At 36.6% G+C, this 526,882-nt stretch overlaps 1 protein-coding gene across 1 annotated transcript; it reads right to left on the bottom strand.

Annotated features, from left to right (window-relative positions):
- Positions 1-65,317: 65,317 nt before the first annotated feature.
- Positions 65,318-505,212, bottom strand: ADGRB3 (adhesion G protein-coupled receptor B3). The gene is made up of 30 exons (XM_062489771.1): positions 504,459-505,212; positions 329,570-329,680; positions 324,276-324,437; positions 317,015-317,179; positions 314,029-314,193; positions 313,015-313,179; positions 306,270-306,371; positions 305,608-305,714; positions 290,757-290,951; positions 284,327-284,395; positions 279,877-279,985; positions 251,494-251,640; positions 250,658-250,733; positions 245,784-245,886; positions 239,907-239,950; positions 161,787-161,913; positions 160,039-160,142; positions 157,234-157,336; positions 108,453-108,603; positions 107,822-107,891; positions 103,005-103,071; positions 100,771-100,856; positions 97,197-97,295; positions 96,705-96,876; positions 89,720-89,815; positions 88,437-88,476; positions 85,266-85,909; positions 75,668-75,703; positions 67,422-67,526; positions 65,318-65,506 (listed from the first exon to the last, which is right to left on the bottom strand). The coding sequence occupies exons 1-30, from the start codon at positions 505,210-505,212 to the stop codon at positions 65,318-65,320; spliced, it is 4,563 nt and encodes a 1,520-aa protein (XP_062345755.1).
- Positions 505,213-526,882: the final 21,670 nt, after the last annotated feature.

The raw sequence follows: 526,882 nt of genomic DNA, 5'->3' as shown, positions 1-526,882 counted from the left end.
ATAGCTCTAAAAAGATGGCAAAATAGGCAATTCAATAAAATGTGATGATTTTGGCTTCCTCTTTCAAATACCTTCTGATGAACAAAAGAAATTCTGACCTATCCCTCTCCAACTGCTAAGGACATAAATTGTTGATTATTGAATAATGGAATCATAATTCACTAATAATTAAAATTCTCATGGACATGTAATGATAAAATCACAATAAAAGCAATTCTTCCAGTACTGAGCATTCAGTGCAAAACTGTAATGACCACAGAATGTATACTGGAAGAAAACTTGAGGGGTTGTCTTATCTATCTTCTGCTTGAAGGGTCAGTGAGATTATTTCCTAGAGATGTTTCTTTTTTTCATTCTTGATGGCCTGTAGCCAAAACTCCACAGTTTCTTGTGGATAAAAAGAAATGGATGAAGTACATGAAGATGCTTGAAACTCAAATGTGAGAAGCTCAGAGATATGTTCTTTATCTTTTATTCTTTATCAGGGAAGGCAAACCGATTGTACATTTTTGCAACAAATACTGTGTTTTATATATATATATATATATATATAAAACCCAACTTCTGTGGGAACTGTGCATGAAAAGAGGTTCTCAGAAACACCATCCCTTTGTTGATGGCATTAGGGAGAAGAGACAGGAATAAGGGCATTACTGATGGACACAAGTGTAAGAGTCTTCTCTCAGAGAGAAGTAGTATTCTCTATTACTATTGAGAATACTACTGTATTCTCTACAACACTCCTCCAGAAAAAGACTACATCTCTAGTGAAGCTAGAAAAAACTTGATTACATCTTTCCTCTGTAGCTTGATTATAAGATGTAAAGATGACAAGATTAAGGCAAATTCAAAATAAATTTTGAGTCTTCATGTGTTTTAAACCTGAAGACATATACAGTATTACCAATGATGAATAAATTAATTGGAGCTTTTCAGGAGGATTCAAAAGCCAGATGTGCAGCATGTAGGAGGTGAGTGGTGTGGACAGAAATAGGAAATGACAGGCAATGTTAAATTGCAGAAATAAAATTATTTAATTGAATTTTTGTGATCTAAATAACCTGTCACTATATGCTGAGGCCTGGACTTTGGTGCAGAAAAAAAATAATATTTCAGGAAGAAATGAAAGTTGATCTGTTTTTTAGGGTAAGGACTAGAACTTTAGTCCAATAAAGAGGTACCTTATGCTTAAATCCATGCATATGCACAGCCTTTTTGTTTTGATTTGATATTTGTTTTCCTATTACCTTGAAAGTTTTTCTTAAAAGGCAGCTAGAAAGTTCTTCATAAGGTAGTATTTAAAAATATCTACTGTCATTTTTTTCCCAGAACATAGAAATATTACAGATGACCCAATTTTTTCCAACTTTGGAACTTTCACCTAATTTCTAAAATGTTTTCTTTGTCTTTGTTTTCTTATATAAATAAAAAAATAGAAATTGTGGTTACAATCTAATTGTTTCTTTAAACTTTGCAATGACTGATCTTCTCAGCTCTATCTGCTTCACAACTTTTCCCCAAAGAGTATTAATGCAAGAGATTTAGATATTTAATTTATATATTTCATTGTCTAAAATAACATCCTCGATTTCCAGAACCCTGGGTGCAGCTATTTTTCACACCTGTGCATTGCAATCCTATAGTTCTGAATGCTAATTCTCTCTTTCAGGAACATGTGTTGTACAGATGCAGAAACCCACCTGTAATCTTTGCAAGCATGATTTTTTAATAACCTCTAATAGATTAAAGTAGATTTAATAGATTCCAAAGAGAAACTAGTTTTGGCTATGCCATGGAGATGGCCAAGAAATTCCCATGCATGCCAGCACCTCTTAGCTGATAGGCTCAAAGGCATCAATTATATTAGTGTTTGAGTTCAAACAAGGAATAGATTTTGGACTTGAATCCAAATGTGATAAGTTCCTATTTAACAGGCTTGGAGTTCCACTGTGGAGAAGTTTTGGCCCGTGTTAACTGAAATGAAATCTAAGGTGTGCTCCAGCCATCAGGAAGTGTTCACTCTGTTGACCATATCAGAAGCAAACTGAATCCAAACCTTCAAAATTCCGGGAACACATGTTCTCAGCACCAAATAACTAAAATGCTATGAATTTGAATGATAGGGATTCTACAAATCAATCCTGTTGCACAGAGCTACTTTTTAATGTAGATAAATCCTGCCAAATCTTTGTTTCTGTCTGACCTGTTTACTTATTGTTAAAGGAGGAATGAACACACTAGGCAGGATTCCTTTCTCCAAGTCCTGTTTAATTAGAACTAGCCATTTCTCAGGTGTCCCATTAAGAGTAAATCACAGCCTGTGCACCCCTGACTGCCTGAAAACTGCAGTAGAAGTTTAACAACAAAACCTCATCCCCTCCTTTAGGATTTCACCTTGCCACAACCACTTGGCATTTAAGGTAAGAATGAGAGAAAATTGTTTAAAATTAACCTCATTCAAAATACATGCAGTCGTCTTTATAGCAATGCAAAGGAAATAAAAATGAGTCAGTGTTGCAGATTTTTCCTATTATTCACTGAAATTTTTTTTGTCTCCTGTTGCCACTTGGCCAGGTGGCAAAATGGCACTCATATATTAGACCCTTAATGCATTTATTAGGATGCTAATTAGATGTTTGAAGTTGACCTTATTAGCACGACTTTAATGATTGAACCCCTTAACAATAAGAAAATAATACAAGTATTATTTTTTTACCAAGATTGCTTTTCCCTTGCAAGCACAGGGAAAGCATTCTTCAGAAGAATTTGTGATTTTTCTTTTTCAGTGATTTTTCATGAACTCTGTCACACAAAGGGTGAAGCGCTTTAATTTTTTTCTAGTTCTTAATTCAAATACTGCATATAGCAATATTGTCACTAGCAATCCATAACACCCTGCTGTAAAAAATGGACTCCTGTTCCACTTGAAAGATGTCCTGAGGATGTGACCCAGCATGAGACTGTAATTGTTTGGGACCTCTGTGTACCCCCACTAGCTCCTCCTGGTGTGAGAGGCACCAGCTCTTCCCCTTTCTTTGTGTTTTCTTTTTATTCTTTGTAAAGGAAAAAAAGAAATAAACAAACAAAAAAAACCCAACAGCTCAACCCCTCCTTGATGTACCTGGAGAAGAAAAAGGCATTTTTTCTGCTGCAGCCTGTTTCAAATGGGAGCCCTAAGAATGAAAGGGATAATGTGTCCTTCTCCTAAACAGCTTAGGCCACGTACTCAGGGAACACACTTGGAGAGTAGGGCAGGATGGGCTGGGAGAACCTACATTAGTACCCTGCATTTCTATGCTCTCCATAGAATTATGTTGTTGGCAGGAATATACTTGTTAACAGACTTAATAAAATCTTTTTTTTCCTTCTCTAGATTAATTTTTACTATTAATATTTATATAATATATTTTAGTTGTGTCCTAATAAGGTTTTGTGTCTACAGGAGGCTCACAGTGGAAGAAAGGGCATAATTTCATTTCAAGTCTTTGGCCTTTTTGATAGTACAAGGTTAAAAATGTCCCTAAAATCATGGGAATTATATAGATTCAGGGGATGGTAAGAAAGGTTGGGTCTGGTAGGCCTGAGAATGGGAACTAAGCCCTGGGAATGAATTAGATCAAGTGAAACTGCACCTGTGTAAGCATCATAAATGATACGATTGTTTGGTAGTTTAATTTTAATAAGAGTCATGAAAAAGACATTTGAGGGACCTGATGAAAATTATGAGAATTCATGCTTGGATAAAATCAATGTCTACAATAGAACAATATGGGTTTAATAATTAATATATATAGTTATATAATGAAAAGGGTATAAAAACATGTTCATCTCGAATCCATGTCGCAGTCAGGTTTGGGTTTGTACCCCGGCTCCCAGAGCTCTTCAACAAAAGCACCTGCATATAACCATCCTGTGATTATGTGTTTCCATGCTAACGTTTTGAAGACCCTGCCCCAATGCTGCTAAGTCCCCTCTATGTCCCCAGCCCTGAAGGAAGAAGATAGTATCTCCTTTTGTCCCTCCTGTCTGCACATTTTTTGTTGGTATAGAGAAACTTAGGTTTGGAGCTTTCGTCCTAGATCTTGTACACATCCAGTAATAGCTGATTATTTCTTAGAAAACAGCAGAGAATGTAAAAGACCTTTTATTGTAATAGAAACAGTCTTTCCATTTGAGTTTGTGTTTTCTGAATTCCCAAACCACTGAGACAAGACTTTTGTAGCCAGAGGACAGAATGAACCTCAGAAGTTATTTTTGTCTTAAGTGGTAAGTAGAAGTGAAAACACTTTGCTTATCGTGCTAACATAAGCCTTGAGTTTGTGTCAGCAGAGCAGGACTGAAGTTCATTTTACAGTGCCATGGGAACCCATATGAAAACTATGATAACTTCTTTCAAACTCATCCAGACCTTGTGTGAACCTGATTCTGAGGTCCTTTGCACTGGGAGGGCTGTTTTTTAACCTGTGAGGATTTACATGCTCTGCCTTTGGCTTTGTGCCTGAGCTGCTTGCCCTTTCAGTCTTTGAATGAGAATGTGCATAAGCAACTAAAAGATGATGGCTGTACCCTCAAGGTTACAGGGGTGAGAGGGATGTGCTGCTGCCTGTAATGGGAATTTGTGCTAGAAAGTTTGGTAACAATTTCTCACCCAGTTTGAACCAGAATTGTCAATTCCACTTCTCCTGTTTGAGGTCATGTCATCTCAAAGGGATGTAGAGATGGCCCTACATGGTTGAACCAAAGTACCAGCTCAGCCAGCATACAGTGCTTGGCACTAAAGGTGTCTGGAAACTTGCATAAAGCAGAATAGGACTCACCTGATTAACACCCTGTCAAGACTCAGAAAATTATGACATGAGGTTGACATTGAGTTACTTATGATGATGATTTAGATGTGTCCAGAATACATGCCCTCTAACAATATCCTTTTCACCCTTCTGCCTTTGTGGCCCATTTTCAAGCTTCCCCATGTAAACAGAAGGGTCAGGAATATAAAGTTTTTTTTTTTTTTGTTCTTTTTTGGGGGGGGGATGGTGGTGGTTTGTTTGCTTTGTTTTTTGGCTGGGTGTTTTTTTTTGTTTGGTTGGTATTTTTTTTTGTTCTGTTTTTCCCCTGGCTTTGCTTTTTAAACTTAAATTGGTAGCAATATTCTGTTGTCTTCAGGCAGTAACAAATCTAAAGGTTTAAGATAAAGTCCCATGATTTAAATCTATGAACTGGCAACACTAAAAATTGGATACAAATGTTGTAATTTACTCTTATTTTTGATATAATTTATTTGGACATCCAATGTAATTCTTATGTGTATAATCATGGTTCCTCTTAATTTACTGCTTAGCAAGTGATTATCCTATTAATTCCTGGGCTTTAATATTTGTAATAAAATAATGTTTGCTTTCTCCTTTCTGAGATGTTCATTGGCTTCAGTAAGCATGCCCAAAGTTTTCTCAACGGCATAGAAAAGGAAATATATCAGTGGAGATTTTGTACATAAGTAGCAGACTGTAGTTAAAATTCTAAATTATTGATTTGAAGGGTGAACTATTATTTGAAGATTTATGCTTAGAGCCATACATTCAGTGTTTATATCTGATGCCAAGTTGCAGGAAAATACTCCTGACAATGTTTTCCTTGTGCCCTGTACTGACTGATTGAAATTTACAGCTGACCTCCCTGACAATAACTCTGTCAGAGGATCAGTCCTTCAGGCAAATTGCCAGGTCAGACATGAAAGTCAGAAGTGGAAGAATGCAGAAAGCCTTTTCCTTTAAAACTGTAGAGATGTAAATTTTCCCTGACAAAGCTGGCATTGTGTGCTTCTTCTGCAGCTTTCTCCTTTGTCATTTTTCTTCCAACTGAGGAGAGAAAAATGATACTTTTCTTCTTCCAGAGCATGTCCAATCACACTAAAATACATTGTACTAAATGCCAAGGACTCATTACTGTTCTTGAAAATTTGTCTCTGTAATGGAAATTTGTGGCCTCTGAGAAAGTTTCAGTTAGTTCCCAATTCCAGGTATCAAAATTACTACAAAATGTCAAAATAGAAGAGTTTCATTATGAATTAATCTAAAGGAAAGATTATTTTCATTGTGGGGTTTTACTGGTAGGTCATGGCCCTTAAGAGCTTTATGGCTATCAAGTACAATGTACTGTAAAAAGTCCCAGTGATTCATTAGGACACAGTTTTTTATTAGCAAATTGATATATGGAATAATTTCACAGGCATTATGTTGCTGAAGGTGCTGTTTTTTAAGCTGGAAAATACATTCAGCCATGTAACTATGTTCTGCCTTATGATTTGCTTATAGTGTAATTAACAATTCACTTCTCTACCCCAGTTCTATACCCAGACTGTTGCTGTGTCCTGTAGAATAACTACTGTGTGTCAAAGATCAAGAAAATGAATCCAGAATTTAATGAATAATTAACACACAGATTTCATAAGTGAGGTGCCTTGGAAACCCCAGGGATGAAAAGTACTATGGAGAAGAACTACTCTGAGAGTTAATTTATGTTGAATGCAGACATGATCTCAGTTCAATTCCTGCTTCTTTTGGACCCTTCCCAAGTATTTGCAGGTAATTTATTTAGACTCAGGTCTTTGTGTTTGGTCCCTGTAACAGACCAGTGCCCTTATGAAGGTGTTCTTCACAGAAGCAGTCAGGAAGATGAAATAGGATCCCTTAGAAAGGCCAAAAAGCTACCGGAAAACTCCCCCAAGCAAGAAGCAGCAGATGATGCACTCAAAATTATTTTTCTTGTTTGCCAAAAGGGAAGAAAGTATACATGCATATATATGTATATGGAACTAAGAATTTATTGTTATTCCAGTGAATACTGTAAAAGTCAAACCAAAATACACCAAACATTTATTATTAGTGCGGTTTCATTGTATACATTGATTGAAAAAGTTAAAAGAATGCTTCTTTAATACACTTACATAAGAAAAGCTTACAAATACAGATCTTTTTCCTTGGGTATCATGCTTATCCTTCTAATGCAGCTTGGCCAATGTGGGCTGACAGCTTCCTGCCTCCTGGAGCAGAGGGGCAGAACGTGTTGTGACAAAGTGCCAGCATCCTGCTGTCCTCAGCAGGAGGAGAGTGATGGTCATGGTGGGGCTTTCTTCTCCTCAGTGGCTTCCTTCTCCTGAGCTGCCAACTGCAGCCTGGCAGTGGCCCCCAGCCACACACAAATGGCTCTGGTTTGTCAGGCAGTGATGGAGGACAGGGGCTGTGTGTGTGTCACCTCCTCCCCAGCAGGGCCATTGCCAAGGCTAGAGCTGGAGCTGGGGAGGCAGCAAAGCCTGAACCCAGCCCAGGGTTTAAACCAGCAACAGTGATCAGGCTCTCCTTCTTTCTCTCTATTTTAGGTTATTCTTTAGTTAGCTTTTCACTAGTAGATTTGGACTGAGCCACAGATTCATGATTAATTCAGGTTTTGCTGATCTAAGCTTATACTTCTGGCCAGTCTCTTGTTTGGCAGCAGCAATGTTTATTTCGTTGTCTGATTTAAATACTGTCAAGACTTGCTTGAAAAGCACAAGCTCTGCTTAAGTAGCTCAAAATATATGAGAAGTGATATCCATAACATAAAAATTAAAGATCGTATTTCTAATTTGAACAGTTCAGTTCCTGTCACCTCAAAAGCTGCTTACAGGTAGTGATTATGCCCTTCCTCTAGAGAAAACTTCAGTGGAATCCAAAACTTTTCATTTGATAGCTGGGTGCATTACAGGGAGTCAGGCTGGACAGGAGGCCACTGAAATAGCTGTAGAAGCCTCACCTGTGCTTGCAGCAGGTAACATAAAAAATGGCCCTGGTTATCTTTGAGCTTTGCTGTCACAGGGCAGGAGGGTGAGACACCACGAGCTGCTAAGAACATTGGGTCTGATGAGAAGCACTGGCCAGTGCTGCCCCTGAGGGTCTGTCCTAGGGTGACTCCAGGGACACTATCAGATGCTCCTGCCAGCAAGTGTTATCACCTGAGCTTACCCTTCTATTTTCTACAATAGGATTGACACAGCCCTTTATACCATGTTAACATTCAAAATTATCTCCTTTGCCCCTTCTAGCTTAAGAAAAAGAAACCAAAAAACCTTATGTACATATATAGGGTGTGTTTTCTTCTGTCAAGATTTTCAGTTTAACTATATGTATCTTAAATTGCCTCTCTTGGAAACTTCACTGACATGGAAACTGTGTTCTGAAGAGTGCTTGATTAGCTGCTTCCAGATAATGAAAATCAAATAATTTAAAGATTTGTCTGCTTCATGGCAGAGAAAGACCTAGCTAGGTTTCCTCTTTTGTATATTCCATGCTGCATGTAAGGCACTCATCCAGGATGCAGAGCACTTGGTTCTACTTTCTCAAGGAAAAGGATTTCAATTCCATCTCTTCTTACTCCTAGCTCCTTGGAGAATGCCTCACCACTGGACTGTTAGGAGCTGAGAAGAGGAATTAAATTCTCTGCCCTAGAAGTTCTGTCACTGACATAAGTCCTGGAATGCTTGTGCCTCCAAGTGTGGAATAGCTGTGTATCCTACCTGGTTTTGTCAGCTCCCTCTATGTGGGAGAAGGCCTAGCTTAGACTTCTGCACCTGGGTGGATAATATGTTTATAGAACACTCATCATTAAATTGAGAAACCTATAGACACATAGAGAGGTCTTTATTTTTGTATGCTTATTGGAAATATGTAACAAACATCAGAAATCACAAACCTGAATTAATAGAAATCGGTCATAGGGATATATATGTGTGTGTGTATATATATATATATATATATATATATATATATATATATAAGTGTGTAAAAGAACCTCCATCCTTTTTTCTTGATTTACATGATATTAAATTAATAAAGTACATGCATTTTGGTATAGTCTTCGATCAACAGTTTTATGTGACCAAATATAAAGGGATTAGGCTCAAAAGGGATGATTTAATTTCTTGATTTCTCTTCATTTTTAATATTGCTAGAGCAGATTAATCACTGTGTTAAGTGTTAGAATGTTCTGAGCCCTGGAATTCTGCATTTTGGGTGGAAAAAATATGCTGATGGAAAAAAATGAGTGAAACCTGAACAATCAAATGAGGTTTAATAACAAAATTTGTTCATTTTCCTGTGCAAATAGTTCTGTTGACTTTTGCAAGACTACTATGAAGTGAAACTAGTAATTATAGCTGTCAATTTCCAAAGCATTAATCTCTTCCTGCAGCAGAGAACTGTCCTTTCTCTTTCTGTGTTATAAAGTTAAATAACATCCATAATGGGTTGTTTTTTTCTGCAGGAAAAGGATTATTTCTGACTAACTTTTACACTCAGAAGAGTATTGTAATAATAAGGGTAGGTTTAGGTGAGATATTAGGAAGAAATTCTTTACTGGGAGGAGGGTGGGGCACCAGAACAGGTTGCCCAAAGGAGTTGCGGATGCCTCATCTCTGGAAGTGTTCAAGTCCAGGTTGGACAGGGCTTTGAGCAACCTGGTCTAGTGGAAGGTGTTCCCTGCCTGCCCATGATAGATGGGTTGGGACTAGGCAGTCTGTATGGTCCCTTCCCAGCCAAAGCCTTCTGTTGTGTTCTGTTCACAGTGCTGATGCTCTGGGCTCAAACACTGACAGTCTGTCCCAGCTTCTTAAGACAGTACCATGACAGATGTCTGAGCTCTATAAGACTGTTCCCTTGTAAATACTATTTCTGTCCCTTGTTGCTTACAGCTATTCCATAATCTTATCTTTTGTGCTTTTGAACCTCTATTGTTAAAGAAAGGAGAAACAAATGAACCAGACAACTACAAACCTTGATGTCTGGATTCAAGAGTGTGCCTTGAACTTACACTTTAGGAGTAATTCTGATGAAAACAATAATTGAAAAGTTGGAGGTGAAAAGGGATAAAATCTAAAATTATGTAGATTAGGCAGCAGTAGGGTCTGTGTTGGGGCCCCTGTGAGGAGAGACTGGAGCTGCTGGGCATGACTTAGCCTGCAGCTGAGGTGCTGATGCCTTGAGGAAAAGGTATTTAAGAAAGGTCAAAAGGTGCCCCAGGGAAAGGAGAAGGGAACACGAGGTCAGAGGAAGAGGAGGTGCTCCATGGCACAGCAGTTATCCAGGCTGCAGCTCCTTGCCAAAGTGGGTGGATATGGCCTAAAGTAGCTGCAACCCATGCAAAGCCCATTCTGGAGCAGAGGAAAGAGTGACGAGGAAGGAGTAGCTAAGAGTAGCTAAGGTTAGGGTCTGACCCCAAACATCATTCCCTATCCCCCTGTGTAGCTCAGGGTAAAGGAAAGGTGGAAAATTTGAGAGGAAGGAAGTAACTGTAGATGTGGAGTGAAGCTGAAAATGGGGGGTAGGGGAAGGATGTTGTTTCAATAACCTTATTTTCTCCCCTGTCCTGCTGACTGGAGGGGAAGCAGGAGGGTGAGAAGCTGGGTGCAGGTTTGGCTTAGCTAAGGCTAATTCACCACACAGATTAATCTCATACCTTCTTTAACAATACTTTCTTACCTTTAGTACTGGAGCTCTAATAATCTTATCTGTCCATCAGTTTGTCATGACCACATGTGAAAATCCAGTTTGAATTCTGAGCAGCGAGGGAAGAATTTTTTCATAAGATGGCTGAGGTTGGAAGGGACCTCTGGAGGTCATCTGGTCCAACATCTCTGCTCAAGCAGCTTCCCTTAGAGTTGCTTGCCCAGAACTGTATGCAGACAACTTTTGAATATCTCCAAGTATTGGGAAATGCCACCACCTCATTGGGCAACCTGCTTGGTCACCCTCACAGGAGAATTTCTTCCTTATGTCCAGACAGTACCTCCTGTGTTTCAGTTTGTGCCTATTGCCTCTGTCCCTGTCTCTGGGCACCACAGAAAAGAGCCTGGCTCATCTGCTGTACACCCCTCCTTCAGGCATTCATACTCATTTATGAGATTCCCTGCTGAGGTTCCTCTTCTCCACACTGAATATGCACTCACAGAAGAGATGCTCCAGTCCCTTCATCATCTTTACAACTCTTTGCTAGACTTCCCATTATAGCTCTCATATGAAGGGCAGCCCAGAACTGGACACAGCATCTCCGGTGTTGTGTCACCTGTGCTGGGTGGAATGGAAGGAATGTCTCCAAGGTCCAGCTGGTAGCACTCCTCCTAATGCCTCTCAGATGCCACCAGCCTTCTTTGCCACAAGGGTGAATTGCTGGCTTGTCTTCAGTAAGGTGTCCACCATGCCTTTCACAGCCTTTTCTGCAAGATAGTTTTTTCTCCTGGGGGCTCCCCAGCATACACTGGTATCTGGGATTGCTTCTTTCCAGCTGAGGATTTTGTATCTCCATTTGCTCTTCATGTGGTGAGCTCTGCCAGCCCATTTCTCCTGTCTGTTTAGGTCCTTCTGGATGGCAGCACAAGCCTTTGGCACTTCTTTTAGGGAAAGAAAGAGAATCAAAGCTGTTGGAGCATTCAAAGTAGGCAGTTTTCACCAGAGAGGGAGCTAGACACTAGCCACAGATGGCAAAAATCCCATTTGAAGCTCAGCTAAGTAAGGTTTAGAAAATTTTGTTAGGAATTTATTTTGCCTTTGGAGTAATGAAGTAGTTTTTGTTCATGCTGGTTATCAAAAGAATGACATGTTCATCTGGAAAAGGGTCTATATCACAATTTGCCCAATTGAGTCAGGGAGCTAAATGAGAAACTCAAGTCTTAACTTTACAGAAATGCAGCCAGGAAAAGTGTAGACCTGAACCACACCTGGTGTGAGTTGCATACTAAGTATGTTGAAACATAAGTCACCTTGTCTTCTAGAATAAGCTGACAACTTTAGCTAAAGACAAATAAAACCAATATATTTGTGTTTGATTTTGTAAGAATTGTTTGCATGTGGGAAATTGCAAAGGGAATATTGATATGGCAACAAATGAATGTGTTGACACCAGCTTGGTGAAGACAATTTCCATAATTAATCATATAATTCTTAAATTAACATATTTGGTAGACAAAATGAAAAACTATGCAAAATAAAGTGTTTTTTAAGAGTTTTTCTATTGTTAGTGCTCCTGGACATTGTGAATTCTTTATGCCAGAACATGTTAGGGTAAAATAGGGAGCCAGATCTAGACACTGAGCAGTAAATTAGGTTCTTGATTCCTGCAGTGTTTGCAATAACTTTATTCTGCACTGTCAGTGACAAATCCATCTGGTGTAATTGATGTTGTGTGAGCCCTGTCTAACCCCATTCTAGTTGGAGCACAACAGAGGAAGAGTCTCCTCCTAATCTGAAGGAGCATCCTAGGTCTTGTGAGTAAGTCTGCACAGCCAAAGCTGCTACAAGGTGTTGACAGATTGGATGTGGAGGCAGCTCTGAGGGGCTGAACAGTGTAGAGGTGACTTGATCCAATCAAGCTCCTTGTTTAGGAAATTGAATGCTGCCATAAAGAGGCGGAATGCTTGCAGGATGGACCAGGACTGTGTAGTAGATAACTCCACTGACAAAGGTAAATTGGAGTCCTACATAGTCATGGTTTGGGCTGATTCTGTTTTCAGAGGCAATCTCGAGGTAGTTTATCTGAGCCCTTAGTTGAAGTCAACAGAATGCTTGCAAAGAATAGTTATTTCGGCTTTAATACATGTAGACTGGAGTTTCATGTAGTGAGTTAGAAATATGTGGAAGAAATGCGATAATCTACAGTGGTGAAAGCAGTGTCATAGATCTATACATTAGGAGTAATATTTCTGGACTTACGAGCCAAATTCAGAAATGATCTGCTGAAGTTTAAGTGGGGGAATTTATAACTTCATAATATTCTCTAGTATATGATCTGTATCTCTTAGGCTAGGTATACTGCAACTTTGTTTTATACCATTTTTAAAATTGGATAACTGCTTGCACTAGAGTTTTAGAATTTACTTGTTCAGAGTCTAGCAGAATGGTGTGAGACAATCAAAGGATAATAGCATTAATTTAAAGAATGGTCCTTGAGTCTCTCATATTCTCCTTTATCATGGGAGCATATACACCAGCAGAGATAACTTTGTGTTTACATGTAGTGGGCAAAATTAAAAAGGTCAAGTTTAAAGGTTGCAGTGTAAATGAATCAGATTTTGTATGAATAGAGAAGAAGTCAAAGTAATAGCAGCTCAGTCTCCCTTGCACCCATTTGCATTCACCTCTCTTTTAAGCTCGGTGAAGCTGGGTTTTAATGAGCCATGCACTCTGGTTTTAAAACACTAAAGTAAACTCTTCCAGGTTTGATTAGCAGAGCCAGCAAGGTATTAATTTTTAATTGGGATGCTCTGTGTGAGGAAGATTTCTGCCAAAGTATATCTTAAAGTCCTACTTAAGATGGAAATCTAAACGCCATGCCAAAGGAAAAAATGGAATAGAATTGTCAGCTGAATTTTACTAGTCAAGATTACATAATGAAGACTGTAATATTACATTACAGTGGAATTCTACTCTAAGAATTACTAATAAAACACTAAAACATTTATTAAGCTCAGTTATGCATATCTGAAGCCATTTTGTGGAGCTCTTCATTTAGCCATAGCTTTTAAATGAATAAGATTGAACAGAGCCATTAACTCCCTTGTCCACTTCCCAAACCTTTATTCCACCACTAGGTTTGCTAAACTGAAGTCTTCTATAGTTATTCTACAAGCCTCCTCTCAGAGGATGAATTCAGAATTGGATATGGGCACCTCTTAGTCTGCACAAGGGCTTAGACAGCAACAGCAATGCCAGCATGACACACATGGGCTGTCCCCATGCTTTGTCTCATGCACTGTTGGTTCCTCACAGGCTGTTTGCTCTGACTCATTGTAGAGTTTAAGAAATGGGTGGCTGTTTAAAACTCATTCGAAATTTAATAGCCACCATGACAGGGATTAACCTAAAGCAACCGGTATGTTCTTGGGGATACAGAGGATTATATTTAGGAAGGAATTCAATGTTTTGACAGAAAACAAATTTTCCCCCACACCTAGACAATCACATCTTGCGGATTAAGTCACAAGTCTGCCCTTGTTTTAATTATGATAAAGAATTTTCTTGTTGCTTCTTTTATGAAGATCACTATGTCCGATTCAGTTTAAAAGTGCCTTAACAGTTTATAATTTGTAGCCATCTGTCAGTGGCCTGGTAATGCATAATGCATATTTTCTGTTCTTAGGCATTAATACATTACTCTGAAGCATCTTTCTCCTAAGCCATATAAGTCATTATAATTTACCCTACATCCATTATGCTTTAATTACCTTATCATCTGTGCAGATTATAGTTCAGTATTAAAAATAAAAGGGAGATTCACGATGTTTGTCAGAAGCAAGCACCCTTTTTGCATCTTCACCTGCTGTTTATGTTTGCTCCAAATTAGGCTGAGGTTCATAATTGGAGAAATGAAAGAGGTTGTGTGGACTGAAAATCAATTTGGTACACAGAAACACATGGCACAAGGAATGCTTTCTTATGACACATTTTTGGGTTTTGCCTTTTTGTGTACTTGCAATTATTTATACTAATTATAACTAAAATACCTCCCTTACATGCACATGAAGCTGGCAATTAGACATGACCTTCAAACCCAGAAATTTGTAAGAAACAAGTTAGAATTAGAATGCCGCATCCAGGTCTGTATTTGTCCTGGAACAGACAGTGTTCCCTCTCTACTCTGCAGAAGCACAGTTTCAATTTAGAGCAAAGCAATTGGCTCTTCTAGTTATATGCTGTCCATTTATATCATCAGAGAACATGTTTAAAACCCCCTTTTGGCTGAATTTAAGCCAGATAATGACAGATTTGTGTTCACATACCAGCTGAAGGTCTTGATGGATTATGAGCAATTGAAAGTATCTGATTACCTAAAATGCAGGAAGGTGGCTCCTCTTTGGTATGGAACAGAGACTCCTGTTGGTTGGGAGCCCTTCTCTCTCACTTCTGGATGGCAGATTTCTCTGTTTCCTCATTCCTCTGTTCCCACTCTTTGCTTGGGAAGGCATCTCACCCCGAAGATGTAGGCTGTGTTCCTATTCGGTCAAAGAGTCAAGACCAACAGCATTTAGTGCAAGGTCCTAACAAAATTCCTGCCATGTAATTTTGAATCATGTATAGAAATATGCCCTAAAGACCTTAAAGACCTAGAAATAAAACAACGCTCTTCCAAGACAATATTGGTATAAGAGGTAATATAAAATCTGTAATCTGTTCATTAATTGGAGGCTTCCAGGGCCAGATATGGAAAAGTTCCTGCCCCACATGGGGCGAATATAGTTTTTATAAGTTTAACAAAATAGCAAAATTGACAAGAACTATGCCCAACTAAAAGAACAAGTAAAGAAGTAATTCCCCTCCTTGGTTCCATCTCTTCTGGAATCCCCTCTTTCTTGCTACTAGCTGTTCTTTATGTAAAGATATCTCGAGAAACTGATTTTAACCCTGATTCTCAGAGGAGGTGAAATAGGAGAGGAGCCTTTGGAATGTGTTTAGTCTTTCTGTCTGTCAGGGTAGGAAAACTACTGAAGTTAGCTAAGAACTATATAACTATAGAACAGAAATCTACAGAGCTATGAATATGTACGAAGGAAATATAAAAGCAAAAATAATTTTGGCATCTCTGCTGAGAAACAAAGAAGAATCTGCAGAAGTGCAGAAGTATACTCTTTACTACTTGATTTAGAAAACTAAGTCAGTGAAAGTAACTATGGTAACATAGATAATTTTTTGGTTTTTTGGGCAGTGGCAGACAGTACCAAAATTATGGTGAGTTATTCAGGGTAATGCTCTATTTGTGCAGTCTCATCAGTAGTTTTCACTCAGCTTTAGTTGATGGGGTAGAGATAACGTCAAAAAATGAAATTATTCTTCTCCCTGCAACATATGGAAGCGGCCTTTGACCTCCTAAGCCCTACACTTGAGGGGATGGATAGGTGTTAATTTTAAGATCTTGCCAGTTCCATGTGCTCCTCACTTCATGCTGTGATAGAAACTGCTTTACAGTACATGCCCACTGTGTCGTTGCTCACCACATTGTTGCATCTTTGCCATTCTAGTCCTGTATGTTTTGACTGCTGGTTTGTTTTATTTTATTTTTTTCATTTTTTCTGTCACATGAGTTCTTGTGGATCGTATGGGCTAAATGCATCTTGATGCAAATGGGAGACAGGAAGGCCACACTCATGTCCTTTTAGATGGATACCTAGAAACAAGGGCTGAGGCAGGCCTGAAATGACACGAAGCTATTGGCACCGATTTTGATTGCCAATAGAATATTTTGGAGAAGAGTAGGATTGCTTGTAGAGTTTGTGACAAATCATACAGATGTGCATAATGGCATATTTCTGATAACATTCTTGGCTACAATGCTGTTACTCTCATAAAATAACAGATCTGTAAGTTCTACAAGGTCTGAGGGCCATGCTACATGTATGAAACAGTTCCTTTGACAGCAATGACTGGGAAAGCTTCATAGTCAAAAGAAATCATATTTGATAGCCTTTACCAGATTACCTAGAGTGCTTCATATTGTCATGTAAAATTGAATTTTTCTCGTAAAGTTATATGGTGAGGAGAAGTATCATGTACCAGTAGCCAGAGTTATGCACTAACTTCAGACCTGCTGTACTAGTAAGTGTCTCAGTTCTTCAGTTCAAAAAAGCACCAATGTATTTGCTTAATTAAAGATTGAAGTTTGTACGTACTATGATAATGACACATAAATATTCTTAGAATCAGGTATTCCCACTCCACTATTCAAGACTGTATGTATAGAGTAACCTTCTGAAGTGCAGTAAAGGTAAATCCAAATTGGCACTGCAAGAGCCATCTGGGATCAATAAACCCTGTATCTCTTTTTTTGGGCAATGCACATCCAAACTGAGACTGACTGTTGGTTTGGATAAAGTGTCATGTGGCTTATTTTATCTTCAGGTCTTGGTTGGATATCCATATTATATTTAAATTGTACCATATAGGATGACAGTCTTTTTCTTCCTTAGTCCAGGGATCTTTGCATCACCCTTCACAGATGAAAGCAAGTGAAATGATTTTTATACATTGGGTAGTGTTACCCTGACCTGGATTACAAGGGAATAGATTCCAATCTCTTTTAAAATTAAGAAAGATTTCCTGAAAGATGCTTCTAGTTTTATCCCATCATAAATATCTGACTTTGATTCATATTATTTTTGAGGTATTAATGAGGTATGATGAGATGGGTGATATTAAATATTTTTAAAAGTTTATATTTTTCCTTGGATTATGTCTCTGTATTGAATAATGGATCTTGCAGGTACACTTTAGGTGAGGGACCTGTTACAAAGTGCCAGTTTGAAAGAAAGTAGACTTTAAGGAGTACTATAACAAACAGACCAAAAAAATGCTGTAAGAGACTGAGCAATGTAGTGAAGAACAAACAGTTGTTGGAATAGTAAACATATAATTAATATAAATCACAATTAATAATATTCCATTATAGTCCTAAAAGACCATATCCAAATGGTAGGACAAATGAGTAAAATGAGAAGTAAATTCATGACTAGTTGCTTGGCAAGATTAAAAAAATTAACTATGAAGAATGGGAACATAACTTCTATCAACCTGACTTAAACAAAGCCCTATCTCTTCTTACAAAGATAAATAACCACACAAAAAACCCCCCACAAACTTCCCTTTTAAAATCTTCACCAGTATCAAAAATTTGCCTCACCAATGACTTTGTGAGACTGGGTGTCCTAAACACTTTTGAAAACACTGTGCTGGAGAGAATAAAATAGTGACTCAGTGCTTTGGCACACTCCTGGAAATATGAACAGTTGGGACCCCAGCTATCAGCAACAGATGGGGAGTGCTCAAGCTTTGAATGTTCAGTAGGAGACCACAGTAATTCTGTAAGCATGCTGAGGAAAACATCAAGCTGTAAGAAATAATTCTTAGATTTGTGGTCTTCTAGGCTTCTTAATCCTTAAACTTGATATTCAAGGCTTTCCTTCATGATCTTTTCTTATGAAAAGCCGTGGCAAAACTCACACCAGAATGAGAAGTACCTCTCAATCAACTTATGTGGTCTTGTCTGGAGATTGGCTGAGAACGTTTCATGTGGAAGTTGCAAAGTATATATGGACAGTTTATTATTGACAACATTAAAATCATTTTACATGGCTAGTGATACTTTTCTCACAGTACTTTTCTCAGTTTATGAATGTGCCCAGCAGTTTCATTTATAATTTGCCCATTTCTACCAAGCTGTGTGCTGAATATCACGTCTCTCTATTGGGCCACAAGATCAGGTAACAATGTGGAAAAAAATGCAGTGATTTTGATGTTCTACTGGCATTCATCTTTCTGTCACCGTGCCAACCTAAGAGACTAAATAGTGAGGCCATCATCCAGGGATGGCTGAGGCACATTTGACAGCCAGCCAGGTAGGGACCATACTGTGCTCATGCTAGCAACTTGGATAAAGCATCAGTCAGGGAGGAGAGGCTGAGATGACACTTTTGACATCTTTTGGACAAGATCTGTGATTTCATGTTGCATGTGGCTGCAACACTGAATCCTTATTTTCTCTTAGATAATAATTTTGCAGCATCCAGGGTAGGATTTTATGGACACTATTCTGTTCTCTGTGTGTAGACCTTGTCCCTGAGCCATCAACCATCAAGGCTTCATTAACCCTGGAGGTGTAACTACAAGTTTAACTTTTTCAAAACAAACAGCTATGATAGGTGCAGCTCACCCATGAAATAGAGCCTAGCAGTTGCTGCTTATCACAAGGCTACCCAAACTGTTCGGTGTTTTTCAGATGACTGAAAGATACCAGTTTTCACTAATAGAACACAACACTAGAGATAGAAAAGGCAGGATTCATCCTAGACTATTGGAAAACTAATCAGTACAGCTAAAAATTTTTAAAACATAATTTATCTAACCAAATTCTGTTGTCTAAGTGATTTGAACTGAGTCACCACTGACTCTTCTGGATAGATCTTCTTTGACCATAGTAAGAACTTGGACACCTTGTGTACTTGTAGACACTTGTGTACACATGTAAAGGTAGGTGTTTTACTCTGATGTCTAATCACACTTTGCCTTTCTGGGTCATGTACTGTTAGAGTACAGAGAGTAGAACAGAGATTAACCTTTAACAAAAAAATAAAGGCTTTTAGGCAAGAACTATTTTTCCTAAGCTTATTTTTCAGTTTCAGATTTTAGAATATCCTGTGTCCTGAGAAATTCCATATGTTTTGTAAAGACATCCCCTTTAGTGGGCAACATAAGAAGATCAAGCAAAAGTAGTATTTCTGAGTAATTGTTTAACTGTGTGTGTTTGTATTCTTTATCTTAAATTGGAAAATTCTGAATTTAAGCTTAACTATTAGAGCAAGCAATCATTCATTTCAACCTGTGAAATTCATAGCAAAAATAAGATTGCATTTGAGGAGCATATATATTTGCATAGCTAAATCTATATCATTATATAATTAAAGATATTTAATAAGAATAGCTTCTTAATAACTAATGGTTGGTTTTTTTTCCAAGTGGTATTTTGGAAAACTATATTAGACTGACTTGTCACAATACAGAGAACAGTAACTTCTCTATGAGTCTCATCGGTTTGTTGGTTGAGTGTTCCAACTGTCAGGAACCTGTATGGACTCAGCTCCAAAATCTACCACAACACACCATGGTGAGCATTCTGGATATTTTGTTCCCCTTGTGATGGGCAGAGGGAGCACTACGAGCTATGTCTGCCTCCTTGGCAGCTTAGTCCCTCCCTGCAGAGACCTGCACAGAGAAGAAATAGTTTTTCCCTTGAAGAGCATGTGATAAATAGTCATGACAGCAGTCAAAGGAAGGAAGATATTTTTAATTTTTGCTCAGGCACACAGCTTAAGCAATCTTGTTCAAGACAACGGAGAAAATCTGTGGTGGAACAGGAAAATTACTTTAGATACCCTGAGTCACAGCTCAAGGCCTTGCCAAGAACATGCTTTCCCTTTAGGGAAAGTTTCCTCTTTTTCCATAAGAATACTCATCTTGTAAAAGTAGGATGATGTAAGTTCCCTGTTGCTTTTTTAATATTCTTGCTATTATGCTACTGCTGGTCAGACAAAGACTGTCAAATAAATAAAACCACCTCCACATGTCAGTAATGTACTCATTTATTAATCATACTGAAGGTAATTATTTTAAATGAAATCTGAGGTGGTGCATTTTTCTATCTTTTCAGGATTGTGAAAAAAATATATTAATTCCAGCATAGAAAATAAATTAAGGATAAAAATTATCTGAAATCTATGTATTCCACGAGGAATGAGAAAAATAAGCAAAGACATTTCCAGTCTGTTAATGAGGCCGTGGGAGGTAAAAAATATCAATAAAGAGTGCAAAAGAGCTGATCTAAGCAATGATCTAATGAGCTCCTAGTTCATAGCATGAGGTTTTTTCTTTTAAAGGGACACAGTCAAATAAAAAATCTTAGGCACAATCTTGTTTTAAGGTCATTCTGATTTTGTGGAAACATCCCTGGTTATGCAAGCAGTTGTTTTGTTCCTAAAATATTTTACTTTAGGAGAAATTTGATAAGATAGTAACTGCTTATAGATTGTTATGTCCTTATTTCCCCGCAGTGTTTGTGCAGGAGCCAAGAAGTCTTTCCATATGCTTTTTTCTCCCCCCACCCCAAATTAATCTTAGTAATTTCCTTATGATGAAACCAAATCAATTGCTTGTAATCAACTGGGAATTAAATGTAAACCAAATTTTAGTAATTTAAGTGGATCGCTTTCTGAAGTTTGGCTAATAAAGAGAGGGGTGTTTCATCCAGATCAAGTTAGGTCCCCAAACTTCCTTGTTTCAGAAATATAATGATAAAATCGGTGATTATACTTTGATTTTCCTTTGTTTAGGGATTGCTACTGCGACATCTACCTAATGCCTTGAGCTGAAGTTCCACTTCTTTTCCCTAATCCTTTCCTTCCATCTCTCCTTTTCCCTCTTCCTCTCTCCTTCCCTCTCTTTTCTTCCTCACCCTCTTTTGTATAGCCAGTGTTTCCAAAGACAAGAATTCTATTTTTCAACAAAGGGAGGGGACAAAATAAAGTGGCCTAGAGAAAATATGATTTCCATTTCAGGTCTGGACCCTACTGCATAAACGGGTATGATTATTCCTGAAATCAGCTGCCAGTAGTTCCATATGCAGCTCTGTCTGCTTCCAACATCACTGCCTGATGAAAATCAGTCAGGTGCTACTTGCACACTGCCCAGTCCACAGAGTGAGTATAAGTGAGCAGCAAAAATGGCTCAGCTTCTCTTGGGGAAGGTCAGCCCCATGTTGAAAAAGAAGGAAGCAAGGAAAACTTCTTGTGTGACCAGAAGTGAGAGGTTTTTGGGAAGGAAGAAGCAAGAGCCTGGTTGGAGCTCTGTCATAGCTGAAGGAGGAACAGTGCAAATGCAGTTACCAGATTTGTGGCAAGGCAGAATGGAAGTGGTCCCACCTGAACCTTATTTGGTGTCAGTAATACCTATATCCTGCAGGCCCAAAGGTGGTCCCAGAGGTGCTCAGAGTCCAGAGGGATGGCTGAAACATGTTGTGAGTGAGAACATGAGTCCCATTTACATGAAAGGATGTAATGCACATGGTTGGTGCCCTATTCTTTCTTACACTGACAAGTTGTACCCACAGAGGCAAATAGGAGATGAAGATGGTTGCCTTGAGCTACCCTAACAGATCAGCAGAAACCTTCAGAGCTTTCTTGGCAGGAGTATACAGAATACACCAACTTGCAAGTGGTGGCAAATCAATAGGAATCCTATTGCTGTCATTTGTGTGTGAAATCTTAAATTTCATGGGACCTTAAGCCACAGTTATGTGTCACATTAACCTACCTTTGAGAAAGCAATGTTTCAAAGAGTAAGAGATGTCTTTAAATGGAAAAATCTATCTTATAGTTGGTCAGCTATTAATCTGAACAGAGTTTAAGACTTTCAGACTTGTTGATTCATATATCAAAAGCAGGGCTACGATGTAAAGGTTTATGGCTAAAGGCAAGGTAGGTTAATTACTAACCAATGGGCTGAATCCTAAGTACTCTGCAATGTGATTTAAGATTTAAGTTTTATGTAATGGTGATTAATTAATACAAAGTGTGGATTAAGACCAGGTAAATGAGGGGAAAATGCTGGTGGAACAATAAAGACGGTAATTTACTGTGGTTATGTAGAAACGTTCTGTTCTATTTTTCTGAAGTGCCCAATAAGTCCCTGAGAACCAGGGACTTTTTGTAAGTAAACATACCATTACTTCCACTGTCATTTGATGCATATGGCATATTTTCCAAGGTGTTTCAAGATAAGTCTCAGCCTATAAACATGAACTGTCCTCCTCAACCAGCTCTTAATTATAAAGGATTTCTAAGTGCAGCCTGTTAACTTACAAGTGTGTCTTTAGATTTCAAGGTCTTTCTCACAGAAGTATGTTACATTTGCCCCAGATTACGCACAATGATCTCTATATAAAATTAAGGGTATTCTTAGTGGAAATAAATCCTAATTTTCAGACCAAGAAGGAATTTTACTGCTGGTAATGTCTTTCAAATAACTTTGTTTTTCTCCATGAACTTTCAACCAAAATGTCCTTCCTCTGCTCAGATGAGGCTATGGGAAATATAAAATGGCTATAAACTCTGATGTTTACTATTCAGTTTTACCAGACTAATTGATTCACTATATAGATTCCCTTCCCTTCCCTTCCCTTCCCTTCCCTTCCCTTCCCTTCCCTTCCCTTCCCTTCCCTTCCCTTCCCTTCCCTTCCCTTCCCTTCCCTTCCCTTCCCTTCCCTTCCCTTCCCTTCCCTTCCCTTCCCTTCCCTTCCCTTCCCTTCCCTTCCCTTCCCTTCCCTTCCCTTCCCTTCCCTTCCCTTCCCTTCCCTTCCCTTCCCTTCCCACAAAGCTATAGGTCTGAACAGAAGCAAAGCAGGAGCAAGGAGAGGGAAGCCACTGCCAGCCTGCAGAGACAATAGACCATGTTCTGTGATACTGTGCTCCAGCCTGCTTGTGTTAGCAGAGAAGGAATTAACCCTTGAAGACTATGTCAATTAAAAGAATTTTAAAATGACCCTGTGTTCTTCAACAACACTTTATAAGCGGTATGTTTGTTCCTATTATTCCACTTTTAAATATCCTTGGTTTTTTTCAAAACAAATGCTGACTCTAACCTGGATTCCTTATCTTGACACCATCTGCATCAGACCACTGCCTATGGTGAGGCCAGGCTAGTGAAACTGTAGGAACAGCACAATTAGAGGTCATTAACCCAGCAGGAAAATCATTTGCCTCATTGGCTATGGGTGAGAATAAATCGGTGAGATATCGAGCACAGATTTACCCTTGTGAGTGGCTGAAGCCACCCATTTCTAAAGAATTGCCAGCAGGTTGGAGGCAGTCATTAAAAAAAAAAGATTGACTTTAATTTATAGAAGCAACAAATGATCATTTCAGTGTATGCCATAAGGAAGGTATTCTCTAGCACAGCTTTGGATTCAATGCCTAGGTTGTGATTTTTTTTTATTCTTATGAATGCAATATCCATAACCATTGATGGAACATATCTGGTGATTTGAAAGCTATAATGGCAATCTTGGGTGAAAATTTGCATCTTTAATGCAGCTAAAATCTTAGCAGCCATCAATAAATCAATGCAAAAAAGGCCCTAAATTGCTGTAGATATCTATAACTATTTCTGATTGCAGTCTAATCTATATTGAGAATATAAATAATGGCTCTTATGCTTTATGTGACAACCTCTCTTTTCTGAATTCAAGAAATATGATATACAAACACAAGTTAGATGAAGTAAGATGAAGTAAGGCTGTAACTCATACTCTGTGTAGGGTTGCTTTATATTGAAGTTCTGATCATTTAAATTCAAAGTGAATAAAGATGGAGTGCACACCATTTTCCTTGGGATGCCATTTCCCAGCCAAATAGATGTCAGTGTCAGAGATATATGCTGATTCCTTGATTTTTTTTTCCCACCTAATTGGATTCCATTTCTCCTAATGATATAGACTTTTACTATTCTAAAGGATTAATTTTCTTTTAAAGAATGTATATGGACATTATTAGCAGACTTTTTTTCAAAAAACAAGCTATGCTATGCCAGTCTCAAGTCATTGCTCTGCTCAGTTTATAAAGACTGACTAATTAAAAATGTCATGGCAAATATCCACAATATTTGAAGAAAGAATCCACAGTGTTGACTGTAGCAGTAGAATGTCTCACAAAACTTAGAAAAAGAGAAAAAATATAAACTCAGTTTATTAAAGAAACTTTGTTCTGTCACTCTTAACCACCCTTAGCCTCATTTTCAGTCCTCAGGGCTTCAGAGCTGAAGTCCTATGCAATTTTGTCTGGGAACCATTTGATTTTTATATTTAGAGCAGGCTCAGGGGGCCCACATGGGGGACCTTTTACCCATCTTCATGTCAATTCACAACCCATGATGTCTCCTGAAGCCTATTTCATTTTCTTATGACATGTTGGTTTGAGTATTAATTTTCCTATTAGAGGTTGCATTTAGCATACCTGGTGGAGTGAGTGCCTGGGGAGGTCAGGGCTAGTTCCATATGGCATGGCCACAGCTCGAAGCACCACACAGTACCCCAAAACAACGTGATCCTCGGATGTGTCCAAGAAAGGGTGGGAGCTGAAGACAGGAGATACCTGTGAATTCACCTGAGGAGTTACATGAGGACACATCTGAGGAGACACAGAAGGAAAGGTGCAGAAGGGGACACTTGCTGGGGATGCAGCTGGAGTTTCACTCTTGGGAAGGAATGCTCCGTGCCTGAGGGGACTCTGGTGCCTCTGAGGGGACTGTGGCCCCATGGGTGGCCCATGCCAGAGCAGGGACACTCCTGAGGAGGTCCAGTCATGGGTAAGCTCTGGATGAGTAGAGGGGCAGTCAGAAGGAAATGAATAAGAAAGGAGGGGCAGAGAGGAGCCCTTACATTCCAGACTCCAACCTCCTGCTCCATCCATCCCCTCAGCCAAGGGCTTGGGAGGGCAGGAGTGCAGAAAAATAAGAAAATAAGGGAGCTAGGATGAGTAAGGGTGGAGGAGAGCTGCTGAAGGAAGGAGAAGTTTTGGGCTGAAGCTGAGCCTGGAGAAGGGAGAGAAAAATTGTTTCTACTGGTAGACTGTCTTTTATTTATTCATCTGTGTCTCTGAGTCACTAGATACAAGTTTATGTATGTTGCCACTAAAGTAAACCAGGTACAACTTTATGGGTTGAGATTGCTCTGCCTGCTTTGATCAGCCCAGCAGTGCAGGAGCTCAGCCTCACCATGGCCTGGGCTGGGTTTTGCTGGTTTAAACTCTGAGCTGGTGCTGGTGGCTGCTGTCTCCCTGCTCCAGCTTCAGCTCTTCAGCCCCTCCCCAGTCCCTGCCTGGCAAACCATTGCCCTTTGTGTGTGTGGGACTGGGGGGCCTGGGGGCCGCTGCCAAACCGCAGCTGGCAGCCTGGGAGCAGGAAAACAAGCAAGGCCAGGAATAAGGGGAAAAGCCCCACCATAAGGATCATGTTCCTCCCACTGAGGGTGGCAGGGTGCTGGTGGTTTGCCTTAGTGTCACCTGCCTCTGCTGCTCAAGGGGCTGGAAGCTGTCAGTCTGCATTCAACAAACCATGTCAGAAGGACAAGCATGATATCTATCCAGGAAAAGGTTTCTGTATTTGTAGGCTTTCCTGTGTAGCAATTTTAGAGGTATTAAATGGGGTTTTAAAAGTCGATTTGGACAATAAGTGTTGGTATTCCTGAAACTGGACAACTAATGGTAACTGCTATATTTTTATTTGACAGATAAAGTACTCACCAGCTTAGCAATACATTTGTAACTCCTCAAATATAGGTTTTTTTTTTTCCTTTCACTCTTTAAATTTTTGAGAATAGCAAAGGAGAGCAGATAATAGGCAGACTTCCTGCTAGCATATTTTTCAGGTGGGGCTCTGAGGAACAGAGGTCTACTTTTTTCAGCTTGTGTGTCTCCTGCAAGTCTGGGCTTTAGTGCCAGTATTGTCCTTTGTTTCATTGGATCTTATCCAGGGAGTGCAGTGCCGCTTCTTTAAACTGCCAATAAAAGGATGTCCCCATGGAAATGCAGGACTGGAGAAGACCTCACAGGATTATCCAGCATAATCCTCTCTTCTGAAGCAGCATATTCATTCAGAGATGAATATCAGAGGCTTTGAAAGAAAGCATTTCTGCAACTTTCCTAGGTGGCATTTCATTCTCTGTGTCCATTAAAGAGTTTGTCACAACAATCAGGATATTTTTTTGCCTTTGAAAATTTTTTTATACATTTGACCAAGTTTTCTGGACTGTGGGCAGCTCTGACAGAGCAATAGCTCCAGTACAGATCAGTTGCCAAATTCCAAACATCTTGAAAATGTAGGCACAGGATAATGTTACAATGGATTTGTACTTCACTAATGCTGCCCAAACAAAAATGCATTTATGTACCCTCTAATTACCAGTGCAGATTCCTAATTTACCTGTGCAGATTTCTAACCTAGAATCCACTGACTGCTTCTGTCTCTCCATCTTGGTGTTCCCTACTTGGCCTGCTCTTCTAGGTGAGTATTTAAATCGAGATCCTACCCGTATTTTTCACTTCTCCCATTTCCTTTAATCACACTTCACTTCCCATTCCTTCTCTTTCACTCACTTAAACCCCTCTGACCTCTGTAGCCACATCTTTCTCACCCTGCTCTTGCAGCTTGCACACCTCTGAAGTGCCACATCTCACACCTGCTGCTTTTGGTGCCCAAGCAGCTGCTGCTGAGCATCATTTTGAAGTGGCCCATGTAGCACTGTTGTTTGTATTTGCAGTGTAAGAACCATCAATCTAGTTGATATTTCTTCAGCCTTTTCAGAAGAATGTGTCTCAAGACAGTTTCTATGTCCTTGCTAAATCAAGATACATTATATCTACTGCTTCCCTTTAATCCATTATGCCAATTATATTCGCAGAAAAGGACATTAGATAGGTTTGACATCATCAGCTCTTAACACACTCAAGTTAGCTGTCTTTTATTATCTTGCTCTCTTCTGCTGGTTTTGAATTGATTGTTTAAGAGTTTGTTAGACAATCTTTCTGGGAATTGAAGTCAAATACTCTGTAATTCTCTGGATCCTTCTTTCCTCCCTCTGCCCACACACACCACCCCTTCTCATTTTCGAAGATTCCCATTTCTAGTCCTTTGGAGCTTCTGTGGTTAAAACTAGGTAGACTTCCAATAATCTTCTTAAACCCAAAGGGATGAAAATGGTTTGTCCTACTTCTTTTTCCTTAGTACTTGTGGTGAATGTCGTAAGACCCTACTGAACTGAATACATTTATTTACTAAATATTGAACCTCTTTTTTGGCATACTTTCCTGCTGATTGTTAAAATTAATTTTGTTAAGCCTCAACAAACTAATTTTGGGAGGAATGAAGCCCAGAATATAAATATTTTCTGTGTCACTTATTATCGTACTTTTTCCCTGGTCCTTTAACTTTTTTAGGGTGAGGGAATTCCTTTAATATTTTTTGAAATGTATTTTTCTCATAGAAGAAATAAATCCTGTTTGACAGACTGTAATCTTCTTCATTCTTCCTCCTTCTTGCACGCCTAAATCTAAGCAGAGAAACAGTCCCTTAGAGATGCCTAAAACCTTGCATTTTAGCAAGGCAAGTGTCTAAGTGTCTGGATTAAGAGAGATAATTATACAAACATGGGGGGAAAACTACTGTGTTAAGATTAGGAGCAGCATTGTCAGTTAGGTGTAATCACTGGCTGCATGCCTTTGTAACACTAACTTTGGATCTCCTCTGTGGTTACATAGCTTTCATCTTTGTACCTTTCAAATTAGCATCTCTCATAAACATAAAATCCATGTTCATACTTTGATTATTTCAGTCGTACACCTGGGGGAGGGCTGGAACACTACCAAAAATAATCTTTCATGTGGAAAGCAAAAGTGCCATGTATGAGTCAGAAAATATTTTTGTAGGAACTACTATTCCTTTAAAATACCAATTTATATTTATGTCTCACTTTCCACTAAAAGAACTCCATATTTTGGAAGTGCTGGTTGACTCTGCTGCGGTGAATCCTAAGAACTAGGAAGGAAATACCTAAAGTTTAGATCAGGAGAATCAAGAAAAGAACATGAAACACTTACCTAATGTTACACAGAAAGCCTGTGATGCACCAAGATTAAAAAACAGGTTCACAAGTCTTGGTCTTGTTAGCCTTTCCCAATATAAATAACTTCTTATAGTAAAATTACCTCTTTTGAAATGGAGTTAACTTCTTTGATCTAATCATATTAAGGAACTAAATAATAATAAAATGAAATCTCTTTAGTACCCATCTGTTGCAACTTCCTTTCAAGGACCTGATCTACAGAGAAGCTTCACTGGCATGCAAGATTCCTATCTTTTAGTTAGAACATTAATATTCCCGCTGTTTCCTTAGCTTCTAAGGCTAATGTTAATTCTCCCCCCTCCAGTCACTCGGCAAAGAATGTGATAATAGTATCAGGATGAGGTTCTTTATATAGGGCTTTCCAAGTGACAAAACATAAGACTGTGTTGTTATACCTGATAGTTTTAATTTTTTTGTACAGCAGTACCCATGCAGACCAACTTCACATTATCTCTGTACCACAGCGGGATTAATTTGCTTTGCTCCTTCACTCCCCTGAGCAACATTTTCCTGTATTTTGAACTGAAGTGAATTATGTAGTGAAAGTCTGTTTAAAATGGTTGCAATACTGCAAATGGACTGCTGGAGCACACTGGAATTGACAAGGGATCGATCCGCAGATGAGTAACAGAGCCACCCTAGCCGGCAGCTCTGGGAAGCAGCTGGAAAAAAAAAAGATGACAAAACCCCGAAACTACTGATAGGAGAGGGTGGAATGAATTTCACAATGAGAGGGACAGTGAAATACGACAAAAGAAAATAAATAGCAGAATATAAGGAAAAAATATTAGGACTCCATTCAAGCAGTTACTCTGTCCAGAAAATATGATTAATGTTAATCTGTAAACAATTCCATGAAATAATACCATGTGGTTAGTGTGAAGTAACATGAACAGGAAGATTAGGGTATGTACATTTGCAGAACCCAAAATGCAGTGATCCCTGCACTTGCTCACTCACACACTTGTGTAGACTTGAGAGGGAGCTGGCAGCCATTGGGTGGATGTGCCTTAGTGACCTGTATCCCAGCTCCAATGCTTAGGATGGGAAGAGAGTAGCAGGAGTAAGACAGTGTAGGGGTGGTTCCTCTATGCTCTGTAAATTTGATGTGCTTGAGTATTCATACTATTTGAATAAACATGAAACAGAGGCCATATCAGCCACAAAGGTGTGTGCACCTTTGTGATCAGAAGCCAGTCATCACATGCTTTAAATTGATACATGACTACCAGATTTTCAGCTTCAGTTTAGATGTATACAGCACCAAGGGTGTCTGAGCTGAGCCAGGTGTGTGTTAGTGCAGGTGTGGGAGTACAAAGTATATTTTCATTCCCCAGCATTTGAACTGGCTTGTGCTATGTCTCACAGGATCCAGCAGGATCCAATATTCCTTTTCCATAGTCTTTTGCAGTTTATACTCAGACTTTCTCTTTATGGAAGTGTGCACATTGATAAATATTAATATACTTTACATTTATTTTAGTACTTCTTACCTGGGGGCGTTCAAAATGCTTTAGAGTTTTAATGAAAAAGAATATGCATGTGCCCAAATTTTGCTTACTCTAATGTCAGTTCATAACTGTATGTACTTTAATGGTGATGCCAGATTTACAATACTGCATCTGAATACAGGATGTAAGCTGCAGCCCCTGCACCAATAGCTTTGGATGTGCAAGAACACAGCACATAGTAATGGCTTCTCTCTTTTCCCCTACAAGATTATCACCTCAGAAGTACAATGTGGCAACTCTAACAAAAGCAGGGTAGCCATTCAAAATGCATTAATAATCTTTTGTGAAATGATAAAAAAAGCTGTATGATGGGTTGTATGACTTCAAGTGTACAAATTATGTATTTGATTTCAGACGATTAATTATATCAATCCATTTTGTACTACAAGGGAGAGACATTTAAAATCACATTTTTTATAATTTCTAAAACTGAAATTGATTTAGTATTTTGACATGATTCATTATTTAGAGATACTGATATAAATTTACATGCCTTTTTTTCTATTTGAGAGAGAATAGCAAGTGTCTTTACATTCATGTGTTGCTAGCTACTCCATAAATATGTGAAAGTGGAAAAAAAAGGGACTTCCCATTCAAAGCCACTAAATATCTCTAGGTCAATGCCATGTTCCATTAGTTATCTCAGTAAATGTGGGGCTTAGCAATGCTTTCTGAAGAATTTTTTAAAAAATGAACAGATATTATTGAATACTTTCCACTTTGAATGTAGTGAAAATGCTTTCAGTACCTGTCTTGAGAAACAGGAGGAGAAGATACTCTTACCACTTGCTACGCTGGTTAATCAAACTTAGATCTGTTACACAGTGGATCCCTAACTGAGTTTCCTTTCTCTTTTGTGGTGTGTTGGGTATAATATTTGATTGTCATAGTCCGTTTGTTACCTCCTCTGAATATTCTCTCCCATCATGGCTTTGGTCATGATGTTTCTGTCTGTGATTAAAGCTTTCAGCTGTGCCTAGGTGGCTGAAACCATATGGACTGAGGTAAGCAGGCCTTCTAAAATCATGCTATGTTTTTTTACTGATTGTCACCTGTGGTAATACAATGTATTTTACATCAGTATTCAGGAATTTCTCATTGATCCAGAGCACTGTGTGTTCAATAACATGTGTTATCAGTGCTGGGCCAGGTTCAGTATCCTGATCCCTGCTTGCCCTTCTTGTTCTGAGCTCAGTTTCTAAGGTTAGTCAGCACTGCATAGCAGAACTCTGCTGTGGTTTGACAACAGCAGAGGTGCTTGTACTGACATGGATGCATATGAGCTCCTGCAGAGAGAGACTTCTCTGCTCTGCTCAAATGGGCATAGTCTAGAACGTCGCCTGTCAGTCTGTAAACACCAACTTAGTACTAATAACTTGCTCAGGTACAAGCCAATCCAGTAACCCATCTGTTCACTGGATGAAGGTTTCTTAGAGGTTGCTTTGAACCAGATCTTTTAGGAACAAGGAATCACCTTTGTATTGACTGCTTTAATGCTGTTAGTTTTCCAGAGAAAGTACATGACAGGTATATTTTTCTCAACAAAACAACTTCCAAATTCTGGCAGTCTGGGAATTTATGTTTCCTGTCTCCATCTTCAGAGAAATCAAGGGAGTAGAAACTTCAACCTTGACCTACATTACTTTTGTTACCCTGTGTTCTGGTGGCTGGTACTAAATTCTGGGATAGCAAGCATGGGATAGGCACTTCTGTGGAACCAAGCTTGCAGGCAGCTCAGCTGTGTCAAGCCTGGCTGGCTCCTGCTTGTCTATGCTGCTTCTGGGGTTGGTTTCACTACTGGCATTATTGAGATTGATGATGAACTGTGGGATTACTTCTGTTCTCTTACTTAAAAGCTTGTGTGACATAATGTATATGGTCATTTTATCTAGCAGTTACCAGTTTTCAAAGGGTGGCAGCTGTCATCTCATTCTAGCTAAAATGGTTTTCTTCAGAGTTTACTGCATTTCTGGTCAGATTTGAAGAGATGAGAGACTAGAATACCCTTCCTGTTTCTGGTCCTCTGTTTTCTTTTCCCCTTGCTATGCCAATTTAAATGGCAAATACCATGCCCTTCTCTTAGAATGCCAGTCTAAATCTACTGCAGCCTGGGGTTGCTATGTGTGTTGGTCTGACACTGTCTACCTCTTTGGGCTGTATCAGTGCCAAGAACTGTCATCTCTGCCTGTTGCATACACTGTGTTTGTTTCTTTAAAGTCTGTAAGATAAATAAATGAAATAATTTGTGTAGGTGTTTTGTTGGTTTCTTTTTTTTTTTTAATTAGGTTGTTGGGTTTTTTTTTAAACTCAGCTGTCACCTTCTTGTTAGAAATGTTCTGTTCTTGGTCTTGAGGGAGTTCTTAAATCCAGAAATGGTGGGTGGCCCAGATGGTGCTTCAGCTGAAGAAGGAGGTATTGAATAGAATGGGATATACTACTCAGCAGCATACAGACCACTGCTGTGTCTCTCAGGCATTAAGGGTACAATGCATTAGCCACCTCAGAACAAATTAATAGATGAACAGAATTGCTGAGGAGAGGGCAGAGAGTGCATAATTGGCATCAACTGTGTTATCAGGACATGCTTCAGATAACAGTTTTCAAAAGACATATGAGAAAATGACCTTTCTTAAAAAAGACATGAGAAAAAAGCCAAAACCAGGCTTGTGCCCATTTCTGGTGGTTATTCAAGTGGAAATTTAAAGATCCCTCAGAGCTTTCTGAAGAGAAAGAAAATACAGCTTTTCTGCCTGCACTCCATTAACCAATAAAAGTGACTTTTAAGTTAAAAACTTCATGTGAGTTACTGCCAGAGTTACAGTAGCTACTGCAGTTGCTGGAAGAGGCATTCATAATGCTGGTATCTTACTTATTCCTATGAATCCCCTTGAGATGCAGACAGCACTCCACATAACCCTGGTCTTTATTGGAAATTACATTTATAGATACACGGTTTTATGTAGCAATTCAGTTTTGTCCCCACTTTGACACTCAACCTCTCCTTGTCATATCAGTCTCCTGTAGGAGTAGATAGAGATGTTTCTCTGCTGCCTTCTCTACTCAGAGAAATGTTGCATCTATTACCAGAGCTTCTGATAACCCAAAAACTGAACTGAAAGGAATTCTTCTATCCAAGAAATGACAGTGGTATCCCAGTAGCTTAAAATGGTTAAACTGAACTTCTCATTAAATATTACTCTTATTTTACTGTCCATCCATTTCCTAAGCTTTCATAAATTAAGTAACATTTATCAAAAAATCTGATAAGAATTCTTTAAAACATGGTGAAACAGGTAGATAAGGACACTTCTCTCTTTTCTACTCTGGGTTAAAAATAGAGAGACACAATTAAATGCTCTTATATTTTCACATTATTTTCAGATTATACTGGATAACCATCAGCCTGTGTGCAGCTATGAAAACACACGTGTGCACATGTGAGCAGAACAAGTACAGCTCTGTGCACCTTTCACCCCTCTAACTGCTAATTTGCTAATGAAAACATTTTCAGTGAAAACGATGATATTCTCCATATGACAGCTGAATGAAAATTTTGCTATGTGGTGTGGAATTTTCCCCATTTTCATTTGAAAACCAGTGATGTCAAGAACTGAAAATGCTCACGTTTGTAAAAGTTTCTTTATTACTGGTTTTATGTGGCCCATAACCCTTGATGCAGTTTCCAAAGGAGCTCCTTACAGTGCTGGTATCTGGTATATGAAAATCCTGCGGGCTGGTTTATGACTAAGACTGCATTGTCAGCTGTGGGCAGCATTCCTGACTGGGCTGCAAGAGTTTTTACCCTGCACTTGCAGCACTCAACACAATCAGCAACCCCTCTAGCCTTGCATCATGTCAGCTGTCATCAGCTGGGTCACTGACACTAGGGAAAGCTGGGGGGTGAGCTTGGAGGTAACAGTGGAAATTGAGACTGAGCTGGGAGACTGGATTGGGAAATCCAATGGACCTGGATTAAAAAGGAGAAATGTTACTTCAGGTGGAACCTGCTTGTGAAGGAAGAGCTAATTGACTTCTCCTATATTGTTGAACAAGTTGGTGGCAAGGCTACTTGGCCCAAAAGAAACTATGTCAATTTATGGGTATGAAGTATGGATCAAGAACTCCTAGGATGAATGTCTATTCTATTTACTTGTACAGATAAAATCTGAAATTATACTAACTGGCTACTGCAGTCAATTGTCCACTTCAGGCTGTTTGTGTTTTTTGCATTACATGATAGTTTTCCTTTTGACTTACATGACAGAAAAGACTTCATAAGGAAAGATAAAAAAATATGTTAGAAGAGTATTTTCAAGGCTGCAAAATCAACATTTCAAATATTTGGAAAGACCAAATTACCTTTGGTGGATATACCTTAAGATAGCCTCCAACCACATAAATGTACACTGTTTTACTCAGGACATTTTCCTCACTCAGAGCATACAGTAGATAGCCTTGGTTTTTTAATCATGGTATCTTCTAGTAAAGAGCTTCTATTACAGGTACATCAGGTTTTTTGCTGACTGTCATGAAAACTATCTGAGGATGTCATTTTGCTAGTTTATTTAGGGAAAATTATAAAAACTCAAACAGAAGAAGATATATTAAGGGAAGAAAGAGCTGGAAACAGCAAGGCCAGCTTGTTGCAGGAGTATTCAGTGGACAGTAAACCCAAAGTAGCCGTGGTTTGGTATCAGCACAGACTTACAAGGGCAATGTGAATGTGAGGGTGGTTGTGGCTGTCCCTGTAGAAACATTCACAGCGCTCTGGGGGAAGCTGTCAGTGTGGGCTTGTCAATTCAGCAGCATAGCCATGCTCTGCTTGTGCTCCCCTCTGTTTTCCCCCCTTGCTGCTGGGCTGCTAAGAGGACAGAGTTGTGTGGCCTGCAGAGTCAGGCTGTCTTGCCTTAGACAGTTTGCTATGAAGAAGAGTTGTAGCAAACACAGAGGTTTTTATTTGCTCATTCTTTTTTTCTTTGTTAATGTTACTATTGTTATGTATTTCTTATGCTATGAACATATTTTTATTATTATTTACAGAATCACAGAATTAAATAAGTTGGAAAAAACCTTTGAGATCATCGAGTCCAACCTATGGCTGAACATCAGCTTGTCAATTAGACCATGGCACTGAGTGCTACATCCAATCTATTCTTAAACACCTCCAGGGATGGTGACTTCACATTTTCCAGTGCCCAGTCACCTGTTCTGTGAATAACTTCTTCCTTATGTCCAACCTAAACTTCCTCTGGCGTGTCCTCTTGTCCTGTCACTGGTAGCCTGGGAGAAGAGTGACTCCCACCTGGCTACAGCCTCCTTTCAGGGAGCTGTAGGGAGGGATAAGGTCTCCCCTGAGCCTCCTTCTCTCCAGGCTAAACAACCCCAGATCTCTCAGATGCTCCTCACAGAACTTACTCTCTAGACCCTTCAAGAACCTTATCTGGACACACCCTAGCATCTCAGCAGCCTTCCTAAATTGGGGGCCCAGAACTGGGGACACAGCATTCAAGGTACAGCCTCACCAGTGCTGAGTACAGAGGGACAATCACTGCCTGCTCCTGCTGGCCACACTATTGCTGACACAGGCCAGGATGCCACTGGTGGTCTTGGCCACCTGGGCACACACTGCCTCATGTTCAGCTGGCTGTCCATCAGTACCCCCAAATCCCTTTCTGCCTGGCCACTGTCCAGTCACTCTGTCCCCAGCCTGTAGCACTGCAGGGGTTTGTTGTGGCCAAAGTGCAGGACCTGACACTTAGTGTTGTTAAACCTCATATCCTTGGATTGGGGTCATTGATCCAGCCTGTCCAGGTCTTCTGCAGAGCCCTCCTACCCTCCAGCAGATGAACACTCTCTCCCAACTTGGTGTCATCTTCAAATTTGCTAATGGCAGACTCAATCCCCTGTCCCAGATCATCAATAAAGATACTAAACAGTATTGGGAACACTACTAATCCCCAGGCGACACAACTAGTGACTGGCTGCCAGTTTAAAGAAGAGCATCTATTTCTAGTATTTTTTTCTCAGGGAGTTCCAAATGACAGTTACTTAGAGATGGAAGTAGTCACCTCCTGTTTCTCAGGCTGATTCAAAGATCATCTAGTAAATGGGGCTTATCCATGACATTATGGACCTTTGTTCAAACTGCCAGTGGCTAATTCATTGGTACATGCTCTTAAATGCATTTTGCTCACTCTTTTACCTGAACACTGGTCTCCAATTTACTTAATTACTGACCAGTCTTAGCAGTATCTTTTACTCTATTAAATTAATCACCTATTCTTTCTTCAAAGCTCAGCTGGTTTTCTATAGAAATAAAGCGTTACTTAATTTAATCTGAGCCCTTTTACAGTGCTTATCACATTCAATCTCTCTACCAGAGTATCTGTGAAGTTGACCCGGCTTCTCAGAAAAGATTTCCTCTTTCCTTGTAAGTGATTTCTTGAGTGATGCCCTATTTTCAAGGAGACAGCATAATTCTCTAATGGCTCTTCAAGAAATTAGCCCTCTTCCTATGGAAGGGTTGAAGAAGTCTGGGCAGCAGCTTCTTTATCTGGCACACTTCCATTCCCTGCAAATGGTAGTTCTCTCTTCAAGCACTGATTCCACTACTTTGATGACTGCAGTCTTGACCTTTTTATGAACTTTTCTTCCATCTCCTGGAAAGTGTATTTGAAAATTGTTTCAATTTATGATGCCTTGCTTGACTATGTAAGGCTTATTCTGACGAACACAGAGGTCAAGTAAGTACAGTGAGGGTCCTTTATTTATCCTTCAGATTTGCATAAGAGATTACAGTTTTGAAATAAAAATGGTTTTGAAGGAATATGACAGCTTAGAATTTTCAGATACTAATTTTTACTATACTTCCAACGGAATGTTAGAAATGGTCTCTCCTCCTGGAAAGTGTTTAGTCTTTAGCAGCCTGTTGCCATAACTAGCCTTCAGTAAGAATAGTCCTTTAAACATAGTTCTTCTGGAGTCCTTCACAATTCTCTAAGTTTTCCCCAACGGTGATCCTAAACTGAGGCAAGCATTGTTTTTCAGACAGCCAATACTTTGTGCCCAAAACTTCCTGACTTTAATAATTCAGGCTAAACAACATTCAACTTAACAGTTGCTCATTTGGCTGAATAAACAACATGGGGTGGTAGCTCAGTGGAGCAAATTAGTTTTATATTCTTTCAGTCACTAGAGTTACAGCGGTTTAGACCAGCATAGGCTTTTGTCACACATTTTTATTTAGAATTTTTTTTCATTTACTCTGGCCTTCTTAACTGTAGTAGATGGCAGCTTCACAGATATAATTCATTCATCCAGATAGTTCCCTTGGGAACTATCCCCTAACTAGTCCTTTTGGAAAGTAGGGAGGTAAGGTATTCATCTTACAGATGATCAAATAAGGAACAAAGTGATGCTTTTCAAAAGACATTAACATTTCTAAAATGTCCACCCTCTTGATGCTGTAAAAAAATTGCATCACAGTACTGAAGAACCATGGAAATATTTATTGGAAATTACCTGAAAAACCTTGCGTTTTTATACCTATCTAAAACACAACAGGTTTGCCATATCTTTGTCCAATCAAGTCCTGAAAACCGGCAAGAACAGAGTCCATAACCCCTCCAGACAATAAGAGTCAACACTGAATTGACCTTCTCATGATTTCCCCCCCCCCATTATTTAATTTGAACTTCCTAAATCAAAACTTGTGGTGGTTGCCAAGCTTTATATCACTTTAGCTCCAGAACTTCTGTGATTGTTTAATCTAGTCATAGGCAGGTAGTTAAATCCCCTCTTTCCCACTTTTCTGTTGGATTAAATCAACCCAGTCCTTCCACTTGTCCATGCAAGCCATGTGCTCTCAACTTTTGGCTATCTCAGTAGGTCTATACCACTGGACCCTCTCCAGTTTCTTAATATTGGATTTATCCATTATATTCTGCCCTTTCTGTATCCTAATGTCTTTTAAAAAATCATTCCAAATACAAATACTGACTAATTTTCTCAAAGCCAACCAAAATAATTTTAGTAATATTTTCTGAGAAATTTAGCAGCCAAAAGAGATAGATATGATATTAGAGATATTTTCAAAATTACCCAGACATCCATCATCTTCTGTAAGTATCTAGAATAATCTTGGCCTTCTTCCTACTGACTCTCAGGCAGACTTTCCCTTACTGGCCCCAGTATAGCTGCATATGAAAGAAAAAGTGTGTGGATATAGATTAAATTCCAGATCAGGGCATTGTTTGTGGAGCAAGGATACATATAAAGGTTTCTTTGGCATGGTTTACAATGATTGATGACCTCCCAGGTACTGGATTCACCAGAGATTTACTTAATTATGCTTGGAAGTATCGTTTCAGTCTGGATTTTTGTTGGTTTGCACACTGGCTTTTAACATTCTGCATCTTTATCCATGTAAATATCCCCAGAAATAAAACAGAAGTAGTGTATAATCTTTGGATATAGTTCAATCTCTAGAATGAATTGACTAAGGTTATTAACACTGTTTAATTTATTTACATTGCCATTGCCTCTAGGAGCTGTAACCATTAACCAGAGGATCTACTTCAACTCTATGCAGTGTTTAAATGCAGAACAAATAAATAATCCCTTGTCCAGCCTATATTCAGTGTAAGCATGAGGAAATAAGAAGCAGACGGGTATAAATACAAAAGCAGGAAAGTATCATTGGTCAGAAGGAAAAGCAGGACTGTCAGGGTACCAAAGAATACTATGAATTTTTGTAGGCACTGCAGTATTGGTAAAGGAGTGGGGCTCTCATTCGTGAAGGAAAAATGCGATTGAAGTAAGGTCTGAGAAGAAAGAAGAATTGCTTTGCATCACATATGTTGAGCATAAACTGATGACAGAACACCCATCACAGGACTCCTATGTGACAGTGTAAGGTTTTAGTAAGGACACAATAAAGATAAAATTATCTTTTATGTTTCCCTTTTGGCTGGTGTAAACCATTGCTGGAGGTGAAGCGCTTCTGCTTGGACAGGTGGAAGCTGAGGCTACCTGTGGATAACTGTTATCTCTGAAAAAAAGTGAATGTACTAAAACTGTGGTAGATAGCAAAGAGCTAGGTGTGTGAGCACTTAATCTAGGGCAGGTTTTTTTACCCTGGGAAAAGGTGGGAAGCAGTGGGGTTAGCTATTTTGCAGAATACTGGTTTTGTCCCTCTTCTTTAAGGTATAGCACTACTATAATTTCTCCCCTTTGGTGTGTTTGGCTATATCAGTTTGACAATGTTTCCTCTTCAACATAACAAAACCACAGAATCACAGAAATCATCAAGACTGAAAGAGACCTTCAATACCATCTAGTCCAACCATCAACCCAGCATAACCATAATCACTCCTAAACCATATCTCCAAGTGCCACATCCAGACACTTAAACGCTTCCTGAGGTGATGATTCTACCACCTCCTTTAGCAACTTATTCCAATGCCAAATCACTACTTCAGTGAAAATTATTTTTCCTAATATCAAATCTGAAGCTCTCCTGGCACAACTTCAAGCCATCTTTTCCTCATCCTTCCACTTGAGACATGGCAGAAGAGAGCTCTCCACCTCACCACAACCCCCTCAGGTAATTGTAGAAAGGAGTGAGGTTCCCCCTGAGCTTTCTCTTTTCCAGGTTAAACACCCCCAGCTCTTTCAGCTGCTCCTCATAGACTTGTGCTGCAGACCCTTCACCAGCTTTGTTGGCTTTCTCTGGATTTGCTCCAGCACCTCAGTGTCCTCTTTGAAGTGAGAGGCTGGGTATGATCCCCTGGTTGTCCTGCACATTCTGTGATGGCACGCAGGATGATCTGCTCCATGGCGTTCCATGGTATTGAGGTCAGGCTGACAGTACTCTGGATATTTCCAACCTTTCTTGTAGATGGTGTTACCTTCACTAATTTCCAGATTTCTGGGGTTTCTCTGGTTAACCAGGACTGCTGCTAAATGCTTGAAAGTGGCTTGACTCTTTTGCCAGCTTACTCATTACTCTCAGGTGAGTCCCATCTGGACCAGTAGACCTGTGGGTGTCCAGGTGGCATACCAGGCATTTTCCACTGGAATATGGGGTCTTCACTCATCTCCCCATCACTAGCTTCCAGCTTTGGGAGCTGAATATCCTGGGGATACCTGGTTTTGGTATTAAGGACTGAGGCAAATAAGGCATTAAGTACCTCTTCCTTTTCCTCATCTGCTGACACTGTGCTACCTCAGCCTGCCTCAGTTGTGCACATTTTGCCAGGACATGTGAGTCCTGCAGCAGGCTGCAGTGCTCTGTAGTGCTGGTGGCATGCAATGATGGCAGCCATTTTCATCCCTTTTTCTGTTGACTGCTGAGATGGATCCTAGTATTCAGGACCTGCAGTGAAGTTTTGAGCACCTGAATAAATTTCTGTCTCATTAACCCCTTCCATTATTTCTCAGCTCTTAGCATCAGGAGGCGAGCAACAGGAAAATCACAGGCAAAACAGCCATTTAATTAACACATTAGTGCACCGTCTGCCATGTCTTCCTGACTCATGAGAGAAGAGCTCTGCTCTTACTGCTCTCATTCTCTTTATTATTAACTTTATTAAGAGTCGAGAGACAGGGCATGTTACGTATGAATTGTAGAAAAAAAACAAACAGGCTCTTACTATATAATGACTGGCATGAGCAGTTATGCTAAAAGTAAGTGGAAGGAAGGGGAAAACCAGAAATAAGGTCTAGTGGAAGAGTGGTGGCTGTATGAGAGGGTAAGGTTTATCCACACTGATTAATGCCTCTCTCTGACTTATTAAAAAATAATTGTTTCTTGTGATATCAAATAGCAGGGAGTTGGGTTCCAGCTGGTCCTGGGTTTGCCTGTATGAAGTATCTTTGTTGACAGAACTACTGTGAGACAATGGAAGCATGTAGATTAATCTAACACGATAAACCTTGAAATGTACAGATGAGGGAAAGAGGGTTCTGTTTCAAATTCTAAGCATTCTTCTGAAACACTGTCAGATGTGCCTAGGAAATTAAATATGTCTTCCTTTTTTTGGGCAGCCTATATTTGAAAATTATTTCTGTGGAAATTCAAGTATAACTGATGAATTTAAACTACACCTGTGAGTGTGGACTCTGTGCTAGCCACCGTATTGAGGGAGATTTACTTTTTAATATGTTTTCTCTGGGAACACCAATAGCATTTGGATCTCTGAAACTAAGTTTTAACAGAAAGTGTACACTAGAGAAAATGTGGTATGAGAAAGAACAGAAATAAAGGGGCTCAGTAAGAAGACCTCTACCCACAGGAAAACAGGGTCAGATTTTTGGGCAGTCTCTGAGGACAAGCATTTTACAATGACATACTAAATGATAGTCCCCTCTGATTTTTGTTTGTATATTTGCTCTCTGCCTTTCTGTTGGTTTTCAGTACTTTTCCAAACCTTTTTTTCCTGAGATTTCACACTTTTCCTGAGTTATAGATGTTCTTGAGGTTCTTACTCAGATGCTCACATGTAAGACTGAACCTTCTTGTCTTCTCAGAGCATTTTGTCTGAGTCACACTCCAGAAGCTATTGCTGTTAAGCTCAAGCACACCTAATACTGACATGGAAACATGTTACAAAAATGAAGAAAAATATTTGACTTGCCATAACTGTGAAATGACATTTACCTGCAAAATCCTTCTAACATATCAGAATCCTCTTTGCATAACTTCTACATTTTGTAAATAAATGTGTATGGCAAAATTAAAGAACAAAAACTTACAGTTAGCTTATATTATTTTAAAATAATTTTCATTTAAAATGACATTGAACATTTATGGTGATAAAGTCTAAAGCTCTTTGATCTTGAATGAGATATAAAAGATCTGAAAAGAATATGTATATTAATATGTTATTCTTACAGGTCTTGTTGAACTCATATAACTCCAGAATAAGACAAGCATTAATGGACAGGTCAAGTCACCTAGAATGTTTTTCTAGCTGAACAGTTAGTGTTTTGAGAGGTTATAGTGGATGAAATTTTTTCCTATTGCAAGCCAGCTAGTTCTCCAAGGTGTGTGGCATTTCAAATAAGTTTTTGGAACAAAAAAAGAGGAATTCTTATTGAATTTTTCCCAGTTGTGTTGCTGAGTTTGAGGCAGAACTATGTGCCAAAGCTCTGAAACACACTTGTATTTGTTTTTTAACCTTATCTGAAGTTCTTAAGATTTTTTTTTCCTGCAGTTTTTTGTCTTTCAGAAATTTCTTTCTAGACAGCCTTTTGTTCTTCCCTTCCATGTTATGCCTCTCACCCAGGCATCTAGCACAAAGCCTTAAGAAGTATCAGGTTAACACATGTTATCCCTGCTCCAGCTCACCCTTTGGTTTCTAGCCAGGCTCAGGTTCTCCTACTGCTCGTACATAACTTGATAGGGAAAATCTTTGCTTGTCTGACCCTGACTATTTTATTCTCATCCTCCAGGCATTTTGTCTGATGTCTCATACTGTCAAACATGATATTTTTTCAAGTCCCTAGAACCAATGTGCAGTTTTAGATACATTGCTCTGTCATTTCATTTCACCTTACATTGTCTAAGTGCAGAAATGCTTTCTGTGCCTGAAAACCTCTATTTTTACACTTGGACTTACCTACTAGAGGCTTATATTAACATATCCTAATTTTCTACCATTTTTTTTAAAAGCACTGTGCACTAAAGCTACATATTTCTTATCTCACATGAGTTTCTTATATCAACAAACAAATTATATAAGGAGTACTCCAGTATTTAAATTTAGGAGCATATATTTCTTAAGCGTATCCTAGTTCCTCCTTCATTTAAAATGTTGGCACTTTGTCATTTGCATTCATATTTTCAAGCAGAAAGGTCAAGATAAAAGTCTTTATCTTCCCACCTTGTCTAAGAATGACTAGTCTGGAAGTCCTCAAGGAGCTGAAGCTGTTCTTTATTAAAGCTATTGTTTGCTTCTGGGCAAAGTGTGAAAAATTAGACTGACTAGAAGGTGTTGTTTTTTTATTTGCATGAAATCAGACAAAAATATAATTAATGGTCCAGTTAGGCCATCTTCCCTGCAAAGTATTAGATGCTATTACTACTGATGCAGAGACAATTCCTTTTATGTTTTTTATCAAATACTGTTCCCTTCTATGTCTTTTAAAACCTTGTTTTTTTGCTCGAGCTGTAGAGAAATCACTGCAAACTGTTCTTGAATTACTAAACGTTCAAAAGTACACTAATAAAACACTTTGTTATGTTCCTTTAAAAGTCAGCATGGCCATAAAAAGTCAAACCCTTAAGGCATGTTGCACTTTTGAAAGTCTACAATAATACCTCAGGAAAGCAGCTCACACTGTTACCAACAGCCCTGGAGATGTTTATAATCATTTATAATACAACATGTCAAGAACAGACAGACCTTGCATTACAATTTTTGCATTAGCCTACATGCAGCAAGCAGTGTATCAGACTACTATAAAAGCACAGATATATTGAAAGAATATTTATCCTTTTATTAATGATCTTTTGAAGAGATTTTTACATTCTTTCATGTATTTTTTTGCAGAAACTCTCCACTTGATCTATTATATCCAATAAAGAGACCTTGTTTGCATTGACAACTGCAGTCTTGGTAACAGACAAATGGAAACTCTCAAAATGAATGTATTGATAATGGTTATCTTTATACTCTTTAGTTCTGGTGTGTCAGAATCTAAAAACACCTTAGACCTTATTTTTGTTTCACGTGGTATTACTGCCATGCTCAGCATCATAGAAAAGAAATGAGCTGTTGCAAAGGGCTGAGACACGTACCCTCCACACCCTCCTGTGTCCTGGGGAGCAGCTGCTCACTGCAGAGTCTCTCTGACTTCAGCCAGTGGCACTAGTAAGCAAACAATTGGTGCCCACAAGTGACTAAGGACATGAGGACTTGAACCAAGGATGTGAGCTTTAACCAAGCACATGAACTCTCACCTGAGGAGTAATACTGTAAATAACTCAAAATACAATGCAAATCAGAAAGTCTCCTGGCCATGACTGTGGTGTTTCAAAAAAAGATTTTGAGTGGTGTTATTCTGCTCTGGGTCCAAGAGCAGTGTGAGATATTAAGACCCTGGAGGTTACATGGGTTTCAGGTCTCTCTTACCTTAGACCTTACATTGAGCATATCTCTTTAGGTCAAATTTTTAAATGCTTCCTGTTTTATTGCCATCCTTTGGTTGTATATCTATGAGAACTCAAATCTTTTCAGAACAGATACCTCATATGAGCTGCAGGTATTGTAGACACATGAACTGGAGATTTATTCACAGCTTCTACTGTCAAATAAGCAATAATGATTCAAATTATTCCTGATATGTTTTATTTTCACCCTAACGTAGCTCCTAACAGATCTATATCTGGTTAAAAAGCTGTTTAGGCTGGGCAAATACAAAGGCTTATGCACACACAGTAATTCTTGAACAATCTTAAGTATGGGAGATCTATAGCTAATAATAAATTATTATGTGGAAAGGGAGGTTTAGGGTCATTACAAAATTACAGGCTGAGTCTGCCAGCTAGTTGCTGGTTCTGATCAGTTCAAACACTTGGTGTTTTATCTTCATTCCCATAAATGTGTTTATACATGCTGTTCCTGGATGCCAGATGTCACCAGAGATCTGAAACCTGCCGGACGTTTTGATACAGAAATGACTTTAGGGAGATGTGGTAGAGTGGCATGGAGTATTCATCATTGCAGTAATTAATGTAAGCAGTAATGACCTCCAGGTCAGGGAGATTCTTATACTTAATGACTGCCTGAGAGTGAACATTGCCTCAGACCATTAGCTCCTCCAGATAATCATTTAAGTGAGCCTTAACTGGCAGTCATTCTTGCCCAGTATTAATGATACTCACAACTAGTTCCCCAAAAACTCCCCCTATTATTCAGTGGCAGGGAGTGCTACACCTTCTTCTTCCAGAGACAGTTTAAAAGTGTGCCAGTTTACATAAAATTTCCTGAAAAAGTGATTATCTGGCTAATAGTTCACAACTGACTTGTGCTGTAGTACAGTCAATTTTCCTATACTTAATTTAATTTGATGAGAAAAATGCATGCTGAGACTAACATATTTTGTGTGGAAATAATCTTCTTGTGACACTGCAGTATGGAAAACAGCTGCAAACAAACCTGCTTCATGATGATTCATATCTATTCATATTTACCTGAGTCCATAGCAACAGAGGTTTTTGTCTTACTGGTTGAAAACTAGGGCTGCCTGAGCTAATTTAATTGCTGTTTTTAAAAATGGACTTGGGTACCAGTTCCTTCTACTGTGAGGGTTTAAAGAACAGTTTAGCGTAGCATTTGTTCCACTACAATATCTCTGCACATCTTCCCAGAAATCCTGACAAGGATACATAAAAGAACTGTGCTCCATTCTGCAGCAAACAACTTGAACTTATTTCAAGAAACTCAAGATAGATGGCAAGATAACATTTTCAAAGGTAATTCATGTTGCTTGAAATGGAAAGGTTTGAAACTTATGGTGATATTCCTCTTTTTACTTTGCCACTTCAGGGTCTTCTTAAGGAGATACTATTTGTCTGTGCTCCCAACTATACTTTCCCTTCTGTGACAGTGTTCTTGTTTCTGAAGAGAACAATTTGGTCTTCTCATTTTGACAGAAAAACTAGATAAGCCTTTGGAGATATGACGAGCATAAAATTCAGTTAGGTAGTTAGAAGGTAAATTTTCAATAGCTGCTTCTAAATTTATTTTGGTGAGGTCATTACCTAATGGTTTCACATCTTGATGGGGGAATGGAAGTGAGAATCAAAACCAGTCATACTAACTTCATGTTCTAATTCTATTCCATATAGGAGAACCAGCCATTATTTTGCTTTAAAAACAAACAAACAAACAAAAATGGACTGTAGAAATTTTGGGAGTCTTCTGAGAAGATTCTGGGTGTTACAATATGAAAAAGGTATTGAGGAAAAACCAAGTACTTGCATTACCAAAAATGCAAATTTCTCTTATGTAGTGATGATTTTATGACAGGTGAAACTGACAGTTTCTATAACTGTATAATTTCTATAACTGTATAATGTTTCTATAACTATATAATTTATGGCTTGTAAAATATTATTGTTAATATTATTGAAGATATCCTCTTTGCTCAAAGCAAAACAACAAACTTTTTATTAACGGATAAATTAGTGGGAAACTTTCTTCATGTTCCTTAAACTTTGCATACTTTGAATTATTTTTCCATCAGTCTTAAATAAATGACAACACTTCTGTTGAAGATTTGGTGCTAAAAATTTTTAATCACAATTCAGTAGAAAATAAAAAAAGTAAAATATTGAAAAAAAATTATGTTAGATCTAAGAAAATTATCTGATTTGGGAAAAATAGAAGTGTTTTCTGAATGTTACTGACTTCAGGTATAAATTTGAAATATGAATCTATGGATTCTCTTATGTCCTTAAATTTTGTAAAATATGTACATACATATATATACCACCATATGTGGTGCTATATACACCACAATAGTTAGGGTATCAGGTATTGTCAAAGGCTTACATCTCTTACAAATGTATTTAGAAGTTTTTTAGCATGTTTACTGAAGGAAATAATTCTGTAGTATGACCTATCTCCCTTTATGAATTACAATTATTTCCTATAATTTCTAAAAGGATTTAAAAACTCAGGGGAATGTAGTGGAAATCATTGTGTTTTGTTCAGGTGTGGTATCTCATCAGCTCTTGGTCCTTTGTTTAACCCAGAAGTAGATAGGCACCTAAAACCACAATATAAGTGCATGTTTGGCTTTAAAATTAATCTTCAGAAACACATTGCATAAATGGCCAGAGGGACTTCTACTTTCACCCAAAAGGATTTGATTTAGCATTTTGACTAAAACGTCAGAATCTTCAAACCTTTGTGAAACAAAGAGCACTTTCATTACCTATTTGAATTTTGCTCAAGGATTACATTACAAAGAAACGCAAAGATGAACCATGTGAAGAAGTCACTCTTTCTACTGCTGCTTCTTTCCATTTCCAACTTCAGCTCTTCATTAACTTTCATATTTACAGAACACAGCTGTGTTATTTTTTTGTACCTCTTCGTAATAAACTTCTTTCTCTTTAAGTTTCTTGGAGTAGGTTTTAATTTTTCCTGAGTAATTTTCAGCTTTTTGATTACAGCTTTGCATTTTTTTTGCTCATAGAATGTTTAACTTTTGACTTTATAGAATTCCTTACCATTTTTTAAACATCTGGGGCTTGAAGCTTTAATCCCAAATGCTTTTCAAAGCATCCATTGATTCTATTGAACATTTATTACACTCTCATCTTTATAAACCCTAGTTTATCTGCCAAAAAACAAACAAAAAACCCCAACAAACTATCTCCCCTGTTCCTACACTGCCACAACTTTCTCAACAATCTCTTGCAATTCAGAAGCTTTGTGTATTATACTTTTATGAGATTGATGGGAATGTTGGTAGGATAGGATTTCTGGACGTCATCTTCCACAGAGGTAGATCATGTGCCCTAGAACTCTGAATGTCTTGGAGATTTTCTCCATTTTCTCCTAGACTTGTGAATGTCTTAGAAGCCCTCTCTACTTTCTCTACATCCCTCTAGAACTGTGGGGGAGCACAACTAGGCACTAGAAACTATTTTAGATGCATTTCCCCACTGCTGAGGAGATTGAATATAGTTTCCTTTACAAGCCATGCTACTGCAAATGCCAACTGCAACATGAACTGCTCTGTCGTGGGAGAGCATGCTTTTCACCTTTGTGCCCCCTCTCACCTCACCTTTGCAAATGTTTTCAAAATACAGTCTTCTAAGTGTTTGCACTCAGAAGAGTAAAAGCAAGTATACGGGAAAGAGATTTGGAATATTATTAAATGATGGATCTGTACTCAAGGAGTCAGCCTTCTTTCTCTTGTGGGATGTAGAAAATTTGTTGAAAATATAGTTAATTTGAAATGATGCCTTTTTCTCTACTCTGTGTACATAAACAGTTGTTACACCAAAGGTTGGGATTTCTTTTCCTTAATTCATGTAGATTACTTCCTTCATGTGCATTTCTCAGAAGCAAGGCACATTTTTAAAACACTGTCTTCACTAATATTAATCTGTTACCTTCACTTGTGTTCCCAAAGCATTCAAGGACGCTAATAGTCATAGCTGTCAGAAATCACATCACTCAACAAATTGTGTGTAATTTCAGCACATCCATCTAAAGTCAGTGCTGTTAAACAAACCAGCCCCAGCAGATTTGTTAAGCAGTTTTGTCTTGCCTTAAGCTTACCAAAATGCCTTTTTCTGCAGGCTTGAACCTGGAAAAAATGGGACTGAAAAATATTCAGATAGGTGAACATCAGGCTAAGCCTTCTAAACCCTTTGGTATTGGAAGATAGTTGGGTCATCCAGAATAAGTCAATTTAACAAGATTTCATGTGTCATGAGTATTAGCTCTAAGGGAGCTCGGGTATCTGTTTTGCTGAAAGGCACTAATTAGTATATTGGTATTGAATTGTGCTGTATTGTGCTGAGTTTCAAGGGTCTAGTTTTGGTGCCCTCTGGTTCAAGAGGCATGCTGCATAACAATTAGCAGGCAAGTAGTTCCCCCTAAATCTGCAATTAATGTGCACACTCCACACAGATTATTCACAGCTCTGAGGTCCAGAGGGTGATAGAAACGTTCTTCAATGTTGTTTTCCTTATTGACTTTTCTTATCTTCATAACCATTCTTATCTTTCATTATCTTCATCCCCATGACTACTACAGAGTCACTTCTGAAAAGTTTTGAACTAGACCAGTATTTCTGTGGCCTCATGGCAATAGATTCCTATTGCTGTGAGCTTGGGAGGCAGGTCAAGAGCCGCCCTCAGCAAACAGGACTGCTTTTGGGATGAGGCTGAAGGAAGTGACTTTACTTGCGTTTGCAAAGTCTCACTTAGAGCTTTATTTTGCTGCCTGTTTTGCTTCCAGTTGCCTTATTTTCATGGCAGCAAGTTATTTCTGGATCAACCCAGCAGAATGTGAGTTACTTTATTCAGCTCTGGGGTACAGGGCGCTGTTATTGCAGGTGACCGGTGCTGGAGCATTGCCTGAGACAAGGGCTGAATATTGAAAAGGACATGACTGCTTGTCACTAAAGAGTGCATTCACAGCTTCCAGGAGTGAGCAGATAAGCCTGCAGAGATTTTAGGAACCGAGGTCTTCTATTGCCCATCTGAAAGTTTTTAAGTCTTTATGCAGGGAACAACTGAACACAGTATGAACTCAAAACATAACAGCAGGCCCATAGGATGCAGTAAGTGTGCTCAGTGTGGGTACCCTTGTAATATTAGCTTAACCAAGGTAAGTGCCCAGTGTAGCAATACAAGTAGGAAAAAATTTCTGTATATGCTCAGGCTATGGGCAGTGTATGCATTTATAGTAATTGAATGCTGAATGACCAGAGAGTTCCTCTGTACTCAGGGTACACCCTGAGATTTTGAGCTACAGCCTGTTCATCCCTCAGTAAAAACATCAGGTTGTCTCTTTCCCAATTAGTAGTTGTGTAATTTCATAGCAAGTTTTGTGATTTATGTAATATATTTATAGAAAATTATTATGTTATGTTATATTACCATATTATATTATATTATATTAATTTTTGTTTTATTTTTTGTTTTGTTTTATTTTTATTTTAGCTAAGTATTTTCTAAAAGTTCATGGTTGTTTTCTTGAAGTATCATCTACTTTTAAAAATTTTATTTTTAATTTTTTTATAATTTTAATAAATGTAATAATTTTAATGTGGAGAAATATATGTTATGGGCATTTCAGGTATGAGTTGCAACAGCAACCAGTGGAACCAAGCAATGTTGTTTATGCTGTATCCTAGTCCTTTTCAGCTCTACCTGTGACTGGCAATATCTGTACATCTACCTCACCTCTCTATTATTTTTGCATCCACATCATGATCTGTTGTGTACCTCCTCTACTATAACTTCTATCATGTAATCTTGCAGAGTGCCTGGCCCGGGACCATTCTCTTTTTACTTTCTGTTGAGTCTCTGTGGCAGAACAATTAATTTGTTTTCCTGTCTGTATGTGCTATTCTCAGCCTACACCTTATTATATTCATCTTCACTTAGTTGTCTTTATTTATTTTTTTCTTTTTTCTCTTTTCTAAGAACCTCTGTGCTTGTAATCCATAAGTCATTGCAGGAAGGACGCAGTGATTGAAAACCTCTCTCTCCAGGCAGAATGGAAAATTCTTTTCATTATATGATTCAGATTTCTTGAAGTCTTCAATTTTATCTAGGTCCATTTTTATTGAACAAAGCACAACATCCAAAGCCAAACAGACAAATTAAAAATACCTTTTCAGAATGATATTGAAAGTATATATTTTATTTTGCATATATTTAAGTGAAATTTATTGCAGGAGTGCAAAACTGTGATTTTTAAAGGCAGAGTAGATGTATTTATTGCTAAAAACACCCAGATGATTTACTAGCATGACAAAGAAAAATGCAGAATTTCAGAAGTAGTATCTTGCATGGCAGCAGTGAGGACTGTGTCTTGCCTGGTGTTCACAGTTTTGCTTGCAGCAGTCTAGGAGTAGCTGGTTGTGGGATGCCTCATGCTCTTTTATATAACTTGATTTGGTGAAGAGCCAAATGAAGAGCCCTGATGTCAGTGTACAGGAATCTGAATTTCTGGAGTTATTTGTGGAGCAAAATTGCTACTGCACAGATGCATTTCTTTTTTTAATTCCATTGGTCATGCACTAATGAATTTCTTTCAGAAGACCAAGTCACTTAGTAAGGACAAAGTTGGAGTTTTATTTTATAGACAAAAAGTGATGCATTTCTTAGCCATTGAAAACCAGCATCTGTTCTTTATTCATGAAGGTATGGAATAATTAAGAAAATAATGAAATTGTTGTCAGATATGGAAGAGGTAGGAAAGTACATTTTAGTATCTTCCTGAATGTCTTTCTGCAAAGACATATTCTCACAAATACATATTAAGGTAAGGGAAAACCTCCAGCAGCTGTGGAAGTTAATTTTATTTCATTCTATTTTTAATTTTTTATTTTATTTTTTTTAAAGTTTACTGCAAATTTTGAGCACTTACCCTATCTGTAAGAAGTATGGAAGCTTTAGGCAGAAATAATGTCATAGCTTGGCACATTTCACACACCTATTGTACATTGTCTCCTGTCCTCATGCTTGCACCATCTGTTAGGATGGCATTGTTTCAAGTTGGTCAGACTTAGCCTAGGAAATTAAAGAATCTGCCAAAATTAGTATGAAGCAAGGAAGAGGATACTAGTGACATTTTCCCCTCCTCAGAACGTCTCAAATCTGCAGTATCAGTGTACAGAAGGCTTATTGTGTTAATTTCTGCTCTGTGATTCTTCTGTAGAACAAAAGGATCTCATTTTATATTCCCTTCCAGCTTTACATATTACACATGCACTGGTCTGCAAAACTGGCATATAGGAAGTTTGATTCAAAGAAATATGTCTCAGATGTAGAGTTCAGGTGAAAAGCTGGGTTTTGTCTCCCTTTTCTCTGCTTTTGAAAATCTAACCAGTTTAGGTCTGAGTGACTGTATTCAGGATCAGACTCTCCACATAAAATTGTTCATACTCACTACAGGTTCACAGGTCTTGAAAAGCCTAATGTTTGACACTTAAAGTAATAGCTTTTCTAGGCAGGCAGTGCTATTTTTCCACTTCTGGATTTTAAATGCAGACTGCATGCATACAGTAAAAGATTGTACACATATGTGTATCTGTGACATAACGTATCTAGGAAACATTGCAATTATGAAAATCTAATGCCTAGTTGCTAAAATTGTCAGAAACCTATCTGCAGGTAATATATGTTTTTTTTTTATGTTGTGTGAAAGAGAAGCTACTAGAAAAGTTCCAAACAAAACTGAAATTATCAATGTTTCTGGAAAGTTTCATATGGTATTTGGGACATAAATAGTGATAGCTGGAGTTTAACTTCTGCCTCTTGCCAATGGGCTGTTCTTGCCAGAGCCTTCTCATAAAACAGGAAAAAGAAAACAAATGTATAGATGTATTTTCCTGATGTATGTGAGAGTGCTATACACTCAAAGAGAGATTGGTAGAATAAATTTAATCACTTTACATAGACATCAAATGTGCATATCTCTGTTTACACTACATGGGAAAAGAGATAACTAGAGTTTTCTTGCTTTTCTTACACTGGTACAAATAAGAGACAGTTCTGATGAGACCTATGGATTTATTCCAGATTAATCTGGTATTATGAAGAAAAAAATCTGTCCTAATGTGCATATCTCTTCAGGTAAGGTGATTTACCTGCAGTTCAAGTAATATTATTATATTATTTGCAATTTTTTTTTTGAGCAAAATTTTTATGGTTCTGTTGTAAAAGAAAAGGATTTCCCAATACTCAGGAACTTGAAACAGTCATCTTATGCATCTACAAGAATATTCTGCTGAAGTGAAAATCTCGAACCTGTGTATTTCAGAGAGTGCCACAGCAAAAGACACATCTCCTGCTGACCAGAGCAGACAGTGCTGCTCCCCTGATTGAGTGGGCTCCAGATTTTGATGCTTATACCTGCATCTTGCATGTGGGAATTAATCCTCAATCTGACTGTATTAGAGCTGACAGCCCTCTAGGCCCCTCCAGCTGTCACCAAAACAAATTCTTCACCAGCCTTCCTGCCTGTCCAGAATGCCTTAGGCAATAGGGCATACATTTTTCTTGTTTTCTTGCTTGTGCCCATCCATGGTGACACAGATGACAACGTGGCTGCAATAAAGCTGAAGCATTCCCTGACAAGAAGAACTCGCTGGCTTCTTTTTCTCATGCAGGTTAATTCAGTTTTCATGATATTTGACTCTGATGCTGTGGATGCAGCATGAAGTTAAAAAGCCTGCTGGCTTCAAAAATAGGTGCTGCTGGTTGTAGTCAGGGTTGCTGACTGTTGTTTCATAAACATTCACATCCTGGAGAGAACTGGAGGACGATTTTATGAGCTTTGATGTAGAAGTGGAAGTAACTAGCACACCACTGTGTGTCAGTTCACAGAGAGGGCAGATAGACATCTGGGACACAAAAAACAGCTGCTGAGATGAGGCATCTCTAGTAAACTTTGCAACAGTTACTTCTTGAACCAGGGAATCAGTGAATTGTAATAATTTGATTTCTGATCATTGTGAAACTCCTTTGATGACCTGAGCTGCTAAAGGTTTTTTGGAGAGGCTCTTGAGACAATAAAGCCATTTAAACAGCCTTACTTAAGTCCTCCTGTCTTCAATATATTTTAGCCTATCCTTTTTCTCTTGTAGACCCCTTAATCTTTTTGATACTTTTCTTCAGGCATCAAGCCAGCAAATAAGAGTCCACAACAAAGCTCTTAGTGATTCCATCATTCTTAATTCTTTAAAGAGAAGGATGGGATATTTGACTCCCTTTTTCCACTAAATGGCTAAGACAGTTCACTTTGTTTTCCCATCCTTCTTACATCTAGGCAATCAGGACTGCTGTCAAGAAGGTATGGCAGGAAGGTCAGTGGCAGAGGTAGAACCATCACTTTGCTTCTGCACATCCCAGATGTGTGCTGCACATCCCACATTGTGCCAGGCACGGGTAATGTGAACCCTTCAGCAGTTTTAGGCCCGAGAGAAGGACGGAGGATTAGAGCCTTCACTTCTCCCATGCTTTATAATAAGGACTAGCACTAACAGGATCTTCATGCTGGAGTGCAGCAAGGGTATCCAGTCATCTCCCCTCAGGTTCAGATGAATGAGAGTGCACAATGGTAGGATATGCTGCTACTGGGATTTTTCTCTTTCTCATCCAAGTGTTGCTATTTAATTGCCTCACTTCTACACGGGCCAGCAGAAGAAAGAGATGGATTTCGACCTGTCCCCACACTAAGGGCAGGAATTTAGAGTTGGTGGTGAAATAACTTCAGCACAGGTGGAGAAGGGCATGACGAGTACCTCCCAGGCACACATCTGGCTATATTCCTAGTGGAGTTTTGGTATGGGAGAGTGTCAGTGTACAGCTTCTCAGGAGCTGGGAGAAAGAATCAGTTTCTGGAAAAATGAACAAACAACCTCCTGGTGACTGACAGGTTTGTTGTTGTTGTCATCCCTTCCATGTGACACCATTTCTGCCTTGGCTTTCCTTCACTGCTTGGGCCTGGCGACCTGCTGGACACAAAAACACACTGTGTGCTGTCCTCTGCTGTCAGACAAGAGAAAGGATGGCTGAGCAGCCAGCATGTTCCTGTGCCTGAAACCTACAGAGGTTTGATGGGAGTGGTGGACAGAGCATCACCTGAAGTGCACACCTGCTCTGTCCTGGAACAAGCTCTGGGGACCTTGAGCAAAAACTTTCCCTGCCCAACCTTGGCATTTCCCACTGCAGTCTAACTGCTAATACAATATGGTATAACACAGTTTTTGTGTAAAAACAAGATCCAAAAATATTCAGCACTCATATTTGAAAATGAATATATTAACATCCTGAAATACTATTCATACAGGTTTTTTTAATCATTATCTTTTAATAAGTGGTTAGCATATTTTGAAAGAGATATTTTGGAAGAATGGAGAATATATTAGTCTTCACTTTCAAAAATATAGAAAACATATCTTTCTTAGTCAACAGTGCACTGAAAGTTAAACCCAGTCATATATCTCGGGCTGAAAGGTAATCTGGAAATTTGTTAACAAAATTATAACTGTATCAATATTTACCCTATAAAAGACTAGAATCAATATCCATGTCACAGTACAGGTCACAAGTAGTCAAAACATAGTGATTTAAGAGAGATAAATATATCATGTTATCTTTGGTCTGTGTGATAAAGTTGAATGTGGACTCAAAGCTGACAAGCTTTTCTTGATAGAGCAGCTGGTATGGCAGCCTATATTTAATTACCTGAAATACATATTTGAAATCAGACATATTTCCTCAAATAATCTTGCTTGCTCAATGTTTTTACCTGTTCAGTGGGTCTTCAAGCAATCTGTGAGCTGCAGCCTGTTAAATTCCAAATATTATCTCAGGAGATCCATCCTTACAGAAGTGAAATGGTTTGAAGATGTGACAGCTGTAGGAGCTGATAATTTTGGTCTTTTTTTCGGTAGTGATTAGATTTGAGCCATCTGGTCCAGTGGAAGGTGACCCTGCCCAAGGCAGAGGTGTTGGAACTAAATAATATTATGGTCCCTTCCAGACCAGGACATTCTAGGATTCTAAATTGTACTGAAGATGCCATGAGGGATAGCAGTAGATGGATGGAAAGCCAAGTGGGTAAAAAATTGCTGAACTCAGAGAGTTTGTGGCTTTAGAGGCAGATGATAAATGCAGCGCTGCAGGGGTCTTTTATGAGACCTGTCCAGTTCAACCTCCTTGTCAAAGGTGCAAGGTAATGCATTCTTATCAGGTTGATAGATGACATCAAGCTGGGGCAAGTAGGTGGTATATCCAAGCAGGACTGCCATGCAGACAGATAGGAGGGATGGCCCACAAGCACTGTGCAGAAGAGATGTACACCAGGATCCTGGGCATTTTTTGTTTATTTTTCTTTTTTTTCTATTTTTTTTTTTAATAATAAACCTTTGGTTGATGCCTTGTATTACAAATTATTCAAAATCAGACAACGTATCTTGAGAAAAAACAAAATCTCTAAGCATTAGCTTTAGAAAGCTACCCCTCTCCAAAAAGTTATCTGCTTATATCTTTGCTTGATAATACAATGCCACAGTGCTGGCCAAGACTGGAAGAAAATGTCCTGAACACAAAATTTCAAAATAGTAAAAACATAAAAAATTACCTGAGAACCCAGGGTTTTGTAGTAAAGTACTTACCAGCTAATAACCCATACAAAATGTGCTATTGATTTCCACACCTGTAGTAAACTCTGTGGTGTCTTCAGATCTTTGAAGTTTCCAAAGTTCTCAAGTGCTTTGTGATTTTAGGTGTACTGAAAACGGAAGAAATGGTTGTCTAACAGAGGTCTCAACTTCCTATTTAGATGCAAAAACTGGATCCTGTTTTGGGAACTCATTCCAAACAAGATAAATAATGGATGTTTTCTTTCTAACTTTTGGAGACTTTTTGCATTGAGTTCTTAAGAAGTACTGATGCATACTTTGAAGGCTGTCACCCTTAAAGAGGTTTCTTTATTAAAATAGGAGACTTCTTGGTATACAAATATTAATTGCTGGGAGAAGAATAATCTTTCTTTCCCTTAAAAAATAAATCAATTTCTTTACTGTCATCATAGTTTTAGAGGAGCATAAGGTGTTCAGTGACCATTATAAATTAAACAAAAAAATTACTTAAAATTTTCTTTTAATTTAATACATGTTTTTGTAATGAGCTTTTTTAAAAAATAAAATCTTCCGGTCAAAGTTAGTCTCTTTTCACTTTGAATATATGTACATGTTATAATACCTTTTAATTGCCTGGATAATTGTCCTTGTTGTGGTTTAACACCAGCCAGCTGCCAAGCACTGCACAGCTGTTCACTCACTCCTCCACCAGCTCGATCCAGGAGAGAGTTGGAAGGGTAAAGATACAAAAATCATGGGTTGAGATAAAGACAATTTAACAGTGAAAGTAAAAGCCATGCACACAAGACAAACAAAACCAGGACTTAATTCAGTGCTTCCCAAGGGCAGGCATCAGGTGTTCAGCCATCTCCAGGAGAGCAGGACCCCATCACAGGTAACAGTGACTTGGGAAAATGAACTCCCTCATTCCAACCTTCCCCCTTTTCTCCTTCTTCCCCACACTTTACATACTGAGCATGATGTCACATGTTCTGGAGTATCCCTCTGGTCAGTTTGGATCACCTGTCTGGGCTGTGTCTCCTCCCAGTCTCCCCTGCACCCACAACTTCCTCACCAGGCTGACAGTGTGAAAAGCAGAAAAGACCTTGGCTCTGTGCAAGCCCTGCTGAGCAATAACAAACATATCTCTATAATTAATCAACCCCTTGAGCGTTCAGCACAAATCCAAAACACAACCTCATGCCAGCCACCGTGAAGAAAAGGAACTCGACCCCATCCAAAACCAGCACAGCTCCCAAAACATAGCCATCATATTATAACATGGTGCTGAGACAGATGGTTTTGAACCTATTTTTTTTTAAATTATGTATGCTGAAATTATGTTTAGCTATTTCAGACCAAGAATTAAGCACGTATGTTCTGAAAGTTTATAGTATTCTCTTATTTTCTTAGTTGAGAGGTAATGATTCTTTTGCATATTTTCCATATAGAACCTGAAAGTCACCATTTGTTGCACAGATTAGGGTTGGATTGTAATACAAAACACTATTTCCTCCTTTATGCAATGATAATTGGAGGTTTTTTATGGTGTAAGAAATCACCCTTTCTACTTCTGTGTAATCTCCCTTGAGAATTGGTTGGTTTCAAATTAATTTGTTAAGGGAGCCACTGAGAAATCTTCCTCACGTTTTTGCATCAATTATAGTGTGTAATTTTTTCTCAGATGGCATGGCATGCTACTGGCTTTATCTTCTCAGAGTGGGGGATTGTCTTTCCTTCTTTGCATAATTATTTACTGGTCAGAAGAAAGCATGAGGAAGATGGAAAGCTTCCCCATGCTACTCATCTGAGAAAGGTTTGAACCACCATCTTCTGAGTTTCAGGATGGCATCACACAGTATCCCTGTTAAACATACTTGACATCTCAAGTCTGGCCTCTATGTAAACAGAAATAAGAGCATTGGAGGGCTAGAGCACAAAAAAAGTAGCTTGACTGTTGCCTAATTGTTAGGAGATTCTCATGGAGTGAAAAATGAACACTGCAGTGCCAGACAAGCATTCATATACTAGCAGACCATTTGTGACTGAAATCTAACATCAGCTCAAAGCATAACACTGTAATTTTTCTGGCTCCATAACTCCGTCATGCCTGCCTGACCCATATTTAATCTTCCAGAATGTGCTTTTTTACAGTCTACTGATACTTGGCAGCTTAAATTGTCCTGGGCTGTGGTCCTTTGCCTCTCAGGAGGATGAGAATCTCGATAATCCACGTACAGGATTGAGAGGTGTAACAATAAAGTTAAAGGGAAAGTGAATACTCTACTTGAACTGACATAATGTTCAAAAGAGGGGCAGGCAAGGTAGATTCTGATTAAATAGTGGCACTGTGTGATAGTGAGGATAGCTCTGACAATCATAAGAAGTTGAGAAATCTGACATGGCACCCATAATCCCATGCCTCTCTGGAGTAATAACTGGAGGCAAGATATCCTGGAGCGTCTGAGAAAATCTTCCCCTGAAGCAGGATTCCCATGTTAAAACTAGTATCATTTTAGATGTGGTGTGAAGTTTTTGTGTCAGTGTGCAGTGCCCAGTTAAATGTTTCACAAAATGTAGGCAATCTCATATTAACTGCATCCTTCTAGCAACTGGAAAGCTGCATTATATTTTAGACTCCATTGACTGTATTGACCTGTTCTTCAGTGATTATAATGGGAGTTTAGACTTTAGCTCACAAGTTGATGTCTAAATCCTATGAAATCTGGTGCTTAATTTAGAAGAATTTTATTGCCCTCATGAGACTTTTAAATTCTTTGTGCCATCAATTAGAGAACTGGCTGGGTCTAGCAGGGCTGCAGAGGTGATTCCCTTTTTCTTTAGGTTGGAAAGATAATCTGGACAGCTATGATAGGCAGCGTTCTGTGTTTGAAATACTGAGAGGACAATGTTTTGGTTAGAGTTCTAAATTAGATAGAAAGGATTCTACCTATCTGTCTATACAACCATAGATAATTCTTGCCTATTTTCAGAACCTAATTACTAAAAAGAGCTCTGAAAATCTTTTCCAAATCACAGTTCTTGAGAAGAGCAGGAAATAATGTGGTTGGGTACAATCCAAGGAGACACCAAATAAGAAATTCAACATACATACTAAACAATTCCAGGGGGTTTTTTGTGTTTTTTTTTCTTTTTTTTCTATTTCTTTTTTTTTTTTTTTTTTTGTGTGTGTTTTTATAATGTGAAGTCCTTCAGACATCACCTTTTGCAATTTCCTAAATCAACAATTTAGGGGCATAATCCAAAAACTCATTCAACTGATAATAGGGATAAACACTAGTTTTTTTTGTTGTTATTAAAATGGATTCCGATAACCAGATTTTTAAAGTATTTCAATTCTTAAGTATTTGATCCACAAAAAGACTTGGATTTTTTGATGGTCAGCACTGCATTATGTAAGGTTTAGGTGCCTGTTTCTTATGCTTGCCTCCATATGTTGAACAAGGCACACTGTCTGCTTACACACTTTTACACTTACACACTTACACTTTTACACATTATCTGCTTATACACTGCACACAGTGCACACAAAACATCTCCAGCTGGGCTTCTCAATAGCTGCCCACGATAATCAATAAAAAAACAAACGCTGAGACTAGAGCCATTCCTTAAATCCCACCTCTATTGAGGACCTTAACTCTAAATCACAGGGATGAGCAAACATGAGCAGCAGATCCCAAGCCCTTCCCCATCTTAAATGCCCATTCTATGTTTTCAAGAAGAGTCAGGAAGTAGTGGGCATCACTCTGAACACACAGCTAGGGGAAAGAGATTTACCAAAATTGAAATAAAAGCTCAGAATTCAGCACAATTCCAGGGTGTGGGGAACAGCTACTACTCCATCTGAAAGGATTCACACAGTCCTTGTTCATTTTTGGACTGTAAAACCTACTCAGTAGGCTGTAGACATCTCTCTGTCAGTCTTGGTGCAACAGTGCAACTTAAGAAAGAAAGTCAGCCTTCACATCACCAGGGAGAAAGAGAAGCAGAAGAAAAAAATCAATGCACTCATCAAGAGAATTATTTAAGAGAAGCTGCTGGTGCCCATTTCTTGCTCAAAGCAATGGTGGTGCCTTTTCCATTAAATGGTTAGACAAAAAAAGTGAAAGTTTAAGTGTTTCTGAGTTTTTGTTTTCTCCTACTGAGTAAGAAAGAATTTTAGAAGCTTCCTCATCAAGTCTTTCCTTTTCTACATGAAACAAAAAGAATACTCTTATGTGTTATGGTTTTACTGAACTCATTTAAGAACTTTAGCAGACTTGAAAAAGCTGTAAGGACACAGGGATAGTTGAAATTAGGGAAGGACTTCTAACAGGGAACTAACTGAGCATGGGTTTGTAATCCTGAAAAAAGGGGCCAATAGCAGTAACTTGCATAGTCGATGGAGGAAGTTGAATTGGTTAAAGTTATTAACTGTTCCTCATAAGAAGTAATGAGGTATAAAATGACACCAGTGAAAAACAAACAAGAGGATCAGTACTGTAGCACAGTTAATTGGAGCAACTCAGTGCTACAGGATGGTCCACTGCAGCTTAAGAGGCAATTTTGTCAAAACCAGATAAATGGCTCTTACTTTATCTTACAATTGTAATTAATGGACAGAACACTTCAGTGGGAGTGCTAGGGTTGGTAGTCATGCCTATCTTATCAGTAACTGAATTTCTCTTAGTGAGGCCACTTCTGCTTTCCTTGCAAAGAAAGATGTTTCTAAAAGAGTAAGTAGAGAAGATTACAGCGTTGCACTGTTTGAGACCTAGCTGGAAATGTATCACAGCTCCCCCAGCACATATTCAGCTGGGTACCTCTCTGCATTCCTCCCTCAGCACATGAGAAGAGATTTGATTGCACAAGTGAGCCCTATGACACTTTTTTGAGAGAGAGAAATAAAGTTTGCTCGTACAAACTGCTTCTGGTGCCTTATCCAGAGGTGCAGCACAGCCTCAACCTGAGGAACTGATTCTGCTAACAGCACCTCTCCATCTGATTGCCAACAGACATTCCCATATCCCCTTGTATAACCCAGTGGAAAGCATACTCCTGATGCTGTGATCGATGCCCACTTCTAAGAGGGAAGCAGGCCTTTTGTTAAACCTGGTCTGGCAACTGTGAGAAGCAGAGACAAGCCAAAGCATTAGAGAGCATTTCTCCTGATGCACCTTGGGGCTTATCCCAGTTTAATCCAGTGTAAAACAATATTAGATGATTTATGTCTTATCATCATAGAAACAAATGATGATCTCAAAGGAGGAGTGTCAGGACAACACTTCCAAGACCACTGATACATTGATTGAGAAGAAATTCAGACTCAGAAGTCAATTAAATGGAAAAGACCTCTAGCTGTTTGTGCCTTTTTTCCTAAATCTTCACCATAAAGAGTCATTAGTGTTACATATATGCCAACATTAAATCACTAGTATACTCCAAAGGTGCATCAGAATGGCAGTACTGCTATCCTACCTCTCATCCCTTGTAGCATCACTTACACTCTCCTCCCTCCTCATTTCCAAAAGATATTCTAGAGTATGAGCTGAAGTTTGATATTGACTAATTCATTGTTTACCTCCAAGTTTCTGGGTTAAAATCACATCACTTTGGCAAAGGCCCATGTAGCAAAGTATTTTGGTAGAAACAGAAAACCCCTTTACACAGCCTTGGTTCTGAAATCCTAGACATTTTGAACTATTGTCTGAGTGATCTCTGGCTGCCCAGCTAGCTTTCCTGTGCCCACTGCTTCCCTACACTGAAAAATACAGGCCATATTTTGTTTAGCATTAACTTCCCAGAAAAAAAAAAATCTTTCCCTGAATATGCATGTATGAAGGAGGCAGAGAGACTGTATTGTGTTTTACACAACTGATAATGTGCATTTAAACTGTTGAGAAAATGAAGCCTTTAATAGAAAATATTTTTCCTCTTGTATATACATCTAGGGAATATGTATTTTGAGTTGCTTCTGGGTGAACTCTGCGCTGAGCTCAGCTGCCTCAGTCTCCTCCAGTGCTAGTGACAGCAACATTGGCTGATCCCTCAAACACCCGAACTACCCTCAAACACCTGAACCTTTGTGTAGCTGCAGCTGGACCTCAGCTGAGGCAGCCAGGCCATGCAGAGTGGCACTAGCTGGCAGGCAGATGCAGGGCCCCCTGTCATGTCTTCTGTGTTTAGGGACTCCTTGACTTAATTTTTATTTGCATATAATATAATGCCAAACATCTGCTCAGTGCTTTATCAACACTTAAGCCAGTGCATTAAAGTTTGTACTCTCCTGCTGGGCTCAGTCTGACATGCATCATTTCAGAGACATTGAGCAGAAACTGCAAGTATGAGTAGCATCTTATGGGAAGCAAACTCTGTTTTAATATGAATCAGTCAAATCAGTAGGCAAATATACTGGGTTTCAGCACACTTTTAGTTTCTGAATATGAAATGCATAAGAAAATAATAGCATTTTCTGCTCAGAGCAGCATAAGCTAATTAAAGAGGCACTGAATGTTGCTGTCATACACTGAAAGCACGTCTGTGACTGCTGTGTGATATATAAACACCCAGGCTAGTGCTAAACCTGAATCCACTGGGTTATTAATAACAGCACAACTGGGTCAGCAGCATAGTGAGTGTAAACTGATTTATCATATTTCCTGAGTAAGTTTGCAGCCTACCCTAAGCTTTATACAGTTGTAACTAGACTACCATTGAACAGAAGTTAGGTGATATAAAGCTTATACAAATAATTTTTGCATTACAGTTATTGAAATACTGAGGTGTTCAAATATGTATTATGTTTAGATCAGACAAGGAGGATGCTAAGGCTTTATATCTGGATTCAGGGGTCTAAGCTTCCTCATTTGGGCTCAAAAATTAGAAATTTTGTAAAACATGCTCTAAGACTTGTTACCATATGGAATGAAATCCTTAAAAAATGTGTAGTTTCTCTTGTATGTAGTGAAAAGTTTTTTGTTGCATTATCTGATCTGAAAAGTTAGGAGGCTGCATAGCCAGCCTTGCCATCTGCCTCCTTCTGCATCAGCCTCTTGAAAAACAGCCAGTTCTGTTTGACTGATGTATCACAGTATAGACTGATAGAATCATAGAAACATTAAGGTTGGGAAAGACCTCCAAGATGATCAAGTCCAACCTTGACTGAACATCATCTTGTCAAATAAACCACAGCACTAAGTGACATGTCCAGTCATTCCTTGAACACGCCAGACGTGGAGACTCCACTACATCCATGGGCAGCTCAGCCCAATGCTTAACCACTCTTTCTGTGAAGAAATTCTTGATGTTCAACCTAAACCTCCCCTGATGCAAGGGAGGCCAACTCCTCATCCTGTGGCTGATTGCCTGGGAGAAGAGATCAACTCCCACCTGGCTACAGCCTCCTTTCAGGGAGTTGTAGAGAGGGATAAGGTCTCCCCTGAGCATCCTTTTCTCCTGACTAAACAACCCCAGCTCCCTCAGATGCTCCTCACAGGATTTACTCTCTAGACCCTTCACCAGACCTGTTGCCCCTCTCTGGACAGATCCAGCTCCTCAACATCCTTCCTAAATTGGGGGCCCAGAACTGGGGACACAGCACTCAAGGTACCAGTGCTGAGTACAGAGAGACAATCACTGCCTGGTCCTGCCACACTACTGCTGACACAGGCTAGGATGCCACTGGCCTTCTTGGCCACCTGGGCACAGTGATGGCTCATGTTCAGCCTCAGTCACCAGCACCCCTCAAGTCCCTTTCTGCTGGGGAATTTTCCATCCACTCTGTCCCCAGCCTGTAGCACTGCAGGGCGTTGTTGTGACCCAGGTTCAGGACTTGGTACTTGCCCTTGTTGAACCTCACACCATGAGCCTCTGCCCATTGATCCAGCTTGTCCAGATCCCTCTGCAGAGCTTTCCTGCCCTCCAGCAGATCAACACTCCTGCCCAGTTTACTGTTGTCTGCAAACTTACTGAGGGTGATAGTACTGCATCATTTAACCTCTAGGCATCTAAGCCTGCTACTGGACCTGATAGCAGGCTGGTGGCTAGTTATTTCTTACTTGTTTAAAGATTTAGACCCTGAGGCATTAGATTAGAGAAGTCTTTGCACAGCATGAGATGCTCACTCAGAGCAGGAAAAGTCAGCCTCCTTTTTGTGACTTAAATACCTTATGGCCTGGAGAAAAGATTGTCAAACTGAAATACTTTCTGAAGATTGGTCCTAAGGTAGATCCTAAGTACTTTTCTCTTAACAGATGGATGCTGATCTTCCTCTTCCAATTCTCTGGGTTAAGTTCTCACTGACAAGCCTCTATTCTTGTCTTTTTTCTTCCTAAGCAGATTGGTGGTCGTGTTTTCTTCCTCTCTGAGATCTTTCCAGATAGTAGGCTGCAGCATATTCACTTTTGTACAGCAGGAACCAAAATAGTTTTGGAAACTTTTCTAGAACTATGACATCTGAAGTTTTGAGATATCCTATGTCCCCACAGCTACGCTGTAGATGAGATTTTTGAAGATCAGGTTTTGATTCTATGCATGGAAAAGGAAATTTTGTCTTCCTACTCCTAATTGTTTAACTGTATTTTTCAATACAAAGAATAATCATACTTTGCTTGTGATTTATGATGAAACCAATTCAGGTTTTTTTGGGTTTGATTCATTGTCTTGTTTTTTTTTTTTTTAAATCTAAAATACATACGAACTTTTTTATCTTGAGATTATTTTTCATTATACATCAAGAAGATTATGCACAAGATATGATTCTAAGTCAGCATTTTCTTTGGATTCTGTGCATTGAAACTTAGCTTATTTTCCATTGTTTGTCTTTCTACAACTAGACGAAAATTCTTACAAAACATGTAAAAATTGTTATAATATTCTGGTAAGTCCAATTTATGAGGTACATTGTTGGAAAAAAAACCCTAAGAAAATTCAGAATGGATACAAGCCTACTAATATAATTTAGAAACTTTTTGCAGAAGCTACATACAACATGCTATTAAAACTGCAAATACATATTCAATGTTTTTGTTTTATAGAAAATTTTATAAGTATTCAAATTTATGAGGAACAATATGGAATAAAATGCACTAGGAAACTGATATGTAGACAAAGGTTTATTTACACCATACAACATTTTAAATATTTTATACACAGCTGCAGCAGAGAAAGCTGTTCTGAGCTTTCCAGAGAAAACTGCAATAATAAAGATGTGAAATATATTATTCATATAAAAGTGAGATTATTACTTTATTGCATTTAAAGCAATGAAGAATGTAGCTCAACAGACATTCATTTAATGACAAAAACTTTGCTTTTATATTATAAAGTAAAAAGTGTAGTAATGGCCAAACAGACTGTTATAAACTTTAAAAACTGCATAAATATATACATTGTGCTTCATGGTGAAGTTTTTTGAAAACTAAACCAAATGAAGCTGTTACAACATGAATCGTTGCTTGAGGTTTATCTATAAAGATTACCTTACAAATCCATTCCACGGGTACTTACAACACACGATGGTAAGAATTGTACACCTGGTTCTCCACTAGCTGCACTAGTGGGAATATACTGTACGAAAAAAACCACTGACATTTGGCACAGGAAGAGCCTGACATAAAGGAGTCGCAATGTTCAGACAGGAGTGTCAGGATTCCCACAGTCTTTTTATTGTCAGTGCAATTAATTATTTTTACTTTGTTTCTGTTTTGTTCAGTTCCTTTTTGTTAAACTTCTGTTTGAAAGTCACCTTCTTGCACATCTAAAGGTAAGTTCAGACACTTCTCCCATTCTGCTGGTCTGAGTTCTAAAGCATCTTTTGCCTCTGTGTCTAATACATTTATCGTTGTATAGTGTTGGTAGTCACCTGTGGTTTTGAAACTGTCCCATGGAGCCTTGCTCGGTCCTGAGTTCTCCTGAAGACCAAAGAAAGAAGAATTAAAATCATGGATGAAACAATGCAGTTTCCATTCATAAGGCTGATTGCTGATGTGCTCTCATGAGACACAGAAGCTGGAGAGGGGAAATGGCTTTGCAGGGAGCCAGGCTGGTGGGTGCTCGGCACTGCTGTGACTCTCTCTGTTAACAATCAACATTTTGGCAGGCTCCTCACCTGAGCTGCCAGCTAAGCCCTTTCAGAAGAACCAATGTGTGAGGAATGGGCTGAGAGATCCAGTACCAATAGACATCTTTCTAAGAGTGGGAGAAAAGTGGGAGAGGAGTGTAGAAAAGAGTGAGAAGAAAAAAGGAAGGTAACTGAGAAGAGTTTGTTGCCTGAAACATGAGTGGTTTGAAACAGAGACTGCTAGCTGGATTTTAAATTGTGGCAGGTGCATGGCAGAACGACAGAAACTTTGAAAATGCTGCCTTACAGGCTGATGGGCTCACATATATTAGGATTAACAGACTGAAAGGTGGTTATTTTCTACTGAATGTTTTTTTTTTTTTTTTTTTAATGCTAGGTTTTATAAGGCAAACAATTTTATTGGCCAGTTTAATTAAAAATTTCTGCTGTAATATGATGGATGGGATTTAGTTGCTAAAATCTAAATTTTTTGCACCATCTAAGATGCCTTTGGACTTTCTGCTCAATCTCCAACTCTCTTCCATGAGAGATGCAGATCTCCTTTGAGTCCTGTATCATCACTGCCTGTACTGTCTGTAAACCAAGACCTCTGTCTAAAATAGCCTGAGATGCCTATATTTAGGTACCTGGATCACTCTCTGGATGTCTCACAAACAGACCATTCCTCTAGGCAGTTTTTATTAGCAGACCTTTCAAAATCACAGCACCAATGTGAAAGAGTAAACACAACTCTTTCACTGAGATTCCCTCTGAGATTTTGAATTAATTCAAGCTTTATGTGAACAGCAAATCTCAAGTAGGGAGACAAATGAAAACATTACATGTCAGCTGATCTCAAAAGGGAGACTGAGTGAGAACTTGATACAAAATAACACATATCACAGATAAACGTTCATCAGAGAACCAGGGCTAAATTTCTGCTGGATTAAGATGATGTAAATGATGTAAATCCACTGGCCTCACATCTGTTTAATACCTCTTCTTCATGTCTGAGAGCAGTTCTTCTGAAAAAGTTATAGAATACAATGATTCTAGCTCAGTTCCATTTAATATACAATTTTTACATTATAAAATTATATAAAAATTATTACCAATCAAAATATTACTGATAAAAATATGTCAGACTAAATTAGCTGTTTTAATTAGGCAAAATCAGCTATTTCCTTGCTCTCATTATCAGATGTAGTCAGGGTGTTATGCATGTGTGTGTGTGTGTATAAATTTGAATTATGATGATAGCAGCCTCAACTCAGGATGATTTGATTTTTGCTTTTCCCATGATAAATATTTATAAATCTATTATGGAAAAGACATGGCATTACAGAGACCTTGTTTGCTTTCTGGACAATTGCATGTATAGGTAAATCAATCTGGACTTTGTAGTATCAAATTTATTATCTCCTTGCCTAGCTAGAGGAAAAGCCTTATTGGTGAAATTGTATCAGTGAACTGCTTTCTCTGCATAAAGGCCCTTAGACACAGTAGGCACATACAGATTTGAAATGTATTCCCTCCAGTTCAATTACTTGTCATCTATAATGATGTTAGTGAGTTAGTTATGGTCTAATTGTAGAATGTAATGAGTCTCGTCATAGGATGGATTGCTGAAAATAGCTTTGGTTCTCATTTCTGAGGTACCTAAAGGTGAGGTCTTCTTGGGAAATGTACTGAAGTAAAAAAACTCTTGTTTAATTCTTTTTGTTTAGGATCCACCAGATTTTTAAATATAATAGAAGGACACTTACCATACTGCCTGATTTTGGTACATCCCGAAATCTGTCCAGAGTCTGAAATTTCTGATTTAACTCTTGGAACAATTCCATATGCCTCTTTCTTGTATGCATGACCTTCTGCAAAATGGAATATACTTGCTTATATTTATAATTTAATCTGTTTTGCTTTTTATTTTTATTTTTTTTAAAGAGAAGCATTACTTTTTCCAACATAATAAAGGAAATTGAATTTGGCAGGGCCATCTTTTCCATATAGATATGATCAGTGGAAGTGAATTGCCCTGGCCATTCTCCCTGCCGTGTTTAATGTTCATCCTATGTACAAGAGATTGTTTAAACCCTACATTTATTGAGTTACTTGAATTAAGGGGCACTGTTTTTACACTAGCTTGGAAGTATTCTGAAAATAATGGCAATTTCTCAGAAGAATATTTCTCTTGCATATCAAGAATATTTTCTATAACTTCTGTTTTCAGCATGGATGCTTGTATTTTAATTTCTATAGGGAAGTAACAGCACTTTTTAATGGTCCCTGTTGGAATAATTTTTATGAGAATGCTGAACTCAGAAATCTTGGCTCAAAATGGAAAATCCCCAAATGTTTTATCTTTTTAATTAGACATCTTCTTGTCCTTCAAATCGTCATAAAATGCAATTGAAATTGCTTTCATATTAAGAAAATTAGGCATATATTTTGTCAATTTTACTTGCTTTCTTATTTCATGCACTAAGAAATTGGAAACCACCCTCCCTCTAGCCCATGCCAAGGGCACTCTTCCACAGCAACTGATTACATGGCACTCCTGTGGAAGAGGGGGAGACCCCAAAGGGCCCCCACAACTCTCACACCTTAGTGCACAGGCCTCAGCCATGTATCTGCCTGGGCAGCTACTTGGTGAGTGAAGCTTGTTTTCAAGCCTAGATTGTAAACTATGACCATCAAAGCTGTTTTCAAAGGAATTCATGCTCGGTTCCGGATTCAGAGCAGCCTCTGGAGCCAAGCTGAAGGCTGCTTACTGTTTGACCAGTCTCATGGTTCTGTGGCCTGGATGGTCTGGGGAGGGGAGGGTGTGAGGATGCTTCACTTCAGTCCAACAGTGGATGGGTTTGGCTTTGCTTTTCTTAAGCGTTGTAACTGCTTGAACTTGAATTACACCCAGGGCAGCATCCAGGAATGCTGACAGATGAGGTGCAGGACACAGGCCTTTGTGCAACTCCTGATTTTGTGTCAGGCCTGATTTTCCCTGGAGCTCTGAGTGAAACCCTACAAACTTATGTATGAGGTGCCTGAGTGTGAGCCCTTCCACCAAGAAACACCCCTGCCAAACCTAGGTTAGCACCTTTTAAAATGGAGTGGCAATAGCTGACTCTCAATATTCCTTTATCAATGTCAACTTTATCTTTCATTTGCATTACGTCTTTAGTGATTTCATGAAACGTGGCTGCTTTTTTGGCCAGGCATTTCTACTGCTATGCTGTAATACCTGTCAATAACTTCAATACAGCCACACAGTAGTTTGAGAGTTTGTTAATTTCTGAAAAAAGGAGTTTGGCAATATGTCTCACAAAGAGACATGAGACATCAGCAATTAAAGATCTATTAACTTGAGTTGTGGGGAGAATAAGGGAAAACCTTTTGCAATATTTGGTAATAAAATCCTTGGAAAAGGTAATTTAACTAGAAATAGCTATCTAAATTTATGAAGGGAGTTTCACTTAAGTGATTTCCTGGGGACTCTTTTGAGATATTGCTGCTATGGTAGACAGGAGTATATAGCAGTATTCGTATACATAAAATTTAAAAAATGTTCTACCTCAAAGATTATTATTGGTTTAAATAAGGAGACATGGTCATGGGAATAAAACCGTTTTGGTAGGTTAAAAAGCTAGCCCTAAAAAGCAGGAAATAACATGAGGCTGTGAAACACATATTTCCATTTGGAAACTTTTTAGTAGAAAGCTGGGAATATAGAGAATGCTACTTTCTCATATATTTTCCTTAATCGTGTACCCAAGATGTCATTAAATAGCAAATATGAATAATGCAAATGTCTTACTCAGTTAATTACATTATTCCTGAGGAGAAGCAGGTGGGAGGAGAAATAAAATACTTGCACCGGGAAGTCTGCCAGAAAAAAAAATCTTTACATTTTATTCTTAATAGCAGCATGACTGGTATGAACATGTACCCATGGATCTTTTGGTTACTTTGTGTTTTCCTGGCTTCCATTCCATAATTCCTACCCACTGACACCCACTCCCTCCCTACTTCTTATAAAGAACAATCTGAACTGAAAGTGTAGCAACTTAAATTTCCAACTTTAACTCTCAGTTTCTAGACCTCTTTAGAATTTCTGGTTAGAAAGCAGCATCTTATCTCCTTTCTAGAAGATATGCTCTGTTGGGTAACTCTTTTATGAGAAAACAACCTACAAAGAATTTTTAGGGTGTTATTCTGTCTTCTCTATTAAATGGGCAATGTGGAAAACAACCCCTTTATTAATATTAAAAATACTAATTTTTAACAATACAAAGCTGGAGATCTTGACCACTAATACCAGGATGAGTACCAGAGTCAGACACAAGGCTTCAGACACACATCTTCTTGTGGTGTCTCCTAAATGTTTCATAACTCCTGTGCCCCACACCCTAAAGGGGGCCAAGCACCCCTTCCACATTCCTACCCCCACTCTTAAGTTAGACAGAGTGTGTGTTTTGAAGAGATTACGCCTTACTCTGATGATCACCTACTCACAGAAAAGAATTCACTGTGAATGGCTGTCAGCAAGATGGGGAAAACTTCAAACATAACTCTGTGCCCAGCTCCCTTTTTTATTTATGACAAGGCTTTAGCTGAACTTTTAACTCAAGACAAAAATACTCATGAATATTTCATAACACCCCACCGCAGTACTGTATTTAGCTTTGGGGTTCCCAACATAAAGTCCATGTCCTGTTGGAGTGAGAGTAGCAGAGGATGACAAAGATGATAAGAGGGCTGGAGGACCTCTCCTATGAATTCAGATTGAGAGAATTGGGGCTGGAGATGAGAAGGCTTTGGGCAGATCTTACAGCAGCCTTGCAGTACCTAAGGGGGGGCCTATGAGAAAGCTGGAGAAGGACTTTTCACAAGAACATATAGTGGTAGGCCAAGTGGTGATGGATTTAAGCTGAAAGAGGGTGGGTTTAGATTAGATACAGAAAAATGACTTTTATGATGAAGTGATGAGACACTAGAACAGGTTGCAGAGAAGTTGTGGATGCCCCATTCCTGCAAGTGCTAAAGGCCAGGTTGGATGAGGCTCAGCCTGGTTTAGTGAAAGGTGTTCCTGCCAGTGGCTGGGCCTTGGCTCTAGATGACATTTAAGGCCCCTTTTAACCTAAGGCTATTTAGTGATTCTATGATTTGTGGTCAGTCTCATAAATAATATCATCATCATCATCATCATCATCATCACCACCACCACCACCACCACCACCAGGTAATTTCATTTACCTTGGAGATTTTCTACATAGTCACAGTTAAACATGTTCTCTGTCAAATCTTGTACAAAGCAGCTAGGTTAAAAGAACAGATGGGGGAATCCCTTCCCAGCCCTTTAATGGAAATGTTATTTTTTCCAAGATGTTATAGGTACGATCAGTTGCCAAACTTGGTAACAGGAAATAATTTTTCCCTGCAGGCATTTTTTTTTACCTTTGCCTTCAAAAGATGTCTTCAGGTTACTAAGAAAATTATTTTAAACTTTTATGAGTTATAATAATATTACAATAAATAGCTATGGCAGATGAAGTTCTGAAAGAATGCAGCTCCAGCAATCAGTGATCAATTTAGCATTATTGTTGGTGAAAGTCTACTGATCTGTGGAAATGAAAGAAGACAGTCTAGTATTCACACTTGCCCTGTGTATTCTTGCTCTCCCTCAGAGCAAGAGATGACTTGAATCCTGTGGATCAGGGTAATAAGGCATTTTTGGAATTAATTGGCATAAATGTTGTTAACAGGGTAGATCCAATCAATGGCTGATAGAAATGAGAGAGTGGTGTGACTGTGGAAATCCTAGTCAGACTCTTTCATAGAATTTAAAGGTAATTGTGATCTTGAATCCTAAAACGCATGCCAATAGTACTGTTTAGCTCTCCTGTACATTTTTATAATTGCCAGCATACACCTATTATAAAACCCTCCAGGGAATTTCTAGAGCATCTGTATTTCTGTTCAACATAATTAGAATGAATTTTATTTGATCTGACAGCTAACTGTTAGTGCTGAAACTTAATGAAAAAGCTACCTGTCCAGCTCTAGAGAAAAAAATGACAGGAGTTGGAGGGCACTTAGCTGGGGTTAGCACAGCCTGTGGCAGCGAGAATCTAAAATGTCCAGACCAATAATTTTGCGCATGTTTTGGACACCAGACTGCATGAATGAGTCCAAACTTACCTTTATTAATAGCAAGAAAAGAGCTGCAAAATTGTTTTATGTTGACCATTCAGCAAACTTCAAAGTTCAACTAGATTAGTCGGTGTTTTACAAAATCTAACCCAGGACAGTATATTATGTAGCAGAAACACTTCCTGCTGGCAGACTAAGCCCTGTTTGTTACACTCTGTCTTTTTGGTTTTTTTCCCCTGCATGAAGGGATAATTTAAGAATGTAATGGTAAGCTATTTAAAAAGGGTAAACAATATACAGGTGCCCAGTTTTGAGAGCCCCCCTCTCTAACCAGCTTGAGATCTATGGTAAGTGCTTGTCCGTTTTGATGGCATCTTTTTCTCTCTCCCTTTCTTTTGATTGAGACACGTTTTCCATAACAGAACCCACACAGACACAGGAGTTTAATTATTTATAATCCATTGCAAAGGCCCTTAAAACTACATCTGTATTTCTGTATGTATTGAGGATAACAGAGACAGAGAGTATTTTGTGGTATGTAGTCTTAGTCTAGCTGCGTTCACATTACACAGCAGCTGGCTTTGGGTTTCTTCTGTGGCTCTTGTAGAAAAATGGCCTTTCTCATTTTTTAAAAATGTATTTTTATTGTTTTTCTTTCAAATTATTTATATTAATGTGAATGTTCCATTGGAAGACACTAGAATAGTCATGTTTTTGTTTTTTTAAGTATGAAATGATGAGTATATAGTAGTAAGTCAAAAATGTCTAAGACTATTCTCTGGCAACATCTAACATTGAAAGTTTCCCATGAATACTAAATTCTATTAAATGCTCTTATTTTCCCAAATAAAAAGTCCAAAACCAAATTATCTATTGTGAATGGTACCCAGACTGAACTGAGACCCTTAATGACACTCAAGAACTTATTGGAGAGACAATGGTGGTCCAGATAATAGTGAAGGTCTTTCTAAAAATTAATACATAAAAAAGCTGGCATTTTTAGCACCCAGGAATAGCCCCTCAAATGTCTGATTTATTAAGATAGGCATAGCCTGAGTATTTGTCTTGAATATATATAGAGACGTGGGAAAGGTTAAGGGTGCAGAGACTGCAGAGAGAGTATTAAAACGAAAAGGACAGAGGTAGCCAAACTTGTCCCATCCTTGTTCACCCTACATATTTAACATCTGTTATCTTCAGAACCACATCCATGTCATTCTGTGGTTTCGTATCCTCAGGAATATGGAAGGGCAATGTCTCAAAAAGTGCCAGCTGGCACTGGTCACAGACAAAGCAAAGAAAGTGGTAAACATTTAAGTTGTATGTTCAATCCCTTTGGCTCGATCTTGCCTCCAGACTGTATTCCGTTTTGCAGTCAGGCTGCTCTGGGGTATCCAAAGAGCAGCATATTGGCCACACCACATCATCTCAACATTTTTTGGCTTTTTTATTTTATTTTACCCTACACAGCCATGCTATGTGTAAGGATTCAAGAAAGCCCACAGACTTAATCAGAAGAATCATAAATCTGAGAGGTGAGATGGGGTTAGTCTGCATCAATATTTGTAAAACATAGCAGCAACTGGCACAGTAATGCTGCTGCTCTCAGTTCCTCAGTTCCAGTCACTCCCAGTGGCCCCATCATTTCCTTTTTAGAAAAAATATATTTTTCCTGCATTCTAGTAGTCATTCTAAAAATACTAGGCCATGGAACAGCAACATTACAAACGAGTTAAGAAAAAGGTGTAAATAACCAACAGCACAAACCTGGGAGAAGTGGCTGTTACCCCAGAGAGCTGTGCACCCCTTGAGAAGGACCAGGACAGGTTGAAGAGAGGGGCAGAGAACTGTCTGAAACTCAGCAGAGGAAAGTGCAGGGTTCTGCACCTGGGGAAGGATAATTCCCTGGACCAGGACAGGCTGGACGCTGACCTGCTGGAAAGCAGCTCTGTTGAGAAGGACCTGGGGCTCCTAGTGGACAACAAGTTCTCCATGAGCCAGCAGTGTCCTTGTGGCAAAGAAGGCCAATGGTGTCCTGGGGTGCATTGAGAAGAACATTACCAGGTCGAGGGAGGTGATCCTGTCCCTCTACTCAGCCCTGGTGAGGCACATCTGGAGTGCTGTGTCCAGCTCTGGGCTCCTCAGGATGAGACAGACATGGAGCTCCTGGAGTGGGTCCAGGGGAGGGCAACAAAGATGATTAAGGGATTGGAGCATTTATCTTTTGAGGAAAGATTGAGGGAATTTGGCTTGTTCAGCCTTGAAAACGGACAATTTAGAGTGGACCTTTTCCCTGACTATCAGTATGTAAAAGGTGGTGGTGATGAGGTTTCCAGGCTCTTCTTGGTGGTGCCAAGCAACAGGAGAAGAGGCAATGGGCATAAACTGATGGACAGAAGTTCCACCTGAATATGAGGAAGAATTTCTTTGCTGTGCAGGTGACCTTGCACTGGCACAGACTGCCCAGAGAGGGTGTGGAGTCTTCCTCACTGGAGCTATTCAAGAACCCTCTGGACATAATCCTGTGCCATGTGCTCTAGGATGACCTTGTTGACCAGTGAGGTTGGACCACATGAACCACCGTGGTCCCTTCCAGCAAGACCCATTTTGGGACTCTGTGAAACCATGTGAGTCAAGAGAAAATATGTAAGGGGAATCCTGGCTCTTGAGAGCAGAATGTGTACTGCATTTGCTGGCGGTTATTTACTGTCGGATTATGTTCCTGAGTGACAGGAAGAATGTTTTAGTATCTGTTGCCACAGAGAATGCTTTCATTGTCATATTTCTACTTTTCAATGACAAAGCCAGTAAAGTTTAGAATTATTTATATCACTACAGTTATAAAGCTTATGATTGAATTTAATTTTAGAGTTGTTTGCTCATGAGAATTTTACTATTGTTTCATGTTTTTCTTCTTCCTTTCTATGCATTTATCCTAAAGCATATTTAGGTAATGGCAAACAGGGGAGTTTTTTATGTTATAGTTGATACGTGCTGATCACAGGCTTTCAAATTTTAGCCCATGATCTGTAGGCTCCATACAAATATAATTGTTCAGCTTCTTTGGAGACACACATAATGAGTTATATCAAACTACTTGTATGCATGAATAGGTAACCTATGCGAAAACCTCAAATTATGAACCCTTGAAAACTAACTCCTGTATTCCTTCTGGTAGAAATCAGAGAAAAAAAATTCAAACAAATCTGTTAGAAACTTAATCATATTGACTGAGATAGAACAAAACGGTCACTAATGAACACAACTAAACCTCACTCAACAGGATCTAAGTCAGAAATTATGGCTATCCAACCTGAAGAACCTTACATGAACTTAATTTTTTTATATAGCATGTGATCCATAAACTTTGACACTTGCAGCACTACATCATTCAAAATTTGACACATTCATAATCACTACTTGGATATGAAAGTAGTATTTCAGTAAAGTAGTACTGAAGAAAGAAAAAAGAAATTATTGAAAATCTCTTGAACAAAGTGAACTTCTGCTGTGATTTAGCCTGTCCTATAAAAGTGTCACACTTTTTCAGGAAGTAGATAGCCAGAAAAAAAAAACAGGAAAAAAAAATTCAAAAAAACCAAACCCAGATGAAAATGAAGAGGCAAAGAATTTAAAAACTGAAATCATGATGGTTAATATTGCAATATGACAGTTTGATCTCAGAATATTTTGCAAACAAGTTGCACCAAAGTAGTTTTAATGAATCGTTCATCCTGTTCAGTACCAATTGAACAACCCTACTGCATCTACTGTGCCAGAAGGCTAAAATCTGCTAAAATAAACACTTCACATTTACTTTTAGGAAAATACTTTTGATATTCAGGAATAATACAGTAAAACTTACTTCAAAGTCAAGGTCCGAATAACGTGATTTTCTTCTCTATTAAGCAGTAAAAAAAAGAAAAAAGAGGTTTTATTAACAAGGGGACTAGTCAAATCATATTAATGAGTCTAAATAACATTCTTGTTTTCCTATCAGGTATATATTAGGTATTTTGTAAGAAGATAGAGATTTTATCTTAATAATTTAAGATTAATGTGAGACTTTGCATAGTTTATTAGACCAGTATAATCATATTTTCTCTGAAATAAACCAGACTGTATTTCACTGGGATGCACAATGTGCATGTTATATGCATGCAATGGAACCTGTTGGTGTAGAAAATATTTCTATACTTTTTGTGGTATTTGAAAATTATCATCATATTTATACATTTTTACACAGGAGCCTATACATATTTATGATTTAGACTTTTTGTAAGTTTACAGAATTTGATTCTTTCCTGTATCAGGCTTACATTGGTACAACTCCATTGATTTTAATGGAATAAATGACAGCAAAATCAAGCCGAAGCCATAGCTTCAGCTTGTTTGTTTGCAATGACAATCTGAATGGAGAAAGCAATGACTTTGTTTTAAACTTATGACAAATCTGATTCAAAGCATCTGATATAAAGCAAGAATGATTTACTAGTGAAGTAATCACTTGTATAAAATGCAACAGAATATGATTGCTTAGACATGTTACAAATAATTTAGCCAGAATTTTTTAGATCCAAAAAGAAACCAATTATAAAGTAAAATTATATCAAAAAAGAAGCAGAAATATTATAAAGAACAGATAAAAACATCTTTTTTTCTTTTAAAGTTGGAAATTAAATGGCTTGCAATAGATTAAAGAGATGTATAAAGAAGAAGCTAGGTTGTGAGAGCTGAAAAGAATGCAAAAAACTTGAGAATGAAGAAAAAAGATACATTCATCTTCAGGAAGGAGGGTTAAAGAAGAAAAAAGAATTCCCAAACCCAAAAAGACTTGCTGCTGAAGTTTAGCCCAGTTTTTTATGACAGGGTATGATGGCTTTAAGTCATGGTTAAGGAACCTTTTCCCACTGCACTTAATTTGTCAGTGAAGAAGAATCAAACTCACTAAGTCAAGACAAAGAATGTTTCTGAATCTGATTTTATTTGGTTCAATAAACCTGCAGGTTTTAGTAAGCTGATTTGTTTTCCTGAAATTGAAAGGAGTGATTTTACAAGTCTTCCAGCTGTAAAAAGCGGAAGATGTTTCGTCTCTGAGCCCTTGATTATACCACTTTGTGACATGTTGTCTGGTTTTGTAGTAAAATTTTAATGCTCCAATCCACAATAATACACGGACTATTACTGCAACACTGTCGACACTTTGATGCCTAAAGGGCTCTGAGGCTCTATAGAAGAACAGTCTAAGTTAAAACAACCAACCGAGCTTTGGAGAAGCTACCTTTAATCATCAAGGCCTCATTTAAAGAGAAGCTATGCATCTGTGATGAGAAATGATCTACTTTTAAGGTACAATTAGATCACATCCACCACTGTAAAGACTCAGTGGTTACAAAATAGGAAACGTGTATAACAGATGATGTGGTGAAGTTTACAGGAATAGCTTTGAAAATTGTTTGAAAAAGTTATTTTTAAGTTAGAGTTCAGTAATAAACCTGATACCATTGAAACCTAAGTAAAAATATAGATAATTTAGGGAAAAAAAGTGCACTTTGCTAGGTACTGTGATTTGTAGAACTGAAACATTAATATATTGCTTTAAGTGTGCTTGACTGCAGTGAAAATATTCCTGGCATAGCTGGTTTATTACGTTTTGCACCCAGACAACTCCATCACTGTTTACATGGTGAAAATATGTATCTAACATACTACAAAATATTCAGTTGTGCTATTGTCTGAGAGAGGCAAGTATTACAGTTCTGCTGTTAGTTCACACCAGTTACAACCAAAGAGGGGATAGACCACAGGCTTCTCTCAGTGAGGATTTTTCTAGGACTCAACAAGAACCTATCACAAAAAACCATTTATTTTAAACTTACATAGTAAGGAACATTTATTCTGTGCTTGTGCTTCACTTTTTCTGTGCGGCTGCATACAATGAAATGCAGCACAAGTGCTGCCCGAGCATATTCTCCTAAAACATAAAATCTGTGTAATTGCCACAGGAGCAGCAAAGTTCTGCAAGTTTTGTAAACCAAAGGATGCTGGTTATGAATGTGATCCTGCACCATGAATAGTTATTCAAAATACTGTCACTGACACCACTAGGTACATGATAAGGTCCTTCTGGCTGCTACATCATTGTCCTGAAATGACAGCAGTGTTATTTTTTGAAAAAGGAAACATATGCAGAAGCAAGTAGTCATTGGGAAACCGAAAAGGATGAAGGAGTTTCCCTTCAGTCTCAATTGGATGTTGAAATTTTACTCAGTTGTTCTAGTTTCTTCATGATATACAACAACCATGAAAGTAATGACATTAATTGCAACTGCATGTATTCTTTTCTTCTTATATGAAGTTTGTTATGCCTCTTTTAGCTGAGGAAAACTGAGTTTTCCACACATACCTAAAGGCTTTCAGAAATCAACCATCTAGCTCATTCTACACATTAAACTGACAAAAGGAAACTGAGTAAAGGGGGAAATTTCCTTGTGTCAAAGGAGCTGCTAAACTGGTCACACCAATATGATTATTTTCAAAAAGCTGTTGCTTTTATGAACCTGCAAAACTGAGAATTATTTTAGCAATGTAAAAATTACATTGGAAGTTGGTGGTTTTTTCCCAAGGATCAGCTGGAGATTCACTTGAGTATAATGTTAAAAGAATACAAGTAACAAAAAGCTGTAAAGGATATCATCTATGGTTTGCCTCATTTAGTATTTTGTATTTGACCAGATTCTGTTATGATATTTCAGGAAAGATATAGAGAAGGGCAATGAATTTTCTACTACAATACCTTCTATAAGTCTTTTGCGGTTTAAGAATTTCCTTGGGAAGAGCATATTCTGAAATCTAAAATGTGCAGGGGTAGTGAATTCCACAATTTAAGTATGTAAAACATGACAAAGGAAATTATATTGGTCATCCCTTTGACATTTCACTTGACATTCCTCTTTTGGATATTATAGGAGATATGAATAATAATTTCCTCTTCACTCCTCACTCATCTGTTCTTCAAGATGAAGAGCCCAAAATGCTGAAGAACTGGAAGGGTAGGTAATAAAGGGACTGTATAAAAAAACCGAAGGTCCATGCAATCAGTCAGCGGCTGGGAGTTAGCTGGTATAATTCTGAAAAAAGTGAGGGGTATTGGTCGGCTTCAACCCATGTGCAATTGCAAATGCTACAGAAAAGAGATCAATTTAAGCAGCAAGGGTGTGATAGACCTCTTTGTCAACTCCAGTGACAGTTCTGCATTGCTGCTCTGCACTGGAAGAAGCCAAATCATGCCTGTAAACTGGGGAAATTTCAGAGGAGAGTAGCAGCAAAGAGTACTTTTAGGAGAAAAGGATAAAAGAGTGATACAGATTTGTGTGACTTTGTCACTGGAAGAAGCAAATACAGAAGCTTGCACAGAAACCTTAGAAGGATATGAACACTGATAAACAAAACTTGTATTGGAAAAACCTGGAAAAAATCAGAACTGGTATTGGGGAAAATAAGTTTATGTAACTATGCAATAATTGCTAAGGGAAACAGTGGAAGTCCTTCACTATAGCCTAGAAAGTGAAGTTTGACTATGTTTTAGAAGAATATATTGTAGAAAGTGTTCTTGCACTGATAGAAAAGATGACCTGACAAGAATTTTTCCATGTCTAATTTCTTAATTGATAAAACCCATTTTATGTAGAAAAAAAACCCCTACCCTTCATGTCAGAGCCAAAATAAAACTCAGTGAAAAGAGATTTGTGGTAGAAATTTATTTTAAATCAATTTTACTTTGTGCTAATCATGTATAATTTCTCTGTGTAATTTCAGAACAACTTAAAACTCTGCTGAGGACAAAAATAGAATTTTGAAGAATCATTTCCATACACCAGCACACACTAATCCACCGGCACCAGCTGCTCCTCCTAGAAGACTAATAAAATCCCTCTCCATGCCTGTAAAACAAAAAATGCCTGTTTTTCTCCTTATTCTATTCTTCATTACACCACTATCTGATTAATTACATCAGATACTCCTAAAGATATATTGCATTGTCCAAAGCATAATTGAAACCAGAGATACGATATTATAGTGAGGGCTATAACCATGCTTCCATTAATATTCAGTCCTATTATCAGCAGTTTATAATTCACTCTGAGATGAGATTTGACATACAAAATCTTAGCCTGAGGAGGATTTTTTTCCCAGAACAACAGTAAAGAAAAATCTTCTTTAGCCCTCAGAAATATAAAGGTGGAATGTGGATAGACATTTGTTATTTAAAATGCCTTTTTTGTGTATATAACTGAAAAACAGTCCAGTTTTTGAATAGAAGATTGTTGGCTACTAGTTCATACCATGAGCTAGACATAAAGCCAACAAATTTTTCATGAAAAAGTGAATTTAATGTAGAAATTTTAAGTCTTTAAAATATTCTAGCAAATTTAGTACAGCAACACAGCACAAACGTAACTTCAAAGATCTCACTTTAAAAGTGCTCTGACAAATAATTGTGGCCTGCTGCTCCCTGTTTTTATAGGCCAGCCTGCATATTTATTTACTCAATCAACTAACACAATTTGCTTTGTGTTTCTGAAGGCTTTGAGGGAAAATGTAGCACTTGTTAAATAGACGATGATATGAAGTCTGCAATATATGCTGCACTTTATAAGACTAACTAAAATTTCAGTTCTTGACATCTTCAGTTACTACAATAAACTCTTTCTGATTCTACCCCCACTTCTGTAAGATAACTTGAAAATAAGCTGCATCAATTTCTGAAGTCAGAGGACTCTGAGACATACTCACTCAAGTGAAAGGGTTGTTACAGGGTTAGACTTGATTTTACTGAGAGTAACAAAATTGGCAGGAGCTGTCTCCACAGCTTATTGGAGAATGAAATGAGGAATGGGAGGGATAGAGACCTGAGAAAAGAATGCCTGAAAATAAATGCAATGTGGAAACACGATAAAGAAGAAATTCTTGTGGTGCTCATTTTTTTTGTGTTCTTTTTTCTTTACTTCTCATGTCATAAATCAAAATGACTCCACATTATTTTGCTTTTGTTCTGTCTGGTACTTTATTGTTGAGATTGACAATTTTGACTTTGTATTTTTTCTCTCCTTTCCTGGTTTGGGGATTTTATTACTATGATTATTATTATTTTTATTAACCTTGTTCATTTCCTGCTATTTTTATCTTATTCTTCCTGATATCTTCTTTTAGGTTTTTTTTTTTCCATTTCTGCCATATTTCCCACCTTTTTTAATGTCTTCTTTTCTCCTCTTTACCCATCTTTACTTTTCCTATGCACTTCACTGTCTTTAAAATACCCACTTATTTTCTCAGGTGTAACACTACTTTCTTCCTTAAGTCCCTGGTCAGTGATTTGGCCAAGGACCTAAAGAGTAGACTGTCTTTGAATGTATTAAGAGCTCTCATAAATGAAAACAGAAGGATTATTTTGGTCACACAATCGACTTCCTACACATAAAATCTCCCAGCAGAATCTGAGACAGAAAAAAGAAGATGATATGAGGCTAGAAAGAGGATTCCAATTCTTTACATGACAAATAATTTGTGAGGTTCTTTCCTTCTTGTTCTTATAAAGCAGATGACATTTTCCCCCTTTAATAAATGTTTCTATTGCCTGTCTTTGTATGTTCTTAATTTTATATAATTTTTATAGTCTGTCTTCTTTCAACTCTCTTCCATTTCTGCTCATGCTACACTAAACATAGTTCCCTTCAAAGAACCATTCATTCTACTTCCACAAAGGCAACAATGCAAGTCTCGTCACAGGTATCTTCTTCTTCATCCATTTATTTCTTGTGCCCAGTAAAAGGAGATGTATTATTTATCCTGGAGATATGTTTCCCAGATCAGCTTCTTCCTCCACATTCAAACCTCCTAACCTTCCTCTGCATGTAAGTGTCTGGGAATGCAATACTTCACTTCAAAGTAACTTGATTTTAATGAGCACAACACTCAGTGTACATTTTCAAAACAAAAACCATTCCAAAACACTGTATTGAGTGTTTTCTTCATTATAATCAAAACACTTTGAACTGAAGGAGAATACTCCAAGCCACTTTGATGCCAAGGTAGCAAAGCCAGTTTTAATCCATGCATATAAGGGATGTTCAGGAGATTAACCAGATGTTTGATTAGTCCTCCTCAGAAACTCCATGATGTGCTAATATGCCTGCCTGTGCCTATAATCACATAAGTACTGTTGGGTGCATACCAGATAAAATAAAAATCACCGATTTGCACATTGAGAATCTGCACATCCTTAAATTTATACTTATCTGGGCAATACCTGTATGTAAATATTATGGCATTCTCAAACTATCTTTTGAAAACAAAAATTCTTCCAGACATAATAAAGCATTTATTGTTCACACTGAAGCATTTCCTTCAGAAAAAAAAATAGATATAAAAGTTTTAGAAGAAATTTGCAACACACAGTAGGACTCATCTGACTAAATTTAGGACATCAACATTTTTGATGCCTGTGCTTGAACTACTCATTCTGGCTTCCTCTATGGAATCTGAAAAGCGACACCTGCACTGAGGCATGTCATTTACTTCATCCTGGAGCAGATGTCTGAAAGTGTCCTAAAAATGGCTGTTTGTCTCAATTGACTCTATATGGGAGCCAAATGTGAAGAGCTCTTTTTCCATTTCAGAAGGGGAAAGGGGAATGTCTACATTTATATATTTAATGGTAGCAGTGGTGGATCCTCTCTTCAGAGTTAGAAGTCAGGATATAAGTTTTTTTTATGGTGATACTGTAGTTGTGTTCCAACTACAAGCTGAAAGGAGGAGGAAGCTTTCTGCTGCTCAGGATCCTCTCCTTTAGAGCAGGTCTACTGGTCTACCCTGCTTTATCAGGATAAAGGTGGGCAGGGTGATCTTGAATGTCCTGCTGAAGGCTTTGCTACTCCGTAATGTCTGACAGTGCCCTGTCTTTTGAAAATCTTCTACAAAACAAATCCCTTGCCCTCCCATTTTTAATTTGTTTAAGAGAGCCACAGAAGTTAATCCAGCTGGCCAGTTCCAGCCAATAACATTTTGGGCTTTCCCTCAACCCTTGCTTCTTGCAAACTGCATATGTAAAAACACAATCATGCTCTTTATCTGGCTGGATCTGCTTGAGACTCTGATTTTCTTCTATATACAATTTTCTTTCATGTTCCTATCTTTAATTCAGTGCAGCACATCCTCATCAAGTAATGTTGGGAATCACAAAGGCAGACACAAAATCCAAAACAGTTTCTTTCATTTCTGACCTGCCCTAGTATATGTGGTTTTTCCTTAATACATAGGATTATGCTGGGTTTGATGAAGTTTACAAATATAACTGGCTTTCTGGACCAAAATACAGCCTGCTAAACCTAGTATATTTCCTAAGCTAGAAGAGACTATATAGTTGCCATCTTACTGCATTTTACTGCATTTTCAACTACATACTCAGTAGTAGCTTCTAAGCATAAAAATCATATACAGAACGATGACTGAGATTCTGTGTCTATATCCCACCTTAGAGGTAAAGTTAAAATATAATACAAATACAGTTAGAAAAACAACTTTAAACGAGCAGTACATTATACTGATAGATTTTCAGGCCTATATTCAAAAGCAGCATCAGGAACTATAATTTTGCGCATGATGAAGTAACTATGGTCATGATTTTCACTGCTTAACTAAGATCTATCTTTTTTTAAGGTGTCCTAGATTAACTCTGTCACCAGTGGACGGAAAGAGGCATCACCAGAAATTAATTTAGACTGGATTGTATCATGGCATATATGTCAATCCTCTCAAAAAATTATGAACCTTCCTTACGTTTCCATATGTCTAATATTAACTGGACTCTATATCTGAAAAACATTATCTGAAAGATGGTATTGTAGATAGGTGGGAGAGGATACAGATGGAAGGTGACCTTAGCTATTATACTTCTGGGGCTGCATTAAATTTGAGAACTCCTGTGCATCACCTAAGATCCATCAACTAATATATCTGAACTGAGGACAGTAATTTCTTTAACAATGCAGACTTTCTTTGAAAGAGCCTGTCTATCTGAGCACTGAAAGGACAAGCACTTAGACTATATTTTAGAAATAATTTTGAAAATTTGTTCAAGATTATAAATATTCACTTTAACAACAACCAAAACATGGATAATTTTTGATTCCATGCAGATTGCTACACTTCATTTTCTATTAATTTTTAAGTTAAGTCTTGTAAAAACTTATGGTAGTACACACACATATAAATGGCACAGAAAATATTTTGCTTTCAAACCTGTAAAGATAGCTCTTGAAAAGAAACTAAATTCTGATCTTCTGCCCAAACTCTTCATAAAACTTCACCTACATAAAACTCAACTCCATTTAAAAAAAATATCCGTAAGTATCCACCATTTATGTAGCATGAGCTACAGTTGCATCTAAAAATTTAAAAATCAGGCCAATTCTCTGTTTCGCTATATAGACGGGTCCAAACATTGTAGAGCAATAGCTGATGGCTGAAAGTTTGCACATACAGTAGACTTTTTTCCATGTGTAACTTCTTTCAGAGAATGAATGAATACCACATTTTTCTCATTTTTCTTTCTCTGTCCCACAGAATGCCACGTTTCACAACATTTGACATGCTGGTGAAATGTATTCCCAGTCCTTATGGAGATCCAAGTATGAAATTAACTCCAGCTTACTCCTGGCTTTCATAGGTAAAAGCTAAATAGAGAATGGCAGTGTTTGATACTTAGGTCTTAACAATTTATTTCAACAGTTTTCACTTTGAAAATGCTTAAATCCCACAGACAGATTGTAATAATAACTGAAAGCCTTTTAAAGGTTTTCAGTTCACTTTTGCAATCTGGCTGAAATCTGTGATAGTCCACACGAAGCCCACCTGCACCTATTGCACACATCAGTTGTACCAATGCCTGCATGCACATGCAAACAAAACTAAATCAGGAAACAGTGAACTATTGGATGGAAGAATCCAAGATTTACACCAATGAGAGCAGAAACAGACCCATCATATCTGAGACAGATATGATTGTCAGCAATAAAAAGGCAAATATTTTCAACTGCATGTGCTTGCAGGTAGGGCAAATGATTAGCAGTTGTATCTTGCAGGAATAGTTTTTCTTCTCATAGCAACACAGAATTTTCCAGTGGACTTTACCTGGTAGGTCACGAAATCCTCGGCAGTCGTGTGGAATGTTAAATCTCCAGAACTATATTGTTTCATACAGACTGGCTCTGAAACTTTAGTCTTGTTTTCTAGGTATAAACACTTCTGATAATAAGAGAAATATGAACAGCAGTGTATGATCCCAAACAATAATTTATACTGAATTAAAACATTAGCTTCACCCCTTAGACACATGACACCATTTATTGTCTTATCATAAAATTAGAACAACAGAGCATGCAATTTGTTTATGCACCACTGACCTCTAAAGAGCTCAATGATATTGTGGATCCAGTTTCACTTCTCGATAATCCTGCATTGTCATCCAGCTCTGAGGCAATGAAATTCTTCACTGCTGTGCGGGGCTCAAATGGCAAACTCTGCATATGTTCTTGGGTGGGAAGATGCTGGTCTAAGTTGATATTAAATTGGTCCATTACAGAGGGATTCATATTGAACTCAGGATTAACTTTGTAGTGCAACAGCCTTTCATGAGGCAAGGTATCCATGCCGATATTCATTTTGCTTTCATCCTTCAGTGATGGCTGGGTATTTACGGAGCCCCGGGGCATGACTATGTAGTCGCTTTCTATCATCCGTTCTTGAGGATGGACAATGTCCATGTCTGCACCTCTCAAATTATCGTCAGTGCATAAATACACGGTCCTCCGCAGCTCACTGTTGTCTTTTTTCAAGCACTGATTGGCCAGTTCACTCATACTCATAGGCATGTGGAGACCTGTTGGTTGCTGGATGATGACTTTGGAGATGATGTTTCCAGGCAAGGTTGAATAGCTCATTCCTTCAGGGTTTGGTCCCTTTTCCTCTTCTTCATCATTTAGTGAAATTCTAGAAAGTGTTCCTGTTATAGTGGCTGCTCTGCAAGGTCCAATGTCTTTATGCAGAACTGTGGGCCAGAGGACAGGATTCTTACAGCATGAAACCATATCAACCTAACACTGCTTTTTCTTGTGGCTTTATCTAGTGGTGCTTCCTTTACCGCTGCATCTTCCAGAATCTTTTCTTTCTACTTATTAACTTTCATGTTATAAATATTGTTTTTGGAACAGCTTTTCTGTGGTTTTGGATTTTTTGTTCTCTTAATCTACTGTGTATAACTGACACTGATCTCTGACTAGCTTCAGTCATTTATACGATTAAAAACATTTCATTTATCCCTACTGACTTACATAGATTCTAGGTGACTTACAGCTTAAGTAAAAGTCTACCATGTGGAACTCATTAAGGGTTTTCCAAAAAAATACACTATGACATCCATACTGCTGTTATTAACCCCACATAACCTCCTGGAAAATGTCAAACAGATTGTAAGGAAGAATCATTTTGTCAATCCATTGTAATGACCTACCATAAGATTATAACTATGAGCATGTGTTCCTAAACTCCTAAATGTTCCTTTTCACTGAGTTTTAAAAACTCTTCTCTGTTAAATTATGTTTTAAATAGAAGTGACAAAAGAATTACTACATTGGTAAGAAATTCCATTGATATCAGAAATAGTATTCTACTGCATCTGGAAAGTTTATAAAGAATATAAGTATGTTTTATAGCAGAGTCATAAGCCCCTTTTTTTCTAGGCCTAGACCTTCCTGGTCAAACTTGTAGCAGCATCCATCAGTTTTCACTGGGGTGAGGTTTACATGTAAAAATTACGTATCCTGTCATAAAATTCAAAATTTCCAGAAGCATTGAAGAATGGCTTCAAAAGCAAAGCATCTATTCAATCACAATTATTCATCATAAAAAAATAGTAATAAAAAAGAAGCTAGTCTATAGTCCAAGATCTGTAATGAAAGAAAAGGGTAGAAAGAAAATAATTGAAGTAACCAATTACTGGGCTTATTCCAGGTGGCTACAGGGATTTTCTGGTCCTGGTAGAAAATATTTTAATTCACACCAGTGCTATTTTTTACAACAATACCCAGTTCATGGGCTGAGACAGAAAGACAACTTGAAGTATCTAGGCATTACATTTACATCTCTTCTGTTTGCCCAAGGGCTCAGCTCCCCCAGCACCCACCTGTCAGTTCACTGCCTTTTTCCACAGCAAGTAGCTCATAAGACATCTGACTCTCTTTCCTCACACTAAACTAACTCTTCTTTTTCCATTATGAAAAGAATAATTTGTTTCTAATCAACTGTGTACAAATACCTGAATTCAGTGTCTGCTTGTTTCCAGTGACACTTGTTCAGACATTTCAAAGAGTGATCTATTCTTAAATTGGTCATTATCAGAAAGTGAGTTCAAATGCTTATCTAATTAAGCCTGTTCACAAGTGCATTCAGTGTCAGTCTCCTTTAGGATGCCTCTGACAAGGCCCTCTGTACTGCAGAGCTGTGTTATCTCAGTTAAGAAGTAGGAACTACACGGATCAATGCTGAATTTTTGTCTGCATTGGATGGTGACACAGGCATTTGTGCTACAATGCACTATCCTGATTCCTCCAAAATACACGTGCATATTAAAACTACCTGTAGGGAAGAACTGCGACTACATAGCAAGACACTCAACTGGCAGTCTGTTAAAGGTGGGTGACTGGAAACTCAAACTTCACCTTAATGAGATCAGCTTTCTTGGCTCCACATACAGCCAGTGAAGAGATAGTGTCCTTCAGGTGGCTGATGCAGAACAGCTAAATCAGGCTTCTGCTCTGACTCACTCTGTGAAGAGGACACACTTTCTCCTTCTCTTTGTTGAAAACTGAGGGTGTTTAGGCAAGAGTGTTTCCCTAGGAAAAAATGTCCTTTTGAAACATTTCCTAGATTAAAAAATTTTTGTCGAGTTGAAATAGTAATTTATTTTGCACTGCACTATTTAAACAAGGTTGGCAAATTAAAAGCTCAAAATGTCTTGTCTTTAATATAGGGAAACAAATACAGCCAGATGATTAAAGATCACACTACTGAAATACCTCAAAAAACCAGCAACTTTTCTCATTAAAGTTGAATAAAACTTAATTTCCTAAAAATATTGTTGACTTCACTTAGAGTCCTAAAAATCATACCCTTTTTAAAATCAATGCAAAATGATGCATCCTTCATGTACACAGCTGTCAAGATACACTATTTTTTATTTTTTTGTTAAAGTAAAATTATGTTTTCACTTTTGCTTGTATACTGGGGAAGGAAAGCTTAATGTGTTAAGAATTATCTTCTTTCCACAACTATTTACTTTCTAATAAACAGTCACACCTTTGACTACTTTCCAAATGCTGAATTCTAGTTAATGGCCTTAGTAAAAAAATTAAATAAACATATTCATACAGTGAAACAATTTTTCACATTTTCTTTTATTTAAATTAATAAATATTTCCTGTAAACAGCTAAACCCCAATGTTTTTCTGGCTTTCACTTTGCAAGGAACTCGTACATGGCTACTTTTTGTTGGCTAAATGCTCTCTCAATATTCTTACCTGACCGACAAGCAATGTCCACATCCTTCTCAAAATCAGTCTGTAACAAGAAACAGCGAAACAGAACAGCCATTATTAACTCAGCCATTATTAACATACCACAATTCCTTTTTGCCAGCTAGTGCTTCCAAAATGTCCTACTTACAGGGTCATAGTCTCTTAAAAGTGGTTTCTTGCTGCTGAGAAGGTGAAGTGTATTGTTTTACAACAGCAGAGCTTTACAAAGTTTCCTAAAGTATAACTGGGTGGTTTTCAAACCAAAGTATGCTGCCTCACCAGAAAAAATAAAATAAAATAGGTGGCAGTAGAGTATGTAATTTTAATAAAATGATTCAGTGTATAGTTTTTAATGTATATGGAAGAATAACTTCTACATCTCATCAAAGGATCTTCTTTAAGGAAGCTTTTCATGGTAATGCTATGAAAAGAAATATGAAAAACAGCCTGCAATACAAATTACTGTGAATAAGTGTAATTCAAATAGTCCATTCTGTTTGAAACTTCATTAATTTGTTGTGAAGTGCTTATTTGTTATGAAACATTCTGTTGAAAATGAAAGCACACCTTTCCTAGTTAAACAAAGCTATTTATTCTGTTAGAGAATTTATTTACTTTTCTATTTTTATTTTCACAACAAGTTTATTCCATGCTAAACGCTCAATAAAACTGATCTCTTTCTTGCTTGTGAAGTCCAAACATTAAATTCTTGTTTTGAGTCATCATTTTGAAGGGCATCTTCTTGCTGTACCTTGCATTTTTGCTAAGCCTTTAGGGTCTGATTCTGACCTCATTATAGTCAATGACAAACTGTTGTTCAAAGTGAAGAGACCAATATGTTGTCTTAGTAAATTACCTAATAATATTAGCAAAATTCACTATCTCTTAATGTAACACACTAAATAGATTCCCCCTGTAAAATGCCTAGCATTTTCTCCTTGTCTTGTTTGAGACCATTTTTCAAGGTCTCATGAAGGGAAATACCTCAGCACTTTTTATACCAACACTAGAAAAAGCCACAATATATTATTAAATTATTTTTTATTCTCTTATATGAATCTTTTGTCCTAAAGAACACTGGTGGAAGATACTGATTCACTGTACTCCACTAAATAATCACATCAATAATTTAAAACTAGCTAAGATATTTAAATGAGCAGATGATTACGTAAACAGACTTTTACTTAGGTGTTAATATTTCAGCTATGTGAACTTGCCACATACAATACAGTAAGTTTTTGTTAGAAATACTAAATTCGTAGTCAAATAAGAAAATAAAAGCGAACCATGATTTGAGCATGTCCATTAGGAAAAGAACTTGAAGAATCTGCATTGATTGGATCCTGGCAATTTCTTAGCCGACATCTGAATGCATCTTGAACCTGTGAAAAAAATATACTGATTCTTGTGTAACATCATAGACTCCTATTAGAGATGAAATTAAATCGTATGGAATACAGTGCATGACGTTTCTTTAAACCACTTCATAAATCAGAGGCAATAAACATAAATGCCTATTTCTGTCATTTCATACATTGGTTATACTTTTTGGCTGCAATAAATTTGTCAGTCTATCACATCAAGACCACAGAATTAGTTTTATGTGTGGCCAGAATTAGCTACTAGACAGAGATGACATGGTATTTAAGCCAATTATGTCTTTGTGATAGTATTTGGCTTTGTTTTATTCACTTAGGTAGAGGTCTGATAACAAGATTAATAGATATACTGCTAACCATTGCAAGATGAAGTGTACCTTCTTGATTAATGTACGATTCTTGAAATACAGTTCTTTACATTTATTGAAATAGGTTCTTAAAAATTACTGTAATCTCCTAATTGTACTTTAAACAGTAAGTCTGTTTGAAAGATATACTGATTCAAATAATAATCCTTAACTCCATGTACAGGAAATCGAATGCGTCTCTTCTAGGAGTAAAATTCTTCAGACGAGAGAAATATCTTCAGTGTGAGCACACAAAGAAAAGTGGACTTCTTGCACATAGATTTCTTGAAAGTACAAAAGGAAGTTATCAGAAATAGTACTGTTTATTTATATGATTCATAAAGTGAATTTGAAGATTTCTCCCTAAAACACAGTGTATTTGAGGAATAATTTAATAGGAAATGCTATTTTTACATTCATTTGGGACGAGTGTATGTCTAAAGAAATAGTGTTATTCAGCACTTCTGTTAGAAACGTGCTTCATCGGAGGGGCACATTCAAAAGGAAAATGCAGTTTCTGTTTGCTGACAGTAGAATGCAAACATATTTTACTGCTTTCTCTCAAAAACAAGGATGTCAAGGCAAATTTTGGAATATAATGTTTTACAATGTGAATTTTAGTGCCAGAAATGCAAGCGTCTATACAAAATATATAGTCATATTCCTGACTGCAAGATGTGACTTGGAAAACAGGAACTTGGTTGGGTGATACAATTTCTTGCTTGGATATAAAAGTACTATGAATGAAATGCCTATAAAAAACTACATTCCATTTATTATCTGTAAAAATTACCTGATGTCTTCTTCACAATAATTAAAAGGGAGAAAATTGTATTCTAGTCATGGACATTTTGTGAACAGCAGAAGAGGATAATTCATCAATTATTGCTGATGAGAAGCTATCCCCTTTAAATGTATCATATTCTAATGTGAGTTGTTTAGAAGCTATCACAAAAGCAAAAATAAAATTTAAAAATATTCTAATTAGAAAGCATTTTTTTTAAAGGGCTCAACCCTTAAATGAATAGGAGTGCTCTGCAGTCCTGACAAGTGACTGTTGAAGGTGGAGGGAGCCAAAAATAGGACAGAAAGAAGAATGAAGCAAGGTGGGAAGGTTTGGATTAATTTCAGAACACCAAGACTTACCACATGTTGTAATTTAAAGTGTGCTGAATTGAAACTCAGATTCTGATTTTAGGTCACTACACTTGCTTTGGTTTTCCATGTGTTTGATGTTAATTTAATTTGGCATCTCCCAGTTGCTGCAAATTTAATCCAAGTCTTCTCTCACTTTATCAGTGCTGAAGTTAGGTCACACTTCAGAGTTTTATACTCTTGGATAAGCACTGGCAGAGTGATTTGACAAAAAATATAATAAAAAATGCCTCCTTCAAAGCATGCCCAGCTGTGCTGAATTTCATTTCAAGGCATATGTTGCTTGACTCCAAAGCATTGTTACTTCAGAACATACTGCTTATCTCACTTCACTCTGTGTAGTGGCTTCCTAATTTTTGAGACTCTGTGTTCATGGAGGTTCTCCAGTTCTAATAGCTCCACCAGACCTTGAGAACCTCATGTCATACTTTCAGTCCCTTCTGCATTAAAGCAGCAAACCTTGATTTTAGGATCCTCTTAAATGTGCGTGTTTCTTACAATGCTTCTGAAGTACAAGCAGCATATGATCTGAACATGTTAACAGAATGTCAAATGCAGCATTATCCATGATACTGACATATGTTGTAATTTCTAGATGTCCTCACCCAAGTGAGAATCAAAATAGTTGAACTTTCTAAATACCAGCTTATCTTCTAAACTGCTTGTTCAAAACTGTTGTTTGAGTATGTAAAGACTTTGCTGTCTTTACATTTTTCTTTGAAACATAATCTTGTTTTCCCCCCGCCTTTTAACATCAAGTTACAAGATTTTCTTAGAGCCAAGCATAGAAGGAGAGACAGATGTGATGAACGTGCCGATACCAGGGAAGTAGTTTCCTTAGCAACTGTAACCAGCTCCAAGCTTTTATAACTTACCCTTGCCCTACTCATGTACTTTTTATTTTTCTCTTGCAATTCTGAAATGTGGGCTCTAGACGCCAACGATGAATTTAATCCAAATGCTCTCTACTTCGCAGAACACAGCTAAAGAAAAAATTTCATGTGGATTCCTCCCATCCAGCATTAACATAAGTCACTAAGTGTGATTCAAATCAGCTTTAAAGCATCTTGTGTTCAAGCAGATCAGGCAAACTGTTTTGCTGAGACAGATAAGCTTCAATGCTTACCCCTTGTATCGTTCTGTGACACATTCATCACCATTTTCCAATCCCAATTAGGTGTTTAAAAAGCAAGGTGAGGGAAAAAAAAAAGAAAACTCTAGGCTCTCTGGCCTAGGAAGGCAAAATAAAGCAATAATATCTTACTATTTTGCATTTTTCTCCCAAAATTTCCAAATAGTCTACAAAAGGTCTTATGCTTAAAAAGTGTCATATTAATTTTAGAGTTTAGGAAATAGAAGACATATCACTTAGTTCTCCTTAAGTACATCTTAGTTGGTGAAAATCCCTGGCTTCCTAAGGCAGCCCCTGTCACAAAAGGTCTTCAATACAGTGTGTGAGAGAAAGTAACAAATACTTCCATCATTTATGTTTATATCAATACAACTAAGAGAAAAAAAAGGGGCTTTTATATATAATTGTAGAAGTCAGTCTCTTTTTGTGATGTAATGACAATAAAGGCATAGTAAAGCAGGGCTGTCCTCTTTGTTTGAATTTTATGGAGATATATTCCTCCCCAAATTTCTTTCCCCTGACAGTCAGAATTATGGTTTTGCCTGTGCTGGTATGCTATAAATATTAGATCAATCTTATAGGCTATAACTGAGATAGCTTTCTAGCCATCATCAAGAGTGACAAATATGCTGGCAGCATTTCCTTGACAGGCATTGTCAGAGCAAAATGCTTTTGCAGACAACCAAAAGTACCAGACTATTCTTTCAGCTGGGAGGCACCATGTGCAGTGCACAGATGGCACTGCCCACTCTGCATGGTGGCCACTCTCTTGGCCTGTACTCATCCAAGGGTCTCTGGAGCTGGAAAGCCAGACTCCAGAGACAGACTGAAACATAACTTATTGCACTTACATCTCTTTCTGTGTAGCAGACAACTATGACTTTGCTGCTGCTATCTGATCCAAATAATTGCAGGCCATAGACATTTTTGAAATTAAAATTAATTCAAGTGCATCAACTTTTACTTCTTTCTGTTTCTTGAAGAAATTTCTATGAATGATCTTTTCCCATATGAAAAATACTGCCTTAATTAATTCATCAAGTGTTTTGACCAATTTGCAACTGAAATCTGGAAGGACTAAAGAAAATTAAATGTGTTCTGTCCAATAGAGTTCAATCAGCAATATACCTAGGCTTCTTTGTCTTCCACCAACACCACTATCATCATTTTGCCTGGAGATAATCTACTGATTAGTGAATAAGTTGTCTCTGTACATTTACTTCTGCCTAAGTTGCCATGGCTGAAGAAGAAACATCCCCTCCATTTTGGTAAGGCAGAACCTTATCAAACACTGGTCCTTTTTGGGCCTCACTGGGAGGTATTCTCATGAAGTAATTTTTAAAAATTACCATGTAGATAGATTATTTAGCTGCTTTATAAAATGCCTTTCTTCTAGAATTTCCATCTTAGAACTGTGACATGTAATTGCTAATACTGACTTGCTGGAGCAACTTCATTAGTTGTTAAACAGAGTAATGATTCTTTGCAGTTAGATTATCTATCTATCTATCTAGCTATCTGTCTGTCTGTCTGTCTGTCCATCTGTCTACTTCTCTCTCTCTTTATACACATACATATATGTGTTTTGCTAAGCAAGCAGTGAACAAAATAAACCATAACTAGCTAACTAGCTGATTTCCTACACATAAACCTAAAGAAAAAATTCCTGTATAAACATACTTATAATGCAATATTTTTGCATATTGCCTACATTAGAAACAGTGAGATAAAAGTGTTTCCAGTCAAGGTATCCTATGAATTTGAAAATTGAGTTTACTTAGGAAAGACTAATTCCACCTCAATAACCACAGTCCTATCTGCAAGTATGGTCAGACAAGAATGTTCCTATGAAATTTTCAGCATTATTGAAGCATTCCCTAGGAATGGAGCATTTGCAGCAAAGGGCTGCCATTAGAATAGGAAATCCATGTTTAATACAAGGCTTAGGGCATTGTTGGAAGATGTCTGTTGATTTTCATCTTCCGTCAACAGTCAAAATACATTGTTGTTCCAAATAAGCTTCTGCATTACTGCACTGATGCAAACTTAACTGTTGCTTTATTATTTTAATTTTATTTTATACTGCTCTATGCTAAGTTATATTAAGAATTCCTCATAGATTTTGATCTTTTTTTGACAAAATCAATGACTGATAACCAGGTATATGTTTTAGCCTCTCTGCATCCTTACAAAAGACACAAGAAAATGGAACTAGGACAGAAGGAACTGGAATTATAAGGTGAGGAAATGAAATGTATAGCGAATTCAGATTGGACATTAGAAAAAAGGTTCTTTGCCCTGAGGTTGGTCAGTCACTGGAACATACTTGGTCATGGTTCCAAGCCAAGGTCAGAGTTTGGGGAGTGTCTGGACACCTCATAGTCATACGGTTTAGTTTTAGGTAGTTTTGTGAGGAGGAGGGAGTTGGACTCAACAATCCTTATGGGTCTCTTCCTACTGACAATATTCTATAACTCTGTGAAAGATAATGTTGTTCGTAATGCTTTAGTTTTGAATGCTTCACATGCAACCTCAAGCAGAAACTATATATTTTAAAATAAAAATGATTGCCTAGGATATTCCTTAAGTCGGAGGTGGTATGCCCTTTCTAGGCTAATTAATAAATCCCAATGGATACAAAAATTTCACAGTATGAAACCACTATTCTTCCTACTGAAAATAGATGCAATGTCTTACCACTAGAATAAAAGAATATATGAAATGATTGCTTTCAGATTTCCAGATCAGACTACCCTCCTTCCCAGATGTAAATCATATTGGAAGAGAAATTGATGAAGAAAATAAGAGGATTTCAAGACAGTTCTACATAAAATAGATTTTTCTTGAGTATTATCTCTTGTTCTGCACACATTATCCTGAACATTTCCTGAACATTTCCTGAAAAGGAAAAGTCAAAGGAAGAAAAAAGAATAAGTATTAAATGAGGTAAGCCCCCTCCAATACGAGAGCTGATAAACCAAGAAATACAGAAGTTCATCGCCCCTAACAGCATGATTACAGTGAGAAGGAATCAGCCCAATGTAAGGTGCTAATTTCTGCAAGATATTGATTTCTTTTTCTTTAAAAATTAAAAACTACACTATTTGATAAGATAAACACATATGTATACTGTGAAGGATAGTGATATCTCATGCAAAGTGATACAATGCTGAAATAATTGAATAAATTATGTCACTCTTAATTATTTTTCATTAATTTACTGAATTTCAGTGTTTAAAGGGTATTAGTGGTGAAAAGGGAAACCCCCGTGTGAGATTCCTCACTCAGCATTGACAATAAACCTTTTCTGAAACATCTTCCAATTTCTCTTAGTCCTGAGGTTTTCAAATACCTCTTGTCCATCCCAGGGAAATATGCTGGGCAAAATAATCTGGTGTGGTAACTATCCTGAAGTTGATAAATGACTAGCACACAGGTATGCTCAAGGACCAGGAACTTCTCTCCAGTCCTGCTCCACCTGCTCATTTTTGATGGAGGGCCCCATTACCACAGATCTGCCAACAAAGCTTTATGCTACTGCTCTCAAACCCATCTCGATAGAATGTGGGGTTAGTTAGCAGATCAGGCAGGTTAGAGAAGCTGTCACCAGAGCCAGATTAAAGAGCACTTGTGTAGGAGCCTTGCCATCAGATTTCAGTGGTGATGAATCCTGTGGCAGGTGGCACTGAGCTGTGAAGGGCAGGCCAGGGTATTGCTAGTCCTTGCTGTTCTCACAGCACTCATCTGTCTTCATCCTCGCTGTCCCCATAACTTTAGCATGTACCTGAGTTTGTAGATCTGAAATGGTAGATCTTCACCAACATAACACATCATGTCCTTGTGTCCTCTTTCAGGGACAGTATAAGATGAAAAGATGTTGAGTTTGAATCTGTTTTAGAGAGTGTAAAAATCTATACCTTTTGGTCTTCAGAAGGGCATTCATGCTCGCCTTTTCCTAGACTCTTTGGGAAAGGCTAACTCTTAGAAATCAACTGTACTTGGGATTGATTAAAAGGCACCTTGAATTAAGTTGGTTAAGGTTTAAACTGGTATTTTGCACTTGGAATTAACTGATATTCCCCCTCTCTTTCACTTTTTGTCTTTTCCTCTTTCACTTGTTCCTACACATCTCACCATAAATTATTTTTGTCTTTCCATGAAATATACTTCTGCAGAGCAAGCTGTATGTAACATTAAAGATCAATTGAGAGATTAACAAGAGCACAGCCCTTTGGAAAACTGGGAAGCCATTCCTCACCTCCCTTCGGAGAATACAATGGACCATGACAATAACAAAGCCTTGTAATGAATCGAATACTGCAAAAAGTATCTGAAATAATATAGATCTTTTGTCTGTCATGGCCAGAACTGCAGACATCCAAGTCAGTGCTAGAAGTGGCAACACCACACAGGAGCTCCAAAGGGATGCCCTATTGAAAAAAAAAGAGAAAGGCAGCATTGTAATATTGAAAAAAATATTAAAACCTCATTATTAAAATAAAACATATTTAAAGATGTCACTTTATCAATTTAACTTGAAAATCATAGACAGTAATGTAACAGTAGTACTTTATGTTCTAAAGAATATCCTGTATTCAGTTAATAAACACATTTGCAATTTTTAAAAAAGTATTTAAATGTGCTTAGCACTTTATACAGTGTTAGCAAACACAGTTGTCATCATCAAACTATTGTCTCACATGCACTGTACAAGATTTGTAACAAGAAGATGTAAATGATCAGGACTAACATGGCATTACTGGCGGTGGTGGCTGACAAAGCTGTTGTTGAAACTACTCCACACTTGGCACATTTGAGCGTCAAACCGCTATGAGGCTCACTCATCTGACTGCAAACAAACAGAACACCCACAAAAAGAACAAAATATTGAATTGTCACCAAAAAACGTTGCTACTGAAATTTAGCTTTTAAATATGATGTCATGCAGAAAAAGTAAGTAGACTTATTCAAGATGAATGCTCTATATTGTTGCAAAACTGTATTTTTTATTTTACATTATTGTTAGCTATACATGTTAATGATATGGGGCTTAATTTCATGCAAACTCTATTTCTTCCATTTAACCTAAAAAAGGCCCCAAATGTGATTAAAAACTGCTCAGTACACTGAAGTAAACATAAGCACGTGCTAGGGTAGACACACAAAGTGAAATCCCTCTATTCAGACTGATGAACCATTGTTGCATCCAAACATGCTTGAGAAAGAGCACAGGTCACTTAAAAGAGGAGTGTGAAGTATGGACCATTACAGAGCATTAATAGGGAGTGAAACCTGCAAAATTTATTCAAGCATCAAATCAGTATGTGCATACTGTATAGTCAGAATTGTATTAGTGACCTGCATGGTTCACTAATAGCTGGAATAGTTTTATTCATGTCATATAAAGGTCTGAATACAGGGCTTGAAATGTATGGAATCAGGTGAAATAAATATCAGTTGGTGCTAAAAAAAGGGTGACCTGTTTTGCCTTTTAATAAAACACAGTACACAAGCATTAAGCTCAAAGCATTTTGTATAGACAATTGTACCTCTGCACCTGTCAGAAGAGCTAAAGGACAAAACCTGGAATTTAAGTTTTCCATACAGCATGCGTTCAGCTTTTTGAATCAACTAAATAAATATTTTCCTTATTCCTTCTCTTTCTGCTATCAGAACTGGGATTATCAGAGCTGAGTAAGATAATATATAGCTAACAAAATGATGTTTTACCTAAATCAGCTGGAAAGTGGTCAACATGGTGAAGATAGGTAACATTTTGGGTTTTTTTGCAGTTATTTCAACCAACTGAACTCTTTGCTATTGCCAAACCCAGCACTTGCAAGGCTTTTAACATACCATCCAAGTCAACACTGAACTCCAGTGTTTTTCACTTTGATAAACCAAATGATGATTTTCCACTAAAAAGTGGAAACTATATTTCTCATAAAATGACAGTTTTTTTCTGTAGGAAAAAAGTAAGAACCAAGATCTTTTAGAAGATGATTTTGGGGTGAGAAAATAACTCAGTGAATCCACATCAGTTAGCCCCAGTTAAAAATACAGATTAAGGAATGAACTAGAAATACACCTTGGGTAAGTATAAACTAGGCTTGTGAAAGTACTTTCTGTCTTTGCCTGGCAGTGTTTCACCATTATTAGACTGGATTATGCTCTTTAGCTCTACAAAACTCTTCTGGATCTTGCAAATAATAATAGAACAATGTGTGTATAAACTAAATGTAAATTTTCAGCCTGGGCATTTGCATATGCTTCCTCTTTTACCTGGAAAAGGATTGAGGTAATGATTGAGATCCACCAACATATTTTTCCCACTTGTTGATTCTCCATATGCTTATTAAGGTGATAAATCATATGGAGTTAGTATATTTTGCCCCATTTACTTCTTTTAAATACTAGGGCTGAACTTCTGACTGAAGTTTTGACAAATATAAGTTCAATGTTTGCCCGGAAGAATGAAATTGCCTTCCTGAGCATGGCTGGCAAAAGTATTTGAGGAATGAGTGACAGTCACCTTTCCAGAGGAGATCAAATGATGAACCAATTTCTATGCCCCAAAGAACAACTCAAGACATGTCATCTGCCAAGTAGTATCGAAGAATGCTGTTGCCAAGCCACCATCTCATCACACAGGTTAAGATTGTTTCTCATTAGGGTAGCTACATCTTTTCCCCAGAAAGCTGGGATATTTCTAACAGAACAATCTCTGATTCTATATCCATTTATTTTGAAGGTAGATTAATTTAAAATAAAATATTTCTTACTACGTGACACAATTATAAAGCAATTTATTTGTTTCATCAATAAAATAAAATATAAGCAAATAGATTTATATAGCATAAAACTGAGTAACTGGGGAAAAAAAAAAAAGCAGTTAAATCTAAGTTTGAGTATCTCTACAAAAAGTACAAAGCCAAACCTGTGACTGCTCCAGCTCTTTATATCACTGGAATTAGAGTATATGTGAATTTGAATTGTTGATTACTAAGTCATTGCTACTTCTAGAATAATTTGGGTAGTTTTATAATATTCTAGATTTCACTGGTGTTATTAAAGAGTTCAGAATGTTGATGGAGTAATGTAGACAAAAGTAAGGTTATGAAATTAATACTTTCTAATGAAAAAAAGATGAAAAAAGAAGAAATTGAATTAGGGGGTTTGGTGCATGTTTGTCAAAATAATGGTAAAAGAACTGAAAATCAGAAAGACTTGATTGAATTAATCTGAAATGCAAATCACACCAGCTAAAGTATTTATTGTAAGTGTACTCATCAAACTTATTAGGAATGCTACTGTTAGTTACATGGCAAAATAATTAAAAGTGAATCTGCAATAAATTTGCCTATAGCAGTAACACACAGAAAAATGAAGATAACATCATTTCTCATTGTTAGAAATGTAGCTATGGGTGGAGTTAAACTACAACCTGGCCCAAAGTATACTACTAGAAAATGTAACTGTAATAAATCATTATTCAAAGTTTAAATACACTTTCATAAGCATTAGGAAAGTGATGATGAAGTTGTGAAATATTTTTCTCCGATATGCAATGAATCTAGGTTTGTTGCTGCAGGTCTTACCCACTGTAGAACAGTTTCTGATACCACCACTGTGATATTTTCTTTTTATGATAATAAACAGAATTTTAATGTAAATACAAGTAAATAATCAATAAGACGCATTTACCTTCTTTTTTTTTCTTTTTTAACCCTTAAACCACAGAGATTTTTTTACTTTGATATTCTTTTACGCTAATTTTAAAAATACACCTACGTAGAAGGTATGTGGATGTAAGAACAAAGGCAAATTGCTAATGTAGTCAGAATGTCAGAATAACATTGACCTAAGTAAGGGATAATGGCAGAATAACATTGACCGAAGTAAGGGAAATATTGCTGTAAAATACATTTTATAACAATTAACACAAATAACATTTCTTGCCACAGTAATTAAATTTGAGATCTAGACAAAAATATTCCTTCAGAATACACAGTTCATAAAACTGTTATCCTAACTGCAACTGCAACATGTAACCATCTTGTGAAACCTCTGCTCAGATTTGTTAAATCTTCATTCTTATTAACTTAATACTGTTGTACTTGTGTTTTATTATATTTAGTTTGTTTAGTTGCATTCCCTCAGGATAATGCAACAGCAGCTTTTGAGATTAATGGGATCTGTTAGAAACACTGTTACACTGATACAAAAGTTCACAGCACAATCAAAAGCATTTCTGGTGAATATCTGTAATTGAAAACTGGTGAAAAAAAATTTATATGCTTTAAAATAACCCAGTTGTTGCTTACCCTGCTCTGTGTTTGAGTTTTTTATCTAGGATTCCATCTCTGGAAACAAGTTTATTAAATACCAAAATGCCAATCACCATGTTGACCTGTCAAACAGAAAACAAATAGTTGATCTTTCAGTGCCTAAAAGAAAATACTGTATACTGGCTGTATTGTATTAAAGGCCTGCAAAATGCCTCCTCTTATATTTCTGAGAATTCCTTCAAAAACTGTGTAGCAAGGTCCCTGAACACATCAAAAGGCTGTATTTTCAAAAAGGTGACATAGATGCACGCCCTGCAATAGGCTCTTTTCGAGACCTTGAATTCTGCCTGGTATCAAGCTATATATGTGTAATGTCTGATGGCCAGAAGCTTGAGTAATATAATTTTAATATTTTGTCAGTTTTAATTACAACTATATATATATATATATATATATATATATATATATATATATATATAAATTTTCCAGGAAAACCACTGCAATTTGAGTTCTCCACACAGGGAAGAGCTAGTCAGAGCACAGTTCCTTTTTAAACTTTAATGGCCCATGTGGGTGTTCCCACTTAGGCAGAACTAGCCTGTAGTTTACCAGATCTTTTGGTAAAGAATCTAAATTGTTGTCTATGCTGTTCACCAAAATGTCAGTTTTGAGCCTTGGTCAGCTGCAATTTACTATTTTTGTGGACCAGATGAATTCCTAGGATGTCTGTTGAGCCCAGTTAAAGCAAATGGTGTTATGATCACATACATGGATGGAAGATCTAGCCTAAAAGAATTGAAGTCTTTCAGCTGTCGGACTTCAGCACTCAATGAACATATTAGTGGCATTTAATGGACAACTTAATGACTGTTATTATCCGTTGGTATTATTGAACTGAACTCTATTAACCTGTCTCTATGTGGTCCTACAAATAGGTAAGACCAGTTTTTGAATCTATTAAATGAATGTTCCTTTTTTCATTTACTAGAGAAGGACAATCCTTTTTACCTTTCAAACAGTTTTTTCAAAACCTGTACCAAAATCCCTAATCATCGCTAGTCTGCTCTGCCAATTCTATTTCAACTTTATTTTCAGCATTAACATTTTTCAGCTGATGTTACATAATTCTTTGGCTTCATGCACTTAGGCTTAAGTGGCTGCATGGAACAGTTCCTTTCCACAGCTACTAGCTAATGGTAGGGCAAACTATGACTGTGAACTTCCAACACCTCCGAACAAAGACTTGCCAATTAAACAGAGAACATACAGTTACTTCCATGTGAAAATTATAAATGGCTTTTTGCAAACATCCTTGGCTCCTCTACCATGACAGGGACTGTGAGTTGTACAAAAGGATCCTGGCTTGATTCCAAGCAATGATGAGACAAACTCTATGGGAGTAGTAAACATCCATTTCAGGAAAATTCACATAGATGAACAGCTATATCTTTGGTGACTAATAAGACTGATTCTCTTTTACAAGAGAAAACCAGAAATAACCAGTGCTGATAGAGTTATCACAGTATGAAATTTGTGCAGTGGAAAGAGGAATTAGATTCAAAATCTGTAAGGGACAAATGCTAAATAAATTGTTGTGAAAAATCCATACAGACTGCAAAACAGATGTCTGATAGCCGATGGCACAGGTAGGATGATCTCTAAAAGTATGTATTTTTCTTCACTGACAATGAAATATGCCTGGGATAACTAACTTAGATGCAGAAATCTACATTGCAGATAGCTACAGTTAGGCAGAAATGAATCCTACACCTAAATGCGTGTCCAGAGATGTGGAAGATTAATACACAAACGAGTAACATTTCCCAGCTATGACAATTTTTTCATTGCCTTCAAAAGCAGTAGCCATGGAGAACTTGCTGGCAGGTTCCACTCCTTCTGTTGCTTTTGCTGGCACAGCAATCCACTGCCAAGCAGCACTCTATCAAGACTGTCACTGAGTTTCACAAGGCAGTGACAATTGCGTAGATGCTGCTGATAATAACTCAGAGATGCCTGTAACAAGTTTTCTGTGCCACTAATCAGTACATTATTCTTTCACAGTTTACTGTGTAAACATGGAGAGATAATTGGTATAAAGAAGTGATATAATCAAATGAATCATGCATTCAAAATACTGAAGGTTTGTTAAACAACAGGGATCTCAGTGTTTACAGCAAAATGCAATGTTGCTTTATATCTAAGCCTTTATAATGGAAGCAGCACTTTCTATCATTTCATACAAAAATAGAGGGAATTATATTAATGTTTACCAAGACAACAGCAGCTGCAGGTCCAACGAAAGCATAAAGTAACCCTCCTTCCAGAGACAGCCAGCAGCTGGAAAGAACATCAGAGAACAACTAACACAAATTAAAAATAAGTATAACACATTGTCAAGAAAGCATTAATAATTACTACCTATATTTTTCTGGTGTATGAGATTCAGATGTACATACAAAAAAGAATTTCTTTGTTGATATGATGAAGTAGAGAGCTGAAAGATATTTTCATTACCAGAAGTTAACATTCCAAAATCTTTAATGTGAGTTATACATAAAATAAAATAGCCAAAATGTAAAAAAAGCACAATAGAAAATAAGTTTGCAAATACTTGTTGAATCTCCTCTAACCATGTATGATGAGTCAACTGAACAGGTCTTGCCAAAGAGGTATCTAGAAACATTTCTAGTTTACCATATCTGATAGTTCTATACTTAAAAGTGATGAAATGGTCAAGTACCTGTAACATAGAACTTCAGAAAAAAACCCTGGTTTCCACATATCCTGTCCTTTAATAATTGCTATTAGAACTACGCCCTAAAGACAATATTTCCATTAGAGAAAAATCATATATGATCTGTTCTGTATTCTCTCTAATATTTTGGAAACAATTTAAATGTATATTTTAAATCATCTGAAAACTGTATTTTCTGGAGACCTCCCAGTCTCGGAGAGCTTGTCATTCTGCATCAGGGCTTTCACTGAAAACCAACAGATTTCCAAACACAGCGCACTTACAGAATCAAATTCCAAATATTTGATATACTATGATGTAAAGCTTTTCGTATTTACAAAAGAACAGGAGCTTCACACACTGAAGTAAATGCAGCTGTGCTATTTTCCCAGTGATTACACATTCAAGGAACAGCATGTTTATTTGAATGCATGATGACACCTACATATAAGGACACTCCAGTATATACATTCAAATAATATACTTGGATTTCATATCCAGAAACATTCGCATCAGAATCACACATATCTTCTTTATTTTCCAGTAGTGCTTTTGTACTTTTTAAAAACCAAGTTAAATAAATGTAAGCACACATATTAATGGTCTGTTAGGGCTGGTATTCTCACTGCAAAAATAAAAGTGTTTTCCATTGCAATGAACCCATGTGAAAACTGCCACATGAACACAATGGCACCAGTGTGCTAAATTCTGGAATGATAAATGGATGCAAATAGTTCCTATCTGTTTCACAGTTAAAAAGGTAGTACATGCTAAGCTATTGTACATCCTACCTCAAAAAACACCTACAACAATAATGTTCAATTTATTTTTGCAGTGTCAAAGAAAAATGCTTTCCAAATTTTCTGCAGTTTTCCCTACTATTTTTTCAAAAGCTAGGCTATTATTGTCAGTCTGGGAACACAGATTTCTGAGAGGGGGAAATGCATTCATAGTGCACTTCCTTACCAATATGAACTTTGAAACTTAGTGAAGACGACCACTTTGAGTAATTAGGACTAGTAATTAACATTTTCATGGTTTTGGGAGACAGTAGCAGCAGTTCCTAAAAATAGTTGATATATTGTAGCTTGAACATAACTTCAGTTACCTGTGCAGAAAAATGGGTCTAGTAAATAAAAAATACAAAACAGTTTCTACCACAAAACCTTTTGAAGCCAAGGAAAAATTGTTCCCTCCCTTTTCCTTGTTATCAAGTAAAATGCCTGGCAAAAGTGATTTCCACTTAGAGGCAGAGCTGTAAAAAATTGCAGAGGTTGTCCTTACATCACTTTAACCTCATTTTTTACACAACCTGAATTTTCAACAGTCTGGATATTCACCAGTGTGTGATATCATTATTGCAACATACTCAACATTTCTTAGTTGATGACTAAAATTAAATTTTCCTCCATCTTCTTCTGTTGAAGACTGTCTGCAGATATATTTTCAGGTGCCCTCCTACACCACAAGGCAATTCTTGTCAATCTTTTACTATTTTTTCCTTCTCCTCTTTCTTTGCTCTGATAGTTTAGGGGGGGTTTTTTTCTGTGTTTTATGGTTGTTTTTATTTTGTTCTCCTGTTCTGTCTTCTTTCTCCACAGCGTGCATATAGCAGAAAGCCACATAAATCGATTAGTGTTAAGAGCAGCCACCAGTGGCTTTATGGGACCATGTTACATGGTCATAAAATTCTGCTGAGGGGTGAAGCATCTGTACACATGCTCCTGTGTCCTGTACGCTTTGAGAGACGTTTGATACTCTCCTGGAGATTGGTTCTTTCTCTTAAGAAAGCATGAAAAGAGTATGACTACAACAGAATTTTAATTTTTGCTGATGCAATAAATTCCTGGAATTTATCTGCACTGTATATTAACATGAGCAGTTCACACAGGTTTATTAAGTTTAAGTAGTGGTACCTTGTTTGTCTGGAAAGAGATAGAAAGAATATTTATCAGAGAAATGTCTGCAAAAAGTTAAGCTTTCAGACACACTAATCTTAACCTGAAATATCTAAAAATTTGTATCTGTGTTTTTTTAAATTATTTTTATAAAATTCCTTCAGCCTCTCTATCACTACAAATGTCTGGGTGAAATATTTTTCTTATGTACTTTTAAAAATACAGAAATATAACTTTCTAATAATTAGGACTCAGAGAAAAAAGAAATCAGAGACTGATGATCACAGAAATGGCTCCAGTGGGAACAATTCAAGCACCCTTATACATATTCCATACCAAACGGAGAGATGCTGCAAAGATTCTTGGACCTTTTCCTTTTCCATCAATCTCTTGATGTGTGGGACTATAGAACTGGAATAAATTCCCTTATTTTCACTTTTAATGTTCTTCATTTAAGATCTGCATTTTCAAAACGATCATCTTAAAGAGCATGAATAGTCTGCAGTAGGGTGTGTTTCTGATAGCAGCATTTGTGTAATTGGCTGCAGCCAATTAGGCAAACAGGGAAAATATAGTGTAAGCAATTAAAAAACTTACACAAGTACTTTAGTTATGGTAGGAGGAGCAGGATAGGAGCTCTGTTTTTTCACACTGCCCAGCAGTTGTCATAAGACACAATTCCTTGCTGCCTTCTGGAGTGGGACAGCACATCAGCTGGTGATGGAGGAGGAATCTCCATTCCTTGTCTTCACTGTTTTACTTATGTAATTTTGATGTCAAATGCCAAGAAAATATATTTGCAAATAAGATGATAAAGCTGAATTATGGTTCCATTTGTCCCTTGTATGCCTTCATTTGTTCTTTTCTCACACAGTACCATGTCAGCTGGATTTGGATCCTGGGAGAAGAGCTGTTACATGTACAGACACCTGCTCTTTTTAACTTTCCAGGTTACTCTTAATGAATGATTTGTTGCTTTGTCTGAATATTTCAGGATATCCTCTTTTAAAAATGCATTCAGCCCAGAAAGGAAGCAGGAGAACCTGCAATGTTAACTGAAGCAAATACTCACATATGAATGATTTCAGTAGAACAAATGTAATAGGATTAATCCTGCAAGGGACAGAACTACAACCCGAATGGGGGTCTGGACATCCTTATTTTGTGATTTGTAATTCTCACAGCCTAAATGGTTTTCCAGTTGTGGTTCAAGGACTAAATAATAAAAAACCCCAGCAAGATGAGTACATAGTTAAAAAAGAATTCAGAGGAGAAGGTTCTCAATATAACACTCAAAAGGGGGCTAAGAGCACTGTTGCACTTGCCAGCTCTAAGTGCAATTAAGCATTTCAGTTACATAAGACATTCCTCATTAAAAAACTCAAGATGCATGTTGTTACAGTTTATAACTACAGAGCTTAGTGGCTGGAGCCAGAACTCAGGAGGAGATTTGGTTTTGCATTCTTACCCAGCCAGAGTTGGAATGCCAAGATAGTGAGACATACAGGGAAGGGAGGGGGAATCCTGATCTCACTCAGTGATGAAGCTAAGGAGAATAATTAAATGTTCACTGAAGTGAGGACTTGACCTAACTCATCCACATCTCTGATGAATGCCCTCATTACCAGTCTACAGAGTCATATTTCCTCTTTCTGTACAGATGCATACTCAATTTCTTAGGCAATATGAGGAGAGCTTCAAACAGGCTGACCAAAGGAAGCATACTTTTGCATACATAATGGTGGTTGGAGTGCTCCACTGGCAGGAGGAAGGCTCAGCTCCTTCTTCATCAGAAGATCGAAGGGCAGACTCTCTGAGGAGTTCATTTTCCAAGGTGCTAAATACACACTGGAACCAGCCAGCTGGCTAAACAGGAACTGTATTAGTTGAATGTAAATTAGCACAAAAATTTCTTCCTTTCTGTCTCTCAAATACAGCACGGTCCAGGAAATGGGCTGGATCAGGGTGTCCAGGAGAGAGGGGATGGATGGGAGAACTGTTTTGAGATATTTGAAGGGCTTTGACTCCAAGCTGCTCAGGGGCATTAAAGCTGAGGTACCTACTTGGTGTGCAGAAACCTGGATGCCAAAGAGACTCTTGCCAGTACAGTTTTGGACATGTTTAAAGGTTGGCAGAGGCTACCCATAACATTTAACATTCTCTTTTGTAAATCTATATAAATGTTAGCTAAGTGGACCTAATGCTCAGCATTTCTCAAAAGCTTGCTATTTCAAAATCTCAAATACAATCTAGGATTCCTGGTGCTTTGTTGAACTCAGTCCAAGACTGGCATGCTGTTTTCTCTTTGCTCTTTTGTGGATCACTCAGTGAATCTCAGGGCAATTCCAGATGTGAATGCATACCTGTAGAACCTTTAGAGTTTGCTATGCAGTTCCTGATGGGTATGACAATCTTGGTAATTAAAAACATAGTTTATCATTTCAGATTGACTTACTAGTGAGCTGTTCCATATCCTTTTGTCTTGGTAAAGCCTATTGATATTGCAACCACTAATGCTGGCAGTCCTGCAAAAAACCAAAACAGTAATAATCAGCGGATGCTGAGTAAAATATTGCTGTTCTGCCTGGACAAAAAATGAGAGGGTAAGCTAATGCAAAATGGACAATTTTACATGGAATCAATTATTTAATGAAGCATGTTGCTATTGTAGGATTTGTTTTTCTGAAGCACTGGCAGGGAGGAGGATACTGTTTTCTGCCCACAGTGTACTGCTTTGATGTAGCTAAATTCCTGGTACATTTGATGGGTCTTAACTAGAAAGAGGTTTCATGAATATTCAGAGAATGTTTCCTTCTTGTTTTATTTTGATTTCTTGACATTACACTACTTTGCTGAAAATCTTCTAAAATTTTGTTAAAACGTATTTAGAAAAGAATGCTCCAATATACACCAGCATACCTTGAGCTTGAGATACAGTGGAAAGGCTTCTAACCTAGTTCTCCTTTTAGTAACATGCTGTCTACTATCTTCAGTTTTACTGAAGAAGATGATGATATTCTTGACATTGCCACTGCATTAAAAGTTTAATTCCAATGATTCTTAGGAAATAAATTTTACTGACTTACCCCATCCAAGGCACAGGAAACGCTTCCTTATGAGCCGTGTCCTAATTTTTCCAGTAACAGCCATATATGACTGCCACGCTTCTGTCAAAACCCAACAGAATGAAGCTAAGAAGAAGAAGTGTAAAAATGCGGTGGTTGTGGTGCAGATGCCCTGCAGGGAGCAAAGAGAAGCTCATGCTGAATACTTAGGGACACTCATTTCTGTTTTCAATTCAAAGACTTGTCATGTTCTATCATCTTGACCTTTATCCTTTGCATCAACTTTCTCTTTTCTCCCTTTGATGATTGTGGTGGCCACAAAGAGCAAGAGAAAGAGAAATGTTGATGGGGATTAGGCAGAAGAGGTTTTGACTTGTTTTCCCAAACACTCAATGTTCAGAGCAGACACGAAAACACAAAATAAATCATGTCAGCAGATTTTTCTCTGCACATTTAGTTTGCCCAGGGACCATCATAAAGCCATTTTGGTAAGCCAGTTACAAAATTACTGATTATAAAATCACACTGAGCTGAACAGAGGAAATGTGTGGATATAAACGTTCCAAATTGCCATCTATATTTTATTTCTGTCCATGAAGAAAGAACTTGATTATAAAATTTAATTTTTTAATTTTTTTAATTTAAATTTTATAGAATGTTAACCTCTTGGAATATGCTGCCTTATATATATTTTTACGCAGGTTTAAGTATCATAAGCTTAACAACTGCCCTGGATATTGTTTTTATGAGTATCATATTTTATTTGTCATCTGAAAAGTATTTTGAGCATATGCAATTGGCTTTCTTTTGTCACTGAAACCTTTAATTAAACTTGACACTGTAGCTTACGTAAATGAGCTTCTTGGCATAAATGATGATCTGCGCTCCACTGTGTTGCTTAAAATGCCAGTAGCAGGCTATAAAATGCACTCTGCATGGTACCTCAGAACCAAGACCACATCAGTAATGTTGAGAATATCATTAGCACAATTCATCCTTAGCAAAATTTAAAATGCTGAAATTATGTTAAGATTAAAAGAAAAAACAGTTCACACCCCCAATATCAATGAGGTAAATTCATGAAAAAATGAAAAATGTAGACATTACTTTATTTCTTTATGCATCATACACATCTAATAGCTACCTTACACTTAGCCTTGTATTAAGGCCAGTTAAGAGTTTTTATTAAAATCCCAGCTGAGCAAATTATTTAGTGAGAGAATATATACATTCCTACTTATATACAGGTGCTTGCATACATTGCTGATTCAAGCCGGATAGGAAGAATACAACATATATGACACCCATATATTACACCATCCATGCTTTTTAGTTAATTTTCCTTTCTTAATTATTTCCCAATATGTTCTGGGTTGAATTTTCCATGGTGTTAATTTTACAGACTCTTACCTGAAATCAGTTGTGCTGCTTAACTCCAATAGTTATTTTAAATAAATACCTGATACCAGCTGACATTAGCATTAGCCTGACATCAATCTCTGAACTTTTAAATATTTATGCACTTGAGGAGTCAAAATGTAATGTTTTCCTGCTTTGAATTTACAGATGTGACAAACACCTTATCTTCAAACCCTGAGTCAAACAGTCTATTTAAATCTAGAGGAAAGGAGTTCTGTATAATTATATGCAAGAGAATTGTTGTTAATTAAAAACAAAACAAAAAACAAACAACAAAAAAACCCACAAACAGAAACAAATAATGTGAACTGGCAAAAACCAACTGATCCTGAAAAGGCACTAGGTATTCCATCCCAGGCTTTGACATTAATTCTTATGTTTAGATGTCCTTAAGGTATATGGATTCATAAAATCTATCCAGTTAAAACCTGACTAATAGCCAAGTTTCCTGTACATGAAAAAAACCCCAAACAAACAACAGAAACCCACCCAAATCCCCACTTATTTGAAATGAAAGTTCTGCAGTGAAACACGCAATAAATATAATAGAAAATTCATAAATGTCTTTAACTAGCTGGTTCATATGTCATGAATTCCTACTGTGCAATTTTAATTCGCTTTCCTATCAATGTTCTTGAAAAAGCTAGAGAGTTCTGTCAGAGCAAGAATTTGACAACAAAATTACTTTTGAGGACCAGTACAGAATCTTTTATGGAGGAGCTGCATAGATAAAAACACTGCCTGAAAAGATGTGAATATACTATTTCCCTTTTAAATAATGCAAATACAAACAAATCCTGATCTTTTTGGTGAAAACACTGTGAACTCTTATGGTTGACTTGAGTGCACACAGTAGGATTTAATTCATAATTTATCCTTTATATAGAAAAAAAAAGAGAAGATGATGATAATCTGAGGCAAATGTGGACATGGCTACAGTGGAAGAAAGAACTGTGATGAAAATGTTAATGATCATGTTGAGCAGAAAATGAGAAGGCAGAAGCAAGTTTTATGAGAAATGATCTGTGCTCTAGCTGGAGTGTATGACTGCTGATTATATCTAACTCTTCAGAGCAGCAGACAGGAGTCTTTAATGAACAACAGTGGTAAGGCTGTATCACTGATATAACTATATTTGCATCACATGCCATCAGAAAGATGCAAATCAGCCTCAAAACATCACCAAACAACTGCTGTGGGATTGTGATGACAGGTTCTTGTTCAGGCAGTGCTTGCAGTGAACTCAGCCTCCCTCCCGGCAAGAGGAGCAGTCCTGGCAAACAAAACTGCCCCCTCCTAGGCACAGCCACGGGCTCAGCACAGTTGTCCAATACCCCACTGGAAATCTGGCTTTTATGTACTTCCTTATTCTTCCCCTTGGAGAAATAAACAAGGAAACAATGCTGTTCTGTCTGGGAAAGCACTGTATCTGGGAAGCCAATTTCCAAGCAGAAACAAAAATTCTTTTTCACAAAAGGTTGTTATTAAACGAGCCAATTGAATATGTCTAATTTTAGAAAGCATATATTAGCATTTTTTCTGTCTCACCAGGTTATGGACTGCTCCCAACCGCTCCTTCCTCTCTTTTTCCTTGGCCAGGGACCACCACCTCCCCTCACCTTCCTGCATGTGCAGCAGCATCACTCAAACCTTGTGACCCCTCACTCACAGAAAGCTTCAGTGTGTCACCCTGCCTGCACCAAGACAGTGGTACACGTCTTCCCTATTGCTTTAGGAGGAGATGTTTCTTATTTGATTCTAATTCTAGTTTATTAAAACTCACTGAATTAATTGCCTGTTCTGAGGATCTGTCAACCTGCAACAAAATTAATTTTAAGAGCCTAATTTATTCACTATTTCTTCACTCTTCTGAAATGAAGTAAACTTTTACTCTAACCCCATCTTCCTCCCATTGCTCTTATTCTTGGCTCCCCATATTTAATTATAAGTGAGGGAAAGGAGTTTTTCTGTCCTCAGAATGCATAGTTTCATGGACTTTAATTGAGTCTCTGGTGTTAAGCTACCTGGAATATCTAAGTAACATCATTCATCCCTTTTTAATAAACAATATACTACTGAAAGCAAGAACACATATCAGGCATTAAATTATTTCATTGCCTCATGACATCTCAGTAAGACATCTCCTTCCAATGAATGTACTGAAGCACAGCTGAGAAATCTAAAAAACAATGGAAATTCAAAGTTACATGTTCTAGTGATTAATAATTTTTATAAAATAATGATGATTGAAGTAGAGAATGTGTCAATTTTTATGACCTGCAAAAGTAGGTCATAAATGTAGCCTCAAAATAAAAATTTATCAACATCCTTTGAGCTGTTGTGTTTTGGTTTTTTTTAGAGGTACAACGGTATTTTTTAACAGAAAAATATGTTTTTAATAGCAGTGCCCTCTGCTATAGATCTTCCACATAAATGCAAAGAGGCTTATGTAAGAACATCTGATTTGTGTTCTTGCCCTGAAACTGTCTTTTTTTTTTTTTCCAACAAACTTGTTGACTGCATCTGGATTCTGATAAAAAGTATAAAAATCAAATCTATTTGAAGATGAATATGAAAAATGAAATCTGTATTGGTGGTAGCAAAATGAACAGGGCTAAAATCCACTCAGACAATTTAATGAAGCAGAAATAAGAGGTAGTAGAAAACCATTTAAATAATAAATTTTCTTAGAGATTGAAATCTTGCCTTTGACTTATCTCTGTGGAGATAAGCCTAAAGAGATAAATTAAATGGGTGCTATTCTTACGATGTTCTGATCATGCACTGAGTTCACAAAGAGCACCTAAAGACCAAAGAATAATGAATAAATGAAACAAAGAACAAACAAAACAAAGATAATACAAAGGACACAGTAAAAAGCAGAAAAGTAATTCTATTACAAAATTTGTATATTTTATTTTCTTTTAGTGACTCTTAAGCCAACAGCTCTCAAAAAGTGTATATTTCCCTTTTGTAAATAAAAAAATATGAATTCATAAAAGAAGATACTGCTTATTATTCTGCATTTTATTTCTATATTATCATCTAATTTTAAACTGATTTGGGCAATACAGTATCTTTCCCTCAGGAGCAGCGAACTGTCACAATACAGGGATATAGTATATTGGTTAGCTAATATTGAATGCTAGATTAAATACTAATTTATAGTGTAAAGTGACATAAAATAGAGGCATATTCAGAGACTGTGGGACAAAGAAGTAAGAGTTTTCTTTTCAGGAGTGGTTTTCTGGAAGAGAGACATATTTGCAATGAGGAAAAATCTGGCAAGGGAGGCTGTCTCTTCAGTTGCAAGCATATTTGAAACTCTTAGGATCTTAAATGTCTGAGAAATCATAGCTGAAGTCTTTCAGGTTTCTCTTCCAGGAACTCAGGAAATCGGATACTGATATTGAGAATAGCAATATAGTAGAAATAATTGTGTTAAAATAATGTTATTTGTGTTTTCAACCAACAGCTATGAAACTGTTTATTTTAATTAACACAAAGAAAAACTTTGGGCTCTTCTAAAAGTCTTTTATTGTGTCCTCAGTAGTTGAAGACTCAAGACTACATTTTGTTGTGGTATCTGATATGATAGCCCAGAATAATTATCACTTGACTTGCGTTTGTGTGATGAGAAATGCAGAGTTAATTACTACACTGAAGGATTCTATATGCAGTACAAGACAATATGAATGGGAGCCTTTACTTGCTCCCATTTTAAAAGCATTTTTAAAGCAAGCTGTCTTTGCAGTGCAACAGCAATAATCTTTGAGCAGTTAGGTGATCTGCCTTACAAAGATAATGAGTGATAACTAAGGACACTCAATTTTTGTCCTTCTACTCAGTCATTTTGTTTACCCACAAGTAAGATGCCTTTCAAGGTTCTGATAAATAGCATACAAGCTAGCTGTAAATGACCCAGCTCTTTCTGCAGTTCCTTTGATTTAGTTTACAGTTACACTCCCATCTTTATCAACAGTATGGCAATTTGACAGCAAATGTTTTTCAGTATCAAATTTTATTTTTCTTTTCTTTTTGGTATCATATGCAAATTATGGCAATAGTTGCTAAACTTTGGGACCATTTCATGCGCCCAGTCTCAGGGTGCAGTGCAATTTGTTCTCGCTACTTTAATATGTTTCTTCTCTTCTGGAATCTGTCCTTTTATCTGACAATAAAGTCACAGTGATCCTACTACAACAGTATAGTTGTATCTAGAAGTAAACTTACACTTTAAATTGTAATTTTTCTCTGCATTTGTACTTTCCACATACGCTTTTAATATCCTTTTTGCTATTTTCTCCTAAAGTTTCTTCAGATTCTACTGACAAATTCAGTTCCTGCTCCTCTTTTACCAAGATTTACTTTGAAGGTATTTCTAAATGAGTAAAGCATTTCTACGTGCATTTCTAGCATTTTCTAAGAGTAAAGCATTTACAATCTCTTTCCACACTTATGAAAGATGAAGTCGGAATGTCTCCCATTTTTCCCAGGTGCAGAGTTCAGCAACAGAAGTGCTGTTTATGTGATTCACTGGAAGTATGTGGAGCTACTTTTTAACTTCTGCCATTTGCAGTCACTTTTCTTCAAAGCTCTCCCTTTGTAGCTGTCACCTTTATCACTCAAATCAACAACCTCTGTATTTAAATCCTGTACAGTACAGTTGTACTGCAGCATCAGTTGTATCTATGGAGGACTGCAGGGTTTTATTCAAAATAAGTCCTCTTCTAGCCACTATTCTCCTCCAGATCTTATAGTACACATAGTACAAAATAATTCTATCAACTAGATGTGAAGGGATAATCTCCTGCCTTTTGGGGTGGAAAAGAATTCACTGAAGTTTCTAGCTGCATATGAAAACCTTTCTCACTCTGTCATATGGCAGAATGTCTATACTAGTAACTGCAAAGGTATCCTTTATGCACAGGCATGTCCATAAATTGTTAGTGAATTCCTTGGCACAGTTTTGACCAGGGCCAAAAATCGTTCTCCCAGCTCAGGCCCACACAGAGACTGAAAGAGAGCCTGGGCCAGGAACCCTTCCTGATGGTTGGCTTGCACTCAACATACTCCTGCCCTGGAGGGCTCGGCTGTAAGGGATGGAAGCTCTGTTGTGCTAATTTGCCTTGGAGCTATAGAAATATCTGTATCTCATTTTGGTGACTAGGCAGGATAGGGGCAAGAAGTCCATGGATAATTCATATTATGCTGAGCTATGACTAATACATGAGACAGTAAAATTCATTCCATGTTGTTTGCAGCATTCTCTGGAGACTGTCAGTACAAAGCTCAGGCTTGTATTCTTTAACTCAGAATTGCTTTCTTGGTGACATGCCTACAGTAAATTGAAAGCCAGGGGGAAGACAATTCTCATACAATTTCCTTACACTCACACTCATTTTAGTTTGGATTGTTATTGCCAGGTTATATTTAAGCAAATGAGTTCTGCACAAGTAGTATCACAGAACAGGTTACTCAGAGGCAATTTCATTTCTTCGATTACAAAACCTGGCAACAGAATTTCTTCCCCTCCTGCCTTTGTGCTGTGAAGATGGGTATTTTCCTGGGCAGACAGGAAATGAAGGAATAGGACCCTCTACTTGTTTACAGGATTAATTCAGAAGTCAGTGGAAAGACTCCCATTAAGTGGGCTAGATACTGGGTGTTACACCTAAATAACAAGGGATGAAACATGCATGAGCAGATGCTTGTGATCTTGCTTCTTATCTTAAGTGCTTTAAATGTTTACAAAGTATTGGATGAACACTTTTTCTGGTAAGTGAATATAGCCTACTTCACATCACGAATATATTGTGTTGACTTTGATGTTAAAACACTTTAAACAAGGTAAATGTCAGCTCTGTCAGGACAAAATAACTTAATATTTAACTGTGACCTCAAATCAGTTGTGTTTTGAAGATTATGAAGCTCAGAAAAAGAGGTTTACAGGCAGATAGAAAAGAAATAAGAAGTCCTTTAAAACTCTAAAGCATAAAATAAATTTATATAATTTTTTTTCAATTCCTTCCTAGCTAATTAGTCTCAAATTGCTATCACAGTGCTGTAATAGTGATGCTTCCCTGTATCAGAGAAGACCCTTTTCTGTCTTCTTTTTCTTGGTGGTGGCTTTTCTGGTTTTGTGTGTTTATTTTGTTTAATTTGCTTTTGTTTGTTTTTGTTGTTTGTTGTGGTTTTGTTCGTTTTTGTTTTTATTTAAAAAAACCCCTCTTTTGAATGCAAAATGACCATGCTCAGTTCAGGTAAAAAGAAGTGGAGATCACTGGTATGCTTTTTTAAAACAACTTCATTACTGAGCTACTGAGAAATGAGAATTAAAAAATTAAATTGAAATTGATCCTAACTTGAAAAATTGCTCTATAAAAATAGCTTTGTGAGGTTTTGCATTATCAAGTCTGAAAGATTTATTATTTAAAGAAGGATAAAATGTAGATTTGTGGATAAAATATAGATTTGTTTTTTGAATTGATGAGCAAGGAAAATCAACCTGCTCTCTGAAAACCATTGAAAACTTAGTTATGTTCTTGTACATCATTGTGGGTAACAGCAATATAGAAGCAGAACTGAAGGTGCAGTGTGAACAGAAGGAATTAGATTCATACCAATGCATGCACAGTTTGGCCTGAAAGTCTCTGCAATTGGGTGTGACTCAGAGGAGAAAGGAGAATGCATGCTGGCTGTCAGAATGCTTCTACTGGGCTGTCAGAAAGACTTCTACTTAATTGGGAACTATGCAAATTGATATAAAGATTATGGATCAGTAATAAAAATGCTTCACTGATGTTATTACACTTTGGTTTTCAGGACAGTTGTTTCTCAGGAACGGTTTTTAGGCTCAGAAAATTCCATATTGCTTTAATTTTAAAATATGGAATGTGTAGTGCGCTGTCTTAAATGAAGACAGATGCTTTTGGCAGATTTAAAGAGATATAATAATGATACAACTACATTTACAGTGAAGAAAAAGCTGTTTGGCTGTGACATACAATGTGCTATATAATCATTTCAGCTTACTAGACGGAGATATTTAGCTTTTAAAATCTCTCTTTGGGTTGCTGCAAGTAATATTAAGTAATAATAAGTATTTGCATTAGCTATATGGCTACACCTGTTTGGAGAAGAATGAGGAATACAAGAGCCAGTAGCCAATTAGCATGATGAACAACCCATGTTCCAAAGGTCGTGAGTCTTCCTAACTTTAATTCATTTAAAAGTTCATGATGGGGGCTGTGTGAGTAGCTAGGGGCACTGAGCCAGGATTGGCAATGAAGAGGTGGCTGAGCTAAGCACAAGGGTTACACATGAGTCAGCAATGTCAGCAAAGAAAAGAGGGGTTCAGAGCACAGTTGAGAGGGATCTCCCTATGGAGTTCTGAGAAAAAGAGGAGAAAGTGTCCAGGCACAGACAAAGGCAAGGAATTGAAGGAGCTTCCTTGAAAAAACAGTATACCATAAGAGGGTGGTAGAATGGATACTGACTGATATGTGAGACTTTAGATTCCTACAGGAGGATCCAAATGCAGCCAATGCAAACTGATGTCCTGGTGAAACAAATTACCAGGAAATGTCACCATTAGATAGACAGAAAATACTGCCTTGTATTGCCCCCCAGTGCAACACATTCTTGTATTTTTTTTTTCTTCTAAGAAACTTGAGTATCTCTACTCTTAAATCAGATAATCAGTTTTCTCTATTTTAGATTTTGATGTTATTTGGTAACAATAAAATTACTGTAATTTTAGGGAGTTTCCTCAGCAACCAAAACGATCCCTAGATTGAGGAGTTCAACAACAAAGCCTGCAGTTGTCTTTCAGTTAGTCTGACTGTGATGACTATAATCCTGCCATACAAAAACAATCCATCTTCTTGTCTGGGGTACTGCTTTCAGCAAGGATTCCTTCTCTGCATATCTGTAAGAGTTTTATTCCTTAACATGATTGACTACTTTCATTCTTTTTTTGTGTGTGTTTTTGTTTGTTTTTTTGTTTGTTTGTTTTGGTTTTTTTTGTTTGTTTGTTTGTTTTTTAATCATAGTGTATACATATGTCTTAAAAGTATTTATGTAAGAATAATAACGTGAAAAGAATTATTTTGCCTCCAAGAGCATCTTCAGTTACAAGCATGCTCAGTTTTCCTCTAACGACAATATATTTTAGGATTAGCAGTATGGAGAGAGCAAGAAAAGGTCTTTTTGAAAGAAGTAGTTTAAGTCCAAAATAGAAAGAATCCAGAAAAGAAGACAGTATCTACATTATTGTGGCAATCCAAAGTCTTCTCATACCACATAAGTTCTGTTTACTTTTCAAAAATAACAGATAAAGCAGATTTTTTAAAGGTGTGCTATAGCTACATCTATTTGTACTTGCTAACGAAATGGGTAAGAGCAGCATTCGCTCATCCTGCAGCCAGCTGGAATGGTACACAAAATGTCTACGTTAGTACATTTCTTTCGACTCCAAAATCAGGTGGCCACATCCAAACTGGTCCCTTGCTAGTTCCAACTATCCTGATCTTGGGGAATTGACTGGGATAATGCTAGCTAGTGTGGGACAAAATCATGCCAGGAAGCATGCTAATTATTCCAGAGTACAGATGACTTCGTGCCAAGGCCTGGGGTCATGCCCACCTACAGAGGCATGTAGAACATTTTGACTTTGTTCTCTTACCCAGTAAAACATGGTGGGCTTTAGCAAATGTGGTGGGCTGACCTGGGCCAGCAGCTAAGCACCCACCCAGTCACTTGATCACTCCCCCAGCAACATGGGGAAGAGAATCAGAACAGCAAATGTGAGAAAAACCTGTGGGTCGAGATAAAGATGGTTTAATAAGTGAAGGGGAAAAAAACCTGCACCAAGTGATGCAAAAGCAGTCACTCACCACCTCCCACCAGCAGACTGTTGCCCAGCCAGTCTCCAAGCAACAGGCACCTTTAAAAGACCAAGGCTGGTTGTATTGCTGAGCATGTTGTCATACAGTCTGGGATAACCCGTGGTCATTTGGGGTCAGCTGTCCTGGCTCTGTCCCTCCCAACTTCTTGCCCATCTCAGCCGACTCACTGCCAGGGCAGCTGAGAAACAGTGAAGGTCTTGATGCTGTGTAATCACTGCTCAGCAATAGCTAAAGCATCAGTGTGTTAGCAACACTCTCTTTAGTCAGAAATCCAAACCACAATACCATACAGGATTCTGTGAGAAACATTAGCTCCATCTCAGACAAACCCAGTACCGAAACCTAAAAATGAACCCAAATGCAGTGTGTGTGTCCACGTGTCCCCACACATGCTTATGAACAAAGGGTAACAGATACTTTTGAATGTGTTCATAGAATGTGTAGATATACATACAAAAACAGGCACTTATAAACAATTAATGCAAATACTTCTGAAGGTTGTTTATGTGATATATATATATATATATATATGTATATATATAGTTCAACAATTTTTACTGTTTCTTTTAGTTGAAAACCCAATTTTAATTTTTTTTTTTCAGGAATACATATTCTTTCCCTGTAGCCTTAAAATTGGAGCACACTATCACACTAGAAAAGTGTGGGTAGAGTGGAGGCAGTGACCTTTGGATGGATAATGCATTGGAAACAATATTTTCAGCGGACAGAAGACAGAGGAGACTGCTTTACAGTTCTGTATCAGATCTTGTCAGCCTGTGTTCGTGAGAGTGAATGCAGAGTGAGAAGAAAGAAAGAAACTCTACTTTGGGCAGCAGGCAGTGTCAATGCAAACTTATTATACAATAGCATCGCAAATCACATTAATTCCTCTTATGGTAATCATATTAATTTATAATGCCTTTAATGCATTAGCCATGGGTGGTTTCAGAGGTCATCCATTTTTTGTTCATGCAGTGATACACATAATGGCAATGAAGTTGCCTCATCCTCAGACTCAAATTGCATCTGGAAGACAGAAATTCCTAACAGATGGCTTTATTTAATACAAAACATAGCTAAAAATTAGAGTCTAAATAAATAGAATTTATTTAATATAAATTTAGAGTCCCTCTAAATACAGAAGAGAGAAAAAAATTGAATAATTATGTGTTTCTGATGATATTAATGAAATCTCAGTGATTTTCACATAGATGGAAGATTGTAGAGCTATGCACACTGAGGAAATCAAAGGAGGCAGTTTCTTGTTATTTTATACCATGGCTATCAGGATCACGAAAAATTAGATATTTCATGGAAGTTGAAAGAGAAGAGCAATAGTATCCACAACTAGAGAGAAGAGACTGTGATCACACATGTATATGGAAGTTTGATTGAGAATGGAAAGGAGAACAACAGGTTAAAAAGTCAGCTAATATTTTGACATTAGTTTCTATTCATTGCTTGTACAAGAAAGAAAAATGTCAAGAATTTTTTTCTTATAAAAGGTGAAACCGTTTATGCTGTTAATACCTTTGCATTGTCCTCCAGAAAGGAGGAAAATCTGTGGCATCACATTCATTCAATTATCTTTATCTGCTATGTTAAACCAGTAGGATAAAAGGTTTAATATTTATGACAAAGCAGTATGAAAACTTACACAGTGATTCCTTTAGCATGATTTAAAAATTTGTAAAATTGTGATTAAGAACACTATGACAATCTGGTTGTTTTAAAGAAATAAGGAATGAAATGGTTTTGCAGAACACTCATATGCATCAGAAGAAGTTGTAACTAATAAAAGCTCCTCTATCATATTACTTCAAGCCAGGTTTCTTGAATACAGGAAAAAGCAGTCTTTTTATTGGTTCTGGCTTTCATGCCTGTATTCCACTTCCCTCTGCTTCTTCTCATAGAGCCACAGACAGGGTTTAGCTGAGTTAGTCCATACTTGTGATGTAAGGTAATATGTCAGCACAATCTGGAGGAGGAATCTGGGACATCATTACTTTTAGGATAGCACTGGTACCTCACAGATACCTGTAGGAAGAAGGTTCTTCCTCCTCTATGTTCTAAATACATTCTCCCTATGGAAGTCACTGTAAGGAGCCTTGAGAAGACCCAAAGCTCTCTGCAAGGCCTCATATCTACTGGTTTCACTTTTTTCTAATGCCCAGGGAGTCTAAGAACATGAGCTTCCTGCTGGGAACAAAAGAGGTTTCCAAATGAGGAAGGAAAAATTTTGTGGAGAGAGTGCATAGAGATTTCAGCAAGATGATCTACAGAGGACTAGTGCCTAGCAACATGACAGCTTTCTTCAGGAGGGCATTATCTATGCTCTTAGATAATGCCTTCCAAGGAATCTGAAGAGCTTGCCATTAAAGACGCCTACCACAATAAAAGACTTACAGTGTCTCCATATTTCAGGAAGCAGGAGGAAACCAGAGAGTCTACATGATCAATTTCATATAAATTAAATCCAACATAAACTTCTGAGGAGTGGACATTTAAGCAGTGACAAGAGGAAGCAGGCAGTGTACAAATTCCCCATTATGAACATTTGTTTAAAAGGTATTTTATTCTTGTATTGCAATAAAGAAGATGGCTGAGATTCCCATAGTTATTTGAGCTATTTAATCTGCTGCTCCACTCACAGCAGAATAGTGGCCACTTAAATACACACACAGGGAAGAAAGATATTAATGTTTTATAAGAAGGTGATTTGTAGTCTCTAATAACGTGTATGAGATCGGTGTGTGAATGAACATATATTTTACCAGAGAGGATGGATTTACACAAGCCTACACCTTTATTTCTTTCACGTCCGTGTTGTGTACCATACATGCTCTGTGCCTGAGTCAGGCTCCAGTCTCCTTGAGAGAGGAGGAGGCCCTGGTGCTCTCCCTCTGTCTTGGTGCTGAGCCCAGCACTCCAGGACACCTGATAAACATGATTGCCAATAACATAATCCCTCAGGGCAATGCCTTGACAGAAGTTTAATTCTAGTAGTGTCTTTACCTCAGGGGATTTAATATAGCTTTCAGCATAAATACATCAGTGAAAGTCAGGTAGGAAAGAGCAAATGCATTCTTTGAAGTCCTGTTTTACATATTAGTCAAAGGGCAAACAGAATTGCTCAGTTTACAAAACTGCCAATTTCTCTTCACCCCACATATCTGAAAAAGGACTGATTTTGCAGTGTTACTTACCCAAATCTATCACTGCTTAATAAATTACTCGTGTGTCTGGCTGCCTCTTGTCATTGATTTTAGTTCTAGTCAGCTTTAAGTGTGCTGCTAATTCCTTGTTCTTTCCTTCATTAATATTACCTTCTCAATCCATGCTAGGAATGTAGTTTCTAAAGATAAATTGTTTTCAGTGCTTGAAGGTGGCAATGCTGTGATGGCTTTATGGTAATTGCTTGCTACTAATTACTTTAAACTACTGTTGAATAAACTTCATCCAGATGAAATGACTATTTAGTGGAACTCTTTTTTCCTCTCTCCTGTAAATAATTTTGCTAATTCTAGCCATTAAAAATTTTTAACTATTTTTTTGCTAATTTGTTCTACATTTAGTTGGCCAATTGTAAGACAGCTTGTTGCCCATATGTGGTACAAAGGGACTGGTTGATAGTATTGACATAATTTTTTTAAAAAAAAACTTTTCTGGTGAGAACACCCATTTTAGTTACCCAGTTGATCTTAGTAAACTACCACCAATACATTTCAAAACTTTCCCTTAGTGTTTCATATTCTAAATAAAAAATTATCCAATATTAAATTTTCAATTAAATAAATTGCATACAGAGTTTATAGTATTTGTAAGAAAATTGCTGGTGCTTAAAAATATAAGCACATTCTGATGAAGCTGAAATGATGACACTTTGGCTGGTATCACAGCACTCTGGGTTTTGCACAAAACATAACAGCCAACAGGATGCAGCCAATCATCTGCAATTTTGTCTGAGTGTTGGATACACATGAATCAGTCTCATCTGTGGTGCTTTTTAAAATTTACTTCCAGTTATTGTGAGTGACTGTAAAGACAAACAAGTCTGCTCAGGATACAAATAATGTAATTTGCATTCAAATAAAATTTTAAGTGTTAGAGCTAGAATGCTCAACCTATTATTTTATTTTTATGTCATTGACACACAACAGAAATCGAGATGTGGAATCGCAGCTTTAGGATTTGAAGGTAGCCAAAGCGATAAATGAGTTTAAAGTGGGTTAGAGAATAGCCTGACTGATGGATGCTTTGGATGGAGTCCTGGCTCAGAAAATCTTTAAATTGCTGACTGCAAAAATCATAAAGTGGTATCAGAGATAGGATCATTCATTCCCTGTTTCTGTAGTCTTTCCTGTATGTCTGGTTAATGTAGACAGCACAGAGAATAAGGCAGATTGCTGAGCTGAGCTGATGCGGCTGTTCTTACATTCTAAAGCTGGCAGGTAGCAAAATTATACCAGATAATTTAAAAAATCAGGTCACTTCATAAGGGATAAGAATTCCTCCAGTGTGGAGAAAATCTCTTTCATCTACACAGTGATAAAACCACTCCTCTGCTGTCTGTTACACCAAGGTCCAAATCCTCAGTAAAACTCTTCTGCAGGTAGCCCAGACCAGCACCAGCTGCTTTCACTCCAATACTGCACAGGACTATCATCCCCACTTCATTACAGCCATCACTCTTCAGTTTTAGCTTTTCTTCCTCCAATAAAGAACATATGCTTCAGACCTACTATTCTTATATTAAATTTTGATTTATTATAGCTAAATAGGAATTTCAAAAGCAAATTTCCTCCACTTTCATAAAGATTTCTTTTTCTCTGTGAATTTAGTGGCCTTTTGAGGCAGTAATTTTGGCAGCTCTCAGGGTATAGTCCTATTTCCTCCTTATTTGTGGGCATTTTTCATACAACAGCAGAAGGGAGAGTCAAGAATATACTGAGCTAGATATGTAAAACTGCCAAATAAGGAGAGCTTAGGTATAAAGTGTAATATCAGAAACCATTTGTTAATGTACAAGAATGTATAAATCTGCTACTACAGTAAGTGAAACTGCTAGCTGGCTGGATGACCGTGGAAAACTTATTTTATTTTCCTGCCTGCATTTGTCTCCCTCAACTTAAAAACAGGGATGATGACACACTCACCACCCTCCTTAAACTCAAACCCAAAAAACTGTATGTCTATGCATATTTGGAGTAATTGGATAGCATGTTGAATGTGTCTGTCTTTTTACCTAGTAACTTTTTCTCAAAGAACAGGAAAGAAGTTTAGTGGGATGTCTTTGAAATTTCTATTTAAGCAAAAGGTCAAATTTAAAGCAAACAAGCTCCTATTCCTCCAAACTCGACAGGTATTTGTATGTGGACATTGTGTTTATCTTTCTATCAATATTTGTCACTCAAAAGAATAATGAAAGAAGGGGAAGAGAGAGACAGAATTCTTTTACAAAACCTAAATAGGTTAAAAAATGTTGCCATAGAGACCGATTCAGACACTATAAAAATAGCTTCATGTATTGTTGATATTGTCCTTTTGCCTTCTGCAATTCTATCTGACTGAAGTGGACAGCCTCAGGAAGATGCCCACAGTCATCAAAGGCAAAGTAAGAAGTCCCTGAAGGATCTCCCAGGTTATTTTGAATTTGCATGGCTATGTGAAAATTTGGGTTTAATTACTTGACTCAAAGCCTAGTAACATACCTTCTGGAAGCCAGACCAAGAAATTTGGCTTTTTATAACTGTTTTGTTTTATAGGAGCTTCCTGAAATTTCTATAAATTCTCTTCTTTTAAAATGAAAAACTGCATGTGCTTATATTTTGAGGTTTGGTTCACTTTTTGTGAGTTGAAAATGCTAGTAGCATTCTTGAAATTGAGGGCTGGTGATATTTATCTCATAGTCTTATTGCAGATTTTTAGCCAGTCAGAGCTATTTGGAGGTTTGAGTTTGTTTGGGCTTTGTTTGTTTGTTTGTCTGTTGGTTTACTTTTTAGCAGAAGAACAAACTGATGATAAGAACATTAATTTAGGATACTGTTATCAGAAATATTTGGTTTCACACTCAATTTTGATACAGGCATTGCCTGGTCTTTCTTGTATGTGATAGATGCGCTTCCACACATATTTTTCTACTTCAAAAACATACGTTTCTTTTTATTTAATTTGTAAAGTAAGTTTTTAGGAAAGAAATGCTTCAGGCACTGAAACAAACATCTTCAGAAAGAAATTATTAGACAAAAAAGAAGGATTGTATATGTTTCTAATAAAAATGCACAACTGAGAATAGTAGCTGCACTGCTTAACTGTGGCTTAACCCCCTTGAACAGGGCCAAGTAAGCCTTGCACTTGTTTAGTTTATCCCAGACATTGGACTACTTCACCTTGTTGTAACCCTACTTTCTAGTCCCTCTTTTGAAACTGATATGACAGGCATACTTATAGATCACTTTTTCCAGATGTGAGGGATCTGAGAAATCTGCTATGATGTGTGTTAACAAAGCCACTAGAATTGATGAAAGTATATCTGCCAAAATATGGTGATAAATTTCAAAGAAGTAAACTTTCCAGGGCAACTGAAATTGAATGGGCCAGATCTTTGCTCTCTGCATACCTTTTTGTACTGGCAAGGGGATTGTTCACCATAGGAAATTCCAAAGCCTTTACGCTGGCAGATATTTCAACTCCTTTGCCTGTGGGGTTGAAGTCTGGTGAAGGAAGGTTTGCAAGGCTCATCTGGCCCTCACAGCTGGGCCTGGGCTAGAACTCCTGCCAGGTACAGATGGGCTTGAATGCAAAGCTCACCCTGATCCACAGCTGTTGCCCATACTGTCTGCTCAAAAGATTTGTTTTGACTGTTATTCTGGTGTTGGAGAATTTCAGTTTGACCACTAGAAAGGAGTTGTGTCTTTATATCAGCAGATGAAACAATGGGCTGGGCAGTGGTCTGTTCAGTTTTTTAGAGGAGAGGATTCCAGCCTGGGGAAGGATGAAGACAGTAAGCAGAAAGAATGTCCACATTTGAGAATTTTTTCAGCTGAAGCTCAAATATTAGGCATCTTCGTTATACATGGCCACCCACAGTGACAGTGGAAAGAAGTATGCTGTCCAAAGGAAGAAGAAAAGAAAAGAAACCTTGCAGCACTGGTGGCAAGGGTGAATGAACAGGAAAAGAAGAAACTTCTGAAAGAAACTCCACTCCATCTCCCTATAGTAATGAGGCCAAGATTACAAATGTCTGTGTCATAAAGGCTACTGTGAGGGCCTTGCTTTGCCTAGAGACTTCAGCAGCATTAGGGGCTTGTAACATAATTGGCAGTATCAGGCAAATATTCTGATCCATGACACAGGTGACACTGCTGAAGACCCTGTATGTCCCTTCCCAGAGAGTCAATGGAAGAAAAGGATACAACACAATGCAAGAGACTTTTCATATTAATAGGCTAGACAAAACCAGATTTGATAATACCAAATCTATTGGAGGGTTTCAGGAGTAAGAGAGGGGGGAAAAAAGAAACAGGATTTAGCTGCTGCAGTTCAGTCTTGCTGAACCCTGCAAAAACAGAATGTTGAAAGTAGACACTAATAAAAGACAAGATAGCTGATAGCATCAGAGATGCTAGTTTGCCAGCACAGCTTTATTTAGACCCAGATCTCATACCAGGAAAAGTGAGGTCTCACAAAGCCTTAAAAAATAGCAACACAGTTTACATGTTAGCAGCAAAAGGGGGATTTTATCAGGCAATATCGAGGAAAAGAGAAAGTCACAACTGTGAAGAATTAACTGAAGCTCATCAGGGAAGTTGTACATTTATAAGGACATGCAGACAAAACCATTTGCTGCCTGTAGCTCACTGGGCATTAAATTGAATGTCAGTGACCAAAGTGTTTCCACAGTCAGATGTTAGTGTAGGTTCCTGGCAAATCCACCCAGCTAAAGAATTGCTGTACACCTGCAGGAAAGCCCTTACCAGGAAGCTGTGTATCTAATGGGTGTTGGTCACAGACTTTCACCACCAGAGCACCACTAGAACCATCATTCAGACTGTCTAATTGCTAGTGCTTGTCCACTCTCCATAAGCAGAACCAGTTCTGGCTCAGACACAGCTTCATCTATAGTTCTAAATATCCAAGTTTATGACCAGAATACGTGCATTTACAGCAGAGATGTTAAAAAATACAGTACATTAGTAAATACAGATTTGAGGTCCAAAAAATGGGTATCTCTCTGACTGGAAATATGAATCAAGAAATTCATAAATAAACAGGAAATTCAGACAGAGTTTTAGAAAAACCTTTACTATCAAGGGTGTTTCTAATATAAGATGATACCTGGCTATGATGAATAAAGGGAGAAACCTTTAAAAACTGTTTTTAATTCTTACATTTATAAAGTCATACACATGACTTTAAAAAGTCACAGAAAAATATGAAATAAAAGAACCATTCTAAGATTGTATTTTTTGCAGAGTTTTTCTATAACAACAGCAGTGTTTGGTAGAGCATCTGGTAATCAGCATGACATAGACAAGCACATAGAAAAAATAGTTGGAAGACCAGTCAAGAGTTATGACCATGCGGAAAGTCTTTACAGAAAATGAAAGATAATCCAAAGTGGAAAAGAACATACTGGAAGTCTTCTTTTTTTTCTTTTTTTCTTCCCCCCCCCCCCCCCCAACACACTATAATGGAAAAAAATATGAACATTCAGTGGAATTCTCTTGTTCAAAACTTTTGCATGACATTCTACATCAGATTTCAAAATTTTGACAGATTTTTTTTAGCACTGAATGCAAAGGCAAAAATATTTACAACAGCGGCCACTGCTTAAATTACCAACACAAGAAGAAAAGGCTTTAAAGAAAGATTTTCAGGTCTACATTGACCTTGCCTTGGAAAAAATCCCAGTATCTGACAGTTAATTTCAACAAATTAAGAGACTAATAACTAATGGACTAGACTTGCCAGATATCTGCCAAATTCTGCCAAAGAGGAAAGTATTAGTGAAGTCAGCATTTAACAAACATACTATTGTTTTGGAAAGACTGAATTGATTGCACACAACTGATGGCCAAATATTGAAGAGACAGCACTATCTAACCTATATTGTACTTCAGAAAGAGATCTCTTCCAAAATTTGAGTGACACCAGGATACAAGCAGAGTCAGCACACTAAGAACAATAATCTATACGGTAGCTTGTTCTGAATGAGTTCAGACACTAGGAGAATAAGGTGATGGAAATAAGCAAACAAAAAATATACCTTGTCAGATTCTAGAAAACTCTTTGACAAGGGGTATGGAGAGGTTTTAATGTTATTATTTTAGAATTTAGCTTTGGATTTATTTGTTTTTTTGTTTGGGGTTTTGTTTGTCTTGGTTTATTTTTCTGAAGAAAAACATAGGAAAATTCCTGCAGCAGTGACTTTGCTAGATACGCTAACTTGATTACAGTTTCAATACTTTATCACATGCCCACAAATCAAGTCATTATTTCCAAAATGTAGACCATGATTAGACTAGCAAGCTAAGAGGGATATGCTATAGGTTCCAGTACATGGCAGGTGACTATCCATACTGCTGGAATGGTGGTGTGATCTTTGCCATGGTCTCTGCCAAACAACACCACTCTGTGCAATACTCATCACACTCTGCTGGACAGTGCAGGCCAAAAGGCTGCATGGATACACCCTGCTTCTTCTGGACAGCAAGAGCTTTCATGCATTACCCTCAGAGCCAGAGAAGAGCTCCTGGCTTGTTCAATTAATTGCAGACATATAGACAAAGCCAAAGTCTCTGAAACCCTTGTAACAAAACATGGATCTTATTTTCTCTTCCTGAAAACATTTCATTAATGCTTCTCCTACTGCCTCAAGGCGTAATTTAGAAGCCAAAATTTTCAGAAATTTTCCTATAATTTCTTTTTGCTCAAACATGCCTGGGTACTTATTATATGAAATATTACTGATAGCCTCTCTCTCCCCCTGCATCTGTGAAGTGAGAAAATATTTCCCTCCAAAAGTAATGTAAGGACAAATACAGTGACGAATGTGAAACTCCCAGGCAATGAATTATGAGAACTACATACTTTTCTTTAAGTTAGAGGACTTCAGGGAATTTTAACACAAAGACCAAAATAATGCTTTTATTAATTATCACTAATATCTTCATGCAAAATTTAATAAAAACAGACAGCTTGCTTTGTCCTCTTCCAGATACATGCTGTCAGGAAATAATTCATATTTCACTTACACACTGAATAGTTTTTATAGTAAAAGGCTTATATTCTTTTCAGCGTTTCCAGATTCAGCAATAGTAAATTTATACTTCTTCCCTTATCCTGACTTTGTATTACCTGTGTGTGTTTCAACTACAGCTGTAATATTTTTAAAGTTTCTACTACTTGAACTTCTCTGGCCATTGCATATCTTTATGAATAAGCACTAAATGCCTCTGTAGTTATATACCTATATATATATGTATATATATATATATATATATATATATGTATATCTTAACTCTTGCTTAATATGAGTTAGAAGTGGGAATACTGTTGTTCTCATTTTGTGGCACTTACATCCACTTTGAACAGCAATATAAATATTCTATATATTCTAAATAACTCAAATTTTTCATAGTGTAGCACTTTCAACTAAAATGTTTTGGATGTCCACAATGTAGGTGGCAGATCCCCATTTTTTAAACACGACCTTTCTTTCATCCCTTCACTGTTGTGTGATATTGCTACAGAACTAATTAGGGATCTGGAATATAGCAAACCTCACAGTCCAGATTCTTTCAGTTTATTGCCCTTCTCAACTGCTGATGCTATGGAAGATGTATTAAGGTACTAATGCAGAGCAATTAAACTGGAATATTATGCAAAAGCACTTCCACCTTTAGTCATTGTAGATAAAACAAAAAAAAAATCATATGGAAGCAGGAAAAATTTAATTAATCTAATAGCAAAAAACCATTTAGTCATGTATTTGTGTTTACATTCCAAAAGACAGTAACAGAAGCATTAATATTCAAAAATAAATATTGCTTGCACATTCAACAATAGTAAAGTCATTCTAGGTGCAAAATAATGGATAATACGGTGTCAAACAAAAAAACTGAAGAACTACTATTAAAGCCTTATGTAAATTGTTGTGTGTAAAATGGTCTTGAATTCTGCAGTATTCTCCTTGTTTAAAAACTGTTCTCTATATTTGAAATGGATGGCCAGTACCAGTATCAGCTCATAAAAAGCAAGAGAATAAGAAAGTCAAAGTTGAGATGAGAAGACCAAGTCTGGCTCTACAGGCTGAACTTCTCACTGATGCAACTCTAGATGCCTAAGCACCTGTAATAGTTTGCTCTTCCCTTTGGAAACCACCCCTGCGTTACACATGTAAATCCCTTTCTCTCTAGAGGGTGTGTGTGAGTGTGTGTAAGGGTGTGGGTATTTGTGTTTGCTACAAACTCATTTCTCATACTCTGGTGGATGGATGATGGTTGTGTCAGATGGCTGTTACAGAAGAAAAACAGGAACGCTGTTTCTTCCTTTTCTACAGTAGCTGGTTTTGCTGGTCTAGAGCCTTCACATTTCAAACTGTATGGTCCTCTATTGATACAAAAGTTTACTGTACAGTAATGGAAAGCATCCTATTATTGCAAACAAGAGGCAAGATGGCTTACTTGACACTAAAAGGTATACTGGTCAAAGTCACTTGGCAATTATTGTTATTGTTACTGCTATTTTATGCAAACAAGATTTCACTGCTGCTTCACTTGGTATTTGTATCTCTTATGTCTAGAATTTTATATTCTCTATTCTCCAGTGCATAAAGAAAACTACGGCTTGCCTTGAAGACAATAAAAACTGATGTCTGGCTTTGGACAATTTTGATACTTGTATATTCCCAAGGGTTTAACAAAAATTTAAAGCAGTAATATAATTCTATGTGTCTTTTACAACAACATTGACTTTTCAATTGAACTTATGTTTTTTCTGTATTTTTAATTATTTTTCCTCTAATCTTTCTAGGTTTTATTTAACCATTATTGTTCTATTCTTTCCTTTATTTCTGTTACAGCTATCAATCTCCTCTGAACAGACTCTTCAGTACTAACATTCTCCTTCTCTCTTCCATAGTCCTTTTAGTCTCATTTGCCCCTGGCATACTTCTCTGTCATAAAAAAAACCCTTTAGTACTCCTTTTGGAAATTTCAGTTTCTTAATTAGTGAGGGACACAGCAAAAAAATAAAAAAAATAATTCTGGAAGGATGAATTTGCAATTTATGTCCTACACAAAATCCCCTTATATTTTACCATATAGATGTGACTATAAGCAATTAAGTCTTGTAATCATTAAAGAAGGACAATACCCAGTCATCCCAGAATTCTGACCAGCAAAGCCTGAGGTTTGCAAATTCTGCTGCTAGCTCCTACTCGTTCTATGTGTGTTACTGTATTTTCTCCAGAAACCAGATTTCATGAATGTTGGATAACACATCATTGCACTGGGTGCCATGACAGCTACTTGGTGTGTTGGCATTCTTTTTGTATTAATGGTCCACCCACTTTATTTTACATCATCTTCTCCACTTTCACTTTAAATGCTTCAGTGTCTCTCCTGCAGTCTCACTGTATAGAAGCTGTCAAGTCCCTTGACAATCAGAGCTGGGCAGTCACCAGCCATGTGAAGTTCAACAAAGGAAACTGCTGGATTTTGTGCCTGGGATGGACAACCCTGGATGTACAGACAGTCTGGGGAACGGGATGCTGGAAAGAAGTGCCAGGGAAAGGGACCTGGAGATCCTGATTGATGGCAAGCTGAACATGAATCAGCAGTGCCCTGGCACCCAGGAGGGACAACCCAGTCCTGGGGACATCAGGCACAGCATCACAGCCAGGCAAGGGAGGGGATTGTCCTGCTCTGCTCTGAGCTGGGGCAGCCTCACCTCCAGTGCTGGGGTCAGTTTTGGGCACCGCAACGTAAGAAAGACATTAAACTATTAGAGAGTGTCCAATGGAAGTCAATGAAGATGGGGAAGGGCCTTGAGGAGGCCATATGAGGAGTGACTGAGGGCACTTGGTCTGCTCAGCCTGGACGACACTGAGGGGAGACCTCACTGCAGTGACAACTTCATTGTGAGGGGAAGAAGAGGGGCAGGCACTGATCTCTGCTCTGGACCCGAGAATGGCCTGAAGCTGTGCCAGGGGAGGGTTAGGTTGGATATTAGAGAAAGGTTCTTCATCCAGAGGGTGGGTGGGCACTGGAACAGGCTCCCCGGGGAAGTGATCACAGCATCAGCCTGACAGAGTTCAAGATGCATTTAGACAATGCTCTCTGGCACATGGTGGGACTCCTGCGGGCTGTCCTGTGCAGATCCAGAAGCTGGAGTCAACGATCCCTGTGTGTCTCTTCCAACTTAGTGTATTCTGTGATTCTGTCATTCTGGGATTGTGCCAATTATTATGATAACCTTGCTGCTTAGGTATGAATTTAGGCCACTTCTATTCATCTGGTTTTGGTTGTCTGGCTTACCTTGTGGCTTCAATGTTAATATATGTGATGTACTGACATTGATCAAAAAACAGAAAGAAAGCATAATGGAGCCCTGACTTTGTTTCACAGTTAGAGAACTTGCATAAGGTATTAGCAAACTTCACAGATATAAAGGGACTTTCGTCTAATCAATTAATTATACAGTTCCAAGGTTCAGTTGCTCCTTATTCTATTTGCGCAGGTTAATTGATAAATCTATACAAATCTATACAAGAATCAGATTTTAATGGTTTTTCCGAAAGCTGTCTTTGTGGAACTCTTTAATTATATGGAATTATAATGAAATACTTAAAGACCTTCTTGGTCTTAAAAATGTAATAAAAGTATAGCTTATTTCTTTAAAACGTTCAAAAACAGTTTCCTTATTGATCAGTTAGGTTTCTTCATACAACAATCTATATAACATTTTGTAATGAGGTCTTCAGGAAATTATGTAAGTCATATTCTATAAGATAAACAGATAAATGAGAAGTGAAAAAATTTAATGCACCATACCATGCTCTCTGCACAGCAACTCATCCAAGAAAATGTGAACAGGTAGAAACCTCTTGGTTTACTTTCTATAAACAAGGTGGGGGAATAGTGTTCAGACTTGTACAAGGAGAATAAATAATACTTTACATGTTAAATTTTGTGTTTTGTGCTGTAAGGTCCTTCAGTTAGTCCTACCATTCAACTGATGATTCTAAGAAGTACTTAACATTACAAAACTTCAGGGGCAGCTATGATCAAGTCATCAAAATATTAACTGATTATATATTTTGCAAATGTAAAGAACAAAAATTTTGCTGCCTCCCTCCCTCTGAGAAAACTCACATTCACTTTTTAGTCTTTAAAAGTGGTGAGCTATGAGGCTCACTTTTCCCTCACCAGATGAAACCTGAGCTAGTAAGACCAGCCTGAAAGATCTGTTAATGTCTTAATTTTCAAAAGAGTTTATGAGTTTTGATTTATACGTTACTTATGTGAGTGATGTGAATTTTTGTAATGACAGAGATACAAGGAATATTACTTGCATGGCATGTGTGGGCAAGCAGATAAAAAACTGCAAGTCTGAATCTTGAAATGGAAAAGCTTGTACAATATTGCCTAGATAAGGACAAAGACTGTTATAAGCAGGGATTTGTAGGTATGAGAGAGAACACAATATTCCTGATATTGGCAGATGTTTCTCACTGAGTGGCTGTCATTAGTCTGTAAGTATGTGAAAATAAACTCTCATCCTCTACTTTGGAAAGGATGAGTTTGGTATATGAAAAAACACAGCCCAGCTGATAGTGGGATCTCATCATTAATCTATATAATGTACAATAAGTAAATTTTGAAGAAAAAATAACCTTAAGGTGTCAAGAAATTGTCAGTGCCTGGTGTTCATTCAGACACATTTGCTATGCAGTTCACTCTGCAAGACTCAATATGCTTTTGTTGCAATAAGTCTTCTTTGCCAGTCGATCAAAGAGAAAATTGAGAGAGTGGCTGTAAAAAAAAAAATCGCCAGCAGTTGCTGCAGTGTAATTGAGTGTAGCTGACAGACTACCTAGAATTGCCATGCATTCTTCCCTTAGAACAAGATACCTCTAATGGTTCAGGCATAACAGAGAGGAGCTTCAAAACTTAATTCACCAGCAGACTTAGCCAGTAGCTTTAAAAAGCCAGTGTTCTTAATGTTCTAATGCTAGAACGGGGAATCTTGTTGTATTTGGGTTTGAGGAGGCTCCCTCTTCCCTGGAGGCTCTATGGTGCAGGTTATTTCAGACAAACTTCTCTGCCTTATCCACAGCCTGCAGCTATGTGTCTTCAGGGAATATTTCACACCTGGGCCTTTTCTCAGTGGGGAAGACTGAAAACGGGTATTTTTGGAATGAAACTTGAAAAGGTACTTTATTGTAGCAGAGTAGCAGGATATATACTAGCCATAAATCTGCAAATCACTGAACAGCATTTCCACAATGCTTTGGATGGTGTCTGTCTACTCATCAGGGCAGGTCACTACATGAGTTTCCCTTGTTTGACTTGACAAAGGATGAAGGCAGGGAAAAAGATAAGTGAGAGAAGCTAATGAGGCACTAAAGTCACACTTGTTGCATCATATTCTAATTGTGTTTGATAGGATGGAAAAGGAAGGTGTCTCCTGCCATTTTAATGCTGAATTAGGCAAACTGAGAAACCTTGCTGCCTATACAGAGGTGCATAATGACAACTGTCATTGCATAATTCCATTCTGAAATATGGTATCTGGCTGTGACTTTGTTATGCTCAGGTCTTCCATTTTTCTCAATTAGTCAGGTAAAAATTAATAACTTCTCTCCAGTATTGTGTTAGCCTACATGCTAGAAGGGATGAATGCAAATAAATGCAGAAGGGTAAGCTTAATGAATTGCTGGAGGCTCGGTAAATCTTTAAAGATGTGTAGAAGATACTAGAGACTGTCCTGAAAGGAACATGTTGCCATTGATCTGATTTAGTCATAAATGGCTGTGAAGATTTGCAGTAAAAGCAATATTCTTCATACAATTTCAGTAGCTTATGCTCAGACTTGTCTTCAAGATATTTTAGAATAAACTTGACATTTATGGAAAATATTCTGGCAGTAACTGAATGATTTTGATTTTGAGAAACAGATCCTTTCAGAGTTTCCCCCTTTTAAATGTCAGAATGTTTTAATCTTCATTATTTTTATACCTGGAAAGAATATTTGGAACCTCAAAGAACACCATGATTGATATTTTTACTGATCAACTCAGAGTGCAGGAGAACTTGAAATCAATGTAGAAATAAAAAAACAGAAGATACAATACTGTGCTACCTACGAGATGGTTTTCTAATTTTACTTTTCTCCCACAAACTTTAATGACTTAAAACAAATTTTTTAGTGCAACTTTTCTTGTTAATTGCTCTTGCAAGAGGGTGGCTGTTTCATTCTGCTGTAGTTCCTAGGAGACTATCTGAGATACTGAGCCTTACTGGCTCACCACCTTGGCAGGGAACTTGTTTGCTCTCTCCAAAGGAGGTGGGAAAAACTGTTTTTCTCAGATATCTGAGAATACAGCCAAAGAAAGGGAGATGGAATGAGCTGGAGTTCATTGTTCATTTCTGATTAATTTTGTGGTAATACAAATTTCCAGTAATGAATGACTTCAGATCCAGAAAAGTCCACGTTGAGACCTTAACAACTTTCTGTTCAGAAATTATCACTGCCTTTAATATATTTTTTTACTTTTCTAAGACTTTACATTTTCCAAATAGGTTTATTGTCTTCTCTAGGGCTTTAACTCTATAGTTTCCATCAGTACTAAGAGACACCAAAAATTCAATCATTACCATAAAATGCACTATAATTCATTCAGAACTGGAACTCAAAATAAGATGACAAGAATAGTCCTACACGCTAATGAGTCGCGTGCTGTTTGCACCTGCACACTTCCACTGCTCTGCTTGTCACTACATTTTCAAAATATGACCAGTGATTTAATCCTATGGCCGACACAATACCCTGAAAAGGCACGCCCTCTGCATCCTTATGTAATTACACTTTGTAAATGTTTCCCCGCATTCCTTCACAAAAGGTGGAAAACTAGTGTGTGTTTTCTCTCTTTTTCAGGACTCTGTCTTACTCTAAGAACCACAGACCAGTCTGGCCTCAGCCTATGTAGAGCCTGTGAACTATTTCAAAGTCAGTGAAATGAGCTTATTCCACATCAGCACTGTGTTTTAATTCCACTGGTCACTAGACTTCTGTGAATATTTTGTAGCCTTTACTTTATTATGCATGTAGGTAGTATATCTTAGATGTTCCAGGATGGGTCTTCGTGTGTGGTGACAGTGTACAGAGCACAACTCAGGGACAGATGCAACAGTTGCACACACACCACACACACACACTTATCTTTCCCCTGTAATAAGTTTGGTGATGCTCTACACGTGACTGTTGTTGGAGCGTCCTGTGAATTGGTGTATCAGAAACAGGACTGCTATGGGTCTCACCTGGAGCCCTTGGTCACTATGGGACAGTGGCAAGGGAGGGATGCAGAACAATGTCCCCTTTTTCTTATTCCTATAGTCTCAGCTGGTCCAGCTGTTGACTTTCAGATTGGTCTTATGTTACGGAAATAATAGCACACTGGGCTGAGAAGATCATATTGAAAATGATCCTACAAGGGCTGCTAAACATAGCCTTCTAGCCATTTTAACTCTACAGCTTGATGATAGAGGAGTGCCCATTCCAGGAAAAAAAAAAAAAAAACAAACAACAAAACAACCCAAAAACCCCAGCATGAGCAGCCACAATTAGTTACTAACCTAAAATTGTCAAATCAAAAGCAAAGTATGTAGACTGATGGGATGTTCTTTGTCAGATGAAATGATACAAACCAAATCTGACACTACCATAAATTGGCTCGATGCTAGCAAAGTCAATGGAATTTAGCCTGCTTATTCCAATAATCTACTTGGCTCAGTGCCTTGTGGTCTTGCCTCATAAAGCACTCACAGCACTAAAAATACTCCTTTTTAAAGAACAGTGATCATACACACAAAAGTGGAAGATGTGTATTACTGAAAATATGTTGTCAGCAAAAGGTGCAAAACCAGAAAAACAAATATTTACATTGGTTAGTAGTTGGTGAGATCAAACACAAAGAGTCAAGGCAATTAAAATATTTCAGTGGGTTAAAATGTTATCACAGGATAACAATCCCCTAGTGACAGATTCTGGGGATATTTACCTTCAAAATAAGAAATATTAAACAGTAGCAAAATACTTAAACCATCAATTATTTTCTACTGTACTGAGAAATTAATCAATTAAAAAAGAAACAGAATAAATAATTGGTGGTGGGTTGGTGGAGTTACTAATTAAATTAAAGATGAATTATTAGGTTGAAAAATAATGTTTTGTCTAATTAGAACTCAAAACTTGCACACAGTCATGACAAGGCAAGATGAGAGTCAGGGACAAAAATAAACATATGTGTCCTGCTCCCCCCACAATGTGGGAGGACTGACCAGAACTTGGAAAGGGCTCTCTATGATTTTAGAGCAAGTAGAAGTGCTAAGCTTGCAGTGGTGACCTGCAAACCTCTCCACAATGCTTTCTCATTTTCCAGTTTAGACACTGCTGACTCAGCACACTGATATCTGTTCACACTTCTTTTTAAGGGCTCCCAAAAATTCATACACTTTGAGCAGTGGAGTCTGGCCATCTTATGTAAGGGCACAGATGGCATTAACATCTATGGCTTTTCTGACTAAAAAATTCCATATTACTGAATTAACACCTACACTCTTGGTGCAGATCTGGACCTGAGATAACCAAACTGGCTCAAACACTACTTTATAGATACAAAAAATATGGGATTTTAGGCAGTCATTTAATTAACTCAGAACATATTAATGACATGAGAAAGCATTATGCACATGACATTTTATTTGTATATGTCTGTTGCTCTAAAACATATAGTTATTTTTTAGGTTGGTCATAATTTTAAATTCTTATGCATGACAGATATTAACAAGTTATATTTTTAAAGAGTATAACAGTTAGATTTCACTTATGTACAAATATATTTCTCCTATATAAAGGGGATATTTATACATGGCAAACAATCTGGAAAAATTTAAATAAAAATCATATTTTTTGGTTTTGATATCTAAAATAACTTGTTCTAATGTCATGTACACCAAAAAGAGTTTAAAATACATTTTTAAAAACTACAGAGAACTTTCTCCTCTATGTCTTCAAACATTCAAGAACAGAACTATGAGTAAGGTTCATAATAAAGTTAAGAGTCAGCAAAATTTAAACTCTCGAGAGTCTATTCTCTGTGCTGTTACTGCATTAACAATGGTATGCTTGTTTAGCATTTAACAGATGATTGCAGTTGACATTATGTACAAAAAGCTCTAATCCTGAAAGCTCAAGTAATCTAAAACCCATCCCTTACATGAATTCACTGCTGGAAGCCTAATTTCAAAATGTCAGCCAAGGCAGAGGAACCATATACTGCATGCTCATTAAATGTAATAAATCCATTACAAACTTTCCAGAAAATGATGTGATCTTCCCTGCAACCCTGGAATGGGTGTGAGACCATACAAAAATGAAAAAATGTTGCCTTTCGTGCTATGTGATATATGAAAATAAGGCTAAACGAGGCTAACAGCTTTCATTTGCTTAATTGTATAGTCTGTAGCCAAGATTTATTTCTGTGAATTAAATTATATTTCTCAGCTATTTATGTGATTGGAAATCTATAAAAACTCTGGCTTAAAACAAAACGGTGAAAGTTCACATTTTAAAAGTATATTTCTTTATCTCAGAGTATATCAGAAGTACATCACAAGAGAAAGATAGTAATGACAAAAATTTAGAAGTAATCTGAATGTCAACAGCTTTATCAGCTTGATTTCTTTTTCATTTAAATGAAACTTGACATTGTGGTTAAGAATCTAAACAAATCAAACATGTATGTTAAATGTACCATTTCAACGGTCATATTTTGTTACAAAATGTGCACAGAAACCAGTGTTAGAAAATAACACTGATGAGTATGCAGACCAGCCAGTGTGAAAAATGGGGTATATACAGTGAGTTGCTCCATGTGCCAGGGAGCAGGGCTGTGCACCAATCCCAAGGCATCCCTGGATGCAGCACTCCATGACTAGGAACGGTGGGGTTGTGTACAAACGTTTGACCAAGGACCAGCCTAACTGCTGCTGGAGTGTAGCTGATGTGTATTTAGGTAAGATTGAGAATTCTCTAAATACATGATTACATCCTATTAAAATCAACCAACAGTACATTCCTGCTATGGAATGATAATTAATATAAACACTTTCATGCATAAATGCTTGGTATGTTATAATCCTTGTTTAAGAAGGTGTTACTGACAGGCAGTTCAGTTTCACACAGGATCAGGAGAGAAAAACAGTTTTAGAAATTTAAATTATCTCAAGTTGGCATTTGAGTTCCACAGATGCTACTTTGTATAAATTAGCCCTGAGTTTTACCTTCCACTGGTTTCAGAAAAGCAGGAGAATCCTAACCGTACTTTAACATGAATACCTGTAGTACACAACTTGACAGTGAGAACACATGAATTTATCTTTTTACCAAGAGCATAGATTTAAAAAAAAAAAAAATGCAGTGTTCGGTATTTTTTTCTGGGCTGTTTTCTCCATCGCTGTAGTTTTGGTGTGCTCTCAGAACACAGAACAGGTTGAGCCCTTCAGAGGTGGTGCTTGGGAGAATATCTGGTTTCTGTATCATACATGGGTTTGGAGGCAAGCTAAATGCTGAGCAGTTCAACTCCACAGAGGGGGTACATGTTGAAGCAAGCCTGAATTGTAACCTGGAAGTCTTGAGATAAAAAAAAATATATTCCTTAAAAAAAAATTAATTAAAGGTGTTTGGATATAATTTCCAAACATAGGACAGTAACTTCAAGTGTTTCAGTCCTTCCAGAAAGGGCATTTAGTCTAGACTACTGATGTTCAAATGATATTTCACACAAATCATTGGGGATATACCCATGGAATGTGCTTAATACTTAAAACACAAACTATTTTAAAGCCCACCGTCTATGCATCTGTGGTGTCTTTCGGTACTATAAGTTAAGCTGCCACAATGTAAGTGCATTTCATACCTAGTGTGTTTGCATATTAGTATTTTCAATAAAAGAATAAGTTAATATGTTATTATTGTATAGTTATATATTATTATACTATATTAGTAAGAAAACCCAAGTTAAATGTAAAATACCATCCTAAACTCCCTAGCTAGATTAATAAGTAAATCAATTCTTTCTACCCTGAAGGCAGAGAAGGTACTGAAAACCATGCCAAAGTCCTCTATGCTACATGCACTAGTGCTTACACACAGAAAGAGCAGTGACAGAAAAGCTGCCAACTTAAATCAGTGCAATATTAGATTACAAATCTATACTAATGTTTCTCCTGCTGAGATGGGAGTAATCTAGAGCCATAAAGACAGAGGCACAGTCACTTAAGAGAGCCAAACTTGTCACTTGTTTTTGTGAAAGGACTGGAACACCCATTGTCCCCTAGGAGCCTTTAGGCAAATCCGCCCCATTAGCTGCTTAAAAATGAGAATATGGCAGCCTTGTCAGTATTGTGATTACTCACAGAAAAACTTAATAGAAAGAGTAATAAATTCATCTGTATATAATGTCATGACTACTTAACATAAGACATGACTTGATTTTCAGATCACTGAAAAGCAACTGCATCAGTCTGCAAAATAAGATCAATTCAAGCTGCTTGCCCATGGATCTGTAACATGTTCACAGTTTCTTACTGCCATAAAAATTGCTGATACTTCTGACAAAAACTAGAATTCCATGAATGTGAGACCAGTGATACAGGAAAACATGTGATCTATAGAAACCAGGTGTCAAACATGTAGAAAGATACCCAGTGTGCTGTTAGAGTAAAAACTTCACCTGCCACTGTCACCCTTATCAAAGATCTAAATAGTTTGAACTCCGAAATATTTTTGAACTAAGGAAGGCATATTATTAACTCAATTTTTTTTTCGGTTGATACTAACCTCATATGAGACTGAAGGAAAATATAAATGATATTATGTATTCATATGCATTAGAATATTGCGTTAAACTTTATTATTTTGCTTTGATTTAAAAAGAAAATAGCCATTTTAATATGTTTTAAACATGTCTTCAAACAAAGAAAAAAGCAAAATAAAGCATATTACCTTTTGATTCAACAGCTTATATTGTAGGTTCCCCATATGCCTGTGTTCAGATATTTTTGTGAATAGGTTACATGTATCTGGCACATTGTTTTCATTATTTGCTCATATTAGAAATGCATCAATGCTGCATTTTGACAGGATCCTGTGCCTGTTTGATCTAGTCACTAATGAATTATATTCTACTCTCATACACACTTGTAGATTCCAACACAAGCAAAGGAAATTGTGTATTAAAAAAAAATATTATATGATGGATTCCTATTTGGAAAATCCTACACATATCAGTGTACGCAGGCACACATGTACACACATATGCATGCACAAAGAAATGTTCCATGGGATTAAACTGAGCTTTTGTTTTTTAGAATTTATTCCAAACTGCTCTGTAATTGTGTATTTTCAAGAGTTGCACTGAATATTCTCTAAAAATCTAAAACAAAGATGAAATTATTTTTTTAAAAAAATAATGGAAATATGGAATATTTACTCTTTTGAAAGAAACATACAGGACTTTTCATAGGGTGTTAAATATGTGGACCACGAATTACTGTTCAGGAACAATGACTTAGAAACTAATCGGTTCACATAGCTGGGTGACAATGGTTACTTTAGCTTTTTTTACCCTTCCACAATCATTGCAACAAAAGACCGATCTTAAAATGGAATTTTTGCACAGGTCCCAGAGCTTGGGTGGGGCAAAAATTTACTTCAGAATTACAGTCTGATTCAGTTGTAGGTGCTATTGACTATCACATTCTGTTGATTCAATATCCTGCCTACTATAGCTTCATACAAGTGGTTAGATTTTTAATTTCAGATTCATTGTAACTCAGAATATAGACACTCTCCCATTAGAAAAGACGGCTTAAAAAGTATTAAGAAACAAAAGGGGTTGCTATATGTATTGCAAATAAGAGCATAACACAGGAAAAGAAGTTAATACAATGAAAATTTAAATTTTGCTTCTGTGCTGGATCTGTCACAGTGAGGTTTTTATGACATTTTGTAAAAGTACAGTAAAGGTAATGTATGTTGTTATTTTGGCAGGCATAGTCAATACAAAATGCTGTTCCTTGGATGAGTCCTATCTGGAACACCTTAATCCTGTCCCAGCAATATTTGTGAAACTCCCAGGCCTTTAACCACTCTTGCTCCAACCTACTGCTGAATAAATAGCCATCATTTCCAAAGCTCTGCAGGATTTCATGCTACACAGTCCCCATTATAATCTGGGGATATTGTACAGCTTAGAAAGCACTATATGGAAAATCTACCCCTAAATGAGAGCTGGGAGGGAATAAATCCCATATTTGGAATTAGAGAAACTAAAAGAACAGCACCTATTCTATTACTCTTTGACAAGAATCTAGAAGAAATGAAGAAGGGTATATTTTCTAGTGTATTCAAGCTACTTTGTGCTGAACTCTTGAAATAAAGCAATTGTAAACTAACTGCTTAACCAGGCAGCAGAGGCTTTATGGCCTGTTTGCATTTTGAAAGGAATGCAAAGGAGTTGAATAAGACTTCAGGACTGATTTTCACTGTTTTTCACTTTACCTAGTGATTCATACTGATGTGTGGTGATTGTGATGGTTTTCAAGTAGTTCTGCTGTTACACTTTTCCTGCCATTTTGCAAGGTTTTACTGGCTGTAGGAATAAGTTAACATCCAGTCCTGTTTAATATTCTTCAACCAGCCCTAGTTTAACATTGATTTCAAAAGGTAGATTTTACTAAACAGAGAAACATGAAAGTGACATCATGTTCTGAGCATCAATCTAATGTCCTCAATCTCTAATAAGACAGAGATAAAAAAGGTTATATGATCAGCCTGGAAAGTGGGTGTTTAACGAACAATCTCTTTATTTACTGAGTTAAGTTTTGTCTCTTTAAAAAGTTTCCTTTTGTTAACAGATTAAACAAAAAATCCCACAATTTTGTAAAAGTATATTTGATTTTTAAAAGGTAGTACTAGACATAAATTAAGTAAAGAATGCCTGGCCTACTTTAGAACATAACAGAGTACTTGAAGACACAAGTACAGCAAGGGACATAGTGACGGTCAGCTTACAAAAGAAAAAAAAAAATACCATATAGTGTGACTTCCCATATAACATAAAGCCACACAGGACAGGACACCCACATGGCAGAATGGATGGTTTCCTGAAGGGACTTCAGAACAGGCTCTTACATCATTAGGTTACTTTGCTCCTGTGCATGAGGCAGTTTCTCAGTCCTACTGTGTGCCATGGGGCTGCAAGAGTGTCAGTGAAGCATCAGATTGCTGTCTGGCTTAGGACATAACCCCCAGCTAGGGCTACTTGATTTTGAGTGGAAGCCTCCTTAACTGATTCCACAATATGAAAAATATACTATATATGACATCATTGCATGCTATAATTCTATATTAAGTACATATAGTAATATAATCTCTTCTCCTCACAGCCTTTTAAACTATAGCCCAATAACAGAAAGAAGAACAAAAGATTTCTTATGAGAAGCACTGCAATGGAGAATTCCTTGTACACAATATATGTCCCACTGGCACCTCATAAGAGTCTTACTGAGCTATCACATCTTATAACCACACTTTATTTCTCATTTTTCTATCTATGAGGCAGAGCTACTGCATTCAGTATTTATAACTGAGCTTGAAATGTTCAACTTATCCTCGCTGAGAAAGGGAATTTGATAATTTGAAGGCAACAGAAGAGGATAGCGATTACTCTAAAGAGATTATCTCTTGAAAAGATTGACACTTGAGTGAAAAAGTAGACAAGAAATGTAGAGGGACAAAGTGAATAGGAAGATCTCTTAATTTAGAAAATGAAAGAGACAATGAAAAAGGGGGTGGAAATAGAACAGAGAGATAGAACTTTCCTTCTTCTAACATGTAAATCCTTAAGGAAGTTCCTTCTGTCAGTGTCCAGGTTGGAGCCTCCAACAGTCCAGGAATGTGATGAGCTCCTCTTTAAGAAATTATCTGGAAACAAAACATACCCAGCTGGCCAGAGCCACTAAAGACTTGAATACTGTAGTTGGATGCTGCTTCTCTTATGAGTTTCAGTTCCTTTCTACTATCAGAATTTTTTTTTCCTGTAAAATACAAATACTGAAGTAAACCTATATGATCAGAAGATAAAGCTGGTACCCTCTAAGCTGTCCTTCTATTTGAAAATGGAGAAGCCCTGTGTAGAAGTCCATGAATTTCCAAATATTGGCTTTGATCATAATGTTGAATGACAAGAACTGGCATGAAACAATGGAATGGATCAGAAAAGCCAGACCGAAAGCTTAAGATCACTAATCATAAAAGCAAGGAAAGCAATTAATGAAGAAAGAATATATAAGAAGTGAAGGGGAAAAAAAGAAAAATAAACAACTGATGAAACCAGAGACTGTGCAATGATATTTTTTCTTTTTTAGTCTTTGATTTGAAAACAGATTATTTTTTCCATATGCAGGCCTGAAAGAGAAATCTCCAGTCACTAGGAACACTCCTTGCAAGGAGACAATAAGAATGGAAAATGCAGCCTTTAAAACTAGGACCATGCTCCAGAGCAGGGTCAGTGTAAAGTGGTACTTGGCTTCTACCGAGACAGCTCGGCTGAAGAATTCTCTCTCCTCCTTTCTGACAGCCAGTGAAAGACAATATACACTTAGTCCTGCCCAATAAACATAAAATAATAGAATTGTTACAGCTGGACCTCTGTGACTGTCAAGTCCAGTTGTCAGTGTAGGACCACCACCATGCTCACCAGTTACCTGCATTTTTCACACTAGGAAAGTAACTAGGAAACTAACTAACTAGAAAATAAAACAATTTTACTGCGACTCCCTTCTCTGCAGAGTCAGAAGCACCACAGCTCTGTTTTCACAAGGAGGATTTTTCCTTGGTGCTCAAGAGGAGAGGAATGGGTGGCTGTCTTGTCTACTGAGCAGGTTGGTCAGCTCTTCTCCACCCAAACTCTCTATGGCCTGGAAGGCACTGCATACAATTAAAGACACAGTAACTGTATTGCTAGTAACTCGATTATCTTAGTTTCTAGTATTTTTCTTCCCAATGACACGTCATTAGCATATATAAACATTATTTTTCTGAAATGCTTTGAGCTCTTTTCCAATTTAGGTTTTGTTATTTTGAAAGATAAATAACCATAAAAATATTAAGCAAAATGCAGCATGTCCCATGAAGCTCAAAGAAACATAGACGTTTACCATACAGCTTCAGACGGAAAGCAAATGTATTGTTTTGAGTGCATGTGACTTCAGATTGTTCCTAAGCAACAAAATTATCATTGACTGAGCCCAGTTGTTTTATTATATACAAATTATGACTTATTAAAGAATGCATTAGTAGCCTTTTAAAGGAAATAAAATCCATTCAGTTATTTTAAGTTATTAACCACATGGCTAAACACATGATTAACCCATGGCTCTAAGTCTCACTGAGTCTTCTATTAAAAATGTAATGTATATGAGATGCAAAAGTTCTCATCTAAAACAATATGTACTAACAGACTGTCTGCAGAAAAAAAATTGTGCCTCAGTGGGAGGAAAAGAATTTTTATCTGGCACAGAGCTATCCATGTGGCATGCACTAAAATAAGAGAATATCTAAGAGCAGGGAGTATCTTAGGGAAAGTAAGAAATGTACTCCACTCACAGTGACCACACATGTGGCCATCTAACTTCTAATTCCTAAATTTTAACTTGTAAATACCCAAAGAGGTATTTTCTGTCAGATTTCAGGAGCAACAGACAAACCCTACAATAGTCTCCATGAACATGGTGGGCTCCTCTGTAAGAAATGCCCAGCTGGCCAGAGGCACTAGAGATTTGAATACTGTAGTTGGATGCTGCTTCTCTTTCTAGTGAGTTTTCTGTGCTTTACCATCATCACGAGATTGCTTAATAGTGAAACTGAAATGCAGAAAAATCCTACAAGATCAGAAGGTAAATCTGTTGTCTTGTAAGATTTCTTCTTTATTTGATAGTGGAAAAGGCCTGTGTAGAAGCTCCTGAATTCTGAAATGTTGGCTTTTATCACGATACTGTTATTTGCATGTGTAAGTTTATACAGTAGAAGTTGTGACCTTTCTTCTCTGCTAGGTGGTTCACTGGTATATCAGCTTCTGAGGCCTAAATATTTAATCAATCTAATCTGCTCTACATGTGGAGTTCTCAGCAGGTGACACTTCCAGACCAGTTGGAAGCCTCTGATAATGCAAAAAAATAAATTAATTCTTTGGTTCCACTCATGTATGACTGTAATCAATAAGAGCAAAGTTTGTCCCCTTCACAGCACTACTGCTTCTATTACAGCTTTTTCCTGTAGGTGACCCTACCCTCACTGCTGGCTAGAAACGGAGCATCATTTTTGCTCCTTTTTACCTGTCAGAGTTTCATATCCAGCATTCTTCATAACATCCACTGTTTCTGTGTACCAATCAACATTTCTGTAGTCAAAAACCTCATTAATGGAGAGAAAACAGTCTTAGTATAGCTGAAGGGGTCGTCACTCTGTACAGGAGAGCTGGCAGATCTCATTGTGCTGACATCGAGAAAAGAGCGCAAGGCTGATACATTTACTCAAGCTTTTTCCTATGGGAGGGGCAAGTATGAAATAAGCTGAGGTTCTGACCAGAGGGGAAAAATAAAAGAAAAATGTTTTTATCCATTAATAAATCAAATGGAAAATTTGTTGCTGTTGGAAATACTCCCAGAGCCTTAATGGTAGGTTTATTTTTATCAAAAACAACAATAATTAATAATTAATGCTATATGTCTCTCAGATCCAGCTTGGCAACTAAAATTAGCAAGTATAAAATGTTATATTTTAAATTATATTTTTAGTAGGGATGGCTCCTACAAAATCTTGCAGGCTATACCCATGTCCATTACTCTCTGGATGACACGACATAGCCAAATTACCTCTGGAAAATTTATTTGCATTCTCTCTGTTCCGCTGCAGGGAATTCCCTTACTGATGTTCTATGACCTGCACAGATCAGATAGCTGTGTCTGCAGAGCCAACAACTAAAATCAGTGCCATCCTCTGAACATGAAGCAGCATCTCTAAACCAACTGGTACTTACAGGTTTAGAGCAGTCTGGGTAATGTTTTATTATATATCTATTCTCATATTTTAGAAGCTACAGTAAACAAAAACCTCTAGCAGACCATGGTGAGAGAACCAGACTGTCACAGTGGAGTATTGTACATATGAGCCTTACAAGAAATTTGGAGAAGGAAGCTAGGGAAGGCTACTTGTTTTGTGCATTCATGATCATCCATTTTTTATTCCCTAGTTTTCAACCCTATTTAGACAAATTCCTTCCAGAAGTTGAAGCTTTTGTAGCACACTAGTAGATTTCTGCCCATTAGTTTCTAAGGGAGACAAATGAATTCAGGTCACCTAAACCAGTTCTAGATGACACAAGATGACAGGTTTAAATACAGACAACAGAACTACCAAGAGCTGAGATTAGAAAAGCCCATCTGAGCTTAACACTAGGAGAGTGTCACTGACAGATACCAAGGTCTAGTTGCACTGAGTGTAGTACACACATATTTTAAATGGCACTTCTATAAATTGCTCCTTTGACAAAAAAAAAAAAAAAAAACCCAAACAACTTGATTTGTTTCTTTGGCTCTGCTTTGCTCCTCATACCTACCCACTGAAATATTGAAACTTCAATGAACTGAGATCTCCAGAGGCTCCAACACATAATGAAGTCATCACGGCATAACGAGTGTCATATGAGCTGTATCAATAACTTGTGTGCATGCTCCTAGCCATGGCAACCGCAAGGCAACACAATTTGGCTTTGTTCTGATTCATTTCAGGCTTTGCATTTGCTACTGGAAAAATGTGCGCACTGGGATTAACGCCACAACTCGAAGTTTTGAACACTTCCTATTTGCAATTGGCAAAGAAATTCCTACTTTTAAAAAGATATGTTTGATTTTTTTCATGCCTAATGTTTAACAAGGACAGATGCATTATTTAGGTATTCATGGGCTATGATTGAGTCTTCTCATTAACTCTTAAAAATCTCTCTACAATATGTTTTTACTAGTGTTAGGTATTATTGCTGAATCTTCTTTCCAAAAAGAAGAATCCTTTAGAAGTGAATGGAAGCAACCACTTGATCAGGTTTAAGTCTTACATATTTGTTTCTGCAGTGATTTCATCAGCAGTAATTTCTGAATAACTACAAGAGGTAAAATGAGTCTAACAACAGTTCTTGTCCATCATTAATGCTGTCTTGATACCTAGATGTAACAATTATTCCTAGCAAAACCATTTTTCTTCCACTGTAGTATAACTGCAATGCTTTGTCAGATCATTCAGTTCAGTAAAATGTTATTACTATTCTGTATTCACTTTGAAAGATAAGCAGCATCAAAATTAAGGTTTTACAGCAATAATTAAATTGCTAACACTCAAGCATGAATTATGATTGACTTGACATAAGAGGATATACAGTAAAAGACAGAGACTTAAAAGCCCTCTTAAATATAAGAAGTGTAAAATCTAAATGCAAATAACAACAGCTTTACAATTAATCCCATCTTTTTAAAACCCAGATTTCGGTAGCTGTACGTTCTGACACATGAAGTTTTGTTTTCCTGTATAGCTCAGCTAAGCTTGTTAAGGGAGCCATTCTCTTTCTAATCTTACACCTAACTTTAAGTGGTATTTAAAGAATAATACATCCATTTAGATTTCCATCTTAAGGAAATTATTTAGCAAATATGTGATAGGCTGAAAATACAATTTTTCATTAACTGGAAAAACTAGAGCACAAATTATATGCCATGCTACTAATTAGAGACAGATATGTAATCACTTACTAATGGAACAACATTTTGTGCCAACCTTATTCATACTTCCTTCCAACTGCTGGACTCCTTGTGCCAGATATATTTCAATTTTCTTCAGGAGAGAGAGATACTAGCACGTTTTCCATCCTGTTTTTAAAACCAAAAGTCTAGTGCATACTGAACTTTCTTGACATTACAGGAATTCTATCAGTTTTAACAGCTTGAGGCCTTTTTATTACAAACATGTACACTTCCCTGCAGGGTTCTGGAAATCTCACAATTACATTCATTAAAAATGTCCACGATTATAGCCAAATGCATGCTTTGTAGATCTACCTTTATAGTTTCCTTTCAACAATTATTCTGAGCATAATTTTCTATTAAATTCTACAAAATACCTACTTATTCATCCACAATGTCAGTTAGATATGAATTTTGACAAAACCATTAGAAGAGAAAAATACCAGAGCACATTTACTGTCAAATTTGTCAGTACCAGGCTTAATGTCTGTGGTATGACTCACTGAGATTCAACAAAATAAGCATGTATGTCCATGAAAACAAGTATAAAAAGGTCATGTTTCAGCAGCAGTCTAAAATTAGAAGCATTACATGCCTTTTACATTAGCACCAAGAGGATCTCTAGATACATAAGTTTGGGTCCCTGGTCATACCTAGGAGTCCCTTTATTTGACATGCTGAGCATCCTTCTCATGACAAAACCCTGCTGAGATCCAGAGAGTTTACCAGAATTGGTATTTCTCATGTCATAAATATGCTCAGATCACACTTGCTGAATGCTGACTTCATTGACTAGGGCACACAATGACCACAATTTCTTTCTCAGAAAGAAAAAGCAGGAAAGGTCAGAATTTGTGTGATCATACTTGTCTTTCCACCTTAGTTTAGATCTGGTCTAGAACAGATTTGCTTACTGCTTGTCCCACTTCCCATGAAATTTCAATTAACACCACCTTGAAGAAAAGATAAAAAGTGAAAATGAGAATGAAACTCTGATCACACCAGTCAGAGAATCAGATCAATCCAATAATAATTTTCTGATAAAATGCTGTCATTGGCATGATTGCAAGATATAGGGACTAAAAACTGTGATCTAGGAGAATAAAAGGAAAAAAAATGCAAAACTGTGTAAGAGAACTTCATAGTGCATGTCAAGGTTAAAGCATACCATATGTTCCTAAAAATATGCAGACTCAACAGGGAGTTGTAGTGATGTTTATATAAAAATCAGTACAATAGGTAGACAATTTTTTGCAAATTTGCGCTATTGTTTGTTAAATGATAGTCCTTTAAAAGTTATTTTGTTTGCTACTGTTTCATTCTGTTATACAGAAAGAGTAATGATGTAATTATTATTGTTGTTGGGAAGAAGATTTACATACCATTTATCTCAGAGCTGTGAATTTTGATGCATTATTTTATCAGATATCTATTAAAAAGAATCTTACTGTCCTTCTTTATCTGTTTAGGTTTATGTGACAAAGGGTTTCAATGCCTAGATTCTTAGAATGGGTAATTCACATATGCAAATTCATTGGAAATTCAACTTTTGTATTAGAATGAAAGTAACCAACTTGGTTTTGATGTTGCTGTTGTTATTGTTCTTACTTAAACCCTTTAGTCTTGTGATGTTAATTGCCATGGTAACCCCATTTTAAAATAATTTTTACTATTGCTTAGAATTGTTTATTTTTTCCTCTTTCTTAAAAGTAAGATCATGTAAGTGGAACACATGAACATTTAACTGTTTATAGATTGTTCTATTTCCCATTGACTGCTTTTCTATTCCTATTGAAATTCAAAAAATAGGCAAAAGAGAGGTGTGAAAAAGGTGTGAAGCCCAAAAATAGCTGCTTGAGTCATCAACGGATTGTCTGAAATAATTCAGAAAGGTGTTTGTTAGAGAATGAGCCATTTTCCTTAGAGCTGCGGGGATGAACTCCAGAAGATAAAAAAATACTCTAAACAGGTTGTGAAGATCAAGGAGGAAAAACAGCACAACTCTGGTGAGAGTAGGACAGCAGAGAGCTACCTCAGGAAGTGTGAGCTCACAGCACCTCGGAGCAACCTGTCAGTGCCTAGAGAAGGGTCATTGGCAAGAAGCCAGGTTCTTCACAGTGATGTGTAGTGGGATGACAATGACCATAAAGAAACAAGAAGAGGTCCATACCAGATAAATGGAAACACATTTTGACCAAGAGGACAGTCAAGATGTGGATCAAGTTTTCTACGGAAGATGCGCTGTTTCCATGCCTGGAGGTTTTCAATTATATAATTATATACTTTACTATTATATAAAGTCCTGAGCAACCAGTTTTGACCTAACAGCTGGCCCTGCCTTGAGAATGAGGTTGGATACATTTTCCAATCCGAACAATTCTAGGATTCCAAAATCGTTCAAAGAGCTTTTTAAAAGGTTCTGGCGATAGGAGACATAGAATACATGCTCCTGAAATCTAACCAATTTCTTCCCTATAACCTGTTTACAATCAAAATGTCTGTTTTGTTTAGATATAGCAAACTGAATGATAAATTTGATGTATTTTGAGAAACAGTCTGATAGGCACTTTCGAGAAGAGTGTTACCTTCTCCTCTGAGGCAGGTAACAGTAACAGGAATGACAATGTTTAGTGATCTTGGATAAGAAAGATCTGCTCCCAGGGGTTCTCTTGAGAATCTAAAAGCAGGTAGTTAATTCAGCTGATGTTAACAGGTTTTGTCAGAATTCGGCATGGTGAAAGTGTTGCTTAAGCAGCCCCACTGCTGTAATAGTTATTCAGCTAAATTGACTTTTCTCCCTTTGGTTGTTTCTGAGTTTCAAAACACATAGCAGACAGATGTGTGTGGTGCAGTGCACTCTGACTCCTGAGCTATTTACTGGTGTGTTTCTGGGATGGATGACCCATACCAGAGACTCTCTGGGTCAGCTGTTCAAAAAGCTGTTACGCAAAAACAAACAAACAAACAAACAAACAAACAAACCCCAAAACAACAAACAAAAAAAGAGATGACAATCAGCAGAGTGGGTGTTAATTTGGAAGTCAGATACTGACAAAAATTAAAGGGTATGTTTTATTGGGCTTCAGGCTTCTTAAATTGAGGGTATTCCCTTGAAGTTCTACAAAAAGGGTTGAAATATGGAGTGCTGCTGCTTGACATACTGAATTTCCTACTTCCTCATTGATTTTCTAACACAACCTTAATGCTGTGTTAGCATCATTTCTCTGCTCATTCCATCTGCTCTGAGGTCTCCCCCGCTGTTTCCTAGGAGATATACTGCCATAAAGCCTGCATCTGTAAGTCAGTGGCAGATATGGGGCAAGAGCCACGTGGTCAGAGGCAGCATTAGTATCACCTGAACATTTGCAGGTTTCTCAGGGGATCCCACCACCCACCGTCTCTCAAAACCTGAGGCAGCTCTCGCTTTGCAGTCAGCTACTTCAGAGTGCTATGGGAATGGGATGCTTGGATTCTCAGCTTCCTTCCACTTCTACTTATTTCTTTCAACCTAACACCTCTACTATAATTAAAAAAAAAATGCTAGAAGTGGGTTATTTCTGTCCAGTCAGTCTATTTAGTGAAAATTATCTACACATTTTTATGGGGTTTTGTTTTTTCACAATGCCAGGCTACTGACAGTTTATGTTATGGTGATCAGGATAGGCCTTTTTCATATCCTTTAAGGTATGGTCTAAGAGATTAATTACACAATACAACAGTAAGCATGATAAACTGGATATTGCAATTAAACATGAATGACACAGAATATCAGGGTTACTAAATCTTGCATTAAGATCTTCCCTGTTCTTTTACCATTAGGCACACAGAAACCTGACTATGGCTAAGAAAATGCATTGAGTCTTACTGCATTTTTTAAAATATATTTTAAAAATATTTTAAAATATGACTCTTTCTCACAAGTGACACAAACAACAGCAACGAACCCTTAATTATAGCCAATATCAGATTATATTGAAAATAATTGGGTTTTTTTTCCCATATATATAAGGAATTCTATTGTTTATTTCAAATTGCTTACTTCACAGGAAAACAGATATACAGGAATTGTTTCTATCAAAAAGCAAATGTGTTTTTTTCAGGCAACGTTGTGAACAAACCAGGATATTTTCTGAATGTATATAAAAGGAAAGAGAATTTATTTTAAAAACCCTCATAATATTAATCAATAACTTATGGGAGGTAGAGAATCTATTCATTAAATGAGAGCAGAACCATAGTAAAAGTTTATAGCTTAAATGTTAAAGGCCCACATATAGAAGAAATACAACCATTTTTCTTGATGGCAAGAAGAACATTAGGAAACATAATATAGCAAGAGTTATGATATAGTGAAAGCTACAAAACACTGGTAGATATTTCATTAAAATACCTGTCAATCTCTTCAAAGTAAATATTTTTACTTTGAAGTAAATGTAATATATAAAGTAATGCTTTTGTAGATGTTAGTGGCATCTCATAGGTTTTGTGAAATAACAGATATTTGAGCAATTAGGTTATAAATGAAAAGTTTTACCCTTCCTTAATTCAGGAGAGTTAATTTCAGAGTTAAAACTAAATTCAGTTATTAAAGTGTAGCAACTGTATATTGTCAAGTTTAACTATGATTATGTGATTAACATTTAATAGTGCAAAGAAAATGAGACATAAAGAAATACTAAAGTAAATTAATATTCTTCTCATGCACAATATAACACATTTAAACAAGATACATAATTAATTTCATAATATTTTTGTAATTTCAGCCTTCAGCGACCTGTATTTCAAACCAGGATCTGACAGAACAGAAATCTTTTACACAGTCTGAAACATGAAGAAAGCTTTCAATAAAGTTTCAAAGGTTTAGGGAAACATAATAAAAAACCAGAACATTTCTCAGCCGTGTCCTTCAACACAATGCCCAACAAGTTTTGCTATGAAGAAACAAAGGAGCAAAGCTTTTCTGTTGGCAAAAGGCTTTTTGCTATCCCAATCCAAACCTTACAAGAGAAACCCTACTCCCCTCCACAACTTCCCTCATGAAGTACTCTAAAACAAACTGAAATGACCCATGACTTAGACCTCCATTCTACTGTTCATTACTTAAGTTACTACTCAGGTTACTTAAACTGGACAAAAAAAAAATCACTTTTAAACAAGCAAGATGAGAAACGGAAAATATTTTGTAGTTCAAAAGAATATAAATTCCTTCTAAATGTCCTCAGTAAATATTTTGTCCATTTCTGCCAATGGGAGGTGATCTTTTTTACTGAAAAAGGACAGAACTTAGTTGAACCAAAGAGAATGCAATTCTCAAACTCACTTAGCTTTCATTAAAAGAAGCTTTTGTGAAAACATCAGTGATATACTCAGCTTTCAAAGAGTAGACCTAAACCTAACATTCTAGAATATCTACAATTTTTTTTAAACCAGAAAGAAAATAACAAAAACCCTGCACTTATCTAGACCAAGACACTCAGTATTTTTTTCTGTGTCATAGATGTCACTAAAACAAGCCGCAGAAATTTCTTGGAGATTGAACAGCACTGAAGTTGATAAAAGTAGTTTGTAAAGTTTTTAATACAGATAAAGGAGACCACAAACTGCAAACAAATCAACAAGATGCTGCTTGCTATCAATACCTCTTTGGTATGCTTAATTTACATACTGTTCAACTTTAAACTGGAATGCAGCTCTGATGACATTTACGAGGACCTACTCAAAAAGGAAATATGCACAAATATGGAGCTACAGACAATTTAAATTCACAGCAAAATTAAAGCACAGAAAAAGGGCATATGCTTCAGCACTATGAATATTAACATCATCGTGTGGATGTGCTCCAATAATATAAGAATAGCATAAATAGAAGAACAAGAATGGAATAGAGTAAACAAACTCAAACTTAGCATATTATGTTTCTCAAATGTTCTCCAATACATTACAAAAAAAAAAGAGCTCATCTTCTTGCCATAAAATACTACTTCAGCCTTTATTCAAATAATTTTTGTTGACTTGAATACTATATTGTCTAAATATAACATTTCCAAGATTTCTCCCAAAATTTTCAAACACCAAAAACTCACATGGTTTCACTTCCAGTAAATAATACAATCTCAGAAACAAATCTAAAGTATTTTTAATCTCAAATCACAGGTCAGATCCTGATTTCTGTCTAGAGTTTTCATTTATGGATTCAATTTTCCAGCTCAGCAAAATGAAAACATTTTTTCCTACAGTTGCCAGTATTGCAATGTAGATGTAAGGACTAAAAGTCAACACTGGATTCTGGGGATCATATACAATCTTGAAAATGAAAAAAAAAAAAAAAAAAAAGAAAATCAGAACTTGAATTCAAATACATCTGATACAAACACAGTGAAGTCATACCCAAATATGATTGCTTTTATTTGAAGAAATTTTCACTAAACAGTGGTGCTAGCTGGCCATTTTTTGTGGATGGTGCATTCCCAGGCCAGCCTCTTGGAGCAGCAATATACTCATATAACAGTTGACATTGTGATAAAAATAGTTTTTGTTTGTAATGAGGGATACCTAGCTAGACAAATGTATTTTGCCTTTGATCCATCAGAGGGGCTCCCTGGCTAGAAGTTCCTGGTTGGCAGATGTATCAAAAGCAAGATGTGGACTCAAAAATAAGACAAGTGTAGCAAAAAGTATTATTTTACAGTAATTTTTCATATTGCATATTAAAAATATAAACTTTGCAATGTGTTTTTTTTTCTGCCAATTCTTTCCTTTGATATCTGCATTTTTGGATCTGTTGGTCTCAGAAATATGTAAGTGTAATACCTCTAGTTTGAGAAGTTTCAGGAAGAAGTGAGTGAGCTCAAAGAAATTAAGATTAATAATAAGAATTAATAGAAAGGAACTGGATTAAGGGCGTGTTTAGTTCAGAGTTCCCTGAGTCAAGTATCAGAGAAAGATTACCAGGATACCTAGGAAATGTGTTATCCAATACAGTTGTTCTGAAGCCCTCAAAATATGATTCTACAGTGGCAGTGTACACAGGAACTTGCAGCTACTGAACCGTATCTATTATTGAAATGCATAATAAAATAGTATATACGACTAGGTATGTTAATGCTGAAATTCTAGTGGGGATTCATTCTGTACTATGGAATTCTGAAGTTGTTAGCACATTGCTTTTTTTTTTCCTCCTGAATAAAATCTGTGAGAGTTACATGGGTTTCTTCTGAAAATCCATATTTTGTTTATTTCAAAACTTTCAAAACTTTAAAAGCATGTTAATAGCTTGACTTCAATAATTTTGTTACCATATGTGCTGGAAATGACTGTGTTTGGTTTGGATATGTTTTACAAAGTACAGCTATGTAACTTATGTTGAATTTATGAGAATTCTGGCAGCTAAACTGCTAAGCACTTATTTGAAAAGAAGTAATGATTAATTACAGGTGTGTCGTAGAAACATCAGTTCCTGCAGCAGATGACGAACATTGTTTCATTTGGTATTAAAAAATAAATAAGATGAGCAGTGCACTAAGTAGTTTAACACAGTTGGAAAAAGACCTACTTTACAAGCACTTGCTTACTCCAAAACTTCACAGCATTCTATTACATATTGCCCAGTTAACTAACTACACACTATTTTCTGTTCCAAGCAATCCTGTAGATATGGTTGATTTTAAGCAACCACTTATTGCCACTTGTGAAAGCTGCCTAGCACCACCATGCACTGGGTGATTCCTCAAAACACTGGCAAGCCTGCTGTTCTACAGGAGAGGCACAAATGACAATGATGTTCAGAGAACATATTATTAATAAATCAGCAATACATCACCAAGTAAGGTATGCAGGGTTATTACTTTCTTATAGCTACATCAGTCAGAGATCTAACAGTTCTATGGCTTGTTATGATGTCTGCTTCTGCACATTTTCAAGAATCGTACTCCAACTTCTAAGCAATTTCTCCTTGCCTTTCGAGTACTAGTGTGTTAATAAAAAGACAAAAACACTGTAGCGCAATCCTATTACAACTATTATAATGAACCAGAATTTGTGCTTTTGATGTTGTGCCTTTGAACTTTTTTGCTTTGAAATTTAGTTATAAAACACACAAGTCTACCACAGAGAACACAGCTTATCTAGAGGGAACAATACCAAAAGGGATTTTTGGAAGGGAAAGAAAGACTATGCAAGATAGTAAATATTTTCCCTGGTCTCTTAATATTTTACCAAAACCACCAAATCCTATGAGTATAGGACTAAATGGATGTAATTATTTTAAGCTAAAAACAAATTAAACAATGATATTAATCTTTAAAGGAAAATTTAATACAATCCATCTCATACCTTGTTATGTGTCTGAGTTTGTCCAACCAGGATAAGGATATTTGATGAGATAATTGACAGGCAGAAATTGATTAGAATTATGGACCTCTCAGATCTGATGTACCTGTAAAAAAAAAAAAAGAAAAGGTACAAATTTTCTAAAAGGAAAACAACTAGTAAGTCACAAAAAGCTTTGATTTAGTTCTTGCATTAAATATTGGCGATACTCTGAAAGAGAGGTGTTCCCTTTCATGTGCTCAGAGTATTAGAGAGCCATAACAATACAAACATGAAAACTACGATATTTTAATAGATATTCCACAATTTCCTCTTAGCATTTTGATGTGTTTTAAAAATAATCTACCAATTATTCGTTTGAAAATTGCTGGCAACATGGTTCTAGCACCACACTGATAATAATGGGCTTACATGAATTCATGTCAGGAACTTCTTAAGCTCTCTGCTTGTCCCTGGGAATATCCACAGCTGGCACAGACCACTCATAAATACTAACTTCAGAAAAAAAAATGGTGATTTACATAAACAAAATATTTGATCCAAGATGCCTAAGTAAGATGCAGGCTGGGGATGATACTATGGCAGTGAATTTTGAAACACATTACTGGGATAGGATAATACTAATTTTGATGCTCCAATTGTACTGTAATACCTTCATAAGACTGAATGCCAAAAAATATCCAAATGTGTACAGAAAGACTAAATTATAGCAGTGAACATCACAGGCACCCTTGCAAACAAACTTATCACATTCATTTTACAAATATATTTAAGATGAAAGAGTAAAAAAATCTTATCACATATTTGCTTTCAAGATGGAAGTGTTCTAATTTTTCTGTATATAGCCCTTTCTACGCTACAGGACAGAAAGAGAATGATTATGGTTGCAAGTGAAGTACCTCTCTGACCTGATTTTTAGAGCTGTTAACAGTAAATGTTGACTACTAAAATAAATGAAATGCAAGGGTGCTCTGTTCCTCTGAAGACCATGCCATATCTTTATATATTCTATGATCTGTACTATATGCTTTTCACTGGAGTTAAGTTAGTACTGCTGTCTCCTCCTGAGATGTACACCCATAGCTGACTCTGAGGAAGTAATAAAAAAGGCTGTTGAACCCACAAGAAATGCTGAGCTTTGGGCATTAAATTAATTATAGCCCTTTTTGCTTGCATATCAAGAGATACAGCATTACATTTTTTTTAGTTAGAGAGAACAACCTTAATACCACAATCCACATTCTTCCTTAAAATAAAGCAACATTCTCGAGGGCAGTTTTATGCATTTGCAAACAAACACAAGAAGTCTAGTGCCTTTGTTCACACCGAGAGCACACTGCTACTTCTTAGCTTGTTCATTATTGATTCACCTGGGCCAGTTCCCATCACTGAGTGCCCATGGATTAGAAAGGATTACAAAGTGGTTGAGTAAGTACACCAACAGAAGCTCACAGCATTGACTTAAGCCATAACACATAACATTTCACCTCCACTTAGAAGTTCACAGCATCATAAAACCACTTGGGTTGGAAGGGAACTTAAAATCATCTATTTACAACCCCCTGCCATGGGCTGGGACACACGGCCAGGCTGCTCAAAATCCCATCCAAACTGGCTTTGAAGACTTCCAGGAATGGGCCATCCACAACTTCTGTGGGCAACCTGTTCCAATGCTTCACTACCCTCACAGTAAAGAATTTCTTCCTTGTATCTAATTTAAATAATGGAGTAGACCAGTTCCACTGAGCATGACAGCACTTCTATCCAAGTGCTAAATATATCAGGACTGCAAAAATAACTCCATAATTCTTCAGGTGGAATTATATCCTGAAATACTCTCATTCTTAGTTTTGACAGACAAGAATTGATAATTTTTATAGTCTTTTATCCTAACTTATGTAACTAGATATTCTTAATAATTATATATATTTCTAATCCTGAGTCTTTGTGGTACATAAGAGTGATAGAGATATGGGTGTAAAATTATCAAGGTGCTCTTAAAAGCAAAACTCTATTGGTTAATTTTGTATTACTTTAGGATTTATTGCTTCATCCCCTTGTTTCTTATTGCTTTCATAAGAACCAATTTTAATTTAATTTTTGAAAAAAGTTAAATGAGAATCCATGTTCACTTTTTAAAAATACTTATTATTTTGCATGGCTTCTCATCTTACTTTTCTGTTTCTTCTGCACTAAGGCATTATGCTATTTCTCACTTCTCAGATTAATTTATTCCATAAGGATTTATTGCACTTTTAAGTCAATATAATATTTTAATATAGTAAACTCAGGACGGAAAGAAAATCTATCACCAGAATGTACCACCACACTATTTAAGACCATTTAATTTTGTGGTCTTTATTCAAACTTATAACCAATGTGAACAAACTCAAAATCAGTTGCCTGAACCTCCCTAAATGCGCCACTTCAATATTATTTTATTTATAAATTTTGTTTAAAAATGTAAATGGGAGAAAAGCAGTTAAAGGTATAGGCCAGAAGGCTCACATGAAATATATCATATATCAGAATCCTGCATTTAGCACTATGAATACCCACCCCACCAAAACAGCAATACCATTTCCACTGAAGTGGAGAAAGAGTGGGCAATACTATCATCAGAAGGCCAAAACAGTAAAACTGATCAATCACATCAACAAATGCATCAAAGCATGCACTACATTTTCCTCTTTTTTTCCCCCCTCACGTTCTAAACAACAAATGTGGGCTCTAATGCACTCTTAAAAACTGCAATTCAAATAAATATAACAATGTATTTACATTTAGCTTTCTCAAGCCATAACATACCTCCATAACGCTGCATAGACAACTGCTAGAGTGATCAAGGCCAAGCAGGAAAGACCACTGCCTACTATTAAGGTCACTGAGGGTGTACCAGATGATTCCATGATCTGTAAGTTACAACAGGCAACCATGAAGAAAAAACATCCTCCAGCAATTACTAAACCAGTAAGTCACATGAAAAAAAATAGCAAAAAGAGCAAAATAAAAGGCAAACTACCACAGATAGTTTCAGTAATACTGGTTATGAAGAAGAAATCAACTTAATTCCAAAACTGATCCCTAAATAACTCTGAGATCTGCTTAATATATTCCTCAGAGGCCACTGAGCTTTAAAATGCCCTGTAATACCTGCATGATACTTTGAAAAATAAACTAGCAATATTACAGTGTAACAGGAGACTATGATGTTAGCACAAGTTTGAGTGACTCTCCAGTTAACATCAATTACAATATATACTTCTCTTCAAAAGTAGCAATATGTAGAATTCTGCATTAAACATAAAGCTTGGTTTCACTCTAATATATCGAAGATCATCCAGTAATTTGTCACATAATTTGATCCGTGCTTGTTTCAGAATGACCAAACTTTCTGACTTTTAATAACTTTGAGTTCAATCCACTATTCTCACATGCTTAATTTCCTTGGGCCTATGACTGCCTAGAAGGAATGGCAGGATATCTATGGCAACAGTATCGTAGGCCTTCATTTAAAAAGCTACAAATTTAGAATTACTTCATTTTTACTCTGTGTATGAACAAAAAATGAAAATAAATGAATGACCTTGAAAACCAACTAGCTTTCCCTGCCATAAGGGAAACTATTATCCTCAGATATCAGGTCAGTCTTTTCCTCCATATATATATATGTATATATATATATATGCTCATGTTCTGAAATAGACATTGATTTTTCTAATAAATATGGAAAAAAATTAGATCTAAAAGTTTTAAAGGATATTTTACCTGATTTACCTAAATGATTTTTAAGCTTCAGGGATGTATTGCAAATTATATTTATCAAGATATCTTCTGTCACCCAAATAGGATATAAGACAGATGTACTTTTAGGCCAGGTCTCAGGCAGAAAGTAGTATTTTATTTCAAGTACTTTTTTCCCAAATGGACTTACTTTGGTATTAAAAAGAATCTGTTCGTACGTTTCCAAAACCAGGAAAATGAAATCATGCTTTAGCAGGATAACTTCACAAATATTTGCTTTTCAGCTATTTTTACATTCAATAATATTGGGAGTGTCTGCTCATACACTTAATGTCCCCTCTTTCTCATGAAAACTTCATTATTTTTCTTACATCATATCAACAGACTACATAGAAAATCTGTGCTGAAAATGTCTAATGCAGATCTGCAATCTGTTTAACTACAGTATCTAGGATTTTCCTACCAAGAGCAATAACAGAGACCTGTACGTTCCCTTAATCGTTCAATACAAAAGTTTTCTACACATTTGCACCACAATTACAAGCCTTTCTCTAAAAAAATTATAGAGTTCGAGAGCACGCAAATTTCACTAGGGTTTAGTTGTTTCACAGAATCTGGAATTCATTTATCTCAGACACTACAGACACCAGGAGACTAACATTTGACTACCTGCGATATTAAACAATTCCTCAATGCAACGTCTGCAATATACCTGAGAGGAAAGCTGGAGCAGCTCCCCCCTCCCCCCGCAGTCCCCCCCGCATTCCCTTTTGCATTAAAACTGGATTTCCCCCCCCCTCTTTGTTACTTACTATTTCTCTAGGTTGCTGAGCCAAAATGGCGAAGGTGGAGAGACGATCACATAAGCATTTCGTATGGGATGCATCAGTAAGCACAGTTTTACATCCCTGGGTGGACCAGGTTCCCAAAGAGTCGTTCCTGCAAAGGAGAGAGAGAGGAGGGGGTGGGGGAAATGGGGGTAATTACGCCTGACGGCCGGTTCCGTGAGGAGACAATGCAGCGGGACGGCCAGGAGCGCGCCCCGAGTGCCGGGACAGCGGCGGAGACTTGTTGTGGAGCCGGGCCGAGCCGGGCCGGGCCGGGTCGGGCAGAGCAGGGCAGGGCAGGGCAGAGCAGAGCAGAGCAGAGCAGGGCAGGGCAGGGCAGGGCAGGGCAGGGCCGGGCAGGGCAGGGCCGGGCAGAGCGGAGCGGAGCGGAGCTGTCCGGGCGGCGGTGCTGAGCGTGCGGGCGCTGCTGCGCGGAGCGCCGCCAGCCGCGGCAGCAGCCGCCCCCTGCGCTGCCAGCCACCTCCGAGCCTCACCAGAGCACTGCGAAAAACTCATCGGGGGAAGAGGGGGAGGCTTTGTTTCCTTCTCTCTCTCTCTCTCTCTCTTTTTTTTTTTTTTTTTTTTTTTTTTTTTCCCCTACCGGCTCTGTTTCTGGCCTTTTGTGAGAAATGTGATGTTCTGTAGTTGCGGTGTCTTTTTTGGTCCCTTTCTTTCTCCACTCCCCATCCCCCCCCCCCCCCCCCCCCCCTTTCGTGTGTGGCTAGGTTAAAAGCATGTGGTTCTCAAACGTCTGTCTGGGTTATGCCAGTTGGACCGGGAGATGCCGGATCTTCTGTTCTGACTGCTATTTTTGCTGAGGACTTGGGATTTTTTTGGTTGTTGTTTTTAGCTAGCAGCCTTAGAAATTTCACCCTGGAAACGGCAGCATCAGATGCCTCCAACTCTTGCCTTAGCTCCAGCAGAGGGGTGGATTTCAGTACAGCAGCACACATCACCAAAGAGACACACGAGTTAGCCCTCCAGACATCACTCAGTCAAACTCGCCTTTCGCTGGCTCCCTCCCCCTTCTCGGTTCTTTCTCGTGGGGTGGCAGCACCAAGCTAACCCCAAGCCAAAGCAATCGTTTGGCGGCACCTCTCACCAACCACCCCTAAACAAAACATGATGATTAACACAGCCCCCGAATTCAATTAGACATTCAAAATGCTAATGCAAGGTCTGAAACCCACCCCAGCAGAACAATAAAAATGGTATCAACCCACGTTTTCTTTGTGCAAGCAAGGAGAAGGAGAGGGAGAGACAAAAAATCATCTCTCCTGTTTCCTGAACTGCAGTGGGGAGGGGAAAGTAATTTTTACAGGAAAAAGGGGTTGTTTTCAACTAAAGCAAACATATCATCTTTGCATGTGTTGTATTTAGAGAACAACTGGGTTTCTTTCATCTTTTTTTCCCCCCTCCTTTCATGTCCAAGGAGCAACTGCAGTGACTCTGCTGCCAGCAGCAGCATGTGTGCTGTCAATTCCCGTCCATTTCACCTCAGGTCACTAAATGACTTAAAAAAAAAAAAAAAAAAAGAAAAAAAAAAAGAAAAACGAAGGTCGAAAAAACAAGGAGGGGGAATAAAAAATTCCAGTCCCTGTGGCCACCCTTCTTTCACCTCTTCTGCCTTGACAACACACCTCTGTAAGTGATTCCATATGACAGGGCCCTAATGCAAAGGCCATTTGTTATCCCAAGCCTGCTCTCAGAGTGCACTTCACCCCAGGCCACCTCAGCATTTTTTGCCACTAGTTTTTGAACACACCAGATGTAACCCTTACACACTATTGTCTTCCAAACAGAATCCCGTAATAAACAAAACAAACAGCGACTGTGGGAAACAATTGAGAGAAAATCACCAATTCTTCAAGCCACTAAAGCAGTTTATTAGCTTTCCCTTGCAAATTGTGCCTTTCAGAGAGCCACAGGCTAAATCAACACCCACTTTGAAAAATAGTTACATATTCTAAACTCAGAAGCATTATCTTCTGGAAAACTTAAAACAATTTATAAGCTTTCTTGTCTCTTCTCTTGTTGTGGCACACAGTTAAGGCCAAATGAAATGCGTTTATCTTTGCTGATTAAATATTAAGGATTGATAGCTTAAGAGAAATTGACATATTTAAAAACAAAAGGATGATATTATTCATCCTGAGAATAAGATTTAATAAATTGAATTCACCCTATGCTGAAAAGCATTGGATGCACAATACATCCAGTTAGCATGAAATCCTTGCAGATGGTGTCCAGTGCACAACAGCTAAGTAAGTTCTAATTATAAAATCAGAGACACCAGTTTAGTTTAAAACAAAGCATCTGTTAAAATTATATTTAAAGTACTATAAATCATGGGCAGTCCAGCAGGTTTACACTGGCTCATTCAGTTCTTCAAGTCACTTGCACAAATACAAATTTCCAGTCATAGAGTAACTGAGCCACAAATACAATACATATTTTGCAAAAAATTTTCAATACTACTGAATTTTTTTTAGAATTCTCAAAAGCAGTCTGAAATGAGCAAAGCAATCTAACTGGATTCCAAAATAAGACATCATGGCAGAAGCAGAGTCAGTCTAATATGGACACTTCTTACATTTTATTGTTCATTTTTTCAGTGATGCATTTCAACTTCTTGCTTCACAGCATTATATTTTTATATGTTGCAGATCAAAATTAATTAAATAAGTTCCTTCCCTCTCTTCCAATCAGTGCAGTTAAAAAGATTTTTAAAAAGGCTCATTAATAAATATATTTGTTGTGTGTTGAAATTACAGCTAACAGAAGCTGCATAGAATGTTGCACTAAGTTGATGAAAGAGACTGAGTAATGAGCAGGACCAGAGAAAAAGTGTAACTGCAATTTGTTGCATGAGGCTTATGCCAGCAGAACAGAAAATGCATGTTTACCAATCCCCTCAGAGATGCTCATAATTTTGACTTGTTGACATAAAGTAACAATTTGGTTTTAGGTATAAGTAAATAAAGAGTGGAAATATGGGATTAAGACGGATGTATTGCATTTAGCACATCTTCATACAACACTTTTTATGAAGTACTTCATCTATGATCCGTCCCTCTTATAATGCAACTCTTCTGGTCTAGCCAGAATCTATGTCACACTTAGAAGCTTCATTCCTTTTTGGTGTGATTTTCTTTGACTGTGTCTAACATTTAGGGTTATCATGTGAATATGCAAAAGGGCACCTATTATTCCTGTGGATCCTTCTTGTTATGCAGAAAGCTATAAAGGAGTGACAGGTATTGTTAACACATGTTCTATTTATATAAAGGGAAATTACTGAATTGAAAATATCTAGCAAATTTAGGTGTAGGTTCATGCCCACTATTGGCAATTTTTGTACTCTTCTACTGAGTTACAGATGATTAAATCAACCTGGCAGAACTCCCATGGCAGAAGCAAAGGAATTCCCAAGAAGCATAGATTCACCATTGCAGATCTTGTGTCATCCTGCAGTTGAGGGAGGGAAAAAAAAGCAGGGGAATCAGTGAAATAGGGGGGAAAAGTCTAAGTAGGATGTAATTTGGGCCGACGGATCTATGGCTAACATGTCACATGGACCAAGAACACCCTCAGCTCCAACATTTATTGGTAAGTGTGCCCTTCTCCAAGGAGTCTTGCAGCTAGTGGAATGTGGGACTGTCTTTTCAGTACCCTTTCAGAGCTTAACGTGAACTTCCTAGTTGTATGCGACAAAAACAATGGCCAAATGATACATAGAACATTATTTTAATGGTGTATTATACAGCAGGGAAAAAAAGTGAGTTTTACTCACATAATGTATTACACAATATTGCATAATTATATTCACTACTGAAAAAAAAATTATATTACTATCTCAGATATCAAAATTGAAATGTAGTTCATAAGACAGGGCAATCTCTATAAAACAAAAAATTCACTCACAACACAATCTGACAATGACAATCAGGCCACATTTTATATTCTAGCTACTGTTTCCCTTCTTTTGCAGTATTTGTCTTGGTCTCATGACATCGTTAACCACTTACTTTGTTTTTTAATAACTAACAGTATTCATCTTTACTAATTGCATTGGTTTGTTTACTTTAACTTCTCGGTATAAAAAAATCAGTTTTGACTTAGCCATCAGACATACTCACTTAATAAAGGACTTCACCTCATACCATACACTGTCTACTAATCAGTGTATTTTGAAGAAATATTTTTCAAATGAAAGATTTTAACCTTTTAATAGAGATTCTATGAGACAAAGGCAGCTAAAAACACCTAAGCAAACACTTTTCACCAGACTAGCAACTAGCGATCCAAGTAGTTGCCTGGGTTTTGATGATCATAAACAAAAAGTCAGCATCTTGCTATGTATCTACGATAGTAGTCTGCTCTAGTAACTTCTTTGCTGATTGATAACTGTGGTTAAATTAGGATAAGAAAGCTTTTTGTTATATTACTTTTATAACAGCAAGAAGCTGTTATTTAAGTTTTTAATTACAGCTTTGTAGAATGCAAACAACACAGAATTTAGGAAGTTATACTATTATTTCTGCTGAGATGATTTTAATTCTTCTTAATTCTTGTGTATGTACATGTCTATAATTTTTTTTTTTTTCTGTTCAACTAGAAGCTGTTTTTCCTTTAGGACAGAGTTTGGTATTCCAACTCCATTCTCAGTAAAGAATTACACATAATGATAAGAAGCCCATGGAAAATGTAAACCTCAGAATTTTTAAGCTAGCAAAAGGCAAGAAAAGGGCCCTTACGAATAGCAGGTTATATAAATATCACTGTGTCTGTTCAGATGTGCTAGCTGGCACATTAGTGAAGACAAAGTCCTTCCCACACCTGCTTGCTTCTTTACACCCAGACCTAAAATCCCAGGGAAGTCATAGGGAAGGCTCAGCTGCAGGAGTCTCCTTTCAGTTGTGCATGTTCATACATCTGAGACATGACCTAACTCTTAGCAGGCAGAATTTCTTCTGTGATCAGTCTTATTCCTATCATCAGTATATGGCAACACCTGGTTTATTGCCACAGTCTTTGCTAAAGCAAAGAAAAGGAAAAAAAAGCAGCAATATAAAGGAAGAAAAGAAAAAAATAAGACAAAGAACATGTGGATATGAACACACTTTCCTTAATAATGCCACACATAAAATTGTAGTTTACAAAAGCATTGTTTACCCTGAAATTGTTAATACAATTAGTGCTAGGTCATTATGACTTAGGGATTTCCTTCCTCTCACAGAATTTAAAAAAAAACAAGCATGAAATTATGGAAATGAAAAAAAAAAATAAAAAAACCTCACCTCCCTTAAGACTACATGTCCATAATACCGTAAATTTCCCAAAAAGGATGTCTGCATTTGTGTGGTATCAGAAGAATGAGCTGGGTGACTAATATCTTGCAATTGGATTTCCAACCAGAATGCTATAGGGAGTTCATTTTCCCAAATACTAAGGCCACTTTTCCAATTCAGACGTTGAATTTCTAAATTGTTCTCAAAAACATATTTGTGACTCTTTTTTTGTCAAAGAAAACAGAAATCTTTGAAAATTTAATTTTCTCATTGTTCTTTATATTAAAAGTAAATCCTATATAAATAATTGTTTTTGTAAAACAAACATGCATCTGGGCTGAAAAACAGTTTGATTTTAATATGATTTAAACTAAAGATATTAAACACTAAAAAGTAGGATTTATAACAGAACCACTGTATTTATAAGCACACATTGTTAGATTAAGTTTCTAATAATGTACAACTGAAAGAAAGTTCCATGGGAAGGATCAAAAATTGGCTTGGCTATGTTTGGCTACCATAAATAAATGATTCATCAAAAGGAGAGTTATGGAAGTGAGTATTAATGCTTGTGGCAATATTTTATTAATTCCTGTATTTCCCTGTCCATACAGTTCAGGGCATGATCTAGCACACAGTATGTTTGAACTGTGCTGTAATCAACAGTTGCCCTTCTAATAGCATACTGCAAGTCTATCAATGTGTAAAATGAAAAGAAATTCTAAATAAATTATATGACAAAACTGGGATGAAACAAATACTAGAAGTCTCCTGCCTCCTACTGCATAATTCTTGATTAGTGGTCTTCTGTACTACTGCTACTACACAGAATTATCATTATTTGAGTTATGAGATTTATTCATGTTTTTGAACAACACTGGATAAGCAACAATCCTTTAGCTCTATTTCTTTGTCCTAACAAGCCTAGTGGATTGCATTTGAACAAGACCATTTGCCCCCCTTTCTCAAAATTATACAGGAAATCTAAGATGAGTATCAGTGCATCAAAAACTTGAAGAGAAACCAATCACTTTCTATGGCTTTAACTCTGTCTGACTCTGCAAATGGTCTCAGAGAAAGTACAATTGAATTGGACACTCCCCGTGTGTACACACTGTCAAAGAATGCTGGTAACTATTTAGAATTTTTGAGAACTATCCATTTCATCATGGATCACCATAATGACTGGTGCAGACAAGAGGCCCTACTTCCCTTCCAGGTTACCTTGTCCCTTCCTATCTTGTCTAGGAAATCTTGTCAAGTTCTTAGAAACTATGCGAAGCAAAGTTCTTACCAAACTCAACCAGAACTATTGTGCCAAATTGACAAACCATACTATTAGTGAATCTGTGTTCATTAAAGCTCTTATTGACCTTGATCAGATTTATAGTGTTGAACTGGTTAACCACGCAATTGATGAATCTGCAATTGAGAATGACACCCACAGTACTGGTGCATCTGAGATCTCATTGAATGCAATCAGACTCACAGTGCTGAATTGTTTATAATCAGGAATTAAGCCTAGCTGCACCAAGCTTTGATCTCTGAGAACTAGCTGGAAAGCAAAAGGGTTTATTTTCCACCCAATTTCTATACTCTTAATGCAACACACTCCTCACAAAATCAGTACAATCTTTCATGTTCTTTTATTTAGACTATAAATATGTATGTAACTTTATGATGAACTAAGGAAAAATTGTCATGTAGTGCTTTCCAATTGATCAACCTATAAAATCTTTCATACTGTACTATAATTCACATGGACTTCTAGCAAAAGAACCTTGTAAATAGCCTATGGCCAGAGGCTGGGAAAGGTTAGGGGCTCAGAAGTTTGTCCTGGAAATTAAGAATGTCAACACCTCGTATTTATTTCTAATGCTTATTCCAAAAGACAAGCAATAAAGCACAGTATCATTAGTTCAAGTTTCAAGGCCAGCATGACCAGCAGGGAGAGGAACAGGTGTGAAACAGAATTGAGAGGAAGAGACTGGGCTTCCATCAGTGTTACTGTTACAACATCCTATGCTATCCTATATTATATGGGCAGACAAAACCAAAACCATTACATGTCCAACCTCCTCAAAGAGTGCTTTGGATCAGGTTCCACAGATACTAATCATAATGCAGGAAAAAAGTTAAGACACGTAATAAGAATGGCAGAAGCAAATATGTTAAGTGGTCAGACAATGAAATGATGCTCACTGCTGCGATGATGCATGTGAGAGCTGAGCTCACCTTTGGAGTTAGATGTTTACACACTACCTTTCAAAATCTCCAGTTAGGTTCACCTCAAAGATGGACAGCGGAGAGTCTCCCTTTCATCTCGCAGCTCAATGTTCAATTGAGTTATGTTCAATTTCATGCTGTTTTTGAGGGGTGTTGAATAGATAAAGATTTGCAGCAGATGACCTAACCCCAACCTACAGCATATTCTCACCCCTTCTTGTTGAAGCAGAAGCATGCATTGGGCCAGAAGGTAAAGCAAAGCATAGACTTTTTAGCCACAGTGGAAAGAGATAGGGTTTGGCACGTGCATTCCAGTTCCTGCTCTATTCAGTGCTATTTTCTCTGCAGATTGAGCATTCAAACTTCAGTATTACATGTTCTCTGAAGATCCTCAGGTTTCATATTTGTTCCTTCATATTTTAGCTGTGTGACTAAGAACCCTCATAGTTGTCAGCATTTCCTCCCCTCTATCTTGTGATTCCACCTGCTGCTCGTACACAATCCTACTGTGTATCCTACAACTGTTACCCATGGGTTCTCTGAAGAACATGCTGTGGGCTATGGCAATTGGACATAAATTATTGCCTTAGGGTACAATTTTAAAGAAATAAGACCTTTTTTCTCTCTCCTCACTTTTTGAAAACAAACTTAAGTCAAGCCAGATTAAGATAAAACAACCAAGCAATCAAAAAACAGCGCACAGTTACAAATTTTTATAAGGAATAAAAAGAAATAAAACTGACATTTTCTCTACAAACACGGAGATCACGTATCCCCTTTTATCCAGCCGTTAGTCTGCGAGATTTCTTAAGAATTCTGTTAAAAAAGACTTCTGTTTTCTCTATATGTTAGGCCTCAGGTTATGTCCTTTTTCTTGTGTAAGACACTTGCTTTTTATAACCAAGCCTTTTTTTTTAAGTCCTTCCCAGAAGCCTAAACAGATCTAATCTGTTTTTCTTCAAATGCATTGATTTCTTTCTTATTTGGGAGATTATCTGACCACCCCTTTTAATTAAAATACGTATTCCTTTTCTTCCTTAGAGATGTTACTTTTTGAGATCAGATGCTATCTTTTGTACCTGACCGACCAATTAACAACAGCTTCAATAAGAGTAATCCTTATCTCCCCATTCTCTCTTTGGTGAGTCAGCATGCATCCTGACTGAATCTGCAACAAATCTTTTAGTGGTTATCAGGCTGCACATTAAAAACACATTTGATACAAATACCTCAGTAGGAAAAAGGCATACAGCTTGCTATTGGCTCCTGACTGAGATCGGACACATAGTAATAAGCCAGTTTGAAGTGACAAGGGGATGCAGGGACTGATGCTTTACATCTTCAGTGAGGTATTTTTTCTTCAGCGAAAACCTTAACTACAAAATGTAAAACAGTAGTCTTTCCCTTTAAGATAATCAGTATTCAGTTATAACAGGAAAGACTAGGATTACTGGTGAATAGAGGGAATTGGAGTAGCCCCCTTACTCCAAAATGCCCTACAGCCTAAAGATTTCATTCTTACAGTACAGAGACTTATTCCTCTTGAAAAGGTTCTGAATATTGCAATGATGAGACCCCCACCTGGGGTGTCTTCCATCCTGGGTGAGCTTTCTAACCATTGAACTATCAGACAAAAACCTACAGTATAGGGCTTCATACATGTTCTGTCCATGTTTCATGCATCAGCCAATTCACTGTTAAGTAAGGCCACAGTCAAGACTGAAAGAGATGACCTGCTTAAGTACCTTGGTAAAAGCTGATGCCAAGGTTCTTCTGAGCATGTTAGCAGAAAGACTTGATGGCCAAAAAAGCTTAACATAAAACTGAAAAGAGCCTCTGGATTTAAGACTCACCAGAGTTGTACAATAGCTGGAGAGGAGGTCTGGAAAAACCCATTAAGAATTGAGTGGTGGGTATCTCTCATGTAATAACTGAAACTTCACTAAAATGGGACAATGCAACAAGTCTGAGCAAGCAGTTGAGATGCACAGACTTTGTATATGCCCAGCTATGAGCAAATGTAATGCAATACAGCTAAACACAATGCTTTTTTAATAGTTTTTATGATCTGGTAAAAACCAAAACTAAATAATCCAGATGTTGCTAAACTGGTAGATGCAAGATAAATATTGAAAACTGTATCATTCACAGGGCTAACTTTGGTGTCACTATAAAGTAATGCATCTTTTTTGTCTTAACAATTTTCATTTTTATTTTAAGATGTGAGAAAATCACTGTGGTTAGCATCAAACAAAGTCAAGTACAGATTTAGGAAATGGAGGTCCTCCTGTTAAAAGAAAAAGAAAACACAGTAGACACCTCAGTGCATTTTTTAGCCTCTTCTAAGTTTGTCTTAGTATTGAGGTTCTTGTTTTTCAGTCAGGTTAATTACCTTGGGACTTATTAATGTGTCTGCTGAGCTTCCAAACTAAAAATGGTTTGAATGTAGCCTCTTTGGACTCCAGCCACGTGAGGTACTGCTCACCTGAATCTTCCTGAGTGTTTGTATTTACCAACCAACTGCCCGGAAAGGTAAATTACAGCTAACTGATTTTTTTTACTAACTCTTCACACCTGTGTAATGGTAGTGTTGCCTGAAGAACAGCCAGCAGATGGTGATTATCTCTGGAGATAACACCTGAAGTGTTTCACTGAGGTTTTGGCTAGGAGTGCATGAAAGAAGGATACATGCATCACACTACACAAAACATGAAAGCAGATGCCAGGGAAAGAGTGATGGTTTGCACTGTGCCATGTCTGAACAGTGAGCTTTACATCCTAGGGATTGTGGTCACTCAACAGTAAAAGGGCATGTGTTGCAGAGGAGGCCACTGTGGTCCTCAAGGCCCACAGGTGGATTCTGTGGACGTGCTTCAAATTTAATCTGCACATGTACAATATGTTTGATGCATTCACATTGAAACAGATAATTTGCATTTGTAGTAACAATTTTTATATCTCGAAGTCTCAGAAAAATGCACTGCTCTGAACAATACAGGATTTAAGTCCTCTTACTCCTCCAGTAAATCCATTTCAGCTAGTCACATGCCTGCTAGAATGTTTAGACAAATGTGACTTCTGGCATTAAAAACTGAATAAATTGTTTAAAAGATTGGACAAGTCCTTTTTCCCCAGTCTAAAAATAGGGGATAGAGGAGGTGTTGAGGAGTAGGTGCCAAAAAAGTGCCTCTCTGAACAAATGAGTAAAGATTACTAGCCTATCCATTTTCATCTCCTCAGAAATTTTTTGTTTGTGTGTGTCTTCCTGATGGGAAACAGCACCAATACTCTACAGGTATAAGAGTTAGAACCATGGGGCAGTCTTCTGTTCACTGACAAAGTGTATATAGTCTTCAGCCTTTAGATAGGGTAGAAAAGGACTGAAAAAAGTGTCCTACAGTAATTAGTGTTCATACACTAATGACTACATAGCCTTCATAGCCTTTCTGAAAGCCTTGAAACAGACAGTGTCATACTGAATCTCAACATAAGGCAGAGATCAGCCCTAGGACTGAAAACCAAAACCAAAATATGAAGGTAAATTACTTCTAGATCAAAAGAAATGCAACCAAATACAGTGCTATACTTATTTCCTTCTCTCTCTACACAGAGGTAGAGATACTTGCAGCACTTTTATAACTTATTTATAACACTGTCTCACTTAGGATATTGAAAATACATGTATCTAAAACATATATGGTAAAATTATTCAGATAATGTTGCAGCTTTTTTGCTCTCATTGGTATGAAAGGCATATCTCATGATGTCTGTCTGTCTGTCTGCAGTGTGTCACATAGATATGGCATGCTTTAGTTGAAAACTCCAAAACTAACATGCCTTTCCCTTCAATCAGACATAGTATTGCAAAGAGAAACTGCTACAAAGCCTTCTTACATTTTGAAGTAATTTACATTCTGTTATGTTCTCATGCTACTTGATGTTTTAAAAGTGCAATAAATAATGAATACAATTAATTTGGATTACACTACTTGATCTGAATTATACACAGACTACATAGTACATGAAACTTACTAGCTAGAACATATATCCTAGAAATTACATAATAAGACCAGTTGCAATTATTGTCTGTTCATGTACAGTATTCAGGGAATGTCATGAATCTACCTCATGCTGTATATTGATTGGACCTGTCAACTTCTATGGAATATCCTCAGTATAACTCACATCAGAACCTGGTACTATATTTTGATCTCTCAGACAGCTAAATGATATCTAAAATTACATATAAGCAAACATCTTTCTACTGACTATGCACTGGAGAAAATTCATGCGTATATTTTAATTCAAAGGTGCTGGAGCATGTCAAGTGCATGATGCGTTCTTCAGTTATATTAGTTTTTTTGGCAGGGGTTTGGAAATAGCAAAACAGAAAATATGACTACATTGCTCTAAAAAAGTCTGCAGTATGCCCACATTTTGATTGCAGTATGCAGTTCTGATCTCTGCCTAGCTCCAACACATCTAGTGGAACAAGAGGGATCTCTGGAGAACATGGGACAGCTTCTATAAGGTACGTTTCTCCAGTGTGGGCAGGAGGTAGTTGAGGGAGCTCTGATAATGTCTCTTAAGAGTGCCATGGTAAAAATGAACCAGAAATGATTGTTATTCCCTGTAATATATGATCTAAAGGCATTAAATGAAGTTATTAGGCTGTATATTTAAAACAAACAATAGGAGGCACTTTTTTTTTTCTCTCACAGGGCATAGTTAAATGATGGAAATTGTCACCACAGTAGGTTACAAATGACAAAAGATTATATGAATTGAAAGAGTGATTAGATAAACTCATAGCCAAAAAAATCTTTTAAGGCTACAGCACACAAAGATAAAAAAATCTGCCTGTACATCCCAAGCCTATTGGAATTTAGAATGCATATCACGTGAATAGCTGCTAAATAAGTACCTTGCTATTAAGTACTCTTCTAGGCATTTGTTAACAGACTCTGTAGCAGGCAGGATGCTGGGACTAGACTAATCTTTTGCTTGTTCAGCCCAGTTTAATGTTAAATTATTATTCCTGGTTTAAAGGATTTGCTTTCAAGTGAATCACATTTCACTTGCTTGTTTCACATTTCCTGTAAGTCTCTGAAGTGAGCATCTCCACTGCTGGCACAAATGGCAGGGGTGCTCTCCGGCACAGTGCTCAATGGGGTTTCCCAAACCAGGGGAATATTAGGGGAGCTAAAAGAGCTGCAAGGAGCCCACAGCTTGTATGGCAGTGGCTGACAATTAATTTCTGGGCAGGGCCAGAAGCAACAACAACCACCAAGGCCCCCTGCTAACCCTAACCCTAAGCTAACCCCCCTACCCCAATAAAAGAATCCCTCAGGGAGCACTACCAGTCAGGACATGGCATGGCAGTTGGTGCAGGGTATGCAGGAAGGCACAGAAGCCCTGAAAGCTCAAGCAGGAAGCAATGGCATCCACCCAGCAGAAAGCTACAGCTTCTCCAAGCTCTGAACCCAGCATGACTGCTGTAGCCAGCCACTGTGCTCCAGGGGGAACATGCTGACACTCAGGAGTCAGCTGCAGGGTGTGCTCTGCAAAAGGGAGGAGTGAGCACACACCCCTTGGGAGGTGCACCCAGGTAGAGGACCTCCTCTGATTACTGACAGAGCATAAAAGAGAGAGAAACACCACTGGAATTTCACTGTACTTTCCCTGTGACAGGCCTGTCAGGCAGACAGGATGCACAATATGGAGGATTCCCTGTCCACTTTCACCCTGGCTGGACAAACAAGTTCCTGCGTAGAACAGCAGCCACATTTTCTCTGTGACTTTTCATTTGCCCTGGCCTTATAGTGTGAGGCTTTGCATGTGGAACTGAACAGCAAGGACGATGGTTCATGTAGCTTGGAAGTGTCACCAAAGTCCCAAAAGGAAAAGGAGTCCAGGAAGACCAGACATTCCTCAAGAAGGAAAAATCTCAAAGGTGCAGGAGCAGGATATGCCAAAGAGAAACTGGAGGAAAAGACTGCTCTGTTTAAACAGAGAGCTTTGGCCAGAACTCAGGGTAAAAAAGGGAGTGTGTCACCTTTGAAAGAAGGAGCAGGCGACTCAGGAAGACTACAAGGATGCCATGAGGTTATATAAGGAGAAAATTAGAAGGGCCAAAGCCCATGTAGAACTTAATCTGGCTACTGTTGTAAATGACAACTACAAAACACATCAGCAACAGGTGGAATCCACTAAAGCATACCGAGAGAGCTGGTGAAAGTGTTCACTAATACACTTACAATTATTTACCAGCATTCCTGGCTAACCAGGGCAGTGTCAAGTGACTGGAAGTTGGCAAATGGGACTTCCAGCGACAAGGTGGACCAGCAGGAGAATACAGAGAACTACAGGCCTGTTAGCATGGCCTTGATGCTGAGGAAGGTCATAGAGTAGATAGAACACCCTGAGGGCCACCACACAGCCAGTACAGGGCAACCAGGGGACCCACCTAGTGGATAAGGGAAAGGCTACAGATGTAAAGCCTTAGTAAAGCCTTTGACACTGTCTCCCACAGGATTGTCTTGAAGAAATTAACTACTTATGTCTTGGATACATAAAAATTGTATGGCTAGGCCCAGAGAGTGGTGGTCAATGGAATCAAATCCTATTTGCTGATGGTCACGAGTGGAGTTTCTCAGTTCTCAGTATTGGGGCTGGTTCTGTTTAAAATCTTTATCAATGTTCTGGATGAGGAAATTGAACTTAATTAGTTCACAGACGACACCAATTTGGGTGGGAGTGTTGATCTGCTGGAGGGTGGGAAGGCTGTGCAGAGAGATCTTGACAGACTGAATCGATCGGCTGAGAATGACAGCATGAGGTTCAACACGGTAAAGTTCCAGATCCTGCAGTTCAGTTACACCAACCCCATGTAGTACTACAAGCTTGGGGTAGAGTAGCTGGAAAGATGCTCAGCAGCTGAACATGAGCCAGCAGAGTGCCCAGATGGCCAATGACATCCTGGCCTGTATCAGCAATAGTGTGGCCAGCAGGACCAGGGCACTGATTGTCCCTCTATACTTGGCACCAGTGAGGCCAGTTCACAAATCCTGTGTCCAGTTCTGGGCCCCTCACTACCAGAAGGACATTGAGGTGATGGAGTGAGTCCAGAGAAAGGCAACAAGGCTCATGAAGAGTCTGGAGCACAAGTCCTCAAGTCCTGTGAGGAGTGGCTGAGGAAGCTGTGATTGTTTAGGAGCTCTCTCTACAGTTCCCTGAAAGGGTGGCTTCGTGAAGTGGGAGTCAGTTTCTTTTCTCAACAAATGACAGGACAAGAGGAAATGGCTTGAAGTTGCACCAGGGGAGGTTCAGATTTGGCATTAGGAAAGATTAGGCTAGTCAAGCAGTGCAATAGGATGCCCAACAAAGTCCTAGGCTCACCCTTCCTGGAGTTATTTAAAAGACTTTTAGATGTGGCATTTGGGGACATGGTATAGTGGTGGACTTGGAAATGATGGCATAGTAATTGAATGTGATGATTTTAGAGGTCTTTTCCAACCTTACTAATTCTATGATTCTACAGACATATTAAACCCAAAACATAGTGCTGAGACAGCAGTATCTTAGTTGTGTCTCAATATAAAGTTGAGGTGCCATGACATCCTAAACTTACAAATTTAATTTCTTGGCAAACATAAGTGGACATTGAACAGAATTTAATCTTTATTGCTTTGAATTAATGTTGCATCTCATACGAGAGAGAATATTATCTTATGTCCTTAAATTTATAGCATAGACTTGGGATTTTACAAGTACACTCGCATCCTGAAATGTAATACACTATTCTATTGAGATATGTATTTGTGTGCATATATATATATATATACATGAAATATATAATAGCTGCTGCAGTACATATATTTGTTATCTCATCTGATTTCAATATACTTCATAAGGTCTACTACTAAGGTTTACACTATTGATGGCTTCGCACTTTCTATTCTGTGCACAAGCTTAGCTGTTAAGCACTTCTAAAAATACTTGCTGCTTTTCATCACAGCGTTGTCTTTTTCTCTACAAAATTATACCTCCTGACCCTTAGAATGGTCAAGTTTTAATCCCAAGCCAGTAACATCTTCTCTGTATTTAAAAATGTCACTGCTTTTAAGTCCAATACCTACTAGTCCTGCAGGGCTAGAGGCAATACCTTGTAAAGAGAAAAATCTTCAGCTTTGCAATTGGACTCATAGACCTTGCCTCTAACCCTGCAGGCCTGTCAGCTATCAAACTTTGAAGTCATGACATTTTAAAGAAAATGTACAGAGAAGTTATTTTATAGGAAGAGAAAACCATTTTTAACTTACCTCAGAAAATTTTTATTGCTCTGTCTCGCCCTATGCTTTCAATGAGCAAGATAACTAGTTTTACAGGTGGGTGCATATGAAAATAGCACTAGTAAATGCTTTAAAGAGTAACTTGTTCTAAAGGAAATATGACAGAAACTCATGCAAACATGTTAGTACTTCTGGAAAAATGGAGGAATGAAACACCCACTCAAGGTCAGAAATACAGAAACAATGACCTCATCTGTAACTTTTCTAGTGTTTTAATGTCTAATATCTTTTTATCTTTCAGGTCATCTAACATTGAAACTAATTAAAATGATTGCAGCATTAGTTGAATTAAACTATCCTTCATTTTCAATATCTTAATTAATACTAATATATAGTACAATGCAAACTATAATTTCCTGCAGATTCCTGTAAAAGAATTATAAGAATACTAGTACTAATACTTCTTGATGAGATTTTTAAAAAATCCTGCTTCAGAAAAATATTAATTCAATCACTTTAATGATTGTCAAGTATTTGACATTTTTGATATTTTTCTGTTTCATAACTTTCCAGTTTTTAACTCAGTTGACTATAAAAATTTTTAAATTAATAGATTTTAAACAGAATTAATTCCACTTCTACTGAAATTACTATTTTCAAAGTCTGGGCTGTTTTTAATTTCATCAATTTTAACTCTGGAATAACTTTCTGTGACCAAAATTCAGATTTTTAGTGTAGGAAATGGAATTCAAAAATGCCATAATCCATTGCTTCTCTGAGACTATGGATGAGCATAATATTTAAATATATCTATAAATTAATATACCAGTGATTTCAGCATATTTGCTCATATAGTCAAAAGTATTAATATGGTCAAATATCAGGTGAAATCACAGCTATTTCCAGACTCACAAAATATCAATGTATTCACATTCAAAAGTAAGGATCGGTGGTCACATATTCTAGATGGCAAAATACTATGTTGCTGTACTTGACAATCAGAGCAGATCATTACTGAATTTTTATCCTGATACCTTTAAAAAAAAAGCAAATTCAAATGAATGATCTTTATAGTCTTACTATAATTTCTATTAATAATATAATTTATTATTCATTGTTAATCCCAGAGTGCAGCAAATACTGTAAACATATTTGTTAATTTAATAATTTTTTGCATCAATTTGCAGAATTAGCTGTCAATTCCCACTTGATTGCAAGTAATACTGAAAATCACAGAAACATGCCTCTCTATCAAAACATGTTTTAAAGTCCCCTCTGTACGTGTAATTCATTGACCTTATAAGCCCCTCCTCTTCAATTTCTAAAAGAAAAATGACTGATAATACATATAATACATTCCAACCTTGTAATTTCCATGATCTAGAACTATTTGTCCTGATGTTTCTCAAATACTTCAGTTCAGATTGTTAGTGAATGACTTGTGCTGAACATCCAGGGAAAGACACCCCAACTTATTTATTTGTTGACAATATCAACACACAATTAAATATTTGCTGGTAGTTGCAAAAAAATGTTTCTTTGTTAAGCAAAGTTCATGCTAACACTGTCCCACTTAGCTGTCAGTCATTAGTGCTCCATGTCACTGGGAAATGTACATTTACTGGGAGAAATGCTGGTGGTATAAGTCCAGGCAGAGGTCAGTGGATGGCAAGAGAGATCATGGTGCTCTGCTTTCTACCTGGATACTGTAGTTCTTCCATGAGTGAAATCATGTGAAACTCTGTAAATTTTCACCGCTGACATGAAACATGACATGATTTGAGTAGAGAGAGTTCCATGGAAGTACCTATTAGAAAAATGAATGCTTACAGCTGAGGAAAAAATATTACTGATACAGCTGCTCCTGTGCTACTCACAATGTTAAGTGAGAACTCTGGCATGAAAGGGAGGACTTGTTGACTTGTTGGGTATAGCTAGGGATACAAGGATGGCAATGCAACTCAAGAAAGACCATGGCCTGGAGCAGCTATGAGGAAAAGAAACACTGCACTATTTGAGATGGGTGTCAGGAGGAAGAAAAGCTTATTGCATAATGCCTCTGTGCATATTCTGTCCAAGAAATTCTTTTATGTCTGTACATAGCAGATGGCACTTTAATTAAAAGTTCTGTAAACTTTCCTAAAACATCTTTGTGATTTCTGTGTTCAGCATGTTTATGTACCTCCCCCATCAAATTAACAGGTTTTCAAATATCCTCATTTAAAAGTGATGTATGTGAACTTTGCTTCACAATGAAGGACAAATCCAGCACTACCTGCCTGATGTTAATATAAGTTTTGCTCAAATTTATATGAAAGGTACGTATGAAAGGTGATAGCAAAAGTCAGGAATGGGATAATTACATGAGGGAAAATGGTCTTGGATATAAGGAAAAAATATTTAAGAGTTTTTGACAAATGAATACCAATTAAATTATTGGTTAATACCAATTTATGCTTGTAATAGCATTAGAAGTTAATTAGAAAAAATAGCAAAATTATGTGAATGGGATTTTCTCTCAAATGATGGAAAGCAGGTGTGTTTGTAAGTACAATATTTTCCTGAAAAAACTTAATTCCTGATTTAAAAGTCAATTGATGTAGTCTTTTAATCAACTTTGTAAAAATTACTTGAGAGATAAGTGTAAGGACTAAAAAACAATCTGTACCATTAGATATCATGAATGCTTCAAAAACAGTCTGCCATTAAATCTTGTTTTTCTCTTGAAATGAAATTGTTTACATGGTATTTTTATTCCTTTGAATTGACAAGGGAAACCTTGCTATACAGGACACATCACCATTCATATAACTGAGAATCTGAGCATGCGCACAGTTGTCTTATGCAATGTTACACATGTAGATAGTCCCATGTTTACATATTTAACTCCTTGAAGAATCTGGTTCTAATGCTACCATGTATCAATGAGACAGTGTTTTTGAAAGCTGAAATGCAAACGACAGCAGCAACCTGATTGTTTGCTAATTCTGTGGATTGTTTCACAGAATTTATGTATGAATTTATCTGAGTATGTTCTAGTGTAGTCAGCACACAGTCTGCTTCTTTACATCTACTCACATTTAGAGATTTCCTGTGAAATTGCTGCCAGAACCTGCAAAAGTCACACTAAGGTTTTGTGAAGGTCTTTCTGGATATGTTGCTTCTGTGTCTGTGAGGCAACATATCCAACATAGCCATAAATAAATGTACTGTAAGCACTGCTTTCTGTGACAAGTGAGACATCATAATAATGAAGGGAAGAGGCCTCCAGCTATCCTGTGGCTCCTACGTTTTTTGTTTTACCAGCTTTGGGTCCTTTCACAAATGCACACCATGCATTATACACAGAGTATATATCTGAACTGTTAATTTTTTTCTTTTGGGTAAATGAAAGGAGGTTGCTTCATAAAAGAAAAGACAATATATAAAAATACCAAAGCTTTAGTTTGGAAAAGTAAATTCTTCACTAACTCCCAAGGGAATTCTGTGGAAAGCTCATGCACATGCAAACAGAATGTGTATATATTTATGACTCTAGCTAAGTTACAGCAACATACAGTATTTCATTTTGTGTTCACTATCAAAAAAACCTGCTTCTCTTTCCAGCTAATCTTTCATCTCTGCAGTTCCTCTTTGGAATCTCATTAGATTAATAGGTCACTAAAACATTGTTTGATCATATTTCTCAACCACTTTTCTTCAACTTATGAGTCAACTCTGCAACATAAGAAAGCCACATCATTTCTGCACTCATTTCCTCTAACATATTTTAAAAATTTAGAGCTAAGAAAAGATCTGTTTCTTCCCACCTTCTCTTCTGTGTCACAAGGTAGTAGGTATTTTAATTCAAGACTAACATGAAAAAAAGCAAACTACACAGATTTCAAACTCATCTGACTGAAATATATGCATAATCCAACATCCAACAGATAGGATGGTTGGACGATATGCAAAAGAAATTAACTCTTGAAAGATAAGCAACAGCAGCATGAACTGGAATCTTATGATGCCCAGGTAGTTGTAGGTCAATACCTGGCATTCGGTTACATATTTTTGACAAATTTTGTGGTCTGATGTTTGGACTTACTATTTTCTATTCTGCTTAGTGTCCCAAGAGATGTGAGACATAAAATAGTTCCTTCCCTTTGCATTTCCGATGAAAATAGAAATATATATATATGTCTAGAGAATATTTTGATAATTTACTGAAACCAAGCATCAGGGCAATGTCCAATTTAACACACAATGCTTGATGAAAAGGCAAAACAATTGGAGAGACCACAGAAGAGAGCAACAAAGAAGATAAAAGCACCAGAAAATGTGACCAATGAGAACAACATTAACAACTGGTGTATTCAATTGAGAAAAAAGGAAAACCTGAGAGGAAACATTGCAACAGTTTTCTCGTGTATAAGAGGTTGCCAGGAAGAGAAAGTACTGTCCTGCTCTTTTCTGCCAGAGACTGGAAAAAAGGTGCTTAGACTGAAGTAGGAGTTCCTAAGGAAAACTTACCAGCTGTAGAAACAATGAAGCCTTGATCATACTGCCTTGGGGAGCTGCAAAATTGTCATCATCTCAAGTTTTTAAGCCTACAGAACAGTCTACTGGGAATGGGTCAGAGGCAAAGGTAAGTGATCTCTTGAGTAACCTCCTTCAATATGTGTTACGAGCCAGTGATTTCTTCTGAAGGGATCTGCGCTCCTGAAAGTGCTGAAGTGCCTCTCACTACCAATGAGTGTAATAGGACTGTGCTGTAGCACAAAAAAATTTTGAGAACAAAACTGGGAAACTGGACAAGATAAAACCTGGCAGTTTTTCCTCATGGCTTAGAAAGCTGCATGACTTTTTTTTTTAATTGTTGTATGCTTGTCTCAGAATTTGCACAGATGTGACCTATTAGATTTCAGAGCTGAGCAGAGTTGTTTTACAAATGCAAATGTAAGATCCAAAACCAGCTGAAGTAAGCAGAAGAGTTTCAGCTGGCTTTGATGGCTTTGGAGCAGGTCCACATTGTGTGTGTTCAAGGTCGAATATGGGCTTCTGTGTGTGCTGGGGAGAGGAGGAAGGAAACATTTGTACAGCCACTTACCCTGCTTTTGAAGTGTTGGCTTTGTGTAATTGACTCAGGGGTGTATTTAAACTGCCTAATTTAGGAATTGAAATTACTGTGGCATTCTGGTTCAGAACAGAAAAAGTGAAACAACCTAATCTCTGGGGTGGACAGGCTCCCCACTTGTCAGTTAAGAGACTTAATCTCTACGCTTATATGAAACACTTATTATAATCTGAATACATACTTTACAATCAAACTGAACATGTTTTTAAGCATTGGGCTTATCTTAAGTGTCTGAACAGTGCTTCAATAGGCATATAATATGAAACATAAACCAGAGTATCATGACTCATGAAAAAAGGAAGTAAAGTTTAAACATTTAAAAGGTCATATTTCATCTGTAGATGATGCAGAAACTATTTCATGCGTTCATAACAATCAATTGGAAACAGCTGAATTTTCTTAGTAATCTGTGAAGCTAATTAGTTGACACACTGAGAAATCCAAGCTATAAAGCATACCATAGTCAAATCAATGATAATAAGAAATATTTTTTCAGTGTTTTATTGTTCTATACAGGAATACAGTAATGTTGCAGAAAATTGATTTTCTGTGAAAAAGTTTCCTTGTTAAGCATTGTAATCATAATATTGAAAAACAATGAGATTTTTAAAAGTAACTAATATCAAACAGTATTAGCAAACTTCTTTCTGCCACAAAGTTAAACTCAGTCTGTGAAACTGAATCATGAAGTACGTCAGTGATCAAATGCCTAATTTTCTTACACAATGACCCCCTATGAGGTACAATATTCTCTGTGAATTACTTAGAGTTGACAAGTCATATCACCTCCAGGAAGGTAGATAAGGGTCTATATTGCACATTTTATAATTCTGAACAATATATGTATTTTTTTAATCACTGACCTCTGCAAACAACTCTGTTGAGTTAAATAGTAACTTTGTGGACCAAAGAAGATACATGCTAATACTGTAGTATATTACATATAAACAATGCAAAAACCAAGGCTAAGTGACTAGCAATTAGAAAGGACATTTTTTTAAAGTTGTATTTTCTTAACAAGTGTCAGAGCTATCATTTCACTAACAGGCTTTGACATTTTGATGAATTTATAACTAACTGTCTTTTTCTACAAACCTCCTTTGTTACCTTTATCCCCCCACCATTTCCCAGAGGCTTGGCTTCCTGTGCTCAAGGTCACTTCTGTTATGCCAGAACTGTGTGTCTTTTTTGGCTGCTGTGAAAACTCCTATGCCATAAGACAAAAGGTGTGAAAAACCAGGACCTCCAGCACACACTTCACCTGTTGTCTGGGGGGTTGTGCTGCTGCCCTTGGTTCATGTCTGTGCTATGCTCTTGCTATGATGTGCTTGGCATTGCACCATGCCACTCCTGACCTCGCCTTGCTGACTTGACTTCCCAGCTTGATCTCAGACATGTCCCATCACTGCAAGCTGTCTGGTGATCAGTGGGCTATGGCTGAACCTTCACCTTTCATCAGTGGTTTTGCTGTCAGCCCCACCTTCCCTCGTGGACCTACCCACTCCTGATGCTCTCTGAGGTCAAGATGCTGTATCATAACCCAAGTACATGTAAACAAGGGACACATATAATAACAATTCTTTCTCATTTTTTGTCTTAATCCATTGAGGGCAATAAAAAAGTTTCAACACCTTTCAGAAGCGGCTGGGATCCTTATTAACCAGCTTTAGGAAAAACTGTATTATCCAGTACAATGAGCAAGTGTTATGCAAATTAATACAATGCATTGAACAGGGAAGGACCTTGAGATATCTTTTCCTATAGTATTGCAAGAATGGATTGCAAATGTCCATTAATTAATTATACTAACCACAGCTTTTCTTCTCCCCCCCACCCCCCGCCAATATCACAGGAAACATTCAAGTTCTGTTTGATTCCTTCATACTTTCTTTGAAATATTGGCCAGGCAGCAGGATAGGGTGCTGTCACTCAAGGCTGATAAAAAATCGTTACAGATTTGCATACTAACAGCACAATGATTATTTCCCAATTCACCCTATTCTGTAATCTGACCCCAGTGAAATCGAAAAAGTTTTATTTGTACTAGTAAGATTTCTTTTTCTTAATTTAAGAAGAACTTTCTCTATCACTCAAATTTTACACATCTATCCTGAACTCTGGTTTAAGGCATGTCCATAAACACAGGGATCTATCATGACCCTATATACAATGAATTCCAAAGATAGATTCAGCATTAATAGAAAAGAACTGCTTTCTTAATGGAGGTGAGATAAGCATCAGGAAAATTCTCTTTTCTCCCTTCTAAAACATGATGGGATGCAGTGTAGATACTAGGCATCTCTGGTTTAGCCTGTTGAGAATGATTGGAAAATGCTTAGCACCCTCGGTTTGCTGTGGCAGATATAAAGCTTTTTGGTTGGAATGGGCCCTGGATGATCCAGGACTACTGGGTAGGCACTGTGTATTTTTGTTGTGCTGATCTCCTTAGCACAGGAGGAAAATCAGGCACAGAAAGTCATAATTTTGGTGTGAGGGATGTGCCCCTTAATATTTGCATTGGCATTAGCATAAGAGGAAAAAAAAGTTTTAAAACATCTATGTGTATTATGAAGGGGAGAAAAATGTCTCAAATTTTTGCTCTATGCTCTATGAGTTACCTCTATCTCACCCTCCAGGATGGTGAGCCTTGCAGCACCAGGCTGCAAGTGGAGCCCTAGGCACATTTCAGGCTGAAATGAACCACAGACAGAACACAAGAATTATTGAACCAGTAATTAAAGTAGATGATGACTGTCTGCAGAAATACAGGTATGCCCCATTCTTTCAATGTGAAACAATCTTGGACTGTGGCCTGCTTTCAGAGCTATGTCAGAATTACCGATGCAGAAGACACCCAGAATGCAAACATGATGCAAATGTGCCCAGAATCCAGAATTTTCCCCCCATTCTGTTTTTCTGGAAATCAATTTGGCTACAGAAACAGATTTTATGTAATTTGATCCCTATACAAGCTATTTTTTTCAGAATTATTCAACTTCAACGACAGTAAAAATGGTTGAGATTGAAACTCTTCTTTGAGAAGGAAGCTCCAGGCATTCAGAAGGAAAATGAGGATAGAATTATAGCTTCAAAAGCAAACACTCTTGAAGGCGACCACAGAGTTCATCATAAAAAAGGCCATCATAAAAATCCATAATATAATAGATGTGTGCCTCATTGATCCTCCTTAATGAAAGCAACTAGACAATTGTCCATAACTACATGTCATCTACAACTGTAAAGTATTGAATTAAGCTTCATTGAGATGTCTGATTTTCCATGTCTATTTCTACATATGTACCCAACACTGAAAAGAAAAATACTCCAGGTACCTTTCTTCAGTATTTCATATTGTCTGATGTACTTGTCTCTCTGTCCACTGCATTTCCTATAATGAATCACATTATGAGACAATAATTTACCCCTTCTCTGTTGATTTGGGCTTGGTCTTGGATTTTTGTTTTGTTTTCTCATGCTGTTTTTGGTTTTGCTGTTGGGTTTCTGTTTGTTTTGTTTTGGTTTTGTTTTTTGTTTTGTTTGACAAATTAATTTCAATTTCTCTAACTTTTGCCTAAATGTTCATGTATTGAGAAATCTCATGTATGAGGCACTTGTTTGGGTTTTGCTCAATTGGAACAAAGCTGGTGAAGAATATTTCAAGTCTGCCTTGAAATTCCTCCTAGCAGATAAAGAATGAATAAAGGTCTGCTCACAAACTGTGGCAAGGGTTTTCCCTTCCCTTCCCTTCCCTTCCCTTCCCTTCCCTTCCCTTCCCTTCCCTTCCCTTCCCTTCCCTTCCCTTCCCTTCCCTTCCCTTCCCTTCCCTTCCCTTCCCTTCCCTTCCCTTCCCTTCCCTTCCCTTCCCTTCCCTTCCCTTCCCTTCCCTTCCCTTCCCTTCCCTTCCCTTCCCTTCCCTTCCCTTCCCTTCCCTTCCCTTCCCTTCCCTTCCCTTCCCTTCCCTTCCCTTCCCTTCTTCTCAGTAAGTTTAGTGCAACATTTGATATTACAAACCGTGAAATTTTGTTTTATACCCCTGAAATATGTCTGGGAATTACTTGTATTACACTTGAATGCTTCTAATAGATTTAACACCCTACAGACAACTTTTAATCATCCATGTGGAGTCAGACTTGAGGCATCCCCAGGGTTCAGTAATCAGCCCTTTGTTATCTATTATCAATGTGTAACCCACTGGATATTTATCAGTCATTATACTAATTACAGCATGGGAAAATCCTTTCACTTTTAGGCATACACTTACATGGATTGACTGATTCCTCTGCTGCTGTTGTAAAAACTTGAAGGCAACCTGGGAATGCTTTCTAGCGCCTGTGACAAATTGCTTTGATTTTCTTAGTAACAAAGTAACATGCTCGAAGATGTTCCTATTTTTTGGCTAGGATTTGGTGCTTTTTCTCCTGAAAGTGTCAGGTGATCATGTCCTCATTACTCTTCATGTTTTTCCTGTATCTTGTACTCAAGCTGATAGTTAAACTAAGCAGTGTTTCAAACCCAAAGAAATATTCACTGTCAGGTTTTATAAGAGGAACAGTTATCAATTTGATAGATCAGAAATCATGAGGCCAGCACAGCAGGACTGTAGTTTAATTGTTGCCCTGTACTTGGCACAGGTGAGGTCAAACCTTGAGTCCTGTGTCCAGTTCTGGGCCCCTCACTGTAAGAAGGACATTGAGGTGCTGGAGTGAGTCCAGAGAAGGGCAAAAGAGCTGGTGAAGGGTCTGGAACACAAGTCCAGTCTGAAGCAACTGAGAGAGCTGGGGATTTTTGCCTGGAGAAAAGGAGGCTCAGGAGGGTCCTTATTTTCTCTACAACTGCCTGAAAGGAGGTTATAGTGTGGCGGGAGCCTGTCTCTCTCCCCACGTAATAAGTGACAGGGCAAGAGGAAATGGGCTCAAATTGCATTAGGAGAGATTGAGATTAGGTATTGCATAAAATTTCCTCACAGAAAGGACTGCCAGGCATTGGCATGGATTGTCAAGGGAAGTGGTTAAGTCAGTATCCCTGAAGTATTTAAAAGATGTGTAGATGTGTCACTTAAGAACATGGTTTAGTGTTGCACTTCCAGCTGTTACATTAATTATTGGACCCAAGGATCTTAGAGGTCTTTTGCAATCTAAATGATTCGATGATTTTATATGATCCTAACTTTGCTTCAGGAAAACTTATTCATACTCTTGTTAAGTCGCTGTAAAAAAATTGTATAGGACCCTGCAATTAATTTTAACTTTCATTTCTCTTCTAATTAGATAATTTATTTGAAAATCTTGTTTTTTTCTACTAACTCCCTTGAACTGAAAGTTGTTTTGTTTACCTTCTGATAGGCACTTGCTCTTTTAGGATTAGTTTGGTTTCAGATCACAATACATTACCAAGCTTTCATTACAGTCATCAGCAGTTCTTTGAGGATCTAAGTAGAATTTTTTCTAGTTAGCCTCCAACCCGTAATAGCTGTCTTTGACATAAGTAGATAGTCAGTTTTTGTTAAGGGGTGCTTTGAAGTGTTATTTCTTGGTTCTGCTTAATTCTATACAAATGAGATTGTCTTACCTCCTGTGGCTTGATCAGTTCCACAAAAATTTCTCTGCAGGTCTCACACAGGTTTCTCAAGGCCCTGATTTTTAATGTGTACCCGGTTATCTTTAATAATCTGATCTGTCAATGTGGGCCTGGATTTCATTTGCATGCTGATGACAGACACATTGATGTTATAAAATTAGCCCTTAATATTCCTTCTGTCACATCTATGTTGCCTGCATGCCAAGCTGATGACAAGGTTTGGACATTTAGAAATTTTGTATCATTTAATGCCTGAGAAATATACAATGCCTAGGGGGAATATACACCATTTTAAATCCTCATTTTTTTCTCTATCTGTCTTTGTGGGCTCACTATAATGAATTCTGCTTCAGTTAGGACTGAGAATCCAGACCTCATAGCACTAAAATCATATGTGTTTTCTTATACATCACAAAGTGGTGGCAAGTGTACAGCACTAGAGCTCCAAACCAATATGGTACACACCCAAAAACAATAGTCAGAATAGCCACTGGCAATTTTGAACTGAAGAAAATGACATTGAATTCAGTAACTATTTTGGCACAATTTTCAGAGTATCTTTTAATTTTATGTAATTATAGATAGAGTCTTTTGGAGCATGTGTTTTAAAACTTACTTGGAGAGTTCCAGCATTCTTAAAATGATTTTTACACAACTGTTAGATTGATATCAATAGATGGCATCAAACTAAGATGCAATGCCAGTGAAATACAATGAAGAGTGTCTCCAAAAGATAGTTTCTGGCAGAGCTCTTTGAAGAGGTTGCAGTAAAACCTGAAGCCAGGTTAATATTTTCTGGTTTTGTGTTTCATCTGAATATGAAACACAAGGCAGAACTGTTGAGTTTGGCTTCCTCAACAAACAATCACATAGTTTTAACAAAAAAGCAGAGCCTACTTTTTCAATTAATTCATAGTTAAAAGAATCAAACCAGCCAACATCTGAGGAATTTTTGCCTAAAATGTGAAAATCACTGCTTCTGTCAATAGGGTCTGGAATTCAAGGCAGACTGAAAGTTTGCATAAAATTTACACAATCTTCATTTCCAGCTTTCTATTTCTTTACATGTGAAATAAACCTCTAAAAAACCCCTAAACAACTCCACAGAAGTAATCTCTAATCTCTAGATGAAAGGAGGTCAGATGATTATAGGTTCTCATCTCACATGTCAGAATAAGAACAGTATATTCAGACAGTCTGCTACAAATAAATGCAACATGTATTTTTCATGTAACAAGTTTTTGTCATTCTCACATAAGGTTTAATGAAGATGTAAAGTACCGCCTACGGATTTCTAGATGAGAAATTTTTGGGTATGTTAAGTGATTTTCTCTTTGTCAGCATGATAGAAGAACTATTTTTCTTTCTTTTTCTAAAGCACGGGTATTTAAAACCTAAAATTCCTAAATATTAAGCAAAATTGACCCAAAATTCTCTAGTTATGATGTTACTGATTTCCCATAAACTCTATAAATTTGTCTAGAAAAATTAATTTAGCCAATATTCCAAAATGAAAACTTCTATCAACATGTCTTAGGAGCAAATATTTTTGTTAGTAGTTGTTCTGTTGCTCATCCAATTAATTTTGTTAGTTTTCTTAGTGCTTCTCTTTGCAAGCGGGAATAGGGAAAAGTGGCTGGAAACATAGGGGAAAAAAATACTAAAATGACTATGCTGCTTGCATGTAATTTCTCACCTTCCATTACCCACTGCATTGATTTTCTCTGTGTTAAAAGCAGGGTTTCCTGTTCAAACAGAGCTGATGGTGGCAGAGAGCCAACTTGCAGCTGGGCTGGGGACTCCCACTGGCATGTCAGCGGAGTAGCAGAGTTTGAAACAATACATCACTGCACTGCCTTTCTTTTCCTGGTGATAAGAATGGCAAAGGGTTCAGGATCTCATAAGGAAGATTCTCTGGGTCAAATCTACAGCTATAACATGATGCTTAACTGTAATATTTTGAGTTAAAGCCAGCAGACAAAGTGAGTAATGCAGTTATTGACTGAAGCTGGACTCCCCAGAAAAGAGAAGAGGAACTAAGAGGGTTGGTAACTAATTAATTTTATCTTCTTACAGATGTCATGCAAAAAGAGAGCCATCTCTACTTCCAGGATAAACTGTGAGCACTTTGGAGGTACCTTTGATGTGAACAAATGCCACTGGGCTCTGAGTACATGCAAAAGTATTGATCCTATGTAGTCAACCTAGACCATAAATTTTCCATTAAAACTGTACAAACATTAGTATGGATGGATATACATGGAATTTATTCATAACAGGAGCCTGTACCATTTATTGGCATTGCAACAAATATCTTTACACCAGTTTTTATCATCCACAGTCTTAGCCCCAGGTAGTTCAGAGCTACATGGAGTTTAGGCTTGAAAGGGAGGGCAGACAGCTGAGAAAAGGGCTTTACCCCATTCTCAAATATGAAAATATTTCACTACATTTTCATCACTTAGATTAAAACTCTGAACTTTTGGTTTTTATGTTAACATATTCTTTTAAAGGTAATGGAAAGTACATATCGATGTAAAAAAAGGCTTAAGAGAAGAATGAGGAATCACTCTTTCAACTACTTCTGGTTAAGAGAAGACATGGAAATCCATTTTCTGGAAGGGTCAAATAAAACTCAATGCCAGGACACCTGAATGTCTCCTCAATTTTGATTCTTGTTGCTTAGCTGTTAAACATAATGCCTTTTTACTGTTATTTGTAACATATTCAGCCAGTTTCACTGGTGTGCTTTGCTTTGTTTGTACCTCTTCAGTTATGCACAGCATGAACTGAGTTTATTCAGCTGATTAAGGTGATTGGCATCAATGGAGCACTGTGAGACAGAATGTACCAGTAAGTGTAGCCCTTCCTTAAAAAAATCAATGTCAAGTGTTGAGATCCCTTCTACCTCTTTAGCAGACTAAGGAGGAATACATTGTTCTTTATTTTAAATATACAGAAGGTGAAAAACTTGTTTACATTTTTCTGTGACAATGGTAATATGCTTATAGTTGAATGAAATTTTGGGCAATTTGACACATTTATGGGGAATATCGTGTGTGTGCACGGCAAACTCAAATGCCAACATATCAATTCAACGAAGGGTGTATTCAGATTTCACTCTTGTTCCCTCACATTTCTGAGCATTCAGATGGTTTTATATGAAACTATAGAAGTGCTATGCATAAATTTTATGCATAAATTTTTGCATTTGCATGGGATGCTGCTCCACACTCTTCTTTGCAAATGTCCAGAAAATTCTGGGTCAATGGTTTCACACAAAAAAATATGCATAATAGGACTCAGCATACAGCAGATTCTATCTGAATAATGGAAAAACTGTTTTCTCTGACTTCATATTTGTTTTATGTGTAAACACTGGTACACTAGTTATTAGTCCTTCATAACTCAGGATAAGTTGTGGATGGAGAGCAAAAACCATGCACATACATGACTAAACCTTATATTGTAAAGCTCTAAAAGAAAACCTTCAATATACATTCTTGCTCTTGAGCAAGATGAGAGGAAGAACTGGGGAAAGAGCTGTCTCTCCAAACGCTGATCAGCTGCTGCCTCTGGCTTTCCCAGCCTGCCACAAGAGATCATCACATGGCTCTGTCAACAGGAACTACAGACGAATTTTTGTCGGCCATATATAGAAAAACTTAATAACCTGCAAATAGTCTGAGGTCTATACATATTGTGTGATAGAAAATGAAGAAAGTGTTCCTTTCAAAAAAGATATTAACGAATTCAGCTTCTCTCAAAATACTTTGACATTCATGATAATTAAATAGAAAGTTTTTAACATGACTGTGAAAAATTCAGAGCATCAGAAATGGAACATATAAGTTTATATTTATGTAGTTGGTTCAGATCAGGATTTTATTTAAGGAAGGATTTAAAATGAAATTAATTGAAAATCTAGTCAGGTATATGTAAGTTAATTCAGAATTATTTCAGCAGTTTTATAAGGTCTTCACTTTGGAAAGTTTAGAGTTTGGATCTAGAGTACACAGCAATTTGAAGTTATTGGAGTGCTTCACAAATTGGGATTCTAATTTGGAAGAATGAAGGTCTCCTAAAAATATGAAGCACACCAATAATTTTAAATTATTTTCTCATTTGCAAGCTCAGAATCCCTACCATTTAAAAGAAAGACATGCATTACAAAAAGAGGACTATAGCAATAATTTCAGATCAGTGAGTATGGTGTAGAGCCATCCTGAGGCACTGAATTGCCCCACTTTTTTTTTTTTTCTTTTATGGACAACTTTAAATCTTAAAAAAAAAGCAAGTCTAAGAGTTTCTTCTTGGCAAAACCAAAGACATGGTGAAGCTGTTTGAGATAAGCAACATCCATAATACAAAGGAGTGAGTAAACATTTCAGATGAACACAAAAACCATGTAGGTATCTGTGAATACATCTGATAACTTAGTTTCCCTTATTTACAGGTGTGTTCATTTATAAATATTTGTGTTATATATAAAAATCAGAAGATCTGCCTACTTTTTTTATCCTCCACTAGATGTTCTTCTCTCTGTGTTAAACTATGGTTTTGGAAACCATACATATTTGACCTCATAATCTCTAACATCTTCTTATGCAAACCCAATGATCATGCTCACTGTTCCCGGTGTAGCTTTTACAGCATAGATCCCTTGATGATATTTAAGTTTAAATTTCAGTCCTCACTCTGCTCAGAACATTTCTTTTACAGATTCTTTATGATCTATCATGTGATTCTGATTATAGCTTTCTGATTTTTTTTTCCATCCACTGTGTGTGATCTCAATATTATTGATCCTTCTCGAGGATCTCAAACAAGGTCAATATCTACAGCTTTTTAATCTCTTTTGAGCCTCAGCTAACTGTTCTTTAGGCAGCTTCTTTGGAGTTCCTGTTTTCTTTGCCCTATCAACTATGAAAATTTCGAAAGCTCTCCTCTTTTCTGCCATATCTGCATATGAGTAGCTCTGAATATCACATTCATTCAGGTCACACTGACTTTGCATCTTTTTCAACTATTTGGAAAAAGTAACAGGGATAAAGCAGGTAAAGCAGGCCAGAAAACAAAATCGCCCTGAAGAAACTGGTCATTGAGTCGAGTAAGTTTGTAACTAATTAAATAAGTCTGTTAAAATGGATAAACTCATCACCAAAGTCACAAAAAGTGAGGGAAAACTAGAGAGTTGTACTGTGTATCTGAAAATAATTTTGCAAGTGACGTCAATATTATTTTTATGCCAGAGGTGATAAAGCTTTGATACAGAAAAGAGACATCATTTTCCCAGCGTCATTCAGTATTACTGGGAATCTAAAGTGTGTTCCCAGCCAACTGACCTCTTCACTTGGCAACTCTGCTACCAGTGCAATCTATCCATATCACCTGCAAAAGTACAAGCTTCTGAGGAAGCAGAGACAGGAATTACACACTGTGAACAAGTATTCACTGCATTTAATAGTGAATTCCTAAGATACTGAAGAATCCAAAGAGAAAGACCAAAACTGGAATGGTAATGCTGGCTTCAGTTTTCATGTTGCTGGAGAAAACAGACTCGAAAAGCACTGGAGTGTGTTAATGAAGAACCTGATGGGCACAATGAACTATGAACTTTTCACTTTTGAGAAACTGTACAGTTCACTAACGAAGTTACATTAAAAAACAAACAAACAAAACCCATTAGATTTCCCTTAGGTGTATGTTATATTTTCAAAATGGCAAAGCCTTAAGATTAGGCCAAAGTTTATAACTTCATTCTGATTTTCTTCTTTTCCCTAATTCCAGTTCATAATCAAAATTTTCTAATTCCAGTTTCTGCCAACAGTGGCTAAATCTGAACTTGTTTTTGTCTCCCTCTGCCATTAATTCTATTAACACTTCTTTTCCAGGCCTGTCCTTTCTACATATCTCATCTCTAAGTAGGTGCTGAAGCCTTCCCTTCTACCCCACCAATCTGGAAATGTCTCTTCATTTACTCTGAGTCACTTTCATTACAAAGTTATGTCTCCTGTCTACGACCCTTTGTACAACCTATACAAAGAATAAAAGTACATACTTGAAGCATCTCTTGAATATATTACCAAAGAAACTCTTGGTACCTGAACAATAAAAAAAGTCCCACTCTCAAAATCTTACAGTATAAGAGAGAAAAATATACTATCAATGTTTCGGTGTCTTAAAGTAATTAAATTGATACAGTTTTATTTTGCTTTGCTTCCTTTGTTTACAACATGTTAATTTAGGTGTCGAGCCACCAGAGAGTCTGTTTTTTCACAAAAGTTCACACTTTCTTTGAATATTTTCTTTTCCTGAGTACTTCCCAGTTAATTACAGTATAAGACACTTCTCCCACAGAGATGGGTTCTTAGCCTTGCCTCTAGCACACATTACGTTGTATCTTGTTGGAATTATGTTTGTTGTTTTCCCTGCTGTGCCTGAGGCCTGTCCAGCTAATTGTCTTTCTCTGAGTCTCCTTTCTCCTTCCTTCTCACCCACCTGCTCTGTTCCTTTCGTCCTGCCTGTCTGCTGCTGTGAGTTGTGCTTTTATTTCTACTGACCTAAATATTGATGACTCACCTTTTCCCCCTGAGTTGTTCCTCCTTAGTTCCCATACAAAAACACCCTTACTTTCTTTATAATGCATGTTATTTCTGTGTGCTTAAGATGGTTAGGATCTTTCTAAGAAGCATACAAACAATATATATTACAAATATTGTACTAATACAATAGAATAATAATAAAATAATAGAATAATAATACAATAGAAATAGTAAAAAATGTAGGTCCACTTTTGTCAAAGTTACAATGTAACTTCAATCAATTTTCAAAGTGCAGGGTGTTTGACTACAGAGACAAAACAGAGGCCAAACTCTGAACTCAGTGATAGTAACATCAGTATACCAGAATAAGATCTTTGATCACCAGGTTAGCCCTACAAGGATTTAGGCACTCAGACCTTCACATTTCTGTTTGGCTTTTGAGTGACCTGAAACTTGTACTTCATTGTGTTGGAGATGCTGATTACTATTTCTTTTGTACTTCTACCCATTTGCCTAGTATTTCCAGGCAACCTAAACACAATTCTGAAGGAATAAACTAAGAATAATTTAATATTTCTCATTTTTAGTGCAGATATACAATATGGATTTTCAAGAATTCCTTTGACTTAAACTTCTGAAGTGCAAGCACAAATTCTGCCTGTCTCAAAATTATTCAGAATTAATCTTACAAATGTATTGTAATACAAGGCAACTGAAGATCTGAACAAGATTCAACAGCAGTCAGCAGTTACTTTTCCATTTGTGTCTGTAAATACCCATTTACACATGCAGGTGAAGTGAAAACGTATGCTGAAGTATGAACAGTTCAGTACTCAGAAAAATTATATTTAATTTTTAAAAATATATTATTTAGTTAATATATTTTTCCTTTTTTCTTTTTCATTACAACTCTAGTTAGCTTTTTTTTAACGGTGACTCAATTTCATTTTAAGTATCCAACTTAGCTAGAGAAGTACATGGGAGATCATATTGAGCCATGGCCTTATCAAGGAAAATTCTATTTACGTAAGTAATTTTCTGCATGTCTTTTGCCACCATTTTGCTATTTAAGTGAATAATTTTCTTTCATTTAAAAATAAAAAGGTAATTTAAAAAACCTCCAAGAATTGCTTGTTGACTGGGGAAAAGTGCTATTCTTCTAGACATTTTGTGTCAGAGAAGTAGGTAATGAATCTCTTTGATCTATCTTTGGAGCAGTCCAGATAACTGCAAGCAGGTTGAATCAGATGTCAGACAGATCAATAGCTTAGAGGTGATGGAGTCACTGGAGAAGCTCAGCACTAGCAGAAGGAAAGAAATGGTCACAGGAAATGTTTCTGGGGAAATAGAAGTGATTTCAAAGTGACATAACAAAAGAAAATTAAAACTGCTGTTCAGGATAGGTTCTGTAGAACTAGAGTGTACAGTCAGTCTCTAATGTAAACTAGGTTCCCACTAAAGATGCAGAGTGATTTATATAAACAGGGTTGTAAGTGAGGAACAGACACAGATGATCAAAATAAAAATCTAGCAAAGTGAAAGCATTTGGAAAAAAATCAAAAGTTCACATGCTGCTCGCCACCTTTTTAGTATCAGTCCTCACATCTTTGTATTAACTATATTGAGGTTCCCTGGATCATCTCCAGATAAAGTATGCTTTCCTAAAAGTGAGATGACCAAAATTATACCTAATAAAGTAAAACTCCAAGAACACCAAATGCTATGCAAATACTCAATTAACTTAAAGTACACGGTTCTCATGTGGCCACTACTGTACTATCTGTACAGTTTTGTGAAACAATCAGAGAAATAGGTTGTGATTAATGATGCTTGGAGATATGAACTTAGATTAATATGAACTTTTTTTTCTTTCTTTTTATGTTGTAGTGTCTGTGGAAATACCCTGAAACTATTTGCAAATGCAGGTTGAATTTTCTGGGCAGATGTGTCTGGAAAAAAATATTGCAGAGAAAGTTCACAAGAATTGTAATCGAAGAGATGTAGTTCTCTTTTTTCCTGTCCCCTGGGTTAAAGCACTGCCATAGGACACAGAAGGCCTTGGGTCCCATTCCTCTGTATTTCTGGAGGCATCCAAATGCCCTACTTCTCAACAGTGTCTTACTCTTCTGAAAGAGAATTTGGGAGCAAAACCTCTTAGTGCCTCAGGCTGAAGCAAAAGACATCAGCAGTCAAACAGGCATGTTTCACCAGCACTTCTGCCTAGAATTTAGGAGGTAGGTAATTTCCCATGTTAACAGAGGGAGGTTTATAATCCATTCTCCTGTGAATCTCTAATTATAGGTATGAAACAGAGCTGTACCAATAATGACACTGAGATAATCTTCTCACTTTCATTAATTCAGTTCAGTAAGAGTTGTTTTATCGTTTCAAACACATCTTTTTGCCCTTTCCATTTACATTACTAGCTCTCTTCCCTTTCTCCAACCTCAAGATACATTCATGGTCCCGATTCAATTTACCATTGTGTAATTGTGGTGTGGAGCTTTTGGGAAGCAGATTGCTGGGTTAGATCAACCACCAAGTGTGTTTATCTTAAATCCAAAGGTGCTTGTTACTTCCCAGCAGCATGCTTTCCTTCATGGCATTCCATTCGCAGACTTTTTTGTTGTTGTTGTTGTTGTTTTAAACCATGGCGTGAGTTGAGAGCCTTTTTCCTCCACTAGAAAGATAGTATGAAACAGAGTAAAACAATATAACTAAATAATCATGGCCTGATCTCTTGACATTGCAGTTCAAGGCTTCTAAATTGAACAGCACTGATACACAATAATTTTGTGATGTATCTATGGAACATTAAGATGCATTTATCACTAAGTTGTAATTGGGTATCATTTCACCATGACTGGCTACAATTTCAACCACTGAAAAACTGTCTCTTTCAGCCCTTTGAGTCTGAAGAATTCAAACTCAGTGCAGCAGAATCCAACTTTCTAACAGTGAATTACACTTTACAGAGGACACAAAGGGTTCCATCATATTAAAGCAAAAAGACCAAGCTATTTCACTTTTTGTCAACAGGGAAATAGCACAGTTTAAAGATATCCATATCTAAAGATGCAAACTTTTACTGATAAATTCATACAAGCTGTATTTTGGACTTCTGTGATCTGTTGTTTTGTAACAGGAAGACAGCTTTTTATGAGCATAACCTGACTTTAATTATAGACACTGCTACTGCACTTTATTCAAACTTTCTGGCATTCAGACTTTCTTCTGTGCTCAGAATATGTTTACTGTAGCTTTCTTACCTTTGAGACCACAATTAATTGACTAGTTATAACCACACCGTGACCCAAATGAAATGTTTGTCTCTTTCATGTCCCCATGCAGGGCTACATAAGAATCACTTAACAGAAATTATGAGTCTGAAACATTTTTTCTGCTCCTATGCATCTGGAAGATCTTTGTCATCTCCTTCTACAGGAGCTACCGATTATTAACTTAGAAACCTACATGGGGTTTGAGGGAGAACACAGCAATACAAGTGCTGTAAGCAATTCTGCCTGCTCCTTGTACTCTGAACACCAAGGAAATGCTTTTTGCTGAAATACACTATGAACAGCTCTGCAGCAACAAATGGTTATATCTACTAACCCCTAATTTTTTGCAATAACCTAGTTATCAAAAAAGATTTACATAAATCCATTGTGTCAATTTCTAAATTGATACTTTGACAATTTTTTACTAGGAGATGGTTTTTTAAGACTGACAGAATTCAGCATGAGTCGTCTTGATTTTAGGTTAGCCTTCAATAACTTTGGAACAGTTTAAACCAGCATCAGCCAAATTTAACATGATTTCAAGGGAATTCACCATATTCTCCATCAAAAACCCCCCAACATTTACAGTTGAGGCAACTCCACTGATGTGTGTATTTAGTGTAACTGTGCTCACAAATTTAACAGTGGAATGTCTTACTTGCCCACGCCATTATTCCTGAGTGTTACTTTCCCCCTATAATAATTACAGTCATGAGCAGAGGAGCTAGTTAGGCATTTCTCAAGCTACTTCATACCATGCTGTCCATTGTGGAAGCAACTCCAAGATGTATCACTTCCTGAAATGCATAGGACTGGATAGCAGGAGTCCACTCACTGTCACATGGTTTGAGGAGATAAAATTTAGAGGGATCTCTTCTCAAGGTAATTTGAAACCTTTAAAAAGCAGAGTGGTTTCCATGCATCTCTGAGCATAAGGCCAACAACTTTGCCTGGATCTGGCAGGTGGAAATACATGTACTTCTGTACTGCAGTGGTCTGGATTCAAACACAATATCTACACTCAAAAAGCTGAAGTTGCTCTTCAGCATTTTAAAAATGCAAATGGTTGCTACTCAGGGAAAACCACATGAGATTCACTACACCTGCTTTGCACAGATCTGACTGTATAATGCAGCTGGGCTTACAGATGTTCTCCATTGCTAAGACAATGCAGCACAGCCAGAGCATAACAGTGAAATAAACTCTGAAGCTACAGTCAGGATAAATAGCTCATTTGGGTATACTTTCTTATATTTTTATGCTTGATAGTTCTTGTTGGAAGAATGGACAATAATGGAACACAACCCTTGCCTAACTCATTTTTTTAAGTCTGGAAAAACTGTGGAGGACCCCAACAACCAAACATGCTTCACTATCACCAAAAATGTAACAGGCATTTGCTGCACTGGTTGTACAGACAGGGCTAAGTGGTTAAAGTATTGCAGACTAGCCTCCCTCTCTCCAAATTAAAACTGACATTGCTCTCAACAATTAAATGATCAAAGAATCAGCTTTTTAAAAATGCCTTTATGTCATTAGGATCAAGTAAGAGTCACTATTACCACAGTGTGAACCCCTCACTAGTGTCTGTTTATTTATTTGTTATTAAGATGAAGTAATTTTGAAGTGAAAGAAAAAAGACAAAATAGCATACACAAGAATCACTCTGAAATTAGTCTTTTACAATACTCAAATGAACATGACCCTACACAATAGAGTAGAAAAAGGTCTAGTTTAGCTCAGTATCCTTTCTGATGTGGAAGACGGCACAAAAACAAGGCAAGCCTACCGTGACATACTTCTGGATATCCTTTGAAGTGTCAGGGACTTGGGGACTTCCTGACCTGGAGGTTCCTTTTGAACTCACTGTACTTGATAGGATTTATAGGCCTGACATCAGTGAATATGCCTATGAAGTTCTAGAATTCATTTCGATTTTTGGCTTCTAGACCATCAAGCACATTCAGCTCCACAATTTAATTACATACTAAGTGAAAAAGTGTTTTGTTTATTTTAAACCTCTTACCTGATAATTTCATTAAGTGCCTACTCATCTTCCATTACTATGTTTTCTGCCTTTGCAGTATTTCTACTTATTCACAGTGCTCCAGAGCCACTCTCTCCATCTCATTTGATTAATTGACAACATAACCTTAATGCCATATTCTTTACATTCAGGCATTAAAGTTCATTTCATAGAGACCCTATGCCACATTTTGTCACAAACTTAACCCACCCTATGTTATACTTTAAGGTAATAGTGAACCCCGCTATTAGATTATCATTATCATTCACTCATAAAAATTCTGACATATTTATTATAAAGAAAGTTGCAATTCAATTATTGCATCTTACTGCTTACGCTCCCAAAATACAAAAAGAATTACTGATACCACTAGTGTTTGGCGCTTTTTAATTCAATATTTTTTACTGGAATTATTTTTTGGGGTAGTTCATCACTGTTATTCTTTATTCCCTAGAGCAGCTTTACCTTCACTTTTCAGGTATGTACCATTATTAAATGTATGCTGTTCTCTAGCTAACTAATTTCCATACATTTAAACTTCTCTATAATGTTTGAATTTGCTGTGCAAGTAGCCTAACCTATTCAGATTTAGGGAAAAGACCGTGTATTTTAGTTGGTTTTAGTCTTCACGTCTTCCCAGTTTCTGTACCTTCATACCGCACAAGTGGATGATTCCCTAAATGTGATATGGTTTCCTATGTCTTGTAAAGGAAACCGGGAACATTTCAAGTCTTTTTAGAGAGGAAATCTCACCTTTTTTCATTTGGGTAGCATTTTACTTTTGGGTCTTATCTTTTACCCATTTATTTCCAACATCCTACACATCACAGTCACTACAGTGAAGATGATGTCTAAATGGATGTCTTTAGATGCTCCAGCACATTTTCATTAAGTACAGAAATCAGTCATAAGTAAAAACTCAGACCTGTCTGTGTGCATTACACCAACTGCTATTTACCTAAAAAATGTTCCACTCTTATCAGTGAAAGCAACAAATCCATTCTGAAGGTGTTTGTGTGTTCTCCATCTCTTTCAAAATATTTTCAGAACAGCGGTCACAAGGAAATGGGATATAAAAACATCTTCAAACAGGTTTTGGAGAAAGGCATTAAATTTATATCCAGCAACACCAAATACTTTCTGACAATTTTTTTTTTTTTTTGGAAGATTATCTTTGAAACAGAGAGACAAACGATTCCAATATTTTCTTACACTGATACGGATTTAAAATAAACTAATTGCTTCTTTTCTTCTCTGCATGTAAAATTTTACTTTTTCATGATCAATAACACTAATTCTTTTAATCATACTGAGATGCTCAAAAAGTCCAGTGCTCTGTTTAGAGGCTTCATTATTACACTGCATTATTTGATAGCTAGAAACATTAAGCATGTAGAACAAGCAAGAAAACTAATTTTCCAAAATTTTACAAAATCTTCCAAGAACACTTCTAAAAATGTTGTAAAGGAAAGGCAATATATGCATTCAGTTTATGCTGAGTCTATTAATAAAAGAACTGATTCAAATTCAGTGGATTCTGACTGAGTAGGACCACAAAGGCTCTAAGTAAGCTGCAGTGATGACTTCCCGTGCAACTCAACCACTTACAGCCAGAAAGAGGGCTCCTAGACATAGTGTGACTGACGTTGAGGAGGAATCTATATATTAGGTAGAAATTAATACTCTTAGGGCTTCTTCACTACAAGAAGATATTCAGGTATTTTTCTCCTTTTCTCCTTGTATTTTTGGTAACTAGTTTCAACGATTTTCACCAATGGGCTTCCTTCAATCATATAAATGTGTCAAAGAAAATGTTTACCTTAGAAAAGATCAATGGGCTTTTTTAGCTGAAAATTAAAACCAGAGTATTCTTCTTTATTTAAAAGTTACATGGAACCATATATGTTTACTATCCAAAAGCCATATTGTCTTGTGAAAAGATGGCAATAATCTCTGGCACTCATACATTAAGTGATTCCTAGCTATTGCCACTTGCAACTATACTACAATAATTAAAATAATAACAAGAAAGGTGAATATGAACTCTAATATTAAATAAAATCCCCACAGAAATAATACATATTCTTGAAGTGCTTTTTGACCAATGTCTATCTAGAAGTTAAAATAAGTCAAATATAAACAAATTTTAGAGATGCTTGATGGACAAGAATGAGATGATATATGTGGCCATTTAGGTTCCTCTCTGATTTTCGTAATTCACAATTTGTATTCTAAGAATCCAAATGTCCCCTAGATAGTGCATGTGATTAAAAAAAAAACGCAGTGAAGAGTCAAGTCCAGTGAAGCACCAGATCATAAATGATACTTAGGAGTGTCAGATGAGAAAACATGGTTGTTTTCAGAGTTCATGAAAGTTGTTTTCCTTTTAGATAGTACCATTAAACTGACTGAATAAGATGGATAGAAACATCTCTACACTCACAGGCCAGTAATGTCTCGATTTTTCTTTTGCCTTTAGTGTCTTTTTCCTTAATGAAGTGACAGCTTACTCTTCTTTATGATGTGGATTTTATAAAGCACTTTTATAAAGCATAAGTTTTTTTATATATATGAAGCAGATACATTTATGGAACTTAGTGACAGAATAACATCAGTTACATCTTAAGCAAAGTTAAAAAAGCTCTCCAAGAATTGTTGTCATGTAGTGTCAGGCAGAACAAACAAGCAGTATCTACCTGGTGACCCTGGCTGCAGTGTGTTAGGCTGAAGTATGGAAGGCAAAGTGTTCTGGTGATGGCATTTTTCAGTAACTATGCCATTATTTTTAAAGGCCACAAGGTTTTGTGTTAACCTTGTGAGGACTCAGGACAGGTCTCCCTGTCCTGATTTGTCTCAGTTGTGAAAGCAGTTTTATAGCAGCCTAAATATGCTTTCACTTAGTTTACAGTAAATGCAAGTAGTTATTTTGTGTGTGAACTGAACTTTCTTATTGAAGAATAAAATACACTTTGGGAGAGTGGAGACACAGGATAGTACCAGAGTTGCCAAGACACACAAACTGCAGTTAATACAACCACAAAATACAGTCAGAACAAATCACAGTTAATTAGTGGCCAGTACATACTTGTGGCTTTGTAATCAAGTAAAGCCAGCAGTGAAGGTAACAGAGAACTGATTGACTGGGTACCAAAGAGAAGAAAGGGCATGTGAGCAGACTGTGTGAAAACACATATAAAAATAAAATCAAGCATACACAACACCAAGGAAGCAGCAGCTTCCACCCTGAATATTGCACTTTTCCTGTTGATGCCCTAGAATGCTGATACCTCACTGTAACCCCCCCTCCCTGTTCTGCTTGAGGAATATAGGCAGCATCAGCCTAGGACACAGGAATATCATACAGGGAGTATAATACCAGAGAAAAGGTGCAGACAGTACGAATTTTTTTGTATAACAATTTTTTTCTGTATTACTAATGAAGCTTTCCTGCATTAATTTGGTTTGTGATTGTTGGTAGCATTGCAGCTGAACTAATGACAGATTTTTGTCTTTTGATAAGCCTGTTAAAATTTCAATTAGATTAACCCCTTAGATTTACATATGGTTGTTCCCTTTTGCCTGTAACAAGATTTTGAGTGTTACAATAGATACCAAAATGGGAACAGAAGTTTCAAAAGTTTCTCCTCATATTATCCACAGAGTAAATTTCAGATTATTAGTAGTACTTGGAGGAGAGAGGGATGATTCTAAGTAGCTGGCTGAAGGTAATGCATACTTCTGAGTCAGTCACACAGCACAATTCTGTAGAAAATGCAGATGAGAGTAGGCTCCTCATTTGGATGTATAGACCGTGATTAATTTTAGTTTATTTGCAGCTATATTTCTTTCAGAGAATGGGGCAAAACAGCTGACAGAAATTTAACTGCTTGCTTTGTCTTAGCCATCAAAGTGGCAAGAGAGTGATGAGAAGGAGGATCACTTATTATCCAGCAGGATTTGGGCATACACAGCTATATCTTCTAAAGGCGCGACAGAAAATCGGAAAGCTCAGACAACAGGCTGTCTGGAACAAGGTTTAAGGAATGTTGAAAAGACAAGAGTGGACACAAAGATTCTGAGGTGACATTTTGGAAAGAACTTTTCTATGGACCCAGCAGGAATTACAGTTTGCTGTAATGGAGCATTTGCCTTTTTAAAATATTATTTATTTTTTATTTTTTGCATTACCTAATATTACACGTGTCATTCCTCTTTTACTTTACTTGCCTTGCTGATGGGAGATATTTAAATTTATTTAAGCACAATATTCATATTTGATTCATAGCTGCATCTGCCTCTTTGAGATCCCATGTTTTCTAAGAACAATAAAACAGTCCCTGCAATAATAAAACAACCCAGGCAATATCCATTCAAGGAATGATTTCATCACTGGAAAATATACTGAATGTGGTAATTTGTCCCAAGTATGTTCAAACTTTTAGGTTGAAGAATCTTCAGTGAACCAGCTGAACTCTCATCTGCTTTGGTCACTGCCTGCACATTGTCTTAGCTTCCTTATTTACCCTTTCCTGGGCATGCATCTCATCTAACAATATGTCTTCCAGCTTAGTTGCATCACCTGAATTGAAGCTTGTTTTCATTCACATTTGGAGAAACTATTGTTACTGTCCTGTAAAATCACTGTTATAGGTACCAAGGGTAATACATCACGGATTTTTCTCAATTCACCTTCTTTTTTAAAAATACCAATGTCTTCCAACATATCACTGCTTCAGAATCTTACCTCAAGGGGAACAGGCTTTCATATTTCTAAGATGAATCACATTTTTCAGTTTTAACTCATCTGTAATTTCTCAAGTTCCTCTTAATCTTTTTTTCTTTAATTATCTGCACTCTCCTTCAAATTTAATATCATCTTCAGATTTCATTAGTGTGCTCTTTTCTTTTTCTTTCAGACTATCAATGCAGACATTAAACAAATATAAAGTCATGCCAACTCTTGCTAACAAATGCCAACTTTTACATTCCTTTCCCTAATATGCTGCTGTTTAATATTTCTGGTTTATGTACTCATTTAGGCAGTTTATAGCCCACATGGTTATGATCTTATTGAAGGCAGCACTGAATCAAATTTTAAAACTGATAATTCTGAAGATGCCATATCAAATGCCTCACTAGAATCCAAATATATATGATCTATTTCATTACCATTGCCCATTAATTTTGTAATTTCATCAAAATAAGAAATTATGTTTGACTGATGAATTCTAATTTCTTATTGCCTACTGTTCATGGCTGTCTCGTCCCAGTTATTAGTGACTGGATATTTATTTCATTGCTTTACAAGGCACTCAGAAAATATTTATGGCATCATAGTTGTCAGTATTGATCTTTTCAGGAAATATGTACATTTATTTTTCTCAATCTATTCCCTAAATTTTCCTTCATCTCTAAGTTTTTAGAAATTAACATTTGTAGGCTTACTAAAGTCAGTTATTCTTTTGGTCTAAAAGAAAGCACGCCCTTGCTTGTGTTCAGAGTATATCATCAACATCTTCATGAACAGAGCTTTTAGAGGGCCTTCTTTCACAGATATATGGAATGCAAGGTCAGCAGTAATACACTGAACATTAATCCATGGATACTGGGTCCTGCTTACAAATATATGAACACTCTCTTGAAAATAAATATGCCAATACTCACTTAATTACCTCAATTGCCACATAATCTCTAAAATTTGATGGCTCTTTCAGGACATGAGGGTAACCAAGCATTGGACCATGTTGCTGAGAAAGGCTGTGGAGTTTCCAGCCTTGTTGCTATTCCAAACTTGACTGGACCTGAGCAACCTGCTTTTAAATGGACCCATTGGAGCAGGGGATTGAACTAAATTACCTACTGAGGTCTTTTTCAGCTAACAGGATTCTGTGATATTATGAATTTAATTTCTTGAAGGCTTAATTTTCAGTCTCAAATGTTAATTTTAATTTCCTGTTCTCATGGTGGTGTTACTTGTGCATACAATGCTATTCCTTTTCTGGTATTTTGTCACCATTATAAATTATATATATAGGTTTTAGCATTAGTATAATTATTAGCATAATAAATCACAGCTTATATTTTCTGTGATAACAAGTTTTTTAAAAAGGTACTTTTTGGTATTTTTAAGGTATTATTAACATTGTCTTTTTTCTAATGCTTTTTTCCTCTCAATATTTTTTCTTTTAAAAACACTGGTAATCACTTTCAGACACTTACTCACTATCTAGGCTAAAAAGAATACAACACAATTGTAAGTATACATCATTCAAATGTAAATTGAAACTGGACAATATTTTATATTACCATCTAATTTTGTGCATATTATCCATTTAGACATCTAGTGTGTGCATAAAAAAGATTTGAATATGCCAGTTGTTTCTAAAACATATACTTAACTATATTACACATTTCAGGTGCATGACTTTGAATCAATAGCTGACTCAGACACTTTAGGGTGTCAGAACACCCAAATTTGTGGCATATTACATCAGTTCTTAAATGAATATCCATCTAACGATTAGGTATGATTTGATTCACAAATCAAAGTGATGAGCTAGAAGAAAATCCTTTCGATACTGAACCTTGCTCTGCCAAAGTGAAAGGAAGCTGGTCTTGTTTCCCAAGATGATTGTAACTGTAGATACATAAGGCAACCAAACTCTCTTGTCAACAGAAACAAAGTAAGACTTCTTCACACTGCAGCTTTTGTAATTAAATTTCATAATCTTAGTAAGTTCTACTGTCTTACGCTATTGTTCCTAGCTACATTGTACTACCAGACAGTGCAGAATTGTTCCAAATCTTTTCACTGGAACTGACATTGAACCAGCTCTCTACTTAATATCCTGACCCCTTCCTTAATAACTATTATTTCTGCCTATTAACAGCTCTCAAAATCTAGACTACACTGTAATTAGCAAACTTCTCAAATGGGAGAAACTGCTTACCTCTGCCCTTTTAAATTTGTAATCAGCTGATATATGTATGCTATGTTGTCACCCCAGTCCTCTCACAGTTGATTCACTATAATCTGCAGGCTGATATCTCCTTATACTTCTTATCTGAAAACATTGTGTAAATATAGCTCTCCATTCTTTTTCCTGTTTGTGGAAGAATAGAACTAAACAGTTGAAAACTGTTTGGCTTGAGATTTGTGTATTGCAAGCATGTGCAGTTGATTTGAGACACTTGCACAAATTTAAACCAGAGAAGAATGTAGCACAGTTAGCTCCATACCATGTACTCTGAAAGAAAGTCAGGCTTGCTAAATCATACATTAATTTATCTTTGAAATTTGATACCCTATTACTCATTCCAACAACAGCTATTTCCATCTTTCTGTATTTACCGTACTTCCAAATATGTCTGTAGTTGTTTCTTTCATTTTGTAAAACATTTATGAGATGTTCAAAGTTCGAAAGTAACTTTGCAATGTATGTTAGAAAATTATTTATTGCTAATCCTTTACTATTGACTTCTAATTTGTGCCTGTAAGCATCTTTGTGACATGATATTGTGCAACTCATAAGCACAAATCATTGAATTCAGATGTAAAATTGCTCAAAATACTGTTCTAGCCAGCCAGGTAGTTGAATAGCTCATGTAGAGATTTGCAGACTGTTTAAAACTCAGACATGTAACTATGGATAAAATATTTTGAAACAACCCTAACTTTCCTTACGTAGAGAATCTCTTTGTTTAACATTCATATATGTACTTGCCATCAAACCAGTTTTGACTGGACATACAAATGAAAAACTAGTCCTAAGAGCTACTGAAAATGTTCACTAGAACATTTAAAGAATAAAATGTGCTTTGGTTACATTCATTATTGGCCAAATATTATCTGAAACAAAATTATGTATCCATTACACTTACATCAGGAGTTGCTTGATTCATGGGAATATCACTGGAATTACAGTTAAATAAGGAGAAAGCATTAAAGGTATTGTAGTGACACAGAATCCCTGTAGCATGCCTTAAGAACTGTGACAGCTGAACTATAGCTGGAAATTTTCCCCAGTGCAATAATTAATTAACTGAATTCTACTGAGTCCTGTCTATTTTTGGAATTTTCATATGCCTTTTACTTAACAAGAACATAAATATGATACTATAATCTGCAGAAATTTTAAGATCATTAGAAATTTATCTAAATATTAAAAGGAAATAAGCACTTTCTCTATAAGAATATTTATCAGACTTTCTATTAGGCACAAGAAGTCACTGAACTTGCAGACTGAGCAAAGTTGACATGCTAGAAACAGACCTGAAACTCTGCATTATTCTACAGATTTATTTTACTTCTTTTCCACTGCTGTGCATTTTATTATAGACGTAACTACCAGAAGTGCTTCTCAATACATACATTTTCAATACCTGTATGTGGAAAAAAATACGCTCTTTCAAAAGCATAAGGAGGCTTAAAAGAATGAAGCAGAATTATGCCCAAAGATGGATCAGGGTATTTATTAAAAAAAACCAACTATTTTTTTTTCCAGATGTATTTTCTATTATTCAACAATTCCCCTTCTTAATTTACAATTAAATGAAGTTTCATTAAATTCGGGCAAAAGTACCAGTGCTAAGAGTTTTGCTGGACTTCTATGATGAACATTTCTGGAAAATATATATTGTGAGGTACATTTCAAAGGCAATATTTCACACTAAAGGGTAATATTTCATAGAAATTTATGCATGTAAGTAAAGAACAAAGTAGGAAAGCAAATTACTAAATAAATGTGCAAAGAACAGCTTAAAAACAACTGATCTTTTTCAAATCTTTTAAAAACTGAGTTCAGAACCATGAACTGACATTGTAGAACATAACAATTAAAAAATGTTTCCAACACTTAGTCTCTGCTCTGCAGCTTCCAAAATACCTGAAGTGTCCAAGATGTGCTTTTTTACAGTGATTTAATCTGTATTTAGTACTCTCTGCAACAAAAATTAGATACCTTAAGGCCCCAGAAGACAAAAAGCAAATTTTGAGACAGATTCTGGACATTAAATTTCTGAGAAAAATCTAGGCTGAGTCTTAGTGGTGAGGGCTGCAGTACACAAAACTGCCACATCTCACCTGGCTAAAGTACACGGATTCTGGAGTCAGCACCAGTGCTTGGTTGTGGAGGTGTCTCTGTATCATGTGGTGCCTGGGCACCTTGATGATCCAGACTACTTGCACCACAGATCACTTCTGGGATTCACATGGTTTTCACAATGAGGAGCAGAGTTAGCTTGTGTACAAATGGCAAGTGCATGGCCATATCTGGCCTCGGGTATGGGTCACAGGCTGGAAACATGCTTGAGAAGCACTCCTGGAAAACAGCTGGGAACATAGAAAGGGTACTGCCTGCTGAAACATACTGTGCACCAAAAATAGATTAGTAAATCCTGAGCAGAAGTCTGCTTAAATAAGCCTTACTACTTGGCAGTTTCCTTGGCTACAGAACAAAAACTGAGCAGGGCAATGCCATTGGAATAACTTGTGATCTTCAGAAATTTTCGTTTCAACAGAGGTCATGCTGTTAAAAAGACTTGTAAATATATACCTGCTCCCTGCCTCTCTCACACTAATTTCTTCCTCAGCTCTGTGAATTTGAACTCAAATTTGAATTTTAGCTGAAAGTAATGGCAGCATATATGAAAGGTGTAACATTCCTGGTATATGCCTTTATTAGGAAATCAAACCAAATTAGATGGCTTGACAACAAAGAAATAAATAGGTTATTTAAAATAGATGTATGTTGATTACTAGGATTGTAATTTGTTTTGTATTCTTTATTTAAAGGTTATTTCAATTCCTCCTAAAGATTTGTATTAATAATATTAAGAAGTGATTAAACACAGAATGAGAAGTTAAATAAAGATCTTCATTTGGCACACAGTTACACACAGTAAAAATGTTTGTAAACAACCAAGAAGAATTCAGAAATAAATCCAGAAGAAGGGTGACAGGGAGGGAAGGGGATCAGGGATAGCACAGGACAGAGGCAAAACCCTCAAGCTTTGACCCTGCCAGGTAATACCACTACATTTTAAGTTTAGGTGATAGGGTGGTGTGGAAAGAAAAAAGCACTGGCTACTCAGACAAAACTCATGCAAATTAGTAAGATGGAGGCTTGAAAAAGGAGAATTTCATTTCTTCCACCACTTTCTTCCTGCAAGGCTCCCACTCCACATTTCTGATTTCTGAAATAACAGTCCTTTTAGTTTTCATACCCTGTTGACTCATTTCTTCATAAATGTTTTGGGAAGGGCTGGTACTCCTGCTTCCCCCACCCCCATGTTTCTATTTACTCTTGTTCAACAGTCTCTTTTCTATTCTCAGTTTCTCTTTCTTGCCTTCTTTTTGATACCCCTTTTCTTCTTTCTTCCTTTTCTAGATTGCACTAAGCATATAATTTTTCAGTGTTAGCTAGAGTATTTAGTGATCTCATCTGTTCCTTGTTTGCAGTAATCTGCTTCACTTATGCCAGCAAACACAGTAGAAAAACACACTACTTGGTGGCTAATGTTTACCCAAATGCTTCAGGAAGGGGGAATGCCTGAGTACTTGCAACAGAAGATGTGTAAAAGAGAAGGGGAGTGGAAAAAGAGGAAAGAAACCTGTGCAGAGCTGCAATTACTGGAACTCTTTTGACTAATGTTGTTTGATGATAAATGTCTGAATCAGAGAGCTTTCACGGTAACAGGTGTGTAAAGCCACCTACGCAAAGTCACTCAGATTTTTTACGTCCTTCACAAATGCTCTCAAGATGCACTGTGGTTTGAACAACACTTACATTTACCTTTTGAAAAATGGTGTGATAAAGAAGTATTGCTGCCACATTTACATTTTTATAGTATGGTTTGCTCTGAAACTGTTAGAGGAGATTGCCTGGCTTAAAGCCTGGCTCAATGATTCCTGGAGGATATTTTTTTCTGCACTATCCAACTACCATATGGAGTGCCAAGAAGCATAAAAGAGATTTCAGAAGCAATTCCATGATTACAGTTACTATACATTAAAGGCACAGGAGAACTGTTGTAAATTATCTGTATGGTTCTTGCATAATAAATTACTTTACTCACATCACAGGTGACAGGCTTCCATTACAGATAATTTTGTTTAAATGCATGGCAATCTTTTTAAACAAATGACTTCTAGCTTCAGAACTCCTGTGATTCTGACAGCATCTCATTCCAGACCTGCCATTAAATGCCTTCTGAGTGACCTTGAACAAATTATTCTTCACCCCACTGTCCTGGCTGTCTCACCTCCTGTGGTCTGCCTATCTTAGGTAATCAGATAGTGACAATCTCTAGAGTAGAGAGATAATTTTATCACTTTTTAAATTCTTAATGCAATGGAGCCTATACTTGTCTGCAGGAACTTCTGCAATAAATACTTAATAATGATAATTAATCATACTAACAGGACGACTTTTGGAACACGAGTGGCTAGAAAGAGTAAGAGTCAATTATTTCAAAGATTTGGCCCGGAGGACGAGTTGCAATGAGCAATGGTTGAGGACCATACAAGCAGCACCACCTGTGAAGGCTTTGATTGAAATGACTCAGCACAGGGAGGACAGAGGGAGGATAAGAATCCTGTTTTCCATAGCAACCTTCAACTCTCTTAGATATGAAGCTATTCTTTTCTCTGCTGAAATTGTGTGATATTTTCTATGATCACTTCTTTGTCCATTGAAAGTATTTCTGGCCACAGCCATTACCCAGTTCCTGGGTAGCATTTACTGCTCCTCTTGGCAATCAGAAGACTATATTCTATATCCTCCCTAACCCTCTTGGGTTTCTTTGTTTTCTATTTATTGTATTTCAGACCCTTTCATTTATTGTACTTTTAGCTCTATAAGTTCAGGAAGCCTATTAAGGACTTCAGATTTTTTTTTTCCTAGGATAGCCCCAGTAAAAATGGACTCTCCAATTCCTGGAAGAAATGAAATCATGTTCTAAACTTGTTGATTAACTTGCAGAGGATGTGTACATAATGAGAGAAGCAGGTGTCTTACAGCAAACAAAAAAGGAAGATTATATAATTTAAAATTGCACCAAAGCACCGAATGACTAAATTAAGATTACACAGCTTCAATACTGTCATTTTCCAACCATCTAGAACTTAAGTGGTCACATGAATACTAGTTCTTTTACCCTAGAACTTTTTTGTTTTATAGAGCTTTTTAGGTTTAAAAGATAAACAAGCAAGACTTCTCAACTTTCTCTGTTTGAAATCCCCTTATATTTTACTGACAATCCTCTGAAGTTTAGGAATTTTGTTTTCTTTTTTTTTTTTCTGCTCAAGTTCTGAGTGGAGTGTATAACAGTAGTCAGAGCCTTTTCACTTTACAGTGTATTTTCAGCGCACTTGTTTTTCATTTCTCCTTTTCCCCACTTCTGTTGCAGTCTCCCTTCCTTAAACGCCTTTTACTCTCCCCCCGTCTACTGTTTCAAATCTGCCCACTTGGTTTCTCTTGCCAGCACCTCTCTCTCTCCTACTCATCATGCCAATATTCCTTCTTTACACACCCCCAAGTCTTCCTCTTCACTCTAAGGCTTTGAAATGAGGCTGTTTTTTCCCCTGTGTACCAAGACACAGGAGTTTTCCTCTGTCAATTTTATATAGCCAAGTTCCACACTGATATTTTGTGCTTTCCAACAATATTTTAAGTACACCTGTAATGCTTAGGATAGAGTTATCTTCAATAAGTTTAGCAATCAAACACTAATAAAACTCTACATAATTATTCTGCTATTTTTCCCAAATTCTTGTCTTGGCTTCATACAGTATAATGTTTTCACTGAGGCGCCTACATGCATGTGTTTGACACTACATATCCTATGCCATAGCACGTGAGATCTACATCTTTTCAATGAGCTAAGTTTTAGATACCGGGGGAAAAAAACCCCTGTGAATTCTGCACAAAGAAATTACTGATAATTTAGCTTAAATTTTACCCCCTTTACATTTTAGGCAGAGAGCAATAATTGACATACACATAATAACCAGTCCAGTCACACTTATTCAAATTTGTAAACAAAATGAAAACTTGGTATTAGATCAGAAACTAAAAGATAATTTTTCAATCAATAAAATTTTAAAATTATGGGGCTACCTCTGCCCCTTAAAGCTTAGATGTACACTGTGTTAATTCCTTCCCACATTGTGCTACTTTCTGTACTTGTCTGTGCAACTTTTTCCTCCTGCCCCTGCACAAGCACCTGAAAACTTCAAGGGAGGTGGATGCTGAATTGGAGGTCAGGAGGCCTTTCTGAGTCCCTTACAGCTGCTGCAGTTTAAGATATGAATTCCCATCTCTGAAGGACTGGCTTCTCTCCTTTCTGGAAAGAAAGCATACCTGAAGAAAAGATGTGGTAAGAACCGGGGCCACAGGGGCACAGCCGGGACATCATGTCCCTTCCCTGCTACAGTGCTGGGGTTCCCCCCACCTGCCCACATCATTTCCTCTGGGCCATCAGACCCTGCTTCAGTGACACCACAGCAGGGCTGGTGCCAGCCCCTCCCAGCCCTGCCCTGCCTGGCCTTGGGCCATGATGACCTGGGCTCTTCCCTGGGCTCACCTCATGGCCTGATCTCAACCCATCCTTGTCCCCATGGAGGCACCGACGCCCATGGCTGGGGCTGCCCCAGTGCACCCCGGCTGCCCTGCTCTTGCCTTGGGCAGTGGGATGGGCCCTGGCTGCCAAACCCTACCTTCTGGGGACCCTTTGCTGCTCCTGGACCACAGCCCCAGGGGGCTGCTGGCTCCTGCTGCACCCTGACACCACGAGCAGAAGCCCTGCCTGTACCTTTCATCTTGCTGTTGGAAGTCTGAAACATTAGCGAGCAGTGAAGCCAAACTTTAATGCTGTTGGAAACAAATCAGTTTCTCAGAAAGGTAAGCCAAGCAACAGAAAAAAAAGAAAGTGTGCCTCATGCATTTCACATGCTGAGGAATGGTTTAGGTGATGCAGAAATAATGAGTTTACTATTTCAGTGATGAAAGGGAAATATTAGAAACTCATAAGTGCAAGAAATCGTTGGAAAGTTTCTTATAGATAATTATTATGATGTCCTTTGACATAATGCTTATTTTTCTGTTCCTGACATAAATAGAACATAATAAATAATGAGAAGGTCAATGCAATGCATCATTTATGTTGGTTTTAATATCTGTGTTCAAGAAAAAAAAAAGGAAATTTGGAATAGAAATAGTTTTAAAGCAGCCTGAATATATGTGCATTTTATGGATCTCAGTCAAAAGGGTAAAATACACATGCATATTCACACATAACACAAACACATTTTTTTTTTCTAATTCCAGACTGACTTTTAAACTACTTTCATTTTATTGGATGTAAAGGGTTTGGACATTTTTTGTGATTTCTCTGGTATTCCTGAATTAATTTAGCTGATTTTCCTTCTAGATACATGACAGCATCTTCTAAATGGTAGCACGGAATATTTATTGCTTTTTGGACAGGGAGGGTAGTCATGGTCATAGAGACCATCCTGAGAGAAGCTGGAAGTCAGCTGATGAATACACAGTGAATTATTTCCTGAAAAATCATGAGAACTGGAAAAAAAAAATGTTAGTTTTTAAGACTTCAGGCTTCATATGAGAAACACAAATAATCTAAGATGACTCTTGTCTGAATCACTGCAAAGACTATGTATCTACTTCTTGTGGCAAGGAAGATATATTTTGTATTTTTCTGTCTACAGAATCTCACACGGTTATTATGGCACAGAGAGAGAAATAGAAACTGAGAGAAAAGAATAGCTTTTTTTTCAGCTTTCTGGTTCTGTTGTCTTAGTGCTAAGTGGTGTAAGTAACTCGGATGAAGCTGTGAATTGCATTTATAGACACAGAGAATCTGGAATCTATAGTGAGCATTTATCAGAGAAGAAGGACCAAATTAGAATTGGTCTTGGAATATAATTTTTAAACAAGATTACAATTGCAGTCTTCAACGTCCCCATGAGAGGAAGCAAAAAGGCAGGTATTGATCTTGTTACTCTTGCAAGAGGTGACAGCACTTGAGTAAATGGCATGAAGCTGAGTCAGGGGAGGTTTAGATTGGATATCATGAAAATTTTCTTCACCCAAAGTGTGGTTGGGCACTGGAAGAGACTCCCCAAGGAAGTGGTCACAGCACCAAGCCTGGCAGAGTTCATAAAGAATTTGGAAAATGCTCTCAGGCACAGGGTATGATTCTTCAGGTGTCTTGTGCAAGGCCAGCAGTTGTAGTCAGTGATCTTGGTGGGTCTTTCCCAACCTGGCATGTGATATGATTCCATTCCATGATTCTGTAAGAATTATCAGACTATATCTCCCTTGCAACTATGAAACAGCAGTCCTTGCCAGTCATTATCTAACCCTAACTTGCCAATATAACATGACTGCCAGTATGGTACAGCTGCTTAAGAATAACCCAGGCAGTTAAAGTGTCTCAAACTGCTACCTGCCATCACAGCCGGGCTATTGCTCGTTTACCCAGGGCCACAGGCAAGTGAGGTATTTGCTCCCGTTTCTCAGTGCAGGCTGTTTTTGCTATGAGCAGCCAATGTCACACTTTCAAGCTCCTGATTGCAGTGGAAAGATGCCCATAATAAAGTAGCAGTGACAAGAGCAATAGAAATGCCACTTCCCCTTTGGAGAAATTAGGAGTGGAGAATAGTTTTAAACCTCACCAGGATTGATTATTACTGACTTTTTACTGATTATTACTGATTGATTATTATTGACTGAGCTAATGAATAAGGAGAAAGAATTAAATCTATTCTAACTCAGATAGCTCTCACCTGACAACTGAGAACCTCTAGGACATGCAGACAAACGGGCCACAAATCTGTGAACTGAAGCAGTATATTGTAAGGGCCTCATCTCAGCACACTGCAGTTAATAACACTCCTTCTGGTTTCAGAAAAAAAACAAACAAAACAACCCCAAAAAAACCCAACAAAAACTAACTTAGGGACTTTTTCCTTCTACTCCCACTCCTATCTTCCACCTCCCACTCCTGACATATTATAAGAAAAATCTCAGACACATGATGGAACAGTTGATTTTTTTTCCTATGACCCACTCAATCAGAAATAAAAGAAGTGCCACTGGTAAAGCACCACAGTGTATAAGCAGCAGAATAAGCCTGAGTGTCTTTAGCACAGTTGACGGAGACACTGTAAATGAGCCTGTATAATTCTTCTTGTCATGTTGTAGATGCTACACAAAATTCTGCACCAGGAATTTCCTTTCTTGGATTTTGTGGGAAGTGGATAATAAAAAAGGATAAAAGTGGCCAGGAAGTGAATTTCACTTCCATGAAAAATGTAGAATATAAATGTATCTTATCAAGTAGAGAAAGTTAAGCCATCTTTCTTTCTGTCACTTTCTCACAACAAATTATGCAATAGAAAAAGAGCATCAAAATCTGTCTTGTAGACAGCTATGCAGAAATATTAAATAATTCACTAGATTCCTCCATAAGATCAGCAGATGATGGCAAAAGAGCAAAACCTTTGCCTTTTCTCAGTGTGACTGGAAAGAAAAATATACTAAATCTGGATATAGCTGTGCTTATTTTTAACTAGGAAATGAGGAACAATAATAAGAAATACTTTAGTAGCTCTCAAATATTTTGAGCGTAGTTTATTACTTTGCTTATGTTAAAAGGCATCTATACCACTAGTGTTTCTCTAAATGAAATTTATATCTTCATTGAATGTGAAAAGAACTGAGAAAGATAAAATGTCTTGGTCAGTCTCAGTCCACATACTTTAGAATTAATTGTCATTCTCCTGCAGTTTATTTAACAGTGTAGCTTTAAATCATGGAAATTACATAGGAAAAAAACAAATTCAATTTAATTATGTACATACATGCTGACAATTTAATAGAACTTTAGTTCAAGAGAAATAAGTGCTAGGTAGTGATACAAAACTGCCATAATTTTCAGGAGGAGTTGCCACTGATGACTCCTGAAGAAATGAGTCAATGATTGCTTAATGAATTCCTGCTTTTCTACTCAGGCCAAGCCGTTTGATTTACTGCTTTGTTTCTCCTCCAACAATATAACCTTGCTGAACCTCGGCAGAAACTCTTCAAGGCAGAGATCATCACACTTGTGAAACATTGGATGTGCGTTTGCACAGGTCCTAAAACAAATCTCAATCCCTTCAGTTCCATCTAGAGGCACGAGAGCACAACAGCAGCAGGAATCACCCAGCTCGGACGGACTAACTTGTGCAGGGGCGAGGGAAAAAGCCAAACGAGTAAACCACGCTATATATATATATATATGTATATGTATATATATATGTATATATATATATATATATATATATATATATGTATGTATACTGTTTCTGAGTAGAGCCTCTTGCGGTGGAAGCATCAGAGCGGAGCTGCAGGTGCTCCACTCCCATTACCCGCTCACTCAGTCATGGGAGGTCCGTAGGAAGTGACCCAACTAGCTCGGGATGGGACACATCCACATCGAGCACAGAGGAAATCAGTATAATCACGAATCCCATTTCCTGAAGTCAGTCTGGTCAATCTGAAAGGTCCATTTGTCACAGGAAGCAAAGAGGATTATGTTAAAACGTCTGCTAAAATGCACCTTACAGATTGATCAGGTTGAGGCTATCTTTTCTTCTGTATCTACAGAGAACTCTGCATTCCCTGATTAAGCTACTGGAAAGGAAAATGTTAACATGATAAAGCATTTCTGTGACTTTTATGCCTGTGAAAACCACTAATTTTATTTTATGGCTCCTGGTTTTCCTATATTAATATCCAGACATACCATGACCACTATAATACTCTTTTGAATGTTGTCTTCATGATACACAATTAAGTTAACTGCCAAATGTACTCAGAAATGAACACTCAAACCACACAGTGCTGAAGTTCACACATATTTGATTACACTTCAGACATACTCAGCACAGAGTTTACAGGTCACACCCCCATCTGATGTGGTCTTGTGTTACCTGGCAGATTTCAAGTTACACTTCATTATAGCTGATTAGAATGTGCCTCCATATCTATTAAAACTCTTTAGGCCAAGCATGATTACTGAAGACTAGCCTATAAATACAAAAAAAAAAACAAACAAACAAACAAAAAAAAAAGCAATTTTTCTATAAACCCACGTTGCTTATATTTGGAGTATTTCCTATTTCTTTTATTAGATATTAGTCTTCTGTGGAGTTACTTCCTGTGGAAAGCAGAAGGACAAGAGGTATTTCAATACTTTTAATATTCGACTCTTTGCATTTCAGGGTTTGTACCCTCAGCAGAAGTTAAACAGCTGTTCCAGAAGCTTTTCATGCAAGGTTTCTCACAGAGAAATTTTTTCACTTAAATCTGCCCATGTGAATAGCCTTTTGGATCAGGTAAAAATTCTCCTTATCTTCAGTTTTAACTGGAGAAACTTTAAGAATTAACTAGTGTCTCTATTTACTTTTTTTTTAAGTAAATTTACGATCACTAAATCCAAGGTTATTTCATGTAGCTAGTTGTTTTGCAATCAGTGTGTTTATTGCTTGCCAAAATCTACTTTTGAAATGGCAACATATAGCATTCTGTTCATGAATATAAAAATTTCTATCAGCTCTGAAGTGTTGAAATAATGAGATCCCACCATTTGTGCAGTACAGTTCTAAGTCATATTTATCTCCCCACTAACTTTAAAATAGCCTCATCGAAGGTCAAATCTGACATTTGTATTTAAGAAGCATATCTAATTCTATTTCATTAGAAGATGCTTTACCAGCTTTTTACAAATCAATTTTGACTCAGATAGATTACCACTTAATTCTTTGTCCTCCTCCACATCATTAAAGAGCAATATTGAATCTATGTGCCCTACTTTTGTCACTCATGCTCAAGAACATGAGTTCAGATTGAAAGTGCTGTGAAGAAAGGGTTACTAGATTTTGTCTGCCCTATCTGTTCTGAAAGAGAAGTTTAAATAACGCTGTTTTGTTAAATCTTGCAAAAGAAAGACTGAGAGATATTTGAGAACAGCAGATATATTCACCAGAAAATTATTGATGGAAAAAGAGTGGTTTAACCTGGATAACATTGGCACAAGGACAAGTCACAGTCTATCAGGTTTTGTTACACAGGTTTTATAACCAAATTTTATGATGTGATTGCCAGCCAAAGCTGGTTGCAGTGACCCAGGAGACCCTGTCCGGTCCTGCTAGACACAGAGTGAGAAAACACCATGATAGTGTTGCAATTAGACTCTGTGATATTTTGAATTTTCACTCTGTCTTGCATTATTCTGTAAAGACAACTGTAGAACATGCTAAATCTTTTCTGGGTTTTATTTCTTCAAATATGAAAAACTATTAATTAATGAGCCATGTACACAAAAAAACTTGTTAGCAACGTACTGCAGTAAAACAAATGTTAGGTGGTTCAAATATGTATCTGGATTTCTGAAGAACAGTTAACTGAAAATAAACTGGATTATGCTGTTGCATATGACCTTAAAATCCAAATCAGTCTGTCTTGAAGTTTCACCCTAACACAGGTAAGGTGAAAAGTTGTTATATTCCCTGCAAACATTTAATGTTATAAATAAATTAAGTTTTTAGTGTGGTGAAATTTCTTACATTTAAAAATAAATTTAGGAAGAAATATTCTACAATTTAAAACTAGTATATCATAGGGAAAGTCCACTATTAAAGAGACTCAGAACATCTGGATTTGAAATTATTCAAAACTCATTTCAGTGGCACCCTTGCAACAGATTTATATATGGTATAATTTAATGTTAGTACTGTTTTAACACCTGAAGGTGCGTGGCATGCATATTTGCATAAAAGCGTACGAAGAAAATAAAAAATGAAAGTTGAATATTTGTCCCAATGAAACAAAATGTCTTTGGCTTCACCTTGGAACAGGTGTATATTTAATTACAAATATTGTCTGTACTTGTAAAATTCAAAGGGTAAGTGAAAAAGAAAGTGGTACATGGAAGTATAACACTGCCTGAGCAATTCTTTAGCAGACAGTGCCAGAGGCAGTATTGGAAGTACCAACACATCCACCAGAGCAGATATTCACTGTACTGGATGTTTTCACAAGAGCTAGAAGAGAAAAATTTTGAATTGTTGCCTTTGGGTCATGAATTTTCAGTTATGTACTGCATGTGGATTTGTACACATGAAGAGGTTTTGGGGGAAGGAGGCAGTATAAATGTCTGCTGTTCAATTCAAAGTGTTACAGCATATGATACAAGCAGACAAATCTTGATTCTGACTTTACTTACCTTCTAGGTAGAGAAAAAATGCCTGTGTGTTTGGAAATTGGTTTAAATGCACTTAGGTAGTAATGGAGAAGGGATGGTCTACATGGAGATATTATTTGACCTTCCCAGTATGCACAGGCTTTCTACAGTGTAGATGAAAGTCATGTAAATCACAGCTTACTGATATTCAAATGAGTATTTCCTAACTCAAGTGTTTTTAGTACTCTTGTAAACAGAACTAAAATTAATTAAAAAAAAAAAGAGGAGAAGGAAATTTTAGAGTAATCTAGCTTCTTTGCATTCTTTTGCTAACAATTTTTCACTTTGGTAGTAACAGTCCACGTAATGGTCTATCAAACATGGAAAGTGGAAAATTTTTCAGAATAGCTCACATTAAAAGCTTCCATCCATTTCTTTCACCTTCCTGCTATGTAATAGATTTACATCTCACCTCTGTATCAGAGTTTGGCATTTGGGGAGTACGGTTGGGTGGGAATAGAATAAAATATTATGAGAAGAATCATGCTATGGCTACATAGATTCCTACATTTACAAACAGCGAATACTCCTGCACTCAAAAATATGCACTGGATTACTTAGATATTCCATCATTTATAGAAATATTTATTTAACTTCTGAGTTGGGAATTACACATTTGCTGCCTTTATGTACAGATGTACTCAAGATCTTGTAAGTTACAGTGACATTTCTGCAGTTGGTTCTCTTCCTGCAGTGCTCTCTCTCAATAAGAAACTCCATGCCCGTCAGCATGTTGAAATATTTTGCCTGGTCATTTTCAATTTCTTTACTAAGTCTCCATATGGCATAGTAGTAGGAAAAGAAAAGACATTCCAGTATGACTGACAACCCCAAAAAGCCCTAGTTAGGAGAATATATTCAGCTATTTGAATCACTGAGAACTGTATGAAACTTTTAGCCAAATGTTTTCATTGTGGTGTCTTTTACCCACCATAACAAAAAGACATGATGTAGCCTTGTAAAAGGGAACACTGCATTTTTTTAGGTATTTTTATATTTCAGAGAAAGTGAAAATCAGATTAAATATATTGTTCATCAGCATGAAAACCTGATAGATGAATAATATACTTTTCTCAGATAATAAATGCACAGAGTTTACTGTAGCTTCAGAAATAATTAAGAATTGAAATAACTCTTTAAATCCTTTTCAATAATAGGAAGCAGAGAACATTTTTTCTGAGCATCAAGGCACTGATGTTTAGCACTGTCTGGTTGACATTAACACATGCTTAAACTAGACCAGAAACATAGTTCACTTATTTGAATTCTCACAGCACTGAAAAAGAGAGACAAAGGATAAAAATAAGTATCCATATTCTGTGAGTGAACATAAGGAAGATGTCAGCTAAAAAAATGCTACAGAAAAGTTAAGAAAATGAGAAATACCAACTTTGCACAGAAAAAGAAAATTATGTGTAGCTACTTGGATTATAGCCTTTGCCTGTTTTTTTCTGATCCTTCCTTGAATGTATAAGCAGAGAGATAAGGATTATTATTTTCATAATCTGTTTTTAAATATGGTGGCACAACCAATGTCTATTTCTAATGAATGAACCAGATTTAGTCAGTTCATATAAAATATATGGGAAAGTGGCCTATGGCAATGCTCATCATGTATATGTCTAGCTATATTTTTTAATAGGTTATGAATTTCAGTCAAACTGTGAAATTAAATTATAAAAATTGCTGTAGAATTGAAGGCTAAAATATACATCTAGACAAATGAGCAGATCTGAGTGTATTTTATAGGAGGGAGATAACATAATTTTCTTGAAATTATATGGGAAGATTTAAGAAATGCAACATGAATTGAAACATCAGGAAAAAATATTGTTTACAAGAAATTTTGCTGATCAGAAAAAGCAAAAGTATATTTAGTACTAGCAATGGACTTTAACAGATTACTTCTTACAGAACTGCTGACTCATGAAGTTTTCTGTTTTTCCTGCCTGAAAATCCCTCTCTATAAAACCTCATCTGTCCAATTCCACCTAAGGGTTACTTTTTAGAGTTTTTTTTTTTAATGTCCAGAGTACTAACATAGAAAGAAACTGCAATATTAAAGTAACTTTTATTTTTAAACCTCCATATTTCCCTCTGAAGTCACTGTTGATACTCTGGAAAATATTTGCTCAACATTTCCACTGATTTTATGTGGAAGACAGATAAAAATCTTTTGGTATAATAAATTTCTAAATGTTGGGTTATAATTCATATAAACTTTCTATAAATTGCTTCCAGTTCTGCTGCTCTGCATCAAAGACTAAAGGAAGGCAGGCAATTTCACTGTCCACATGCAGCATCTGCAGTCAGACTATCCCTCTGGTGAGTCCCACTCCTGCATTTAAACACTGACCTGGACCACTGACTTTCTGACAGGGAGACCTCACTGCAACAAAGAAAAAGCCCAAGTAAACGGATACCAAATGTACAGTGTGAGTGCAAAGTGTGTGCACATAGAAGCAGATAGTAAGTTATTTGACCAGTGCTTAGCATGGTAAAGTTGCTATCCTTTCAGTGTTAAATATTGAATGAAATTAATTTCTTGAAATATGTACTTTATATTAGTCACATATCATAGTCTTAATCTTATGTCATAAGCATGTATAGTTAAGAAATTACTATGGTCCCAAAAAGAATATTTATTTTTAATTTAGTCCAAGAAAGAGTATTCCTTTGCCATGACATAGCAGTGATTTTTCTCAGAAAAAAATGGCTCCTGAAATAACTTTAGTTTACAGAATCAGAGAAAATGATCCTGCCCGTGCTGAGCTTTTTCTATCACAACTTGGCAGCTATCAGTATCCAAACCAGAAGCTGAAAGTGGTGTAGATATACTGACTCCACACTGCAGTACACTGCAGTGACTAGGTGTAGAAAAAGTTTGGAATTATTATTTTCCCCTTTGAATCTAGATGTCTTTGGAGATAGCTGGCATCTCTAGAGATACTTGAAATATTGTGATCAATGTTACAGATCACTGGATGGGAATATCAAGGAAACTAGAAATAGCAAAATGTGGGATGCTTCTTGGTAAGTGTTGTTTTGCAGTTCATCACAAGTCCAACACTGAAATGTTGCCACTAGTCACATACAGTTATTGCTGTTTTTATGCACACAAGTAAGGCTTACAACTGAAAAAAAAAAACCAAAAACAAAACATCTTCCAAACTAAATAACAACACTATAGTCATCTTGGTTTTAGTATTTTCCCTTCTCAAAGGGAGGGTTTTCCTCCTTACTTTCAAAATTACACAGAATAGTAAAACAACAATATATAAATCAAAACATTTCCTCAGGAAGTTTGCATCTCTCTGTACAGATATGGGAGGATCCAGAAGGTTGGACGCTGTATGATGGAAGACATAATTTTTTTTTTTTTTAATACTTCTAGTGTAATTTGTAACAAAGCATATCAAAATTTCTAATCCCGTGTTGAAGACAACTTAAATCGTGCAAGCTTAGAGATGATCTTGAACAATGTCCCCCTGTAGATTTCAGATAAGGACATGTGTTTAATCAGTCTTAATCTAATACTTCGGTGAGATGTGGGTCTCAAGAGAAACTGTGAAATGGGTAAGTCACATATGAGAATTACTTCTTAGTGAACTAAAACATCAGAATCTCTTTGAGTTTCATCTGATTTTTAGAAGGCACCAAATGACTAGCAGGAAAGTTCCTAATTTGTATCAGATTTGGACTGATTCTAGGCTGGGGAAACTTACTGTGGGGCAGGCATTAAAGACCCACATGTTTAAATAACATGATAATCATGGCATTAACAAGAAAATTTACAAACGTGAGAGTCAGGTGTTTAAATTTCTTATAATAGTGAATAGGGAGAGTTAGGTGCTTGGGAACAGTATTTGCAGCAGCTTTGAATAAAACACAGATAAATGAATCAATAGAAAACTGCAAAGTGGAAAGTTAAGAATTCCACTTAGTTAATGTCTACAGGGATCAACACCTGAAACTACTTTCCATTCATAGATAACAGCATCATTCAGATAACTGGCTGATTCCCATTTAAATAAGGCCGACAGAAAGATAGAAGCAGTGTTGTCCCAAACACCTTTTACCTCCAAGAGGGGACACCTGGATATTAGGTCCTCATCAGATAGAAGGAGTTCACAAGCATCTTATCTCTGGGTCTGGAAATTCTAGATTGAAGATCACTCTTTATACAACCTGTTGCACTTATGCTGCAGACTGCACGAATATAATATATAAATATATAATTCATACGGCCAGAAAATGATAAATAGGCAGACTATACTAACCAAATGATGATGTCTCTTCTCTGGAAAGTTTGGGAATCCTGCTTCAGGGATTTCTTATATATTTGACACTAGAGAACCCATGAGTGTTCACATGGACCCGGAAGTTGTGGGTTCACTGTCTACGTCTGAATTCTTACTGTTTCATCACTGTTGAAATTAAACAATCACATCTGGGCTTCAGATTTCTAATTTGTAAAGTGGCAATTATTTTCCTTTTCAAAATGACACTGACAAGGACTAACATACCTAGTTATCATCTTAGCAGCAGCAGTACTTCTTTCACCAACAGAGACCCCTTACAGCTGGGGAGAGCAAATTAAAGAAAATGCACAGATTCAGTAAATGAGGAATCATCTTATGGTGCCCAGTTCTGGTGCCTCTTTACCAGTTCTGGTACTTCACGCCAATGGGAAGAATTATTGATGGGCAGAAACGACACCACTGGACTTTCAGCTCTCTGACTGAGGTTTTACAGTGAAAATGTGCTGTTGGTTTGTTTTTAGTCATAAACCCACCCAAAGTTAAACAAAAGTCCTGAGAGAAACTATGACACTTCATAATGTCATTCTGATACAGACTTTTTTCAGAAAAATGCTGCATTTGTTTTCCCTTATTTGGACAAAGGGTTTCAGTGTATTAAATTGGGTTTCAGTGTATTAAATTGTCTCCTGTGTGTATTTTTTGTTCAAGGGCTTTTAGATGTCTCCCTGGAGTTTTACTGAGGAAGGAAGTGTACTATTCAAACAGAAAATGAAGACTCTGGTGGCAAGATGGTCAGTAAGACTACTACAAATATTATTTCCTGTAAGACCACATCTCAGTATAATAAAATCCAAAATTAATCTATCTCTTTATAACCTGGGTCTACTCATGTCTGCTTAAACTACCAAACCTTTGGATAACACGTTCTTACCTGAGAAATGCTTTTTAAGATAGGAGTACACTTGGTATTAAATGTATCTATTTTCTTTTAAAGTTTAGCTACAGTTGTAGTGTGGCCTTTACCAACCCACTGAAGTTTTCTTTCAGCGGATATATAATAAAGGAACTTTCAGTTCAACAAAGCAGGAGCTTAAATTTAGGTAGACAATCAGTGCAAATAATTTGACAGACAAGCTCATTTAATGTGCAGATATCAAACTAAACTTACATAGATTGAAGATAATGAACCTACTTACATAACTAATTGAAATGAGTGCTATATAGAGTTTTGCTATATTATGGTTTTGGTTTACATTTTTTCACTAAAAATTAGCAGTAGAGGCTAATCTGTTCTTCTCATAGTTGATGGAAAAAAATGGCACATGTCATTGACATAGTAGTTGTAAAAAATTCTAACATTTTCACCCAGCTGGAGAGCAAGTTGAAAACACAAGGTACATTATCTGCAGGATTAAACAATTTCTTTATATGTCACTACCTGAAAAAATAGAAGAAAAAAAGCACATAGGCTAAAATAACTTTAGATAGATATTTCTAAGTCACCTGATTGCATGCACAAGAGCAAAATAAGTAAATATTGAATTATTTGTTAACCAGACCTTTTTTCCCCTCTGGAAAGAAATATGACCCTTATTCATTGCCTTTTAACCACTCAAGTAACTGCTTGGGAGTTTCCACACGTTTCACTGATTACATTATTGTAAAGGGCAAAATATCCCTCAGACTAAAATTTCATTAGTTTTACACATCCTTCTGGAAAGAATGCATAAAAGGTAATAAAAATGTGATTTAATGATGATCAGAATTTATGGCTTGTATAGCATACTGAAGAAGAGGCTAAAATATGAGGTTTAAGTGAGAACTGAGAGCAAGCAAAGCCCAAACTTGATAGCAATTACTCAGTGCATGGTACAGAAAACCAGTTTTGGAATATTTATAAGACACAATTAATGAAAGGCTTTTTGTAATGCTTCTGGTAATGTTTCATTGTTAATTACTTTCCTTGTTATGTAGTCCTGTTTGCTGACACAGGTAATCCCTACAACCAGGATGTTTGCACCTAAATGGGTTCTACTTGTAGGTGTGAGTGCTAACTGTCTTGTTAAATTAATTTCAATTCACATGACAAAATAATGGCGCCATATCAGTGGATAGAGGAAAGGGGAGTGTGATGTCAGCCATTCAGTTATAGCTTTTATGTTTTAGAGTACATCACACGTTTCAATTAAGAAAGGTTAACAAGGTTATTTCTCAGCTTTTGGCCTTTAGGAACTGATCTGAGAGATAATCAAAACCATTGAGATGCAATTGGCATTAAAAAATCATGGAAAGTTTATATTCTTTATTTTTGTCACTATGCAGAATCAGACTAGATCTTCTGCTTCACAAAAGTCCAACCATCTCATTATTTAAAAAATACATCAGAGGAACCATATTGCCAGAAGTGTTAGCCTAAGTGAATATCTGCCTGTGTAAAGTCATAAATGGTACATTGTGACTGGAACTAAAATCTAAAAAATAAACTGAAAAACTACCTTAAAACCACACAAAATGTTGTGTTGTGGTAAAAAAAAAATAAAAAAAGAAAAAGTCACATAGATGAAATCCTAGGCTTGTTGTCACTTCTGTAATACAGGATATAGGATCTACACTGCTTTTAAACATATACTGGAAAGTTTGTTCAATATCAATTATGGCATTCAAAAAATTATGCAATATTACGGTAAATATCAGATCATTTAATTTAGCAGCTGTTATAATGAGAATGCATTGACTGTGTACCACTTCATTGTGATCTCTGCTTGTTAACCGTGGTAGCATGATGGAAGGCTGATAATATATTAAATATATATAAAACTTCATAAATAAGTTTGTAAAGAGAGCAGAAAATGCCTTAAAAATGCTACTGGGAACATAATCAACCTTGTAATATTACAAATATATGTTTTTTAGTATCTTACCCAAGTGTGGTGAGAAGGTAAAGCATTATTTTATTGTATCCTGATTCTCACTACAAACTATGTTTTAGAAATTAGACATGTTTCAGAGCATGTGTTATTCCTGATGAGGACTCATTTCTCCTTTTGTTTTTATTCCAAAATGTCTATCAAATTGATTTCATATTTCCATTATTAACTTTGCATTGCCTGTCCTCTGACAAGATACAGCTATTTTGCATGTTGCCTTTGGAGGACGTTTCCTTAATAAAGTTACTGATTGTCACTAAGTCCTTAACAATGAATTTACAAAGTTGGAAAATGTCTATTGCTGAAAACTAATGACATAACATTTTAATTTTAATTTACTCCTGAACCTCTTTATTCCATACCCAGTTTTGTAAGGTCAATGTCAATAGCATATATTCAGTATTTTCAATTATACTTATTATTTTTACACAGCTTTATGAGATCATTATTTGTAGTCTGCTGGTCAGGGCTATCTCCTGGAAAGAAAAAGCTGAGAACCCCTAGTACTCCACTAGTACTGTGGGTTATTTGACTGTAGACTATTTTACAAAATGTCATCCTTACCTCTTTATTAAGTATGCGTTTATCCCAGGGACATAATTTGTACATCCATATGCTGAGGTAGAAATTGACATATAGTGCAGAATTCAGTCTGGTATTGAAAATTCTAAATAAAAGTACTTATAGGTATGTAAAATTTGTAAGTTTCCATTAGTCAAAGGACATCTTGTCAGTACAGACTGTAGGGACTAGAGGACAGTTTACCTGTACATGGTACAGTGGCACTTGCAGCTATACATATCTGAGTGTTTTAGTTTCCTCAATTAATGTAGTTAATTCTTCTGTAGCAATTGATTACATTTCCTACATACAGCACTACTAAAGAAGTCTCCTGGTGTCTCTGTCTTCCCTTGCTTTGAAAGGCGTATTTTATTTTCTGTACATATATCCTGAAATTGTTCTGCATGCCTGTATTAACGCATCTAAATTGAGACTTTAATATTAAACCCTTAAATCTAAGTCCTATTCAAGCACATTAACATATCCAGAAAATACCTCCTTTTTTTGGACAAAACTAAACAAAAAAGAAATCCAGAAGAGAAATTATTGAAAACATCATCTTTAAAGTTGACCACTGATGACCTCTACTTCAAAATCAAATACAAATAATATAAAAAATTTATTCATTTCCACAGAACATTGACCTGGGTTTTTCTTGGTTTTTGTGATACATATTTTCTCAGAAACAATTTGATTAATCAAAGTAAACTGAAAATGTAAAGGTCTAGTCAAACCAAAAGTAACACTAGTTGTATAGGTTATAAAATGACATTTGGATAATAGTTTGAGCTGGAAGGGGCACGGAAAGGTTGTAATAGAAGAGAATCTCTAAAACAGAATACCCAGTATCTATAGAAACTCCATGTACAGCAGAGTGTGTCAGCAAATGCCTTCTCACCTCCCAGTTCTCCCAGTTCTTCCCCACAATTGTCTGAACAAGCAACTTCCCTGTTTTTCAAAGATTAAGATGGCTTTTGTCTGGGATTTCATCTTGTACCATCATTCTTTTATAGCTGTGTACCTATACAATAGTCTTTCATTGCTCCTTAAAATGATACACAAGAGATGTTTCTATTTTTGCAGAAAGGTAAGAATGAAGCCAGGATCCTGTGGGTCCTTTCATAAGTACTAGACATTTTCTAGACTAAAGAAAGATGGGTAATTTAGTGGCTACATCACAGGGCTGTGGACCTAAGAGCACCTTGTTCTCTAATTTTGGATGAAACACTGACTCACTATATTTAGAAATCCATGTATTTCCTTGACTCTGATGAAAATTCTTTTATCTACTAGAAACACCTCAGAGGAAAAGAATGTTGTGAGTAACCAGATTTTTCTTGTATAAGTCTTACAAAAATATGAGAACAGAATAGTCTGCTTCAGATTAAAAAACAACAAAAAAAGCATATTCTAGTAGTCATCTGTACAGGCAAAGTAAGGAAAAATAGACTGATGATAGACAAAGAGATAGACAAAGAGAGAAAAACAGGTGGTTTTGTAAATTTAGCATTGCTTTTCTCTTACATTTGCAACAAAGAGGCAATATACAGGAGGTGTTTTGTTATCTAATTTAAGATCAGTATATGTTCTCCAATATAAATTACATTGAGAGTGTTTAGAACCTGATAGCAGGTAAATACACATTGCAGCGTACAGAGCATGCTTTGCTGTATAATAAAATAAAGAACTGGGTGTTTAATATTCTTAATTGTACTTCTTAAGGGGGTGGTGGTAAATATTTTTCCATGCTTTATTCTTCAAAGATTTTAATCTCTGTGTGTACATAAAATGAAGATGTATGTGTGTAAGGACACACAGAAATTGATGAAACCAGATGTTTGACTGTCCACTGACAAGAAAAAGGGGGAGGGAGGGGAAGAACGGGCTGAGGATGTGATGTGCATAGAAAGAGATACTATCAACTTTCTCCTGCACATGCTACAACTTTTAGAGTATAAAGTGCTTAAAAAGAGATTAGACTGCTTCTTGAATGCTGCTGACTCTTACCCTCTTTTAAGAATTTCTGTACTAGCTGCAGGGCACTATATTGGCTAAATGCAATTGGAAGTTGTTCAAAATAAATAAATATTTTTTGTTTTAAGTACTTTTTGTTTGTGTTATTATCTCATGTTTTATATAATTACATTTAAAGCTATTTTTATGTATTGAAACCATAGCTTATTTTTGGGAATAACCATTAAAACTGAGCAGGTATCAAAGAAGTACACACCAACATTTTAAAAAGACATTTAATAGCTATATTTCAGTCAAAATCACAATTGTGACATAGTATAAACCTAAAGAATTTAGTTTTAAGTCTGGTCAAAATAATGTACTCTTTACAGGCTAAGCATACAAATATATCAGATTCATTATAAGCAGTGATCTTATTTTTCTAGCTCTCTATTACTCTGTATGTCAGTATATGCAATCCCTTAATTACTGCCATTCATGTTGATGGAATAACTGCTGGATTTGTGTCAATACCTGCACTGTGATTCTGGTTCTATTTTCCAAATCCATTTTAAGCCTGGGCCTTCTAAGGATCTATTGGTAAATCTGATATTAGGATCATATTCATGTTAGGTCATGAACTGACAGTCACATGATGGCATTTTGATGCATGTTTTTGATATATGCAGAGATATTTTGCTTTGCTTCCATAGTTATGGGTAGATAGAAAAGACAACCACTAGGAATTGCATCATTAGGATAACATGTAGCATCAAGAATTATAACTATAGCCTGTGAAATTTAGAATTATATTATATACTCCATTACTTTGAATAATAGCATGGTTGCAGAATGTTATCCCCAGCCCATGCACTGGAATGTATATGTATGTTGCATTTAGTTAAGAAGAAATTTCTCCTACTCAACATTATCAGAGAAGATGATGATAACATTAAAAAACCATCACAACAACACCATGCTTTCAGCCTAAAATCTATTTAGCCATAATCTAGCAGCCATTCAATACAACAGTTTTGGTTTTTCTGTGAAATTGCTTTGCTTGGAGCTCTTCATCTAGCATATTACCTTCCATTTAAACTCACTTAAATCCTGATATACATTTGTATTATTCTCATTAAAGTCTGGCCACCCTGCATAGCTTAAGATTAATCAAAGACCTTCTATTCAAATGAAGAGATAAGTTGTATAAATATTGTCTCTACAATATTTAAATAATTCAGAATTTTCAGTGATAAACCCACTAACCTTATTTTTATCCTTGTTTCTGGTCATTTCAGTTTTATGGCTAATTCAATTCATATTAGATATATTCCTTTAATCAAATGCCATATTTTATCAAATGCAACATTGCCCTCGAGTGTTTTTGTTGTAAAGGAATTAAACCAGCCTAGCTCATGGGAGAGAATGGTAAGTTGAATTGCATCTTCACTAAGGAGAACTGGGTTGAATTAACTATGGTAAAAGTATAGTATATGGTAAACCTCCTCCATGTATAATCTGTGACAAATTGTAAGATAAATATGAGATGATATATACATGTTATGCTTTCTCTGTGCTGAGATAGAGTGCATGATGAAGTAGTCTTATTTAATGACTTGATGTTCTTTTGAGCTGTTTATCTGGTATATACTGAAAAACTGCTTACACAGGATGAGATTAAGTACCACAGGAAAAACATTAAACGAAAGCATCGATAACTAAGGGAGAATCAACATAACGATATCAAGAAAATGGTATATTTTATGTTAGATTTTGCAACATGATCAAAGTGCACAGCTACTTTACTAATATATCAGTATATTTTTCTGAATATTGGGACACATCAAAGCAGGAAAGTCTTAAACCTGTCTTCTTCATCAACTCTGCACTGAATTTCTTGTCTAGATTCCAATTCAGAAAACATGACTCACAAAAATAACTATATCTTAATGACAGTGGCATCTGGAAATAAACTATTTTTTTTCTTTTTCTTTTCGAAAGGGTTATTTTTCACCAAATAAACCTGTTTAAAATTTTTAGATTGAATACTGACCGGATTTTGTCAGTGAGGACATGCACTTTGATTGACGTCATGAACAGGCACGTGAAGGTCTTTGCTTCCCTCTAGTGACTGGTCCAGGAACAGATTTAACTGAATCTGCTCATCCTAGTCAACTTTGGCTCAGAGATTCAGCACAAGATTAATTATGTGTAAAGACACCTGAGAGGTCAGTGAGATGCTGATCCAGCATTAGAACGTGTATATCACACGGCAGATTTACACTGGACATGTGTGTGACTGGTTTTGATGTAGTATTACAGTTTTATCAGGCAGAGATACAATTTCAACGTTGACAGTTCAAGAACAACTGATAAAGTTGAAAGACGACCTTTAAGATGCATTTCAAAACACAGTTTCAAATAATTATTTCAGGTCATTTCACCAAAACCACTTCTTGTATTAAGACAGACCAGATTTGAATGAATTACGTGATGATCTATTTATCAGAGGGAATGCTTATTATTTAGTAGAATTAGAACACATTTTCAAGTAAAAACAAGCAAACCTATACTCTGCAAGTGCAAAAAAACCCAAAAACATTGTATTGTATTTCATTATATTATGCTTACCATATTACTAAAACTATATTTATTCCAGTTGTAGTTCTGCTTTTTGGGGTTTTTTGGTCTTTTTTGCTTTTGCTTTTTTTCTTTTTACTGACTGCATGTCTGTTTAAAAGTAACAAATAATATTATTTACTACAAGAAATTTTATGCATATGAACTATACCCCTATTTTCAAAGGAATAGGTGCACAGCTCTTTTCACATGGACAAGCAAATATTCCCCAGATTATTCAAATCCTTTGGTGGCACAAGCAGATTTTATTTTTATTTAAGGATGGTAGAATACAAGGACCTTTAGTGCTTCTGCACTACTTCTGTTGCATAAACAGAGCTAAATTCTCCAAAACATACAACAGTCATGAGATCATCAGAATGAATCAAGAGAAAAAAAAAAAGAGAAATATCATTATAAAACTATTTAAACTTCAGAGATCAGCTTCATGGCAGAAGAATTAGATCTTGGCTTTGAGAACAACTAGGGAACATTGTCACTTAGAACTCAGGAATCTGAAGCTCTAAGTCTACCAGGGTTTGAGTGAACTTGTATGAACAGCTTAACTTTGATCATGCTCTAGTTTCCTGTAGCTGTAAACCAGGGATGATGGTATGAACCTCTGTGTTAAATTGCCTTTAAATTTGCTGGTGTAAAAACCTTTAAGAGTTACATCACATAAATGAAAAAGGCTGCTAAACTTTTGCAGTTCCAATTGCGCTATTTTGTACTTTTGAAAACTGTATTCTATTTGGTAAACATTATGTTCTCCTATAAATCAGGCCAAGGCCAGAACCATGCTGGATTTCCAGATCCCTTCTGTTACATTTCTTGGTGAAGTTTTATTAAGAAAAAAACAATTGCATTTTATTTGACTTAGTAAGATCCATGAATTTTTCTGGAAACCTAGATACAAAACCAAATTATGACTGATTTTTTTCTATAGTGACGTTTATACAAACTGCTAAATTATCTTTTGTCCTCATTATACACTAAAATCTGTCAAAAGTCCAATTACAATCTCTAAATTCGATTATGAAGATACAATCACTGTTTCTTTTTAGTTACATTCCAGAATTTAAATTGCCTGATATTACAAGAAACCACTATTTTTAGTCTGTGAAAATCTACATTTACATAACAGCAATAAATAGCAATTGAGTTCTCAACAAATGGAGTTGATTAATCACCCAGTAAAAATTAAAAAGTGAACTTATTAGCAGGAATTAATTTTATTTCTTTTTTTTCTTTTTATTTCTTTTCTTTCTTTAAGTCTCAGCATGCCATGTAAGCTCTGTTCATGGCCATGTAGGTGTTAGTGAAGAGCAGTGTTATAAAAAAAGTACTAAATTATAAATTCCTCCCATATATACTGATTCATTTTGTGTATTACTTAAGCAAAGAAATTTTGGTCTGACTCTTTATCAGCATAAAGAAACTCCATTTATATTGTACAATATTAACTTCTGCATTATAGTATAATCTTAGCAGTTTGTAAATTTAAGAATTTTTAAATTTAGGTCTTGCATGGCTTGCATGGTTCTCCACTTGATCTGTTATGATTCAAATCAGTCAAAGCATTTTAGCTGTCTGCAAAGGAGTTTGGATCAGGTTTTTCATTCCATACAGTTCTAATAAAAAAGAATGTGCTTCTGTAAAGTCTTCCAAGTCTTTATGCAGGGCTATGAGGAATACAATATGTAGTGTGCTGTTGCACAGGTTCCAGTATGGAAAGTTCTTTATAAAAATAGGCATTCTAGTAGGCATTTATCTTTTAAATTCATTAATGAATGCAAGCATATAAACTAACATGGAAAGAGAACTTTCTGCCTTGAAAAAGGTGCCAGAAGTAGAGTCTGACTGTAAAGCTGGACCAACTGACTGGAGTCAATGGAAGAAGCAAAGCTTTATGTGACATGCACTGCCAAACTATACTTACTGTCATTCAATTTCCTCAATATTTTTCAGGGGACCAAATTAATATGACTGTGAAGTAATATACAGTAAGGAGAGGTCTCTAATAATATTTTCAGAAGAAAATTCTGACTTAGGATATTCTAATAATTTGATAATTAGACCCATTTTGACAAAAGTTATAAAGAGTTTTCTTAAACATATTTTCAAAGATTTTCAAGGCTAGGACAAAAAAAAAAAAAAAAACCAAACAAAACAACAAACGAACAAAAAACAAAACCAAACCAAACAAACAAAACACCACAAAAACCCCAGCCTTTTAGTGGTCCATTGTCAAAGTGGAGAGAGAGAGATACAGTGTTCCCTGTCAATTTTACCACTGGGCAACAAAATGCTTAAGTTGTATGTTGGCATGCACACAAGTTCATAGTGTAAAGCTGAGATTCAGAAAAATTACAATTAGCTGGTAGACCCTTATTTATTTGCTTTGAAGAATTCTTTTAATGGACTGTTTCTCCAGACTTGTATCCAGGGACAATAGGAGAAAAATAATTAAAAGCTGTAGGGAATAATTTAAAAAAAAAGTAATTGTAAATTTTTTTTAGCCCTCTTTAATGAAGAATGCTACAATATGTCGAGAGAGTAATCGTAAAGTTATATAAAGGTATGCATTTTTTCATTTTGCACATATGGGTATTCATATAGCTTAAGGGTAGAAAATCTAAACCACTGTCCATGGAAACTAGCATAGCAATAGGGAAAAAAATAGAGCAGATGTACCACTTCTCCTAATCTAAAATTCAACCAGGTCAAAATTCTTGCAATATTAAAAATTTCAGCTAATTGCATTGTACTTCTTCCAACTGTATAGTCAGCAGGCTCAAACTATTACGAGCACACATATGGTCTAATAAAACGCTGTCATACTGTTACAACATCCTTCTGCAGCAACTGGCAGAGAGAGCTTCAGAATACTAAAACCCTTTCCTTATCCAGTGCTGTGAGTTGTTGTGTTGCACTGCATACAGATGTGGAGCACACCAGCAACAATTGACTCTGTCCTGTGGAGAACACGTGTGCCCACATTATGTCCAACACACTTCTAAAAGAACAAACACCAGCTGCACTGCTTTGCTAACCAGATGGTGACTCTGGAAACTCCCAAGCGAGAAATCACTTCCTCTCTGTGACCCAGCACATCTACCCCACGTTCCCATGCCCTCACTGCAGTGGTGTTAGCTGAGGGTTTCATGTGAGGATGGTACTTCCCACATCCAGTACTGTGGCACCTACCTTTCCAGCCTCCTGCTGTGTTTTGAATTCTGCATCCTGGTTTAAGATTCCAGGGGCTGGGTCCTCTAAGACAGATAACTGATTTTGTCAGGCCAAACTTACATAGATGTTAGAGATCCATTGTGCTCCTTTTGACTGGGATAGAACTGTCTTCACAGTGGCTAGTATGGGGTTGTATTTTGGATTTGTGCTGAATGCAGGGTTGGTAATACAGAGATGTTTTTGCTGTTGCTGAGCAGAGCTTACACAGAGCCAAGGATTTTTCTACTTTTCGTGCTGCCATGCTGGTGTGGAGGCTGAGAGTGTTTGGGAGGCTGGGAGGAGACACAATCAGGACAGGTGACTCAGGTCAACCAACAGGTTGGTGGAGACTTTTTTTGCTGTCTCCCTGCCCTTTCTTGTTTTCCTTTCCAGAAAGCCAGCAAAGACAAAAGAAAAGCTTTCAAATTTTGTTTCATCTTAAAATCTTTAAAATCACTTCTTTGGGGTAGGGAAGTCAGTGCTAGTACCTGACCAACTCCTTTTTCTTCTCTTTGTGGACTGAGACACTTGAAGTAATGTATCACAAACAGTTCCTGACAGCGAGGATTGTTGGCTCATGCTACATAATGCAAAGAGAAAAGACACAATTCTTTCTGAATTTTTTGGTTGGTTGGTTTAAGGAACTGAATTGTTTCTCCTTAGAATGTTAAGTAAAAATATTCCAAGAATTCTCTGATGAACTAGATGGAGAAGCATTCAGTATGCTAAGACTTTACTGAAGGCAACATCTGAATATATTTTCTGAAATGAGGAGGTGAAGTTATCACTCATTTCCGAGGGGGAAAACTCACCACTTACACACAACTGATGCTACCAGCTTTGTGTAGGGAAGCTGGAAGTATCAAAGGAAGCACCAGAAATCATAAAAAAGCCTGGTTTCAATCACCACAGAGAGATGTGCACTATATTTTGGGATAAAAAATGGAAATAAAATGTTGCATTATTGGATTGAGTTTAATAGATAATGTATTATTTTGTTCTTTAGTTCCACTGTCTTGATATTGTACACACATTTGGCTAGATGCCAACAGAAAGGACAAAAGGCTGCCAGCTTGATAAATGAGAAAATTTATAAAGTACTATCAGAGGGAAGAATCACCAAAACTCATAGAAAGAACGGATTAAAACTGCTTTTACTAAAGTAAGGATGACCAAATTGTCACAGATACCAATGGCAGTAGAATAAGTTTGGTGATCTGGTGTTATTAAACAGTTTAGAGATCCAGAACTTTCTTCAAGGATGGAAGTCAGAGAACTGTTAACCATTGATCAATCTCCTGAAAAGCATGTTCAAAATCCAAGTAGAAAAAGCTTTCTTTGCTGCTGAAGAATTATTTAATTTGCAAGATCAGTGGATGGAGTTATCATTTACCAAATGTGAATTTCCAATGAAGATAAAGGTGTGGGAGAAGTGACTAAAAAGGTGGAAAAACCCATTAGAGGTTGCTGCTGGCTGGACACCAATGATAAAAGCAAACACAATTTTCATCTGAAAACCACTTAATTTAAAACACCTGACTCATGACAGACTATTGATTAGTTAAGCACCCTCAACTAAAGCAGACTACTTTTTTGTTTGGCTTATTCCAGAACGCTTGCCAAGTCCTGGTTATGCAAAAATTATCCAGTTTGGAAGGACATGAGTACCTCACAGCTCTGTAGGATTTGCAATGTGAATTAGGTTATTAATCCATCAAATCCAGTTGCCTGCTGGTGACGATAATTCATTCCTGAGACTTATAAAAAGTAGAAAAATAAAAGAAAACCAAGCTACCAAGAACCCAACACAATAATGAGCACCTAACCAACTGAATAGTCCCCTATATACTTATTTGTTTAGATTTATAAATGATAGAAACTGAATCAGCATTATAGAGTTTTCATTACTTAAAACTCACAATGTCAGAGTACAAATTCTGAAATACTCCCGATGAAATACAAATACAAACAAAATGGTCCAAATGAAAAAGAAACAAAATAACAAAAAATACGAAAATAATTTTTCAATAAGCTAACAGTAGAGATATTCTCCAACGGGATAGAAAAAAAAAAAAAAAGGTAAAAGTTTGCTATTGCACAATCTGATAGATAATGTCGCATTCTCAAAAAATATCACACATACATGTGCAAAATAAGTGACAGTGGTGTCCATGCAGACCTTGCTGCATCACATCTTACTGGGAATATTTCAGGGCTCATATCACTTTTAAAAATGGTCACATCTCAGAGAACACCCCCAGTCTTCAAATTTTCTAATATATTTGATAACTAGTATTAAATAATATACCAAGAAAAGATATCGTTCAGAACACAAAAGCCCATGTTACTCCCTCAAAAACTTCAGACTATTTTATGTAAGCTTTATGTAAATTTTAGATGTTTCTCAAGTTTACTTTTCAATCTAGATTCTGAAGCATATGGAAAGCAGTACTTATATGCAGCACTGAACTTCTCCATAAAGAATACTAAGAGAAATGCAAAACAAGTGGCAAGCACAAAAATGCATTTGTTTACTACTACTTCACACATTCATTCCAAATACCTGAATAAAATCTTTTAATCACATTGTTAAATATGCAGGATGGTGGTTTTCTTTTTGTTTGTTTGGGGTTTTTTTTAGCAGTCTAATTATACTCAAATGTGCCTTTGATATTCTGGACAGGAACAGTGAAATCAGAGCATGTGCTCTAAATGCACAGTACTGAAAGTAACCCATATAAAAAATTATAAACAAACCACTGTACTACTCCTGTATAAGCCAAATACTCTGAAGTGAAAACAAAGAACATGTTCCAAATGTTTTGCTTTTTATGTGCTCCTAATAATGCATATTACAAAGTATTATGTATCTCATGTACTTCATCCCACAGATTTCATGGAAACTGAATACTATGATGTTACTGGCAAATAACGGTATTATGATTCTTTTGCAGAGGTACAGACTGCAGCACTACTTGTATTTGGAAAGATTTCTAGTGTCATGTCCAATGTTCCACATCTCTGTACTATAATGTTGTTTCTCAACCACCAGTGTGTTGATGTAAATCCAAGATCAAGGATAAGAACACACAAAATCACAAAAATCATGCAATTTCTAACACTGTAGGTAAGTATGTATTACAAGACACATAATATACCTGGACAGGAACTACAACATCATCTTTAAAAAAAAAAAATTACACAGCAACCATAGAGGATCCCTGTTGAAACACCTAATCTGCATCAATGCAAAGTTCACCTTAACATTAATGGGAGAGATATGTGAAAGATTAATGTAGCAAATTACAACTGTACAAATTTGGGATTAATTTTAAACCATAACTGGATTTTACCAGTTTTCTTTCTTACAGCAAATTTTTTTTTTTTTTTGCTGTAGAAGGGAAACACTAAAATATGTAGAAGACTAATAGTAAGATTTTGCTTCTTAGTATACTGTTATTATTTTAAGAAATGAAAATTTGAACCAACAAGAATGAAGATTGCTGTGGGGATCACACTTGAAAATTGTATTTCTCCCTGCAGTAACAAATGCGAGTCTTCCTTAGCTATTTGTCTCAACATTTACCCACTTACTTGTTGCCCAGCAACTACCACGAAGGAACTACAGTTCTAAGCCATTCTCATTTTAATCTTGAAAAAGCAGATTAAAATTACTATGTGATAACCTCTTTCTGGTGAGATAGTGTAATATTTCAGTTTCTGTATCTGCAGAAAGGAAGCCAAATGACTGGAGAATCCAGTACTTCCACTCTGTCAAAGATTCACTTTCTCTGCCCTTCTATCAACCCATTTACTGACCAACTATTTAAATACTGTCAGGTTCTTTGTAATATTTGAGCTATAGCAATAGAAGCAAACATTGGTCACTTACATTCTTGAATCATCCCACAGCACACAGTAGGGATTCAATGTGCCCTAAGAAGAAAACAAACAGACCTATTAGTTACACGTATGCAAAAATATTTGTCATTCTTGACCTAATAAATTATTTGGGTCTCCTCCTACAAGATCATCTTCATACTCTGATGAATTGATGCCAGTGAAGTGGCAAATGCTTAAGGCGAATTCTTATAGGATATTTTGAAGGCACTTGTACCTCAGAGCAGAGTATATGTGTATTCTCTGCTTAGATAAGGAAAGCATAAAGTTGTCTATTTGGTATATCATAGTGGAAGTAAAATATGAGATAATACTTAATCTGTTAAGAGACTTGAATGAACATTTCTGGTGTCTTTAGAGGAAGAAATTTAGATCCCTTAGGAACTTGGATGTCAAAATCAGTAATGGCTTTAAAAATATATTTTGGGAAAAATGTTTTGAGGTTGTGATTTCAGATTCACGCACCCTACATTCAGTGTCCAAAGCTTTTGTCAATTAGGTCCTAAATCAGCAGTCTTTTGCTCAAAATACATATATTTTTTTTTTTTTTGTGGTTGAGTTTTAAAATACTAGCTCCCATCTCTTCAAAGTCCCTGGAAGATTTCTGATTTGATTTAGAACAGAATGGGAATCTAGGTTTTTATTACAAATCACTGAACCATAGGAAATCTTTTGGGAAATTGAAAAATCTATAAAATTATTCAAGTTTATTTTGTTGCCTAGGAAGTGTAGAGACAACACTGAAATTCATTCAGATTGACTTAGAAGTTCTTAAAAGTGCTAAACTATATTCCTGTTCACTATAAGCATTAGATGTTCCCAGGAGTCAGAACTACATAAAAAAATTATATAAAATACAGAATAAAAATGTATTTAAAAAAATTAATAAGTGATTCAAACAAACAGGTGGAGTTCACTATTTCTGGATGTCAATACTAGTGAACAATGTAGATGCAGTAGATATAAGGGTAATTTCATATAAATAAAGCACACCTCAAAATTTTGCTCTCCAAAATTATTTATTTATAGAAAAACATGGCAACGTGTGAAGTAAAAATATATTAAATATTTAAATTATTCTATCTACCTCTTTATCAAAGATAAAAAAGGTCCTTCTGGAGATGCTTGTGAGAGAGGCATTTAGGGAATTTTTGAACCTCTACTTCAGTATTTTGCTGACTGCATTGAATTTTATGAGTAGAGTATAAATATTTAAAACCAACGCATACTTATGGCACTTTATATTTACATAGCACTATACAGACATAAATAAAGGATGCTCCATCCCTTGAAGTATTTATAATATAAAGAAGAGGAAGGGGAAGAGGGCAGAAGACAAAGCAGTGGATAATAGGCCAGCTGAGATTTAGAGACCGGGTCCTGCATCACTTGCCAGGAGTTTTCAGATACATTGATGGACTAAGGGATAGAAGGATAAGAATTGAGAACAAAAGAAAATCAGTGCAGAATTAAATTTTCTTTTAAATGTAATTTTATAAAGAGTAATAATTTGTATGGGAAGTCTAAGTGAAGAAGTTTTACTTAAAATCTGATGCAGCTATGTGCATATTAAAAACATTTCTATAATTGCATCATAATAAGGTTTTGTATCTTTCAAGTCTAAGACTTGTCTTTCCCAGCAGTGGATGTCATACAGCTTGTACTTGCTATTCCCACACTGCAAATAGAATGAATACAATAACACTTTCAGAAAAAAAAGAAGTCCATTATAAAGAAATCTACAAAATAGAGAGGAATAAAAACCGTTGCAGAAAACGGAAAAACTATAAAATTGCTGTCAGATCACACATTTTGCTCTCTTTGAAATCTGTTTGAATGAGAAGAGTTTGTTTGGCCATTGCAGTGACTAGTGAGAGATTAGGCAGCAACGCGGGAAGCAGGATAAATAATACTCCTGTTCCACAGGAAAGTCTTGTGGGAGGGCTTTTTCCACCAGAAGCGGCAGCTTGCAAGGGCACGTCACTCTTTCAGAACTTCTTCCTCTTTTGATACTTGATCAAATACTCTTCAAGCACCACAGGGATCACAAAGAACTTGTTTCTCTATTTGCTTCTTTGTCTTTAATCTGTTGCTCCCTTTTTCACAGCCTTTCTGGGGTACCCCTTGGCAATGCTACGCCGCTGCAGTAGAGCTGCCTCCAGCAGCCGTGGCTCCCTGTGAGGGCAGTGCTCTTACCAGCTAATTACTCAGCTGCAGCTAAGGAGGCAGCTACTGTGTTCATTAGAATTTACAACTGCCGTAGCATTGATTTATACACTACAGTGCATTACTTGGGTATCTCAGAAACGGGCATATGCGTGTGAGTGTGTATGTGTATGTATCTCTGTCTGGCATATGAAACTGAACTTTGAAGATGTGATTGGCAGCTTTGACAGCTACCCAGCACAGTGCCAACTGTGTTTTCTGGCCAGGGTTTTCAGTCGCACTGAAAGCTTCATGTCCTACGCTACTGCTGGCTGCTTATTCTAGTGGCCCTGGAGTAAACTTCTGTTTACAACTTCTGACTGTGCTGTCAGAAGGTGAGAGCTCATGTTCTCTCTAGAGCAAACAGGATTCTGTCTGAGTTGTGCATTTTTTTAAAAGACTGCTTTGATTAAAGTGTACCATTAATCAAACTACTGGAAAAATATGCCCATATTCCTCTACATGTTCACAATTTATAAGACCAAATTCATTCTCTAAATAACAGATCACAGAATATTCTGAATTGAAAGGGACCCACAAGGACCGTCAAGCCCAGCTCTTCAGTGAATGGCCATATGGGGACTGAACCCACAACCTTGGTGCTATTTGTTATTAGCTCAGTGCTCTAACCAACTGAACAATGATGCATTACAACCCACATTCCACTCCGGTCAGCTCTCTGCTATATTTTTATTTACCTACAAATCCAAATACCATGCAATATATTTCAAACAGCGCATGTAATTGTGACTTGCACTTCCTCCAAAAGATAATCCTCCAGTTTTATTAAAAAACTGGATAAAAAATGAGGAAATTACTATAAACGTTGTTTAAATTGGTATTTTTAAGCCTGATTTTAATTAGCCATATTAACTCTTTTTAAATTATCCATTTGCCCATCTTTTTTTCATATCTTATTTATTAATTTAGTTAAAAGATAAGGAGGTGAAAGAAAAAATGTGTGGATATACTCCTATGTACTAGAAGGCATGCTCTACAAAATGGTTAAAATATCGTTAAATCAATTTGCAAACAAACTGTTCTGAACAAATGAACAGCATTTCTAAGAACAAAGGTTTGGAAAGAACAAATAACAACACTGAGACATTAAAAAGCAAGATGAAAGAGAACGTATTTTATTTTCTCTTTAATAATTAATCTATTTAACTGGCATAATGTTTCATCTGTGAGCCATATATAATGTTAAAATATTAAAGATATATTAACAATGGTTTTATCTTGCTGTATGTACATAAAGCTCATTCTATGGTAATATATTATAACAGAATAAATCCTTATTTTCAGCTGAGAAAATTATAGCAAAGAATTAGATTCAGTCTAAAGGAATACTCAGATTTACAAAATATTATTTCTGTGCATCTTGCAGCCTTGTTTGTTTAAATCAAAGTCCCATTATGAAGGCTAAGTCTTGAACACAAATGACCGATGTTTAAAGATATTAAAATTATAGAACTGATTTGTATTCACAGATTTTCTGGATCAATATATTGTCATTGTATCTGGCAATCCAACTTGCATATTCAGGTAGATTGAGATCCTACTTAAATACAGTATGTGTGAAAATTTGGTCCAAGCACTCGATGCTTCTCCAGATTATTGTGTAGGACAAAAAACTGAACTGAAAAAGAGAAATTATCTGATATGTTGGAAAGGTTATTATCTTTTTGCTTTGTCAAGACATGAGCTCATACAATATTAATACTCTGTTACTGAAAGGTTGCCAAAGCAAGGTGACAATCAGTGTCTCTAATCTGATCTTTCGTAACAATGAAGTTTAATTTCCAAGTTCTTCAAACTTGGCTAAAATTTGCTCTGTAAATTAATCAAAGTGACCGATTAAAAAAAAAAGATGAAAAAGAAAGCTCTCTCTAAGAATTTTGTAGGATTTCATCTTCTGGGGTTAGCAGTTCAACCTTTTATTAGTCTAGTCTTGCCTGTGTTGTGCTTGTTTTATTAACCTGTGTTTGGTCTAGAAATACTTTCAATGAAAAATTGCTTGCTAGTATTATTTTCTTGTATGATTTTAAAACTTCTTTTCTTTCATGTGACCAAATTAATGAAAATTTTTTCTTACCTTTTCCCCCATGTGCCACCTTACCTTTTACTTTCACAAGTAGTGATTTCAGTTTGAAAATATTAAATGTCATATTCTGCAATTTGTGTAATAGCCCCCAATCATTCTTAAAATAATAATTATAAAATCTAGCATTTAAAATTACCATAAATTCTTCCTAATAATGATCACAGTAAAATCAAAATAAGTACTCTATTTCAAAGGTGATTTTTTTCCCCTGATATATAGGATTAATTTGTGTTTACTTCAGCAAACACTTTGTAATATTTTTAGTGAAATGCCTGACAGAAACAAGTTATGTTAAATACTGAGATTTTCTCCTAATATATATGATGTAATTTAGGTTTGAGAGAAAATGAAACAGAACATGAAATCTACATGTCCTAAAACATAAATAAACTGAAACAGAAAGCTACAAAACCCCAAATTGACAAAATTCTACATCAGTACTCTTTTAATGTTGTTAAAAGGTAAGGAATCAGCTCAGTTCATGTTCCTCCATTTCTTTTTTCTGCCAAACTTTCTGGGAATTGAACAGCAGGTCATAATGACCACTGATTGCAAAATAGTTTTTTTCTAAACTTGAGTTAAATGTTAATGGAAGATATAAAGTTCAAGAAGTTTTCTTCATACTTGTGGCCAGACTCACTTCTTCAATTTTGATACTGACTGAAATATTTGAATCTTCTCTAGCTGAATATATCTATATGAACACTTGAATATCTGTTTTTAACTTAAAAATTACAGCTTTAAACATTCTTGCAATAACAATACTATTTTCAAAACCTTGAGTAACTCTCTCCTAACTGACTCCTTATGACTTTATTCAAAGCAAACTCTAGCTCTTAAGAACATAAGCAGAGAGAGTTTATATATTGGGACTTCACGTAAATTACTCCCATGCTTGTTATTTAACATTATTTTCCCAGTATTGTATATGAAAAAAATTTTACACAAAAACATATATTTTATTCTCCCTGTGAGCACAGGGAGACTGTTAAAAACAGAAAGAAACAATGTTTATATTTTTCATATATTTGGAATTAAAGTACTTTTTCATATTTGAGATTAAAACCTGAAAAGTGTAGAATTTAAATGATGGCACAAAATACTTAGGCATTTATGATGACTGCAAGCTAAATTGGAACCAGAACATTTTTGTAGTCTACTCCAATGGGTTAAGTAAAAACTGACTTCTATAAAATAATGAAAAAAAGGAAGAACTACTGTAGCGCTATGACCTATGCAGGGAGCAAAAGGTTAAGTAGTCAATACAATAATACATTTTCAATTGTAACCATGAAAGCATTTAATGAAAACTATTCACTAGAAATTGCTGTTTAACAAAAACCCTTAACATTCATAAAACAGCAAATAATTTTGTTTTGTTTATGTGCACGCATGAAGCAAGTACACATTCCTTTCAAAGACTGTTACACAGTTCCTGGGTTTAAATTTTAGAAATTAAACACTCTTTTATTACCTTATATTTAAAACAAACCAATTCTTTTCTCCCATGTGATCTGAAAAATACCCTTGTAAAAGCGTATCGACTATCCTTGTACTTACATTAGACAGGTGGGCCAGTTCTATCTCCAGGAAAGAATCTGTAGTTTTAGGCTCAGGTCGTATAGTAACAACAATGATTTTTGAATTAACAACTGTAAAATTCCTGTAAGAAAATGCAAAAATGGAAAATGTAAGTGTTTATAAGGTTAAATGAGACCTCTGATATTACATTTAAAGATTTCATCTGGTATTTTCCGTGATTTTACTTGACAAATATTAAGGGAGAATATAATTTGTTTGAACATGGTGAAAACACTTATTTCCTACTGTACTCAACATGACAAACCAACCAAAATCTAAAGCACCAGTGATGTAGAAGTGCAATTCCTTAAAGTACTATTTATTAATTAGAAGAATGCATTGATGACAAAACATTCTGTGCATGTTTGAGTGTACCTCATCTACTTCTTTCAACATACACCCATTAGATATGTTTTATAAAAGACAGTAATTTTTCTTCCAATGTGCTGTGCTGGAGTTTCTTCTGACTGTTAATGGTAGGATTTTGAAGATGGATGAGTGCAATGGGAGGCTGCACAGTTCTGTTGATTCTGTGCTCATAAAAAAATCATACCTGTTTCCAATTCTAAAAAAATTGTATTTGGTATATGAGTGTGCAACTTCATCAACTGAAATACTTTTTAGAATTTAAACCACAATTGTGCCTTGACTGAAATACTGCCAAAACCAATGAATATTTTTCTCATTCGTGGCATTAGATTTGGTTACGTTATTGTACCAGGTTATGCAGAATAATAACGTTCTGTCAATTTTTCTAATTCCTCATCAATTTATTTTTTCATGTAAAATGTGGATTGCTATGTATCATAGCAACCTTTCTAGGACAGACCTAGTAAAGCTAAGGTTATGCTAATACAGGCATGAAGACATGTTGACATGTTCATGTCAGAGATCCTTGCTTCTTATGACCCCATCAGGTTTACAGTGACCATCACTTATCTGCCTGGCTGTTTCTGGTGATCATCATGGTATTTACTCTGTGTGTAATGCTGCTTTCCACACCTCACAGAAATGTTATCAAAGAATGTTATCAAAGGATATTATCAAAGAAGAAACTGAACAGTTTAGATGCAATTATAATAGACAGTATAAATTTTCTTTTGCTTCTGTTGTCGTTTAATTGTTTATTTTCTCTAGGGAGTTTGTATTTAGGAGAGAATTCCATTTTGCTGGATCACTGAAACAGGAATTGCCATGGCTACAGTAATAGAAACTTAGCTTAGCAGGCATTTCATTCAACACAAGGAATGAAATTGTACTTTTGGGGCAAGATATGAGTTCTAGTCCAATTTTACTCAGCCAAATCACATAATGAAAATATAATGGAACTGCCTTTCTGTTTTATTTAATTCCTATTTCTTCTCTTTGGTTAGACTTTTAAGTCTCACACACTTATTGACAAAAGTGTATCTATCAGGCTAAAATTTAATGTTTAGCTAATTTTCAGTGCATTCTGTAGAATTACAGTAGGTGAATATATGTAACTATTAAAAGAAAACCTAAACCCCCTAAGCCAAATAAAACTCCAAATAAATAAAAACTTGATTTCTCTAACACATCATGACAAGTGAAAATGGCGCTTACTATGTATTCAGATATTATGTCAGTTTTGGAAATTCATACAAATTATTGTAAATACTGTGACTTCAGTACTCTTTTTGCAGTCAGCCTTTTTGATTGAAAACATTTTCCTATGTCTGTCTCATTTTGGTGCAGTACTGACAGTTCTAGGGCAAGATCTGAAAGAACATCTAAGTCCTGGTTTGTGACTCCAGTACATTCATTTTACCTTGGTCTCATTAAAACTCTACTAATCCACTTCAATTCTCAAGAGCCCCTAGCAGACTGTTTCACAAGTAAATAAATATAACTGCCTATATTACTGTGAAATGAAAACTGCATCCCTCATCGCTGTCCTGTCTGGGCTGAATGTCTACTTGTATATTTCATATTTAACTGCTTGGACAGTCCCTGGAAGTATACAGTCTGTATCCTAAAGTATCTTCTAAAGTATATTCTAAACTCACATATTAAGATGCCTCTAAAATAAAGCTCAAAGCTTTGTAGTCAAAACAATTTGAAAATATTTGAAAAAAATCTCAAAAACCGGTGCAGTGCCATTGCTATCTCTGTTGAAGATCTTTTTTAAACAACAGCCTAGCTTTGAGAACAATTATCCATGAATTTAAGTAATTAGTTTTTTAAAAATGTCCTTGCACATTTTAGTTTCAGCCCCTCTTATGTTGTGAATGACATAGAATGGAAATGATCTATCTCACATTTCCTGGTCAAGTGCATTATCTTACAGGTTTTTTATAGTGGAGAGTGACTTCACCATTAGCCCTTTTTCCTACATTAAAAATAATCTAAAATTCAACTTTACTGAGAAATGAAGCTTTGCAGGATGGTGCTCTGCTGACTGTCCAGAAAAATGCTCATCGTGGTTAAGTTTTGAAACAATTTTTTCAAAAACAATCTATTAAATTTCTTGGAAACTATGGCTGAATAAATCCTTGAAGATTCATGACAGCAAAGTGATGGATCAAAAGCTCAAGAAATGCTTTCAGAGCTGCTGTCCCCTGAAGCTTTTTTTCTCATCTGAGTCAAAAATTATATTAATAAAAGAGAGTTATTTTATTAAGCTGTCTTCCTATCAGGTTATAAATTTTAAGGTTACTCTTTTATATAAGGGAAATCATATTGATCCTATATGGTATGAAATTCATGTCTTCTTCTGTTTTTAGAATGAATCCATGTTACTTCAGAAAAATGAACTTATGAATAAGGCATGTTGCTATCTTAAGACAACATGATCGAAGTTATAGATCAATGTGTAAAAGTTGTATGCATTACAGAAAAATTACAGATGCTAAATCTGTAATGTAAAGCAATAAAAGTCTGTATGAGGTACATCCTTAGACTAACAAAGCTGATCCAAAGAAATTTTAGGGCCTTTCTTGTTGTACAGCACCTGAAGTTCACTGTTAGGAGTGACGTTTCAAATGGGGAAAGAGAACATTTCAGGGAAGAAAATTTTAGCAGGAAATTTATGGTGGCTGTTTAAGTGATGGGAAAAAATCTTGATACAGCAAAATCACTGATTCTTTATCCTTATTTCTTAAAGGAAAAATTTAAAACTATCTTACATTATGGCAATATGCAATGTATTTCTTCAGAGTGCTCAAGAGAGAAATTTTAGATAATATCTTTTAGATGAGTATTGCACTGAGAATCAATTTTCTGTGAACTTAACAATACCATAAATGTGCTCAGGGGTGCAAGAGCTATGGAAATAATACTCAGTCTAAAGTTCTGAAAATATTCGATATTTCAACATCTGCTATTAAAAAATCTGTAAGACATTACAAGAACAGTGCAATGCAGCAAAATATATTAGGAAATACAATCAGATGAAGATTATTTACTTGTGCATGGAAGAAAAAATCTTCTATTTTTATGAGGAAGAATTTTTTTGGTTTTGTTTCCCTAAGCTCTCATTTAAACACTCATGGCAAAAATCTCTAAATGAAGATCTGACAAGTACATGGTCATATTGATGCTTTCTGAGGACTGGCATATTTTTCCTAAGATCTACCAAAAAGAACTAACTCTAATAAGCCAGTTGTCACTGGTTCTTTGAGTATGGGGTAAAAAAAACAACAAAACCCCCTCTTTTACAAACATCTCTTCCCTCCTGGCTAATTTCAGAAACTGGTACAACAAATGGGAAGTGCTTAGTGACACTTTGGGAGTAGATGAGATGTCATTTATATCATGCCTTAAGCACAGATGGCCCCTGCCAGCTCTTTCAGGCTTCCAGGTGTCCTCTAAAGACATCACCCTCTACCTCACAGACATTTCTGTCCCTAATTTACAGCTCCTCATTGCATAGCACATTGAAACTTTGTTAGGAAGCAATTTTGAAATTTTCTTAGGAATTAGCCTTTTTGTGTTTTCAGATAGATTGTGGAAAAAACCTCTTGCTTTTCCAGTCTCTGTTTCAAGTCCTGATGTGCTGGCTAAGTAGAGTAAAGAAAAGTGACCTGGTGGCTTCCTTATTACTATCTTTCCTAATTATTGTGAATTCATTAGCACCTATTGTGACACAATCTGCATGTGTTTCTTTTACTGTAAAAGGGCATTAAAAGACCACTGGTGCACAGGATCATATAAAATACGATACTATTAATGGACAACTAAATGATCGTAACTGGTAATTAGAAAAGAGGAGTTGAAATATTTCTTTCCAAATTGACTTTTGGCAAGGAAGGGAAACAGTGAAACAAGATGTAACCTATATCTTTTTGCATGTGCATGACACTCAAAACTTACATACTCCAGCTGTTCAGCACATGCATGTCTTGTTTCTAATACAGATCCTCTCTATAGCACTGCTGTCCATTCTGAATACAATCTGCACTGAAAAAATATTCAGAAAACTACTGCTAGAGACTTCTGTAGAAGTAGAGCAGACAACTTTAGCATATCAGGTTATGATGTCATTACAAGACCATTTGCACTAACTGGACATGGAGTAGATTGAAGCACAAGTGGCCTGAGCATTAATGTACATCACTGTATATACTTCTGATCAAATATTTCTGTAATTAAGTTTAATATAGATTCCATAAAATATAAATTAAGCCAATTTGATGAAAAGGCTATTTCCTATCATACAAGTAACTAGGCATGAAAGAAAGATAAATACATGCATATACATTATAAATACAATGAAAAAATATCCAGCAGTACTAATATGCACATAGTCCTGACTTTTTGCTTTTATTCTGACCTATAATATATTTGTTATCCTGAAATAGTTCAATTCATATTGTATTTATTAAATTCCTTACCTCAAAGTGGGCAAAATGAGTTCTAAATTTTTGTATAGCACTGCTCCAAGTACAAATACAGTTGATTCATCTAGTTCTGAAAAGAGTAAGGAAAAACATTTTAAAACTCTCCGAAGGTTTCATCAGCATTAAAATCTCTGAATGTCATTTATCTCCACAATAATAGTTTTATTTTAAATAAACCATCATATTTTTTAATTATCTCCTAGAAGTCTGTCATAAAAATGTATCACTGTCAGGAGCATAGCAAAAGATTTAAACCATCAAAATTCACGTTTTCAAAACATCCATCATTGTATGATGACATCCATTCTAGTTCATTTACATTTATAATTAAGCACTCTCAAAGAATGCCTGTAAATTCTTTAATGTCAGAGATCTGCACTGCAATTATATTTATAAATTGTACCTGAAATGAGGCTAATTTGACTCCTGAGCTTCCTTTAGTAAGAGTTGTTGGAATGACTCTGTCTGCTGGAACACAGCAGCTTCAGGGGGTGCAGCAGAGCTGCACTTCAGTTCACCTCATATCAAACAGATTAAATCTTGTGCACAATAACTAAGTAAAGCATTGTTTCTTTGGTGTAAAAAATAATGTCTAGGATTTATGCAGCACTTTTTCTTCAAGGTGCTGAAATTAAGCATATTTCTCTCTAGGATTAATTTCTCTCTAGGATAAATTTCTCTCTAGGATAAATTTATGGGTCCTGTATTTTTTTTTTTTTTGAAGAGGAATAAAATAACCACTCACATATTATACAGTGATCCCATGAGACAGATTCAGAGTTGTTTTGCTAAAGCTAATAGAAAATGAACATGCTGATATGCTTTTTTACCTGTTGACATAGGAGTGAAGATATTTTTTGGAATGACAACCCTGTCTTCTGAGTTTCGTGCCCAATCAACCATTCCTTTTCTTCCTTTCATGGGGAAATTGATGTCAGTTAAAACAGATGCAGCAGGAAGCTTCTGAATGCTAGCCACTAGTAAGAAAATCATAAAATCATATAAATTTAAAATTATTTCATATGTTAAAGCATCATAGAGTGACAACAGTACAGCAATAACAAAACTTTTAATGACACATTTCAAGTAAAGCAGGAATTCATAGTACATTAACTGGCTCAGAAAGCATAATCTTCTGTTTATTATGCAGTTCTACTATGGATTAATTGTGTGGTATTGATTGTAACATTTGTCAGCCAGATTCTGATTAAATTTCTTAACAGGGATTATTGAATGTATCATCTTATACCCTGAAATTCACACTTAAGGACATTGTTGTGTCTTCAGAGCAAATTCTAAAATGATCAAATGTGACAATAAAAGTAAGAGGATGCTTAAAATTGCTTTGGGAAACATAACTTCTAGATACATTCTAATGAAGCAATAAAATAACTTTTGTCCTCTATACAGACACAATTTCAAGACAGATCCATCAAGGAGATTAACATATTAAAAGGCCTTGTTGTTTTCACACAAAGTAAAGTAAAACAGTATGGCACCTAATTTATTTTCCTTGAAAGAATAATCTCCATTCTGAATTCTTAATTATATTTTTTCCACCAAAAAACCCCAACACCTGAACAACATCACTGTTATTATCTGTAATAGATATCTCAAGACTAGAAGAAATAGTTGTCAAATTTAAGAATAGTTTGGAATTTAGTTTACTCATTTTGGTTTTTTCCCTGTTTTCTAACTTAACTATCACCTGGAAATCAGTTTCAGCTTTGCTGTGAAATCTAAGTACAACTCCATGGCAAAACAGCCATTGTCTAGTAAGACCCAAACTACTTTAAAGGAATTGAGGAGGCTGCAAGTGTTTACATACACTCAGAGAGATGACAAACATCACATTTGGAGCCTAGCTGCATTCTTAATATAAGCCATGTTGATAGCCATTTCCTTTGCAATGTCCTTCCTAATCAAATTATGCAGGGGCTAATGTAGTTGGAAGAGTTAGGATATCAGGACTGTATTTTGATCTGTGTAAAGATTTCACTGCAAGGACTCTGCAAGAGGGTTAAAAATAAATACAATGGGGGTCAGCTGTAAAAAAAAAAAACAAAAAAACAAAAAAAACAAGCAGAACAGCAAAATGAAAGTAGAAAACTAATAGGTGTCTCCTCAGAAGTTTTTATATGAAAGAAAACTGTAATTCAAATCTAAGAGAAGAGTAAAATTTAGAAGTTAACAATATTAACTCTACAAATATATACCTCTAATAACTGCCTGTTATTTTCAAATTAGACTGGTTATGTATTACAGAATCACATTAATGAGGTGGTACTTGAGGTTGTTTCAGACTTTCCATAAAACTATCATCAGGGCTTTATAATGCTAGATACAATCCCCTCCAGACTGCAATTGGCAAATCCATTCCCAGCACTAAGCAGATGCTTAAGTATTGTGAATTTTCAGGTGGTATAAGGAGGGAATAGAGTTCAGGTGTTTCAGAATTACTGGGGCATAAAATGGATTGCATGCTTTCATATGCAATCAATGGTTATACAGAATATATTAATGTTGTAAAAATGGATTTTCCCATTAGTTCTTAAAATTTAAAAATAATTTTATTTTCCCCATAAATAAAATTAAACTAACACTTATTTAGTTTTCAAAATTAAATACAACCTGTATAACGTAATACTGGGCTGGTTTTTATTTGTACAGTATTTATCTGTACAGTATTTATCTGTACATCTATCTATCTATCTATCTATCTACCTAATTAGACAGTAGAGCCTTAATATTTCATCCCCCTTTTGGATGACAGTTCCCTTTATTGAAACAGGAAATCAATGTTATTCAATGGAATTCACTCTGCAAAACAGAAAACCACTTTAGGACTGGATAAATGGTGAGGGTCTGGGACAGTACTTTCTGTACTCTGTCTCTCTGTATTTTAAATAGGCTCATTTATCATGGAACCTAAACAATACTCAAAACCAAAAATTCCAAAATATTTTTTATTTTTTTAGGTGATGAATAACAAAAGCAAAACATATAACCTAAAACTCTGACTTATGGCTTATATGGAATAAATATAAATGAATGTGTTTATTGGGCAGTGTTGGACTCAATTATCTCAAAGCTCTTTCCCAACTTAAATGATTCTATAATCTTATATATTCCCATTCTTGGTTCAGATAATTTTTTTACTTACAATCCAACCGAAATCTTGCTTATCAAGCCTGATCTCCATTTATGACAAGGTAACACATCTAGCTGATCAAGTAGATGTGATCTTCTTGGATTTCTGTCAAGCTTTTGATACCATCTTTTACAGAATCCTTCTGGACAGAATGTCCAGCATTCAGCTGGATAAAAATATCATGTAATGGGTGAGCAACTGGCTCACAGGTCAGGCACAAAGGATGATGGTGACCTGCCACCAGAGAGTTGCACAGGTCTCCATCCTCAGCCCTGTTCTCGTTCAACAGCTTCATTAATGAACTGGAGGCAGGACTGGAAGATGCACTAAGCCAGTTCACAGAAGGTACAAAACTGGTAGGAGGTGTTGAAGCTCCCTCGAAGGCAGGGAAACCTCCCCTGAAGAGAGATCCTACTCTACTACATCAGAGGGCTGGGCAATCACCAACCATCTGAAGTTCAACATGGGAAAGTGATGGATTTGACACATGGGATGAGGCAAACCCTGGATTTCCATACAGACTGGGGAATGAGATTCCAGAAAACAGGGCTATGGAAAGGTACCTAGGCACCCTGGGTGACAGAAATTTGACTTATGTGGCAGCAGTGCATATTCTACATCCTTCAAAGTCTGCCTCTTAAAAATCCACACAGATTATGAGGGTTTTTTTAGATGCTTTGCTGAATGGTTTCATGAGGATGTGCCTAACATGGCTCTGATGGTCCAAGGTATAATATAATTTAATAGAATTTGACTGGAGGCAACTAGTTCAGGTCTATCAACACAATCAGGTGGATACATGAAATAGTTCCCAGCTCTTCAGTATCACTTTAAACTGTATTTTGTATTTTAGGAAACTAATATTTTTATTAAATATTACTCTGTGACTCATTTCAGTGTAACTTTGGCTCATGATCAGCTGTATTTCCACCAATAAACGAGGCTTTCTAAATCAGTTTTAATCTGCAACATGAAATAATTACTTAGTGTGAACTGAAAGTCAACAAGCCTGGTAGAGGAATATGTATATAATTCATGTGCTGGGTCATTCATATGTCAGAAACTCAAATGCAAGGTTCTTAAATATATTCAGTAAGATGTCATTCACTTTGCACTTTATTGTATTCTTTTTATGTTAGGTTATGTTAGAAAACAATGCTTCAAATTCTGGAACCCAAATGATTCAGTTCTGCAACTGCCACACAAGGACTGTGTCTTCTTATTTGAAAAAAAAAAAGTTCTCACAGGTTTGTTTTTGTTTGTTTGTTTGTTTAATTATTGTTTTAAATCACCATACCAAATCATCATGTCCTGAATTGGTGAGATGGAACACTTGCTAAACAGAGATACTTTAAGGCACTGTGCTATGAGTACTTTTTTTTGTTTATACAAACACACTAATTGTACACTACTGGAAAAATAGACAAAGTGAACACTAATGAGAATGAAAATGTAAAGTGGGAAAAAAAAATCATAAAAAAACAGAACAAAAAGAAAACTAAAATTAAAAATACCCAAGCAGAAGCTGAGGAAAATCTTTATGTGTCATGTTAAATTAAACTCTTCCAATATGGAAAATTCTCTTTTTATTTATTTATATCACAATTCCTACAATACAGGAAAGATATTAAGCTACTAAATAGTGTCCAAAGGAAGGTGAGGATGGTGAAGGGTCAGGAGAGGAAGCTGTATGAGGAGTGGCTGAGGTCACTTGGTCTGTTCAGCCTGGAGGAGACTGAGGGAAGATCTCAATGTGGTGTTCAATATCCTCATGTGGGGAAGTGGAAGGGCAGGCACTGATGTCTTTACTCTGGTGACCAGTGACAGGATCCATGGGAATGGCCTGAAGCTGGGTCAGGGGAGGTTTAGGTTGAGTATGAAAAAAAGGTTCTTCACCCAGAGGTGGTTGGGCACTGAACAGGCTCCCAAGGGAAGTGATGACAGCCCCAAGCCTGACTGAGTTCAAGAAGTTTGGACAAAGCTCTCAGGCCCATGGTGTGATTCTTGGTGTTGTCCTGCACAGGGCCAGGAGCTGGACTCAATGATGGATTGCTGTGGCTGGCCAGGGCTCAGTTAGACCCTGGCTTCCACACGGCTTCCTGGATAGCAAGTCCCACAAGGAACAGCCTGTCCTGGAGTCTAGGCAGTCTCGGCCATAAAGGTACTAATATGCAAGCAAGGCCTGGGTTTCAGGCGATCAGCTTTTACAGTGATTTCAGCTCTAAGTGATTTCAGCACAGCTTACAAGGTACCTCGGCTGATGCTGGGATGAGAGACGGGGAAGTGCTGTGTAGAGATTCCACAGAGTTCTTTATTGTCTCCTTCTGTGAAGAGTTCCAGTGACAGTGGCATTCCACTGAATGGGCAAAAGCAGGGGTTGTTATAGGGAAAGCACGGCTTGGTAGAAGAACCAATGATTTGGGGCTAAGGAAATATGACCAATAGTGTTACAAGGAGATAAAGCGGGGTCCAAAGAGAAGAGAAGGGTCTCTTAGCCTAGTCCCCACGACTAAGCAATTCTTATCTAGGGGATAGCTCTCCAAGGAGGCCTTGTGAGGGGCCCTGCTCCCTCCACAATGGATCTGTTTCAACTCAGCATATCCTATATTTGTATCACATATAACTATATTCTATAGTTGTATCATTCTGTGATTTAGTACAGGTGCTCGCTGTGTACTTGCAGCTCAAGCTGAGCAGCGGGCTGAGCTCTGGTGGGTGGAAGCCTGAGACAGGGGGCTTCGTTCAGTACTTTTTGATGCACTTTGGTATAAACTACAAGACAGTTGTTCAATAAGAATACATACATATTTGATGATTCCACAGTAATTATTGATTCAGAAGAATCCATACAAGTAGTCTTATCTAATCAATTTAGTGATTGTTTTGAACTTTAATGGATTAATTCTCAATATCCTTTACAAATACTTTTTTCCCTTTAATTTTCACGTTGCAACTGCACATAACCTGTTTGATACCGCTTTACTGAAAATTTCAGAATTAGAAACTACTAACTGATAATACTAAAACCAGTTAATGCAAAATACTGTGGTAACTGATTAATGCCAAGCTGGTAGGAATAGATGATTTTCTATCACTATAATAATGACCTGCTTACACACAATAACATGTGAATGATATTTAAGCGGATTATTTGGAACAGCACAAAAGTAGTTAATTAATGTGTCAAAAAAACCTGGAGTGAAAAAAATAGTGTTCTTCCCATATGAGTAGCTCTTGTAGATCATGGCCTAGAAAAGAAAAGCTGAAGTGTATTGCCTTGATCCCTATAACGCTGAGTGAGTTATAAGCTGCCTAATGCAACTTCTAGTAGGTCTCTGGTTGATCTGGGCTGCCAAACAACAACAAAAAAGCAACCAAGTAAGTGTCATGAATAATTTTCCTCTTCTCTTTATTATTCACCCGTTAGCCTCCCGTATTCAACAAAAACTGGCAAAATTTCAGAATTAGACCCCTGAATAATCAATTTGAATAGAAAATCAGATTCACTGAAAGGCACTACAGAAAAACAATTGGATGTTTTCTCATGGACTAAATGCAACTTTAGCTCTCACAACAGAGATTCAGGTTTTAAAATTACAACATGCACAGGACATCTACCCCAAGAGTCACGCCCTGAGCCTGAGAGCATTGTCCAAATGCTTGTTGAACTCTGGCAGCTTGGTGCAAGCACACTTTGCTTGGTACTGTAATGCCTTTTCCAGTGCCCAACAACACTCTGAGTGAAGAACGTTTTCCTAATATCCAACCTAAACCCCACCAACATGGCTTCAGCCATTTCCTTGAGTCCTGTCACTGGTCACCAGAGAGAAGAGCGCAGTGCCTGCCCCACCTCTTCCCCTTATGGGGGAATCTGTAGACCTGATCTATGGGTTGCTACAGACATCTCCCCTTAGCTTCAATATCAGCTCTGATTCTGCTTTCTTCTAAGTGATAATATTCTGGGTGTGTTGGGCTTTACAGCACAGTAACCACGTTGGTCTCTAATATGCAGTAACTCAAGATGCACAATTTGACTGCATTTCAGTTATATACAATGGAGAATAACCGGGTATATTAACAGTCAAATTTGCTATTTTCTTATCCTATTTTGACTTGCTCCTTGATGGCATACTAAGTATATACTATTCAGCATTTAGGAAACCCGAGTTCATCACTTAACACATTTGATTTTTGTAACAGACAATGTTTTACTGCCCTTCTGGAACAGCTCCTGCTAAATCTATTTCTGGATAAAACAGAATTGCAATTGCCACAGATGATTTTCACAAAAAATATGAAAGGTTTTTGTGTTGAAATTCAGAATACCGAGCATTTCTGCAAAGCATCTCCGTTAAGATGACTCAGTTAAAATAATATTTATACACTCTAGAATTATTCTTTTGACCTTAAATACAAAACCTTTGTTTTTTATACACTCAAGAAGCTTATTTCAGTCAGCCCATGTTGGATACACAGGGAACAAAGTCTTGCCTGGATCACCAACAGATGAAGATTGAAGAAGATACTTATAACAGATTTTCTCTATCCACTTAAATCCCATTATTTTAAAGAAAATTTGCACCAAACACAAAGGGTGAAACCCCCATTTAAAGGAGACTGATTCGTGGATCTCCAGATTTGCTACAGAACTCTGCATGTGAGCAGGCTTGATTAAAATCCTTCTCTCAGTCCAAAGATAAACTCACTTCTTACCACCTACAAACTTATGTATAACAGAAGGACTGTGGTGAAGTGGCATCCTCTTACATGAACATGAGAAAAACAACAAGGCAATTTTCCTTCTGGAAGTAATATTCATGAAATTTCCTCACAGTGAACCAACATCAAACCATGTTCAGAAAAAGGCTCCTAAGAAAATGTAACTTAACAGATCTACTTCTCATGGCCATCCACACAGAAGCCATAAATTCTTAAATTAGAACCTACTGCTCCTTGGGCAGACAAGACAGGAATGTCCCTAGAAGCCCTCTGTGCACTTGCTCTCCTGAAGCTCATCAGCCCAAAGCAGCTACCAGCTCACTGTTCAAGCTCTGGTTAATCAAGAAGCTACCTTAACAGTGATCTCTGAATAGTTCCCTTCTGTTTTCTATTGACAATGCAGTGGGGAAAAGAGTTACCCATTACCATAATATGATCAGTATGATATATAGGACAACTTAGAAAGCAGCATGGTTTCAGGCAATGATCAGTATGCATTTAATAATAACTCAGATTTTTTCTGCTACTTACATAATTTCAAAAAAATCATAGGCAGCAGGCAAGTGCTTTCTTTTGGTTGTGTGTACTTCTATTGCTCAGTACCAAATTCTGTATTTGAGGAAAAACTCAAGAATATACAAATTTCACAGACTCATGAAATATCACATATGCATAAGCAGTGGTCACAAGTGATTTCTGATTGCATATTCATTGTGATAACTTTGTTCCAGGTATGGAAACAAAATCTAAAAATTAAGAGTTCAAACAATAATTAGATCATTAAAAACTGTTGTTATAGACAATAAATATTTGTTAAAAATAATTATGGAAAATATTTTTTTTTCTCTGAGAAAGCAATTGCATGGAAATATCTGTGGCATCACAGAATTTCTATATGTTCCAGGTACTTTTTCTGCATCTTCCCTGGGAGCAGGGAGTGGGGGGAGTGGAAGCTCAGTATTTTTGTAATTTTTAATATTTTTTTACCATTTACTAAATAGTAATGCACATTCTAAGTTTAATATGGCTATTTGAAGCTAGGAAATCTGGAATGTAAAGAACAAAACCAGTCTGCTAATCTGAATAACAAGTTTGAAGAAAACCCAGTTGAACTAATGAAAATGTAAACAGTTTTTTAATGAGCAGAGAGAAGAAAATGTATTCTCGCGATAAATTGAATACTTCCTGAAATATGTGGTAATTTAGAAAAATGCTTTAAACATATGGTAGGAAGCTGCACTTCATTAATTTGAAGACAACTCCACCTTCTGGGCATTATTTTGAAGAAGATGAAGATATGAGCAGCCAGACAGACCCAGAGCCACATCAAAGGTACTCTGTTTCTGAAGGAGCATTGTTTCCATTCCTCTTAGTATCACTAAATAATAATAGCTGCTAAAACTATGATCTCAGGCAGCCTCTCCTGACTTATCATAAAATACTTCTTAAGGAAAAGAAAGACTTCACATAAAGCAAGCAGAAGATGAAGACTGATGCAGGAGATAGAATGAACTAGCATTTAAGTGCATGAGTTTTGATTTACAGACATGAAGTTGAAAACCATGGGCAATACTGAGGGGGCAAAGTCACTGACAACACCATTTTAGATTGACTGGGCAGGTAAGGTGCAGAAACCAAGCATTTTTCAGTCACTAAGTTGATTTGATAAAGTGTCTGCTGATGATTCTAGCTGATAACAAGAGCAAAGAGAGAGAAACTGAAGGCAATGTTAAGGCAGTGAGCTCATAAGGAGGAGATGGTGAAGCAGAGAAGGGAGAAAGAAGAAAAGCTGAGACAGAGATCATTTATATGTTTATTTATCAAGCTTATTCATGGTTAGATATCCAATAAAAACATTAAAGAAAGATGGGGAGGACTTGACAGAGGACAAGAGATCAGTAAGGAGGCAAACAGATATTAAAATCATTATCAGGGAATTGATAAAAATATTCTATGAACATTACATTGCTTGGGGTAGAATGATTGCTTCCCAGAAGCAGTAAATTGAAACAAATAAGAGATAGCTATTGTTTTACCTCTAGGGAAATGATAACTAAACCTATCATTCAAAAATCTATAAAGATGTGAACTAAGTTATTCAGGATTCTAAAAGATGATGTAAGACGTAAATTCACAGGCGTGGAGATAGAAAATGTGATGTAGAAAAACCACACACAGAGGAGAAAAAAAATGGGAATCAATATATGTTTTTAATCACAGCCTTTTGTAGCAAACTAAAACCATATCTCTTACTTAACTTATTGTTGAACAGCTTTTTCATAATCATACAGAATGGCATTGTGAAAAACTTTCAGATAATAGTACAAGAAAATTAAAACTGAAAAGACTGTAAATTACTCTGTCATAGAAATGCAGAGATTACTAGTATGAAAGCAGTTAGTGAATCCTGAACAGGAAAGATCGGTTAAAAGCCATATCTTGCAAAACAGTGGATATGGAGGAAATGCTTGCAGCTGCCTCCTGTTTTTTATAGCAATCCACCAGGAATGTATAAGTTTCTCCATTTTCCTTTCCAGAAGCAGAAGACAGTTCTTTCTTTACACCTTAGCTCCATTAAGGTTGAGAAATTAGACCAGTTAGATCCTCAAAAAGCTCAAGACTTTAAGTATGTTTACTAACCAAATTAGTCCCCTCTTTATATGTATTCTATTTTGAAACCTTGCCAAGACAGAGAAAGAACTTACTGATCTAACATCACTTGTTAGAATACTGAGTTCATTTTTTGAGTACTTGCAGTAGAAAGATCTGCATGCAATTAGGTGCCCCTCTGAATATGGGCCCCCATCTGAAGGCATTGTAAACCATACCTTTCTTACCTTGGATGAGACTGTCCATTAGGATTCAAGGCTATTACCATCAAAAGTTATCCAGGAGAAAAGGAAGACCAAACCCCTACTTGAATATTCATTTGACAACTGGCATAAATATAAATCAAGGGTTCAGACGGAAGACAGGTTTGTTTAATTCATCCCAGACAACTGTGAGATGTCTCAAATTAATGCTTTACTAAATTTTTGACTGATTATTTAGGACACAGAATTTACTCACAAACTTAGCACTTCCTGGTCAACATCAGACAAATTCTCTAGTGGGTATCTACCATTCTGAGTTTTGCATTCAACATGATGCCCAAGCTGTCAGTACCAGGGCATCCCCATGACACACACACACACCTCTATGGCTTAAGCTGCAGGTACTCAAAATCAGCTGTGAATTCATGCAACTTCATAGTTTAGATAAAACAACAGTGAAAAGGGCTGTGAGAAGTGGGGGCCCACAGCCCCTTCACTCAGGAGCTGCACATAAGCTGAATTTGCTGGGGCTGCGTACAGCTATGAATTTTGATTTCCTGAACCCTGACCTGAGGATTCCATGTCAAGATTTAATGACCTTCGCCCTACCTAATCTCTATGGGCTTTCCTAGGGACCACTGGACCAGATACTGACCCTGATGCTTTGATTTGACTTCTTGGCTTGATGTTAGATCTGCCTCATCGTTATGGACTTGTCTGCTGATGTGGAATATTAGCTGGGTCTAGCAACAATCACAGACCTTCTCTGCTCTTCTTGTTCGGATGCTGTGGGACCTCGCCTTTTGCCAGTGAGGCCAGTGTGTACACCCTGCTGTGTCCTGTTTTCTCTCACAGAGCAGCCTACTCTTGATTCTCCCTGAACCCAGCAGCTAATAAACATATGCTGGAATACTAAATGCCTTCTAGACAGGCTTGAGCAGAGTCACACAGAAAGTACAAAACAGAACTGTTAGAAACAGAGATCTCCCATGTCTCAGTTTCATGTTGAGGCCATGATTTTAACCTACCTCACAGGAGTTCATAACTAGATCTTTGTATTCTGGAGACATGTCTAATTCATCTTGACTATTCTCCATGGAGGACATAAACTGGATTAAGATTTGCTTAAGGGATTATAAAAGGCTGTCCTGGGGCACTGTGAAATATAATTGCCAGGATAATGCACACATGCTTTATTTAGATTGTTTACATCATGCATGGCAGAACAAAGCCCAGTACCTCAGTGGGACATATAGACACTATCCAATCTAAGTAGTAAGTAATACTAATTAGACGAGTTTGATTTACTTGTTCACATTGTTGAATTCTAAATTAACTTTAATAACTCGGGAGAAATATCTCAGTGTTATTATGGTCATTTCAATAAAACAACCACACAATGAGGAGATGCTTTAAAAAAGATCTAACTAGAAAATCTGGCCTATAAAGAATGACAGAGCTTGTTATTATGAGCTGTTATAACTCAATCACATGAATCACTATGGCATGTGGACCTTGTGTTTAAATCTTGTTATCCAATTCTGGTCATCCCATCTCCAGCATCCCTCGCTTCTTCCCCCCCACTTCCCCCAAATGAGAGGCTTTTCTGGTTTATCAAAGCTGCGGGAGGAGGAATCAAAAAAGATCCAAGCATCTAAGAAAGAAATGGAAACAGTCAACTAGACAGCTAAGTCAGATGTTACATCATTACTGTTTCCCTTGTCAGAATTCAGGTGTCTTACATTTTCATTCATATTGAGTGCAGTTGACAGAGAAAGATAGAGATGCCTAATCAGAGCTGCTTGTGTTGCCTTCTCAGGGTTTTAAAAAATCATCTGAATTTTGATACACAGTGAGCTTAAACTGCATATAGGAATACTGTATTAACCCTTGCTTGTACTGATGAATACAAAAAATGCACATTATCACTGAGCTCAATGCCAAAATTAAGCATAGAATATGGTCAAAATAATCAATTCAAGATATAACACAGAATTATACCTAGAGCAGAGAGGCTTCTAAGTCTTAAAAATGTCTATTTGGATTCAGAACAAATATTCAGAGGCCCTTAGCGTGCCTTCAGTTTTGCTTTTACCTGCAGTAGAGAATGACAACTTTGTACAGTTAATGTGTAGAAAGTACTGTGATTAAGAAAACATCTCAGGTCTTCCTGAGGTGTGACAGATACAGTTATAAGGAGCCACCATAATGCCTGCCTCCACAACACTTGCATTCCTAACACAAGCACCTGATGAGATTCTGCTCTCTCTTTAGCAATACATCCTACCTGCAACCTGTTTTCTGTTACAGTTATTTCAATACAAATTTGGGGTTTATTGCTATTGTTCTTTCTTCAGTTTCATGTGCTGTTCATTGCAGTATGCTTATGAAATACTTATTCAGAATAGGAGTCCTGCAAACTGCAACTATAATGCTTCAGTGAACTATCCCTTACTTTCTGGAAATATTGCCTGTAGGTAGAAGCTCTGTAAAGTTAAAATGTAATTCTACATTGTGCAATATTCCAGAAAACACAATTATACCTATGAGGAAAGGAAGATTTTGTGCATTTTATTAAATAAAAAATCATGGTTTCTTTTTTAAATAATTATCGTGAACGTGAAATATTGAAATAAGCAGGCATAGAATTTTTGTTTTCAATTGATCAACAGTTTTTGCAACCCACCAATACAACAGAATTACTACAATTCATTTCCTGTACCTGGAAGTCTTAACAAAGAGTGACTGAATGTTAATGCCAGAGAAGATATAAATTTATTGAAAATGTTTGCAAATTATTTTTAAAAGTAATCCATACATTCAGTCTTGCAAAATTATTCAGTGCCAAGTATTCTATACCCGAGTCCAGTTCTGCTATTACTGCCATACCTTATTTGTATAGGTATGCATATATATGTGCATATATACGTTTATATGTTTATATGTTTAATGTAATTATCTCCACAGCTAGGTCTAGGAGATAGCCAGAAAAAACTAAAAATTTCTTACCTTCCAATAGTATTTGTATTATAATTTGTAGTCAAGATGGCTTTCCGACTACAAATCATACCCTGGAGAACTGGACAATCAAAATGTGTAACTTATATATGAACCCTCTTCCCCATAATATCTTGATTATAGCATTGTTACGCAACAAAGAGTACTTTACAGAATCCTGGGAATAAAAATTGCTTTCCCCCTGTCTTTGCTGTGGGTATTTTTTTTATTTTTTTTTTTTAGTGCTATTGCTTTTATAGGATATTTTTTATGTACTAAATGGGTTTTCTGTCTCTAATCCCAAAACATCTAAATGGTTCTTTATTGGAAACCAAACTGACTGCACTCTGGTGGAAAACATTCATAATAAAATTTCCAAACTGAACAAAAAATGAACAAAGTTAGTGATCAGTGTAAGGATGCTCAGTTATTTGATATTTCAAAATAGTCCCTTTTTTCAGAAGCACAGATGTGGTCAGCATAATCTGCACCCATCTTGACATGAACTGTGGCTATTAATGAAATATTTATGATTTAAAAATCAGTGTTCTACAGTTAAATTAAGTTTATTGCAAAGGGGCATTTGCATTGCAATGAACCATTTTCAAAAGGTGCTCAAAGTCATCATCCAGCACATACACTGAGACAACATATTGGTTCCATTGCTTGGAGAAAGCGATGAATTTGACATAGAATAATTTTTTTCCCCAAAACTTATACAAACAGTCACATTTGCAAGAGGGTATGGAAGAAGGGTCCAGAGAACTATAGGCCTGTCAGCTTGACGTCCACGTCAGGTAAGGACTTGATCAAGCAGATCCTTTTGAGTGCCAACATGTGGCATGTGCTGGACAACAAAGGGATTCGGTCCAACCAGAATGGGTTGAGGAAAGACAGGTTTTGCTTGACTGATCTGGTTCCCTTCTATGACCTGCTTAGCAGATGAGGAAAAGGCTGTGGATGTTGTCTATCTTTGTCACTGTCCCCATCTTTCTCCTGGAGAGGCTGGCAGCCCATGGCTGGGACAGGGGCACTTTTCACTGGGTTTAGAACTGTCTGGGTGACCAGGCCTTGAGCGTGGTGGTGAATGAAGTCACATCCAGATGGCAGCCAGTAACTAGTGGAATTCCCCAGGGCTCAGCACTGGGCCCAGTCCTTTTTACTGTCTTTATCCATGATCTGGGTGAGGGAATAGAGTGCACATTCTGCCAGTTTGCAGGTGCTACCAAGTTGGGTGTGACTGTTGGAAGCTGGAGAGTAGAAAGGCTCTGAGGATGGATCTGGGCAATCTGGAATGATGGGCAAATTAAAATTGTATGAGGTTCAATAAGACAAAGTGCTGGGTCCTCTACTTGGGTCAAAACAATCCCATGCAGTGCTACAAGCTGGGGGCAGAGTGGGTGAAAAGCAGCCCAGTGGAAAATGACCTTGGGGCGCTGGACAACAGTGGCTGAACATTAGCCAGAGTGTGCCCAGGTAGCCAAGAAGGCCAATGGCATCCTGGCCTGTGTCAGCAATAGTGTGGCCAGCAGGGGCAGGGAAGTGACTGTCCTTCTGTACGTGACACTGCTGGGGCTGCATGTTGAGGCTGTGTCCAGTTCTGGTTCTGGGCTCCTCACTGCAGGAAGGACATCGAAGGGCACCAGAGCTGGTGAAGGGTCTGGAGGACACTGCTTATGAGGAGCGGCTGAGGGAGTTGAGGGTGTTCAGCCTGGAGAAAAGGAGGCTTAGGGGGAACCTTATCACTCTCTGTAATGGCCAGAAAGGATGCTGTAGCCAGGTGGGGGGGTCATTATCATCTCTTAAAAGTAGCAAGTTAAAAGACAAGAGGAGATGGCCTCAAGTTACACCAGGGGAGGCTTAGGGTAGGTATTAGGAAAAGGAAAAAGAATGAAAGGACTCTGAAGCACTGGGACATTCTGCCCAGGAAAGTGGTGGAGTCCACATCCCTGGAGTTATTTCAAGATGTGTAGATGTGGCACTTAGAGATACAGTTTAGTGGTGAACATGATGATGTTACGTTAATGTTTGGACTCAGTTTTACAGGTCTTTTCCAACATCAACATTTCTATGGTTCTAAACACACTAAAAATAGAGCTGATGAGTATTTAGTAGAAGTGACAAGTGAAGTAGGATCAGTTAAGTGAAACAGATCACTTAAGCACATTAATAGGAATAAACAAGTTTTATCCTTCAACAGAGGTATAAAACATTGGGAATTATGCACAAGGTAAGATAAGAGGGGAATGGAAGCCTTTAAATAAAATCTGTAAGTATGTTTGAATAAGCAAATCCTTGGGCTTTTTAATAATGATGCACTAACCTTAGTTTATGTTTATGGAATTTTTATATTACGCCTTACTTCACTTTCAGCTCTTTCTGCAATGGATCAATTCAACACAGGTCCAAATGATTACACTGAGAACAAAGAAACCTCACTTGAATAGTAACTTGACTTCACTTTTCATACATTCCTGGGAAAATCCTAGCCACCAACTACAGAAAAATTTTCTCCTTTAGCCCAAACTTTTGGATCTGAATGAAAAAAATATCTACCTGTTTATATACTTCTACTAGATGAAGCTATTTCAACATGAAAGATTTGGACAACAATATCAATTTTACATACTAAAGTGCCTCCGAGATGTTGAAATGAGAAGAAACAAAACAGTATTTTGGTAATTTAACAATTTCTAGCTTGTCAGACAGCCTGTGATAATTGTCTAACACAGCTGTGAGGTAACATAACTTTGTTTAAGATTTTTTAGTGGAAGGTCTAGCTAGATTTCCATGAAGCATTAAATAAAAACAAAAATTAAAAAAAAAAAAGAAAAAAAGATGCAAGTTAAACAATCTCATTTCATTACCAAGTATAGCTAGGAAAGACTTTAAACATTCCTAAACCCACTGACAGTGCAGATTAATGCTGAATGACAGGTAAAAATCTGGATACAGCACCTGGTGGTATCAATAAAAATTATATCTATAGGGGAAAGAGCCATTGAAAGTGTGCATGTAGCTCTCTGCACAGAGACTCTGTCAAATAATGTATTAAAAAGCTCATGAGTAAATATGCTGTTAGAGAATTTAAAGAATAAAAAAATTATAAACATAAGAAAATATTCTAAGAAATGCTTACAAGAAACAAGAATTACCAAATTTCTTCACATTTTCTTGTCAACCCATTTTCTTATCTGTGAAAGAAAATTCTTAAATGCATTCTCTAAGTAAATTCAAAGAACCAGCATATATAGTCAGCAAACTACATCTACTATCTTGTCAAATAAAATTGAAACCAGTATATACATAAACACTTTAAAATCCTCTGAGCTTTGATGTTGAATACCATTTCCAAGTAGAAGTAGTCCCATATTTGAATATCTTGCTCCATTGATGTTCAGCCTCTATGACTTAGCTTTATGAGAGTTTTGGGTATGTATAATTTTAACTTCTGAAAATTATTTCTGAGTACAACCACAAATGTAAGATAGATGATGCAGTATAAAATCAGCAGGCATGTCTTCCAGTAGTGGAACTATTCATCCAAGAAACAGGTATAAGTTCAATTTGACAAAGTTAAATGATATTAATTTTGCAGAAATTAACTTTTCTTTGTGCATTGTTGACTGTGAATGGAGACCATTATTTTTCATTGCCTAGATAGTGATGCAATTTTCAAAGCTAAATGAGCATTAAAAACATTCATTCCATGCTTCTGCAATGAACAATCTAAGATACCTAATGGCAAAACGAGACATTCCCTTTAATCTTTATGAACATATTCTATTCCCCTGAGGTTAAAATGAGAAAGGAGGGGAAAAGCTCGCTATATTTTTCATAAATGTTTCTCTCACAAACAGGATAGTCTTGTGTGTGCAGATGCAGCAGCCTGCCTGCCTGCCAATCCCTGAAGATCCAATCATCCTGATGACTGTCCCTCAGTTTCTTCCCCTTGGGCAGGCCAGTCTCTTTTCATTCCTCTGCTTTACTGGAGGTGAGATTTTAGTACCAATATAGGGAAGAAGTATGCTTCACCAAGGGGCACAATTCATACACATATGGATGGGTTTCCAAGTGTTTGCCTTTGATATCAGCTCGCATTCTAGTTATGCTCCTCTACAACAGGACCTCAGACAGGATTTTTGGAGAAGTGACTGTACCAATATACTACTTTCCCACAGGTGTTCTTGAAATTGATCTCATTTCAAAATACTTGACTAATGAGTAACAGAAGACAGCACGAGGCCATAAGAATTTACTAGCAATGTGCTACAAAAAACAGCATATAGCTAACCCAGTTATTAATTAAAGTAACTGGTGACCTGGGTAGATCTTATATGTTAGAAAAAAAAATCCACAAAATAATAGTCATTAAATAACATCATAAGCATTGAACCACAGATTACATGAAAAAATCATTCAAGCAATGAAATCAAGTATCTTTTCTAGAAGACCATTTCCCAGCCTATGTTAATAGAAGATTTGCAGAATAATGGTCCGTAGGGCTGATTACATGTCTCCATGATTGTAAAGAGTGTTTTTTTAAACAAAAAAAAAAAAAGGAAAAACAACCACAACAATATCAAGCTCTTTGGCATTACTGCAGGTAGTTTACATATTTGTGCATGCATGTAGTGCTATTCAAATACTGCAGGCCACAGAGCTGTACCACATTTTTGAGTGAGAAAATATTTTTTCTCTGTCTCCTCACTGTAATGGAGACATAGAGAATGGAAAAAAAGCAAAACATAAAAGTCATAGTAATCTATAGTAGAATTAACCTCTGATTTTTATCACAAATCTGATCAAAGATTCTTTATCTCTGCCTTCAGAGAGAGCAACAAATATGGCCCTAAAACTCATACCTGAAGTCAAGGGAAAGAAAACCACAGTGAAATGGATTAACTTACAGGTTCAGAAATCACAAGGCACAAAATATACATTTGAACTTTCAGGCCCTGTTAGTGATTTTAGCCCACCCAGTACATGGACCCTTTGAGATGCTTTGGACTGGTCTCATTGATAATTAGCTCTGTTGGCATTATACAATCTGACCTTAACAGAATGGCAGAGATATAAGCAGTATCTTAGGTTCTATATACTGAAGTCCAACTCTCTATATTAAAAAAAGAAATTAAAAAATACACTTACAGAAACACAATTACTCAGAATTATATCTGTGTATGTTTACATGGCTTTGAAGCTTGACCTCAGTATCCGACAGTCTCACTGCCAAAATAATTATTACCATAAAAATACTTTTCTCTGATATTATTAGTCCACTAACACCCTGATGAAACTGACTTGAAAAATGAAATATTTCTATCCAGATTGTTACCTCAATTGTTATGCTACCTTCAGGCTATACAGTTTGAAAAAGGCAGATCTTTACCACTATTTGGAATTAAAATCTATAGTCATCAGCAAGGAAATAATACGTTTTTAATACAGCAGGTTGATTTGTCTAATATGGATGGAAGATTTCCCCCTTCTTTTTCTGCTAGTTTTATTGCTTGGTTGGTTGATTTGTTGGTTGGTTGTGTAGCTTCTTTAGATTTTTTTTGTTGCTGCTGTTTGGAGGGGGGGTGTTATTTTTTCTATTTTGTTCTTTTTTTGGGAGGGGAAATGCTGTAGTTTTATTGTTTATATGTTTGGGGTTTTTTGGTTTTTCTTGTTTTTTCTTTCCTCGCCCTCGAAAGGCCAGAAAATGAAAAAGAACTTTGGCAGTATATCATTATCTGAGTATAAACCATGTTAAATCCATATTCACAATGGAGCTTTGGGTAATGGACCTGTTTCTGACACAGTGCCAAGTATTAGGCAGAGCTAATAGCTGGCTTTATTCCTGTTTTAACTGACTTAAAATTCTGGGGGGTTTACTTTAATTTTATTTAATTTTCCTTCTTTTATTTTCAGTAGTGATTGAGTAACAAAATGCTGTAGAAATCATTAAACTGAGGCTGAACTTTGCTATTTACAGTACTTAGCCACACCCTCTCTAGGTGATGCACTACCAGATGATGGCTGGACACTCTTGAGGTCTCTTTCAAGGCTAAAAAAATCCCAGAATGAGTGATCATTCTATGTAGAACTGCATTATGTTATTGGACTGTGGTACTCCTGTTTAAGGAAGGACAGTACTGTTTGGCATATCTTGACACTGCAGTTCATTGAACATGATTGCTGCCACTTGGCACTACCTTACTATGAAAGAAATTCTCTTGGGTGTGCATTGACTCCACTACTGCATAAATGCAAAATTACCACCACGGATGCTTAATTTCTATCCATTAAGTCTCATTCTACCTGAAAATTGTTGGAAGTCACCTAAAGGTCCTACCTGTCTGAGGCAAAGGAGTGAATAAGGTCAGGTATTTAATTTCTCAGGTCAATAGTTAAATGCACCAGTTAAAAAAGGGCCTGTCATACAAATTGATTCCTTTAGAAAACAACAGTTTTTAATTGCTCATTTAGAGAAACAGAATGATTCAGAATGGAGTTGACAGAGGTAGAAATTTAGAAATGATACAACAATATGAGATACATAAATACTGGGAAAATTAATTTCCACAAATGGGCTGTAGATACTACTTTCTGTTTCAGTTGGAGGAATTTTTTTTAATGAGACAAGAGCCTGTATTTCTGCATTTTTTTATAGCTTCCGTTTGTTTAGAATATTTTACTCCACTTAACATAAGATAGAGAAAGGAAACACTTTCAATTATTCTAGTTTCCTATAGCACCCACTTAAAAATACTGAATGGTTAATGTATTTATCTTTAAGGTTACTTAATAAACTATATGCAAAACGGAATCAAGTTAGCTTTTTATCCACATTTGTGAAGACTGTTTGACAAAGATTCATATAGACATTCCCATGGTATTTGGAATTTTCAATCTTAAGTTACGGAGAGTTGTATTTTCTTGGGATCATTGAGTATGCAGGTTTAGAAAAGAGAGAAAAAATCTACTCTTTTAGGCACTGGTCACAGCAAGTTTTTCAGGGAATGTGAATCATTTAATAAGCTTCTTTTATACTGAGAAAGAAATACGAGCTCTCAAGCATTTACTTCAGGCATTAAGTCAGATGCTGCAATGAGCTAGACCTTCAAACTGTGGATGAAGTAATTCCCCTTTAATTACTGGAGAAAGCTTGAGTCTTCTGAAAGCAAACATATTGATCTGATCAAGGAATTGCTGAGACTGCTGCAAAGGAAATGGTATGAATATATATAGAGCAGAAATATGTAAGAATATAAAAAAATTGCAATTGACCTTTCTCTGTAGTTTCCCTATTCTTTTATCTATTTTTCCTCTTCTGGAAGCCTTTAGCTATGGATTATTACATACAGTTTGAGAAAGTAAAGAATACAGAAACAGAGAGTGATACTGGCAGCGTGTAAATTCTAGGACTTGGAGGATTTTTTGAGAACCTAAAAAAAAATGTGGTAGGTGCTCCCTTTCATGTAAGCAGAGCATCTGCTCAGCCATCAGCATAGAGGTTTGGGGCAGGAAAGATTGATGGGCTAGATCCAAGTGTGAAACAAAGAGGATGAGAACCAGGAGCCAGTCATGAATGAAAAGAATTTGTGGCAGAAGACAGAACTTAGAACTTCTCAGACCACCATGTTTGCAATCCAAGAACAAGAGTGTGACCAACTGCGCACCACAGGACAAGGAGAAAAGCATTAATTATGCCTACAAAGACTGTTTTCCCACCTGGCCCATTCCTGTTCACAATGTTTGGCTAGGTGCCACAGGTTAAACAGTGTGGACAGGTGTAGGACCATTCTGAAGCCTGCATTTTGTCCTTTCTGATTCATGTTTATAAATACAGTAATAAAAGCCAGACCCTAGCCTTAAATGGGAAGATGATGGGCACTGGCTCTTTTGGGCTGTTTTGAGATGAAATGGAAGCAGGCAATAGTCTATGTAGAAAATTATGTAATAAAACATTTGAAAAAAAATTTACCTAATTGTTGATTACTTTGGTGTGTGGTTTAATAGTAATTCAAAAGAGAATACAAATACTCCATGTTTTAAAGAGGACTTGTGTTTTTATATCTATTAGGAATGTATTTCATTGCAAAACCACGCAGGTTTCACTCTATTTTTTCCTTCTGAGAATTTGTTCCTGACAAAAACCACCCATAAGTACATTATTCATTATAGAGGTATTCACATATGAAGTATGATGCACTAAATGAGTGATTCCTGTTTACCTTCTTAAAGCAGTAAGTGCAATTCACACAGTTAATTAAAGGCAAAATTTTCCTTTGTAAAAACATGGGGTACTCTGAAATAACTTGATGGAAAACAGGTCAGAAATCTGAATGGCTTTTGAGGGCCACTCTGCAGGATCTGAATTTTTTTTGGTCTGGTAGGTCCAATTTTCTTTCTACTGGGAGAGAATGTTGAAATGTTAGCAGCTAAACTTCTATTAACTATAAATAGCCACTTTAAAATCCACACTGTCCTTTACCATTTCACAGACTCAGAACAAGAAGTAATTTAACTACAAATGAATTCTGGCTATTTGTGTATAAATTTATTGTAATACTTGTTTCCTGGCTGAAAGACATTTTCTTTATATCTTTTTACAATTTAATATCAAGGCTGTGCCTTTTTTCCTGTTTTCTTTAACATACTTGAAAAAAAACCCTTTCAAAATTTTAAATAAATTCAATCTTTTGGTGTGTTTTTATAGACCAGTATGACATTTGTGATATATGAGTCAGAGGATCTCAAGTGCTGCATTGAAGACATACATCACTAATTCTAATACAAAAAATATAAGCAGATTAAGGCAGATGCCATTCAGATAAGTAAACAAACCATATAATGTGAAGAGGTATCTAGAAAGCATAAACAGGATTTAAATTTTACAAGATGTAAAAGTCTTACCCTGGGATAAGGTGAATGAACACAACAATAACAGACAGGAATACAGTTTGCTTATTTTCCAGCATCCCCACAGCTCAGCATGTGTACCATTGCTCGTGTCTTATAGCTAGAGTAGGTACATCTTCCAAAAGCTCCCTTGGTCACAAACATTTCTAAGTGTCTTTAGCTAGCATTGGAAAATTTTAAGATACATTCCATATGCCCGCAGGATTAATTAGTGTTTTTCTAGAATTTCATGAACATGAACATGGAATGGGAGATTGAAGTCGTAACAATAAAGTATTTTCCAAGAAAGGACAAAATGGACACTTTCAAAACATTTTCTGCCATATGGCATCCTAGACTGTCTGTAAAGGCAGAAATCAGACTTTGTTTCCTGCCAACGTTTATAAAACTTATGTAAGCAGCTCAATTTCAAGTTTTAAATGAAATGTTAATTACTATACTTAACCAGATTACTCATCGGAGTACCAGTGTCACAGCAGCCATTTTTAAGTTGAGAGATAACAGGTTGTTAGTTAAAAAGTTGATTTATGCATGGAAATATGGCTTACACCTCTTCATTTTTTCATATAATATTATAGCTAGCTGCATTTACCATGTAGACATAAATCTACTTGTTTCTATTTTGTTCCTTGTAGACCTCCGCCTCATGCCTATTCAGAATTAAATGTGCTACAATAGAGTTAGGAATCTTCATGCTTTTCTGTGAGCAAGATTAAAGAGGTGTCAATTTAGTTTCACTTTGTAATCACTTTTCAGTCGTGTACATGCAGTCCTCTTTAACAATCTGTTCTCAAATATCTGTTCTAATCATTCCAACTCTCAAACTGATTTTTAATTATTATTCTTTATTTATTTTTATTATTTTGTTTAGGTTTTTTTGATCATTTGGCTCTGTGTTCACAGGTTTTACTGCCACAAAAACCACTCCTCCTTCCTTTTGATGACATGAAACATTAAAACCATTTAAACATGAGGTAGTCACTAGGGTGCCTTTACATCCAGTGGTAGAACTTCAAGGCAACCCAAGCCCTTATTTTAGATGTCTGAGATGACAGCAGTTTCTCTCCTGAGCAGTACTCTCCCTTGATTTTAAAGGAAGCTGACGGTGACTTTGGCAAATTCTGTGATGCTTAAAGTAAAATTAATCCAACCCATATAATCTCAATTGAAAAGTGTTGCAAGTGATACCTACTGTTTTTTTTTTTTTTTTTAATTCTGTATTTTCTTTAGACTGGTAGTTTGCACATTTTACAAAACCACTGATCGCTGAAACATCAGTATTCATAAAATGACCATTAACAGAAAGTGGCTTTTCACATGCTGAAAATTCTCATTTGTTTTTTCCTTTCACTACTAAATAACATCCATGAGAACATACTGCTCTTCAAGATTATTTAGTTTTTCATTATTATAATCTTAGATCTTGAAATTTGATCTTTGACAACAGAATGTCCTTTAACCATTTTTTTTGACTGCTGCTCTTAAGGAAATTTATTTGACAACACCAGGAAAATTTGCCCTTACAAAAGAATCCAAATCTGCCATAGAAATACGTAGTCCCTAACACTGCTCCCTACTTCCAGTTCAACATTCCTCTGGTATTTTTAAAGACAGCTATGCCTGTGACACTCCAATCTTCCAGTTACAAATTTTCTTCTTAAGTTAAAGGTTGAATACTTCTTAATAGCAGTTCACCCACCTTTTATTACATATCTTCAAAACTCTTAATGGTTCACTGTGATGAGAACTCAAATCAGCCAAAGCACTGAGATGATCTGCTTAGGTCTTTTAGTGGCCAAAGAAAAATTCAAAAGGCTATTAAAAGCCAAGGATAATTCTTTAATCAAAAATCAGGAACTCATCTTTTAAAACTCACAAAAATGAAAGCTATTGGTTAACAAAGAACGGTAACATGGTTTAAAAGCTTTTGCCCCATGTATCCTTGCAGGTGGGTCATCCTGGCAGGTGGGTCTGCGCTTTCAGTGAATTCAGGAACTCTGAGTGATAGCAAAAGCTTCTGTTTGCTCACACTATCATTTTTGTGTGCCTGCTCAGCTGGTCTGGAGGAGGAGGAGGAGGAAGAAGAAGAAAAAGAGCAGAATGAGGAAGGAGGTTTCTACCTTCTATCAGAGGCTTTTATTTCACCTAATCATTTCTTAACGGAATATAATACAGAGCGTAATGATAAAACAAATACCATCTGTCCCCACCATGCATGAACAAAGAAAATTGCTGCTTTTACATTTGTTAAGCTTTTCATAGTATATTCTCTATCCTTGAAAGGAAAGCTAATAGAAGATGGGCCTTGCTTTAATGGAAGTGCATTTGAATTGACTGATCTTCCTCGTAACCTAATAAAGTACAGATATTGGATTATCTGGATCTGAAACAAGTCTTTGATGTTTTGTTCAGAAGAAATGAAAAATTTGTGTTAAAAGCCATCACAATGGAAAGTCTAACAGGGGCATGGCAACTGTCCTTTTGGTCTTCTTAGCTATTTTCAAATGTGTTATAATGTGGCTTATGATAGCCTACCGTATAGCTAATGTACCTTTCATCACTTCCCATTTGTCATGAATTGAGAATGTGCAATGGAAAGTCATTGCAGCATAGCAGTTGTGTAGTAACTTCTTAAGTCACATATACTTGTTTCTGTGCTTTGAAAGAGAGAATAAAATCCCCTCTGTGGAAGATCTCAAAGGATTAACATATCTGTGAGACACGATTAGGTGCTTAAATTTATATCAACTACTATTCAGTTAGAAATGTCATTCAATTGCCACTGAACTTGTAAACTGAAATTAGTAGAAGGGAACCAAGAACTCACTGCATTACTGTGAAATTGTGCAAAAAAAAAAGGATTTCTTTTCTCTGACAAGAAGAAGCAGTCTATATATAGTTCATATATAGCTCATATTTAGTTCATATTTAGAATATTTTTTCTGAAGTTTAAAGTGATTTGAAAATGAAAGCACAGAATAAAGCATTTAAAGTATGTGAAGATGCTGAGAGAACATTTTGTGGTAAATAACTATTGATTAAATAGGACCCTTGTCAGCATCACATCTATGCCTGGAGACCTCTCAAAAACTATTCTAAGGCAAATGGAGGACAGTGAGGTGATTAAAGACAGCAACACAGCTTCACCTTGGGCAAGTCCTGCCTAACCAACTTAGTGGTCTTCTGTGATAGAATGACTGCATCAGTGGACAAAGGAAGAGCTAGGGGTGCCCTCTGGACTTCTGAAAACCTTTGACATGGTCCCAACAACACCCTGCTCTCTAAATTGGAGAGATAAGGATTTGATAGGGAGGACTCTTTGACAGATTAGAATTTGGCTGATCACATGCAGAGGGTAGCAGTTCACGGCTCAGTATCCTGATGGACATGGATGACAAGTGGTGTCCCTCAGGAGTTTGTGCTGGGACAAGTACTGTTTAACATCTTCATCAATGACAAAGGTATCAAATGCATTCCCAGCAAGTCTGTAGAAGGCATCTAGCTGAGTGGTGTGGCTGACACACCTGAACAATGGGATGCCATCCAGAGGGACCTGGAAAAGCTTGAGAACTGGGCCCATGGGAATCTCAAGAGGTTTAACTAGTCCAAGTGCAAGGTGCTGCACCTAGGTTGCTGCTACCCAACCCCTGGCATCAACACAGGCTGAGGTGATGAACTGATTGAGAGCAGCCCTGAGAAGAAGGACCTGGGGATACTGGGGGATCAAAAGCTAGACCTGAGCTGGCAATGTGTGCTTGCAGCCCAGAGAACTAATTGTATCCTGAGCTGCATCAGAAGCAGCAGGACCAGCAGGACGAGGGAGGTGACCCTGCTCCTCGACTCCAGTGAGACTGCAATGCTGTGTCTGGCTCTGGGGTCCCCAGCACAGAAAGGACATGAATCTGTTCGAATGGGTCCAGAGAAGGGTCAGAAAAATCATCAGGGTGCTGGAGCGCTGTTGCTATGAAGACAGGCTGAGGGAGTTGGGGTTCTTCAGCATGGAGAAGAGAGGGTTTCAGGTAAACCTTATTGCAGCCTTTCACTATCTAAAGGGGGCCTATAAGAAAGATGATCAAAATTTTTTTTGCACAGGCTGTTGCAACAGGACAAGGGGTGATGGTTTTATCCTAAACAGCATAAATTTAGACTAGATATAAGGAAAAGGTTTTTTACAATAAGGGTGAGTAACCACTGAAATGGGTTTCCTGGAGAGGCAGCAGGAGACATCCCATCCCTGGAAACATTCAGGGTCAGACACAATGGGGCTCTGAGCACCAGAGTGAGTTGAAAATGAACCTTCTAACCCAAACCGTTCCATGATTTTATTCTATGAACTACTGAATTTTTCTGTTTAAAGATGAATATAGGTAAAATTTGGGTCTAATTTGTGCACAATATGTTTCCTGCATAAAATGAGGTTTGCTGACTTAAAAGAATTTTGTTACAGATAAGCCTTCACACATTTATAAACTCTTGTTGATATAGAATAATTACTGTTGACCAGATAAAAACTGCACAGTTTATTCTTTTCAGTTGAGATCAACACAAATATTCCATAAAATTCAAGTACATAGGCAGTTAGACAGTTATGCCAATGTCCTGAGGACAACTACACTAAAACTGAATTATTCCAGATACATTCCTTTCTTGTTAGTGAAAATAAGAAATTACTCCTTGCTGATAACAGCCTTCTGTCCCCATCTCAGCATGTCACCTGAGCTCAAGTATTCTGATCAATGATTTGCACCACAGTGACCTTGCCTTTTTTGATGGCTGACCGAGCATAGGGAGAATAAACTTATGCCAATATATCAAGGCACAGAGCTAGGTAGTCAGATTAAACCTATAAATTCATTTTCAGTTTTCATCATTAATTTCTCAGGTTTTTTCTCTTCCTTTGATGGTTTTAATACTTAAGAACAGACCTCCTAAGTGGCTAAAAATATCTTATATGTGGGAAGAGAAAGATAATCAAAAGAAAGACTGTAAAGACTCTGCAGTTATCTAAACTAGCTAGTGCACAGCACAGTTTCTGATTCAATTGGAATGTCGTTGCTGTTTCCCATGTGAAGCCATGAATATGCAGAAACACAGATTATTTGAATGTATCTTCTTAATTTGAATGCATTTTCCCATTTGAGGTTGTTTTTTTTTTCACGTTTTTCAGAGGACACACAGATTAGAATGTACTACAATGCGCCAAGCAGCATGGACTGTGCTCTTTAAATAAGATCGTATTTTTATTTTGTCAGAAAAGTGTAATGGAACAAACATTTCAGAAAAGAGACTTTTCTTTATAAATTTGTGCAGGGTCTAGCATAATGAAGGAGGACTGACAACTGGAAGAAGCTTTAAGTGGTATTAGAGTGCAAACAGTAGTACAACAAAGATAATAAATCACTGGCTAAAACCTTACTGCAATGTTTTAAACATTTTAAGACTGCCAGAATTCTTTTTGGGGAGTTCTTTGACATGTTTCCAGTACAAGGTTGTGCCTTACAGGGACTTGTGTTTACAGTCCTGTCACTCTGTAATATGAACTGGAGAACAATAATAAATATTTATTATTGTAGAGCAGCAAGTTAAATATTCAGTAGGGACAATCCAGCATTTTCTTTGCTTTATTCCACCAACTAATTTCAAAATGACCATATTTTCTTACTCATTCTAATGACTTGCTGAAGAACTGACTGACATATATGTACAGTCAGATGTTAATTGAAAAACTGAAAAAATGTACTTACACCAGAAGTTTTCCTATCAGACAAACACACATTTTGTCTTTAATCCTTACATACAACTTCTTATTACTTTCTTGGCACTATGAAAATGTAGCTTAAGCAAGCTGAATAACAAAAGTACTAAACAAAGATGAAATTATTAGACAACAGCTTTTCAAACTAAGTTTTTTTAGTTCAATTTTTAAAAAATATTTTCATATTGCAGTTAATTTATGACTACTAATAAATGTAATTGAACTGTCAGGAATTTTTAGATTTGATGTTTATTATTATATGACTATTACCAGGCAACTCTCCAGTAGCAAAAACAAAGTTTGAAAAATAAACCTGAATAAAATTTTGAAACTGTTACACATAGAAAAACTAACATAAGAAATTTTAGGCTTTAAATATTTTGTTAACTAATGTATTTTTTTTAAAATTACTGTTTATCTATGCTGATTATTATCATACTGTAACATGTGCAAAGAAAGTTCTTTGGGAGAATGGGATATTAAAAGACAATGTCAACAAAATAAACACTTCCCAAGCTATTAAGTATATGAATATTATTGTAATTAGCACAATTTTATAAAGTAACATTTGAAACACTATGTATCCTGGAAACACTCTAACACGTACCTACAGTTCTCTGAATTTTGGTGAATATTTTCTAAATTTTGATTCTAAAATCTTTAGATCTTCAGATATGACTATGAAGAAATTCAACATGTAAGCTGTTCTGCATGTGCTAAACCAAAGAGGGGATAACCAAGCAACAGATAATCTGGAGGAGGGGGAGCAGTCTGGATTGTGATAGAAGCAGCAACTCTACAGTACATACTTGGAACTTCTGATTTTCAATAGGTCATAAATTTGAAAGAAGAAATTTCTATTTCTTACCTACATTTCCAGTCATTAGGTATGAATTCTGAAAGTCCATCATTCCCATTCCAACAATGTGTATAAAATCTTCGATCACCTGCATTAACTCCACTGAGCCTGGATAGATCTAACAAAGGAAGGCCAGACATGACATTTACTATAATATCAAAATGTCTACAGCTGCAAAGTCAAATAAAATCCAAATACCATCAAAAGCAGGTTGAGAACTAACACTCAAACAGCTTTTCCTGTGCTTCAATACTAAACATTTTCTGTTACTTAAAATAAAAACATTTTGCTATTAAATCCTCATATAAACAGACACTACTGCCCACAAAGTTATATGAAATCAACTGTGCACTGGAACTGTGGAACTGGAACTTCAGAACTACTGATGCAAACAGTAATGCAAATCTTACTGTGGCCTTGCCAGTATAATAACTTCTACTGTATTAATCAACACATAAGTAAGTTAAATTTTTACTGGTAGTACTATTTTCGTTGCTAATATGGAGTAGCAGAATCATAGAATATCAGAGGTTAGAAGGGGTCAGTGGAAATCAACCCTCTGTGCCAAGCAAGATCAGCTCTAGCAAGTTGCCCAGGAAGACATCCAGTTGGATTCTGAATGTCTCCCAGGAAGACAATCCCAGAGTTTCTCTGTGCAACGCATTCTAGCACTCAAATCACTCCCACTGCCAAATAGTTTTTCTTATATATGAATGGCATTTTCTGTATTTTAATTTCTGCCCCTTGTTTTTTATTCTGTCAATGGACACCATTGAGACTTGGCTCTTTTTCCCTTTCAGGAACTTTTAATATTCTCATGTTTCCAAGCAATATAGTGTCAGCTATTTCAGCCTATCCTTGTATATCTAATGCTCTAGTCCCCTAAACAACTTTATGGTATTTTTTTTGGCCTCATTCCATAACTTTGTGTCTTATACTGAGGAGCCCAGAACTGGACAGAGTAAGCTAAAATGAATGGCAGTAGCCTTGGCATTGCTAATGTAGCCTCTCAATCTGGCTTTTAAAATGATAAAAACACATTTCCAAGAAATAACATTTATTTGCAAAGCTGTAAGCTAATAAAAAACCCACTTTCTTTATTATTTAACCATAATAATTCATCAACAAAACAGCATTAGAGATCATAACAGTTACTAATAATACTAAGTCCTGTTCATATCACATAGGTAAAAAAAAATCACTTTTGGTTTTTATTGCCTGTTATGAAAATTTTCAGTAACAGAGTATCTTTCATCAGAAAAATAATGGACAACCTGTTCATGGTGGTTTTTTGTTCAAATTTCACTTTTTAAGCAATACTCACCCATTCTTTCCACTACTGGGACTGTAGAGTCTAAAAAGAAACCTACAGAGACTATAAATTCCACCATGCTGCACTCCATCTTCATCTTGCTCTATCTATCTAGATTCAGAATTGCTTGGTTCAGGATAGAGAATTTCACAAGGTGCTTTGTTTTCTACATGCATCTTTTAATAAAAGGTAGGGCAGTATTACTGTTTTGAAGAAGAATTTGTTGTGACAATAATGATCCTAACAGGTTGCAAATGCTGCTTCATGTGACAGAGACTTAATGTCCATTTTCCTAATGATGAATTACTGAGGTAGTTAGTGTGATTTTTGCATCCATCTCTTCCAAAGCACACACACACTCACAGATTATGTACTATGGAAAAATTTCAGTGAGATTTTTTTTAAACCTTCCTTCTTGCATATAAAGTTGTATAGCAATAAACTATTGAGCACTCAGTTGAGCACTCAGTTGAGCACTCAGTTGAGCAGGTACTCCACGTTATTATGCATCTGAAGTACTGGTTAATCAATAGGATGCCAGCAGATCTTGATGAAGAATATGCTGCATAGCTCCTGTGTTTTGAAACTCCAGTATAAACTTACACATTGTGGATTGAAATGGCTTCCTGAGTGAAGTACTTTACATCAGGTCTTAAAAAAAGGCAAGTATTAAAGTGAGTGCTGCTTATCTGAATGCTATATAACCTGTAATTAATGGTTATCAACTTTTGGCATTTCTGCTAGAGAAACAGATGTGCTGAGGCATTGCAGCTGTACACTTGATTGATAGTCAGCAATTTGCTGACAGTGAGTAAGACTTTCTTTCCAGCAGAGTATCTAGAAAACAGGCTAAGAGATCTATGCTAACAGTAGCTGTGGAGTTTAAGAAAGCTATGTAAGCTGGCAAAAAGGTTGGTTAAACTGCACCTAGGTTTGTGATGTTTTATTACAGAAAATTAAGCTGAGTGACTGAACCAGAAACAGGATCACCTTTATTCACCAGTGCCCACTCACTCCTCCAAGCTGTTACGAAGAGCTACTTGCTTCCAAAGTTCCTTGGAGCCTGCTTATGTAACTGCACAAGAGTAATAAGACCAGTGGCATTGGTTTTTGGGAGGCAGGTCATACCTCAGTGGTCTAAGATTCAATGAATCCCCTAACTTTGCAACCAGGAACCTATGTCCCCACTACTCCCGTGTTCAGCTCATCTTGGGTCTTTTGGGTTTCTGCTGTACCTAGATCTGTGAGATGATGATTCACCAGGCATAGAGAAGAAGCTGTGGAAAAACAGAAATAACTCATTCCCTCTCTGTTTTTCAACACTGCTCCTTCTACGAACAGCAATGAATAGAGGGAACTAGAGATTTATTGTTGCCTCTGTCTCCACATTCTACGAATTTACTCTTAGGTGCTGTCATCCCCAAATCTCTGGTGTCAGATGGCTGACATGGCATGGGTAAGCAGACAAGATGGAAGTAGAAGACAAAGTTGATAACACAGGAGTGGTATCATGTCTGATTATTAGTGGGGTTAAAATAATTGCTTAATATTGGTTTCCTTATCTTGGTGCTGTTTATGGAAACTGCCCACAGATATGTGATTTTGTTGCTTCTATCCATCACTACTAAAGGACATTAGATACTTTGTCTCTTTTTGTATCTGGCTCTTAGAGAGAAGAACCAAAAAAGAGCAAAAGAAAAAAATATGACTCCCAGCTGAATTGTACTGGGCCAGCTGCAGTGTCATGTGCCTATTGCAAGGTTTGAATTAGTAGTAAAAAGTTTTGATCTTCCCTTTCTTAGTGACATCATAAACATGAATTTACAGAACTGAGAGTTGACAGCTTCAAGATCTTTAAGAACCTTGTGATTTATTAAGAACAACAAAAAAGTGAACAAATTTCAAGTATATGTAGAACCCAGTCACAATGAATGCCCAAGAGTAGAGCAAAGATCTATATAAGTTGTCTTCTTGCCTTTGACAGTGATGCTGTCTAAGGAAGAGTATAAAGGAACAGGAATATAGTGATACTTGACTGGAAAGTCTTGCCCAGCCTTTAGCAGTTTTTTTGCCAAAAGACTTCCTTAAGCAAAACCACGGTTTTTCTTTCATAAATTTGCCTATTTACCTTTTCAACTTCTGTCCTTTCAGTTGCAAGAAGTCCTGCAAGGTAGCCTTCTACAGAATAAGTATCTCCTGTATTCATTCTGAATCTGCCACTATTTGATGTCCTTTAGTTATTTAACAAAAAATACAAGTGAGTAGATTAAGCATTTGTGCATCACATTCTCCAAACCAGTCTTGATTTTAAAAGCTTCTATTGCAAATAAGTGCACTTGACTCTTTTCCATACTGAAGTATCTTGCTTTGTTTAATCATTCTTCATAAAGAAACGTTTCCCTGCCTTTGAGCATCCCCACAAACTTTCCTCTTTACATAATTATGTTCATCCCCACTGTCAGTGTTACTTGTACCTGAATAAATTTGACAGCATTATAGTCATGTTCAGTAACACAAATCTTAACATTGTCCAGTAACTTCTTGTATAAGCATGTAGGAAATTCTCGTATTCAAGCAAAAAAAAAAAAAAAAAAAAAAAAAAGAGTTTATTTTAATTTTAAACTCTTTTATTATACATTCATGATTTTTTCCTATACCTTCTTATTTTATAAGGTGTTATCATCATATCATAGTCCAGAAATTTGTCAGTCTTGAGGATCACACCTGTTCTTCTAAATGCAAACTTATAAGAAAGGTCTACTGTTTTCATTTATTGTTTAGGGATGTTGTATGAGGTCTTTGGGTGAGGTCAGATGTGTTGTGTTTAGCAAAAGCAGCACTGCAGCTAGTCCTCAGTAGCATTTTTCAGCTTTTGTATGTACTTCATTACAATGTTCAAAGCAAAGACATAGTGAATAATCCTATGGAATGTTAATAAAAATCTGTTTTTGTCAACAGAAGCAACTTATATTCTAAATATAATTTCAATATAAGGAAATAGCAGGTGAGTCCTGAAATTGATCCTTTTTGAAAAGGAACTTTTTTTTTTTCCAAAAACCCTCTCACTTAGGATTTCCTTTCAACTACAGTGGGGTGCAGCTTTAACCTGATAGCTGAAAACATATATTAACTTCTGTCAAATCTTACCTGTTGTGCATCTTCCCATTTCTCTTTGTTTTCTTCATCTAAGAGATTACTTATGATTTGAAAGAAGTTCTGAAAAATCAATTAAATAAAAGAGTAAGTAAAATTATTTCAAAGATATGAGCTACCACATCCTTAATCTGACATTAAGGAAGCTTTTCTTTCTCTACTACAGATGCAGTTCTGCAGCCTATTTTTTGTAGGTGGAAGAGATGATGTAGCAAAATAATAGATTAGACTGATAGAGGACACATAGTTTATGGTAAATTTTAAATTTTTGCATATATAATCACAACCACTTTGTATGAAACAAAAACCCTTTTAAACTTGCTAAACTTATAAGTGTGATGTTCTATTTGCAAATTGCTGTCATTCCAGAAACTAGACAACTATAGATTTTGCAAAACATCCAAAGTACATTTGAGAAAGCACCAGTCTCGGGTCTTTAGTTTCTATTCAAAGTGAGAAAATGATCCTTAATGACCATACATAGGTCATTCCATGACATTTCACTGGCCAATACGGTTTCAAATCAGATGCTTCTTACTTTTATAGTCACACTTGCCTCTACCCTTCTAGGAATTTCAGCATAAAAGAAATAAGCAGTTTCTGTTTCTTTGACCTTAAGCTGTTAATTTCTTCTTCTGATTCTCCTATTCATTTAAGTATGAGGGGAAAAAAAATGGAAGGACAGTTAGATACAAATCATACATTTAAAAACCACTTTTCTCCATATGTTTGTGGAGAAACTTCCTTTCTAATTTTGTCTGCTCTCTCTAGCAATTTGTATTCCCAACTTTTTCATCTTTAAAAGCTAAGAATTTGTGCAGTCTGTTCTCATCTCTGTGTCACATTTTGTGCAAAATGTCAATTTTGTCTACAGTCTGCCAATTATAATTTATCCGTTCCTTCATAAAAGATACATGCAGTTTCCACTAACCTTAGCTAAAGAGTTCAATTAAGTTCCCTTCAATTTCTAAAAGTCTTTAACTGGATCACCACACATGTGACCCTGCTGGAACTCAGGCTACTGGTCATTATCTCACCTGCACTTACTTCTTAGCCATTTTGGGGTAAAAGCAAGACTTAAATAAAGTTTAAGTAAGAAGTAATTTTAACTCACTATTAATGAAAGCACAAAGGATTCAATTGCTTAATGACAACTCAGAAAGGAAAAACTTCTAACAGTCTATGGTGGGTATGCTTGAAAATACATTAATTTCAAAATTGAGATATCAGAAATTTTAGGTGTTTCACTACTATATAAGCAAAACATTTTAGGATGCCAAATTGAAGAAAACTTGTGAAAAATATTTTTCTACATAATAACATTATACCAGTGTAACCTGGTCCCAACACTAAGAACTTGACAAGCAAGAGGATCTATCTTTGCTTAACCATTAGGAAGCTAACTATAAAATTCACATGGATAAACATTTCTTTAACTTGACCAAATTTACTCTAGAGGTGACTGATATTTTGCTGAATTTGGACAAAATAATCCTGTTCATTAATGAGGCTACAACTCTTCTCTCAATGAGGTCACAAGCTTCAGTAACACAACAAACTTCATGAAAAGAAACAAAATGGCTCAGCAAGCTCCTGTAAAAATTGTAAGTAAGCATCTGGACAAGATGGGAATTAATGATAGGACATAAAAGAAAGATGTTTTCATGGTTTGGTCCAATTTGCAGCAATACTGAAGAATTTACAGTCAAGCTGAAAGTAAGAAGAGTAGATATAGTTACATGCTGCTACCCAGAATACATTTAACCCCTTTCAGACATTCCATAGCAAAATAAAGCACAAGGCAAGGAGTTCATTTGCCATTTGCTACGAAGGATCAGCTAGTTTAACCCAGCTGGCAAATCACAATTACATAAATGCAACTTCAGCAATGAAAAATGTACATCTTCACTGGTCCCCCAAGTAAAATAAACTATATTGGTCAAACAATGCCACTATCATGGCACTATAATCACATTTACTGAAGGGCATTGTAATTTTGGTGAAGACTTCTATTAGGTAGAGTTGGCCTTATGAAGATTTTGCCTGAAGGAAAATACTTTTCTAAACATGGTATTTCTCAACTCTTCCAGTACAATATTGTAGAAATGCAGTGGATGGAAATTTTAACTTTAATTTATTAGGACATCAGTAGCAGTCTAGCTGCAACAGCATGGAACTCAGTGTGGGATAAGTTATCATACTAGAGAGTCTTTTTTAAGGTAGTTTTGCAATACATTGCAGACATGGATTCCCCTGCAGTCTAATTGCAAAAGTATCCATATCTGTGTAATAAGATCTATCTTAAAGTTGCCTAGATTGCATGAAGAGCACTCAGGAGTTTAAAATGCTTCTTACAGATGATATATTACATGGGTTTGATAATAGTGTTATGTATTAGTTAAATTTTACATTTATTTCAGTTACAAAAAGCATAAAATTTGCCAGTAATTGACAGAAATATATGTGGTAAAGTTTATAAATAATGCTAGACTCAAGCACAAACAAAAGATGAGTAATAACTTACCTAATATATAATTTTGCACTTGCCAATAAATTCTAAATTAGGTATATGAACTTAGTAGTAATAATTTATTTCTTCTTGAGATTTTTTTCGTCTATTTCTAACCCTGGTTTGTACCATATTTATGGTAGCACTGGAGGGTGAGATGTGTACAGTTTTTCCAGTCAAAGTGATTTTTCAAAGCAATACCAGTGCTTTGTGAATTAAACAAGAGATGAGCAAATGGATTTGCTGCTTCAATAATGGATATGAGATGCACTTCAAAAACGTGACAGGGGAAGAAGGGTTAAAAAGTCTTTGGCCTACTTTGACTACTCTCTTGTTTATTGCATTAATCATGAAAGAAACAGCATTGCCCTTTAGTAAAATGATTGACAGGTGTGAAGACTAAATTTTAGAAGCATTATGGATGTGATCTGAGGGTATTACTGCAGTAAACACTGGACTTCCCTGCAGAATCAAGCTTCTTTACTGAACTGGTCACTATAGAAAATGTTGGGACAGCCAGAACCAAATCTTGAAGTCTTTTATTTTTGCCCAGGCTTTTTTGATGAATATGCCAGTTACAGCTGGGAATGGACAACTACATTCTCCTAATTTAATTTCCTTCCTTTCATTTTTTTCTTCTGTAATACAATGGCTGAAGTTCTCTGTTCCCATCCAAATTCTTTGACCCTGTCTGCAGGCATAAAGCTGTCATAAATCCTTTTATACAGCTAGAGAAGAATTCCTCCCTAGGAGGAATTAATGGATAGCCTTAAGTCACCTCCACTTTTGGACTTCAGCATAGTGAATGTGTGTGTGGGAGGGGGAAGGTGGAGGGGAAAAGTATTGGACAATCCTGTTAAATCCTGATTCACAGCAATGGTCCCTGTGGCTAATATAAAAGGGATTATATTTCTCTAACTTCTTTGGGGAGAAACCTTTCTTCCTGTTGGTTGCTGCATCAGGGGATTGCACAACTTGCTTCGCCATTCTGTCCTGAAATGCAGTTACTTTCCTGCCATTCCATCCTTACAAGGAAGTTCAAGCACTTTTAGACCACTTCTGGATAATATTCCAAAGTGTTGCCTTATTTTTGTTTATTTAAAATTTTTATTTTCCTTCTGGCAAAATCATTCTCACATAAGTACTTCCATCCCATAGCCCCAGTGTACCTACAGAGGATATTTTAAACAATTCCCATATTAAACTATAAACCTTGCTTGCAGGAGAATTGAATGACTCTTGTTTTGCAATAATTTCTGCTCCACTACTGATATTTTCAGTCACTGATGCAGGAAACCTTTTTTAACTTTGTCATAAAAGGTTATTTTTGTTCCTGACATTGCATGTGCAAGTATACATAGATATTGTTGCAAAAATGGTTAAAAGATGCAAAAGAAAAAGGAGTCATGTAATAAATAACGTGGCACTAATTATGCATACCTTAAAATTTTATTTTGCTTTTGGTATTGTCTGCCTAAACAAGTGGCATTTTCAATACAGCACATCAGACAGCAGCACCTTCATATTGGATAATTAGCTGGAAAACTTCAAATTTGACCTCATTTTTCTGTTCATTTTTTTATTTAGTCTCTGAATCACAACTCTTGCACTATTCATGAATATAATCATGGATATCATGGATATAAACCAAATATTGTAGGCATTTGAAGGACTATCTAAACTGATGAAATGTACAAGAAACAAATATATTCAGACATATATACTTTTCCAAGCATCAATTTCTAATTTGAGGGCTGTTTTTGTATGGATCTTAAAAAATACTGTTGCCCGTAATTCATCGTAACTGACTTTTCTGACATCACGCAAAATGATAAATTATGGCTTTTAGGGATTTTAAACCTCGCTCATGCTTTTCTGATAATTTTTTATAAAACTAAAATCCACCAACTAAGAAAATCTACTCTGTATTGAGTTAAAAAAATAAAATGTAATTAGAACACCACACAGACCTTCTACATAAAGGAGAATTTCCATGCAATTTTAACTTTTACCTTTTTGTCACTTTGACGATGAGCTAGGAAGTATGAAAGTATGTTCTAATGAAAAAAAAAAATAAATACTCCAGAGTATGGTAGAATATGACATATCTTTACATATGGAAAAATCCATGTTTCTCAGAAATTGGCAGTAAATTTTAAACTTTTGTTACTAAGCAGGTTTTAACTTTATATCATCAGAAGTCAGTAAAAGGAACCTTGATTAGTATATCCCCTGGGCCAAACGCATGCTTTATTCTGATTTAACTTACTTTGCTGAATACTGTGCTTTTTATTAATTTTACCTTAGCTTGATGTTTGGTTTGGGTTTTTTTGGGTTTTTTTTTGTCCTTATTTTTTCCTGACTTGGAGTTTGAATATCTTTTTTAACTGGGATTAAAGAACTCTGTATTTAGGCATGCAAATACTGAAATACAGTTATTTTTCTTTGGTCTGAGAAATCCTTCAGAATATTGCTTACTGATTTTTGCATTTTTGAATTTCTTCATTTATAAATTAATAATTAAAATTCTTAAACCAGTATTTAATATCATTGTTAAATTCTGCCAGAATACTATTAGAATTTTAGAAACAGCTCTACATTGCAGAATTAAGCAAAACTTTTGGCACTATCATCAGTGGGAAAAGAATCAAATTGTCTCTAATGCATGTAAACTGCAAATGACCTGACCTGCTAGGCCCATCAAAATCATTTTTATCAAGCACTGGTTGTAACAAAGACATTGTAGTGTCTGTGACCACAAAGAAATCACAGGCTATCACACTGTTGATTACATGAAAAATTTTCAGTGAAAAACATCCTGCTTAACAGTAAAACTATTAATGACTAGATACTGAATCTCATTCAAAAAAAATGGATTGTTCAGCAAACATATTAAAAAAAAAAAATCACTTGGCTACTGGCCAACACAAGAAATGTTGGTTTTACTGTGGAAGTGGATTGTTCTTTGTGCATATGAAAACTAGAAAAGTGAAAATATAGTAGCAAGTGTTGAAAACTTAACTGTGAAAACATGCCTTCTCCAAGATACCTCCCTTCATCTGCATGCATCTATACCAATTGTATTTAAAATTGATGCTTACCTTTACACAAATATGTATACATGACCTGCATTAATAACTTCATTAGTAATTTATGAATGACCATTAAGCTCTCTTTTTCATAAATATTATACACATCTGCCTTCTTAGTATTCTATTTTAGTAATCTACAGTCTTTGAAAAGTGTCTACAATTTCCAGATATAAGATGAAATCAATATCCTTATCTAGAAGTCCTGAGTAAAATTTATTTCAACAGACACTATGCAATATGTTGTGCAGCCCATTATGTATAAATAACTACAGTGGTTTTAGCTCTGGCAGCATTTTATTTGTCCTCTTGCACAAGAAGTGTTAATCTAACATGTGAAACAGAAAATGTATATCAAATGCACTATCCATCACTCCTGTGCACTTTTAATGAGCTTTATTTGTCTGAAATGAAGAAGCAATGCCAGAATTACATAATCTTGTGGATAGACTTTGAACTGAAATGAACCAGTTTCAAACTGAAATGAACTGGAACAAAGAACACTAGCAAAATGCTTAGTGCCAAAAAATACCAACACCTCCTATCAACCAGACCAAACCTTGAAAGAAAAAGATACTGAAATGTTACAAAAGAAAGTATTTTACATTTTTACAGCTGCATTGGTTTGGATATTTATCTTGCTAAATGTAGCTGAGTCTTCTTCCTATTTTACACTTGGATCTCAGTTTTATATGAAGAATGCTTATGTCTATTATGTGGAAGACTTTCTTTCCTCAGTGGGCAAGACAGTTGCCATGCAGTATACTGAAATATACAGACATAAACTCCATCCACTGAAACATTACCTTTACAGTGTTTCTCTTACCTGCACCCCATCAGACGCAGGGATGTAACTTGCTCTTTTAAATGTGTCTGTAACATTTCTGAGAATTTCCACAGAAATTAAAAGGTCCCCAGCATAAAAATTTTTCCTCTGCGTTAAATCCAATAGTGTCTTGGTTACTTGGGACATGCCATCACCAGCCAGCATCCTCTGACCCTTGGCAAGATGCTCTTTAATCTGTACAAAAAAAAAAAAAAACAACAAAAAAACCCCTATCATCAGAACCTACTTTCCTGAGAAAAACGTATGGTAAATTCTAAAAACAGCCAAAATATTAAGTGTTAAAACTAGAAAAAAAATGTCCTGTTAAAGATAAGACAAAATAGCAATCTACAGTGATAGAAATATTATTTTTATCAGAGCATCTTCGATTTTATACTGAAAGCTTCTGAATTTCTTGTGTTTCACACATTTGCTTCTTGGAACTCCATGGGTTGGACTGCAGCTTTAATTTGTTGACATGATGCAGCAAGGAAATGCCCTTCCTCAGAGGAACATCTGTACAACCACAGCTACCCCTCATTTAACAACTAAGACCTCTGAAAGGAATAAATGCTAAGGCAGTATTTGCTATAATCTGATTTATTATAGGAGATTAGACCTTTCACCTCTGCCAGCCCAGCTTGGGTAGTCAATCCAAGAGAGGTGTTTTAGTTGGATGCTGGTTTTGGTGCTCTTTTCTGTAGCATGAACACAAAGGTGTTAACTTGGAACAATCCTGTTTGCTTTTTCCATGAAATGCAAATTAAATTATGAATCGCTCCTAGGTGCCAGGACAGCTCTTATCTGCCAAAAGAGCATACTTTAGCAGTAGGTTTCCCAGCAGATGTGTTCAGGGCCAGTGATCCATAACAAATATGCTAGAAGTACCCTCCTGGTAAGAACCTTAACTTGTGTTTAATTCTCAAAGCTGATTCAGCATCCCAGGAAGAGTATATATGTGCATAGAGTATCACAAACACAGGACAAAGCCAGACAAGGCTAAAGGAAAGAGGAAATGGGTTAAACAACCTATTTTTAAATATACATAATAATTTATGCATAAAAGTGCAAGTTCTTCTGAAGTGAAAACTAAAATATCATAGAATCATAAAATATCCTGAGTTTTAAGGGTTTTCTATAGAACAGATACCCAAGACAAACCTTGCTCTAAGCAGGAGGGCTGGAAATACTATGCACTGGCAACAAAAATGTTGTCACAGTCTTTAAAAATGTACCTCCAATTGCTTTTTAATTTGCCTTATTACTGACATATAGTGGAAAAATTACTAATGTAACACAGTTGAACTAGATGACATTGAAAGTCTCTTCCAGCCTTGATGATTCTGTGATAATAGGGTGGTGATGTAGAAGGAAGAGTGTAAAGACACCTTTTGCCACTTCCAGATCTCCCCAGACACTGTGTCAATATGCAGGCCTTCATTATATTAAACAACACATAAGGATAGACTACATAATAAAATTGTTCAAAAAGGTTCAAAATAACTCCCACGAGAGGAGTTTTAAAAATGCAATCAGCCTCTGATATACAAATTCTAAGGAGCACGGGGTGTTTTTCATAGTGTTGGTTCATATTTTGGTTACACTCTCAACCTGCCACCAGAAAAATAGATATAGATATAGATATAATGTAACACAGCACTGGGCAAAGTGGCTGCGTGAGGCTTCCTCCATGGCCTTAAATGATCTTCAAGAGCAGCTGGGGATTGTTATGGACCACAAGTGCCTTGACAAAACCCTAGAAATACTTAAGACTTGGGAGAATATCTGCCTGCTGCATCATGGAGAGGGAGAATCTATTCTATGCCATGAGTACAGAGGTACAAGCATAATGGTATTATTAATATTTTGAAAAACGATCAGTGAAAACAAAGACCATTAATTTGTTTGTTTGGTTGCATTTTGTAAACAAATATTTCAGCAGAAATACTTCCTTTAGTCTTCAGAATACTGCAATACATAATCAGGTTAGAAGCTTGCTTTTAGAAATAGTTTTGTGCAGTTTCTATTCCCTTTAGAAGGAGATTTTGAACATAATTGTGTAGGAAAATAATAGTGAAGAAAAAGTGTGAGAATGGAAGGAAATTAACTTCAGTAAATTCAGGAATCTGAAACTGTACACATAACATTATGAACTACTTTAGTGGGAACAAGTAAAAGCAAACACAAACTTGATTTGTGCATTTTTGCTGAGAAAATTTTCTCGTGAAATGTTGCCATTTGTCTCATCTGCTCACACATTGTGTCTCAGTAGCAAGTGAAAAGAGCACCAGCCAGCACAGTAACACTAAAGAGTAGAAGTTTTACTGTAACTCATCCACCTGTTCCTTACACCAGAACATATTTCCAGATTTTGAAGATTAACAATACTGAGTGTACCTCTAGTCAAGCCCAAAAGACATACAACATAAAAGACTGTCCATATAGCTGAACTCCCAAATTTAGCGTGTGCCTCAGAATGTACTGTGAGAAAGGCATCACACAACTTGAAGGCAGGGATTAAGAGAGAAAAAAGATGTTCTTTTATCAGTAATAACAGCAATTGATCAGTCCTCATAAAAACTCTGCTGTGCTGTTATGAGTGTATAAACACTGGTAGGAAGGCTTTTGAACTATTCAGCGAGTCATTTTATAGTGCATTATTTTGCTTCCTTTTTCCTTCATCTGTATGTTCACCTCCCATTTGTTTTTTCCATGCTCTTGCAAGATTTGAAATTCACATTTTAAAGATGGCAGGGGCCGAGCTGTGGATGGTTTTGGGACATACAAAGCCTGCAGAAGTCTTGGCCTCAGCTGCTTTTGGAATGCAAATAATAAACTGGAATGCTCCTACTTTTGACTAGTTTTTATACTTTCAAACAAGAAAAGCTTTGGGTTTTTTTTCAGAACTCTAACAGCAGAAGAGGGAGCTGTACTATGGCCTTTAGTGCTTTCAGGAAGACATTTTGGTTGCTCTTTGGACACAGTGACAAAGGTCTAGCAAGTGCCTACAATGTCACAGGACTAAGTTGTTACACCTGCTTCAAAAGTAGCCAGGGTCCTACCTGATGCAGATGGTTCAAAGTATCTCAGAATTTGCCAGCTTTTAAAAACTACAGCTCAGATTGGAACTCTTTTCTTGTTAAATTACATACCCAGAAAACTCAATTTCCCAGCCCAAGGATCCTTTCTCCCTCATACACACCACTCATACACAGTCCCAAGAGCACCTTTCTTTTCATCCTCTCAAGCTCCAACATGGAAGTTCCTTTCCCCAGTCCTTAGCTACCTCTCCAAGCCCACACTGCCTTAAGTTAGACTAGCAGCATATCCTTAGAAACAGCACAACAAAACAGAAGGTTGCAATGTACTTAGCTAAAAAAAACAGTGGTGAAAATTAGAGTTAATTAAGAGAATTTTTTTCTAAGACCAGCAAGCAATGTGCAGGGAGAAACTAATGGCCTTTTTACTATCTGTTTATTATATAATGTATTTTCTTGATGTAAGAGAGCTTACAGCTCCCAAATACAACTTTAAAATCACAGGCTGTTCACTTAGTTGACGTAAACTGGCACAATACCATTAAAGCCACTGAAGATGTTCAGATTAGTATAAATTGAAGGTAGTGAATTATTGCACAGCTATCACAATGATCTTTCTGCATGAAAATACAAAATATTCTTATCAGTAGTTAGTATAACATCTTTCTCACCGTACTGCTTCTTTTCTGTGCTATGGTCACTGTGATATTATGCACTGCCCAAGAAAGCTATTTTGGTCACCACTCTAGGTCCTTGTAATTCTCTGTGTGAAGGTCATTTTTTAGTGGTCTTACAGGCAGGCTCATTAAAAATAAAGTTTATGAGCCGAGAGATAGTGAAATGAAGCAGCTGTTAAACTGACACTTCAGTTGTCAGCCCAGCCTTTATCTGCCTACACTATATGGCTGCATACTTGAAAAAATTACTGAAATGTTTAACTGGACTTTGACTCAGGGTCCAACTGCCTTTGTCCCCCGATTTATCAGAAAGTATGATATAATAAAAATGCCTCTTTACAAAGTCAGATCTCCTAGGCTGCCGGCATTGGGGTACAATTTATTACTGCACAGTAATTACTTCAAACGCAACAGATAGATGTGGTTTAAAAGGACAGAAAACAATGAACCCTCAAGAAACCTATGAAAGATTGAAAAGAATTATTAATTTGAAGAGTAGCTACACCATCGACCATTTTTCATTATTATTTAAGATTATGTTGGATTCATGGCCAGGTATTACTAATGATGTAATAAATACATTTTATGGTCAGGGAGACTATAAGAACCCAAATTAGCAAGCCTTACATAGAAGTGTGGAAAGATCATTTGAAATAAAAATACAACCTGAAATTGATCATAATCTGCAAACCACTCTGCCTTTTTTTTTTAACTTCAGAACTCAAGACAAATATTTTGCAAAATATAGTGCTCTTTAGCTGTAGAAATTGTAAGAATATTCACACCTCACCTGTAATGTGATGTCATTGTGAGAAAGTTATTCATATTTGACAAAATCTTCATTACAGGCTGTTTTTTTCTGATAATCAATAGACAGTCCTTTAACTGTTTTGGCACAGAACTTTATTTCCCCTCTATATAATAAATTATTAATAACTGATTTGTCTATTTTCAGGCTGTTTCAGTGTTTGAGTGTATAATTTCATCCATCTTTTAAAAGAAACAGAGTAAGGTCTAAAGATAGGGCTATGCATGTTCAGGTATGCATTCAAATATTTATAACCTAATGTCATGCAAGAGATGTTTTCTATATATTCAGTATTTTATGAAGGAAGTGCCTTAAGCAATACAAAGCAATTTTCTACTTTGTCATCAGTGAAATTAGTAGTCTCGAATTCAATCACGGTAACACACTATTAAATAAACATTTTATGCAAAGAAGAAGGCAATCATATATTCCCTTTGTGTATAGGAGAAAAGGGAAAAAGTAATTTGTATACATTTTGTCAAGGAAGATTAAGGATATAAATTACGGGAAACTTTACAGCTGTAAAGGAAAGTACAGACTATGAAGACTTCCGTACTGGAGTACTTAATAACAACCAAGAAAAATTAAAAGCTGGAATAACACAAAAGCTGGAATAAAACAAAAGCTGGAATAAGTATAGCTGATTCTTACAGCACACAGCCTTGGGCTGGATGATCTCATGAATTTCCTTTCAGTTCTGTAATTCTGTAACACATCCCTGCAAATGTTCTGAAACCCCAACTAAAGCCTCCTATAATTTACCCCAACCAGAAAAGTCAATGTTTAAGGAGTGCCCTGAAATTGAACTCTAACCAACCTGCATTTATACAATCATGGTGTACACAGAATCTTTGCTGCTTTAGACATTTATCTCAGGCAAACTGAAAAATCTGCACAAATGAAATTGCATGTGCTCTTCCATATCAGGTTTATAGAATAATCTTTGAAAAAAAAATTAGTATGTGTGGAAGTCAAAAATATTTTTAGAAAGAATGTAAACAGGTCAGAGGAATGCTTCGCTCTTTCTATACCTTTTTTCTCTGCGCTCTTTTACAAGAAGACTCCCGCTATGTTGTTCATGAGATTTTTTTTTACCACTTTAGCCCATTACATGATTCCTTTTTTAAATCAACATCATCATCATCATCATCATCATCATCATCATCAGTATTTTCAATTCTAATCCTTGAGCTATAGCCACTAAATAGGTAACATAGAGAAAATAATTACACATTTTCAGTATTTTGATTTGTGCATGGATCCAACAAAACATTTTAACGGATATTTTGAATAGATAAGACTGCTCCCTGTAGAGTAACAAATGAGCCTTGGTATTAGGAATGAATAATCATTGAATAGATCACTCTTTTTTTTCTTATTTTTGTGTTTGTTGAGTAGGGCTTCCATTATTAATTTATTAAGTACTGCTCTTAAATGTTCCAATTATCTGTGATTAAATCCTGCTCACGTTGGCATGTTGTGTGAGAGATGTTGTTATTATTGTTGCTTCTGTTTTTAACCAGAGGGCATGTCTTCAAGATTTGTGTTATCTGTGTATAATGCAACATGACAAGAGCAAGAGTTGAGAGGAAAAAGAGAATGACGACTCCGAAAGGGTTGTTTTCCTTTTATGACAGACATAACATTGCTTGGGGTAAAGTCTCCTGGTCCTCCATAGTGACTGAATGGCTGAGATTACAGGTCACAAAGAGATGTACTACAAATGAGTCGTCTTTCATTATTTATTCAACATGGTTATCCTTGTAAATATATGTCCCTAAACCACATAATGCTTCTGATAAATGCTTCAACTGAAATGCTTATTTGATTTTTACCGATTTCTATACTTATTTAATTTTGCTTCTATACAGTCATTTCCATGACAATCACCTTTATTTGCAGGACAAACCAATAAGATTTTTTAAAGGAAATTAGCATTATTTGGGAGCCCTAATTTCTGCATGTGAGTGCTGCATAAAGTAACAGGCAAGAGAAAAATCCTTTGACCTTCATATACTTAATAAACTATGGTGAGCGAATGCAGCAAATGAAGTAGTGGAAGAAAGGAAGGGAATGATTGTACGTGTAAGATGCTGTGAGCATTTCTTTTTATCCTGTTGCCAAGCCAAAATCTTGCAATCATATTTGCAGCTAGTGCCACATTCAGTTGGTGTGAAGGTTCCAGCAGTTCTGGTAGACTTTAAGGGAAAATTAGATTGAATTTTTCTTTATAGAGCTCTTAAATGGTTTTCTATTGTTTTACCTCTGGCCACATCCCAGTGAAATTCATCTGTGCCTGCAGTGTTGGTTGGTTGGGAGTATCAGTGTGATCAGGGAATACTCAGATGCTCACTACTGCAGAAGACACAGCAGCAGCAGCAAACACAGGACCACATTTCATTTAACACACATATTAATCTTTGGTAAATGTGTGTGTTCCAGACATGGAAAAATAATTATGGACCCTGAAATGATAGTGGGGACTTTTCTTTGAATTTAACAAGTAAGATTGATTGGTTGGCTATTAAAAAACAGATATTCAAAAACAGAAAGGAAGAAAAGGAACTCTCCAGGTTGAATTAAGTTGATGTGCTTGTGCAGAAAAGCAGACCAATGTTTTCTCCAACTGTATACCATCTCTAAGATTGAAGTGCATGTATATGTTGGAAGGATCATAGAATTATTTATTATTTAGTATTATTTAGTTTGTAAAGGATCTTTAATATCATCGAGTCCAACTGTTATCTCCTCACTGCCAAATCTACCACTAAACCATGTCCCCAAGTGCCACATCTACATGTCTTTTAAATACCTCCAGGGTTTGGAGCTTGACAATCTTTTGCAGAAAGAACTTTTCCTAAGATCTAATCTAAAGCTTCCCTGGTGCAACTTGAGGTAATTTCTTCTTATGCTGTCACTTGTCACCTGGAAGAAGAGACCTCCTTTCAGGTAGCTGCAGAGTGGCCTCACCATCAAGTCAACAGTGATACCAAAGACATTCACTGTTTTCCCCTAAAGTTTTAATCTTCCCCTGTGTAGAATGGGAAAATGTTAGTGAGGCAGGATAAAACTGTTGCCTGTCACAACCTCTTGATCAGTTGCACTCTGATGAGAGAAAAGTCTGTCATGCTTCAGACAAGACAACGGAAGTGACAAAACAGAGCTGCGGATTCTGGCCTTACAAGGGAATCAAGGAAAGGAAAGCAGATGATTTACTGACACCCTTGCCTATTAAAAGCTGTGAAGGTGAAGAGGAATAGCTGGCATATATCAATATAAGTATAGACTGAGGAAGAACAAAAATGTTGTTTTTGAGGCATCTGCATTCAAGTCTATAAAACTAAGCCTGGCTGCTTTGCTCTGCAGCTATATAAAAAGAAATGAAGCACTAAACTAGCCAAAAAAAAAAAAAAAAGAGCAGTAAATTTTTTAGGAGGAAGCCTTTCATTCCCCAGAGTATAGCAGTCATTTCAGTGTGGAGTACATGGACAGGCTGATATGCTGCCCTTCTAATATAATTTGGAAAAACAAAATAATCTCTAATGAGCTGCAACTGAGTAAATCATTATTCACCTCAAAGCTCTTTTTATCAAATTATATTTTAGCCAAGCACTTGCAAAACTTTGAATAACACTGCTGTGGAAAAAGTTGAAATAAAATTATAGTATGAGCAGAAGCAGCAGAAATGCATTTTCTATGGCTGTAATATTAATTCGGTATGTAAAGATTCACCTGCATAAGTTCCCATTCTCCTTTGTAAGTGCTAATATTTTGACATCTATGTGATAATTCATATGTAGATTTTTCCTTCCTAACTCTCAAGAGTTAAGAGATATTTTAGTTTTCCAACTTTCTGATAAAAACCAGCCCATTTTGCATGAATTCATGTTTTACTAAGCGTTATTTCACTAGAAGTGGCATTATGTTCTGGGAACCCCAACACAAGAAGGGTATAGACCTGTTGGAGTGAGTCCAGAGAAGGGCTATGGAGAAGATCAGAGAGATGGAGCACCACTCCTATAAGGAACGGCTGACAGAACTGGGATTATTCAGAAGGCTCTAGAAAGATCTTATAATAACCTTCCAGTACCTTTTTACAAGAACATGTAGTGACAGGACAAGGAGGAATGGCTTCAAACTGAAAGAGGGTCGACTAAGATTAGATATTAGGGAGAAATTGTTTACTGTGAATGTGGTGAGGCACTGGAACAAGTTGCCTGGAGAAGTTGTGGATTCCCTATCCCTGGAGGTGTTCAAGGCCAGGTTGGATGGGGCTTTGAGAGACCTGATCTTCTGAAATGTGACCTGCCTATTGCAGGGGGAATGGAACTAGATGTTTTTGAAGATTCTTTTCAACCCAAACCACTTTATGATTTTATTAAATTATGGCCTTATTTTTATCACAGTAACTAAATTTGGAATTCCATCATCCAGGCTAGAAAACTGTGCTGCACAGGTTTATAAAATGGTCTGTATTAGTAGAGATTTTCTGATACTGCTGGAGATGTCTTTCAGAAACGAAGTTTCTTGATAACAGGTTTTAGTCTTCATCATTATTTATGAGTGTAGTTCAAATCTATTCCAAACCAGAGCATCCAAAAGACATGTAGAGGAAAACTCAGTTTAGGCAAAGGGCTATTCCAGTGTGTGGTAAGACAATAATACATTACTAATACTTTTTTAAGCCTATCCCATAAAATGTTATCCTTTTTTTTTTTAATTCAATAAATCCTACTGCTTTGTATGAATGCATAACAGAGCAGAAAACAGAAATAATCTATGCATTCAAGCATTCAAGTATTTCCTCAATTTTCACAAAATAAATTTCTAATGCTTCATGGTAAGATTTTATGCATTAATGGTTTTCATTAAAAATTGTCAGAGAAGCTTCAATATTCAATTCCCAAAAAACTCATAAAATGTGAAAACTCATTGCTCTTCCACACCTAACTATTTTAATCTCATTTTTATTTTTATTTTTTCATTAGTCCCCATTCAAGCCTTTTCTTTCCTGGTCTTTAGATTTTGGACAGCTGGGAATGAGGTGAGTGGTTCCTTATTCCAGTTTGTTTAGATTAGTTTTGTTTTGTTTATTTTGCTGCATATTTTTTAATTTAGGTGGCTATTATCCATAGAATGTATTAAGAATAGATGAAGAATTCTTAATGATTCTTGGAAGAATGATAACGTAGGATGTTCCCAATTCTGAGGTCTTGCTTCTTAGTCTAATTGCTTGTACCATACCAAATTCAATAGGCTTCAAGAACATATGAAAGCAAAATGCACTCTTATTTGAGGCATTTCATCCTTTATTTTTTTCTTGGATACCAGCTGAAGTAGGCCTGTGGAGTCCTTCCTGACCACTGATTCTATTCTTGGACCTTCGGTCACTCATAATCACAGTAGAAATAAATTTCTAAGCCTCAGGAAAGATTTTATCCTGTTTATGCAAATAAAGTAAAAAAAACAACCACAAACCACAAAAAAAAACCCTCAAACCACAGCTCAGAAGACACTAGTCCAGACTAGGCAAATACTGGGTAAAACAAACAATTCTATGTAAAATAATTAGGCACATAATTTTCTGCTTCCAGATCAAAAGAAGATAATTAGCAATGAGGAACATACTTCATAATATTATACAGACCAAGTTTTGGTCATTAGATCATCATCTAATCTGCCTTTCTACATATAACAGTCCATTAAGCTTAGCAACAGATACACTTTAAAGAGATTAAAATACTTTACTTAGACCAAAGTAGTTCAGTTTTCATATATATGCCAAGGGTAGAAAGAAAGAACAGGCTTCAGCAAGGCCATAACTTCTCCTTTATCAGTAACTGATCTGGTAAAAGGGTCTGAAAACCCAAGTTATGCCTGTACTACAGAAGGGGAAAATCCTCCAGATTCTGCGAATTTAATATAGAATTAAAGAAAGGAAGGAGATTCTTCACTATTAACAAAACTCTGGTGATCAGTATATGACTAAGAACTTTCCAGAAGGAACTGAGGAAAGGATATCCTCTGCCACTAGAGTTTATTAAACTTTATGACTTTACTTCATCTCCATCCACAATAAAAAGACACTCAGAAGACTTTCTTGTAATCTCATCTTTCTCAAGAATACATGTAACAAATTGCAGGTGATTGGGAAAATATTCTTCTCAGCTGCAATGACTGGTAACAGACTCAAGACACCATGCTTGACTAAGAACATTTTCTTAATGCAAAGCTGCAGACACTGCAAACACATTAGGAAAATTCAAGAAAACTAGAACAAAATCCGGTATATGATTTGCGATGTTTCTTTTTCTGCTCACCAAGTTATTGCTTGATCCTCTAGGTTATGACTCCAGGAGGCAAAGTACACCTACTTATCACTCTGAATTTTCCACTTATAGTGCTTTAGGAGGAATAATCCTAATTAGGTTCTTTAAATATTATTATAAGAGCTAAGCAAATAATTTCCTAAAGGTTTATTTCATGGATTTGGGCATTTTTGTCCCTTAATATGTTCAGCAAATAATGTTACTTATTAGCCAACCAGCTGTATAAGCTGGTCAAACATTATTTGTTGAAATCATTTGATGATTGATTTATACCAAATGTAAGATACATTGTTCATGACTAATTGGTTCTGTTATTCAAAGAGATCTAATTATCATCCCTAGCTTTAAAAGAAACCTGTACTCCACAGTGCACAAGGTAAAATAAATGAACAGAAGTGCAGGCTGTACACTTGTAGCACAACTGACATGCATAATTCCCTTAACTGCTTTTCCTCAAACTCCTATCATGTAGGAGACACGGTGCCTTTTGAAAGACATAAACACGAGTGTTGATCTCCTCAAGTCAAACCATCCCCCTCTACTATTTCATCATGTTCAAGTGCATAGCCTCCTTAGAGGCCCTGTGGTTGTTATATTTTTACTATGCCAGGAATTTCTGAGTTGTCCCATGGAGTTGTAGGAACATTAAGAAGGAAGAGTGGCTAGTCACTAATTCAGATGCCTTGAGATAAATTTCGGCCAAAGCGGTCTCAGTTCTCCATCAACAAAAAGTGGAGATATAGTACAGACTCATCTCAAAAATATATTGGGGAGATAATATTAAGACTGGGAATTATTCTGAAACTGTTGCAATAGAACATTAAGTGTAATATTGAAATATGTATCAAAAAGTGGTCCAGAACTCCAGACAATGCGATTCAACCCAGTTTTCCTCTGAGGTGCCATAGCCTACACCTGAAGTGACAGGGAATGCAGTAGAGGCAGTAAGTCTGCCTTGGCACATTCTGTACGTGATTGGAAAAAGCCATCTTATTCATGGTGCCGGGGATTATGAGCAAAGTATATTATCTTCAGTATTATGGGTGTATTTTTAGCTTTAATGACTCTCCATCTTTACAAAGAGACCTTCAAATGGATTTTTAAGATTAAAATATGGTGCCATTCTAGCATGATTTACAGAGCTACCATGTTGGTCTCAGTACCAGTCTTGAGTCAAGCTGAAGAACACACAGAACTAGCTATGTTTCAGCTTCTTTAATACTGCTTATTAAGGGTTTAAATTTGTACCATGTCAATTCCAGATGAGTAATAGAGAAAACTGCAAAAATAGAAGTAGCTTCGTCATGAGGCTGTGAATCTACAGTAGTTACATACAGTAAGGAACCAGTCTTCAGGGGTCAATCACCTGTGGTTATGTGGTAAAATTCTACACTATATATAGCAAAGAATTGTGGTTTCCTCACATTAAATTCTCTATCCCTCCTCTTTCCCAGAAAATCATGCTTTTATTGCCTACTGACAATGGCCTCTCTGCTATGCTATCCTCTAAAGAATATATGCTATACCTCTAAAGAATGGTAGGCATTTTTTAGGAAAGTGCTCACTGGTGTGGTCTGAAATGGTCAGGAAGCATGCTAACACATACACGGTCAAACAGTGCAGATGACTACAAGGATGGCTTTTAAGCTTTTTTACTAATATAACTATAAGCTTCTAGTTCAGCACCTGTGGAGCCAGGTTAGCAGGGTCTATGGCCAAGGAAATCTTCCCTGGCTCCCATCATACTGAACACTTTTCTTTAGATAATATTTTCTTAGTTACAGCATCATGTGAATTCTACTACATGATTTCTGGTTCTAGATCATATGCAGCTTGTTTGGAGGACAAAAAGACAGGAACTTGTCTGTATTATATGCTTTAGTACATTAAATATTGTATTTAAGTATATCAACTGCTTTATATCAACTTCAGAAACATAATTTTTTTAAGAGTGTGTATTTAATTTTTTATATATATTTCAGATAATACATAAAAGGGATTCAGCTCAGATTTTATGGGAATATTCAGACAACTGAGTGCTACCCCCCTCTATTCCTGGCCTGAGTTAGTAAAATAACTTTATTGGTAAGTTAAGTACTCTGAGACAACTCATAAATGCTTTCATAAGCACACATATTTATTATAGCAACACCGTCTGTCAGCAGCTTCTTTATAAAGCCCTATTTTCAGGGATTTATGGAACTGACATATGCATCGTGGGGGGACAAGCCTACATTTGCAGGGCGATGACCTTATAGGTCTTTATCTCTATTTTCTCTGATTCTTTAAATATGCTGCGTTGTTCACTTTGAGAAGCAAAAAGATGTAAGATAGACCAATTTTCTTTGTGAACAGCCCCCAAGCATAAAAGAAGTCCACTTTTCTTCTTTTTTGTATGCACATGAGATAGACTTAAATTTTGTGCAGCAAAAAGATATGTTTAGATGCTTGTGTAATTTTAAAGAAGCACTACCTATTTTAAAATGTTATTTGGCAGAAAGAATATTTAACAGTATAATTTATTCATAAATAATATTTTCAAAAAGGAGGAAAAAAAAAAAGGTAAATCTGTTCTAGGTTAGAAATGTCTTTTATTGTTCAAGAAGTCAGACTTGTGGCTCTTGAAAAATTACCAGCCCCTACCAAAGCCAGGTAAGCCAAACCACTGAATAGCATGAAACAGCATTTTGCATAGTTGAGTTGCAAACTAGCACAGACATAACAAATGAAATTGTTGCAACAGAATAAAATACCAAAATTATTAAATGCAAAAATATTACAGCCAATTTAATGTGTTTTTTGAGCACGAACACTAAAGGGAGAGATGAACATGCAGGCAGCTGTGTAAAATAGAAGCTACTGTGCAGTGGGGAAAATTCCTTTGACAATCTATTCTGTTGCATTTTAAAAATAATTCTTACTTTGGCCTACCCTGAAACTGAATCCTGGGCCTCAAATAAATTTGGTCTAACTGAAAAGAAATGCATCTCAAAAGAATTAATCAAAATCTCCTCTAAGCAGCAATGCAGATTTGAGGAATGGCAGCCAGGCTACTGCTTTTCAAGCCACCAAAGAATTTTAAACACGTTACAGAAGTGTTGCACTTAGTTGAGAAGCTGGGAAGTTATGAAGCACAAGGCTGTGTTAGTGTGCCTCTGCTGAATGACAAATAGGGCAGTGGCCTTTGGAAAAGGATGCAGAGTAATAAGAATGTCAGTAGAATATATCATGCAGGGAAAACCCATTGTCCATGAGAATCTTCAAAGGCTCATTTCCCACTACAGTATTAACCTGGCTGAATGCTTCAGCTAGGGACATAGAGGGTAACTAATATACCTAACATATACCACGGTAACATATTTATAAAGCAATACACATAATGCATTACATCTATTCATATAAATATGTTTAGGCAGTACATAATTATATAATGCCTATGCTATGCAAAAGAAACTTCTTTTTAGGCTTTTTGAAAAAAACCCACATAGTATTTCTTCATCTAGAGTCACTTTACCTTTTCCAAGACACTGCAATAGATTTACCCTGTAATCATTTCCTATTGTTGCATTCAAAGGTGAAGTTCTAAATTTGGTAGCAAAAAGAAATATTCCTGGCTTCCTACTCTGCAATTAAAGAATTCTCAGTACTGCAAAATTCTCAGCAAGTTGCTCTTCCAGTAAATCTCATTTATTCTCATTTCATTTTCTAAAAAAGTAAAATATGTCTTCCCTCTGAGCCCTATATAAAATTTCACAGTGGACATGAAAGAAGGGAATCTGATTCATTTTTCCACTCCTACAGTAAGACAAGGCTTATTTCACAAACACCAGCATTATACAAGATCAAAATAATACCCATTAACATAAATTACTCTCTTAGATCTGTTTTCCTCTTGATATTGCTTAACAGAAACCTAAGAGTAAATAAGTAAGTTTCTTTTTATGCCAATGATTAGTAATGAATAAACAGAGCAAGTACTAAAGCTGACTTTGCACCTACTGAATGCTGCAAGTGTCTGTACTCGTTTGATATGCATCTAGCAAAGCTTGGTTGTTCCCAAAAGGCCACTCCATGAACACTGAGAGAGCAGCGTCTGCTAGTGGTGCCTATAAGACACAAAGAAGACAGAAAATAAGTGAGAGCAACTTCAGAGAATAAACCTTATTTAATTTATATTCCATCTTTTTTGAAAGGCACATACAGAAACAATTTTATGCAATGATCATTGGTATATAGAGAGCAGTATAAGATCCTGAAACACATTTCAATGTTTACTTGATTGCCTTTTAGCAGTGTTTTCTCTATTAAAAAGATTTTATGTTTTCCCTCATTTTCATCACTTTGCCTGATAGATCCAGTCAAACTGGTTTCTTGTCAGTTTTTTCTCTGTGGCTATAGTGCTTATATGTATGTGTATACATATGCATGTATACAGATACACGTACATACACCACAGACCTGTGCATACACGTAAGCTGTAAGAGACAGCATAAGCACATGTGCATATTTCCATGCATATGCATAAGTAAATATATGAGGTTTATATAGATATATTGACATATATGCATATTTATATGAGTCCAGTAATAATTTATCTAGGACACAAAGCAAAATATTTCTCCTCTTTTTCATCATCATAACATTTCAAAGTAGTACTGTACCTGTGGCATTGAGAGGACATCGATTGAATGCCATGTCCCCAGCTGGGGTCCTTTTCCACACCATTGACATCAAATAGTCTTCAGGACATATTTCATAAGGCGCTGTCATTTATAATTGAGAATTTAAATAGAAACATTAGATATTTTATATTAGAAAAATAAGTGTTCAATTCTATTCTACTTTTTCCTGACATGTGTATGTCACCATAACTTGGGTTAATTTTAAGTTTGAAGTACAAAAATGAGAAGCCTGACATTTTGCATACCTGTCTTGGTGATGGTATTTATTTCATATAACCCATGGCTTTATTCTCCCCAGCAAGCAAGCACTTTTTAGCTTGTAGTTACAATGTTAATAGGTTTGAATCTTTCCTTGCTGCTCTGTGTTGATCAATAACACTAAGAAACTATCAGAAGATGATGAGACCTAAAACTGTGATAAGTTCTAATGCTAACCTTAAACTAAAATTTGTAAAGATTTTTCTAAAATTGAATCTTTATGTGAAAGAATCAGTTCTGAAAAGACAGTTGAAACATTAAATGTGCTAAAGGTGCTTAATGAGAGCTGTATGTTCTGAAGGTTATTATAAAACCAGGTTATTTCTTTGAAATGCGTTTCAGTACAAGTTGGTAATTAAGAAAGTATAGTCAATAATGTGGGGCTGAGTGTCTATAAAGCAAAATAACCTTTTACTGGTTATTGCAATACCATTTAAAGGGAAAAATATTGTCACAATTTTGTAGTAACAGAACTGCATGGGGAAAAATAAACTTCAGCAAATGCTTCATGTTTATTTTATTCATGGTCATAACTACAGATTCCTTTTGCTCTTTCTATGTTAGTGTAGATTCCAGTTTATGATTTTTGAGTAAATTAGATTAACACAGAAAACATGTGGCTGAAGTAATCTCACAACTCACATCATTGACATATTAGTTACCAAAATCTAATTCACTCCAAGTTCAGCAGAGAAAATCAGGAATTGTTTATTATTATATGTATTTCCAGAATAAAGAAATGCAACCCTGATGTATTACAGCAAAGCAGTTACAAAGCAAGAGAAAGAAAAGAGAAAGGAAATTCATTCAAGCAGATGGTGTGATAAGGCAGAAAGCAATTCAATGATTCACTCATGGTTGCATGGGAAATCTCTAGCAGAGGCAGGAACAGACTACAGATTTTGCCCATCCTATTATCTAACCCATAAAATCGTCCATCATCCTTGTTTTGTACTTCTGCTGACGGAAGTGTGAGCAAGGGAACTGAGTAGACTTTTGCACAAAGCTGTACCCTCTCTTTGTAGAGGACAAAGAATACCTAGCAGATGGCTCAGTAATACTAATATGAATCACAGTTGGGCAGAAAAATTGCTTGCTAAATTTGCCTCACCATCAGCATTCCTGAATCATAAATCAAGACAGTTGGTGCTGCTAAAAAAGCAAGAGATCCATTAATGGCAAAACCCAAAGAAAGTCAGTTATAATCATAATCTAGAATACTAGCCCTGCTTCAGATATGCCCACAGAGTGACCACATCAGGACAGTGTTACACTGGGAAAAATCAGATTTTGATAAGCATAAGCCATCTGGTGACATAAGCAAAAGCAATTACCATTCTATTATGACCTTATAAACAAATGAAATGTTCTGTTTTGAGGAGCGTAAATTAACATAATAAGGAGGTAATATTATAAATTACATAAATTTGCTAGAGCTTAAAGCTCTCTCAGAACTACATTTGCTATGCAGCTGTGGCCATTTCAAATGTGTTGTGTTCACTAATCACCACTTTAGGTACTGATTCTCAGAACTAAAACTCTTCTTCCCTCCACATACTGAATGTTAAATGTCAGTTGTTTTGCTGGAAAAAATATATACATGCATCCATATGCACACTTAAATAAACCGTATTTTCTCTTTTACATTAGGAAGACACAGATAATATCAGAGATTTCCCTATCTATTTGGGAGGGTACTAGTGTGCTTTTGAATTAAAGTTTTCAGAACTCAAGATTATATTGAAACTTTAACCTAGTGCCAGAGATAAACTGCACTTGTCTGTTGTGTTCAAAGTCGAAGGCACTCCCAAGACAGAGTTATCAGGAAAGAGGTGTGGGAGCTGCTGGAACTTGGAAGAAGATTTGTTTAGCCCAGGGAAAGATCTTTTCCTGGTCCCTGGCAGATTCTTGGCCTTTTAATGCCTCGAACAAGGATCAAGGAATGCTGTGGATAAAAACAAACTCCTTCTTGCCAAAGCTAAAACCTATCTGGCAGAGCTTACTCATCAGGCATCCACCCACTTTAAAGCATCTGTGAGGCTGCAACCCGTGTCGCTCATGGAGACATTACAGTCACACTGGAGTGGTACCATATCTGAGTTAAAAAGCCTTGTTGAACCTGCTGGCTCAGCACCAGTTCAAGAATTTCTGTAACTACAGCACAATTAATCCATAACATGCTCACAGATGAGTTTGCTGTACAAAAATCACAGAGAACTACTAGAATTTAGAAGCAAACAGCAAATACTGAGGTAAAATTTGCTATCATCAGCAAATAAAAGGCAGGCTTCTTTCAGTCATGATGTGAATCAGCAGCATCTTTCCACATAGAGCATGCATTCAAATGTACCACGTTACACCCCTGTAATGACAGGCCTGAATTCATCCCCCTAAACACAAACAATCAACAAAAGTTTAATGGTCTAGAAGCACAGTATTCTTCTGGCATTACTGGAGGCATTACTCCCAGAGGCAACTGACCCAACTGGGATCTGTGGCAGCCCGGTACAACACACAAAGCAAGGGACACACATGCAGCCACACAGAGTTTACCATCTATATGGGCAGATAACAAATATGGAAAAGGGTAATGAAAGGGTGAGGCAAGTTTGCCTACAGCACACAGTAGCTCAAATGATAGTAGAACTACAGCTCCTCTCTTGAATCCTAATTCAATACCCCTGGCAAAATTAACAAAGGCAATATGAACGAAGCTTTTGGATGTCTTATAGTACAGTGCTGTAGTCAGAGACAAAAAAAGCCCCAAAAGTTTAATTTATTTAAATGAATATAATTTGAATCTTATCCCTTCTATTCTAGCTTATCTATCTAATACTGCTGTGGAAAAAAAACCAAACAACCTTCTACCACCAGTAGGAAATGATTAGCTAGTCTTGGGTTGTTGCTCACTCTTGTCTTTCTGTTAACTAACAGGATAGTTTAGCATTGTTTTCAGTTATACTTTGGTCTGAAGTGCTCCCATATTAGGCTTTATGTTACTGAAAATATCCTTATAAGAAAAACGCTGAGAATCTTTTTGGAGTAAAATCCAGGTAAAACATTAATATTGGAAACATGTATAGAGTTAATATAGATTTAACTATTAGGGAATTAGGTATTTCTGGAAAACAATCCTGTATTGTTAAAACATGATATCTTCTTAAAGCTGTCATAAGAACATAGTCATATTTTTATAAAAATAAATTTACAGTAGTCTACCCTGTATACTGCTGCACTTTGGTTTTAGTTCTCCCATCTCTTCATTTTACTGACACATTTGGTGGAAATTGCCTTAGTTCTCTTACACATTCTTCTACAAGTTTTTGATCATCTTGCCATGTAACTCCTTATCAGATGCAACTTCTTTTGCTACCTAGCTGCCTCCATAATTCTTATGTGTTCATTATTATTCACAGTATTCATTCATCTTGTGTAAGTTTTCTGCTGTGACTCCTGAGTGACCAGTCACTTACCAAATATGGAAGCTTTTTTTACTTTCTCTGATTTGTTTTCAATTTTCTGAAGTTATCCTTCACAGAAAAATATTTTGAGTTCAGAGTACTGTTGACCTACCAGAAGTAAAATTTAACTTTCAACATTTGGGATGCAACAAAACAGCAATAACTGAACCCGAAATATCTTCAGATCTTTGTTTTTTTATTCACAGATTATTACACAACTGAAAGAAAAAACCAACAGTTTTAAAATTTATAGCTGTGAATAAAAAGAAATCACAAAGAAAGACACTCCAAATGTATTCAGAAACCAAATTTTTTGAGAAACCAAATTTCAGACAGTTGTTGCATATAGGTAAAACCTTACAAAGGGAAGGCCTTGTACAATCATGGCTCAGACCTGCTACTTCAGCTAACCAGAAAAGGACTATGGGAAAGTGACTCGGTGGAATTAGAGGAAGAAAAACAACTTATGTAACCATCACATGTTCACATCGTGGTGTATTGTGGTTGGTTGAATTATGTTTGTCATGATTTAAAACTATGTAGCAGATAACTGGCTAATTGCTTAAAAAGGACAGATTTTTTTGGAATAAAGCAGCTCTTCCTTGCACCTGCCTGGGGACTCTGTGTCACTCCAGACCCCCTCCTCATAGACAATGCTTCTGAGTCTGCCTCTCTGAATGCTGCTGAGAGTAACTGAGTCCACGCCCCAGCCATTTGAAGAGAATCACTATGAATAATCACTATGAAGAAAATTTTGTGTAATATTCAGATAATGCAGAACTCAAATTACAGAATGTCCAGGCAAGATTTCCAGCTACAAAGAACTCTGTTTGCAAAGCACCTTATTAACATCAGTCACCATAATAGAAAAATGCTTTACTAGCCTTTTGCTTACACAGTTTAATGCTGCTATAATTTAGCTTTTTTAAAAGTCTATAGACCTCTGGGTGTTACAAGCAGGTGCAGCTTCATACCCTTAACAAAAACATTACATGGTTCTAGACACCTGAAGATCTTGTTTTACACAAAGCAATGCTAATACAAGAAAAAAGATGAACATTTTATTTTCTCAAATTTTTCAGTGGCTTACATAGAATGAGAAACCAGTGAGACAAAAATAGCTTTTCTGAGCTATTTTAGGGCTAGGAAGAAAAAAAATACAAATAATTAAATTTGCTTATAATTTGAACAACTCTGTATAGTACTTTCCAATTTTACTTCTTGTTTACAGAATGTAAGTCTGTATATAATTTTATAAAATTTTGGTAAATTATCCATTCTCTACATTTAAAGCTGAGACTATTTCAGTACATGTCAGTCTAGAGGCAAATAAATCTGTAATTCATGCCTAATAGTCTGCACAAGCATCGCTTGTTAAAAGGTGCTTTAGGTTATAGTTTGTATAAGCACACTAAATCTAATCTGGAATTAATCAGGTAAATAAATAAATTCACCAAATGGCAAATAAAGCTGTGTATGCATTTGAGTTGTAAATACATCTGTAAAATATTTTATTAACAGCAGGTGGCAACCTTTGAAAATTGGACTGCAGCAGTATGGTTTTACTTTTAAATGTACAAAAGCAAATTATTTCAAGAATGGTTTTATAAGCAGCATCTAGTTCATCTGACTGCTTATTGAGAAGATTCATATTTATCTTCTATTAGTGTTGTGCTTTTGTAGAGGAAGTCTGCGTTACCTATGGAAATTAGTTTGCTTAGGAATCCAATGCAACTACTATTATTTCCTGCTTTCCAAATAATGAAATTTTTATTAAAATTAAAGAGATAATTTCAAAAGCAAGTTAAATTCAGTTAACTTCTAGAGAATAGCGTTATAATTTTCTAACTACAAATAGTCTTTCTGTTGTTCTTCGAAGGCAATGACATTAACTCTTCTACTGTACTACAAATACCTTGATAACTGCTGTTTGATGGCTGTCAAGGGATAAACATGCTGCCTATGAAAAACATGGGCTTGATAACAAAAAATTCATATCTCATAAATTTCTCATTTCCTGACCCAAAGCATCCCTACCATTTAAGTCTTTCTCTGACTACCAGAGAACACAGCCACAAAAATGTCCCAGAGAACACAGCCACAAAAATGTCCAGAAGTCAGATTGCTAGATTGACTTTTTGCTGCTTTCTAGCTTGCAGTTCAGATCACATAATTTCCCAAGTGGATGGCTAACACATCCTACCCTACTAACACCTTATTTTTTATCTTTCACCTATCCAGCAATGCAATTTTAGTTTAGGACAATGTGTGTTTATGATAAATACTATCTGATTTAACAGATATTCTTCTTTATTCATCATTCTTGAAGAAGCTCAAAAGTACACTTACTAGCTTTTAATGGGAAAGACTTAAATTGGTTGGGAGGGCAAAGTAAAAAGTTATACAAAGTGTTATATTAAAAAAGTGATATTTAAGCATTATATTAATGCTTAATAATAGAAAGATGTGTCTTTCTTTTAAAATTACTTTCCTTTTTATATGTTGCTCACGTATTCATTCATTCAATCTCTACACTAAGGTAAGGCTCACTTTATTCCTTATTTTTACTGTAATGGAATTTACCCCAAATGTATTAGAGATGTCACTTGCACACTGGGTAAAAGGAATTCCAAATTACAAAGCCAGTCATGATATTCTCAGATACAGTGCATTCAAAGAGATTTTCTGTAGCAAACTGTTCATGCTCCAAATACTACAGGCATTCCTAGGAAATATTTTTTTTTATGATAACTATTTTTACTGTGGTATTTCACTTTATTCAAAACATGATGCATTGCTCATATAGCTAATAGGGCTAACTTGCCCCTAGTTGGATAAACAGAAATATACTGAGAAAACCAGCAGTGACTTGTCTAAAGCAAGGCCAGATAAGGCTCTTTATGGCTATTACCCTACAGATGTTGATGATGTCTTTCTTAAAGATGCCCATTAAAATAAGCCCTATTGTAGTGTAAATAATGTCTGCAATTATATTTTCATCTCACCAGGACACCTCTGCTCACTGCACCGTCTGACTTCCTCTCCAGCTCCTTCACACTGCTGCCCAGTCACTGCAGCACCTTGACAGATCCTTATCCGCCTCTCCCAGCCACCATCACAGGATTTGGAACAGCCACTCCAGTGGCCCCACTGGTTCCATTGGCCATTTGCTGGTTGGAAAAATATAATTACAGCGGTGATATGATGACAATCATAATGGAGAATTACTCTTTTTAAAAAAAAAATGTAGTGCTGTTGTACAGTAACAATATACATTTACAATGTGCCTAAGTACCCGTAAAAGAAGCTAAGTAGGAACATTTTTGAATGTGATATTTTAAGATCTTGATTTTTACATGGTCTGAAAAAGCAAATGAGGTTTAAAGGTAAGTCCATATAAAATCTACACACCCTGGAAGGCTGCTTTTTTACTGTCAGAGGATCATGGAGTAGTCTCAGCACAAAAGGGAATCAGTTCATACATATTCACTTTCTAGGTTCATGAAAAACTTAACGTTCTTTAGGCTTCAAAAATATCTGCCTAAAACCTCTGTATGTCCTTCAAACAGCAATAAAACCAAGAAGCTGACATGCAGCCTTCATGCAGCCTTTCAGGGCACATTCGTCATCTTTTTCTATCATCAGGTAAATAAGAATGAGGCCCCAGGACCCACAGAATCACAGAACTGTTAGGGTTGGAAGGGACCTCTGGCGATCATCCGGCCCAGCATCCCTGCCAAGGCAGGGTCACCTAGAGCAGGTGACACAGGAACACCTCCAGGAGGGCTCTGGATATCTCCAGAGAGAGGGACTCCACAGCCTCCCCGGGCAGCCTGTTCGGTGCTGCGCCGCCCTCAAAGTAAGCGCGTTCTTACTGGCGGTGCCATGCGCTCTCTTGCGCTGTGGCTAATGGCGTTCGTCTCGGGCTCTGCCCTGGCTGCCCGCTGGGGCCGGGCCCCGTCCCCGCCGCCGCAGCTCGGAGCTGCCCGCCCGGCCGGAGCCGCTCGCTGTTCACTCACCGGTGCACTCGGGGTTGTGGCACTCCCGGCTCTCGGCCCAGGGCCCGCGGCACTCGGAGCCGCCGTGTGCCGCCGCCGTGCACTGCCTGCTCCGCTGCTGGGTCCCGTTGGAGCAGGTCACCGAGCACTGGCTCCACGGGCTCCACTCCTGCCACTGTCCGTCCACTGCCGCGGCGGCCACAAAAGAGATGGACACAGCAGAGTTACCACCGGAGCCGGGCAGGTGACCGCAGCCCCTGGGGCTGGGCCCAGCCTGGCTTCCTACTGCAGTCGAATACAGAAACCAACGCCGTGAGCTGCTTCAAGCTAACACAAAACTGTTTTCCTTTTTCTTCAAGTAAAGAGCGTCCCACTTCCTCTAATTGTACACTGATATCAAAAAGGATAAATAATGGTCTTGGGCACATACGGTTTGAAGGGTCTTATTAAAAAAAAGGCCTTATAAAAAAGACTGGTCTTTTTAGGAAAAAGTCAGGGCCATTCTTGTATCATGTAAGTGAACCCTGAGCCCTCTGAAGTGATTTGTAAGAGCTGTAGTTATAATTCAGATAGGTCAGATTATAAAGTTATTGGTCCTGACGGTGAAGCTAGAAGTCTTTAGTTGAACAGGAAAAGGAAAACGGGAATTGCCACTTTGCCTCACATGCAAAGTATCTCTTCTCTGCATTCACAGTGATGAATATATTTTTATCCTTCATCCTCCCTGTAAGGTAAATGATCCCAGTTCTTCAGCATTCTTTTGAGATAAAATTTAGCAGGACAAAAACTGCCTTCCTGCCTTCCTTATCAGATCTGCTGTTGTGTTTGCATATTGCATAATTCTCTGAATTTGTCAAGTTAAATGTCTGAACAAAATGGAAATGGTGGAAATGACTCCATACTTAGTAACATGTATTTGCCCATGCACTTGAGTTGGGATGACTATTCTCCTGAGTATAGGTTAATGACTGTTATCGATAATTTTGTATACCGGAAAGCTTCTTGAGGTACATGAAAATACCAAAAATCAAGACAACGAAAAACATAAAGCAATTATGCCTCCATTCAAGTTAAAAATTATATGGTCCACAATAATAGGACTAGACAGTATGTTTAAAAACAGGCAAGCATTATGAAACGTGTTATGACTAATTGTGCTAATTCAGGATCCTGCATTCATAGAGATTCATCAGTTCCTCATTGCCCCTGCAGTTAAATATAATCTCAAAATGTAGGTTCTAATGTAATTTTGGTTAATACTCGTCCTTGAAAACCTGGTTCTAGAACTACTAGTGCTAAATAAGCACCACAACTCCAAACAAGGAATTTCACTTGGTGCACTTGCCAAACCATGTTTTCAGGATTCTTCTGCAGGGGAGTTGGAATAGCAGCTCCCTAAGCTGATGGTGTTAATATCTAAAATAGAAAGCAAAATCTTTAAATTAGTGATTAAACATACTGTTCTGTATGGGTGCGTCGCTGTTCAGTGAATAATGGAAGTTAACTATTTTGCTAATTTCAGACATTAACAACAGAGCATTTCAAAGATAAGATCCATATCCCGGGCCCAGGATCTCAGCACCAGTGAATTAAAGGAAGAGATTTTCCAAAGCTTTTCCCTAAAGTTCTGTATTAAATATTCTATGTAATGCCTGGTTGTGAACCACTTCTCAGTGCAGATGCCTCTGAAGCTATGAAGCTGTGCGCTGATAATTTATTCAGAAGAAAATGAAATTTTTTCCAAACATGGGTGTTAGTTCCCCTCATTAATCATAAAAGGTTTATGTGAAGAGGAAAACATTATGGAAATTACAGTTCAATGCACCCTCTTCACTTTTATTCGTTGCTATATAGTATTATTTAGGGTAGGAAAGATCAAATCAATTATTATACTGTCTTTGGAGAAAACTCATTCTGTGGCTTCTCATAGATATTTCATGTATCTCTCTTATTTATCTTCAGGGGAAAAGAGCATGTGAGTTTTCTATTTTAGAAATACCCTTAAAAATAAGAGACTTTAACATGAAGATTCCCTTAATAAATTGAAAATGCAAATTGCAGCAAATCTTAATATTGAGCAAAGACTTAAAGTGTTACTTTTAAATGTAGCAGTATAGAAATTCCTCTAAAAGTCATTTAGGTACAAATGATGGTTCAAAATCCAAAGTTCTCAAATAATTGTTTGACAGATTATGTGTAATATCTTTTGGTTTTCTTCACATTACTGAAGCAAATTGGATGCATTCTATGTATATACATTTTGAAAAAGTCTAAATTAATCACAATCTAAAGACAAAAAGTTAAAAATCAATTTTGAAAGAGTATTTTTTTTATCAAGCTTTAATTTTAGTGGATGGACAGTTTAACATGAAGCCCATGCATTGTTTATTTGGTTAGTGGCAATTTTTTAAAAGTGGTTTAGCATAAAACTGCCAGAAATGAAGCACCTAAAATCTGTACTACAAGAACTTAGCAGGGACTCAAATAATGCCTTAGTTTGTGTGAGCCTTTCTGTCTGTACACACGTAAATAATATCCATTTTGAATAAATTAGCAACTTAAATATTACGGTTTCACAAATATGCTTGTCATATGAATAAATTATTATAGTGAACCTCTAAGCAAACATAATTCACATAGGTATGGTGGACACAAATTAAGTAACCTCGGAATGTCTCTCTTTAAGCCACACTCAGGAAGTTGTTTGCCTTCTGGTTCTCTGAGACCAGTCCTGAATCAAGACTTCCTACACAACATACTCTGCCCTACAGAGATTGTACTTCAGAGAAACTGAACATTGTTTGCACCTGTCTTGAACAGTTACCGTCCTGACTATATACTTTCTATACTTTAACCACTACAGTCAGAATTATGAACAATATTGCTCAAACCAGTCACTTTGGATAATGTTCTTTTTTTTCCTATGTGCAAAGGGCTGTACAAGAAATCACAAACAACGCACATTAAATGCACTGTAACAAAGCAGAGAGTTGCCATATGAGCTCACCAGGGCAGAGTGCAATATTGCAAGGTTTGTGCTGTGTTTCAGGTCCATCACATGATCTTCCCCCATACTGGGGAGGTATACATGACCTTGTCCTAGTTCTTTGGCCTCGACCACATGTGAATGAGCACAAACTCCAAGGTGACCATTCCTCCCAAACGCCATGTACTGCAACAAACCATACAGATTTTAACCAGAAACAGACACAAAAGTAACAAAAGGATTTCAAAATAAACAAGATCAGTGTTTTCAATAGGAGTCATTTTGCCACCTTCAAGGAAATCAGTACATAGGTAAGCTTTATCATATGAAAACATGTACTTTTTTAAACTTAGTTAATTTTAATTTAATTAGATTTTCTCTAAAGTATATTTAAAAATATGCTTGGAAACATTTTCTCTAATCTTTAAGCTAATCTCACTGTCACAGTTTCTCTTCTTTGAATATTTTACTCAAGATGACTTTACTTTTCAGAAGGTAGTTATGTGATCTTTGGTCCCTGACTTGATATGTTTAATAGCCCTGATTTTCAGGAAGCTAGTTTTTGTGAAAATTTGGCATATACTTTCTGTATCAAGGGAACTCTAAAATCGAGAAACAAAATTAAGCTCTCTTTCGAAATTATAGGAATAAATGCAGTAATTTATTACTATGTCGATATCACAAATTGGGGCAGTAATCTTTAGGTTTTTTCAATTGTTTAAATTCTGGTGGAAATATGGCAGCAGATTATCATATTATCTGCTTGATTATCTTCCTCAAAATTGTAAGACCACATAATTAAAAGAGATATGTACCATTTCCTTACATGAACATATTCATTGATTTAACAGACTGTTGTACATTCATTACTCTTGGAAAAACATTCATTCAACAAAGAGCAAATACCTTCAGAGTTCACAATAAATTACAAATGTATACCACTATTTTTATATACAAAGATTTGATAATATAAAGAATCATAGAAGATGAATCTTTCTCTACTTAAAGCATTTTCTACTATAGGACAAACTGATATACCATATCCACGTGAGCTTACATACCATATGCAACCCCTTTACAGAAAAATTCAGTGAAATTTTCAAAAAGTTCTCTACACATACATTCATAAAACAGTTCTATATAAATTGAATAATACTGCAAAGCAAATTTTACCTATTTTTCTTCTGCTTAAATAAGAGCAGTTGGACAGATTTAAATTAGGCAATGTGAGAACAGGAATTTAGGGATGAGAATTGAAGTAATGTTAAGCGTTTAAGAGATATCCAAAGATTTAGTATCCAGACTGAACATCTCACTCAGCACCACATAATTCTGCTTCTGTCTGTTTGTAGGATGTCTGGAGGGGCAAACTGTGTATAACATCTGAGTGTATCAGTGGTAATGAATAGATTTTCTGTTTTGTCCTCACTTTTTTTTCATGACTGTGAAAGAACTTCTCATATATAGGTTTCCTTTGCCCTGAAGGCACATATCACCTGCCCAGTTTCTACAAATACAATCCTTTTCTTGCAGGAATCAGAATAACATTTCCTGAGGTGAAATTCAGTTGCAGGGCTGTGGAAGGACATTCAGCTCCCTGGCATATTATCACAAATTCATCAGTAAGATCAAGGGGAATTCAGCAAGTAGGTAAGTTCTATTGCCTTTCATTAAAAGTAAGAAAAATTGTCATTTCAGACACTGTGTTGAGATAAAAAGTTTGTTAGTTAACTTCTGAGAAATTGTACCTGACAGAAAATGTCAAAATTTATTCAGGGAAGATTTTAAGCCACTGGACAACAGCTCAGTTGATGAAAGGTTTTCATTTGGTCACGTAAAAGTAGTCAAAAAGACCACATCCTACATCCTTATTATCTTACTCTAAATATCACATCCATCTGCATTATATTAAAAAAAAAAAAATAACCCTCAGGAACAGTCCAAATTAATGCTAAAGTGACAGATTTTAGTCTAGTTAGTTTAGAAACCTTGATTAATTGTGACATTTTTGTCAAAACCAGAAAGTCTAGCACTTCTAAAAATAGTAAATTTATGACTGTACCTGCACATAACTCTTTTTGTTTCATCTGTTCTCTACAAGTAATACACTCAGCAGCTGTTTTGATTCAGCTAAATAATCCAAGTAATTATTTTCTTGTTGGCAAAGTATTAGATTACAAATCCAGACGCATCTCTAAGATTCCCAATTTTTATCATTTGAGCAGAATTAAGGGGAAAACAGTTTTTCAGATCAGATTCCAAACAATAACCAGTAATAACAATGACATAATGCCATCTCTTCATACCACAATGGTTGATTAAAATGTTCATATGCAACAAGAATTTTAAAAAGTATAAAACTTAGCTAAACAAAATCCAAATTCTAAAAAATTATTCTCTAGAAATGTAATAAATTGGAAAGGTCTTGATTCTATGTAGACTTAGAGTGAAGCTTTTCAGGGCACATATAAGCCTAATTAAGCCTATTGCTTAATTTGTAATTTTGATTTTATGCTGTTCTGAGTTAGTTGTCTTTATTTGAAAATCAAAAAAAAAAAAACAAACAACTATGTGCTGAATGGCTCTTTAAAGGTACTGTCTTTAACCAGTGTATATTTGGACGTATATTTCTTCTGGCAAGAGTTGACTGCATGCTAGCAGCAACACAGAACAATTCTGTGATTTTGGAACAAAACATAGGCCAAAACAAAGTGTTTCACTTTGGGTGGACTGAAAGCAGCTTCTGTCTGTTTTTGGTTTAAATTAGCCTGTGCCAAAAAATCATCTTCCATGACAAATTTTATCTCATTAAGTAAAAATTTCACAGCATCTTCTTGCTTTTATAGCCTTTTATACCTGAAACTAGTAGTCTGATAATGAAGTCAAGGATGGAATAGGTGTAACACTAAAACAGCATATTACTGAATTGCCCAGTATTTTCCAGATCATCTGTAAAAGAACATTTTAATTTAAAGTTTCTTACTCCTGAGTTTTCTTTCTAGTATTTTACTTATATCTTCTTTCTTTAACACTATTTTATAAATGCAAAAAATCCCCTAAAGCATCTGATGAATTATAGCCAGATGAGCTATGCCAAATTACACCAGATGGAGAGCTGGCCCGCAGAGGAGTTACTGTTTTCTATAACACAGTTTCAGATGCAAGATTCATTATTTGGGACAAAAATATTCAGATTATTGCCAGCTTCTCTGTCAAAAACATTGCTAGCACAACAAGTTTGGATTACTGCAAAGCATCTTTCCCATCTCTCTGCCACTCTGTGAACCTAATCATGTTGAAGTGAACACCCACAGTGTTCACAACACACAACTGCTGTGAAGTGGAAGGAGGCGTTAGGCCATGCTGGCCTTCATCCTACAAGCATATTTTGTGATATTTTTATTGGGGTTTAAATGCTTTTGATTTGTTCAGCTTTAAACTGAAAAGATATTGAAAAAATACTGTGGCCATTGACATGATGCAGGTAGGTCTGGTACCGTTCAATACCTTCATGAATGACACAGACAGTGGGATTGCACCCTCAGCAAGTCTGCAGACAACACCAAGCTGAGTGGTGTGGCTGACAAACGTGAGGGACAGGATGTCATCCAGAGAGATCTGGACAAGCTGTAGAAGCGGGCCCATGTAAATGCTATTAGGTTCAACAAGGTCCTGCACATAGCTAGGGTGCAGCCTGGTTTCAACACAGGATGGGAGATAAAGGGATTGAGAGCAACCCCACAAAGGACTTCAGGCTGCTTGTGAATGAGACGTTGGACCTGAGCCAGCACTGGGCATTTGCAGCCCAGAAAGTCAAGCACATCTTGGGCTGCAGCAAAAGCATTATGGCAGGCAGGGTGAGGGAGGAGATTTTGCCCCTCTGCTCCACACTGGTGGGACCCCACCTGGAGTGTTGCATCCAGCTCTGGGATCCTCGACAAAGAAAGACATGAACCTGTTGGAGCTGGTCCAGAGCACTGCAACAGAGATCAGAGGGATGGAACATCTCTTCTATGGAGACAGGATAGAAGAGTTTGGGTTGTTCAGGCTGGAAAAGAGGTCTCCATGGACACCTCATAGTGGCCTTCACTGCTTAAAGGGAGCCTCTAAGAAAGATGCAAGAAAAGCTTTTTGCTAGGGCCTGTTGCAGTAAGATAAGGGAGTGAAAAAAAGAGGTAATTAAAACTACCTTAGCAAATAACACCAGCTAAAGTATAGCATTTGAGAACACAAATGTTTGAAATGGCTCAGTCTATTCCTGCTCCTGCCATGTCTTGCTTTACCCATAAGCCTGAAAATGCTAAGCTACAGCTAAATTTAATGGCAAAAGGTGTTGAAGGCAATGGAGAAGGAGAAACAGAAGCTGAGATGATCTGCAGGCATGGAAATCCCATGTTCTTTCCCCTTATGTTTTAGCTGTGTTAGAAATTACTCACTAAACATCGGTAACACTGCAGTAGTGGATCTTGAGGTGTCCTCATTCAGAAAAGAACCAGTTACAATAAAAGTCACCTGAGCTATGTTTTGTTGTCTACTATGCTGCTCTTCTCTAGAACAGTATTTGTCTGATATAAATATAAATAACCCAAAAATTAGGTAAAAAGTGGTTCCTTCTTTATTTTGCTTGAACTATCAGTAATACAGTTTTGAAACTTGAAGTTCTATTCCAGTGCATACATATATATGAAGCTGGTGAATCCCATTTTCCAAATTTTCCAGGACACTGAGATCACAGAGAAATATGTGCTCTAACATTCCAGTGAGTATCTTGGACAGCATATAAAATCTGTTGAAGTGTATATAAAGAATATCTAAAGTCAATTGAAAAAATAGTCTGAGAGCTTTGCATTAGTATTTACAAGTTTAACAGGTTCCATGAAGCCTGTAGATAGATGCATCAAGTACAGTAGGTCATTCTGCATATTTTTTTATGTTGAAGGAGCAACTTTTTGCTTAGGAAACATTCCAGCTCTCACAATGCCCCCCATCCTTTTACTAATAATTCTGTCAAATGTCCGTTTTAAATACACTCGTGTACAGACCTGTCCACGACCACATCTGTTTTAAGTAGACTCGTGTATTTTTTTATGGATGGCTCAAGGATAATCCTGAACTATGCAACTTTCTGAGTCAGGATACATAACAGAATGAGGACAGAGGATATTTGGGCTAATAATTAGAGGGATGCTTGAAAAAATAATGGAGCTGTGCCTAGGAAAAACATATTTCTAAATTGCTAATCTTGCACACTGCTACACAGTAGTGACTCTGTAGTCAGAGAACAACATAAATTAATAAGGTTATTGTAACTGTACAGAACAATATTTAAGATTAAGCCCAGAAGACTAATTATTTAGGAAAGGTAACTCAAGATACATAGAGATTATCAGAATCAGCTGTGGTGAGCTGAAAAAGAAAATACCTCGGCAGTGTAGACTAAGAATTGGTAGCTTTTGCTCATACTGTGTATCAGGAAACAAAAGTTGGATCCTGAAGTGTGAGGACATAAAGAAACATCTCCTTTGTGATGTCAGAAATATTGAGCAGTGTTTTGGGATGAGCATTTTTATAAGCTTGTTTCACCATATCATATCTAAGAATTAACTTTCTTTTGCTTTGTTTTTGTATTAAAACTTCATTTCCCTTTCTGGAGAGAATGAAGATAAAATTCTGAAAGTTAGGTGATTTAATCCTCTTTACTCTTCTTAGTTAATACTAATTAGCAAGAAATCAAGCAGAACTCATTGTGAGAGATGGACTGTTTTTTCATGTTCATTCTTCACACAGCTTCAAATGAATATTTAAATCTATCTTTGATTGTTTGCAATGTTTGTTAATTTATTTTATAGTTCCCCTCTTTCACTTCTTATTTATGTACTTGAGAGGTTTTTTGCAGTATTTTCCACCTCTGGCACAATCTAAGCTACTCTGTTTTAGAAATACCTACCATTTTTGTATGGAAACACTTCCATGTGTAAAGTTTTACAGCTTCTAAAGTATTAAAATTCAGCTCTAACTAGGCATTTCTACTCTGAAATATTAGAAAATTTCATGTGAATTGCTTAACTTAAGCACAATAGAAAGGCATTAGGTGTTGAGAGCAATTCTTGTTACTATCATGCATTATCTAGAGACAATCTTTTAAGCTGCTTTCCATTACAGAAGCTCCCTAAATCCTTATAATGCTGATACACAAACTCTGATGGGGTCACATGCACTTCCCATTGGCTATTTTTCAACACACAGTAACAGCATGAGAGTTTGATTCTACATATTACTGCTCATTGAGATAAAGTCCAAGAATTCTCTGTGTATGACAATTTAGTTTACTTCAAAAAAGTACTGCGCTTCTCCAGAAGCTGAAGATGGCTCACCACCCTCTTGGGATCAAATGTTACAGAAACCTGAGGAATTTCTATATCTGAAGGATGGTATATAGTCTTGTTTTTTTTTTTTTTGTGTTTCAGTCACAGCAGAGAAAAAATAATTTAGTCATGGGGCATATGCCTTCCCTCTTGCTTCCCATCATAGACTAATCAGAACCACAGAGTCTAAAGAAAGATGTGCCCTTTCAGCAGCTGACTTGAATATGCCTGTCTCTTCTCCTTAGTGTATAACTACTGCTGAACTCCAACGATGTCCAGATCTCTCAGACAAAAGGAGTAGGAAAGCTGTGATGGAGGACACTGATGACCTTTACTGTGTGTCAGATGTAAGAGTTACTTTTGTCTGATCTTTTTTCCTTTGATAGGTAGCTGTTGCCCTTTCTTGCCAGAACAATGTAAAAGGAAGTCCATGAAGACATAACTGTGGGTGGAACATTGTCTGGCCCAGTCCTGAGAAGAGAGTATTCTAGATGGCAAAACAATTGGAATGTCAAATAATGTACGTTAACCCACGCTCTTAATTAGTCCCTGCTCCTTAATGTATTCATGATCTCGATTTCTTCCCTAGTTTGTCTTTGTACTCATGCTACCTTCTCTTTTCTTAGTGAAAATGAGAGGATATAGACTTTTTGAAAAATATATGAAACTGTCAGTAAAAAAGATGCTCTTGCTCCATATCTTGACCGTTCTGAAAATAAAAATAATAACCTACATAAAAAAATTCACAGGTAGATAGAATTACAATTATCTGCTTTAACTGAAATGCCCCTATGAAATCCATGCTAATAATAATAATAACAATAGTAATAATAATAATAAATATATATAGTTTCAAATTCTTATCATTATACAGTTCAAAAACATCCACAATTTTATTTATTGGCTGCTAACACTACCTGGACAGAGGGCAGTGTTATTGCAAACCCTTGATTCTCTTAAAGGGCCGCTGCAGTGTGTCCCGTAAGGTGATACACAAGTTCTGGTTCGCACCTGCGACCCTTGACCACAAGTAACTGAACACGTACTCCACTGGGCCCACTCTTCAACACCAGATTCACCTGTATTCAAGACAACAAACAAACATGAATATAGATATAAGTATTAATGACACTTTTTTTTTTTTTTTTGCTGACGCTTATTATCATCTGCTCTTATAAAGCAAAGGAAAAGGTACCACACCAATACAAATATTTTAAGGTTTATGGAGTAAAGCAGCTGTGAAAATGTGCAATGAATAGAAAACAAAGACACCTACAATGCTGCAATCACATAACACCTGTCAGAGGAGAACACTTTGATGTCATAGCACCATTTACAACTTTATGAGAACTACTGCCCTTCAACACTTCAGAAACAACGCTACCCTCAGGATTCTGTAAGTACATAGAGAACTCTTTTTATATAATAGCAAAGGATTTATCTCGGATATTTATACTTATCCCTCTAGAATTAAGGCTCAGTAACAGTGTAAGGAACTCTACCAGTAAGGGAATTCCAATGAAAACTCAGACAAGCCAATCCCTAATGTCTTACATTTTCTTCAGCAGAGTCACATAGCATTTGAAAGAAGTTTCCTGACAAAAACATTTTGTTTACTAAATTTTAACCTGAAATGTGGGATGGGAACTTTGATAATTTGCTGCATAGATCTACTCCTTGCTTTTGACCTACAGGTATGCTGAATTCTTGGGTGCACCACACTTCATTACTACACATAATACATATTACTATGTTCAAAATTGTCAGATGTGATTTATTAATACTCTATATCAGAAAAGAGGATTTTTTAAAGAATTTTTGAGAGATAGAATATAATATTTTTATTTTTTGAAAGCAAGTAAGGCATAAAGTTTTCTTGAATGGATGTTGTGAAAGAATGCTTGAATTTAATTCTCATGAACAGCTATACACACAGTTCTGGAATTCCTTTCCCAAAGGAATTCCTGTTCAGAAAAATAGATCCCTTGAGGATTCTCAGAAAGCAAATGCAAAATTAATGTGAATATATGAATATACCTCACTGAACAACTTCAATAAATAATTGTGCATTGATGTTTAGCTTCTTCTGTTAAAAAATCAGCAAGCAATGTAAAATGGCAGCTGAAACCCTTATTGTGTACTTGATTTTAAAGTGTAAGTCCTTTTTGAAACAAATGGGGCTGTTTTAAAATCAGTGGCATGATAAAATCTGCAGACTTGAGGAGCTTGCTTGAAATTTCAGTTATCTCAGTATACTTCTAGTCTTCCAAGAGTTTTGATACTGATCACAGTCAAGGGATTGTCTGCAAACCAGGAATATTCTGCTGCTATCTTCCAAGAATGCAGTAAATGACATACTATTTCTTCAAACTGTGCTTTGTAGCATGAATCTGTGAATATCTCCAAGCTCTCTTTCTTTTGGTTGTTTTTTTATTTCCCCAGAGGTCAAGCACCTCAAACCTTTGCAAAATGATTGCTTCTGCTAGACCTCTAAGATTCAATTCTGAGGCTATTAAATAGTTAAAAAAAAGTGCTTCTTATTCAGTAAAAAGACAGAATGTTTTATAATTAGTATACAAATCCCTCTGTTTTTAATACAATTATATGCAATTCTAACAAATTCTATGGAAAAGCGCAAATTTTGAGCTTTCTACACGCAAAAACTCACCAGTGATTTTTGTAGTCCTTTTCTTTATTTGTTAAGTGAAAACAATGGAAAAAAATCACTGATTATTGTTTTAATAGTTCTTGTGACATGAATTTAGCACTTTGATTAGGCAGTTAGATGGCTTGGATTCAGGTTAGATGATAATATAACATGCTAAATGTATTTAATATGTATAGACATTAACAATTATCAAATACGTTCTATAAGTCCTATATGCATGGAAAAAAGACTTGTACTACTGTGGGTTTCTAGGCTAATACTTTTTGTTTTTTTCCTACATGTTTGAAGTTTGACTTTGGCTTTGTTGAAATGGTTTAGATAAAAGGTCAAACAGCAGAAGAAGTCTAAGCTGTTTCTCAAGTTATTCCTCGTTATGTAAAACAATTATATATACTCAGGGTAAATGATCCATTATTCAACAGAGACATGTTGACAGTGCCCAGCTAATAAAATGCAGAAATTAAAAACGTTTATTTTTTATATCCTAATGCGATAAAGATGTTACTCTTAACACTTGGAATATGATGGAATATAGCAGCAACATGATTATTAGACTGTTGTCAGACTGTTGTGTGACTGCACTGAATATTTTTTTAATTAGTATTAATTATTAGAAATTCTGAAAATATATGTGCTGTTCATTCATAAAAGGCATTATCTCTTAATATACATCATCATATGTAAGGAAGGCTTAAACATTTGCTGGAGAAAGATCCTCCATACTAACATGCTAACATGCTGTGCAGTGCAAAAAGAGCAAAGTGAAGACAAAATAAAGAACACACTTATCTCACCAGCTGCTTTGCTTCCTTTTATAAAATGGATTATGATTTTTTGGCAATTTTTAATTTGCAGAGTATTTTTTATTGCTTTCAGGATGATTACTTATTTTAAAAGATTTAAAAGAAGAGAGATATCTTCACATATATATATCATTGTTAATTTACCATTTTAATTTAAGCATGTAAAGATTGCTATATTTTCTAGAATAAATCTAGGTTGAGCACATAATCTGCAAATATATCTTCCATTGTTTGCTTTTCTCTTATCCATTTTTTTTCTTTTCTGAAATGAAAATTTTGAAAGGGCTACTTTTTATTTACCTTCTTGTTTTCTGTTATTTGAGAACTCTAAAAATTTTTATGTTAGACATATTAAACCTACAATCTCAAATTATCTCTTAACAAGCTACCAAACTCTCATTCTCCCCTGATGCTTGACACGTAAGAGGAAACATAACTTACTGTATGGAAGGCCTCATTGATCTGTGTAAAACTTACCTGCATTATACTCTCTAAATCCCATTACACCTAAGGGAAGGATCAGTCCAAACATATAAAATGACAAATATAGAACAAGAAATTATTCACACAGTATTTTTAATAAATCCTTTTACTGCCTCATAACACTCTCCAAAATTAGAAAAAGGCATATTTTTGAAACTCTTCAATTTTTAGCAAAATTTGGTGGATTAAGTCCACAATTCTAACAGTATTAAATGCTTTTCATAGATCTTTTCCAGGACATTTCTCTATTCCTAGCACTCTGCCTTTTAAAAACATACAAACATTTTGTTGCACTTTTGTATCTGTTTTATTATTACACAAAATAAAATATCAAGGCTTAAAATATAAAACCCCATAAACGCAGTAACCAATTACTATTATATTTCTTAGTGGGTAAATTAATGAGACAGATATGTTAGAAAAAACCTTATGAATCAGTTTAGGAAGATACCACAATCAGTTTATTGCAAGAAAAATGAATGCATTACAGGTGAAGAAAATACGCAATGATCACTACAAAGGAAAAACAAAATGAAGAGATGAAAATTAGTATGTCCGGAAAGAGCACAAGTATTACTTAAAATGTGTTAACCTGCAGCATGGAAAATACAGATTTTGCCAAACTTTGGGATCTAAATTTATATGCCCATACATCTCACATGCTTTCAGAACAGGGCCTTGAAAACCAATCCCATATAATTTTGAATGTTCATCTCCCACTCCACACACACAATGTATTGGAAGGTGATGGTATAAGTGCTGCATTTTTAATGCAGCTCTCTAACACCCATAATAGATGCACTGCAATGCATGACTAAAAATAATAAAATACAAGATTTGCATTATATTATTTATGCTTTGGAGATTTATAATAGGAAAAAAACCCAGATAATTCTACTGACTTTTTGAGTAATTGTATGAATTCAAGAAGCATAAAAGCAAAGGTGTTACTCTATGTAGTAAGCAACTAACATTATATGTCTGAGCTAGGTACGTAAGTGGTAAGTTCTACTTTTCTAAACAAAAACTGCGTGGAGACCTAGAGAATTCTAGGCTCCCTTCTTCCACTGCATTTGCTTACAGTAGTATCTGGGAGTTAGCCATAAAAGCAATCCTATAGATTAATATGAGGGAAACAGACTTTTTCCCACTCTGAATTTATTACCAAACAGATCTACACTGATTGGCTATACATGTACTTAGATTGCTTAATATATTGATTTCTGCAAATCTGTTAAGTAAAGCACCCTACCACTAAGGAAGTCAACATGCAACATAACCAGAAGCAATTATAGCTCTTTTACTGAAGTGCATAAAAACTGGAAGCATTATGTACGACTGATGCAGGCATATATTCTAGGTTAGTTACTATGGAATACAGATGAAATTATTTCAAATCCATACAAAAATTATGGGGCACAAGATTGTCAACTCAGCAATTTACTGGAATGGAATGTATAGGGTACCAATAAAGAGTTAGCTTTTACCAACAGATACATGGATCATTATTGAAGTCAAAATGGGCAGTAGTTTTGGTGTATGAGAGCTTAACTCACTACTAAAATTTAATCATTGACCTCAAAAACAGCTGTGGTAACTGTTGGTAAACAGGCTAATCAGCCCTTTTTTTAATTATTACTTCAGTTCCAGGTTTCCAATATCATCTTGGTATCTTTAGACAAAGATGAAGTTGCTCAAACAAAATGTTTTAGATGAAAAACTCTTAGATAATTTGCACATTCAATTAAAAACTACTTACGGCCAATTTCATTTAGCAATTATGAATCTGGGAACTAGAGAACAGAGCATCGTGCTGGGCCAAAGATAGTAAATGCTAAATGCATGCACATTAAAGTCACCCCAGTAATTAATTAATTTGATAAATTACTAAAGCTGGGATTAGACAGTCTATTTATAAATTCTGAAGCATGTTTTTTAACATCTTTGAAAAATAGTTAACATGTCACAGTGAGCTGTCCTGTGTTTTGTACATGTGAGACTGCTTTCAGTACTAAAGAAATTCATGCTTACACAAAATGATTCAGTATTCACATTCACAGTGCATGTTTTTGCATGATGTACCTAATTCTTAGCTACTTTATTTATGGACTTTAACTGGTGAAAAAAAAAATAATAAATGATTAAAAAAATATCAGCTTAGAAAACTGACAAATATGCAGCAAAAGATTATGGAAACATGCAGTGGTCTTGCTAAAATTAACAACAGTAAATAGAAAAAATGTAACTGATGTATTACCAGTTTGTGCCATAAATTTAGCAGCATCAGCTTGTTCCTGAGGGACCCTTTTCTCATGAACAGATCGAGGTCGCTGACTTTTAATTGTATGATCTCCCATCATTCCAAATTCTAAAGACAGAATAAAGGTTTATGAAAGCTTGTGTGTAGACATTTCTCAAAAGTCACATACTGTCTCATGCAATATGTTCCTAAACATACCTGGAAGTTGCTGGCAAGAGTCAGGCAAGTGATCATGGCAGTTAACATCAACTTAACTTTGCTACACTCAGCTTTCAATAAATACTTAAATTTATGTCTGCAGATATTCCACTATGATTTTATTTATGAACCAACATTCAATGTAGTGACACATACTATAAATCAGCTGTATGACACGGCACAAAAACAGTTACTCAAATGCAGACAATCTATTCTTTTATTTTAAATCAGTGCAAACCACACCAGGAAATGACTGTGACAGTGTTATTAGACATTGCTGTTCTGTGGCAGAGCCCGCTGCTCCTCCAGAGGACTTCTATTTCTGCACTCATCTTTCAGGCTGATGAAGCCTTCAACAGAGGTAACAAGTCATCTTTGGGAATGGTGGCAACGGGCAATTACAATAATTTAGCCAGTGAACTGTTTAATTTTTAGGTTTTTAATTTTTAAAAAATTTTAATTATGCTGAATACAGCATAACAAGTGCTTGTGATCTGTTTCCTTCCTGAAACCTCTCCGTTAAAAAGACTACAGATTGTATCTTACACTCCACATTGATTTTAATAGGGAAAGCCTGTGAAAATCAGTGACATTAAGGCCCAGAGTGTGGGAGACAAGCATGCTTTAGCTGTGTATCCTGTTATCACTGCTGTCATTTTCCCTCTCTTGTCCTGTGCAAACCCCCTAGACTTCTATCTTAGCTCCACTTTTCATTTCTGTAACAAAATGCAAAAAGTCTTTTGCACTTAGAGGGGGACTGCTGTGTCTTCAGCACAGTTCCTATGAGATTCTCCCAGGCACACACAGCTGTCTGCAGCTCAGTGCTAAATATTCTGTCAGGAAAAACAAACTGGGACTTTTAATTCAGGAAGTGTGTGCTGGGAAATGCGGGTTAACTTTGAAACTACTTCAACTACAAACACATAAAGTTTCTGATGAGGCAGAAGGTGTCTGAGGCACAAGGAGCACAAGCATTAAAAAATACCTTTCTGCTGGATGGTTACCTTGCAAATTCAAAATTCTCCCCAATTTGTAAAGGTATGAAGATAATAAAACTTACCTTTCTGCCTCAAAAACCACAAAACATTATATGAGATGTAAACATCACTAATAAATATTATTTGCAAACACATTGTCTTGATAAATCATTAAGAACATTGTAATTTCTATTTAAAGAAACAAAAGTATACTTATTTTAAGGGGTCAATCAGAAGAAAGATTTTTTTTTTCCTTTCTAGTAAACTATTAATGTATTTCTCCAAATTAACGTTTCTGTTTGTAAATATTCATTAGTAGCACCATTTAAAATAAATATTTAATTATTCATTTGAGAACAGCAATGCAGTTCACATTCTAAAGAGAATATTTGAAAATATAATTAATAAAATATATTTTGAGGATTAAACATTCAACATTTTAATACATCCAAGAAATAAATACAAAAGATAATTAAATTATATACATATATACACATGAAAAAATAATATATATATGTGTGTATATGCATATGTGTGATAAAATTTTATGAATAAATTTTCACAAAAGACACCTCTTCTACAGCTCCTCTGATTTAAGATAGCTTTTTATTCTGTGGAAAATCTCTTACTACAATCAATATTCTAATGCACATTATGATTAGAATATTTTTACAATTTTTACAAGGTGCAGTTGAGATGACACATTTAAACTGTAATTAGTAACATGGCAATGGCAGGAAACTTTACATAGCTTTTCCCCCAAAGAGGCTGTCACAGCAAGGCAGAGATACTGAGGTTGCTGCCTGCCTGATCTCTGCTTGTCAGGCAGTTTAGAGGTTATGGCACCATTCTTGCAGAAGACTTAGTTCTACTTTTTAAGTTACAGAGTGCAATAATGGGAGACCTTTGCTAGAGGAAGGCTTTCCAGAGGCATACAGGGAGGTGGTGAATGTTCTGGTCCCAGTCCTGCAGCAACTTGTGCTGGGTGCGGGCACATGCAGTGTCCTGCAGGACAGAGACTGCTGGTGAAGAGGCAAAGGGATGTCTGAGAGATCAGTTATCTGCATTATAGATAATACTTGATGTAGGTCCAGTCACAACGATGGAGTTACAAATACCAATGAGCATGATTATAATGCCTAATTTTTTTGATTTTTCCACTTAAGCCACAACACATTTTCAATTCACTTCAACTATTGCTGATGGTCTTTGAGATGCACTTTTCAGCTAATCTCCCTTTGATATATTAAACATTTATATAGCAAGTATATATTAAAGATAATTTTTTCATTACCCAGATAAAAGCATTTTTATAAGTTTTGTCAAAAAAAAAATGGGACCAGACTTACGCAATGCTCTTGTTTTCATATTCAGCTGAAGTACTTAACCAAATGCCACATGAGAACAAAAGTGGTACCAGGAAATGCAATGTACTGGCATGGGTGAGGCCTTGTTAAGATTCAGGCCTCATAAGAAAAAAAAAAAGAGTCAAGAATATTTTTTTAATGGTATCAGAAATGTCCACTTTCTGTGTATAAGTAAAAAAGTGGTCTCAAAACTGTTTAATCTAAGAAACTTAAGAGTAATGTGTTTTTATGAAGCATTTTTAACAGAATATCTTATTTAAGTTTACAATAAATACTAAATAGAATGAAACTTTCCTTCATTTTCATATCCTAGGTAATAAACGTAGAAGGCGAACCCATTAAGCAGTTTTTTCCCCTCAATACTTCCTAGAGAAGCAGTATCTAAATGCTTTCTGGGCTGGGAAAGCATTTCAAGTCAGCCTAGAGTATGACTAAATGGCACAGTAATTTCAAGGATCTGTTTGCATGGGAAAGGTGGTAAGAACCATCCTAATGCAGGCAGTATTTGGCACAGGTGTCCTGCAAGGTCAAGTCAGAACGATTCAAGACCTGATATTCAGATATAATGTCGGATATTTGAATTGACATTCCGAGTAAATTAATTTTTATCATTCTCACTCTTCTTACCTAGTTCTTGCTGCTGAAAATAAGTTTTCTAACCCAGAAGAAGGTATTTTTGTAGACATCAGTTTCTGAAGAGAATTTTTTAGGTGATGTCTGTCCTAAATTTTATTTGGGTGAAACAGGACAGTTAGTCTCTGCTTTTACCTCAAACATTGATAGTAATTATATTGTTTCAATAAATACAGGGGGAAAGCAAATCCTTTCAGCAACAAATAGGTGCATGGTCTAATTCAGAAATTGACAGAGTGATTCTAAGTTAGACCTGGAAACGTGCAAGGGTTTTAGGCCTTTTTATTACGTTTTTAATGCTATAATCTACACACCATGAAGATAAAACCTATAAATACCTCAAAGTGTATATAAAAGTAGCATTATGAGGAGCCTTTAATCATTTTGACCAGACCAAGACATATAACAAATCATAACACATTCCAGATATTTGCAGTAGAAAACCTGAGGTTTAATTATCTGATAAAAGAATTTAATCTGCTGTCAGTGGTCCTTTGGTGGCTATGGAAGTACAAAGGATCACTGCCATAGGATGCCTATTTTATCCCTCCTCACCTGCTCATAATGGATCAATACTTCAAAGTATTTTAGTAATGCATATATTTTAATATGGATGTGATGTTTTAATATGGATGTGATGTATCATTTGGTTAAGCATTGGAACAGACTGCCCAGTGAGGTGGTGGAGTCACCATCTCTAGATGGTTAAAAAATAACTGGATGTGGCACTTAGTACTATGGTTTAGTTGGAATGGTGGTATTTGGTCAAAGGTTGATGATGTTGGAGGGCTTTTCCAACCTAAATGTTTCTCTGATTCCACGATTTCATTTTGCATATAAGCTGAGGCATGTAATATAGTTCCATACCTTCTAGGACAGTAAAAAAAAAAATGCAATTCCAAAGCTGGTATTATTTACACCTCAACACTAGTCCCATTGGCTTTACCTTTATTGTTATGTTATGTTATGTGAATTTTTATTCCTATTAAGCAATCTTTTTAGTTTTTAAAGGAGAAGCTAAAATCTTGCGGCCAGTTTAGGTGTACATTTTTAGGAGAGAAGAGAGGTGCCATGTGCTCTCTGTAGGAATAAAGAAGAAAAAAATCTGTTAACAGTGTAAAAATGCAAACTAGGACAACTGAGACATACAAAAGAAAAATATAGGCTTTGCAAGGTTCTACTCACCAAGGCTAGTCATTGCTTTTTGACAAGTGGATATTCTTAAAAATTAAAGAAAATATCAAACAGATTTTATGCCTAGGCTGTTTTATCATATTTCTAACATATATATTTGTTACATAGATATCCCAGTCATCAGATGATATTACAAACCATGGTGGTTTGGCTTTTATGGCTATTTTATATAACATTTCATGGGAACTTCACAGTGCAAATGTATCATGATGTACCATCTACTATGAATTGTGCTATTTATGGTGCAGGACACACTGGCATAAATATAAAATGCCTTTTTCATCATAGAAGTTGGTGATGACATCATGAATGAACTAAAAAAAAAGTGATTCTGAGACCTCTAGGGTACAATGTCAAGGAACTTTTGAGAGTTGCCGAGTGTCATAAGCTTGTACAGAACCTCCTGGAAAGTAAGAGCAGTTTCCTAAAAGCTTTTCAGAACCTTAAAAATATGAAGAGGCAGTCGACTCCCCAAAGTGACTGTCATCTTCTTTCACCCACAGTGCTCCAGCAGTGTGATTCATACTATCCTACCCACTCCTGAACTGTAACTAACCAAATGAATGTTTGCATTTACTCTTGACTACGAAGTTAACAGAATAGGTCTTGCAGCTAGAATCTGCAATAATGCAAACTGTCTCACATGCAGTAGCACAGCATCCTCTCTGTGCTAACATACAAATGTTTCACAGAAATTATGCAAAATGCTAATGTAAGTCCTCCCAGGTGAAGGGGGAGGAGGAGAGGAGTAAAGGAAGAAAGAAGACTACAGAAATTTATAAAGAATCAGCTTGTTTAAATCATTTTTTTGGCTGTTTGTTTAAATCAAATTTAGTTACTGAAATTAACTAATTTCAGTAGACCTGAAAAATATCTGACTTTCAGGAGCTTGAAAAAGTTTTTTGCATATTTATTTTTATCCCATTCTACAGGTTCTCCCCCAAAGACAACAGTAGCAATACTTGGGGATACTCATCACATTGGCAACTGGTCAGTACTATTTTTTCTGGTCACTAGATGGCAGAATGTGTGTTGACTTAGAAGCACAATTTTGCATTGACTTGAGAAACTGTGACTTTCTGTTTAATTTTAACTATAAAATTATCTCTCATATATATATATATATATATATATATGCATTAAAAAATGTCACTACATTCAAAGCAGTGAGGGTTTTTTGTTTCCTTCTTTATTTTCAGTTCTTCTATTATAGGACTGAAGATTAATAAAACCTCAACAAAGAACCCGAAACAAATAAAACATGAGTTGCAGAGTTGTTGTTTTTTTCTGTGGTTTTTTTTTTTTGGGGGGTGGTGGGGGGTGGGATTTGTGGTTTTTATTTGTTTGGTTTTTTCCCCCTTTACAGTAAGGCCTATGACAGAAGAAAATCTGAGAAGCATTGTCTTCCCTGTTTCCAGCACTGCTTCACTGTAGCAGGGTACCAAGGCCCCACAAGGAAGCACTTGTTCTCTAATGCTGCATTGGCAGGACACAGCTTCAGGGCATTAGTGAATACCATCACTCTGCAGTACAGATTTAAGCTATAGCTTTCTATGGGAACCCCTTAAAATGATATTTCCTCATGAGGCAGGCAAGTTGCCAAGAGGGTAACGTAACTATTAGCTGAATTAGATTTCCATGGGAACCTCTTCTTAGTGAATGTGGAAAATGTTCTTAAAACAGCCTTTGCTTACTTCCTATGTAGATCCTGGTCCCATAGAAAGTCCCCCTTTTGGCTCTCCAAAACAGAATAGAAGAGCTTTGATCAGTTTCAAACTGAAAGGCATAATTTCTTTCACTAGAGTGAATTAAGTTCTGAACTGAGCTGTATTCATTAATACAGTGAGAAAAATATGCTATTACTCATGAAAACATGTGAGGGATTTTATGACAGTGATTTAGATAGAAATGCAAAGGCCTTTGTACTGACACAGAATATTTTTTAAATTGTAAAAAAATACTGCATTTTATCAAGTAAAAGGTAAACATTTGTAGGATATTAGATGCAAGATTTCCTTTCTCTTGCACACAGAGATATCCTAATACATACACGTATGCACTTTCATCTCTCAAAAAATTAGGGAAATTAATTATGTATTCTAAACAGTCAACATTTTGTACAAAGGTAATTAGTTTATATTCATCTCTAGGGAGACCCATTTACTCCTAGGACATAACTTTGGATTAATACTACTGCTTGTATTTTTAATGACATAAGAAATGAAATATTGCTGAATTAAAATATAAATGATAGCACAAATCCCATGGAGCTAGACTTTCTCATGGCAATGCAATCTGCTGTCTCTCTGTGCATCTCTTCAGTGACTCTCTTGGCCAGCCATTATCTTTAGTGGGATCTGAGCCTGTTTATTTATGGTTACAGATTTGATCAGTGAAGAATATCATAAAGATGTAATATTTCTTTCCTTTCAATGTGCAGAGAATGTTGAAACCACGCAAACTCTATTACTTGCCTTCCTGATCCCAATTCCTAATCACCATATATCTAGGCAGGAGAAACTGAGCTTAAAAATCCTAGTGAAGAGACTCATACCTGTTCAAAATGAATGCAAAATGTCACCATAGCAGGTGGTGTGTTTTCACATCTGCTTTGAAGTATCATAACTAAGCAAAGAGCACAAGGAGGGGTGGATGGAAGCCCAAACTGCTGCTTTACCCCTTTTTATATCTACCAAATCTGACATTTGTAGTTGCCATGGCCAGGTAGGCAGAAGATGCTTTGTAGTTCACATTTTCTCTATTCAAATATTTCCCTAGTAATCCATCCCAAAATTTTTGTGTTCAAATAAAATACCAATACTGATAAAAAAACACTTTACATTTTCAGGTTTAAAATTTAAATCCTGTAAATTCAGTGTTACGTTATTTTCCCATATTGCATACTGTTCTCTCAAAAGATTCATGGATGTAATAACACATTAAAGAATGAAAGCACAGGTGCTTACCATAATATATTTTTGCTTTTTTAAAGGAAAAGACTTTTAAAGCATTCTCTTGCAGTATTCTCATAATTTTAATGTTGTTACTATAATAACTTATTCATGTGTAGGCTTTAAAAATTTAAATCATGGTATAATAATAATAATAATAATTCTTCAGTATTTTAATTTCTTCTTTATATTTCATACTATTTTACTTATGTATTGAGTATTTTGCATTTGTCATATATTTACTAATTGAATGGCTGATATAGTTAGCCAGTGCAGGAATTATTTCAGAATGGCACCATTTTTATATAAATACTCTCCTGCAGCAGGTTACACAGTTATTACACACAGGCTAGTATGTGCCTCTTTATTGTTCTGTACAATTAAAAGTCAAGAGATGATGACTGAGAATAAAATAATTTCCTAAGCTATTCTTGAACTCAATAATTCTTATTTTCTGTTCTAAAAAGGCTGAAATATAAGTAAACTGTAGAAAACAGGACTCACAAGGACATCTAGACTATTTCCTTGCCCTGCAACAATTTACCACAAACATTTCTGCAGATGGCTGCCTAATCTTTTCTAAATTATAGAAGTACTCATTAAAATATGAGATGAATTATCTTTGAGTTTTTGACAGGGAGGTTTACACTCTGTGAAAGATTCTAAAGCTGTACGAAGAGAAGGAACAAGAATTAGTATTTTAAATAACAGGTACTGCAAACTGTAATCACTAAGAAAGTTAAACTGAGTGTGTTTTGTTTTTTTGTTTTTTTTTTTTTTTTTTTTTAGAATGGTAAAGCTTCTAGGTGAAGCTAAATGATATTGCATGCCTTTTTAAGAGCATTTTCTTGTCCTTAAGTCTCCTAAATTGTTTATATGAGAAAATAATAAAAAATGGAAGAAGTGTTGCTGGATGTAAATTTTGCACATTACATTTTTATCATTTTTCATACCAGAAAGCTGGGTTTTTTGTATACAGACTTCATGGATAGCTGCTAAATTTTATTTAGAGAAGAATAAAAGTAAAGGACAAGAGGCTTGGCTGTTGTAAAATGTCCTCGTTCCACCCAGGCAGACTAAAGTTTGTAAGCTGAGAAGGTGCACTAGGTGTTTACCAAAACCAGACACCTACTATGAGTTTAAGGGCTTATATAACCAGTTCACAAGGCTATGTGCCCTTGCTAGCTGTCTCTTGCAGGTCAATGATCACACACTTGCAATTTCAAACATGTTATACTACCCAGTTCATCATGGGAGATCTGTGTATAGCACACTGCCCTGATATGAAGGGTGGTGCAGTGGTTTCCAAAACGAATCTGGAACCTCTTAAAAGGTATCTTATGGTACCAGAAGTCCTCTTTAAATTCCTATGGAACACCTGTGGTCTTAAATATGAGTCATAAATAACTCTTCTCTAGTCAACAGAATAACCTTATTGGGACTAGACAACACAAATGAGAGGAAACCCAGTGATTCAAACTTAAAGCTCCGATAAAATTTTCACAATCATAGAATCATAGAATTGTTAAGGTCAGAAAAGACCTCTAAGAGCACCATCCAAATCCAACAATCATCCCAGCCCCACTATGATGTTCACCTCTAAACCATGTCCTTAAGTGCCCATGTCCACACATTTTTTGAACACTTCCAGGGATAGTGACTTCATCACTTCCCTAGACAGCCTGTTCCAATGCAAAATAACTAAAACTGAATCCTAAAATAAATCTAAATCCTTCCTTCTGAAATACATGCATAGGATTTTAAGTAGGAAAGCACAAAATAGATCTAACCAAAAACTGCCAATGAAAATCTCTTGGATCTAAACCTTTCGGGATTTTTGAGAAATAAATTAGATGTTTTCACTGGCTTTAGTAAAAGCACTTTTATGTGTCCCCGAAATTCTGATTTCAGAGTCAGACCCAGCAATTAATTTAATTTTTTTAAGGAGTCAAATATCTCACTGTGGCTAGAGCCCAGTGTTCTCCTTCACTCTTACTGCATAATCCACACTTGGAAAAAGTATCTCAGTGCATCTGCTAACGTGTCCTTCCTAGATCTGTGGGCCAGTGCTAGAGAGTACCATGGCTTATTTTACAGGTGTCACCCATACAGTGCTTCTAGAAAAGCAAACTAACTGTTCAGCTGAAGATCTGAGCTAAACAAAACACAGTTTGTCAAAAACCTCTTACAGAAGTTCACCCTGAAGCCTGCATTAAAGAACAACTGAGGTGCAGAATTTCTCACCTACTTAACAGCAGACCAAATACTGAGTGCCAAAATATATATTAAAAAAAAAAAGCAGAAAATGAGCAGATGTATTCTATGGGCATAATCCATCTGATCATGGTGTACACTACTCTTAACACAGGAACAGCACTTTGCTGGATTATGCAGATCAATCCATTAGAATTAGTGAGACTATGATAACGATGCTTTACAGCTGCCCCAAGCAAATAGATTACTCTGAGACCCATCAATGTAATGCTGGTTTTTGCAACATACATATTTTTTATAAACTTTTTAGAAGTTTATAAACTTTTATAAGTTTATAAACTAGTCAGGTATTTCTACTCAGTCATACCAAAGTGCCTTCTGGGCCACTTCACTGATTAAATTAGAAAGCAATAGAAAACACAATCTAGTTGACACAACATTGATATTCATAGGGAATGATACAAGGGAAAATCATGGGGATGACACAATTGAAGTGGTACATCCTCAGAGATGGAAGAGCATGCTTGTCTTTCATCAATAATCATCAAACTAATTGATTTTAGTATTCTTATTATTCCTACATTCTGGTGTGATATTATACACTTGAATCACTTAAAATTCTCATGCCTGTCCTAAAAATATTACTGCAACAATCTATACCTTTTGACCTCCACAATGATTAATTGAAGTTGACTCTACAGGGTTTCTCCTACACATCTCAATAATAAGGAACTTGTAGAAGTGTCTATTCCATGATATCTACATGGGATACAACTTACATAATTCATTTCAGCTTGTCAGCAAAACATGCAATGTGGCTACCTAAATGCTGTCTTAGGTCACCATGGTCCATCATTTGGGGAAATTATGCCAATAGTCAAGATAGATGGAGCTTGCAGGCAGGGATTTCTTTGGTGAAGGTGTTGAGTTCTGGACTTAGAACTATAGAGTTTGCAATACTCATTACTCTGGGAGCTCTGACTGGAACTTATATAAATGCATTCTCAGAATGACCTGTAGCTTATGGGCATAAAAACCCTAATATATTTTGGACAAGTCTGCAGCTTGTTATGTTTTACTTAGAGCAAACAGACTTTCCCTTAACAGCTAGAGACCTGTAACTCACGTGTGTATCGTGGCCCTCTAAGAGAGACTTACGACTTGAATCTCATCCTGCTGCTCCTAACTAGAAAACTTTTTTTTGAATCATCTACAGTGCTAGCTACACCTCTACCCACAGACAGCCTATAAATCTCTCCAAATGCCTCTACTTCGCTGCCTAGAATAGGCTGGAAAAGAATGGGCTCACTACAGAGCTCAATAAAACAGCTTTTATACAGAGCTATTTCAAACAAACATTGAATTTACCTCAAATCAGGCCTTTTCCTCTTTTATGTTGGCTCTCTGAAAATATCCTAATTATTTACTTACCTGAAGGAGTCTACTGTAGGCATGTAGAGTGGAGTATTTACATTTTAAAAATTCTGAATCGGTAAATTAAATTGTGCTCACTAGAGACTTACTTTGATTCTCCAACAAACAGCAGAACTATAGGTATGTACTTAGATTGCCATGGCTCCAACACTACTACCATAATCAACAGATTAGATATATTTCATATTCACTCAAGCGATTAACAGGTAACTTCAAAAACATAGTAAGGCAGAGGAGATCCTAAGTTCAGAAAAATCAGAAAAAAGGCCCACTATCTTGACCACAAAGGTTATACAGCATTCAGTCAAAACCATGACATCAAGAGCATGTTAAGTAGGCTGAAAAGCTTATGTTGAAGCTCACAAGGTAGCAGCTCTCAAAAGACAAGAAAAAGAATTCTAGCTTTAGACTTAATACAGACTGCTCATTCTGAATTGATCTTGTGGAATTTTTTTTCTATTTTCCTGGATATATTTAAGTTTGATCTGTTTTTATTTAAAATGTTACTTCAACTTGATATTCATTCACATGTCAGAGTGAATAAAGTATTTCTAAAGACTAAAGTCTTACAATTTTACCAACAACTTTCAGCAAATAAAAATACGTTTTTGGTTTTTAAAAATAATTATTTGTTTGATATAAAAGTAGCAAACTCAAGTAAAACCTGTTTAAGGAATCCTAAGTTAGAAAAGTAGCATGTCATTAGTTTTAATGAAGGTTTGGAAAGTAATGCAGCAATAGGTCTGCAAAGCCTGACTGGAGTGTTCTGTGCCAGAACAGGCTCTGGAGCCCCAAGGTACTTACATCTGCAGTGAGAGTAGTTTATTTCCCAGGATGACAGCAGAATCCATTGATGCAAGACATGGTTATACAAACGCCCACATGCTAACATATGTAAAACATCTCCAAAGGATAGCCTGGGTGCACAAGGTCTACCTCTGGGAAAAGGGCTTGGTGCCATATAACGGAACATGTGTAAAATCTAGACCATAGAACAGATGTTTCCATTTTGTCCTTTCATGCAATTTATGCTTTTCAAAAGTCATTATAGGTTCCCAAAAGACATGAAGAAGCAATTTTTTACGTAACAGATTTTGCCCAAAAGTAAGTCATTACTGCTAATGTACAACCCCATATACTGGTAATCCAAGTTAGCACATAGACAATTTTGATCACCTTATGGTGCATTTCAATTATTTTCCACTATCAAAAGAATAGACTTATCCATTCTACTCTACCTTATCTTGTAGTTTTAATACATTAGAATAACATCACCTACAAATTACAGTACTTTGACCTCCACCAGTGTAAATCAAAAGTAATGAAATAACAGAATTAAATGTGCATATAACTGCTGTGTGAGCAGAACTGACTCCAGACAGATTAATTTCTCCGGTTTTGAGCAGAACACAGGACTGCCAGACCCATAATAATGATTTTCCAGCTTCTAACTCTATGTTCTGTTAGATCATGTGGATTCTTCTGCATATCCATGCTATTTAATGCTTCAGATTATAGGAACAATTGCAGCTAGTTAAAGAGTGATTTCACTAAATCCTTAATCATGATGAGGTCAGCTTGGATTTGCCTCTAAGTAGCAGTTTTTAAAAATATAATCACAATAAATTATTCCCAGTATTAAAAATGAGACGGTACAATAATCCAGGACAAAAAGTTACAGCTGGGACAATGCTGTTGCTGTTCTCTTTCTATCCCAAGGCCCATCACTGTTACTGGCTTGAAATGTCATGTTGTATTCACTGAGTATGTACTAAAATGCAGATTGGAATATCTGCTACTATGTCTTTTAAGCATTTCCATTACAGGGCCTGGGCAGCCTGATAAAAAAAAAAAAGCAAGAATTTATTAAAAATAGTAAAACATTTCTGCAGAGTAAAATTATTATACATAATATACCATATTGTATAAGATAAATAATAATATGTATAATAATACATATATACAATGTATATACATATATATACACATATACACATATATATACATATACAATACATATATAATATGTATGTGTACATAATATGTATACATAATATACAATAAATTATTTTATTAGTAGCATATATTATTATATATTTTATTATTATAAAATTATTATATAATAATATATTATTATACAGTTCAGGACCACTGGTGAATTGGTGTTCTTCTGAACGAATGCCTGTAGCAATAGAGAAGTACACAAATTTTAGTCTGAGAAGAGGGTGCTATTCAAAGTACATAAATAAAACTTAAAAAAACAACCCACCCCCACCCTAGAGACAGCTCTTTTTTTTTTTTTTCCTTTCTGTGTGCGTGTAAGGAAGGATAAATCCCTCAGGTGGTATTTATAGTTGAAGCAAATTTTAAATCCCACACCAGTTTCAAAAACAAGTTCCAGACTTGAGAGTAATAGATGGAGAAATGCATTATTTCCATGGTTATTTAATTACCTAACTCTAGTAATCAAAACATATCTTAGGAATTCTGAGTATAAGACTTGTAAACTGAGGATCCAGGGAATGTTTATGACTAACTTGTAAAGAGTCTGCATAAATACCACTCTTTTAAGATGGAAATTGTTGGCATAGAGTTCTTTCTGGTTTCTCTCCTTACTTCTGCAAGGAGTAGATCCTCTTACAGGTCTTGGAAATCTTGAAAATAGAAATTTACTTGTTGGACAGAGAATTTGCTATAGCAGAAAGCAGACTTCTGCAGGCATCAGAACATGAGAAAAAAGTAGCAGTCCTATGATTAACTAAACAATATCTAAAGAAGAAAACCAGCCAAGTGGAAAAATGGATGAAGATGAAGAAAGAAACTACAACCAACAACAAAATAGCAAATAAATGTTTTTGGTAAACAAAACCAACCAACCAACCAACCAAAAACAAACAAACAAAACAAAACAAAGAAAACCCCAAAAAACTAAAAGCACATCTCTCCAGAAGCAAAGAAATCACATATTCTTGCATGTCTGATTAGGGTCAGTCTGTCTCTGCTCAACCCAGGAAGATTATAGGTTGAGGAAGACAGAATAAATTAATCATCAGGGCTTCTGTTTTCATTGGTTGTTTATGAACTTAATTTAGAGCATCCTCAAGGTATATATAATGATTCCTGTTTTTAACCGCTCTGCTTTTAACTAAAACTTTAGTATGTTATATATATACACACATTTAATTTTATTTACCTCATTGTTTACTGTTATCTCTAGGCTAAATAACATCTCTTTAGAATGTCAGGAAGACTGCATGTGATTATATTGATTTATTTTCACATGATACAGTAAAGGAACAGGCAAACTTTAAGTCTAACTCAGGAGAGGCTGTATGAATAGGGAATTCCACTGGGCAATAAGTGAAATTTTTCATAAAGAGAACTTATTTCATAAGAAAAAGCTGTTTCAAGGACAGACGTACTGGTTTATGTAAACTAAGATGATTTTCTGACAAAAGGGAAGAAAGGAGAAAGCAAGAAAATGAGCATTTTGAAAAAGTTAAAATAGCTTTATTTCTGTTATTTATATTATAGCTACAATTTTAATTCTAATTAAAACCAAAACCCTTTCTCAGCTACACGTTTAAGTCAGCCCCATATATATTTGTGTCGTGAAGCAAAAAAATCAGTTATTCCAGAAATGATATCAGTGAATAAATTTGGGAGGAAAAAAAAACCAAACAAATTAGGAAAAAAATACTGCATTTATTCAAACACACTAGGATTTACTGTAAAAGTAAAATATTACTTCCTACATTAGGGTTCTTCATAATAAAAAATAATATCAACTTTCCTTAGTGAAAAAGAAATAAAAGAATTATAATTATGTGGGATGCAATCCAAGAATCATAATTACATTGAGCACATAGAGGGATAAAATGTTAAAGACAATAGCCAAATGATAAACAGCTTTGAACCTGCTCATACCACCCCGTAAAGTTGTTAAGAAATTAACAATTCTAATTTTATATCAAGTAGGAAATAGTAGCCAAGAATCTTTGAAAGCTATGTACCACTTCACAGTTCCTATTCTATATAATCATGTACCGGTGGAGAAGTTGTTGATAATTCCTGCATGTGCTGAGGATGAATAAATGCATCCACCAGGAAAGCGAGTACCTAAAACCAGTCATCTTATTCAGCTTCAGACCTAGCATTCTGTTTTATGGCTGTGAATTTTTATCAGGTTCAAGCTATTGAGGCTGCTGCTTGTCAGCTGCAGTTCTCATTAGGAAAAAGGAGTTTCAGCTGACTGTAAGGTTTTTAGGAGTTCATAAATATTCTGCTGCAGTGAACTGAAAGCAGACATATAGATGCATTTTTGATCCCACAAGAAATTGAAGCTATCAGCCTATGAAGCATGATCATTCAACATGTTAATTAAAGAATAAAGCCTATCAAATTAAATATGGCATATCTCTTCTGACCTGGTTGAAGGCAAAATAGCAACTCACTTCTTGAAGTTTTTGCTTCTAATCAGATGCTCTGCATCTTCATAACCTTTCAATGGGATTTCTCTGCATACAGTTTTTGGAATGGCTTTATAACAGAATGTGTGAATAGTGGAGGTTTGTCTCCATTGCTAGAGCTTCCTTTGGTGACTTCAGCAGAGAGCTGACCTGTGATCCTGTCAGCCATGGGACTTAATGCAGTGCTCTGCACGGCGAGACTGAAGGCTGAGTGCCAGGCTGCCCTCAAGAAGCTTGTTCTGAGGCCACTGACAGCCTGGTAGGATATTTTCTTTGATCATCAATATCATGTTCCCTAAGCATCATCTGCTTGTACATCATTCTAAGGTCACTTTGATATAAATAACCAGTGACAGATGAGGCCTGTGGGGTGCTTGTTAAAGAGGCTGTGGTAGATATTTTATTCTAAGTCTGATCAATTGTGGCACAGCAAGGTTCTGGAGATCTGTGCATGCCACTGCAGAACCATAATAAGACCTCTTCTTCTTCAGCCACTGAGTAGTCCACACACTGTGAGCAAGGACTTGTACTTCTGCTTACAGACAGTTTGGTGAATCCAGTTGTCTTCACCTAGAGACAGCAACATTACTCAAGCTGGGCAGCAGAGCACTGTCTTCCTTGTGAATAAGAACAATCTCATTTGGACCAAGGTGACCAAAGTTAGGGAGGCAGATCTGACCATGAAAATGAGAGCAACAGAGGCTCTCCTCCAGTAATGCCCGTATCTGCAGAAAGCTGCCACTGCAATGGCCCTTGGGTATTAGGAAGGACAAAACATAAAGCTGTTAAATGCTGTTTGCTATAAGTCAACAAACACTAGGGAATATTAATTTAGAAACATGACAGAGAAACTGGACCTTAGAAAAAGAAAGACAAAGAGAGTTTTTTAAAACAGTGTTTTGTTTGGGATTTTTTTCTTAAAAACAAGAGGTGGCCTGTCTTCTACTTATGTTTTTTCTATTCACTCTTTTAGAAGACAATCATCCCAGCAGTAGTGCTTGAGATTTTTTTCATGTCATTTAAAAATATTTCGTTTTAATAAATGGAACACCTGTATTCATGTGATTGTTACATTGGAAAATTGTTGTCCTGCCAGCTCAGGCTGTGTAGCCTAAATTTTGGACAATGGAAGATGACCCTAATTTAATAATTTAATTCCTCCATTTTACTTTCACTCCCATTGATATTTATTTCATTCTATACTGTGATAGTTTTCTATAAATCGCTTAATTTCAGAGACTTTTCTCTGCATCTTCTCCAGCTGTCAGCTTTCTATTATAAGTAAGAGCCTCTGAGCCATATACAGCTTTACTTGTTACCAGGTATGGCCACGAAAACACCTCATGTCCTCCAGCTCAGACTCTATCAGCCCCCTAACTTACTGTTTGTACACCTAAAATCTCTTTCTGCCCCTTCATATACTGGCATCATACTGTGTTCACATTAATTAACCTAAATGATTCTATTAACCCATTAATTTCTCTGAATTCTCAGGCACATGTACAAGGCACTAGGTTCAAATAGTAAAGCAAAGTACACCAAGCCATTCAGAAAGACTGCTCCATTTTTAGAAATACTTGTTTTGGTCAGCTGTGGCTGTATATTTACTCCTTCTGAGATACTGAAAAGACTCGGACGTGGTACTGAACACTGTTGATACCCAATGTTAATCATGCTGCTTTAAGACCTGCTGGTGGCTCAAGTTGCATTTAATTTAATGTATCTACAGATCATCAACATGTAAAATAACTGAATATCTACAACTGCAAAAGTAAAAGTTTTGCATCTCCTTTTCTGTATCTTAAATGGCAGTAGATCTATTCTTGCAAAGAAAAGAGCATTAAAAACTCCACAGTAAAACAGTTATTTCTACATTTTTCTTGAGAAATATGTATTGTGTTTCATAAACATGCCCAGATAGACACTTTGGGTTATTGAAACTTGGTTGGAAAACTATAGAAAATTTGAAGAAAAAAGAGTCACATAAAAATCAGTTTCCTCTCCGATTTTTTTTTTTAGATATTCTCTCTAATATCAGTGCCAGCATTGTAGTATTTCATTATTTACTTATTCTTTATTCTCCTTTGAAACATTTTTTTAACTAAAAGTCTTTTAAACAAGTACACTTGCTAGGATATAAATCAGGATTAGAATTAAGTATTAGTTTGAAATTATGCATTAAGAGCTGTAATTAAGAACTCACATGAAAATTACCAAAATTACTTCAGCTAGGAGTGGTTATGCAAAGTCTAAACATTTAAGTTAGCACAGTGTGTTAAACAGTATAAACTATTTTTTTTTTCTGTTAGAAGACTGCCAAAATGCAAGAAATGAGCCAGTTAGAATGCACAAGCTATCTGAAAAGAATGGGAAATGGCACTGTACTACAACAGCAAAAGCAGAAAGACCAATTGCATGTTTACTGACTACTTTGATCATGTAAGGAGAGGAGGAAAAGCAATGTTCAGTATCAATAAGAGGGAAAAGGAAGGAATGAAAGTATATTATTTTTAGTGCATAGGCACATAAATTTTGTCTTCCTTGTTAGAATTCATGCAATACAGTTCTGACCCAAGTTACTACTTACAACAGAAATGTTATACTAACAGTGGTAGCATTTTTAATGTAATTTTCAGTGATAAGTGTTTCTCATCTAGCAATCTATAAAAAATAATTAGGACACACCCTCATTAGACACTAAGGGAAAATTTATTCTTGGTCTGTCAGTTCCATTTCCACAAAGGCTTTCGACAAGCTCCTTCTAGGGAAAGAAGCTGATGCTTACTTGCCCACCTAATTTCATTAAGCCTCAGAAAAGTAAAGTAAAGCTCCACATTTGTATTTAGCACACAATACATAGATCTTAGTAACAGGAAATTTTGTTGTAAATTTTCAAAAGCCATATATGCACCCATTTTAAAGAGCCCTAGGTTTCCACTAATATCAACACATCCTGTATCTATAGCACCTGTTCAGGGGATTCTTTCTTTCTTGAAACCGTATTTAATTTAATATAATTTAATATTATTTTATTTTCATGTCTTTTAAACAGTCCTGCTTATTCAATCAAGATAAATCCTTCATATGCTACAGAGTGACTGTGACACAAGAAATATAGCTCAAAAATAGCCAGAAATAGAAAGCCACTCAGCAGAGAAATGTTAGAACTGTAACTTTCCTTTCAGTTGCCCAGTAAGTAAAATATACACATACTGAAGCATATACACATGGTCATAAGAAACATATGAGAAAGAAGCACACCTCAGATGGGAAGAATTGAATTTTTGGAATATTTCCTGCTCAGTTGGTAGAGAGAAAAGAAAGTGAGATGATTAAGTGGAGAACAGGAAATTCTTATAAAGCAGACAAGGAGCTATAAAAGGTGGTCAATGAGTATGATTTTGAAATGCTAAAATAAATGCAAATCATTTTGTATTAAATTTGCAGTGATCTTGCCGCATATTGGCCAGCAAAAGGGAATAAGTGAAGTTGGTTGGAATGAAATAATGGCAGCTTCATATCTCTTTATCTTCTCTTTTCTCTTGCCTTAGTCAAGATGATCATACCGAGATGACTAAAAGAAAAAAAGAACAATGTAATGGGAGCAATACCATCAGTTTACAAAACCGATATATATTTCTGAGCTTTCTTTAGGTTTTCTCTTCATGTGTCTCTATGTGCATTTACTCACTCATGTCGATTTGAGACATTTATATTTGGGAAGCATATAAGCAGTTCTTATTACTTCAAGGTATATGTAGTTTGTTCCAGTTTTGTTAAAAAATAGAATAAATCTATGAGACTTTTTTCTTTTTCACAATATGTTTCCTCCATGATCATAGTCTATTTTATTGTAGTATTACAGAGAGATATGCCTATAATGACATTCAGAATAAATTAAACTCCTTTTTTCAAAGCTTTATCAGATCAGGACTTTGATTTTAAGAACATGATGTTACAAATCATTAAGTACATTAATTATTTAACACTATTCAAAATATACTTGCCACAATGTGAGCCAGAGCTGATAGTCAAATTAGCAAATACTACAGAAATGGCAGCTGTGTAGGTGATGAGCACAGAACATTCACTTATCTTAAAAAAAAAAAGCAAGTGATTTTTCCTTCATGTACTGCAAAAGTCTTTCACACTACTGTATCTTCCACTGAAATCATGGTAGAAGCGTATTTAAGACTTCCACAGCTGAATCACAGCTTTATTTACATAACTATTGCTTCAGACCTGGCAGATGTTTGCCTATAAACACATACATTTTCAGGACAAATTTCTTAAGCCTTTTGAATAATTCTATGCTTTATACAACTAAATCCTAGGATACTTTCTATAAAAATAATAAAAAAACTAAGATCTAGTAATAAACATAATGACATTAACCCATTATGCATGGCCCTGTATCATACTTGTCAGCATGGCTGACATTAATTCCAGTGATGCCACACCTGATTGACAAAGTTATGAATGTGTAAGTAATCAAGAGAAATGCAAATACTGCGACTACATTCTTTAGCAACATTTACTACTTCATAGGAAAGTTTCCCATCTTTACCCAATGTTACTGTCTTTAAAATTGCCAGAAAAGTTAAGACACTGCATATTCTACATGACAATGAAGTCATCAATGTCAATCTCATTCTCTGAACAGCTATCATCTAAATTAAAGGGAAAACAGCTAATATGCATATTAATGTACTTCTGTGTGCATCTAAGTGTGACCAAAGGGGTAAAAAGGTTCTATATTGCCGTTCCAATATGTATGCAGCTCTGATCTTCCTTGTCTCACTACTCCTTCACATAACTCTATCTGACTTACCATCCCAGCTTTCTAAATATATAATTATGTGTTCTGTTGTAGTAAAGATATATGCTGAGTATGAAATTAGAGAGAAAGTGAAGTACTGTATTTAATGGCATAAAATGTTGGGTCTTAAACCTGTAAAATTACTCATTTGTAGATAGCAGGTTTCTCAATGCATGTTAGATTTGGTTAGTTAAGTACATATCTGAGAGATCATATATTAACCACTGGTGGGAAAAATATAATTCAGAAGAGATAACTTTTCAACTTCATTTAGATTGCTTCTTGTAGGTGCAAATGCAAATGAAAGGGACAAGTACACTCTGTCTCTTGCTGCCTAAAGCCACTGCCCATTAAACAGTCTAGATGCTAGGCTTGGGTTAGCTCATGAATAACTACCAAAGCATTTCACTTAAATTGGTGGACTAAATTATTCATTCTGAATTAAAATGGCCCTAATTCATTTTAGCTTACTTGGTAAATTAAGCTAAAAAGAATTAAAACCATTCTAACTCTGAATGAGACTTGTCCACAAAGTAGAATAAGTACTTTATTTCAGGGTCACACCTTCAGCTGATGCTGAATATTTTATTGCATTCCCACAGAGACAAATATGGATCTGTCTCCCTATCTCATTGCTTGCAGTCCTTATTTATTCCAAGGCGTCTGGGTTTTTTTAATGTTTTATACTAGTATATTTAGATGTGGACATCTAAATGACAGACTTAAATTTCTATGATTTGCAAAGCAGTAACAGGCAGACATCCAGTAACTAGTGGGAAACCTGCCTATTCTGATTTATTTTTCTTCCATGCAGTCTCATGGTCTTTTGTGATCAAAAGTGGCAGCATTTTGATATGGTTCTCAAAAGAATAGAAAGCTGAATGCTTATCTTTTAACATTCCCTTTGTTTCAGTATCAGGTTCTCATGTAGGATGGAGAATAAGAGTTGGGAGAAAAAAAAGAGTCAAACTTTTAGTGTATTAATCATTATTTTGTCATGGACACAAAATTTCTTTTCTGGTCCTTTTAATACAACCCTACATAACAAAGCCATCAAGATAGAAAATATTAGTTGGGCAAAGGTTATGATGAAACCAAGTCTGTTTTTAGCTTTTCTCTTTTGAGTGTATCAAAGTATGTCCACAAAACAGATTGAAACAATACTATCTCAAAATTACCAGGTTGACTTGTTCTATTTTTTTTTAATTATTTTTTTTTTTTGCTAACAGATTGACCTGGCTCTCATGTTCTCCTGTTCCTACATGAAATAGACATGTAGCTCTCCTCAGAAAAGTTATATTTGGGAAGTGATGTTCTTCACATTGTGAAGCAGATCTTCAAAATCTTGCTGAGTTTTTTCATTTTTTTTTTTTCTTTGTGTGTGTAGTTCAGCCAGCAAATTCTAGCACACAGGCATGTAGCTCATTAAGTTGTTAAAGCCTATGTAGCTTAAATTACAATTATATAGTCAGGTCTCTGACTTTCAACATTTGAAGAATTATTTGCAAGTGTGAATTATTTGCATACTTTGCATAGTTATGTTGTGACCAAGAAGCAATTTAATGGATTTTATCTTAGAACAAGTCAGATTTAGGGAAGTTATCAGGATGAAGTAGATATACTGAAATAGAAGTTCTCTTCTACTAGTGTAAGGACACAAAATTTCTCTCTTACATTTATTAGAGATTATGTCTGTCAAATGAAATGTAGCAGTACTGATGTTCAATCTGCTCATCCTGCCATACCTGTTCACTGCACATGAATATCCCAATCTCCATGAAGCCAAGGATGTATCTTTTTTGACTACCTATTGCCATGAGATACAATGCATATGAGAAATGATACATAAATCTTGCAGATATAAAGAATACATAACCCGACATGAGATACACACTGTTTATTTAGCTTTCAGTGAATGAAAAGAGAAAGTTTTGTGTATGTTTTAAAAATATCCTGTTGATCACACCATATTGAGGAAAGTGTGATTTAGGCATCCTTAGGAGACTGAAAGATAACCAAAATGCAGGCTGAATTCAAGACCCTTTATTTCTCATTTCTTTCTTAGTTAATAATTGCTTTAAAAAAAAAATGGAAGGAAGGAAGGAAGGAAGGAAGGAAGGAAGGAAGGAAGGAAGGAAGGAAGGAAGGGTGAGCAAGTAGGAATAGGATAAAGGATTTCACATTTAGCAAATCAGAAAAGAAATTTCTACTTTGATTTAAAGCATTTTCAAAAGCTATGTAGATACACACATTGGTAGAAATACACTTCTGTGCAAAAAATACAGAAGTTAGAGCAGAAGTGTTAAGAACGAAATCGTCATGTACAAGTATATTTTTTAACATTTTGAATGGTTCTGTATAAGCTTTGCTGCGAATTGCATATTGAGCAGGGCACCTACATTCCTGATCCTATCTATTTATAATTCTTGCCCACGGGTAGCAGTCTAGATGGTGGCCAGCCCACAACTACAACTGTTCTCAAATGCTGCCACCTAAAGGCTAAACCGAAGTACAGCTGGAAAGAAAATAAGCCAAACCGGCAAAAATGAGCAAATGGGAAAAGGTTTCCGAATGTGCAACACAGAAGTAACCTGCAACACAGAAGTAATCTGCAACATAGCAGTTGCTGCCTGTATACCACGTATTGAATGCATTTGTGTTTATTCCTGTGTGCAGTATTACCTGAAAATAGTTTGGGAATATAATTATAGAAATATTAAGTATATAATCACTAGATTTGGTGTGTAAGAGGAAAACTAGTCTCTATGTTTGGAGGAAATGAATGGATGAGAAGTCTGAAAGTGCAAGGCACCATTATATCCCTCCTGATTTTAGAATAAAAGCAAAGCCAGCTCTGCAGATATAGGCAATATCTCCTATTATACCATCTAAGGAAGTTAGAAAAAAAATCAATACAACTCTGAGGTTTCACACTGAAGAAACCTTTCCAACCCCTCCCATCTCCTTTTTATAAATTGTTTTAATACCATCCCTACAAATCCCTGATTCATCTACTGCTGAGAATACATTTTCGACCAGAGTAGTTGACATTCACTGCAGTATTTTCCCAGTCCCGACCGATCCCTATATGTCAATGTCCTTCTGTTTCACAGTGGGACTTTTGACCATGCGCAAGGCAAAATAAAATCTGATGGAAACCAAATAAGCCATTGAGGTGTTTGGATTTTTTAAAATTGTGACCAGCAATTACCTAGTTGCATTAGTATTGAGGACTTTGTCAAATATGTCCAATTTTACCACTTCCATTGCCAGTTTTCTGATATGTAAAAATTGAGTTTAGGAATAAGAGTATCCAGAATTATTTAATTGTGGGCTAAAATGAAATTTGATTGTAAGTTTGTATGAAGAAAGGCTGATATAAAATTTCACTGGTTATGCTTCATTATTTTCTTGTTGATTTTAGCAAGTTATTTCCAATAAATACTTTCAAATCAAAACAATAATTCCCCAAAAAGATGTGTCATGCAGCCAACCAACATAAAACAGAGTTTAGTGAAAAGTTATGAAAAACCTTGTTCACTAGGAGAAAATATTTTGGTATCTCTATCTATACCTTTATTAAATTACTACAGTGATGACAGCCTCTACAGGACTGCCATTCTTTATGTGAATACTCTGGTGACCTTCATGTACCAAGGAATATGTGTTTTATTCTTTATTTCAGTTTTAGCTTCCTGCTAGGGCAGTAGCCAAGCTACTACACCTCACCAAAAGAAGCACTACTGCAAACACATACAATAGGGAGGGTCCAGATTTAATGAAAGAAATTCTGCCTCGGAAGACTAAGTAGTTAGGGATGCTTTATGAATGCTACTCTACTGATTCTGATACTGGGGGTGCTCAGGAAGAATTATCTGGACACTTCTGCACACAGCGCAGCCATTAGCATGGATCACAGAACACAGATTTCAGAGTGTGTGCTGCATGTAGACATATTTAATGGAAGGAATAAGAAGGCTTAATCTCTTCTTTGGGCAATGTACAATTGAAATAGTTCTGATTTGATCCTTCTTGTGATAACCACTGTGAGATTTGAGGTGTTTCAGGTAGCTACAGCTAACAGAGGACTGAAGAAAACAAAGCAAAACTAAAAAGTAAGTGTCCTCTGCTACACTGCAGTTAGAGATATTATCCCACAAGCTTTTTTTTTTTCTATAAAAACTGGATTGTTTTGATATAGTATACTGTGAGAGACTGATAAGCAATCTTGTAGCCTTATTCTGCAACCCTCTTTCTGGTACAGAAGGGATGTCCTCTAGGTGCTTTCAAAAAACGATGAGCTTCTCTCTGATTTCTATGGATGTATTTCATACATTTCTTTCAAGTGTCATACGGTAACTTTCTAATTATGTGTGGGGAACACACTTATACTGTCAATTAATTTTCTTCTACTCATTAGCCATTTCCATCACAAAGAAGAAACAACAGAAAGCATAGTTAATTGCATAAGAGGCCAATTCAGGACAAATGCAATGTTTTCCCATCACATCCCATCACACAAGGTTGCCATTTCTCCACTTCTTAAATGTCTATCCCTTGCTGCTAACACACAAAATTGAACACTGCCTGTGGCATTTACTGTACCTTCATCTGCTGGATTTAATGTTGTCTCAGCTGCTCTACTCTGTCCCTCAGGGACCAAACCCGTTGCCATTCAGAATACTCTCAGTAGCAGATACAGAAGAACACCAATCTCTCATCCAAACTAACAGCATAGAGGTGATAGCTCACTACAATACTAGCTTATTCACCTTTTGTCTCATTCTTTTTTATGTCTTCCTCCTAGTTTATAGCCTTTTTGGTATCAAGCAGGGACCTGAAAGATTAACCACTCTTTAAAATTCCTGACCACATTTTATTAGAAATGAGACAGAACCCAGATCTGCTGCTGGGCAGAGCTGTGTCAAGGATGGAAATTTTATTTCACATAGGATTAACAGACATACAGCCTAAGAAGACAGGGCAATGGCTCAGTGATCCAGGAAATGTTTCTGGTAAGATGAAACCTTTCCATCTTACAATACTACTCTGGAGATTTCAAAGTCTGACTTGATTCAAAGTCATAATGGACAGCAACAAATTTCCAAGTTGTCCATGGAGAAAAAAAAAAGTGCTTTCAAGTGTTTTAGTTGAAACTGCTTCATTGTGAAATTTGATGAAAGAATCATTTGGGGAATTGGCTTTGGACATCTTCAAGTTGCCTCACTGATTTCTACCCCATGTAATTCTGAGAAAAGTGACTGGATTTCATCCCAGTTAAGAGAGAGGAGCTTACTCCAGTAGTACACGGTGATGCTCAAATTTTCAGAGGAGGTTCAGGAAGATGTAAGGGTGGAGAAAAGCTGCAACCAGATACTGTAGTGGTGCTGGGAAGAACCCTGAAACTCTGTGACTTGAATTCTTGAGGTGTAAGAAGTTAAACTGGAAGAAGCTATTTGCAACATATACAGCATCAACTTATTTCACTCCAAAGTTTTTAAAGAGTAAGTTTTTATGAAAGTATGCAAACAAAGAAAGCTATTTTTAAAGTGCTTAAATCTGTGGGTTTTCTTTAAGATGTTTCCTTTTTATTTACCATTCTGAAAACAATCCTTATATTTACCTAAATATTTCACATCCCATCACTAAATATATCAAAAAGACTGCCAGACTTGGTTACCTCATAGCAGGCCCTTGGACAACTTCCAAAATATCAGCATCTTTAAAGGAGTCTCTGTAAGTATACAAAGATTTACTCATGTCTTTTAACCATGAAAGCTGATATTCTCATTTTTGGAATATAACTTTTAGTATTTGGTAGCAGATGGAATTTTAGTTAAGTTTTATGTACTGAGAAATTACAGAGGGCAGAGGTCTTCTTCATACTCCCAGAATCTCATAATATCATAGAGTGTGGGCAAAGACTGTGGTCCCTGGCAACAAAGTAGAGAATGACAGAGTAGAGAAGGTTAACATAAGAGTAATTTTCTAGTGCCAAGAATTTCCCTGCTTATTATATCTGCCATAGGCACTACCCAAATACCTTGTTCAGGTATTCACGTATTCCTGAATTATAAGCAATTCAAAAGAAAATACAAAGCAAGCAGAAAATTCTGCATATAATTTCAGCTTAACTCGAAACTTCTGAACTTCATTAAACTTCAATTAACTTTTCAAAATTATCATCTGTCTTTTATCTTACTAATTTCAACCATAACCTAAAGCAAGAAAAAGAAACCATGAGGGAAGCCATGCTGATCATGGAGAACTTTGGAAACATTACAAAGAAGCCTAATCTCATTACACTTCAGTACTGTTTCAGAACCAAAAACCTTGGCATGAGCATCATAAAAACCTGCAATATGCAAATAACACACGTACTGAAGTCACTGAAGTACCTGGACAAGCTTTTGCCTCTCCCCATTTGATTACCTACTGATTCACGTAATAGATATGAATCAACACATTCTCTGAGGAGTTCAGACCCTGACCTCTTCATTGTAGAAATTTCTGGTTGATTTTATTTGGGTCTGTTTTCCAAAGCTGATGCATTTGAAAGCAAAAGGACAAGTGGCACAACCTTGCAAACAGTCACTCACATTTTTGGACAGGAATCCTATTATGAAGTCCTACAGCCAGTGCACATATGTGATGTCTGCTGTCTACCCTCGTACTCATCTCAACTTCAAAGCACAGTGCTTGTTTACAAGTTCATCAAACCTTCCCCGGGGATATAGGTGTCAAGCAATGAAAGGTGACTGGTTAGATGCCAGTGAATGATCTGTTTAGAAAGGAACATTTCCAAAATGGTGAACAAGAATTGAAGAGTTTCTCTTGTCTGCTATGTTAGTTTTAGTTGGTAATTATGACAGATCCTCAAAACATATAATCAGTTTCTAAATCCATTATTGTTTTACTTATAGATGGTATTCAAACACTATTTAGGTAAAATTTCCCAAAAGGCTTGTTTCTCTTTTACATTTTCTCCTCAACCTTGAATAATTTTGTGTGAACTGTACTTGCTGATTATCCTCTATTTCTGAACACCTAGTTTTGCTTTATCTTCCTAAATTCTGTTGAATTCATTACACCATCATTAGAAAAAAAATCCTTCACTATTATCTGTCTCCCCTCTCCATTCCTCCCTTAACTTTTTCTATCATTTCTCAATATTCGACAGTTCTGAACTTCCCTATGACATTTCACACATTATTTATTTCTTATTCTCCTCTCCCCTCCTCATTTAATATTTCCTTATGAAGCCCAGTCACCCTCACTTCTCATCCACCTTTTTTCCTCCTGCCAGCTGGAATGTGTTTTTTTTTTTTTCCACTTGTTCTGTTATGAAACTGTTCCCACCGTATTTCATGAAAATAACATCAGAGTCTTCCAGCAGTTTTCATCTTATTTTTCAGATTCTGGTTGAGTGGGAAGGGTAGAAACAGAAGGAAAAAAGTCTGATTCTAACCAGAAACTACTGCTAACCATAAAATCTCTCACCCTCTTCAAAAATAATCCTTTTAAGGACTTATGCAAACTTTTACTCATCATCACTGCATGCTCCCTATCATGGATAATCACACCTGTTGATAAACTACCTGCCAAAAACCAGTAGCATAAGAAAGTGAAATCTGGATTTCATACACAATTGAGAATGCCAGTAGAGCAGACTAACTTACAGCAGGTGCTTTAGTGACTCATGACGGCCACCTGACTCTGCCAAAAATGTATTGAGAATGGTATCCTTTGTGGAAGCATCCCTCCTGCAGACAACAGTACCAGCTGCTGACATGCACTGCAAAGGACTAAATCTAGCAGACTTCAGTTTACAAGTTTTTATTGTTTAAAAAAGTTCAGTAGCAGAGGAGTAGCTGGCTGCTAAGAGCTACAGTAAATTACCCAATTTCAAATGCATCAGAATTTTGCACTTTAAAAATTCTCAGGCAGAATGAAGTTGCATCTTGCAACACCACCTCTACCCCTTCCTACAGGGCTTCAGGAAACAAGTAGATGAAGCCACACAAATTTAGAAGTTCAAGTGCCAAATGTGTTGAACTTGTAAGGATGAGTGCAAGGGTAAAAAAGTGGACTCAGCCTGGATAAGGTGGTAAAAGCGCAGCTAGTTTTAAAAGGGAAAATTCATCTACAGCCTTCTTGAATAACTGCACAGTGCCTTACATAATGGGGCTTGAATCTCAGTTGTCCCTAGGCACTACCACAAACCACTTGATTAATAATTCATCATTAGCAATGTACATGTTAGACTCACTTTATAGCTGCCTGAGTAATTCTGATTTAGTGGAGCAGCACTGGAAATAGAAACACAAGAGTACTCAGTAGCCTAAGGATGCCAGTGAAACTTAGACCAGAGACCAAGCATAGCAGGTTATTGTCTGAGATGACATCAAACAGACCTGTTAGCTCAGTGGCAGCATAAACACAGCCCTGGTACTTTGTCTTTTTCATTATGATCAGCTATGGAGTTATTGTCAAAGCTACCTTTGAGTGCCTATTTTTGATGTATTAATGTCACTGTTGTTTCAAAGTGAACTCTTGGGTCAGGCTGATTTTAATTGTATGCCAGACTAGTTAGACTGGGGAATTCTAGACATTCTGTATAATATCTTGAGTGTGTTTTGGATCAGCACCAAGTGTGACCTCTTGGAATGCTTATGGTATTTAAGTTTATAGTTGTTCTACAATAATTCTTATTGTGAAAACTGCAAATCTCTGTAACTCTAAAGCTGGAAATTTAAATTACTCCTGAAAAATTCATAGAGCATCTGTCTTCTTACAGGTGTTGAATAGTAACTTGAATGACCAAGAACAACTCCCCTACTTCAGGATTATCTTGCCTGCAATCAGCCAGAGTAATTGCTAGAAAATAGCAATGTTGCCCTCTTTGGTGTTCACTTTAGATCTTTTAGTCAGATTTGGTACCATAGCACTGGATTTTTAATCTAAATCTGTGGGAGGTCTGCTTGTACACATGTGTAGAACATGTACTTGTCCTTAGCAGCTTTTGGTACTAACAATTACTAAATGTGGATCTGCATGACAGTTCGATACCTAAGTTTGCTTTCCAAGTAAAGCTCATATGAAATAATGTTTTTAGGAAAGAACACTATAAAATGGTCTTCATAAAACACTAGGAGAAAAAAATAAGAACTAAATTCTGAAGCAGTCCTTGCTTTAAAATGCTATGAGCTTTCCGTCTAATTTGCAATATTTATAAATTAGTTGTCAGATTGTTTTTGCTATGTAAATATTGTTTACTCCTTGTCACTGTTACCCTTCAGTTCCTATCACCATGAGCTGAGCACTTAAAATCAAGCTTTGAAGCTTCTGAAAAAATGTTAAAAATGTTTTCCACCCTGGAAAATCCAAGGCTCCCCACTACTAATTAGTGCTGCTAATATGTTTGTGGTTTTTCTATTTTGAGCAGTTCTTGAAAAACATTTGGAAGTGCCTCATATATTTCACCAATCAAAATTATCATGTGTATTATATTTTTGTATCTTTGATCAAAAGTGCCATTATACAAATAAAACCAGCACTCATCAAGTAAATTTAATTTAGAAACCAGCTGTAGCAGACACTGTATCAACATATTAAAATACAGTCAGTATTCACCAGAAAAATAAAAATAAAACCAAAACCTCTGAGACAATTTTCATATTCTACTTTTCCATTCTTATATAAATGTGCTATAAACAGGAACTAGATAACTTATTCCTCTGACAAAATGAATCCTGGACTAATAGAATTGCAAACTTCCTAAAACTGCTCTCTTTCTAATATGCTTCTTCTCCAGCACACTCATTTATCCACAGCAAGCTCCACTGGCAGGTCGGTATACATCTTGTGGCTTCAATTGTTTCTGTTTTATGGTCACAAAAAGACTACTTGCCACCTTGAAAAATGTGCATGAATTGAGTCATAAATTGGGTATACAATGTATAAAGATGTTCTTCAATGGACTCAGTAATGTTAGTGGTTTGTGCTTGTAATTCGGGAGCAGTCTGTTGAAGGTAGTGGATCCTCACAGGACTGATGTATCAATAGCTTGATACTTTCTAAACTATTTCCACCTGGACAAAGTGAGCATAGAAAGCATGCAAACAAGAATTCTCTGTTCACTGCCAATTCATATTCACTTGCCATGTTTATGAGAAAAGGATACAAGGAGCAGAACAGTGGGCAAACAGACCCAGAGTACTTTTTCTGTTTTCTCCTTCAACATGTACCAGCAAAAACCTGATTAGGAAGAAAAATTAATTCTGCCTAATAGGAGCTAGCAAGGAACATATGGCATGACATAGATTGTACACATTGAGACATCAGTCAACATGGCAAGAAGATGAAGCAACATCCACAAATCACAACCTTAACTGCTAAAAATAATTAAATAGATTGGTAGACATTTTAAAAATCACACACAGGCATCCAGTAGCCATGGGAAGTGAGTAGAACTTAATGATGTAAATAATTATGTCATTTATAGTTTTAAATGTTTTACCTATCATTTGAAATAGCTGTACTCAAGAATTTGAAAATCATTCAAGTTCTGTTATGCTCAAGGTTGACTGGGATAATCTTCACTAATGCACAAAGTAATTTGAACTCATTCCTTTCTATCACTGTACCTCTACGTACTGTATTCTGATTTTAAATAAGTTGCATATTTATGTTGTTATAAGTTTTCCTAAGTATTATATGTCATAGTTGACTATAAAAATACAAAATACTGTAGTTTTTAGAGGAAAGAAAAAAGAAGAACTTTTCTGAAAGGTAAAAGCAAAAGTTATTTTCATTAACTGTCAGAAAATTAAAATGCAAATGCATCTTCTAAACTGTTTTGTGGATTTTTTCCCCAACTATACCTGATGAAAGCTGATTTGTAAGAATAAAGGACAGAGTTCTAAACAAACTTTTTCCTTGTATCCTTCATCAGAGAAGTGAACATGTTCAAAGAAGAAGCAATTCTATGCAATTAAAAAAAAAAAAGCTTAAATAACTGTCTCAGAGATTGAAGGAACTATGGACAATTGTACATGCTTCCCTGAAAAGACAGCATAGTGTTATACATGAAACAGCCAAGTCCAGATAGAGAAACACTGATAATTTCCTAAAAAAGGGTAATACCTAAGATTTAGCTTTCCAGTAAACTTTATCATTGCTTAAATTAAATGTGAACGTCATGATAAATGAATAAAATAGAGCTGCATGACAACAGCAAAACTGAATGCCTCTGTATTTCTTTGGGAAGAAACCCCCGCCAAATTAGACTTGTCCATATTCATGACCTCTTTTTCCTCCAGCTCTTCATGAATATTCAGTAAACAACTTTTCTTCAATAGAATATTCATGGTTACACAAAATCTCTGCAAACTAGTATATGTAGGAGTATTTGCACTAGTATGCTGGCATGTTGAAGAGCTCTTTTATTATTTGTACAATAAACTCATTAATTGATTAAGAACATTCAGTTCAGTTAAAAAAAGAGGGGACCTTCACCTACTTGGAAAGCTTGGGTCATCCAACCAGAGTGTGCAACTGTGCCACATGGCTTAGAAACCAGCCTAAGAAATAAATAATACAGACTAAATGGTCGGGGTTAGCGCACAATCTAAGACACTTCTGTGGGATCCATCTACCGAGCTACTCAGAGATATTTGGGGAAAAATAAAAAAAACCAACAACAACAACAAAAAACGCCTGCCCACGGAGAATTGGGGCAGAGGCAAGGGTTTGCTTGGCTCCTTAGGAAGCCAAGCTCTGCTGCAAACCTGGAGCCGCGACCGCGGGCGGAACTGCAGCGCTCCCGCACGGCAGCGCTCCCGCTCCTGCAGTGCTCCTCTCCCGCTCCTCTCCCGCTCCTCTCCCGCTCCTGCAGTGCTCCTCTCCCGCTCCTCTCCCGCTCCTCTCCCGCTCCTCTCCCGCACCTCTTCCGCTCCTGCAGTGCTCCTCTCCCGCTCCTCTCCCGCACCTCTCCCGCTCCTGCAGTGCTCCTCTCCCGCTCCTCTCCCGCTCCTCTCCCGCACCTCTCCCGCTCCTGCAGTGCTCCTCTCCCGCTCCTCTCCCGCTCCTCTCCCGCACCTCTTCCGCTCCTGCAGTGCTCCTCTCCCGCTCCTCTCCCGCACCTCTCCCGCACCTCTTCCGCTCCTGCAGTGCTCCTCTCCCGCTCCTCTCCCGCACCTCTCCCGCTCCTGCAGTGCTCCTCTCCCGCTCCTCTCCCGCTCCTCTCCCGCTCCTCTCCCGCACCTCTCCCGCTCCTGCAGTGCTCCTCTCCTGCTCCTCTCCCGCTCCTCTCCCGCTCCTGCAGTGCTCCTCTCCCGCTCCTCTCCCGCTCCTCTCCCGCTCCTCTCCCGCTCCTCTCCCGCACCTCTCCCGCTCCTCTCCCGCACCTCTCCCGCACCTCTCCCGCTCCTGCAGTGCTCCTCTCCCGCTCCTCTCCCGCACCTCTCCCGCACGGCAGCGCTCCCGCTCCTCTCCCGCTCCTGCAGTGCTCCTCTCCCGCTCCTCTCCCGCTCCTCTCCCGCTCCTGCAGTGCTCCTCTCCCGCTCCTCTCCCGCTCCTCTCCCGCTCCTGCAGTGCTCCTCTCCCGCTCCTCTCCCGCACCGCAGCGCTCCCCCCGGCCCGGCCACCGCTAGTCGGAGCCGGGAGACCGCGCACGGCCGCCGCCTGCCCAAGGCACCAGCTGAGCCTGAGCCCCTGTCCCCTGCCCTGACTCGCGGCCTGGGGAACTGTGGCATCCCTCCCTCCCGCTGCTTTTGGACCACTCGTGGCTGTACCTGTTGGAGAAAAACTTCCTGTCTGCCGTTTCATAATTAGAGAGTTATGGCAATGAATAAAAAATCACAACTGGATTTTTTAATATGAGCTAAGTCATCATGCTCTAGTGATTTCTAGGTGTTTCTCTTCCTAGCCTCGCTTCAGTTTTAGAGCATCCCAGTGCTCCAGTGTCACAGCTTCGGTTCTGAATGACAGCAGGCCTGGTAAGAATTGGTTTGGTTTCTGTGTGGAGGCTTCGGTGCCGTCCTCAGTGCAGAATCTGGCCCACTGTTAATTTAACACTTCGTTAACTTTCAAAGTGTTAATAGAATGACAGCTGATGTTTACCAAGGGTACTGAAAGGAAATTCAGAACTAAATGTAGTTCTTAGTATGTGCAAAAGGTTTTGTTAATTTATACTGTTCCTTGTTCCCAAAACTCTTACAAGATTTTATGGAGGTGTTGGAAAAAAACCCTGTAGCTTAAAAGCCCATACGACCACCAGACAGAGCCGTGTGAGTTCAATTGATCAATAACAATTTTAATACAGTTTCTGAGATAAAATCTGCCATCATAAAAATTAAAGCTGGATTTCAGGTGCCTTGTTCTAATCATGTATTTCAGAAATTTAATTTACTAACTGCAGCACTTTATGTTATCATGTTTGTGAGAAATATTACCTTACACTCATATTCAATTATTTACCTCATTACTATAGCTGCTGGCAATAAAAAAAAATGTTTAAAAGTAATAATGAAGGATTCTTTTAAACAATTTTCACATGCCTGTGGCTGGTAAGCAAGAAGTTATTATTATTATTATTATTATTATTATTATTATTATTATTACTACTATTGATTATCTTAAATGTTAAAGTACGATCAGAGCTGGGGATGAATTAAGGAATAACACAGCTAGAAAGATGTCAGAAGACACAAGTTCAGTACAAAGGATGTGTTGAAATGGAACTGTTGAGATTAGAAAAGAAAGCTGTCACAGTCAGATAATTTTTCCCTGAGAGAAAATCAGACACCTGTGGTTTCACTGTTACCTTGGTACTGCTTAAGCACAGTACTGCAATCACTAGGATGAGACCATAAGCTTTGTACTGAGTCTGCAAGGCCTTGGTCTTGCCCTGTCTGAACTGTTCCTGACTTGCCTGAAGCTGGGTTTTTTCCTACAGATTTTTTTTGGTAGGAGGAGGATAGATCAGGAGCCTACAGCAAATGACAAGTTACTCCCTTTACATCGACACCCTGCTGAAGGCACTGGCTTTAAGACGTGGAAGATGAGTGGAAGGATGAACATAATGCCAGGAAAAGGACTGAAAGTGGTGACAGTGCATTTAACAATTTAAACTAGACTGTAACTATTTTTTAGACTTTGTCTGTATAGATTTTTGGTTTTTTTGTAATGGTGTTAGGGAGGCGCTAGGTGACTGTGTTACAAGAAGGATAAGTACAAAAAAAGAAAGTCCAGGCAAGCAGGGAACATAGAAATCTTTAGAGAAGTTTCAGTGGTGGGAAGAAAGAATGCATACAGAATAGAAAGCAACATCAGAAGTTCTCAATTTAAAATAAGTCAGCAATATATTAGCAGTAAAGAAAGAAGAATTGTCCATAGGGATTACTTAAGAAATTATCTTGAAAATTACTAAAATATCACAGTGATTGAAATGTTTGCATTGTTATGGTTTTAGGGTGTCTTAAACATTTCCTGTTTAACAGAAATGCATACAGAAGATCTCCACTGAGCTGTAACTACTTCTTGTCCCGAAAAAGGACAAGGCATTCTGAAATTTGTTAGTGAAAATGGATCTCTTATGTCCTCAAGGGGCAGGAGTGAAATGACTGTGAAGTGACTTTTTCTTCTAGAGCTCCTTGTAGCTGTGGAAAATTCAGTCCACAGTCCTTCCTTTGCCTGTTGATAATTGGGAATTTGCATACCACATACAGCTGAATCTGCCATATTGCTCACTAGGTCTGAGAAGTTTCCTCTAATACAGGGCTGTGGTCTCACTTGTCATTTCTAGATACCCTCTTGGATACAACTACATCTTAAGCAATTAAGGCAAGGGACAAGTGGGATGAAAACAGTTACTCCACTACAGTAAAATTGTTCTAGATACAAAGGTACTACCAAGATACAAATCTGTTAGTTAATGCTCTACCAGGATTTATTGGAGGCTATCCTAATCAAGCAAAAATGACCAAAGCACAGGATCAAGTTCCTGTGAACTGTCCAGGCTTGACAGAGTCTTTGACCAGAGTTAGATTGTGCCATCCCAGTCCCCTCTTGGGCATGGCTGTAAGAATAACATGGGTGCCAAGGGGAAACCCGGCACCACCTGCAGAATTTTACTTCAATTGCTAACCAACACAAATTGGTGATTATTCTTCTAAGTACTGGGAAAGAGAGGAGCACAAACAGCTAAGCAAAGACGTAAACACCTATCCTCCCCCCTCCACAAACTCAGCTTGCTATATTTTCTCCGTTAGGTACATCCAGTTCTCCACAATTTCACTGGAGAGGGGACAGACAGTGGAGAAGCTGAAGTGATGTGTATGCAGTTTACTGCTGCCCTATGGCCTATGGTTCCATCCCACATACACCTGAGCAGGGCCACAAGCTCCTCAGTCTCAATGGTTGGTTGATGCTTAGTGGCATTTCTTGCTGCTTTTTCCATTGGTCCAGATTTTGAAGGGAAGAGCACTTAGCCAAAGAATGAAAACTCTCGTGCCACGTTCCATCAGTGTCAGAGCAGACCCTGATCTTTAGAGTTTACTAATACAGACACAGTTATGGTGACTGGCTAGTATATTCTAAATACTTTGACTGCATACTCTAAAATCACTTGCTGCTTAAATTTATGTTAGCTACAAAGGCTTATGTAATGGATTTAAAACATGAGTATTTTCCATCTTCCAGGCATGCCCGAGGAGTTAGGTCATTGCTATAAAAATAAATATTTCCATGTACATATAAATATACATATTACATAAGAAGAATCAAGCGTCTTGGAAACATTCATTAAGTGTTAAGACAGCTGGGCACTGATCAAGAAAACAAGTGTCTCAGGCAGGCGTCTGACAATCAGTCTTTTTTTGAGGTGTGACACAAGGATCCTTCCTCCTTGCTTCCCTTATTCCATTCACACATGAAATAGGCTGCTTAGGTGTATGGGCTGCTTTCTCATACACGACTTAACCCTCATTCATAAACACAGCCTCATAACTCTGAGTAAATTAAAGCTGAAATGGACCTTTGTTTGTATTTTAGTGTTTCCTTTATGACTCGTTCAGATTTTTATTTCTGTACAAAGTGATGTGAGACCAAATAAAATAGGATATAATCAAACTGTCAAAGGTTATGCCCCTAGGGTGATGTTCAGTTTCATAATGATGAGTTTTATTTATTTTTCCCAAGATTTTCAGCCCTAACAAACAAAACACCCAGATATTTCAGTGAAGAGTTCAAGACTATAAATTATGAAATATTATTTTTTTCTTACCCCTGTTGCTAATGATACTTAAGAATGCATTGCTATGCATAATAGTGATTTCACTCAGCCTTTTGCACTGTACAGTACTAGGTCTTGACCTTCATGTTGCAGACAATTTCAGTACTTTTGCTTTGTATTCACCTAATATTTTATTTAATTTTTACTTCTCCAGGGACTACCATCCTGTTAAGATTTTTCCAAATATTTCTTTTTTAACAAGTGGTGAATTTCTCATTATAAAGATTCTTTTGAAGTCTTCAGTTCTAACTGTATCATGTTTTATGACTTTGATTCCTTTTACTTATCCTCTTAATTTTTTATTATTAGAAATTTGATTTTATCAAACATTCAATAAAAATATTCCTTCAGATTTAATGAAATGACAGTAATTAAGTTTATATTTTTTGGTATTCTAAGAACACAGTCTGCCTTCCCAGACTTCTGGTGAGTAAAGAATGACTCATTTGTGTATGGTTTTTCTCACCTTATTAACTAGATAACAGACCTGACAGTTATTGTGAGATTTCCATTTGTTATTTAATACTGTGAATCAGGAATATATATGTATTTGTTCCTGGTGTAGAAACTGTAGTAGTTTATTTTTTTTCCGTGATGTGTATAGCCAAAGAATCTATCAAGTGAAAAAGAGAAGTCACATATCTACTTAGAGAAAAATAGAACAGTTATAAAAAGCAACTGAAGAAGTCATTCTTCTTTCTATCCTAGTGACCTAAATAATTCCTGATAGGTATTTGTCTAACCTTTTCTTAAAAGCATCCAGTAACAGAAATTCTACATCACTGCACTCCATTCAAAACCCAGTCTTTCCTTTAGAATGGTTTTCTCAGTATCCTGTGCTGCCCTTGAAGCCTGTTATTTGAGAGAACTGTATCTCTTTTCTCATCATAGCATCTAGTTACTTATTCAAAGACTACTGTTATCCTGTCCCCTTTTTTCCCCCAAGACTTAACAACCTCAAATACCTTCCTCAGCAGCCATAATTTACCAGACCACACTTATGGCCAGTTTCATTGCTTTTCTCTGGACTCTGTAATTGCTTTATGTCTTTCCTGAAGCTTGATGGAGTACTTGAGCTGAAACCTTACTTCTGCATTAAGCAGGATAGAAGGATTACTCCTACAGGTTATATTCCTGTTGACAAATCCCAGTAGGATATTTGCCTTGTTTGCAGCAGCTTAATAACATTGAGTCACACAAAATTTGCCATCCGCTCTGAATTGGAGATATTTTCCTGCAGAACTTCTACCCACTTAGTTGTTTACTTTCTTTCACTAAACAGATGATGAATCCTGCAAACATGCAGAACTTTACAATTCTCTTTGCTGAACTGTATCCACTGAATCCATTAGATTTATTGACAAGAAGTATACACTTCTGATTCCAGTGTCTATAGACACTCATTGGGGAGCAATAACAAAACTTATAAACAATTAAATAAATAAATAAAATCCTATCATGGAAGCTCAGCTTTCAATTCAATTGGTAATGCTGATACCAATAAAGCTTTAAGCTATTAAAAAAAACCCCACAAAACAATGGAAAATCAGTTATTACATCTGCAAGGGAACACCATTAAGGTTAGAAGGCTCGCTGTCAAGGGTTTTTTGTCCCTTTTTATTTCACAAAAAATTGCTGAAGTGATAGCCTTGGGCAGATAAGTCTTCTTATTCATCTGCAGAAAAATTCTGCCCGAACAGTGGGAACATACACTTCAACACTAATGTGCTTCGAATCTTGACCCCGGAGAAACAACTCCTTGTAGGATGAAGTCAATTCATTTTCCATATACACTCAGTTCCTGGTCAGTCTGTGAGGATTGCCCATGGCAAGGATTTTGGAATATGGACAATGGTTCTGTAAGTACCGTGCTAAATGAACAAGACTATGCATTTTTAGGGCTGGTGTGCGCAGAAACCTTGCACTATTTTAACAATAGTGATGCAGTTAAACTGTTTTGACTTTTTAGTATGGACTCACTGTATTTTTACCATCAACAGAGCCAAAATGAAAGGCAGCAGGGACAGTCTCTTGATTTAATCCTATGTTATTATGTTCCATACTTGCATGGTCAATACAGTTTAAGGGGTTTCAACTTCCCTGCCTCTGTTAATTCCCCCAGCCCTGCTCTGCACCTCTTTGTACTTCCCCACCCTCCTTTACCATTATGTAACCTTTTTGAGACTGCATTGCAAAGTACATCAGTGATAAAATCAGAGGTGGTAAGAGCACCAGGTTTTGGAGGGCTCCACTGCTCCTATTTGCAGCTCAGCTATGTGAGAGTTGCCAAGAAAAACTGGAAGGGGGTAACTTGGAATGCCTGGTGAGAAACCATGGGTAAAAGAGGCAAGTAGTGATAACCTTCTAAAACACATTTCCTGCTGCAGAACTTTCAATATCATGCTGCTGACTGACTCTCTAATCCACCTGTTAAACTGCACAGCTGAGGGGATGGATGTCAGGATCAAAGTTTTTACTTCAATGAATAGTTAATTGTGCAAGAAGAAACAGCAATAAGAATGACAGGGACTGAAAAAATATGACCCCCACAGAACTGAATAGTTTAGCTGCCTGGTGGCTGCAAACCTGTTTGAAATCACACCAGTGAGCCATTTGAAAATTGCCATCTTTTACCACTGGGTACAACAGGTAGGATCTATCTCTTTCTCAGGAAAGATGTGATCTGGCTTTTATGCATAATCCAAAAGCCCTGAGCAGAGTCACATGCCTTACTCTGACCTTCAAAGGGCAGAGTTTATCCCCACTTCCTTTCATGGTGTTTTCTATAGAGCAGTTCAATCAGGTCCTTACTCAGAACCACGTCGAATTTCATCAGGCCCATTGTCAGTATCTGGCTTTACTGCAGAGTCTGACAGTGCTGTGTGAAGATATCAAAGTCCATTTTAAATGCTTCCTGCTGCAGGGAGCCTATATTCTCAAGGTACATTAGTCTGCACAACATGCTGTACAGTGAACTGTTTCAGTATACCCAAGCTAGGTATTTCTACACTGGAAATCTGAAGGACAAAAACATAACATAAACATACCTTTACCCCAGGTGCCTCTCCCCTGTGAGGCATTGAACAGGAACTCTGGACATCTAATTCAGTGGAAATGATCTGATTCTGTTAACCAGTGGGATACCTAAAAATGTAAAATTACACTAACTTTCTTGCACAATTAAACTTTCTTTTTATGGAACACAGGGGTATTGAAGAATTTAAGTTCCATGTTTTTCAATCAGACTTTTTCTAGCATCCTGAAACTGTGATACTTAAAGATAGAGAATTTCTACTGAACAAGTGAGACACTAATACTCTAACGGAGCTATACCTTTGAGATCTGGGTTTTATAGATGACATTGAAATAAGGGCATAGGCATCTAAAGTGGGACATAACCAGGATTTAGGAACTGAAATACAATACACAGACACCTGAAATAGCTAATTTGCTGCTGCCTACTCATGTCTGAAATCTGCAGAGCTCTATGTTTCCTATATCAAAGCTCTCATGGCACCTGAAGTTCTACTTTGGGATTTACTAATGAGTGAAGCACTGATCTTAGTCTAAGTCCTATCAGGCTTCACAAAATAGATTATTCTCTGCTATGTTTGCAGAAAGTCCTCAATCTCTTAAACTGTACCAGAGCAGACCTATTGTACTCTGTTTTTCTAATGAAGCTGATATATGGAGTGGGATTTGAAGAGTTAAAGCACTCAGTCACAACAGAGGTTACAGAAGCTTTCCTTCCCATACCTGTCAGAGGAAATTTTAACTCTTACCTTCTATGAAAGCATTTTACACAATAGCTATACATTAATGGGTGGTTAGGGTGGGAGGTGGGGAGAGAATAGAAAGGAATCATTCCATTACTGCTGAGGCTATTTCACTTTGCATATAGTAAGTGGTGAGTGCAGAACACATGAAGTATGACCAAACTCTCAAAGTGGCTTAAAAACAGATCTTGCAAAACAGTAAAATATAAAAATATATAGATGAGGGAAATGAAGTTCTCCTGTTCCCCAAGCTAGCCTGTAACCACTATTACACTCCATACACTAGTGAAACCTTCCATATTCAGCTTTGTCTGTAAAATTTATTTTACAGTTACAGATTGTTTTTAATAAATAGTTCACTAATCATTAGAAAAGTAAAAGACTACTCTGAGTATGGGCTCCATAGCTGCTTATAATAAAAGAGTCTGTTATCTGCTAAGGCAAAAGGCATAACTTCAAAGCAATCTTGGACAATAATTAAAAATAGGTTAAAAGTTATGAAAACGTTCCACTTCCTGCCCTCATTTTCCTAGTGCTTCACCTCCAGCTGTGCTCCCATCACCATTCCCAGCAGAGTTAACAGACAGACTGAGTGTGTTCTGCACAGAGGGTGAGGAATTAAAGGATCTGGTGAGAGGGCACCTTTCCTTTTTCTGACTGCCAGTGATAGCTGGTCAGTAGTGGGAAAACCCAATTTTATGACACTGCTCAAGCACATGGTTGCTTGTTGTGAAAGATGCTAGGATTGAAACATGCCTGAAACAACTGCATTAAGTGTGTTTCTGAATAGGCCATGTTGACACCTGACATTTGATAACCAGGTCAGTAAAAACCTGGGGTGTCTTTGCTGGTTTAAACAGCAACTCTCCTTAGAGGTCTAATGTTACAATTGGCAAAGGTAATTATTTTTTTCTCAGATGGTAATCTTTCAAGGGGAAGGCTGAGATGCCATATTAGAGAAGTTCATCATCATTTGCATTGCTCTGCAGCCTGTTGCAGGCACCAGTACAAGTCTTCCATTTCCAATGCTGTTTTTATCACAGCTTGCCTTGATGCTAAACATACTTGAAATAAATCATGCCTTCATATACATTAAGGAATTATTTTTCTCTTCATTGACACTCACTGTGATATGAATGAAAACTAACAACCAGCCCCTTCTGCCCAATTTCCAAAGAAATTTTAGTCTGCCATTTTGAAGAGTTAAGAATAGTTTGTTTGGCTCATTGCTTCCAATTATAAGACACTGCTGCTGCAAATACAATGACACACCCTAAAGCACTTGTGTGTTTTAAGGTTAAATTCAACTTTAATGAAGTAGACAGGTTTCTAAGAAATAGTAAGCTCTACTGGAAACACAGCTGCACATTTCATCTTTTTTTACTTAGCTACATTTAAATAAAAACATTTAAAAATTGCAAGTTACTGCACTTGAGGGTTTCCACAAAACAAGAAGGAACAGAGAGAAACAACAAATCAAGAAAGTGATAGCAACAAGCCATCCAAATGCAAGCATCCAAACTGCTTAAACTCATGGATTTGAACTTTTTTTTCAGCTGAGACTTTTCTTAATGTCTGAAGTAATTTACTGAATGAACATCCCAGTGATGGAAAAATGTATGATTTACCAAATGAGTATGTTGACACTTTAACCTATATGTGCTAGTGCAATATACTACTTTTTTAATCTTGAAACAAGGGTAGGAATCATCTGATTAAATCTGGATTACCTCTAAAAGTCAATATTTATAACTGAACTACCCAACTAGACTAATTTTATAATCAGTGAAGAGAAACGTGCACTTTTAGGCTCTGATTCACCTTGTGATTCATTGTGTTGAGGAAAGCAAACCACATATCATCGATAAAACCTGCTGGAGGCCTTAAGTGTAAGTCTAAATTCTAGCACATAGACAACTGACATATGTTATAGATTATTATGTTTACATAGATGTGTATGTCACTTTTACTGAAAGCATATTAGACAGTAATAATATTTACAGCGTCACATAGCTTTTTCTACTCTGTTACTTTAATTCTGTAAAAACCAAGATGTGTCAAAACCATTCGCAAAGAAGGAACATTTTTTCTAACCTATAAGCCTTTGAGTACAAAGAGAAATACCAACTTCATTTGTTTGGATACCTTTTTTTTTTTATTCTGTTGGATATTTTCTGTGAATCACCTGTAGTTCACTGGTGACTATAAACAATGCATTTTTCAAATAAACTATTAGGAAAAAAAATAAAAAGCAGCCAAACAAGGCACCAGTTTAGTCTTACATAAATCAAATTGAATCTGCTGCAGATTAATTACCATTTTATCCAAAATTAATTTTATATGCTTTGCAATTTGACAGTAGTCCAAGGAACTTCAAAATAATCAATATATGAAACTACACACTATTTTAGCATTTAAAAAGTCCCTAACAGTTTTCTTAAACTTTTGCCATGATTCATGAATTATGTTTTATGCTACAATTTTAATGACTGTATTAAGATAATAATAGAATTGTAATAATTTTATAGAGAAGCTTCCTGCCATTCACTTATTTACATGCTAAGCTGTCTGGCTCTCCAAAATAAATCCAAAAGTCCTTCAGTGGTTCCTCTGACAGTCACCCTCAGTGACTTTGCTGTCCCAGTGTGCTGTGGATGTGCACAGCCATTAGCAGCCAAAGTTGGAAGAGCAGCATTTCATGCAGAGTAACACACTGAAGGAACAGGCTGTTTATCTAGAACGTGAGTTATGCTTTACCTACATAGAAACAGTCAGATGATGCTATAAATATAAATTTGCTGAACTTTCTTTGTTTCGCCTTGCTACATGAAACTTTCTACTTTCAATTTTGCCATCTTCTGAAATACTGTCATCTTTCACATTGCTAAGTAGTACCAGAAATATTGCCAGTATTCATAAAAAAGTATGTGACAGTAAAATCTGGAGTAGTATTTGGCATTGAAAAATCCAGTCTGTGTAAAAATGCAATTTTAAGGGCTAAGCTGAAAAAGACATAGAACATTTTTGCAGATGAAAATGCTTAATAAATGATGATTTGAATGCACATTTCCATCATAAATATTATCTCTCTAGCAGAGGTGACTACAGCAGTGAAAACCTGCCCCATGCTCACTACTGCTGCACTGTGCATGGGACAGACAACAGAAAATAAACCAATTACGGACTAGTCTGGCTGCTACATTACAGAGCTACCAGTAGCTACTGACTCATGAAAAGGAAGTGTCTTCATGCAAATTGGAGACCTACCACAAAATATTAGTGACAGTCTAGTGGGTATGTTCAAGGTTCTATGAAGCGACATGCAAACATTTATGGAAATACGGATTTCTTCATCATTAAATTCTGTTAATGCACTACAAATTTTAATCCTGATGAGTTTGTTCACTCTTTCCCACACAGGACTGAACAGTGAGAGCAAAACACCCCACCAAGGTTGTCACTTTATATTCCAGTCACACATGGGGACATGGCTTCCCAGTCTTGGCATTTCAGCCTGTTGAGTCTAAAGAAGTAACTGTTATTATTCTGCACTCAAAGCCAACATTTTCCACTTGAGACACAATTCCAAAAAAATTAGTGTCAGATGAGAAAAGCATTAATTCATTTTCCAAGTAAATTGGTTATCTAATTTTTGAGAATTTGTATTGTTTCTGTGTGCAATGCTGCAGGCAAGAGAACTCTTATAAGGAAAAAAAAAAGGGGGGAGAAGAGATATTCTGCTACTGAAATATGTGCAGAGAGCATTATGGACAGAGCAGGCTGCTTTAACAAATATCACCGTTCCTTTTTTGGCAGTGGCCCAGGCACTAGTGGATTGTATCTGCAGTTCAGATTTTATTAAAAAAAATATATACATACATATATATATATACACATACACATATATATATATATCAGTATCTCTCAGTTATGAGGAAGGCTTAAGTGCATTTATTTAACTCCATTGAAAAGTAAATCCTGATAGGTATTGTGTGATTCCATATGACAAATTATTTTTTTTCTCTCATAAAACATTACCCCAAACTACAGCCAGACTTGAGAAACAATGGATACTGAGAACTTAATTAATTCTTGCTTCATCACTTCACCTAAGTAATTTTTTATGCATACATTTCCTTCATATAATCCAAAGAGCACTTGCAACTTTTTATTGAGTGTCTTTATAAAGTATTTTCAAGTTTTCTTTTGTTAATTATTTAGAGGAAGGCCTACCATAATGAATCAAATTATTTATTTTGTCTGTCATATAAATATGACTATTGTGCATGTTGCACAAATAAGACATTATTTTAAAAACCCCAAAAACAACAAAAACAGGCAATTAAGAGGTCTCCACTGCTGGTTTACAATTCCAGCTATTTTTTAAATACTTTATACAAAAGGAAGAAAATTGAAACTAATAGGCCCATTATAAAAGTATCAAATATAAAATTAGCATTTAGCAATACTTCCTGAGCTGGAAACATAAGGCTATCTGAAAAGGAAAATTATAGTAAAATATACATTTCTCCCACTAGAAGATATAGTTATGAAACCAGTGAATTTACCAGGTTATTCACTTTAAAAAAGCCTCCCCCAAGCCCCTCCTGAAAAAACCAAAAACCTAAACGTCAACACCCCCAAAATAACAAAAAGAAACAAAAAAAGCTAAACAAAAACCCTTACAGTTATTACATTTTACGCTATTGAATTTCAGTAAATTCAGTGTAAAAAAAATCAAGACCTCACTGAAGATCTCTATCTGAAGTAGCCTATGTAATCTAAATAATTTTTTTATACAAATTGCTTTCATCTACATTTTTTCATTGTGTGTTATGAACAATGCAGCTTCAGTGCTAGGTCATGAAGAAAAATAAATGTGTTCATATTTTTATCTGTGGATTCATATTTAATAGTATACCTAGAGACCAGAATTGCATATCATATGTGAAATGCATGTTATGTGAAATGAAACCATGTGATGGGAAAACAAATGTCTTTATTACAATTCCACATGCATTTTTCACAGGAATAGAAGTGTTATTCATGGAGTCTTAACTAAACTCTAATATGGGAACATCTGTAAATCTAAATTTGTCCTGCAACTTGAATAATGCAATTTTTATTTCTCTGAAGGAATTATTCAACTATTGGAGATGGGCACAGGAGAATTCATGCTTATGTTTCAGTGTTGGCTAATTAATCACATCCCCAAACATTCCTGTAAAGTGACTATTCCAGCCTTTAGATACAGAAACTGATATAAAGGGGTAATTGACTTATTTGAAGAGATCAAATATTTTAATAGCAATACAGCAGAAATATAATTAAAAACTGAGCTTCCAGTTTCTCCAATGAAAAGAAGCTTCTAGTTATAGCCCTTTACTAAAAGGACATTGCTGGATGTTAGAAGCAAAGTTCAATCTGACCTGTATGCTAGTGAGAGCCAATATTTCAACAGTTTGCAGAAAGAAGAAAACAACCTTTGTTATTCCCCAAAATGCAGGAAACTACCTCCTATTATAGCAGCAATTACCAACCTGGCCAGCTCATGGGCAGCTCATTGACACATGCTGCAAGCAAAATCATAATTTACTCTTCTATTTAATTTCCTGTGGATCTGATAGTGTAGGAGGATATCATGGACAACATCTTTCATGTGTGTCAGGTTTATTAGATGAGTAATACAGCCCTTTTTTTGTTTGTTTGTTTGTTTTTCCATGGTTTATGGCCACTGTAGCATATTCTTTACATAGGCTTCCAATTTTGGTGTACCTGGTCATCAAAACATTTTGCAAGCCCCAAATTGTGGCAAGTTATTGTTTCCAGCTGATCCAACATGAGACACTATTGACTACAGACAGACAAATCCTGTGTGTATTTCCCACTTATCTCCATTGACTTCACAAGCCATGTTCCAACTAAATAATGGGATGAGACACCAGTACGCACCAATGCTCCTGCTCTCCAAGGCTCTCTCAGGAAGGGAGAAACAAACTTGGAAGAAAATGACAAGTATTGCCTGACCTGAATAACCAAGGGCTCAGGACTACAGGGGCTGTAAAACATGCTTTCCCTGATACGTGGATATATCCACAGATGCTATCAGGGAAAGAAATATATTATTTAAAATAATTACAATAACTTTAGTCTAGAAAGAACTGAAAATGTTTTCTTTCCAAGTGTTCTGAAACATAACAGCACTTAGTACTGTAGACCTTGCATCAAAAAATAAAAGACATATTCTTTAAAAAGAATATTTTTTAAAAATCAGTTTTTTATATGATATACACCTTTGGCAAGATTCCAAGGTAGACTTGTGTCCTCCAAAATGAAAATATATGTATAAGTTCAGTTCATGAGGTTAATGAACCTTTCAAGATCTGCTGCCTTCCAGAGCCTCTTCCCAATCACAACCCTCAAGCCAATTTCATATTTGATGACCAGCAGATGATGTGAATGACTGGGGGCAACTGTGGCCTATCCATGCTCCCCCAGATGGCTCATGATGGATTTTCAGTCTAGTAAACACCATTGTTCAGTCTCAGTTCTGCAAAACTTCACTGAAAAAATACCATCCCATATTTGTCTTGGAGAACTCAAGAAATTAGAAAATTAGGACTGAAAATTCCACTGTGCATCTGATTTCTCCCTTTCTAAATAATGCAGTTCTAGTTCTGGGTTCCTCTGTTCTTGGTGATTGACACATCTCATACGGGTGCATGTTTTTTTGTTTAAATCTGATACTGGATTTTAGTTTACAGAGGCTTAAAATAATGGATCAAAAGATCTTATAGTCTGATTTTAGAAGATCACAAGTAGCATTACCACTTAGTTTACCTTTAGCTATTGGTGCACTGATCTAGGGCAGTGATGAGCTATGTGAATTAATTATGCAGACAAGATGGCCACGGTTATTCACTGCAGTGAGACTATGCATTATTAATGAGGCTGATATGCAAATGAATCAGTCAGTAAAAAATTATATTAATTCTTTGCTAAAAAACTTGATGCAAATCAACATCTGGTTCAGTCATGGAGGAGAGGCAGTCCCATCTGGCTAAAAGTAAACCATCAGATTTTAAAAAAACTTAAAAATCAGAAAGAGCCTTTAATTCTTGTCTTTCCTATAAGGCAATCAGCCCTGAGGACCAAAACATAATGATGCTAAGGCTTGAACTACTCAAACTGAAAGACAGTTTACAAAAACAACAACAACAACAAAAGTTGAAAAACTCAGCTGTGCTTCCATGGATAGGTTCATTTTGATGAGACTCTTGATCCCTGAGTTAAAAACCTTTACAGATGATGCAAGACATGTGGATGGGAAAAAAATGCAATTAGAGGGCACCTCTGCTAGAAAGGGTTATTTTTTAAAAGCATTCTGTGATTCCCAGTCCCTCTTTCCTTTTCTCAAGAACCAGATATTTGCCCAATCTGAACCCCTGAACAGCCCATGTTTTCACAACAGGAATCCTTTCCACTTCACTTCCAGTTAAACAGCTCACACAAATGTTTTGTTGCCTCCTGAGCTTGATTATGGTTCTGAGCAGACATTTAACTTTCATCAATAATGTTAGACAGAAATCCATAGTATTTTCTTCTCAGATTCCCCACAGGTTTCAATGATTCCCTTATCCTTTACTGGGGAGACAAATCAGAGACCTGGGCTCTGGTGCTCTCAATATTCTCCTATTGATGGGCTGGTAAATGTCTAGACAGTTGTTGTGCATCTGTACTGCATTACAACACGGAGAAGATACATCTTGTATGTGTAGATGGAAAGTGACTCATTTAGCTGAATCTTGACTCTTCTGAAGAGAAAAGTGAATCATGTAGAAGTCTCTCTATGTTAATATATTTAACTCTAATGCGCTTCCTATATATGAAATGCTTACTTTTAATTTCAAAAATGCAGCACTAAGGAGAAGTTATATATTGTAATAATGTTGCCAAGAAGCATCTACAGTGTTATTTACATTAATTTTTATTAAAAACTTCTATTCTCAGTTTAAATTTCAGAAAGGTTTTTATTTATGTATTAAAAGATGCATAACCTTAATATGTTTCTATTAAAAATATATATATTGGAAAAAGAATTGGCAATCCACAAACAAAAAAAAATCAAATTAGGAAAATAGGAAATAATATAGAATTATGTAATAGTGTAGAGTGATGCAATTTCTTTTGGAAAGATCACTCTTCTAATAATTTCTGTCTCTAAACAAACACTGCTTTCAGATAAGTGACTGGCCTCACATGTCAAGATTGCAGATGTGATGCAAAGGATGGTGTCAAAAAAGGAGTGGCTTTTCCAACAATACTACAATATTACTTTTAGATATTGTGCAAATTCTTTAAGATAAATTATCTATTTCATGTAGCACGGCTATAATCCTAGCCTATATAAAGAGGTATCTTTCATTTGCTAAGTCAGAATTACTGTTCATGCTCGTGGAGCTAGTACATCAAATATGTTCCTGTTATATGGATTGTCAACCTTTAGAGTTGGAGGCCTAGAGAAAGTAAAAATTCTCTCCCTAATAATACCCCTTAAGCAAAACTAAATGCCTAAGATCACTAAACACTATACAAATATGAATGCTTCCAGATTTGCTGCAGACTTCATTATCACATTTTAAATATGGGTAGTGAAAACCAACATATCCAGTTAAGCAACTTTCAGACAAAATAAATTAATCTATATAATTTTCTATAGCACTGTCTTAAAGCCTGAGCACAAAGTGGTTATATGGTTAAACAAAGAATAAAACTCAAGCCTATGACTGAATGGATTAGAAAGTATGGGTGCATACTTGTATCAGACCAACTACACTGACCCCACAGCTGTAGTGGGATTTAAGTACCAAATTAGCATCAAAAATTTATTTTTCTACACAAGCACTTCCAGAAGAATTCTATCAGCAAAACAGAAATGAGAAGACCTTGATGAAAAATAGATTACAAATTCCACTTCAAAATAGATAGAGGCAATTTCCTGTACAGGTAAATCCAGACCCAAACACTTCAGCTCTGTCTGATATTTCAAAAGAACATCTCATGTTGATTAGCTCTAGCAATTGTTTAAGAATTGAAAACAATCAGCTGAAATTTAAGTAATTTTTGCAGGAAATATATTGAATGTGTGAACTGTGAGAATTATCTACTTCTGTAAAAGTCTGTGTAGTGAAGATACTTTTTTTCTTCTGCTACAGGGAATGTGCATTATGCTTTAGTTAACCAAACATTTCCTATTCTATAGTAGTGTCACTATAATATTTTCAACGTCACACAAGAAAGGTAGGTTATTACCATACTTACAATAAGTTCTCATAACACGGAGTGATTTTTATAGGGGCATATTTAACTCATTGTCTTATCTCCAAGGCATTTACGTTTTCTTTGCCCTGGACACATGAATGAATAATTTCTGATATGAAAAATTCATTGCAGAAAAGGAGAAAAGAGCCAATCCAAAGTTGAAAGGCTTCGTTCGCTTCCCAGCCCCTTAATTTGACATGTAATCACAAGTTTAAAGACTTCTCAGACTGAAGTATCTTTCCATTTTAAGGAAGAAGAAAAAATCCTCATAAAATATTACAGGATGATGGCAAAATGAATAAACGACATCATGTGGATACATTACAAACACCCTTTTTTTTTTTTTCAGAAGGACCTCTCTTTCTGTGCATATTCCTTTTCCTGAATGCACAAAAATGCACATTCTATTGGTTATATAACTTTATGACTTAGGAATTTGCATTTTTCTCTGGTATTGTTTTCCCCTAATCCATCTAAATGTTTCTGATGGATTATGTTTCTGATTAACTACTCACCTACCTGATATCATCACCTCTTCTCTAGTTTTGCTATTGGCTACTTATGTTTAATATATCCTCCCTCTATGAATTTAATTGTTCTCAGTAGAAAGAAGTCTAATAAAAGTATCACTTAAATTATTGGAATACAGATATGTCCTTAGGATAACCACATTTACATTCAGTAAATATTTTTAACCACTAGGTTTCACTGTATTTAGACAACTATTAAAAAAATAAATAAAAAAGTGGTTCAGCTACTTTCAGAAGAGGATTTAAATTTGACTTTCTATACACTATAGGTAAAGAGAACAAAAAGACAGTATGTTGTTGTAGTTCTGCACTGAGCCTGTCTACTGGTTACTTATTTCGTACACATGCAATATGCACTATATTAAACAAGCTATGAAAATAGATATATCTTTATTATTATTGAAAGGTCATTGTTTTTAGTCAGATTGAACTCCCAGTCAAGGCGAATTCATGGCCCTTAACCCTGTCACCATACCTCTGCTTGCACTCAAAGATGTGAGCAACCTCATTCAAATGCCAAGTGCAGGGCCACAGGTCCATGTTTTTGTTTTCCAAGTAGAGAAGCAGTTGCAGTGGAAGATTGATTTCCCTCCTGTTATTTCAAGAATGTATATAATTTATTTTAAGAGTACAGTGATATTACTTCTGTGAATCTAATTACTTTTAAATAAGTGAAACATTAATAAAACAAAATTAATTATAGGATATCTTTAAGTCATTGTCTTGGCTCCTGAGCATTTATATTTACTTTGCCCTGGACCCATGAATTAGTAATTTCTGATATCAAAAATTAATTTCAGAAAAGAGGAAAAAAGACAATCCAAATAGAAAGGTTGACCTTCTTAACCCCTTAATTTGGCATATATAATTACAACATGATTAATGACATCTTAAAGCATGACAGCTTTCTAATGTTTATATCCTAATATGAAGCAGAATCTGGCAATGGTGACTGTTCTGACATTCTTCTCCCGGATTTAGTCTTTCATTACATATCTGGAAAAAGATATCTGCTTTTCCAATTCTCAGGCTGGAAAACTTCAAAATTAATTTGATTGAGAATATTTTTTTATATAACTGCCTGGTTTTATATAATTATAATTTTTAATATATTTTTTCTATATATAACTGCCTATATTACTGCCTGTTCCATTTCAATGTCAAGACACTTAAGCTACTAGAAGCAAAACTAGAAATCTAAACACTTTGGAAACTGCAGGGTAGAAAGTCCAGGTATCACCCCCTGCCTATAACCACAAGGCTGATGGAGATAAAGGGGAAATTCATGGCCGTGTTGTGCATTAGAGAACCAATGTATCAAAGACTTGTTTAGATTGTGAAACACCTTTTAAGAACAACAATCTTTTTCCAACTGCAAAATCTCACAAAGGATTCCCAAGAAAGCAGAAGCATGGGAATCTCATTCTATCCCTGAAAAGCAAGAATACAGCAGTATTTTGTAAATCTCAAGGAAGGAATAGGCAGAAGTCAGTGAAAAGCAGGTAACTGTTCTTAATGAAAATAGATGGAGCAAGAAAGTGTTGTCTTCCTCTCTCTCCTAAGAGCTACACAGTGAAGATTCTGTGATGAATACAAATGCAATAAAAAGAGGCTTTTAATATCCTCTTCAAAAAAACCATATAAGGAATTCTCCATGTGTTGTCAGCTCTCAGATTTGTAGCAGTTCAGCATGAAACACTTTCTTTTAAAATCTCAGTGTAACCCTTTCCATATTATTACTGCAATAGGGACCTGCTGTTCTACTGTTTACCTTTCTTTAGGAGTGCCTCCACAGTGGTTCTGTACTTGAACACATCACCTACTCTGCTAATTCCTGAAGAGGATTCCATTTAATAAAAAAATAAATGCACTTCTTTATTATTCACCCAGACTGTGTTCAAAAATTGAAAAGTATTCAAAAAGAATTCAATTCAATTCAAAAAGAAAAATTGAAAATTGGACTAAGATTAATGAGTATATTAAGAACAAAGTTGATGTCATCATATGATAGTCACCTATAGATTTGTCTATCCAGCAATAGAAGACCTGCCTCAATTACTGTGTATCTATTACCTTGCACATACACTGTGCACTCTGTTTACATGAACCAGCACTTCATAGCAAATCTAGGCTACATTTAAAAATATGCATTTTTTGAACATATATGTTTACATATCTATTTGTGCACGTGTACACAAGGTTGCAAAGAAAGCGTGAGTCCAGATATAGCACCTAAAGCAATGTAAAATGCCTCAAAATACCTGCTTTGGCAACTGAATCCATTTTATGTGTCAAGCTTGTATCCATTTTCTTATGGCTGATGTTAAGTACCTTGGTAAAACATTTATTCTTTGTTAGTAATTTAGAAAACAGAGTTCTTGTGGATCTAACCTTGACTACAATCATGATTGTGTTAAGCTAAGTGCCAAAGACTAGAACAAGTGACTGGAATCAAAGTTTTCCTATTAGGAAACCTTCAGCAGTCAGGAGTAAAGTGCTGATGTAAAGTCATACCAGTACAGCCAAACTCAGCTTTTTATAACCCTTGTTTTTATATGTTTTCTGTTTCATAGTATTTGTAGTCATTTTACTATTACTTCACTCAGTGTGCTGATGTTACATTAAATGGAAGAAAAGAGGACATTTTCCTAACTGGACAGCAGCTGGAGATGGTCCACAATTTAGGGAAAGATTATAAGTGATAGTAAAAGAAAACAGAACAGAACTATAAATGTTAATTTTTATTTACTCCATTTTGTTTAGTTTGTGCCATCTTTCTTTAAAACACAGGTATATATTTTTTACAGAAATATGAAAATAAATCATTAATTTGTTTTAATTATCTAATTTACTTGTTTTAAAATTGTAGTTACTGTACTCTATGAGATGTCTAAATTTCAACTGTGTCCCTGGTAGATAGGTAAGGGTATGCTGATGGTGCTTCATCTTCTTCACTATAGGAAACATTGATACAAATGAACATTAGAGAAAGCTGCTAGTCCAATCAGGTCATCTTTTGGAGTAATGAGTTACATCAGTTTGCATTCCAGGAAATGCAAAAATGCATTTTACATAGAGAAGGCTATAGAGATCAAGAATTACAAAAATGAGTTCTCTGTCCAGGAATTATTTATTACTCGTCCTTTTCATATTCAGATATTCAGATGATAATAAGATATGGCATCATCCAATTCCCAGCATAAGGGAGTACTGCACCTAGCAGAAGCCAGCTGGTTTTCAGGGAAGATGTGCATTTGGCAGACACTAGGACAGAGTTTGCCTAGGATGCACAACTTCCTATTCCTTAGTGGTGAAATCAGTATAATCATATTTAGGAATAAACAGACTGACCTGTCAATGAATGGAAACTATTATTTATGGAAGGTGGATTATGGAAGAAAATTTGAAGGAGAAATATGGGATTTTCTACAATAATTGTATAGTGGTCTGAAATCTGAACCCTTCTAAATCCTTTCATATACAGTTTGGAAGGGGATGGTAAGAGTAATTCAATTTTACTTTTAAATTATTGTAATTTCTGTCAGTAATTATGTTCATCTGGCAAGCTGAACAGCTAGAAACAGGGAGAACAATAAACAGAAATTACTAGCAGCATCTTTCTGAAAGAGAAATTCTGAGAAACTGAGAAAAAATGTGTGTGGTTTCCTGGCTGTATTTATTTTCTGTGAGCTTGTGCTCTCTGAAATAGTCTGCTGATCAGCAAGCCATTCAGAAGGCAGTTCGGATATTTTGCTTTGAAAATGAATGATGATTTCATGCTACCTCAACAGCTCAAAATCCACCTAACCTGTCCATTAGGACAGCTGTTCCATGTCACTTCTTGTCAATTGTCTGACAGGGGTGGTCCCACTGTTTCAGTTCAAACCATTCTTACCTAGCAACAGAATTTAGAGGGATAAAATAATAAAAGGGATTTTTTTTTTGTTTGTGCAGGAAAGGACAAGCAGTTCTGTCTTCAGACAATTTGATAGAAAGATTGCTCCCCTATCCATCAGGTTTGTACCCAGCTCCCAGACAGTCTTGAACCCAGATCAGATAATTTTTCAAGATTAGAAAAGCTTCCCAATTGAGGTGTCAGGGAATATGCTTGAAGCCTAAGAGCCATTTGGAGAAATCTTAAATGTTGTAAGACTCTGGGATCATGGCTTAAAGATATAGTGGACTTGGCAGTGAAGTTTGACAAACATACTCATGTTTCTGCTTTACATCCTGCCCCAACCTTCTTTTCGTGCTCCAGTGATTCAAGTTTCCTCTTCCACATTTGTACATTTCCTTCTGGAGCCATGCCACAACCAACATCACTAGAATGATACAGGCTACAATCAACTTATTTGGGGGAGATAAATCTTTACAGTAGCTTTTGTCCAATTACGCTGTTATTTTCCCCTTTAGAAGTAGGCAAGAGATTGGGAAAGACGTGACTGTGTCTCTGGGGTTAATTTGTAATTTATGCTGTCTGGAGAGTTCTCTGTATATTTGAGTGATGCTATATTCTACACAGACCCGACAATTCTTTTTGTGTAATGTCATCACGTGAAATATAAAGGAAATGAGAACTGAAGTTGCAATTTACCACTGTGAAGACTCCTGCTCATTGTGATAAAGTATTTACCATGAGAGAAGACGAAGACATATCTTTGCTAATCTACAGTCTGTTAAGACACATTGCAGGGATTTCTTAGCTAGAATTTAACAGATTCTATATTCAATTTCCAAAGCAAATTTTTCCGCAAGTGAACATTTCTCCCTTTCTTTTCTCGTTGAAAGTTCAGAATGTTCTGAAAAAGTTCTATGCAAGTTAATAGATAAATAAATTTGTACATCTGTGAGTAGTATGAAATCTTTCTCCACATCTCTTTGATGCCACATCAGGAGACTAGTGGGATTTGGTCAGAAAAAATTGTAGTGTGCAGGCCAGAGAAAATTTTGTTAATTTACCTATGAATGTTGTTACATGTATTTTTTTGGTATTTTTCTAGCTCCTTAAGACAAAAAATTGTTCCTTTTATTATTCTCTTACTCCTTCCAGAAAAAACACCTCTGACAACCCAATCTAGTAATTTTACCATATTTGCTAATGGAGTTGCAAGAACCAATATGGCACAAGATTCTGCTCACATTTATGGCTTTGGAAATAGAGAAGGAGCAGCAAGCAGATGAAGAAGAAAGAATTTATGACATCTTTGTCATAAGTAAATGGTTATAACTTTGCAATACTCAGACTGTATCCATCTTTTGTAGTACAAATTACCTATATTAAGAGGACAGCCAAAGAAAGGCAGAGAAGCATAGTTCTATTCAATTTATCAGCTGAGGTACTCAATTACTACTTACATGAAAAAAGAAAGGTACAGATCCATCAGCTTTCATTACTGCCTTTTTGTCTGAGTGGGCAGAGCAACCTGAACTCTAACTTTTGTATTTCGCTTTTTACATTTTAACAGTGTCATCCGAATGGGGAGAAGTGTGACTGGACTATAAACTAGATGCTGGCAGACAGACTAAGAGGCACTTGCCTTGACCTGTATAAAACCAAGGGAAGGTAGAAACTCTGAAGAACTAAGTATGTTCTATTTTGGAAATCAAAATGATCAGCTGCAGTTTGCATGTGGCACATAATCACACACCTGAAATGCAATGCAGAGAAAAATTGTATCCTAAAGCCCACTAGTTAAGTTTGAGTGACCTCAGTTTACAGAACTGTACAGACAGACCTGTTCTTTTCATGGAACGTTGGTGTGGATCACTGTGGTTGTAAAGCCAAATGATAAAAACTGTCACAACTCAACCCCAGACAGCAACTGAGAACCACACAACCATTCACTCAGCTCCTCCATCCCAGTGGAATGGGGAGAAGAATCAGAAGTAAAACTTTTAGGTGGGATAAGAACAGTGAAATAATTGAAACAAAAGTAAAACTAATAGTGATAGTAAATAATAGTAATGGTAAAGAAAACAAAAAAACAAAATCAAGGGAATAAAATGATGTACATCACAGCTGCTCAACACCTGCTGACTGATGCCAGACCCTGTCCTTGCATGCCCATCAGCCCCCCTTCTGTGTTACTCCCCCAATTTTTATCCTGGACATGGTGTTCTGTGGTGTGGAATATTTCTTTAGCAAGTTTGGGTTACCTGTCCTGGCTTTGGTCCCTGATGGCTTTTTTTTTTTTTTTTTTCATCTCCTCACTGGCAGAGCATGAGGCAGAAAAAAAAAGTCCTTGACTTAGGATAAACACTACTTAGCGGCTACCAAAACATCAGTGTGTTATCAGCTTTATTCTCATACTGAATCCAAAACACAGCACTGTACAAGCTACTGAAAATAAATTAACTCTATCCCAGCCAAACCCAGGACAGAACTGCAGTGGTTACAACAACGAATTATAAAGAAACAAAACAAAATAAAACAACACAACCAAACAAAAAAACCCCACAAACTGCTTTAAGAAAAAGTACATTCGAAGTTAATCCATTTGTTTATTAAATAACTCATCACATACTTTTCCTTTGGTATTTTGTTCTTCCAAAGGCAGTGAAGGGCAAGGTCTTTTCTTTATGTGTTGAAACTAGGCTAAGTCTAGAAATGTCAAAAATAATATTTGTCAGTAGCAGTAGAAGGCTGTTAACTGATGCTGATTATGATAATGCATCTGATTCATAAAAAGATGAAGCCTTTTGTTTTAAATAAAAGCATCATGTGCCACTATTCTTTCTGAAGGTCAGTACTTTAGTGCTTTTAAAGAGAGCTATTTCTTCAGTGTGCTTCTTGGCACTTACTGTAGTGCTTATTTCTTGACCTTCCACAAAGTAAATTTTTTTCCCCGAGTTTTTTTATACTTCGGACAAAGTATAACAGAACTTTTGTGTTTCATTCTAATTAAAGGCAAGGAGCAGTACTACTTCCAACAAAATTATGCCTCAGCTTTCACTTATGGTCAATCTCGTAAGGAGGTTCTGTCTTTTTTAAAAATAAAATCAGTTTCATCAACCACTAGTTAAAATTGATCATACAAAAGAGACATGAAGGACAGCATGAATCCTCTTGCAACAGATTCTCTCTGCAGGTCCAGCCTAAAATTGTGCATGTTACTTCCTACAGCAAAGAGGATCACAAATGGACTTGTAACTTTCTGCTCTAAGTAGGGGGAAAAAAATCCCAACCCCAAAAACCCTCTCTGACATTCTGAACTTGCCTTCAGTAACACTGACACATATATATAAGCATTATATATACTACAGATACATATGCATATATGACACAAAACCATTAAAAAATTGCACTGAATATTCTACAGAAATACCAAGTGTCAGAATGTATTCAACGTGCAATAAACTATTGGAAGATGCTAACAATATGATGCACCTGGCATAGGAATTTTCATATAAAGTGTAAATCAAGAAAAGAGATACTCAATTACAATTTATGCCTTAATTTTACTGAAATTTTATTACACCGGTAAATTGTTCAATGTATTTTTGACCATATCTGAAAATTAAAGTAGGCTAATACTTTTCTCATAGTTCTTCTTCAGCCTGTTTATACAGAAACTGCTACAATGAGTCATTCTGCCTGAGTGTAGAAGGTAGTGTGGAATGCTTTATAAAAATACAGCTGCTTTTTCTACATTACCACTATTTGTTACTAACACCATATTATGGAGGGGGAAAAAAAGAAAGTATGTTTTTTCTCAAAAAAAACTTTCTCAAAAAAAAAAACAACTTAAAAGAGAGAAACTTAAAATGACATTCTGTTTGAAAGCAGTGTTCTTTTTTAATTACTTGCCTTATTCTAATAAAAATAAACAAATAATCTTAGTTAATAGGTATATTTTTGCCTACGTTTTAGGAGTATCACAATGAAAATTTATTTCCCTATGAAAATGTTTTGTTTTTTTTTTTTCAGTTAAAAACACAACTAATCACAAGTAATTTTTTTTATACCCGAGTACCTCATTCTCATGTTAGTCCATTAAAAGACCCTTAGAGACAGAATTTGCCTCCCTTGGTGCACAAATAAAGATGTCTATTAGTATGTGAATAACTGAGTTATTCTAGGGTCTGACACACATCTGGAGAGCCTTAAAACTGATGGATCCGAGAGGCTATGGAACATCAGTTCTTGAAGAATGTAGAAAGTTGACAGGATAAGACCCTGAACAACCTGATGTAGCTTTGAAGCTGGCCTTGCTTGGAGAGAGCAATTGAATCTGACAGTCTCAAGGTTCCTTCCAACCCTTTGTTCACATAGTAATCATCCTCCTTTTAACAGATTAGCTACTTTTGGTTTAGTTCTCACTCATCCTGTATTTATGATTTGGAATTTCTGGGTGAACACGCAGTCTAAAAAGCAGGGGTTAAAGCAGTTGGCTACAGCTGTATATGAGTTCTCAACCCATCTAATGGTTTTGAAAAAGTGTACTAAGGTTCAGAAACAGCAAGGTAAGACATTATCTACCTAGATATTGTTCAGAAAACAATTCTGAACAATACTCAAAAAATGCCATAAAATGTGATTTAAAAAAAAAAATCTGAACATTCTGTTCAGAAAACAATTCTATTAAGCATGGTTTTTGGTCCTCAGACACATGGACAAAGACCTAAGAAATTTCTTTCTACCTCAGCAAATCACTGTATTGAAAAAATAAGCATATCACTGTACAAGCACTTCTCTGCAGCCCAGTAGGAATTTTGATCATGACAATACTGCATACCAGCCAGACAAACAGTGCTCTGATTCCACATTTGCAATCCATGCCTGAGAAGCATGCACAAAAAGGTACTGTGAGAAGTTATCACTTAGGCTGTAATACAGCTTTGTACTGTCAGACCAATGATGGATACATTCATTTTTAAGGGAACTAGGATAGCCTTTCAGATGAAATGTATTAAGTCTTCTTACAGCATCCATAACATTAATTTATAATTATGGTGTCTGAAACAGGACTTAGATAACTAATACTGTAAGGAATTGCTATCATATCACTGCCTGCACTGGTGTGGAAGGATAAAAAAGTACTGAAAAAAATGAGGAAAATAGTTATTTGCAGTTGTCCCTGTTAAAAGCTCTGTGTGCCATAGAATCCATGTGTACGCCAATAACTTAACCAGGGCTCCTACTCTGTAACAGAGCTATCCCTGCTTTTACATCTCTAGCACACTCTCTGGCACAGATCACAGATGTAGCTTGGGTCATCTAGAAGAACTCTTCAGTCTGAAGTCCAGAGCAAGGCCTGAGATTCACCCTGGGATAAGTGTCATTTCCAAAAGGCAGTTTAGATGTGACCGCTCCATTTTGGGTAATAAACCAAATTTTAGAGATTTAAGTTGTGCTTTACCACCCAGTCAGAGATTGGTCTCTTGCCCATTTAGTTTACTGGCACACACATAGTCAAGGAAATGAAAGTACTTAACCCATTATTCTTAGATCAGTTGTTTTCCTCAGTAAAATTAAGCAACAAATAAAGAGGAAAAAGACAAAATATTTTCTGTTGTGCACTTAAAATACATATTTGATTAGTTATTTTCTCCAAGGAGATCTTAAAATTTGCTGTAATTTCTTGCTGGATCAGGAAATGTGGGATTTTTACTTTTTTATGTTTTGTTTTATTCTGTAATTACTAAGAAAATTTCAACAGATAAAAAAGCGTAGCTGTTATTTTACAGTTACAAATTAAGCAAAACATCAAAATGCCCCCAAAATAGGATTTTTTCTTGAGTTAGAGGTAAGTTGCTGCAATTTCCTTAAGGCGCCCGAGTCTACTGCTATGATGTCAACTCCAGGAGGACCATGACAGAAAGCTTAAGGAAGAAGAAGAAACTCAGTCTGCTGGCAGATCAGGCTGAGATAAATCAACAGCTATCAGTTTCAAAATTTAGAAGATCACTTAATGAATCAAGCACTTGAAATAAAGAATGCATGGGAGGTTTGGAGAAATAGGTACATACTTGAAGACTGGGAATTCTAGTACAGATTAGCAATGGCATCTACAGATTATAAACATATTAAATGAAATTTCTCCGAATTTGCCACTGACTTTGAGTGGGCCTTCAATAAATCTGACCAGGTTTATAGTATATAATACACAATTTACTCCATCTGGTTTCAGACTTTACCCTTCTCTCCCTCCCCAGTCTCATCAGTTTTTAAATTCCATAATCAGATAATTCATAGTTTGGCACCTAAGAAATGGCAACATCGAGAACAAAGTGCTCAGAAACCTGAATGTTCAGAACTGCCAGATAAGAGGTGCTTGTAAATTGATAGTTTGCAGTTGACAGTAGCCATTATCAGATAAGCTTTTAGAGTAGTCTCCAACTTTTGTGAAGAAAAATAGTTGCACTTACAGACTGCAGGCAACATCATACTTCCCTTTTCCTGTTAACCTCAGTTTTAACTTTCACATCTCCAGCAGCCACAAGCAAATGCCTGATTATATACTCTTCTCTAAAGCACCAACCCTTCTCTTAACACTGCAGAAAATAACTTAAAACTCTATTAGCCCTTTTCTTGACCCCTTGTCCCTCAGCTTCTCTTTTACCAGTATAACTTGAATCTTGGTTTAAAAAAAAAAAAAAAGCATTTTAGAAGAAGTCCTTTCATTAAAAAAAGAATGAGGAACGAGGGCTAAGAGAGAACCTTAACAGGCTAAGAGAACCTTAACAATGCAGACTGTTGTCTGCAAAGCATGGGTTTCAGCACTAACAGTGGAAGGTGACAGGCAATGTGAATAGAGGAAGAGGAGCCACAGAGGACCTAGTTGAAAGTGAAAATAAAGAGAAATTTAAAAATTATATGAAAGTGATAAAAACATACAGAATAAAGGGACTGAAAAAGAACAAAAAACAGCAAAGGACTTCTGCCAAAGGTTTAAAGATATTTTTTTTTTCAAAATGAGGTAATTATCAGAGAGCAAAAATACATTTATTTTATTAATTGAAAAATTGGCTTATAGATATTCCAAATATTTTGCTTACACTTTATTCTTAAATGTAACTACAGAGTGATATGTCAGTCACATTTCACTCAGATCAGATCGTACTCTCCAAGAATTACAGCTGATTAATTTCAGCTACAACACTGTAATCTGGCTACTGTAAGATGACCAAAAAAACTATCAAACTTCAGAACTGCTGCAATAATAAAATGGTTTCTATACTTTTCTAAACAATTTATTGACTGAAACCTGAAGAATGATACTCAGAACTTAATTAAAATTTTTTTCAAAGTTTTTGCCATAATCAATTATTTTTGGTTCATTAAGATTGATAGTATATTGAAAAGGTGTAGGTTGTTTTTTTTTTCCTGTGCAAGTGTATCAGCATAGGCCTCAGAGGAAACAACTGGACAAGACAATTGAGTTCAACACTTCAGTTATGCAACTGTGCAATAACATTTTCAACTGGAAATAGGCCACTGAGCATCTATCCTGCAATTTGCTAATCATTGCAGGTCTCAAATCTCCTCCAAATATTTTCAAACTATTTTTAGATTTGCAGGGTAAAATAATTCCAAGTAACATAACAGCTATCTTAGAAAAGGTAAGCAAAAGAAATAACAAACTTTGGCAAGGACAAAAGATGAATGCAGTCCAGAAAAAAAAAAAAAAAGAAGGGTAACATACCAGCTAGAAAAAAATTAATTACTGACCAAACACAACCCATGCCAGAACCACTAAGAGTAGTGCAAAATACAGCTATCTTTGAAACGACATTCAGGTTGGTAACTGAAGTACCAAAAGTGCTCTCCCCAATGCGACACAATGTCTGCTCTAAATTATTATGCTCTGGTCAGAACTGAGACCACTTGTAGAACTAGAACAGGTCAAAAATACCTCAGATAGTTCAATCCCAGAGCTGGCTCCACCACCACTGGGGTTCTGACACATCAACTATATACAAACATTAAAAAATAAAAACTATGTGTAGGACAGACATGTGAATGGTTGCACTCAACTCATAAAATGTTACCTGAAGAATCAATCTTCCATTGAGCGATTACTCTACTAAAATTTAGCTTTACTCAATGACAGACATCATATGAGATTTAGGTTGGAAAGGACTCCTGAAGGTCAACCCGGTCCAACCTCACAGATCAAAGAATTGCCCAGGACCATCTCCAGATGGCCCACAAGGAGGGAGAATCCACAGCCTCTTTGGACAATCTGTGCCAGTGCTCAGCCACCCTCCCAGAGAAAAAGCGTTTCCTGATTTTCACAGGCAACTCCTATGTTTCAGTTTGCACCCATCATCAGTCACCCACTGAAAAATCCTGGCTCTGTCTTCTTTGCACCTTCCCTTTAGGAATATTTATAAATTGGTAAGATGATCCCTGAGCCTTCTTCAGACTGAACAGTTCCAGATGTCTCAGCCTTCCCTCATAGAAGAGATGCTTCAGGGCCTAAGTTATGTTTCTGGCCTCTCCCTAGACTAGGTGCTCCTCTTTAATGTGTTGAATGTGTTCTCTGGAGGTGATGCAGTTGTCCGGTACTGCAGGTGGGCAGCACAGTGGGGGTCCCTGGGCAAGAGAAGGGCTTTTTCTGTGCCTCCTGTGCTCCCGCCTTCTACCTTAACACATACAGAACCTTCCTCTACGTGTATGTATTCTCACACAGATGTGCGTGGAATGAACACAAATTTATATCTGTACACACTTATCTCTGTCACACTCCTAACCTCACTAATAGACCATGCACTACAATGTCATGCAAGCAGTAATTTTGCTAATGGAGGAATAAATGAGGATTCGATTATGGAAAGCAATTATTCTTTTTAGGTGTTATATCTAGCATCTAAAAACTTTAGCTTCGGGGACCATAGTAATGCACAACATTAGCTGGTTCATGCTGTTGTAGCTTATGTAGTCAGCAAACTGTATTAGTAAACTGGATGAAGCTGTACTCTGAGAAGTCCCTGCTGCAGGCTACTATGGATAGATCCAACCCAACCTACTTCAGAGCACCTGACATCTGTGAATGGCAAATGCCACCACCTTTCTTGTAAGGTACACTTTGAAGTCTGTGGTGCAAGTTATGCTAAAAGTTGCCAAAGGAAAACAACTTTGCTACCTGCTACTACCATTCTGTTTGAGACAGTTTGTGTGATTTTCTAACTGGGGTGTAATCAGCTTCGAAATGAAAGTACCCTTAAGAAGAAGGGATATATTGTTTTACATTAGAAACAGTTTCTTAAAAGTTCCAAGGATGAAGTTCTCTATGAGAAGAGCTGAAGCCAGCAGGCTAGAAACATGTTCATAAGCTCATGAAAAGACATGACACAACAATCACACTTTATCTGGTCTACTCCACTTTTTTGGGGCTTCCTTCTTGCTGAGCAATTTACATTAAAACGAGATTAAACAGCTACCTCTTCTACAGAAGCAAGTGAGCCAAGCAGCCTGGGACTATGGAGATAGTAGGTCTAAATCTCAGGGGCTTTTAGGAAAAAATGGTCAAAATGTTTCTAAGCAGCCAAAATTAGCTTGAGGCAGCTGTAACTCAGTACAAAGCTGTGGAGCCTGGAAACAACACCTCTCTTTCCTATCAAAGAAAACAGAGACTAAGAAAGCATCTGATCTGTGCACCTCTCGAACACAGAAGTGTGAACAAAAAGTCTGCTGCCAAATAGCAAAGAAGCAGAGAGGATTCATGCTTAGATATCAGAAGTGCGCTTCACATTTGAATACGAATGTTGTTTTTTTGAGAGGAAAAACTTTCATGTGAGGATTACACCTAACACTGTACTTGAAGAACAACTCATTCCAGTGAGGACCTGTGAAGATTAGGCTTTTGTGTACTATAGTAATACACTTTTGTGCACTAAGTAAGATAAGTAATTTTTACAGGAAAGACTATTGAAATGACTTCAGTTAATGAACAGGTGTTAAAACACATTTTACAAAATGAAGTGTATGTAAATTCATCATAGGGCAAAGACCTTGGAATGTTCTACAGCTACTTTTTCGTACAGCTGCAACTAAGCAACCCTAAAGTGAGAATTTATTGGTGGTCCTGGAAGACAACAAGGGCATCTGTGCACATCCCTTGAAATTCATGGAGCTTGAGAGAAACTATATTAGCTAATAAGGGACTTAAAAAACATAGTGGTGTCTTGAAGTGCCTCTTAAATATCTATCCTCTTCTGTGTGCTGTGATCCCTCCAGCTGCAGCTAAGGAGGTGAGACAATACCAATTAAGCCCCTCCCTAATCCACAGGAATAGAGATCCTTCCCACTCCTTTTTTACATGCTCTTTCTTCAACCCTTATGGAAAACTTGGCAAACAGATAGGGCTTTGCAGCATATCCTGAAGGTCAGCAGTGAAGAGGGGAGAAAAAAGTAAAACTTGGCACTAAAACAGCTAAATAAAGGACTGACATCTTTCCACTATTATCTATTTCCATGAGAGGTAAATGAGGTCATGCCTAACTGCATTTATATCAAGCTAAGTAGCCCAAAAGAACAGCTCAAAAAACCCTTTAGGCTTGCCAAGGTCCTAAATGGTCATTATCTTACATAGGACAAATTAAGGGACAGTTATTGAGGGACTAGGAGAATCTTTAATTAAGGTGAAGAATAAATTCTGTCTTGCATTCCTTATATTTGTTTGGTTGCAAATTGGAGCATAAGTAAAATGGGTAGGCTAAAAGAAGAGGAAAATAGCTTCTTACACAGGACCCTGCATACCTGTGAAGCTCAAGAAGGCATAAAACCAGTGAAACCTTCCAAAATAACTACATTGATTTCTTAAACCAAACAAACAGAGAAGAAGAATGTCTTCTATTTAATGTTGTCCTAATTAATTCTGCAAGCATTATTCTTGCGCTCCTGTGGAGATAATTACAAATCAGTTTAGTATAATTAGATATTAATATCCTCAGCAATATTTTCTAATAACTCTTAACAGTATCATTGCTCGATAGAGATGTTTTGTAAGTGTAGGCCAGGTCCTACAATCCTGCAATGACCATCTGATTGCTTGCTGAAGGCACATTAGACAGAATTGCAGAATCCAGCCTTAACATTTAAAATATTAATATTACAACAGGATTTAACACATTGTTTGGAAGCTGTCTGAAGAATTCAGGTGCACACTATTAATGTAGAATAATGCCATTTTTTCTTTTTTCAAACTTCAGAGCACGGTATGAATTTTCAACTCACCATTTATAAATACATTGGAAAAGAAACTGTAGACTGATGTTATCTAAAGCAAAATTACTGACCAGTTACTAGACTAAATTGGGATGTGTGATTGACAGATGGATTTGTCCCAGCCCTTATGGCCCTCTCTGGAGACATACAGACTCTTGAAGCAAAGTATGGCCACTACCACTTCCGTTTCCTCTCAAATGCAGGATGTAAGAGAAATTCTAACCAGAATTCTAAAAGAATGGGAGGAAGATTATGAAGAGTTAATCAACACATGAACAATATATCTTGCAGTGCAGCAGTGCCTTTTCTGTCTTTTGGCCACTACCATCCCACAGCTCTTTAAAATTCCCAGCAGTAATTCCCATATTTTCAGTAACTATTAAGTTTCTCATTCCATGGCTACTCATTTATTCTAATTCTTTACGATCACAAATACAGGATCAATTTATCAAGTGCTGCATCAGCTCTGTATACCATAGACAGATGTAACTCAAGGTTGAGAGAGCTCTGAGTATCTACTAGACAAATACCAGTCTTCAAAACATTCCTGGGAAAGCCATAGCCATAGCTGGAAATACAAAGAGATAACTAAATTATTTTCTTACTCTATGCATTTAATTACAGACTTCAGTCCATACTTGGTCTATAAATGTTATATAGACATCAATAATCACTTTACTTTGAGAATGTGAACAACCATCTTAGCTGAAGGAGTTTAATGACAAAAGCAGATATGTTGACATCTTGCTTAATGTAGAATTCCAAAATCCCCCTCATGAAAAATTTTGGGTGATTTTTTTTAAGAATTTCCTGTCTTTAGAGAACTGCTTTTAGCAAGGTTCAGGCACAGAATTGGTATTTCTGTCATCTTTTTGGCTGCAGTAACTACCACCAGAAAGGACACCATCAGTGGGAAGACTGACAAGCACCAAGTACCAGCAGCCCAAAAAGGGAGATGGTGCGAGCTCTAGAGGCAGATGCTGCCTGAAAACACAGTTGCTATTGGGACAACAGGTTAACCAGTACCTTTTGATACTTCAGGATAGAAATTAAAATTACAAGCTCGTGACAGGGGAATATAAGGGACCTTGTAAAGGGAAGAAAATCCACATTACTTTAGTGGAGAATACCAATAACTTAATGTTGGTGGGAAAGCAGTGTGTGGGAAGATAAGGCAAAGAACATGGCTTATTTAGCCCAGTAAATGTATGACTCTTGCTGAGGCTAATAGGCACCTTTCTACAAGAGATTGATATTCTCCCTTAGTAAGATCCATCTATATATCTACATCTGTCCTGTGCTATAGAACAAGATTAATTTGGATAATGAAGTAGCCTGCATTAGAAGATGTGGGAAATCGAGCTGAGTCCCTTGACTCCTTATTGATTGTCAATGGCTCAGATAGAAAAATACTTTCAGCTACAGAGGACTGTCTGTGCCATTTGCTGACACTCTGTGACCAGGGCCTTCTGACCCAGAGGTGTCAAAGAGAAATTAGAATTGTTTGCTTCATCACAAAGCCAGGATCGCACCTGACAGGGGCTCTCAGCACTATTTTGTGTTTGAATGGCCACTAGGGTCTGAGAAAATCTCAGGTTATTTTCAAGTGTTATTTTTTAGGGCTCTACAGCTTTATCTTATGATTCTCTTTTTTGAAGACATGGTACACTGCAGAGGAGAAATCTGGAAAAGTAAAAAGTCTGTAGCAGTGGATAATAAAAATAATAGAAGAACAAAAGAAAAACAGGAGCAAAAGAAGAATAACAAAGGACTACACAACAAGATTTTTTATGTGAAAAAGCAACTCTACCATGAAATATTTTTGGGTCCCCACAAGGACTGATCATGCAGAACTCTGCTTCAACCAAGCGGCTGATGGGACCTGTTGCTGCAATTTGTGTGCCGGCTTAAATTGTTCAGACTGCAAGCTTGAGGGACTAGGGGCTCTTCTACATCTGTCAAAGTTAAAATATAAAATTTTGCATTTCCATGACAAGGCAAATGAGCAGCCTCTTTGTGAATGTGTATGTGAACTTCCATGACAGAAAAATAGCAGAATTTGTCGCAGCTCTAAACTGGGGAAAAAAAAACAATCTGTGAGGAAATATGGTAAAATATCAATATCTCAAATTTTCATTCTAAATCATACAGAAAGTTGCCAGAATCACTCATGGAGTGCAAATAGTGTTATCCATGACCCAATAATCATAAAAACATTTGTCTAACTCACAAAGCATGAAAGAATTGAGTCATACTCCAAAGCAAGCACGAATTTTAGTTATGCCAGGGAGACAGAGATATCACTGATTTGAAACACAAGAAAAGGGCAAGCAATATATGGCCACAGGAACTGGAGGTACACCAGTTAGATGACTTACTGTCTGGACAAACCTTCATAAGAATGTAACCAATTAATATAATCATCATGGAAAAACACTGCATATAAATCATACAGCATATAAAACAATAAAATACTTGGATGTTCATAAGTAAGTGTAATTCCAAGGAAAGACTCAAATAAGTGATAACCACCAACCCTGCCACCCTCCAGCTTTATCTTAATATCAGATGAAAACACTCAGAATAAGAGAATTTAAATGGAAATATCCTAGACTTATTTAGACTTACCTTTTACACAACACATCTCTAGTTCATAAACTTTGCCTAGGCGGGAAATACTCTACTACTTAAGTAAATACTATCAAGCTCAGCATCTTGGAGGATAGCTTTAGAAATAAATTGTGTTATTGGTAAAGACTCCAAGTGATGAATTTACTACTTTATTCAATAAACCATTACAATGATTAATTACTCTCACTCTAAGAGGATGTGATTTATTACTAATTTCTCTTCAACTAAACTCTATCATCAGACATTAGAACTCATGCTTCATTCATGCAGCTCCATCTACCATGACCAAATTTCTGCTTCTTTCTCTGTACTTTTTTTCACAATGTTTTTTTCATTTGCTCTACATTACTTTTAATGTGTTCAAAGATCATACAGCAGCTTTCCAAAGCTAAAATAGCCATCATCAGCTTCTTTCTCACAATATAATTTAAATATTTTACACTTCACGTTGCATAGCATAACTGTATTCTTGAAAAATATTTTGCTTCACCATCAGCTTATTCTTGAAATAAGTGAAGTGGTTCTTTTGTGTGTAGCAGCATATAAAATATTCAGAGAAACAAAAGAGTGGAAATTTGATATATTATTTTGTTTTACATACTATATTTGAAAAACTAAGAGTAAAATTTCTGCAAAATTGGACAAAAACATTTATCATCTAACTTAAGAAAGTTGTTCTGCTTTTTCTTCACTCTTTTTACACTTGAATTATGTCCGCTGCTCTTCTGATTCATATCACACAGAGAGCTACAATACAGTTCAGCATTTTTGTCTTTTTGCAGGTTTGTACATAATTTACTCTTTTACATTTAATATCATTAAGTATGGACTCAAGGCACTGTCTGAGATCCTACCTTGAAGGTATTTTACTACATCAATGTTTAAGCAGGAAATTTGCTCAGGGCATTTTTACTGCCACTAAGTTCAATATAAATATTAATATTCTACTAGCTTTATTTTTAGATTTTAATTTTTAGCTTGCAGATGTACACTTTTAAACTTTACTACTATAGCTAAGAAAAATCCACTGGGCTATTTATCATAATGTATTTTGTGGTGCTTTTATCACAATTGCAGAAACCTGAATTTCAGACATCTAAATACGGCATTATTTTTACTTCAATCTTTTTATGGCTTAGCCACAGATATGTTGGCAGAGTCTTATATATGTTTATGAAATTACATTTAATCTGCTCCTGCTTTAAAAAACATACTCTAACACCTGGAAGGGAATTGCATTTAAAATAAAGACAATGTTTGTAACTTTTTTATTAAAAAGTCAAAAATTTAAGCATAATTTTTAGTGAAGGGCAGAGGTTCTTCACAGTCAATTATTTTTCCACATTTTTATTTTTCAGCCTAGCTTTTAATTCTCTTTGTCCATCAAGGAACAGAAATACTGTTCAGTTTGTCAAATATTTTGGGTTTATACAATGGGAGGGACACCTAAACTATAAAATGTGTTTTTAGGGGGTTTTACAATGCAATTCTGTTGTACCATATAGAAATGTGATTATTTTTATTTCAGTGTGTTGTTCCTGCTAGCAAAATGCCATTATTTCCAGAGATAGCTGCCTATGACTTTCCAAAACGTAGCAAGGAAGCTGCTGAAGCCGAACTCATTTTGATGCCGGAGGAAAAAGCCAAAAAACTGATTCCTAGGAGTCTCAGGTTGGACATTGGGAGGTAACACACAGCCCCACAAACAAACATTTACACAGAAATGTGTGGAACAGACAGCCCAGAAAGGCTGTGGAGCATTCATCTTTGGTGGTTTCCAACATGTAGCTAGATAAAGCCATAACTCATCTGACCTAGGGCAGGGACACTCCTGCTCGGAGCAGACACGTGAGCCCATCTTCAGAGGTCACTTCCAAAGAGATTTTTCTATGACACTGATTCTCCACTTCCACATTTGCCTTATAATATGCAATATTGTCCCCTCAGTCTTTAAAGTAAATGTCCATGAAGTAGGAAATGGACCCAGAAATGAGAAAGAGTGGGTCATAATCAAAGACTTTGACAAGAAGACAGCAGTGATTAACTTCATGCTTTAGATGTTGGCATGCAAATGCAAAATAATTGAGGTAATGATTTAATTAAGTAGCAGATGCTCATAAAAAAAAAGGTATATGTAGAATATGAATAAATGAAAGTTTAATGGGGTAGAGACAAAAAATAAGGTAGCTGTATGGGTGGATATAAAGTTGACAAGATAACCATATTCACTGAGTATCAGTGGTCCGTTATGGATGTGGAAGTATATATCATAGGCTTGCTGACATGCTTTGGTGTCAGTTTAGGTCTATTTTTTAAAATATTTTCATTAACAGCATTTATGATGAGAAATTGAAAGTTCTTACTAAGACAGCAGATGGAAACCAGGTGCACAGGTATTTCAGATACACTGGAAGACAGATTTAGACCAAAGAGGATGCTGATAGTTGGAGGAATTTTTAAAAAGAGAGGAATGCATTCAAAAGAGAGAAATGCAAGATGATCTACATGGAAAAAAACAACTATGTCACCACAAGACACAGTAAAAGAAATTGCTATGTAGGTCTTCTGCTGGGTAAAATATATCACACTTCTGTGAAGAATGCATACACCATACTGTGTTGGTTAGACAGGAATGCATTTTGCACACCACATGAATTAATCTTGTTGATAGTCTCAAGATGAGTAAACCTCCAATGCAGGACAGTGTTAGGCACTGCAGTTCAAGAAAGATATAGGTACCATCTAAAGGATGATAATAAGAATGATCAGACCAAATGCCTTATCTGCTAACCAAGTCTGAAACAACTAAATTTGCTCAGCTGCAGAAAGAGGAAGATAGGACAATAATGGTCAAGGATGTAAAAATTCTTGCCAAAAATAAGGAAATATTTTTTTTCTATGTCCATAGCTGATAGATGAAGCAGCAGCTACATTAATAAGAAATTGAGTGGCAGTAAGGATTCAAACAAAAACTAGTTGAACCTTGCTGATGACAAGAGTAGTGGAGCATTGGAATATGTTGCCCACAAACACTTAAAAAGGGATTGTGGTGGTGATGCTGTTGCCATAAAGGACAAGTTCAGGAAACACCTGTCAAGAATAAGTGTCATTGCAGACTCTAGCCTGGAGTACAGAAGTAGACTAGATGACTTTGTATGGTCTGTTCATATTATGCATACATGATGTTAATTTGTTAATTGTTTTGGTTTGGGAGGATGTTTTTTTTTCCTTATGTACAAAACCTAAAAAAAAAAATTAAGGATTTTTTTGCCCCGGAGCATTATTTTTTAAGCTTACTGGTAGGCTAAAATCGTCAATTGAATTATTCAGCTGTAACTAAAAATAACTCCCAGATACAGGTACACATGCAGTTTAGAACTCCAAACTTACTTTTGTAAGTTTTTTCTACTTGTGTAGAGAAAATAAAAATGCAAGTTTTAACTTCATATATTTTAAGAAAGAACTAAGGTGGAATACAGCTAAGACTGTTTCTTCTTGGAAACGATAGAAAGGACAGACATTTTCTCTGCAATCTTTCAGTGATCCTTCTCTTCATTTATCTCCTCCTCTTCTTCCAGAAAGACTTACAGTGCTTTTAGAACAGACTTTAAAATTTCTAAACAATTTAAAAACACTTTAAAATATAATTGCCAATACACTTGGTTGATATAAGTTGCAAAACAATAGATGAATATTGACAGAAAATAGAGGAAGAAAAGTTGTTACTAAAAAAAAAAAAAGCCATGTTGAATGGCAAAAGTTTTGAAAATGTCTGGAAGGAAGTGAAATCTCCTATGGCATGTGTTAATGATGACCAGACAAAATGCCCATATTCAAATGCTTCAGGCACACTACTATAAAAGAACTGAACTTTTCACTAAATAATTTATGCTAAAATATGTATTTTCTGACATTATTTTTCACTGCTTGGAAAAAATTGACCTGATTTACATAATAATCTTATGCTGAGGGTCCAACTTTTAAAAAGTCCTAGCTTAATAAAGTGTTTCTTAACAGAATTTGCCATTGTACATATCAAGTTTCATCCTAGAGTATTCTTCTTCAACCAATAACTATGGACATAAGTATTAAAAGATGCAAGCCCAGATAAATGTCAGAATTATCATAGTCATTTGAGATAATTAATACTAATAAAAATATATTTTTTTTTTTCCAAATGAATTTTTCAACATTTCGAACAAGGGAATCAGGAGAACAGCTTGGATTTTACTGCCAGACTTTCAGCAACTCAGCAGCAATTATTGTTTGACTGAGATAGGAAAGACTAAGAAAAAAACTCTACCCAAGTGACCAAAACCATTTCTACATTTCAGAAATCTACATTGCAGCACTTTACTTAAAACAGTATTCTTAGTAAGTGCTTGCCCCAGTCTCATTTTCATGAGGTGAAACCATGCTTAATATCTAGCACTTCTGTGGCAGATCCAATGCACAGACACTAAATTACTGTAGGAAATGTTTTCCAAAATTATTCTCATTTTTTAAAGATGGGAAGCTGAAATATTCAGCACTTCAGTTCTATATCTTAAGTACCCATGTGAATAAGAGATGAAGGCAGAAATAAAATTAGACCATCCGGGGTATTAATCCAGTACAAATGATGATACCTACTAAACATTGTTTGGAAGATGAACAATCCACATACTATTAAAATACATTTTTAAAAGTATATAGAAGGAGTTATGTGGTACCATGAAAGCAAGGGCTTTCTCTGACTCATTAATATAGGGCATGTAGGCACTGTACTGGCAAGAGACAAGCTGGCAGTGCATAGAATAGATTATGCTTCTGCATGGTATCCACTGACAAGTTGATGGATGATAGTATCTGACTGTTCTCTGGTTCACAATTTAATTATGCTTTTAATACATTTAGAATATTTGAAAACCTGAGAAAGAAATCTAAGGAATAAGAAACACTAATGTTTTAGTCATTTCCATACAGATTCCAAGAAAAGAAAATCAGATCAACTTCAGATTTCAAAGTTCTACACAAACCTTGATTAACCATTATATTTATGCACATTTTTGAAAAAAAGGGAGAAAAAAGTGTTGAGAAGAGCATTTGGAATAAAACCACAGCAGTATAAAATCTTAGAAGCCTGTCAGTATTCTCTAAAATGCCTTTCTTTGTTGATCTTCAAAGAGAGCTTCTAACATCTTCCCCCAGCTGCCTGTGTATTTTGTCTGTGTATGGGCTGAAAAGGTCTGATTGCCAAGGTGTTGAAGTATACAACTTCTTCAAGTATAAAAGTCAGAAATCAGTTCTGTTGAATGAAATCTTTGTCAATACAGATAAAAGGTCAGTGCAATTTCATCTACAATATAGGCTAAGGTTGACCCATGAAGAAATGTTTTGTTGCTTTTATGGGCTGCAAAACACAGTCTTTTGACACATTAATTCCCTTCTCAGCCTTTTATCTGAAAAGACATTGGTGGATGTTATAAAAATAAGGCATTCAGTGTTATGTACCCCTTCTCCTAGGAAAGCTCAGTACCATAATTTATATTTTTATTGACTGGTTAACTTTCAGTTGGGTGTTCTCCATTTCATAGTTATCACTATTTCATACATCTATATTAAAATTGTAAGCTGTAAAGAGGTAGGTCAGTATTATGAAATAGGAGTTACAATTTCAAATGCTTGTAATAATCTGTGGCATTCATTTAACAAGAAAAGTGAAGTTTTCAGGCATATTTAAACATATACATGGCCCTATGGAACACAGAAAGCTAGCGTCCATGTGTGAAGTTTTTTGACAAAACAATTATTACTTTCCCCTGCATCTAAAGCAATACATGCAATGAAGACTGAAGTCACTTATCTAAGCAAGGTTGTTGTCAAATTGCCAATATACAAAATATATGACTAGGTCTAGGTAGGCATGTCTGAAAACACTTGCCTAAAGCGGTCTCATAAATAACAGGTGACTAAGTGAGACTGCATTAGATCTGTAAGTACTCCTTCCTCTTCCAAATGGAATAAATATTTTTCAAACATAGCTGAAGGCAAGGGGATATAGCTCTTATACATGTATGCCTCTCTGTACACACTGAGGTTTACAATTGCACTTCAAAGATGTTAGTCTTTTTGTCACATGAAACAGAATTTTAAATTATTTTAAATGTTTAGAAAAATTCTAGCAGAAAACAGATTATAACAAGTTAATTTGTGCTTAAGGTGCAAGAAAGGCGACCAAAGCTTTGGTACATAGCCACCTTCTAAATCAGTCTTTACATTATCTATTTGCATATATAATATAATGCCAGTCAAGGAAAAAAATTCTGAATTATATAATCTAAAGGTGAATTACTTTTAAAAGTACAGGAATTAATAGGTGTAAAGGTTTTATAGGTTTGGAGAGCATTTTGTAATTACAGAAAAAGGAGGCTACACTAAACCCATGCCTTAGCACTAAAGACTGTACACTAACCAGAACTGTCAATGAGAAACTAGACACACAGCTTCTATTATTGTTAATGGAATTTTCATGCTTCATTCTCTATGTGCCAAGTAAAAGATATAACCCTTAAAACATTGTTTAAAGAAGTTGCTGCCAAATCGGATATTACAGAACAAGATACAACTTTTGAGAGGTTATGTGAGCTCTATAAACATCAGCAGCTTATCTTATGTGTTATTACTTTAATGAACCTTAAAGAAATTGCATATATTTCACAAGTCTTTAAACTCCTCGTGCAGTTCTTGGGCTATCTCAGCTTGCAATTTAGCATCTGGAAAGCACTGCTGCATTTAGAAGGCCTTTGCGGACATTTTTCTTCCAGATGATTTTTACTGTGTGAATAGAGGAGATTCTTTCTTACTGGCACGCTGAGATACTACAGCGCTTGCTTTAGGCACCTGAATCACTTATGGAGATCTCCCCTCTTCCTTTTCCAAACGCTCCTCAAAAGGCAAGATCCTAGATTACTGTCACTCTTAAATTCCCTGTGGGACCATTTGATCTGTCCTACAGTTCCAACTCACAGTGCTCATCTGTCACTCATTTGTCCACGCTAAAGACTGAGGTCTTACTATCAGCTACTGCAACTCCTGACCAGCTGGCATGTGCTCTTTGGGCTTCTACCTACCATCTCTACGAAATCAATGCAAAACTCAGGCCTTCAGCAATCACATTTGCTGCATAACCTTAAATGGATTTAACATCTGTTTGTAGTCCTGTGCTAAAGCATTTAGCTGCATTGGCATCCAGAAAAAAAAAGAATTACTTTGGCAATTAATCCCAGTCTTCCTATAAGCTTTGGCTACAGAAGAGGAAAAGTAGGGTTTATTTCACCTGAGAGTCATGTTTTGGGTTTTTTTACCTATGCAACACGTTTTTCTGTTTTTTCATTTTGTCTCAAAGTATCATACTGTAACACTGATTATTTTCACAGCTATAACCAATTTCTGGCCATAAATCCAGCTCACCGTGGATTTTTGATGTATGTATTGTTGATATGAATAACAGTTCCATGGCTATAATTTCCCTGGTACCACAAAGTAGTAAGTATTGGAAAAAACATTGGATTTTACCTTAAAATTAATTAGTCTTTGGTATTTGAACTGACCATATATTTTATTTATCATGAACACAGAAAGCTCCTATTCTCTTTTTCTTTTATTTTGAAGTATATTGATGCATATGTGCAATCATACTTTTAAAAAAATATTATTTGTTATATAAATATAAACTTATTTATATAAAATCACTTAAATATAAACTTAAATATGAACTGTCCAAACACAGTCAAATCTTTCAGTGAAACATTTTCACAGCTGGTAAATTAGGTGGTTTAACTCCATAGCTTCTATGCAATACACTGCTAAACCATGCATTTAGAGAAGACTGCGCCACTGAAAAAAAAAATAGACTTAGCACACTACAAATACCATCTCAGCAAAGAAAGGGGGTTTTGCTGACTTTATGTAGGTTTTTTTTTTCTTATACAAGCTGCCTAAGTGGGTCACTATATCTTAGTTTACTGGCCCAACAGCAATTTAAAAATTTGATTGAATTTTATCAATGTACATAGTGCTTTAATCTTATTCCCACATATTTATGTTAGTCACAGAGGCAAGCTGAATAATTTCTTTGTGATTAGAAACTATTGAAATTCATGAGGAAATCAATGTACCTCTGAGAGCTCTGGCACTGAGGGTAACTTTTACAAATAGCAAATGCACTTTGTAGGAGAGCTCTCATTGCCTCATTGGATCACGTTTTTCCATGTTTTTTTCCCTCCTCCGTTCTTTCCAATTACTCCCGATAATTTAACCACAGCCATTTAGTCAGCAGTGTCATTATAGCAGCAAGTTAACTCCTTCTCAATCAATATGAGCTTTTCTGTATATTTTGGGGACAGCAGGATCAGACCACAAAAACAAACATGACTAACAGACCCTCTGGCCAGCTGACACACCATTATGAATATGCAACTTTACAAAAACCTCTTTTTCCTGAAACTACAGCTGACAGGAACAATTTGCTTTTGTCTTTCCTCTACAGTGTGCAAAGGAAAAAATGCAGGATATATTTCTATCTCCAGACTGGTGATGTGACCAACAAATGCTCTCATGCTCAAAAATCAGCGCAGGGATCTCCATGAAGAGCACAATTCTTGTTATAAAAAGGCATAAAATCCTAATGAAATGGAAGATGGTTTTAAATGGCACTAAAATATTTTTAGATTAAAAGAAAAGTGCAGTGGCATACATGTAATTAAATCTGTAGCTATTACCTGACAAACATATAGCACCTGATATGTGTTACAAAATTATTTTGCTGCTTTTACTTAGAAAGTAAAGTGAGACATCACTACTGTAAGGGCAGACCAAATTTCTCCTGAAACTCTAAGTTACCTGTAAACAGGCTGCACTTGCTTGCAATAGCATTGAGAGGAGAGTTTTCTAATCCTAGGTAATATACATACATAGATTTTTGTGTTTGAAGAATAAGACAACAACAGAAAGCCATCAAACTCAGTGATTTACTGAATTAATGAGCAATATTTCATGAGGGAGAAAGAAGAGAGGGGCTGAATTTGAGCTACAGTGTTGTCTGAAAGTCTATTTGTCCATGTATCTGAACTAACTTAGACCCTTCTCTAAACTAGTGCAGAGGTAGAGTACAACTTTGGGGTTTCAACCATAATATTGTTAATAACAGAAAGAACAGAGAACACTTTTTTTTTTTTAATTAGGAACAAATATTTACTAAATGTAATCTTTTACACTGAGGTTGTACCATCAAAATGCCACTGCTGAAAGCTGATAGTATTTACTTATCTCAGAAATTGTATTGATAAACAACAAAGACCAAGTAAGAACTAGTCACCAAGATAAAGCAATATAAAGCTTCAAGATTCAAATATTTCTACTAAAAATATATATATATACTGAAAACGATCCTATTCAGAAAAAGAGGATTAGCAGATGGAGAGAAAGATGAAAAGCACAAAATTTTTGCATAGCAACATATATTGTTTGAACTGAGTGAAAAAAAGGAAATAACAAGATACAGTGTTCAGTGAAGATGATAGTAAGATAATGAAATACATTAGATATGATCACATCAAGACCTATATTATTACTATATAAAGGTAGGTATTTCACTTTCTGCTTGGATATTTTTAAATTGAAAGATCACCCAGTAGAGCAAGCTAAGCCCTTGTAATAGCCTCCATTCAATCTTCAAAAACTGATACTGAGATTTAGTTCTGAATTGCAACCTTTCTAAGAATTATTGAGCAAAATGTCCACATACATTACATGGTAGGAATACACTTCAGACAGAATGTTAAATGCAAGTTCTATCTTCTTTCTCCCTTCAGGAACTAAATGATAATGTGCAAACTTAAAGGTGTCATCTACATCTTCAAGAAATTTGTACATGTTACCTGTTACCCTTTTTCTCTATACTTCAATGTGAACTGGCATTAAATGACATATAATCCCAAGCAGGTGCCAAGCACCTGCATTAAAAGTAATACAAATCAATTCCAAAATCTCTAGCACCAAACACTCACCAAAAGAAATAAATTTATATGAAAATTGAACAGAATTTCTGACTGAAAGCCTAAGGTTCCTGCCTCTTCTATTCACTCTGAAACAAAACTGTGGGTTTATGTAATAGCAGTGATTCTCTTGGGATGGAATTCATCAGGCTAAATTTAGATATTTCTAGTGGTTTATGATTGAGAGTAGCTACATAAGATTCAAATATAGCAGTATTTGGAAGCTCCACTGACTGACTGAAAAGTCCAATCATTGTGAATAGAATCCCTAATCGTTCAGATAGAGAAATGTTGCATGCTCCTAGGATATATACTAGAAACTGACAGTTTATGGAGGTACTCTTGGTTCAAATCAATCTGTCCAAGAAACTGTTTCAAAATAAATACTTCTAGAAGTCCTGAAAGAGGCCAGTTAGGTTGCATAATTGAAGCTTGATGCAGATGCTATTCCACGCTGTGATAGATATCTCTAATTTGGGATTTTTCTCCAGTTGTAGACAAAATCCCTGCAATCAGAAGCCAACTTGTTTCTCATACAACTGAATATTTCAATCAGTTCAAAATTCAAGAACCTAATGAGTACAATCTTCCAATTTTACAAGAACTTATGAACTTGATTTCCAGCCTTCTGTCTCGATTTAAGCAATTTGTGTGTTCCTATTTTCACATTTTTAAAATCTTGTATGAAGCAAGAGCTATTGTGTAGCTCTTGAAGAATAAAACAATACTCATTTCTTAATGCTGGTGGTTTTGAAATAAATTGAAAATAATTTTATCTGTAGGTATTAGTGATAGAAAACATTGGCATTTCAGGGAGGAAAAAGGATGAATGAAAACTATAAAATCAATTACTCCCCATGTATTTGACACCAAAAAAAACAGTTCAGAAATTCATGTTTTCTGATTCTTGGTCAGTTACCAATCTGCAGCACCCTTTTTGTCTAGATCTAAAGGGATTTTTGACTTCTGGAGAATAAATACTCAGGATAACTCAAACATGTTAAAACATATAAAACGTGTGTACATATATGTAGTAGCATCTCCTTTCAATCTTCCTCTGCTCATTTTTGCTTTTGTATTCTTTTATGATCAAGCGTCATGGTTTAACTCCAGCTGGCAACTAAGTCTCATGCAGCTGCTTGCTCACTCCCAGCCCCCAGCACTGGGATGGGGAAAAAATTGGGAAAAAAAAAAAAAAAGACACATGGTTTGACATAAGAACAGTTTAACAACTGAAATAAGCAATAGTAATAATAATAATAATGTATAGTAATAATGATGGGAGAAGGAGGGAGAAGGAGGGAGAAGGAAAACCCAAGAAGGACAAGTGATGCACGAAACAACTGCTCATTGCCCTTTGACTGATGCCCAGCCCATCCCCAAGCAGTGGCCAGTGCCTCCTGGCCAACTCCCCCCAGTTTATACACTGGGCATGACGTTGTCAGCTCTGCAATATCCCTTTAGCTGGTTTGGTCAGCTGTCCAATCTCCCTCCCAGCCTCTTAAGCACTGCCTTGCTGGTAGAGCACAGGAGATGGAATAGTCCTTGACTCAGAGCAAGCACATCTTAGCAACACCTGAAACATCAGTTTGTTATCTACATTACTGATCAAAAAGAGAGATGAAGTAACAGAAAGAAATGACAAATGCAATCTAAGTGTCTAATAACACAGGATTCTGATCATAATCTTCCAATCCCTTCCACCCTCATCTAAAGTTGTATAATCATACAAAATCCTTGTGGGAGGGCTTACAGCTACATGTGGTAATTTTTTTCACGTTAAATCTATTCTTTAGAAAAATATGAATTATAGCTTTAGAAACATGTAAGCAATTGTGGCAACAAGTCAAAACAGTGCAATGTTGTCAAAATTAATGGCACTGAGTCACTAAATTCAAGAACAGTTTTTGTTTCACATACTTTTGTTATGCTTCATTGTGTTTGCAGCTATATCAGTATGATGACAAATTAAATACAAATACAGGGTATAATAAATAAGCAATAACTTGTCAGAATATCTTATTTGACTATTTATACTCCAACAGAGAGTGCAAAACACTATAATAATGCCAAGCATTTAAAACATTTTCCTAAAAAATACACGTATACTAGAAATCAAAATTCCATTTTGACGAAAATAATAAACAAAAAATATAGAAAAAAGAACAGACCAGTATTATTTCTATCATACAGTCTTTCAGTACTTAAAGGAGGTCTATAAGACAGATGAGAATAAATGCTTTAGCAGGGTCTGTTGTGATAGGACAAGGGGTAATGGTTTTAAACTAGAAGAGAGCTGATTTAGATTAGATGTATGAAGAAATGTTTCACGATGAGGATGAGGAAACATCAGAACAGGCTGCCTGGAGAGCTGGTTTATGCCCCATGCCCAGAAATATTCAAGGTCAGGCTAGACAGGGCTCTGAGCAACCTGACTGAATTGATGTCATCCCTGCTCATGGCAGGGGGTTGGACTAGCTGACTTTTAAAGTCCCCTTCCATCCCAAAGTAAAGTATTCTATGATTCTACAATATGTTGCTTTTCTTATTTACTTTTCAGTTTATTTAGGTTTTTTTTTTTTTGTGTTGCTGAGAAGAAACTGCCTTATCTCTGTGAAGTGATTTATTAATCACTGTATTCATAAATCTGAAGCTGTAACAGATCCAGTGATACCTGTGGGAATAGAGTGCACTTAGGCATTTTCACCAGAACTGTTTATATGTGCATAAAAATTACTGAGAAGGGAGAAGAAAAAGCCTGAAGCTCTCTCCCTTGTTAAAGGCAACCAAGTGAGTCTGCTAAAACTGAAATTGCATTTTCCAGCTTCCTTTTCATCCTTGTTTTATATAATGAAGACCATTTGGATGATGATCCAAATTCACCATCTTTCCCTTTCTCCCTCTCATCCCCTCTCTCAATTTTTGCACCATCCTACATATCTGAGGTTTAGCTGTTTAGCTGTCTGCAAGCAAGAGTGCACAAGTTTGTCTTAACAAGGAAATCACTTGCTGAGAAAGTGGCTAACTGGCAGTGGGAACAATTCAGCTTACTCTTCTGCCCTTCCTTAAGAACAGTGCAAAAGTTAAAGAAAGGACAGAGATCTATAGTTGGTAGTGTATGACATTTTCTTTATTATCTGTTCATAGACATCTAATGCTTTGGCAGTCTTCCACATATGCATATATAATACTGGGAACCACTTTTCTCGTAAAAAGAAGCATTTTCTGGCACAAGTTTCAGACTTCGTTGAAAAAAATCAGCAACTGAAGCTCAGCCCCGTCCCCACAATCATGGATAAAGTGGTCTTTGTTAAACTGGCAGAGCTGAAAGGAAGAATTGAAACTCACTCTCTCCTCCCCCTTGGCTTTTCCTACATCAGAACTCCCTTATTAGACTTTGTTTTCATTCTTCACATATTCCTTTCTGAATTATGAGCTTTTTCACTTTAATGATATTAGTTTGCCTAATTTTGTGTCTGAAAAAACCCTAAAAACTAATGCTCCACACAGATTTCCCAGATTTGACTGGACTGTGATTTTGTGAGCAATAATCAAAAGTTATTGCTTATTAGAAAGCAGTTCAATTGTGAACTCTGATTGTGGTCTCAGGCCCCAGGAAGCAGGTTTTCACAAATCACATGCAAATCCTTTGCAAGTTGTACTTGTTAGCTTCTTTCAGTTGAGAGGATGAATGGATATGGAGATGATCAGGCTGAGGCAATACAGTCCTGTGCAAAGTTCATACATTTAGGAATACCAGACAGCTAGTGACCCAAAAATGGTCTTCCAGACTGCCATATAGTTTCACTGATATCAAGCTAAACAAAACACAATGCCTGTAGATAATGAGTCACATGGATTATTAGTGCTTTTTTAATCAGGTTTTCTGTTGCTTTCTTTTGCATCAATTATTCTTAATTCAAATTACTCTCTAATCTAATATAAATAACACTGTCTACCTCTGGAGTCCTCCAAGTATGATAATTGTCTTTGAGAAAAGTACCTCAGGCAAAGAGTGGTTCCAGGTACCAAAGATGACAGATGTGGAGGTCAGCTGCATACACATATACCCACCTCTTTAACTGCATATAAGTTTAATTGATGCTTGCTTTAAAACAGAACTGGCACCAAAATCAGATTGTACAATCCTAGTTCCACTTGCTGGTTCCTTGGCCATGGTGAAGAGCAGCCTACGGACAGCACCCTGCTGCAAACAGCACCTTCTGCCTGGGCTGCTCAATCAGCCCTTCCTCGTGGTGCCTGCTCTCCAGTTCGGACCAAAATTAATGCACAGCCTCACACAGGGCTAACAAAGGGAAGGCCCTGACTTACGTGTCAGGCCATTGAAATACAACCAGCTGGGATAATGAGGAAGCCTGAGCCATGGAGAGCTGGTTTATGAGCACAGGGGTTGCCTGGAAACGCGTCTGTCAGGTGCCCGTTATCATCTGATGAAAGCTGATCGGGGAGTCGTGCTGAAGGAGATTGGATCATTATAAAAGAACAGTAATTCGCCCTTATGCCTCAAGTTAAGGGATCTGATGCAGCAACTGTCTACAGAGATAAGAGGCAACTTTTTTTTTTTTCCCTCAGTATAGAGGGAGAAATTATCTTTTTATCTCACCTTGCAGGGAAAAGACTGAGCTAGAGCACTCTGGAGGGCTGTGCTGATCCTCCAAGGGGCTGCTGGGTGCCCCCTGGGCTGCTTGAGGCACTACACTGAGGCACATTCAGTTTTCTGCTGCTCTGTGTCCTCTTCTGCTTTTTTCTCATGAGTTCAGAAGCTCTGCACAATACCTAAGATGCTCAAAGTAATGATAAAGCATTACTCAAAAGGCTCTGGACTTCACTGCAGTTCTAAGAACAGGGCTTAAAAGTGTGGGAGATGCTAGCCTGAGCTTTATACAGCTAAAACCAGAGGTTCCTGTACCCGGAGATCCAAGTGAGCATTTCAGAATTGAAGGCAATCTTGCTCACTCAGGAAACTCCCAGCTGACCAGTGCCTAAGTCCGCTGGCAGCTATTTAACAGATAGGATGCAGGAACTGCTCAGTCAGTTGCCAACATGAAATCCCATTTTCTAGGCTAGGAGATGCCTTCTAAACATTGGGAACTGTTCTGTCACCTTGCAATAGGTTCCGCAGGGTTTACATTTTGTTACACTGTATTTCAGGGGAGCTATGAATAGAGCAAAGGGCAAGACCGAAACAGTGGGTGCAACTAAACTTAAATTTAGGCATAGTGATAAGGAAAACTATTGGGGGGGGTGGGGGGTGGAAATGCTTAATTTTCTTAGGAATCTGGAATCCTTCGGCATGTGACATTAGCCACTATCTTTCTTTTACAAAAAGTTAAAACTATATTGCTCTCTGGAAGTACTGAAACCTGGAAACTCATGTCTTCCCTAAAACTTGTCAAGGTTGTGCAAGTAGGTATCCCTGTGCCTGGTTAAAGAGATGACTCACCCAACTAAATCAAGACCACAGCTACTCTATTCTCCTCTTTGGCTGTATTTCAAGAGAAAAATAATACTGATACTGTAACTAAGCCCTGGACAGGTTTTGACAGAAAGGAGTGGAGGCAGCCCTGACAGGGAAAGTCCAGCTGTGAAAGCCAGCACTGTGTCCCCCTGCCTCACTTTGGCTGTTCCCAACACACACCAACTTGTCTCCCTATTCCTCCCGCTCTGCTCCTGGTCATGCTGCCAGACCTCCTCACTCACACTAGCCTTGGTTCTCACTAAAGTCTATCATTTGCTACTCTAAGTCACTGAATTCAAGGAAAACTGTCATTCTTTTCTTGCTTTAATGGTTCAATTTTCTTCCAGAATACTGAAAAAATTAATTCCAGAGGATCATAAAGGGGTACAGAAAAGATGGAAAATGCGTGTTGGGAGTGGAGAAAAGACCAGGAAAAAAGAGAAGTTTCTCTTTTGTCAGAAATGAAAGGTTTTGACTGTCTTACCTCATGACAGGTAATTTTGTTTGAAATATTCTGACTAACAGAACAACTCCTCAAGCTGAGTTTATGCAACTTCTACTTCTTCCTTAATCAGTACTGATCCCCAGTCAAAACACAGATGCCTAACTTCTAAGCATATCACTCCTTGCACCAAAGAACCTTTACTACAACTTAAAATGAATACCAGAAAGCCCCCAGTAAAAATTTCTAGAGATATTTGCTCATGGAATTCTGCAGTGTAGTTCAATTTTTGAGCAAATGAATTTTAGTTATAGAGATGTCAAAGAAATTACATTAGACTTGGAACTTGAGTTGTTGCACTGAATGGTGATATATTTCATGTAAGACAGAAAGAAACTTGATGACAGGGTTACCAAAAGTCCTTGATGCAGAGGCACTTAAATGAGACAGTCAAGGCTCTGCCAACACCCTTCACAGTAAGAACCACTCACCCCCACACAATACTTTGTGTGAATGTCATGACAGAAAATTAATTTCAAAGTTTTCATCTAGCCAATAACTCTTGTGGAAGCTGTTTTTCCTGAGAATGTGACTTTGGGGAAAGACTTCTGCACTAAAACTGGAAGAATTTAAGTTGTTCTTTTTTTCCCTGAAAGTATATTTATTCCATCTTATGATGCTCTTCCAAGAATTTCAAAGACCCAGTGTGTCGTTCTACCTAATTTGAAGCGTATATCTTACTTAAATTTGAGAAAAGTATTGATTTGTCTGCTTTCTGTGAGCCAAGGGAGAGATTAAATTTTATTTGAAATATTCTTCTCATATTATTCTCTCTCTAAAAATCTTTCATTTCAATGACTGGAATGTGTCTAGTGGGTACTTAGTAAAGTCTGGAGCAGAAATCTTCCTAAATTTCTATTTTATTAACACAATAGCTTTACTTATTACGGAATTGGTTTTCAAAGTTATTGAGGCATTTGAAAACGAAGATCAACCACAGTAGTATTGAAAAATGTCCTTGAACATTCTGAATTTCTACACTGCTGCTGAGAAATGTCTGACAAATGTGTTTATCTGAATTCTTAAGCATCTGACGGAGGGAAAGGAGTTGAACTTAGTAATCCTTACCCAACACAGCGTATTTTGTGATTCTGTGACATCTTTATATTTCTGTAAATTAGCCCTCTGTTTCAGACTCGAAGCACATTTTAAATGTATTTTGCTTCATGTGTTTCTCAGGCAGCGGGGCAGTGGTGTGCCCAGTGGATGTACCACAGTAGATTTTACAAATCTACTTGTAGATGGCACAAACAACATTAAAAAAGGACCTCATGTTGATCATAGTTCTTATAAGCTCTCTTTTTGTCCGGCTTCTGTACTGTTTTTAGTAGAAATTAATGAAAATAATAAAATCCATGGGAATATTTTACTTGGAGTTTTTTACTCTTATTCCAATTAAAAAAATAAAAGGAATTTAAACAAACTGTTGATAATGTTTATGTGGATAAACTATTCTTTTTAGGATAGAATAAAAATCTAAATATTTTTTGTGCTTTTTTTGTGGTCAAAGCTACAAGTTTAGGATCACCTGTTCCTATAAATCTTATGATATGAAATGGATACAGATGATAAACTGTTCGGAAGGATCAGCTATTTTAACTACTTGTTGCTTCTTGAAGAAAAAAAAATATATCTGGAAGTCTTTGGAAGGATGTTGAAGAAAAAATATATTTGGATGTCCTTGGAAGGATGTTTTCGGTAATGAGGTCTTGTCGCTGTAAGGGCAGGCACCACATGCAAAAGGGCACACAACATTTCATAAGGCTAATACCTGTTTATTATAACAGCCAGCTGTCTTTTATACCCTCTTCACAGTTTACACTTTCTTCATTGGCTGCAATAAATCAACATAATGGTCATTGGTGGAAAATTCTCCACCTGTATTCTTCCCAGGGTCTTTCTAAATATACGTTCCACAGCTGCAGGGGTTTTTTTTTCCTAGTTATCTTCTTTTGTCCTTTTTCTCTTCTTGGTCTCCATGCCAACAGCCTTGGTCAGAGAACACTTCTCAAAACAAACCTCACTCATTAACCCACTCTAAGCCACAGACCAGCCGTGGGTCCTACTATAAGGTCTGACATTCCATACCCCACAGACAACCCTACCATGTCCCAGTAATAACCTAACAGGTTTCAAGAGGCTTCTTAAAGCACTGTGTTCCTCAGCCATTCCTCAAGACACGTCTGTATACATGTAGCTGAGGAAAAGGGACATATACACTCTTCTATTTTTGTCATGAGAGCTCTGTCATACACTAAAAAACTGTCAGCCAAGTTCTGCAGGAGAATCTAAAGGTTTAGGCAGGTTGTTAATCAAGCGCTTCCCTTGTTTGTAAAGCTGAGATTTGCTCCTTGCCTTTGTTTGCAATAGCTGTGTATGCAAAAGATGAGCAAAACAACTATTGCCAACAGAAGTTTGTGCATATGTTTTATGTGCTTATCTGTTTGTGTAAAATGCATCACTTCATGTGAAACTGAAGCTGAAAGAGCTAAGGCAATAAACAGAGAGAAAAGATTACTGCATGCATGGTTATTAAGCTCATATCTGGTATACTGTATGCTACTCTGAGGTCTGATTTGCTGAAAAATATTGGGAGATCAGTCAGGGTTTAGAGAAATGCCACAAAAATGGCTTCAGATGAAAATAGTGAGGAATGTTACCCAAAAAGATTACTCAATCATGCTCTATAAAAAGGATAAAGTAGAGGTCTTTGAAGGTCATGAGAGACAAACTTTGTCTAGAAATTAAGAGAATACCTGGAATAGAGGTTGTAGTTTATCACCTCACCATGGGATGAAGTAGCATTTCAGATCCTAAGGGATTATTAAATTAGTAAATGAAGATTATGTTGTATTTGTTTAGGTTTTTTGGTTTGCTTTGTTTTGTTTCATTCCCCTCCACAGCATACTGTAGTTAGGCAGCTAATTATTAAATTCTGTGGAGGAGCTACAAGCAATAAATACTATGCCCTTTACTCTGCAGAAGTTATTCACAATGAACCTGCAGATCCCTTCTGAATTTATGAACTTCAGTTAAGTATCAGGAAAGTAACAGGGCGTGGTGCATATATTATTACTAATATAAAGAAAATTGTATGTTGTTACCTTTGCAATAATCAAGAGACAAATTCTGTAATGATTTGTCAACATTCTTTTGAAAAAGAAAAACTTTTGTCCACTTTGAATGCACTGAAGTAATTTTTTATAATCAGTGGCAAAAGAATTCCCATTTCTTTAGTATTTTATAACTTTTTCATGTTAGAATGGCTATAAATATGCTAATTTTAATCAGTAGTGGTGGGATTTTGATTTCCATACTTTTAAATCAGAGACAACTAATTTTTCTATTTTTCACACAGCTGATTGTTGATAATATATACAGTTAAGCAAAGTACATAAAAAAAGCTGAAATGCTTTACAAAGCAAAGAAATGGAGTTGGAATAGGAGAAACCACCCCCCAAGAAACCTCATCTTATCTGTCTCATATGCTATTAAAATAGCTACACAACTCCCTCAAGGATCTTTAGATGTGCAAGAATTTTCAGAGAGCTCAGAACTGTCCATACCTGAGGCTCTGGTCCAGCAAGTTCAGACAATTTCATGTATGTTCTCTGGCACAAAGAGAATACCTCCACAGGTAGCTGCAACTTAGGGTTTTCAGGAAATATAGTTTTGAATTATCCTCCTAAAGCATGTGCTCGTCTATTGGCCCAGCCATCATTTTTGGTGTCCAAAAAAACGCCTTGAACTTTATTATTTGGGAAGTAGAATAAAAAGCAGATGCATAAGAGATGTTATTATTTGAGTAGACAGAGGAGAGCTGAAATAATTCTGAGCCATTGCAGCATCCTCCTCTGCCTGCTCAGCAACACTGCATCATCAGGCTGTGTGCTGTAAAGCCAGTCCCATTTTCTACTAAGAGACATGGCTGCATTTCAGTGATGCATGAAGTAATTCATCTACATAGCTTAAAAAGCACTTAGAGCCCCTTTGGGATAAAAAGCATTTAAAAATGTAAGGTATTAGTACTTCTTATGTGTTTAAGTTGTCAAATCTTCTTACTTTCTTATCACTCAAATCAACTTTAAAATTCACTTTTGCGGCGAAACGTACAAATGCTAATTCACTTCAATTAAAAATCTATTGCTCGCACTTCATTTTTAATGGAGGCAGGTGCCTGAGAGAAATACCCCCTCAAATCTTACTCAGGCTATAGGCTATAGAAGGCTAACTTTTCCTGGCATTCCTATCCATGTGCAGAAGTAAGCAGTTCTTTTGACTGTCTGTGATCTAAAACTCCTTTTGCTGGGGTCGAAAAATCATTGGGATGTCTCCTTTCCTTTTTTGGGATTTGCTACTGGAATGGTAAAGAGCATATGCAAGGGTTTGCTACACACATAGTTTCTTTCCCTTGTTCCTCCTCACTCTCCTCCCACTCTACAGGGTTTCACTAAGCATAGGATGCCACAAATGCCAGTTGCTAATCCGTCACCCACAAGTCATTTCAGCAATTCTTACATTGCTGAAGAAAGCTTGTACAAGATTTTCTAGTTAAGTGCTTTAGTGTGATGGGACTGTGCTGACATTTGCATCAGCACTTACTGTGATTTAAAAGGGGGCAGAAGTGCTTGGGATAGGGGGACATTAGCATATGTGTCTTCACTGCAGCTGCAGTGATGAAGTTGGAATGGGGCTGGATATGGGTAGAGGTTGGAGCACCACAATGAAGATTATTTTCTACACAATATTGTATGGTTTTGTGAAATATTGTTCACTTTCAATTCTTCTGTAAAGTCAGACTTAAGCTTATTATTGCACAAAAAAAAAGCCAAAACAAAATAATTAATGTATTAATTTATAAATTTGTGACATTCAAAACACTATGCTTTAGAAAACAAGTATTACAGCCTAATGGCTTTTTGACTGCTAAAAGTGCAAGTCACTGTGCCTTGGAAACCAGCTGTAACAGCAGGATCTGAAGAAACATTTCTCAGATCTAGCAAATAATTTACATGTAAAGCATCCTAAGAATGTGAAACCATTTGGTCAATAATCTATGTTCGTTGAGATTTATTTCTCTTTTAATTAATAGTGATGCTCCAGTTGTAGAAAAGGAATGCCTAATGATGTACTCTGAGTATTCTTAATGGACAACCATCATGGGCATTACCCCAGCATAAAAAAGTGAGCTGGCAACAGAGATTTAGCTTTAACTCTGAATTTCCTGGGTTTTCTGAGCTCAAACAAGACCCTTAATGTTGCTTTAATGTAGTTTTTGGTGGTATAATTCTTCTTAATTCTGTCCATTGCAGTCCTTTGATACTTTATGAATTACTTATCTCACATTAATAAGGCTTAACATGGAGTATTAACCTCCTATACATTCCTAATTAGTTTTTAATGAATTTTAGTTTCCTTGTTAGAAAAAGAGCTAGCTAGCTAACTACCACAAATTTAATCTCCATTACTGGAGCATAAGACAACCACCCCTGGGGATGCATGTCCTTGAGATTTTCACGTTAAACAAGAAGCTTTATAAAAGAGTCAAAGAAGCTTAATATGTGTGTCTTGGCTTACTCCTCAGCTTTGATGGTGTAACAAGTCTTGGACTATTTATAACTAGTGAAACAATACACTATATAAACTTTCAGAGATTTCTAAAATATGTTAAGATACTGCAAAAAAATTTAACGGGCCAAATTGCTACTCACCTGACAGCTGGAGTAGGAGGGGAGAGGATGAATTAGTGTATTTTCTTTTTACTTAGTTCAACAGTAGCAACAGTTATGATGTAATGGAAAACAGAACTTCCTTTCTTTGACATGATAATCACATTTTTTCCCTGAACAATTTTAAAATTTTTTTTAATGTAGATGAATTTTACAAAATGCACGTATGAGCTATAATTATTGTATGTAGTGCAAAGAAATATGTTTTAAGTAATTATTTTGCAAGGGAGCCACTGGAGTAAAAGCTAGAAAAGCTTTTATTTTTCTTTTTGTGCAGTGCTTTAAATAAATATATTTGTGAATTAAATTTATTAACTAGTACATTTGATTAGTAAAACAAAAAGAACAGCATCTTGTTATGAACTGCAGCAGTAGGTCAGGAGTGAATTGCAGAAGTTTTCACTGGCAGTGTGCAGGATGCTGCTGAAGCAGCACTCAGTGCTGGCCTCAAGTCAGAAAGCACAAACCTCTATGCCCTTTGGCTCTGTTGGGACAGTGCTACAAGGAGGATGTTCTTCATCTCGTTCCTTCCATTTGGGGATTTGACTTCCTTGTTGATTTACCAAAGCCGTACAATTTTGCATTCAGAGTATACTGCGGGAGCTTTGCGTCAGTCCCCCATGCATGACCTGGGGGAAGAAGGTGTGGCTCTCTGGAGCTAGTGCAGGAATTCTGCAGTGGAGAGTTCAATTTCTCACACACTTCTCTGCTCCAACATTGTTCCATCAAGTACACAGGGTTCTTATATGTGTGCTATTTTAGAATAGGAAAGCGGCTGAAGAGCTATAATTGAGTGAACACCTATGTTAAAGAAGGCTGCATTTGCATATGTTGGACAAGGCATTGCTAACACAAATTATATTTGATTAATTTCTTTTTGTCAGCAGTCACAAGCAAAAAGATATGATAGTGTCCCAGATAGTGAAAACATATACAGGTAAAAATGCACATTATTAAAACATTTTAAATGCAGAAATCTAGTATGAAATGTAGAAATCCAGTATGAAATGCAACTCAAATTAATTTAAAAAGTATTTTTCTGAATCCTGGAGTCCTTTCCATAGTTTTTTTCCGTATTTTCAATTGGACAAAGTTCATAAATATGCAATTCTCATCATTCACTATGGGGAATAATCACCATGCTAAGAAAAAACAGACAGGCAAGTGTTTTAACAGCTGAATTTCCAGACCAAAAGCATAGATGCTTGAAACTCTGCATATGCCATAGATCTTACTGGGACTGAGGCCTGGCACTGTGTTTCTGCATCACTACTGAATTTCACTCATTAATCTTTTACTTACAAATAACAGCAATAAATACATGGTTATCGTGCATTCATTAATTAGACAGCACATTGCATGTTTCATGTTGAGACCCATCACTGTGTAGCAGCTGATGGGAAACAGAACAGCTGAAAATGAAAGGCTATCCAAATCTATGAAATGCTAGAGGCAACTTAATCACTGAGCCTGACACACAAAGCACAGGCACCATATCCAGATGTGGTTTAGCTGAGTTCACAACCTTATTAACTTAATTCTAGGGGTTAGCAAGCAGTAACTTGTGCCGAGCAAATCATCAATCCTCTCCGTTAGAGACTGTTGTCAGCCCACGACCCATCCACGATTGGCCTCAAATAGCACAAGCTTTTTTTGCTTTCATTCTTTCAGGGGAAAGGGAGTACCCTCTTCATTACACACACAAAAAAGCAGCAGCTATTGCAAAGTGCTCCTTTTGCCTAAATCCAGCATCAGATGATCAGAGGGTAAGAAGCAAGCCAGTGCTCTAGACAGCTGCTGTAGGACAGAACTATTCATTCACTTCCCTGCCTTCATCAACCTTGCAGCTTTCTGGAGAGTTAAACCAAGCCATATCTATCTACTTCCCAGTTTGAGAGAAACATCACGTTTTCCTCACACAATTCTGAAGATTAATGTAGAACTTGGACTATCAGAAGGGCTTACATGCCCTTCCTTCTTTTATGCAGAAGATTGTTACTGCTCCCTCTCTCCTCTTTTCTCACACTGACTATATTCCTCTTCACTTGAATAAGCCACTGCTGACATAGAAATAATTATATTTTCACTCCAGTCAATAATACTTCTTCCAGTATCTCTTTAAATACTCAATTTCTTGCCTCAGAATACTCATGCCCTCTGTTAAAGATAGAAGATAGAGACCTGCCTAGGATAAAGGAAGCCAAAGAACTTTTTCAAACTCTCCTCTGCTAAGCCTTTTGCTCATCTCAGTTCTGATTTGCAGGGACAGACAGTATTTTCAATGACAGTAACAATATATGGGGCAAAATCTTAACCTCTTCAAAGACACTATTTATTTTCTGTAAAAGAAACATATATACACCAAAGCTAGTTTAAATGCAATGGACTGATCAGCATATAGATTTTTTTTTTAAAGGAAGAATGGGAAAAATTCTGCAAAAATTATTTTCTGCAGCTGCACAGCCAGATGTCTATCCCTCGTTCCTGTTGCTGATCACTTTCAGGGAATTCCTCCTGGAGTTGCTTAATAGCTGGATCAGTGGATGAAGATCTTGGGTTTCAGTCATCATGAATATTGTATATTTATACTGACCTTTGATCTGCAACACATCATTCTACTGAGAGAAACCAGGTTGATCCACCACTCAATTTAATGTAACACTGTTGTGTTTCCTCATGACTATCATGTATATGCTTTGTTACATTTCAAATAATTCTTGACACGAAGTTTGACTAGTCCTAAACACACTATTTCTGTAAGGCACACAGAAGCTTCTACAAAAGACTATGTCATATTCTTGCAATAAACACTACAGTGAATTCTGATACTTCTGTAATACTACTTCTTTCCTTGACTATCACAGCTGAACTGGCCAAATGCACAATCTTTCAACACATGCTCATTCTAAAAGACTCACGCAGCACTACAGCTATTCAAATTTGGGTACAACAGCACCAATAAAATTGTAAAAATGAAAAATGCAATTTTTAAAAAATGGTAGCAGTAGCCTTAAGTGTTAAAATTGACACTGCAGCTTTTTTGTAATTCTTTCAGCAAATATTGATCTTTTAAGATTTTTACAAGCTTTGAAATATGTGACAAATCTTTTGCATTTAGACCAATCAAACTTTCTTCTACTGAATACACTTCTTGCTGAACAATTTGAGAAAACTGTCTAATAACTGCTATATGAAACAATAAGAAGAAAAAGAAATACAAGTGCACATTGCCACATGGATACTCATGCCTTTTAAACATAATAACACAATTTCCTATGAGACAGGAAGGTTCAGGGTACTGCTTCAGTCACTACAGTCACTAGGTGTGGACTATCCATCAAAGATCATTTTTGAGGACAGACAAAAGTTGGAGTATTGGAGCAGGGGTGTGTGGGGGGGTGTGTGTGCGTGTAATGGACAACCTTCACAGGTGCTTTTTTGACCAAAATAATTCCACATTTCTGAAAGACTTAAAAGAGGAAGATTATAGGAATAAGGAAGAAAATAAGAAAAATGTAGAATATATAATGAGGAGTTGGTTTGGGTTAATAAGCTTCTTCATCAGAATGAATAGGTAGTTGGCAAGTGATAAGCATGCTCAAGGGGAAAGAATAAAAAGAAAACAAAATAGCTTGACATCAACGATTTCCAAGGTGTGTATAGCAGTTCCTTCAGTGTCTGCTTCAGTTAGTGAAACCTCAGCTTCAACCTTGCTTTCCACCCTAAATTTCTTTGTTCCTTGAGTTCTCAGTGTCTTTAGGGAATTTTTCTCTCATTGAGATGATTGCTGTTGTTTGCAGATTCTTCTCTCAACAGTTTCAGGATGACAGGAACTACATAATGTTTTGAATGTTATTCAAATAAGTTCTTGACATGACATGGAGTCCTCAGGAGATTATTGAGGTGAAGGGTAGTGATTCAATGCTAAAATCAGCAACACGGATTCTATCCATCACACTATCTGAAGATATGATTTTACCTTTTGAAAAGTTTGTGGTTTTCTTATTTTTTTCTATGCAGCATGTTATGCCTTGACTTTCCCCATTTGGTATTTTTTTCTCATCTAGATCCATACAATCCTGTGCCGGGTTTAGCTGCATATTTCTGATTATGGCCAGACTTGTGTTCTTTGGTAAATCTGAATTACTCAGAGGTGCCATGCCTGGTTTTTTTTGCTCTGTCACAATCACAAACACATAATTTCTGAACCACAAGTAAGAACTGTTGATTTTTTAAGAAAAGGTCATGGCATATCCAAGATTCATAACTGCTGATGTTGATCTCAGGGGTGGAATAGATAGGTGCATACTTCTAATGGTGCTTAATCTACTTTCCTGTTTGCAGTCTTGACAGTACTATCACAACATCATTATTTAACAGATTGGAGACAGGCTTCACACTGCTGAATATTCCAGTGATCTGTTTCCAAAAGCAATGAACGGAATGGGATGGTTGGAAAGGCATCTGTGCACAATCCCAGTGTGTACACTGCTCGGATTTTTGCCAGTTTTGCCAGTAGGCTCCTAAACTTTCACATCTAAAATGTTTAAGGAAGACCTCAACTTATGTTTATTCATGTGTCATTTTCAAATGGTTTTATATAACATGGTCTGAAATAAGAGATTCAAAACACATCTGGATGCAGAAGTTTAGAACTTCTGGACTTTGGTTTTGATTGTTTATTTCATACAGATAAAAAATAAGGAAATACTAGAAGTATAAAAGCAGAACATGTGCCTAAAGAAAACAGCATGTAGATTTATTATTAAAGCTGAATACTTCAGTGATTGAAACCTTATAAAGACACTTTGCTACTGAAAAATCTTCTTAAAATAAAAGAGCTCCTGCTCATTTCAGAATTAAAGTGGAAGCCAACAACAGGTCTAAAAAGGAGAAAGAGAGGAAGGGAGGGACCAGTACAGAAATCATTCAAAATTAATCAATAAAACTGCATTAAAAAAAACCTTACAAAACCAAAACACAGAAAAACAACAGCAACAACAGTAACAGCAACAAACTGAAAAAAGCAGGAAAGGGTTTGCATTTTTATTTAGCATACCCAGCTTCCTAGAAAATTATTTATACAATAAGCTGCATTTTAAATACAGAAAACAGAGAAGCATCTCCCTATATTGCTATAAAGATTTCCTAAATAGAGAGGCAGTTTTCCTCCTCCCCACCCTGAACAAATAAACAAATTAAAGTTTGCATAGCATATTCATTGTCCATGGAAACATCTTTATACTGGAAAACTACTGGACAATATATAATTGTTGCTGAAGCTTACAGTTATTTGGTTACTGAGATATTTAATATTTACTTGAAATCTTGTCATATGAGAAAAAGGCTCTGACAATTTGTAGAGCAGAGCAATTTATGAATAAACTGATAGTGCCAGTAATAAACAGACACTGGAATCTAATCCATATGTAGTAAATCACAGGAAAAGTCTGCATGTTCTATACAGCTTTTTTATTCTGCAAACAAGAAGGGTAACAGATCTGTAAAATGCAAATATTTTTGTTTTACCCAGTAATAATACAGAAAACCATGGTATGCCAATAAATTCTTATTCAAATGTACAGGTTGCTCTCTCTATATTTTAAACATTTCTCTTGAATATGAATCTCTTGCTTAGTTAAAGTTACCTGTGGTATTTATTCTCAGAAAGACCAGGAATCTGAATCAGAAAAAAAGGAATGCTCTGCATGACTCACTGCTTTGATTAATCTTTCTTCAGCTAGTGGTCTCCACTTGCTGAGATAGAATCAAATTAGCTTTAAAAGCTTCTTCCCCCTAAAAATGTTTAATTTCTTTACAAACTGTTGCCATTACATCACAACTTGTAGTGATTTTCTCCCTGTTCAGCTGTATGACGAAGTACATTTTAAGTATAGCAGGCAATCAAAGTTTGGGGTCCAATCCATCCCCATATTTATAGGATTTTCAGATCTTTCATGAAAAGCTAGTTCCACATCAAGTTGACCTATTGAGTCAAACTGTCAGTGTGATTCTTCAGAGGAAGGAAAACAAAAGAATAGCTCAAAGCTTGTGATTTCTATTCCATGAGATATCATTAACTCAGCTTTTTCTACCAAGGGTGTCCGGCAGTACTGTAGTGCAGACCACTGCAGCTATTAAAACTTTCCTTAATTGCTGAATTGCAGGGCAATTTAAAGGTAAACCAATATGGGCTGAATGGAATTGTAACCTAGACATGCCCTATACATTATTACTTGAACAAATGCTCAGTCAGGCAATAACTGTTTTCTCACATTTTTTAATTCAGAGGAAACTTAATTATTAATTTCACGTAAAACAATAATATTTTTTAATCAAAAAATCTGTCTATCTTAATGTAGCAATGTCAACATTATAGACCAAGTCTTACATTTTTCTTATGAAACAATCCTTGTAAAAAATTAGGGGGTATTTAATTTAGCTGGCATTTCAGCTGTATCTTACATTATTTGACTTGGAGCTACAAATGGTCTAAATCTAGGCAATCAGAGAACAAATCCAAAAACATTACAACTGTAGATTTTATTGAGATGCTATTCATCAGTCTCCACAGATAAACCCATCCCACTGAAGTGAGGGGCAATATTACTCAAGCATACAAATAATCAACAGGAGGTTTTCCAGCCTTCTGAAGTCAAATCTGTCTGATCCAAACCTGACTTATGGATCTAGATGCCCTGGGGTCTGTTTATAATTGCGGATTAAGCAGACATCTTCAATTTTTCTTAAGCACCTAACACAAACCCATGGTAAAACACAAGCTGGCTGCATCTTAATCTAGTGGTGAGAGTAATCACCAAGGGACCACAATGTTTGTATCTTCTATTATTGGGAAGGTTATGCATTTTGCAACATTAAATACAGAACAAAAACAGGCCTGGGAGAAGCATTTTCTCAGGGAATGGATGTATCAATCAAATCTAGGGATACATACGTCTCATAGCCCTGAAAATGGGCCAGATAGGCTGCTATCTTGGATTTTTAAGTTACCAGCAGTTTTTCAGTAGATTGTAAGTCAGCTAATGTCAATACAAGCTGCAGAACAAGACTATAATCCAAGATCATATATTCACATTAATATCATAGTTCTTTGTTTTTTTTTTAATGCCAAAACAAATATTCTATCTTCTGTTTCACAGACAATGAAAAGAACTATGTTACCCAAAGGGAACCTGATGGAAGAATTGAGATAATAGAAAGGATTAGAGAGTAATATCATATCATTAGCTGATTAGAAAGTCAAAAGAACAGGGGAAAGTGTTTAGATTTCAGGTCATGGAGAAGGAGATTAGTAAATGGGGTAATTGTTGACCTTCATTCATAAGTAATGTCCCTTTATGGAGGACAAAAACTCCATACCAGCTTCAGTACTTGTAACCATAAAAAAGAATACTAATGCTATTTTCTGCATCTGAATGTCAGCATGTACCAATAAAGCATGAAAGACTGAGTGAGACTATCTATTGAGTATCCAATTTAATACCTGTATATTAATGAATAGATGAGTTTTTGCTCAATGTCCCAAATGGAATAAAATTTTGAAAAACATAACAAAAAACTTAGACTATCACTGCAAGTCGACTTAATTTTCATTATTTATAATTTTTTAAAGAGAAAAAGTCAAATCCTGTGGTATAAGAAAATAATAATACTAAGGGCAACTATGTAAACAAGTAATTTTGTATTTGAAACAATTAAAAACATAGGATACAGTCAACCCACAATTACAAATCTGGTTAATGATGCAGGGTAAGAGCACGATGTTTTCAATGTGATTTTAGAAGAAGCTTATCTAGTTGACATGATACAGCTTACACTGACATGAATCCATATGCATAACTTCCATTATTCAGGATAAGACCATGGCAACAAAAATAAGTCTTTCACCTGACTGTCTCACTCAGTTGGAGAAAGAAAATCTGTGCTTTGAACTTGATAGCCGTTTGGTTTACTGTTGTCACTAGCAATGATCTCCCTTTAATTTGCATGGAAAGATGCTAATTACAATAAAAAATGTGCCACAAGTCAGCAGAGGAGTGGCCACTGCTATGTAAAGAACTGGGGTTACTTTGGACTCCTAGAGAGAATCTGAAGTAATGAACTAAACAGAAATGGTATCGTCTGAAAAACCACATCTCCATGATTATCCATATTGTCATGGTTATCCACACTGTCCGACTGACAGTTCCAAGCCTGGTACTGTTTTGATTCAAGCCAAAGAACAGTCTGCCTTGAGTGAACAAGCATTCTCATTGCATAGTGTTGATGCATCTGATATGTTTTGCAGAGGAAGAGATTTACATGAACATGGACAGTGCCCCACCAGTCAGCCTTGAGGTCAGGGAATGTCTCCTGCTACACTTGATGGCATAGAAACTGCCCTAGGAAGGAACTGTCCCTAAAAGTTTGTGAAAGAAGAGCTCCAACAAGTGTTGTGAAGATGAACAAGTAAGCAGCATGGTTAGTAGAGTGTCCTCTGCACCTACTGACCTTGGTAACTTTGGTCCCCAGATACAGCAAAGCTCGATACACCATCTCACACTTCAGTAGTTAACTTTAAGTTGCACAAAGCACCAGATTCATATATAAGCAATGCAAAGGAAAAGGCATTTCCCTCCATCCATCATGCTATGAAAACAGAACAGGAACATCAGATAGCCACTGAAGTCTACTGAAACACTGTAACTCCTCTAGCCTGTGTTTCAGGATAATTATGTACAGCCCTGAACTGTTTGCTATCTGTGATCACAGCTGAGTTGAATGCACTGTGGTGGAACAGCAGCTTCGCTACTTCCATTGCACACTGATCACCCATTTCAATTGAAATTAGTATCAAGAAAAAATTTTAAGTCAGTAGATAACATTAAAATAAAAACAATCGAGAAATCACAACAATAATCCCTTTCTACAACTTTTTATGTCTTTAGTTTTTCTAGTTTTCTTAAAATGCTGTAAATTGTGAAAATAATTTTTTAAAAAATAATTATACTTTACATTCTTATCTCCTATTTTTAGCTCTCAACTTTATTTCAATTTGGAGGGGACTTACAAAAGTACTATTATAAATAATCCAATATATAAAAATGTTGATATTTACATGAGCTTGTCAAAGTATAAACAATCACATAGTATTTTTAGTTTGGGGTATCTGCAGTTAAACTAAAACCCTGAGTAGTTATTACTCCAAAGTTGTTTCTGTAAATTGATCTCATAACTTAATCTGGGGGAAAATCCAATGAAGCAATGGATTTTTAACATCAGAGGCTCAGATGGATTGATTTCCCTACTGTTTAAGCATTTTCAAGAGTAAACATCTGAACTTATGCTCTGGACTAATTATCTTCTTTTCTAGCATATTGATTTGATTTGGACTGACAGTAATTTGAAAAACATTCCTTATTCCCTTATATTTTATATTGGACATTTATTTTTATCTTTAATTGGTTTGAAGAAAAAATTCTATGACATAGTTCAAACATTACTATCAGTGTCTTAAGAGGTTCTTTATTTTAAGATACTTTTCTTTCATCTAAATTTATTTCATTTTTCAAACATGCTAACAGAAAATATTATCTGTAACACCATCCTTTACACCTCTGTTGGTCCAGCTGATGGGAACCATCAGTTATGTAGTTGTGACACATCAAATTAACCAAGTCACACCTGAAGAACTCTGAATGAGATAGCAACCCACTTTATCCATATTATGATGTCACTTGGCTTGTTAGGCATGGTTTAATCATTATATTTATGTTTTCTTGCATTAGAAAAGTTATATCTTCTTTTTAATAATGTATTATTCAATTCTAACAATGTATTGAGTATTTTAGGAAGCTAAAATATTCTTCCTAAATAATACATTTGGTAGATTCTAGATTAAACAAATTTAGGAATCCAAGAGAAAGTATATAAAAAAGGAAGACCCATTTCACAAAACAGGAACATGGGAACGGGTAGAAGAAGAAACTATTCTTTTTAGCTAACGAAATGAATATTCATAGAACAATGACTCCACATAGGCACAGTATAAATCTGAGTATTTCATTCACCCAAACCACATGAGTAAGTCTCAACATCCTTTGTTCCTTACACTGCATCACTAAGGATAGGATTTGTATAATTTGAGTTTAAAAGGCCACACTGTAGATAGCTGCATCTCAGCTCTGCAACCTGGACCTTCCTTACAACCAAGGAAGAGAATCGGGCTGTTCTAAAAAAACTGCTGAATTAATAACACTTCAGAATTAAAGGTTGGACCAGATGATCTTTCGATGTCCTTTTCAACCTGGGTTGTTCTATAGTTCTATAAATTTACTTTTCTTCTGTAAGAGATTGACAATAAACAGGGTTCAGAAGATCAAGTCAGATGTTTGAACTGAAGAGATGAATCTCATTCTGCATCCTTAAATTCCATATAATAGAAAAACACACGCTTTCTTTCATACATTCTTTCCAATTCTTTAAAAGTAGCCCTGCTATAGAAAGCCCACATTAATATGTCCAAACATCCATCATAATTTTTGGAAAATGTGATGACAAGCAGTTGCTATGCTCTGATGAAAATCACTATTTACTAAATCTAGTCCCTTTATAATTCAGTGCTTTCTGAGGAGGAAGATTGTGTGGGGGGGGTGTTTATTTTGTGGTTTGGGTTTGTTTTTTTGGTTTATTTTTAAACAACTTAGAAATCTCTTTACATCTTTGGTCCATTTCTGTATTTTCTATGTTTACATGAAGATAGATATAACAGGCAGCCTAAAATTAAGCACACATCTGCTTTTTCACTCCCCCTCAGCTCCACTGCAGAGGGACAGAAGAGAAATCAGAAGACCAAAAGTAAGAAGATTCAATGGTCAAGATAGTTTAATAGATGAAGAAATAAAAAGGAAGAAAAGCCAAAAGAAAACAAAGGCAATTACTCACCATCACCCATAAGTAAACTGATTTCCAGACACTCTCTGAGCAATGGCTATCTTCCTAAAAAAATCCTATCCCTTCAGTTTTTATTGATGGATGTAAGATGGAATATCCCACTGATCAGGCCATTTCTCCTGGCTATGTTCCCTCTAAACTTTCTGTGCACCCCCACCCAACTCGCTGGGGATATAGACCAGGAAAAGAGAAATCCTTGATGCTGGGTAAACACTGCTCAGCAATAGCCAAAACACTGGTGTGCTACCAGTGCTGTTTTAGTCACAAATCTAAATTACAGCAATATGGGCCTGCTATGAGGAAAATTAACTCTGTCCTAGCCAGACCCAGTAAAATATACAAAGTTATAATCATTACTAATCAGACAATTACTGGCTTACCTACTCATATCTGTAATTTATTTCCAGCAAATATGTGTATTTGCATGGAATTAAGTTTAAAAGTGTCAATAATTTAAAGGAAAGAAAACACACTATGTTGTAACCCCAATATCAGCCATTACAAAACAGAATAATGATTACCCTTACAGAAATCTAAACATATCAATACACAGAAATGTATTTTTTGAATCTTTGAAATAATTTTAACCCTGAGTTATAGTATTGCTCAGAAACTATGAGACAGTGTCCGAGAAAATTTTGTACATGTATTCAGATTAAATTGCATGTATTTAAAACAAATTGCATTTCAAAATCCTTGTTCTTTTGTGATTGAAAGAAAGAAATCTTTAATTTATTTGAAAGATACCAGGAATACTGTGGATATAGCTATAATAAATACTGACTAACAAAATTATGAAGTATTTTCTTCTTTGCAGGTATGGGGAAAGAAAGAGATAAAGTAATGTTTTTGGGAAAGGGACAGTTTGAAGATTTTACAGTTCATACCTAGCTGACCTTCACCTGCAGGGTTATACAGAAAAAAACCCAATGATGTTACATAAATATTCAGAGCTCCTAACGGTGGGTTACATCGTAATGATTTTCTCGGGAATGAGTCTCAGAGCCAACCATGACCATGGAAAAGCAACAAAATTGCATCTGTATGATGAAACTTCTTCCCCTTAGAATTCACTAAGTTGTTTTATTTCCACTGAAAAGATTCTTAACAACAAAGATAACACATAATTATAGAATCATAGAATAGTTTAGGATGGAATACGGTCAAGGGTCAACTAGTCCAACATTCCCACCTAGGATAATCTTGAATGTTTCCAGGGAACATATTTGGTGAAATATAAATAATGCAGTTACAAATATTTATGCTCATCATTTGATATTATATACTAATTTGCACTGACATTATTGTTGTTCATTCTCATAATCTAGATTCTTGAAAATTCAAATCAAGCATCATCACTTCTATGTAGGTGTAGAAGAAGAGATTACAGGCAACTTTGCCCCTGATAAGTCATAGCTGCACTAATTACCAAAGAAGAGGAACAGCCTTGCCCTTAATGGTTGCAGCTGTGACTAATAAAGATGAGTGTGATAAAAGGGGTGGGTTGGCTGATCCTCCAAGAGGATCTTGGAGGCAGAGGGCCTGGAGAAAGAGGAACCCTGAGGAAGAAGGAATGCTCCAGAGAGAGACAAAGTGTTACAAAACAAGGAAGAGAGTTGCTGCAGTAAGGGATCTGCTGTGAGGTCAGTCTGGGTTTGATGGAGTCAGAGCCCGCTGTTGGAGCCTGCAGTCACAGCTGAGCTGGGTGAAAGCAGAGCCTGCAAACCAACACCTGCAGTCACAGTCCAGCAGGAGATAGCCAGCACTCAGAGTCTGCAGTAGGAGCTTGCTGTGTTCTGCCAGGATGGCAAAGCTGTAAAGAACAAACTGGGATCCTTTTCATGTTGTTGAATGAGAGTCTGTGTCTTGGCTCATTTCTACACCTAACGAGAAGTATGCTGCAACAGCTTCTAAACACTACCGGGTTTGAGGTTTTCTTTTGACAGCCACAACTAGCCATGTCACACTTATTTTTTGAGGCGTCCCTGATGCTTTTATTGAAACTCTTGTATTCTTGAAGCCCCATGTGCTTGTCAGTGTGGACTGACACTGCTGTCAAACTGCTACAAATGACACAAAAAAGCTAAATCAAATAAATGTAACTCTGTCTATTGAGGTGTGCCTCTCAACCAGACAAAAGCAATCTTATCCATTAAATTGTATTGAAAAAACACAGTTAGGCTTCTTTTTCCTTGTAACTTCCAACGACTGTATTTGACAATTACTTGAGTTGTAGTAAAAGACCCAGACTGGCTCATACAAGGCCAGAGTATTCAAAAGCCTTTCAATATCAGATGTGCCTTTTCTGTGTTCCCCAAGTCACAAAGAGGGGGGAAAGCTGATCTGGCACTGACCTGGTTCTGGACCAGTGTACAGCCTTTTATACAGAATTCCATTCAATTTCTTTACCCTAGTCTGAGATGGTACAACAATTTTTTCATGCTTAAAATTTCTTCTAGCTCAAGGTTAGAGTGTCATACTTGAGTGGTAATGGATCAGGGGTAGCTGAATTACTCTACCTTGAAAATGCCTCAAATGATGAAGAACAGATTGCCATAACCACCTCACTTTTCTAATCTTCATTTTAAGAAAATAATAATGTTAATAACTAAGTTTTTATTTCCTAATTTATGCCATTATGACTCGATAATTCCTTCTTCAAAAAATATTTCTTCATCCATTTCATCTCTAATTAATTAAAGCTGTTGTACATAGTAAAATGAATTACTAGGTATCTAGAAAAAGATGTTTGCTAGAAAGTTAGATAGAGAATGCTGTCAGCCTGGACAACAGGAAGACAAAATGGATTATGCTTCCTATCATCCATAACAGGAGCAACCTGTAAGTAAAATGGAAGAAAATCCTTCCATGCATCACTTGTTCAACTGAGATTAGTGTATAAACATAAGTAAAATTAGACAATTAATGACAGATCTTTACTCTGAGGCGTATGTCTTCACAGTGTATTTATACTCAAACAAACAACAAAAGGTATAGTGCAGCTGTTGACAGTGAGGCAAAAGAAAAATAAGGCCAGTAAAAGCAAGCCTTTTATATTTTTTCATACTGAAATATTTGCTCGAAGTAAAGCCAGAATGTTTTCTTTTTAAATACTGAAGTATGGCCACTTCACTATGCACATCTTAAGCTTAATTTCATTTTAGTCTTGAGAGGGGTCTTCTAGAATGTCACAGGAGGAGAAGCCCCACTTAATTCTTGCTTTTTCCAGTGGCGAGGAGTGTAATGGACTATGCATTTAGAAAAATGCTGTTTTCATGGATTATACTGACACAAACATTAACATTTTTTATTCCTGTTCCAGCAATCACATATAAGGTAAAAGGCTTAGATCGATATAAAAGGGCTTTCCAAATTTCAGGACTTTAGCCCAGAGATGACTCTGAATGATACACCACTGAACACTAAACTTTGAATGACATACTACAAACTGTGAGTAAAGGGTGCACAACACAAGGAAAGAAAAAGTACCCCAGTGATAAATCTCTTGCCATGAGCTGGTACTGATAATCTGAAAGGTAGGCATCCTTCAGTAGTTTTATCATGTAAATCCTTCAGAGTTTGCTAAACTGGTTTTACACCACTACAGTTTTACTAGCAGGACACAGAAAAACATTAAGGCATATAACTCAGCCTCTTTGATTTCTGCCTTCCTGTACTGTTATTTTACTGCTCTCTAATTTTAATTAGACAAATACATTTCTGAGAATTGAGCAGTATTAATTATTAAATATTTGGGCAGTGAAAGCAGGGATAGTGGCATCAGACATACCTAGACAGAGATGGCGTACCATTTCTAGGACAATTAAGAAAGCTTCTGTTTTCAAATGAAGCTTTTGGCTGAGGCTAATAATTCTAAACACATCAGTGCATATTCCATAAAACCACATTGCTGCCACACTGCTTCAGTGGACCCTCCCAGAAAAAAAACCCTACTAATTTATATTATTCAAAATGCTACTGTATTTCTGCATATAAAGGCCACAGAATCACAGGCCAGCCAGGGAGCTGGTATAATCTGATGCATTAAATCATGCAAGCAGCTATGGCCATCAAGATTCCAGTATTTCCATATTATGAGGTTCCAGAGCGATCTGTTGAGAGATGACAATGGTTTCAAATCACATTAGTACATAGGTAGCAATAATAACTGATACTGTCACAATTTACTAATGAATAGTGAAGTAGAAATAACTGTAAATAGGATGGAGAAAGGAAAGAAATCTAGGCTAGTGGAAAGAGGAAGATTACACTTTAAAGCACTGCAATGAATTTATCATTACTGAATTCAACCTCAGATCATTTTATTCTGAATGTTGTTTATTATGTCTCTGTTACTAGGGAGCTAACCCAATTTGAACCTCTGACATTCTCATCTCTGGAAACTGATGGAGAATTTTTGCATTCATTAACCTTAATATGCTTTTATCGGTCTCAGAACTAAAAACAAACAAACAAAAAAGCAGTTATATCCTGAACGGTAAGACATTCAGCAAAAACCAGTCACTGAAGCAAGAACAAAATGTGACAGTAAAAACCAGTTGATGAACTAGCTAGTGAAAGAAGACTTGTGTAGAAAGAGGACTCAGACTGGAATAAAGTAATCAATTACCAATGGCCAAGGGGCATTTGATATTTGAAAAGAAGACAGATTTTCAGCTGTTAGGTTTTTTCCCCATGAGAACATGGCTTCTTATATGAATTACTGTTTTCATTTTAAGGGGAAAAAACTGAACTATTACAAAACAAGCAAGCAAACAAACAAGAAAAAAAACTCCATAAGAAAAACACTATGGCCAGCTGTTTTTTACTGGATAGCTTTTAAAAGGTAAAGATGTTTAACAGGAAATATTATTTATTTCAAACTTGTAAGCAAAGATTTGGTTAGTTCTTGCCTCATGGGCTATCCTGAGACATTAAATTCAGAGTAACATTTTTGCCATGTTTTTTTGCAGCCATGAATCTTCATTTAGAACCCAAAGGAGAACAATTCCATTCATTTAAAAATCACAACAGGCAAAGCGTTACTAATTTCCAAAAGTTTTAAAAATATTTAAAATTAAAATGGACATTGTGAATACACAACAGACTTATAAAATCCTCACTGAGCTTCAGAAGGTCTATGAAATGACTCGGTAAGTCTCTTTTAGGTGTCTCCATACTTTGAAGTTAGTCTTTACACTTCTGCAGTGGGGATTCAACGTTGCTGTCACTCACACTACATAGATTCTTACTTGTTTGGACATTCTGGTACAATTATTTTCTGTGGAGAAGTCTAGGTGACAGCGTTCATGCCACTACGTGGACACAAGCTAGGATGTCAAACTCGGTCCAAGCACCCTTCCTGTCATTGATAACTAGTACATTTCAGACCTAATGTAACTTACTTTGAAATTTCATTTTATTGCAGCATCTCTCTGCATCTACTCTAAGCTGAGTAAGATAAAAGAATGCCAGAACTGAAAGGAGGAGGAAAGAGGAACAGGAAAGGCTGGTTTACAATTGAGAAGCCCTTCTGGTTACTTTCTGAGAGTTTCAGGCATATGATAAAAGACGTAACTCCTATTTTATGAAGTAATAATCATTTACGCTTGATTTTTCAGTGAGGGAGCTCTCCATAATTCTAATTTATGAGCTGTTTAAAACATACATTTTGGAAGGGTGCAGATGAGGCAACTGTGAGTTAAAGAAATAACATAAATAAATACATGAATTATCAAAACTTTCATGTTGTGTGGCACATCAGAATAAATGCAATATGCTTGTTGTCATAACTATTTCTCACTAAAAGACCAATTATCACACCCAGAACTCCTTTAGGAACTCTGTTCTGATCATTTTCCTACTGCATGCTAGCATGAAATTATGGAAAGTATACTATCAAAAAATGTTTTGTGTGCTTTGAGCTTTTAATATTTCATTATCAGTTTTGTAGTTTAGGAAAGTGTGCTTTTATTCCTTTACATGCTTTCTACGTGGTACTATATGTTTGGGCCACAGAAACAGCTCTAAGAAATAACCTTAGACAATGTAATTTTTCAAACGTCCTCCTTTGGGCAAAATTACAATTATAAAACAATTTAAACATTCCTATTTTATTTTTATTATAAATAATGTAGATAAAAATACTAAAAGCAACTAAAGTTTTTTTTTTTCACTGCAAACACATTTACTTCAGTCTGTATTCAAAAAGGTGTCAGGCCTCCAAGTTTGATGTCTTGAGATTTTTAAGGTCCAAAAAGAAGCAGTTTCAAAGACATCTGAATCAAAAGATAACCTGCAGAGGTTTTCTATCACCCCCTTCCCAGCAATGCAAGTTATTTGTATACTGCAAAAAAAGGAGTTCAGGCTCCATAAGAGAGTCCTGTAACCTCACCTGCACCCTAAAATTGGAAATTTCAATACTGACACCATATCACAGGATAAAATAGTGACACTTCAGAGAGGTATTTCCATTAGTTATGTATTTTATCATTTAAGGATTATCCAATTAAGCTCTCCAGTTAGTGAAAAAAATCTTCATGCTGACCCTGTCTCTAAAAACACAGTTAAATCTAAATCTAATGAAAGGTTCCTGCATGTTTGAAATTGCAAAATCACTCAGACACTGAAACTGTGAAGTGTGTTTGAGCTTCCAGAGCCACCTGCTGAGCATCTCCACAAGTGGTAAGGGAGAGCTAACAGCTTCACAAGGGTTTATTGAAAAAAATCCACTGTGGAGAAGACTCTCCTGCACCAGCCAGTAAAAGTGCTGACTGCAGGTGTTTGATCTCCTGCTTGTATTCCTCCTTGTTTGTGTGCCTGACCTAGTGTTGAGAAAAGGTGTCTCTGTCTACTCAGGAATGAATCCATTGCACTGACTGTCCACCAAGTGTTTCTATGGTTTTCCCCATACAAGACCCTTCTTTTGTTCCTTTTTGGTTTTTTTTTGGTTTGTTTTAGGGGTTTTTTTGTGTTTGTTTAGGGGTTTTGTTTTGTTGGATTTTTTTTTTCTTTTTGTTAAAGCTGTAGCAACATAGTAAAAGGAATATGAGATTTGTGGCAGTAAAAAAGGAGACAAGGAAACAAAGTCTATAGCCTTGCTGCAGTATTGTGATAATCTGTCACATATATGCCAGTGGTCCTAAAGAAATCAGAAGACACTGCGTAAAATTGCTACAAAGAATATAACAAATTACATCTAAGCACATATTCCCATATAACTGGCACATGTCACTGCCTGCACTTGGCTTTGATGAGAACAATTACAATTACCCACGTGTAAACAGAAATAAAAGTGGAATTTCCTAAACAAATACTTGCTGACATCAAAAGCAGCAGAAGACAAAATGGTCTGTGGATATTTCCAAACATATCCTAAATCACCAGACACAGAGTCTTGTCCTTTCTCCTGTCATCCACCTTTCAGTAATGCTGGAATCACTCAGGAAAGCAGCCTTGCTCTCCAGGGTTTGAGGTAGGCACAGCAGAACAAGCTCCATGCTGCTATGATCAGATGTTTCTTCAGCCCTGGAGTCCTGCAATCACTGTAAATTTTATCCTTTTGCTTCAGCATGGGCATAGTTAGCTCTCCTTTCTCTCTGAATCTACTTGCAACATGAAACCAGCTGCAGGTGAATTTTAGGAGGTGTTCCATTACGTTGGGAGGCTGAGAACAGCAGTCCTCTGCCCATCCCCTGGGTGAACCTGGGGTGGAAGGAGAATGTGTGGCTGTGCTGGGCACTGGTGCTTTACCAGGAGCAGAGCACTGCTGCAGACCAACTGCAGGGGACTTTTATTGCCAAGCAGAAAGCCACAAAATGACTTCTTAGTGCTACCCAGGTGAGGCAGCTGCTGAGCAGGGGGTGTTTGGATTGCCTAGATACAGCCTTAAACCTAGAGTAACTGGCTCCTAACGTGAAAGCTAATTCTCTGTGATGTCTCAATGTGCCATTTGTGCTGTGCCACCAGGGAACTCAGACGTGCTGCACTTGCCTACCTGATATGAATTCTCCTTTGATAGTTACCAGATTGCCTATTAGTTAAAGCAGTATAAATGTAATACATGTGGTTTCTATACCACCTGCATATTCACAGTTCTGCCATGAACTGAGATTCATAAAATGGGATAAAACTTTTACAAACATTGATTTTATGGCAAACTGCCTCTAAGGAAAATGACATCTTTTGTTAAGGCACAGCCTTCTGCCAAATGGAAATCATGTTGCTGAAAATCCCCTTCTGCATTGTCCATTTAATCTCTGCTTGTAATTTTTGCACGGTTTACTTTTTGGTTTCTTTTTCTTTTATTTTTTTAACTTTTTATGTAGAGAATAATGCTCTCAGCATCAAAAGAATTCTGGAAGACATCCTACAATGGGGTATATACAAAACAAGAAATATTAAATACTGACATTTTTTGTTTTGTTTTGTTTTGTATGTGTCTGCTCTATATGTGGTACAAGTTAAACAGCCAGTGATGAAAAATAAGGTTAGGATTATCTACTGCAAAGCATTGAAGTATTTAGTATTACAGCTTGCAGGATTTTCATTTACAAATGCTGTTCTTACGAGCATATGTATGAAATAAGGGGCAAAATTACCTGATAGTGTCTTTATTAATGCTGATCAGTAGCATTAAAATTAAAATCAAAAGCTAATGTACAGAATATAACTTACTTGTCCATAAATCTTAATTTAACTGAATGTTGTATAAGAAGGATAAACAAGGGTGGCTGCAGTTTTTTCTAATAAATTCCCTTCCCCAAGTTCAACTGCAAAATATCTTCTATTGCTTCCTCTCCTTAAAGCAGGAACCTTACACAAACAGAATATGGACAAAAGGAACTAACAAATTTATGGTTTATGGGATAAGTTGATTGTAAAATCTTTTAGATTAGTGTTCTTTCATAGAGACAGCCCTGACTCTGAACCCCACATTGCAGTCTCTAAGAGCTGGGGGGAAAAAGGGTAGTAAAAACTTCTTCCTCAGCTAGATATGATTGGTAAGTTCAATCTTGAGTCAGTACAGTGGGAGCAATCTATAGTAAGTGACTTTCTCCTTGACTTTTTCTACAGTCTCAGCTACTCAAGGCAGAGAGTCATCACCATGATTATAGAAATTAAAGAAAGAGGATGAACTATACAGCATCCTTCTTCTTTTCCCTCTTCTATGCAGAAAGGGAGTACACAACTGAAAATCTGCATAGGAAAATAAGTAACATATTGTAAATGATGAACAAAGTATCCAGTGATCAATAAATTTTCATACTGAAGCCTGAAAGACCACTTTTAATCTATCAGGTATTGCATTCCTATTGGTATGCAATATTGTAATTCAGTGTGACCAATGGAAACAGTATCCAGTACTAAAGAGCCAGCAAAGCAGCAGGTCCAAACTATCTGCATCTCATTTCAGATTTAATTATTGCAATAACATCTCATTTGCTTCAAGGTATTATAATTATCTGCTCATTTGAAATGGAGTGGTATTTTAATATGAATGTAGTTGATGAGGCAATAGGTTGAAAATGTCCATAACATTGGGCTTTAAAGTAGAACAAACTGTTTTAAAAATTGATCACTGAAAGTTAAGTGCATTTTCATTCTGCCAAATGCAGAGTATACACTCAAGTGATTTATAATAATTTTTACAAATTGCAGTGGGTTTTAGTTAAAAATTGCTAATAAATGCAGGCATTAATTAAGAGTTCTTCTGCTGCATTTGGCCATTTATACTGTATCAGGCCATGATTTAAAATGTAAATGCTCATTTAATTTGAGGACAAAGAAAGAAGAAAAGTCTGTCACAGCAAGCTTTCAGTTCTCTTACATATTAATAAAACATTCTGGCATATTTGTACTTTATCTAGATGGCAAAATACATTTCTTCAATAATGCTGTGTACAAACATTAGCATTTTATGTCTTAATTGATATCTAATGGATTATGGAGCTTCAACATATATTATTTTTATAAAAATAATACTTTTAAAATTATCTATAATTGATTTTGAATTATAAAGTATTCTCTGGAAAATATTAAAATAAACAATTAGGATGATGATGATGATGTTTTGGCCTTTTAAAATCCCCCAAAGCCCAAAGAGATGTTTCTGCATAAATATGTTATAGTCCTGACATAACCCAGGATAAGATGTTCCCTAAGAATTTTTTTTTTTTTATTTCACTGACGACATTTTGTCATTATTAAGTAACCTATGACAAACACCTCAGCATACACCAGTTATTTCCCTAAGGACAACTTAAGACTTTGAAACTGATTACAACCATTTTCTAAACCCCTTCTGCTGCCTGCAAAAGTCTGCAATGTAGTTTGCAAGTTGACAATTTCTCTTTGGCCATTAGAGAATTTAAACATTTAAAATTTTTCAAGTTTTTATTGGGTTTTGTGGTGTTTTTTTGTTTGTTTGTTTGTCTTTCCCAATCACATATAAGATATCACATATGCAAAGCAGAGTTTAAGATGACTCAGGACTACAGCAAAAGTGCTTTGCTCCTTGAGCTTCAGGAAGCAGTCACAGGTGAATGATTCTAAGACTTTTTTACAACCCCACAAAATATGGCAAAGTTATCATTAAATTACTGGATTATTTTTGTTCCTGCTGTACTTAACATTTTGACTTTTGACCTTCTTACAAATACTTTCCGTTCAGAAACCTGAGAGTTTTTTCATCTGACTTCCTTACTTGCATCTATTCCCCATGTTCTATTTTCAACCCAACACAAAAAAAATATAAGCCAAAGAATGTTTATGTTGTTTTTTTTTTTTTTTACTTTGGTTTACTTTTTTGTCAATTTCTGCTGTACTATTTCTGACTGCATGCAACACTGCTATTTGGTAACTTCATTTTCTTCCAAACTTCCAGAATTTACATCAAAACTAACTGAAACTGAGGAGAGAAGCAATATGGAAATGAACTCGCAGTGATTTTGTCTGCACCTCATATGCCAACACTACAGTATTGCTCCCAATTCTTTTATTCAAACTTGAGACTTTCTCTGACCCTAAAAAAAACAAATCTTGGTAGATTGCTTGCAATCACTTCTGTGTTTCTATTGGTTGTTGTCTAGATCTGGTGTGCAGTTTCCTAAAACATTTAGATCTAACAGATCACTTTGAATCCTAATATATTTTTCCTTTCCTGGTTTTCCCTTTTCCAAATCAACAACCATAAAGCTTTCTTTTTCTTTTTTTTTTCTTTTTTTTTTCCTTTTTAAATACATGAAAAATTGTTGCACACATCCATCCTAATTTCTTGAATATATTAGCAGAAACTGCAAATCCCAATGGGACATAAATTCTTTTGCAGTAGCTCCTGATTAACATGCCCCAGAAGTACAGCTCTGTGTTCCAAAAATATAATACATTTTTTGCATATTCTGCTCTACATGACTTATATGCCTACTGTGCTAATCAGCCATGTCACTCACTCAATAACTATTTTGAGTTCTTACTGCTTATTTTTTAAAGCTAAAAAATTTATTAAATCAGGATGATGTACAGTAACCATTATAGAACTTCACCATTGTCCAGGAATGTTCAGGCTGTGGAGCAACTATCAAAGACACAGGTTATCATGATATTCTATGGTTCTTTGATTCTAAATCTCCCAGCACTGAGATATAGTAACATACTACGTCAACAGTTTGGAGGCTTTGTCCATACTTCTCACTAATGAACATTTGTAATTTGAGAGTTCAATTTTAACAGCAGGATAACCACTGCTAAGCTGGTAGTACCACTTCATCCCTAATGATTAAGCCAAAAGCTCTTTCTATATTTGGGTACAGCCACAGAAGAATTGAATCCCACTAAAAAATACACTCCCATAAACATCTGGCTATTCTTTTAACTTTCTTGCCATCAGTATTCTTTCCATCTTTTCACCTGTCCAGGAGCTCAGAGCAGGAATAAAATGTAAACATCCATGTATCTCACAGTTTCAAATGTCCCATGCTGTACTACTGGGGTCTGTTATTCTATATTCTTGCCCAGACACAGATCTACATTCTTCTGCCCACAAATGAGGTCAAAATTTAGAGAGGCGTCATAATACCTCCATACTGTTGCCCTCCACTTCCACTTCTGAAGTAGGCATTACTTTTATCTTCCCTAACCCACGAGAATCAGGCTTCGCTTTCTTCATTCTGATAAATAGGATACCAAATCCTAGTATCTTAGGAAGAAAGGCTTTCTAATTTTAGTTCTTTGTCTTTCCCTCTTTATAAGTATTACCATACTTGGCTGTTTTCTGCCTCACTGTCGCAGCTTATGACATGCACACGAAGGATGGTAGTTAAAATGTTTTCATCCCACTGAACCTCTCCTGGATGGATGTTGATATCCTCATAAAGACACCAGAATTTTTCTTTCCCTCTGTGCTTGTGCAGAGCCATCTGTAGTGACAAAACAGCATTGCAAAGACATCAGTGTACTGAACATTTCATCCAGCTCTATGTGCAAAAACTAAATGTCAGGTGCCAGATTTATGACTCCACAGGATATAAATATTCCCTCTCTGGAAAGGTCACACAAGATTATCATCAATATATGAAGCAGACACTGACAGCCATGTCCGTTTCAGTACCTTCAGTTGTTTCTAGATCTATAATTTGCTGTACAGCTGTTTTACAACCACCATAATGATTAGTCAATATGGGGTAACATTATTTTCTGATTCTACATTAAGGGTCTTTCATGGAGGTGAAATCACAGCTTTGCCAGGACAGAGCAATTTATTCTGAAAATGGCTTCTTTTATCTGGTTGTATAGAGTTGATTTTTTGTACTTTACATATGGAAGTTCATGAGTTGTCAATCTCTGCTTTTTAGGATTCGTTCCCCATTAGAGTTCTCTAGAATTTGTTAATTACTGCTTGGCTGTTACTCACTGTAAGACAGCTTTAATTGCTTGTTTGCTTGTTGGCTTGTTTGTTTTTCCCTTTTTAAATTTAATTTATAGAGTTTAAAAAAAATGCTCCTGGTTCTAATTAATTCTTGAGGATTCACAGTGTTGCCTTATTGATCTAATGGAGTCATTGCTTCTGCTTTGATTTGATGTCATATCTAGCCTAGATGTTTTCCTGTCTAGAGTATTTAATCCTTTTATGTTCTAGGATGAGGACATTTTTTGATCCCACATCTTTTCCACATAAAATCTTGGCAAAATCCTTCCTTGACTTGTTTCAGTTGCACCTGATGGTACCATAGCTCTCTGCAATGAAGCACTTTCCATACTTCCATGCCATCTGTCTCAGTAAACATAACTTCTCCCAGCATGGACTCCTGTCATTTGTACATAGTGGGAGGGAAGCTAATGCCTGACTAGTTCTGGTTACTCATCCTTCCAGGATTTTCATTCTTTCTATGTATTTGTATGTTAAAACTGATTTAAGATTAGATTCGTCTTTCAGATTAGTCTTTCAAATGGTGTTCCCTACACCAGTTTCCTTACAATGCTTACTTTATGTGACAAGAGCTATTCACAATAGTATCTACTCTCTCATACTTACTTTGGATACTTTTAAGGATCTGTAAAAGTATTTTAATATTTCCAATTAATATTTCCAATTCCCAATACTGAAGCAAAGGCAAGCTTTAGGGAAATGCACACTTTAATCTCTTAAGAGTCCCCCCCTTTTTTGCACAGTGACATCTGTGACCACAGAATTCCATGTCCACTGAATTTTCATTCTGTTTCTGTCTCTGCTGCCAAATTCAGACATCTCAGTACTTCAGATATGCCAGTACTTCAGTGCTGCAATGAAAAGTGCTGCAGTAAGCACAACTGTAAGAAACAGAGCTTTCATGTGCGTACAGCAGTCTCAGACTCAGCTGTTTCCAACTACATCAAAAAAAACTTCAATTATGCCCTTAGTCCACAATAATATATGTCCTTCATGAAAACTGTTCTTTTTCAGTTCTGCTTTAACCTTCGTTATCTTTCTCTGAGACAAAAAACCACAAAACCTCTGTTACAGCTGAGAATGAATATCAAAAACGTAAGATAAAGCACATGATAGAAAAACTATAATTGTTTCAATATCCCCAAAAGTCAATGTGAAGGTTAAACTGTAAGGAAATTCAAGTATGTTAAGAGAGAACTAGGCACCATAATCCCCATGCAATCTGAATTCTTGTACTGTAGTAACACCACAAAGAAACCATTTGGTTTCTGTTAAGATTTTCAGAGCTTGTGATTCCAAATCTTGTGAAACTGATTTTTTGAACATATTGTCTTCTTTTTTCTTGCTAGTTTCACACTAGTGAAAGATAATTCACACATTTCTTTACCTTGGCATGTCTCAGAAGAGAGTGAAGAATGCCAGTGTTTTAGTGAAAGTACATATTTAACTCCTCCAGCACTGCTTTCCATTAGCATTTCGAATAATGCCTTTTAAGCTATCAAAAATGCAAGACAAAGTTTATAGGCAGATGATGATGATGATGATGATGATGATTATGCAAACTATTTTTCCCCTAAATTTAGGAGATGTGAAGGCATGTGTCAGAAGCTGTGTCTGAAAGCAGAAGCTGCAAGCCTAAAACAAAAATAGATTATGGGAACAAGCTACTTAAATGTAAATTTTTGTCTGTCTTACAAAGAAATTTAGTAGAAGCTGATCTATTGAACAAAATAATTGGTGCAATGGACTCAGTGTCTACACTAGATGTGTTTTAAAGATTACTTTGGATTCGTTGGTCCAGAAAATGGAAGGTCCTAAGTTCCTACAGTTCATCCTCTGGTTTTCTTTTAGTCTGCAGGAATACATGGTATGTGTTCTGAGCTCATTCCCTGCCATGGAGTAAGTACTGTAAGTGGAGATAATTTAGGGATCCTATTCAAAATTGTCCACCCAATCTACACTCATGATCACGTAAGTGCATACTAACTTGGCTCACTGATCGATCTAATTAGGTTGAGCTTATAGGAACATTTCCAATCTTCACTTACACAGCTCTGTATGCCTGAAAGCTCATCTCCATCTTTCCCCAACTCTTTGTTCCCTCAGCTTGTACAGTAAGACATAACCTTTTCCTACAAATCATCCCACATTTCTGTGCTTAGACCCTCACGGCTCCAGCACTGCTGTTTGCTAAATGTGTGTGTGGTTATTCAACCATGCAGCTAAGATGGGAACCAGCTACCTACACATACTGTTCTTTCTCTAGTTAATATACTGGTTTCTACTAAGAAAAATATGGTCAGAAATTAAAAGTGTTTTTATCTGAAAGCACAACTGGCACTCTTACAATAATCAGCCCATAGGTTTGGAAGTGCATGGCTATTTTGTTGCACAAACTGTTAATTGTTGCTAGCTATATAAGCAATTTTTTTTGTTTGTTTGTTTTGTTTTGTTCCTAAAAGCTTCAAATTAGAGGGCAGAAATGGATTGCATCATTTACTTCCTACATATCAAGCTTCTTTTTTTTGCCTTGTTTTTCTTTCTGAATGGGTAGAAAGATTGTATTTTACCTTGTGGCATATGGGAAGTTTTCCCTCACAAAGGAAACTCAACGAAACAACAAAGAAAACTCCTGCAGGACTAATTTAGTACCCTAGGCAACATGGGAACGGCTGAAAAGCACCACTAGGTAATTGTCACAAATGTATTAATGCATGAGTAGAGTATCCTCAGAGCAGGAATGTATGGATGTTTACAGACTGGGCAAAAAGGTACTGTCCATTGTTTCTATATGATTTGTATACTACTTAATGTAAAGCATTATGGTTATATTTGCTTCTTCTATTATATTGTACTAAGATGCTTTTCCTTTGCATTACCATTCCCCCTCCTGGCCATAGCTGTCCCATCTCTCCCAATGGAAGGACCAGAATGGGTGCGGCAGACTGAGTGTGGGAAGCACGTATTTGACAGAGTTCTCTTCCGGACTGCTCCAGTACTCCCCCTCACTGCACTGCTCTGGCTTTTTTTTTTTTTTTTTTTTTTTTTTTTTTTGGTTTTTCTGCCTTTCATGATAAGCCAAATACTCTGTGTAGAAAGGTTGTGGGCGTATTGTGCTTGAGCCGGCAGTATGAGTGTACAATAAAAACAATCTAAAAGGCTTTTGTACCTTTATAGGAAAGAACCACTAAATTTTGTGAATCAGTGATGATGCAAGCATAGGTTTGGGGAGGTTGCTAAATTACAAGGCTGAAGTAGCAGAACAAATTACGTACTTGTCTACAAAGGAGGTACATCTTAATCTATAAGAAAGCCTCAAAATTTATAAGATAAAATGTATGACCTAAAAGTAAAAAACCTATCATTTAAACAAAAATGTGATGTTAAATTTATTTTAAACGTACTATCTTTATTAGCTTGATCTTAGAAGCACATTAGTGAAGAACAAGTATCGTTGCTGGCCTTTGTTAACCTAATGTGGCCAGAGTAATTAATGTCTCTCCCTCGTGCCCTAGTGGAGTATGTGGTGTCATCCTTCTCTAAAAACTGAGAATCAAAGAGATTAATGTGAAGGGTGTGCATGCCTCATTGCATATGGCTCTCTTAAGTTCAAGCCATGAATTTAAACAGTCGAGTAATTTTTTTTAAAAAAGACAGTGTCTTCTGCATTATTTGTACAGACTAGCAGTGATGCAGTAGACACCTAAACCAGCTATTCAGACTTAGTTTGTTGCATTTGTAGGACTAGAGACGTGGATGAGTACTGGCTCCACTTGGTCAACCAAGTGACCAAGTGGCAGGGAGATCAATAAAACAAAAATACCTCCAAAAGAAATGTGTTTTTTTTAATCTTCAGTATTTTTGGCATCAATCAACAACAGCAAATGTAAGTTTCAGCAGATTTAAGTATTCTCTGAAAGGATTTCAAATGTCATGTATGACACCATCTGACAAAAACAGACTACACCAATCACAATGTGATTCAAGTTCTTGATTACAAGTCCTTAGTAGTTGAATATTATTTCCAAGATTAGATTAATTTTGTATCAGCAAGTTGAGCTGACATTGTAATTTTTAAGGACTAAAAACTGTCATCCTGTAAGAATTACTGGCAATCCAATATTTTGTTTAATCTAAAACTTTTTTTTTTAATATCAGTATGAGTATTATAAAGTATCCCACTCTGATATTTTGAATGAATTTTTTTCCCAATTCAAAACACTGCATTTTACCTAGTGTAGACTCAAAACTCTCAACCCCCTTAATTTTCTTTCATGCCATTAATGGTCTTCAGTCTTCCTCCAACAAACAGTAAGAACCAGCAAGTTACTAATAGTGATGCAGAAGCAGTCTGAAAAAAAAATTTGACTCTGATCTTAGCATGTTTGGAAAAGTGCAGTTGTGATGCATCACAGACAGAGCCTGCCACTAATGCATAGAAGTGATTCAACCAGCTCAAAAACTGTGGAGGATTTTGCTAGATAAAGTCCTGGGATGGAAGGCACCACAGCTCTAGTTTTCATGACATACTTGTTCAAATAAAACTAAATAATGGACCAACTGATCTAAACTAAAACGTTTAGGTGTATCAGGTCAAAAAATTTAACTTGTGTTCCATTGTGACTTGAAAAAAAATTTAAATGACTTTTTTTAATTTAAGAAAATTAAATCAATGTTATTGTCTGAGAAACCTCGTTTTGCCTAATCAATACTTTTTGCTTTTAATAACTACGTATGAATTTTTCAACTCATTTGGAGTTTGAGAACGCCTAATGTTGAAAAGATGACAGGAAGACAGCCAAAACCCAAGAATATTCTCTCTTCCAATTTCATTATTAGCTACAGTTTGTATTACAAGCAGACAGAAATCAAGTTAATTTTTGGCAAAATGTGAGGAGAGGAGGCTACCCGAAACCTTGAGTTTTGAGAGGGGAAGCAGGCAGGGAAGCAGTCACATGTCTCCAGGCTTCAGGGGCTGCCTGCTTGCTTGGCAAAGGCAAAAGAGCTTGTTTCCAAAACACTGACAAAAAAACCCCAGAATCTATGCTCAGACTGTGAAGTTATGGTGGCATTTTCTTGACTATGTTTATAAGTAGCGATCACTTTACATAAAGATATGCCAAGAATCACTGGAAATTACTTGGGCAAAGTATCACAGGAAGAGCCTATAATATTTTGAGAAATGTCTTTGCATCAGTTGCGAGAAGCTCACTGCAGGAAAAGAACTCTGAAGAAAATAGGGCTTCAAGTAATGCTTTTGTCATGGTCTCAACTGAGAAACTGAAGGGGACTCCATCTTAGGATGCCCTGAGATACTAATGGATACTAATACTGGATGGATGAGTTACAGAGTAAACTCTAAGGAGATGTCCATGAAATTACTTAATCCTCTTCTCTCACAAGACCCTTAAGGTTGTCTAACCTTCACCTCCATCCAAAAGGTTGTTTTCTTAACTGTTGGCATATGGTTTTGGCCATTCTTTGGTATATTCATTCATACTCTTTTGTTTTCCAGCTTTTCAAGAAACAGAAAGCAATGATAACAAAAAGAGATTTTTTGCTTTGGAAGTCCTTATAGCTGTTTGATTCAGCCAAAAATGAAAGTACATTCACCTCTAAAAAAACACAGAGTGCCCTTAAGTTTACCAGGTCCTCTTTGAAAGGTAGAATTTGTTTAATTCATTGACAAGCAGCCCCCAAACTTCCATGAAATTACACAAAAGGCTGATCTTGGCTGCCTGACATGTCTCTTGTGAAATGCAGCTCCTATTATGCTTTCTGCCACACGTGAAGCTATACAGGGACATGATGAAACAAATACCCAAACAGATAAAAGACTAAAGAGTATATATCAAGTAGATAGCCCCAGCACTCAGAGCTGTATTGTTTTTTCTTTGTCCTCACACTTGTTTAAGTTGTTTTTTTGCCATAACATTGAGCTATCTCCTCTGAATTCATCAGTGCCCCAAGCAATTACAAAGAGATAAGCCCCTGAGCACTGCTCACCCCAAAAAGCCACATCTGTTTCAGTCACTATGCAGCCACAAATGAGCAACAACACAATTACAACATAGCTCATAACAAGTGAAATTCAAAATGCTGCTTACATTGCTGCTTGCAGTGATAACAAAATTATGAGAGCAACAACAAACACTGAAACTGCTCAAGCAAAGAAAGTAGAATACATGTTAGGTTTTTGTGGCAGCCACATCGCAGTTCTTTCTCCAGGCTTTCTTCCTCTCTTGATGTAATTTTTCCCTTTGACCACATCTCACTTCACATCAAAAAAAGTCATTCTTTCTTGAAAAATGTGCAAATTGGCTGTATGGTATGAGATGAAGAAGGACAGAGGTAACATGAATCCTAAACTGACAAATAAAAGAAGAGCTGGAAAAGAAATTTAACCCAAATAATCTACTTGCACGTATTCAGAAATCTTTGAAGAGCTATGTGCATATTGCAAGTTGCAGCAGGCCTGCAGGCAGCTTTGATTTGCATGAATGGCTGTAGCACAGAAGCGAAGGGCTGGATGACTGGATGACCTTGGCAGCATTCTGAGGGTCACTGAAATGCAGTTTCTTCAGTCAGGCTCAGAGGGGTTTCTCTGATAGGCTATATACCAGTGTTTTCTTCCAACAGATGCTTCTTTTCTTTGACAAGCATAATTACAAATGTAGTAAAGCTGTAGCATTCTCAGTTGAATTTTGCCTATTTCAAAAATTTTAATATTTCTATCCCTGGATGTTATTTCACTGTATTTTATTAACAGAATGTATATTGAGCTTTTAACAGTATTTTGGGATAAGCAGCAGGCCATTACTCTTCATCGTGATGTTAGTCAACATAAGCTGTGTTTCTTACTATATTTTGATTAATTATTGTAAAACCAGCATGCCCTTTTCCCTCCCACTTCTGAGATACAGCAGAAGAAAATGTGCAGGTAGTGTGCTTTAGACAGCCAAAGTGGTAGCATCAACAGTTAGATACCTATTTTTCTAATTAATATAAACAGCTGATGCTCATTAGTCCCTCATTAAGTCTGTTTAAATTTGGCTGAATACCATTAAGCAGAACATAGTTCTCACGGTGCTTCTACTATAGATAAAGAAACCAAGCCATACAGTAAAATATCATCCTAATAAAAAAATAGACAAAGATTTTTAAAATACTAAGTGGACAATGTGTATCTCTGAAACTTATACACAAACTCAGTAAGCTTCTATGAAGAAAACACCAGAATTTCTATGTTAACAATGTGGAGTTACCTCTTTTCTTGGTGATAGTTCAAGTTTGCATTTAAATCACTGTATCTCATGGCAAAGAGGATGGGTTGGATAAGTGCAGGAGCCAATAAAGATGATGATGAAATAACACAAGCTAAAATGCAAAACATACATAGAGCTATTCCCCTGTTACAACATATTTCATCTCCTAAAAATACCTGACCATAACCAAGATGAGATGACAAGATGACATGATGCAGAGAAAAAGGCCCTTGTTATACTGAATTTTGCCTGATTTTCCTGACCCAGCTATAATATTTCTCAGGCTGTTACACTCATTCTTGGTTTGTAGATTACTGCACCTCATACTCAGAAATGGAGACAAGCCTCTTTAAAAGATTCCATTTAGTACAAAACACTAGAGTTTAACTGCACTACATTGTGCTTGGCAAAATGGATTGTCACAGACATGTCACTTTCGCATTCTCTTTGTGCTAGTTCCTTCTGAATTCAGAGTCCAGTTCAGGGTCTGTGTCCTGCTATTCATAGCCCTAGGAAATAACTCTCTTGTGCAAGGGGCCATTCTGTTTGAGTAATTTTAGACAGCTGAAAACCGCAAAAGTAGACTTGACAACTAATAAAAAGTAAGAGGAAAACCTTGATCCATATTCATTGCTAAAAGATATCTAAAAATTGGAACGGGCAAAAATCCCTTCCTCACATCCATCAGAAGACTTTTTTTCCTTTAGAAGTGACTGCAAAATATGCCTGATCTAAATCTACCACAAAGGAGAACAGCACAGCTCCATCCCATATTGAAACAGTGAATGTGTTGTAATATTTAAAAAAGAAAAAAAGGAGGAGTTAGAATTTCTCAGCACTTTGTCTAGGACTCAGCTTCAAATTAGAAAATGTAAATGTAAGTGTCTAGTTTTGAGTAATGCATCTAAACTGACTGTAGCCCTTGGGAATCTGGTACAGCCAGTGGAGCCTGGAGAGAGAGTCCAAAGCTATCCTGTTGACCATCATTTTGAAAAATCCACATGAGTAATTCTGTAACGTATTCTCTTTAGCTCAGAAAATCCCCTAACAAATAGAAAGGTGATATTAATTTTGAAAGATCCTCCCATCACAAATTAGAATTAGGCTATTCATTAATCCTGATATTTCTCAAAGTCTTTCAATTTTACAGCACATCTCAAATAATGTTTTCTCCTTAAAACTCTGGATTTTGTATTTTCTTAAAGCCATCAATGTCTTACAGCTCTCTTTGAAAAAAAACCCACCCTATTTTAGGTATTAAAAACAGCATGAAAGCATGAACAACACACAAAATAGAAGGGACAGAAAACACAGTCATTATGCAAAGATGTCATCAGCTTTGGTAAAGTTTTCAAATATCAATATTTGCAACTACCAGTGCTGATCCTCCTTGATCCCACAAGCTCCAGTTATTCAACGTGTTATGACCATGAAAGTCCCCTGTATTTCTGAGGTACTTTAGTTTACCTTCCAAGTCCACTTGACATAGATACCTCCACAGTATTGTCTGGTTTGTGAGAACAGCTGATCAATATTTTTTTTTTTATAATTACATGTATAAATTCTGATGACAGACCATTCCCTGGGAGATGTGGGAGAAACATTTGTTCTGAGCATACGTTACAGTCTGTATCTAGCTCAGATTTCATGTTCGGCAAAAATTGGCAGCTTCTTTTCACCTACACCTTTAACACTGATGTTCTACATTTGATTAGGAAGCACTTCAGCATACACAAGATTTGCTATCCTTTAGAAGCATTACATATTGAAATTTTTTATCATCTCATGCACTCGTCTATATTTTTTGATTTATATTAATTATATTTTCCATTGTGAATAGATGAAGAAGCAACTTTTTTGTCTTTATAATATTTTTTTTACCTGTGTTTGCTTCAAAAGGCAGTCATGATTACTCTTGTTAATAAGTAATTCTCTTCACAATAATAATGATTTGCAATGTTTTCCAGAAAGAGAGAGATAAACAAAAAATTCTGAAATATTATTTTTGAAGCATTTTTTTAAAGCAAAATTTTCAATTTTATTTTAGTTGCCTTCTGCCCATATTTTTAACCAAGGTCAAAGTATCACTGAATGTCTAAAACTGTCAGAGATATTTTCAACATTTTTCTTACAGAAGATGTGTTTTTTTCTTTCTGATTTCAAACAAACTGTTAAGTCAAGAGAAACTTAGAGTCACAGAATATTAAGGATTGGAAGGGACCTTAAAAATCATCTAGTCCCAACTCCCCCTGCAATGTAGCTCCCACTATAGCAGGTTGCTCAAGGCGTTATGCAACCTGACCTTGAACTTCACAGTATCAAAGTTGTACACTCCAAAAAGTTCTGCTTTGAGGTCTGTCCAGAATATTGCTTGGCTCTTATTGCAAGAGGATCTGTCATGGAAAGAATCTCTGCATAAGTAAAAATCTCCCTGCTTTTATATGCTACTCAAATGATCCCTTGCTAAACTGCAAACTACATGAAATAGTTTTGTTTGCTATTGTATTTGGTAGCTCTTATACCATGATGAGTGAGCCACCTAATTATATAAACAGCCATGATATTTCTGGGTCAGTTGACAATTGCATTTGGAGGCACAGGAGTCCCAAGGAGTATCTGAAAGCCATAACTGGCAAAAGCTACATCTGCAGTATTTCTCTATTTAACTTAAGGGGCAATGATTCAGTCATTCAACATTTGTCCACCAAAGGCCAAGTCATTACTTTAAGCCTCTGGACTTAATATGCAGATGTGATTTTGCTCCTTCACAATCTAAGCAGCATTTTTTTTAGACTATTCTCAGCATTCATTGCACAATAGAAAGGCTTTTTAGAAGGAAGATAAAATCAAAAATTCCGAAATATTTTTTTTAAAATCTTGCCCTTGTAAAATATGAGACTTGAACAAGTAAGAATAAGTACATAGCGCATGAGAGTAAGCTTTTAATGTGTATCTATTACTAAGTTGAACAGCTAAAATTCTTCCCTGTTTTCTCACAGACATTTCTAGCCCCTTCTTCAGAATTATTTCTTATTTGCCACTGTTTAAATGAGAAGAGAATTAGAACCTTTTTTTTTAATTTGAACACAATGTTTTTGATCCAGAAGATCTACTGCAGAGATAGATTAACAATTCACCTTTTTTTTTTTCCAGAAGGGGATTGGTGTCTACAGGGTTGCAGTATGGAAAAGGCCAGCTTCCACTCTAGTATGAACAATGCAGGATATCTGTCAACAAAAACAGCTAAGGAGAGTCTGTGATCTGCTGAATCTCAAGCTGGCCTCTGTCATGCTTTCTGCAACTACATGCTACTGCTACAGCCTAATCCTGTCCTCAATTTCTCCTTGTTAAGTAACACTGACAGGAATTTATGGCATTATAAGATATCAAAATCATAAGGATGGAAGATGAAATATTTTATGCAATTTTGCATTTGCATCTCAGCTTATTCCTCTGTTCTTACTAGGAACTAATGGCACAAACATGAAAAATCCATAAATTTGGATACAGAAAATGCAGTATTTACTCATCAATCTCACTTAAAGTTTGTTTGCTTAAGAATTAAATTTAGTCCTTACACTTCAAAACAAATAGAGAACCCCCTCCCCGTTTTCTGCCCATCACTAAAAGCTTTCAGTTGTAGCACTTGAAGTAAAAGGCACATAAAGCCCATAAATGAGTCAGACCAAACTGCCACTTTAATCAAACTTGTAGCACTTGGCTGTAAAGCACTATGAAAAAAAGTAAGAAAAACTGAAATGCCCTTAAGGATAATTGCACAAGCCAGGACTGCCATCATACAGAGAATAAATATTGGAAAAACAATAATCCAGAAAGGCTGATGCCGAGAGAATTAAATTAAATGCCCACAGAAGTTAATTACAGGGGGGGAAAAAAAGTGTATTGGAAGGAGTAAAAGAGAATGTAGACAAATAAACCTACTACCTGCTAAACTTGATTTCAACGATTCCTTCTTCTATTCCCCACATATAGCGTAAATTACAGAGCTCTGACACGAGCAGATTACTGCAAGTACTGCAAGAAGAATAAAAATTTAACCCACACTTTGTCTACTTTATTGAATTTCATCTCTGTTTATTGGAATTCTTGGTAAGCACCCCAGTGTTGCAGATTAGAAAATGACAGAACTTTTCCAATTAATTTTTTTCTCATTTCAACACTATTCTTTGGAGAAGCCATCCAGTGCACTGACACTCCTCTCTATAGTCAGTAAAGTGATGAAAAGCACTTGGGGCATTCATTTGGTGCTCATTCCTTCTCCATACAGGCAAAAAACCACCCTGTTCTGGATTATGGGTATTTATTTAACATTTCACATAAAGACAAGGCAAATCTAAGATGACACGAGAGTGTTATCTAGGGAGAGGGCTGAAGAGTATAAATTGTCTGTACTTGAACTGCAATTGATGCTTCTCCTGCTTTTGGAAGAAGGACACTTACTTCACAGCAGTAGCTGGAAGCAGCCAAAGAACATGAGAGGGAGTTTGGGAAATAAAGTGAGGTACCCAGAAGATTATCATACACTGAGGAGTTAGTGATCCATGCTACAGGCTGTACTCTCCAGTGCTACATTGCATGGACAGCAGGGCCCTGGGCCTGTGTTGTTTTACCTCTCCATGGCTGCAGGATAAACTCAGAGGACTGACTGTAACAGAGGAGGCTGCAGGCAGCTCACACTTGGTACTGGTGATTACATCACTTGTGTGACCTCGTTTTTGCCTTAAAGTGAACATGCAAGTTCTTATGTAGAAGTCCATTTCTTTCATGGTAGAAGCTGTGAACAGAAGGGTTTTCCTCCAAGAAAAGTCCAGAAGACCAATAAAGACTACAATGCTGGCAAACTTCTGCGTGTTGTGCCCTGACCAGCAATGCATCCTGTGACACTCTACACCTTGGACTTCTTACATGGGAAGGACCATGAAGCTATCTGTTGTCTTTGTCCTTACTCTGTCAACTCCAGGAAGTGGGATTCTCAGAAATACCTTATTGAGCCTCAATTCCTTACTGGGGTCATGATTTACACTGACACTAATGGAGTCTAACACAAAAGCCATACAGACTTGGAGTTAAACTGCTCTGTAAACTAAAACTCTTGCTACAGTTCTGGTAATGATAGATCTCAGTGCAGTAGAAATATATTTTGTTCTCCTTTAAGAAGTCAGTAATAAAATTGATACACATCTCACAAATTTACAAACTTTCATTATAATTCCAATGCTCACTTGTTCTCAGAAGCATCTGAATTAAATATCAAAATGTTATTTCTTTGAGGTCCTATTTTAAAAGAATTTAATTTTAAAAATGTGCTTTGGAGAGCTGAAATGAGCTATAAAGATTTACATAGAAAAACTTAAATTGCCTTTCACTGAAGTATTTCAGTACAGCCCTATGCCTTCAAAACTACTGCAAGAAATACAATATTCTATCATGCTATTGAACCCAGGCTGTATCATGTGATCCATGATACATGGATGGGAGTAGAGTGCACGTCCCATGACTTGCATTTAACAAGACACCCTTTGATACTGTCTCCTATAATATCACTACAGCCAAATACTCAAATGTGGATTAGATAAGGGGATAAAAAGAAACTGGCTGGAACATTGACTTCATAGGGTTGCAATTATAAGCACCAATTTCAGCTGGATGCACCTCTGGGATTGGCAGTAGGGCAAACAACCCATTGGGTGGGTCAGAGTTCACTCTTAAAATCTTTATGGGCAACACCAAAGACAGACGTAGAGGTGGACAGCAGTATGAGAGTCAATGGTAGCAACACAGAATCACAGATTTCAAGAATGGTTTGGGTTGGCAGGGAGCTTCAAACCCCCTACCTCAGTCAAGGATATCTTTCACTAAACCAGGTTATTCATAAGTTCCATCCAACCTGGCCTTAAACACTTCCATGGATGGGGCATCCACAACTTCCCTAGGCAACCTGTCCCAAAGAAATCTGTCATTTCCCTGGGAAATTTCCATGGACAATCAGCATCTCACCACTCTCATAATAAAAAATTTCTTCATTTTACCCAGTCTAACTCAACTATTCTTTGCCCTGCCTCTAAAGACCTTGGTAACAAGACTTACCCTATCTTTCTTGCAAAACCCTTTTATATATTGAAATGCTGTAATATATAACTCCCTTGAGTCTTTTCTTCACCAAGGTGAACAACTTTCAACTCTCTCAAGTCTACTTCATAGGAAACATAGATGATTCTAACTTTATGTACAAATTCCCCATTTATGTGAACAAACACTGTATCCAGATGTGTGTCAGAGATATACCTCTGGAGATACTAAAAACTCAGATATAAAAGACCTCAGGCAACTTGATATAATCTGTCTCCCTGGGTGGAAAAACAATAAATATTTAAAATGTCTAAAACCTGAATCTTCCACATATTACAGTGCAACTGGAAAATTAATTCTCTTGTTATCTTGTGAATGGTTCAAATATCTCAAATATATTTCCTGTCTTTTAACAGAATGCAAAAGAGAAAACATTTAAATTTTTCAGGAAACATTTTTTTTAATTTGGGCTAGGTCATTTGGTTATGACCTTTAAAAAAATAGTTTCACTAGGATTAGCTTATTTTTCAAAATGTCATTTGTTGGTGAAAAAAAAAAGTGAGGTCTTTCATTCTGAAAAGGTCAAAAATCTTTGACCTTTTCAAAACTCTTATAAGAAAAAAAACTGTCAAAAAAGTTTGTTTTGTGAATAGCTGAAAGTAGTTGTTACAACAAAACAAGTAAAGACCCACTACTTATGTTAAAAAGTTTGTAGCATGGTTTTCAGTAAAGACACATGGTCTGACTAAAAAATGTTGACTCTCACCTTTCTTCTGCCTGCTTAAAGCAAAATCTCATTTACCTTCATGAATAGCAGTAATCTACCAGGACACCACAACTACATCTCAGCAATTAACACAGTTTTACTTCAGCCATAATTGGCAATAACAATTAGTAATAAAAATGCATATAATTGTAAATATTTAAATACTTTTAATATTGCATATTAGGCATAAATAAAAGATACTAAAAAAAGTTTCTTGCTCCACAACAGTGAGCATTCCTGTCTGACTTACAGTGTTTTTCTCAGCGTGTCAGAATTGCAGCACCTCTGGGCATGACATTTCTCTTGGATGAATGTCTCCTCCACAGTTTGTTAGACATTGCATACTGATGCATTGTTTCCCCAAATGTGACATCATTACAAGAGGTGTTATCTTTTTCATGTTGGCAGTAACAATGTCCAGCTTTTTGTTTTAAGCAATCTTCTTCTCTTATCTTTAATTTTATTTTCTCCCTTCATTTCATAGAGTATTTATTTTAAGACTAGGATTTTGGACATTTATTGTCCCCTTCTACTACTTTCACAAAATTCCATATATCTTCTCATTCTGAAACCACAGGAACAAATCCTCCACATTTTGACTAACTGATCTTTTTTTTTTGAAATCTTTTTTTGAGGTCATTTTTCTGTTCTGCCAAAAATAGGCTACAGAAACTTACTAGTTCATGTGTCACTCTAGAAAGTTACTTTGTGGTAGACTCCAAATTACTGAAACATTCTAAACACCCATATTCTATCCCAGATTGCTAATTCTATTTCTGAGTTACAGGTTCATAGGGAAATAAAAGTAATCAATATTTAAGTAATTTCATTCCAATTTGCAAACTGCATCTATGAAGATGAACTTTTATTCATTTGTAATCTTTCCAATTCATTCTAAAGTCACTGAACTACACATAGGCCCATAACACTGTTTTGGACTGTAATTTCAAGATTTAAAATTGTAAAGGATTGTCATATAAAATATGAATTCTGAAGAACTCCATTGAAAATACTGATAAGGTTTTAGCAATGTTAACTCAAAAACTATCAAACTGCATGAATCACTCATAAGAGGACAGAAAGGAGCATTCGCCTGGCTCACTGCAGGCTGTATTAAGTTAAGAATCAGAATTCTCTGGACCCTCATAAAGCAAGAAAGAAGCGCCTGTAGGACAGCAATTCAGAATACCTAAAGTTAAAGAGCATATGAGGTGAAAACCTTTTATTTGCTTAGCAAGCAAAGGCAATACAATGCATCAGATACATCTATCCATAACAGACAAGTATAGTCTAAATTGTCCAGAATAATAGGATCAGATACAATGGATCAGATATATCCATAACCCACAAATACAAGCTTCAATTGTCCAGAATAACAGAATCAGAGTGGGGTAAATCTGGCAAAAATGTCAAATGTCAAAACTGCAAAGGGTTGTCATAATCATTTCTCTACTTTGCTGCCAATATCCCATGGTTTTGATTTACCATCCTCTTGATTTCCAGCTGTCCAGCAGTATTGCCCACTTGAGCAAAAGCTGTCAATTCTATCCCACTACCGTGTATAATTATACTGGTATGGTGACTGCCTGACAAACAACAAACCTTTGTGTCTGCAGGCTGTGACGCAGAAATATAAGAGCTACAGAGCAGGGCTGGAGTGTAAAGGTCTTCAGAGCTTCTTCTGTGAAAGATCTAGCTCCCTAAGGCACCCTAGCCTCTCCCTCCAGCAGCACTGGTGCTCCTGACCATGTCACCCAGGACCATCAGAGCAGCACAGAAAAAGGGTAGATATCCACAAGTCTAATTTTATAATCATTTTGAGAGTATTACTCCCAGTAGAGTTGCACTGTGTTACTTGGGTACTGAACCCATTTGATTACAGTTGGAAAAAAAATCCCTTTTTGGGGTGCTTCAATGTGAATGTTTTTTTTCCAGTTAGGCTACCAAAATTTTCTGTCTCCACATACATGTAATGTCCAAGAAAAGATTTTGAGCTTATAAATAATTAATCAAACTATGCAATTTTTTTTTTTTTCTTGTCTTAGCATACACTAGTTCTGAATGATGTAGCTATGCAGCACCCAAAGCACCAAATCATCTCTCTAATGGTTTTCTGAGGAAAACATGCAAAAACAAGCAAGCAAAACCATCAAATGTACCGAGTGGGAACTCTGCAGATTTATTACAGCCTTTTTAAAGCCTCTCCCTTTGCATGAGATTTTTAACAATATTAGCAGTAATATTAACTGCCATGGAAACTGCGACTGTTGCTGCAGTGACATCAGCAGTGGTCAAAATTGTGCTTCAGACAGAGAAATACTGCAAACACAAGCAGTATTCTGCTGCTCGGGGTTTTGTTCTGTTTTGTTTTTCTTGCAGAAACACACCACATGGCTCTGAGATGTTTCAGACAGGCAGAAATCAGCCACCGGCCACCAGCCTCCAGCTGTCATCAGGGACTTGGCACACTGTTATTTTATCATGGCTACTGCTAAAACTGCTTGCAGATCAATCAGTGGGGGAGGGCAGCGGCATGCACAGACCAAAACTCAGCCCAGCACCTCCTTTTTTTTTTTAATTATAATGTCTTAGAGTGTCCTGGCCCTGCCTAGAGCAGGGCATCCAGGTCCTCAGCACAAGAAAGATGTGGATCTGTTGGAGCAGGTCCAAAGGAGGATCACAAAGAATATTCAAAGAGTGGAGCAACTGTCCTACAAAGACAGGATGAAAAAGCTGAGGTTGTTCAACCTAGAGTAGAGAAAGCTTTGGGAAGACCTTATTATGACCTTCCTGGACCTTAACAGGGCTTATAAAAAGGAGGGAGAACAACTTTTTATATGGGCAGATAGTGACAGGAAAAAGGGCAATGGTTCTAAAATGAAGAAGGCAGGTTTAGATTAAATGTTAGGAAGAAATTGCTTACTTGGAGCATGGTGAGACTTTGGAACAGGTTATCCAGAGAAATTGTGGATGCCCCATCCCTGGAAGTGTTCAAGGCTAGACTGGATGGGGCTTTGAGCAACTCAATCTAGTGAGAGGCATCCCTGGCCATAGCAGGGATCTTGGAAGTAGATACTCTTTAAGGTCACTTCCAACCCTAACCATTCTATGATTCTAGGATTTTATGAATTTTGATTGCATTTGCACTCAGTGTGGCCTCTCTGCCTCTCTGCCCTCCCTGCATCCCAAGGAACAACTTGGAATACTCTGTTACCCTGCTCCCACCAGGGCTGAAAAGCCAGCCCTCACTTACCTGCTGGGCACACCTGTTTATTGCTTCCACCCTATAAGTAACAGTGGCAAAAGGAAAAATATCACTACACAGCTCACTTCAACTACACAAGCAGAAATTAACATCCATAATCTGACTGCAGCTGCTCTGTTCAAGGTAAATTATTCAACCTTTGCCTTCATTTAGAGAAAATCTAACAGGAACTAAAAGTTTTAAGAAGGTAAGGAGAATTTCTACCTTTTTTTTGGGTTTTTTTTTCTGCATGAGTGTGCGTGTGTTTACTTGATGCCATAATTTCAATAGGCAGTTAGAAGTAAAAACTCTGTTTTAAAAAAACATATACATCACAAATTTCAACCTGCTTATTGTGACTGAGACCAAGAATAACATTTGCCATTTGCCCTCTTTTAAAAAAAAAAAAAACAAAAACCTCAAAGTGCAACTTCCATCTGTGGTTTTAACACTATGCAGGAGACCTGATTTGCAACAGCTGCTCTCTCCTCCCAGTCCTCACGGCAGGAATGGTCATTCTATAACCAGTGAGCCATAACTCCACAAATGATGCATGAAGGTTGCTCTTGCCATAGTGCTGGCAGGAGGCAGGATGCCACAGAAGCCTGGTTAACATTTCTCAGGAACATTCTTAACCTGGTGCTACCTCAGAGTCCCTGTCAGCACCAGAAGATGAAAGAAAGACATGAGAGGTTTTCAAATCCAGTGGACAACTAAGCATCAAATAGAAAGCTTAAAGTAAAGTCTAAGATTTATTCCTGCTGGAGTTTCAGTAAAGGCAGATGTAAGTAGGGATCTCATTGGATACTCATTTCCTCTAAGTTGGGGCCTCAATGCAGCCAATAGAAGCTGTACTGTGGTTTCTGAAAAAAACAAACAAACAAAAAAACAAAAAAACAAAAAAAAAACCAAAAAAAACCAAAAAACCACCTTAACTGAATTATCAGTATTGTATTTCTCTCAAGAAAGGGCAGCTTAAAAAAAAAGTAACAACTGACTTTTCTTGGTAAGCAATGGGGAACAATTTAAAAATATACTGGAATAAAATTTACTTCTGGGACGAGCAAAATTAAATTGAAATATGTTCCAAATGTTACTTTTGTCACTAATTCCATCTGTTATACAAATTAAATCCTGAGCTGGGAATACCATAGAAAACTGAACAGGGTGCAAGCCATCAGAATCTAATTAAAAGAAGTACTTTTTAAGCACATCTTTTACAAACACTCTATATTTATGAAGTTCTTATAAACCAAAACAAATGAACATGAGATGTTCATGACATGGAATCAATCCCCAGCTAGTTTATGAATCAGCAAAACAAAAATAAATGGAAGTCATATATCAACAAATTAATATCATCTAGCACATATTGTTTTCTTTCTGTTAATTTGGTAGAATAATATTAATTATTTTCACTGATTTGCCACAGTCTTTTCTTATATAAAGATTCAGTAGCTGTTTTAGTGTAGCTGTTTTTGAAAGTACAATATATCCTAATGACTGACAGAATGACAGAAGAGGTTTGACCTGACTACCACTTTCATAATGAAGTTTTTCGACACATAGAAAAATGTAATTGAAGAGTTGTATTACTTCTTTTGAAAGGAATCTTCCATACTTTGAAACAGTGACCCCACTAGACATTTTTTCCCAAGACTACACACCAACAAGGACAAAAAGGAAAGAATCTATTTGAAAGAAATTATTTTCATGTTGTAAGATGGCTGTTTTGTCAGAACACGGGACCAGGGATGTTTCATGAAGCTAAAGAAATAGGATTAACTTTTCAAAGTAAAAACACTCTCTATATTAAAAAGACAACAGAAAATAATTCTCACTTTGAGAGGACTTATAAGCATTACCTTGATTACTGGCTGAATTCTGATTGTTACTGTAATACATGCTAAAACACATTTTATAAGCAACATTATATCTTTACAAGTCAAAATGTCTACATACCTTTTCAAAATTCATTATAATTTGTAGCTAAATTCTTAATAATAAAATTATAATTAGTTGCAGTCAATGGCAGCTTCTTAAACTTTAAAACTCATGAAAAATTGATACTTCCTTTGAATAGATCTATCTTAATTCCTAAATTATACAAATGTGTTAAAAATCAGTGCATTTTTGGTATATGTAAATGTGCATAATTAAAATCAATGCAAAAATACTGTTAGATATAATCTGCTTAAAATATTTTGAACCAAATTTTATGAGGAAAATGTGTGTTAAGTTATCAGTAGCCATATTTTCCTCCAGCATTTCTTTAATTTTCCTTACTAAGCTTAGGTCTACCTAGCTCAAGGATCATCTTTCTAATATCCTAAGATCTGAGCTATTGCTCAAATATGTGAGGAATAAGCCACACAAACAAAATGCATGTTATTGCATGACTAACACACTGAGTAACAGTAAGAATATTTTCTCTAAAAATCACATTCTACATGGCTATAACAGATACCATGTTAAAAAAAAATAAAGCCTTAAAATTACACAATACCAGTAATTGCTGAAAAACATATGGCGTTAAAAAGAAAGAAAAAGGTTTTGCAAAATGATATTTTTGAAAACCCTTGTTGTAATTTTTTTCTACAAGTAGTGATCTAAGGTCTACCAAAGAGTTGTGGCTTTAAGGTCATCTCCTAAAAGATTCGCTCACTTCTTACATAGAGAAACTTCCACTAAATTTAATGGAATTTTGCCTGGGTAAAGACCTTTAAGATTCCTGCACTCATGTATTATGCCCCATTTGATAAGTGAGAAAGTAATGACACAGAAAATGGTAATAATTTTGTTTGGTCTACTCACTCCTAAATGGCTGAAAATATCTTCCATTTTAAATTACATTTTTCATAAAACCCGTGTCTTTAAAACTATATTTTGACCAACATTAAAAAGGAAAATAAAGCTAAACAAGGTGAAAACTTCATTTCAGTCTTGCTTATATGATTTCTTAAACCATAATGAGAAAATCACGGGTCCTCCAGATAAAAACTGCCACAGCAAAGTAACAGCTCTAAGTTTGCATTGTTTAAAGAAGCAGTAGGAAAATGCAGCAAGCAAAACACAGAACATCAGTGATCTTGGCACAGCCCTGACCACCAGCCAGGTGGCAGAATGATACAGCACAGCTCTCATGACAAAAAAACTATGTTGTTTACTATCAAGATTTATTACTCAGGCAAATCGAGGCTGAACTCTTCTTCTATAATAATCTTCATAATGTTTATGTTCTAAATTTTAGTACTTCTAAACTGTGGAAGAAGGACATTCATAATGGAATGTGTATTAAAAGGCATATTAAGAAAGAATCTTTCACATAGAGATGATTCTTTTCTTTCTTTTTTTCTTTACAAGATCTGTTTGCATAAGTTGCCTAGACATTGTGACCTCCTGAGAAGACAGCAGTTCCTTAATTGTTTGAGCATTTATTGTTGCAGCTTTTCAGCAAGCATCCAATTTAGCGGTCAGGATGAAAAAGTGAAAAGAGTATTCAATATGTCTTTACATAGGATTTCTGTGACAGATCTATTAACTCTCATTCTATTGCCTTCAGCAGAAAACTGCTTTCCTGTGGTCATTTTGTAAACTTCTTTATGTGAGTAAATCAAAGTGGTACTAAGAAAATCACTGAAGAAGTTTTAATTACCTACTGCTGATGCACAATACATTAAAAAAGAGGATGTTCAGAACAATTCTGCACACTTGGGATGCAAGAGATGAGGGGGTTTTGTTCAATGTCTATAGTAAAGAGATTTGTATTGCACTGATTAAAATCGAGAAAAATGAATATAAAATGGGTTTAAAAACATGATAGGGTATTTTTTTCTTCTCTAGATATTATACAGATTTTATTATATAAAGAGTAAAAGCAGATATTGAAAAATACTGGCATTTACACTACTACTCATACAATACAGTAATTTCATCATAGATATTTAAACCTAAAGTAATGAAATTCTGGTTCATTCAGGTGACTGAAAGGTCTTCTCAGAATGCAGATCTTCGTTAACGGTACTGAAGCTTTTTCTTGAACCAGCAGATCTTTAATTCCTTTATGTAAAATGCAACAGCTTCATCAGAAGGGATACAAACACACAGTTCAGCCCCATCCCAGACACATCTATATCTGATCATTAGGCCGTTCTCCTCAAAAATGAGAGCATGTTTTTGAATTTCATTTGACACTGGAACAAGCTAAACATTACACTATTGAAGAAAAATGGGAAGTCATGAGGTTAGCTCCCAGAAAGAAAGTATTAAGACCATTTATTTATGTATTTGTGTATTTAATATATTGAAGAAACACTTAGGTCAGGAAATTACTCAGGACTGAAATCCCCAGAGCATGGTAATGCTTCCCAATAGTGCTGAGTAAGGTGCTTAAATCTCAAAGAGATATCTAATTTAAGACATATTTCTGTGTTCAGCATTTCCTACTGGTTAGCTCAGTCTCCCTGCTCAGCATGATGCTTTCACTAAACCCTTTCCTGAGACACCAGACTCTGATACATTCTACAGGAATTCTTTGTATTATAGTGACACAGATTTAGATATCAGAAGGTAACAAGTTAGGTGCTACAGTGCTACACAGCTGTATTTCATCCCTTTGTGACTCCACAATCTTACAAAGCTTAAATTTTGATTTTTTCATCTGATATAAAATTGGTCTACTGTAGCAAGAGAACTATGTCAATTTATATGAGTGAAAGTCTATCCTGATCATGCATTAAAAGTATGAGCTTGTATAAGTCATAATAAGCACTCAATAACAATCTATACATGAAAGAGAAGCCAAAGTGATTATTGTCTGAAAACTGACATAAGAACCCTAATTTCTATTCAGACAACCCTAAATACTGGGCAAGATGAACACCATCTTGTGGATAGGGCTGTTTTCTAGATTAAAATTTGTATACAGGGCATAACCAAGACCTGACAAGTGATTTTTACAGCTTACCTCTCAGCCCAAAGGGAAGAGGCATTCTGTGAGAACAGCTCAGTTGGTAGTTGTCCTGTTACAGAATGACAAGTGATCTGATTGTGATACACAGTGTAAGTGCTTTGTTCTCATTAAAAATGAACATGCTGTGGGAGACTTTTACCACTTACTCTACAGGTGCCCACTGTGAAAAGCTAAGATATCATGAATACGTAATTCAGTATGTCTTTCATAAAAAAAAATCCAAAGAATCCAAAATAAAACTTGGGAAGAGCCCCTAGAGTTAGATATAATTTTGTCTGTTCTACCTACAGCTTTAAATTAGGTGACTTGCTGTCCTTGATCTTTAGCACATTTTCTTCCAAATACTTATGGGATTGCCATTTCATACTGTGGTATGCGGCCCTATAATAAGATAGACAAAGTATCTGTTACATGTTATAGCTGGAATCCTATCTCTGCCCCAAGAAAATTACAAAATCTATACACACATCATGTAATGTACATGGTATTTCCATGGAATATTTTTCTTTTATACTTGGCTATCTTATCTGAAGTCTGTTTGTAGAGATGATGACTGATATTCTAGTCATCTGGGCAGGCCCTACAAACACAATATTTTAGCACTGACACAGATTTACTTTTTTTTTTAAATTTTTTTTTCCCCAGCCTGGAAAACTAACACTCAAACATGCAACCAAAATAAATTTTAAAAATGCCACCACACTTCAACTAAAATGCAGAAACGGACAATATTTATTGTTTATAAAATGACAGGTTTGAAATCTTGTCATCACGGAATATCCCAGCCTCAGCATTAGTTACACAGTAGTTATTTACAGTACTAAAAATGGTCATAAACTCAACTTTTAGTCTGTGAAATACAGTGTTGTAAACATTACATAACTTCAAAATGTTTTTTGTGTGTCCGTCTGAGATGTCTGCAGCTGTATGTTTGAAAAATAAAGCATCTGAAGCACTTCAGAGTAACAATAGACAGCAAGTAATATTTTGTGGGTTTTTTTTAATAATCCTCGTTTTTAAGTATCATACACAGAACATGTAGAATGTGAGAAGTGCCAGAGTTGTCAGAAGTCTCTGAGTCACATATGGCTTCCTTGGTCATTAGTTCTGTAGCCACTTCCATTCAGTTATACACACCCATCACACTTGCTTATCTGACAAAATGCACACAGTTATCTGCAATCTTGAATCAAATCTGAAGCACAGAAGAAGGCTTGAGCATATTTAGAGCAAGAGGCAACATGCCATAATGCTATCATATTTTTCCAGGATCAACAAAATTAATTTTCACTTCTCAAAACATCAGAAAAATAATTCTTCTTTTATTTTCAATCACTGAACAATATATTTGGACAGCGCTGAAATAGAGTCAATTAAAATATTTTGATACTCTCTGCTACACTTGAAATTAAACAATTTTAAAAGAAAGTAGAAGTTATTAAAGCAGCCAGATTGTCTCCTTCATGGAGCATAAAGCAAAAGTCAAAAGCAGAGCAAATCAGAGACAGAACTAATCAGACACACTAAGAAAAAATTAGTTTTGTTCTACGTTCAGTGGATGTATCTTTATTTGGAAAGTTAATAGACTCTATCATGAACAGTTCACTGCATTTAATTGTTTTTAAACACCCCAGAAGTACCTACACTCAACAAAGCAGAAAGGTACTGGAAAACCCATGGATTTGAGCACAGGAGCCACTAAAGAAGTTCCTTTTAGGAAAAAATCCCTAATTTGTCCAGATTTCCTCTATTGGTATGTTCTATTTCCTTATGAACCAATACAATTCAGAATTGACTGAATACAGAATGCAGTTCTAAGAACTCTGCAGCAAGTTCTAGCCCATAGAAAAAGGCTTACCAGTAGTATGGAGGTGTCAGATGTGCAACCCTGCCCGTTTTCCATTGTGCAGTGGTGTAGTACTTTTGGGCTGGAGTCAGGTAATATTTCTTTCAGGTCTAATAGTCCCAATTCAACTTTGCCCTCATCTTAAATTATCACTCAGCTAAAGAAAATATGTATTCTGAATCTGAGTAAAAATACATAGCATCTATGTTGTGTTGCAGTAAAGATGATTTAAAGCTTTACACCAAACCACAAATACTTACGAAGTGTTACATGATGTCTGGTCAACTTCATTAGTTAAATAATAACCACTATTAATTCTGTGTATCTGGAACCCAGACAACACTCAAGCAACCTCAAGTAGGAGGGGAATAAAGGAGCCTCCTCTTTTTCTAAGGCCTCTGCAAATGCAATGCAGAATTGCAGCAGTCCTAGCCAGCACACAAGGGACTATATGGATTGCTGCCAAGTTCTCTACCAAAGAGCAAAATACAAACCAGGAAAGATAAAGAAATGTGGAACAATAGCCTGCCATGCCCTCGCACTGATAGCCACTGGCCTGCCGTGCCAGAGATCACTGTTACATGCCTCCCCTTTCAAGGGAAGTTACACTGCTACCATGCAAAATGTCTTCTGGTGTCACAATACAGCAGCGCTGTAAATTTAGCTCATAATGATTTATGGGAGTCCTTCCAAAAGAAAATAATGATTTTACAGCTGGGAGAACTTTCAATAGCTCGTAAGTGCAAACCTCAAAAGCGGAATTCTCACTGAGGTGCCTCAGTGCCACTGAAGGACCTGTGAACCCAGCTAATTAGAAGTGTAGCTAGTATGGGTACCTTTAATCTATCTCCATCTATTCCCATGTTAAAGGGAACAGTAGGATTTTTCCCTCAAATTAAAAAATGATGTTAAGAAGGCTTTTGAAATTACTTAAAAGTCCATAGACAACTAAAATGGTGTTTACAAATCACTAAGTGAAAATAAACCCAGGCTCTCCTACTTATCTTCATGGTTAAAATACATACGTATTACACAAACATTCAAATGCATGAAGCAAAACAGAAGCATCACCAGGTTGAATAAGGATGAGGAAATGGCATATCCTAAGACACCAGTAATATGAACTGTATAAAAAATTCTAGTTACCATTGTTACCATTGTAGATTTAATATGCTCAGCTACTTTTCATGAGACATACAGTATTAGAATTCAGAGGTCAGAAAGTTTTTATTAAGATGAATAATAGAAAAAAAGGTTTGACAGGATTATTATTTTATCTCAGTATATAATTTGCAAGTGTATAAGATCTCATCATCCATATAAGTGCAGTTATTTTTAATCATGAAGATCAAGGATTAATCTCTGATATTCTTTCATCACATAAGCTTTTATCATATGTTAATAATATAACTTTATGTAATTTTAGATGTTGCAACTCATCAAGCAGTAGAAAGATTAAAGCAATAAAAAGGAACATATGTAGGCCACACCGAAAAAAAAATAGATGGAAGTAATTAGAAACTAGGAAAATAAACACACAAAATGCTAAGAACAAACGAATGCCATCAAAAGAAATTTAAACATAAACATGAAAATCTGTCACACACAAAATTAGAATACCCTTAGAGAGCACATTCTTAATGACTTCATAACAAAATAATAATTTTAATTATTAGTTGAGGAGGTCCTTTACATTGGTTTGCAAATTTAAAAAATTATCCTTTAAAAAAACCCCTCCAACCTGTTGTAAGCAGGGTTTATCAAAAAGTTCAGCACAACAATATGTTTCTTAGAGGAAGAGGCTTTGTAAATTCCTAAACTGGTAAAGATAATGGAAGCTTTCAAATGAAGAAAAAAATGAGAATACAGTATAAATGTGATGATTAAATATCAGATGTGATATGTGATGTGAAAATTGAAATGTATTTGAAGTACCTCCTAATCATACCCTTGTCTAGAAGCTAATCAGTTTAAAAAAAAAACTTACCTAATTTTATTACATAAATAAATTCTGGTGTAACCATTTCACATGAATTTGTTATTGAAACACTAAATATAAGGACAAGAGTACATCTAATGGGAATACTGTGAATTTTAGAGTACCTCAATGAATGTAAACACTGAATCTACAAAAGGGTTTTCTATTCCAGAAGGAGAAGGTTTCTGTCCCTGCCTGTCAGCAAGCAGCAACTGTCAACCAGAGAGAGCCCTTATCTTTTTTTTTTCCTGATGATAGCGATCAAAAGAGAAGATGTAACCTCCTATTGCGAATCACAAGCATGCTGCCTTGTATTCCTGCAATTCCCCTGCTGTCTGGAGACTATCATGGCACTGCAACATCTCCTAATGTTTGATATTCTACTTAACCCTCAGCTACTTAAAGAATTTGAAGGGAACAAATACAGGAGGAACAAACACCCTCTCTGCAGCCTCACACCACCACAGTCTGTCACATCAGGAGTGTGAAATCATAGTTTCATAGGAAGAGGCGAGACTCTGCAAAGGACCCAAAAGAGGAACATGAGGCTGTACAAGTTGGGAGCTTGCATGCATTTGACACATTCAGCTGCTTAAAACACATCACACTGTTCACCTCTGGAGCACTGACAAAGAGAGGATGATGGTAATGTGGCAGGTAAGATCTTTCTGTCTGCTTACTTTTGTGAATGGACAGTGGCATGCTCTGCCTTAGTAAAACAGTTCTCAGAATCTGAAGAAAGCAAGGGAAAAGCAGCAAAACCATGATCCTGACTTTGAAAGGAATGCCAGGTGATCTGATAGTAAACAGGTCACTGCATGTCTAACAGCTTGGTGGCTCCTTGGAATAAAGTATCAGAGAGTAGGACAAAGTTTCTGGGAGATGTGTAAGTATGGGAGGATAGTTTGTAAGGACAGTGCTGAAGGCAATCTTTCCCAATGAATTACAGCTGTACTGATTATCAAAACAGCATTGCCAGCCCAGTGAGGAGAGTCAAGAATGGATTTGGAATTGGAGCTTGAGACTCGGAGTCTGCTGGAGTTTGCGATGGAGTTTGCTGCAGTTTGGGATGGAGTTTGCTAGCTGTGCTGTGAGAAGGTAAGGGACATGCAGCTGTGCAAGGGACAGACAAAGTAAGAAAATGTTGTCTGAGGGACAGACAGGGTTAGGTGGCCGAGTAAGGGATAGATTTGGAGTTAGGCAGTCATGAAGAAGGAAGAAAGAAACTTGCAGAGAGGAGAGGAGTCAGTGCTGTATAGAGTGGCTAATGAGGAAAGGAGGCAGTGCTGTGTGGAGCTGCCTGAGGGAAGTCCACTGAGAGAACGCACGAAAATTTTTTAATAAAGGAGAGGTGATGGTGCCAGTTGTGTCCATCTCAATGTAATTACTACATGTGAGTATCCATTTTATCCCTTTAGTTCAACATTCAGAATGAAAACGTCAGAAGCTCACAATACTCACATCTTCCTGGTCCCCTTCAAGCATTCAAGCAGCAGTCAGCCAAAGTACTAAAGCATAAAGGATTATATCTCACTTATTTTCGTAACTCTGGAACTTATTTTTTTGTGTGTTTGTTTGTTTGGGTGTTTTTGGTTTTTTTGTGTGTGGGGTATTTTTTTATTTTGTTTGTTTGTTTATTTGTTTGTTTTTGTGGTGATAACCCTCAGTGTAAGCTACAGGTTTGCTGGGGAGGTTTTCTGTTCTGAGCAGATACAGATCAGAATTGGAATGCAGCAAATGAAATCAGAATTCCATAGAATTGTAGCAGCATACAATTATTACAACATCATTTGAGTTAGACAAGACCTCTAAGGTCACTGAGTTTAACTATTAAGCCAGCACTTAAAAGTCCATCATTAAACCACATCTCTAAGTGTGACATCTACGTGTCTTTTAAATGCCTTCAGAGATGGTGACTGAATCACTTCCCTGTCCAACCTGTTCTAGTGCTTTGCAAGCTTCTCCATTAATAATTTCATTTTTTTTTAGTATCTAATTTACACCTCCCCTGATTCAACTTGAAACCGTTTCCTCTTGTCCTCTTGCTTGTAACCTGAGAGAAGAGGTTGACCTCCATCTTGCTACAACCTCCTTCCAGGTAGTTGTAGAGAGCAATAATGTGTCCCCTGAGCCCACTTTTCAAGTCTTCAGATTACTCCTCCCAAAGTGCATATTCATGTCTCTACTAACTCTCAAAGTACTTATTCAACTAGTTTGGTTCTCTCTTCCTGACCAAGCCAAGTTATTGCATCACCTGTGCCCGGAATGGAACTGCACATTTGGCACAATGGCTTCATTTGAATGACTGAGAAAAAAGTATTATATATGTAATACCTTGACTACGAGAGTTCAAGCCTCCAAACACAAACTATTCCTCAAGCTGGTAGACAAAGACTTGTACCCAAATCTTGTCTTACAGAGAGTACATTTACATTTTGAAATAGAAGACACACTCTTAAATTCCAAGCAATTATTGCATGTTTTTTTCCCAAAACCATTAATTCACCATTTTTTCCTTGGTAAATTTAAAAAAAAAAAGTTTTAGCACAGCTTCATCATTACTCACATCAGCATAATATCTTTCCTCTCTCAACAGCAATTATTTCAAAACTTTCCCAGTGACCTTTCACTAAACCTTTTTGTAACTCATCTCCCAGAGTTGCTTTATCTTCCCCTGAGCTCTGGCAGAAGGACAAAGTTCCTACACTCACAGGGTTTGCAGTTCATAAACAGTTGGTTGCTGTGGCCATGTATGCAATCAAAGGAAATTTGCAGTAACAGCATTCCAGAAGTTAAAATATCCTAAGTGGTGTCTATTAGGATACTCTGATTTTCTCATGTTGGACACACAGGGAGTCCTTGTCACTAAATGAAAATAATTGGTATAGATGCGCTCTCTCTCTCTCTCCTGCCTAGAGGAAGCTCTTAATTCATCTTTCTTGTTCTGTACTGACAAGTTCTATAATAAATAAGTCTTGTCTTTATTCTTCATTCAGTGGTTCAACAGCTGATGAGTTGAGATTTACAAGGTAAGTTAGAGACAACAAGAAACTTTCATTTTTGATAATGCACCTTCAGTCTATGTTTTACATTTTCTCTAAGCTACCCATGCTCACTGAAGTATATGAAACTGGCAAATACATCTGGGGAGTCTCCTGGAGACAGCCCATCACATAAGTTTACATACAATTCTTCCCCTATCTTTTCCTGATTTCTAGCAAAGAGATGATGATATCAAAGCATTGTAGAGCCCACTGCTCACTCATTCTTCTTTGCCCTTCTTTTTCTATGCACCTATTTTTGATAGATTGGCCTTATATTAGTCTTTGCTGCTCACCTCACAACAGGAAAGTTAAAATCCTACAGTTCTTACATAGCACATAAAGACAAGTTCCGTAACAGTTAAAGGAGAACATATTTTTATTGTTTCTTAGATTTTATTTTACAGTCCAGGTAGATAGCTTGCAGTCACATCAAGACAGCCAGCCTCCACAATGTCAAGATGTTAATCACATTTAAGTGGACCCATTGGCTACCTTAATGGAATCATCTTTTGTTTGATCCTGTGTATAGAGAAAAACCTCTCCTCTCAGCTCTCAGGAAAAGCCCTAAAACTTCATCTATTTTAAAAGGTTGCTTTTGCTAAAGATAGCAGATGATTAGGATTAGAGACTTCAGTAGCAATTACTAATATCATAATACCAATAATCTTTTTTATTTATTTAATAATGGTAAAGGTACACAATGTACTTTCAGATTAAATTTACTGTATATCCCGATTTGCTCTAGGCACAGTAATTACCTTGTAGATCACTCTTAACACAAATTGATTTTCTCAGTTTTCTAAGAGTGTGCTCAATCTCATTCCCAAATAAAACACTGTACTTAATCAGAAAGCAGAATTCAGAGGGAAAGCAAGTAAATGATAAATTAGCCAATGCTTTTGGAGAGACAAGAGAATGCGAAACTGCCATGAACATAATGGGAGCATTTCGCTCCCCTTACGATTTTGGATGAAAGCATTTTAGTTGGGATTTCTTTTAGTGAAAATATGTAAATCTGATTATAAACAATGTCTCTTATAAGGATATGGTAGCCTCAGTTAATGGAGGCATTGCCAGTAAGCTCTTGGTGCAAAGTTACCATTTTTGGTTTGCTTTTTTATTTTTTTTCTTCCCTCTCATGCTTCTCCTGTCTATTTACTTCTTTGATAGAAGCTTCTTTTGTTGTGATAAAATCTAAAATATATAAATCACTCAACTATGGCCTGTTCCTCTTTAGTTCTTTCAAACCTAGCAGCCACACACTAGGAAGAATTGCCAGAAACATTACAAAAGCCACTCAACTTCTGGCATGGATTCAAGCCTTTTTCATCCATCCATTTACACTTCTACAAAAATTCAGAAGACAATCTGCAACTCAACCTTTACAGAAATACTAATATTAAAATACCACCTTCTGCTACTCTGTCACTGTTAATAGGAATAAAAAGTTCCCCAATTAAACACAGCTTTCTAATTAAGGCCACAGTTATTATAAACTGCTACACTGCTTTTCCACAAGAGAAAATAGAGGATTAAAAACTATCCTGAAACAGCCTATGGGTAGTCTAAAGCTGATAAAGGGAAAGAAAGCAAAAGTACAAAAAAAGGTTAAAATCTTTCACATAACTGCATTTTATTCTGTAAAGAGGACACTATTAAAAACCCAGTGTCTAACAGTTACTGCAGGTCAGCATCTGATATATTACCTCTATGTCTTATTTATTTAGTAATACAGAAAAAAAAAGCCAAATTTTTACAGAACCTGAGGAATCACACTTAATTTAAAGCTTAGAATATGTGAGATTGGCCTGTCTTTTCAATGAGTGGAAATTACTGGCCCCACCCAAATTAATCTTAGAGCAGACTGAATAGTCAGAACAATACATTTGGTCATTGAACATTTTCCTTGTATGATTATACCTTACCAAATTGTTTCACTAACTAACATTCTTACCCCTCCTGAAATCTTCCATTAGTTTTGCTTAGGTTCTCTACAAACTTATCTCCTGAAAGGATTTTCAAGTTAAATCTACTGACAGTTCAATTTTTCTATTGACTCTTGTACTTTTAAAGTAAATTAGACTACCAAAATTAGAGTACCAAAACCTCCCAACTGCAAATGCTCTATTCTGAGTACATGGCAATTTATAAAAATTATTAGATGTAGTAAATAAAATAATTTATCGTACTTGAAAATCTGCATACATTTTACTATTTTCTCATAATTTGTAGATCTAGCAATGAGGTTTCTAAATGCACATTAAAGTCTGGCATTAGTTTAAGTTCTGATTTCCATTTTGCACATCTTAAAAGCTTCCTAAGAGGTAAAATGGCTCCTGTGAAAGTCACCCCATTAGTCTCTATTGCTCTGATGCACAAGCAAGGCAGAAATGCTCATTTGTCTTCCAAAATACCTTTCTCTAGTCCAGAATGACTGTTTTCTTTGATGACCAGGACTGAGGACTGTGTGGCAATCAGGCACAGCTTAGCTCACAGTGACTGGTGAGGTTTCACCTCCCATTTTCATGGGGCCTCCACACGGTTCAGCAGTCACATCCTGAACCTCTGGTTTACAGGACTGGCACAGCAAAAAATGCCATGATGGAAGCTGTGACAGCTCATCAGCTGACTGACAGACAGTCTAGTATCTGTGCAGTGCAGGTGGCAAAAAGAGATGGAAGCAATAATGTCAACATCCATTAAGCTGTCCCCAGTTGTCATTCAGATCCTTAAGCAACCACTCATCTGTCTGGATCATCCTGCACAGTATAGCCAGCATAAAGATGCCATTTTTAATATTTATCCCAGGAAAACATAAAAGTAACTTTAAGCAGCCCCTCGTCTAAAGTGCTCCTAGTTTCTCAGAAATTAAATTCAGGAGTGGGGAGCAGTAATAATCCGCTGAAAAATCAGGGGGCCATGATGGTGACAGAAGTGACAGTGACATAACGTCAAAAGCTCTACTAAAACACAGCTCAGCTCACCAAGCTATTGAAGAGTAGTTCTGCTGAATACATTAAGAGGCTTCACTTTTACACACAAGGCTCAGTGTATTTCATGATAGGGATTTTGATGCTTCTATTAATATAAAGAATTTACCTAAAATGTCTTTTTTAAATATATAAACAAGAGAAAGAATGCGGATTTAGCTATTAGAAATAAGTTTAAGCTTGTTATTAGCTAGTAAAGAGACAAAAAAACCCCCAGATTGGAATAAGCAATTAAATAGTCATCTCCCTTCTTTTATTTTGAAGAACAGGTTGGAAAAGAGTGCAGTTATGTGAATTCTTGTCCCCTAACTACTGAAGAGATACTCATGTAAGGTAAACTGCATCAAAACAATATTTTGGAGTTAAAATGGGATATTCTAAAGTTGTAAAGCAGTGCCACTAAACTTCAATGGCATTTTACACATTGATTGCTGCCTCATCATGACCTTATCCCCACTCAGTTGTGCCATGGATATTTTTTGGTGAGCTGCTGACAAGCCTGTCAGATCACCTGATGAGGAGACAGAGTCTCCTGATGAGGCACAAGCCACCAAAGCTGGTTTTGACTTCTTCCCACTAATTTTCTAATTTTTTTACATATTTTTTTTTCCTGTGTATGAGTACTTGAAAGATTGGCAGGGTTCTTTCACTCTTGTTGGGGTTTTATTTTTAATAAACAAAAAAAAATCTAAATTGAATTTATGAATTGTTTAAAATCTGAGAGGTTTATTTTTGATTTTTTTTGTTTCATAAATTGATAATTCACTTTCCCTAAAAACCTTCAACATCCTGTACAAACTACAAAGTAATAATAATTTAACTATAGCATTATTTTCATCAAATAGGCTGAAAATATTTCAGTTACTGAAAGAGGGATGTTTTCAGCCCTTTTAACAAATTCAGTGGAATGATCCACAAATACCACTAATAAAGCTGCAAATACTATTTTTGTATAACTAGAAATTAATAAAGAAAAGAGAAAATATGAGCAACTTTAATAACTAATTATGTTACGTAAAAATCATAGGTGAGGCCTAGGAAAAAAGTACATCGTAGCAGATGCAAGCCATTATATTCACTTTTTTTTTGTTGAACAAATTTTTTAAGGATCCCTGTTTAGATCAGCTTGGTCAGACATCTTTACCCATGGCAAAGAGGACAGATACAGCTTGAAAGTATAAAGTAATTAGTTATTGCCTAATAGATACCAAAGACAGATCAGAATTAATATGCCAGCAAACTAAGCATTAATATGCTTCTGACATCCAATAACAAACCTCAAGAGTCTTTGCTTGCATGGTGGCCAACAGGAACAAAAGCTGGTCCCAGCTGGCTTCAAGAAACAAATCTTCAATATTGTCACGTTGCATCATCCATCCAATCTAGTCCCCATCAACAATATTGACTGGCCATCAGACTGATGACACAATTTCCTGGTCTTTTACTCACTGCCATGGGCAAGGATATCTTTCCCTAGACCAGGTTGCACAGGGCTCCATCCCACCTGGCCTTGAATACTCCCAGGGATGAGGCATCCATAACTTTTCTAGGAAACCCATGCCAGTGTCTCACCACTCTAATAGTAAATAATTTCTTCTTAAAATCTAATCTAAACCTACCTTCTTTCAGTTTAAAGCTCTTACCCCTTGTCCTATCATTACATGCCTTTCTAAAAACTCCCTCTCCATCTCTCTTGTAGGCTCCCTTTAGGTACTGGGACGCTGCTTTAAGGTCCCCCTGAAGTCTTGTCCAGGCTGAACAGTCCAAACTCTCCCAGCCTTTCCTCACAGGAGAGACGTTCCGGCCCTCTGACCATTGTCATGGTCCTAATCTGGAATTGTTCCAACAGGTCCATGCCCTTCATGTTGTGGGCCTCAGAGCTGAAGACAGTACTCTAGGAAATAAGGGCAAACCAAATAACAAAGTGCCTTCAAATGACTGAGTTCTGTAAGTTGCTAAATATAGTATTTCAAAACAATAGTTCAAAACTAGCTGGTATTTGTAGCCATGGCTCAGTGTCCAAACGGAGATTGATATGTATTTCAGTTGTCAGCATTGTTAACTATCCTTACTAGAACAAGGTACAGTGATGATCAAGGCCGTAAGTTAGAGAAATTGCTTTGTATTTGGTATCACAAATAGGAGCACTTAAAAATACCAATATTTCCCCCTTCTTCCACTCTTCTAGCTCATCTATAAAGAAATCAATCCCAAACAGCTTACTTGAATAAAAAAGCACAGTCAAACCCTCATCATAACCATGCCTGGGAATATCAGTAGAGCAAAAAATCATGCTTAAGTATATTCTGGGTATTTATGCAGCCTGCTAAAAGAAGATTTTCTGACAAATATAACCAAAAAAGTATTTTTTGAGTGAAAATGGAAAAAAAATCACACTGTTCTCAAGTTTCACTTTCGGTCATAGGAATCAATTAAATTCTTTGTGCTCATTACAGTCCAGGAAATTATTTGCTCTGCTCCCACTTAGGTACTTGAGGTATGTGGTTCATTACCTAAGGTCTTGTCTGTACGGATGGGTGCAGACAGAATTCCATTCATACTCCACGTAGTCAGGCATGAGCCCATTTTGGCCCAGAAGTTACTCAGTTTCATCAGAAAAATGGTACATTCCAGCAAAAGGGATTTACAAAAAGGCACAGAAATTCACTTATATGGGTACATTTGTTTTGGATTACAGCCAGCTCATACCCAGAGAGTTCAGAGTATAATTAGAGGAGCTCAGGTTCCCCCTTCCATTCATGTGGATGTGCCTGAAATCATGTTGTGTTGCTTTCTGCCCTCTGACAGTACAACTGTATTTTTTCCCCACAAGAGAGCAACTGGGGTACAATAAAACTCTAGTGCAGAGGGTCAATGCACATCCTATACCCTAGTAGCTTCTAAATTATGGTATAATTTACCTAACCAAAAATGGGAATTAATTTCAAAAGCTTCAGCAAAATATAAATTGCAGTACATTTAGGGCTGTAAAATTGTTAATAAATAAATCATCTATTAATTATTACCTTATCAACAGGATATTATGACAAATAGATTCCCATTGCGCGAAAACAGACGACTAATAGGGATATTGCTCTTCTTTTAAAGTTCAAAATATATTATTAAATTACATACTTTTACTCAAAAAACCCCCAAAAAACTGTGTGCTGTGCATACAAGGTGCAATGGCTTTAAACTGAGAGTAGGTTTAGATTAGCTATTATGAAGAAATTCTTTACTGTGAGGGTGGTGAGGCACTGGAACAGGTTACCCAGAGAATCTGTGGATGCCCCATCCCTGCAAGTGTTCAAGGCCAGGCTGCATAGGGCCCTAAGCAAGCTGTTTTAGTGGGAGGTGTCCCTGCCTATGGCATGGGGGGTGGAACTAGATTATCTTTAAAGTCCCTTCCAACCCAAACCAGTCTATGATTCTATGTATTAACAAAGTTGTCTTCAACATCTACAGTAACAACAAAAACAACAACAACAACAAACATTCCAGGTAAGAAAATCCAATTTGGTATTCAAAATTATTTGCTATTTGCAGTCATGGCTCAATGTCCAGACGAAGATCAGTAACAAGTGGTGTCTTCCCATGGTCTATAAAGGAACTAGGTGTGATGTCTTCATTAATGACATAGCCCGTGGGACTTAATGCACTGGTGGCGAGTTTGTGGATATCTCAGAGGTGAAATTGATCCACTAATGGGAATCTTAGGGGGATCTTGATAGCCTTGAGGAGTGGGCCCATGTGAACCTCATGAGATTTAACAAGGCCAAGTGCAAGTTCCTGCACCTGGGTTGAGGTAATGTCAGTACAGACCGGGGGATGACTGGACTGGAAGCAGCCCTGCACAGGAGGACATGGTGATATTGTTGGATGAGAAATTAGACGTGAAGCAGCAGTGGGCACCTGCAACCTAGGAAACCAATTACGGTTGGTTTATGCAACCCTAGGGTGCATAAACTCATGCATGGCCAGCAGGTTGAGGGAGGCTCTTTCCCTCTCTACTCTGCTGTCATAATACCCCACCCAGAGTACTGTGTCCAGCTGTGGAGCCTCCAGTACACAAAAGACCTGGATCTGTTAAAGCACATTCAAAGGAAAGCTACAAAGATGATATGGGATATGTCTCCTGCAAAGGAAGGCTGTGAGAGGTGAGATTGTTCAGCCTGAGGAAGACAAGGCTCTGGGGAGACCTTATTGCGGTCTTTCAATCCTTGGAGGCAGGGGTTATAAAAAAGACAGAGGGATTTTTCATCAGGGCCTGTAGAGAGGTTGCCACAAGAGGCAACCATTTCAATTTGAAAGAATGTAGATTCAGATTGTACATAAAGAAGGAATATTTTATTATGAGGGTGGTGAGACACTGGAACAGTTTCCCCAGAGAGTTGAAGTCCCATCCCTTCAACTGCTCAAGGCCAGGCTGGCTGGGGCTTTGAGCAACCTGGTCTGTTTGAAGGTGCCTCTGTCCATAGGTTGGAAATACATGATAGTTAACAGTTCCTTCCAAACAAAACCATTCCATGATTGTGTAAATTATCAGAAGAAAGAAAAAGGTCCAGATAAAACTAACATGATAAAAGAAACATGATAAACCAAATTCCAAACATAATAGAAAAGGTACTTAGAAGTAGTGGTATCGCTTATAGTATCACTTCCAGAGCAGAAAGATTTATTAAGCAGAATGCTGCAAAGTTCTTTCTGGGCTCTGGCTCTATTAATATTTTAATAGCATGGATAAATAACACTAAATATTACATGCAATAACTGTCAGATGCTAGGAAACAATGAGAATTCCCAAATTTCTTGGGACAAATAGGAGCAACTGCAGTGTTCTTTATTTAAGCAACACCTACGAAGACATTGGAAAAAACAACTTAAAAGGCAGCAGTTCTTAGGAGGAAATCTGGAGGTCTTTGGAATTTTTACTAAACCAGACCCAGCAATATGCAGTAGTTCTTGACTTAATGTAATACTTGTCATCTGTGTCATCTGAAAGACATGAGGAGTAATCTGTTTCAACTAGCAGGTGGTTTAAGCTCTGCATCTTGCTTTGAGAATTGCTCTTGCAGAAAGTGGTTTATTTGGAGGCAATCCAGAAGAGAAAAACAGGAATTATAAAGCTGTAGCGAGTGATCTGCATGGAAATGCTGAAGAGATTGGAGATAATTAGCCTAGAAAATGAAAGAATTATGGATGGAAGGATTTATTTTAGCACATTTTCTCAAGGTTCTAGCTAGGATGTTTACAGTCTTCAGTTACATAAAAGGACCCTACCAAAAGGAAGAAGTGATTTTTTTCTTTATATTCACAATGACTAATAGAAGAACTGGTTTAGAAGAAGAATCTTTTAAGAAACAAAACCAAGCCATAAGGTCAGCTAGTAAAGCAGGTCTGTGGTAGCTGACAAGTCTGAGTTCCCGGTAGTGTCTAAAAAATGTGTTATATGGACATCTCTCAGGAACATTTTAGATCAGGTTCAGAATTTTTTTGGGTGGAAAGAGTTAAGACACAGTGACTTCCCAAGGTCCTCCTGACTTCTTCTGTACAATTCAGTTTAAACCAACTTGCTAAGGTAGTCAAAGCACATCAGGTTATATAACACAAAGTACTAAGTTTCAGACATAGAAGATAAACATCTTTTGTAAAAACATAAAAACTTCAGACACACTTCTCCTAGCACATAATCCCTTCAGAGTTAGCCTAAAGTGTATTGCTCTATAGTGCAGTGAGATCTCACCCACGTATAACAACAGCTGGTACATCAGAACTGCAAATATAACCATTTAAAGGAAATAACTACTGTGTGTTCTGATATGCCATAAACATCTCTTTCTTCCAACCCCTATGAAAAGTAAGTAGCATAGAGGGATAAAATATTTCACCTATATATAAATATATAACATGCCTGGATATTCTGATTAGTTTGGAAACCAACCAACAAATAAAAATCACAGGAATTCAGAGCATAAGCATTATAATACACTTATTTTCTATCCTTACTCTGAAGTCTATATACAGCATCTAAGAGATCCTGGACAATCAAGATTTCATATTAAACATAGATTGACTGTCTCGGTTTGAACTGATTAGTTCAACTTCCTGAAAAATGTCACTTAATATAACGATATCATAATTTGAATTCAGAGCATTGTGTAAACAAGGAACCAACACAAAAGTAAAACTTATTTCCCCCCCCACCAACTTGTACATGTGGCCAGGACAGACTAAAACATCCACTGATTTCCCATAAAAGACAGACAATACAGAATTTGCTATGTTTGACTGTAGTACTCCTAAGTAATATGGGAGATCACATTCACATGCCTAAATTGCTAATGTTTTTGACTGTAACTAAGATTCGCAATTATTGGACTAGAGAGTAAATATCTTTCCCCTTCATGTAAATTCTGTTTATAAATGAAAATAATTTTAACAGCCAGAAGTGAAATGAACTTACAAGAAGTCTAGAGCCTTTGAGGGACAGACCAGCATTACTCTGTATAGAATGATGAGGGGAATTTCATAGGAGCAAGAGTAGAGACAGCAGAGTTGCTTTTACTGGCACTCTAAGTTTAAAGATTTGAGATACTGAAGAAAGTAAGGCATAGGGCAATTTACTTCTACCAGATGCAAGGGTAACCTGAAGACTTTCCTCTACTACTGGTTATTTAAAAGACAGAGTTGGAGAGGTGGAAAAACAGCTGTGAAAATTAATGTCTCAGGATTTTCAAAGACAAGTTGCACAAACACAAACATGTAGATTTGGATTGTGAAATGAAGATACACTTCCACACATACTGCAACTCACACTTTCTCACATTTGGATTTTTAATTATTTGATTGAATGATTAGATTTTATTTTTTGAACAGTTTTTAATTTTTTGCAAGTAAGGAACAGAAGAAATGATATGTTAGTTATGTAAGCAGTCATTGATGGGCAAATGTATCAAATCAAAGATTGAAAGATAATAAAAATAGCAATACAGTATTTAAAAAATGATGCATTTACTAAAATCCTGACTGGGTCAAAAGCTTGCCTTGAGAAGACAGGGTGAAATTTACCTACATATATATATATATATATATATATATATATATGTATAACTTGCTCATTAAAAAAACATTCCCTGAGTTGTGCTAATAAATATTTTCTGTAAGAAGTTAAATTATTTTACTTGCATATTAGTGCATCAAATCCCACTATCATTGTTTTCATGGGAAAGAAAATGAGTAACAAGCAGTTTACATCAGGATCAGGATTTATTTATAAAAAGGTTATATAATATTTCTGGAGGTTGCAAAACCTTCAGAAAAAAAATTCTTAAGTTGCTGAGAATTTTACCAAAATTGTTTATGAATCAATGCAATGATGACATAGGATACTTGTTTAAAAAAAGATTTGATAAAAACTATAGCCAAAAATAAAATATGCTAGCAGTCTTAGTATTATGTAAGCTGACAGTTTTTGTGCAATCTGATGATTAATTTTATTTACTGTGTTTTAAATATGTTCTCTTCGATAAAAAGGCTACAAAGCCTGTCTATATTCTCTTGTATAAGATCTAATGTCAGATTTCAGCTCTGTTTCAAAGCCTGCTTCTCTTGAACCGAGTATCATGAAGAGTAGTATAGAATGAAATTAGACCTTTTACAGGGAGGTTTATATTCTAGATGCTGAAATTGCTCTTAAAAATTAATAACTCTACTGATATTTTCAGATTGAGCTATATATATATATACACACGCACACACACAACATACACACACACACACATATATATAAGACATTTGACCTTAAGCCTGTTAAAGTATGAGAGCCTGTTACTCCATTGGTTTTATGAATTTGATGAAATCTAAAGTGAAAGGCAGGATTTTACTGCAGATAAATCATTGAAGAAATGAAACAGATACATTTACCTCAAGAGCCCAAGGTAGGATTTCATCTGAGAATAAATCAACAAAGCAGAAGTGGAATTCTACTTATGAACATCCACCATGATGAGGGGAAAAAAAGCAGACTCTTACTTAACGATATTTAAGCCTGGAAAAGAACAACTTTATTCCTTTTTCTCAAATATAATGCTTGATTTTTCTTTATTTCTATATATATGCACCTATATTTTGTATTAAAATACATGGAGTTTTTTTCAATCTTTCTTTTTCTCAAAGAATAAAAAAAAAAAGCTCAACCAATGCAATGTAACTTGTCTTGTGAAAACCCAGAATATATACAAAATGCTGTTTAAATATTTCTCTGCTAGTCTAATGAGTTAAAGATGTAAATGCCATAGTCAATATACAGTATACTTTGGAAATGGAATTTCAATGACAGCTGCTAAAAAGATGAGATCTGGCATTTATCTGTTGCAAATATTTCAGAAAGATTTATTTTCTCTTAAATTAAGAAATTTCTTCATGGTTATTCTATAGAGAACACAGCATATGGGGGGGAAAAAAGGAAAAAGAAGTAATTTTCTGGACATTTTTCAAACTAACACATTCCATCAGGCATAAAGTTTATTTTTATGTCTCCTCAGCAAACTGCCATGCAAAAGACCCCAATGTTGTTTTGTTTATTTCTTCTGTATAAGAACTGAAAAATACCCAGGTGTTTTGAATGACTGCAAGAATAACAGAAAAATTTTCCACAGAAAGCAGCTCTCTGTGCTCTTAAAATATCAAAGTGCTTCCAGGACTCATACTTCCATCTTTTATATCCTCTTCATTTCAGAGGCCGTTGTGTCCTTATAAATGGCATTTCATATTCCCTTGTGGAAAAAGTAAGTATAGTTTTTAAAGCCAGATTTTTGTGAACAAATACATGACTTCAATCTATTGTAATGCTTTTTCTAATAAAGATTTCTTCTGCCTCCAAACACAGCCTCACTATAAATCTGTTCACAAGGGCCTAGGAAATACCATGTTGGATGTATGTGCATATACCCTGAAAAGCGTATATCTAATTTAGTGTTCTCTTACTAGGAGTGTCTTGCCAAGAAATTGAATGTGTTAGAGATTTGAACTTCCTATGTACTAAGAAAGCAAGCCTTCTAGATTCCAATACAACTCAACTGACATGTCAGAATCCTAAGTTTTCTTTAGCATTGAGTTTTGGAATTTATATAAGAACATACCTGCTAAAGACACTTTAAATCTAAGACAAGTCTTATGATGCTTGAAGAAATCCAAAGCAGACAAGTCTTTTCCAAACATCTAAAAAGTTAATTTATTCTGTACCGTAAGAAATGAATTAAACTTGTCTCCTATATAACTGGGGATGTTCTCTTTTACTCTTATATCTGTCTAACCCTTTTTACCAATATCTCAGTCTCAGTGAATTAATTCTTTGCTTTAGTGTGACATGCGTGGTGTATTTAGCCCTAAGACAACCTAGGGGTGACATAGGAAATCATTGCAGACTTTCCCCAGAGTATATTCTTCTCTAGTCTTCACGGAATTAATCTTGCAATGAGAAATTGAGAAGAAAAACAAGAAAAAGTGCTGGAGGCTGACTGAAAAACTGCTTTTACCTTAATAGCAGATAAAAAAGTCCTGCAAAAATACCCTGGATTTCTGAATATCGTGTGACCCCTTAAGAAGCCCTCCAGGGTGATGTAAGCTGCTTTTTAAATGAGAAAACAGTCATCCCTGGAAAGGCTCGGTTTGTTTTCCAGGCCCAGAATGTTTTCTGGAGATATTTAGGATGGAGTTCACTTTATAACAGAGACTCTGGTAAGATATTTATGCGCAAGATGGGTTCCATTTCAGTCTTGCTGTAAGCACTGAAATGCAGAGTTCTTGACTGTTTTCCTATTTTGAAATAAATGACAATTTAATACTCATATATCACTCAATGAACAGAAGGGCTCACCCTGGGGCAATGGTGATGGTTTGTCCAATTTGCCATCCCATGAGTAATTAAGCCTACCCACTCACACTGAGGTTTGCATCACTCATGCCCACTGGTCCTTCTATCATTCACAGATCATCCTTATCTGTCATTAAGATTTCATTATCTGTATCTTGGGCTGCATCAAAAGAGGAGTGACCAGCAGGTTGAGAGATGTGAATCTGCCCCTCTACTCCATTCTCATGAGACTTCACTGGGCAGTGCTGTGTCCATCTCTGGGGCCCTCAGCACAGGATGGACATGGAGCAAGTCCAGAGGATGATATCAGAAGAATGGAGCACCTCTCTGACTAAAACAGGCCGAGAAAGCTGAAGTTGTATAAGAGAAGGCTCCACAAAGATTCCATGAATTGCGGCCTTCCAGTACTTAAAGGGAAGAGCAAATTTTTACATTAGCAGATAGTAATAGGACAAGTGGAATGGCTTTAAATTCGAAGGAGAGAGATTTAGACTTTTATGTTAGGAAGAAATCCTTTCCTCAGAGGGTACTCAGGCACTGGAAAAGGCTGCCCAGAGAATTTGTGGATGCTCATCCTGGGAAGTGTTCACGGCCAGGCTGGATGGGGCCCTAAGCAAGCTGGTCTAGTGTAAGGTGTCCCTGCCCATGGTGGGAGAGATGGAACCAGATGATCTTTAAGGTCTCTTTCAACCTATGCCATTCTATGACTCTGTGATGAAAAATACCAAATAAATTTAGGAATTAAATTAGCCTACTCTGCCTACAATATTTTAATTACTTCATGTTCAGAGAACAGAAATTTCCTTGCATTAATAATTTATGAGATCGTATAAATTCTTTACTATTTGATCATAGAGGTTTGAATGGAATGTATAATATATTTTACAGCCTCACAGATATATAACCAGATTTATATATATATAAAAAAAATAAGTTTATTTATTGAGTAAAAATGCGTAGCAATAATGCCTAGGATTAGGAAAAATACAGAAGTGTTGAATGAAACTTTACTGAATATTGTATTATTCCATGATTCTATAAAAATTAAAGACACGTATATTGAGTTCACAAACAACAATACATTTAGCTAGACCTTTTCACTTTTTGCTTACATAGGGACCTTTTGTTATGAGTTCCAAATCACTCTTCAATCTCTTCCTCTCTGTAATTGCCTCCAAGTATCATTCACTACTAGTGTTTTCAGGATTTCCCCTTCACATTATATTTCAATTTATTTCCATGACACAGTACTACAGTATTTTACAGTAATCTGAATTATATTATCATATGTCCTCCCCATGTTTCTAACAGATACAAAGCCTTCTTTTCTAACAGTCCCCACTACTATTTGCATTTCCTCCTAATATATTGCTAATATATTGCTATATTCAAGTATCATCTAGTAAATTATTTTCTTTGTTAAATCACTACCTAACATGTAAGTTCAAGTATGAATTTATGCATATTTAACATGCCATTGATATTAATTTATAGTTTTCATCTAGACCCCAGTCCACTTTTAAATGTGCTAAAACCTAAACCAAGATGAGTTGAGTTTTCTAGAAACATGAGTAGTATCCATAATTTCTCATTTAATACTTCAATTTGCCCATTTTACAGCTCCCTCCCAAAAAGCTCTGTCACATTTATAGTATTATAATTAAGTAAATAACCAAACACATTATATTTAAAAACATTTTGTTACTTTCACACAGTGATATCCTTTCAGAGTCTTTTAATAGTTTTACTAATCAAGAAATCAGATTCTTAGAACACTGAAGTTAACTAATTTCTTGTTAAATATTAAAAGATGATTATATTATCCTGTATTATTTATTTAATGGTATATAACACACATTCCATGTAACACTGTATTTCTGCATATTCAGATTTCTCACATATGACCCTATTTTTTGTTTGTCAATTCATTCTTACTTTTCAGTTGCTCTGGAATCTTAATCCTTAATTTCCAATTCCTAACAAGAAGCTTTTTAACTCAGATATTTTAAATAAGATTATTATCATCCCTTTCAGTCTTTTTGGTATTTGTTTTTTCCCTATGATGTTGTTAGCAAATCCTTATTATCTGAACCCCTTTGGCTAGCATTAATCCATTTCTCTTTTTATACTGCCTTATCTTTGCCCTACAAGCTTTCACTTAGAATATTTTTGTCTGGCTGCCTCTTCTCTTTCCCCTTTCTAGAACACTATTCAATAGTGATTGCTTATCTTGTCTTTCAGTGCCAGAAGCTACCAACAGCACAGTACAGCTGTGACATATCACAAGCAAAAAGGAAGGCACACAAACATGCCTCACTTTGTGAGAATAACGTAAAATACTGTAAGAAACTATTTTTTTTTTTAATACAACCTCTTGGCATCACTGAACCTGATTTGAAAAATACTAAATGGTTTCACAAATCTGTACATTAAGGATGACTCAGCCATAATTATTCCTGGAAAACTGTCTCTAGTTTTTTATTAGCTGTTCTTCAGATTTACTATTTTGGCCATCCTGCACACTGTCATTGTGATTTAGGTTATTTTTCTAATAATTATAATACTACCACCTGAAGCATGACAAAGAATAACTGAAAAAACCCATGGTCCATTACAGTGACTGGCAGAAATAACAAAATTCATTGACAACATACATGTTAGATTCAGTTTTGGGTCTGGTTATTTGCTGCATCCTGACACACATGCAAACTATTAGCGATCAAAAGAACCTCACCATGAACCAAAGAGAAAATATATACAAATAAAATAAAATATACAACTCAATTAGTTTTACCCTGAGCAAGGCATTTTTCTACATGACCATCAGAACCCTTGAAACCTAAGTTTACCTATGAGTGGGTCTATTTCACATAATTTCAAACGTGTTTTTTCATCTATTCACAAAATAGGTCTGCAAGTAAAATTTTAGCCTTAAGGTACCAACCTTAAGATCTCTTCAGTTTATTATCACATCTGGTAATAGGAGTACAGTGAACTCCTCTCAAGCATGAAAGACACCCAAAATCTTAACATGCATTCATATATTAAAATATCTCAGCCCTAAACTGGAAAACTCAAACTCTTGTCTTCTGTGAGTGCTCAAAACCTGAATCCTGTGCACCACATCACACCAGGGGAATGCTACAATATAACAAAGTCCTGTATATGGACCTTTATCTTAAGTGATCTTTCAAGGATTGCCATTCTCTCTAGATGCTCACTTGCAATAAAAAATGTCCAGTTAACTATTCTCACCTAGATGATGTAAATGATTCAAGCTTCCAACCTGACTTATCAATGTTTACCAGAGGTTATCCAATTCTAACTTTACTTTATATCTATTCAAAGTCGAATGTAGAAAAACCAACCAAACAAAATAAACAAACAAACAAACAAACAAACAAAAAGTCCCCCCAAAAACCCTCAAACCAAACGCCCCAGAACCTTCCCCCCCCCCCCCCCCCCCGGTAAAAAGAAAACCCGAATTAAAAAAACAAAAGAAAAAAAAACCTCCCCAAACAGGAAAACTCCTACATTTATGAGCATTTTATCTTGCTAAATGGAGAAACAGAATTGCTTCAAATAACACCAGCACTTTGTTAATTTATTTTATAAGTGCTGAAATGGTTGAGGGTAGCCTCAGATACCATGATACTCTTGTTCTCAAGAACTTCTCAGACTTACTGGTAGAGGCATAAATTGCCTTTTGATCACTTCATAGCAACAATTTAGGCAAAAATATATGAAAAAATCTAATATATACATATATATATTTAATATATATATATATATATATATGACACATAAAGGAGTAAGACAACAAATTCCGGGAAAAGTAAATTTAGTTTAATGGCATTAGGAAATCTGTTTAAACATTTTAACTGCATATTCCTCAGTGAGTAGGCATTGATTTTTTAACAGGTTACCCTGAATTTGTACGTTAATGGAATGCATAATTGTTAGAACTATACAACTGAGTTGTGTGTGGCTGTGCTTATCATGTGAATAATCAGTGGTGTACACAGAAATGAAATTTCTTGGGAAACAGATATGTGCACTCAAAGGTTGTAGGGGACACCTGTGTGCACAAAGACATTTATGTATGATATCTGGCCAGAGTTCAAGATTCATACTACTACATATTCACCAGGGAGAATGAAAATGACTTTATGTGTGGCAGTGTGTCGGAGAAAGGGTGACTAAAAAAAAGGGAGGGGTAATTTAGAGCATTTTCTTGAGTAAAAAACAAGCAGCTATTCAGTAATAAAATTGAAAATTAATTGAATAAAGGCAGCTCTGAGCACAAGAGTGCTCCTAGCACCATGGCCAGTGAAAAGCACATAGATGTAACATTGCCCTGAAAAGGTCATCAGTCCATCTGTTTCTTTGGCAGAGGTGACAATCAGCCCACATGGGTTGCTTTCTCCTAACGGTATTTAACATTCCATAATCCTCAAACAAAACAGAGCCAACCCCATAAAAATCCAGTGGAGAATCTAAAGAATTTCTATGATATTGCCCACAATGGGTTTGGAGGATCACAGGTATTATTCTATGGCAAAAAAGCACTGATTTCAATGGTCTCTGACCACCTAGGTCCCCCAGATGAAATTGTAAAAGATGTCTCTATGTAGACAATTATTTCAATTTCTCTGGGCTTATAGTGAGTTTTATTATAAGTAATTTAAAACAGAAAATGTACAACATATATTGAGCTATTTGTTTAATCATATCATTTGTTGTCCATTTTTACTCTCAAATGAAAGTATTTTCATGCTGTTTATAATTCATGTGCTTTCAGAGACTTATGTCATTTAGATTAAGGTATTGTCCTATTTGAGTAGACTCCAGTGCATTTACCCACAACAGATTTATTAAAAATGTAGTAATTACTTGTGATAGTGAAACAACTGCAGCAAGAAAAATAAAACCTTGATTAAATAACACCTGTACCTTTTACTTATGCTAATGACTAACTAGCTTGTAACTGTGCTTCTACATCAACACAGAAATTAATGACTGCTATAAAAAAAATCTAGAAATTTCACTGTGAATTTCAATTTTAAGAGAGTGTGTGGTTTTTCCTAGTAGTTCTTGTGCTTAAACTGATAAGCACCCAAAACCAAAGAACATGAAAGACTCTATGACTAACCTTCTTTCCTTCAATCCTACTGACATCAGAAGACATTAAAAACTAACACAAGCAAGGCTTGACAAGCAACATCATTAAAATCTTCAAGGCTAATGCAAATGGATTAACTCACAATATTTGCACATGGTCTAGATACCTGCTAAAAAAGGGTTGAGCAGAACCGAAAGCTGCATTTCAAGCAAGTGGTGCAGATGATCTGAAAGTAGCTCCTGAAGAGTCTATGTGGGGACATTCCTATTCCCAGTGGCCTAAATAAAGGCCTTCAGGACTGCGCACTGAACTTTGTTCCCTCTGAGCTTTGTCAGGGACCTAGGTGAACACACGAGTCTGCGGTGTGACAGAAAAAGGTACATGACCTGCAGTTGACCAAACCTTTACATGCTCTTGGGCAATGCTTTATATCTGAGAGAATGTTGAGATGATCCCAAAGACTTTTTCCTTTCCTAGAAAAATACCAGTGACAGAAAACGATGGAATACACCCTTCATGTATAGGAGGAGAAGTTGCAGGTTCATGGTTGTACAAAACCTGGGGAAGGAAACTTAAGCCCTTGTTTTTTCCGGGATACTGGTCTCACTAATAGTCAAAGGGCTCATGTTACTGTCAGTAGTTTCTGGAATTCCTGTGAAACAACAGCACTGCACGAATAATAAGAAAGCAAGATTTTATGGGGTCAGCAGAAGCAAGTCAAAGGAAACCACACTATGTACCGGAGGTTAAAGTGTTTCCCGACCTAGGCTCTGGGACACATACACATTTAATTCACATCCCAGCTTAGCCCACTGCAATTTGGTTTCCTGCCTACACTCTACCATTAGAGCAGTAATAGGACTTGCAGAAATGAATGGCATGGGCTGGAAGGCATATCCTGACTTTTGTGACTGAAACCTTTATTTTGCATAAAACCAGTGGAGAAAACCAGTGGAAGCAGATGGCACAGGGCAATGGGAGAAAAGAAACAGATTTGCCAAGAACACAGAGGAAATACTGGCCTGGGAATACTGGACTCTACAGTGACTTCAACTGGCTGTGTGATTGGAGAGATGAGAAAAAAATCAGGGGATTAAATACAGGGATTCTATTACTTTGTTGAAGCCCGTGCACTTCCCAGGCTAGCTGAAATAAGAAAAGGTTTTTATTTTGTTTTCAGGGTTTATCCATCTGCAGTTCCTACGAAGCTTCTGTTTTATGCCCCAGATGTGATAAACCGTAAGTTTAGAGTACTAATAAGATTGGAACTCCGTGAAAGTGCAAGCTTCTGGGAAATCTGCAGGTTTAGCTGAAAGAGTAATGTAAAGGGCTGACAACCTAGACACAAGACAAAGCACAGGAAGACCAAAGGAGAGAAAAAAAATCAAAAACCATGCTTAGAGCCAGTATAATTTCAAGGCCAGCTTAAGTATGTATAAACCTCATGTTAGGAGCTGCAAACCAAGAAGCATGCTCACTATTTAGCTCCACTGGGGCAATGTGACAATTTCTAAAAGAGAACTACAAGTTACAAACACAAAATATGCTGAAATGGACTTTGTGGCCTGAGGGTCTGTCTTATGAGAGGAACAGTGTGTGATCATCCTTCAAGTTAGCATGCACATAATGTATTCTCTGATCAACACAGCACTTTGTGTCTTCGCCAGCACATCACTGCTACCATGAGCAATGTGTGTCTGCCAAAGGAACAAAGAAGAATACCAGGAGTCTTTTTAACTGCATGCCAAAAGGATCCCTGTCCTGAAATGGCAGAATTCCCAACTATATCACAGTACCAGACACAATCTTGGTATCATATCGCAATAGTGTCTTTCAACAGAAGAAATTTAGCAGCTCCAGTATTTTTTCGTAAAGAAATCTCCAGTCTATCCTCTGTCTATTCACCATTGTTTCATTTATTTATGCATTTTGAATTAATAAGCATATAACAAAAAATACCTTCTAAATTTTCATCTTTTAAATTAATCTGAAATCTGATTTTCTCTGTATAGACTGCAGAATACAAAAGGGATACTCATTAATTTGTCAAAAAACCAAACCTTTCATTAACAGTATTTGCCTCTAAAATGTACAAAGACTTTAAGCAGTCATGACACATAAGCTCAGGACTTGCTATGAAAACCAAGCCATGATGAAAGACTGGACAAGATTTCTAAATCTTTAGTTGGTATCAGAAATGTAACAAAGATCTATGTCAACAGAGCTATGGAATTCACAACATTCTGTACCCTAGCAAAGTAACTTGCATTTTTTTTAGATCAGTCATAGCCAGAATAATAGCAACTAGATCTTCAAAAATATCTACATTTATTTTAATGTAAAATTATTTTCTATTTTTTCTATACCCCTCTGTTTGAAGTGAAATACTGGGGTTAACGTATGCATGCAACAGAAAACAAACTTTAACATATGTAAAAAATGATTTGAAATTATGCCACAGCATTACTGCAAGATACTCAGACAGGTTTTTTTTAAATGGTAGTTACTAATCTCTGACACATAATAATTGCTATACAATGTTTCTGTAGATTGCCAAAGCATCTTGCGTGCTTGTTTTGAAGTTGTCATGTCATGACGTATGAGTAAATTATAAATTATTTTGTTAAGATGGCCTCTCTGTTATATTTTTTTATAATTTCTACTATGTATCCTAACATCCTTTAGCGGCATATATTCTTCCACAATTCACATTGTAATAAATATTATCTTCTAACACTTCATAATTTAATGCCCTCTTCTTAGGATGAACTCCCTGACAGTGGCTGTCATCTCAAATGACTGTCAACTTTGTGTTCAGACACATATTCTAGAGATAAATACAAGCCCAAATGTACAGAACAATAGGAAGTAAAAAGCAACTACTTCTACAGCAGTTGTCACTCAGACAAAAAATCAGCCAACTGCTCTTAAAGAAATTCTTGTTTTTATCCAGATGTGTCTACTGTGATACCCTTTAACAAACATAAATAAAAAATGTGACACTACTTTTTTTTCATCTAGCAAAAAAAAAAAAAAAAGCAAGCTTTAGAATGCTAAGATTTTGCAACAAATTCCATGGCACTTTCTGGACACACTCAACAGAAAAGGGGAAAAAAAGTACAGTGACGATAACCACTGCCATTCTTCATTATTCTAAATGTATTTTAGTTTAGCCCCATATCGCAATACATACAGAGCTGCAATTGCCATTAAAAGGCCTCAGGACATGTCAAATATTGTCTGAACTTGTTTTTTTCTTCCTGGAGCTTTGTTCAGCTTGTTTAGCAAGCTATTGCCTGATTTGTTTAACTTCTGCTTATCTTTGTAGAACCATATTCTTTTTACAGAGGGTAGGAACAAACAGTTGTTCTGTACAGAACGACGTACCTATTTTACCCCAGCATAACAATGGAGTGCAGAGGAGCACAGTGCTGGAAAAGAGCATTGCTTTGAGAGCACAGGAGCCCAAGCAGGAGACAGTGGGTGCAGTGAAGCGGAGAACAGGTCTGGAAGGGCCAGTGAAAGACAAAAGATGGCTTTGGGGATCCCAGAGCTAATGAATAATACTCTGATGATCACCTAAATCAGCGCAAATCTGGGAACTAGACAATACTGGGTTCCAGGATAACAAAAGCAAAGAATATTTATTGAACTTATGTAAGGCAGTCCATAGCTAGTTAATTGTTATTATTGATATTTATTGGTATTGATTTGTTTGACTGCAATTTATTATTGTTGATGGGATTAATTTCTAATAATATTTAGAGAAAGTATTTTTAATAAAATAATGGTTTCCTGTTCTAATATTGATTAGACATATTTCTGGAACCCACATCTCCAATTGAGAGCATTTACCAGCAAACCTGCTTTTAATTAAATCCCATTTACATGAATAATGATGTTGATTCAATGAGTTTATTTATGTACAAGTGAACACAAAAGCAGGAATATAGTAATGTCTGAAAATATTTAGATGCTACATCCTGGCATGCTTGGATACCCTGTCATGTCTTATTTATTCTAGAAATTCAGTTATTTTAAAACTACTGTACATGTAACGTTACCAGACTAAAACCTATTTTTTGCAACAATTCTAATTTCACATGGACAAAATTCCATTATCCAAAAGCTTAAAAACATTAAATAGTAGATAAATGTCAGAGTCCCTCGTCTATTTCATCTGCAAAGCAACCAATAAATTCTCATGTTCACTCCAACCCCAAGAAAATACTCAGGGAAAATGCGGATTTGATTTTCCTCAGAATTATGAGGGGAAAAAAGGACTCTCAGGTTTAGCATTAATGACATAATCTAGATACACTGAGTAACAATGTGACACTGATTGCCAAGCAAAACGTGAATGTACTCATCCCTCTTAATCTTACCAGAAGGCAAGGCAATACTATTGTAACAACACCACAGGGAAAGGAACATCGCAAAGCATTTACAAAAGAAATCAAGTAAGTTTACACACTTCATCATCACTTTCAAGACCCACATTGAAAATGAGGACCTCCAAAATGTTCATCCCAGGGCAGCCCACGCCTGCTGCTGTTTAAGAGCCTTAAGGCAACCTGAGCAAGGCGCACACAAGGGTCTGGGTGTTGCCTCACTGTGAGAAGTAGCACACTCCTGAGCAGAGTGACTCCAAAAGGTGGCCTCAGATCACATCAGCTTGACAAAGCTTTGCACAAGACACAACCAGAGATGGTATCCTCCTTTATAAACTTCTGTGTATAAACTCGCAACCCGACCTGAACGTCCTGTAAACAACTGCAGCACTTGGAGCAGTCCGGCTCTGCTTCTCGGAAGGTTCTCTCCGGTCAAGGAATAGGAATATGGTTGAATTTTCCCAATTATGAAGCTGCTCCAATTTTCCAAAATGAAAATACTAAAAATTCAGTGAGTACATAACTGAAAATTCATTTACAAGACAGGAAAACGCTGGTTCCAGAGCAGGCTCCAATTACATTAAACTCTTTGAGGACAATAACTACCAAACTTTTCTGAGTGTAGTTCTGCTTCAAGAGGTATAACCAGTATCTATTGCATTTATGAACCTAAATAATAGCATAAACCACTGAAGCCCCATGGCCCTACCCATAACTCTCACAACCTTATCTGTTGCTGGGATTGGCTAATATCCCAGTCTTGGCTCATTCCTCCCTTCCAAGGAGAGTGAAAATTTCTGATATTCTCTGTATTATTAGTGATTTCCAAGACATGTGATGCAGACAGACCAGCTGGACAAGGCTGTGTACTCACATTACACCTGCAGTGCTGAACGTTCTCCCTCTTCTCCTTTGTCAGTGTGAAGCACATCTATCAACCTTCAAACACACCAGTATGGAGCAGCTGTATGTTTGCCAGTTACTGCAGATATTGGCCAATGCCACAGAACAAACAAAACACTTCCAAGGATAAAAACACAGCTTGTTACAGTTCAAGATTAAGTGCCCAGCTTTGCAGACAATTAAAATCTTCTATGTGTACAGTACAGAAGGGAATGGAAAGAATAGGATAGAGAAGCAAACACTATTAAAAAAAAATAAGTGAATAATTTAGGATTCAAAGAAATATTTCACATTAAATATTTGGACTTAAGATTTTCCAAAAGCCTTTCAGGAAGAAGTATTCTTGCACGAAGCAATATTATTTCTCATAACCAATAAACAGCATGAATTAGATTCTCTGATTTTCTAATCTGTAATTTAAACCTTTTCTAACTGCACTACTGGAATCAGCTACAAAGGCTTTGCCGATTTATCCCCAAGCACTCTGTGCACACTTTCATTGCGATCTGTACCACTCTTCAATCGTCAGTGGGAAGCCCTGGATAAACATGTATCTTGGACTCTATTTTTAAGGATCTGCCAGTAATACTGCAATCAAACATGGTGCAACTGCCTAGAAACACAATATTATGTAATTGGCTGCCATCCTGTCCAGGAGAACAGGCAAGGGTAACATGCATCAACCACTTTTTGATAGACTTTTTTACCTGCACAAATTTAAACTGTGTTGAATCAGCTTCGCTTCTTCTCCCCAGCCCTTTCTGTGCCACTTTTAGGTTCCAATGGAAGCTTAGCTGGGCCATTATAGCATACTTGCCCAACATCAAGATCATACATCTAAAACACCTAAGGTGAATAGTTTTCTACTTGGCTGGTGTACTAACATTACTCAGCAAAGGGAAAGCAGTAAAGCCACAATGGAGCCTCAGATTCCCACAAGCAACTTGTCACAGCAAACCTCAGTTGGTGACAATGGTTAACAAATTCCTACTTATCATAAGGAATGTATGTGTATCCCTACATAATGATTTGAATAATTTTTATGTAGGTGTATCCTTACATAACTGATGAATGAGCTAGCAGTACACGGGGAGCAACAGGTACCAGTCAGCTCCCAAAATGTTTCATATCTCCTGAAGATTTAAAGAGAGCTTATCAGTGAAAATTGTCCAAAAGTGGGTGACATGTTCACCCCATTGTCACCAATTTTCTATTGAGCTACCAGAAAATGGATGCTATTAAAATTTTAGATTTTTGTTATGGTTTCTGCCATTTCTAGGAGATATAAATAAAATTTGGACCTAATTACTGAAAATAGCTTGCTTCCAAATTTCAGCTGCACACATTTTCAACACCATCAAAGAAATACTAATTTGAGTGCATCATGTGCCTTTTTTCCCCTCCAGATAATGAAAAAGAAACTGAAATAAAGCACACAGAGACAGACTAACCAGCTAAAACTGAAAGAAATACAGCAAGAAGTTACATAAATGAGTTTTCTTTAAAGTACATCTGCTTTGCTCCACCAAATGTCAAGGATGGTTTCAAAAGTAAAACTACAAGGAAAAAAAAAAGAATTTATAAATAAAAATTACTAAATAATTTGCTTTTGGTAGTACACATTATTGTTGTTTCACACCTCTTTCATGCGGTCTAATCTGATCTGTATTTAGACGAAATTATATTGATAGAATGGTGAATTTGTCTTGAGCAGGGACAATAGCTTTGCCTTTGCAGAACGAAGTATCAAAAAGGATCTCATATCCTGCTATTACTGATTGTTTTTATTAATTGTGATGGTGGCTAGTCCATCACAAAACTGTGTCTGTAATTTGAGAAAAACTTTATTTATAACTTCTCTAAAAGATTAACAAAACCGAGGATGACTTTGAAAAATTTGACTGTCTTCCTCTTGAGATTAAAGTAACATCAGAAAGGGCTGAAACTTTGAAATATTCATAAATCAGTGATACATAATTTGTAAATTTGTATTTTATATCATGTACAACTTTCTCTGTCCTAAAGAGCATTTTATATTCCTTGTTAACAGTGAATGCAAATAATTCTCAACAGAATTCTGCAGTGACCTTTGTTTTATTACAATTACTGCATATTTATAAATGAACAACTAAACTCCAATTTGAGAGCTACAGCAACTTTAAGTTGGAATCCTTTGATAAAACACAACTGAATAAACTTCATAAATTTAATTCCCTAAGATGAGAAAAGACACTCTCCTCTGAAAATTCCTCTGTGTATACCCACAGACAAAGCAGATTTTTCCAAGCTTTTGCAAGCAGAAAACTAAACAAAACAGTAATATGGATAGGTTTGAACAGAAGAGGATAAATTGCTTTAAAAAGAGCACAGGAGAACAGATTGAATGCAAATCATCATATAATCACTGTATTATATAAACCCATGAAATGGAAACATGTAGGTATAAACCAGTGCATAATAATAGAAAATGTAGCACCTGCATTATGTCAGAATATAATTCCATGTAATGTCACTAAGGGTTAACAACTGAAATCCCACTACGCAAGCAGAACCTACATCAACTTCTGCTAATGGCTGATCTATACTGGAACACTTCCACATTTGTCAAAAGCACATGATAATCAGAGGGCAAGGTCCAAAATACAGTAAAAATATTGTGGACCTTTTCCACCCAGGCAAAGGGTAATTGGAAGAATTTGAAGACAAAAGGCACAGTTTACTGGTAGGAGAAAGGCCAACAGAGAAGGCATGACTGGTGTGAAATACCCGATGGTACAGGACTCAGTATGATCAAGCACTTGTTCACTGGAGGCAGCAGCAAGACAGTTTGAATTCTGCTTCTAATTTGGATACTTGCTTTGACTTCCTTCTGAACACTTAATTTGTTTCTATACCTTGCCCATTCTTTACCACTGGTTTCTATTTATGTCCCGTGCTTCTTAGAGTGGAGGTTTGTAGCATTTATGCCCAGTTGAGAGCAGGTCTTCCAATGTCTGAGTGGAATCATGTACACAAACAGAGATTTAATTCGAGCAAAAATGACATGTTGAGAAACTAAAATCCTGGTGTGGGTTATAGCATACTATTCAACTGAAGCCATGAGTGTTTTAAACAAGCAGCGAGTTGATGAAAAACTGCTACTCAGATCCTATAGGGGACACCTGTGATCCCTCCTAAAGCCAACATTCAACTGAAGCTGGCTGATTTTTCCCAAAAAATAATATGCCATCTCATTAGTGTGTGAGAAGTGCTGAACAAAATACTTAGAGAATCTCTGATACCTAAGAAATTACCACCTAGAGAAAGAAAAGTACATTTACTAATGTAAGTATTTAAATAACTGGAAGCAAAGCCATTTATACAGGCATTCTTGTACCATAAAGAAAATGGTCTGAGTATTTTCCTTTTTCAAAGCATCAGATAATTCTCTTATGGATTGATCCAAATCCCACTGAATTCTAAACAGATACATGAAGTGCTGATTACTCTTGCACACAAACTTGTAAACTTTATGTCAAAACAAGAATCTTCATAGTTTACTGGAGTAAATCAGGTGGAAATATTCAATACAGCACAAACTAAAGTACAGTCATTAGTGATAATGACACATAATAATTTAAAACAAAGGTAAGGCTTATTGATTAAAGGAGGTACTGATCATTAATGCTTTTTCTACAGTCCGCTGCTTCAAAAAAAGAATTTGAAATCAAACTCACATGACTGTGATAAAGCATTATGAGTGGTTCAGAATGACTCAAAAATGTACTAAAAGTATAAAGTTTTAGGGTGATCATTTTCTTCTAGCAAAGTACGTCAAAATAAGACGTATGTATGTATGTATGTATGTAGCACTTGGGAATCCATAGGAATTTTAAAATATTTCCTTCCATGGGGAGCCAGACTCAAAAACATGATCTCTTTAACTGATTCCATTAATGTTTCCATGATGTTTTTGGCCATGAGCATTTTAGCAGGAGCAGTATTTATGTAAAAAAAATATTTAAAATGAAATTATTTTTCTTTCTGAGAAAGAAATTATTTTTCACTTTGTGAAATTATTTTTCACTGAGATCAAACTTCTCATTACAATGTAATAACAAAACTGCTTAGAACTGCTCACAACTTGCATGGTAACCACTTATTTCAATATATCAGTTTAAAGTTTTTAAACAATATTTTGTAAAACATAATGAAAAATACTCTTCACACAAAATTCAAAAGTATGTTTTTCCCTTAGTGCTCATCCTCCTTTGTCCCCTCGAACTCATGAATAAAAGGGCCACTGCAAGCAGAAGGATATAAAAAATATTAAGCCTCTTTCAAGTATGTTACTGTACGCATTCTATATTTTGGATGTTTTATTTATTTTCTATTTTTAATATTTTACTTTAGTCTCAAATAGTTGTTGCACACTAAATATTAAATATTCCTGTCAAAGTATATGGTTGTTAGACTCCATTTTGTAATTTTTGATCTTACTAGACTTAAAGCACTGATTTAACAGTTTTGATCCTGTGATGGAGCCTTGATATGACACGGAATTACTGGCTGTGACTTTCTGACTAGGGATGTGCAGCCCACTCATCGAGCTAGTGACCTCTGGTTATGTGATGAATATTATGAATTCATCTCACATGTGTGCAACAGGAAGTGGGCATTCATAGAATGGCATATAAATAAATGCATACATGTCATGATGGTTCTACAAAACTCTCTGCATCCTACATCTTACTATTATTCAACCATGTGACATAAATTATTATTTCAACTACACATCTATTACAGTAAATCCTCTGTTAAGATCTCAGCATTGTTAGATTTGAAATCAGGGGGAAAAAAATCCATTGCTGAATACTGAGATGCTGCTACACAGTGAGCTCTTAGAATTTCTGACAATGCTACATTTCTAGCATAATAAAATATCCCTACTGAAATTATTTTGGAACATCTGATAATGAGAAACAAGATTAAGCCTGTAATTCAAAATGCTGAGATTTAACAAATGTGAACATCCCTTCTCTTCTTCTCTTGGATGTAAACAACAGGACAAAGAATTATTTCCGTTCTTTCAGGAGGAACCCTGTCAGATTTGGCGGTAAACACAACAGGAAACTCTCCATAGTTCCTCTCTGAGTAATTATTACAAAACTCCACAATAATATTATGGCAACTATAAGAAAAGAGACTTTTGGAGTCTCTCTCAGATTGACTACATACAAAGTCTTTACAAGACTTGGAACTGAGCCCTATTTTATTGACAGAAACTTCATGACATACTTCATTTACAGCACTGAAGATCAAGAGGACAAATTCCCCAAAGCCCTTAAATTTAGGACCCTGCCAAAGTATTCATTGAGATCTGTGTGCCAGTGCTTTGATCCAGGGTAAGCATCTCAAATGTAAGGCCACAGAAAAGGATCTAGATACAAGAAAACTGGGTCTAAGTGAAATGGTAGCGATTTTCAATATTGCTTTAATCAATGACACCAAAGATTATCTTCCTACAGAAGAAATGCTGAATAAACCACATATTTCCAAAGCATTTTATTAAAAATCAATAGTTACTGCTTCTACATTTTTGACCTAGATCCTTCCATTGTTCAACACTTCAGCACATTTAGAAACAAAATGATCCACTGTATACTTGTCACGCCTTTTGTAAAATGCAACACTTCTTAAAAAGGAAAAATACCGACTTTCATCCATTTTCCTAAGCCATTTATCATATTCAAGATTGTAAAAATCTTCAGAGGTTCAAAATAGAAACAGTTGGCTTTAATCTAAATGCTCTCTATTTACATAAGGATTCTAAAAATGTGACTGAAATAGTTTTGGGAAAAGATTTTACACTTCATACAGTCAAGCTTGATGAAAGCAAATCTGATGGATGGGAAGGTTTGCATAATACTTAGAAAGCTGTCAGGTCTTTGCAATTCCTTTCCAAAAGTCACTTCTAGGCAATGTCAGTACAAAACCTCAAAATAATGCACAAATTCACGAAACACAGTCTTACCAAATCTAGAGCACTCTCTCAACAGTAAACCCATTTTCCTTAAAACTCAACTTACACTAGCAAAACTGCACTTTCAGTTGCCACTATGAATCCTAAAAACCATTTCTTAGTTATTGGTCTACCTTATTTATGCCAATCTACCTGTGCCAATCTAACTTGAACTAGATTGCCTCTGAAAACAAAATTTGTATTTCCTGCCTTAATGTTCGCTGACAGAACTAATGAAGCACATCACGTTTGTAGCAAGAATATTCTACATTTTGATCCCTCAATAAGGTCTTGATCTGAGCCACAAACCAGGCTTCTTACATACAGATATACCTGACTGATGTGCTTAATGAATGCAACTGTATCTACAGAAAACAAAGACTAAACACACCTCTCTCGCAGATTCTTAGCCTTCTGAGGAAAGAGAAAAAATGCTTTAGACTCTGAGGGGAAAACAAAAAGCTTACTGCTGAGAAGTACTGTGAGGCTTACTTTGAAAACTGATTATAACTTTGATTAACAATATGATGAACAATTGCAAAGTGCATTAAAGAAATTAAATAAAATATTGAAATAATTCTAATACTGTAAAGTTTTTCAGCAATTCAAAACTGGCCTCACTTAACAGAGTGAAAAACAAGCAAATCAAACCTTCCACCTAACAAATTAAATTTCCACCCTCTCTAACGATGCCATTTCTCAAGCTTATATGCAAGAAAACCCAAGAGTAGGGGAGAGAATTAAAATACGCCTGAAATTCGAAGCAAAATATGCTGGAAACATGTTTCAAAATTTAAGGGAAGAAAAAAAAAAAAAAACAAAGAAATGCTTGCCCTAAGCTTCCTCTGTCCTTTCAACTAGGTACATTTCTGAAACAGATGCTTTAACCTGGATAAACTCAACTCCTTGGAATTTAGAGTATTTGGGGGGAAAGACGTGAGGGCTCCCGGCAGCCCGAGCACCCAATGCGCTGGCGCTCCCAGCCCCACGAGGGAGCCGGTGCCAGAGGCCGGGAATCGGAGGCAGGGGCGAAGGATGGATGCGCCTCTCCCGGTGGTCCCGGGGGGATGCGCTGCTCGCCCCTCCGCAGGGACCCGCTGGATCCGCGCGGGTCGAGCGGCGCTCCGCGGCTGCGCTTCCTGCGCGCCTTCGGGTCTGCGGTGTTTGTGTTCTCCACCCGGGGCCGCGGCTCCCCGCGATTCCCGGGACCCACCCGGCAGGGGCTGGAAGGGCTGGAGCGGCCGCGGACGGGCGGTGCGAGCCCCGCGCAGCGGCCGCGGCTCCCGCTCGGCTCCGCCTGCTGCGGCCGGGGCCGCCTCCGCCTCCCTGGGCACGAATTAGCTCTAAACGATGTTAAATAGCATCCCTGCCACCGAACGAGCCTCTCTAGGAGGTGTTTGCGGCAGCCGGGCCTCCCCCGTCCCTTAGAGCCGTTCTGATCCCGGGATGCCGGGGGAGCGCGCAGCCACCGCACGCTCAAAGCGTCCCGCTCGCCAGCCTTCCCCTCCCCCGGCCCTGCCCTTGGCCGCTGGCACCGCGGCAGCTGGAGCAAGTTCAGCTTTTCTTCTCCCACAGCACTGGGGCTTGGCTGCCCTTAAAGAAAATCCTCTCCTAACAACGTGTCAATGTTACATTCCTCCACAAAGCAACTTCTATTAGGGGGGCTGGGAGCTTGGCACTGCCTCGCCACAGACTGAGAGCTTTGTGGCTATGCAAAAAACAAGGAGAGAGGGAACATTTCCTGCATTAAAATGCAATACCCCAGGCTCGATAATCTATCCTCCCCCTCCCCCCTTTCCCGCATGGCAGCTCTGAAGGACCCCATCGCCAAGAGCCTGCGTTCAGAGCCCCCATCTATGTTCGACCCACGCTTTCCCTGCCTCACAACCCCTCAAAGTCCTTCTAAAAATCGCCCTCCCGCCCCAGCTTCTCCAAAACGTCAGGCTAAAACAGGAGATATGTAGCAGAGGGACTAGATGGAGGGATAGGACTGCCATGCTAACTGCTGAATCTCTGTCTTCCCACCCTTCCACAACCCCCCCCCTTTTCCAGCAGGGATACGAAGCAGCTGCTGGGACTGGAACAGCTGCTGGGAATGACACATCAACCCCCTCCTCGCTAATACTGCAATGAGACTCTGAGTCTTCATCTCCGGGAGCCGAGGCTGCCTGGAGAATAGGTGCAGGAGGAGACAGTGCCCCTTCACAGAGCTGCCAGGAGGTTAAACCAGCATGTCCTGCCTGTGTGGTGCCTCCCCTCTCCAGGCGTCTCAGGCAGAGGCTGCACCCTATGGAACTGCATTTGCTCTTGGTTTGTTTGTAGGTTGCTGAGGTCTGACCCAGGGACCAGCAGTCCTGAACATGGTCAGGTACAAACCTCCTGGTCTCTTGGTCAGGTTGCCTGCATGCCTTTGGAAATGTTTTCCTTGCAAAGTCAAGGGATCATTTCAAGAAGTTGAGTAGTTGCTGTAAAGAGGTGGTGAGGGGGAGAGTGATTTCTGGCTCACCACCTGTGGGCATTACTGTAAGTGAGGCCTTAAAACATAGGGATCCTACTTGTGAGGAGTTTCAGCGGTGCTCAGCAGAACTATATGCTGTAGGTTAGGCCAGTTTAGAAATGAAAGTGCAGCCTTCCCTGCCTTTAAGGGAGTGTGCATCTTCTCCAGCCCTTTTGCCTCATGTAGAGGACAGACAGAGTGGAGAGCAACTGAAACGAATGCGAGTATTAAAGAGAGCTGGCAGCAGGACTTAGACACTGCCATGATGTTCAGCCCCCCCTCCAAGAAGCACCCCTACCTTCTTTTGGCGGCCGCTTGGCTTCTCTGGTGAGATTGCAGACCTGGGTGGTTTGCAGCTCCTGGGTCAGGCAGCCTTCCGTCTGCTCGTTGAGGGGCAGCACCACGTTATTGAGCAACACCAGGGACTGGTCGTCTATTCCCCATTCTCCCAAATGCTGAGGGCAGGTGCATTTTGTATACATGATCCCACAGGACTCGGTTCTCCCATTTTCAGATTTCAAGCAGCTCTCCAACCAAGTGCATAACACATGGCACCCAAACTGGCTTGGGCTCACCTTGTTCAACACCAAAAATTCAAAGAAGGATTTTTGGTCTTCTTCTTTTTTGTGTAATCCTGGGAAGTTGATAGGATAGACACGACGTATCTGAATAAAATTCTTATCATACTGCAGAAATACAAAAGCATTCTTGGAGTTGCAGAGCTGCATTATAGAATGGTTATTTTTTAAAAGATCCTTTATTTTTTCATGAGAAAAATGATCAAACTGATAAGCCAAGAGGGAAAAGTTGGAGCAGCTGAAGTCCTTTTTGGAAAATTTCAGGTAAATACTATATTTGGTTGGATCTGGATTTTCCAGCGTCCAAGTGCAGTTTGTGAAGTTTTTAGGAAACATTTCACTTACAGAATACGATCCATAAATGACCCCCTTCACCAACGTGGAACACCAGAAGTCTTGGGCAGCATTAAATCCAAACATAACCAGTAGATAGGTGGAAAATATATAAATCAGCAAATTACGAACAGCCTTCATCCTATGTCATTTGGCCTGCAGGAGATGAAATGAAATAAAAATGCAAGTAGAATTCTTCACGCATAGAAAACCACACTCCTTCCAATATTCGAGCCAGCTGTTTTCAAGCTTGCAGTTAGAGCCCCTTTCAGAAAGAAGGGCAGGTAATTTTTATTTTATAACGCAAGGGCCGGGGTTGCTGCTGTGTGCACAGCGCCATCACGTGGCCATCGCCACAGACACGTCTTCCACAGACAAATTAAAACTCGACATCTATTAGATTATTAACAGGAATGTCCTCTTCTCTCTAGGATTTAGTCATCATGGCGTGGACTAGAACTGCTCAACTTAAGTAAAAACCTAGATACCTCACATGACAGACCAAGAGAAGAGAAATTTGCTTATTTATTTATTCGGAAAGTAAGTAATTATTCTGCTATCGTTGCGTATGTGCACATGTGATATGCACATGTAACATTTCACCACAATAGAACAAGAAAGCTGGTAGAATTTGTTAGATATTATTTTTGTCATAAGTCTGAGAAGTAACTGAATTATTACAGCTGCAATTTAAAAATGCACCAATTACTATTTGTTACAGATGGAACATTATCTCCCATATGCCTACATGTCTTCCCCCTGGCTGCCTAGTATACAGAGGTCTCTAAAAAGGAAGAAAATACTGAGATTAATGTATTAATAAAATTTTTACACTACTGAAGGAAGAAGCAAAGACAGATGGATACAACTTCTTCTGGTCTGACACGATCACTAAATGCCAGCTTTTTAAGATGATAATTTCAGTGTGCTTCAGCCTCTAAGGATATATAAAATGGATCACAGTATTAGTATTACAATCAGTAGCTCTATATATCTGGCCGTGCTACAGCAGGATCTCTGCATCCATTGGACTGCACTTGCCCTCTTATTACAAATTACTTGCACTGTCTGATTAGCTCCTGTGTTTTGCAGCTGTGCGCTTGAACAATGAAAAAAAATATTGCATTTTCTCTTCTAGTATCTCCAGATAAAGCTGTTTTGCTGCACCTGCCAACCCTCACAGTCTCCACATGTTCTGCTCTTTTAACAGTGGCCTAGGTTCATACAGCAAACCTGAGTTACATTTACCTCTGTAATGATCCAAAAATTTCGGGTTTTAGGTTTTCAGCATTAACCTTTGAAAAGTTGCTTATCTCTTACAAATAAGTAGTTTTATAGTTTTACACCTTCTTCTCTTAAATGCAAGCAGAAAGAAGTGATACCAGCCTAATTTCAAAACTCTCTAGATTGCAGTATCTTCCACTGTTGCTCTGTAAGCAGAGGCACACACACACACATAGGCACCGTTACTGAGTTTTGATGTGTGCCTTTGCTTAGCTTTTCATCTCCTCACTAAACAGCAAGGCATCTTCTGTTTCCCATTGCGTAACACAGAGCAAGTCACAGGATTAAGCTCCCTTGAAGAGATTTTAATATCTCCTAGATTATAATGCAAACTCTGAATCCTGAAATGGGCAAAAAGCAGTACCAACTCTAACCCTCTTTATAGCAGAGGTTAAAAAAAAAAAAGGCAAAAAACCACAAAAAGAGCTGCTGCTGGGTCTATCCACATGGTCAGATTTTTTCCTTTCTGAGCATCCGTCTCAATGAATAACATGGTTCTCCTTCTCCAAAGAGGGTTGGTACAGCATTTAAGGTTTTAAAAAAGAGAAACTTATTGGGAATTCTGGAAACAATTTCCCCTTTGCTGAAGCACTTTGCAGGCAATGCAGTTCTGCGCAGTGTTATTCAGGATGGTGTAGGCGTTGAAAGCCAATGTGACAATAAGTGTCTAAATTAAGAATTCCACCCATGAAAAAGGATTAATTTTATAATCTGGAAAGTAGAAAGGGAGCTTATTTGCTTTTCTGTTTGAAAAGGAAAAAAGCCTCTGACTTTTTTCCATCCTATGTAATATCTGCACTAGAAAAATAAAGATCTCTGCAGTGCTAGGCTGTTTTCTATGAAGAAATGTAATCAAATAAGCCCTTATTTTAGTTGTGCATTTGTTCATGCAAGGCTACTGAAACAGAACGCTGTCTTAATCCCTCTCTCCCTGTGTGCATTACACACGCACACATGCACACACACACGAACTGAGTGTGCCGGCAGCATTCAGTTACTTTGCAGCATTGCTAGATGCAGAGTGAACCTGCTCGCTGGAAGGATTAAGACTCTCAGATTAAAAACATCTTTCTTTTCCATGGAGGAGGGAGTTAAAGAATGGCCACAGAGGCTTAAGGTTGCCCATTTGGGAAGGGGGAGAATCCTCTTCTGCTGAAAAGAAGCGGGCATTTAGTTTGGATATTCCCCGAACTGATTTTCTAGGTGACACTGTAGTTTAGCCGAACATAGACGGCGCCATCACTCCATTTATTTTTTTTTCCCCCAACAGAAGACCCACTGACTTCTCTTATTTTAACTTCCTATTAACCTAACAATTCCCCCCCACCCCCCATACAAATTACCCCAATCGTGCACAAACCTCAGGTTTTCTCGGTCTCGCTGGAAATTACTCTCAGGGAAGCAGACCTGTCGCAAGACGGACTTCTCTAACTTTTAAACTGCAGCGCTGAAGTAAATGCGGAGATCATTTGGTATGTGCTGTCTCTCTCTCTATCCTTCAGCAACAGCCTGTCCCCCTCCTCCGCCGCCTCCTCCCCGGAATCCCAAGCTAAAAGCTCTCCAGTCGTAATCCCTGGAAATGGGAAATGGAAATGCCCCGGGCACCCTTACCTTCCACTCCGAAAGCTGTCAGGCTATTTCTCTAAAACACTAGCACCACAGGCACACGTCCCAACAACAGTGATGGAGAGATTCCCCTTCTGACGGAAGCACCGTTTCCCATTTTTCCCGGCTCAGGTTCAAAACCAAGATTTAAAAAAGCAGCAGAAGATTAAAAAAAAGCAGCGAGAAAATCCCCGCACGCCACACGCACACCCCACCGAGGAAAAAAATCAGCTTTGGCTCCGGATCCACCAAATCCAACCACATGAAGGGAAAGAAAACAGAAAAAGAAAAAAAAAAAAAAACAACCAAAAAAAACCGAAAAACAACCACCTCAAACCAGCGAGACTGCGGGGGAAAAAAATGGAAGTGGCTGAGCAAGCGAAGGTTTTTGGTTTTTTGTTTGGTTTTTTTTGTTGGCTTTTTTTTTTTTTTTTACTTGAAACAAAGTCTCAGCACAGCAGCCCGATGCACGGCGATGCCAGGCAGTCGACGGTCTGAGAGAAGGACTAAGGCGCTAGTGCGGATTTGTTGGTGGGTTTTGTTGTTGTTGTTGTTGTTGTTATTACTAATAGACTTATTCCTCCTTCCTCCCTCCTCCTCCCCCCTCAGGCACTAATGGCCGGACAGCGGCGGGGGGTCCTCGGCTGCCGATGTCGGGGAGCGGTGTGAGCGCCGGGCGCGCCGGGAGCACGGCGGCAGCGGGAGCGCGTCTGTGCCGCTGCGTGCGCCTCTGCCGCTGCGTGCGCGCGCGCCCGTGCGCGCTCCCGCGCTGTGCGGAGCCCGCCCGCCTCCCTGGGAGCCGGGCCCTGAGTGCGCGCATGTGCGCGCCCCGCGCGCGCCCCGGCCGCCCCCTGCGGGGGCGCGCCTACGCGCGCGCGCCTGCGTCCCCTCCGCGCGTGTGCGCGCCCGCGGCCGCGGCCGCCGGCCCCGCGGTGCGGTGCGGTGCGGAGCGGTGCGGTGCGGAGCGGTGCGGTGCGGAGCGGAGCGGTGCGGAACGGCCGCTCGGCGCTCAGCGCGCCCCAGAAACGCCGCTCGCTGCGCCCCCCGGGTTTTCCTGGCCGCCGTTCCCAGCGCCGGGGCCGGCTGCGCTCCGGCGTCAGAAAAACCCGCGGGCGAGGAGCGAGGGAAACGGGGACGCCGGGGCGGGGAGCTCCCACTTGATCTCCTTCTTGTTTTTTCTTCCAAAGCACAGCCTCCCCCTCGCCGCAGCCCCAGGGGCTGTCGCCACGGCCCCGCGATGCGGATTAACTGATACAGGGCTCCCGGGATAATCGCTCTCAAACTGCCGCCCGCCTCTGACTAGAAACAATAGCAATTTTCTCAGCGCGGCTGCAATTAACGCCGTGTTTGTTCCCCGGCAGAGATAAGGCTGTGCCCGACCGCAGCCAAACGCATTCCCTCGGACGCCCTGTTCGCTCGGGGAAGGATGGACAGAGAGCCGGCGGGGCTCGCCCTGCGCGGTGCCCAGTGCGGGAGCGGCGCTGCCCCGGCTGGGACCGGAGTTTGCGAGGCGACAGCGGCTGAAGTGGCACCGTCAGCCCCGGGTGGGGTCAGGCGGGGGAGGTTCATCACAAAAGCTTTGCCACAAAAAAGACACCCTCCTTTTCTTTTGTTTTTGTCTTAAATTTTGCTACATTTGGGTATGGTTGGGTGTGCTTTTTTCCCTCCCCTCCGCTGTGTCCCTCCTGCTCCCCAGGTCGGGTTGGGTTGTCCTCTGGTTCTTCCCGCTGGCGTGAGATATCGGGGCAGTCTGCACGACAACAGATATCCGGCGTGAAAATTAGGAGATGACATTTTAATAAATGCTGCTGTCAGTCAGCAGCTCTCAGGCTGGCTGCCGTGTTCTCCCACTCCTGCCGTTCTGCAGAGAGCGCAAGGCCCTGCTGAGTTCATGGGGCAATGCAGCCCCTCCACGCCTTCAAGGTTCCTATAAAACATGGCTGTGTGGTTTTGCACACGACCTCCCACCCCGATGAAATGAAAGTTTAAATGTCTGGACAACATCCAAAACATCCAGTCCTTAAAGCAAATGGTTTTCTCCCCTGCAGTCCTGTTCTAGCCCCTGCGAGGTTTGAATTCCAGTAGCACAGAGCTTTTATGATTACAATTACATGCTGCACAAATTCTGATCAGAGTTGCTGCTGGTCACAAACCACTCTCAACCAAAGTAAACCAGAACACGGTTATAGCTTTTTACTGTGTTTTCCGTAGGTATAAGCTGTAAACCACTCTTACACTCATAAATATGTTATATCCCTGTTGTCAAAATAAAACAAAAAAATATCTACCCCAAGCAAGGAAAATGTGAGAGATGTTCAGGGTCTATGCCCAGCAAATGCAATGCAATAAAAGCTGAACTGTTACTGGCTTAGAGATAATCAGATTCTCTCACATTTGGTGACGTTTGGTATTGTCTGTGGGTGATCATCATGTTGCTTAAAGTACTTAAAGAGAAGTTCTGTTCATTGACAGGGTGATATGAGCAGAACAAATCCAAGGTGTACATACAGTGCAGTATTTAAATAACATTTTTATCTCCTTGACATTAAATTAAGAACTGTAAAGTAAGTAATGAAAAAGAAAGCAACTTGAATGAACTCTTTTACCTGTTTTCTATGTCATTGGCAAGTTGTAGCTCCTTTAATTGTGAGTGGAAATTTAAAAAAAAATAATGAATACATAATGTATGGTAAGCAATTGTCTTTAGACATCTCCTAGTGATTGACTTGAACTTTTCAATTTTGTGAAGACATGGCAATGCTGGAGAGGAATCTGGGATGGAAGACTCCTTAACCACTTGTCCACAAAGTGAGGGAAAGGGTGGAAGTTTTGCAAGTCATGCTTGGGTTAACTATGACAGCTGTGGAGCAGAGGGGTGGGAGGAGATGGGACAGGGTGGGATGGGATGGCAGCACAGAGCACTGTGAAGATTTCTTTACAGGATTGGTGCTATTAAATTTGAACAATTCAGGTTTTAGTGACTGGAACTAAAATAAGTTATACCATTTTCTGAGTACACAAATACCTGCGATCCACTTGCAGGGTTTTTTTTCTACTGGAATTGAGGCCAATTTGAGAAAAAAAATGTTTGCTCTCAAGCAACATTTGAGATAAAAGAAAAAACTGTTATTTTGATAGTCTAGAAGTGAGAGTCAGGATATGTTTAAGTCTACAAAATATAAATAGGTAGAAATGTGACAATATGTTTGTTTAATTTGGGCATGTGAATCACTTGTGTTTGGAATGGTCCAATTTTGTGTGTACATTTCTTCCTAAGCTACAGTGTGAAGGGCAGATGCAAAGTGAACCTATGCACATAATTTGGAAATATTGAGTAGATCAATCTTGTTTGAGTACCTCTGTTAAAACCTAGGAATAATGTATTAATGCAATCCCACACTGTTTCATGGGAGGGCTGTCAGCCCTGCGTGGTACACGTGGTGCCATCTGTACTACAAAGAAAGTATCAAGGCACTGAAAGAAGTGTTATGTCGCTCAGTAGTAGTGTTGTAGGGATAGGCACAACACAGTGAATGCTAAATTTATAGTGCTGCTTTCTAGACTTAATGCAATTGTTTCAGCAAGGTTGGGCTTGATCCCAACTAGGAAAGATGCAGGAAAATAATGTTTTTAAGTAGTTTCTGTATTATTGAGAAAAATTAGGCTTACCCAATTTAATATGTTGGGTGGAATAAATTAAAGGGCTTGTTTAGTTGGGCTTTTCCCACCAAATCTACAAGAAGGACTTTGAGATCTTTGGTATCTTGGTGACAGCAGCTACATGATTTCAGTCCAGATTTTAGTGAACATAGCACAAAATTCAGCACAGCTGGAACTGGAATTATCAGTGACAGTTTGGGTGCAAATTTGAAAAGGAAGGCTGCAGTTTAAAGCAAGTGGCTTTGGAGGATGAACTGTTCTCTTACTCAATCACCAGTCACCTTTAGGGGAGCTCTTTTCAAGTAAAGGTCACTGTTGCAACTTGCAGTGTCACTTCCCTTTGAGCAAATAAGACAGTCTATCTACTGAAGGCACACATTTGAAAAAAATAATCTTACATTGTTTTTGACAAAGACTTTGTTCATTATTATTATTATCATCATCATCATTGCGTTTACTGACTCCAGAGTTACACTTAGATTTGTCCTTCTATGTACACAAGAAAGGAAACTTATAGGCTCAATTTACAGGTAATAGTTGAGGGATGGTTACACTGACCCTCTTGGCTTATGTAGAAGTGCCCCTGGTCTGTTTCCCATATCCCACTTTTTGCAGATATGCAAGACCCTTCAAAATCCCCTTTGGCAGGAATAGAATTTCTACTCTCCATTACATATTCTTCTGCAGAGCACCAAGCTGTATTTCCCAGCTCCAAGTTAGGAAAAAAGTTAAATCCAAAGATGGTGTGACCACTTCAAGAGAAATGTTATGTAATTTGATGTGAAGCAAAGAAATAAAATGGAAGATGCTGGCTATAATACAAGTATTATAAAATTCATTAAATACCTAAATAAGAAGAGAAGAAAAATACTTTGTTGTTCCAACAAATTGAGAACAAACGCAAATTGGAAAAAAAAATTCCTGGACTTGCACATGTTTTCTGGTCCAGGATGTTACAAACCATTAAGAATCAGCACATTTCTCTTATTAATTTCAGATTCTAAGTGAATTTCACCAGTATTAGTTTTCTCTCTGTTATTAAGAGGAAAGATTAATTTAATAAATAATAGACTATGTTCTGCCTTCTCAATTTTAAATATACTTGGAAAGATTATGCAATTCTGGTTAATTTTATTAGAGAAGTGATTCATATATTCATAAATAGCTAATTAATAATGCAGCACCAGTAGATGGTGCTCAAGAATATATAGCATAACTGGAGGCATGGATGAGTAAAATGTTCTATTTTGAAATTGAAAAATTTCAGGAAAAATACTAACTTACATTTGGGAAGTTGGTTTTTCATCAATAATGTCACCTTCCAAATTCAATCAAACCTTTGGTTGACTGTTTTCAAGGTGAAAAAGTCAGTGATTTACTTGTTTGTTTGTTTTCATTCTTTGTATGGCTTCTTCAGCAAAGGTTTTCACAAGTAATTCTAAATTCTGCTACTAGCTTTAAGTATTTTGATGTTGTCATTCAATCCAATAAAGTCAATAACTGGGCTAGAAGCAGTGAAATTCATGCAATAGGTGACACTAAGAGTGTGGGCAGAAGGGGTCTGAATCACATGTAAGGCCTGTACAGCATCCTACCACAGATGGTGGCTCTTGAAGGCTCCTGAGGAAGGTACAGAAAACCCAGAACACACCTGTTTTTGACAATCTGACTTCAAAAAAATCTCACCTAGTCTCCAGTATGCAGAGCGCTATTTAAGTCTCCAAATAAATTTAAGTTCCCTTCCAGTACTCATTTAGATAGTTTAACTGCATACATTCCTATTTTCCACATAAGGACGTAATTTTTTTTTCTATCTCAACATTATCAAATTATGAGTCCCACAGCATAAATGCTAAGTGAAAACTGATGTTCCGTTAGATTTGCTAGCTTTTTATTTAATTCAACATATTCATATGTCACCATATTCTTGTATTAATGCAGGGAGAAGTGAGATTCTGGCTTTCTTCTAGCAGTTATGTCATATTTTTGCCATACCTCTACTTAATAACCTTTTAAGATATTCCACTCTGTTTGACAAAACTCTGCTTCTATAATTCTTGTCACTTTTCTCTTAAACATCCCCTAGTTTTCTGCTACCTTTCTAAGATGTAGAAATCAGCACTGCACACAGCAGTTCAGATCAGGCTGCAGCTCTGATTTTTAAAACCTTGTTTTTCTTTATCATCTCTTCTTGATTCATTTTAATATCTTGCTGCTTCTGAGAGCTGCTGAACAGAGGTCTTCAGTTTGCTGTCCATGTCTATTATTTTTATCAGTCTCCCATGAGAAACTTTGTCAAGCAAGCTTAAATAAATGAGGTCTATTGGTTCTCCTTTGACCACTTCAGTAGTTTACTGATATGTTGAAAACATTCTCGCAGATGAGTGAGGTATCATCTTCCTTTGCACAGATCTACCATCTCATGTGTTTTATTTTGTTGTTTTTAATTTGTTAGGTACAGATGTAAGATTTATGAATCTTTGATTCCCTGAATCGCTTTAAACTCCTTTTATGATGTATGTGAAACATTTGCTATTCTCTAACCTTCCAGTAAAGGAGTTGTTTTTCAATTAGAGATTGCATAGCTCAACTACTTGTTCAGGATTTTCAGTCTGGGTGGCTTCCTGCTTTTCAAATGATTGATTTGTTCCAGCACCTCTTCATCTGATAGCACCTAATTTTTATTACCCAAGAGTAGACATCTCCCTAACATCCTCTATTGTGAAGACCGATGCAAATAAATCTTCTGTGCTCCTAGAAATGTCCTTCTCTTCCTTAATTACTGTCTTTATTCTCTTAAGTTCCCAGAAGACATAGTAACTCTTAAAAGTTTCTTGCTTTTGATATATTTAAGGTGGCTCTTTTAATTTGTTTTCATATTTTTAATTTTATGCTTTTTATGAGTTACCTTTGCTATCCACTTTTTCCCTTTTTACCTCTTTGCTGTTACAGTCGGTGATAGTTTCCCTCATTTTCTGAAAGCTCCATTTTCAGATTATGACAATTCCCTGCTTAGCTCAAGAAGCATCTCAAATCCCTTCATTTCACTCCACTGGTTTGCAACTCACCTTCCTTGTTTATCTCCTCCCCACCCCCATATGTGCATTTATCAATGAAAATATTCTTGGTTTTGGAAGGAACACAGATGCCACCTTTTGACTATTGTGCATTCTATTGAAGGCCTCTGTCCAAAGGTTAGTATTGTGAGAGTTTTAATATAACTTATATCTTGTTAGATGCATTTAACCTCATTATTTTAAGACCACTTTACATATTAGTTTGGATATCCTTAATCCTTGACTTCTTTCTGCTTATTGCAATTATATGTCTAAACTCTGTTTTAATAATGGTGCCCAGTTAATCAAGCTGAGCTCATTGATTTAAGGCTGTTTTATGTCTTCCAAGGTGACACTCATTTCTCAAAATATCTTTCAATTATGTGCTGTTTCAAGAACTAATTTCCTATAGTTCTGATAAACTATATTTCTAATCTTTGCCATTTGCATATCTGATTTGTTTCTATTTGGGTTGTATAAAATTTATTATTATCCTCTTTTGTTGCATGTTCTTGCTTTTTTTCTTTTTCTGTGCTGCACCCTTATATATTAGTTTCGACTTATATTTTTTGACCCATGTCTTTCTGTGCCCTGGGCTTCCATTCTCAAGTACAGCCCTCTTCACTTAGGGGGTTTTTTCACACTGGAATTTATAGAATCTTTTATGTACAAAGCAAAATTCCTCACAAAACTGGTTTATACTATTATTCTGGGGCAGTTTACAAGGCATTGCAAGCTTTTAAAAATTATTTATTTAAAGACTTATCCAGTAATTTTCTTATGTTGCTACACTTCCATTGTGACAATAGCATAAAGCCTTCTTCTGCTGAAAGCCTTCTATTTCACGTATTTTTCTTTTAAATTTTAATTTTGCATAAATATTTGAACTTCTTTATTTTTACCAGATGTCATTCTATGGCACATTTCCTGGATTTGTGCTTCTTCAGTTGCATTTTAAATGGATACTCAGAAGTATTTGTATTACCAGTAACATTTGTAGATGACTTGGTGTTCTTTGCCTCTGTCTATTAGGTGTTTGGAAAAAAATCCAGCCTTTCAACTATGAAATCAATATTTTCAATACTTTATATCTTGCATATATAACTGCTGTCATTTGATGACAAACTTGCTGCTATTTCATGTATGCACATAATCTGGTGGTGAGATTCTAACTGACTCTACTGGCATATGACTATAGTTACGAGAAACTCATTGCAGTCCCTACATATGGGCTGTATAAAAAATTTTACACAATTAGTTGGAGAATATTTATGCAATGATCAAAATAAAAATAAGGCCACAGTTTTCTTGTTAATTATCTAAATGCACTGAAATCCTCTTTATACTGGGAGGAGTACAAATATTTTAAAAATGTGCTTTCATCTCTGATGTTATTAATGTACTCTAAAATATTGCCTAGTCATTAATCAAATTGAACTGTGATAAATACAGAAAAACCCACAAACCCTGTGTCGTTTTGGCTTGTTCTACTAAAGGGAACAAAGTTCAGAGTTAATACTGACTCCGTCTTTAATGCTCTTCATTTTGCTTATGTAGGCTAGAGAAGAGTAATTTTATATACTTTGTGTGTCATTAACATCACTAATCACAAAGGGCAGTGTTAAAAAATGATGTCTTGTATTGCGTTTTTCCTTGCAGTAATGAAAATGAAGGACTGATAAACCTGTCTAGACTTTAACATTCTGCTGTAAGAGTTTAGTCCTTAAAATGGTGGCGGTTTAATCCTACCTGGCAATTAAGCCCCACATAACCACTCACTCACTCTGGCCTCAGTCATGTTGGGGAAAGAATCAGAAGAGTAAAAGTGAGAAAGCTCATGGGTTGAGATAACAGTAGATAAAGCAAAGTCTGCACATGCAAGGAAAGCAAACCCAGGAATTAATTCCCTACTTGCCATGGGCTGGCCGGTGTTTATCTGTCTCCAGCAAAGCAGGGGTCCATTAGGTGTAATGGTTGCTTGGAAAGATAAATGCCATCCCTTCATATATTTCCCCTTTCTTTTCCTTCCCCCAGCTTTATTTACTGAGCATGACCCCATGTGGTATGGAATGTCCCTTTGGTCAGTTGGGCTCTGCTGTCCTAGAAGTGTCCCCTCAGCTCCTTGAGCACCCCCAGCCTCCTCTCTGATGGAGTGAGGAGCAGAAAAGGCCTTGGCTGTGTACAAACACTGCCCATCAATAATGAAGACATCCCTGTATTATCAACACTGTTTGAAGCACAAATCCAAAACACAGCTGAACACTCTACTGCTACTATGAATAAAATTGTTTCGACCCCAACCAGAACTAGCACAGAAATGCACAAATCATACTGCTTGTCCCCTACCAAGTTCAGTTTTGATCTCTTTTAATATGCTGATCAAGATACCCATACAGAATCCTGTTTAAATAAGTTCTTAGTGGAAGACTTGGGTTCAAATTCATTTTTTTTGAGGGTTTGACACCTAGAGTTTTCCTTGTTGTAATTTTCTAAGCCAGCGAAAAGGACAGCAGCATTTGTTTAAGGCTAACAACAGCTTTTGTTATTCCTCTTAGACCTCATTCAGGGACACCCAGTCCACAATGTCTATTCAGCTTGAAACTCAGGAAGAATTTTCTAAACTAGGATCAGAATCCAAGTGACTCTTTATTCTCTCATGTCTTTGGTTCTAGTGAGGGGAAGTACAAACAGTGTGGTGGCACCATTACGGCTTTACTGCTGCTGACAAAGTGTGGCCTGCCCGTATCTTTAAAATAAAGTTTCTGTGAGCTTTGATTTGAGGGGAGGATTCAAACCTGTGTGTCCTGAGCATCTGGAAATGATAGTTTGAAATTAATTTTTGGGAGGTTTCAAGCATATCCTTTGTGGCAGTATCCCCAGTTATCTGGTGCTTTAAGTGGCTCCTTATTAAGAATTATGTCTTTCTGAGACACATAGCTCTTCCCAAGAAACTTAGTGTAACAAAAACCTGCATCCTAACTCAGGCCTCCAAATTCCATGCTAAAGAACAGGAACTGAAGTCTCAGCACAGTCCTACCCTGCATGCTTGTTTGATCCAAATGCATACATTTATAGAAAAAAAAAATGATGGGTTTTTACAGATGGTATTTTCTCAAATACCCAGTATTTCCATGGAAAAGGCCATTCAAGGATTAGTTTATTCAATCAGGAAGCTTCACCCTGGGAAAGAAAAAGGGGCATGTTATGAGACTATGGTACTACAGAGTCAAGTTTGGTGAGGAAAGACAGGCTGGGGATTGATAATTTACTGTCTAGCAGAACAGCAAGCATCATAAAAAGCTGGAAGGAGTCGTGCTCAAAACAGAAGAGTTGCTTATGCAGCAAGTAGCTGACCTTTGAAACTCCTTACCAAAGGATGTTTTGGATAACAAAAAATAAATAAAATACAATTTTTTTGGACTCAGGGGTAAACTGGACAAGCATATGAAAGAAATCCATTGATAGTGGGGGTTGTCAATAGATGTGCAAAATCATATCCACTTCAGAAATTCCCCAGTGCTGAAAATAATTAGAGGTTGGGAATGTCTTAGGGGAGAATCTTGAGCCTCCTTCAGCATTTGTAGTCACTTCTGAAACAGAATGTGGGGCTGAATAGAACTTCAGGGTAGTATGACCATTTTGATCTTCACTCTTTTTGGGTATTTTAATAGTGACGGAGAGGTAGATTTTCAGAGGTGAAAATGTGAGATTTTTTTTTTCCCCAGACATCCTGGAATTGGTTTAAATTTGGAAGCACACCAGCGGACATTATTGTCCAGAATGTCAGGACATCTATTTCAGTTTTAAAACATTGGCTGAGTGCCCATAATTGCCTTAAGTGAGTGTTCACATTTAAAAATTTGAGGATATAGTCCAGATTCAGATCAAGCTGAGACCCAGGGAGGAAATTCTCAAGGTCTTCTTTCTCTATCTAAACACCATTAGTTTTGTGAACACATTATCTGCAATTCCCCATGTCTTAAAGGGGGAAGAAGCTATATCATATTCTAAAATTGTCCGGTATCTAAAATTTGATTAAATGGTAAAGGCTTATGTTAAGCTAAACAAATATTTTAGAACTGGGAATAAAAGATGTACTTTATAGTTTTGGAAGAGAGTACTTGGGAGAAGAAAAAAATATGCTCTCTTTATCAAATAGTTTCCTTGGCTGCATGATGGACAATGTCCAGAGTAAATTGTTACATTGAAGCGGTCTGTTTAAAAGTTTATGTATTTGTCAGACACACTTTTGACATAATATTGTAAAAATTAATATCTGAAAAAGAGGAACCATGAGACAGTAACAGCCAAAGGCATGAATGACAAGTGCTGCTTCCTGACGCAGTGAGGACTTTTCATATGACTGTCAATAAAGGGTTCATGGTCCACTCTCTGCAAGGTGTGGTGAAGCTCAACTACTTGAGGAAAACACATGTGAATGCATTGTTCAAATTTTAAGAAATGCAGCTTTTGGGACGTGTTTAAATATGTGTTTCAGGTCATTGCATTAGTCTTCTGGCATGGAATTTTAGAGGAATAGCTAAGTTTGTTTAATATTCTAAAGAAATGTAAAACCTGAGTTAGAGAGTTGTATGTTGGCAGTAGCTCAGCTCATATCAATGACCTTGTCTCAGTGTAAAACATACGTGAGAATGGAATCATGCTCCTGATATGTACCCTGGGCTCAAACTGATGAGTGAGAGGAGAGAAACACATTTATATTACCGAAGGGCAAAATATTCTGTGAAAATGTGGGGTATTACTGTTAGGAACTGCAGGTGGCTGTCTTCATTCTGAAGAGACACATTTTGATAACACTATACAAAGTAGGAGAGATTGCAAGAAAAATAGTTCCCAAATTGTCAGGCACAAGAAAGAGTATTTGGAGGGTGGGTTTTTTTATTGTTTTTAAGGGTGAATAATGATGGGTGAGCGAGTGAAAGAAAATTACAGAGATGTACTAATTTGTATAGCTATCTACCACTGAACCCAAAAAGGCCAATAAATAAAGGGAATTAACCCACAGTATAGAGCATCTACACCAAATGTATTAGACCTACTGCTAAGAGCCATAGGTTTTTGTCTTTCATAAATTCTGGCAATGTTCTAGGTCATCTCCTGCCAACTGTGTCTGATTGCACTGAAATATATTCTCCCTCTTTTTCTCCCTTTCTTTCTCTCTTCTGCCTTTCTCTCTTCCTTCCTGTATACACACTTGAATCTGTTATTTCACCACTGTTAATCAGTGAATCCTAGACCATTTATTGAAGTGATATAATTAAAAATATCTGGTGAATGATTTATTGTTCTGTTCTTGCTGAACATTGCTGACTGTTATCACAGTAAATGTAAGTAGTGTCACTGAAGTCAGCAGATCTATGCTGAATTAATCAGTATGGATTCTGGTCCTGAGAGTCATAATTGATAAAGTCGTTTGTGTGCTTGAAACAAATTGTGAATGGATGTCTCAGTATAGGTACCTTAAAACTGGCTTAAATGTAGATTTAATTAATTTTAGAGGGTGTCACCTTCACACGGAGCAACACAGCTTCAAAATATGCTTGGTCTTGGTAAAGGTATTTATAATGTGACTATTCATAAATTTTATTTTTGTTCATTAGTACTAGATTTTTTGTCTGTGCTTTATATTTTGTGTATTAAATACCAGGCTTTTAAAAATAAGTATGTTACCTTGTAGAAGGGAAGCCAACAAATGGGTGTAGTTTCAAATGCTACATTGTGCCGTATATTCCAAAGTGACACATGGTTTAAAAAAACAGTAGCCTGTTTTCAGTAAAATGCTTAGATATGAACATATTTCTATTTTATACCTATTTCAAATATGTGAGAGAAAAAGACTGAGAAATATTTAATGATGAACTACTGAAACATAATATTCAAATATACTGACAAGAAGCTGTTCTAATCTCTTTTCTTCCTGTCTTTTATATGCCTCCTCTGGCTTCTTCTCTCTTGGTATATTTAATACAATACTTTCATCCCACTTACACAGCCTTGCCTAATCTTTTTTCTTATACAGTTCTTGCACTCATTTTTGTCTCTCAGCCATGTATTTCCATGTCTTTCTTCTCTTGTATGTATTCAGTATTTCTTCTCATGCTTCTCTTATTCCTGTGCTACTGGCTTCCTATAAACATCTATATTGTTAGACTATTTTCCATATTCTAATTTTATAATCTATTATTGCTCTTTGAATTTGATTCCCAAAGTATTGTTTCAGCTATTGGAAATACAGATAAAAGTTCAAGGATAATGATCATTTAAACAACCATTTCCTTATGTTACCAAGAACATCTGACAGTAAAGAACAAGATTCCTTCCTTGACTGTTCCTACAAGATGGAAGTATTTCTCAGTCCCTTTCTCTGCACCATTCCTCAGAAAATTGTCCCATTAATGGGATATGCACTGGAATCCTACCCAATTTTGGATGGACTGCTGAAATGTAGATAGATGGATGACAACTTAAAAGAAGATGTGTATATCTGGGCTACTTATTCCCCGGTATGGTCAACAAATAGAAACAGGTGATTCTAATAATGTTTTTAATTGAATCTTGCTGTGGATCTTAGAAGTAAGTTAGCTGATTCACATGCCGATAGTTTTTCTTTTCTCTGTTCTGATATAAATTTCTGAGGTTGTGTGAGATAAACCTTATGTCTGCTCTCTCTTATCATGGGCTGTTGAAGTTCAGTCTCCATTTGACTTCCCAGTTTCTTTGTGTATCCCCTTCCCTAAAACTGTTTTTGGGTCTAACTTGAATGGAAGTTAGACCTTTTATAAGATTTCTCTGTTAGAGACTTGTTATTCATAACAAGACATAGTTAAGTTGTGTCTTTGAACCCATTAAGTAAGATCTCTGATGCAAGATCCAGTCCTTTCAGTCTGGGGGGAGGACATATCCTCCCAAGTCCTAGTAAGCAATCATAAGAGTGTCCACAGCTGTCTCCATGTCTTTTTTTTTCTAGCATCATAGTTTTTCTGACACTGTTTCCATCTTCACTTTCCACCCTGTATCTCTTGTTTCCAGTGGCATCACACCAAGCTGGACTAGGGCATCACTGCAGCAGTGGGGTCACACTCTCATGCCCTCCTGCAAGATGCTGTCTGCATGTCTGAGGGCAGGCTGGGTTCTGGCTCCTGCCCCCAGGAAGCTGACAGAAGCAAGCAGGGGGCTGCATGCCAGCTTTATGCCTTGCAGAAACCCAGGGGAGTGTTGCTGCAGTGCTTGCAGCCCCTCTCCTCCAGCATGGCAATGGTGAATGGCTGAAAACCACCACCCTGTTCCTGTGCCTAGCTGCTGTCAGCCACAGGCTTGGAACTGTTTAGGCAAGTCAGTCTGTGCTCTGGAATCCTCCATGCCTGGAAACAATCTGCCACTACAGCCGTGCTCAAAAATTGCCAAAAACCAAAAGTACGGATAACTGACCATTGATCACATGCTTGGGAGGAGGAATTCTTATGATTTGAGCTCTTCACAAACATTACTGAATTCAGGAGGTATGTGGCACACTTAAAGTCAGGAATTCACATACCAGTTCATATGAAGGGTTCTGACAGTTCTGATACCTACTCGACCAACTATTGCGGTAGAAGGACTTGCAGGAGTCAGTTTCTTTTTCTTTTTTTTTCTTTTCTTTTTTTTTTTAACTACAAGTCTGTTAAAAACAGATGATATTCTGGGTTCTCCTTCTCTCTGCTTGTCTTCATTAATGCAGTGCTCTTCTGTCTTTGTCTCCTTTATTGAGTTATTGTCTTCCAGCATGTCTTAACAAGTTTCTTTAAAGCTATGAACCCTTTGGGGTTCATAGGGACATGTCTTGTTAAAACTTAAGAAGTAGTGTAGAAGTGATTTTTATCATGCTAGAATAAAATTTAAATATAGATATGAGATGTAATAAAACTCTGCACTCACATACGTGGCCACAGTTGGAAATGTCCACTTGAGAGCAGAACAAGGGGCACAGTCTGCAAAGGTCGGGCTCACTAACTATATATTCAATAATTAGTAATAATCTTCACACTTGAAGTGTAACTGATAGAACTTCACCATAAATTCTTTTTTGTTGTTGTTGTTTAAAAGGTTTGGTTTGTGATATAATAATGACTATTTGTCTAAATTGTTTATTGATTAGTTAACTCTTTATGAATCTGAATATGCACGTTTTCTTCAATCTGGTCTTGATTATGCAAAATGCCATTAAGCAGTTAACTTTAATATAGTAACTGCTACTGAGCACTTAGAAATAAGGATGTAGGTGGCATGTCTTGTGAGTTACCAACTGGCATTAATTATGAATTTGAACTTTTGCACTAAAGTCCTACTACCTCTGTGGTTTTAATATAGAAACCATGTCTCTTATGAAAACATATTTTTTAAAAATGTTCATGTAGATTTTTCTCTGTGTTGTATTTTTGGACACAGGATGTTAATTAGGAAACTTTAAAATTTTAGGTGGTGCAAAGAAAGAGGCATAGAGGTAAGTTCAATATATAAGAAATCTTAGGCTCAAAATGAAAATAATTTTAAAGCTCAGTTATTAATTGTATGTACTTTAAACAATAATATTGCTAATTCTTTAACTATTAAGGGATCCTTCCATCAGACCAGGTTACTCAGAGCCCCATTTAGCCTGGCCTTGAACACTTCCAGGGATGGGGAGTCCACAACTTCTCTAATAAACCAGTTCCAGTGCCTCATCACCCTCTGAGTGAAGAATTTCTTTCTAACATCTAATCTAATCCTGCCCTCTTTCAGTTTAGAACCACTGCCCCTTGTCGTGTCACTATCTGCTGTATAAAAAGGCACTCTCCCTCCTTTTCAAGCCCCTTTAAGGTACTGGGAAGCTGTAATAAGATCTCCTCAAAGCCATTTCTTCTCCATGGTGAACAACCTCAACTCTCTCAGCCTTTCCTTATTGGAATGGTGTTCCAGTCCTATCATCAACTTAGAGTTTCTCCTATGGAGTCATTCCAACAGGTCAATGACTTTCTTTTGCATTTTAAGGAAAGCATTTTCCCCATTTTTATCTTAACTTCCTGTGTTTTAAGTTAAAATACTTGCTCACTTGCTTTTTATTCCAGCTGCTTGGTAATAAGGTGAACATAAATGTAAAATCTGAGAGTTTTGAGCAACAAGATGACTGTGAGACATACACAGTTTTTATGTTTCCTGAAAAATCAGATGGAGAAATAAGTGAAGAGGGAAATGGGTATGATTGCCTGAAATGAGAAGGCAAATTAAGTAGTTTAGAAATATTTCACCCGAGTAGGTGAGTCAGAATTATTTTTCTTACAACAGCATTTTGCCATTGAGAACATTGCACATTCAGCCCATAACACAAAATTCTAATTATTGTCCTTCACTGTTTGACTTGACAATTTCTACTTGACTAAGCTATAGCAATGGACAAACAAATTGTTGACCATTGGATTAATGGAGTTCTTGTAGTGAAGACATACAAGGCTAAGCAGCACAGGTGTCTTTAGTCAGAAATACAAGTAAAGGAAATTGTTCTAGTGTATTTTATAGTAACAGTTTATAATGCACCAATGAACACACAAATATTTTTAAAGAATTTAGTATACTTATGTACAATTAAATTATCTGGAAAGCACTGGATTAGCAGTCTTGGCAACTACTAAATATTTACCCTACTCTGATCAGAGTAATGTTTGACTTCATAAGTATTCCCTGCAGTTGCAGATGCCCTGTCTTATTACAATGTTCCTCTCTTTAGCATTTTTGAATGCAGTGCCAAAGATACCTGTGTAGGGCCTATGTACAAGAAAAAAAAGGACCTTTTAGAAAACTATGCAGCAGCAGGATTTTTTGATATTGACCCCTCTTTCTCTTCCCACTCAACAAATCAACCAGGCCATCCTCCAGGAAAATGGCCAGGTTCTTGTTCCAGATTTTCCACCCTGAATGTTTCCATTGTTTATGTTTCTATAGCATGAAGGAAAAAAAAAATGAAATGAAACATTCTTGACTTTGCCTCAGCTTTATGTGTCTTCCATGTAAGAAGACATGACTCTGAGGAATGGGAATTGACTAGAATTGACTTTGGACTGAACAGTACCACAGTTAGTCTGCAACATTCTGTATTGATTAGTCAGTAGGTGGATGTGGATTGCATTCTGCTTGAGGTACACATCCCTGATATGTACTTTTACAGATTTGTCTTGGACCAATGTCAGAGTGAACTTTTGAGTGGCCCAGCCCTATAACGGGTGAAGAGCCAAGTTACAAGACACACTGTGAGGTAAAAAACACAAATGCAGGAAAAGAAATTTAAGCATAGGGGAAGGACTTTTATTGTTTGCTTGTGTTTTTTTCCTTAAAAAAACTGTGAAGTTCTCTTTTTGTGTGAAAACCTGAATGGACAAATCTTGGTTTGCAGCATTACCTTGTGGAGCAGATTATGACAGCTATGACATCCTTTGGTTGATTTTCTATAAGCTCAGGGCCATATACCAGTTTTACAAATTAATTAAAGGGATTTCTAGAGAGAAATCTGTCTCCTGATTATGTTGACTTTCTTTCAATCTTCATCTTCCTTGCTGCCTTAGCAGTCAGTGCTCACTTCAGAGCTGAAGCTGGACGAGTTGGTGGAGTCCTTTGCATGATGCCTTGAGCAGCTGCTGTGAAGAACCACAGGACACTGAGAAGCTGAACACTAAATCCCAGTAGCTCTTTGTCAGTTCTTTGGCCATGAGCTCCATGAGTCTCAGTGAAGGTATTTAAGTGTACTGTTTCAAATCCTTTGGGGGAAAAAAAGTACACAGTACTGTCTCCTAAGCTGACACCATAAAGGAATGCCTTCATTTAAATCTTTTGCCTCCTACATATCTAGAACCATATATGGACACACACTTCATTCACATGACCAGTCCAGAAAAGGACCTTCTGTCTCATCATTCTTTCCTCTGCATGGCCTGTGATGTGTCTCTGGGTGTATGCAAATTGAGCAGCTTTTTAGTCTTTATTCAAAAGAGACAGTGATGAAGGTAACCACAGGACATTTTGGTGTGTCTTAGTCATGAAGAATGGGGGTGGAGGCTGAGATACAGTGGAGGCTGAGATACAGTGTTCAAGAGCTCAGGTGAGGTGAATCTACAATCTGTAGATAAAGTATATCTTCAGTTTCAGGCATCAGCACCAACAGGCCTTTGGAAGACAGTGGGAAGGGAGAGGCAAAACTCTCTGGAGAAACCAGCCCAGGTTTCTTCCTGCATTTCCAAATGGTGTCAAAGATGCTGGTACAAAATTAAACAATGTCTCTCATGCAGTGATATAGGGTAAATCTCTCAGATATATCTCAGAGCAAGCTTTTACAGGTGTGCTGTGAGAGCTTATGGCACAGGTATAATGTGTGAAGACTCCTTGTTTTCTGAGCTCTGGATGTGCTTGGGATACGCTGGTACGATCATGGAGGTCTGACAAGAACAAACCTGATGGGGTTGATTTTTGGAAGTGGTTAAAGCATACTATTACATAGTCACAGACAACCCAGGTAATGTATTGTTCTGTATAAAACCCTCTAACCAGTGATTATGCAGGGATAGGGATAAAACACAATGGACAAGGTTGCTTGAGTGATGAATGTGTGCACCTTCTTTCTCTGAGAGGGCTGCCATTCAGCTGGAGTTAAGTGTTCTTTTTCCTTATTTTTTTCAGTATTTGGCACATCTCTACCTCTGCCAATGTACGTGCCACTTTGTTCTATTTTATTTTGTGTTATGATCATCTCTTTCATAGGAATGAGGGATGGGGAGTGAAAGCAATTCACTGAAATTCAATTTCATGAGGGAGAAAACATCCAGACACTGTGAATGAAGCAGAATGAAGCAAACTTGCATTATTTTATTCCCCCACAACCTTTTCATTGGAATTCTTTATTTTTAAATAGTTTTTCCTTTTTACCATTTTACTCCTCTCATGTAATGTATTTATGATCCTACATTGAATAAGCATACCTTTTTCAACTATAGGTTTTAAGTGCTTCAAGAGATGTCCCAGTAACTACATTCCGTAGACACAAAGATGTTAAATTACTTTGCCAAGTTAACTAAGGAGAGAACAATAATAAAAATGAGAACAGAGAATCTTTTTCTTACTCTATTCTTCAATGACAACCTGTGGTGCTTTTAGTGCAGAACCATGACAATGGACGCAGAAAAGCT

The sequence above is a fragment of the Cinclus cinclus genome, chromosome 3, assembly GCF_963662255.1.
Source record: "Cinclus cinclus chromosome 3, bCinCin1.1, whole genome shotgun sequence".
Lineage (NCBI taxonomy): Eukaryota > Metazoa > Chordata > Aves > Passeriformes > Cinclidae > Cinclus > Cinclus cinclus.
Note: the sequence above shows the minus strand (reverse complement) of the source record. Positions and strands in the feature narration are given on the sequence as shown.

What these genes read in the sequence shown, in the direction of transcription:
- ADGRB3 (XM_062489771.1), bottom strand. Translation starts at nt 505,212, where the DNA reads ATGAAGGCTGTTCGTAATTTGCTGATTTATATATTTTCCACCTATCTA. An exon ending in CAATATTGCACTCTGCCCTG is followed by an intron (nt 314,194 to 317,014) that starts GTGAGCTCATAT and finishes CCGCCGCGGCAG; the next exon opens with TGGACGGACAGTGGCAGGAG. An exon ending in TATCATTGAGCTCTTTAGAG is followed by an intron (nt 75,704 to 85,265) that starts GTCAGTGGTGCA and finishes ACTGCTTAATAG; the next exon opens with AGAAGAAAATCACGTTATTC.